Source organism: Pipra filicauda, unplaced genomic scaffold (genome assembly GCF_003945595.2).
Source record: "Pipra filicauda isolate LSUMZ 115617 unplaced genomic scaffold, ASM394559v2 scaffold119_size3216105_pilon, whole genome shotgun sequence".
Taxonomy (NCBI): domain Eukaryota; kingdom Metazoa; phylum Chordata; class Aves; order Passeriformes; family Pipridae; genus Pipra; species Pipra filicauda.
Window position 1 is genome coordinate 1,668,955 of NW_024103651.1, and position 576,716 is coordinate 2,245,670.

General features: G+C 39.5%; 1 protein-coding gene and 1 long non-coding RNA gene across 12 annotated transcripts; both read right to left on the minus strand.

Annotated features, from left to right (window-relative positions):
- Positions 1 to 2,448: 2,448 nt before the first annotated feature.
- On the minus strand, positions 2,449 to 458,590 carry CELF2 (CUGBP Elav-like family member 2). 11 transcript variants are annotated; one of them, XM_039386308.1, is made up of 14 exons: positions 458,555 to 458,590; positions 311,923 to 311,958; positions 135,662 to 135,858; positions 104,258 to 104,340; positions 81,615 to 81,663; positions 72,927 to 73,061; positions 62,366 to 62,445; positions 57,277 to 57,435; positions 54,914 to 54,977; positions 45,764 to 45,898; positions 26,696 to 26,815; positions 19,801 to 19,998; positions 16,374 to 16,517; positions 2,449 to 10,994 (listed from the first exon to the last, which is right to left on the minus strand). In XM_039386308.1, the coding sequence occupies exons 3-14, from the start codon at positions 135,837 to 135,839 to the stop codon at positions 10,867 to 10,869; spliced, it is 1,473 nt and encodes a 490-aa protein (XP_039242242.1). In that variant the 5' UTR covers positions 135,840 to 135,858; positions 311,923 to 311,958; positions 458,555 to 458,590; the 3' UTR covers positions 2,449 to 10,866. The 11 variants fall into 11 exon arrangements, with proteins under 11 accessions (XP_039242242.1, XP_027584031.1, XP_039242202.1 ...); XM_027728230.2 differs by lacking the exon at positions 458,555 to 458,590 and adding an exon at positions 381,178 to 381,289; XM_039386268.1 differs by lacking the exons at positions 311,923 to 311,958; positions 458,555 to 458,590 and adding an exon at positions 261,713 to 261,913 and having other exon boundaries at positions 2,449 to 9,526; positions 10,823 to 10,994; positions 19,801 to 19,980; positions 26,684 to 26,815.
- A 63,733-nt stretch (positions 458,591 to 522,323) lies between these two features.
- LOC120324273 lies at positions 522,324 to 524,531 on the minus strand. Its single transcript, XR_005565439.1, has 2 exons — positions 524,016 to 524,531; positions 522,324 to 522,897 (listed from the first exon to the last, which is right to left on the minus strand). It is a non-coding gene; the product is annotated as an uncharacterized LOC120324273 (long non-coding RNA).
- Positions 524,532 to 576,716: the final 52,185 nt, after the last annotated feature.

The window sequence follows — 576,716 nt, forward strand, 5'->3', positions numbered from 1 at the left end:
GATGCAATCCCTGACTGTGTCATTCAGAGGAGTAGACTAGGGATGAAATTTTTAATTTCTGCATGTTGCATCACTTGAATTGATGTTGAAATAATGCATCTGGCTCTGGTGCCCCAAATTTAGAAAGAATGTTGGGGGAGGGGGAAAGAAGTTGTAGAAATAAAGCACACAAATTATTCAGGGACTAAAAAACCACTATTGTGTGTAGATGCTTCCAGAGCATGATATATTTATTTTATGAGCGAGGGATGAAAAGCAACTTGAGACCTGCTTATGAGTGTCTTTGGGGGAAAATGGCAGATGCAGAAGGGCTCTTTAATGTAGCAGATCTGAGCAGAGCCAGAACCTACAGAGAAAACATCTGCAGAAGCACGGGCAGGGATTCAGCAGAATATGCACCTCTGGGAAGGGGTGGACTTTCACCCCAACTCCCAGTGCCTTCAGAATTAAGATTAAAATCTTTTGTTTGTGTATTTATTGGTTTGATCAAACATGAGGTGAGGGAGAAACTGTTGACCATGTGAAAAGCGAGACCTGGCGATTTGCTGGTCCCCTCTAGCTCTCTACTGAAAGGCATGGAACTGTGAGACTGTCAGGTCAAGGAGATGATAAATCCATTCCTTTCTATCCTACAGGGCTTCACCTCTGCTCTTCCTTTTGCCTCTGTCCGAAATCCCTCCCTTCCTCCCTCCCCTCTGTGGTCTCCATCCTGAGGCACTACACAATGCCAAGAGTAAAATTTTTCAAACCACTGGTTGGAGGGACATGAGATAATGCTGGAAGTTTTGCCTGGCATGTTGTCAGGCAGGTTTTCAGAAGGGAAAACACCAGCAAAACTTTGTACCAGAAGTCAGCCCACTTTCCAGACTGACTCTGTCCCCTTTTGCTGGCAAGTCACGAATTTATGCACGTCCTGTGAGTAAGAGTCCCCAGAGCAGCCGGGGAGGCTGGGACACCACTCCCTGAAGTACCGTCTTGAGGAAACAAGTCTCCAAGATTCAAATGCTCCTTTGTTTATGAAATAAAGTCCACCAGACCTACTGCCAATTGTTTATGCTAAAGAGCACACTCCCATTAATGCTAATGGTGCTTTGGAGCATAAATCCTTGCTAATTGATATAGGAATGTATCCCAGAAGAGTTTACTTTACTGCTGATTTAGCTGATAGATATAAATGTGTGAGAGGGAAATATTAGCATTCATGTAAAACAATTAGGTTATCAACAGGGGCAAATGATTCAGAAAATGACTGCAACTTTCTAGTTCCCTTTAATGGAAAAAAAGAAAGTCTGCTAATGAGGAAAATCAGAGGGAATACAAATATGAACTAATCATTGCTATTATTTAATATTTGTGTTACATCAGCAGCCTGTGAAAACCAGGGCTGGGTCCCTGCCTGAGCTCTGTGCAGACAAGGGATGGACAGGACCATCCTGCTGCCCACCAAGGTCAATCCTCTCTGTGGCCTCTCTCTGGTGGAGCAGTGTTTTGGGCTTACAAAGCTAACACACCTGGCCACTGGATGCTGGGCTCAGTAACATTTACTAAATACATATGAATAGAGGAGAATGATACAAGCAGCGGATAGATTTCCACAATTTAATTTTTTTTCCAGATAATATAATGGCATATGAAAAGTGAGGCAGTAATGCAGTTCAAAAGAAAAAAAAGAAAGCAACCCCTCTCCCTCCCCTTCCCTCATTCTCCTGGATCTTTCTGCCAAAGGCTGACATTATTGAAAGTTTGATAAATACAAGAATTACGGGCATTTCCATAAAAATCTGATTGTTTAAAATCTACAATTTTGTGGCAAATGTACAGCCATTGAAGGAATAATTTTTTTCAGTGTACTCAACAGTTTCATCTATTCAATTCCCATTTAATTCATGGGTTTTGATGTGAAAATGTTTGCCTAAGAGAAGGCTCAGATACAGGAAATGTACAGTAAGCCACACATGTTCCCCCAAAAGATGCTTTGACCTCCAGTGTGGACTCTGTGGAATTTTGAGCATATGGGTTTTAATTTTTTAGCTCTAAACCCACCTAGAATGAGGAGGAAAAAAAGTCACACACCAAAAACTCTAGTATCGTTTGTGACAGTAATATTATTTCATGACATTTTCTGATTCACATATTTTAGCTGTTTTTTGATTTTAGTGCAAAACCAAGCACATTTGCTTCTGCAAATACAGAAGATCGAAATTTCTGCGTTTTAGTCTCTTTTGCTGCAAGTCACTGAATGGTTAGACTTTTTCTCCCCACAGACTTCAGCAAGCCTAATTTTCAAAGTCTCTGTTATTAATGAAATATCAAGCAAATTAGGTAACATTTGCCTGGGCATGGTTAAAGACCATGCACCCAGTGAGATTTCATATAACAAAAAGCGCCCAACCCTAGAAACATTTTTTTTTTCCATTTAATGCTCATAAAATTTTACAGACAACAGAATCCTTTCTTAAGCTTTATTTAAGAAATCGAATACTATTATAGTTCAATATATATAAGACACATCCAGTATTGTGTTCCTGATAGCAAGTGCATAGATTTTGTTAAGATATCATTTTTATATTTAATTTTTTTTTTTATTTGTTACTCAGTAGCACGTTTCATGATCACACGAAGGGATATTCCCAGTGATTTTGCTAAGAGCATGAGAGAAAAAACAGAACACAGCAAAGTAGTGAAACTACAACAGAGATGAGGAACAAAAACGATCAGGCAAACTATCAGTACAGTCGATTCCTGATAAGTGAATAATCTGATTGCTTGGTCACAATGCTTTATTCACTTATCAGGAATGATTCACACTACATTTTGTTAAACTGTTTTCCTTAGCCTAATACCTAAGAGTCACACTGGGCAAAGGCACACACACTCTGGCAGGCTATTCTTTAATCAGCAAGTCTTGTGACAGTTTGGTAATTTCCCATGGCGATACACATATAGCTAACAAAGAGACATTTTGCTAACACTGCAAGGTGCCTTACATAATTGAAATTAAAAGCATGCGTTTAAGCAGGACAAACTGTTCAGCTGCATTGCTTTAAGGAACTCGTTTTTCCCCATTGTTGAAATAAAATAATAAAAAGAATGAAAAAAAGAAAGAAAACCCTGTATCTTTCAGCCCTGAGTATTTAAAAGAAACCCAACTGCAGTTTAAGTCTTTTTTTTTTTTTTTTTTTTCAGTTGTATTTTTGGAAGAAAAGACCCTTCACAAAGCTCTAGTTTCTTTCCTTAAGACCAAGTTTGGAGGGAAAAAAAAGAGAAAAGAAAAAAATATAAAGCATCCACAGCAAGCTAAAAAAACCCAGAGAGTAATTCTGATTCATCATTCATGCAAGTCAAGACTTACTTAACTGAATCCACTGATGTCAAAATTATCCAAATTGGGATCATAAACTCCAGAATTGTCAAAGACCCAGGATACAGTCCGACCACTGGGTTCTGCTTTCCTGCCTGGGCTGTCTGCTACAGGCTCCTGTGGTTTTAGATTAAACTTAGGGTTGCTTGGACCCCTGACCTCTGACAACAGACCCTGCGAGATGACACTGGAGCTTCTCTGGGGCTCCAGACTCATTGTTTATTTGCTTCTCATGGAAACGGAAAAGTGAAAAAAGGAAAAAAGAATTAAAAAAAAAAAATGCATTGAGCAGTAACAACCAGGCCAACTCACAAGCCACCAGAAAATTTCAAAAGTCTTCCAAAGGCAGGAACCAACGTTGCTGCTGAAACCACACGGATACACTCAGTGCGCCAGGACCAATAAGACGGTATTGAGGGGGGCTGTGTGTGTGTGTGAGCCAAAGCCAGAGTGCCAGAAAGACCAGGGGAGAGGAGACAAGAGGGAGGAGTGTCATTTGGGTCTCATAAGAGCACTTTTAAGTGGTCTTCGATTCCTGAGCATCACAGAAAGTGGGACAAAGGAAAGGGATGGGGGCGTATGGCTTGAATTCCAGAGAGCACTCGCCAGTGCTTCTCTCTCCTCCTTGGGTTTGGTTTGGTTGGTTTTGTTTTTGCTTTCCCCCCCCTCCAAATTGTAAAGTTTGTATCTGCGATCAAACAGAGGAGAGAAGAGACTTTTTGTAAACCAGAACAACATAGATTTTTCTTTTGCAGCTTTTATTTCATCGTGGTAGACACCGGCTGGGGGAGAGCAGAGAGATTCTTGTGAGGAGAAAAAAATTATAGGAAATGAAAGAATAAAAAAAGCTAAAAGCCAACTGTAAAAAATAATGAGAAAAAAAAGGGCTATGGAATTTCTTTAGTCCCTTTTGAGATTTGTGTAATACTATCAGCCAATGCTGAGAATGATCTGCTTTGTAAGCCCACAGCAAAAATATCACCCATTGGAACAATGGGGGATCTTTTTTCAATCATTTATTTCTCCGTCCTTTTATTTTTGTGTGGTTTTTTTTTTTCTTTACTTCCGCTGGCTTTAATAGAAAGTCTTCCTGTGCTCCCTTTATTTTTTAAAGTATTATATGTATAACTGCACATAACAAGCTCGATCACCTGGTAGGCTTTTGCAGGCTCTCACAGCCCTAGTTAAGACGTGATTAGTTTCTAAGGAGAGTTTGACTAACGCCATATGCCATCAGATTACTGTGCAGTTTGGAAGAAATCCCAAGGCTATATCCTCCTTTTCTTGAATGTTTCATGTGCTTCTGCGAAGTAGTGGCAGAGTATTATTTTTTTTTTAACAACTAGGAAGAACTGATCTCCATAATCCACATTTTCCAGACTGACTGAAATGTCACAGTAAAAAAAAACCAAAACGACTTTTCCCGTGACTTCTGTGTGTTTGTGTGCAGAAGGTTTTGCAGATCGAAGGCTAACAAAAGCTACCTTGAATAGGACTTTGCAAGAAGCTCATTTAAAATGCTTCCTGCTCCAAGAGATTATCCAAGTGATAAGGCATGACTAGGGGGAGGAAGAGAGAGAAAAAAAAAATCAAAGAAACCAGAATATGTCTAAAATGTACAAATCCTCTTTTGCCCCCCAATCAGCTATTCACTTAGGTGGAATCGACTGTATCTTTTGTACACAACCAACAAATAGAGAAAAAAAAAAACAGGCACGTGAAACAGTGAGGTGTGTAGATGTATTACCAACACAGAATGACCACCAACAATACAACACACAAAGTAGAGAGACAAGTATTAGGAAAATGGTTTAATATTGGAGACAGAAGCAAAAAACTGCATCACACAATAACATACGTTACAAAAATAAGTCTGACTGTTTCAACTACACGGTTATGTTCACAATGAGGACAGAAGAATCAGAAAAAACTCTGATCTAAACAGCAAAAAAGCAAACCCCTAACGTTTTAACTAATACATTTATCCACGCAAAGTGACCGAGTACTCCTAATTCTAATTACCTTATTGTGTAACTGCACGATACAGAATAAAAAGTGAAACTTACCGCTTTTGTTAAGACAAAATTCTAAACACTAGATATAAGCAAAGGGAAAAAAAGAAATCAAGCCAAAGTTTTGAATTCTCGAAACAAAACCAACTCTCTTTCTACCGTCCAGAAATCAAACTTGAAAATCAGTCATGATCGAGGGGGCCCACGAGAGTAAGCCACAAAAATTTCCATTTGTTTTTTAATCTCCAGTATAAAAAGTTCCACTGGTACAAAATGCATAAGTACAATCAAGTTGTAGAAATAGGAAAGCCTGCTTTTTTTTCATTTTTTTTTTGTTCTTTTTTTTTTTTTGGCTCAAATTCCATCAAACAACAAAATCCAAATGCATCAATAAAACAGAAACAATACTCAAATGGTCTTACAGTTTCCACTAGATTGCATTAACTTTGGCTTTTCTCAGACAATACTTAAAAACTAGTTTGTAATTCTAAACAAAATGATAGTATTATTAATCTACAAACAACAATTCTCACAGCACAAAAAGAACACAAATACATAGGTTTGTTTTTTTTTTCTTTTTGTATGACATTATCCAAAAAGGTAATGAAACTACAGGATATTTTTTCCTTTTGTTAATTAGCACTTAAGATAATAAAAACAGAAACAGTAAAATGATTCCAGAGTAGCACAAGCCAAGGAACTGTAACCCCTATGGTGAAAGAAAGATGAACTTGTTACTCCTTTGAGGACTGCCATTTCATCGCAATTAGCTAATTTGTTTGAAAAAACAACTAGTCTAGTCTTTTGATTAGAATTTTGTAAAGCAATTTCCCTTGTTTTACTTCCTCTCTTATTAGGCCCTTGCACCCTTGCAGCTTTATCCTTTCAATATTTTGAAAGAGAACTGGTACGTAATTTGTCTCCCAGGAGGTGTACGTTTGGGTTTTTGGTTTTGCACTTGAATTTTATTTTATTTTTTAATTTTTTTCCCCCCAAGATGGACTCTTTTCTAAGCAATGAGCCATCTCAGTTGCCTGGAAGTACAGAAACATTCCTCCTCTCCCACTGCTAAGCCAATGTCCTGTGGAGTGTAATTCAGGGCAGCCTGGTGCCGAATTACACTGCCTGAGGACCAGAAGCATCACCACTCTAACTGGACTGGTAAACCCACAGGACACACCAGGGCATCTAAAAAAGCTTTAGAAATTTAGACAGTGGGTACAATGAGAAATATTAGTGAAACAGTCTAAACAATCCAAATGATGATCTCATATTATATATATATATATGTACATATATATAATATAACGTACGTGAGATGATACTTTGAATACGCACAATTGCTGCAAGTAGTACAAAATAGCCCTCAAAGGGTGTAGGAAGGCCCCAGCAGTAGTAAAAACGTGAGAAAAGTGTAGATCATTTATTTATAAGTGCATGTGCTATAAGAAGGAAACTTTTTTGCATCACTAGAGGCTAGTCCTTTCCATCCCAGGGCTCTACGTAAAGAAGCATTTAAGTTGGGGATGAGAGACAAGAGTGCACCAGCTGATGTTGCTCATATAGGGCTTAGTTTTTTGAATTTGAGGCGGCTTCAAACAGAATTGGGTAGAACTAGGAGGTGGAAGAAGGTATGGCACTTTACGATCGGTAGCAGGTACTGCTGCTCACACGCATTGGGTTGGCAATGAATTCACTAGACCGGTGGCAAAGAACCGAATTTGGTTGTTGGTCACTACTTGTGCGGTAGAAATGCAACCTAATCAGACTTACAAGGCAGTGTAAAAAGGGCTACCAGCATCTCTTTTCTGGTTCCTCACACAGAGCTTCCTCCAGCAAACACCCACATCAGTCACCCAGATATTCCCATGGACTACTGGGACGAGTGAAGTCACTCCCCTCTGTATGAGTGTCTGCAGGAGTGAGCCAATATATTGCCGTGACAAATAATGGCAGATAACACCAAACATTACAGTGTATGTAAACTTTATCCACAAAAAGTAGTTTAACTGCAGTGCACACTGAATTTTCACCCAGGAAGATCTAGTGCATCTGATTTAAGCAAAAGTTCATTTATTTAAATTACAAAAATATTATTATTTTTTTTCTTTTTTTTTTTTTCCCCCTCAAGGTTTTCAAATGGTGGATTGACCGCTCCGGGCTGGGAGTGGCTCACACAATAGATAATTAAAGAATTGTTTTCTTTTCCTTTATTTTATTAATACTGAATAGCATATTCCAGCAGCATATTAAAAGCTCTTTAAGAAAAGACAAAATCCCCAAAATCTAAAAAGGAAAACCACAAGTTAATTACTGTTTTAAATAATTTTAGTTATAGATACAGAAGAAATTTAGACAGCAGTAAAATATTTTTGTCCTTCAGATCTGCCCTGTGCATTGTTCTGATTTCAACCATGTATTAAATAAACCACAAAAAACTAAGTATATATATATTTATAGATATAGATATATATATAAAAATAAACAGCAAAATGGTGAATGTATAAAAGGTATTAACACTCAAGACAGCTCTGGGTGGAAAGGGTTAAAAGTTCAAAACTTTCTCACCTTAGAGGTTTCCATACAATATGAAGAAAATACATAGTGAGGTTTGCTTTCACAGCATTGATGTGTGCAGAGTGGTTAAAAAAGTGAAACATGGGCACTTATACAATGTTTTACAAAAAACATCAAAGAGAAATAACAAACAATAACAATTTCAGGCAACAAGACCACAGGATAGCAAGTTAACAAACTTTTTAACCTCTTTTTTCTTTAAATATTAGGGATTTATACAAAACACATAATAAAATACCCATGTTATCAAATTACTTCACACAAGAAACACACTGAAGCTCTAGGAAGAAAGTACCTTTGGAATTTGGCACTATAGTTTCACTGATTTTTTTTTTCTTTAAAAGAAAAACCGATCACATTTTGCTGAACACAAACACACCTAAATTGTTCACAATAAAAAAATGACATCAATGCGTCACAAGCCAACACAAACTTATTCTGGAATATTTTTTCATTTTTCACATGAAATTATTATTTTTTTTTAAGCAAACAACTTTTTTTTTGTGTTTTTATTTTTTTGAATGTTGTTTTTGTTCTTGTTGTTCAAGTAAACCAATTTTAAACTCGTCTTTTTATAAACATAGAACACTTAAGACCATAAGACTCATGATGAAACCACAACTTAATTCACAGAAGCACCAACGTAACACATTTTACAGTAACCTTTCTTCTGTACATTGAAACAGTATAAAATATAGGTAATTTCATGTGCATTAAACCATGGATTGTCTAACTGTGAGTCAGTTCAGCAAAAGGTGACACAAGTAGGTAGCATTTGCCCTAAAACAGGGTAAATATTTTCTTATACTAATCTACAAAAAGTGGTTCTATATATATACTTTAATGAGAAAGTGAGCCACCTAAAATGGCCTTATCAAAAAACTTTACACTGCCTGAAAAATGTAAAAACTATTACAGACCTCTAGAGACTTAAAATCAGACAGTTTTATTTCTCAAACTGTTTTGGAAGTAGTCTGTTAGAAACCAACATTCTGTGCCTCTGGACACATATTGCTATTGTCACCAGTGACCAGGCAGAATGCCAATCCCTGTATAATACTTTCAAGTCTGTTTTTTTTTTTTTTATTTTTTTTTTTACGAAATGAAAAAACGAAAACCAAAACCACCAAAAAAAACCCAAAACCAAAATAACCAAACCAAAAAAAAAGAAAACAAAACCCAAAACAAAAATCCCAAACAAAAAAACTCCAAGGAAAGAAGAAAACCAAAAACCAAAAGAAAAAAAAAAAGAACAGAAAAAAAAAAAAAGGAAAGAAAGAAAAAACATTTTGCCACAGGTTGTTTTTAAATCCTATCATTAATTTATCTAATAATAAATTTCAGTCTTGCATGAATGCAGCAATGTTTTTTCACATTGACTTCCCAGAATTCATAGCTAGATGAGGTCACATGCAAATTTCAAAGGTCAAACTAGGTCAGTAGGAGAACCAAATATGATGTGAGGTCAGAAAGACATCAGAAACAATGACGGGACGATGAAACTTTTTTTTTTTTTTTTTTTGAGACGCCACAGGGACATGCTAGGCAAACGATGGGCTAACGGGCATGGAGATGTCTAGGGAAAAAACAAGGAAGAGGAAAAAAAGTTACACAGAATCTATGCAGCACAAACAAAATCACTTTTATGGGTACAGGAGAAAACCAATGCAAATCTTTCATCAGTAGAGCCTATGAGCCGTTCACATAATTTGCATTAACTCACAATACTTGTCAACAAGAGCACAATGGAACCCCAAAAGGATCCATCTGAAAGGAGTCAGAGAGAATGGATTCCTCTTTGGGGAGAAAAGAGAGGAAAGAACCAGTTTCTACAAATGTAACAGAAAGGTACAGGGAGGGGAGGGAAGGGTCAGACAACCAAACTTTAAACTAGGTAATGGAAACTACAAACAAAATAACCAGACAAATACAAACAAGAGGATAAAAGTATGAACTGTAAAGGGTGGAGGGTTCAACAGTGAAAAAGCGCCCATTCTTGGCACAATTACTCTAGAGACTACTTCAAAGGATCTAGCTAGCATAGAGAGCTGCTCTTTAGGTATCCAATAAGTTAACAATAGGCAATAAATAAATTCCATTATTTCTGAGGCAGTAAAAATTTTGTATAAAAATAGAAATGCTTTTTACAAATAAAATTTACAGGCCTGTGGCTTTCTTTTTTTTTATTATTATTAAATTTATCTCTCAAGAAACATCAAGTATTGTCACTCATTTTATTTTATTTTTTTTATTTTAAACCCTGTAGCTTTAGAAACAGATCTCTAAATCTTTTTTACATTAATCCTTTCCAAAAAAAACCAAGAACTTAAAAAAAATGAAATATAAAGACGACCAGTGTAAAATCAGACTAATATATAACAATACGTTGATTTGAACCGAAAAAAAAAATCAAATCTTCTCAAAAAACAAGTTGATGTAGTGGAAAGACTTGTTTCAATTTTTGTTGCAAAGTAAGTGCTTCAAACTGGCATGAGGCCATTTTGTTTAACCTATAAACTGCTGGTGCCACCCTGGTAAAATACGATCCATCCATAGAAAACAACTTTTATTGTGTGCTAATGGCACCAGGGTTCACAGAGTTAAATTGCACATTTTTTGTGTCTGTGTGTGTGTGCTGTTTTGAATTTCAAGACGTTTATTTTTGTTTCAAAAAGGAGATAAATTATGCTGCAAAACAAAATACAGTAACACAACTCAGTAATTACTTGGCAAGGAAATGGGAGCCAAGTGTAATAAGGACAAGTGGGGAAATGGAAGTGGTAACTGTAAAAATAACTGTCTCTTGGTGAAGGTTGGCTCTATGTTCTTTCTTAACCCCCCTGCAGAGGACAGGTTTGCTCATGGGACTTACCCTAAGAAAGCTAAAATAAGAGCAGTAAGCATCTGGGGTTAAGATCAGTAAGGTTTGCTGTCATTTTTGGAGCGTTTCAGCTGAACCTTCAAGCGTTTCATGCCAATCTGAAAGCCGTTCATAGCCTGGATAGCAGCTTGTGCAGAGACTGGATTGTCATAGCTAACAAAACCTAGGAGACACAGAACAGAGGTGGGAGAGAAAGTCAACTACAGGTTAGAACAAATGTCAGATGGCATTTTGTTAGGTTTTTTATTATCACTATTTATTCGATACATTTACCTTGCTTTCAATTAGTTCTTTCAGCACATTTCATATCCCATTTCCTCTCCCATTTCCTTTGCCTTCCCCTTTACCTTCATAATATTTCTTTACTAGCTGGGATGCAGTTGGCCTGTTCTGGTGCAATGCAGTTTTCAAGTCTGTTATTTATCTACCTACCTTAGAGACTGAAGATATTTATTACTGTGGCACTTTTCAGTGTAATATCTACATACCTCCTAGACTATTAGGAAACACTATTTAGGCCAACCTGCAGATAGGAAGCTAAAACAGAAAGCCTGGTTACAGAATCAAACCCCAAACTCCCTATACCCATTGGTACACCTGGATGTGAGTTCACGTGTGATATGGAACACTCATCTCCTTGGACTCAGCCTAGGACAGCTGCAATATTAATATTTTGTATTTTTACAGCTCCTTCCAGTTCAAGATCTTAGGGTACATTAATGTTTGTTAATTCAGCCTCTTGGTCCCCAAAGGAGCGTGCAAAAATCAAAATTAAGCAGCATCATACAGACAATGGCAGGGCTTGATGAGAACTCCAGATCTGCTCCTCGGTTGCGAGCACTAACTAGGGGGATAATGCTTGCTAAGGTAATTCAGAATGGCTGGCCTGGCTCAGCTTTCTTTTCCCTGGGAGACTAGAAATGCTCTGTTCATAATATACTCAAATCTCCCTGATTCTGGAAGCTCAACATTCATTTTCATATCTGGGCCTCCCACTTGTAATTGCACAGCTTGCCTAACTGCTGCTCTGCCTCAGCTCGGACTAATTATTGCTACACTCAGCCTGCTGTTATGCATCTGCTTTGAAATGCTCCCTCTTCTTTCCACTTGAATTTGCCTTAACACATATCCCTTCATTCTCCTACAGCATGGATGCCACACACTTTGTTGCTAACACACAGGCTTTTCAGTGCCTCTCTTCCACAAACGAGCTTTATTCATTTGTGCTTAGTGTCTGCGTACTTTTTGGATCCATAACCTCTTTTTCCCATTACTTTAACCTATTCTTTTATGGCTTTTGCTGACCTTGCACTGCTGCCCTCTTCCACTTGCAGAGTCAGAATGTTACACTTTCTCCATTACAAAGAAAAAACCCTGTTATCAAGTCATCTGGTCCTTGTCCAGCTGCTCTCCTTCATAGACCATCCCTATGGCCTCACCTTAAATCAACTTCACCAAACTATTTAGCTTAAGATGCTTCTCTGAACAACTCAGGCTCAATTCTGTTCCTTCTACTCAGAAACACCTCCCACTTAAATCTCTGCAGACCTTCTCCTGGCCAAAGCCAATATGCTCTATCCATGTTGTTCTGTGTTATTTGTTATCTCCTCAAGGGATAATAAATATTCCTCCATACCTTCCTTGGTTTTAGTAACTCTTGTCCCTTACTTTCTCCACTAGATCATCACTGCTTAATGTAACTGCCATATCCTAGGAGCTTCATCACTCTTTTTCTTCCTTCCTTTCCCCTATTTTCTTCTAGGAGATCCTATCTGTTACCATGATTCCAATCACTGTCTTAGCTCTGCAGTCCTGTGTCTCCTTTCACAGCTCACAGATCTCAGCCTTGATCTCCAGGATTGCCTCGGGGATAGAAAAGTGAACTACCATGAGTTGGAAGGCAGCAGTAGCACTTTCCAGGCAGGTGCTCCACAACTGAGATGCAGCTACTCTCACCTACCTTGAAAATTCAAGCATTTCCCTCTACAGCTTTCCTGACCTTCACTTTATTCTTTTAAATGCATTCAGAATGGTCTACTTCTATGAACTTCTCACCACCTTAGTTCCTTTTCTTCTTACCTAGTTTTATCCACCTTGAAGTTAAACTGGTGATTTACATCAGACACTTTGATGGTGAATGAAGAAAAGGAAGCGCATTCAGAGGTGGCTTTTCCACCCACCATTCATGTCACCAGTTTAGACATCTCCACTGATGACAGAAGAACAATTAGCTCAGGCTATGCTTACCTTCTAGGGAGGTGAGACAAGTCACCTGATTCTATGTCTCTTTAATAGCTTCCTTGACCCAGACACCCAATTCAAACACACATCCGTGCTGCATCAGTGGCATCAGCCCATATAATTCAATTGTTATTCTGATTCATAATTTCTCTCTTTGCACAGAATGCTGTACCTGCATTAACCTGTTACACTCTCATCTTCTTCCTTATTGAGAACCTTCATTAATAAGCTTACAGAGGAATTTGGCATTCCTTCCCTCTATTCATATTTTTCTGATTGCACCCATTCATAATTTTTTGTCTGAATTTTAAACCACAGGTTACATGAGGTTGGGATGATGTTTCTTCTCATTTCGTGAAGTCCCTGTCATGACAATTCTGATTTTGAGTATAGAGATACTCTAGGTATCTCTATAATCAGGATTAATATTTTTAATCATTCAAGTAGCAATTTTGCTATGAGGTAGGCTGCATTTATGCACTGATGTCACTGGGTCTCCCATCTCCTGCCTTACTTTTACATATTACATTTTACTTATTCTAAGATTTATGAAAGGTGAGAGATAAGCTTGAGGAGTCAAACCCTTTGTCTGCTGAATCAACTAAAGCCCATGAGAACTCATGGAAGAGCACTCCCAGATGTAAACAGACTGTCCTGTCATCCTTATCACCATTAAATCCTTTGAGCATTCATTTTGAGGTGGACAAGAAAGCAAAGTCCATTTTCTGCAAAGAAAAGGAATTTTTCATTCTGAGAGGCAGTGTTACATGGAAGTTCATCACTGTATGTCACTACCCTGTGACTCTCTCAGAATGCACCTTCCCTTCTGCCAGTAGACAGACTTGGACAATCTTTACACCTTTTGGATGTTTAACCTGTTCTCATCTGCAATTTCATTTCCTCCTCCTTCGGGCAAGAGATTGGAAACTCCAGAGTAGAAAGCACTAAGCATCTGCAAACCATTACTATTATTATTACAAGGGGAAAAAAGACCAAAACAAAGCAACAAAAACCCTCAAACTCAAACTGTACCAAGAGCAATGACCATTAATGACACAGGAGAGAAATGGGTTCTTCAGCCCTAGTTTTTGGGTGGGAGGGCAGAGAAAAAAAAAATAAAGTGTTTTCAAAGACAACTGTGAGACCAAAACAACAAAGACATAATTCCTGCTAATAAAGCTGAGGAGGTACATACAGAGTATGCCAGTATGTTAAAATAGCAGGATTAATTCTGGCTTTGCCTCTGATTGGCAGCATCACCAAGTTGTCACCTACTGAATCGGAAAACTTCAACTTCCTCTGCTACTTCACTACTTTTAGTTTTTAAAGCAGAACTCTCTCCCTAGTGGCAGAATATCTGTGAAGGAACAATGAGAAATGGAAATATCAGTGAAAGCTGCCTAAAACCAAAAAGACAGAGAATTGCTACATCCATTGGCTGTTGACATCTTCATTTTTCCTCAAAGAAGATAACCTTGGTGTATCACTCTAAGTTAGGTAAATTGTGTCCCATAAATCCAGACATATATGTAAGTAGATAATCAAAAAATAAAAGGAAAACTATGAAAAGCAAGTATGGGAAGTGAGCTGATGAATTGAGCCACCTGCCCAAAGTAATTTACATTCTTTCAGCAGTCACCACAATTGCTGCATTTCGATTAACGTAGCTTGATTTGACATTTCATCAAGATTCCTGGAGACCTCAAAAATGATTTTGTAACCCCAACCTACTAACAGAACTGGCTCCAGATCAATAGGGAGTCCATTTCAATTCCACTTTTCAAATTTGCAACAGCCTGAGGGACTGTTTTAACCCACTGCAGACAAAGGCTGGACTATACTCATCTAGATATGAATAATTTTTTTGTAAAGCCTAAAGAGGTGAATGCTTCAAAAACAAATGGAAAGACTATGGGAAAATGTACAAAGAATGTCACACCCGTTCTATGAACCAAATCAACTTTCCAAGTGTACTAAAGGCTTGTCTTCAGGTGCAAAACACTCAGACAGTGACAAGGTATTGTGGTGCAGTAGGTACTTTTGAGTAACTTGATGAATCCTCATGTTTGGGTGCTGTCTGTTTAGTTATACTCAAATCCTTTCAAAACAGGTTAAAGCACAATAGCTGTGGGGCACTTGAAAAGCCCTGGGGAAGACAAAGCCTTAGACAGACACATTTTGGCAAAACTTAGATTTAAAAAAAATAGTAATGTTATGCAAGCTAATAAACATGTATTATGGTTAATGGGACACTTCACATGAGGACACTTCAGAACCAAGGGAAGGTGTTGGGCAAAGAGCAACACTGGCAGTACAAAGGAATTTTGGAAACTAGGGGGTTTTCTGAACTGGTTATTTTTTTGTCATATATACAGCTGAATTCCTTCACTCCAGGAAAGAATTGTCACTTTAAAGGAAGCTACAATACTTCACATCAAACCTTATAAAACTTATCTTTAAGAGAGTCTTTCCTATTCCTAGATCCTCCCTATGTCTTGCATAAGACCACAATTATTAGACCAATGTTCTAATAGATTGCCACTCACATTCCCTACTCCACTCCATCAAAGCACCAAACCGAACTGGTCCATCTCTGCTATTCAAAAGACATCAGCCCTCTTAGTCAACCCTAAAACTACTTTAATACAAACATATCATCTTCTCCTCTGCTGTAATCTAATTTTCTGACAGCTCAAAGTATTCCCTGGGAAACCTGTCACTGACCTTGCGAGGCTCCCTTCATCCCTGCCCTAAGGTAAGGGGAGATGCCACCTTCCATAATACATTGGAATCCACCCACAACAGCTGGAGCTGCACATCTAGACATCAATTGTCTGCAAAATGTTCTGAACTACATGCACACACCATTCAGTCACTAATTGCAAAACCTTGTACTTAATTCAGAAGAAAGAAATTCCTGTAATGTAGAAGTAATGGGTTAAACATAAATGTTTTTAAGTGGCTCAGCTATACAATAGAGAATAATTAGGTATCCATAATAAGGCAGTTTAATAGTATACTAAATGACATTCCCTCACACAGGGTGTAATTACTTTCCTGTACTTGACACATTCATGTGAGATGTCAGACTGGAAGATTATTATTGTTTTTTCATATCCAATTTTTAGTTAGAAGTAGTTTGTCTGTGCATCTTCCTGCTCATTTGAGGATTAACAGTCCATTATTATTGGAACGAGTTTCCAGTATGACACTTCTCACATTGCTGCTAATTTTCTTTCCTGGCCCCTTTTCAGTATAGTGCATGTGGTTTTTACTATTTGATTTATTAAATTTGACATACCAAAGCACTTGCTCAGATTGGTCTGTTTGTCAATGAAGACTTTAGCAGAGATAACATTTCCAAAAGGCATGAACATCTGCAGAATGTCCTGGTCTCCAAACTCCTGGGGGAGGTGGTAAATAAAGAGGTTTGCCCCTTCTGGACCTTTAGGAAAATAAAATAAATAAAAAAAAAAAAGAAGTATGAAAACAGCCATCACAAGTGCTACATTTAATCTATTTTTCCATAATACTTACTGAAGATGATGGTCAGAAAGCATTTCATTTTCCAAATTCAAAGGAACAAAAGCAAGTGGAGTACATCAAAGGAGTACAGCTGAAATGCGGCTCTTTAGAGCATCCCATCTTGAAAAGTGTTTACTATGAAAAGCACTTATTTTATAATTCTACTACAGAAGTAATAAAATTCATTCCCTTTCTTCAATTTATATGAGTGTCTTGCAGTATAATTAGGGTTAGGAAAACATTGCTCTCTCAAAATACCCCAAGAACTGTACAAGGAGTCCTCTGCTGCCTCAAATGGAAAGGAAATGAGCTGAGCTCAGATTTCAGTACCACAGACTTAAACTCAAAGGGCAGGAAAATGGTGGAGATGGGAATAAAAGCAATAAGGCAAAGCACACCTTGTGACTTGGAAGTCAGTGAAGTCAGAGAGAGAAAGACACTCAGAATTAAATTTGTACTGACTCATTTCAAAATGAGCTTTTTTTTTTTTTAATACAAATTCCCCATAGAATGCTCTGTCTCCTGAAAGAAACTTTGTAAATTAAGTATTTTAAAGAAGTTCAAAATTACGTAGTTGGCTTGAAATTAAAGCAGCTTTAGACTGTTCAGTCTGCAAAGAGAGGTGCAAACTCAAAGGTGCTTTGGATATTTGTCTTACGGACAAAATTTGAGATATGCATTATTAAAGTTGTTGGTTAAAACATTCATCCTAGCACTAATAGGTTGGTTTTTCTCCCTAGCTCAAGTTTGCCTTTAGAGTAACATACTGGAAATGAGCAATGGATGCCAGGAAGAACATGATATATGATGGAGCCACACACGGGCCCTCCCCAGGCAGGCTCCAGAAGCATAAGTGGAACACAAAGGGAACAAACATTTCTGGAAAAAACATTTTTAGAACAACCTGATTAAGTATTTCTTTGCTTAATGGAACCTAAATACGCCTTGGATGTGATGTCCTTGGTATTCTGGAGAGGGAGAGGAAAGCGAACATCAGATTTATGGGTTCCTTCTGCAACTGAGCCACAAAGCCTCACCTCTTCCATACAGAAGAACCAGGTTGGCTGCTCTCTCAGCCTGAAGAAAAAGATTGCAGTGTTTGCCCAAAAGGAGGGGATAAATGGGTTAGGGGGAAAAAAAACCCCAACATTTTTTTGGGGGTGGGGAAAAAAAAAAGATGAAAAAAAACTTGTCTCCTGGAACTTATTTCTTCTTACCTCAAGTAAACTATAATTTCCAGTAAACAATATTTCTTAAAATAGTAAGAAAAAAACCTTATTAAACAATATTTAAGAGCAGATGCATGAGGCAGTTCACTATGCTTCAGCATTTAATGCTTATATAGCATTTTTCTCTAGTACTCGTCTATCCTCAGTCGCTCCAGACTCTTCATCATTCCATTAGAAATCATGGTAAGAGGCAAAACATTGTTGCCAGTATTCAATGATGGAATTTACTCACTTTAACTTAACTGATTACTGACAGATACAAGACATGTAACAAAAATTACTATATTTTAAAAGGCTTGCTGCCAATTTATAACAATAAAAAATAAGCCTAAATCTGATTTGAATGTTTCTAAAGAGAAAAAGATTAAAATAGAAAAAAAATCAAACTGCCCTCCACTGTGTATCTTGCAGTGACACCAAATAAAGAATTTTTTTCTGGTGTCAAATAGTCTATTGTCACTGACCAAAGTGCCCAAGGTGAAAGACAAATGTAGAAAACATAAACAAAAAAAAACAAAACCAAAACCAAAACAATTTAAAAAACCCTTTAATTTTAAATAATCCAAGCTGTTAGCAGTAAATGAAGGAGAGACATCAGACAAAATACACATTTTAAGCCCAGTGTCCCTATCTGGGGGAATGCCAAATTTGTCTTCCTAGGAAACGCATCCCATAACAGTACAAGATACTATTTCAAAAGAGGATAAAAAAGATTTCTCTTGAGGATATTATACTAGGTTTATTTTCAAAGCTTACCCCTGGCAAGGAACAGTAGTGATAACACAGATAAAGTCTTAGAAAGCATGCAGCATCTTCCTGTCTTTCTAGAACTAACTGGAAATTAGGATGAGAGAAAGCCAGGAAAAGAGAAACAAGCCCCCAGAATGCCTGGGAAGTGTGCAAGGGAAGGGAAGAGGGGAAAAGGGTAAACTCATTTTCCTAAACCCCTTGTAATTAATATTCATTTATTCTCAGCAACGACTTCCTGAGGTTTATTTGCTGTTGGCGCTGGGAGAGGGGGCAATCATTCACTTAGTTGCTTCCCCACAAGACCCACAATTAAGCAAAGAACCACTCAAAGTGAAAACGGATCTTGTCATTAGCTCAAAACCTTAAACTTAATCAGATTAACTCCATTATGATGGAATTTGGAAACCAGAAGAGAAAATTGCATCCATAAAGGGATGTTTTTTGTTAGTAGAGCCTTTTTACATGGTACTTGGTAAATGCTTTTATATGAGCTCAGTTGGTCAGAGCATAGTGCTACTAACACCAGGGTTGTGGGTTTGATCCCCGTATGCGCCCTTTAGAGTTGGACTCAATGATCCTTGTGGGTCCCTTCCAACTCAGAATATTCTGTGAAATGAGAGGATGTCCTTATAGAAGGGAAATTTCAAGCTGAAGCTCTTATCCAGCAACAGGATTTGTGCAGCTCAGTCACTGCATCTCAGGAGAGCTCTGCTGGGCTTGGAGAGTGTCTGCAAAAAGCCAGCCAGATCAGACCTTAAAATTTCTATTCTTATTTAAAGAAGCTTTACAGGCCGTACTAATTTGAAGCCTCAGGTTAGTTCAGTTGGCCAGAGCATAGTGCTACTAACACCAAGGTTGTGGGTTTGAGTGCTAACACCAAAGCTGTGGGATTGATCCCTGTATGGGCCCTTCACTTAAGAGTTGGGCTCGATGATCCTTGTGGGTCCCTTCCAACTCAGAACATTCTGTGAAAGTGCAGTTTATTATTATTATTATTATTACTCAGAATATTCTATGAAATAAGAAAGGATGGTCAGCAAGGTGTAAGTTGAAGGACAGATGGTTAAAAGCGAAGGTTAAAGAAGGCGACAACACTAAACAGGAGAAAACTGGAAGAAAACAAAAAGCCATAAATTAGACTACTTGAGGTCTTTCACTACATCTCCAAGGCGAAAGACACCGCTGTGGCTTGGCTGTGGGTGACTCAGTGGTGTGGGCACTTACCTTCCTTCTGGCTGCCCGCGGCGCTTTGCTGCTGCAACAAGCTCTGGCTGTAGAGGGTGGGCAGCGCGGCGGCGGCGTACTGCTGGATTCCTGAGTAGGCCTGGGTGAGCGCGTCCATCGTGCCGGCCGTACCGTTCGTCAAGCCTGTCGCGCCGAGTCCTCCGTTCAGGGCCGCCATACCTGAGAGCATTTGAGCAACTTTACAAAAAACCCAACAATAGAGAAAAGAAATTGCACTTGTTCATTAGTGCTTTCCGAAAGTCGTTGGTTATTTATTTACGACACTTGACAACGACAGCGGTGCATGCAGCTCGGCACTCCACCAAAATGGGACTGAAAACAAAGAAACACGACTTTGGCATCAGGGTCACTTCAGCACAAGGGTTGCACAGTCAAATGGACTCGCATGCAGCCTGCTACTGGCAAGTACTACCGCTTCTGAGAGCCTCTCTGCTCACCCTCCTCCACACCTGTGCTTCTGCTGTAGGTGTCTGAAGCTGGGAGAGTGGGACCTATTTGACCTGTATCCTTGTAAGCTGGGCACTGGGAAAAGTGGTCTGCTAGGAAACCCACTCCTTCTGACCAGGGTCTTCAGCAACAGGCCGTGACTATACCATATCAGAAGTGTTTTGCTTCTCCAGAGTAAGCAGAAAACCCTGATTTAACTGCATTTTGAAACAACTTCTTAAAGGTCTTTTCCAACCTAAATGATTCTATGATAACCCTCTTTACAATTATGAGCTTTGTCCCTTAGGCTTGTGGTAAGAAGATGGACTGTGATGCTCTCTGCTTACTTCCACCCTCCTCCTCCACTTACTCCACAAGAGATGAACAGCAGCACATCTAGAGTGACTAAAAATGCTTCATCCAGACTAGGTATCTTTCATGAAGAAACAAAAGCATTTGTTTCTAGCAATGTCTTTCTTCTCATGGGAAGCAGAATCACTTCATTTTTCTTTTTTTTTTACTTAAAGCGATTCTACATCCTGATAAATAACAGAGTAATTTAACTGGGATGGCTGCTAAAGAGGAGATTTCAGGTGGGATTGCTAGCTAGGTGGAAAACGGCACCTCTCATTCCTTCAAACAGTGTGGTCTGCAGAAGGAGTTGTACTACTCTGATACAAACTCTTGGGCTGCAGTCTCTCTCCATTGCTTCTGTTTCTCAGCATAGCTCCTAAATGAGTTATGCTGAAGTTAAAAGTCTTAACAATTATTTCAGAAATTCCAGAAAAGTGGATTTTCTGTTAGAGCTGCAGTCTCTTGAAATCAAAAGCGTGGCAGAGTTCAGAGCCCTGCTCATCTTCCACATGCCCAGCTTGTGTCAACCTGAGCAGTAAGTGCCCATCAGGACTGAGAGGTCATGTTTTCTGCACAAGTAGCTATCCCATGCACCCCAGCTTCTAAGTGAGCAGCTCACAGACAACTTAAAGAGCTTAGTCAGACCCCTTGAGTAGAGCAGATCAGTCACTAGAAAAATGGGGCACCCAGAATCACCAGAGATCATTTCTTGGACGTTGACTGTGCAGTGTTTTGGTTGGCAGAATGATGGGTGAAGAGGTGACTTCTTAATATGGTGGTGCCATATTAAGACTCCAAAACCAGGAACACGGACGAGAAAGAAAGGGCTTAATTTCAGAGCTGTAATAAGGGTTGGTATGTAAATTGGGGGAAAGTGGGGAAATTAGGCAGAAGACACTTTCAGTAAATTAACAATGAAACATATTAGACTGGGAAAAAATCTTGAAGGAAAATGGCATAAACCTTATCATATGAGCAATTTAGAGATAGTAAGAATACTGCAGGGAATTATCCTGCCTTGACAGAGGAGGATAAAGATGCTGACCCCAGTATCCTTCCATCTCTTATGCAGATTTGAAAAGCATATTCCTATGAGTCTCCAATAATCAGGACAATTGCTCAAGTGGCACCTTTCTGGCTCCACCAGAGTCTGTGCCAATTAAGAGAATTGTACTGCATAAATTATACCTTTTGATATTACTATAATTTGTGTGACTAACACTTGACAGAGATGTGATATTCTTAGCCTTTCCTTAATAAAATGTCTCACACTTTGAAGATTTCTCTTTCCTCTCCACCCCACTTCAGAGCACCACTATACCCTGATGGGAGGTACTGGTTGCCACTGCTTTGAACAAAAATCTCTGTCAGAGCTCAAGAGACCTGTGTATTTCTTGTATAATGGTTCCAGTTACAAAACTGTATTGGGCTTGTGTGGTTAGTGGAGGGGTTGCAGGGATGGTTTCTCTGAGAAGCTGCAGAAGCTTTTCCTGTGTCCCACAGAGTCAATGCCAGGCCAGCTCCAGGATGGACCCACCACTGACCAAGAGCCCATCAGTGATGGTGGTAGCACCCCTGGGGTAACATAGTTAAAAGGGGAAAAAAACCCCCGTGAAATGGGAACTGCAGCCACAGAAGAGGAGAGTGAGAATATGTGAGAGAAACAGCCCTGCAGACACCCAGGTCAGTGAAGAGGGAAGGGAAGGAGGTGCTCCAGGCACCAGAGCTGAGATGCCCCTGCAGCCCGTGATGCAGCTCCTGGAGGTCCATGGAGGAGCAGAGGTCCACCTGCAGCCCATGGAGGACACCACACTGGAGCAGGTGGATACCTGAAGGAGGCTGTGATGCTGTGGGAAGCCAATGCTCCTGGCAGGACCTGTGGACCTGTGCAGAGAGGAGCCCTTCTGCTCCACACTGGAGTATGTTTGCTGTCAGGACTTGCAATCCCACAGGGGATCCACACTGGAACAGCTTGTTCCTGAAGGAACACCTGTGGATGGGATACTCGCTGGAGTAGTTTGTGAAGAAGTGGGAAGGGACCCACACTGGAGGAGCTGGTGGAGAACTGTCTCCTGTGTGGGGACTTGATGCTAGAGCAGAGGAAGAGTGTGAGGGGTCCAACCCCTGAGGAGGAAGGAGCAGCAGAGACAGCATGTGATGAACTGACCACAGACCCCACTCCCCATTCTCCTGTGCCACTGGGGGAGAGGAGGTGGAGAATTCAGGAATAAAGCTAAGCTTGGGAGGAAGTTAGGGGTGGGGAGAAGGTGTTTTTAAAATTTGGTTTAATTTCTCATTACCCTACTCTGATTTGATTGGTAATAATTTAAACTAATTTCCACAAGTCAGGTCTGTTCTACCCATGGTGGTAGTTGGTGAGTGATCTCTCCCTGCCCTTATCTCAACCCATGAGTCTTTTGCTGTATTTTCTCTCCCCTGCCCCTTTAGGAGGGGGAGTGATAGAGTGGTATTTAAAATATTATAATAACAAGAAAAATAACAACAATAACTTTTATAATAAATTATGTATAATATGCAATATATTACATATTATGTATTTAATACTACTGCTACTACTAATTTGATCCTGAGGCTGACCTTAATCTGCTCTGATGTTTTTGGACATAGGTTTGTGCCGCTGCTTGCATGGGGCTACACAGAGGGATGCTTAAAGTAGAGGTTCCTGATAAAGCAGCTTGTATCTCTCTTTTATTAGTGTTGAAATAACTTGATAACAGACATAACATTAGGATAACATGTTATCTTTCGTGAGTCATCAGCCTATTAGATAAACATGCTTTGTGTTGCAGTGGGCAGCATGCTCCCCCTTCTCTCCCCAAGAATCAATAGCCCCTTCCCACCAAGTGATTCCAGATTAGCAAATAGCCAGACAGCCCAGCTCGGGGCACTGCTTCTGGGAAGGGCACAGCCACTGCTGCCACAGTGCACGTGTCTAATACATCTCCCTTCTGAGCAAAACAGAGCTGCAGAAAGCTCTCCACGTTTTTTCTGTTCTGCCTTTTTACATTTTTATGACATCTACAAGGCCCAGCTGCAGTTACACATCTCTGCCATCTCTTTATTATCTCTACCAATGCACCTCCGTCTGACATTGAACTCTGGTCCCTTCCTCCCTGCTGTGAAATAACCTTTTGGAGCCTCTCATCTATGGCCTTCTACTTTTCTGAGTTTCTCTACATAATACAGAAGCAACAATGCTTGGCAAGTCCAAAGGTCTTTCAAAGTGTTTTCCAAGCACCTTCAAATCTGTCATGAATAGTTTTATCTCCATTTTACAGATGTAAATATGGGGGCAGAAAGGCTAAGTGATTGCCCTGGGGTCTCACACAAACACTGTGCCATAGCTGTTCAGTATACAGAAACTATGGTCTTCTTTCTTAATTGCAAAGAATCACTTCCTCCCTCTTTATTAATTTTTCCTCATTATTCATAATTCTTTTTGTTACTTAAAATTTTTAAATTTACATGCCCAAAGTAGATAGTCTAATGTTTTGCCATTTAAGGTTTTAGGTTCTTCAAGAACAACCGAGGGAAGACTGGGTGAATCCCCACACGTAGGTACCACTGCTGCAAAACCCTTGGAGACAGTTAAACTTACCATACTCCACTTTCTTTAATTTTTAAGCCTTCCAGACAGCTTTCTACAACACTTCACTCTCACTATCAGTCTCCATAGTCCAGCTTCTTTTTCATGGACCCAGACAGGATCCAGAAAACAGGTAAGAGTCTCCTAGTGAGCTCAGCATGGAAGACATTCTCCACATGATGCTCACATACAGAGCAGGACACCTCAATGCCTGAGCCCAGTGTTGCTCTCTGATTAATTTTTGGGTTACGCTCCCGCTGACTTGTGCTTTGGATTTTCTAATTCCCCAATCAGAAGCATGTCACTCAATTCCAAATTCTCTGTACAATTACTTCAGGAACATCCATGGCCAATGAATGTTTTTACTGGAGTACTTATGACCATGGCATAAGCCATGTCAGGGTGAAACATCAGACTTATTGAACGTGAGGTTTCCCGAAGGCAAACTCCCAGGCAGGTTTGAGTGGGAATGACTGGATCACACATAGTCACTGGGAAAAGTCCTAGATCATCATTAAAATGGAAAGGGGAGGTTGCTGTAATTTGAACAAGGCCTCACTGTCATCAGCATCACAAGCACCAGAAACTGAAAATCAGTGTCATGCTTTTGGGAGAAACAGAGGCATAACACTGAGTTGTGCCATGGGGAAGCAGTTTCCCCTCAGCTCTCTCTCTTATATGTACGTACATAGACATACCCACATACATTTGCAAGTGCTATACCCATGTCCATAAAAGCATCCATGAAGAAGATTTGGGACTGAAGTCACTGTTGGTACAAGCCCATGGTGGCTTAAAACGAGTTCAAATTTGGTACTAGGTTGCAAATACATCATTAATATTTCAAATGACACATGTAGATAAGTTTGCACACACATCACCTCAGAATACTTGTTGAGAAAATGTAAACTCTCTGCTCGCAGCCTAGCAAGGAGTGTTAAAAGGAGTGCAACAGAAGGGTTCCTACACAAAGAGCTCACAGATGATTCACTCTTGTTCAGTCTTGATACATTATGTTGGAGTGTTCCAGTATGCCCAGATTCTTACTACTTGTGAGAGGGAAGGAGTGGGATGCCATATTTTGCTCTTGTTATTGTGACTTCTTATAAACCAAGTGAAGCACAATGACAGTTTGTCAGGAAAGGTCATTTAATGATTTCTTACAACAGGGTAGCTCTCTTACTACAAGTGCTCACGAGGGCAGAGGAGGTAAATTAGCTTTTCATGCTCACCATTTCCAGTGGTTTGCTTCAATACTAATGTAATCATGGCTGGGCTTCGCGAACGAAGATTTGGGAAGGCTCTATCCACATTTGTTACAGACTAATGTAATAATAAGAAAGGAAACTAACATCTGCCATTTTGGGACCTACTACTTACTTTTCTTTAGTTGTTCTTGAGTCACGTTTACAGAGGTTGTTTGTGTGAAATATGCACGTCCTTGCCAGAAGCAAGTCCTGTTTTACACAAGACCCCATGCAACCACTCAACATCGGACATCCATAAGCCCCCTTCCTTCCCAGCTCCCAACAATGCCAACCAGAGATCACAGAACAAAAAGATTGGGCGAGCAGCCAAGTAACAGTAACAGAAAGGACATCATGCAGAGCATCAGAGTGAGCAAGAGATACTGAGGAGGACATCCATTCCTGAGGGTACATTATGACGGGTCATGGGCTGGCAGTGACCAAATAGATTCCTTGCATTGCAAAAGGAAATGCAAGGAGCAACGGCAGCTAAAGAAAAAAGAGGGAGGGGAAAAATGCAGCTAGACAAATCTCTTCCATTGCAGGCAGAGGTGAAGTCATCATAGCAGAAACAATTAAAAAAAATAAATCCTTCTTCAGGAAAATCTTGACCAAGGCTAAGAACAAGGAAGAATGCCATAACAGCTACAGGCATCTATTTAACTGGAGATGCCAGGGTTTGTGTAAGATATCATAGGAAAGATGTGCATGCTCTGGCATTACAGGTGACTGACTGTATCATTCTCTTACACTTGCCAATTAAAAACCAAAGACTTGCCTTCATTTTTAAAGTATGTTGCTCTCAAGTCAACTTGATAATTCCTACAGACATTTTTAAGGACTGCCTTGGTGGCAAACATCTTTCTTAGCACCACATTTCTGAGTGAGGCTTTGCACATTGGGGTGATATACCTGTTGTCAGACTCCCTCAATGAAAATGGGGCCTCTCCTATAACCTCGATAACCCAAATCTCTGGTGACATTTCTTTTACCTTCCACATACACTGAAAGAAAAGGAGTCTTTGTTCAGGCACTCACAGAACTTCACTTTGCAACACAAACAGTGTGAAACTAAAAGACTCCAGAACTGCATATATACCATGAATGGAACCGGATCAACTTGACCCCCTTGTTTGGTATATAGATTAAAAATCATCACTTTACAATTGATAGTTTTTGTGGTATGATTATTGGGGAAGGCTGTCCACCACAGCAAATAAATACTCACTGTTTACGGTACCTGCTAGTGCATTAATATTATTCAATCCAACAGTGGCTCCAGCCAGTCCTTGGAGAGTACCCAGAGAAGTCAAAGAATTCATGGCCGCACCAGCTGTGGAATTAGCAGTTGATGCAGCCACTGAAAGGAAAAAACAAAGCAAAATTAAGGCCATATTTTGTTTATTTCAGTTGATCACAGAACAGCTTACAATAATGTGGAGAACAACAACAGGGCTACTCGCAAGAAGAAGAAAAAAAGAAAATGAGACCAACAGACAAATGTTATTCAAGATATTAATAGTATGATTGTTCATGGAAAGTGTTGATAAGCCTAGAACTGCAAATACTAGATCACCAAATTGTACTATTATTTGCAAACATGATACTGAAACAGTAAGAATGGGAACAGGCACTTTTTCAAAAGTTTGTCAATCAACCTAGCATCCCTGACTAGGCTAACTAGGCTATTGGGATTTTGCCACACTTCAAAGTCCATCATTGAAAAAACAAGAATTACTCATAGTCATTTTTTCATAAAACAGCTTACTCTTCTGGGCCTAAAGTGTCCTAAGAGGAAGTTTAATTATTCTCAGTGAGACACTACGCTCTAGGACACTGTATGAATATAATTCAAAGACCTGAAGTTTGGAAAAAGAAGAATGACCAGGCAAATACAAAATGCAACTACCCTCCATTTTATTGCAGGCTTTTAGCCTGGCCTTTGTATATAGCTAGTCACGTACACGCACCCCAGAGGTATCTTATGTGTCCCCAAAAGCTCTGCCAGAGGGGAAAGGGTGGAGAAAATGTCCTTACTGCTACAATGTCAAGGGAGTGATGAAGGTGGGTGAGATGAATCCATTTAAACTACATGTTTAGGAACAGAAAGAGACTTACTCTCTTGTCATAGGAAAATAATAAAGCACCTTGGAAAGAGTCATCATTTAGGATAGGTCAGGTGAACTAGAAATACCTGTCTCTCTCACAGAAGAGCCCTGAATAACCAATGTAGATTAAACACTTAACTTACGGGTAGGTAAAGTTACACCAGATGAATCACACTCATAAAAGCTGCAGAAGCAATTAGGTTTTTAGCTTGTCTCCTGGGCCCTACTTTACTGCATCAATCAGAAAGACTTCCTTTCATTTCTGTTATAAAGTTGCATTATCTTCTGAAAAGTGAACATTTAAAGTCAGAGTTTTGCTGATGATGTATTGGAGGCACATCATGTCTACACCACACTTTTTGCTCCTATTCATTACCTGGTTCTGAAATGGTTAAGAGCACTTTTATCTTGATGCTCTTTTGGGCTGTCAAACACATCAGATTACTCAGTGAACCCTCAAGAAAGTGAAGTCTCTAGAGCTGACAGCATCCAGCAAGGAAAGTAGGAGGCAACTTTTCCACTTTGTAGGTAAACTTTGAAGCTCTAACCGACAAACAACCCACCTTTACAACACTAAGACCCAGCAAAGAAAAGTCTTCAAACTCATGAGGCCTCAAAGTACAAAGAACATTCTTGGTGCGGGTGAAGAGAGATTTCCAGACTCTGTTATGCATCCCTCATCTCCCAGCATCTGCAATCTCAGCTTGAATAATTTTATATGTTGCAGATAGAAGCAGCTTTGATTATTCAATCTGGCCCCATAAAGCAATAAGAATCCAATAATGTCTTTGATTAAAAAAAGTAATAAAAACCAAGTACAAAATCCCACTTTTGTCAGACAATGTGAGCACCAACAGAGAAGAGAGGACAAAACCAAAGTGAATTCCCCGTGACCAACACTGCTCTGTGTTTCTGTTAATGTTCATTAGCAAATCATTTCAATGAAGTATATAAACCTCAAATATGAAGGATCTGATTGGTTTTGACTGGACTAAATTCCATCCATTTTCTGTTTCAGAGGATTTTTACTATTTTTTCTTGAGGAAACACATATACTTAAGAAATGAGAGACATGGGGGCTAGGAAACTGCCTGTAAATTACATTCAAGTTGGGGGTAAATAACTCCTGTGAAGAAGAGCCATATACTTATGGATTGTCAACACATCTGTTGGAGAAGGCAAAAAAAATTTGCTTAAATCCTTCCCTCTTGTGCAGCCCACAGTGTGTTGTGGTGCCCCTTATCATAGTCTGACGGTGAAACACATGTTCCAGGGATGGTCAGTATCTGGGGCCAACATCTCTTTTCTTCTTTTACTTGTATCAGGTTTCTCTATTGCATCAGACAAATACAGAGTAGGTGCCTCAGTGCTTCTCCCATTTGAAGCTGCAATGCAGATTATTTGCCTAAATAATGACTTGGCACATAATCAGTGCAGAATACTCCTTGGAGCACTAAAGCACCTCAGAAACCAGCATTTTGTTGTTGTGGCTATTTCTTCTGCTCGGCAGTGATCTGCCTCACAGATCCGGTGGGCCAGTGCTTTTTTCTCTTTGTCTTATTATTTCTTTGAGGAGAAAGAAACTGAACAAATTGTGTGGTTTCCATTATCTTACTGGACAGGGGGTGAACAGAAATGAAGGGAGTTCCTTTTGCTAGGGCACTTGGGCAGATCCAGCACCTTCTTCATGAGGCTTCCTGAGAGACTCCACACTAGTGGATTGAGACCTGCTTGAAGATGAAGACAGTGCTGAGCTACACTACTATCATAAAGGGGACACAAAAGGTCCAAGCTATTAAGAGAGGTGAAAATTTCCAACAAAATGCTGTATAAAATCAACACATGAAGCAATGGTATGCCTTGTCTCCCCCAAAATTAAAGGCAGATGAAACTGAAGTTAAGGGTCTTACAAGACGTGTGAGGGCTTAGACCAGCTGAAAATTTTACTTCACGTGCTCCCAGAATATGTTGAAATCCATCTATTGACAAGGACTATGCTTCCCCTGTCCTTTACCATTTTCTAGTTCCTTTCAAGTAAAAAATTGTAACATACATTGATACGAAGGGAAAGAAGAAAAATCACATGCCTTGACTGCAGATGACTGCAGCACTTTGGGGGAACCTGTATAACTCTCCCATGTCAGCAAAACTCTTGGGCTCCACAAATGCTCAGGGTAATGGCAAGGGAAGAATAATTCGTGCTGGAATACTGTTATTCTATATTTATGTCTTTTAGTTGTCCAGATGACAAAAGTAGATTGGATGCTCACAGACTTTATAAACTGGTTTTTACCAGGTTGTCCTGCCACCAAATACATGAAAACACTTCACAACTCCCTCCATCCTCTACGCCAAAACATTGCTGCTCTGAAGTGGATCACTTCATAGTGCTGCTTCATAAAGAGTAGGCATCTCTCTCCAGGAACTTGAAGTATGGAGCTGTAGTGCCACCAGGAATTGCCCTCTGTGCTACTGGTGCACAAGCATTTGGTGCAACAGTGAGGAAAATCTAACACAGAAAACAAATGCAAATGACTCTGACTTTTGGTGTCACTCAGTGTTGTGGCACACCCTGCATCCACAACATTTGGTGGTGTATTGTTTTTCTCTTTATAGTGGGAATTTTATCCTTGACTCCTGTGGTGGTGATACTGAAACTAAGGGGAGAGACTGAGCAGACTGCAGATCCAACTGGTTGAATGCTGGCTGAAGATTCAACACTTGGTGAAGAACAGAGATCCCTTTTACCAGCTGCACCAATCATTCCCCACTCACAGTCTTAATCTCTGGATAAACATCAGAACATGAAAGATAAGATTTCTTCTACTCAAAGCAACTTTTTTTCTTTCTAATATGTGACATTGCAATAAGTTGGTGACTTTCTCAAAGAGGGTGTTGCTCAATCAGAGCCTATTGGCAGGAGTTACAGGGTTGAATCTTTTGGCTATTGCTGCAAGACTTCAAAAAAGATATTCATTGTATTCCCCCTCCCTTAAAAATCTATTAATATGTGAAAATAATATCACAGTATTGGCTAAAGAGGTCAGCTTAGACTTGTAAAAGTCAAGAGTTGCCTAGTAGCCTGTAGAAAAATCTGCTTTTTCTTACAGGTACACTGCACGTTGCCTTCTCCATCCATACCACATACAGAGACCCTACAGAACACTTTTGCATCTCCAACCGTGAAAGGTAAGAAGGTTAAAAGTGTTTATTTTACTATCAGAGACCTTACTGTTTCTTCTTCATTGACCTGTCTATTCCCACATTTCTGTGTCAGTCTCACACCCTTCCTCCTCCTTATTCTAAACTCAATTTCATTTTAATAAACACCTAGAAAACTTTGAAAAATAGAAATTACATTTTTAAGAATCTCTGAAAAGGAGAAGAGCAGGGCTGCAGCCTTTCCCCCAAACCCTCCCCAAATCAATCCCAATGCCAGCCATTTGATCTTACTGTGGTTCCTCTGTTTAACTGATGAAATTTTTATTACCAGCTTTGTTATGAATAAAGAGACTCGGCCTTGGTTAATATATTCTCTAAAACAGTTTTTCTTGATGCAGAGAACACATTTTCATTTGGAGTGGTTGCTCTACACAATACAGATATTTGTGTTTAACCAGTAATGTTGCACTCAGAGATTTTTAAGGCTGGAAGGATCTGGCATTTTCAACTTTCTCCTCAAAGCATTTACTTCTGCCTGTAAAAGGTTATAACACCTTTTAGGTCAGAGATTTTTTTTAAAACAGAAATCTAAACTAGCAATGAGCTATTTCCCTTTTAATTTAAATAACATTTCAATGCAATTCCTGTAAACTATGCCAACCTAGAAAAACAACCAGTATTAGCATAGAAACTTTTGGCCATTCTTTTGGCTAGCTAATGTCAATAGAGTCATGATGATTTACATCATCTGGATTTACCTCAGCTGGAAAACTAGATTCAGGATAACAGCATCTAGGAAAGGCAATGATGTGTAAATATTTCTTTGGCTTTGCTATGCACACTGTGGATAGAATTAATTTCCCCATCTTTGGCAGCCTTGTTAGTTTAAGCTAGGCTAGTCAAAACTATCCTTTTCAACTGCCTCTGAGATTTAAAGACCTCCAATTCAGAACCTTTAAATTTCTATCTCAGGTTGGGCTGAATTGCCCTAAAGAGCACAAAGATGAGCTCAACTACCAGATGCTGTTGATGCCTTTCCCAGTTCTGCCTCAAGCTTCTTGTGCTGCCCTGGATAAAGCACTTGTTATGTTTTTTTGCTGCAAGACTTTCTGCTGCTTCTGCTGGTTTGTCTCAGAAAGCTGTATCTTGGGGGCAAAGGCATGTTTTCGTCATGTCTGTTTACTTTCTACACCTAAGACCAAGGTAGTGCCCTCGATAGGGCTTCTTGGTATACTGAGACCACAGACCTATGTCTGTCTGTAGTACAGCCTTGGGCAAATCCCACTCCTCTCATGTCTCAAGGCCATCTTACAAAATTAGTCATAGAATCATAAAATGGTTTAGGTTGGAAGGGACCTTAAAGGTCACCTAGTCCAACACCCTGCAATCAGTGATCTCCAACAGGATCACGTTGCTCTGGGCCCCATCCAACCTGACCTTGACTGTTTCCAGGGACAAGGCACCTACTACCTCTCTGGGCAATCTGTGCCACTGTCTCACCATGCTCCTAGTAAAAAATTTCTTCCTTATATCTAGTCTAAATCTGTTCTCTTTCAGTTTAAAACCATCCCTCCTTTGTCTTATCTCTACAGGCCCTGCTAAAAAGGTTGTCCTGATCTTTCTTGTAGGCCCCCTTTAAGTACTGAAAGGTTGCAATAAGGTCTCCCCAGAGCCTTCTCTTCTCCAGGTTGAACAACTCTCTCAGCCTTTCCTCACAGGAGAGGTGCTCTATCCCTCTGATCATCTTCAGGAATCCTCTTCCCCATAGTGGAGGTCAGGATCCAGGGAGGCTGCCTGAGCACTTGGTGGTGAAACAAAGCACTAGATAACCCACCCTCTCACTGCTGCTCTGAAGGAAAGGACCTATTCAAATCACAGATGTGCTGCTATGACTTAGCAGAGAGATGGTTTGCAGTGTGTAGTCAACCTCATTCTTAATTTTTTTGGTGAAAAAGAATTCTAATGACTTCTCAGCAAAGTCATATACCACTAAAAAAAAAAAGAATCCTTTGGAAACTGCCTACTATACATGCTAAATTGGCACTATTTACGGGTGGTGATACACAGTGGGCTATGCACTCTCTCCATTCCACTTTACCTTGTCCTGTTCCCTCCTTCCTCTCCCCACACTGGCATACTGTCTGGAAATGACACACAGTCAAACTGCAGGTCTTGGACTAAGATATTAAGCATATCAAAGACACATTTCAAACATTTTAAGTGAAGTTTCTTATTGGAAACATCTTTTTGGTTTTAGGGCAGGACTAAAGGAGAGAATGGGCAAAGAAATGCAAGGGCAGCTTCAGCTCTTTGCCTGCATGGAAGGCTGCTGTAGACCTTGCCAACCCCACCCATGTGAAGAGCAGCTAATCTTTCCGGAGCAGAAGGAGGTGCTGCAGGGCTTCAGGGCAGCTCCAGGCCTGGCTTAACTATGCCGGGACTTTCCACAAAGAGATACAAAGGTAACTGTGCCAGCCCTGCTGACGGTTTTCCTTTAGGCAGCTCTTGGTTGCACTCCACAATTGCCTGTCACAACACGGCACAACAGGAAGCTCAGTGTTTACTCCAGTTATCAGCCACTTTTTTGCCACCACTCACCTGTGAACCACAACTTTTGTTCTTGTTGTTTTACTTAATGGAGAGCTTAAATGACTCAGTGTTCAAAGCACTTATTTTGCTCCAGTTAAGGTGATGTAGTAGTGCACCGGGGATCGATATTGCCCACAAATTTTAGGCTCAGTGTGTCTGTGACTTCATGCATGAGATGTTGCAGAGAAAACGTTCTCTTTGGGAGGTGCTACTGTCAAACCTGTATTGGTGGTTGTCTGAGTCCAGAACCCTCTTTCTTGTACTGAATTTGGGTGCATTTCTTCCCAAGCCCTCTGACTACAAGGGCCAGACAAAATGGATCTGACCTAAACTGCTGCTGAGTAAATGGCTGACATCAGAGAGATGCAGATAGGCAGAATTTGCCAACAGGAACCTTATGCATTTAGCAAGGACAGATGTAAATTCCTGCACCTGGGGATGAATAATCCTTTTCAATAACACAGCAGGGGATGGATGGGCTGGGGAGAAGCTTTGCTGAAAAGGACTTTGGGGGTTCTTGGTGGGAGGTGACCATGAACCAGCAGCATGCACTGGCAGCAAACAAAGCAAACAGCATCTTGGACTGTGAAATAGGAGATGAGCCAGGAGATCCAGGTGATGTTTCCTCTTTACCCAGCGCTTGTTACATCACATCTAAGTATTATATCCAGATTTGGGCTCCTCATTGCAAGGAAAACATTGATCAGGTGGAGGGAGTTCAGTAGAAGGCCAGCAAGTTGGTCAGGGCTTCGACACTCATCCTGTAACAAGCTGGGCTTGTTCAGGCTGGAGGAGATGTGGCTTCAGGTGAACCTAAATCAGCCTCCCAGTACTTACAAAGGAGGTCATCCACTACACAGAGCAGTAGTACATGCTGGGAAGATGAGAGGTAAATTGAAAAAGGTGAGGTTCAGTTCAGATATAAGTAAAATCATTTGCACTGTGAGGATTGTCAAGTACTGGAACAAATTACCCAGATTGTCCCATCCGTGTCTTTGGAGGTTTTCAAGACTCATTTGGATCAAGCCCTAAACAACCTGATCTCACCTCCCATCTGACCCTGGTTTGAGCAGGGGGTTGAACTACAAACCTCCCAAGGGACCTTCCAACCTCAATTATTCTATGGGAATTAGAACAGTGTAGCAGAAAAGTAGAAAAAGTCAGGTCAGACTAAGGCAGAATGAAAGAAGGCTGAAGAACGAAGATGTGGTGGCAGAAAACCGAACAGATCTGGCTTCTGTTCTTGGGTCTGTTTACAGGAACAGAGTTTGACACTGAATATGCCACCTAACTCCGATTCTAGGCTGCCACAACTACATTGCATGCGCTAGATTTCCAGGGTCAGATCTACATCTAACAAAAGGGGGTTCTGACTTTGGATGATTCCTTGAGATTTTAGATTCCTCTCAGATTCAGCAATGCACAACAGAAAATAAAATCACAGTAGAAGGTGGTAAATAAAAGATATGAAGAAATTATACAAAGCGAGCAAAGTCAGTAAAAAAAAAAAGAAAAAATTATTTTAATACTTTTAACAGCTCCCCAGTCAGTGACATAGAAAAAAATTATACGGGTTTTATAAGAGAATTATAAGGAAAAAAGAAAAAGAAATATTAAACCCGAAGTAGAAATCTCTAATTTTAGCAAGCTGAATTTAAAATCTTTGTTTACTACACAAAATCTCTTGGGTAAACATAATATGCCTTTGTCCCTTGCTTAGTCCAAAAGGGATAATAAAGCTAAGAGACAACACTGGATTTCAGGATAATCAGATTAAGGCTGCGTTCTCTGTTTTCTTTCTAATCTTCACTTGCAAAAACCAATGATGTTTGTAACTATGTCTTGCAAACTGTATCTAAACACAATGAACACCTGCTGACCTGAGTGAAAGACTAAAGATATTGGACAAAGTTCAGCTGTGTTGGACAAAAGGCTGTGCAAAGCTTCAAACTTTGGCCTGATTTATAACATCTTATTTTAGCTGTTGTAGTCTCTTAAACAGAGATGAACAGCACTCAGCTGTAGGAGGCTCTTATGTAGCTGGGAATCTGGACTACTGACCTGGAGTTATGTGGGATTCTGGCCAGGTCTGATCTTACATATTTAAGATCAATTGATTAAGGTTTGTTTTCTTTATGTAGCACTAACACTACCTGGTGATTTTGAAGAGATGGAGGACCCAAACCTTCTCCTAAACACACAAATGAAATGTCTTATGGAAAAGGGGAATTATTCAAATGTAGTAATGCTGGAGCTTATGAAATGAGGATTATAAACATGGGTGTGGGGGAGAAGTGGGTAAGTCAATCACAGTGCCCATGTGACATTGCTCTCAGGAATTTGCAGCGGCATTTCTGTCTGAAATGAGCACACTACGGGCTCTGACTGCTGAAGGAACATTTTAAAGGGGAAGAATAATTAAGCAATGACAGAGGCATCATCATTATTAGATAATCACAACCCAGGGGCATTAACAAACGTTGAGTGTCTCTAATCCCATGGGGTCTAATTATTCTGTGATAATAACCACACCTCCAAGTTTTAATTTATTCTTGTGGAGAATCTGGAGGGGGAGGTGGGAGAAATGGGGGCATTTTAATATTTTTGCTAAAAGAAGATGTAGTTGGCCTTTCACTAGGGCTCATCAGTATTCTAATCTAACTAGCTTGTGTGATTGGCATTAAATTGTCTGCCCTTTACAGTGATCTCCAGCCAATCTGAGCATTCACCCTTGCACAAACTGGTGGTCTCCCCCTTGCTAACAGTACCAGCATGCACTGGTTCTATTTCTCAGGGTGATTTTTTGGCAAAGGAGAAGTGGATTTTCCTGGCCTGGAGTGGTTTATTTTCCATAAGGTCCTCTGACAAACACATTGCCACTGCTGTAGGGAAAGAAGCAACATTTTCTGGTACCTTGGAAGTGCTGTCTGACATGTCAAAGAGAAGATTCTAGTAAGTTTAAGTGCTCTGCTAGTGCTTGGATAGAATAAAATGAAAGTGACAGATGCACTCCAGGGAAAGAGCACCAGAAAAGCAAGAGAGCAAGAGAGAGTCGGGGGAAACAAGAATGACAATATAGAAAGACATATACCAATAGCACAGCCTTTCTCAAATAAGTCAGTGTCCCTCTACTTCTTCATTGCTCACAGGTGAACTGTTCCTGTGAAAGATTGTTCATATCTTCTCGAGGAACAGGGAAAGAGAAGCAGTAGTGAGCAAAGGAGGAGGGGAGAACATCATCCACTCAGTATCCGATGGCTTCTGTGTATCTGTGTGCATGCATGTGCAAATGAGAGTAAGCACGACAGAGAGGGAGCAGGAGAGAAGGAGAGGAAGGAGTCTTTCCCTATTGCGATATTTTGTTCTGTCTTTCTGAAAATAGCTTTAGAGTTTACAAAGTCCTTTGTGTAGATTGACTTATACAAGAATAAAAAAAATAAAACATAAAGAGGTAAACGAATTCACTCAAATTCTTTATGAATTCAGAAGCCAAGGTCTTCAAGAACTGGAGCTTAACTTTAGACTCATATATCTGTACTATGCAGTAGTGCATGGGTCTTTGAAAGTTAAGGGAGCTTGGTGAGCTTGGGAGAAGTGAAAATCAGGGTCACTTATTTTAATAATTTATAGTATTTATGTTAACACCTAACTTGATATTTATGATTGTCTTGAAATTACAATGGACTATGAACCTGCCACAGCAGTGCAAAGAAGGAGGAAAAGAGAGAACATACAGAAGGACTACAGGGATGGAAGACAAACCTATCAGCTCGTTATTTTTGTAGTTTTCTAGTCTTCTGTCCCATAAATTTCCTCCAAACCTATCTGTGTAACAGAAGGTATTTTAACAAACAAGGGTTTATTGATTGGGCATGTCTTTGTGAATCTAGGTTGGTTTTGTGAATCTTGGTGTTTAAGGGTATATTTTCCTGTGACATTATGAAGACAGAGAGAGAGAGAGTAAAAAGCAGTTAATATTCTGGGCCAACTCCACACTGATGCTTCTGTTTTGTTGAAATGCATTGCTCAGTGAAGACCATCCACCTCCAGTGGAAACTACAAGCTGTACTTCAGCACTGTGCCTCCAACATACTGTGCATTCTCCCCAGTAGAGCACAGTGATAAATCACCTTTGGTTTTGGGTAGGAAGTACTTTAGAGAGGCTTGGGAAGAGAATAATAAGGCACAATGAACTGACTTGAGTTAAACTTCATAGCTGACCATTAGATATTTCCAACTGTAACTCTTTACTGAAATCAAACCAAATTGAATCACCACAATATGAAGAAAACAAAGAACAATTACTGAGCATTTATGACTCTGTTTTACTCAGCGGGGCCAAGGGCTGTGGCTATGTTCATTGATGCACCACTGAGTTCACATCAAAACCATTTCTACAGGGAACTTCCAGCTGTGCTCTCATGTTTATTACTGCTATCTCACACAATTTGGAGCGAGCTATTGCTCCGGGACTCATGCCCCGATGCTGAAATGACCTCCATGTGGAGCCACTTCAGCATACAGCCACTCCTAAATCACTCTCCGAAGAATTTCTGATCTAGAATCAATAAGGCTCTGCTTGAGGCCAGGATCTCCTGCCTGGAGTACAGGTTCCTCCCCATTGCCCCCCATGTACCTGCAACATCTTTCACACACTTTCAGCACTAACCAATGACAAACAACAAGCAGTAGCATCTCTCTCTCTCTCTCCATAAAAAAACTGAGTGTCGGTAGAGTCCAAGGCTACAGTTCAAGGTAACCAATGTCTTTGTTGTTTGAGTACTAACCACATGCATACACAGCAATTCAAATTCAAGTACCTAGGAGAGGATGGCCTGATTCATCTTCTTTTTCACCTCTCTCATACATCTGTCTTAAGATCAGGAAAAAAAATCCTTGGGGGTTGTTTGTCTTCCCACTGCAACAAGATGTTTCTAAAAGACTTGTTTACTTCAGACACTTAGGAGTCCTATCCGTGGTATTTCAGAATAGAGATGAGATAACTGTATACTGAAAATCTGAGCCTGCAGTTAAAGGAGTTATGAATCCCAAAAGTGCATGAATAATAATTTCCATGGAAGAAGGGATTTTTAGTGGGGTGTGCAAGTACAACCTTATTGTAATAGCACATCCACAGGATACAGTCATTCACCCCTGTAAGCCGCAGAACTCGAGGATTAGCCTGCCTAATGTAAAATTACCCAGCCAGGTCCTTTGCAGACCCATTTGTAAAGTCATATATAGCTTAATGTGACACTGGTTATTTTCATCCATATTGCACATTTTTGTCCTGTGCACAGCAAAGGCAGTTGAGGGTTTATCTTACCTGGTTTTAAACACATGCAAATGTTGCAGATATTTTTGTTTGGCCAATGCATAAAATGAATCAGTAGCCCCATATTCAAACAAATAAGTTCTTTTGAGAGAATGCTGAAAGAATTAGGTTAAAGACATTTATTATTATTATTATTGTTGTTGTTGTTGTTATTTCTAATTATCCTGCCTTAGGGAAATGGACCAGGACTATCCATGGACACACACAAAACTGAGTAGAGGTAAAAGAACAGTGTTGGCAGTAGTAAACCTGAAACAGGTGAATGCTCCTTCAAATGCATGAATTTTTCTAAGATTCACATTATTTCCTGGATATTATGAACTGCAGCATTTTCTGGGCTTGGTACTTTGTGTAAAATATATTATATATAAGCTCACATATCTACGTGTGTAGGCAAGCTGATACTATCATGTTTCTTTAGTAGAAAGCAACTCTGAATGAACTTGAAATAGTGCTTCCAATGGAAAGAAAAATAGCCTTTTATACAAAGGGGGATTCTTGTAGCTTGAAATAGAGATTAAGGTGGGGTAGAGAGACACTTACAAAATATAATGTATTATAAGTATTATTTGTATACTACAAGCAAAGTAAATCCTGAAATGTGCTAAGGCAATGGATTTAATACTTTAGGAAGATGATAATGTACTAATGTTTAAAAAACAAACATGTCTCCTGTTGAATTAGATCCTACTAATCCATGGTTTAGTACTATATGTTGTTTCCTAAAAAAAAAAAAAGGCAAAAAACAAACCTGAAGAATTAGCCAGCACAATGCTTGACTGCATACAATGACATTTATGCAATTCTGAGGAAACACCTGGAGATCTCTGTGCCAAATATTTATAAATTGATAATGTTGATTCTAAAACAGATAAGGGAACTTTGGCAAAATGACTCCTTCTGCAGTTGTCAGGCATCCCAAACTGATGGACTGTCTGCTGCCATCAGCATCCTTCAGGTTATCACTGGCTCATTTTTCCAAAAGGGAGAGCAGGAAGAGACACAGTGCTGTACCAGGGAGGGTCCATGGGAATCCATCACCATTCACCTCTCCATTTACTGTACTGGGGCTCTGGGAGATTTTTAGCCACAATTCACACTCTTTTCTTCTTCAGTAATTTAAGACATTTTGAAGCATTATTAAAAATACAAATATAGGTCAAAAATACATGCCCAGTTTCCTATTTTTGGCTCCAATTCCTGTTTGCATGCCTGCTTAAGGGTGACCTAATTATCAGATGAGCTTAGTACCAATATATCTCTCCAAGAAGTAGCATAATCTCTGGGCACTAAGAGCAGTGAAAGTCAATTCACTTATTTAGAAGACTAACCACAGACTCAGAAACTTAACACCATGTGGGTAAGACCAGCTGACTATTTCTCTCATCACATACCTATGTAGTCCAATAACAGGAGGTGGGCATGCTAAGGCAAGATTTTCTTCCATAGCTTCCTTGAAAACACATACTTCCAAAAAATTGGTGCTGAGATCAGGGTTAAGGCATTGCACTTCTCTGTCCTCCAAGCACTAAGATAAGGGTGCTAATTTTATAATTAGATTTAAATACAAAATTTAAAAACATACACTTGGGATGTTTAAGTATGTGCACTGGATGTATAATGTATAAACCTTTATTTAAGCTACGTGTTATATTTATCAACTGTATCTTTATACTAAAAATAATGAACAGTTATACTTGGGAAGTTTTCTATGTTCTGCAAAACTAGCAAAGCTTATTTTAAATGACTTTACAATAATGGAACTTGCATTAATTCCACATGAAATGGTACAAAAATAATCAAATTGTTACTACAGTGTGACGAGTGCCATTCCGCATTTTAAACCGATCTTTTCCAACATGAGACAACTACTTCATTTCATTCTTTAGCAAACTGTCAGACCTTCCTACACACCTACTGGTAGGATTATTTTTGCATCATCCTGGAAGCGAATCACAGCTATCTCAGTGGGTGCACTGGCCTCTAACAAAATGTCACAGTGGCAGCCTTGCACCGCTGATTGGAGAAAAACGTATTGTACTGAAGTGAACAAAAAGCAAATCTTCTAAGAATGAGTATTTGAACATTCGTCACTGCTTCTCAGCTGAAGCATCTTGTATATTCTATAAAATTTCTAACATTTTGACAACTGTGTTCACAACATGAACACCTTCAACTAACAAAGACAATCCTCATCCCAGATTAGGGGGCAGAGAAAATAATGAGCCATGGATCATAGCTAGAAGTTATAATTCTCTGCTTTGAGAAGAGGGAAAGAATGAATTAATTCTTACAGGACAGGCAGTGTAATCTTTTTTCCTTTTTTTCAGTTTATTCTATACTTCACAGTCTTCTGTTTTTTGGGGCTGTTATTCTTCAATGTCAGCATCCGTCTGAAAATGAGTATTTTTAGACTTAGGAGAACTTCTTTTCAACATAAGAGCTAATGGCTGAATACTGATACAAGATGACAAAAGCTGGGCTGGATTTTAAGAGGTCATTAGAAGAAAAAAGTCTACACTATCAGTTTGGGGTTTTTTCCAGAAATATTTCCTCTTAGGTTTACAGAGCAGATAAACCTAAAGAGTTTTTTACTGAAGCATGAATATCTAGTTCAGCTGTGTGAATAAATAATAGTTTAGAGAATCAAATAATCATGAAAATGTCATGGAAAATGAAGGCTCCCAAGTCTGAAACTGAATTAACTTCTGGTTTAGCAATTCTATCCCCCCACAGCTCAGAAATTATATTGTGTATGTTCATGCAGATAAATTTGGATATATAATTAGATGTTTCGTCTCTTCATTTGCACATAGAAGGGCTTCCCTACTGGCTACTGAAAAAACATTTGTGTATGAATTTTAAGACACAAAATTGAAATGAGCTCACAGAGGCTGTGGAATCTCCATCCTTGGAGATACTCAAACCTTGATGGGACGTGGCTTTCACCAGCCTGCTCTGACTGGTCCATGTTTTACAGAGCTGTATTAATCTTGTACCACCCAGGACAGTCAAAATACACGTTATTATCCTTGGGAAAATTAGGGTAGTGGGTCAACTGAGGCAAATTAAATGTCAGATGGTGTTAGAGGCAGATACTTTGATCCTGAGTTTGTATGTCCCTCCTTCATATCCACCTCCAGGCCTTCCCACCACCCACTGAATGAACCCTAAATCTCTGCAAGCTCTGGAATAGCAGCCTCCCTGCAAGCTCTTTGCTCAGTGATCCATTTGCAGGACGTGTCGAGGACAGTCTCTGGAAGAGAGAATAAGGTTCCTGACATTTGGCTGAGGTTCATCCTGCCCAAACTGGGAAATTTACAGCGTGGATATCTACAGCTGAGAGAGTCCCTCCAAAATCCCTTCCCAGTTAACAAGAAATGCAAAATTCCAAGGCCCAAGCAAAAAGGAATTGAGACGAACTGGATCAGACAACCTGGAGTCAGGTAAAAGCTACCCCAGCCCAACTCCTTGTTTTACTAAATACTACAAGTACCTGCCTTTAAAACGGTATGAAATACTACTGGTACCTCCCTTTAAAACAGAAAAAAGTATCCTAAGCAAGTGAAGAGAAAATAAAGTGAAGAATTAATTAACTAAATAGAGGTGATTAAAGTAAATAAAGGAAACAATTATCATATCAAAATAAAAGACAAGAAACATGATTAAATGAGTCTTCAAAAGACCCATGAGAAACTCATGAAAGACATAATATGCATTTACCTGGCTTTTAGTCTTTCATGATTTCATTTTAATTTTTATTCACTACCATCTGATAATTGCAAGAAACAGTTACTTTAACCATAGGCAATTTAAACCATTTTAATTTTTTTTCCAGGGCCAAGAGACAAAAGAACCTATTTATTGCCTGAGGGGATTTTTACTAAAATGAAAGCTTAATCTTTCATGTTTTTTTAAGCAAAGGCTTTTAAAAAATCATTTCTAACAATGCTGTAGGGAGAGACTTCCATGGGTATGCAAAATTGAAATTATAAATTTACAATTATGAAAAAATTAATAGTTTGGGGGATTGTATTGTCTCTGTTCTTTCTGAATGAATAGTCTTTCAAGCATAAGAGAAAGTATTCAGCACATGGAGGAGAATGAGTGTCCTTAGACTCTCTTGCGGTCAAAGTTATTTAGTCAGAATGTAAGAGGGAAAGATCATTGGAGTTTAATTTGTTTGGAAATCCTCAAATATCAGATGTCCTGTTCGTTCCTCACTTCCTGGCCTGTTTTTCTGTGTTGCCAATGCATCAAAGTTGGTCTCACCATTATCCTCTCTGTACTAGTTTGATGCACCGAAGGTTGCTAAATATAATGTATGTAAAATCAGGCCTCAAGATGAATTTTAACTGAAATAACCACTTTTTGGGGCTCTTATGACACATTTTCAAAGGACGGAACAAGAGCTCTTGGTCAAAGATTGATTCAGGAGAAACCTTCAGGAAAGACACAGTTATATCTGGGTAGAGACATGGATAAGATTTATGTGGCTGCCATGGTTTAAAACATACTAGAAACACACACTTATGCCCACCCCAGTTCTGTGCAGTATGTTGCCTTTAACAGCATCAAGCAAAGGATTACATTTAAGCATCTACCTTTGCACTGCCCTAAATTTGGACTGTTTTCTCAACTGAGAAATATTAATTTAATACATTATCTGGAGAGACACAAACATTTCTTCCTGAGCTTAGTGCAGGCTTTGAAATCAGACAAAATAATTTACGCTTATGAAACACAACAAACTGAAGTGTTCTATTAAAAGAAAACTAGACCAAAAAAATATCCTCAAGGCCTCCAAACATCCACACACTAAAAGTCAGATTTAAATGTTTTCTGCCAACGTATCTCAAGCTTTAGTGGCAATTCTTTGAGATACTATGAAAAGCTTTATCAAACTAAATTCATTTTCCATAGAGCAGAGGAGGATCATTGAAGATATTATTCAGGTTTACAAAATATTTAACAGGGTGAGGAATGTGGAACCAAATAAGGAAGGTTAAACTGAAGAACATTTTAATAAGGCTGCATTTTAGGTTGGTTGTGCAATATAAATAGGTCAGTGGATCTATTAGATACACATTTTTCTTTGGCACACCAAAATGTCTAATATTAGAAACAATTGTGTACAGATACTATCTATAAGACTTTCAAAATCAACTGGCATACTGAATACACTATTTCAAAGGCTAAATATCCAGAAATTTCTGAAAATAACAAGTTCAATGTGTTAGCCAAAATCTTTAATCTCATTGGAAAAAACCTGGTGCCTGCTCTACAATACCACCCTGAGCAATACAAAGCTGATGTATCTGCCCAGCCCAGCTGAAGTACCTGGTTAATCACGGCCTCTGCAGACTTGGACATCAGATAAAAACACTTTCCAGGTACTCAAGGAGCCTCAAGACCATGTTAAGAGAGGGAACAGCAAGTCAGCCAGGTTGGATAAGAAAACTGTGTTGGAGAGGGAAGGATGCAAATGTGGACCTTAAGGTTGAGTCCAAGCTCTGTGCTGACATGGCAAGACAAAGTGCATGACAGGAATGTTCTGGTGCCACTTTGCTGCAGAGCAGCAATGATTAAAAAAGAGTTAATTTGCAGCCCCTCTGCACCATAGCACCGAACACCGAGAAGTCTTGTCAGTATGGATCAAGGTATGTTGAGTGCATTTTGGGAGGACAGGCTGCTCAGACATTTAACAGCTAAACTACAGAGATACCACAGAACATCCATGAAATGCAACATTTCTGCTTCTGTAAATGGGTGACATTTAGACAGGAGTAACGTGGAAACATTGACACTGGGACTAGCCTTTTGCAAAGCGTTAAGTCCCAGCTCCAGGACGGAGGGGAGAGATTGCTCAGGTTCAAAAATACATATATACATATATCAGCAAGCCCAAATTATTTTCACCCAACCTGCCTCTCAGAGATGTTGCTACTAAATATTATTTTTAGGTCGAAATGAGGCTCATGCCAGAAACAGGAAAATTCTGCACAAACTAGGTATTAACCTCTGTCCCAAACAAACAATAAAACTGCAATATAACGGAAAGCCTTGGCCAGTGCCAACACCCGGCACCACACTCGGTCCCAGTTCTATTGTGCAGTGAAGGCTGTTTTCCTTACTGATGAGCTCAAACCGTCTGCCATGAATTACTTTTTCACGGGGAATAAATACACACTTAAACAAGATGAAACACAAACGTTCTTTAGTGGTGTCTAAAATAATATGAATGTTTTTTAGAACAGCAATAAACACACTTCATGATGCAAATAATTACACCCTGCAGCCTTTATGTAACGATAAGTGGCCAGATTCTCCACTCAGTTACATCACTGTAAATCCAGAGTAACTGCACTGAATCAATATCTCTCTCTCTCTGGATTCTGGAGATGCTGAAGTGTTGCTGAAGTGTTACTGAAGTTTGAATTTACCCTGATTTCTCTCTAGGGTTTTGCAGACATCAGACATTCATGGCTGGAAGTCCACAGGGTGGTCATGGAGGCATCCCCACCTCTTATCCTGTCCCTTTTTCCCCCCATAAAGCTGTCTTTTGACTAGTCTTTTGTCTGTGTATTCCTTGTGCATCTGATATCACTTCTGTGACTGTATACTCAGGATGAGAAGAAAGCTCAGTTGAGCCACAGTAAAAAAATAGAAGGAAAAAAAGGAGAGAATGTCTTCACCATGATGGGTAAAGGCAATTCCCAGCATGTGCTGGGAATCAAAGATCAGCCTCTCAGAACCACCTGAGTTGATTTTTCTGTAGGACAGGAAGAATTTGGTCATGTTCTGAAGTCTTCCTGAAAAGTTAATTTTAGTTTAAGTTTCCCATGCAATTGCAGTTTTCACACAAAATTTTGTGAGATGGGTCTGTTAGGCTTTAATGGCCCCTGAAATGACTCAGGAAAGGTGAACATGTCCACATCAGATCACTTGAAAAAGTAGTTATTTCCTTAAAAACAACAGCAACAGAAATGTATTCAGTAATTAAAGGGTCTCCAGAATGCATGTGGGCGTGGAACCTAAACACAACATGGAATCACCATTTTAACTCTCACGTTCCAATTTACTCCCATGTTGAAATCAAGCACTCTGCTCTTACCGGGACTTGTGAGGGCTCCCAGAGCACCAGTCGTTGTGGAGAGAGGATTTGCATTGGTGGTGGTAGCTGAGGTCTGGGCGGCGGCTGCTGCGGCTGCTAAAGTTGCCAAATTCTGTAATTGTAAAGCGTTCATGCCTATGTGGAGAAGAAATAGGGTTAATTAAAACAGGTAATAATCATCATCACCATCATCATCATAATCATCATCATAATGAAAATAGTTAATGGATGTGGAGCTTGGGGTGTGCCTTGCCAAGAAACTCAATTCTTCTCACTCCCAAGACATCTATATTCTGGAACCACTTCCTTCACTTCCTGAACGGTATCTCTCACTTCTCTACCTTGGAGTTGAGAAAATGCAGCTAAGGCACCAGCCTATGCTTCAGGAAAATTAAACCTGGTTTGTGCCTCTTCTGTAAGGGTAGTGCAGAATTAAAAGTCATTTAAACTCTGTGTGAAGCCCAGGCGCAATATTATTTCCTGACACAACAGGGGGTGTAAAGAAGATAACTAACATTTAAAACACATTCAGGACAGGGTCATATAATTGGGATGAACACAATTTGTTTCCCATGTCTCCTCTGAACATAACTACTAAGGTTACACTGCACAGTAACCAATAATTGTGCTCAATTTCCTTTTGCTAGTTCATTTCTAAAAACATATATGAACTAAGTACATCAAATTAGTATCAGCCTGACCACAGAGCCATCATTGAGGCTGGGACTTTTGGGCTGTAAGCTCTGGACTGTGATATCAAGTTACTCAGTCATCTGTTGCTTCACTATTTTAGAAGATGCAGGGGAGATATACCTGCATTTTAGTGAGCACCTTCGAAAATGGAGGCATTTAAATAGCAAGGGCTTTAATTTAGATTTTAACACAGCATGTTCCAACAGGCAGGTCAGGCCTCAGGTGAGCACCTGGTCTGGCTGAGGTTCTAATGTCTGTGCCTCAGTCAATACCCAAAGTCAGCTCAGATGGTGCTTTTGAAAATGTGACACTGACAATTATAGGAGTTAAGGTTTTAGCTGATCCAAGATACAGCCCTTCTTAGTCTGTAATCTGTACAGTGCACTTGGAGGAATTATGTGACCAAAAATGCTCTTTCAGGTTTCTTTTGGAAGCTAATGACCATCTTAAAAAATAAGTCTTCTCTCAAACACTACCCACCCAAACAATTTTGCAAGATGCAATTCAAATTCAACTGTTGTGCCCATGTGGATGCAAAACAAATACCATCATTGCCTCATCCCACAAAATCTTTTTTTTTTTTTTTTAATATAGTGGGATGTTTCCTGTGGAAACACAAGAAGAACCCATCAATTTGACAAACGAGTTCAATGCCCGTAGAAGATGAATGAACAAGAGCTCAGTGGAGACAAAGTTGTCTCCCCATCTGATCTGTTTTACTGTAGACTATAAGACCCTGGCCACAAAACAGGTCTGCAGATGTTATAGGGTGTCAGCTTGGGTGCCTGAGGGAAAAAAAGACTCCTTGCTGTTGTCACACTTGAGCAAGAGCACCCAAATGTGACTGTCAGCAAGGGCTCATGGCACACACTGTCACCCAGCACGCTCTAGAGCTGATTTTGTCAACAGTTTTATCACTTAATATGCAACCTTTTTAGGATCCTCTGTCTGCTTAAACATCTAAAAAATAAGTCCTGTCATCACTGTTTCATGTTCCCCAGGCATTTTACCATCTCTGCTCCCTCTTTATTGGTTTCTCCCATCAACTTGTCAGGAGCATCAACGTCCCACTTGATAGGATGACCTCAGAGGAGGGAAGCCAAATGCTCTCAAGTCCCACTCCCAAAATGTACTTTGCTTTGAACTGGGGATTTTGAGTTCAACTGAACTGCAGCTGAGGTACAGTTCTGTGGGATGAATCTGCTTTCTCATTCTCTCCCCTTTCACACACTCTGCACACATTTCACATCCTACAGTTTTTTCAAAGCAGTCCCAAATCCCGCAAGAGGGCTGGACTGCAAATGAGTAGATGGGTTTTATTTGAAAGTGCTGCTCACTCAGCAAATGCACCTCTCTCTGAAGAAATGCAAATTGCTTAACACTGAGGAACAGCCTCATAGGCAGAGCTGCACATGAAAAATGAAAATCCTGCCGTAGAGGAAAAAAACCTTCTGGGTACGGAATAACTCTTGATCTTCATGATGGAGACAATGTTGGGAATTAAAGGGAAGTGATTAAAAAAACCAGAATCACAATACAGTTTGATTCCATTTTTAATAACATGTATTTACCAATGCACTATCAGCTTGGCAAATATTCAAGATTGCAAGGAAATTCAACTTTCATTTTGTCATTTGGCAGATTAAAAAAACAATTAAATTATGTACAAAACAGATGCACAGTATGTCTTGCTTGAAACTTAAGATTTTTTAAAAAAATTATTTATAAGGATAGGGGCATGAAAATTTAATTTAATGTTCACCTTAGGTAATTTTGTGTCTTATTGTTCACAGCAATTACCATAAATCTACATATCAATAAGCGAGAACAGATGTCAGTTGTTACAAGTGCTTGCCAATCAGGCCTGTTAAAAAGTGACAGATGGATGGTGATAGAACATTCTCATAAGGCCTATTAGCACATTCACAGGAAATTTTTGTAGTGCTGCACAGTCACAGATGCAGTTCTGTGAAAACACGGGGAAATTTGAGAGCACGAGATTTACATTTTACAACTTCTTGTGCTGCCTCTGACACAAACTTTCATACAATGAAGCAATTTGCCTCGTTTCAGTCACTGCAGCGTTTCTCCTCTGATAACTGTAAATTTGAAATTATTGGGTATTTGTAGAGGAGGGAACAGAGTCACAAGCCGTTCCTGAAGACTTCTTAGGCCTCATCAGCTCTTGGGTTTCCAAAACCATAATAAACTCATATTAGGAAATAGCTGAGATTTGCTTGCTGAACAAATTCCTAAAAAAGGAAGGCACTGGCTACATTTAGTGACAACATATGCACAGAGAATTTAAAAGTCAGTGGTGATTATCAGAACCAAATCTGATAGCTCATAAGTAGTTCTCACTGACTTGACTTCTTTCTCTTTGGAAATTCTGTCCTTCTCAATTACTAGGATTTATTCCTTCTGAATTAAATCCTCACTGCAGCTTAAAAAATGTGGATTAAGGTAAAATTTATCATCTCCAGGCCAAAAAGCAACTATTTGCTGACACTGACATCAGCCATTTTGGATGCTGATGGTACAAATGGGTGTAAAGCTGTGGAGCGCAATGTTATTCCAGCTATATTCTAAGAATTAAAATACACAGGGGACCTGAGCACTACCTCCATCAAACTGTATATATTTTGCCTAACTTTAGAAAAGCTGCTTAACTGAACAGTGCTTGAGGTACCCTGACCAGTTACAGTTTGATTTAGCAAAGCCCTTAAAACAACTTTTAAATTCACATTGATTCTGCCCTATTTTAAGAGTACATGCTTAAATCTAACTGGAAGTTCGTAGACTCATAGAATGGCTTGAGTTGGAAGGATATTAAAGATCACATAGTTCCAACCCCACTAGAGCCATTTGTTGACTTAGGTGGGATTTCAGCCCATTTTCAGGTTACATATGCTATAAACACATCCTGGCAAGAAGTGTGCTTTTCTCAGTTGAAACTGCTCCAATCCTAGTGGGAAGGATTCATCTGATCTCACTTAATTCTAATAAAAGTTACTCTCTCGGGCTCTTGCTATAGTCTGAGAAGAGAGAGGGGGCGGATGAATCATCTGATCCTAAAATAGAATCACAGAAGCATAGAATGGCTTGGGTTGGAAGGGACCATAAAGATCAACTACTTCTCACCCCCTGCCATGGACAGGGACACCTTCCACTAGACCAGGTTGCTCAAAGCCCCATCCAACCTGACCTCGAACACTTCCAGGGATGGGGCATCCATAGCTTCTCCGGGCAACCTGTGCCAGGGCCTCACCACCCTCACAGTGAAGAATTTCTTCCTAATATATATATAATATTTTCCTAATATCTATAAAATAGATAGATAACATCAGCCTTTTAGGATGAATCGCTGCCGGGGAGTGAGTCCCTCTTCGCTGACATTGCAGGGAAACAGGATGACTACTTTCCAAACTGCTGAGGTTCTGTGGGATGAATTCCTTCCACAGAGGAGCCAAGGTAATAAAAAGCCCCTCACCCTCTTTTTACTGGTTATGGAAAGACAAGAGAGAGCTACAGATCTTGTGCCCAGACTTGGCCAAGCTTCCATATCGTGCACTTTCACCACCTGAATAAGCATCTCATCAACAGCTCAGCATTGGTTTTACTCTTAGGGTGCCTCTCCTTTTCCTGTGAGAAGGAATAACATGTGGATTGAGAACAGGCTCACTTGCTTCAAATTCTTCCTCCCCCAAAAATGCTAAACAGAGTTGTTTAATTTATTAGCTAAAAGAAAAAAAAAAAAAGCTAATTGTATGTGTTAAATTAACTAGGACTTTCAATGGAATTAGTATTACAAAAGCTCAATGTTTTTGGTCCCTGAGGTCAACATTTTCAAAACTGGTAGTTATCTTTAAGAAACAGCTATCTCCCCTGAGCTGGAAACAGTTTCTCAGTGACCTTTACTTTTAATATGATATCCCTAAAGAGGTCATAGCAGGAGAAACCCTCCTTCAGTATGGTTTTGCTGGAATGAAGCCATGCAAGAGTCAGAGGATATAAAGGATCCTTGGGCCAGTGCAAAAGTATAGAGCTTTTGTGCAGATGGTCCTGGCTTCCAACTGGTCCCTCCAGATCTACTGAGCCAATCCAACAATTAGAGGAAAATATTCAGAAAGCAGAACCTTGCAGAGTTTCTCTCACCCATCTGGTCCTACAGACTCTGCAACAGGAGGAAATCTGGCTTGGGTAGCAGAAGAAGGGTGGAATGGATTGAACTGGGCTCAGAAAGGGCCAGAAGTTCAACCCAAAATGCAACCAAACTATCAGAGAACTTGGAAAGGACTGGAAAAAAAAAAACATACATTGGAAAAATATGAAAAGTCCCAGCTGTAAAGGGTTTAGGGATCTTAATGCCAAAGAAGAAAAGCCAAAACCATGGTTTCTCCTCCTGTATAACTTCAGGAAGCAAAATACACTGTCTATTCAATGAAATTTAGAGATACCCTTTCTGTTTTTTATGAGTACTGCACGTTTTTATGTCCTGAATGGTCACACATATAGAAATATTGCTGTATGAGCCAATATTTATTCCTGCCAAAACATTTGACATTAATGGACAATAGAAAATCTTCATAGATCATATATTTTTTATATATTGAAAACACTGAAATATTTTTTACAATCACCCTAATAACAGTAAACCTCCCTGTTTATACTGTCTGTATAGTACTTTACAGGCTCATTGGCTTAAATAACTGCAGCTTTTAGGACCTGATCTAGTGCCAGCCAAATTCAATGCAAACATTCAAGCAACATCAATCTCCTTTGAACTAAGCTTTCCATGCAATTTGTATATATTTGAAGGAGGAACTTCTGTTTGGTTGAGAGGTTGCTAGTGCTTAATGTAGCTTGCATTGTCTTTTAAAGTAAGACAATCAAATCCCATAATGTAATTCATCTACATTATTAGCCTTCCCCAAAGACAAAGTGCAGGCTAGACGCTGAGGCTGGAGAGGTATGTGAGAGGAAACATTGTCTTTAAATTAGCATGAGCAGATATCAGAGGAGGGGAGGAAAAGTGAGGAATTGCTCACTATAAAATATACACATGAGGATGGCATGTGCTTTCATGTTTTATACAGGACAACGAAGCAGAGTTTGGCAAGGAAGGGTTGGTGCCTCCCATCAGGACCACGGGATTACTATAACACCAAAGGCAGCACTGCCAACTCTCCCAAATTTATTACCAGTCTCAACATATTTACATTGTTTTCTTTGGCTTGACTCATGAAATAAAACGATTTCATTAAAATCTCTTTTTAATAAAAAGTCAGAAAAACCTAATCCGAGGAATTAAGTGTGGAACCTTAAAGCTTGGAAAGCTAAATGGTAATCTACAACTTTTTGTCTCTCATATTTTAGTATCTCAGATTTTAGTTAGAACGGTTTCATAATTTGCTTGGACTTCACAAAATGCTAAATATATAGCAGGGTCAGTGGGCTGCTACAGCTGCCTTAGAGCTGGTGCTGTGTGTTTAATGTCTGTATCTTACTGAGTTCTTGAGAAAAATCCCAATATTTCATTGGACTGTATTCTCACTTCCAAACAAACAGAAAAACTCCAACACTCTTGAATCACAAATGTTTAAAAATCCCACTCCTTTCACCAAAATCAAAGAACCACAGCTTTTGCAACACAAAAACTACTTTAACCATATTGAGGCATAATAGTAGGGAAAGGGAATTTAAAACTCCACACTGAAGACCAGTGTCTTCGCTCTGCTGGCAAAGAAACTTGCTTTGATTCAAGAAATAATATCACTGAGCAGAGCAAATAATTCTTCACATGTGTAGTGGGGTGTGTGCTGTGTCCTTTTAGTTTTGTACCAAGACAACACAACTTTAGCAATACAAATAAATACTTGCAGAACCAAAGGGCCCTAATTTTGGACAAGGGGGTGGCTCTATCAGAAATCCTAATGTAGCAAACCATGACTTCATCAAGATTTAAGCACAAAAGAGATGCTAGAACCCTGGCATGCAAGTAAGAGTGGAATTTCCTTGGCTCACATGGCTTTTGATCAAACTTTTAGTGTCTGAATTCCATGGTATGCACACCCATTGACTTCAAGGATAAAAGTTGCACCCCTCAAACACAAAGTTCAAAGAACTTGAAAGCAGCAATGATGGATCTTCTTTAGCACCTTACTCAACTGTGTCTAGATTTTATTCCCCACTTGGAAATGTTATATCAAAAGGCAAACTATATGCAATATAAAATTACATGTTAGATTAATTTTTGTAAAATGAACCTGTACAGCTTAAGTTAAAAAACTGTGGGCCTTTACAAGTGTTCAAAGACAGCTTCAGTGGGTAATGTAAGCTCTTGCTGCAGACATAGGAGTATTTTCTATTCCTTTCACAAAACATAATATACAAATTGTTAATATTGGATGCATTGCATGACATAATACTGCCTGATTTCTGAGAACACGAACTCCCAGTTCTAACAATGAAATAGTGCTTAGTCTTTGGCTCTTTCATGTAGACGTGCAGCTCAGAGAACAATCCAGTATCAATAATTTTACCTTGAACATAAACATTTAAGTTACATGTTTTGGGGAAAGAAAGGAGTGAACTTCAAGCTGTTTTGATAACATAAATATAAGCTATAAAATACGTTTTTCCAAGAAAGGCAGTCAGTCATTAAATTATCCCATAGATGAGTGCACTAGCAATCTAATTTGTAGCCGAGAAGGTATATCCCTCGAGTAACAATGATGTGCCAACTGTGATTTCTTAAGATGACTTTCTCCTCGTCTCAAGACCATATGATTTTCAGAGAATAAATCACAGCATGGATTGAGAGCCCATCCTGAAGTTACTTGACTAAAATCCTTAGTTTCAACAGAGTTCTTGAAGACAGAGGTGAATCTACACTACCAGTGAAAACCAGACAAACAAAAACTTCTAAGGTGCTCATAATGCGATAGATATCACATTATTTTTCCTTGGTGTCTCAATTCTTTCATTTTGTAGACCTAACCGAATATGAAAGCATTAAAACACAATCTCTGAGCTCAAAACCACTTCCAAAACTGCCAAGTATAAAACTGTTACTGACCCGTTCTGTTCTGTTTATCATATTAAGATACATTTTTTTGATGAAAAAAAATGCTAGATTGCAAGTGTAACATAATAGAAGCAGCAAGCACTGCCAGCAGGTCTGAGGAAGAGAGAATAATTCAGAGATATTGTCATCTGTAGGCCAATTTATATTGTCAGACAGCAGGTTCACATTAGTCTCTGATGTCACTGCAATAATGGCATAATATAATGATTGAGCAAAGAATACCTGTGGGGTATAGCTATACAGTGAGGTATATCTATACTTGTTACAGAATTTCAGGCTTCATTCAAAGTAGAACGAGAAGAAGCAAAAGACTAGGAATAAAAAAAGAATGAGAAAATGGTGTTCATAAAGACTTCTGAATATTTTAGCCCTTGTTTTATGATGATGAAGCAAGCACAATGTTGTATCTCATTGATTCAGTGGGTTCATGATTAAAATAAACTAATGTAGCAATTTAGGGGTTTTGTGATTCTTTTTTTTTTCCCCTGTAACAAGAAAAAAAAGCTTTTTAACAGTTCCTCGCGGCAGGCATAATGTGCATCTGTGCTCTGATTTACTGCACATGCTGCCTTCTCTAGCATCATGTTAAGTTAGGATATCAGCATGGTAGGTCACACAGTGGGAGTGACCTTTTGCTAATCACTACACATCAGTTACTACTGGCACACAGCTCATTACTAAGAAACCCTCCAACTAGCTGGCTTTCAAATCCGCTCACACTTTGATTCTTTTTTCCCCTTTCCTTCCTTTCTTCTTTTTCCTCCAGACTAAAGATTATACTTTTACATAAAATCTCTGTTGTGTAATTTCGCCGACTAGGGTTCCAAAGTCAAAAAGGCACCCAGTTAATTTTCCATGATTATAAAAGGAGCCTGAAAATTCATGCTGAAGGTAGGCCTGTAATCTTGGGTTTCATTAAAAAGGTCAGAACATTTTTCCTCACCACCTATTATTAAAATGTTTGAGGGATGCCATTAATTTGATTTTTCAGGACACAGAAATCTCACTGGAAATTAGAATGTAATCCTGCTGTTGCTTTCCTGACACTTTTCATAGGGCAGGACACGGCTGCAGGGACTAAGAGCTCTCCTGCAATTTACAATTGGTTACTTTGGCCAAATGGCAGGTGACTAATGCAAGACAAACTGTTTGCACAACCTGGGAGCACTGGGTTTAATTTCAGTTCTGAAAGAGGGGAGAAAGTGTTTCTATTGACGTTGAACCACGAGCTGTCCCCTGCCAATACATCTGCCACATTTAATAAACAACATGCCCCCCGCCCCCGACAATGTGATTATTAGAGGTACAGAATTCAATAGCTTAAGAATACAAAACATAGCTGGAGCAAAGTGAAATGGTTTTTAACTCACCGGCCATTTGCTGAATGCCGCTGAAGGCACCCAAGTTACTGGAGGAAGTTGCTTGCTGCAGAAGCTGCAAATGAACAACACAACACAGCAATCTATCTGACAGTAATGCAACAAATGAAGATAAAACTAAAATGAGCTATCATTTCACATTTGGAGTATTTCTGCTTTCCTTTACATTTATATAGTCTCTTGCTTCTGTCTGCTGTTGGAATGAACATCCCTAGAGTCAATGCTGTAAATCCATATTAATGTCTAATCTCTATTAAGAAACACAGAGACACAAGGGAAACTCAATAACATGGCTGCTTTAAAACAATTAATCAATTTATTCTTTTTAACAACCAGGTGTTAAATCTATTTAAACCAACATAGTGTGACTAATTACAACCCTCTGTAGTCTGGTAGTTACCATAACTCATCTCTGTCAATCACAGTCCATTCTCCCCCACCTCTGTGAATTCAGTTTTTTTTTTATTATCTTTATGAATCAAGCACACAGATATTCATTAGACTGGTATTTGTATATATTAATTTAGCCTATCTCAGTATTAATTATCCTACCTCAGTATTAATACATATTTTTAATTGCTGGGTAAATTGCTGTTTATAACACTATACCAAAGCACTGTACGCACACAAATTATGTATTTATGCATACCCGGTACATATATACAGATACATCTATTTCATAGAATCATAGAATCCTAGAACAGTTTGGGTTGGAATGGACCTTAAAGATCATCCTGTTCCAATTCCCCTGCCATGGGCAGGGACACCTTCCACTAGACCAAGTTGCTCCAAGCCCCATCCATCTTGGCCTTGAACAGCTCCAGGGATGGGGCATCCACAACTTCTCTGGGTAACTCATGCCAGTGTCTCACTACCCTTACAGGAAACAATTTCTTCCTAGTCTAAACCTGCCCTCTCTCAGTTTAAAGTAATTACCCCTTGTCCTGTCACTAAATTCTCTAGTAAAAGGTCCATCTCCAAACTCCTTGGAGACCCCTTTAGGTACTGAAAACTCTAAGGTGTCTCCAGAGCCTTCTCTTCTCCAGGCTGAACAACCCCAACTCTCTCAGCCTGTCTCCATAGGAGTGGTGCTCCAGCCCCTTGATCCTCTTTGTGGCTTCCTCTAGTCTCGCTCCAGCAGCTCAACATCCTTCCTACGTTGAGCTGTGACCCAGAGCTGGACGCAGCACTTCAGGTGTGGTTTCATGAGGGCAGAGCAGAGGGGCAGAATCACCTCCCCCAACCTGCTGGTCACATTTCTTGTGATGCAGGCCAGGACATGACGCAGGCCAGGACATGACTGACTTTCTGGGCTGCAGGCTCACATCCACGGGTCATGTTGAGCTTCTCATCCACCAACACCCCTAAGTCCTTCTCCTCAGGGCTGCTCTTGATCTATTATTCTCCTCCCAGCCTGTACTTGTGCTTGGGATTGCCCCAACCCAGGTTCAGGACAAGGCACTTGGCCTTGTACTTCATACGGTTCTATTTGTCTAACTCAGAAGCATCAGGAACTCTCAAGTTATCCAAAAGCTCCTCAGCCAAACGTCTCAACTCCAGAGCCACAAAAGGCAGAGGCTCCCTCTCAGCTGAGCTGCAGGGCAGTCTCTCTTGGCCACCCATGACCTAAGACAGGTGGCTGTGGATTTCAGATTTTCCAGCAGGGACAGCAGCTAACACCTCATTCTCACCTTACAAATGGACCAAGGAAAATATAATTTTAAATTTATGAGAAATAAATGGCTTTTCCTGGCCACCTTCACTTTCATACATGAGGCTGTATGAACCACACATGTTTAGCATTGACAGGACCATGCATTAAAGAAAAAGCCATTCCCAAATGAAAATGTGGAAAATTAGATGATTGATCTACAACATTCTAGTTTAGAGGCTGCACCATATAGATATGGCCTCTACTGTAGGCCATACTGAGCTGCCTGTCTGTCCTCCCCTAAGGAAGAACTTATATTTTATTCCAGCTATAAAACCCAGACTCTAACATTCAAAAACCCAATAAAACTAATGAAATCAAATTTTATTTATGGTTGAGGGGTTGGAACTAGACAATCTTTAAGGTCTCTTCCAACCCAAGCCTTTCTATGAATCTATGATTTATTTTGCAGCACGGGGGTACTTTAGATGCTTGCCTTTGACAACACTGACACATCTCTAAATGCTTATCTGGTTTCTATTCCTTGTTATTTATTTCTAGTCCATGTGATAAACATACCCAGAAGACACACTACGTATCCTGGAGGGCTTAGCAATTTATTGCAGGGAGTTTACTATATGGCTTACCACGGTTCTAAAATAAATACAGTATAATACAGCCACCGCCTCTGCAATGAACTTACAGCTAGATATTGTGGCGTGAGTCCTCCAAGACCTGTGAGGTTTCCCCAAGTGGCAGTATTGAGCTGTTGCATCTGCTGAGCCAACTGCTGCTGCAAACGCCGCTGCTCCTTGTCCTTTTGGGTGTCAGCAAACTTCACCACGATTGGCGAAGAGCAGCCCTGTGGTCAGACAGATCAGGAAAGACAGAAGGGTTAAATCACACCGAGTCATCCTCACACCCTGAGCTCAGCCATGTCCTGTAGGGCCACTGGAAATGGCACGACCAGGTCGTTCAGCCTCTCTTTGTGACTGGCATTTGTAGGACTGCAAGGACTAAGATTTTCAGGTTCTTAGGAAAAGAGGCCATGAAGAAATTATTGATTCCCCGGTTCTTTTTATAAAGCACCTTTCCTCAGGCTCTCTTTTCCTTCCAGCTATCAAAATCGCTGCCAGAGACAGCAAAGTGTACCAGTCCGCTTTAATTAAGCTTCACCGCTGATGAGATGGACGTGATGCTTTGTCTGCAGTCTGTTTTTAAGGCATTGCCAAAGGGAGAGGTGTCCAACCTCTCTGCTGCCAGGGACCACACAGCCAACACCTCCCTGCCACCACGGTCTGGCTGTGCAGTCACACTCAGTGCAGCTGGGCTTGTGTGCCCTACACTGGCTTGTGTTCCCTGTGTAAACAGACTGTGAGCAGCAGCCTCACTGCATCGCCCGTCATCAGTGAGCTGCTGATGTGAGTTTTCATGTCAAGGACCCCCAGTCAATTCACCCACCTGTGGTCCGCTCCCAGGCACGCTTTGTATCAAGCACCCTTGAGATGTGAACAAAGGGCAGGATGCAGACCAAAAGTGACTAGTTCTGGTGATAGCAGCCCCTTCCTGATTGCCACCATTTCTTCTATTGCTTCTATCAGCCTCTTGTTACATGATATGGGAGGGCTGTTAGACGCCTTAGGAAATAGAGAAGCTGTAAGAAAGAACTAGAGATCTGGTCTGCAGCCTAGGCCTCACCCATGTCTGAGGGACTGTAGGGAAGAAGTAGGAGGTCAAAGACCAGATGGACTTTTGAGGTAAGCTGGAATTACCCTTGGACTTCAAATTATGCATTCCTGGGCAAAGTCACTGAGAGAACGAGATGTGATTATGAAAGATGTCTTTGTTGATTTCTCTGTGTTTCTTTTCCATGCTAGGAGATGTTTCACATTTTAACTTTTCAAGTCTTCATTTTTTTCAAATCAAGGAAGCAAACTATATACTGCAATGATTCAGTTCTTCAAATTAATTCAAGCATTTTATGAGTCATAGAAACTGTCAATCCATTTCATACTGCTTTTCAACTTCATAGGATCCAATGAATAACTTCCCTCCACCCGCCATGCTTTGTTATACTAATTTCTTGTCTAACTTCAATCTGAACACAATGGTAGGAGTGATAAGTGACTCAAGTCCAAAAAACACAGCAGTGCTTTAGACAAAGTGTATAGCGTGGGATGCGGAGCAGGGTTATACTTAACCTAATTCTTCCCGTGGCTGCCCTCACAACACTGTGAACATCTTCAGAAAAGATCCTGTCCTTGATTATTTACAAAAAGCAGCCATGTACCTTTTCCTCTGAAAAACCTCACACCAGGACAAATAATAAAAATATTCACAATCATCAGATGAAATGATGAAATAAACCACAATAACAATATCTCTTGTATGAAGATCTTTCATCAAAACCATTCCTTTAGAATTATCTTGGAAAATCATCACCTGTGATTTATTATTCCACCTCCAATTCCTTTCCTGTGTGTTTCATTGTAAAAAGGTCTTTCAGTGTTTCAGTGAGAGAGAAAGGAGATACATAACACTCCAGCAATCAAATAAAGATTATGGAGGAGTTGGCTTGTTACACAATTACCTCTCTCTAGTGATTTTTATACTAATATTAAAAATAAGATAATTTAAAAAAAAAAAAGAAAAAGGAGCCAGGGGGTGGAGAGTATGAGAGAGATTTTTCGGGTTTTTCTAATAAAAAAAAGCAAGTTGTTTCTATTTATTACAAGGTTTGGTAACACCGGGTTAAGAACAACCGGAACTTACTGCCTTCTGCTTAGATGTACAGGAGAATAAAGTCTATTTCCAAAGAAATAGAAATGAATATCAAAGGAAGAAATATTATATGGCTATTTCAGTTTTCAGTTCAGCAGCTCAGCACTCAACACTACAGCTGACATATTTATGAATGCTTAAATGTCAGTAAATTGTATAAAAACAATATCTCTGCAATTTATGAATCTATAATTCATTTTTTTCACTGTCTGCTCTATATTTCATCACTTCATCATTTTCAAGAAAGCAAACATTCTGAAGACTGAAATTATATCTAGCAAGTGGCTCTATATGAGAAAAGGGTTGTTATTGTTGTATCAAATTTACTCCATGATAACAAATTAGTGTCTTCTACTGATGCTGCATTTGAATGCCTTAAACAAACAAAAAACCTCCACAGAAATGAGATAGAAAAGCAAACACTCTAGAGCAGCAATTACATTTTTTAAATCAGTTGATTTAATCAGGTCAGTAAGTCAGGTGGAAAGAGCAGTAAGAGAATGTATCATTATATGACGTGTTCATCTGGACTTAACATCCCCATTGTTCTTTCTTAGCCCACTTTGAAAATTCATCTTGGTCAATGATGCGTGCTAAAGAAGTGAAAATAATGAAATCAGAAAAAAAAAATCTGTAGTAATTGGGTTGAAATGCAATTGTGTACTATACATGGTCCCCTAAGTCCACTTTTGTTTGCAAAAGAACATGAAACAAAAGTGTCCAAGGATGACTGTTTCAGACTGAGAGTTGACATTTAATGCCAGTCAACCCAAGTTAACTTTCTGCTAGAGGAGTCTTGGCAAAAGTGAGCAATATCTAATTTTTTTTTTGCCTACAGGGTGATTTCTGTTTTATGCACTTCCATTTTCTATCTTGAGAGGAGGTTTCCAGCACATACACAAGGTGCATTTCCCTTCCTCTTTCAATGGCATGGTATGTCCATATCATTTAGCGCCATTTTCTTCCCAACAATTTGTGCTGCCTTCATATTTTCCTGTGTCTTGTCAGGGCAGCAGGTACAGCCTCCAATGAGTCCCTCCCTCATGGAGAGGGAGTGTGTACGGTCTCTTTCCAAGAAGGGACTCCCAGCCTAAGCTCAACTGACACAAAGACCCAGATATTCAAAGTGCAAAATATTTGGAATTGCCTTGCCTACATGGAGATCTCAGTGATGATGTCTCTAAAGGTGTTGAGAAGTATTTTGGTCCAAGAGTCTATAGAATTGATCCAAGATTCTATAGAACTAATGACACTAGGATTATCCCATCAAAACCCAGCCTCTTTTGGAGTGCTGCATACAACAGAGGAATGGGAGAATTTGTCTGGGAGGTGTTATGTCTTTAATTTTACCATCTTCTGAAGTAGAGCTGTGTAAAATTCATTTTGCTAGACAGAAAAATACATTAAAACACATGGAAAATATAGGTAAAACACAGTATTACCAATAAACATTTCCGTTTTACTTGGAATCAAACCCATCAAAACATATATATCTGAATTAAAGGAGCAGTGCATGGCAGACAAATTACTACAGGTATTATTTTGAGACTCAAAGTGGCAGTTTTTTCATAATATACTATCAGACTGCATAGACTGTATAACAGCAGCTTTCTAGTAAATATAATTTCAATTATTCTCATCTCATTGGTAGATTCTCATCTAAAACTGTATACCCAGGGTCTAAAAATGCATTGCACTGAAAAGAAAACACATCGATTATAAAAGAAGCTCAACCAAATTCAAACGTGATGTTTGGAAAGACAATAGCTTTGCAATGCCGATATCATTACTTGTACTATACAGGAAACAGTTAGTGACAGTTTCATGCACTAGCTGGAATTTTATCTTCAGCTCCTTCTCCTCTGTCCACCCTCCCACCCCTGGTCTCCCCCCTTGGCTCGTTACACAAAGCAGCTCAACGACATGACGCAATAATGATTGTTTAGCACCCAGCATGCTTTGGGAGACTAGAGCATTGCAAAGGAAAATCACTGAGAGAAAAAAAAAATAAAAAAAATTGAAAGGTCCTGGTGGAAAAAGAAATAAAAAGGAAAAAAAAAAAAGAAACAAGTGCACATAACATCAATGCCACCTCTGAGAAAAATCATCACTACACGAAGATACAGTATACATAATACAGTATAACATGCACTCTCCAATGATAAGCTAGAAGATCCAGAGTAAGTAAAGATTTCATACTTGTGCGGTTTTTTGTGCAAAATTCTGAAAGACCATGACAAAAATCACAGACTGAAAAAAGTTTTGAGATTGCCAGACAAGCCGTGGCATTCGATAACCACTCCAACGACCGGATCGTTAGCCTGCAGCTACAGTCACATTAAGTGAACAAGCTTAAAGTTTTGAGCTGCTCATCATGATAAAATCCGAGGCCATAGAGGCAGTTTGGAAGGGAATAAAGAATCTTGCTTGCGAGGGGCCAGCCACGACGGTGCTCTGCAGGAAGTGCCACACTTCAACATGCTCTGTCATCATTAGCATTTTTATTGGCTACATGAAGAAGGCAAAATTATATTAAGTTAAAAAGAGATTCTATTTGCAGAAAAACACATGCACTAGTAACTCAGTGTGGCCACGTTAAATCTCTTGAGTTTTTTTTCTCAGAGTAGTGCAAATCACAACACTGGGAAATCTATTTAAAAGAAACTAAGATTTTTCTTCGAGGGAATATGTGTGCTAAAAATAGAGATAATTTACTCATCAGACATACTCTGAGTACGACTGAGGAGTGGTATTCACAGCATTTTATTTTCTGCTGAATGCCACTGAAAACAGGATAGAGAGCTGTGTTTGGATACCACACAGCCACCTCATTGTGCGCTTTCAGGTGATTAAGAAAAATAAAGCTTCACAAAGACAAGTAGAGTGAGCTGGTAAAAAATTTAAATCTGTGATTGTCATGTGTCTGATCTGATCCAGGAGAGCATGGCTTTACCATTCGCAATCATTTGCACAAAGAAAACAAAGAAAGGGCAAATGATACAGTACTGTACCTCCATGGTCTGAGACTGGTGCATGGCTTTGATTGCATTCTGTGCCATTGCCCTTGTAGAAAATGTGACAAACGCACAGCCTGTGGGAACAAGGGGACAGGGAGCAGGAAAGACAAAAAACAACAAGACAAAAGGGTTGGACGCTTGTTAAACCAACACAGTCTACGAGAACGGCCACAAGACGACACTGTTCTCAGTAGTACATAAAAATAAACAACTTCTCTAGTTTATTTATCGACAGTGCTGACTTGCTAATCTGACCATAGATGAAAGAAAAAAAATTAGGTGGGGATGGGTGATGTGAAGGGTTTTTGTTTGAATTGTTTTTTTTGGTTTTTTTTTTTTTTTTTTTTTTTTTTTTTTTTTTTTTTTTTTTTTTTTTTTTGTTTTTTTTTTATGTTGTTTAGTTTCTGTTTCTGTTCTTTAGCCACAGGGTTTGAAATAAGTAAGGCTTTTACATAGCCTTTGGATTGCATAGTTAAGTCTATTCAGACCATGCATTAACAATTGCTTGCTTTTGTGCAGGTAAACTGTGAATAAATGACTGGCATTACCGACAGCTGAATTGGGAATTTAATACAGGGGTCCATTACATCACACATTACTGTGATGCATCAAGAATGATCATACAAATTAGAATGAGAAAAACTCCACTGCGTAGCCTGTGACTATGTGTGAAAAGACTCAGACAAAATTCAGTAATGTAGGTGGAATCCCAACATTAAAGAAAATAACAAAAATAAAAATCTTTACTATTTTTGTTTCTCTGAGTCCTAGGTACAAGTGTAATTCTAAAGCTATCGCCATCTTGAACAATTCTGAAGCTATGTGCATGAACACCTGAAAAATCACTTTTTTTTTTCCTTCTCAGCCTTTTAAATCGTAATGAAAAGCCAGTAGGCTAATGCCTGGGCTATTTTTCCACCCTTTTACTACTGTCGGCCATACCTACACTGGGCATGGTACAGTTCAACTTTTTTAGTGCATGACTCACTGCCCTTTTGGCTAATAAAAACACTGCCTCCTGAGATTTACATTTTATTCTTCATGCACCCTTGGGCATCTTAAAGAAAAAGACTGTGAAATTAATGCAGATTCAGGCTGATTTTGTAATAATACCATGGCACACTAAAAGCTTAGCTAAAGCAACACAGACTTATTTCACTTGTGATCTCTAATGACTTTAAAAGTGCATTGATTTTCAGCTCCCTTAGCCTTGCACAGTTTGAACTTAGGTTTCAGAGAATAATTTAGTGTTCCACTCAATTTCCTCAAAACATTATTATTATTACTACTTAAAAGATTTCCAAATGAAGCAGATCTAAGCACTGAGAGGCTAAAGCATATTGTCATTTGAGAGCTAATGCATGAAAGCTACATTCTGGCATCAAAAATACAATATTGTTGCCCCTGTGGCCAATGGGCAAAATAAACCATTTTGCAATCCAACAAGCAACAGATTGTTTGGTTTATGCAAATCAATTTGAGGCATAAAATACCTTTTCTTTTTAGCTCTGTGTGTACCTGGTAAGATTATCAAGTCAAGACTGTATTCACATTTTAATCAAACAACAGTAAGAGAAAGCAATGCCTGATCATTACCCAAAAGCACTACATCTAGTCATGAAAATAAAGTCAATGCATTTTTGCATCATGTGGTATTTGTTTTTCCTCTTTAATGCAAAGGCCCTTGATTCAAGAGAACCTAAGCTGTCTTACATACCTCCGGCTGATAGGTGAGCATCATAAAATCAGAAGTCATAACTCTTTTACCCAAACTTCACGTATTTCTTAGGTAACAAAACAGCTGATGATGTCTTACTACTGTTTAGCCACACTACATGTTGTTATAGTGATCTTGTTCAGCAACAAATTTCTGTCACAGAATATGATGTAACAAACCAGCTTTCTGTAAAGCAATCTAGACAAAATGTGCAGTAGAAAGGTAAATAAACCACAGTACCTCTGCTTAGATTCCATATTGCTGCTGTGCACTAAAATTAAAGAGGCCCAAATTTACCATCAGTCTCACAGTAATCTCTCTTAATACCATTTCTATTATTCCCATTAACAGAGGAAATAACACCAAGGGCTTTCATTTTTCATCTTGCAAATTCAATGGGGGATGAGCACAAATAGAGATATACTGGAGGGCAGGCAAGGAACCCCATACAGAGCCTTGAATAATATTGTTGATAATGGTCAAGAAACTGCTTCACTCGCTTCTTTGGCTCTCATTATCCAGGAGTGTGTACCATAGTGACAATTACTGAATGGAGGGTTCGAATGCATAAGAAGCATGTAAAAAGTCAACAAAAATCAATAAGACACAGTTTATGCATTTATCACAATTTCTCCCCAGTAGTTCTGCTGTAAGTAACTTACTGAGAGATGTTGCAATTAGCAGGTCTCAAAAGAAATGTGAATCAGCAGAGAAACAAGGCTGCATTCCCCTCAAGATAAAGCAGACTCTCCCTTCCCTCCCTTAAGCTTTTTCTCTTTTTAACCACAGAGCTCAGGTGTTGGGGACTTTCGGTGCCCGACAACACTGCAAAGCCTTCCTCCTCGCTCCTCAGCCCAAAACCATTTGCACGGGTCCCGTTGCCTTTGTCACGGAGCAAAAAGACCTTCGTAGCAGATTTCTGTACCAATTTGAAAGAGACTTGTTCTGTGGGCAAGGGGAATGCCTGATGAATGAGGTTATGCAGCTTGAATATGAGCATTTGGAAACAGCATTCCACAGAGAGGATGGGGCTGCATTTTAATTAGGGTTTGCCAGCCAGAGGCTACAAGGTTAGGTCCCCTTGTTATCTCCAGTCAGCAGGCCACTTCCCACCAGTGGACAGCGGCCATTTGCACAGTAAATACCCAATTTACCTCAATAACCATGGCAAAAATTCAGTAAACAAAGTTATTTCTAAATTATTTGAAAACCCAGACCTTCAGTGGTTACCATCAAGCCCCCCAATTAAACTCTAGCTATATTTCCATTTAACTATCTTTCCAGACATTGCTACATGTATTCATATTCAAGGGTTATTTTTAAGTTACCAAAACTGGACGCTCACACACAAAATTTGTATATTTATTATGTGTGTGTATACATTATGTTATGCATGAAGTATGGGATATTATACATTTTATTATGTGTGAACTGTGAAGTCCTTTCCTTCTTAACCAGACTGCCACACCAGAGGAGAGCTAAGCCTGTATCATAGGAATAGGTCTACTTAACTCTATCACTTGCATTTGTAATTAAGGTGGTCAGAAATTCTGCTCTGGGATCCTCGTATTCTCTGCCATGGCCAATGGCAGGACCTTGATTTTCCTCTATGAGGTACATGTGCATTCCAGGAGGATGGTTTTGTTGGGCACCTAGAATTTAATCAGAAGCTGACGTCCAAGGAAACTGTATTTCATTTGTTTATGTTTCTAAAGGGTTGGGAAAACCCTTTCCAGCATACTCTCACTCACTGTATTGCGTGGACACAGGGGGTCTTTTGGGAACACACTGCCAGCTTTAGGGCTGTAAATCACAATTATAAGAGGACAAGACTAATCAGATTTCATGCCTCGTGGTGCAAGGAAACAAGAAAGATTTTCGTAGCCTCTTACCTCATCCTATGAAACATGGCATTGATTGGCATGCCGTGGGCTGAGGTCTTCCAGACCAATAGCTACAAGCAAACTATTTCTGTTCTACCACACTGAGTCCCGATACTTCAATTATTCCCTTCTTACTGGAGCTATGGAGCTCTCTGGGAGAAAAATTGTGGAGAAGGGGGTATTTCTATAGCTAAAGCCTTGAAATGAGTTCATTTTGTACCACCAGCTACCTAGTCACACCAAAAACTAGATTCTTCTGTAAATATAGTCATCCTGCAAGTCATTTGAACTTACTTTTCAGCTCTGGTTTCAAAATGTCAGGGATCAGTGGCAGAAGCAAAAGGGGAGGGAGAAAGGAGGTCTAAGAGTTTTAGCTGCTTCTCCAAGGCTGTTCTCTCACCCCCTACACCAGAAAAACAATTGACTGGGGAAAGGCTGCTGGAAGTAATTTCCTCCTGCAGGTGGAATTGGAGGCAGGCACCCAGCTCTGTCACAGGAGATGTGTTTTGGAGCACATTATCACATCTGCCATCTCTGTTGAGAGAACAACTAAACTCTCAGGGTTGCTCCTTACCCCCCCTCCCACCACAAACTGAAAAAGAAATTTGAAAAAGGTGTGAAATTTGATAAGCCTCCTCCTTGATCCGTGCAATCCCAAACCTAAGGCTTGCTGCTTGGGTGATTGAATATTTGAAATATTTAAAAAATATCAGCTCTGTCCCATTTCAGCTCCTACTCCATGTGATTCTTCTCATCTCAAGCTTTCCTAGACTGTTGTGAAATGTTCAGTCAGCAGTTCATGCACAGTCTAACACAACACCAATACTTGCAAGCTGCAAGTGAAGTAGAACATTTTTAAGTATGGAATCCTCAGGTAAGGTTCATACCTACACAAGAAACTCATCCAGCTACTGTGGTCTACCAGAGGTTTTAAAGCCCTCAGTGAAGCCAAAAGGAGATGCAAAACCCATAGACATTGTTTGGAAATTTAAAAACATGGTTTTAAAGTGCTGGAGATGAAAGAATGGCAGGTGTAAACAATTAAAAAAAAGAAGAAGAATATATACATATATATACAGTGACCATTCTGACACAGAAAAAGACTCAAGAGGTTTTCAAAGACACCTGAGCAATCACAGTGCTGTGTGTGGTGGCTGTGCAGCTGGGGCTGGAATGGTTGCACCACAGCTTCCCAGTTTACCACAAACAAAGTTTTTCTTCAATTTCTGTGAAGAAACAATAGTGAAAAGCTGCCAAATACTCTTCCAAAGAGTATCTGGGATCCTCTGAGATGAAAGCCTCTATTTAAAGAAAAGATAAGGCTTGAATAAAAAGCTATGGAAATTGAAATGTGACAAAAATAAACTCTAGTTGGGTTAAAATATTTCCAGCTGAGATTGCAAAGTAGACTTTCCCTTTTCTACACTCTGCTAATACAAACCAATCTGAAGGAATGAATAGCCTGGGAAACAGCTTCCTAATAAAGACATCATACAAAAATCTGTCTTAGTGTTTAAAATACATTTAATCTACAAATTAAGACATCGAATTGTTTATTGTAGCAATGTTTGGTCATTAAGTATTACTTAAGACACACAACGACAGGTCTGAGACCAAGTGCAACAATTCAGCCCAAAGGAAATTGTTTTGAAAAAGTCACAGTGAAGCTTTTCAGTTTATGCATATCAGGCACATAAAGGTAACAAGAGGCATGTCCTGTAACCATGCCTGAGCTCTTCAGCTCTGCTGACTTGACTACTGACCAGATGACAGTTTCCTAGATTTTAAATTTCCTGAAGTCCGTGGTTCCCTCGAAGCATTTCTAATTGGACATTCAATTACCCACCCTGCAGAGTACAGGCTCCAGTAAGTGGAATTTACACAAACACAGAATCAAACGGGTACCAAAGACCACAGTATCTAACGATGCCTCGATGACCCTCTTGCTGGAATAAAAACTAGTAAATTATTTCATTTCAGACTTCCCCTCTGGGGAGGGATTGCTGCAAAGCTGCAGTAATGGAAATCTGAGATGTAGTTACTGGCCAAAGGCCAGCAGAGACGTTGGTCACTTGGATGTGTTTCTTCCTTCCCAGCTGCAAAAGAGTTTCAGCAAGGGAGAACTAAATTAAATGTGCCATAATGATTGGAAAAAATGAAAATGTTACCACATTACAGCAAAACAAATAAGGCATGGATGTGCTTCTGAAGAGCTATTAAAATACAGCACTTCCACTGTCCTTGTTTCCCACCACTTACTGATATACAACTCAGAAGGGGACCCCTAATCCAGGGTGTACCCATAGCTGGCACTTCATGGTACTTTAACTGAGAAAGGAGCAGTAAATATCCATGAGGAAAAAAAAAAAAGGCATAAAATCTCCTCACTTACTTTTCCCTGCAATTAATTGTGATGCAAATACTAATTTTCTTTTACTAATTCATCAAGAATACCCTTGAATCTGAAAGTTAAGAATGGATTTTAATGAAATTAAATTGCCTGATCGTGGTGTAACTCTCTTTTCTAACCTGTTCTTAAAGCAAAGAAAGAGTGAAAAAAACAATCCTTGTAATCAATGTCTGCAGAAATGTTCGCTTGTCCTGTGTGCCTGGTGATGTTAAAAAATCATACAATTAGGAGCCTAGTAGATGGAGAAAAATGCATTTTGAGCTTTTTCACAATTTTCATGGTATATCCAACTGTCTCTACATGTTATTAGCAGGTTTTTTCAGTGCATGCTATTAACCCAGTTGACATCTTTTTTGTATCTGATATATAAATCTGCACTTAGCAATACAGCAGAATAATTTTCTGTGCGGTGCTCCTGTGATAAGGATAAGAGGATTTTTTTTATCATCATTATAGATGGTAATAATTCCTAGAGTGATACAGAGATATCGATCCGCTGATCTAAAAAAAGTGTTTTACAAAGGCAGAGGAGTGTTGCTACCCTTATTTTAAGGAACAGGATAACAGAGATGATGAGAGACCAACTCACCTATGGTCAATACAGCACAGCAGTGGCACAGCTACAAACCAAACTTGGGTATTTCTGGTTATTTTTGTACACTCCAGCTATCACTGCATGGCTGTCTGTGTTGGCATCTGTGGTCATGTAGACATTACACAGCATTGGAAGTCAGGAGGTCTGAAAGTTTCCTTAAGCCGTTTACAATAAGTGATTTAAAATCTTAATCATCTGAGGCAGTTCACTTCTGCTTTTTCATGATAATGAAGCTTAGCACATGATATCACAATCATGAATTTTTGTAAAGCATACTTAGCTCTTCAGAGAAAGTGCTGGATTAAACAACCCTGCAGGCTGAATCCTTCTCTTTGAATAATGAATATCGTACAGGCAGTGGCAAGCTTCTTTAGATAGTCCCACAAACCCTGCTAAAGCAAGGGCCAGCCTCCATGGCTGCTGGGTTTCTTTATCTCTACAGCCAACAGGGTATTTCTATTTTTTAATACCATCCACAGCTAGGAATTACTCTCTGCCAGCCAACTAATTTCACAGGGACTATCCCAAAGCCTTCAGAAAGCAATGCCTTTTGGTTGCTGCCTATTCTTGAAGCTGATCGAAATATAACAAGTTACAGGTATAAACAATGGTTATTTCTTAGATGTAGGAGTGAATAATAACGGGGAAAAACATGACTCAGGGGAAAAAAAAATCTCAGTGTCTTTAAAATGCACTGCTCCACCACTGGAGCTCTGTATCATTACTTTAGTCTCATTTTACAGCTGAGTTTCAAACAGCTGACAATAGGAATTTGGAGTTGAAATGCTGATGGTCCATTATCACTAGTGACAGCAGTCGGTGCGACTTTATTAAAGTTCTGTCAACTCTTGGCTAGAAACTACAATAAAACAACTAGTTCCATCTCTCTCCCTCTCTCCCTTTATCTTAGCACTTATATCACACTCATCACAAAGTGTTACATTTTCTCTTGATGCCACAGGACAGGATTTCTCCTTGCTACTGGAGCCACATGGTAAACTAAAACCCTACATCTTGTCTATGAGCTGACAGCAGACTGTTACTCTACCAGCAGTGAGGCTGTAGTGTAGACATGGTCTAAAAGTCAAATGAAACCTTTATACTTTTTACTAAGTAAAAAACAAACAAACAAACAAACAAACAACCCAGCCCAAACCAAAACTGCTCTACTGAGCAGTGTAACCTGGAGCTATTCCTTCCAACTATCTGCTGGTAATGCAGATTATTTGCCTGAACCCTTTAACAAAGCTCAAAAGCTGGCACAAATACCAAGAAGATACTTTTCAAGCTCTTTTCATCCAGAGATCCCATGATGTGCACTTGTTATGCAACTGAAAAGAGATACCAAATGGAGTTTACTGGACCACATTTCCATCTCACTGCTGTGAGAACTGAGTCCCCAAAGGCTTTGGCATGGCAGGGTCAGTGTTTCCCTAAGACAGTGACTATTTTTCATTCACCTCTCTGAGTCTAGGAGGGAAGCACATCCAGACCGGTGCTGGGAAAACAAATACTGTTTGTGGCGAAGGGAATTAACATCTTGGAAACAGAAACATGAATTAAAACTTATTAAGGATTGGAACTCTTTACAAAGATTTAACTGTATAAATTCTCCCTCTTGCTTTAGTGAAGCAGTTTTTCACCTTGTAGTTTTTCAGTCAAGCTCCCTCCTCTGCAGATCTCCCTCACCACTTTTCATTTCAAGTGCGATACCAACCATTTTCCCAACACTTTGCCTTTGCTCATGGAGTGGTGGTTTTGTGAAGCTGATAAAAATCTGCCTGAAAACCTGGTTGGCGCAGCTGAACTCATTTTCAAGTGTGAACATGGGTGTGTAGAAAGCAATTCGAGTTTAACAAGGCATGATGCATGAGGGCATGATAGAATATCAGTCGTGATTGTGACTGAAATGAACCCGAGTGGCAGAGAGGATACAGCTCTGCTACGATTACTGGTGTGTGACCTACCTGGACTGAGATCTTCAGTCTCCAGCAGGAGAGAACAGCACATTAACTCTACAGCTGTGCTGGCCAGCAGAGGACACTGCCCTGCACAGCTTAGGAATCTCAGCTTCTGATTGTTGTGAGATAGCTATTCATGGCAGAACAAAACTACCCCACCAACCTCACTTACTCTGTTGGATTTCATAATTAGCTTTTCTATGCTCCTGCTATACTCAAAGTGTGTTGAATAAAAGCAAGTGTGCAGCGGGATTTTTGTGGATCCCAGGAAAGATCTATTTCTTTGTTGGGTGATGCTGACAAGTCAATTAAATCTTTTTTGGGGCTCAAAACATCTGATGCGCAGATCTTGTTATTTCAGCAGTTAATTAGCTCCTTTCCCACTTGTGTCTTCCATCACCCCTTCCCTGTGCTACTTACACAATGAAATCAGTGAAAATCAGAAATACTTATTTTGCCACAGTGTTGGGTTTAGAAAGATAATGGCTTCACTCGACTCCATCAGTAAACATTCCTTACTGAGCTGCAAGAACCAACCTCAGACCCCTCCCCTAATCTTCCCCAAGGCAAAAGCCAGCATTGCGAGGCTCTCCTCGCCTAAAGGGACTGCTGCATCCCAGCCCCAAAAAGTGTGGGGATCACAAAGCATAAATGTAAGTGCATAATTTTCTTGGGACTCTCTATTTATTGCCAGAGTGTCTTTGCAACAAGTCCTTATTATTCAGAAGTAGTACAGTAAGTTCTTTCAAACAGTGTCATAAAATATATGAATACCTGCACTTCCCTTGCTGAAATTTATAGGTATTTTAAAGAAACTGGGCAAAACAAAACAAAACAAAACAAAACAACCCATGCACAAATACTGTGGATCCTATAGCCTACTGGAAACATGTAAATACAAAAGCAAAGAAAGAATTCTAAATCTATATCCACGTCTATATGCAAAATGGGTGCTATTATTTTTTTCTGTGCCTTTTGAAAATGTAATAAAATGCATAAACTGTGCTTTCTATTTTTTTTCTATAGTAGTGATGTTTTTCACAGATCCACACTTAAAATTACTTTATGCCCTGTGCCATTAAATGGCTATGGCAGGTACCACAGCATCCTTCTGCACTGACAGATGGGACTATCCCTATTTTCTTTTCCACTCAGCAACTCTGGCACTGACATTTTGAGAAGGTTCATGGTCTGAGAATAAATTCAGGTCCATATACCATGGAGTTAATATGCACTCTGGGTCATCAATATAGGTTTATTTTTCTTTTCAATATGTTTTCAGAAGGCCTTTCCCCAAAAGGCACTTTTGCACTCAAAAGGGACCACTGGCTATTGAAGTCTGTGCTGCATTTCGTTTCCAAGTTCAGGTCGCCCACTTGACCACCCTTGATGGTGCTGCTTAACACCTCTCCCCTGGTTTTTGAGTTGCGGTAGAGGCACAAGATTTGAAATCTCTTTTTACAAACTTTTGTCCAGACAAAGCTCTCAAGTTCAAGCTAACCTCTTTGCTTCTCAGTTACAGCAGACCTATGTTTTGCATATAGTTACAGAAAACACAGGAATGGAGGAGATAGATGGTGCTACAACGTGGGCCAGTTCCCATGACCTTTAAGCGGTCATTTACAGTCCTGACTTCTTTTTCTTTTTATTTTGGCCTTGTGCTACAAAGCAGAAATGGGGTCAGGGAAGCAACTTTGATTTTGTGAGAGCAGAAAACTGAGGGTGTTTTCTCAGGGTGCAAAGGAACCTTTCCAGCTGACAAACAGGGTGATAACACAAGTTAATACGTTGGCACCGAGACCTTTCTGACACTGGAAATAAAAGGTGATAATTTCAGTCACTGTGAAAAGTTCATGTGGATAACTTCATCACGTGGGACGTATTACAGCATAACCTCTCGCTGCAGACAGCGGCTCTGCCTACCTTGGCTGTGACATATAGCTCCCAATTAGCACTTAAGGAAAGAGACTTTACAGGCTGCACACTCACCTCTGCTCAGCCCATCCGGTCCCCGAAGGATTCGGCATTCTTCTATCTGGCCGAACGGAGAAAACATCACCCTGATATCATTCTCATTACACTTCTTCGAAACCATTCCTATGAACAATTTTCTGTCTTCCACAGCTAGAAGATAAAAATAATGAATGAGCAAAGGCCATTTCATCTTTTTCCTGTGATCAATGCTTCATTACCACATCAAACCAAGCTCCAGTCATGTGAGTCTGGCTCTGTAACTGAAGACAAGTCCTAAGGCAAACACTTTATACTTACAACCTCCCTTCCCCCCTTCTCCCCCCACCCCAAATATCTCGTTTTTCTTTCTCTCTCTCCTTTTTCTAGTGGTGCTTGCTGTTTATATAACATATTAATTGGTTGTCTTAGTCACTCTGCATACACCTCCCCATAACTGCTTCTAAAAGGAAAGCATCCTCTGTTAGAGGGACTTTTAAAGATATCTTTGCATAGATTCTAATTCAGATAAATTCCCTCACCCCTCTCATGTGTGAAAGAAATCATGATGGAGTGAGGGTGAAGAAGGGATTTTGCGTGTAATGATACAAGCTAATGAAAAATATTCCTGACAAATGTTTTGAGAGGGTAGCTCCTATCTGAGCTTTCAATTTCTGCCAACTTAATGCACAGCACTGGAAAGGCAGATGTGCACTGACTGCTCTGGAAAAAGAATGCATTAAATTTTTCTGCTGTTTTTTTTTTTTTCAGACTGCCACAGCCCTCTCCCCTTCAGGAGGACACAAGGCATATTCCCGGGACATCACTTGAAGACCCTCAGATTCATAACGATGCTGAGTTTGCAAAAAATACCCATGAAAAAGGTGCTTTACCTGAAGTATTGGTAGATTATTTCCTGCCTGCACTGTCACCAAAACCAGCACAAGCTGGACTGCTGCAGCAGGATGCACACAGTCCTGTTAATCGAATTCAAATTTACAGGTCTAAAGCTGGGGACTCTTGTCAAAAATGAAAGAGGTCATCAAAACTTAATTCACTCTGGAAAGACTTAAAAATGTTAACGCACCCACCCATCTATATTAAACCAAAAATCTAAAGTGCTTATTATACAGTACATACACCAGTGCTTTCTTCTTCTCTGGAAATGGCATGTAAATCCAATTCCCTGTTAATGAGCAGACTGTCAGGGTTTGTGGGGAAGCAAAGAGAGAAGGAAAGCTTTTCTCCAGAGAGTCTGCACTGCACTTACTTATTTCTATTATTGTGCAAATTATTTTTGTAACGAAGTATTTTCATTTCTGGGCTTACAAAAAAAAAATAATGAATCCTCCCTTGCTTTCCAACTCTGTCTCCTGTATTAGTATGAGTTTGTCAAATGGAATAAATTGCAGCTGAGGAAGAAGGAACCGCGTCCATTTTTTCTAGGATTTTATTTGTGTTATACTTCAACACTTTCAGTGTATTTAATAATTTCAAGAATAACAAGAAGAGGTTCATGTTTATTGATCATGACAAGTGTTTGAAGTAATTTTCTCCTTAAATTGCTGACTTTAAAAAGTATTTGTAGCTTTTATGCAAGCAAGCACCAAAACTGTGCATTTTTTCAGAATCCAAAACAGAGATCAGCCCCTGCAACCCCAGCTTCTCACTCTAAAAGCTTGCAAGAAAATTGGCGTGAATTTAATACCCAGGGGAAGATGTTTTCCTCAGCAGATTCCTCAAGACTGAACATTTTCATTCACACTTTATATTGAGGTTCCACATGCAGGTGAACCCTCCAGAAAGGGTTAAAAAATGATGAATGCACGGGATGAGCCAGTTATGTACAGATCAGGAGCTGAATATGCGTGATTGCAAATAAGACCAACAAGTTGGGATATTTATGTCTTATTATGAAACTTTACATCTGATTCATAATACATAACTGGCCTTGATGCTGTTAATAATTATTTTAAGGATGGGAAAACCGAATTGTCTTGCTCACAGCTACAAGAGGAGCCTAGGCAGCCACTTCTGCTGGTGAAAGGATGCCTGTAACTTGGCTTTTTACAATTCCTATACTGCATTGAGCAATCTTTTTGAGGAAGTTCCCTGACCAGCCTGTCCCCTCAACAACAGCCAAAGACTATGGGCAGGGTACAGGAGAGATTTTGAGACACAGGACCCAGCTGGGCTGCCAGGACTGAGTTTCTCCACACCACAGATCGAAGCCTTGGTGCCAAGCACAGGCGCAAGCATTGCCTTCTGCTCTGTGTTATGAACCTCTTAATTTCTGTCTGTGTGTCAGCCAGTACCAGCCAGTTTAAACTTGGGTTGATTTTAGGTTTGAAATACAGTGTGCAGGTCTACCCTAAGGGTGACTAGGTTCCAACCCTCTTTGAAAAACAGCTGCTGGCTAAGTTGAACAAATGCCTACTTCAGCATCCCAAAGGAGGTCCCTTGGGTCCTGCTTTGGTGCCAGGACAAAGACTCAAACCAAAGAGATTCATATGGAGATCCGAAAGAAATGAGATGCAACCAGAAGGCTTTAATTTTCCAAAGAGTAGCAGGCAACAAACTCCCCACCGGCCTCCGTTGGTTTCGCTGGTAAACCTATAAATATGCCATTTAACTAACATGATTTGCAGGTTTGCTGCTTGAGGGTGATTTTATAGTAAATTAAACATCCAGCTCCTGTGTACTGTACATCTTAAAAATGCAGATTTCATGAGAATGCTCAGAGTACAGAAAACATATTGATATGATGACGTGCTCTGCATTCAGGGCCATTAGTCAGTGCTGATCAGTGTTGAAGCTTAAGAAAATTGCTATTCTTTTTTTGGCTAGGGGCCCAGCATAAAAAACATTTAAAGTGACAATTGTCAAGATCATAATTACATGTTTTCACTCCATCTGATAGAACATCTGATATTATTAGGCTGAAAGAGTTTTTAACGATATATTCTCATACAGAGAAAGGAATGCTTTTCCACCTCGATAAGACTGACTGCCAGGATCTGTTTCTGCATTTTTGGTCAGCCACTTCTCCCTTTGTGAAATGAATTCTTACCTGTCAGGCAGGCAAGGTTTGAGAATCAAATAGACAACGGGCTGCAAGAAGTGTGGGTCAAGAGGGGTTAGAGGTTAGCAAACTTTGGATCTGGGAAGCCTGAGCATTTTCCTGTGCGTGTTGGCTTGCTCCCATGGACTGTAAAATGAGGAGCCCAACATTAAACACGTGATCCAGCCAAGTGTTGAGGTCAGGACAGGTGCTACATGCTGCTAGTTGGGGAAAGGATGGCACTCTAAACCTGTCTCACCTAATTACAGCCAAGAGATCAGCTCGTCCAAAGAGTGACTTATCTCACCTCTCCCAGCAATATGGGATGGGCTGTGCCATGGGACTCTATCCTCTGCTACTGACAGTAGATAGGGCTGTTACGTTCCAGCCAACTCCCAAATCTTGGTCATCCTGATAAACACTAGATGTCCCGAGCTCCAGCTGCAGGGACAGGAGGAATAAATGAGCTTTGAGGGACTGGACAAAGCTTGGGAGCTGCGAGTGCTTTGGGCAATGAGAGCAGATAAGAGGAATGCTGGGGGGGGAAGGATAACAATGCACAAGGGTCAGCACCTGTGTGCACATATCTCTTAAGCATTTCACTGCTGCTTGTTAACTCTCTCTCCCACATCTGGGGCCGGTTTCAATAATTCAAAATCCATAAAAATCAAATTTTTTTTGGTGAGTGTTTGACATCATTATTTCTGAACCTTGCTCATAGGCTAATTTGAACTTTCTGACTATTTTGCACCGCTGTGTGGGAAGGAAGTAGATACAACCATTTGGAAGCAGCTGGTAGGATGGGGTGGCTGAGTACCCCTCCTTGATGGAGCAGAAGCAGCCAGAAGGCCACAGTAAACAAGACCTGAAGTTCTAGTCACAGGAAGGAAGGTGTGAAGCTACACAACATCTTGATTAACACATTATGGGGTTCACCTTTAATCCATCCCAACATATTACAAACACAGGTTAGCTGTGCTGCCAGGGCAGTTGGAGTGACACATCCAGTGCTAAGCCTGCTGGATTTGGGGTGGGGTTTCCCAGAATGCAGGAACCCTGTGTGACGAGGTGCAAATACCTGTTTTAAAATGAAATGAGTTGCTCTCATAACTTTATCAAGACTCGCTCTGCCATCACTAGCACAGGTGCCTGGGCACCGTGTTTGAGCCCAGAATGCTGCATTAGCCATCCAAGGTTATATGAGATGAAGTCTCTCTCTGCTGGGGGCGGATTTTTTCAAACTGAGCCTCCTGTCTTCTGACAGCACTGCATCCAACGTGCAGAATAACATCCTGAAGGGCCTAATTTTTTAGCTTTACTCAATTTGCTTCAGTAATGAGCATTTCTTGCAGGTTGTATTAGATCGCTTGTGCTAACCCAGGAGAACAGAGCGGTAGAGATTATTTTCTGAATGCTACAAAAGAATTAAACCCTGTAATAATCATGGGAAATCTCCCTAAAGATTTGACAAACATTTCTCTCTTCTAAACCCCCAAAATTCTGAAAAATCAAAATTATAACCCCTTATTATGCATTTCTGAGGAGTCCAGTAAGATAATGAGTACATTTCCTCCCCATTCCTCCCAGAAGTTGTCTTCTCTTTTGAGCAAATCAATAAACAGGTAATTATGTATAAATGGTGGCTTCTGTAGGTTTTTTTGGTTTCTTTTCCCAGACAGAAGGGAAGAGGGGAAACCAGACTTTTTATCTCTATCTGTAAGCCTGTGAAAACCCCTTGTATACAATCTGTCAAAATCACACCTGGATCTGGAGCTGCCTGCATTAATTATCAACTTTTCTATGTGTTAGTGCTAACATATGGCATTTAATTACTCCCTCCAAATCGGCAAAGTTGTGCCACTTAGAATTTCAAAATTATTTTTTAACTTTTCACTAATAAAATAAATAAAAATAAATTATAAGATTTCTCAGCTACCCTCCTCCTTCCTTTTTTAATTTTTTTAAACAGAGAATTTAGTCACTTTCCCTGAATTGGTGCTACTTTGATCCACTTTGGAGCATACTGTCCGTGGGATATGTGCCTGAAAGTACTGACTGTGTTCAAATCCAGATCCAAGACACATTTAAGTATTTGCCAAATTGTAGCATGCTAATGGTCACAGATAACTCAGAGTCAAGCAGGTGTTCATGTGTTCTTTGGCATTAGAGTGCAGGAACCTCCTTTGTTTAAAAAAAAGGGAAAATGCCCTTAAAAGGATAAATACTGTGAGTGATTAACAGTTGAGATTAATCTAGTAATGGTGGAGCCCTCCAATCATGAGTCAGACTCATGATTTTCTGGAAGATAATCCTTAAACAAAACTTTGTAGATAGGTTAAAACAACCACCTAGCACAGAGGTGGTCGGACTAGACCTACTGGGTGATCAGACCAGGACACACTACAAAATTCATCATCTGAAAATTTTTCAGAGGTGTTACATTTCTCAACAATAAGAAGCTTTTCAGAATACTCCTGGGTAGACAAATTAATTAGATCTAAAGGCAAGTCTTGCCCCATCAACTCTAGCTGCTAAAAGCTTGATGGAAGAAATTAAGCTTTGCTTCATCTGCACGAGCAGAGAAATGACTCAGACACGTTGTACCCAGGGAAGGAATCACTGGGACAGGTATCTCAGAGAAGATGTGGCTGCCCCATCCCTGGAAGCGTTCAAGGCAAGGTTGGACAGGGCTCTGAGCAACCTGTTCTAGGTTAGTAATGTGTGGGCAGGAGGTGTCTCTTCCATACCCATCTCCCAGTTTCCATGAGGTGAGCTCGGTCCTTGGTGCTAAGGGACAGTGACGAACATATCTAAGGACAGGAAGAGTGATGGAGAAGGAGGAGCATTTCATCCTGGTATTCTCTGGCTTGGATGCTCATTCAAACCTTTTTAGCAAGGGATTCATTACAGGGAGGAGACATATCACACAGGAAATACTGTTCTTTGGAAACCTCTGTAAGTTGAATGAGGACGTATTCCTCCTCCCTGTGGAACTTGAACAGATCTATCAATCCTTCACAAACATGTACAAGCTCAGAAGAATTGTAGTTTTTAATTGAGTGTTTTTAAATTGAGTGTTTAACTTCTCCTGCATATCTGTTTACAAGATATCTGGAAATTTTGACCAAGAGAATTTTATTAACCTCTTCGAAAATGGAGTAACACCACTTTACCTACAAAATGTACTGGGATCCTCCCATGACTCAGAAATCAAAGGGTTTCAAGTATTCCTCAAAAGCTCAAACACCACAGATCATGAAAACCAAGATGCCTTGGCATGTCTTCTTTCTTTTCCCCTTTGAACTTACCAATCTGGTTGAAGAGGTACAGTTTACAATTTGCTGTTGGCATGGATAATATACCTCCTCAGATGGATAGCCTGAGGCATATGGAAAACACGTGCCAAACAAGCCTCTACATCCCCCATGCTGCTGTTCTTTCTCTTTCTGGATCTCCAAGCTGCTTGCAAACTGTTACCTACTCCATGGACCCCACGCCTACACTCTGTCTTTCTGAGGAGCAGAAATACTGCATCACTGCAGTATTAGCTTGCCTTCTGTTTCTCCAGTCAATTAAAAAAAAAATAGTTCACCACCCCTAGAACATGCCTATCAGAAGTTCCTACACCCTCTAGGAGTCTAAATTTAAAAAGGTTTTTAATTTGACAGTTGGAACCTCTGATCTGACAATTTATTTTCCCCAAAATACAAAAAAGGCAAGAAAAAAAAAGGGAAAAAAGACAATCCCTCATGATTTTCATGCTTGGAGTAGGTGCCAGAAAACAAGGGAGTATTCCCACAGTGCAGACAGGAGTTTCATGCAGATAACCCTGGACTAACAGCAGCAGCCAGGAGCTAATGTACCCTGCTTTTCAAGCAGGTGCTACTTGCAGACTAAGACAGAATTTGCACAATTCCCCATAGCGTTTTGCCAATATGTTCAATCTCCTTTAGAAAGAAACACTTCAGACAATGAACAAGTAACTCACTGGGAGTCAATTTTGGCCCACTGCCTCTTATTTTTCCAATTTACCTAGGAAATTGAGGTGAAATTTGTCTTTGAAAGAAGAACTCATAGAGGCTACACTTAGTTGAGAGGGTTCAGGCCAGTGTTCCTGTGCCTAAGGGATAATTGTACCCACTTCTAGCACTAAATATCATGGTCTGGAGTCTGGATTCAAACAGCAACATTCTCCTGGACTGCAGTGGGCCCTGAAATGTTCAGTCCTTCTGCCCATGCTGGTGCCGTGGCCTCTATTCTGAGCATTCAAAACCAGCAAGAAATCACTGCTAAAACCTATTAGGAAAAGGTTCTTCACCCAGAGGGTGGGAGTGTGCATTGGATCAGGCTCCCCAGGGAAGTGTTCATGGCACCAAGCCCATCAAAGCTCAGTGAGCATTTGAACAACACTCTCAGGCACGTGGTGTAATTTTTGGGACTGTCCCCGTGCAGGGCCAGAAGTCAGATTTTGATGATCCTGATTCTAACCTGAGAGAGAGAACACCCCTCCCTTACAAATGGGTAAGGACTCATATTTCCTGTGCTCATGGCTACTTTTGTTTGGAAAGTTGTTATAACGGGAAACCTAGCATAATGTGAAGTTTTAATTTCATTCCAAACTTCCTAATCCTTGGAGGAGCCCAAAAAAGGGTTGCACTACAATTAGCTAAAAAAGAAGCCTTAAAAAAAGCCTTGCAGAGAGATTTAGAGCCCAATCATAATTTACATTTGCAGGTATGTAGATCTCTAAGTGCACGGCTTCTGCCCTGATTACTAATTAATGAGGTGCAAAGATGCCTGTTGGAGGAACCAGCTCTGATTATGTGGGCCTTATGGGAAAATGAAGCTCTTGCAATCTAAGAAGGCAGATGATATCTTTAACATATATTTTAGAAAATTACAGGAACAAATCAAGGGGCAAAATATACACATGTATATATTTTTAAAGAATCACACCCAGCCAGGTTGCGCTACCATTCGATTATCTTATTTCCTTGAATATATAAACCTGGCATGTTTAATAGATTTAAAATGCTGTCTGTTTTGCATGTCATATACATCCACTTAGACAGTACCCTGGTATTCCAAATGGATATTACTGTCTTTATAGCATTCATTTTTCAATCGTTGAGAGGAATAAGTATACAGAGAGCTGCAAAGTGGGTTTCCCAGTTCATAATGAAGCATATGATTAAAACCTAAATTTGGCTCGGATTCAGAACAGCATCATTCTATAAAAAGGTAGTTTAGGCAAATGTTTAAGGCTGATCATCTGCTTACATAATTTGTTAACACAGGAGTGTTTTTTTGTTTCCTTTATTTTTAAATTTCACCAGTAAAATTTCATCTCCATCTTATCAATATCAGGCGCTCCCACATCACCTTGCTGTTAGGAGAAACCAAGGGAGAGATGGATGCAGTGAGGTGGGTCGTGACATACAGGAGCTACAAGGAAGACCCTTTTTGAGAACATTTCCTTCCTTCTTTAAAGCAGAAGATAAAAGGGAGTTCAGAGCAGCTCAATACCTTCCCCAACACATCAGGTGGAGCGAAACTACCTCATATAATTTTCACCACACAAGCACTAAAGCAAAACCTCTCACAATGTTGTGCTTGCTTTAGTTTAGAGAGAGTCACAATTAAGTAAAAATAAATTAAACACGTACCATTTGACTTTTCACTATCTGCGGGTTTCATCTGAATAGGATGATGCATCTAAAAACAAAAATGAAAGAGAGTAAGGCAGGTTGGATAGTCATAAAAAATCAAGAATCATGTTTAATTACATAAATTCAAAATAACACTGTATTATAGGCTTTTAAGAAAAAATAAAATGGTAAAGGAACATTTTATAACCAGGAAGATTAAAAAAAAATAGATCACTGGGCCCACAGGACTCCTATAAATCTTTAATTTGCTGTATCTAGTTTCAGAAGACCTCTAAAGTTACAGCCCTCATTAGTTTATGGCATGCTTGGTTTCTGTTTTACCAACTTTTTTTTTCCTTGAGCTCAACCACTGCCAAAACCAAGATGAAATTTTCAAGTAATTTAAGAACTAGCAAGCATTTAAAACGTACTCAGAGGACTTGAGTTTGACAAATGAACTTTGCTTGTAATTAAAAAAAGCATGCTAATTCTTTCAGACTGAAGAGGAAGAGAATCTTGCTTCTTACAATAGCTTCCTATAACTATTCAGTATTTCATCTTTTTGTTTTAGGATACATGATACATTCATTCATAAAGCTTCCACCACAATATGGAACAATTCTGGCTTCCATAAAAACTCCTAATCCTTTTTCCTTTTCAACCTCTTCCTCCATTCATGTCCCTCCTACTGCAAAGGAAATCTACCCCCGTGTGCAGTGTTCCGTGCTGAACATCTCACAGCATCCTAATGGTGTGTCCTCAGCTTTCTCTACTACATGATGCTGCTCCCACACTGAATTGTTGATAACTCCAACAAAATTTTTACAAATGGTGCTTTTGTTCTTTCAGGAATAGCAACAACCACAGCAGTTGAGCTCCCTCTGATCAGGGTGTGTGGCTTTACCATGGACATTGGTTACAGCCAGCCACGTGGCCACTGTGGTGTACTCAGGGAAATTTTGTTACAGGTTCTCAAAAGCCTTCAGAACTGACCTCACATTGATATTCAATGTGTGAAATTTTTAAGCTTGCAAAAAACCTCACTTTTATTTTCTTTCATAGGCTCTGTATAGTTGCTGAGATTTGACTGCACAAACCTTCCAGCAGCAGCAGGGCCACTGCTTTTTCTCTCCTCAGCAATTCCTTACCAATTCACGTGAGCAGATAAATAAATGTATGCTCTATCTGCTTTAGTATCATTTTTCAGTGCAGCAGAGCTGAGTATTGCCTGAAAATGTCAGAGGCAATTCCGTTTTTCTAATAAAAGACTATTATGACAAACTTTGGGAAACAAAAACAGCTGAGCAGGAGAGAACATCCATGCCCTCATATCAAATGTGCTTTCAAAGCAGCACAGAAACCCAAATCTGTATTGCTTTTGGTGGAGCCACTTAGCCTCCAGGGAAAAAGATGCTGGATTCTTTAGAAAATATAAAGTATAGCTGTGAATGTTTCTGTAAGATTTACTCAAAGTCCAGAATGCTCCCTGGCCCTGCAAATCAATGCGTTGCCTGTGCTGCTTGCAAACTCCCCACTGTGCCTTAAGGAAAAGGCAAAGCCACAAGGTAGATGTAGTCACCAGGATGCATAAATTTGCTTCAATTTTAACAATTCTGTTCTCTTTGAATCATTCATTTCCTAAATGGACCTTAATAGCCCAGCACTTTTCTGCCACTCTTATTCGATCAAATTTATAGGAAAAAGGGAACTTCTATCGTACTCTGTCTTTAGTGCTTAATATTTATCCTGAAATCAACAATACATTGGGCACTGCAGGAGACTTAAAATTCATGGGAATGTGATGCAGTATGTCCACTCAGCAATCAAAAAGAGAAAGAAGAAAAAAAGTGTAACTTGCTCCATGAGCCCGCTGAAGGTTACTGATGTCTCTGAGGAGCAATGGAATGATGAAAAAATAGAGGAAAGAAAGGTAAGTATTGTAAATTCAGGAATATGCAGATTATAACAGAAAAACCCAACCCAAATTCAGGCCTGTTGTAGACAAAGAATCTATCGCTCTTTATAGCTGCATTTATATGCTCCAAAGAGGAGATATTTTAAACAAAGGCAATTCTAGCAATGTTAAAAACCTCTCACTTCTGAACTTCTCAAACTGTCTGAACTACAGAAGCCAACTTTAGACTGAATTCATGTGAAGAAGTTGTTTTTGCAGCCCATAGTAACAACATAAAGATCAGTGTTACCCAACAAACACATTTATTGCACCTGAAATTGTCCTCTTCTGTTACACATAATTACCCCAAGTTCATTAAGTCAGTAATCTGGTACATTCACGAAGCAAGAGGCAAGATTTAACAGGATGCTTTAGCTGGGTTTCTACTTGATTTCAAAGGTTCCTGCTGAAAAGTCATGGTCCAAACTCCCTTCACACCAGCAAGTTGAATTTGGGAGCGATGCTGTTGTGCTTAAAATTATATAGATGCAAAATCAACACAAGATCCAGCTCAGACCTGGAGAGTTTAAACTACAGAACACCCTGGAAAAAATAGATGCGATACACAAACCTGGCTTCAGTGGAAGAGGAAGGTGGAAAAATACCTTCCTGACAGTTTCCTAACATGAGAGGGCTCATGTTGAAGCTTGTTTAACCCTGACCATCACCAATTGATACGTTAACAACCTTTAACACTAGATTCAATAAAACATGCCATTTATAACCTGAAATGGGTTTTACAGAGTCACTGGTTCGCATCTCATTATTAAACTCATTGCTGACCTCTAGAGACAACTGCCGTGACAATACATATTATAAGCTCTCTACCCATAAAATATTTAAAGGTAGGTGTAAAAAAGAAAGGAAAAGAAAAGAAAAGAATGACTCTCAAAGAAGTGTGCAGTGAATAAGAAAATTAAAGGGGCAGAGACAAAAGCTAAATAGGTACTATCCTTTCACTCTACAATGAGCAAAAGAGAAAATAATCTGTGCGTTTTATATCTTCCTTGTATAACTGCAGGCTATAAAAATAATAAAATAGCTGCGCTTTCCCAGGCCCTCCAAAAGATTATAGATGATATAAACCTGTTTCAAATTAGATGCCACTCACTAGAATCATGTCATCTACTGAAATGAAGGATTTCATGTCTTATCAGAAACCTGTTATTGCAGCTATACATCACTTATGATCTCAAGGTAAGTGGTTTCTCAGTATGTCATGCTGTCACACAGAACAACAGGAAGCATTTTCTTCTTTGCTTGAAAAAATCTTTGTTTAAGAAAGCACAGTATTTATGAATGCACAGTTGCAATTAACAAATAGGCAAGAGTAAGAAAAATAACCGCAGCAAATACTTTACAGACTTGAACACTACCCTGTGCTCAGACCATACAGTAACAAGAGAACAACACAGCTCTCAGGCAAGTTCTTTCTGAGCGTGGGCAGCTTCCCCTGGCAAGCACTGTGCACAGGGATATCACACCCAGGCTGGACTACGGGCTGTAAGGAACAACATCTCCTTGTCAATATTATAGAGAGCTCGCAGTTGGGCAGCAAGTACAGCACAACCTTACCTTTCCCACAGGCACTCTCTGTCCATAGGTCTCAAAACACACTGTGCCACTGTTTTACAACTGAGAGCAGGCAAGTGCCTGTTGCCCAAGGTTGCTGGTGCCTTGTGGCAGTGCTGGCAGCAAAATAGGGGCTTCATTGCTCTAACAGAGCCCACCTGAAGCCAGAGGCCAAGCAGATCACCACATCTCCTTGGGCACATCCCAAGCAGGGGTGCTGATGGTCCACAGGAATCAAAAAGGCAGAGAAACAGTTGTCAAACATTAAATCCTGAAAATCCCCTAAAATCAATGAGAATCTGGCTGCTGGCAATGTCCAGGGCAGCAGCAGGACCATGCCATGGCCTAGAATTACAATTGAATAGTTACCTCTTTTTCTTTTTTCCCCCTCTTTTTCCTGAGTACATCCCACTGTATGTAACTTCATCAGATAAAAAACCACAGCATAACAACCCAAAACTTCTCAAGGCACACACCCTCTCCAGTTTTAGAGCCTCAAACTCATCTTTTCAACCACAATAATGCTTCCTATTTACATTCTTGTCAAAACCATGTGACATCTGCATGGGAGAAAACAAGCCGGCTAAGAGTCTATTTCTGGCAAAAATATTGCAAGGAAATTAGATTAACCTGGGTGGAATTCTATCTGGGAATTTGGAGTCTGTCGTGGTGATTAAGTCATCATTTCTGTCAGATTACTCTAATCGGCTGTCAAATACGATTCCACAACCCCATCTGTAACTTGGCATCCTTGTTATTCAGTTGATGTTACCTTCTGTATACAAAACAAACACCAAACAAGGAGGTGTGTGCAGTCTAGCATTTAGCAGAGTCATTAGCTGTGATTACTATTGTGTGCTTGCACATTGCACCAGGCGATCAAGGTATGGTTTGTTTTGTTTAGTCAGGAGATGTTTCAAATCAGGTGTAATCTTTACCCTGAAGTGCTAAGGGTGAGTGGGGAAGAACTGTCTCCAGGCATGGATGAGGATGGGACTGGCATGGTCCAAGTTGCCATCGAGTCACCTGCAACTGCTTAAATCTCCTTTTGGAGTTGTCAGTATATTTGGTGGAAAGGCTTTTGGGCACCTGCTTTCCATCTGTTTTCTGAAGAGAAATGGGCATTCAGATGTTCTGGGTGGGCTAAAGACTTCCTGAGAGCAGTAATTTCTGTGAGTGAAGCAAGGTTTGTAGGAGGAGGAGGTTGGCACTGTAAATGGTCTGTATTGGCTGGTTTAATAAGAGGTATTTTGTTAAACATGTGAGCGTGTTAGTCTTACAGAGGACTTTAGTGATTAAAAGCAGGAGCTGCTTTTCAGTGAAGATGAAGGAGCTGATGGGCTCAATTTGCTGCAGCTGTGTTGGGTCTGTGAAATTTGGGTACCTTCAGCACCTCTGAAACTCTAGCCACATAATCAGACTATGAATACTCATTACTTTATGGTCTGTTCCAAAAACACCTTCATACATCCATTAGCAGCTTTTATTCTCCACTCCTGCCACTGCAGATGTGCCTTGCTCCTGTGATTCCTCATGCCTTGAGGAAAGAAAACCATTTGGCAAGAAAGGACTTGGAATGCACGTAAGCCTGCCCACACCTTCACCCAGCTCAATATGGCACTGAAAGACCACCGCAAAGACCTCTGAAGTTAAGCACAGTGTAACTTTACACCAGCAGAGTTGAGGGGATGTGTGTGGACAATGTTATACCTGACCCCTCACTGCTTACCATTCCTCTCATCATCTTTCTATAACCTTTTAAAGTTACCAGAAGATTTCTAGAGCTCTTAGCCCTTTTCAGACCTGTCCCTTTCCTCTCTTGCCTGTCATCTGCCCTGGCTATAAGTTTCTAGCCATGACCCAGCTCAGTTTGTCCCTTACCTGTCACTCTCACAAACCACACTGCAGGGAAACAACACAGAATGGAGCTAAACTTTCGCACAAGCAAAGGGTCAATTTGAAGAACTTGGGTTACTTGGGTAATATCCAAACCAAACAGAAAGCAATAGGATTAAATGATGACAGCTTGCATGTATCTTGTCATTTCTAGCACTTTGGGACTTCTCCTTGCTGGCATTAATCACTGTTGAAGCCAAAGGGGACTTCTTTCATATTTTCTACCTCTCAGAATTGTAAAATGTCAGGAGAGAATGTGGGAGAGAGAGAAAGAGATGTCAGACCTTAATTAAACCCTAATATTCTTCTTGGGGGAAGGATTATAAATCCAGAGACTTTCTGAAATCAATAGAAGAACCAAAGAGAAAGAAAATATCAAGGAGCAGCAGGGAGAGGCTGAGGGCACAGGAGAAGAAATGCACCTAAAGAGGTACCAGCATGAAAGCCAGCTGGAAAAAATTATGTTCTTCATCTAACTCTGGTCTGGAAATGAATTCAAACCTTTCTCCAAGCTCCTGATCTAATTAATGTGAGTGCAGCTTAATTAGACCAGCAGTCCAAGGAAAAACCGCATCTCTACTTGCCAGGCTCCTGAGCACCTTCACTGAGTCTGGAAGTCAGGAAGGCATGTATTGACCTACCAAAGGACTGGGGGAAGAAGAGAAAATGGTCCATAAGCACCAGAGAATTAAATGATTTTCAGTGTCTTCAGAGGTCATTGTTTTTCTGGATTATTATGTGCAGATACATCTACACATACCCCCCAGCCCCTCATTTCAGCTTCTAGCTCCCCAGTTTTTCTGTAGGATCCTTTCAGAGAAGCTCTTAAACACATTTGTCACAACACTTCATTGCCAACTGGTTTTGCTTTTTTAAACCCTAGTGACTCACAAGTAATACTAGTTTCCCAGAACTGAAAGAGGTGTATTTTCCTATTGAAAAGAACTGTTTAGAATGACTTCTCTAGGGTCAAACTAACTTGAATTACGCAGTCAATATCTGGCTACAGCTTCAGGGAACTTCTCTGGGAACCAGGGACAGTCTCTAAGGCCAAATAAATACTAGTGAATAAAAGAGGCAAGGGACTGCTCTCTGGCTCTTAAAAGAAGTGGCATGGCACAGCTTGCATTTACGCAGCCATACTTCTCCTTCCTACAGGATGTCCTTGTCCATAGTGCCTAGTGGGAACAGTGTCTAGCCCATGTTATTCCCCAGATATGCCCAGGCAGGAAAGCGCTAACCAGCACCATGCTCCTGCTTGCTTCACCAGCACAGGCAGAGCTTTGGATTCCCAGTATTGGTTGGAGTAATTTACCTTAGTTTATTCACGGGTAAAAGCAGGACAAATGTGCATCCATCACATAGACTCTCACAAATAAATGTAATGCAGTTGCTGTAACTGCCTGACTGATGGCATAGCTAGAAGATTGTTTGCTGTCATCCTTTCATAAATCCCAGTTTAGGGGATTTAAGCTGTGTTAGGTATTCACACAATTTCTGTAGTAGAAGAATGTGGTCAGTTACTTGGCCTCCTAGATTACTGTCAGACATATATATATATATATGCATATTTTGGAGAGAGAGAGAGAGAGGGAGGGGGGGAGGGAAGGAGGAAGGGAGAGAAGCAAGAGAAAATGAATATTGCTGGTGGGTGCCAAATATAGTTCATGCAGTAATGCATAACATCATTATTTTCTATTTAGAGCACAGAAACAAGCATATAGCTTGCTTAAAACAAGTCGTTTCTTTTACCGGAGAACACTAAAACCGCTGAAATTCAATGGCTTTTGGAAGCTTTCCAACTCAGTCATTTGCAATCCACTACACTCTGTGGTTCAAATTCAAGTTAAATTAAACATTAGTTAGAGAGACTAAAAACTAAGCTGCGCTTTAAAATAATATTAAAAATTTAAAAAATAATAGAAATAATAAGAATGGAAGTAATAATACTAATGCTAATAATTCATCTAGTGATCCCCTTCCATAGTCACCCCCACATCCTGCTGTTCCTCCTGTACATTTACTAATTAGGCTGTAGCACTTGGTCTCCTTTAAAAGTTGTATCCTCATATAGAAATTAAAAAGTTGGATGTCTTAGAAGAAATTCCCTTCCTAATGTACAAATAGCTAGTGTTGCTCGGTTAGCAGTTCTCCTCCATTTATTTAATCCCTTCATTTCTTACCTCCCACACTTATGGCAACAACTCCAAGAGACAAGCGAGCCAAAAAGAGTGGAGATAAAGAACAGGAGATATGGCCAAAAATTGTCTCTTCAAAATCACTTGGAAAGCAAAGTGATTAACTATCTTATCTTCAAACAAATGAGGCTTCACAGAACCTATTCAATCCTAAAAATAGACATTAAGTGGGATTCTATACCTTGTTGGGAATAATGCCTTGGGGATATTTCATATCATCCATGCTTAAAAAGCAAATCCATTAGACAACTGAGCAAAACATGAGATATTATTTTAACAGCAAGAGTTATCCATCTCATCTGCAGCGCCAATAACTTCTGTTGACATTATGCCAATTGAAGTTTGCATGCCAACGGGGTGGGGCAGGAAGACAACAAAAGTCTCTCCGTGACATTAATTGCCTGGGTTTTAACACCCATTCGAGGCAACGGCAAGGAGCAAAAATTCCTGCCCAGGTTTCTGAGCGGAAAACGAAGCGCGGCGAGGCGGCGGTTTGCCCAGTGCCACGCAGGGAAGCACTGCATGGGCCGGAATGACGATCCGAAGGGAGGGAGCCAAGCTGTCCGCACCACATCAGAGCCTGAGCTCCTCACGCTCTAATTGATTCCTCTCCTAACACCACTGCAAGGTACTTACTGCCGCTATCTCTTCTCGGCAGAAAGGAAGGTAATGGGGGAAAAAGGCATAGAGGCTATATGTGATTCATCTGGAGTTATTCCACAACTGAAGCACAGTGTCTCAATCCAAAAATCTTGTCATTTTATCATCAGATACAGGTAAGACATTAATTAGCGTGTGTACTCCACACAAGCATATTTTTTTTTTACAGTATTACTCCCTGGATACCCTACTCAAGAGGTAACATAAGAACTCGAAGCAGTGATCCAGGGCTGCTGGAGCAACCAAATGCCAGCCAAGCTGTTGTGCGTTTGGGATCTCAGCTAATAACTAATGCAGCCCTGTGCTGCATCGGCTGGATTTGCCCAGCATGACCTAAGATGCCACGACTTAATTCCTAGCATGACACAAGCCTTCCAGTCAATGTCCCACTGGACATGACTCAAGTGTTCTGAAGCCGTACTTTCTTCCACCTCCCTAGTTGGGTGTTTATTTCCTAAAGTCAACAGGACTTTAAGACTCAAAAAGGAGTACTTTTCCTTCAAATCTAAGAACACTCCCTTGCCCCACATCAGTATTTGGAAAACAGAGCCAGAGCAAAGCCGAAACGCGCTACCTATTAACTCATCTTTTGCGAGAAGTCCTCTCACCTCCCATGGGAATTAAACAAAGGTCCCTCAACCATCCCAAAAGGAGAAGGCAGCAAAGTAAAAGTTTGTGCTTACTTGGGTGGTCTGCAGAGGCAGATTTCACATTTCTTCTCCCAGAAAAAGTCAGATTCCCTGCTTAGGAACCACTGACTCCTGAGGGCACATTCAGTGACTTTTGCCCTTCTCAGAATCTGTGAAGGCTCGAGACAGTGTTCCCATTTTAAAAAAGACCTCTCTGCTGCCAAATGGAAATATTCAAGTAGCTCAGTCTGTGGTCACCATTTTAGGGTGCTAAGCTTCGAGCCTGGTCCGCAGGAAACCACTCCCTTTCTACATAAATCCCTCTGACTTCACATCAACATCTAGGATGATTTTTAGAAACTTGTGAGGAAAACAAAGCAATTCTCTACCCTCTCCTTCTTCTCCCCCCAAAATACCATCCCAACAAAAAATGAAATAAATTCTCTTTCAGGCTACCAGTGACCGTAAAGAAATTTAGTTTAAATGGAAGGTTGTTAAAAACATGCAATAGCTTTTGTAATGCAAAGCACAAACTCAGTGCTTTCTCAGTGAGGCCAAGGCTACCAGGATATTAAATGCTTGTTTTGCACAAGTTTTATTTTAAGATTTACGCCGTTCTGTGCTTGCATGTACTGTCTGCTCCGTGAACTCTGCTCTGGGAAAACACCATGTGATTATGCTCATCAATATCCTCTACCTTTGCCAAGTTAAAATTCAGGAAATAACCCTTTAAAAGAGATGACTAAGAACAGCAACATTTCAGAAAGGCAAGAAAGTACAGTCAGGGGCTTCTCTGTTTCTTTCACAGCGTTATCTCATCTACACTTATCTTCTCAATTTTTTGCTTTCACTTAATAAGAGAGAAATCACCCTCAGCCACTCCCCCAGTTTCACATCACAGATTTTTCTGTTCATTTACTAAGCGGATCTTCTGCCTGACTCTTTCTGCAGCATGGAAGGTCACCTTGATCCAACAGCGCACTTGGGCTCCTCTTCTGACAGAAACTAGAGTCTATTATTTGGTACAAAACTCAGATTCTAGGCTACAGGAATTTTTTTTTTTTTTATGTAAAGCTTTTTTAAAGTTCTGTTGGAAGGCTTTCCTATTTGCATTACAATGTACTAGCAAGAACATCTTATAGCTAAAAAGTGTGATTGAGGTAAGTCTGAAATAAGCCCCCAAAGCATCAAAATTATAACTTCTATTAAAATTCTACCTTTTAAATTAGAGCAAAGGGTACAACATATAGAGTAGGCACTGATGATGTGGGGCTGCTGCTGTTTTCACTTTCAGCAAAGGGGCAGAAAAGTTCTAAGTTTGGAATATATCTCTTGATTCACAATTCCCACCCCTCCAGAAGGCAGAAAGTAGTCAAATTCCCCCCTGTTACCAAAAAACAGACCAATCCAGATTTCTTTAAAGGGCAGATATGAGCCCCAAACTACTTGTCAACACGCATGCCTCTAAATATTGCAGGGAATAGCCAAAGCATTCAGGTAGAAAAGAGGTTTCGAATGAAGATGTCAAAAATCCTACTCTCCTGACTGAGATCAGCTGGGATAAGTAGTACAGTTTTATTGTTGAACCAGCAGAGCCATAATATTTTACGCCAAATGAGGATATGGCTCATAAATTCTATTTAAGCTCTCTATGAGCTGAAGTTACAGGAATTTTCCACGACTATCCAGTATCAGCATCCAAATAAAAGCTCTCAGTGTTATGCCAATACTCTGCAGTGGCAAAATAATCTGGCTGTGGAGAGAGAATGAAAAAGATACCTTGATATTTGATCCATCTATGAAAACAGAATGACACTGCACTCTCCAGCCACAAGGATACACAAACACACACTGTCCACACCAAAATATGAACCTCTAGTTGTGTATACGTACAAACAACAGTAAGAATCACGTCAAGCAACCCTGTTATTTTTAACCACCCTTTGTATGAACTCACTCTTTAATTTTTTAGCATCTCTGTAGCTAATGTACTCTGCCAGTGCTTTCTTTGGGATAAGGAAAGTGGTTTGTACTCAAACTAAACACACACAGTATATATAGTGCTAATCTTTAGGAATTCTAAGGTATTTGAATGTTGCTGTCAATAGGTGTTTGGGAAGTTAAACAAACAAAAAATAAATGGACAACATTAGCAGAAACATATATTTTTGAAGAGTGAGTCAGTTCCAGCTGGCCGTGGTGTTTGGATTAAGCTGTGATTAGTAAAAGGGATGGCATCAGGAACAGTAAGTCAAAAACCAACCTGCCTCCACCCATCTGAACCAGCATCTGACCCCAAACGTGAACCTTAATGCCTGTGTCCAGAGACAGGGCCCCTTGGTTCTCTTGAAAAAAGCAACAATATGCTTCATTTAGCGACTATAAATGTCAGTATGGGAAAAGCTGTCTTCCCTTACTTATTCTTTTCTGCTACTCAATTAGAAGTTTTCTCCACGTTGTGCCCCATGAGTAACATCTTTATGCGCGACTTGCCTAAAGGTCAAAGAAATCTCTTTGCAGAGATGGCTTCGGGTGGAACAGCTGGAGGCCACGGAGAGCTAGCAGGAAGGTCCTCTGATAAAACCAACTGAGCTAAAAGCTCTTACAACCATTCATCCTACCTGCTCCAAAGGTAGCATTTAGAGCTATTGGGAAGTCTTGAACTCCTGGTTTCTTGGCATATGCTATTTTTTTCTGAGAGAGGCTAATGCAGCCTGAGGGCTGTTGCAGTGCCAGCAAAGCTAGCAGAGGTCAAGGAAAGCACAGGGGAAGAGGAATGGGTGCAGAAAAGAAATTTCCCCAATGTCACACTCTCTATTTTTGGCTCTCATGTCAACAGGGAGGAAGACAAGTGGCAGACATGAGGGCTGTCAGCTATCAGGCCACTTTTAAACTGGGATAAACCCATGTCATTTTTTGCAAAATGAAAAGGGTCACAAGAGGCAAGGGACATGCCTGCCTGAGCAACCCTCAGAGCCCTCCAGACACAAGTGTATAAGCACGGCACTTAGACTGGTTGAAGCTCTTACTTAGCAAGATCTTTCTTTTTGGCTAATCATATATTTTTGCACAAACAGGAGTATTCTATATTCACACAAGCATAGCAATTTCCTTCACTTCTTAGCAATTGGAGAAATGAGAGATGAAATAATCCAGTAGCTCATCTTGAACGACTTAATGCCAGTACAGGATTACTGCCTATGCCATATTTTCTAATACTTTCCTACCCCAACCCCCCATAAGGATTGGGATTTAACTTTGTTTCCTTTAGAAGATTATTCTAATTGAACAGACACTGTTTATGTTTTTCCTGATACTTGATCTAAGCTTTATTTCACCTCTTATGATGGTAAATCCTCAGTTCTCTGTACAATCAAAAATAATTCCCATTTATCACTGGCATTTGGGCAGTACTTGGCCCTGAAGGAAATAAATGCACCATCTACATGGATGCTGCTGTGGATGCTTGGTGAGGTACTCCCACAACAGCACTTACCCTCTCTGTATTCTTTGCAATATCTGAAATGAACATACTGTATAATAACACAGCACATTTTCCTCCAAGGTATTGTCAGGAATTTGCCACAAAATAATATTAGTTGCTGTCTGGTGGATACTTGCTCAAGTGATGGTCTAGAAAACAAACTCCCTTCAATCATTTGAGCCATTCACAGCTGAATGGAAATATGAAGGTATCACATCCCTCGCATCTCTGCATGAGGCTTTAATCCCTCTGAGAGATCCTGGCAGTCGTAAGGAACACCGGAGTGTTGTGTTTATTTTCATGGTGGTATTGCAAGCTTCAGTTATGGAGGTTATCTGAATTTCAGTTTATAGAGTCATAGAATGGTTTGGGTTGGAAGGGACCTTAAGGCTCATCTCATTCCAACCCCCCTGCCATGGGCAGGGACACGTTCCACTAGACCAGGCTGCTCCGAGTTCTTAGTTTAAAACTAATCTTATCCTATGATTAGTGCCTTGTTTTCCACAATCTTACTTTCCTCAACGCAGAATCCAATGTTCTCTATCTTGAAATCAGTGATAAGGCTCTATTCATGCTTTCTTAAAGATCGTTACAGACTTCTAATTATTCCTTTCAGACACGAGCTTCGTTTTCAGTTTCTTTCTCTGTTTCTTTTTTTCCTGTGATTCTCCTTCAGAAGAGAAAATTTCCACTCGCTGCAACTTGTAATGTTTGCAAGTGGGAATGGGTGAGCATTCCTAGGATGAATGACAGAGGCAGTGTATTAATGAGATTCCCTGTTAAATTGCAAATTCCATTTGCAAAGAAGCAAAGTTGCTTATTGTAACCCCTGCTTGCGTATCCCCCCTTCCACAACGGCCGATAGCCCATCTCTGAGCTACAATAGAGTGAGAGATGGGAATGACTGCAGACTGCTTTAATGCCACTCTTAATGACAACTTGTGAAGATCAGGAAGTTGTCAGAATCAGATATCAGCAAAAGCTCCAGCTTGCTTTGTGAAGTCAGTCTGAATTAATTAATGGGTAGCTTTCCTTTGATATTGCTTTGATATTTGGCTGCAGCTGGATAAAAATCAACCACAAAGGAAGCTACATTTTGTTTACCACTGCTTAAGACTGTTTAGCTCAATGTGGGTTTTTTTCTTTTGCAGTTTTTGCTTTTTTAACTTCCCTGGCACAAGGCAATAGAGATAAGCTTTTGCCAATAAATGGAGTTATGGTGGCATCTTTTTCAGTGACTGCTTCTCTGCTCCTGGAGATACTCAGGCTACAGTCTGGGAGCAAAGCCATTACCGTTTTCAGCAACAAAATGGACATTCTATCCTTTTTTTCCCACTCCTTCAGATATTATGGACCATTCCAAAAGTGAAACAAACATTAGCCTTGTCCTCTCTGGTAGTGCTTTTCCTGTTAAAAGGTATTTAACACTTTAATCACAGAATCATAGAAAGGTTTGGGTTGGAAGACACCTTAAAGACCATCTAGTTCCAACCCCCTTGCCATGGGCAGAGACACCTTCCACTAGAACACGTTGCTTCAAGCCTCATCCTTCCTGGTCTTGAACACTTCCAGGAATGGGGCACCCACAGCTTCCCTGGGCAACCTGTTCCAGTGCCTCACCACCTTCATAGTGAGGAATTTCTTTTTAATATCTAATCTAAACCTGCCCTCTTTCAGTTTAAAGCCATTCCCCCTTGTCCCACTAAGAGATATTTGCTCTTTGCTTTAGAGGGTGCTGATCACTTGACCCACACACTGACAGCCTAAAATATAAGCTCTGCAACTATGCGTCTTCCATGACTGTTCAGGGTGGGAATTCTCTTTTTAGTGTCTCTAAAGGTTCTGGATGCCTACCACTACAATCAGATGAACAAGTCTGTACTCCAGATTGGTGCTTGCACCCAAATGAAACCCTGAGTATTTCCAGCAGCCCCAGGGACCCTGCTGGCAAGAGGAGGAAGGATTTCTCTGCACACCACAGGAGGAAGAGCAGACAAAAAGTAGCTCTTCCAACTAAGCTGATGAAGATGATAATTCTTACAGAGAAAGAGCAAAAAATCAATTATCTCTCCGGATCTGCAAAGAGTGTTTTTAATTAACCAGAATATGACTGTCCAAAGTGTGTTATTGGAGCAGAAGGCTCAATCAAGCCACCCAGTTTCACCTGGTTTTCCAGTATTATGGGGTTTCTAATGACCACAGAGAGGACAGAACTTACATTCTCTCTCTCATCATGCACGTTGTCACATAGAACAGCATGCTGCACCTGCACAGTGTGGTTCATTACCTGACTCAGATGGGAGAAAGCTGGCTGGGGATACCTCAGCTTCCCTCACTGCCATGGGAATGCAAACATTAAACAAGACACCACTGCAACCCTTCAATAGCAATGGACCACACAGCACAAGGTGTTTGAAGGAGGTAGCACAGCTCACAGGGCTGGACACAATGGTAGGAGGATGCTGAACAGTCTCCCTGTGATAAACACGCCATGAGGTCCAGGCTCTTTGGTCGTAACATAACTCAGATCCATGGGTGCCAAACATTGCTATCGAGGCAGGTAAATGGCATCCAAGGGCATCTCTAATGATGTTGCTTCCTGATGCCTGCAACATTGTTTACGATTTGCCTTTCTAATTTCACGATTGTAGGAGTAGTCAGACAGTTAGGAAGGCTCCCTGAACTAGTTTTTCATTACGAAGACAATTTTAATAGCTCGTGTCGTGGTGCTAATGAGGCTGACTGAAGCACCTGTACTTTCTGTTCCAGATAACAGAAAACAGCTAACACCAGCAGAAGGATAAATAGCTGTTTAAGAGAGTGCCTGGGCTATTATCCTTAGGTAAGCATCCCACCTAAATCTTGGTGAGCTTTGCAATACCCTGGGGTACTCTAGTGATGGCCTCTTGATTTTCTTCAGAGCTTTCCATTCTGAAGTATGCAGCAAAAGGTTCTCTGAATCAGTGATTTTTGGGTACCCAGCTTGGAAGTGATATCCTGTGAACTCATCCTCCACCCTCGCTGAGTAAGATGTTCTAAGTTGGACAAAACAGTCTGGAGGGATTTTGCGAAGTGATGACCTCAACTGGTTGGAGTTCTGGAAATAGGAGGTAAATTCCAGTGTTACATGCCAGAACAGTCTGGCCTTTTGGGGATGGGCTTCACATCAGTGAATTTTTCTAAGGTCAAGCCATTATTATGCATTACTTAATTTCCATCCCAATATTATTATACTGCAAAGCTGTGCAAAAAAATTCCCGAACTACTCCAAAAGAACGCTCTAAAAAAGCTAAATGCATCTAACTGCATTTGCAGCTGGGCTAATGTGCTCCTGCTTCCCACCAGATCTGCTACACCATGGAAAAGCAACAGCCTGATAGGAATGTCTGGGGTCTAAAACAGCTCATTGATGCTCATGCCCTGTGCAGCTCTTCACCTTCCTGACACACCCAGGTTTTAGGTTGGGACATAACCCCCAAGTAAGGCAGATCAAGGTTTAACCACGTTCTCACAGTGCCTCAAGTCAATGGATCTTCCTGCATTTCCCTATTCTTGGAGAGTGTCTTCCAAATGTTTGAAGCTTTTCCAAAGAATAAAACACTTTCTAGAGCACAGACTCATATCCAGATATCACATTGAGTCAGTGCCCTCAGCACTAAGGCAACCAAGTGCTGTGACTTGCTTTCTTTCACCCCCACGAGAGTTTAATACTTTCATACGCAGTGGAACAGCTTCAAGAGGAGAGACAGTGACCTCTAATCTCAACTAAGTCCAGTGGTGAAGTCTCTGTTAGGTCAATTCAAGTTAAATCCTTTCAACAAACAAGTCAGAGAGGATATGAGCTGCATTCTCCTGACATGCCAGAAAGTTATCCTAATGATCAGGCTGTACAGGAAGGTGAATTTGACCCCCCATCCTTCACTGAGAAAAAGGGACAATATAACTATGAATTAAATGTTTTGCTCAATTTAGAGAAGTTGTTTTCACTTGGTCAATATTCCCCTCTCCCTACACCTGCACAACACACATCATTCTGCCATTAAGCTGCACGTTCAGCTACTTACAGGGATTTCATTGGGTTCCTAAATCACTTTTTTCCATTTTATGAATCCAAGGCTGGTGATCCATTAGGCATTTCACAGCAATTGTAGGTGCAAACCCAGCCTTTCTAATAAGGTACCTGAATTTAGTGCAAATATTGATTTTTCATTGAAGTGACAAAGTCAGTGCAACATTTTTTGGAGGGGCAGAGGTGGAAGTGGTGTGTTTGCATAATAAAAAACCACTTTTCTTCTTTCTGAGCTGGGCAAAATTTATCCATTTGAATTGTACTTTAAGGGAAGGAATAGGCCTGATTCACTTTCTTAACATCGCTCAATGTCTTATAGCTCAGTTTCTAGGAATAGATGCTCCCTGGGAATTCTCTGCTTTCCCATCTGGTTATTTTTATAATTTAAACAGTTCTAGACTTTTTGGATCCTTCATTAAGCAGCGTTTGGCCATGCTATATGGGTACTGAATTAGTTTAATTTGTCATCATAAATCAATCATTGCAATCCCTTAACTAACTTAATTGCTCTTTGAATTCCCTTTCTGTTTGTCAAAATCTCTCAAAATCATGGATATATCATATTCAGGCTATTATTCAAGTCGTATTGGATGATTACCTTTTTATTACAGGTAATTTTTACATGATGTTCCTATAATACTGACAAACCTTAAGGCCTAAAGCAGAGAAGGGAGCCGGATATTAAAACACTACTCCAGAAAGGAGTATGCCAGGATAGTTATTAGAAAGGAGCTCATAATGTAAAGTGAAAATCAGAAATATATTTGGGGTTTTTACTTCTTGTTGGACAGATGGTATTTTATCAGAAGCTGAATGAGGTTTCATAGAAACTTGTCATGGGTGCCTGCATCTGGCAAAAAAGGAAGCCATGAATATTTTACAAAACAGATCCTACAAACTCCACCTTGCTGTTAAAATATTAAGAGCTTTCTCAAAACTGTATTTCTCCATTGTTAAACTCTTATTTAAATTAATTCATACAGCTAACATCCTAATTTTATGCCAGAACTTCACTACAAATGGTTTGCTGCTACTTGGAACATGTATATCCCAAATGAAATAAGAACCACGCAAACCATGAGTCTGTTAAAAGCATGGGAGTGCAGAGGCCTAAATAGGTGTGGGCTGTTAATTATTTCTGTGATAACCTTAGGTATGAGGATATATCAAAAAATGTACATAAAGGCAATAAACAATTGTTGTCATGTCCAATCTATCTAACTTCAACTACAGAGCAAAGACTCCAAAGGGTTTTAGGTGTAGATTTTACCAATGGATGCCCATTGATTCCAGACCTCAAACGGCCTCTGTATGGGATTAAAGGTACATTTATTCAGTTATTTGGCTCCGAGAATCCAACCAACATATACTGTTCTTGTGTTACCTATCTGCACTTAACTCTTGCCAGGAAATCCTACCAGGTTCACTAGTTAGCAAACCAGAGCATGTTCTGTTTTTAAAATAAAGCATGTTAAAATTAAAACAAAGAAGAAATGTCAGTGCCACGAAGGCAGTTAAAGCAGTCCCTACATAAGGCTCTTTGAGGTTTGCCCTCTATACAGAAGCCAATTTTCGCTAAGTAGCAAATTAGAGCATGGGGGAACCAAGATTATTACATCTAATGGAAGGTACAGAATAAATTTAGATGGGTGGAATTTATTGGATTATTCTGTTTAGGGAATAGAAGTTAAAACACCTCTAACGAAGCCATGAGATTCTTAATGAAGATGAGACTAGTTAAGGCCTCAGTTCTACATCTCAGCCCAAAGAAGCAGATTTCTAAGATCATTATTACATTCAAATTGAGGTTTTCCCTTTTCTCCCTTCTGCCTTTTAAAACAAAATCAAAATGAACACTACAAGAAAACCTGACTCTAAGCTGAACAATACAAACCGCATCCGTATGAGCTATGAGGATATCAGCTGTGTGCTTCCATGTTATATTTGAAAAGACACATCTGAAAAGTCATGTTGTTCATTTACAAGACATAAAAGCTACTTGTGATTCCAGCACCAAGTAAACAGAAGAGAACTGTCCCTGTTTCGTTGATCTGATTTATATATAACAATATGCCTGTATTTCTCAAACACTGCATATCTTCCCTGCCTAGCAGCAATCCTACATAACGAGTGATATCTAAATACATTTTTTGGGGAAGATAAAAGCTCCATTATATGACAAGGAGTGTTATGACTAACAGAGAGATTATACTAATCGTGAGTAAGAAAGATGATGTTTGATCCTACTTGTGCAGAAAGTTTTTTAAAATTTTTAAAAAAAATCTTTTAAATGAATTTCTATCCTCAGGAAAATGATTAAAACCAGAAAAGCCTTGAGATGTCAGCTGGTGACATGTTTTTCTTCTTTATCTTTCTTTTTTGTTGTTGTTGCTGTGAAAAAAAAATATCTGAGAGAATACAGCAAAGTGCATCATTAACTTCTTATTAATTTTATAATACAAAGGCAATTCAGTTAAAATAGTAGTGCTGCAACTTTAAATTACAGAACTAGCTTGGTATTTAATGAGAGATTTAGCACAGCAGGGTTTCTGTTAAATTAAGTTGTGCCTTCACATCACAGTGGGAAAACAGGTGTATATTGGTTTAGAATTATGGAAATGTTGACTAATTCCAAGGCTTGTAATCAAACAGCAAGGCACCCTGCAATATTTTCTTCCAAGATCCTGCATTAATCATTTATATCTGGTCTTATTTTCTTCATGTCCACTAAAAGGGTGCAGCTCAAAGGAGCAGATCAAGCGCTCGTGTTTTCATGTCTCTGTTAAGGATGAGGTCCAGGCAAAAAGCAAAGATAGAGACAGAGCACTGCAGGCTTTGCTCAAATACCTACTTAAATTAAACTGAACATGCAGTCTTGGAAGGGGGATGAATTTCACACTAAAAAACCCACTTTTTTGGCTCCACTGGTGCCGATTCAAAACCTCCTTACTGAGCCACACGGAGCAGGTCTGCATTTAAGAAATGAAGAGACCACCACAAAAATAATCTAGGTTCATTCATTTAATGAAGACGGAGGTATTTTCCTCCATGCCTCTGCAGCAGCGCAGGTTACACCTGAATGCAGGTAAAACACAGATGATTTCCAAGCACCACAGCATCCCTACAGCCCCCTGCTCCTGCCTCTGCCAGCTTTCCTTACCTTACACTAATAAATCACTTGCCTTTGCCTCGGATTTTCTTCCTGGGCTATTTAAGGATGCCTTATCTGATGCATGGTGGTATTACAGCAAAAGTGGAAGGCACAGATTCTTTTGTTTCCAGGAGATACCTTATTACTGAACCTCCTACCGACCATACCTCATTTACTGGAAGCAAGCTGACACTTGATGCCCAAATGAACCTGATCCAAATTCATCCCTTGTTGCAGCTCTGCCAGAAGATTGCTTCCATTTGCTCTGAGATTATTTCACACATGGACCCATCCACTACCAATTCCTGCTTGTTCAGTAAAAGCTGCTTAGCAGGCAAGAGGAACAATACAGAAATTGCTAAAATTCATATATGGAGAATCCTGCTAACGTGAAGTGTTTTCAGCACGTGTGCCACAACTTAAATGAAGTTATTTTGGGCATACACAGATGCAGCATAACAGTATCTCCATATACGCTGAATGTCAGCATACTGCACGTGCAAAATATAGAATCTGTTATATAATATATGCTGAATCATCCTGAAGGACAAGTAGTAGATTTGTATTCAAGTTGCTTCTCTTTATTGGAGGTGTCCATTTAAAAAGTAGGTATAACAACTTATCTCAAAGTAAAATCTAAACATCTCTGGCTGTATCAGACCCCAGAGTCACAGGGATGCAATTTCCACATTTCCTTAAAAGGAAAGTTTGCAACCTCACAGTCAGGACATAAAAACTCATCTTGGAAAGACAAAGAACTAGAGAGAGCTTTAGAAAAACTATTATTTTGGAAATTTAAAAAAAAATCAAAAGGTACAGCAGCGCCTTTAACTGCTGCCTGCTCATTAGCTGTGCAAAAGTGAAGGAGAAAATGATGAACTGCTCAAGTAAGATGCAACGCAGAGCTGAGCCAGCTTTGCCATCTGAATGTGTAGAAGTCAGAGGAGGAGTCTGCCTCTCCCCGTCACCCACTGAGATAACTAAGATCTCTCAAAACACAGCAACCAGCTTGAGGGGCTCAGGGAATAACAGAGGAGCAAAGAAAAGTGGCTGAGGTAGCTGGGGTTATTTAGCCTGGAGAACAGGAGGCTCAGGGGAGATTTTAACGCTCCCTACAACTACCTGAAAGGAGGTTGTAGCCAGGTGGGGGTCAAGCTCTTCTCCCAGGCAACCAGCGACAGGACAAGAGGAAATGGCCTTGAGCTGTGCCAGGGGAGGCTCAGATTGGACATCAGAAAGAACTTCACTGAAAAGGTGGTCAAGCATTGGAATGGGCTGCTCAGGGAAGTAGTGGAGTCACCATCCCTGGAAGTGTTCAAAAAACGACTGGACGTGGCACTCAGTGCCATAGTCTAGTTGACATGGTGGTGCTCGCCCAAAGGTTGGACTCAATGATCTCGGAAGTCTTTTCCAACCCTAACAATTCTATGTTTCTAAAAGGACCCTCTCTATTTCTAGGAGAAGTGATGTGTAGATCTTGCAGCAGAGCTTCAGGGATGCTGTCTGGGCAGGGTGCTGCTCCAGCAGCTCAGGACCACCTTCCACTAGAGTGTCCATCCAATCTGCACAGCCATTTGACTCAAAGAATGTTGGAGAGCAGTAATTCAGCGAGTTGGTTTAAGTGCAACATTAGCTGAATTGGGTTAGAGCACTCGTCCAAGGGCTCGGCTTTTCCTGGCAGTGGAGATGGGAAACAACAAGGAAATCACCTTTCAGAGCCTTCATTTCTCTCTGAGGATGACACATCCGTCCCGTACAACCTTAATGTCAAGCCTGCTACCGGGAGGCTTGTAAGGTCTTGACACTGCCCCTTTTGAGAGCCAGTTGCTGGAAAACATCACTTGAATCTCAAGTGCTGCAATTTTTCTCCTGTTTTCCTGTGGCTGGCCTACCTCTGCAGATTTCCTACCACCACTTAGGGCATTTACACCTGAAAATGACAGAGGACTTCCATTTTGCCTTGGTGAATTAGCAGGATTCACAGGTAACTGTCCCACGTACTTCTCTAGGCTGGTCATTTCCATGACAGATAAGGTGGCTTTCCTAACAGGAGTTACATAAAGTGAGCTGGCCAGATGTGAATTTTTCAAACATATAGTGTCCAATTTCACATAGAGCACATAGGAACTAAAGCAGATATTGGCCATATAACTCTCAGTCCAGTCAATGCTCTCTTTGTTTATATAGTGTATTTATTTATTTTCATGTCTGTAAGCAGACACTTTAAACATATAATTCAACATTTCTCCTACATCAAAAGGGAATAAACCTCCATCCTTTATCTTTTTTTCTTTTCTATCCTCAAAATATTTGGCTGTGTTCAGCAGGAAAAATGAAAAGTGTGGAACAAGAAAATTTCAGAGTTAAGACATGCAATTACCAGTGATATACTTCTCTCTAGCCCTGCAATTTAAATATAAACTACCATAGGAAAACGCAAGGAACACTTTGTACAACACAATCATGACTGTTTTGAGTGCTGGTGTGAGTTATCAGTGGGAGCAGGTGGTGAGGAGAGGTGGTGGCAGGGAACAGGATGACACTGTGCAAGCAGCAATGTGGCACCACGCTCTACAACATCCTGAGATGGGCAGCCACCACACCGATGCTTTCAAGTTGCTTAGAAACCATGTGAATAAAGGCTGCATTTAACAAAGCTGGCTGTTTCTTGTCTTTTGCTCCTCTCTCCCTTTTGAAACTTGAAGTCCTGTTGGCGTAGTGTTTTTCTGCCGTATTTTATCCCCTCTCTCTCCCTCCCTCCCCCTTAAATAAAAAAAAATTAGAAATGAATCTACATTGCACTTTGGTCACTGCCTTTAGTCAGCAGGTATCAGCACTATTTCCAGCCAAGGGACTTTCTACAGAAGAGCAGCTGCCTGTGGAAATGATGCCATTGCTACAGGACTGGCACTGGTACAGGACAGACCATCAGGTTTGCCACCCTCCTTGCAGAGATCAAGGTCATTTGGGGCACCAAGCAGCACTGAGAGTAAAAGGGCTATTTTTCTGGCAGTAAAATAATTAGGATCAAAAAATAAATGTACTCACCCCAGGTAAAGTTTTAATATTGTGCAGTGCATTCTGTGCCTCAAGAGCAGCTTTTCTTGTATAAAATGTTACGAAACAACAACCTATAGAGAGAAATGAAAAGCTTTCAGAAATTAGTGAGTACGATTTGTAAGAGTACAATAGGCAGGGAGAAAAAACAGTGGTTGAACAACACAATATGAAAGCTGGAAATGTGAATTATCCCGAGGCTGCCTGAATGACATGAATAAAAGAAAGCCTGTTTGGTTTAAAATAAAAAGTCCCCTCCTGTGCATTGCATCTATAGCACACCTACATTGTTAGTGAACTGTAATCACTTAGAAATTGTTAACCAAAATCCAATTGGCTTTGTACAGTGTAAATAAGGTTATATTTTTCTGAAGGCTCCCCATTATACTTTGAATATAAGCAACATGGCAAGCTCAAGCAGCAGGAATTCATTGTTGCATCCCAGGCAGAAAATCAGGTTAAAGCAGGACCTTATTTAAAGGGCCTTACATAAAAGAGCTAAGGTTGGTTCCCCTCCTTTTTGAAACCAGGCAGGACCGGAGGTAGGACACTCATCTCAGTTGCAAGAATGAAAAATAAGCTACAGGAGAATTCACCATGGTGGGATAATGGAGGCTGCCGATGGTTGACAGTGTAAAGGGAGGCTCTGCTCACCCTGCATCTGCCTAATTTTCAGTAAAGAGGGTGGGTTTAGTTGCCTTAATCCTGTGGTTTTCCCTTTGACAGCACGGTACAACTGGGTGGTCTGTGGGATGGGTTGCTGCCACTTTCTCCACTGCAAACATGTCAAGTAGCTTTTGCTGCAACACACACAACCCAGGCAGCTCAACACCACCCCCAGGGCGAGGTCAGGGCTCACAGGTAGATCCCCAAGGGAAGAGCTATAATGCGACAGGCGTGGGACAAACAACAAGGACCAGGATTTGCCTCACTGCAATCTGTAATGTCCCAGCCCTAATCCTGGGCGTGCACAGGGTTCATGCAGAGAATTTACAGAGGGAGGTCCTTGTTGCCAGTGAGATGTTCAACACAACATCCCAGCTTGTGACTTCAGCTTTATTTTCAGCGGGAGGGAAACCACTTTGAGAGCACCACTTGCCACACTTATGTCCATAACACAAGATTGCAGGTACAGACATAAGGAGAATTCATGCTGGGAAAGCTCCCATCTAGCACAGTAAATCAGTGATGCAGGAATACCCTTAGGGAATAATTGGTTGCTACTCTATCCACAGGGGAAATACGGCGGGGCTGAATCCAGCCCTTGTCCCACGGATATGGGCAGTCCCTGCTTTGGAACCGCAGTAAGGAGAGAACCCAAAGCTCCTATAGAGCTTGTGGATGCAGATGTGGTGTTTGGTGACCCAGCTACTATGGGGAGAGGGAAAACATGCTGGGGAATGCTGGCTGGGAGGCAGAAGTGGTTCCTGAAGTAAAAACCAACTTCGCATCACACAAGATGATGCAGGTTTTACTGTTCTCTTAAGCACAGTCAGAGGTTTGTTACAGCTCCAGAGAAATGTCAAAACCAATCAGTAAATAAAAGAAACCTGGGCTCACGAGCCTTGGTATTCCCTTGGAGCATGACACAGATAAAATAATCTGTGCTTTAGGCAGTGAGCAAAGATGATGTTTGCATCAGCTCCCTTATGTTGGCCAAGGTGAAGCATCCCAGCCCATCTGACATGCCCACTTGTGCTCAGCCATGCAGCATCCTCATAATGGCAAAGGAGACAAGGAGAGGGCGTGCACAGCAGAACACAGCAAACATTGTGACTGTGTAGAGGTGGTCCTTGGACGGAAGGGCTGAATCCAGAATGGCCCCTCTGCTGCCTCTTGCTTGGCTCAAGCCCTGCATGGCACTGGGAATCCTCCCTCCAGCTCTGCAGCCAGACCAGCAACAATCATTACCTCCATAACAAGCAAAGGTGACCATGTATTCCCAGCTGGAATACAGCGAGTTTATCCCTGACACAGAAAATCACTTGCAGGCACTACAACACATGGGCAGGCAGGTAATGCAGACATAACACAGCTGAGAGAAACATTTTTCATACTGCCAACAGCTTCTTTAAAATTTCACACTTTATGATGGAGACGGTTTAATAATTATTTCAGTAAGTGGAACACTGTTCTCAGGGATGTGGCACAAACAGCCACAGCCTGTTTGTGCTTCTTGTGAGTGTTTGTAAACCTTTTATTTCACTGGAAAATTATGAAAATTTGAATTATTTTTCTCCAGAATGAAAATAGGAAAAATAGAAAAATAGGAAACAAATCTGAGTTTGTGACATTTAACAGTGCAACTTTGAGACAACACTGCAGCATTTTTCTATCCTGCTAGCTAGTCCCAAAGTCTATCTTCTATTATTTCTTCATTTATTAGATTTTTAATATATAGTTTTTTAACCAGGAGAGAGAATTCAGAGGGGAAAATATCAAGCTGTAATCACAAGTTTGCAATTGCCATGTCCTTTTCCATGGGCCCGAAGAGTTTCATTTTAGATTTCAGCTCTGTGGGTTCATTCTGATAAGGAGAAGTTTGAAATCTATTGGTTTATCATTCTTGGCACTACTTGAAAGAACTGCACTTGAAAGATGAATATGCTGTGAAATACCCTTTAACTGGTCATTTTTGGGAAGTAATAGCTCAGGATAGAAAAATGTGTCTGTGAATGAGGGCTGGAAGAAAACAGTAGCTTAATGGGAAATATGCAGGTGTTTCAGGCAGGTTATCGGACCTTGACAAAAATGAAGACTTCTAAGCTCACAGACTGACACTTCTGAAAATGCACATGGATAAAAATTTTTCTCTGGACACATTTGGCTTGTAACTTCTTAAAAAAAAAATCAAACCCACAACAAGACCCAGTTTTCTGTGGTTTGAGGAGAACATGGACACCTTATTGTGGACACCTGAATCTGCTGCAGAGGTCAGGGCTGGACTCGAAAATAAGAAGACACAGAAGAACAGAAAAGGCAACAGAGCATGTGGTCCCCAAGGAAATGCTATCTCTCAGCCTATGGACTTTCCAGAGTTTCTTGGTGCCATGTTATGTAAACTGCATTGAAGATACCTTCAGTGTAAAATCTCTTTGGCTCAGTACATAAGAGAAAGTACCAAATTCAGTCTTTTCTGAAGAAATATTGGAAGGGAAGATACCTGTGTAAAAGGATATGGCTAATCTGTGCTTTAGGACTAGTAGCTGTCCCCTGCTGAAAGACCTTCCTCCCTCCATTTTCCCAAAGTAAACGTAATATTGCCAAAGACAAACAAATGGCCCAACTGGAAAAGAAAAAGTACGTTTCCAACTGAAAGAAAAACAAAAAAATGCAACCCTCCTCTCTCCAGCCTCCTGCACACATAATCTTGGCTTCATCACCAACAAACTCGACAGCAGCTTGAACCACAATGAGGCTTTTCTGACACCCAAATAACTCAAAGCCTGGCAGTGATAACCTTCTCCCCTCCTAGTCAGGGCAACTTAAAATGTGAATTGGTTTGTGGACATGGTTCTGCCAATCCTCAGCAGACTGAAATACAGCCCAGTTTAACTCCACGTGGGTTAGTGTATTCTTGCCCAAAGGCACGGGAGCTTGTGCTGCCAGTCAGTGCCTCCAAAGCAGCAAATCTCCTGCACTCTGCTAAGCTGGTTGTGCTCTACTTGGAACAGTATTTACTACAGCGTAAGACATTTCTTCTTTGTACCTTGAAAAAAATACTGAATGAATCATGCAGATCCCTACAGTCCCTTAAGGACATCGGCAACAACTTCATGGCTATCCTGCCAGATGCTTGAACAGACTGAATAAAACCTGCCACTCCGTGCTGCTCAGCATCTAATGGCAACAAATGGGATGCCTGAGAAACAACAGCAGAAAACAGCCCTACTTCTCAAGGCATCTGACAAGCAAACACTTCAGTGTGGACACTACAATGCTCAACTTCAACACCTCATAAAAAAAAAAAGGGAAAAGATCTTTTATTTCAGTTTGTTTTTTTTCTCTCTCTTTCTCTTCCCGCCCCCCCCTTTTTTCTTTTTTTTCAAAGGAAATTTAGTGCCAGAAAAAGACCTCAAGGTCCCAGCCATTGGGAGAGAGTTGACACATTCAATTCTCCATGACACATTCAATTCACAAGCCCTTGCTCAGCCTGCCAAAGGCACCAATTAGCACCAGTGGTGGTGATTTTATTTAATTTCCACAGAAACCTGTTTAGCAAGACAGTGACACGGGCAAAACACCTTGTGTATAGCTAGAAACAGCTTTATGTGAGTCACCGTCAAAGATGGCAGCGACGGATTACAGGGGGACCATGAAGCCACAGGTTCACTAAAGCAGTCATTTAGGAGTTAGGGATGGGAAAAAGAAGAGCAAGTGGTGAGGGCTCTCACACCACTGTAGCCATGAATTTCTCCTGACAGAGAACCTGGGTTTTTGGAGGACACACGTGTGCATTGTGGAATTATGACAAATTGCAGTTTTCACCATGAAACTTCAAAAAACGCCGTTCCTCCTGTAAGCAAGAGGGATTTTTTCAGACAGCTGTTAGTGACCTTATGCAAAGGGACTTCTCCTCCCGTGTGACTTCTGCTCTATAGCCCACATTTACCTCCCAGCAGAGCAGTCATGTCTTTGTTAGGCTGTAAGATACAGCTGTGTGACATCGCTAGGAGCTCCGCCATGTCATTATTTTTATCACTTTCTCACAATTCAAACACAGACTAATTACTCCATGAGAGCTGTTTACATTTCTAATTTTGAACAACTAACAAAGGGAAGCTCTCCTCCACTCGGAGATGTGGCTTACACGGTCCTCATTGGCATTTAACGGCACTGGGATCTGTGTAAGAGGCTTAATCTCTCAGCCAGGATTTCATGCTTGAATGAATACAGCAACCTCCATCTTGCTTCGGGTGTGAAAAAGTCTCTCACAGCTCTATAAACTGACTATACAATTCCTAAGTTAAAGTTACCAGGAATTACACACATGCATCAACACGAGAAAATAACCCTTCGATGTGGACAGGAATTAAAACACATTGTTCTACAAGATGCTCTGAGGTTTTAATTTGCTTGAAGAAAAATATTCTGCAGTTTCTCTGGCCTGAAAATTTAACTTTTGGGAATTAAAAGAGAAAAGAGACAGGAAGAAAAACCTCCTCATATTTGTTGGTCTGATTTATTAGTTTCTATAGTTTTCAACTGTCAAAATTTGTCAGTTTGGATCGCTCTGCATTGTGCATATTATCACCTGCTGCCAGTATCTGAACCCTAACCATGGGGTATAGAAACACAAGAGCTTATCAGGGAGCCTGCAAAGCCTGCAACAACTTAAAAGTATGAAATTTGCTTTACCTTCTAGACTAATAAAATAAACACTTCAAAACAGCTATAATGATTATCTGATGATTGAACTCTGTATTCTTTTAGCAAGTAATGGAATCCTGGCAGACAAATTCAATTCAAAATACATTCACATTCAGGACATCAACAAAGTCATCATGTTGTGAATTGAAAATTCTTTTAAAGGCTGCGTTTGAATTCTAAGGGGCTGACAGATCAAGGGACTGAAGGCCCTGGAAGGCTAAATGAGTGAAGTCCCGCTATGTTTCTTTCTTTCTGTGAATGAAGCTCACTTTTGTGTGTGCATTTGCAAGCAGAACAGGTGCTGGCTTCATACAAGCCTGGAATCTCAATGGGGACAGTAGCTTCTTGTCAATCCAGTAGAGTTCAAGCTAGTTTAAGTTAAGGAGGATTTCTTTTTCTTGTTATTTTTTTTCCCCTCCAAATGTTCCTCTCCAGATTTCCACATTCGCTCCTCCACCACCAAAAGTTAAACATTAACACCGCTCTGTAAATCACAAACAGTTGCCTGAACAGTGTGATTTGCAACCAAACCCACCACGACCTGTAATGTCATTTTCCAAAAGACAGTGAAGACATTAAAAATTCTTTTCCACTAAAGCCACTGAGAAGACCTATTGCAACAAGGAGTTCAGGTGCGTGGTTGGGCAATGAGATTTTTCACATTTGTTGCATTTGGTGCAGTGCAATGGGAGCCTTGCCTGGCAGTTTCTCTGTGTTACAGTTAGTGTGCAACTAGCTAACCTCCATTGAAGACACCACTCTAGTATTAGGAGAGGTGTTTCAAGTATTAGAGATTTTTGTTGGCGGATTCCATAAAAAAAAACAGAGAAAAACGTGAACTGCCTGAATAGCAAATACAGCCATTTCTGACAAAGGATTCCAGAAATAAAAATCCAACTGTTTTTAAAATTCTGCTGAACAGAAAAGGAAGGTTGCTAAGACAGGGATGCATTTTGATTCCTACCTGCACCATCCTCATGCCCTATTGTATATGGAGTCACTGGAGAGCACAATGGCAACGATTCTCTCCCGAAGCAATCCCTGATAGAATTGCCGAATACTGCAGAAATCAACCTTTAATGATGCCACCTCCCAATTAGCTCAGGTTTGCTAATAGTTTGATATAATTGGCACCCTGATGGAAACCGTATTACCAGTCCTGTCACCAGCCAGGAAACCTCATTGCCACTCTAATGACAGCACATATTATAGCAGTGCCACTTCTAATATTAATACATTAGCTGAATGTAGGCAGGGACTCACATGTGAGAAGGATTCACAACTGGGACGTGCCAAATTCCACCCCATGCTCTGTTTTCCCTCCTGGCTGTAAAATGCAGGGTGGCAGTGCCCCAGCCCCAGATTGCCCCCACTGCCCCACTGGCATCGAAGCCCAAATGCTCCAGGCTGGTAACAGCCCTGTAAATGGCCAGTGAAAAATGATCCCATGGAGCTCAATTTTTTCTCTCCATGCCTTGCAAGTTATGACGGCCTTTCTGTTAATTGGCCACAAGTCCTAGTTTGCTGTCAGCCTTCAGCTGCACCGGGGAGCTCTTTTGGAGGAGTCGCACTCTGTCATTCCCATACCCTTGTGAATACAAATGCTCTCTATAAATGTCCTCTGCCTACAAAATGGAAGTGGGTTTTTTTCTTTTTTTTTTTTTTTTTTTTTTTTGACCTAGATTAGATCTGCTGCATTTTCAAGCCTTTTGGGAAAGCGACTAAGAACTAATATGCACCGGTTAGTGTGCCACAACACTTCCCTACCCATTATTATGTAAATTTTTACTAAAGTGTGACACAGATAGAAAAGATATCAAGGGCAAAATTGCCAGAATCTACTTTTCTTGCTCTCTGAAATAAGCCACTTATATTAAACTGTTTTAAATGGCTAATAGCTGTACACGTATCTGAAGAATTTCAATGTACGTTTTTTCATATAGGACAATGGCAGCTTTTGCAAATTCCTGAGTTCTCCTGCTGACTGTGTAATAAATGGAAAGCGAATGGCCAGAATTCTGGTACTCTCTGCTTTACTTCTGAAGGAAGGGGCCAACTTCCACATCTGCAGCTTGGCAATAATCATATGATACTTGCACTAGATGGTGATAAAGGAGGAAAAAAAAAGTAAATGCAGAATTAGATTCTATACATGGTGGCAGGGTAAATAAATACGCATAAATCAGGTTTACAGCATCAAGGCAATTTTATGTCATTACTAACTAATCTGTCCCTAAAGAAACCATCACTGTGTGATGGGATGGAAGCTGAGCTTTATTGGTCTAGGCTGACTAGTGGATGAGAGACATTCCAAGACAAATTCAGAAAATGCTGTGAAGATAGAGCTGAGCAGTCGGTGCCATTGGACCTGCACATCAGCACTGCATCAACACCCTGATCTGCAGGTTGATGGAAACACCACTGGTCTGGCCTGGGACGTTCCTCCTTTGCCAGCCCCTCCAAGCACCCACCCCCAGTGTAAATCCCTAGGGAGAGTCACTGCTTTCCCAGCCCTATGAGATGAATGGCTGTCAGTCAACCAACACCAGTGAGAAAATCAAAGCGGCTGCTCAGTGCCTCTTGTTGAGTCCAGGTTTGGTCCGTTCCCATTTCTAGATCTCAGGGGTGGAGAATAATTGGGATCTTATACATCAGTCCATATGGCTTACAAAAAAACCTGCTTGTCAGAGCTTTTGGAAAAGAAATTCTCAAGTAAGTAGCACAGCAGGGGGAGAGGGTGGGGACATGGCATTCCAGCCTTTAGCTCTGTGAGGGGTCTCCCACGGGAAGTCACTGCACTTCCCACTTGTAAAATATAGAAAAGAATATACGCAAAGTACAAGAGATTTTTTTTTTATTTGGACATAGTTTTATACCTGGCCTGTCACTAGATATATACATCATATCACAACAAAATCTTGAAACTGGGGAGACATCTAAGTAAAACTACAAAAAATGAAAATACAAAAAACTACTTATTTCTTGTGTTACCTGCTCCTCCTTTCCTCTTTACCTTTTCTTTTCTTCTTTCCCTTCTTTTTCTTCTTGTTCTTGCATTAATTCTCCTTAATCTTTAATTCACTTTCTTGTTCCCTCACACAAAATTCTTACTCTTTGCTTCCTAGCAGATGGTCATTGTTTCCCTTTTCCTTGGCCAGGTAACGATTACTGATTTGAGTTTCCTGGCTTTAAAGTGAATTAACATGCCCTCTGTGCAAGTTAACCCCTAAATTTGACCATCTGCTAATTATATATTTGGATGTAGTAGAGAAAGAGGGCTCAGCGAACAGATGCTAAAAAAAAAATGGAAACACAAAATTAAGATGTCCTCCCTTATTAATCCATTCTTACAGCAGAAAACTGCTGTGACACTCTATTTCAATTCAAAAAGACTCTACAAAGATCATGTTTACATAAATTAACATAGGCAGGGACACATCTTTCCCTAATGACATTTCAAAAGCCCTATGGTCTCCAACTCTGGCATTCACTAGCAGCAAATCAAACTTCCCAGCACATATATCTTATAGTCCTGGATTTCCTTCTATTTCTTCTTTCACTTGAATGCTTGACAAAGATCACTGAAGACTGGCTTTTCCTGATAAGACTACCAGATCACTGCTCTGATGAAACCTCTAATTGCGCTGTGACTCCTGAGAAGCCACTCAAGTCCTAGTTCAAATAGGAGGCAACTCTGTAGTGAAAAATACTCACAATAGAATAGCTTTACCACAAAATTATCCCTTCAAAATCCTCAAATTTTTGAGAGTTAACTGTGATTTATAAACTTTCACTGTCACTATGAAAAACCTGTGTTCTGTATTGCAAATTATTTTCACTGGTTAAATGCCAATGGCATCCTGGGCTGCATCAGGCAGAGCACTGCCAGCAGGGCAATGGAGGTGATCCTTGCCCTCTGCTGAGACATATCTGGGGGGCTGGATCTTTTTCTGGGTTCCCCAGCAGAGGGATGTGGACATACTGGAGGATGTCCAGTGAACAGCCACGAAGATGAGGAAGAGGCTGAAGCCTCTTCCTCTCATATGAAGAGAGACTGAGAGAGCTAGTACTGCTCACTCTGGAGAAGAAAACGCTCAGGGGGATATTATCAGTGTCTAAAAATGCCTGATGGAGAGGAAGTAAAGAAGATAGAGGTTTCTCAGTGGTGCTCAATGACAGGACAAGAGGCCATGGCCGCAAATTAAAATACAGGAAATTCAACTTAAAAATAAGGAAAAACATTTTTATTTTAATGGTGATCAAATGCTGGCATGGTTTGCCCACGCAGGTTTGTGGGCTCTCCATCCCTGTAGATATTAAAATCCTGCCTGGACACAGCCCTGAGAAACCTGGTGCAGGTGATCCTGCTTTGAGCAGGGGTTGGATAGGATGAATCCCAGAGGTTCCTTCCAACCTCAGCCAGCCTGTGATTCTGTGAAATGGCAATGAAGGAATTTAAGTAGCCTCTCCATGACATCCCTGCTAACATAGCTTAACTTTCACAGAAATATATTGCAAGCTTATTTAACTTTAGCAGACAACATCAGTTAAATTACTGTTTTATTGTTGTACTCATCAGTTGGGAACCAGCTCTCACTCACTAGCAAATTTCACACACAAGATGAGTTTTCTGTAGCAAGAACACAGGAGTTAATCTTTTTTTCTTTTTTAAAGAAACAGAATCAGAGATCTTATAGCATCTTCTAGTACATAAAGGGGGCCTGGAGATGGCTGGAGAGGGACTTTGACAAGGGCCTGTAGTGATGGGAAAAGGGGGAATGGCTTCAAACTGAAAGAGGGCAGGTTTCTCTCAGGTATTAGGAAAAAATTCTTCCCTGTGAGGGTGGTGAGGCACTGGCACAGGTTGCCCAGAGAAGCTGTGGATGCCCCATCTCTGGAAGTGTTCAAGGCCAGGTTGGATGGGGCTTTGAGCAACCTGGTCTAGTGGAAGGTGTCCCTGCCCCTGGCAGGCAGGTGGAACTGGATGATCTTTAAGGTCCCTTTCAACCCAAATCATTCTATGATTCAATGATGATTCCAGGAACATTCCAGCATGTTCCTTGTTGCCACAGGCACACAAGACAATAAAAATGTTTTGTGTTACACCTTGTTTTTAGAAAGATATCAACACATTTATGAGTTCATGATAACATGATGTATTTTACAAGTTATAGTTTATCCAGTCCTGTTGTATCTGACATGAAGTTTTGTTTAAATCCCTCTGACAGCTCTAAACTTTTGAGCTTGTGTCTTCTAAGGACAGCATAGGAAAAGCCAGAACTAGCAGTACAAAGAGACAAAAGAGGAAGAGGTCCAGAGAGTAGGAGTTATAAAAGAAGGCACAGAGTGGAATGATTGCTGTTGCTGACACTTAACTCATTTAAAAAACAATAACAAAACCCCAACCCTAGCTTTTACCCAGACATTTGGTAAGAACATGGCATATGGAGTGGTTTCAACAGTTAACTGGATTTGGAAGAGGTGAATATTATTTTTGCGAAACAATCTAAAATCTGACCTTGGATCACTCATTTCTAGGAATAGAGTGTTGAAGTTCTTCTGAAAATAATGTTCAATGCCCATCTGAATCTTTCACTGCCTAAATGCTTTTGAACAATTTGGCCTTTCATCTCCCTATACCCTAGCTTTTCCCTGTAAAATAGAAAGAATAAAATGTTCTGAGCTCAAAGGAATACTCTGAAGAAATCATGAAAAAAAAAAATTGAGGTAAAAAGACACTGCAATTGTAGTGACGTGAGTAACAGCAGAACAATCCTTGCCAGCATTGTTTCCATCTACCTCACTACAGTCTGGCATGCTTCCTCCAAAAGTTAGCTTATAGGAAATGGAAGAAATCAATACAAGGCATTTGAGATGGCTTAAGGGATGCTTAAGTAGCGTGGGGAGAAATTCTAGGTTAAATATTGCCTCAAAGTGCCCTGAACTTGAATCAGCAGATACTTATTTCCCCCAACAGCCCCAAACCCTGTATTTTGCTGCTTTTGGCCAAGCCACCTAATCAGAGGCTCCATTCTCTGCCAGTGGAAGAACTGGCAAAGCCTCCACTCGTAGTTGTGATTTGCTACAACATACACACTATTTTCATGGAGCTAATTTTCAACTATTTGACGTGTTTTTTCTTAGAAATTCTTTTCCCCATCTTTAAAACTTGCGTTTAAATCCATTGTCTGAATCCCTCTGCCCAAGATGCAGTCAAACACTTTCAACTCTTTCTTGACTTCAACATCATGAACCTTTACACATCTCATATTGATTTCCAGGCATTCACAGCTTCACTCTCACAGGGTCACAGCACATGTCAAATCTTTCCTACACTCTGTACACCTTCAAGCAGTGTTTCATCTAAGGAGCTTCGCTTTCCTTGAACTTGTTAGCAGTGACACACTTGTTCCCCAATTAAGCTTTCTTTATAACAATAATAAAAAAAGAAATTCAGGAAATTCCTGGCAACTTTTCTATCTTTCTAGTTGGTTGAAACAATTTTATGCAGATGAAGATGCAACTCCACAGAGCCTTTGAACTTTAAGCATCATCTTTACTAGGCTTTGAACTCTCAACAGGGCCCGTGATCTTTCAAAGCAATGTACTCTGCTGTGGAAACTTCAAACAAGAGGGAAAAAGGCATGGTTAGAAAAAAATGCAAAAGATGGGCTTTTTTAAATGCTTGATGCTCCTGGAAATAAATAAAAAAACCCAACTGAGTGGTATCTGAAGAAGTGTATTCGGCACTCAAGTGTTTCCCTAATTAATTGTTTAGATGAGTGCTAAAATAAATGCAGCAGCAGCAAAGATAAACAAACCACTTTAGTAATAAAGCCATATATTTGTGCAGACACACAAAAATAAATGGCAGCACTTAATGAGCACAAGCAATGAGAATGAAGAACACACTTTGTGTGGGGGATCCATGCTCAGAAAGCTCAAGCTCAAAGACATTTGAGAGGTATCTCACAACCACCTCCCAACCTGCCCCACGTTCGCCGCTTGCACGGCAACCTGTTTTGCACAGACTAACAGTGTAAAAACACAAAGTGCCCTGATAAAGAATTACAGTTCCTGTTTCACCTTGCCTGGGCAGCCTCACCAGAGAAAGGAAAATATCTACGGTAAGAGATTGTTATGCTAGTTAATTATTCGTCTTCTTTATTTTTGTCTGATGATTAACTAACGTAAAATCAATGAAGGGAGATACAGAGCAGATGTGTAACACCTGTACTTCCGAAATGAGAGCAAAAAGTTAAGGTGATTCATACAGACTTTTCCTTCTGAGCGGAAAATGAGCTAGTAAAGTAAAAATACTGGGGGAAAGTGTTATCTTGTATATCTAGGAAAGCAGTTTTAATAGAACTGTAAAACGGTTAAAGGCAGGAACATTCAGCTATGCTCCTCTGCCAGGAAGGACTGCATTATGCTTCCACATGTAATTCTTCCAATGTTTTATCTTGCCTATCCGTAGATTTCTCAGAATCAGACTTCCCATAATTTCTCCAGGAAACTATTTTGCAATCTCACAAAAATTAATTTTAAATACACTTTTCACAGTAAACACTTTCAGTTTTGATGAATTTCCCATTGCTATTTATGTCTTGAAAACCTTCCTAAATAGTGCTACTACTTATCTTTGTATAATTAATTCAATAACCAGAGCAATGCATAAAACCCCATGTACCATACAAATAAATATGTTATTCTCCCCCTAAGTCTTCATACAATTGATAGTTTGTTTCTTGCAACTATCACCATGTATGCCCTGGAAAACTGATTAAAAAATCTATTCACCAATATTAAATATCTATTCAGGGAAAGGAATATTGAGACTGTGTTGGACGACCCACAGGACACATATTAAGTCCTTTAATTAATACCAGTTCAGAGAAGTCCAAACAAGAGTACCACAATCTGTAGGTCCTATGGTTCTCCAAAGATCAAGATGTGGCATTTAATCAGATCAAGACTTAAAATAAATCTCCAGCAGCCTGTTTCCAAGTTATGACAAGAGAAATACTTGGCTAGAGAGGTATATGCTGTATGACATGATTGGCAACTTATCAAGACAAGAAGAAAAGAAGCTGGATGACTGGCAACTTAATCAGAGGGAGAAGGAAAAATAGAGAAAAGGAACAAAACTAGTGCCTAAACAGTGATGTGTTGGCTCCTGCGGCTGTCAAAGGTGGCCTTGAGCAGGCAGTGGCAGGAGGGCTTACACTGAAGCTTGTCTGCAAAGTAGATGAAACTATTCAGTGTTCCTTGGCATCAATAGCATGTGGCTCCTGAATGTATCTAATCAGGTTTGGGGAAGCAGGATTCTGTATGGCCTTCTCCACAGGTCACCACGGCAGCCACAGGAACACGTCAAAATATCACAGATGTGCAGCTTTGCCACCGAAAAACTCACAGAGCTTTAGAACAAAGTCCCCAGTCTTAACCGCAAGCTAAAAAAAAAAAAACAACAAAATAAACCGCTGAACAATCATATCTTGGTAGTGGTGTCCTTTAATTAACTTTATAGTGTGGTCTCGTATTTTATTCAACATGTTGTTTTGTAAAAATACCTATGTTGAGCAAAAACTATGCAAACTTTTCCTGAACAGAATCGATAAATGGTGGGTTACAGGTTAAATTGTCAAATGAGCCTTGCAGCCACCAGTTCTTACTGGGAACAAGCATCTCCTTGTCTTTTCAGAAAAAAACCTCCTGCTCATAGATTACTTGTATTTATCCACAGTACAGTGGGTTAACAGAGGAACTGCAATTTGATGCCCTAAAATGTGAAGTTTCTTTTCCCACATGAGATGGGATAAGGATGTGCTTGGAGGGAAGTTAAGATTGAGACTCATATCTCGTACAATATTTTGGCTCCTGCTATGCCTTATTAGGGCAAATCTAAGGATATTTCCAAGCAATTTGAAATCCTCTATCAGACTTCAGCATTACTCACTCTTATATTTTGTATGCCAGAAAGATAAACCATAATGTATAGCAAAATTATTTCTGGAACTGCACATTGCACATTTCCACTATAAAGCATATTATAAGCTTCGACACAGAGATAACTAAGAGATTACTTGTCAACCTCCTCTCATTCCATCAGTCTTAAAAATTAGGATAAGAAAAGCTTTTCCTGTGCAACAACAGGCTACATATTAGTCCTGCAGAGTTATAAAAAATGTGGAACTAAATACGAGACAAGCCCAATTTAAAATGATGAAACACTTCTGAATTCTAAAACAATTAGGCTAATTTACAACACATGGCCTGATACACTGGAAGTTTGAATCCTTTTATTTTGCTTTTTAAAAGAGGGGACATTTTTTTCATGCTAGTCATAAATTAGTTCAATCAAGATTTATTTCTTTTTCCTCTGAATACTGTTCAAGAGCAATTGTTACACCTCCTAAAGATGTTTGTGGAAGATTCATATTTTATCGAGAAGATACACACAGAGGTGTTGCAGAGAAAGGCAAATCACAGCTATAACCGAAGAACAGCATCATCTCCTTTTTCTGTGGCTTTTCAGTGATGCTGTGGTACAGATTTACTCAGTTTTCATTGCTAGGTCCCTCATTTCTGCTTATAATTCAGGGATGCTGGGGTGCTATGAAGATTAATCAGGTGGGGCTTGCAGTTTTCTCTTTTCTTTCTGATGGTTGCTCCCAGAAAACACATGCACCTTGAATACTCCTGGTCCCACTGGGGATGAGATTTAAATTAACACTGGCGTTGGCAATGCAACCCTGCTTGATCATGGTACTACAAAGTCATTATGTGTGTTTCAATACCCATTCAATTATTACCTGTCTTTTGAGATAAAGAGAAAACTAGAGAAACTCCTTTTCTTCTACCACAAGGCAATGCTAGTAATGGCAGCAACATTGCTCAAACCTCCTCTGAAGAATATTTTGGCTCCTTTCTTACAGAATACTGACATTTACAGGATAAAACATGAAAGATACAGGGAATTCACAACACTTTCAAGGCTTTCACTTTTGCAACACACATGGACAATGGATTTTAAAGGAAAGTTCTGTTTCTCTGTACTTAGGGGTATTAATATTTTAGTGTGACTGCATCTCTGAATGAAGACATTCAAAAAGCCATTATGTTTTCAACTTAAGTTAATAATAAGGCTATTTTTCCACCCACTCTCTGGCAGAGCTGTAATGTTCTTGGCTTCAAGTGTGAGGCAATGTGGAACAAGGATTAGCAAGATGGATGATATACAACATACAGTGCCAGTTCATATAAAATATTACTAGATTGGAAATGACTGTTTACTGTCTCAGTGATTATATGATCACTTTTTTTCTTTTCAAAGAACATACAGGATGTGGTGCTCCTCTATGCCAATAAAGCTTAGTGCATAGCACCTGGGTAATGACAAATTAATTTTTGAGCTAAGCCTGATGAAGAGGTCAGCCAAAATCCTAGGCAGAGTTTATCCCCAGTACTACTTTACATGACAGAAAATGCATCCCTCTTATTCATCAATATTAGTACAGAAGAGAGATTATACCACAGAAAATAAATAAAGTGAGGGGACCAAAACACCAAAAAAATGTTAGGACTGTGTGTGTGTTTACAGTACAATAATAAAATATTTAATCTTGTAGGAGGAGGGGGAGAATTGGAAAGAGCACCCCATGGTCCACTTCCAAATAAAACTGGACAAAACATTTAGGAATGCGCTACACAGAACAAGCATGGATTTGGCAGACAATAAGCTGGATGAACTAGTAGGTCTTTTTTTCATTTAAGTTAGATTTCCCAACCTGAGAACTTTGCATCCTGGAACATGAAATCCCTTGCCTGATCTAGAGGCCCACCTCTCTTGGCAAAGGCCACAGCAGCTCCACCACTAGCAGCCAGGGATACTGAGCCCTGGACCCTGGCATGTTCGGGTATCATCATACCTCAAACCCACAAACCATGTGGGTCAAGTGTTATGTCTGATCCAGCCATAACACATCTTTTACCACAAAGTCAACACAAGTTGTTTAAGTAACGAGTGCTCAGACGTTCCCATCTCTTGGACTACTGGCTACAGACACTGCCAGAATATCAGCAATACTTCAGAGTTGAAAAATGTTTTCTTTAATAATTTTAGTGAGAGAGCACTTTCACGTGAAAGAGAAAAAGAAGTGTTCCTAAATGGCAAAATCATTTCTCATCCCTAAGCAAAGTTCCTCTGAAAGAACTGTTTGCACAATCCAAACACCTCCATTTTCATGTAAATAGTTTATTGATTTAGTAAAACATATAAACATTAATCCACCAGCTGCAGATGATCTAGATTCACTGAGCAAACTATTCCCACAAAAATATTTTCACTGAAATTAATCTTAATGTTCACTCCTCCTTCCCCCACAAGCCAACACTGAGGCACTTTGAAATGCACATTAGCTACTTCAATAAATAAGATGAGCAATTCTTGGTTTTCTTAACCACACAGGGCATAAGTGGATGATCTCTTTACATGCCCTGGATGATCAAAAAGACATTAAGTATTAGGATTTTTCCTGTTTGAGTAGCCCAGTGAAGGCAAGCCAAGTTTGCAGTCTTGCTCTCGCTGTCATTTCCAGAGTGTCAGACTTTCCATGAGCAGTGCCTCCCCCAGTCAGGTCACCAAAGCCTCAACCCTGCATGTCCCAGCCTTTTCTGTAGGGTTTTGTTCCAATACTGGGAGAAACTACCCAAAGTTTGAAAGTCTGCTCCTTTTACACGCTCAATTTGGCAACTGTAGAAGAAATGCTGTTTGATGAGAAGGAAAAAAAGACAAAAAAAAAAAGGAGAAGTAGGCACATTCCCTTCTCCTACTCACTCTCTAATCATCTTTGTGCTGTTTTCTTTTAATTCCCATTTAAAATTTCAGCCCTTTACAGTAAGATCAGCAAGAACAGACCTTTGCTTCACTAAAGATGCACAAAGCCCTTTTTGTTGAGGACACGGGCCCAAAACTGTGGCGCCTGGGCTGTGCCGCTCTCAGTGCAGGCACGCTGTCAATCCTTCTCGTCCAGCTCTGCCGTCAGTGTTTCAGGACAAAGATCATTTTACCAATCTGTTTGTACAGCATATTGTACAATCTGTTACGTGCATCTGCAATACCAACAGTAAATGATAATAAGAGCATGTGGAGAAGGCTGGAGCCCCAGATTTTGGGTCCCTTTGTTATCTGTGGCGCACAAACCCTAGTCCACAGCTGCACTTTTGACTTGCTGCGTGCACACAACGTACCATGGGCACTCGCCATGAAATCTAAATACTGTCTATTCCCTATTAAAAATACCCAAATGGTGTTTTTCTCCCTTCCTCCTATTTCAAGGGAGTCATTCAAAAGTTAAAACCATGACCGTACCGATGGGAATGAGACATCAAATTACCTTTTGTAATATCCTCCTCAAATACAAAACAAAGCCATGAAACTTAGGGAGAAGGAGGAACAGTTCGTGCCAGATGTTACCTAACAAAGGCTTGATCATAAACTCTACATTCAAATGTGTGAGAAAAAAAATCTCTACTTCTAAACAGTCTGCTCCCCAAAATCACACCGATTTCAACATGTTTCTCATCCTCACTAAATATTTGTGGGTCTTTTTGAAGACAGCAAACTCTGCTGACATTTCTGCACAGAACTCTGCTCCTTGCAGCACAGATTGCCAGGCTGCTGCTTTACATGCTGATTTCTCTTTTGTGAACTGAGACCTTGAATACTTTCACGAGGGAGAAGCAGATCAATGATTTTTTAAGAGAGCTAAACAATTCCATGTAATGAACATCAGTTAACACGGGCAATTACTCTTTCTTTTTCTCCCCAAAAAACAAGCCCACGAAAACAAAGAGGAGATTGTAACTCCTTTGAATGGCATGTGCCTTACTGACTGTACCAGAATGCCACCCGCATGCAGAAACATAGGTGGGTGAAGTTAAGGAGTGACATATGGCTGATTAAAATATAAGATGCGTCGGTAAATAAAACCTTTTGCCATTTGATTCAGCCAACAATAAGGAAAGTTGCTGTAGAAACCACTCCACTGTTTCACAATTTTCATAAAAGAGTGGTTCAACCCCCTTTTTCTTGTTGTTGTTGTTGTTTTTGTTGCTGAACGAATGGAGAATAAAAGATTTTTTTGCTAGATTTCATGTATTTGCTTTTTAAAGAATGCATGTGAAAGGAAAATAAAATAATATCAAACATAAAGGAGATGCAGACTTCAATGGTTTTTTGACATTCAAAAATATTCTGCGAAAACATCCAGTATATCACATTCTCTCCTTAATGGTTAAAACATAAGAGTAGAGTCGGAAAACTATGGATATCTTTATCATTGGTTTGAAGCATGTCTCTGGCTATGTCACTGTGTTTCCACATTTCCGTTCATATCATGTGAATATGCAAATACAGCTTATTTGCATTTCTGCTTTTATGTAGGAAGTCACACAAAATACCTTTCTGGATTCTCACTGTGGCATCTCTGCATAATGTGGGAGTGAGAACCCTGCATTAATAACAGCATTAAAAATACCACCAGGATTATTGAATGAATCCCTCTGCCCTTGCCATCGGTTACTCCTTATTAGGTATTAGCGGAGGGCTCCGAAGCCCCAGCGTGGATCACCCCGACTCTCTCTTGTACACCCTGACTTGCTGCTTTTCTCCATCACTTGTGCAGCCCGTTATCCATGACAGCTACACTCAAACTAGGAAGGACACTTATGCCAAAATCACACCTCCATTAGACACTTGGAAAACCACTGGTGAGAGGAGGCTCCATAAAGAGCCTTGTTTAAGGGCTCGGTGATTTCACACTGTGCACACACACCAATGCCTGTTCCCAGCTCCCAGCCTGTTCCTATTCAGCAAAGCAGTAAAAAAATGCTTTAATTTTAATCACTTGCTGAAGTCATCAGGACTGTGTGCTTAGTTGAACAGGGGTCTTTATGAGCCAAATATTATTCTTAGTAATAAGGAGACCTGGCAATACACTAGATGGAGCTTTTGATAGTAAGTAACATTAATTCAATTAAATCCTCTTACAGCACACACTCTCCAGCTAATGTAGTTTACAGTGAAATTTTCTCCTGCACTCATTTAAATATAATTGCTGCACTTATCTTGTCATGAGGAAATTTCTGAAGGTTACTTGTACTGTGCACGTGTAAACCTACAAGCTACGCTGACCTTTAGTTGTGAGATTTTTTTGAACTATTTAAACTGCAGCATCTACATAATGATAATAATAATCATAGTAACAATAATAATAATAATAATAATAATAATAATTCCCTACATTCACACAGCACCTTTTAACTCAATATATACCCAAGTGAGAACTAGCAAGCAACACACCACAGAAAACCATTCTATGCTAACTGGAAAGTTAACACTGTTGGAAATGAAAAGGCTGGGAGATGACACATTTGGAAACCAGAATTTTTACAGAGTGTTTTGCACAGTTCTTCTGAAAAACATGAAGGGTTTCTCTATGGAGATAATTTCATGTTTACCTTTCATACACAAGCTAGCATTATTCATAGCTATGGGGCACTTCAGCATCTTTTGTCTGAATCAGAACACAGGTTCACATCTATTGACCCAATTGACAGGTTTTGGTGACAGTCCCAGCTGTTTTCCTACAGGTAGCCCAGCGATATACTGGAAAACAGCCCCAGTCAGTTGCAGAATTGGAAACTGCAAGGTGTCAGTAAAAAAAAACCAAAACAAACCCAGCAAACAAACCAAAACTCACACAAACACAAAGTAAAACTTCAGTGTGCACAACTACTCATAAGTCTAATGTCTTGAGAGTTTAATGAAATATGGAAAGGACAAGTGTAGAGATAGTAAAAGAAAACTGCTCCTTTGGAAAGAAGCATTTTGGAAAGCTCCACCTATACAGAGAGGACAATTCAGGCTCTTTTCTGTGGTCAACCTTCCCCTACAGTTCTATCATAAGCTCTTTTTCTTATCTTCTCTTTCTCACAATGGAAGTATCCTCAAATTAAAGATCTACTCAATTTTCCCCTTTAAAACAGGGAGGAAACAGTCATTTTGAGCTACTCTGCGCCAAGCAGAGTGTAACCAAGCAATCTACACCTAAGTGCTGACAGCCATGGGAGGTAGGAAATACAAAACCTAAAGGGGAAAAACCAGCTTCTCAGGCCACTCAACCTCAGCCCTGGGCTCAACATCGCAAAAGGAAACTGCTGCTTAGTTTTTACTTCTCTATATGCATGGCCAGGTGCTTGGAAGGGTGGGAAAGATTTGACCTAATGCTGTTTATTTGGCCATCAAGACTCACCAAGACTTCATTTTGTTATTTTTTTTTTTTTTTTTTACTATTAAATAAAAAGAGGAAACCAAAGACCTTGCTTTCCCCATTTCCATCCTCCTGCTCAAACTCAGCCGCCTGTCACATTAAGAAACATCAAGTGATTTTGTTCAGCTCTTCTGGCACACAATAGCAGACGTTCAAGGCAGAACGTGGGACTGCGAAGCATTTTAAAACTCTTAAATAAAATGTGGGCTACAGGAGGCTCTCATTCAGAAGGAACATTTTCCCTTCCACTGAGAGTTCCCCCACGCTCTGGTGAAGTGAATTAAAACTGACACTGAGAAAAATCTAATTGAGCCAGAGACAACACAACACTTTTCGCTATTGAAACTCAAGCCCTGGTGGAATTACTCGGGTTAATATAGTCCATTTTAAATCTACAATGATTTTTATATCCCATGATCTGCAAATAATAAAGGAAGCTTGTTGTTTAAGACTCATTGTATTAATTAAGGGGGGCATAGAAAGAGTGGGAGCCAGTGCCTATTAGTCTGCTCCACACTTGTTTTTTAACTGCAGTCCTCATCAGATCCGATTAATATGTGAACAAACTAATGCAGATCTCACCTGGGCAGCACTAACGTAACAAAATCTTTGTGTCAACCAGCTCAGGGATTCACGCTCTGAAAACGAAGGGAGCAGATTTGATTTAGGCAACACAACACCAGCACAGGCAGAACGTTATTCTCTGCCTGCTCAAAGTGACTAAAAAAATTTTTGGAAAAGTCCCCCCAGGCCTCTGTATCTCAGTTTTTCCAGCTGGTAAAAATGGAGTGATGCTATTTGTCTCCCTTTGCAAAACACTTGGAGATCTCCAGCTGAAGCAGCAGCGGCTGCTCCTTATGGAGCTGTGCTCATCCTTGCAGCAAAAAGTTTCATGCAGCACATTATATTAATCTACTCCCTGTTGTGGTACAGCTCCCTAAAACTGCAGTTGAAGGCATGACATCTTGAGCTACGAGGATAGTTTAATTATTGTTTGAAACATAAATTTTCCCAATTCAGTTAGGCAAATAAGAGACACGGTTTATTAGAAAACATCTTCCCTCTCCTTACAGCTTGTCTTATTCTTCTAAAAGAATGCATGACTCAGATGCAGTAGTTATCTTAAACTAAAACCACAAGGTAGTAGACACTGAAGTTTTCTCCTCCACAAATAATAATGAATTTATGCACCACAGAGTTTAATCTGCAGAGTGAAAGTCTAACGTCCCACTTAAAACTGCATACTCATAGGCATAGATTAGACAGTAATTAGGTTCAGTGAAAAACTGAAAAGATCCACTGGAAACATTCAAATTTAATTTATTCACTGGCTTGTCTCAGAGTGTTTTTATAAGCAATTAGAAAGACACAGATTCCTGAAAATGCATTCTTCCCCAAGACAGATGGACCAGGAGATTTATATTGCATATGCAGCCTTCTACCCACAGCTCACTGGCTTGAGTTAAGCTCAAACCAGGCTTAGAAGCCACTACCAGACTTTATCCTTGGGGAGTTATTTGCTATTCTTTTGAAATATGCTGATGGTTACAATGCACTATAGAACTGATGTTTAAAAAAAGTAATACTACAACAGGCACAGAACATCCTTTTGTAGCATCTGTACCACTGAAGTCTGACACTGAGCAGGTTGTGGGTCCTGCCAGACCCAAAACATGATCAAATCTGTCCTTTTGCTACTCTGCTCCCACAAAAAAAAGTACAGGGGGACAAGGTCTGGTGCAGGGAAGATGGAAGTAATGAACTAGCAATTAATTTACATTGCTATACATGTTACACATATCTACTTTGTAACATATTTCAAAACGATAAAGAATAACAGACAGCCTTTCAAGACCCTCCTGGGGTTTAAATTTCATGTTAAGAACTAGGAAAATTGATGATATTTATGTTAAAATGTTTTATGTGGTCTTTAGCTTTTTATTGTGACCCATCATTGTAATATTTATGTGTCTCACATAATCTCAACAGTGACAGAGAAATTCTTACTGCCTTGGAGCCTTCTCCTCTACCTTTCAATGAGGAAAACTTCTTGCATGGTGAGTTTTAATTTTAGGTTTTTATTTATTTGTGCATACATGTGCATGGGCATTTGTGACTGATTTTAATGGGGTAACAGGAGCAGAAGATGAGAGCAGTAAAATGCTGTTCTTGCGGTGGAAATGAGAGACCTGGAAGCTGCAGCACAGCTGAAATCCATCCTCATAAGGCTACTCCCCAGTAAGACTTCATTTTTGACAGTGCTCAATTGTCAAATTTTATCTTCCTTTGAGCTCCATGCCAAAGAGCATGAAGATTTCAGACCAGCTCCCAAATCCTTTGCAAAACCTCCTCATATGTTAGGAGCAAATGATTTGGATATTAGAAGTGAATAACTACATAACAAGAGAAGGGTTGTGTGGTTTGCTTTGAAGCCATTGTTCTTTAACAAAAACTCATGTCATGTTTTATGTGACAAGCAGATAAACACTGCATGTTTATTCATTTAATAGAAAATTGGAAGAGGAAAGAATTTCAGTGCAACAACAATGTCATAAAAAGACTGAATCTCATTGATGTGAGCTTTAATATGCAACTAAAGAAACTGCCTACCATAAATCTCAAAGTGACAGTACCTTGCACCATTAGAGATGTATATAGTTTAAATGTAGGCAGCAACCTTGAAAATACTTACACGTGCATGTGTTTTATGTCTGAGTATTATATCCATTGATTAATTCTTGTGTGCAAGCATGAGCATGACTTGACTCAGATTTTTCCATGCATTGCAATTTTTGCCTTTGAGATTATATATTTGAGAGAGGTTTGGCTTATTACTCAGATTCAACAACGCAATTTGATTAGCTGCTTTTATAATTTTAATGAAAGTTCAGGCTGTTTTAACTGCCTGCCTATGTGTTTTTTCTGATGTAACGATGTCACTACACAAAACAGATTACCCATTTATATTTTAGGAACATTTGAGACTTTTTTTGTAAAATTATTCTAAGATATTCTATAGGTAAATGCTGGGTGGTGTGCTGAAGATGTCAACTTATAGCTAAGAATTGCTTGTCTTTTTTAACTACGGTGACAGATATTCTTTCCAGCATTGTCTTGACATAAACCCCACTATTATTTAAGCCCTATAATTCTAAATCATGAACCTTCAATTGTTTTTATGTATAATTAGATGAACATATCCCTTCCTTCTTTTTTTGCTGTTCTTGTTTTTACTGAATTGTCAGGAAAATGGAATCCATATTTTCACCTGTATTCCTGGAGTTGTTGAAAATACTTGAAAAGCAATTATTTCATGCCTGAATCGAAACTCAAACAGCCCTTTTCAAACATTCCTTTACCAAACTTCCCTTCTCCCCAAGTGTTTATCAGATATGAACACTGGTGAAAATCACAACTGAAATATGAAGTCCTGCTCTTCTAATGGCTGGTCTGCACATGAGTTTTCTATCAATTTAACTAAACCAATTAATGTAGCTGAAGTTTATGCATTTCTTCAGCATAGATGTAATTAATAATGCACTTATACAGTCTTAGCTTAATTTTTAAAATTCATATGCAGTTGTAACTCACAGTTAAGCTGCTCCAAAACTGCAGCCAATGAGCCCCAAAGCGATCTACTTTAATCCCTTAGAGATGTGTTATTTTTATTAACTTCTTACAGCAATACCTAGAGTCCTCATTTCTGGACCAAGCTCCCACTGTGACAAATACCATAAAACCATGGAGTAAAAAGATGCCTTAAAAAAAAAAAAAGGCCAAAAATCTTAATTCTGCTACAGCTCCAGTCATTCATATGCTGTAGAGGGGAACTTCAGAAACAAGGCTATAGAAAGGTTTATGTGCTATCTCTATATATAAATAATACAACTGAAAAATTCTCTTCCAGCCCCCTCTACTATCCTCTGCTCTTCCAGTTCTGCAATCACAACCCCCCACTCCTGTTACAGTGTCTTCACAAATATCTTCCACTACTTCTGAACCATCTGACTGGGTTGGGTTTGCTGTGACACTTTTTGGTATTTAAGGGGCTGATTTGCTTGCCATGGTAAATGAAAGGAATATACAGCGAGACTTATTTATGAGGGCAACAGGTTTGCAGTCAAGTATGCAACGGGGCGTTATCCTCATCTGCTCCCTCTCTTCAAAGCAAGGCAAAAATGCCATCAGACACCAATGTCAAACCCTCTTCATGCTGGACATAGATAAGCCACTGTCAGCTGTGTCCATCACAGCCTTGGCACCTTGTCCTGTTTATGGGGTGAAACTGTGCTTGGACATGGGCAGCAGTCATGTCATGTACTGCTCCAGATGCATTATTTCAAAATACTAAATGGAAGCACGCAAAAGGAAAAGTTTCTTTTGGAACTTTTCTTACTACTTCTTCCAGAAGCCATTCCCTGCTCTGCAAGTTTGACTTAAGAAGCTGAATTTTTTTCCTGTTGGCCTGCTGTTTCTCAGTCTTAAGTCTACGCTGTGCAGTCGCTGGGTTTAATATTAATTGAAAGAGCTTATCTATTCCTGCTTTTGGTATGCACTTCAACATACTGTAGAAACTTCAATTGTATCCCCTTATAACTTTTTCTTTCCAAACCAAGGTGCAGTCCTGTATTCTTCCTTAGCTTTTCCCCTTTTAGCTTTCTTCTAAGTCAGTGTTTGAAGCCCTTTACAAGTTACCCTTCTTAGACCTTTTACCATGCCTTAACCCTTCCTGACTTCATACAAAATCATGCTGCTCTTCTCTGGACCTCTGCCCTTTTCTATAGAATGGTACTAAATATTGGTAACTGTAGTTTAAACTTGATCAAAAAAATCCTTCTTTAAGTGGTGCAGTATTTCCTTGAAAGCTCTATTCAATGCTTCCATTTATACAGCTTCGCATTTTCTGTGTCTTTTTGACCACACAGATACAAAACATCATGTCAGTCCTTTTCTGATTCGTGCAATCTTCAAATCCTCTCCTGCTCTCAAGTCTTTGAAAAAATACACTCATTCAACAAATGTGTTCACTCAAAACTCAGATTTACTCTTCTTGCTCACTATTCTTTTTACCCAGATGAATCTCTTTGTATTGGATTGTTTTCTCCTGGTTATCAGGTGGCTTTGCCCCCCATCCAGTCCCTTCTGCACAACCCAAAAAGTTGGATAACAAGTTGGTGGCTCATTCTGTCAAAGCCATTTACATAGAGAGTGAAAAAGTATTGATCTCCAATAACAGTCCCTGTTGCTCTCCAATCATCATCCCCTCTCTTCCCCTGGCCCATAACCTTTACCCATTCTAATCTGCCCTCCATCATCTAACCAGCTCCTTTCTCCATTTGAAAATGGGTCCTTCTCTGCTTCACCAGCAGCAGCATGGATTAGTCTCCCATGTGACACTGTGTGAAATGCCCCTGGGAAATCCAGCTTGATTATATATATGATTTCACACCTGCCCACTTTCACAGAAACTTCTTGAAAAACTCCATCAGATTTGTTGACTAAGAATTACCTTTTAAAAAAATCAGCTCACATCTAGAATATATTTTACAATGCTACTTACGACCCATTTAAAATTATAGATTTAAGGTTCCTTCAGGTTTGAATTTAAACATCCTAAAGTCAGAAACTCAGCTTTATCATTCACTCTTCCTCCCCACTGTATTTGTATTTAATGGCAACATCTGGCTTTTGCCAGTCTTCGTTGTGTGAAATTTCACATGGTGCACAATGCCCCTGCTAAAAAATAATATGCAAGGCACTTTTTGACTCAGCGCAGGAAAGATTGTAACAAAATATCTCTCAGCCATGACCACTAAGATTTAGTCTAACACACACATGCATAATGGCTGTGGTCACAAGTCCTGCTGTTTCGACAGCGTATGTGCTCATGATGCAACTCACCTGATCTCAAAAGCTAAACAATGTTCACATGGACCTGTGAGAGCATTCAAAACACAAAATAAGACAAAATACGTAGAGAAACGCTGACTCCTGGAGCGCTGCCTGAAAGGGAGCTTTTAAAGAGCATCTAAAATAGTTTTGCCAAACACAATGTGTTGAAATTGCCTGAAGGAGCAGGAGCTTACAATTGGCTGGGTGGTGACACAAGGGCAGGCAAGGAACAAGAAACAGTTTGTCTTTGCTGCTGATTAGGACAGTGTGACAAGCAGATTGTCACAGCTCTGGTCCTGTGGCAGTCCTACAGGACTGCCTGAGCTCCCTTTTCTCCTCCTGCTGAGCAGCAAATGGGAGGGACCTGCTGGATGAGGGAAATCATCCTTCCTGCCTGCATCAGACTATTTCTGATTTTAGAGCTAAACTGAGGCTGAAATGGTACCCAAGCAAGCCAGGTAACTTCTCCTTCTCTATGCACATATGCCTCCTTGCCCATCCAGTCTCTCCTGTATGCAGCAGATGAATGCCTCATTATCCGATTCCTCTGCTTGCTTCCCGGTAGACTTAAATTACCATGTTAAATAGGATAATAATAAACACTGGCCTTTAACTACAGCACATCCTTGTTCACTCAGCAGCCTCCCTCTAATCTGATAAAGGGTCTGTAAAAGGCTACAAGGAAACACGGAGTTAGTTGTTACACGGGTGCCTCTCCCTGCTTTCTGCAGGGTGATTACTACGGCATCACACATAGACTCAGACTCACAAAGCTGGTTTAGGGGATCTTGATGCCTACAAGAATTATCAGGTATCAAAACAGGGGCAAGGTACCAAAAGCACATGGTGGATCTGGCCCAAGACTCTTCTGCTGCATTTCAAAAGGCAAAAGTAGCCCTGTGCCATCTGCTTGCCTCAGCACTTGGACTCCAAAACCAAAGCAGCCAAGGAAATCTTTCCGGCTTAAGAAAACAGTGGGGAAGAAGAGAGATCTCGGTGGCAGTGTATGCTGCCTTTGCACAGAGCTCACTGCATTTGAGGTATTAGAGAAGCTCTTTTTAACAACTACTCTGGAAAAAAGTCCTCTATCCACCCAGAATAAATTAAACAAAGGGAGCGAACTGGATTGGGAACAAAGAGGGCTGATCTGCCCAGACTTTGAATCCCCTTTGCCCCCAGAAGCTGAAAGTGCCATTTATTTCACCGTTACAGGATTTCCTGCTTTTTTTTGTTGTTGTTGGGGTATTTTTATATTTAGTTTACCTAATCCCCCGGATTTCTCTTGTTGCAAAAAGAGGAAAAAGCATTACAAAACAACAGGGGATAAACACAAAGTCAAATTACTTTGCTGATCTCTTTCACACATTCAAAAGAAGCAGAGAACTGCAAACTCTGGAAATCATGAGGAGTTTCCTAGAGGATATTCCAACCATCACCCACTGAAATGCAGCCATTCCTGAAACTCCTAATTAATAAAGCCAAGCTTCAACGTTTGCACTAGTAGCGATGTATCTGTGGAATTCAGATAGCTTTCCTCTAGTTTTCCAAAGTGAGGAAAACTTGGCTTTCTACCTGTCTTCCTCCAGCTTCAGCTTTGCAGAGTTGGCAAGCGATACAAAAAAGGAGGAAAGACATGAACTAGGCCGTCTGTCGTTGGAGGGTATGAAAGACAGTCTGAATAACAGCAGGAGAGGGAGAAGCAGCCTATGGTTATTTTTGACAGAATTGGGAGAGACTCAGATTGCAGCTTCATAAACAGTTCATCAGAGAAAAATTCTGTTCAAATTGGAGGAGCCCCTTTGGCCAAGCTCACAGAAATACACAACCCGTGTCTGGGAAGAGGGAAATATTTCAAAAATCAAAATGGTTTTCTTTAAAGAACAAACCCAAACCGCCACCCCCTTGTGTGGTGTAGTAACACTAACTTGCATTCCTGTCATTGCAACTCATGGCTTGCAGAATATTCTTAGAAAATTTCTGGGTGATACCAGGCTGTGAATGGTCTGCCTGACACAGAGTCCTGACCACGCAGTGAAATGAAAAATGGACTTTTTCATGTGTCACCCAACCTCAAGGTCCCCTTGATGGACTGTTCTACAAAACTGGAGGTGATGCAGAGGGGTAGCAGGCAGAAAAATGCCTGCCATAACTCAAATCCACCCAGTTCAAATTAAATAAAAATGGTTGTTCCATGTATGTATTTATACTTAAGAGGAACATGGAATTCACCTCAGACACATGTGATTTTTGGTGTTGACCTGCACAGAGCCAGGAGTTGGACTTCATGATACTTAGGGCTCCCTTCTACCTCAGGTTATTCTATGATTCCATGACCTCTGAACAAAAGATGAAAACTCAGTTTCATAATTAAATGCCAATTAGATAGTATAGGTGAAGTATTTCTCATGCATTGTGATGAGAAGAAGACTGTAAGATGTTTTTCAGGGCAATTTTTTGGTTTGTTTGTTTCTAGCATTCTTAACAATCTCTCACACAGAATCCTTTGTGTGACTGGATTAAGAAAATAAAGATCTTTCCTACTCAGGAGATATCCACAAGAAACTCAAGAGGTTTCTAGCAACCTTGCTGACAGATTCAGCCAGGAGGACGAATAGAGTCAGCGTGGAGATACACTCCTCCAAAGCTTCCAAGGGAAAAGCTGACCACTAGAGGAACTTGCTGCTGTTGTCAGGGAAAAGTAAGTCTGGAGGTTATTCTGTCTTTCTTCAGGATTAATTTCATTTGCTCATTAAAACACATAATGACTGAAGTGACATGCATCATCTCTGGCTGAAGAGAGTCCAAGCAAAATGCATCCCCCAAACCCAACCACCTTTCAAAAAGAAGTTTGTATAGCAGGACTACAAACCTTGATAATTAGTCTACAATGATTTGCATGACCTGTGCTTCTTCCTTATCCCTTCCAGCTGCTTGATGGACAGGTACAGTACAATGGAAAACACTACAGAAATGGGAATCAATGGGTTTCTTCTGTCTAACCACAATATCATTCTCACTTCATTTACTGCTTAGTGGGAAGGCATTTCTGTGGCCCAGGAATCAGCTCTTTCCAAATGGACGAGTCTCAAAGTTCAGCATTTTAGTGGTTTAAACTAAGTAGGAGTTTGCTCATCCATAGCAGCCTGGACTGCAGAAAATCCAGTTGTCTGACCCCTTAATGCTGTCTCCTATCCAGCCTTACAAGAAAAGGACATTTGGTCAGGGCTCTGTACTAACACAGTAGGGGGGTACGTGCTACAATACATCAATCCTGGGGAATGGAGGGGGTTGGAAGCAGAACTACACTGAAACACTCCAACCAGAAACAACTTCTGCTTCTGAATCACAGAATCATGGAATGGTTTGGGTTGGAATGGACTTCAAAGACCACCTAGTTCCAACCCTTCTGCCATGGGCAGGAACAACTTCCACTAGACCAGGCTGCTCATCCAACAGAGCCTTGAACACTTCCAGGGATGGGGAAAGGAAAGAGCAATCTAGTACAGAGACTTGATTAGCAGCAAGGTACAGTGAGATGAACCCCCCCTCCCTGACACTGGTGTGACACTGATGGAACAAATTTCTTAACCAGAAGTGATAGAAGCAAACCACTATCCCTCAGAACACCAGACTGCTTAAACTGGGCAGCAAAGAGGCCACTGAGAGGATCCTCTGCCCTGTACCAGGGCAAGGAAGATATGCTGAGCCTTGGCAGTGCTTTGCTCAAAAGCACAGGCACACCTGACGTTGTGCTGTGTGCTTCCCACAGCTGCAGTCACCTCTCACCAAACTAGAAGTGTCCAGCGAGGGCTGTTTTGCACAGTTAGTTAGCTGCTAGCCCACAAAAATCATTTTATGATATTCTCCATAGCACGTGTGCTCTGAAGGTTTTTAGAAACAGTGCCAGGAGTGCAGTAAGAATGAATAACTGTCTAGTAACCTTACAGCCAGGCACACACATGCACATCTAGTTATGCCTCCGAGCTACACTAATTATTTGTAGCAATGCTTTCATGTACCAAACCTGAAGTATCAATGAAAATATACAGCTGTGTAGAAAAATTCATTCTGTGAAACAAAATATTCACTTTCAGTCTACACGTAAGCACATGCTACATGTACACAGCTATAACACACAAAACTCTCACATGCCTAAATACACACAAGATATACAGTGAAAGCAAGGAATATAGTTAGGGAAAAATACTTTACATATGTATAGAAAAAAATGCAGGAAGGAAAACCAACCCTTTCACTTAGAACAACATCAGTGCCAAAAATCTATCCTTTAACATGACTGCAGAAAAGAAATCAGATTTTGGAAAAAGGACTGTTTGTAATTTTTATTGCTTCTGGAGCAGTGACGTAGCAAGAGCCCACTGCTATAATTTCTCCCTTTTGTATCCTTAAAATAATTCCCACCTGGGGTGCAAAGAGAGGAAACGAAAGGAAACAGAAAATTATATTTTTCATGAGCTAATCCTGGGAGGCAAATGCTCAGGTTTCCATGTTCCTGGGCAAGAATAATTTAAACAAGAACAGCAATATTTTGTTATTTTTTGCACAGTTGGAGTGTATGCTTCCAGATAACAGACAATTAAACTGCAATTTAAGAAGAGGAGGAAGACAGTATCTGATAGGATTCAGGAGTCCTCTCCTCTTAGGACTGCTGCATAGCTCAACACAGAATACTACAAAACAGACAGCCCAGATGCAAACCTCTTTGGAAATGCTGAAGGCAAGCAAGATCATCGGAAAACCAAACAAACTGAAAGCAAAGAGAGCACAACTACTGTACCTTTACTTTGGGGAGGGTTCTGACTTCTGTCTCGGAGAACATTAATCTGGTAGACAGCTCCATAAGGCTCAAAAAGTTCTTTTAACTCTTTTTCTGACCATGAACGGGGAATCTGTCCAACAAACATCTTAATGGCATCTGGGTCTGGTTGATCTGAATGATCCAAAGCTCCATTCATCTTGTTAGCTGTGCCGTTACTAGAAAGTGGAAAAGGAGATTGAAAAGAAGGCAAGTTAGGAGACTACGCAGTTTTCATGTGCACTAGATGCAGAAGATGATGTCAATTGGCACGAAGAAGAAAAAAAAAATCAGTATTTAATTAATAGCATAAGTATTACGAACAAAAAACAATGCTATTACATTTTTCATTGAGTCTGGTTTTCTCTGCAGGCTGCTACTTAATGTCATTATATAAGACGAGAGCGGCACAACACAACCCGGGACGTTTGCATTTTAAAGCAGACGATAGTTGCAAGTAAGTGCAGATTTCTGTCTATGGCTGTTGTAAACAGAACTGCAGTGAATTCTCACTAAACTGGCTACTGGCAGAAACAAGGCAGTGTGTGTGTGTGTGTGTGTGTGTGTGTGTGTTTGTAATAAAGTCACATGAAAGGAATATGAAACACTTGGCAATCTGTCAGATGACTAATGCAAGATGCCAGCGATGAATCTGCAGATTGTGTGAAGCATCCATGTGTGCATCAAATTAGTATGATATTGCCTAGAATGGAAAACACTCCAGCTATGTGGCTGGTTGCTGCCGATTAGTTGCCTACGCTCTTTCAAAAGGAAAAGCAGTCTGGAGTGCTCCAGTTTAAATCATGTTGTTTATTGCTGCCATAAAAAAAAAAAAAAAGAAAAAAAAGCACAATTCAAAAAGAGAAGACAGTGGTAAAATTGCCTACTTTGTTGTGAAAATTAAAATACTGCTTCAAAAACTTTTTCTCCCTGCCAAAGGAGATCAAAATTTTGAACATTTTCACCCCCTGTAAATTCTTACCCTATCTGATATCCAGATGTACATGCTACATCCAAGTTCAAAACAACCACACACTTTTGCAGGGGAAAAGAACTTAGTAACAAAAAATAATTTGATCTGGGAGACAAATGACAGACTATGGTTTAGGAAGGGTCATACTCTTATATGGAAAAGAAATAATTTTAAATACTGAACAAAAGAAAAATACAACCCCGCCTACCAAACTCATGTCACTATTGATAATTAAGGACAGTAGTTTCAACTAATTACTTGGCTAGGGATCCCGTAAGTGCTGATAATTTTTGGATGTTTCAGTTTAAAGAATGAACAGTAATGAGATGCGACTTTTTGAGCATCCTTCCCATCTTTCCACTGGGGACAGGGGGGAAATGGCCTGTGTGCAGCAGTGTCAGAAGTTGATCATGGCAGAATTCAGGCATTTCAAAGCCACCTGCCACTTCAAAAAAATTTGGCTTTAATTACAATTTCTCTGTTTGATGATTGTTCAGGAGTGAATGCCCACCGGAGGACTTGGAAGAGCTCAAAATCTGCACAACCAGATGAAAAATCATATTTTACACGTGAAAAAAAAAAAAAAAATCTAAGAATGGCAAGGAGAAAACAACCCTGTGTAATTCCCCTGTCTCACAGCTATAACCGGTGTGAAGACAAATTATTTAGTTTCATGTGTTTCATCTCCTTGAAAGCATAATTCACCTAAACACATTAATATGCCCATATTAACTTTAGCACTTTCCCTGCTTACGGTGGAAAGGAGAAAGTTATATTAAAGGCACATTTTAAACCAACAACAAGAAGTTTGATCATCGCTTGTGAAGTGTTTTTAACATGGATCAGCAGACAACAGCATTTATCACACTCATAAATAGCTAAAAATCCTGTTTATTCTAGTGGGAGTCTTACCTGAGTAAGAGACTCAAAGATTTGGTCCAAACTTTTATATCACATTTCATGCACAAATACCCTCTCAACTTACAAATGCTCTTCATTTTGAATAAGTTCTACAGGTCACAAGTACACCTGGAGATATAATGATTTCTCCAGGCTTTAGAAAGTGCATTTTCCATACATACAAAACACTTAAGCCAAAGCAAACCAACCATCCAAAGAACCATCTCCACCCCAACCACCAAGAAACAGAAAAACCTTGACTGACTCACTTGAATGATGCTCCATGGGAACAACTTTCAAGACTTTCAGTAAGCACCTACATGGCACAAACCTCTAGAAAATTACTCCATTATTTCTTTTGAATTCCTATTCCTTTATGTAAAACCCAATCTGTCAAAAAAAAAAAAACCCTAGCAGAGAGGTTAAAAAATCCCTGACCCATAGTTTAAAATAACCAGGGAAAATGCTTTCACATTATTTTGGACCTGCAAAGACAGGAAAAGGTAGAAGCTTGGTAAAGCCCTCAACTCTGCCCTGGCCTTGGTCAGCTATTTTTTTTTCAGAAATTGGCTTCACTTTTCATTTCATTTATACTCTGTGTTGTTTACATTAACAAAATGAATTGAGTTCATTTTAAAATTATGCCCTTCATCTATTCTTTCTCTTGGATCCCTTCTCTAAGAAATTCATACATAATTGCTACTTCAGCACAAAATTACAGCTAAGGTAATGTTTAATAAAAAATAACAAGTTAATTCCTGTGCTTTTTCCTTTACCAAAACCACCTTTACCACAAGCAGCCCCACAATTTCCATTGCTAATCAGCCAATTTTTAGGAAACCACAAAGCCAAACACTTATTTGTACCTATTTTCTCAGGTTAATGACCCCAACTGCATCAAGTTCTTGCTTTGAGCTACAGATTTAGGCACAGGCCAAGATCTCTTCTAATTTCACAAAATGCTTCAGCTCTTTTTCTATTTTTTTGGAACCAAAACTGAACTGATCATATTCCTTAAATGCTTTATTGGATAAAGATGGTTAAAGGCTCTGATCCAGGAGTAGGCTACCATACGCATAACTCCAGAGGACAGGTTTTGTCACTCACTGCCTGCATTAACTTGGGCAAATCATTAAAACTTCTCTGGACTAAATTCCGCCATCCACTGACAGCTCTGTCAATCCACTAACTCCTGCAGATCTAGGAAAAAAAGAAGCACAATTTAAACTTTTCTTTATAATACTTTTCTACCACAAGTAGGGGTTTGACTGAGCTGCCAACATTTTGGGGGGTTGATAGACAAGTTCAGGCCACAGAGAGGGCACTCATTTCTACAAGCACAGCTGGGCTCCTTCCTAAATTGCATTTCCTTTGATTTCAGTGCAAACTAAGGCTCTCAAGCACCTCAGAGGGATAATGCAAGTCTCACTGTTGGGATTTTGAGGAGCTCATGAACACTTGCAGCAATGACACTTCAGTAGCATCGTCACCCAGCTTCAGCAGTAGCTGTAGGATTAGAGCCAGTGCAGTCAAACTAAACTAGTGAATAAAACAACAGAGAGATAACAATGGAAAAAAACCACCCCAGTTTTATAGATTCTATGGATCTGATCCCTGCAGTGTACTTGAAAGTTCCACTGAGTAACAAAACTATACACCACACCTGCCTGATGGTTCAGTTGTCACAGAACTTGTTGGGTCAATACAAGATCCATTCAAATATCCTTGATCCCTTGCAAATAATCTCTGCTAAAGATGAAGTCCCTTATCCTCTCCCAGTCTTCATCTTCACCCAACAGACATTACTGCTCTGCACTAAGACCTCTTGGTCACCAACAGCTGCAGGGTTTTTACTAACTTCTCTCTGCCAACACAATGACTCTCAGAGGAAGCGGTTTCTACCTTCCCCCATCTTCCCCTTCTCCTGTACCCAAGAAATAACAAGGCAAAAGAGAAACTATGCATAAAACTTTCCAAAAGAAGCAAAGCAGACCTTGTGAAAGTTTAGGACTATTTCTTGAAAGCACGAGCGTACAGAGATAGCTGTGTCTGGGGACACTAATGAGAATGGGATCCCTTGACAATTACTGTCAGTACCCAAATGATGACACATATTAAAAAAAAAAAAAAAAGGGGGAAAAAATTCGATTATGTGGTTTGCTGGCTCTACATTGTAGCAATCCTTCCCTCCATGGCCAATTTAGCCCATTGGACTCAGGGGTGACCCAGCACATCATCTTCACTGACAAGGTGTCATCTATATCGTAGAGAGCAGCCTGAGGGCAGAGATTAAGCCACTGAGTCGCTGGCTGCTTGTGGTTGCTGCCAGAGCATCTTCTCTCTCAATTTGTGCCAATTTTCCTTCTAATAACCTAACTACCATTCCATCATTTCAGCAAGTTGACAGGACCACTCCTGAGGAGCTAGAGATTGTTTTAATATCCCTGCTGCTTCAGCAGGAGCACTGGAAAAACCTGGTAGATGCCTTCTCTGTCTCTTCCATTCATGCCTGTAATTACTGCAAGACTGCTAAAAGTGAACTGGCCACTAAAGACAGAGAGGGAGCCTTCAGAAACAATGTCTGGATCAAAAGGGACTCTCTTAAATTCATCACCGTTAAGAGCTTTGGTGTTAATCCACGTTCACTTCCATTAATGACCTCGGTGTCAAACCAGGTGCTGAAAAACAGCTGTTAACAGGGACCAAACAGATTTACATGAGACCTGTTTTTCAAATCTATTTTTAACCCAACACAGAACCTTCACGTTGTTGTTTTTTGGTTAATTCATGTTGCAACCCTCCTCCCATTTTAGTGGTTTTATCATTTTGCTGGGGATTTGCCTTTTTTCGTGTTCTACGCTTTAAGACATCTGAGCCAACAGAACAAGAACGTGATAACAAGCAGGTTCTAAGTGTAAAGACAACTAAATCCACCCCAGCACTGAGGCATTTGCAGGCACCAAGGTTTTACAGTAATAAGTATTTACATCTGAGCCAAGGTATCACTGCCAGGATACCACACAAGCTGAAAAAAGAGACAACATCCGTTCGAAGGCCTCCGACTGCTATCAAGAGACACAACCAAGCATCACCTTACCGTACTCCAAAGATCATAATTGCTGGTTTACGAGCAAATTTTATCTGGAAGGACCCAAAAGGGCTTTATAAACTCATTGTTTAGAGAGGAATGACTTCATCATAAGGTGACAGACGGCAGCTGTTTAATGACATGGAGCATTATCGCACAACAGTTTCAGCCAGGAAGGGTAGAACAATACCGTACCCAATTGAAAACTGCAGGGGGTTGCGATTTATAGACACAGAAGGTAATTACCTACATTGGATTTTGGCCAGCAAAACAAGGGCCAGAACCTCTGACAAACAGAAAAAAGAAGCTGTGCAACATTTTTAAGCCGTAAATGACCATGTCTCTGTGGTTTTTTGGGGGGGATAAAAAAAGTCATCTCCAGATGCTTTCTGGCCCATCAGCATTTTCACAGCACACTTGCTCAAAAGCAGCTCAAAGGAAAGATGATGCTTCAAAAATCATTAACTGCTTCTACTGTAGTGTCTTGTACAGTTTTTGGCAGAACTATTACACTCTAATAACGCTAATAATTATTATTAAGTAAGACATATCCAGAACTGCAGTTCCTAAATGACCCTGACATCACGCCCAACGAACAAAACTCATATATGGCAGGATGTTCAGTCCTATGCAGGCAGTAAAGTCTATGAAATAATTTTCCCCAGGCTTCCCTGCACCCATGGCAGGGCTAACAACTGAGTAGCTGTAAGACTTGCAATCCATCTTATAGCCCCATAAAGCCTTTAACAAAGAGCTGAGCAATTCTTCATCCACCCAGCAGAGAGCAACCGCACTTGCACTCACACACACGCTAACTACATGAAAATCCTGATGGCTTTTAATACCTGACATACAATGCTCAGATTTTATTCTTCTCAGCATCTAATAATACTCAAGTGCTTGTGTAAGCACTTAAGGGTAAATTCAAAGATGTTTTTTCATGTGCTGCCTCCATGTTGGCAGAAATTATCTGTAAAAGTGTAATTTTTCTTAAGACAATGGGTTCCTTTTTACTGCCCTGATAATTTAAAATTCACAATCATTTTCCTGGTGAAATTAGTGATTACTTGTAGCTCAGCTTTGCTAACTCTCTACGTATATTAGGGAATACAAACCATGGCAAACCATTATTAGTATAGGAAATACTTGTTTTCTGATTAATTCCAAATTCAGTATGTGTGATCACTTCAATGTCTCAAATGCAAATTTTAGGTAAGATAAGGAGGAGGCATCTTGTCCCAGAGGAAAAAAGATTTGGAAATGTGATGGGAAAAAAAATTTCCTACCTTGAAAATGTTTTGACGGGAAGTAAATTTGGGCTGGGAGAAGAAGCAGCAGAGGGAAGTTGCCTTTCAAGCAGATAGGTCAGACTGCATGATACTAAGGGCAATATGAATTGGGAAAAATACCAAACAAAACGCATACTAGAAAAACATCAGAAGAGAGCTGAGCCCACCTGAGATAAAACACGTTATTTCTTAGAGGTATACATGCAGATTCCTCACTACTATCACAGGAAGAAATCAAGGATACAAAAGGAAATCATAGTAAGAGCCTCATTAAAATGCAGTTCCCTTTTCAGCTGGAGGTGTACACTGGAGCACATACCCTCCTCTGTGCTGTAGGGCTTCGTGAATTCCTAAAATCAGCCCTCAGTGTTCTGCTCACCAAAACTAAACATTCACCTCCAGTGGCTGGTGCCTCTTCAGGTGGTCAGCCTTTGTGTTCCTGCACCCCCTCCATCACGAGTTTGATTTAAGGCTGGGGTTTCAACCTAAACCCTGGATACTCCTTGCACACATGTTTAAACCTACCAAATGATGTTGTTTTAATGTCCTGCTGTAGATAATGCTTTCTAGAACCGTAGAGTTAACAACAGTAACTTTGCCAAAGCTTTGTGCATCTGTTACATCACACCTTCAAAACCCACTTACGTGCAAACACATCTTAAAATAAAAAAGAAGTTCTTTGTGTCTCAGACCTGTCTCAACTCTTACTTCTGCTGTATGGACCTATCAAGCAAATTATTTTTTAGAACATGCACTACTGCTTAATGATGTGTATGTGCTGTGAGTGGAGCAACTCATACAAGTTAAAATATATGTAAACAAGAGTGAACGAGTGCAGAAGTGAAAACAAACAGGGAGGGGAAGAGGTTTGTTTTTTTAGTCTTCTATTTTGGAAACCAATTAAATATCATTGCTAGTTCATCTAATAGCAGAAGCAAACAATTAAACACACCATCTGCACAGATCTGAACTGGGCAGCTTTTTGTTTATGCTGATAAAACTTACAATGGTCTATTTTCAGTATCTTTAAGGATTTGCCTACAGTGGCTTACAGACTTTACTAAACTGACATTAGTAGAAGCTCAACAGCTAGTGACAGACACCTGCCCTTTAATGGCTGAAGAAAGCAAAAGCCACCCCACCCTACCCCACCCCTGACTTTTGGATTTGTTTCCCCTCTTGTTCAAGTATGGATAAGGATCACAAATTTCTAGGGATATGTGATAAAAATAAAGTGCCTGAAGATATAAAATAAGAGGCTATGTAACCTCCAAGTTTTGTTCTTCCTATAGGCTTGGGAATATAACTAGTTCAAGGTTTGATGAGGTCTACCAAGTGATAATATTCTGCAACATAAAGCTCAGCTTAGGTAACCACCCAAAAATTAATTTTTGCTTTCTGGGCAGAACTCGTTCCATATATTAAACTCAAACAAGATTGGTTCTGACTTCATCAGGTGAAACGTAGGTGCATTTCTAAGAAAAGTACCACAAGAGTTAAGATATAGAATCACAGAATGGTTTGGGTTGGACGGGACTTTAAAGACCATCTAGTTCCAACCCCCTGCCATTGGCAGGGACACCTTCCACTAGACCAGGTTGCTCAAAGCCCCGTCCACCCTGGCCTTGAACACCTCCAGGGACGGCGAAGCCACAGTTTCCCTGGGCAACCTGTTCTAGTATCTCGTCGAGCTTATAATAAAGAATTTCTTCCTAATATCTAATCTAAACCTGCCCTCTTTCAGTTTCCTGTGTCTAAACAAACTTGTATCATGGCAAGTACTGCAACTTACTGTTCCACTCTTCCTGTGCTCCTCAACAACTTTTTCATTTGTAATCTCTCTGGGCAGAGGCTGACCTTTTGCATTAATATCTGTGCTGTGTCTAAAAGGGGCTTTAATTGCAAAGGGGTTTGTTCTCTCTGTATCACTGTAAGCTGGACAGTAACACGAGAGTGCACTTATGTGCTTGAACAATTACATTATAGTTTTGGAGCATCGATTGATACAATTTTTCACATGAAGCTGAGACTGAAGTAGCTGACTGCTCAGTATTAATGGTGTGGATTATTAATGTCTTGCTTTACTGATTACACACATTTGCAGTGAAGCAAACTTCTTTCTGTGTGGCAGGAAACATTTATCGGTATAATTTTTTAAAAAAGCACAACAGTATTTGATTACACCCAAATGCTTATATATTTGTGACATGTCAACAACTGAATTAGAATAGCACCAAGCTTTTAAAATTCAGGACACGTAGGACCATCTGTTTTCTTGTCAACAACCTCAGTCTCTCTCTCCCCATTCCAAACACTTACTGCTCCAAATTTAAAAAGTTGTTACTCAATTCCCTTCTTCCTTTGCCCTCAAAAAAACTTCAAAGGCAGCAGTGAAGACTTCAAATATTTATTTTTTTTTTACTTGATAATTAATGACGTGACTATTTCAGCAAGTTTTATACCCAGGCTGGCAGTTACGTGCAAGTTCTTATGAGGTTTGCAAGGGCTTATCTAGTTTATGGCAAACAGTGTCCTGGAGTTGGAGGGATGGTGGGCATGGGAAAGGTGTTCTGCAAACATTAGTTTTGAAATGCAGCCATTTCTGTGGGCTAAAATCAACCGATTATTGCAAGGAGTAATTTAAAGTCCAGTGTTATTCCAAGACTGGCATCCACGTGTGTACACACATGCTCAGACCCAGCTGAGCTCCACAAAGTGCAGGGAGTGATTTTTATGGGCCCAAAAGCCATGTCCAAAGAGAGGGAGGCCAACAGCTCGTGCCTGACATGACTACTTTACCTAAATAGCTTCCTTAGAAAGGGAATGGATGATCACAGCCCTGCTTGTGTTAAGGGCTCAGCCAATTCTGTTTATCCAGTTTTGGTTAGATCTCAAATAGACCATTAAAGCAAGCTGTGACATTCAATTTTCTTACTTTAAACAAAAAATCCTATCAAGCTCACCCATGCTCCCTCCTTTTACAAATCTGAATGTAAGAAAAGATTATTGTCCAAAGCGTGATGCAATTGTGATTTCAACAAGTTGAGCATCATTATAGCAAAATCCCCCTCAGCTGATTTTTTTTTTTTTTTAAGCCATTTCTTCATTTTTTTGACACCACATCTGGCATATAGAATACAGATGATCATTTGTTTATATATCTGTCTAAATGCCTTTTCCAAACACAGCCAGATGGAGCCTTTCAAAATCAAATTAATTTCAGATTAATTCACTCTGGACCCACTCCAGTTTCATGACTCTATGCTTTGAGGCACCATCTAAATTGATTTAGAGTCACGAACTTAAGAGAGCTCAAGTCCTTAGGTATAGAAAAAAGAGATCCTTCTTGCATACTGAAAGAGTCAGCAAATCAAAAGAGTCCGTAATTGTAAGTTTTGGCTCCTTCAAAAAAAAACCCAAATCAACATAGGAATGCCTTAGTCTTTATAGTGCCAAAATCATATATAAAAAGGTTCACATTTCATCCCAGAAAAATCACTCTAGAATTTACATCTTCAATGCCTCCCTTGCTGAGTCCAATAAAATTTATTGCTCTAATTAAAAAGGAAAATAAAAAAAGCATTGCTCTAAACCTTGCAATAAGCAGTAGTCATAGAAAGATAGGAGACAGGTAATAAAAATCTCCACTGCAAGGGATTTATCTAAGGAACTATAAACAAATGTAGCCTGCAAACACTGTGGGCTTGCATACTGTCAATCCTCTGTGGATGCCTTTATTATCTCACTTGTTTCAATTGCAATTTGGGTTTCCATGGAGATGTAACAGTCAACTCTGGAAAATTATAAGATAAATGTCAGGCAGTGATAACGGTGTTAATGAAGCTTCATTGACAAGCAGAACTATGCTTCAAGTAATACGCATATTTCTATTAGCATATGTATAACCTGTCCAGAAAAAGAAAGGAAAAAACCCCAACAACAGGGAAAGACAATATTAAAAAACAAAAATGAAATTGTGTATACAGATGATACGAGACACACGACGGAACGTTGCATCTATCTGAAAGCACGAATTCCTAACAAAAACAGAGGAAGATGTGGATTCAAAATTTAATTGCCTGATTCCTCTTCAGAAATCTTTGCACTCAGCTCTCAGGCTGAAAAGGCACTCTGCTGACACGCGCAGACACCCTTCTGCACGGTGTGGCTCTTGTTCCCTCGCAGCGCGAGGCTGGGAGGATCTGCTTCACCAGGCACTTTGATTCCACAATGCGCAGATCCAGCTGCAGCGAGCTGTTAGAAAGATGCCGACCTCAGTGGAAACACTAACAGCCTACACACAAACACGGCCCCGGCTACGGGAGCTCTCGGGTGTCGGACGTGCTCGGATCAGGGCGGCTGGTCCACCACGTCTTGATACGCGATGAGTTTAACGTGATACTGCCGGGGCAACCACCGTGGGCACTTCAGATGACAGCACGGTGTGGTCTTGACCTGCTTCTGTGCTAACCAAGCCTGTAAAACCTGGAGGAGCCGCCAGTCAGCTGTGAAGGGCTGTAGCTAACTTTTTTTTTCTTTCCACAGATGGAAAGGTTTTGGTGAGCTGGAGGTCAAAGGGGTGACAAAGCTGATTTCTACAGCACAGAGGGAAAAGCAGCCTATTCTGCTTTATTTCAACAAATCAAGGTCTTTATTTGGGCAGGATGAACTTCCACCATGCCAGGGGAAGGAGTTTGGCTATTCCTGTGCTTGAGGGTTCATGCTGGCAGTGGAAGAGGGCAGGAGTAAGGCAATCCCACCCCACAGGACCGCATGGCAATTTTTGCAGGTGGATAAAACGTGCTAAGATGTTCAGTACCTATTCACGAGGTGGTATTGCCTCTGGTTGGACATGCAAGAGGTACTAGAGGTTGGTCCCATCTCTTCTCACCCCACTATTCAGTCTTGGGAATTTTAATCCCTTGCCTGCCTTCTAACTCTTTCAGGTAGAATCAATCCTCCTGTCTAGTGCCTTGGAAAAGAGGGTTCTGGTATTAATCCGGTGTTAGAGGGGCTACAGGTAAAGTAAAGAAGCTGAAAATCAGGATCAGGCTTGGTTCAGTGGCAGAGGAGGGTGAAATCTTAAACTTACAAGCAAACAAAGAAGAAAATCTTTATCCTTCCCAGGGCTTGAGGGTAAAGTATGTGGGCAGGCAAAACTTTGGGAATTGTGGGAAAGCTCTTGAATGTTACTGGGATAAATAATCTCATGAAACTGTAGCTCAGCTGAAGATCTGCATGCAGGGCAGGAGACAAGCTGGCTTTGCCATTTAGATGGAAAATATAGGCCTTTAGTAAAGGAAAACAGGAATGTTGTCTGGAAAACACTTCCCAGTTCTTCAGGGAGGAGTCATCTTTGTCCACACAGGTTTTTGGGGGCAGAAAAGCGAGTTGGAAAAGTGCCCAGTCTTTCTTCAGAGCAGACCTCAGCTCTGATCAGATTGCTGGACAACAACAAAATCAATAGAGGTGGGTTTTTTTGAAGTTGTATTACAGAGAAGCTTACAAAAAATCTAAAAGCTTCCCTTTTCTGAATCTTTTCTAACTACTCCTCAATACAACATACTAGAAAAATCTAAGTACCTCATTAGATTGCTACTAAAATGTCAATAGTTAGAAAGTGATTTTCCCCAGTGAGTTTCAACATACTTATAACTCACTCTAGTGATTCTTGGGGGAGGGGGAAAACCTCTGAAACCTAATATTAGTGGTAGTTGATTCTATGTAGGAGCACTTCTACCAGCTTTGTGGAAGACAGAATAAAGAGTAAAACTGGAGCCTGGCTTCAGCTTCAGATGGGCAAGTTGTACATGCTTCTAGCAGCCCCAAAGGGTAGCAGAATGAGGTCCCACCAGACATACCACTAACCATACACGCAACCATGATACGTAGATTAAAGAAGAGAAACTGGATGTGAAGGCACAATGCTCAGCAGTTTTTAATGAAAAAAACACTTGTGCTGGCTGGAAAGCACTGTCTTGTATGCACTGCAAAACAGGCCAAATTGTCTTAATTTTTCACTTGTTGAAATCCCTAAATTCCATTGCAATGTGTGTTCTAACATCTTCAAAGGATTCATTTTCCTTTGTAATTTTGGGTTACCAACAGTTATACTTTGACATCCAAAGAGAGAGTTGTTATTTAAAAGGCTAATAGCACTGGTATACAAGTAGTCAACAACAAATCTGAGTTTTTAAAATAAACTCTCACTAGAGTATAAGATTTTATTTAGTCTCTTTTTTTTTCTCTATTATTGCAAAAAAAGTTATTTTGCTCTGGTGGTTGCATTGTTCTTTTGAAGCTCGCAAGAAAATAAACAATTACACATAATTAGGAAAGGAGCAACTCCCCCTTTAAAGGCATCATTCAAACAAACAAAATGAGAAAAACTGGTTTAAATTTTCCTAATAAACATACCACGAAAAATGCCAACAAAAACATGCCCTAACACACACAGTTCCCAAGTCATATGGCAGTCATTTATGGGGACACTTCTGCCTTAAAAGATAGATCTCCATCTTCTGAGTTTGCAGGGCACTTTATGTAAAAGAAGCATGGGGAAAACAGGAGAGGGCTGCCATTTAGATCTGTTTTGCCAAATGGAAAGGAAAATATAGCTTGAAAAGTTGCCAAAACCTATGTTTTTAAGGTCATCTTAAATACCTCTAGCAGGAATTTAAAAGGATAACTTCTTAACTGTACCCTTTGGACAAAAGGTTATCCCGGTGGGTTATTATTTGCTCTGGAGGTTTCATTCACAAGCAAAAATGAACCCAGGTCTTAGGGACTTGCTGGCACTTTTACAAAAGAAGTGGGAAAGGAGGAGATGGGTAAAAATAGGAATGACATCCACGTAATTTTGACCACCCCATAATTTGCAAAGATTCTTAACTCCAATACCCTTGTGCAAGAGAAAAGGTAGTTAAACACTTGTGGGTGTATTTTTAAGCTCCCTGTAACATACTTGACCTGTGGAAACTCGGCCAGCTCAGGTTTGGCTGGCTGTCAGCAGCAGTGTGAAACGCAGTGTGATTTATAAAATTCTCTGTCATCACACCACAGGGTTAATTTCTTCCCCTCTTTTTTCTCCTTCCCTCCTCCCCCTGAAAGTGGAAAACTCTTATTTGTGATGACAAGTCTTTGGAAAGCTGGAGGATTAGTAACACCATGTGGCTCCCTAAGATCTCTAGCCCTATTCCAACTGTTTTTCCACGTAACCCCTCTCTGTACGGTCATCGGCACCTTCGCTCAACAGATGGAAAAAGGGAAGAAACCTGCCCCAGGGCAGGTGGAGGGACCAGGATGCTGCCAATGGGAGAATACAGACTTGAAGCTTACAGGTCTCGATCGCTTGATACAAGAAACCAAGAGGAATCCAGGAACCAAATATGAGGTTTATAATACGAACATTTATTTTAATGATCTGAAGGCTGAACCTGATGGGCTTGTCACTGTAAGTAAGAGATATGGAGAAAAAAACCATGAAGCCTGAATTTTCATTCTGACTGCCACCACTGGAGAGCTGTGGATTTGTGCTCATTTTGGTTTAAAGAAGGGAAGGATATCTGTACCCTGTGCCTGCACAGTCACTCACGATAGACAGTGACCAGCCGGGCAGCAGGTCAGCTCTGAACACCTGACACAGAGCTTCACTCCAGCAATTTCAAATTCATTGAGAGGGGTATTACTTACAGATTATTTTAAGGCAAATCAGTTTTCTTGCTATAACCATCCTTCAGAGAAGACAAAATCTAATAGAAGAACAAAGCTGGGGAGTGTGTCTAATGGTAAAGAGCAGAGAACTATGTAACAGAGAAAGCTGTTTCTCAGCCTCACTCTCTCATAAGTCTCTTCCCTTTGCTGTGCTTATCTCCCTCACCTTTGAATTATGATCCCATCCCAGTGAAAAATTCTAAAACACTCAGAGGAAAGCACTATATAAACATTGAACCATTATGTTATTAAAGAAGCAGTGTTTAAAAATTATGTAATACAGCAGAAGTAAAGTACTTTTCAGAGCCACTATTACTATTTGCATTGCAGGAGCATCTCTGAGGCCCCAAACAATGCTGCCTGCTTTCTAAGTAGCAGACCTAATTTTATTAGTAAGCCCAGATGTTTTCCTACTATTTTCATATAATAGGAAACATGACACACTTTCAGACTATTTTAATACACAGTTAAGAAAAAAAGGGGACAAGTGGACACTGCAGGTCTGAGTTCACTTAGTGTACAAAATCAGGGATTTTTAATTTACCCTAACCCTATCAAGCATCTTCATTAATGAGCCCAGGATCTGGAATGCTTCTTTAATTCTCTCTGCTTCCATCTTTCTGTGATTGGACTGAATGTTAGCACAGTTGGCTGAAACAGTCACTGTTTACTAAGAAGGGTCAGAGAATCTGGGGGTTAACATCAAGGGTTTCCTGGACAGAAAGGGAATGTATTCCCTGAAGTTGCAAGGTAGAAGAGAATGCATTTCTGATGTGCCAGCTCGCATCTCGCATTAGTCCATATTTTCCAGGCATTTATCCAGTAGATCCCTTGCTATCCCTTCTTATTTAATTCAATGATGCATTCTTCAGCAGACTTGCAATCCACTTGCTGAGACATTAATTAAAACTACCTTGAATTATTAGCAGCTACATAACATTTGATTGGTAGAAGAAAAATAGTTGGGTATGAAAATTAGTATTAGCTTTTACATAAAATAAATTATTATTCAATAAATCTTAATTGCCTGGGGCATTTTTATGAACAACAGGGATTAGCAAATATAATGTATACAATACTTTGTATATGTAACAGAGAGAATAATCAAGCCTGACAGCATAGTTTTGCTTATTTCAGAACACATACACAGCTCACATGGAGGAGGAGCAGTTTACAAGGAGCTTTTCCTCAGCCACACACAGCTGTAAGAAGCTCGGAGTCAGCAATGGCAGAGCACTTACGGCTGCAGCCCCTGACAGTTAAATCAAAACTATACATCCTTGAGGAGTCATTTCGTCTAAACCACTGCTTCTGATTTCTCATCTTTCGTGGTCAATGGGCCTGCGTTTCTTAAAAATGGCAGTATTGGTGAAGGTAGGACTGAGGCTTCAGGAGAGCTGTTTTGCGAGCTCTATTCCACGAGTGCTGCAGAAATGTACACAAAGCTTTACAAATGACCTCATTTTTACCAGGAAAGGACAGCTCAGCTCTGTTCTATATTTTCCTGAACTGAAAGGAAGGCCCCACAGCCAAACTGTCATGTCTAATCATTGTATTGCTGGAGAGTGTTTAAAACAAACAACTTTTTTCTTCTTGTTTTTTTATTTATTTATTTTTTTTTTAAAATACAAAGCCGTGGAGCAATTGTTGTGTTTTGAGAGAGCGGGAGCTGTGTTTTCTATCACACAGCCAAGACACCAGAACAGCAGTTTCGCGCAGTTCGATGAATGAGCTTTATAAGGGTAAATTTTCACCTCATTAATGATCTGACCTGATTATTCCCTTCCCCCACTTTTCCTTTTAGGTCATGGATCAAATGTGACCCACTTTCCTTGAATGCTTTCCCACCATCTATTTTTTCCCATTAAGAGTAGAAAGCCAGTTGCTAAGGACACATTACAAAGCAGCCACGCAACCAGTAAATATCTGCCCCCCAAACACACACATAGACACACACACACACACACACTTTTCTTCTGCCCTGCCTTTACAATATTTCGCCCCCTCTCATCATCCACTCTCAACAAGATCCTGCTTTACATTCAGGAAAGCCAACAACAGAACTGCTTATAAGGACAGGCTTAGCACGAGAATAGGATTTTCTAATGACTACAGAGACTCCTGGGGCCCTTCATATTTAAAAAAATATAAAGACAGCAGCCTTGGTTTTTAATTACTCCTAATTCTAAATCTCATGGCCTTAAACACAATAGCTCTTTCAACTCAGAAAAAAAATGACACTAATCAGTAACAGAGTCCCCTGCGCAACCTGCTAGTCCTCTGCTGGCATTGCAATGTTTGCACTGCTATGATTTTTCAAGGTTGACCAATGAGTCAGCAAAGCCAAGATGACTTAAAAGCATTAAATCATGCAACTAAACCAGTTTTTTCCCCATACAGCACTGGATGGATTGCAATTAGCAAGGGGAATCAGTACAAGGCAAATATTGTAAGAGCAGAGAGAGAGACAAATAGGGAATTAAAGGAGATGGTGTTCATTTTGCAACAAATGAGCCCCAGATGTTATGGTATTTGTGGTTTAATACAGCCCCTCTCACCAGCCAGGTAAGGAATGTAATTAAAAAGCATTAAAGTTCAGTTGCTAAAGCTCAATAAAAATGAAATGAAGACTTAATTCATCTGCCCTACTTCCCTCTGAGTAGCTGACTAATATTTCTACTTGGTGCAAAGTCCTGTGAAATGGATGACTTGTGTTGTTCTGCAATGCTTTCTATGAAAATCCTTCTCCTTGGCATTTATAAAAGAAAAGATGTCGTTCCAAATGTCTCATTGAAAAATTAAACAGAAGTATGTAACACTGCAGCTACTTGGATTTGCCTGACTATTTCAGCTTCCAGTAGTATTGCACAACACTTTGGTGTTTCTATAACCAATACCTGACTTTTAGCAATTAGAGGTACACCATATGATTAAATGTTTCATGTATACAGATTCACATCTAAATTACAGTTACATAGTGGACAAGACTGAGGATTTGGTCACAACCTGTATTTGTACTTCACACCACCCTCTCTTTTTCCACAGTACCTCCACGACATGCTTCCTCCTAACTCTCCTACAGATGACAGAAATCATAACTGCAATGGGATTTTCCATTTAGCAGGACAATGAACACGTACATCAGGGCTGAACTGCACCAGTGACACTGTGGAAAGATTAAAGTCACCAGCATCCAAGCAAAATGAACCGTAAATACAATTACTGTTGAACTATCAACGAGCAAACTAAGCATGGGTTTCAAGCAGTGGCAGCCTAAGTAACAGCCTCCTGAGAAGAAGAATAAAATCCTTGTTGTTTGCAGGAGTCCCTAAATTCAGACACAAAAATCTCCAATTTTGGATTACAGGAATAATAGTCTGAATACCAGACTTTTACTCTCAATACCAACTGAGCTGCCCACAAGAAAGAGGACCCTGACATATGGCTGAGGCTTCCAGGCACCTCAAAGAAAAAGCCCATCAAGCTCCTTAGATGTGCACTGAAAGCATGGAAAGCTTTCATTCCCTGGAGGGAATTGAAGGGAAAAGGCATCATTTGTCCATCTGCAGCAGGCAACCAAACCTGTTTTTCTGGACATTCAAATAAGTTTCTGTAAGTCTGACCACATTTTCTTCTTTACACTACCCCTATTCCTCCACTTCTCTTTGTATTCACACTTTTCCCCCCATAATTTATATTTGAATTGTCCTTAACACGCCTCTTATTTACATTTAATGTATTTGTTCATCATTAAATTGACGATTCCACTAAAAATACACCATTAAGAAAGGCATCCATGGCAGCTGGCCCTTATTACTGCATCATTTCTGGATAATATTCCAAAAGCAGCAACTCAAAGCATTTGTACATCAGGCTCCTAGCATCATGTTTTATCATTTTGGTACATTGCTTGGATTCCCAACAGCTCTCTTCCAGTCTGAATAACTATTCCCCAAAAATAAATGTGCTGTAAACTGTTGATGTCTTTTTCTCTTTACTGTTTTTGTCAAATTGCTTTCAAGCACCTGTGATATTCTCCAGCTGCCACCGCTTGTTGGTCCTCTGTTTAACTCCATAAGAAGAAACACATGAGTCAGATGCAGGAAAAAGTCATCTTATCCTTCAGTCCCTCCAGTAGCCAAGGCAGAGCTGTCCTCTGGAGTGCACTGGTTATCTGTTCACTTGATGAATTCTGAAAGATGCTCCACTTCCATATCCCCCAGTCCCCACCAGTGGCTGAGCTCCCACCAGAGCTCCTGTGCAAATCAAAGTAAGGACAGCTAGGCATCAATTTTCCCACTCAGTTCTATTCTGGAAGAGACGTCAGGCAGCAGCACTCAACTGCTCTATTTTGTCGTTTAGTGCCTCGCATCATCATTCCACTGGTATATACAAGCAGTGAGTGTTTTCCAAAGGGAGACATGGGGAGCCAGGTTACAATGCAGAGAAGAATACTCATTACTGTAAATTAAAATCCTTAAGCAAATCACCAGCAGTGAAACAATCTCTGCTTCGATTACGCGGTTAGCTGGCACATCAAGGCTTTTCTTACTTTGGCCAGAAATACTGAAGCAATGATTGATCTAATCTGTAATCATGTTGTTTATTTCAAATTAGAGGTAATATAAAAAACATAACAGTGAGTATATATATATTCATAGTACCACTGCAGACATCCAAAAGGAACTCTATTTTATCCCTGCTGCTTTGCATTTTAGCCTCATTTCTTCCTTTTTACAGTCTATGGTAAATACAATATTTGCTCTTAGAGTTCTGACTCTCCAGGGATTATAAAGGAAACGTACTTAACACAGAGATTATCTTTCTGGTGTTGCACTGTATAAATGAAAATTGTTACATTAATGGTACTATAGAGTCATGTTCAAACACCATTAAGTACCTCTCCAGAAAACCAAAGGAAGGGGAGTGATGAACTCCAGCATAGTTCTGCCTCAACTTGCAAGTCTATTTGTGCTTCTCCCTCCCTCACCGTGCAAAGGATTCTCTGGAAAGGAATTTCCAGACTTTCTTTTTCTTTCATTAACACTTTATAGTCCCCAGTAAGAGTAAAAAGAAATATTAATACTTAGGAAGCACAGACAGCAAATTCTCTTAGAATGCAAAGTCTATACAAATGATACAAAACCTTCCATTGAAATTCTGCCCAAATACGGATTTACATCGTCAGCTCAAATTGGGACCCACTTTCACACTTACAAACCCAGACCCTGGGTGTCTCTGCTTTGGGTTTAAAAGTATGCAACAAGCTCCTTTCAAACAGACCAAGACTCACTACTTCATTCTGTTATATATTACTCTTCCTCCATGGGTTTAAGGCTTATTTTTAGCTGCTTTAAATCTGTATAGGTCAGATGTATATCTGCTAATGAGTGCTGGTAATTAAGGTTTCAAACCACACAGCATCAATCCAACACTTTCATGTTGCTGATATCTTTCTAAATTTGTGTATGTTTTCAGAGCAAAGTCTGAGAGTCCTATTTGATTTAATTTCATTAAGTTTTTCAAGACTAATATTATTAATATTATTTGTGTATTTGAGTGTTTAGAAATACTACAGTAAGAACATTTACCTGTGCTGAAGAGGCTTGATTATAAAGCTTGACAAAACTAACTGGAGAAGCTGTAACCATTGCTCAGTCACTTTTGAGAAACATATAGGGAAAATTCAGCATATCTCACTTTTCCCTCTGATAACTTGGAGATATCTGTCTAGCTTTGTCAAGAACTTTGAAAGAGCATGTAAGAAACCGGTGAGTTTTACAGGTGCAAAACATGTAAAGGAATGTAAAAAGAAATGCTCTCCTTTCCCATAGATTTCAACTTCAGTTGTTCATAGGAGCAGCCATAGTGTTGTTGACTCTCTTGTATGGTTCCGAATCATGGGTCATCTACCGCCACCACCTGCGTCTCCTAGAGCGCTTCCATCAACGCTGCCTCCGTACAATCCTAAACATCCACTGGTCAGATTTTGTGACCAATACATCTGTTCTAGAGCAAGCAGCAGTCACAAGTATTGAGGCCATGTTGCTGAGAACACAGCTGTGCTGGGCAGGGCACGTCTCCAGGATGAAGGACCACTGCCTCCCTAAGATCCTACTTTATGGTGAACTTGCCACTGGCTGCCGCATGAGAGGAGCCCCGAAGAAAAGATACAAGGACTCCCTGAAACAACATCTCAGCCTTGGCCATATTGATCACCATAACTGGTCTACTCTGGCCTCCAATCGGGAGGCCTGGAGACACACCATCTATAACGCAGCTGTCTCCTTTGAGAACACTCGCAGGATCACCCTCGAGGAAAAAAGGCAACGCAGAAAGAACCGTGTCTTGCAGAATACACCACCTAAGGAGTCTTTCTGCTGTGCCTTTTGCAATTGGATATGTCTGTCTTGTATTGGCCTCATAAGCCACCAGCGTGCCTGTAACAAATGTGGATAGAGCCTTCCCAAATCTTCGTTTGCGAAGCCCAGCCATGATGTTCATAGGAACTGGCCAGGCCTCCGTGAGGTCTGTTCAAAAGTAATTTCATTTGTATGTGTCTGCTACCCCCTGCACAGTGCAGAAAATAAAGAAGAAAGGAAAGAAAGCCTCAGCATGATCCTGAAATTAATTTTCATGATAGGAGCAATTGAGTCCATCTACTAAGGTACTTATAATTACATTACATTGCTACTTGGAAGAAAAACGGCTGGCTATATTCTAAGAAAATATTAACCCCATCAGCCCAATCACAAATCACTACCTTTAATGTATTCTTCCTTTTATTAACACCCATGAGGTGCCCATTAGAGGCACCTTCACTGCCGTTTTAAATCACTTCTAATTATCAGACTAGCAAAAACACGACAGAAATGTTATTTCACATCTTCGAATGAAAGGCTCTTTGCTGTCCAAAAGACATGTCAGCACTGGATGATTTACTCCATGATTTTGTTTACTGCCTTCAACTTTCATTAGTGTTAGAAGTGCTAAGATTGTTTCCCTGACTGCTGAGATTCCCTCGGAGAGGAAAACCACGCAGATACTGAACTCTCCACTGCCTGCAGTGGGCCAGGGAAGATAAAAGGTGAGATGCAGGGAGCAACCTCCCTTCACTTTGCTGTTTTGGGTTATGTTGTCACAGCACTGGCTTTCTAGGGAATGGAGAGGGAAAAGGGCAGAAGCTGTGCCTGGTTTCCCATGCAGAGTCAGCTGAGCCTGCCTCATTCCTGCCTTGCCATCTGACCCATCTCCTGTGTCAGGTCTGGTTCAGACTCAAGGCCTTTCACTTGTCCCACATTCCTGCCATCCCACAACAAAATAATCAGGAAGTTTAAACATATTAAGTGCCTGAACTGGTTCTTTTATTCCTGGTTAGGCGCCTCACTGAGTTTTTTTTTAAAAGAATGATTGAAATCAATGTGTGATAAATTTTTAGTGAAACATATATCATTCCCTAATTTTAGCTCTAAGAGTTTGACTAAGCTTTCAAAAAAGACCAGGAGCATTTTGCAAGAGTAAAACCTTCTAGCTAAAGAAAACAACTATTCCCTAAATCATCAGTCAGTGCAAGGTTTATACATGTTTAATCCCATTCAGACACGCATTAATATCCTCTCAAACTAAAACAAAGAAGCAAAGTATGACAACAGCATATTACTAACAAGAGGGAAATAAAAGAATTAATCTGGTGTTTCTCTCTCGGAATTTTTGTGTGCAATGGCATGACAAGTCCCTGAGCATCCTGATCTCATTGGATCTGCTTTGAGTTAGGGTTTGGAACAGATGCCCCCAGGTCCAAACTTACATTACTCAGTGGTCTAGACATCAGCACCCTGCAGAAAATTCACTGGAGAAGGAAGAAATAATTTAGGAAATAAAGTATATTTCCTTGGAGGAAATGGGATTTTTTTTTAAAATAGGACCTGATACAAATTTTTCTTTGTAATATCATTTATTCCCTAGTGGTGCCATTACGCATAAGCGAAGCCTGACTCCACAACCCAGACTCTACAACCCAGGGACTGATCCCTCCAAGTCCAAAAATGCTTCAACCTTCTAACATTTTGCATTTCAGCTCTGTGACTGCTGCTTGCTCAGTACACACATATTGCAATTTGCTCAGTGATCAGGAAGGCCATGATACCCATTCAATCATGGGAAGCAAGAGATGGAATTTCTAGGGATGGCAATAATTTTCTCAGGCATTGGATGAATCATAACCTCTCGATATCTAGAAGGGCTATGATTCTATCTATCTATCTACATCACAGATATAACATACACCTTCTGTTTAGAAGCTCTGTACTTGAATCATTACCATGACACAGATAGATAAGAGATTCTATGGATTTATTATACAGGAATTGTACTGTGGTATGATATTTTACTAGAGGAAATGCAAACATTATTTTGCTAAACCTTCTCTGTGCCATTCTGCAATGTTGTTATTAACATTCACACACAACAATAAAAACTTATGGGCATTCACAGGCAGTTGTTATATCATTTACAAGACAATGATAAAGCTGAACACTATAATTGTAATTTGTCGAAATAGAAAAAAAAGGGTACAAATTAAACCAAAATCAATTATTTAAACCATGATGAGGTACCAAAAAAAAAAAAACAAACCACAAAACTTTGCTATTAAAATGATGCAACTGATGCACATGGAAATCCTGAAATCAAAAAGCCAAACGTTGAAGCCAAGACCATTGATCTGCACCTTCTCAGCCTATGTTGGAATGACTGATTAAGAGCTGACAATGAATGATTTGAGCTGATGTACTACAAACCCAAGTATGTGAAAAAATACTGTAGTGCTTCCCACTCTCACTGCCCTCATATTGGTGGGTCAGAAAAAGAAGGAAGCCAGATTCCCCAAAGCCTCTCATTTTGATCGCAAACTAAAAACTTGACTCCCACAACCTCCTTTTAGCTTTTGGTCACTTGTCAATACTTCACAAGAAATGATAAATGATTTTAGGCTGAAATAATTCCTTGAAGACAGCAAGTAACAAGCTATGCAATTTAGTAACTCTCTTTCACCTCTGTTTCTCCAGGGCTGGCCTTCAGCAGGGAAAAAAACCCACTGCCAGAGAATTGACTCTTCTGAAGCCTGTGTACTACATGCAATTCAAGGGCCAGACCACGCTTCAGTCCAGAAAGCACCATAAGGGAACACATTCCGTGGCCTGATCTTCTATTTGAGCAGCTTGGGAGCCAGGAAAACCATCATACTGGCTGTATTCCTTCTGCAGACAAACATAACGGACACCTCTTATGTATATATAAGAAAAAGAAGGGTCTATAAATCGTGTTTTCTAAATATAATTTTGTAATCTGCTTCCACTTATAGTACACGGTTCAGTCCAAAAGTGAAAAGATATACCTCATTTTTCAAAAATGAAAGGCAGTGATAACTTATCTGTATTTAGTCTGTCGCTTACATTTTAGAAACCTTGTGAGCATGATATCCAAATAAATATTTATCACTGTAGTAAACCTTCCTCTTGCTGTTGGTTAGACTGTAAACCCAAACTATACTTTAGAAAGATCTGAACTATAAACAAGCATCTCAGCAGTTCACTCTGCATGGAAGCAAGTCAAGCAAAAACGAAATCAAGCATCTCCCATCTGAACAAAAATCTGGTGCAATTCACTTCAAACATGCTACTCTCTTGGCTTCTGAAACACCACTTTGCTGCTCTCTTCTCGGTCCCCAGTTGCCTCTTTGCCAAATGTAACACATATTTATGAGAGGTTAAAATAGAAACAAAACACTACCAACAACCAACCAAACAACCCAACACTGCATAAGGGGGAGGACAAACAGTGGAATCAAACGTAGCAGCTTGCTTTTACTGTCTCTTTGCTCTTGGGAAAATATAATAGTGGCTTCTGAATATTAATTGAATAAGGAGCCGTGCAAATTCCAGCTGTTGCCCATGCAATTGGGTCTGGAAGACGGGTGTTTTCTCAGCCCCCTGTTTCATTCCTGGACTCCCAGAAACTCTGCACATATGTAGCCCTGCAAGTTGCACAATTTAATTCCCCAATCCATCTGTGAAACTCCAGCTTCTCAGACTCCAGTGGCCCATCAACATTATGGAAACGTTAACTAGGATAAGAACCATATTTAGGGAAACTCTCCCCAACATGTTGTGGGTACATATGGCAATAAAGGGACCAGGTTGTTACAGGAGAACATATGATGCAAACCCTGTTTTTGGGGGGATGTGTTTAACAAAGACGAAAGTCTGCCAGGCAAGCACTGCTGCCCCTGATTTTCATGGGTTTGGTACTGAGTTACTTAAACACTTCAACACAAGTTATCACTGTAGGTGGCAGTTCTGTACTGCCAGTACCCTGGAGCAGTGATGTCCAATGTAAAGGATCACCTGGAAAGACAGGGAAGGACACCACAACTGGGGACCAGTTACACCCAGCCTCAGCTTGAAGGTGCCAAACCTGAGGGAGCACAAATTTGGAAGAAGTGCTCACCACCTGCTTTATGGAAGGAAGGAAGGGGGGGTAAAATGCAAAAGAGGCCCTTTCAGGTGTCCCATGACAAGTCCTTGAGTCACTGACCAGTTTGAACCTTCAAGGACATGTGGAAGTACCAATAAGTGCAATTAGGGAGGTCTTTAAAAAGATTTTTTAAATGACCGGGGTCTTTATCATGTCACATTTTCTAGGCATTAGTACAATTTAATTTGATTTTAAACTGTACTGTTTGATGAAATGTCCTGTTCTTTAGTTCAGTGAAGTCAAGACACAATAAATGGATTTTTAATGGATGAAAGTTCAATTTCTCTGGCAGCACAGGCACATGAGGAAAAGAGACACAATGTACAAATGATGCACTCTGTGCTGACTTCCGACCCCAACCATTTCATGACAGGTATAAAAATGAAATACTGGAAGCGAGAGGAGAGGGAAGAAAAAGGAGAAAGCTTTAAATGGCAGCAATGCTAAATAGCCAAACAGAATATAAATTATTTAGAAACAGAGGTTGATTTGGTTAGTACAGCCAAAACCAAGCTAAAAATGTTATTTTTCTTTTCTTAATCTGCTTTTTATAAAAGAGCTACTATTCCTATTTGGCTTTCTACTGCAGAGTGTGTGACTTAGTAAAGTCAAGTAAGGTGTTTGGAGGGGGGAGAAATTTAATGATATTATTAATCTCTGTATTATGTGGCAGAATCCTTAGTAGAATACATGCAAATAATTCTCTCCATTGTTTTTATTCAGCAGAAAATTAGTTCACCATTAGAAACATGGTTCAAGGCCATGTTTCCTCAGTCCTGTTGGAGAAATGAATCAGGAAACAAAAATAGCTCTAATGGTGCCTGTATTTATCAGGGCATGACTGAGCTGCATTAATTAAATAATGAATCTTTAACTGGAAATATGATGCTCTGTATCTAAAGCTCTGAAAGACCATTACAAATTATTTGAAAGCTCCAAAAATACTTCAAAAATCAATTAAATGATATTAAAACTGAATACAAATTAAAGACCAAAGCACCCATTCCTGTCTATTTACCTCAGTTAGTTCAACGATCTCCAACTTCAAAATCTCTGCTCGCCTGCCAGACACAGATTGGGGCTTTTAACATACAATGTCAACAGATTGCAACTGCTTACTTCTGCTCTGTGGCTCTGGGCTAGAAAATGCTATTTTCAGCGTTTTCCCAGAGAGGAGGAAAAAATCAGCGTTTAAAGGTAACCCCACAAAGGTTTATATTTGAAGCACTGTTACTAGATCTGCTGGCAGAGGCCTTCACATGGCCTCACTGACTCATCATGAGGCAATATTTATCTTCCAGTTTCACCTGGGAGGAGATACACTACAGTGTCTGTCTTTGAACAGCACTTGTCATGTTAATTAATGAATTTCCTATCACCCAGTGCTCCAGCGTGCTACTCTGCCAGATGCCCCTGACCTCACTGCTCCTCTTGATTCCAGTGGTTGTGGGGTTTTGGGGTTGGGTTCTTCCATCTCACCTGCTCTGCCCTGTAGTCAGTGCCATTTCTGCCCCTCAAACACACCTGATTTATTCTCAGTGGACAAGACACGGGGCATATCCATCCTTGGGAAAGCTGACCTGAGGGGCCTCTCGTTGGCCACATGAGAGACAGTGGTGTCAATTCCCCTCTTCCATGAGTGTTGATGGCTTTTAAAGCATCTTCTCATCAAAACTTCTTGATGAGGGAGCAGATTTGCTGCTTTGAGACTGCTGAGCATGTCAGATCTGGAACAAACTGGGATTTTCTGCAGCGAACCTCAAAAGCACAAAGACAACTTGGGGGGCTCTTCTCTTTGCCTTGGGATCCCTTGATTACTCAAGATCTTGTGGTCATCACATGCCCCAAAGAGTACCCCAATGTTCCTGTGATTCCTATTTGTACAAAGGTCTGTTTTCACTACTTGACAAAAACATTTTCAGGTTTTTCAGTAGAAGACATATTTAGCCTTAAACCTTCATTTCCCTAGCAACTCCTTTGAATACATACTGTGCTCGATTACAGTAAACCCACAAACATGAAGTTCCCTTTTCAGATGCATTCATTTGCATCTTGCCTTAAATGGTTTATAATGGAGCCATATCATTCAAATGTTAACTGAAAATTATCATTCTTAGTTCTCTCACGCCTTTATAAATTTTTCAGGTCACCTGTCTTCTATCATGAAATGTAATCTGGGTACCTTGATTTTATTTATAACCAAGAAAATGCAGAAAAGCTATGCATAAGCTCAGTCAATATTTTTATGAGGTTTCGTGCCTCCCCTTAGAGAAATTACTGAAGCTTTTTTTAATGTTCACAACTAACTACTTCACAGAGACAGTAATGTTTTTTCCCCTGCAGTCACAGCCAACAGCAACCTTTAAATTGCTGAGGGAAAGACATTTTGAGGTTTGAGAAACACTTTGCAGAAGGCACAAATTGCTGCCATCCTTAGAATATCTTTGTATATCCTAACCACGGGGAGTTCAATCCTGAATTACTGCAGAAATATTATTCCAGGGGCTCTCTGTGGGCTTCTAGTCCAAAAATAAGTATTGATGTTGTAATGTGCACCTAAGAGTTGACAAAACGGGGGTGCTGTAAGTGTCTGGAGCAATGGTGATTCTTAGAGATGCTCTGGCACTCTTACAATATCTCTGTTTCCAGGCAGAAAGAGAGGGCTGCACAAAATGAAATAAAATATAACATTAGGCTTAATTATGAAGCAGGTTCTAAGCCGGTTGTCAGTATTCTGCAGAACACCACCATTTCACATTTGCTGTCATCCCTGATGAGAGGATCAGCTGGGAGAAACACTGAGTAGCTCCCCAAAATCTGTACTTTCACACATTTTTGGTTTAGAAAGAGCTTATAGTGGAGTCTTGCTCCATTATTACTTTGTTGTGCCATTTCAGTTTAAAGATGATGCGCATCCAGAACACTTAATGTAGAAAGGGAAAAAATGTAACACAGTGTTATAAATATTTCATCACCTTTAAAAATAAACAGATGGAAGAAAACCTGCACATCATTAATTCAGACTTAAATGAAAAACAATTCCTGAAGAGCTTTAAACATCCTTTCTACTGGTATTATGTTTTACTTTATATCTTCATCTTTCCAACTCTGAGAGGAAAAGGTGGGAACTGCATATTCAGGAAAAAGTGAAAGAGGTAATATACACACATTCCATAAATGCATTCAGTCCTTCCCTTTTAAGTGGGGGAGTGCTACATTAGCAAAGCCAGCAATTCCTACAGAAATTCAGCCAATGAGCATGCTCCCCAATCTAAGAAAAAAGGAAATATTGATGAACTTAAAGTATATTTTTCTCCTAGTTAAAGATCTTTAATATCTGCATTCCCCAAAAGGACTAATTTTCTCTGGACCATCGGATTTTGGTTATGTGTTGCGCCATCTAAAGCATTCAAAGCACAGTAGTATGTATATTCCACGAGTGGGTTCTCCATGCAATCAGATGTAGTTCAGATTAGCATTCTCCCAGCTCTAAATGAGTATGCTTAACCAAACAGTCTCAATGTGGCTAACTGCTGGAAACATAAGCTCAGATCCAAATCCCACTAGTCTTTAGATCAAATAAGAAACAGGTTAAACTGGCATCCTTTATCATCAGACAGTGATAAACGTTAGGATTTCTGTCCAGATTAATTCTAAGCTTTGCTAGACATAGCTATTGAAATATTTATCCAAGAAAGAAAATTAAACAGAGTGATCTGCTTCCAAGCTGAAGCCTATCCTAAATAAATCTGTATCTGAATTTTGCCCAGTTGTCTTCCTCGTGGCTCTGACACTTAATCCCCAAAGGTAGCTGAGTTAGCCTCCTCCTTGCACAAATACTGCATCTCAGAACAAAAGATGATAATCTTCCATGCATGAAAAATACTAAATTTTTTAGCTCAGGAGACGATGCATGGAGCTTCTTAGAGGCAGTCAGAATGGGCAGAGCTGCTACCAGCAAGATGATGGAACCTTGGTAAAGTCATACAAACCAAAACCATTAAATCCGGGATGCCACGAATCCCAAACTTCTTTTTCTTCTGGAATGCAAGGTAGGACTGAGTAGTTTAAAGTCAGCACCTGCACCTAATACATGATACATCTATGTGAAAAACATTTAAAAAGCCAAGTGTCTACAGGCAAGAGCTTTTTGGAATTACAGTAGCGAAGACTGTTATTGAGGACATATTCTCCCAGCACAGTTTCTGCCAAGAATTTACTGAGATTAGAAAGTTGTTGGAAAGAAATTTATGGAGGAGTTGCTTTTTGAGTCATCTTGAATTAATAAATTACAGGTACCTTTCTGCAATAGCTGTTTTAGAGCCACATACAGCTGTATGAAAACTAGCACTGTGGTCCAATTTATTTACCATTAGTTTCTCTCTCTCTCTCTCTTTAAATCTAACACACAATTTCAGACTACTGTGAAAGCCTCCTTAATTTGCTTCTGTATTGTGTAAAGCAGATGTCCTGCCTTTGCAAACTGATTAGTAAGTGGTTTATATTATTCCAGTGGTTGTCATCATTATTGCAGAAATGTTGAGCAAGGCTGCTGTTGGCTGCTTTTAAAAACATCTAGAATGACAGACTGTTTGTTTCAGAAATGATACAGGTGTTCAAAACACACTTTTCTGGAGAAAACAGACCAAATAAAATTCTGTGAGATAGCCCATCATGTTTCAGGTAGAGGGGTATCTTCAGGATCATGGCTGATAGAGTATAAAAACAACACAGGCTCTGTGACCCAGAAGACCTGGGTCTTATTCCAGGCCCTTGCACACTACTAGAAATTCAGTCTTTGAGAAACTCTTTTGTTGTCATAAATCTTACATGTATTATCCTAGTAGCACCTAAAACATTTGAGGCAGTCTTCTATAGCACCCATTCTTCTGAAGGATGAACACTTAAGACAGCTACAATTGTCTACAAGATCCAACTGGGGTGGATCTTGTCAAGAGTTTCACAGAAAGATTAACATTCAAATTAATTGGTTTTGTTGGAGAGGTTGAAGCAAAGCCTGGGTCTCTTATCTGTTTGTTCACTGAGCAGCTGACCTTGAACAAGCTCTCTGAATACTACTGCAATAGAAATTGATGTTAATTCTAGCTTTAAAAGATTAGATATGTTAAATCTACTTCTAGATGTCCTGGAAGTCTGAAAAGCAGAAAGAAAAGTGGGCATTTAGTTCATTCTGAAGATGTATTTCACCACTAGCTCATCCCATTCCTTATAGGAACCGAGCAGTTCCTTTTCCATATCCAAAATTAGAGTGCAATGGAGGTGGGTACAAATACTTATTTCCTGCAAGGACCATGAGTTACTACTGCAATCATTGCAAAACACAGCCATGCGGTTTCTGCTTCTGCAGAAAGTGACATAAAAAATTCTAACTTGCTCACTTTTGTTCATGAGTTGTGCAAATCTCACAACAAGGGCATTCTGTTTGGGGTTTGTTGGTTTTTTTTTTTGGTTTAACTTCACATAAATGGTTCTTAAAGCCGAGGAACTGACCTCTTCCCTTTTGTCAGCATTAAAATTTCATGACTATATTGTTAAACAGAGAGAGCCTGTGTCAGCATAGATTCACAGGGTAATTTTGGTTGGAAGGGACATCTTGAGGTCACCTGGTCAAGCCACCCTCAGAGCAGGGCCAACTAGATCAGGTTGCTGAGGGCTGTGCAGATATTTCAGTATCTCCAAGGACAGTCCCTCTGGATGTCTGTTATAGTGTTTGACCACCACAGTGGTGAAATTCTTTTTCTTTCCATGCTAAAACCTTGTGCCTGTTGCCTCCTGTCCTATGTGCTCTGTGCACCTCTGTGGAAAAAAAAATCTTGCTCTGTTGCCTTTGTAACCTTTCCGTAAGCAGTTCAAGACAGCTTTATAACTTTCCCTTCCCCTTCTCTTCCAGGATAAGGAAGAGGCACTCCTTTTATGTCATGTATTCCAGATCCCTAGTTATCTTGGTGTCCCTCCACCAAACTCCTCCCAGTATGCCAATGTCTTGTACTGGGGACCTCAAAACTGGACATAGGGTGTAGATGTGGACTCAGAGGTATCAAAGAGAGAAATAATCCCCTCTCCTGGCCTGTTGTCCAGTCTTATGCTAGGACACCCCACTGTGCAGTATTCCTGTGCTGCCAGGGTGCAATGATGATTCCTATGCGATTTGCTGTCCAGCCAGACCCTCCCCCAGGGTTTTTCCTGCAAGGCAAACGATATTCAAGTCCCATGAAAAGACATAAATGCATAAAAGTTAGACTGCTGGCAATCAATTTTGATTGTTAGAATCAAAATAAAACTACGAGCCCAGTCTGTACGATGAAATCAAGGGCAGAAGATCATGGAACCACAGAATCATTTGGGTTGGAAGGGGCCTTAAAGACCATCCAGTTCCACCCCTCTGCCGTGGGAAGGGACATCTTCCACTAGACCTGGTTGCTCAGAGCCCTATCCACCAGAGATGCCCTTACTTCCAGAGATATGTGGTCAACAACTTCTTTGGGCAACAAGATGCCAAGACAAAGCAAAGTGTGGCAACTTGTACAAAGCTCTAGATAATTACAGAAATATTGTAAAATCTGGACAATTTTTCCCACTGAATACCTCAAACACAAAAGATACAATTCAATTATCTTGTCTTCTCCTCTAATTTGACTCAGAAATACATAAGCTCTATTATTTCAAATTCACTTGAGGACAATACTGTCAGGATAAATTATTCTTCTTAAGACAAAGCAGAAGACACTCCATCTCTAATACAGAAGTGAACCAAAGGCACAGATTCTGACACACACTTCATTTCTGCAGATTTTCAAAGTACAAACACAGAGCCAAACTTGGCTTTTAAAATGAGTCACTCATAACCAGCAAACAGTTTACAGGATTTTTATCTTGAAGCCTTTCAGAAGTATCTTGAAAAAAAAGAAAAAGCATTTTCTAAAATACTTCAACAGAATTTTTATCTTGGGACTCCAAGAAAGCATTATAAGGTAAAATCTCAATTTTTCTACCACTACAAATGTCCTCCCCATTTTAAAGACAAACAAGCTTTCCAGTTACAGACAAACCCAAGAATAACTCTAGTTGCTAAATCCAATTTCTGATACATAGGAAAATAATCTTCAAAATGTATCAAAGCAAGCCAAATGAATGCAGTCCTGCCTGCAGAGCATTAGAAATACTTAAGAGCACTGTTGTTTACCTCAGATCACTAATTTTCTTTAGAAAACTGTTTTCATACTCAGTGAGAGTATGAAACTGTCCACCTACTAAAGAATCAAATAAATAAATATATATTTTCAAACATTCCTTAATCAATTGAAATTTTGGGGTGGTTTTTGGTTTTTTTTTGGTACTTTGATGCATGTTACAAAAATTCTATTCATGAGCCGTTTTTCCTCTTCCCTTCTGTTGTTAGCAGCTAATCTGAATTAAGTCTCAGGACTGACACTAGATGTCTGCTCCTAATATTTTCCTAATCTAACTTATTTCAAGATCAGCCTCTCTCTTTGCATATGGACATAAGCATGTGCATATATGTGGTATAAAACATAGTCAAACAACCACTTCCACAAAATGCATACACCTTCTTGGCTGCCAGAATTCTGACCCTTTTTATTTAGGACTAGCAGAAAGCAGCTTTTCTCTAGACATTCTTCTACTTTTAAACAACATACCTTTAATAAAAAAAGCCCTGAAATTTAAAGGTTGTAATAAAAAATTTCAACATTTTCACTACCCTTTTGTTTCGAACAGCACAAGTAGCCAGCCTAGACATTTCAGTGCAGCCATTAAAACCAAATGCCTTTTGAGGCAGAATTCTATGAATGCACTCAGGCTTATAAAAAATGTATTAGATGATAGCTCTGAAAAAGGCTCTGAGGCGTAACATGGTCTATCATGTTGTGCATGCATGAGTTAGCTTTTACAAGATCAGAACCAGAAGCGAAGATGAATGCTATTCATTGTAAGCCCAAAGCTTTGGAAGTTCAGTATCACAGCGCTCGGGGGTGAGCACTAGAGCTATTCAAAAAAAAAGGACATTCTTTAAAGAATTCTCCTGTTTTTAAATGTTTGGCACATGTGCCCACCCTCAGTTCTTGATGGCGTGGGGCTGGGGCTGCAGCAGAACAGGCAGAAGACCACAGCCTGCTGACCACTTCTCCCTGCTCCCCCAGCCCCACTGAGCAGTGCTGACTGCATTTGTTATTAGAAGGTCAGCAGTATTGCTGTTAGTGGGTTTTAAAAAGTCAAATATCATTTGATGGAAGAAAAGCAATGACTTCACACTGGGTGTAGAGAGGAACAATTCTGGCAAGGACTCATCCACTTACTGTCAAAGAAAATTACATACAATTTACTATTTTGACATTGTGGAGTGTGTTCGACACATTATTAGGATTTGGAGGTCTTAAAAAAAAGCAATTCAAATGAGCATTAAACTAAATGGATTTTCTTTGATGAAATAATGATAAATAATAATATAGATGACTTTGGTTGTTTGCAAAATAGCGTGTACATAGTCAGCTGCCCACATTATTTTGAAAATATCCCAAAGCTCAGGACAAACCCTTTTTCTGCTGCTAGGAGCTTTAAGAAGCTAACAATGAGTTATTATTATTCAAACTATTATAAGTATTATGTGACAGCATGCCTGAACAATATTGCACAGAATCCTGAGAAAATGTACATTTCAAAAATTATCTTTGCATTTTGCTGCTGACTCCAAGTAACACAGGGATGCAGTTGACGAAAAGTCCCAACGTGGCAATGTCCCCACAAATGTACCCTCCTCAGGCGTCTCCTCTGTGCTTTCCCTTCTGAGCCAATCGCTCTCCTTTGCCACCAACCTGAAGTGTCAGCTGTGACTTTCTGAGTAGCTTTGAGTAATGGGATCAGCTAATGTTCGGCACATGGAGAAATTCCGTATCATTCTCCTCTCTAAAAATACCACCGGCTGCCGCTAGAGCCACTCAGCAGTGATGAATAGCTGAAGGGACAAGTAGGTCTCTAAATTTGCTTCATATCTGACAGCCCTTCATCAGATACGGGTAATGGATCCTACTTACTCCAAACTACTGTATACTGGAAGGCACTTTCCCACCGCGTGAATATATACACTCAATATGGGCTTCCTAATGATCGTGATTTTTTTCTTCCCCATTAAGTCAAGCTGATTACACATTAAAAAGCTGTTAGTAAATTTTGAAACATGTTACTAATTCAAGCAAAAAAAGGCACGTTTGGTCTTCAAATGCACCTCCATGCCTCTATCAGATAAGGTCTCAATTGACTTCTAGGGATTTGCCTCGAGTGTTGAAAGTGTGTGCATCTTATAAATGCACACAGCTAATTATCTTCAATGACTTTAGCTGATTTGCTCACTTAATACACGGGTATGTCTTTCCTGGGTATACAGCATCACAGAATTTTATTTCCTGAAGGTCATTTGATGACTTTATGTGATTTTTTTTTGGTGTTTGTGTGTGTGCATTTTTAATAAGGTCCCATTTCTGAACTGAGGAAAAGAGCATTCAGTGAGACAAAGCATATTTACTGCATATCTAGGGATCTCCAGATTGGCAATTATATCATAATTGTTTTTAAATTCTAAAAAAGGGGGTGGAGTGGGGAGGTAAGAGATAATTAAGTCACATGAACAGGGCCCAAATTGCATTTGCTCTCAGTTTTGTTGTGCACAATATCAGTTTAATTGAATCATCTGTAATTCTTCTTATTTTTTTTTCAGCCTGCAGGAACGCGCACGAGACATTATGAGAGGCTGGCTGGCAAATTTCTTGAGAACAAGCATCCATAGGATTTGCCAGAAATCAGCAGGCAAGATATATCCATGTGTGTGTGTGAGTGCACAAATGTGCCAGGGAGGGTGGAGAAGAGGGATGGCCTCTGGCAAATTGATGTCTGTCAGCAAGTGAACCTTGATTTCACTATTAATGTCAAGGTTCACTGCACAAAAGCTTTCAGCCAGCATCAGCTGTGCTACACACACACACACACACACACACATATATATTTTTATATACATACACACTGGCTGCCTTCAGTCAAACCAGACTGTCATATTCAATGCATCACCGAAACAATGGAATGGGTAGAGCTTCTCCTAACTCAATTAGCAAAGCATTTTTTGGTAATAATTGATTTGAGTAACATTCATTTCTGTGTTTTTAATAGAGAGAAAATTTTCATGATTTAACTGGCTTGGGTTAAGGAAAAAGACCCTCCCCGATCTGAAATCAAATGAAGTCGCTTGCAGTTAACACTACTACTACAGAACAAAACTAAAGAAATAATAACAGCACTTAACTCATAATCCTCCTAGTGCAAAATGAAGGTTTACAGCATATGTGGGGGCTTTATGAATTGAAACACCATCCTTAAAAAACCTGCAAAGAGTTAGAGCATTGGTGGAAAAGGGAAGAACAACTGATGTCATCTACTGATGTCATCTGCTTGGACTTGTGCAAAACATTTGATACTGTCCTGGACAACATCCCTGCCTCTAAACTGGAGAGATATGGATTTGATGAATGGACCAGTTGGTGGATAAGAAAGTGGCTGGATGGTTGCACTCATTGACTCAATGTCCAAGTGGAGACCAGTTTCTCAGGGCTCGGTATTGTGATCTTTGTTGGTGGCATGGACAGTGGGATTGAGTGCAGTCTCAGCGAGTTTGCTGACAACACCAAACTGTGTGGGTGTGGTCAACACACTGGAGGGAAGGGATGTCATCCAGAGGGACCCGAACAGGTGGGCCCATGCAAACTTCACAAAGTTCAATGAGGCCAAGCGCAACATCCAGCATGTGAGCCAGGGCAATACTAAGCACAAGCACAGCCTGGACAAAGATCGGATTGAGAGTAGCTCTGAGGAGGACTTTGGGGTGTTGGTTGATGAGAAGGTCAACATGACCCGTTGATGTGTGCTCACAGCCCAGAAAGCTCTACCATGTCCTGGACTGCACCATAAGGACAGGGACCTGTTGGAGCAAGTCAAGAGGAGGCCATGAAGATGCTCAGGAGGCTGGAGCACCTCTGTTATGGAGACAGGCTAAGAGAGTTTGGGTTCTTCAGAGGGCAGAAGAGAAGGCTCTGGGGAGACCTTCCTTTACTTAAAGAGTGTCCACGATAAAGCCAGAAGGGGACTTTTGACAAGGGCATGCAGTGATAGGATAAGGAGTAATGGCTTTAAACTGAAAGAAGCGGGTTTGGATTGGACATAGGGAAGATATTCTTTACTGTGAGGGTGATGAGTTGCTGGAATATGTTGTCCCAAAAAGTTGTTTCCCCAACCCTGGGAGTGTTCAAGGCCAGGTTGGATGGGGCTTGGAGCAACCTGGTCTAGTGGAAGGTGCCCCTGCCCACATCTGGAGGGTTGGACCTAGACAATCCTTAAGGTCCCTTTTAACCCAAACCATTTTATGATACCCTTAGAGACAGCCATGCATAATTCTCCCTTTATAGACTGAGTAACCTGACCAAGGTAATAATGTAGATCTGAGGCAGAGGAGGAAAATTAATCTGGGTCTGCTGAGTCTCTTAATAGCCCTGTAACCACCAAACACTCTGTCCCTGTATCTTTTCAATACAAATCATTTAAAGTGCATGTATTCGACATTGGGCTGTGGCATTCTTTGTTCCCCAGACAGTAAACAGCAACTCAATGAAATTTTTAAAATAAAAAGTGCATTTCCTTCCTTTCCCTTGAAGAGCACTAAAGATTATGGGAATATTTTTACTTCCTATCTAAAACACTTTTATGGAAATTTTGCTAGTCATTGGATGTTTTGGTTTTTTATTTGGTTATAGATATACTGGGCCAAATTTTGCTCTCCTTTACACCGAGATGAATTTATAATAACCCTCCAGGTTTCAAGACTGGACCAGACTGAGCAATATGCAAAGGAGAAGAGGTAATTGCTACCAGCTCTACCAGCCTCACTGCCCCAGGTAGATTAACATTTCTTCTGGCAGTCCTAGAAAACTGTGCAAAGGCAAAGTCCACACCATAAATAGCACCTGTGACAAAGGCTTTTTGTAAGTGACACCTTTAATGATCTGGCTATTTATAGGTTTCAAATCAGGACAGATGATGGATTCCTTGGCAGACACTTATCCTTACCCTTGCTTAGTGCATGGGCGGAGAGGAAGAGAAGGTCTAAGCATACTTTTTCACCCTTAGCCTCTGCTATCAGCTACTGAGCAAGGACTACCCACTGAGAGGACTAATGGTGAACAGGATGATGTGCAAAGTTTAGAACCCTGCCAGAATCACTGACATCCATACCAAGAACCTGCATTCAGAAAACAAGAGATCCTGGAATGGGTTTTCAGTGGTGTTAATCACACCCAGCCCAAGCTAGAGCCATCACGTTCAGCTCCCAATTAAGCCATCTGAAAGATGCAGTCAGGTTATCAGAAGTGTTCACTGTAAACAATCCCAGCAAGATCAACTGAGTCTGCGGGATGCCACATGACCTGCAATACTAGGTTGCTTATTTAGGTGCCTAAATGCAAGCCAACAAATGACAGGTTCTTTTGAAGTCGAGCTCTTTAAGTCTCATTCTCTAAACCCTTAAAGAAATGATTTGACATATCTTTAGTTGCAACAAGGGAGCTCGAGATGCAAGGAGTAAACTCATGAATGCTTCTGTGCTCTATAATCACCTGAGGGCTGATTTGTACAGATACTCTAGCCTATCAAACCCCAATGTAAAACTCCTGCCCTTCTCTTAAACTGATGTGCAGAAAATATTCCTCAGCTTTCTAGAGTAACAAATATCCAGTTGTTTCATTAGACAGGTCACCGTCTAGAAAAACCTCAAAGGACATTACTGTAAACATTCCTGAATGAACCCGTAGGATGGACAAAACTGGTCTGTGCAAGGAGAAACTACTGGAGTGAGTAGTAGTCAGGGAACAGCTGCAGAACAGGGCATTAAGTCAGCTCCATTGCAGTCAGAATGAACAAAGGCTTTTTGCTACACTCTAATACACACACATAATATGACTCGCTTTATTAGAGTCTTTTGAAATCATGACCCTTCTAATACAAGGCAACGTTGCTCGGTAAGCAACAGAGACAAGAGCCCAAAAATCAAACAAGCACGCTTCTATATACTTCAACAGCAGCAAATAATTTGCCATTTTACTTAGCTTAATGAATTTTACAGTGCCTCGGAGAATAGAAATGATGGGTTATGAACTCAACGATATATCCACAGATCCCACTTAGAAAGGCAGACATGGAGTACTCTGTGCTTTTCTATGTTTATGTACATGCATTGTGTTATATATACAAACACATACATATTACATATGTGTATGCATATATATTCACATCAGAAGCCAAGTTCTAAATTATGAAATAAAAGGTCATTTGACCTCGTTACAGTACAAGCTCGATCTAACTTAGATACTGCAAACAACCCTCAAATCTCTCCAAACCCTGAATAACCTTGTTCTTTTTAGTGCAATGTGTAATGCAGTTTAAATGGAGCTGGTAAGACAACAGTTACGGTGAACAGTCATAGTGGGCAGGATACACAGAATGTCAAAATAAAGGGAAATCAGAAAAGAAATCAGCCTGTAACAATCTACATTAATATTTGCTTTTGCCTTTTTTTCTGTAGGCTAATGGAGATGCTGATACAGATCATTAATGCTCCTACGTTGTCATCACATTAAGGTCAGTAGTAGTGTATGAGCTTGTTTGATCATATCATCATAAATTGCTCCTGAAGTGTGCTGTACATTTTCTCTTTCTGAATGTCTGGTTTCATTCACCCCTGACCACCTCTGTTCTGTTTGTAAATCATGACAAAGATGGATTGAGGGAGAATGAAACAAAGTCCAAAGACACACCTGCTGCATCAGATCCTTCAAAAGTGTTGAAGAGAATGTTCGTAAAGGCCCCTTAACTGCAAAAAAACAACAAATACACCCCCAAGTAAATTCCCCCTTGTTCCCCTTTTTGGTTTCTGAAAATGGAAAGTGCTTCCTGAAAAAAACTTTTTAATCTATGGTTCCAACGATTTATAGGCTTTGCAGTCTACTGCAAACCCTCCAAGTCTCATCCAAGAAGAAAGGAGTCAAGTCAAAGTGATCATTGGCTACAGAGAACCTGGGGGTTGCACTGTGGCTGGAGCAGAAGTTTCTGACACATTCAGGGAACTAAGGAAGGCAATTCCCAGCACATGAGAATGCATAATGTCTGAAACAAGGTACATCTGCACTCTCAGGCTGCTCCTGTGCTCCTGTAAACAGGGAGACAGAGCTCCCTGGGTGAAAAAGGGCACACCCGGGAGAGATGCTTCTAGCTGTGGTGGCAAGAGCATGACAGTCAACAGCAAGGGACAAGAAGGACAGCAGAGGACCACTGGGAAGAGCAGACATGAAGGAAGGACACTCTGAGAACCAAAGGGTTTCTGCAAATTTTCCAGGAACCCAGAAAGAACTGAATGAAAGAACTGAGCCCCATGGTGAGAAATGAAAAACATGTTTTTTGAATATAAAATTCAAAGTTTTGGGAATGCTTGCTTTAAACAGACAACCATCAGATCCTGATTGACTTGGGCTCACAACAGAGCAGCATTAGCTCGGTACTGAACTCACTATGTGTCGCTGGCTGCCATCAGCAGATGTATTTCACAGGTGTTCAGTTTTGCTCACCCACATCTAAGCAATTTCATGATTTAAAAATCAAAGCTGATTGACTGAAACAAAAAGTTTGAAAAAATCTCATTTTTCAAGCTCATTGCAGAAAAATACCTTGTCTTCTAGGAAGCAACTGGTAATATGCATAAACAATTCCCCCATTTCAGGAAAAAGGTGAAATCTCAAAGTGCTAAGAATTGCTTCTGATGGTCCAGAAGGCATCCCTTCTAACCCCATACTCATTTGTAACTGTAAAAGCCTTAATGAGTAAAGCATTATAATTTCCCATTTTAACCCTCTCATTCTCTTCCCTGAGGTAAGAATACAAAAATAGCATCAGCTAGCTTCATCCGAAGTCTAGAAATGCTGCTTCTCTACATAATGCTGTATTACATTCATGATGATATTCATTCACCATCTTTGAGCTAAAAGGGCGTCACAGAACCCTAAGAAAACCCATAGTAAGATGAAGCACCACTACAATCCAGTCTGAGAAGGATCTGTCCAGTAATATTGCACAGCTTTATCTCATCAGTGGTTCCTCACTGTCCTTAAATAAAATACTCATTACCTATGCTTTTGGAACTTTCAGCATCTCTAAAATTGCTGTGTTCAGAACAACCCTTGAGTTTTAAAGAAGGTGAAGTACTGTCATAGCTTCAAATATCTCATCAGAGAAACATCCAGTTATAACTGAAACCCTAGATAGTCTTTGCATCCAGAGCAGTGGACAGACAATCTCAACATAAAATGCATTATGCTGGTATTCAGCTCACAGTGTCATGGGGTGTAGAAAACAAAACTGGAAGCAAAGACAGGTAAAACCAATATGGAATTTCTATTTTCAAATTATAGGTTCTTTCCAATTTGCTACAGATAAACAAGTGACACTGGTTGGCTGGTAGTTCCCAGTGGTTTAATCACAGCTTAATTACTAGAACTGGGATGCAACAGAGCTAGATTAAGCTATTTCAGTGTTATTTACTTCTGCTACAGAATTTTGCATGCAAATACTCAACTGTTATGTTCTTAAATTACTGTTGTGATAACCACTCATTCTTCTTAAAACTTGATGGAATTTCCCAGTTTGCTCCTGACATCACTCCCATGTCTCCAGCCTCTACGTTCATTACTCATTCTTGTGATGTTGCTTCTGCTGGCTAGGATTATCCTGGAGAGTTATTTGGCTATAAGAAAGCAAATGAACTTGAATAAGAGGTCAAAGGCTAAGACTGACATAAACTGTCTTGGGTAAATGACATAACTTTATCTAACTAACTCTTTCTCCAGAGCAGTCACAGCATAGATAGAGCCATCTCATCCACCCTGGTCTTGCTTAGAACCAGACCCTCACAGCAGTCAGGGAATCCATTGCTTGGGCTCTACTTTCTTTCCTTGACTCTTCTTCCCTTGAAGTTCAAGGGTTTGCCAGGCTACCATAAAAACCATCCTGGGTCTGCTAGCTATGATAACCATAGGGGATCCTGAAGCATGACCAAACACAAGAAAAATGAACCAGAATTTGCAAATCTGTGGATGATGCTCTGAGAGAGAGAGAAAAATTGTTTGATTTGGGTTGTGCTTATCTCTGCTAGATAACTCCTGCTGTCTCTTTGAAGCAGCCAGCAGCTAACACACAACATGGAAAAGCTTCTGATTGCAGTGGAAGAAGAGCTCAACCCTTGGTCCAGCCAGGGTGGCTCAAGCAAAACTAAAAGCCACCACACTTGGAATCAAGCACACAATTCTCTAGGCCTTTCTGATTCAAGCTCAAACTGTTAATTTTAAAAGAGCACGACCAAATATCTTGTTCACAGACGATTTTCAGCTGGAGCCAGCAGAAAAAGGCAAAGGAAAATAAAATGTCAAAACTTTTGATTCATGTATCTCAGTAAACATGTTTTGTTGTAATATCACTATTATTTCCAAAAACCCTGAATTTAACTCTTTCAGCTTCACCAACTTGGCACAAAAAATAATGGTTTTCCTCCTGAAGATTTATTCTTTAATCAGTTTAGTTGCTACCTACTGTACAATCAGGAACGTGTCCCCCCATTGACACTCAAAGAACAATTGTACTATATAATTGTTGTTTACAGGATACCATTTCTCAGTAGAGGCATGGCAAATCCCTGGATGTAAAGAATCTGTGTGTATTACAGTATGTTATCTGTCTTCTGACCAATTGGCAAAAGGTTATAATGGCGTGTAGCACCGTAAAAAAACAAATCAAATAAAAGAGGGCGGGTACTAGAATTAACTCCTTACACACCTTGCTTTTAGAAATCATTCCTAAAACACATTATCTGAACATGAATACAGCCTCGGTATACTTTGTTGGCAGTGACAGCCGAGATCAATATTGGAGACCAAATGCCAACAGTAAAAGGGTATGTCAGTCAGTATTTCACTGACTAACTGCCCTTATCTGAAGCTCTCATGCTTCACTGGGTGAAAATACAGCCATTGATCTTAGTGTCACAACTCAAATTCTTCATATATCAACTAGTTTTTCCCCCCCTTTTCAGTTGAATTTCTGGGCCACTACTTATTTTTATGATCAATATTTCTATCACTCTCACATGAACTACACTTTTATTATATTAACCTTTAAGTACAATTTTTAACATATCTGTTTGGTGTAATGTCACATGTTTTAACTCAACATCTCTTTTACAATTGTCAGATATACAGCTGAAGTTCAGGTTTCTTAGAGCATTCGTGGCAAAACTACTCTGATTAGTAAATAAATCTACCCAATGCAGCGCTATCGAGGAGTTCTCTGTGGCTGTGGAGCTGTGCTTTCAAGGATTCAGCTTCCCTTTCCAGGAATCCACTGCTCAGCTGTAAGTATTTTTCTCTGAAGAGTTTTTCTTAGCAATTGATCTGACTGCTTTACCTTAAAGCATTTAAGTGCTGGAAATTAGCATGACAAAAATCCCTCCATGCAAATAGTCCTACGTCTTAAAGAGACTGTTCTGCTAAACAATCCGGGGTACTCAGAGAGGGTTTAATGTACACAGTGTATATGGATAAGGTCTCTGGCTTGCTTTGTAGTCTGTGAATTTAGCAGTTTTCCTGTTTGCAAATTGCAGATATGAACTGTAATGTATTTTCGTTAATTCCTTTAGATTTACAAATCAATGAAACCATATTCCAGAAGTAGTAAATGTATTTCTCGGATCTACATTAAATGCTCTGTGAGATTACTCATTAATAAAGTAACTGAAGTTAAATGTTCCAACATCTTTAAATAAAAAAGCATTAGATGGACAATAAAAAAAATATATATAGACACTGTAAAACATTTTACTGTCTTAGGGAATAAGTTTTAAACTAAGATTTCGAGGGAAATTATTGAAAAACAGAATGAAATTCTCTCCTCTGCTAGCATAACATAATGCCTCTCACTGAGCTCATTTACTCGGCTTAGTGAAAATTGCAGCAAATGGTCCATCTTGGAACTAATACAAACAGGAGATTTGTATTTGTATATATTTATTTGTATATAATTCCTTGATTATTTGATTATCAGAGAGAGAGAATCCTGGAGCTACGTGGGTTTTACTGTTCCAGAGCCCTTTTCAATTTCACTTTAAGAACTATCAGAAACTAAAATCAGTGAGAGACACTAAGCAATGTGGTCAAAGACTATTTTATTTTAATTTTTCAAATTATTATTATTTAAAGTTTCAGTGTGTTACGTTAGGACTACAATTTTAATGCAAGAGTTGATGCCTCCTAAAGGAAATCATTCTACCCCAAAATGTTTCATCAATTATTGTGTTGTTCCATCATTATCCAAATTGTCAAAGCAATTTCATTATAAATCCCACATAAAGTGGCACTAAGGGGTAATGGCAAAATGGCTTTGGTCCCTGTAGGACCATCTCAAGAAAAATAATTTCAGGCAAAGAGGAAACAACGCTTTGTTCTTGTGCTGTGGGAAGGAAGTGTTTCTTTCTTGGCTGTGCCTCCACAGCACGAAAAATCCGCACAAATGGGGACTGCTTCAGCAAAAAAAGCAGGGAAAACAGCATGCTATACACAAGTTAGTTCATTTAGGGATCCCATAACAAGAGTTTAATGATAACGGGACTGACTGGAGCTGGATATGTAAAGAGGCTTAATTTCTCAGCTGAAGAGAGCTCTTCAAGGGAAGAATGTGGTGGGAGGATGGGAGGGGAAAAGAGTGTGTGCCCACGGGCCTGCGTGCACAGACGGGTAGGATGGAGGCGCCTGTTTGAACATAAATAACCTCTCAGTTACAGCCAAAATTTTCCCCTAGCTGTCAAAAAATTGTGTATTTAGAATTAGTACATAGACTTCAGAAAGTAAGACGTCTGGGCTGCTTTCTCTAAGGGAAGGTAAAAAGGTATAAGGTTAGGGGATTTCCTTCATATGGGGGAGATGTAATGAAAAAACTTCTTTTTTTTTAATTAATTCTGCAAAATTAAAATACTAATTGCATAGCATCTTTGTACACAGGTTGAGAGGACAAAACTAAGAGAGCTTATTTATGGCTAGAAACATCTTTTGGGGAAGGAGTGGTAGAAAAGGTGCAAAGTTGAAAGGAAATATAAATAAATAAAAGGATAAGAAACCACAAAATTTCAGTAGAAACTTAAAACATATAAACATAAATATACAAAGACGGTGATTCTCTTTGAACTTATGAACACAAAGAGAGGCAATAGAGAAGTTGCTGGTTGGGAGAATTTTGGTTCTATTTCTGGCTCTTGCGGAAGGAAAATTACTTCAGTTGCCTGTGCCACAACAGAAGAATGTGAAAAGTGACTACAGAACTGCAAAGTAATTTTTGAGGCTTACTTAACATTTAATGATGGGTTTGAGATTCTTGTTTGAACACCACCACAGCAACTAATATTTATAAAACTCATTGAAGACCAATTTTTATACAGCTGAATTATGACCTTCATGCAACTATACTTACTATAGTTTATTCCAAAGATATCTACTGCCAAGTTTACAAGTCACTCAAGTTCACTCTTTTAAAATAGAAGATTTTATTAAAATGCACTAATTAAATTTACCAGACTTGAGGTTTTTATTCCTGGTTATATATAAAAATTCATTTTATGTCAAGGTTCCATGCTGCAGAGAGCCTCACGGTAAAATGAACACTAGATTCTTAAATGTTTTCTGCAATTCTCTGCCTTACCAATTCAATCTCTGTCCTTTTGTTGTACTCATATCCCATGATGGAGACATAGCATTTTAAAGCTAAGATCAGAGATAGCACTGCATTCTGGATGTAAAATACATCATCAGTGGCAACATCCATATATCAGGCCATCTCCTCAGCAAGTATTAAATAAATAGTAAAAATTAATGTGTAAATGGAGTAGTGATAAAAATTAGTCTGCTTGCTTTTCTTCTCCTTCTAGATAAAAAATACCTAATATGGAGAATAGGAAAAAAAGTCTCATTTGAGAAGAAAACTCTTACATTTTCTATTCTATCCTGTTGTCCATCTTTGGATGCCAGTAAACATCAATGTCTTGGTCTTACTGTCCCTCAGCCCATTGTCTCTGCCAAAGGCAGTGGGACCTCTATCAAGAGAAATACACAGAAGCTCCTGTGGTTTTAAGCACAGTGTGGCTGCACCTTCAAGAGGACTGACAGAAACTTTTCTGCCCTTCCACCCAACAAGATAGGCATTTTATTTTGGCACAGATGTAGATAAAAAAAAAATAAAAAAAACAAGGAAAAAGAAAGACCAAACCCTTTCTTTACCTCAGTTGTGCTGTACAAGTCCTACATGCCACTGTGCACACAGACTAACCTTCACTCAGCCCCCCCTTTCCTTTCAAGTAACTCTTCCTGTTTACAGAGAGAGAACAAGTATGAAACCAAACCCCAGATGCCAATCTTTTTGTGCACTACAGTGTTACAACAACACTCAATATTTTGCATATCAGCTTCAGTTCAGTTCTGGTTTTTTTGAGTCATTAGGACTTTCTCTCACTGTGCTCAAGGCCTTGGTACTTGTTATGGTTGACTCTGCCACAAAGATAAATAATTAAAAAAACTAAAAATACATATTATAGCTATAGGTTCCATAACTGGGAAGCAGATTCCCTGCTGATGATAGAGATTTACCATGGGCCTGGTACTACAGTCTCAGTTGTCCACTCCAAACCACCATGATTTCCATGAGTCTATGGATGCATTACTGAATCTCTCCAAAATGTCCACTGCTCTGGAACAGCTGAAAGGATCAACCATGGTTGATATTCCCCATTTACAGCAGCCAAAGAGCATCCTGATGAATACAGTTTAAATATAGGATCCACCAAGGGAGAGAGGGGAAAAAATAATTTATATCAAACCAGTTGACACTGTTCCTCAAGATGCTTCACATGATCCCCAAAAGCACAATTTTAAATGTAATACATGCAGCAATTAGATATCAGTAGCATGTGGCAGATCACTAACCAAGAGCAGATTGCAGTGAATGGGGGAGAGAAGGGAAAGACAGATTACAAAATATCAATAAAAGTAATGTGACTGTCATTGATGGGATTAACTCTCTCTCAGACCAACAGCTGCAGCAAAAGGCAAAGTTGATATTGTATTTACTGTCAACTCCCCATCTGTACCTGTCACATGAAATGGTCGTTTTGCCAATCTTTTTTTGCTGGAAAAAATATTTCGAAGAACTAAGAAACAATGCTTCAAAGGGAAAAAAATCAATTCTGACAGTGGCAAGACAGGCCTCTGTCATGGGTGATAAGAAAAAGGACACTAAAAAAATGTAGATATTTATATCACATGACACAAAGCACTTTTTTACAGACATGTCCAATTTGAGTTACTTTATAGCACAGTTAAGGTGATGGCATATGTTATCATTTTTCCTGAAGAGTAGAAAGAGATACTTACATTTTGGCCTGTGAAATATGCTATCACCAAGCAGGTTGGAAGGAATCTATTCAATTTCTACAACCACATTTTCGTGAGTTGGCATTTCATGTGCCCTAAGCAAAGGGTGAACATGTTGAATTTGAAGGATTTCACTTCTCTGGTTACAGGTTTTTCAAATTTGTTAAAAAGAAGCACATAATACTAGTGATAACTTTTGGTCAAGTGGGGCACTGAATTTATTATATTTCCTTTTTAAAATAAATGAGTTTAAAACCTACTCTCACACTTATATCTAAGAATCCTGTAATGCTGGAATGTGTAGAATATACTCTATAAATCTATTTCTAAATGCAAAGCATGGAGAGGAAAACAAAAATCCCTTTAATTAGTTCTTAACTTGCTTTTTGAGTAACACATATGCAGAGGTTTCAATTGTATTTTCTCTTATTGTTAGTACTTGTGAACACTTGTGGTTCATTGACTGAGCCTCATTACCCCTGGAGATTGTTTGTTCATCTGTTTGTCAGAATTTAATTACTGGAGCACAACCACTGGTATAAGGATGTTCATGCAAGAGCCTAATATTTTTCTCTTCTCCATCTACCGTAGGTAGTTCTATTTCCTCTCTAAAAATTTGTTCTTAATCAGCTTGTCACTGTGCAGAACAACAAATTTCTTGGGAAAAGTAAGGATTTATCAGAACACAAGTGTTCTTCAGCCATCTCTAAAAATCTACTTTCTCATCCAAATGGATAAAGAACTCAGCAACTCCTGACTTTCTTAATCAGAAGCAGAAAGTCTGTGGTTCTGTTGCACTCTCTGATCACAAACTCTGTTTTCCAGCTGCATCACTGAAGCAGAACCCCTCTGAAAAATGTAAAGCAACACTCCAGGTGACAGGAATCACAGCTGACTTCTCAGAGGCAGCAGCAGCAGTGAGCTGTATTGCCCACTCGCTCTTCATCAGTAATCCCTGCCCACACTCCCCCCAAAAAGATTCCTTACCAATTTAACCCACAAGACACTTCACCTTTTTTCACCTAGGAAGAAAACCACAGCTTCACATTTCATATGGCTGTCACTCAGCTTAAGTTATTACCTACAAATATGTACCACAAAAATGAGGGTAAGATATGTAAGAAGTTGCATAACATGTTTCAACTAATGGAATGGCTTTAAGGCCTGAATTTCCAGAGCTTAGACAAGATATATATTTTTATCAAATACCTTGAAAGACTATTTTCAAATAGTTCCAAAGCCTTTTTTCATAAGCATACAATAAAAATATATTAACTTTTTCCTCTTAGACATCCTTAACTAATGAAAGACACTAAATCTTAAAAGAAATCAAACTACAGAAAAACGATATTTCAGTAAGACGTAACTATTCTTTAGCCACAATTCTGACTGTATTCTAGGTAGGAAGATCCCTTTTTAACATTTGCTAGCCTGCCTTCAAGTTAACACAGGAAAATCAGAGACAGTACTAACATATACCAACAGGGCAAAGTGAACCTATTTGATATCCTCAGAAAGTATAGTTTAATTCTTTATTTTCTTTAGCATTTATTGTAGAAACATACCTCTCTCAAACTGAATCCAAACCAGTGTCCTGCCCCTGCTTTACAATGGCCATAAATGAAAATGGTCTCCTAGTATTGCTGTTTTAATGGCACTGCTTAGCAGCATTCAAGAGTGTAGAGTAGGACTCAAGAGGCTGAGCATCCTATTTAAATGCATAATAAAGAAGCATCTGAAGTTTTACTGGGTTTATTAAATTGTTTATGGCTATTCCAACAGTACCAGTTAAATTAATCATCTTAAAAAAATAAAAGAGAGAGAGAAAAGAATAGGTAACACTAGCTATTATCACAATTTTAATATGAGTCCAATAATAATGCTATGCTTTATTTTAAAAGCTCTGATTCCTGAAGTCCTATTGATATGGGTGTCTTGGCTTTCATTTTCATACAAAACGGCTGTTGAATAAAGCTTGGAGTGACATGAATTGTTAAGGTTCAGATCAATAGGCAACTAAAAAGGATGCAACTATTTAAAAAAAATCTCAGTTTTTTAAGCCTCTGAAAATCTTGTGATGGCTGATTCATGAATTTCAGAGTGGCTACACTGACATCACCACTTCAAAGACTTCTTTTTTCACCATATATCTGGACTAGAAAAATTAATTTCCTGAACCTTCTGAGTCATTTCATTTAACAATTTAAGAAGACAAACAATGCAGACGGCCCTTCCACTGCCCGCTGTGGCGAGTCAAATTGTGCAGATAAACAAAACAATTATCAGGGCATGCAGGAGGGAGAGAGTCAAAGAGATGCCTTTACTATTGGTTAAAACCACAATCAAATTAATTGCTGAGCAGCTGTCTGCACTGCCTGGTCTCAGGGCCACTTGGAAATATAAGGATGCAGTGTTATCCTCTGCTGGCTGGACTGACAGACATTCCCTTCACCTGGTGCAGAGGACACACAGCACATCTCTTTGCGCGTGGGGACAGAGAGCAAGAAGGGTTTTTATTTCAGGTTTTTATTTGTTTTCTTAATAATTCAACCCACATATTTGTGTTTCTTCCAAAACAAAATGATATAAACTGGAAACATTTTTAAAAATTCTCCTCCACAGCTAATTACTGATGCTGAGGATTAACATTCTGTGGCACTTCAGCTTTAGTTACTTACCCTAATTAATGTCATATTTGCAAAGATCTATAAAAACACTGTTTAGGTAAATGATGTGCATTCATTAACTATTTAAAGCCGGTGTCTTTTTTTTTTTAATATTTGGAATGCCTCTTGAAATTTCTACAAATAACCTTTAAAGCCTCAAGGGGTCTGTAAGGGTTTTAAAGAAATGCCAAAATTTCATTATCTGTTCAGACAAAAGGTGCTTGTCTCCGATATGTTGAGGGCCCTTCAAAAATGCACACAAACATATATTTTTAAATATTCATATGTGAAAAATTTGATCCTTCCATGCAAAATAAAAACTTCTGTTGTGCTAAGCAGTGACAACATCTAACTTGCACCACATAGTAACAACATCTAAGCTGTTATTAATAGGAGTGTGTGGGTAAGGGTGGTTTCCTTGCTCTGGGTGGGCAAGATAGATAGATATTCTTTTCCTCTACCACAGCCCATAATGTGAAGACATCTTTTCTGTGTTACTTTATGTAAACTATGAAACACAGAGAAGCATATTTAGTGACAGAGGATTTTCTGGAATCTGAGACATACAGATATTGCTACCACAATGCAGTGAGATGTATTTTTGAAGACTACCTGCCTATTTACAGCCCTCTGGTGGGCTTGGCTGTTACAGTTTGAGCACATGTCAGTAAGCCAGATGAACCACAGGAAACCCTCAGTACTTGTCCTGGCCTGCTCAGCTTAAAATAAATGTTGACATTCCAGTAAATGCCTTTCTTGAGAGGGTTAACAACTGGCATCACTACGGTCCCCTCAAGGCTAAGACATCCTTGGGAATTTTATAGCACACGTATCTTTTTGGCCATGTTTTTTCTCAAAATGCATTTTTATCATTGCCACAACAGACAGTGCTGCAAAGGGAAAAGCTCTACTGGGTGTGAGGAAGGAGATGACAAAACCTATCCAGGACAGATGCAGTCAAGCAGGCTGGTTTTGAAGGCTGTCATGACATCAGCTCCCTTTGGGTCACGGAGCCAGACAGCGACCACAGGTACACGATGCACAGATGAGCACTGCAAACCTGAGTGATGGTTGTGTGCGGCATGTGCTCAGCTCTGCACAAGTCAAACACCAGACTGTACAACGAGTTCCTTTTATTTTTGAGGTTTTTCTAGGGGAAAAGCTGTGTGCACTCCCTGGCGCGGCCTGGGACAGGGGCCATAGACAGAGGAAGGAAAGTCACACTAGAGAGGTCCCTCTGTCCCCTCTAACTTCTGCCTCATTGCAATGGTAAGCAAAACCTGTTACTATTTGGTAAAGAAGTAGCTGTTTTAAAGACAAAATTTTAGGACCAAATTCTCGGGCGAGATAGACTGTAACCCCAAGGGTAAACCCACTTAACATCCAGCACTACCACCAAAGACAAGGAGACCACCATGAGATTAAAGAACACGACCTATGGGTTAGAAATACCTCTAGTGATAGCCTGTCAAACAAGCATCACAGCAGGATGGCTGGGGAAACAGGCTCTATGTGCCCCTGTTGTCTTCTCCTCCAACTTAGTGCAACTCACTTTGTTTCATCTGAGTCCCCGCCACCACAGCAGCCTGGTTTCTGTGTGAGAACTCAGCCATTACAAACCAGTTACAAACCAGTCAACATCAAGGGGCTGCAACCAGTTTTCCCTTCCATTCCTGCTCTGACTGTACACCAAGCTTGTCCTGCATCAAGTGCACTCTGTTGTATATACTATATGTCACAAAGCAGGTCCTTCAGAGATTGCAAAAAGCAATAGCAACAAAACCAATTCTGGTGAGAAAAATTAATCCCATGCATATTTTGTAGGACTAGGTCTGAGTCCCACGCTATATAAGGTGTAGCTAAAAACGAAAGAAAATCAGTGAAAATAAGAACATGCACACTCTTAATTTTCAATCTTTGAAATATGTGGAAAATATTCTGTAAAGAATGGGATAATTTAGCAATTCATTTGAAATCTTAAATGCTTTCCTCAATAGAAACAAAGGACCAGTTATCACACTGAAAGGTATTTTAAAAGCAAGCAGAGCTTATGTCTGACCCAAGAAAGCAGGTAGACCTCTACTGCCTGTTAATCAAAGAGAACTGAATGAGCAAAGAGATAACTGTAGGAATAAGGGATAGATACAATTAATAGCTTGAAAGATTAAAAGCAGATCGAATTCAGTTATTACTTTTGCAGAATTATCAAAGCTTAATTATGCTGTTTTCACACATCATTATTTGACTTTCTGTGGAATTAAAATGAACACAATTAATAAATAAAAGTATTCAGTTAAAACAGAAGCATGGGGAACCTTTCTACAATTGGAGCTAAATTGTTGCAATGCTTTTTCTGCCCTCCTGTATCATTTGTATCTTGAATATATTAGCTTTGAGTTAGGCATAAAGAATTTCAGTATTATCAGCCCCATTATAAAAGCGGACTCTGTATAAACGTGTTGGATCACTCTGGCAGATATATATAAGATAGGCTGCAAAGATTCAAGTTCAGGATACAGAACAGCATGAAGCACTCTCCGTAAAACATTCTCCTCTTGGTCGCCATTTAATTATAGTGTCTGCTTCGTTTCCTATTCCTTTCCTTCTTCCATGTCTTTTATTAAAACCCTCAGTGCAACACATGGCTGTGATGGTTTTAGTGACACGTTATTTGGCTTGGACCCGTTTCTTAGTACTCAGCACTCCAAAGGACAGCCAGTCACATCCAGGAGGTGACGTTCACCTGCTTCAGCAAACTGGTGCCATCATCACCGTGTTACACCACCATCACAGCCTTACAGATAATGAAGTGCACAGAAATGATCACTCTAACCTTCTGCTTCTACCCTCTCCTTCCACCAGCAAAAAGCAAACACCACATCTGACTGCCAAGCAAGGGATTTGCAAAAAGTAAAGGAAGCCTTTAAAAATATCTAAAAATTCAAATTTACTACAGTCACTTGAAACATATATGATCCAAAGGTATCCTCTGTTACTATAACTGCTGTTTTATTTAAAATCATTGGGAGGTCAGTATGACAACTGTAAATACACTTGTTTCTCAAAATGAGTCACAAAAGGCGGGGAAAAAAAGTTGAGGAAAAGAAAAAGAATTAAAACAACTCTACCTAAACTCCCTGAAAATCTCTAAATACATTTTCTTCTGCTTATTGGTTCTACTTTCAAAAATCCCGTTCTACTTCCTATGTTACAATAATACTCTCTTCTTGCCATTAATATTGTGTTCAGTGAAATGCTAATATTTTTCAGTTCACTGTCAGAGAGAACTAAATCTACAGCAAGCTAATCTGCCATAAAGTCATGTTTTATACACATGACTACAAATTGAGTTTTACACTCCATGGAAAGCAATCTTCCATCTTTAAGGGTATCATGAGACAGAGAATTAGATCTATACTTCTGGCATTACTAAATCATAAGATGAAATATAATTTGACGTGCAAATGATATTGTAAAGCCAACGCAATGAAGCACTGAGAATGTTTTTAGTACTAAACTTACTTGTTCGCTCAGTATTAAGAGACTTTTTGAGAAAATTAGTCTCTATTTATAATGGAAACAGCATTACACAAACTTCTTTTCCGTAACACAGGTCCTAGTCTAGAGACTGAGAGTCTATATAAATTTATTTCTAAATTGGGCATCTGAGTTTAAACACGTGTTTCTCCTCTTTTCAGCTCTGGAGATGTGAGCATTGGGAGTCAGTCTTCTTCTATTTCAGATACTCAGGGTAATGTTGTTTTGAATCTGGATGTATTTAGGGCTGCTTTCACTTGTCAAGTTTCCAAACAACTTAAAAATAACCAGCTAATGTATTTTTCTGTTTACACCGGGAACAGGATTTGGGTGACTTGATCCCGCTGAATGAAGCACGGCAGTACTGGCAAAGTGCTTATGGAGATGATTTTTCAGGTAAAAGGAGATACCACTGGAAGGGTTGTAAAGTGCTGCCTCCTCACAATACTAGACGTTATCTTGGAAGATGGAAATGATCCCTCCAGCATCAACCTTTAGCAAGGCTTGGAGGGAGATCAGTTTTTCCTTGTAACTGCTTGTGTACTTGAACTCAAAATGCCTTAATACAGTGTTGTCCTCTCTCTTTCCATCATCAGTTAAAGAGATGCAAAGTTGTCCTGTGATATTCATATCCTGGCCTTGCTTAACTCTATTCTTTGCCAGTTTAAGCCCAGTAATCCTAATTTAAACCAGAAGGGTCAGTATCCCCTTTTATATCACTGTATCAGCATAACAAAAAAAGAAAAGGCTTTCTAATGCCTTTTCAAGATGCAAAAAGCCAACAGTATCAGTCAGACTGTTCAAACAACACAAATTTGGTCCTTCAGGATCTATGGTTACTGGTTACCCTTGGTGTTTATTCCTTTTCAACCCAGATGAGGGACAAGGTACATCAAGTCCACCTTCTATTCTACTGTGTTAGCCTTCTTGCATGTCAGTGTTCTTTTCCATACTTTCAGAAGCAGCATCCACACTTGCAGCACGTCCACAGGGAAAGGGGCTCAATCCACTTTCACCAGAGGCTCAGAGGCAGTCACAGCACACCATGGACATGGTATAGGTAAGGGGGTGTGGTGTCTTGTAAGCTGACCTTCAGCCACTGTATGTTAACTTCTCAATGCAGAGAGAAGTTAATTTCTCTTCATGACCTATCTTCCTCCTCTTCTTCCAACTGCCTCCTAAAAAAGCACTTCCTTGAAAAGAGACATTAACCTGTAAACTGAGTAAACGCCCAGTAAAACCTGCACTGAGTAAAGGCACACAGTAAAAGCAGACAGACTGTTGCCATTCTGCAACTTGTCAAAGATAGAAGAGCCAGAGAAGCAATCAAGTTCATGTGGTTAAACCAAGACTGGACAGAAGTAGAAAATTTCAACAAATAGGATAAATACTAAAATGCACGTTAACCCATCTAACAACATATCACGTTTTCCATTTGCTTCATCTCTTTTTGCTAGTGGACAACTAGTGTTGATTTTTATTTGAATAAGTGGCCTTTCGTATCAACTTCTGAAGATACAATCCCTATATTTTGATAATCTCCCCCAACAAAAGACCAGGATGCTCCCACTTCTGGAGGTGATTGCAAGTGGCATTATCTAAAGACGGGCCCAAGGATGAAAATCAACCAGTAACCCATTAGATCACAACCTGAACTGCAAAGCTCCAGCTGCTCTCCAGCACTGACTCCTGGCTCTTTGGGAGAAATCAGCCAGGCAGGGCAGTGGAGGTAGAATGACTACAAGTGACTCCGTACCACTTTGCATCCATTGCTAAGCTAATGTGTGTATGGAATAGGAAATTATGGTCAATGTCAAACACTGCAACTTAGTTTACCCCACATACTGACGTTGATGGAATTGTTTCACATGGCATCCAGATCACCAAACACATTCCTTTTAGTGGAGAAATGAATGAGAAAATATTGCTAATTGAGACACAGGAGCACCTTATGGCAGATTAAACACTTGGTACAAACATTTCTTTGATGTTTATATAAAGTATTTCTTCAAGAATAAGCAAGTTTATTCTTTCATTAAGAGTAACACTTTGAACTTAAAATAATTCCTTTCATCAGAAGACTGCAGAACATTTTACAAAGATGGTGAAGCATTATAAGTTTAGTTTTATACAGGGAAAAACTGAGGCCAAGAGAGATTAAGGGAGTTATTTGAATTTTTCTCAGACAGTTAAGAATACAACCCATTTGTCCTGATTTGAAACTGTATTTCAAACAACTATACTCTGCTGATATAAAAGAAAAATTTCTGGCCAAAATGTACTACTGTTTGACACTGTCATAGAAAATTCTTTGCAGAAGTCTGAAGAAATAAAGGTTTAAAAACAAAAGTTCTCCTATTATTAAAACTTCTTAGAGGCAAGACCCATTCTTCACCTCTTTGCCAGAAGGCATGTTGCCTGTGGATATGATTAACATATATGTATTTAGGAACAGAGACACAACATGCAGGCTATTAAAAGACTGTGATACTTTATAGGTAGGTAGTATGCATTCACATGCAAAACAATTAAAGAATCAGAATTGCTCAAATACTGTGCACAGCAGACCTTGAAATAGATCCAAATCTCAGGCTGTTCCTTCTTCAGCTCTGAAAAATGATGCATGTGTTCTCTTTTCTATTAAATTTTAAGGAAATGAATCCTGAGTACTCGATACAAAGGTTGGAGGAGGGACAGCGAACAAGAGGAAACCCGCCCTAAAGCTGTTCAGTTGTTACTCTGTAAAATCCTATCCACTCACACAAAACTGCTATTTTGGTGCCCCAGGTCACAGAACAAAATCCTGGGGTGTTGAGAGCGTTTGGACACACGGAGGAGGGGAGAAGAAAGGTGGCAAAATGGGTGTGCAGGGCAATCAAATCTCATGCTTTCTACTGTGTAAGAGGAAGGATCAGCTTTGAATACAGCTTTACACTTCTGAAACTTCAATCAGCAGAACTTACTTTTAAACATCGGATTAAGGTCACTACAATCACAAAAATATAAAAGGTACTGGTCCACTTCTGTAGAAAAAAAAAATTTCTTTTATTGTCCTCCTCACTCCACATGCTTATCCTTTTTTAATACTGATGGCATTTAAAACAGAATATTTTGTATATTTTTTTAAAGTTAATAACTCTCCTATATTTCCTGTTGTTTGAACAATGAGTTCTAGAGTAATCATGATATTTCTGAGCTGAAGCACGGCCTGCAACTATGGGTGTTAGAGCACTTCTGCTTATCTTACTGAAAGCATCACATACAGCCTAACATGTTTTTCGCAGATTTCTTATGCTGGTATATTTAAGTTGTAGTTGAGAAAAGCTGGTAAACAGGCAAATGCCATGTCAAATCAGAGCTATGGTCTTTCGTAACTCTCACAGTTTTCAAAGGAAGGCTTTGGGAAGAGCAAAAGAAGCAATCATTAGAATAAATTATAAATATTAAATTGTTTGGAATTCAGGGTATTTCTTGACTGCTCTTATTTTCCCCTGTCTATATTCCTTAAAGAAGGCTGCAGCTGCTGACTGCTTTATCTACCCGGCCAAAACTCTCAGGAAAAAAAACCCCATCTACTTCAGGCTATAAATAAATTAATTCCTTGATTCAAATAGAGACATTACAAATTAAAGGGAAAAACCCCCACAAACCAACACCGACAAACCCAAAAAAAGATGTCACCTTCTTCTCACAACAGTCTCTGTCCCACTTGTTTCAGTCCAGTTAATTGTTATTCATACCCATCCTTTTTCCATAAATATTTGTCTTGCATTTGTCAGGACTTATATTTAAAAAATGAAATTCTATTTGGGGTTTTACAGTACGGGAGGCTATTACATATACATTATCCTTATGTGCATGATTGGGGAGAATAGATGATTTGTGAAGTTATCTATTATGGGGAATAATCAAGATTAATGAGCCCTATGGCACTTGCTGAATGCCTCCAGAGATTTATTACTCAGGTTGTTCGTTTTTCTTGTTATGTTGGTGCTGTCAAGAGTCCTATAACAAATGCAAACACAGACGTGTATTAATTGCAAATGTGGAACAAGGCTACTGTGATGTTGCTAAATACTTACAGCTCTGCTGTTTGTACAGCATCCTCACTGGGTGGAGGATTTCTTATCTGCCAGCTTTCTGATTAACTTCCTATTATGGTATACGATGCAATACTTTTAAATGCAAAAAAGATAAAGTGGGGCAGGGTTAAAGAGAAAAGAGAATTCTGTTTCCATCTTGCTCTTAATAATGCAAACTTTGGGCAGAACTGAGTGACGGAGCCCTGGGCTGTTCCTGTGCAGCCAGCTTTGGAAGACCTGATTTTATCATGGGTACCTTTCAAGACAATACTTTTCAAACTCAAGTAATTGTGGCAAAAAATAACTTTCTTAAGAAACACATGAGCTCTGTTTTACTTCCAAGCCTGTCTAAAGATGCTGTTACAACATGCATCTGTCAAGATGCTAATGCAGCTTTCACCTGCTGACATTCCTGTTTTTCCATGGAGGTGTCAGCTGCCAGAAAATTTCATAGTATCAACACGAGGATCACTGTGACCCCTGAGCCTATTAAGATATTTACTAAAAGCTCAGTGTGTTCTGGGAAATTCAAGCAGGTAGACTTCTCTGAATGTAAAAATATTCAAGAATTGCTCCTTGTTTATTTTAAGCAGCCTTTTTCCTATGCTGTATCTCCCCATCAATGCCATCGAGCTGCATACCCATCAGAAGCTGCCGTGCTTTACATACCCCATTCATCCTGAATGGAAAAAATTAAAATTTTTCAAACCCCCCAAAAAAGGCATTGGAAAAAAAATAAAGGGGAAGGATCAATGTCAGCTTAAATATTCCCTGCACTCTGAATTCAAGTTCAACACAGACCTAAATTAACAGCAAAGTAGTTCATGAATGCTAAGGGAATAACAGCACGGGTATCCCAGTGTCACAATATCTGTAGCTTTACTCTTGGAGGAAGCAGTTGCTCTGCCAATTTTCTTCTTCATTAACACTGATATGGACAGACACCTTATCCCTTCCAACCTCCTCACATGAGATTTGCACAAGGGCCAGTTCCCTACTGCACACATTCACAGGTCTCTCCTGTGCTCTCTGGTGTGAGTTCAAATCAGAAGGTGTAGAGCTTTCATGTTTACTTATTCATACATAAAAACACATTTCTACCTCCCAGGCAGATGTTTTTCTGATTCACCCTGCTGGCACCAACACAGAATGTGTGGGATGATGCTAATAACTCAGCACTATTAGTGTACAGGGGGGTATAATAATGTAGCAGCAAACAGTGATATCATGAAAATATATCTAGTTCTTCTCTCTCAAAATAGATCAGTGTATGAGGACCTAAAAGGACCCACCAAATTCTTCTCTGGTGGAAAAGAAATTAGCAAAAGCCATTTAAAACAAACGTGTAGATGCAACTTCAGGTTTGGGTCACCATGTTACAGTTTGAAAATATTTGGGAGAGGTTACGGGAAAAAAAGAATAAAATCCTTGAGCACTTTCACCATTATTTTGTTTATTTTCACTTACACATTTTCTAGGGGCTTCTGTGGAATCAGGCTACTAGGCTGGGTCAACATTCATTTTGGTCCTGTAAAGCTGTTCACATACTTTTACCCAGATAGCGCTGAAATTTAAATAGCTGTAAAAAAAAGATTTAATCCTCTTTTTTTAGTCATATCTTAAGTTAAAATGCATCAGTCTAGCTACTATGCATTGCTCCAGGAACAGAAGCTCTCTGTCTGTCTCATGGAAAATAATTTACCATAACAACTCAAATCCTCCTCTTTCTCTGTTCCCCACTCCTTACTTTCACAACCCTCCAGATTCAGAAGATAAACTCTTTTTTGGTGAAGAGGTTTTTTTGTTTTTGTGAAATCTGCAGGTGTGCTTTGGATGCAGCACAAGTAACATCAGCTGTAGAAACAAACATCTAAAAATAAGAAATGTAGCAAGTCCTTTGAAAGGACTGGAAAGGATATTATTTTCATTAAATATGTACAAGTACTCATTTTAATTCTGATCAGAAGCAAAATACAGCAAAGGTTTGTTTCATTTAGGTCTGGAGTTGGTACCTAAGAAATTTGCCATGCTGGGGGAACAGGGTCGTGTAAGATTTAGAAATACAAATTAGAGAGGCAGCCCTGACCAATAATGTGCTTTCATTTCTCTTTTAAGATTACCAAAAAAAAATTCGCAAAAACCTAGAGATACACAACAAGGAAATAACAGCATAGTCCCAAATGATTTTTTAAAAAGTTAGCTCAAATAGATGTGTATTTATTGACAGATTTAAAAAAAAAAAACAAACAAAGAAAAACCATGTTATTAAATAGCTCAAGAACACCAATGCAATTCTTTGCCTTTGGGTGCTACTCTGCCTTGCAACGAAACAAGTTTTTGTGTACTTGCTACCCAGACTGATAGGTACCGTCTGAACAACAATTTCCCCATTTCCTTAAGTGTTAACCATTTGTAGCAGTAATTTGTATAACTTCAGGCAATAAGTTAACATGAGACAGCTCTTGCAGAGAAAATTCAGACATATGCAAAAATGGAGACAACCATTCCTGTTTTCGTGTATGCAGTGTTAGCAACCGAGGGGAAACCTGTTATATCTGTTTAGAAAACCTGGAGCAGAAACAAGTCGCACTGCATCTATTAGCAGGCTGCCGATGGATTGTGGATGCCCAAAGGACTAAGGCAACTTCAGTCATGAGACAGGCAAGATGTCATGCAATGCAGAATGGATTCCCTAAGTCAGAGACTAGAAGGGGGGACAGAATCCCTTAAATTCACACACACTGCCAGCTGGCAGAAATGAGAACACTTCTTCCAAAGGCTTCTCAAAGTGTGAAAAACTCCAGACCAACCTTCATTGATGAAATGGTGCAGGAATATCTACCAATATAAGAGCTTGTCCCTGCCTTCTCAATATCCTCCCATAAATACATGAAGGTTCCTCTGAAGCCTTCTCCTCTCGAGGCTGAACAAAACTTGGCCCCTTCCATGGCACAGCAGTGGGAAGACAACAAGTAACATATACAAGTTAAAAGAAGAGTCTCCCCCTGGATAGAAGGAAAAAATATTTTCCCCATGAGGACAGTCAACCACCAGAATAGGTTGCCCAGAAACACTGTGGAGTCTCCATCTCGGGAGGCTGTCAAGACACAGGTGTATCAAACCCTGAGAAACATGGTCTGATTTCACAGCTGATCCAGCTCTGAGCAGGAGGTTGGACCAGGGATCTCCTGAGGGACCTTCAAACCTCAGCTATCACATGATCCTACTAACTACTACTAGCAGCAGGAGCAATACCTTATAAAAATGATATCAGAAAGCCACCACATCATGAAGGGATGAAAGTGAAATATCACAGAATAAGAAACAAGTGAATTCCAGGGGCAGCATAACCTTATCTCATGCACCTTTGCAGCAGCTCAGTCTTATGTGACAGGACAGAAAGTATCAAAGTTTTTTGGTTTTGATAAATTACACATCACCTACTAGCGAAAAGCAACTTTCTTGCTGAGGCTAAGATCACCAGATCATCTTTCATTCAAAAACCTGTCCCACTTTGTTACAAGTAGTGATTTGCAGCAATTAGAGATTGAGATTTTTGTTCTCTGCATGTGACATACTAGATGTAGGAATGAGTAATGGATATTTCATAGTGCCTGATAACCTAGGCATCCTAAGAAAGCAGATACTCAATTTCTCTGTATCTGAAAACAGAGGAGAAAGCTCAGTGTAGGTTGTATCAAACTCAGCTGTCTGCTGACTCTTTAACGATGCCTAATAGAGCCATATATAATAGATATGTATTTTTCAATCAGAAAGTTAATACAATTATAAAAAATGAGCAGCAAAAGACAACAGCAAGTCAGCAGATGCAGAGGGACTATGCACAGAGCCCCAACTGTTTGCAAATATTCAAAACATAAACAAAGGTCCCTCCACCTTTGCTGTGTACATTAAAATGGATATTTCCAAGACTTGGCTTGAAATATTCAACTGCCTTCCTGAGATGCCCAACAATACTGCCTAAAAGCACTACTGCAGAAAGAAATATGGTTTTTCATTCTGTGTATGTCCACACCTGTGCTATACTTTCAGGCTGTATATTGGAGCTTTTAGAGCAAACACCACACTGATCAGAATACCACCCTGTCTTTTAACTTTGCCTTCTTTCTCCAGGCATTCTGAACACAGAAGCAGTAAGGATCATGATTCCACTGTGAGACATAACCTACGTTTCACAGATGGGAAAATTAAGGCACTGACGCTCAGATGGATTTCACTGAGCTACAGAAGCCTCCGTAAACACCACATTAGTAACCCAGACACCTTCCCTTCTTTCTACAGTCAATAATAAGAAACAAGGGGACCAGACATCCCAGGCAAAGATTTTCAGGTAAATGGACTTCTCTTTTGGGTTCTGTGAGGTGTGGAGAGTATTAACCCCATTTTACATACTTGCTGCACAGAAATGTCTCTAGGGAGAGTGGTAGCATCAACCGGACACTCCTTCAACCTACCTAAAAATCTGACTTAGCCCCTGCAGGACTTTCTCCACTGCGGTACAGTAGGACAAAAAGATTATTAAACCTGTAAACACACTCCATCAGAGACAAAGTGCTAAGTCACCAGCAGATAAAGGAATAAAAGCAGAACTCAACTGCCAGACTTCAGTTTCAAATGCCAGATCATGTATTTTTTAAATCCTCTTTAGCTTCTATATTCATCTTCATGCCAAATGGTAAGGTCTGACTGACATTGACCTTTCATGTATAGAGAGCTATACAGAGAGAAATGATGGGGAAAGTCATTAAATTCCTAGTTTCTAAAATTTTGGCTGGAATTAAGATCCAATATTAAGTCAGTTAAATAAGATTGTCAAAAAGAATGAAAAACTGACTAATATATATTGAAAATCAGGCCTTTTCTTCCACTTTTTTTCCCACAAGTTTTCCTATCTATTTTTGTCCATTAGAAAAAGGTGGTAAACATAATTCACTATTTTCTCAGCAAAATCTATGTTCTCTGTCACAAAGTGAACAAAGGACATTTTTTCTCTCTTTCAGGTGGTTTGATAGACTAAAGAAGAAAAAGTCCTAGAAAATGTCTGCCTAGTACTGAAGTAGGGAAAAAAATGTGGACAATACAAAGAAGAAGAGTATAGTGAAAGTGCTGCAGAGTCATTAAATGGCAGTCCAAGACTTGGAGCAAGAGCTTTGAGCTTGGTGCACACAGGTCATTCAACACTTTCAGAACTTAAGAAAAGTATTCTGAGGGAGATGAAATAACTGTACAACAATACTGTGCCAGGCACTATCTGTTTCATTAGAGAAAGAGTTGAAAAATGTTTTGATCAAAGTTGTTTTGTCTTTCTACACTTGCTATAGCCACCAAAACACAGAACAGAAGAGGATATAGTCCTGGCTTGCTCAAACTGCAGCATTACAAAGCTGGAAGCATCAGTAAATTTTGATGATTTGGGGTGCTTTGCTGTTATTTTGTTTTTCTGTCTGTGGCTGCACAGGCTATGTTCAACTTGAATACAATTCTGCTAAATCTCATGGGGTAATAACATTTGGCTCTTACATGTACCACAGGTACCACAAACCAGGCAAAAAACCCCTGTAAACATCAACTGAATAATTCTCAGAGGACCCTTGGAGCTTTTACCACTGCCTGTAAGTAAATTGAGGCCCAGACACACAAAAAAGCCCTCCCTAAAGCCTTGTGAAGTCTGCAGGTGGAGCCACAGGTAGAACACACTAGGCACTTCTCTCCTGTTCATTATCCTGGAGGCTTCACTGTACACGCTGTTTCCCAGAAAGTCATCCTCAAAAGCATAAATTTTCATAGCTTTTATTCATTTTTAGGCCTGGACTGTTTATATACACTAACCAAGGAAAAAGATAGATTGGCAGCCTACCACAGTGAGCGTTCACTGAAGCAACAATACAAGTGTTCAGGAGTGGGACCACTGGGAGATGCAGAACTGGGATGCAGCATCCACTTCAATGCAGAGTGGATTGAAATATCCAGCACATATTGAACACATATTGAAATATCCAGCACATCTCCACAGTGGTGGAGATGCTGGGACTGGTTTCAGAGCTGCACAAGGCAGGGTTATCATATACTAGAATTATAGAATGGTTTAGTTTGGAAGGGATCTTAAATATCATCCGGTTCCAACCCCCTTGACATGGGCACGGACACCTTTCACTAGACCAGGTTGCTTCAAGCCCCATCCAATCCAGCCTTGAAAACTTCCAGGGATGGGGCACCTACAAGCTCCCTGGGCAACCTGTTCTAGTGCCTCGCTACCTTCATGGGAAAGAATTTCTTCCAAATATCTAATATAAACTTGCTCTCTTTTAGCTTAAAGACATTTCCCTTTGTCTTATCATTACATGCCTTTGTCAAAAGTCTCTCTCCAGTTCTCTCCAGGACTCCTTTAGTTACTGGAAGGTGCTCTAAGGTCTCCCGAGAGCCTTCTCTTCTCCAGGAAGAAACAACCCCAACTCTCTCAGCCTTTCCTCATAGGAGAGGTGTTCCATCCCTCTAATCATCTTGGTGTCCTCCTCTGGACTCACTCCAACAGGTCTATGTATCATGGTCTTCCCTCTCATCAGCTACAATTACTCACTAAAGCAAACTGCAACTCAGTTCCTGTTGTCTGTGGTGCCCAATACAACAGGACCTCAATCCCTTGTTTGAGACCCTGAGAGCTATCGTAAAACAGCAGTTTTAATCTGTTTTATCCAGTCCTAGTGAATGAAGTTTTAGCAGGTATTTTTTGCCTGCTCTGCCAACTAGATACTTCATAAACTGAAACAGAATCTCTGCTTCCTTCAGGGCACCTGCTTTCAATTACAGGAAACATACGGCACCTTCAGATTTTTCAGCTTTCAACATCTGTGCTTTGCAGGTACGATTTGTTGCATTCAAATTACTGCTAAACCTGCAGAATGGTGTCAAGCTTTTAGGGACATGCTTGAGAAACACTAGAGATGGACAGAAAGTAATGGTATTTGCAATTGATTTTTAATGACTGATTAATGCCTGCTCTGAACCAAATCCTTTAAGTTGTTTAGAAATCTCACCTCGCTCCTCTTGCAAAGTCCGTTCAGCCCCAGCTTGATTAGAAACATCACCTCTACCCTGTAGAAGACGAACATACTGGCATTGCTATCCAGCCAAATACACCAGTCTCACACCTTCCCCTGAAAGATAACGCTATAAATAATACCTTTAAAAGGAAAAACAGCCTGTTACATCAGTCAGGCACAGCTGGTCACCATGCTGGGATGAGACAGTGACAGCTACAGGTTTAATTCTGCATTAGGTTAAATATGTCAGTCAAGGACACACACATGTACACAGACTTGAACTCTCCCACCTTTTCCAAACAGCACTGGTCCATACAAACCACACCATCTCATCTGAGCAACGCCTCAGAATTTCTCCAGGCTGGTGCAGTATGACATAAACCTGAGTGTCTGTTCCTAGACAGACGTCCAGGTGCATTGATGGCAAGAATCTCAGATTAGCCATCACAGGGATCCTCTCTGCTCCTGCTGCTAACCTGCTGGCTCCTTATTTCACTGTCACCACGTCATAGCCCATGCTTGCCAAATCACATAAGCTAAAATATAACTTGCTTTACTGCTTGCTTCTACTGGGTCTAGATCAGAAAAAACTTGCTGGTCCTATGGAACACAAACCAGCAGCCCCGAAGTCTAATTAGGAGAGACAAAGAAGTAAGGAGAAGCAGCAGAGTGAATGATGAACAATACTGTTACAAGGAAGGAACGGAGGGAGCATTATCTAATCTAGACTTGCAGGAACAGATTTTCATGGATGGATGCATGACAGATCTGTGGCAGAACAGGACTCACGGGAATACAGTGTGGAATATACTCACCAGGATCAAATCCAGTTGCTTTACTATATAGTGAAGGCCACTGGTGTATTTAGGTATTTACACTATTATGTTTGTATTCTTTTATTAATTATAACTACATTATCTTATTTCATATTTATTTACAAGGATCATCCTTCTGCTTAAGGTGAATTTAGATCCAGTGCAATTTCACTGAGTTGTCTTAAAATCACAGGAGATCTGCAATGGAGGGATGTGTGCTGAGGGCTCCTACTTCACCTATTCATTGTATAAGCAGCTGCTAGGGCCACGTATGTGAGAGAAATTAGGAACAGAGAAGAAATCAACTATTATGCTTAGAGAAATCATGTCTTAAGAGGATATTTTTAGTCTTGAACAAACTTAAAAAAGGAAACTAGAAAACAACTTGCATTTAGCTAATATAAGGAGAATCACCCAAGTTAGTGCCACAAGTTCCATGAGCTCTGCATTCCAGGGGTCTGTTCTCTTAGATCACATAATTCTGTGCAAGTTTGTACCACAATAATGAGTAGAACATTGTGGCATCTACTGTTTTCTTTTACACCTTTTAACGTGGATTCAGCTCTGGACTTCTCTCTCCTACAGTTCTACCTTCAGTAGGATGGGATACAGGTTCGTCTTTGCATTCCAAGCAGGCTACACCTCCTACGTTTGGTTCAGGACTTTTTCTAATTTAATTATGTTTGCACTTGGGTGTAAGTTAAGTCACAACTCAACCATTAACTGTACTCTACTATGGCATCCACCCTCTATATTTGACTTCACTAACTGCCTAATGTTTTGCAGTGAGTTTTTGATAAGTGTGTGTTTGCAGATTTTCATGACAGACTAATAACACCAAAGGAGGCTCCAGGAACGTTTTAAGTAAATATTATGTGTATATTTTCTCAACAGTGTCTGCCTACCAGCACCTTCAGAGCTACATAATCTTATCTTGAATATGTTTGCATTCTGTTTGTACTAACCAATGTGGTCCATACTACTAAGCAAACTGTTATTTGATTAAAACATTATGCAGAACATAATTCCAGGACACAGTCACATGGCTCTGAAGAGGTAGCAGTTTCTATTCCTGTCTTTCAAAATTCTGCTTGCCATCATTAGGTATTTCTGCATTAATCAAAATGAAGAATGAGTAGATACGGACTTTTACCTGGGCCAGGAACATCTTAAGGTATTTTGAGAAACTATTTGTTCTCCTGCCTTTGTCCTCTCCCTTCGTTACTGCTATTCCTTATTTAGGCCTAGGATGGATGCCTGGAATGTAGGTCCAGCTGCAAATGATTTGAATTTTGCAACAGCTTCAGAGCAGGGATCTTCCCTTACTGTGTCAAGACATGACAGAACATCAATTCAGGGAAGATGCTCGAGTTTGGTGGAGAGCAGATGTTAGGCATCTTAACTTTTTCTGGTAATTTATTATATTGTCATCTTTTCGGCTGCTATCAGCAGATGGTTTAACAGTTTGGAGCAGTAGCCAAACTGAAAAGAATTGAGTAGTGCCACTGACTGCATCAGATAGACGAGAACTGATTAGGGCATTATCTGCTCATCTGAAATATGAAAATTGAATTCCACACTCAGCCATGTGGACACGTCTCATTTGGTGTATAACAACAGTACAATCTAAACTATGGCAGTCACCTATATAGTCCATACATAAAATAAATTTAAGCTAAGCTAGTTACTAGTAACAGCTGGGAAAGCACAGAGTCTGAAACTCATCTGCTGCAGACAAATCTCTAATCTCTTTGGCTCAGATTTATTAAATTTATGTGTGCAGGATTTCCTGTTTAGTCCGTGAAGAGAAATAATCATTTTAGAGGGCAATTCAGACTTCAGGTGGACTAAAATGGAGGTGGAAATGTCTTTCCATTGACTGTAGAGGCATCCTAGGGCAACTGTAGCTAAATACCATCTATCTGTAAAGGAGGATAACAGCTTTTTCACAGCAATATCATGAAGATGAATAGAATACATATGGCTTAGAGTAATGACAGCAATTATCTACCTCAGTTAGATCAAATTTCTTGTTTTTTGTTCAACTTGTCTGCTAATACTACGCCAATATGCATCTTCTCTGTAAAGGCAAAGTATTCTCTTTCTATTTCAACAGTTTAAGGTGTTGCTATAAACCCAGAAAGGACATCCTGTGTCACCCAGCCAATATGGGTAAACCCAAATAATGATCTCATTCATCACATTAAATTCCTGTAGCCCAGTGAGCATGGTGATGCTGGTGCCAGTAATGGGGCACAGACTTTGTGCTGAGCCTGCACATCCTCAGGGCATGTCAGGCTTGCCTACACTTGTATTGCCCAGCCTGGAGCTTCATTTTAGCTGCTTTAGCTGCAGCAGCAATTTCCTTAATGACCAGGTGGCTATTGCCTAATATATTTTACTTTTGCTTATCTTTGCATAATGATGAGGTTTAAGTGTAATTTTTATACAGAGAGTAGTAACAAGTAGTTACTATGCACAGGATGAAATATTTATGATCCCAAGATAATAAAAGAGTGCGGAGGAACACAGATGTGGTATCAGAGCAGAGAACTCGGAAGAGGCAACACATGATACAGTGCAGAGCAGTGGAGGCACGAGCTGGTATCAGACAGGGCACAGACTGACACTCAAGACCTCAGGGCTACGAAAATTCACCTACAGCTGTATAAAGAAATGCAAACCTGTGGCTTCAGGGTAAGAAAGAAGAAGTATCCAACATATGCAAGACATTGCATACATATTGAATTCAGGGGTTACGTGGTGTTGCAATCCAAGGGCAAGGTGTAAAAGCATGTTAGAAAACATAAAAACCCTATCAAAATAGCCAGAAGCAGAACCTGGAATGAGGATGACGAAACCGCTGACATCAGCATCATGCTCCTCATGGCTAAGAGGAAGAAGAAACACCCTCTATGAAGGTACCCCTCCGAATGAAGCCCTTGGTATCTGACTATTTGCCATAACCACTCCCCAGCTCCAAAAATTAAAGCTCATGGAGTATGGATGAGCAAAACACCTTGGAAAGGAGTAGATATCAGAAACGTGTATATTTCAAATGTCTTACTGAAGCTTTCCTTCCCCATAAAAGCAGTATTTCTTTTCCCTTAATAAGTAGATCTAGACTAATAATAATAATCTTTGATGAGACCTTTAAGATTTCAATTACAAATTTTTGCCTTTTACACAGGCAGCATGTTTCATTTGCCTGTAAGATGATTTTGAATCTAACAATGTTCAATATTAAAGCTAGTCTATCGCCTTCATTCCTCCTCCAAGACAGCAAGGCCAGAAACTCACAGCTCTGACCAAGAAAAGACAAAAATAAACAAAAACACTACAGATTTTTTAGCATGAATATGGCCAGTTTCTATCCATTACTGCCTTTTGCTCCACTGTAGCATTTACTCTTTCGGTTGGTTCCTGTGGTCATGCTCCTGTTAGGCACTGCAGAGCCTAATCAAGATAAATTCTCTTTTTCCTCAGCTTGTGGGACAGTCATGGCCTCTCACATCTTTTTTCACTGAGGAAACCCCAGCACAGAAACAGAGTTTATACAGGAAGTTTACAGTGAGACTTGATCCGATCGTTAAGAGGAAAAGCACAGCCATGAAAATTTTATGCTGATTTCAAATATTTGGTTATGCTAGAGATGTTGAGTAGTAGCAAAGCGAGCTGCAATAATATAACAATCATGGTAATATGTTAATAGTTTTAATTGAAGTAATTTCTGTAGACAATAAGAATTATACCCTAATGTGTTAATTAATATGATTAGGAAATGTTGTGAAAATTAGTACGTAAAGTGATACCACACGATATCTGGAAAGGCTTGTGCAGGGGATGGTTCCTCCGAGCTCTCCTCAAGGTGAGATTTATGGACATTAACGCACAAGGCTCTGGCAAGGTAAACAGCTGTTTCGATTTTAGTTATAATGAACATTAACTCCACATCCCCATTTCTGCTTAATTAAACCTCTATCTCTGCAACCGATCAGGAGCAAACAGCAAAGGTAACAGGCACTAATTGGGCCCTGTGCAATTTCAGCCTCAGCTTGGAGCCCGAGTGGTCTGTCTGAATCACAAAAACTCCTGCAAAATATAAAAGTTTCTCTCCTGCTCCCCTCTCCAGCATGCCTAACATTTTCTTCACTCAAAGCCAAACGATGTATATGCAGCATAAAAATAACGGAACATATGAAAGCACGGCAAAACATATAAAGTGAAAGAATAAATTAAATGCCTTTTTACTATCGTGCAGGTTGTCACTTCCTTATTATTTCTTATCCAACATAAAGTAAAAAAACTCCAAAAAAACTAAGAAACTCACAAAAAGACTCTCAGGAACCCTCCTGCTGGACAGCTGACAGCCAGTTGCTGGGCTTTTTGATTAATCTTCACCCTCCCCTAGAGAGGATCATAAACTGTGTCAGCACGGAGTGAACCACTAAACCAGCACACGGAAGAGACAGAGAAGGAGGCAGCAAAGCAAGCCGTTTTTTGAATGCACATGTCAAAACAGGAGATGCACCTACTAATAGAGAAAGCCTCGAGAACCTTAGTGCTGTGCCCCAAAAGTGTTTTGAAGAGCACAAAGCCTCCCTATACAAAATGTCCCCCTGTCCTCCTCGCAACACTCATCAGTCAGCGCCGAAGCAGCTTCATCTGAGAGGAACTGGACGTGACAGAGCACAGACTGCTCCTACGACACTTAATGAGAGAAAAAATAAAAATAGAGGAACTTATGCCCTAGAGGACACCAGATAATTTCACATTATTCTGTTAATTAATGTTTTAGGCAAGATAGGGTAAGAAAATGGTTGAAATACCTCACAGCCCCTTCGATCTGTAAGTGACAGCTGCAGCCTCTCTTGAAGCGCCTCACTTCATGAGCATGCTCCTCAAGGCTTCTTTCCGACCTACAACCTTTATCTGAGCTTCCTTTGTGGCTTAGTAATACAAAAACTGTCGCTTAAGCGCTGCACTGAAACCATTTGCTCTCTGGTTAACTTTTTTTTTCCCCCACAGCTGAAAGCTGCGAGTTCACAAACGCAGTAGGCAAAAGCTAGGGAAAATATCCCGCAGTTCACTACAAACACACAGTAACCTTTAATATAAAAACACATATTAACTTGCGGCGCAGTAATAGGCAGTTGGGATTTACATGCACAACGAGGTTCATCTTCAAAAAGCACCATTTTGTCGCTCTCTGAAGGAAGTGGTAAATACCGAGCACGCTCTCGCCCCTTCATGGGAGGCTTGCTACCTACACCCTGAGCTGAGAGCAGACCTTAAACATAAATCACTTAATTGCTCGTTTTATTTGATACCCAAGTACTTCATGCTAATAAAGTTAAGCATTAAAGAATTACAATGTGACAAATTATACACCCATCTCATAAAAGAAATATCACCGAAACAGAGTCAGATCTAAAAGGCTCTCAACAACGTACAGCGTAGGGCTAATTTTAGATGATTCCTCAATCACTGGAGAGTTTGCAGTGTACACAGCCAACCCAGCTCAATCAACTGGCTTCTATCTCCATGACTCCAGGTCACATTATCTCATGAATGAACTGTTATGTAGGTCAGTCAAGAGTCATCTAATTGAATGCACGTTTCAGCCTTGGCATTTATGCTCTACATATCAAGGCTGTAGACAATTGGGTGAATCAAAAGAAAATATGAAGGAAAGGGCTGTGATAATTAAGCTTTGTTTCAGACAACAGACATGGGAACAGATGCTAGCAGAAGCTTGTATATAGCCATTTTCATTTTAACTGGATATAATACAGGTGGAAAGTGCAGGAGCAACAAGCTTGGTGGGGAGAGGCTTTGTTGGGTCACAGGTTGGAATTTAGCCACAAATCAAGGGCTGTCCTGCTAACGTCCCTCAGCTTGGCTGGGAGGTATATTGGTCTCTGCTGAGGCATGTGCCAAACATGTGTCTGCTTACTTGCAGTAACTGATACCACAGACTCTTTTCACACAGGCCCCCGAAGAGTCATCAGGAAGGAATATTTTTGGTTGTTCCCAAATCAAGGTGGATTGGAGACAAAAAGAGAACTGAAAGTTTCCATTCTTCATCGCCAATCTGAACCATACTTGTACCTACATGTTTTAAAGAGCAAGGTCTTCGGGGAGACTTCCCAATATGGCTCATGAACTGTTAATTGAACTTTGCAAGCAGAATGCTGATGTAAAATGCACTGTAGTCCTGGCAATATATGAGTAAAATGAAGAATATCAAACTGGAGATGAATGATGAAACTAAAGCAAGAGAGTTATTGCTTTACAGAAATGCTTTGATCAGACACTTCTTTTCACTTCCCATTCAATCCAAGCTATTCTAATTTAGATGTAAAAACAAAATTGCAGCTGATTAAAATTGGATTGGCGGTAGTTCCCATATGAGGAAACACATTGCTCACAATCAGATAAAAGCCAGGCTGTCTGAATGCAGCCCTGCCTGTACTTTATAATGGTGACCCAGCAGCTATTTACCAGTTACTTGTGTATTTTCAATAAAAAGGATTTTCTCCTCCTTTGTGCTCCCCCAAGTTTGACAATCATTTCTGGAGTGCAAAGGGTTAAAACTACTGAGGTGAAAGCAAAACGCCCAAGGCCAAGTTTTCCTGGAGCCTGTGTACTTGGTTGCATTTTCATCTCCTGTGTCCTGACAGCTGTTATCTTCAAGTGTGCTTCGACATGCCCACTGCTGTTCCAGCAGTCTTTATGTTCAACTCTGAGTTTGCTTTAAAAAAGCTTTAAAACCTTGATGCATGCAGGTTGTAGAAGGGGGATGCAAGAACTGGCACCTATTATATGGGAGACATCTTCTGCCCTCTTATGCTCCACCTGCTGCAAAACAGGGATTTTTAAAAAGGTTTCAAAGTATCTTTAAAAAAAACCCAACAAACCAAAATAACTCAAAAAGCCCTTTGTAACCCCCTTCCCATCTCCAGAAACGCCTTTGCTCCAGTGTTCTCATGTTCCAGCAACAACTGCTTTGCACTCATGTAGCGTGACTCTTAGGAAGATGTGAAAGCAGTTACAAACATCTGTTAATTAAGTCTCAATTTGCACGAGATGGGTACTATACTAATTTTACAAATGGGTATTTTGAACCCCACAGCACTGGATAAAGCTGGCCAACACAATGATTGAGTACAAGCTAAAAGGAGGCAGATTGAGTTTCCTTTTTCTGGCTACTATTCTTGTAAATAAAATAAAAATAAAATAAAGGCTACATAAGTGCACCTGAGATGTTGATAACGCTTATTTTGTAAAAGACAAAGTCATAATGATTTTCCAGAAAATAAACACAGATATCCACACAAACAAAAAAACCCACAAACCAGTTATTGATGAATAAAACTGCATCAGGCCCAACTTGCAAGACAGAGTATTAATGCATTTTTAATGGCTGAACCAAGGGAAGGTTATTATACAATGTTTTAATTCTAGTACATTAGTATTGCATTTATACATTAGCAGTTAATGTGATAATGTCAAACTCTCTACTAGTTGTGACATTGCAAAAAAATATGGGCTGTTTTAGTATTCTTTTGGATAAAAAAAATAATCAGAGCTATTATTAAGCTCCCCTTTCTCCAGCCATTGGGAGCATTGGGAGATTGTTTATCTTGCTGTATCAGTTTTACATGCAAGATGAAAACAATAATGGGAAGACAACAGATGTGAAAAATGTAAATCTTTGGTAAAGTGCACAATCAACAAAGGCAGAGAAGGTTTTGCTGTTGTTTTTCAGCTTGGTTAGCTGTTGCTAGCTTGGGTTTTTTTTGGCAAATGAAATAATTTTGATGCTCTTTGACCTGTTAGTGCCATTTTTAATGGAATGCAGGAAATAAATTAACAGAAGTGAAAAAAAACCAAAAATGAATGTGAAAGTCAGCTTGAGGAAACAGCCTCTTCAGCAGAGTTGTTTTTTGATTCTTGAAAAGTCACGTGCAAAGTTCTGACACTCAGCACTGTTACAGTAGGCTGATGCTGCTCAAAGCTAATTTTGGGTTGTTCAGGAACAAAATTCAACGTGTTGGGTCCAGTGTGCAGACACTGTGTCTATCCACCAAAGACAGAGTATCCTCATAGGATTAGCACTTTACAGAACGGAGTATTTCCCTGAGCTTCCTTTACATGGCATGGTTGTTTATATTACGCTATTAAATTTTTAGCTTCCCCCCTCTCCAGCCTATATTACTCACTCACTTTCTACAAATTAACATTTAGCAACATGAAAATTTCCTGCAGTTAATTCCCTGGCTGCAATTCAAGACATTCATAAAAATTACAGTTTCCTTTGGCGAGGGGCTGAGCTTGGGATGGGCGGAGGCACAAACACAGGGCAGCAGATCTGAAATGTGGAGCTTTCGAAGATGAACCTGTGCAGGCTCTGCCCCAGCCCTTGCTCTGCTTTTGACTCACCTCTTGTTTCCTACAAGTGCTTTTGCCCCACACAGGAGTTTTGGCAGATACCCTGTGCTTCTCAGGGGTTACATGCTGCCTCTTGGACTGCTCTTTTTTGGCCCCCAGAGCTATGGAACATCATCTGCTGTGTGGATGATACCACGCCCTGCACAGCTCGGCTGTTGGGAAGCCCTGTGGTGTGGTTGGGGCTCATCACCTCTGCAGGCACACGGTGGCAATTTTGCTAAACCACATCCTAATGAAAAAAGGGAAACCAAGTTACAGTCTTTGCTTTCACTAATAAGCAGGTGGGGTTTTTGTTTCATCCCTGACATTTTGTCTTCCCTGCACCTCTATAACCTCTTCTCAGGGGTTGGCCTGATTCACCATTGCAACCACTCCACCTGAAGGCAGGTTTAGCTTTGCTGCAGTCAGACGAAGCACCTTGGAGAATTTTTACCACTGTGGTCAGGGCAGCATGGAGCTGATTAGAGCAGAGACCCTCAAACATTCCTGTAGCACAGTCACTGGTGACAAAGATGTCACCCAAAATTGGACCAAAGCCATGCTGGATCATGCCTGGGTTTCTTCATCTTCAGATGGCTGCATCCGTGGCCTTCACTACCACTGATCACAGTCTTTATTATTTTATCTTTTTTTTATTAAATGGATTTTTCCCCCAAAATCCCTAAAAGCTATTCATGGAAACCACATTAATTTTCATTAAAGTTTACATTAGCTTTCGCATGATTTTCCTGCCCTGTTTCTTTTCTCCACACTGTTAAAAAACTGCCTTACCTTCAGTACAATAACTGTTTGTAAGTGTTTTATCTTTCAAATACTTTCTCTTTCTTCCAAGTTTGGGGTGTTTTTTTTGTTTGTTTTGAAGGCTGATGCTCATAGACTTATAGATACGGTGACATTGCATCAATGTTTTCAGGACCGTTTGAAGCCACTTTATCTGCATAGGTGAATGGAATATTTCAAAGATGTCTTCCTTTTCAGGAGATATACAATGCTATCATCCCTTCTTTTAGGCACTGAACTCATGTCCCTATCACACCGAAGGATATTACACTAATTCTCTTGTCTGACAAAGTATGTAGGATTATGCAAAATAAAATAAAATAAAATACATCAGTAAAGAAGCAGCTGACATCATGATGCCCACTAAACTATTAACTAAGCATGCAAATGGACAACATACAATAAAAGACCTTCTTTTGGGACAATTTATGCAATTATGAATATGTAAGTTATTCTCATGTTGTGGTTTGACCTTTGCTTGCTGAAATGTTGACAAGGACACATATTCTGATTGCAGGTCCTGTTTTTGATGCATCCAAAAAACCCCAGTACAAATCAAAATCAAAATTAGAAAGACAGAACCCATTAGATTACAGGGGATCCTCAGGCTTCCCTTTTAAAAATTGACAAAGTAAGTTTTCAATTCATGTGGTTTCAAAGAAAAAAAGTTAAATCATGAAACAAGAGTATCCTAGAGGTTTACAATTCCCAAGACAAAGAAATACATATGGTTAGATTTTTAGGTTTTCTTTCACAGAAATTTTGCATTTCTCCATCAAGATTTAAAAACTTTTAAAGGCATGATATTATTTTAATATATATTTTAATATATATTTAATGATCTGAACTTAGCAGCACCTTCCAATTTTGCAATTTGTTTTGTGTTTCTCTAAGCCCTTTGATTGTTTTAATTCGCAGGGACACGTGAATGAAAGTTCGTTTAACACACTCTAAGCTCAATCCAACACAAAGATCAGCGCTGTTTCATGCCAAAGTCTGAAGAGGAAGGTGTCCTGGTGGGACTCACTATGGAGGAATTGTGCATATTTTGCCCAGACTAGTTTATTTAGCTTTCAAGTACTCAGCTTGCTGGAAATGTAAAATTGCCCCCTGCACCCCCCCAGAAGCCAGCCTGAGTTTGCTGCAGCTCGGCTTCCAAGGCACTTGCATGCAGACCAAGAAAACATGGAGACAACAGTATAGGCTACAGAATGGTGCATCTCACTGCTGATATCTCCAGTACTGAGATAAGCAAAGTGATTAATATCGCATAAAAGAAATCAGAAAGCAAGAGGCTGAAAGAAAGGGGAATAAAATTAAAAACAAATAACAAAAAACCAAACCAAACCAAAACCAAAAAACCCCAAACCCCCACATTTGTCTGTCTAAGTCCCATTCAAACTCAAGTTGCCCAAACTAAGTCCTGGGTTCCTTTTTACTCTGAAAGTTTTACATCAAGAGCTATTTGTTGAACTGGGGAAAATGTAGCTGGAAAAGAGATAAGAAAGGCATGAAAATGGAAGGTCTTATGACAACCAAGCTTGGTTTTGAGTAAGGCTCACGTTACACTGGATAAATCAAGTGTAATGGTATGCGATAGGGGCAGGTAAAGACAGGAGCACTAAGGAGTTCAGCTGTGGTTTAATGCTTTCCTTGGCACACTGGCAGCAGGGCTTTGTTATCACCCTTGGCTCACTGACTATCACAAACCTGAGCCAACCAAGAAAAATTTCCATTAACGAATATTTATAGGGCAGAAGGTTAACTAATACAGAAGAGTGAGACTGAACTCACTGCGGAACACAGCTGGGAAAAGAAATTTGGAAAAGTCGAAAATGTTGAATTTTGGTACAGAGCAACTGCTGGAAACAAGCTAAAAAAACCCCCAACATATCTGGGCTTGAAATTCAAACTGAAAGCACGAGGTTGCATGAGGACTTCTAGACAAAACTACAATTTCTGGGAAAAGATGAGATTATTGAATAACCAACCATTGTCAGCAGTAAAACCATGTAGAAGAATGAGATATTTTAAAAGGGCCTGAGATGAGTCTGAGCACTGGTTAATTGCTGTATGAAAACTGAAAAAAATTATGCAGCTTTTAAAGATTATATGCCATATTTTTAAGCTCTGCATTATTTTGGGAAGGGCAGAGATAATAATGGTGATTGTAGGGAATTATATTGGCAATTCTTTCCCATAACTAACAACTTACATATAGGAAAAAATGATCAACTGTAATACAAGGAAAACTCTACAAAACTAGGATATTTGGGATTAGAAGCCTATTAGCAAATTGATTTTTAAAAAAATTCCTACATTAAGCTCTTAAAAGCAGAATTGAATACAGCACACTTAAGTCTATATTAGCCCATGACTTTTGACAGTTAATAAAAAATTGGGAAAATATCACATTTGTGTCTTCATCAAGGTGCTCATGCACTTGAAATAAACACAGAACACATATCAAACTCACTTTTTTCCTTCGCTGTCTCAGTTGTTACCTTTTCTGTAAAGCCTATGATCTTACAGTGAAATCAATAAGCAGGAACACATTATCACATTTACCAAAAAGAAAGGTTTTAACTGATGAGACCTAGACAGGAAGTTTTACATTCATACTGTAGTTCGAATCTAAATGTTAAAAACAGGAAAGCAACTGAAAATTCATCTAGGTTGCCTTTTTAACACCTTCTTGCTAAGCCTAACAATTTTGCATTTTACAATAGGGAATTACTGGGCAACAACTGCTACACCATATACTGACAGATGAACCTAAGTTTCAACACCAGTTTTTAAATTTCTGAATTTTCAAATACTTTACATATTGCTACATTGCCTCAAAGCTACTATAGTAAACTGAGAATTAGGTTTACCTGTGAGTGAAAAATCATAGAATTGTAATTGGAGATAGCTGTATTCATAGGAAAAAGGTAGAATTTATGCAAAAATAAAATATTTTTTGAAAGATGGAGAAGGATGAGCTGTTTACACATTTTTACACTCCTGAGGTTTTGATGCAAAATTTGTCATTTTGCAGAGGTTCTGTAAGACTTTCCCACCATGCCAGTAGAGTGATCTTCTCTTGTCTTTTTTACCCAGCTCTGCAGACCTCAATGCTCAAAATTAGAATAAATGCAGAGGAAAGACACATGCCCACTGTTGCAAACACCTGTGCTGCGTTTCTGTCTCCATGCTGTAACAAAGCTTCACGCGTGAAGGTCACAGCACACAGCAGCACGAGGCTCCTGTGATTCACCACCACAACAGCACTCTCCTTTTTGCTCCCAAAGCATTTATATTAAAGGAAAAGCAGTTCCCGGTGCATTGTACACAACACACCTGCTCCGTAAGTTGATCTGACATACTTTGAACAAGGTTTTATGCAGGAAAACACCCATGAGCCAAAACCTTTCTGGAGGCATGCACCAGGTCTTCCCTTCAGCTGCCAACAGGTTGGGAAGGTTTTGTAAGAGGGGATAATGCAGGTGTTTTCTAGTTCTTGGCATTTTCCTGTTGCTTCAGCAGGATTTCAAAAAAAGACAATGCTTTTTCTTAGCTGCAAAAGCAAGAAAGTTTCTGGCCAGCTCTTTAGGAAAGAGAAGGTTTGCCATCCAACGAAATCTCAGCAAGAGCAACTCTGCCCCTCCCAGCCACACTGCTGCCTCTCCCTGTACTTTCTCCACCCTGCAAAATGCTCACACGTAAAAGTGTGGGAAACCATGTCCTAGAAAGAAATGCTGGAAAGGCATGAAGAGTAGAGAACTTCAATCTCTCCCATTGCACAACACCATCAGCTTTGAAAGACTCAAAAAACATGGAGGGAAAAATGAATCTGAAAGCTCAGAAATAAAAAAAGGGGGAAGCAACATGGAAGTATTAATTTCAAAACTTGAATATTTAAAGCATCACTCACCAACTTTTGTCCCTTCCAGTTAATGAAGGGACAGGCAAGGTGAGCTGCCTCTGCTGGAAGATGAAAATTTGGCAAGTCTCCTGGACTGTTGCTTCACCTGCAGGGCAGAGAGGACTCTGACCTCAGGGCCTGATCCAGCAGCTCTTTTTTCCTCATCTTAACAAAAACACCCAACAACTTATGGACATGAACATTTTTCTGACCTGCATACCTCCCACAAATACTAACCTCACACTTACTACAACTCCAGTTATCTGCTCTGAGCAGCGAGTTTTTGTACAAGTCCAGTCTAATACATCATGAAGCAACACAATTTTTAGCACAAGAGGAAAGTTCTTCACCAAATCTGGTCCAAAGAGTATTTCCTCCTACAACCAAACCAACTCGTACACCCTCATGTAAATACAACCTCCTGACACAACTTGAATGCTACTGCAAAAAGTTTGGCTGCCTCCACAGCAGGTGGTTAAAACTTAAAATGTCTGTTTCAGTGAAGGTGCATTAGGTTTATGCAGTAAAGCAAATGGCTGATGTTACTAAACCTGCATTTCAAGAACTACATGTAAAAATAAATAATGTGATTCAGTTTAAGTGAAAAAAACAGGCACAAAACCACAAAGGGACACAATCAACAAGCAAATAAAACATTCCTTGGTGAGTTAACATAGACTATAAAACAAAGCTACCATTCCAAACAGGTCCAAGGACCTCTTATCTCAATGGACCCAGACAGCAGCATCTGTCTTTGTCAGAAGCTGTGATCTAGCTCTCCCTGGTCCCTACCTGGAGGTAGCAGAGCAGACACATGCAAGGCCTGGCAGACAACTCTTCAAGAAATCGTACTCACTCCCAGCCTTCCAAAACCTCCCACTTTTTCCCCATAGGAAACTACAAGTATGACACTCACTCCTTGAAAATCCTTTTCCCAGTAACGAAGTTTAGCCCTTCTAAGAAACACCCAGAGTAATGTTGCTTCAGAAAGTGTAAGTAAATAACAAGCACTACCTTCCAGCCCACAGGGTAATAAGTTACACCCAGAATCCTATTTAGCACTTTACATAATTCACAGTTTCTCTGGTTACATACTTTGTCAAATATGACATCCAGCTGTGAAAGTTGGTCCACTTTATTGTCATATGGCAGTTGCTTGCTTTATATCATCCAAATATCAATTAAAAAGCAAAAACAGAGCTGTAAGGCAGCTACCTCTGTATTTTCATGTCACACTTGCATACATGCATACAAATACTTGCTGTCACTCAAAGAGGAAAAATAACCCTTCCTGAAATGTAAACCAACTTTACAGTGTTAGGCAGCAAGTGTGATTTCCAAAAACCTTGAAAAAGAGAACAATGAACAGACGTGCTTAAATTCTGCGTCAGCTATTTTAATGGTGCGGTTTTTCAGATAACAGAAATTAAACCATAATATGCTGTCAAATAACAGATCTGGATCCCAGAAGTCAACATGCCGGCGTTTTAAAAATGCAGCATATGGATACAGAGCCTTTGTGGATACGTATGCACTTAGCAAATATTAGAAAAATCAATCAGAATCAAAATGCAAACTCGCTGAAATGACTAGATGCCTTGTGTTATTAATTTCTAACCCTAATTGCTTGATTTCATTCATCAGGGTTTATATATGCACCAGTACACTACTGAGGCAGTTAAAATTAAACACATCCCATTTTCCCCCCAGAAAAGTAATGGACTTTAACAGTCGTTTTATTGCAATGAGAGATATTAACATATAATTCTGCTCCTAATTCCAGGTTATAATGTAAGCGCATCCATTGATCACTTACAAAAGGCAATAAGAAGAAAGTTTTGCTTGATGCTGAGGGCAAATAAAATCCTGATCAGACTGTCTGTTATTCTCAGTGGAAATCCATCCAGTATCCAATGTATTACACAAATATTTTGCCAACAAGTCAGAATTGTGGCACACAAAAAGTAAAACTTTACCAGGAAGGGCCATGTAATGAATCTACACCTGTGCTGCACCAAGCCCATGTTGCTCTATGCGTCTGTATCTGTGCTGGTTTAAAAGTTAAACTGGCGGGAGAAATGAACCCGACTCAAGAGAGATTACATGTCAGAGTTACAATTTACTAAAAAGATTACAACAAATATAATGATACAGAAAAAACTGGTTTTAACACCCCCAAGAGAGATGTATAACCCAGAACCCTGAGACAAGAACAGAATAGTGTTTGTTAACTCCTGTGCTGAGCACCACGTGGCCCCTCCTGGGTGTAAAGTAAAAGCAAAACCTGTTGGTCTGGGTCACGGTTGCAGTTCTGTTGAAGTAATGATCACACAGTCTTACCGAGATTGGCAGTGGCAGCCCTGTTAAAGTTCTGGTCCTCCTCTAGATCGGAAGAGTGGTATCAGAAGTCCTAAAACCCCAAGATTATTCAGGTGGGAATGCCCAGTACCTCCCCCAGGGTGGGGATTTAACTCTGTGAGTCGTGGGATATTTTTGGAATCTTTGATGGTCTAGGTGTTGCAGCTGCCTATTACACCCAGTCCCTTGTGGCCCATTAGCAGAGACGACCCCTCAGGCTGGGTGTGAAGGTGTTAATGCCTTTCCAGAGGGTAGTTATCACAGCTGAGTCATTGGTGTGAAAACAAAAGAACACCCCCCTGCCTTGCAGGCTTTCTTTAATGCCCAGCTTGTAGCCTAAGGTGTCAGGTGTGCCCTGGACAGCTGCTGCAAACAATCCATTTATTAACAGTCCATCAAAAATGACATAGAGGGTGTAGAATACACAGTTTTGGTTATACCCACACAGTGATAAACTGCTCCCAGCCCCTGTTACTAGGACAGTATCCAACTCGCTATGAAGGATTTTAGCTCCCACAAAATAAGACAAGCATAAAAAAATCCAGAGGAAAAGATACATAACACAAGAGTTACCTGAGGTTTCTATACTATTTTTCATGCCTAGCTCTCACAGCAGGTTACAAGTGTAAGTGGAATGATCTGTAACCTACAGATGGAGGGAATAAGGTTAACTAGGGCAGCAGAGAAAGTCAGTGACTTATTCCACTGGAAAAAAATGCCTCTAACATGCACTGTATTAACAAACAGCCTTTAGAAAAAGTAAATTTGACACCCACGGGGGAAAAAAAAACAATTCAATTAATTAGTGGGGTGTACCACTATCCATTTAACACATGCAGATCCCTACGGTTTAAATCTGAAGTTACATACGTGTATTGTATACACACGGAATGAGGCAGCTTAGAGGGGAAAAATGGAAATTAGATGAGGAAAAAAAAGTGTGCGCCTTAACTCAAGCACTAAAATCACTACAAAAGAGTAACAGCTATGAAATATTTAAGAGTCAACATTAATATCATTAGACTTCAAAGGATATCACCTTCTCAGCGCCAGCTTCTTGCATTGATCATCTGCGGAATGAGCAGCCTCACATCAGTTTGTTTGCAGAAGCTTCTTCCCAACCACATCAGCTAGAAATGAAACACTTGAATTCTCTAAAAGCCATAAAATGCCCTTGCAGAGATCAGCTCTGCACCTTCTCAAGTCCACCCCTGGATTTCTCAGGAACTTTGTAAATAATTTAATATTTCCATGGGGAGAATAGGAACAGTCTTTAAGAACAAGAAGATATTAAATGCTAACAAGGAGATAAGAGGCTTTTGAACATGAAAGTTATATATTTGCAAAGTCTTCTTCCAGTTTTCACAGGCTCTTTTCTCCATGCACAGCCATGGTGAGTAGAATAGCAGTAAACATTTAAACAGTATTGCATTATTGTGCATAATAAGAGCCTGACATTTTTATTTTCTCCAAGGAGAAGCACTGCCTATATGCTCTCTAGTGGATGAAAAGGGTTTTTACAAGGTCCTTCCTCCCCTCCCCCTTTAAATGTGATCGAATATGAATTGAAAGGCTTTTATTCTGCCAGAATCCCAGTCCAAGGTTTTGTTTCTCTAGCAACAATGACACACTAACAGCTGAAGCAGGGCAGAGAGCAGCTTCTCCTCCATCTCTCTACTGCATCAGGTGCCAACTGTGTCAGGGGGAGCGGGAATACCACCCAACTTTTGACCTGGACATTGTCAAGGACCAAGAGGAAATGGATTAGTATTAAATTCTTTTAAGGCACGTTTTGAAGTGTAAGTTTGGCATGGGTATCCGTACATAAAGTCCTTCAGAGGCAATTCCAGAATTTCACAAATAACTGTACTTATCCAGAAATCAAACATCAAGTTATTGTGGCATGAATTCACCAAGGAGGACTTTTTCCCATGCTCCCTGCCTCACATCCCAACTGCACCACACTTCTCCAGTGCTCATAAGTCCCAGCTGCAAGGAAGGAGGCTGTTAACAAATTGTTTCCTCGAAAGACTTTGTTTTACACACTGAAAGCATATTGAGGATGGATGCAAAAAAAAAGGACTCCAAAGTGTGACCTAACTAAAGGCCACCATGGTTTCACAAAAAACTGCACCTTCACATAGACAGCAAAGTAGCCAGTAGTTGGGAAATTCATATTTATGATCCACTGCTGCAAAAACAGTTATCTTTGCTTTAACTGTTTCTGGGCAAACCAAGGGCTGTAGGTTCCAGGAGCAATGGACTTTCATCAACAATAAGCTAAAGCAAGTTACCCTAAAGATTATCAGAGTTTTCCAAATTTAGCAGAGGTATCCTGCAAGAAATCCTCACCCTTCCCAGATAGCAGGTGCAGAAGCTGCAAGAGCCCATTTTCCTTTAGATTAGCTGTATGCATCACTTCTTAAAAATTTATAAATCACTTAGCTTTCCAGGAGCCAAATTCCCAACAGAGTAGCTGGAATTACAGCTATGCCAGCAGTAAAGGAGGAGAGAGTTTGTTAGAGTTGGCATAATACAGTGAACTATACCATAAATTACTTTAGGAAATGGCTGCTAATGCCCTTTCTGTGCAGGCTTAGGGGATACCACTCTCCCCACAGTCCACTTCTGTGGAAATTAGAGAAGTTTAGTCATTTGAACAGAGAATATAGGCTTCTGCTCATCTGAAAGCATTTTTTCCCACCTAGAGGGCATAATCACCAATTACATCTAGAGAATATAATTTTAATTATTTTTATTAGCGAATATGGTTTCTATCAGCAAGGAAAGAAAATACACTCTCAGAATATCATCAGAAATTAGCACATTCACAACAAGCAGCTAATCCCTACGAGGAGAAGAGACACTTCTTGGGACAGTTCCTTGGAGCTGACTGATGGAGAGGTCCTGAAGGAAGCTTTGATAAGCAGTAAAAGAACCAAAACAGAAACAACAAAGAAAACCCTGAAACCCTTCTTTGTTCCTTCTCAACTCACCTTTTCTTTTCTTCTTCCCTTTCCGCCTTGACTCTGATTTCTGAATTTTTAAAAGTCTTCAAAAATATATTTTTATATATTGCACATTCTGTACACTGAAAGCCACGTATCTCCTCCTTTTTGCCTTTTGAAGTCTTGCATTTTTGCAGACTGCCTTACTCTGGGACTTCAATTTTGCTTTGCTTTGAAAATATTCATTAGAACGGTACATTTTAAAAATGCCTCCCTTTCTTAGTTTCTACCCATATCCCTAGATCTCTCCATGTGTCATCTTGCCCCATCTCAGATGCAGGAAGTCCTGATGTCTGAGGCACTGTAAGTCATACTGTTGGGTCCTTCTCTAATCAGTGGACTAAAACTGGCCCTCCAAGGCCATTTATTCCATCTGCTGTACACCTGTGGCTCAGGAAGAGACGAACATCCTTCCCTGGGGTGTCCCTTCTCCTCCACCAAGGGGCACAGAAGAACCCAAGGTTCCAGCCTCAGATTTCCGAGTCGGCTGCTTGAGCCAGGGCTAGTAATTCCTATTTTGACCCTTTTCAAGAAAATCTGACCTATAGCCTATGGGCCACTGTGATTCAGGAATCCATAGGTAGGAAGCCAGCTCTATAGCACAACAAAGCATGGTATGGGGTCAATGCCTATAGCACTGCAGGTGTTGCAGCTGGGCAAGACGCACATTAGTTCTGCTAATTATCACCTCAATATCAACCAGGATAGCAAAGAGATACTAATACTGGTATTCAGCATTAGCCATGGCTCTGTTGGGACCTGGTGCAGGGTGGTTCACCCTTTGGTCTCTGCCATCCTGTCTTTTGTTAGCACAACCCATGGCAGCCAGGATTAAAGCCTGTTGGAGGTGTACCTGGGTGTGTTAAGTGCCAGGTACCACCCACTTTGCATTCCATTCTCTTGCAAATACAACCATCCATCAAGTTTGTCTTTTCCTTGCAAGCATCTCCAGGGGAGAGGTAGAAACACACGTGCTGCAGTGTGACCTTCCTCCAGCTCCAAATTTTTCCCCTCTACTTCTCCCCAGCTCTGCTTGGGAGAGGCTCCTGGTGCTGCCTGACTTGAGAGCTGCAACCAAAGCTGTGCTGCAGCACCTGTGTGCAGGGTGAATCAGCACCTTTTCCCCCCAAAAAAAAGCTGCTGGGAGAGCTGGGGCAGTTACATAAGGCTGCAGCAGCCCAGGAAAGTTGATGTCAGAGAGGTGAGGCAAGAGCAGCACCTGGATAGCTCGTCAGGAGACATGGATGCAAGAGGACTTGCCAGGTAACCCTTTACAGGGAAATGTACAGCCCGGGCTGAACAGTAACTCGCATTTCTCATCTCTTTACAGAGAAGGACAAATGACTCCCAGCCCTGTGTGAGGCAGTGGAGTTGGAGCTCCCTTTCCACTCATGGCCTTCATGTGCAGGAAGCAGCCACTAATTGTCTAGCAGCTCTGGGGTGATGAGGGGGGCTGACAACGCCTCCGAGGCATGTCCTGGCACCTCTACACACCGGTGAAACAGAGATGAATGGAACCAGGCTACACCTTGCTGTAGGAGCCGTGTTACTCCCTAAGCATCCCTGAAGGCATCGTTATATCCACTATCATTAGGGCTCTATCTCTCTGGGAAGGGAAAAGGTGACTAACGACTACCATAGGAGAACATCCAACTAAGTGCTGCACCTTACCCACCGCACTCCAAGCTAGAGCTGGATCATCTGAAAACACGGAAACTGTCAGCGCCCAATCACATATAATTTTAATTGACTGCCATTTCAGAAACCTCCTCCAACCTGGGAGTTTGCATCCTACTTCCAGTCTGCAAAGCTATCACAAATCCTCTTGAGCGTTTTCCATTTTTCATATTCCTTCTCGGTTTTTAGGTTTTTGCATTTATATTTATTTCCAAAACCTCTTGAAAAGCTCCCCTCAAAGAGTCTGGAATTTGCTACTCAGAAACACGGCATGCATATTTGTGTAGCAATGCTGACCACTTTCATAAGGGAGTGCTTGTGATCAGTAACACAAAAAAAAAGAGACAGGAGGATTTTCCACATGCCTTTTTTTCTGTATTGGTTTTGAGTGTTTTTGTGTATTGTTGTTTTTGTTTTAATCACAACATAGTAATCACAAACCTCAGGAGGAGATTTACTATCTGCATTACTGTCTCCGACACTGCCCTTTTTTGCACATTTAAACACATCAAGAACACCCGTTCTTCACTCCCTGCCAGGATCTTTCTGCTTCACCACTCCCAACATGTTCCTTTTTTTATCACTCCCTCCCCCCTTCCACTCATTTGTTTTAGTATTTCTTTCCCAGGACTCTGCAATTTTTCAAACTGTTCCTTTTGGAGGGCAGCACCTCCTTGACGACACTAAAATCCCTCCTGAAAACACATCTCTTGAACTGCATGGAAGAAATTAGTCCTGAAAATTGTGTCTCTCTTTATGTGCATCTGCATGCCAGTTCTCCAAGCCCAGATTCACCTACCCAGGAGCGCAGTCACCCTAGACTTCAGCTGGGAACAATGGAGAGAGGTGAGGAGGGGGAGAAACACCTCCAGAGGATCATTCTGAGCACCTAAGATTTAATGTAATAGAACTATTAATAATACATAAGAAAAGAATTATCCAGAGCTTTTTAGTCAGAAAAATCTACAGCTCAAGTCCCATCTGGATCGAAGAGAGACTTTTTTTCCTGTTCACTGGGACATGAATTAGTACCAAGTACATAACCTACATTTCCAGTTAAACGTGCAGTGTTGCATATAGCCCTCCCTTTATATTTTAGTTCCATCGTCCAAGTATAATCATCTTAAACTTGCACTGAAATGCACTTGTCATTTACTGCCCATTGTGACAACCATCAAGGCTTTTTTTTTCTAAATCCCGCTCCTTGTTCTGTTGTTCTGAGTCATTAATTCCATCTCCAATTTTAGTATTTACAGCCCTAAATTGGATGGATAGCTTGTTTTCAGCGCAGGAGCCCAGATTGCAATTGTTGGTGTCTCTCTTTCTCTTAATTTTCACACGATGTGCACAGGGTTGAATTCTCAAAGTGGTGGGAGGCAAAGTACTTAATGTACAAAACGGACCACATCCTTAGCCCTGGACTCAGTGGGGCCCTACATCATTAAAATTAGGCACTTAGTTAAACGCTTTGCTGAATCAGCGCCAACAGCCCAGAGCATAAAAGCCGTGAGCACCTTCTTTAAAAGCAGATCTTCGCCCCACCCCTATTCACTTCAGTGCAACCGAAAAGTTTCCACAGTACGTGAACTTATCTTTGCTTTCTCAAATGGTGTCTAATTCAAGTTTCTAATCTTCGGCTTTTTATCTTATTCATTGCTCCCTGAATGTGGAATTCACTATCTACTTTCAAAAAGGAAGTAAGTACAACCACTGTTTCCTAGACAACAGAAGAGTAAAATTAACTCTTCCCCCACCCCTCCCGAAACAGAGACAGAAATATTGAACTTTACTATCTGAACCACATTACAGAGGAGCTACCTCTAAAATAACTGAGGTTACAAAGCAATGCAAGAGGGGGAAAAAGAACGTCACGCTGTTACATTAGGAAAACATGCCTTGCCTTTTGCTCCACACACTTTCCCAAGGAAAACACAATTAGCCTCAGCTACAGAATCTACAGACTTGTCTTGACTTATGATAATTAGAGCAGAGAAAAGAAATTCCAAAAATTTCACTTATCTAGCGTGGGTAAAAATCTCTGCTGTTTCAGAAGGGCACACAAACATAAAATTACAGTTGATTGTCTTTGCGTGGCATTTCTGTAGGCACCGATGCGACATAAATCACAGAGTTGCAAAGAAGCAAAGTGCAAATTTAAGCTGAATCTACCATGTTGGCAGCCCCATGACGGGTATTCATCCAGCTGGGTTACTGGTCTGGCTAAGCCTCTTTACCTTTATAACTGGAATCCAGTGGTGCCTCATCCTGAGGAACCTGCACCTGTTCTTATATTATTTCCTTGTAAAACTGCTGGGCTGCACCACTCCGAGGTGTCACTAAAGGGGAATAAGCATTTTTAGACACCAATAAAGCAAAACTATTTCAACTTGCTTTATATTTCAGTGCTTTAAGATTAGTTTTACAGAGCCTTGAGGATCCTGGAGTCTTTTCATAGTTGTGTTTTGTAGCCATTTGCCTGGGTTCTGCCCGTGCACAGCCTTACAGCCCAGACCAGAGTGATCCCTGAGCCAAGCCACAATCAAATAAAAGTGACTGGGGGGGCATCATACATGTTTATAACAGATTTGAAGAAGAGATTAATTTTCTGTGACGGGGAAAACCCTGAAGGCACCGTAGAAGTCCTCTGCAAGTATGTGTTATGCAACAGCACAGTCTGCAAGCCTGACACATGAACGTAGCATGGTTCATGTAGCTCATGGATGTTTTAGTCTAAAACATCTATAGGCCAGAGCATTTACACAATGACTGGAACCAGCAACATCAGAACACTCCATACAATGGTATAGTTAAGAACTTGGTGACTATTGAGTACGTATAGGCATCTCTTGGGTTTCCCAGGAGTCAGGACCACATGGTATCTAGTGTGAAGAAGACAGATAACAAATCTCTTCCTTTAATACAGACATGCTTGGGGTATTTTACTCTCTTTCCCCAGCCCCAGTGTACAGTGCAGTAATCCATCATGCCTCCCAGGCTTTTTCCCCTCACCAAAAACAAAATTGCTTGTGTTGAGTTGCATTGGTAAAGGAAGAAAGAAAAAAAAAACAAAAAAGAAAAAAGCAAGTGTATATTGTGAAGGAGGGAAGAAAGAGGTTTCTTCATAGTTACCTACTCATGTAGTGCTTAAAGACATGCTTGGACACAGCACAGTCACTCATATAAACTCTATTATAGTACTTGTACATATGTATGTTCAGGCACATTTTCCTCCTTTCCAGGCCATGCAGATCTGCAAGCTGCCCTGAATGTCAGAGACATCCAGGGAGAACTGCAGATAAGAATTTTAGACTTAAGAGTACAACTCACAAAATGCATTATTTGGCTGTCAAACCAGGACTTGCTAAATTAATGAAGCATTTTAATTCCCAGATCAACGGAAGCAAAGTTAATTTTGTGAAAGTGTGCTAGATTCCAAACCTATTACTATTAAGACTAACTTAAACCTCATCTACATTCTTCAGGGAACAGGAGAGGAGAATAAACAGAGGTGAAATTAAGCACAAATGTGAAGTGGTATTTTTTTTTTGACTGCAGTAATTTTGAGGAAAGAAAGTTAGAGGCCTGTTAGCACTAATTCCTAATAGACTGGTCCATTTTCCCACAGCCTAACAGATGCCATTTTCTTTATGCACACTTTTTTATTCCCTTTCGCCCTACAACAACCAGCAAATACATTTGGTTTTTCAGGGGTTAAGCTTATATTTCCCAAATTATCATTTGTCCTGTAGGAGCTGTTGAGACCTTTCATGGATCGGGGTCCCCAGAATTAGGTTTTGTATAAACACAGTACAAGGAAATGGTCTTTTCTCTAAAGATCTTGTAGAGTTTCAGGTCTCAAATGAGTCTCATAATGAGAAGCAAATCTACTCAGTAAAAGGAATTCAGGGCAGAGCTGAGCTCTTGACTCCCAATGGTCACTCCATGGACCATCTTCTATGGCTTTTACAGTGCAGAGCCACCTTTAGCTGTATAGGATGTTAATAAGTAGTAACATTATGCCAGTAATCACCAGAGGAGTGCAGAACTGGATGTATAGTCTTCCTTTAAAGGAATAATATTTTCTTTAAGGTTAGAAAAGGTATGTATAGATGAATTGGTTGTTGTAAGTCAATCTTGGAAAAGTGAGACAGTGATGATATGGGATGAGGCTTATGATCTCTACAGACCAGGAAAGATTTAATTTTGAAGACCAGATTTGTCTTGCACTGTCCTTGTGAGTCCTGAGCTGATAGGTTTTGAGCAGGAGGGGTGGGAAGGCCCTACTCTTTCCACCATTGCACAGGAAATCACCAAACAATTTGGCAGGCAGGTGACTTGGTTAACATGAAGGCACTGAGGTTCAAGTTTCTCACTCAAATCAGGTCAGTCTAGACAGTGGCTGGCTCGGTAGCTTTCTAGCTCACCTAGATCAATCTCTTTTTCACCTGTTTCCACCCCTGAGTAAAGGACTATTCCTTGACAGAAAGCTTGAAGACTTCTACAAAACCAACTGCAATAACAAAGATTTCATGTTTTGCAATTAGAATATTTTCACTGGAATTTTCCCAAACCGCATAAACCTAAGTCTCCATCCTCGCTTTCAGCATTTGATAAAGAGGTTCTGAGACAAGCCTGCATTTGGGATGCTTTCGGTTTTCCTGAGCCTACTGCTTTCTAGTTGGCTCCAGGGCTCAGCCTGTACAAATGGGACCAGCCAATTAACACGACATTCTTCACCTAACTTGACTCCAATCAAGATGGATTACATAAAGACAAACCTGATGGAAAAATCTGGTCTCATTTCTGTGCAACACAAAGGTGTTCCACCAGGCCCTTCAAAGGGGAAGGCTCACTCCTGAGTAGATATTTGACAAAACCAATATTAATCAGCCCCATTCAGGCATTTTATAGAGTTTGATCAATGAATCTCCCCAGGATAAGAAAACGTGGGACCTGAAAGGACGAAAGTCCTTCATGTCGCAACCACGGAAGAATCGTAATCCTGGTATTCTGCATTAATCCCACAAAAGAAGGTACTCACAAAGCTACTTTTAGGCATAGGAATCCAGTGCCTTGGGTTCCCTCTACAGACACCAGACAAAAAGCCCTTCAGACGGAATGCAGAGCACCAACATTTGGCCTCAACAAGACATTTCAGAACTGGAGCCTCTCATTCTCCAGTGATTATGGAGGATGCCAAGAAAGATAATGCTCTTTACAAATACCTCCAAAGGCTCCAGGCTGGGTTGAAAGGACAACAAAAGTTGTATATTAAGATAAGAGCACAGATTCAACTTCTCTGTGCTTCAATATCAAATTTTCTTTATCAAGACATTGACATCATAAAACTGTTCAGAATTCCTCAGAGAAAAAGCACTAAGTTAAAACTAAACCATCATTACTTCCATAGAAAATGAATATGAGACTTAACAATATATTTCTGTGCTTGCAAAAAGGGGTAGGAAGACTAAAATAATTGGCCTGGTTTTCAGTGTCTAACTTTAGATACCCAAATTTGAAAATTTAGGTCGTGTGACAGTCTATACTATTTAAATCTCATCCCTTGAATTACTGCAACATGAAGCCACCTTTTATTCTTCCTCTAGTTGTGATTTTAAAATGAAAACTGTTCAGGGTAAGAAGTAGATCTTCCCTATTAAAATGTTCTGGAAACTACATCATCTTATTAATCAGCAGTAGGAACTACAGTGACTTCAAACTTGGTGCATTTTGTTTTAGAGAACTGACCATTAAAAAAGGCCTCTGCGTGCCTGGAAATGCAGAACCTTTGCCAAGTTTATCAATACACAGAGGCAAAATTGCTGTCAACCTGACCTGGACAACTGCAAAGAGTTCATTATTCATGCTCATTCAATTTCTGGCCGTTTTGCTGAGACAAGGATGATACTCAGTGCCAATTTAGATGGTGGTTTGGAGATGGACACTTTCCCACTATAAACTGGACTGCATCCACTGGCTTATTTCATGCACTGAACAGCTGTTGCAAGAAAAAAAAAAATCCTGATCCAAGCCAGTGTCCCAGAGGTAAGGGATCCTGTAAAAAGAGATGGCATTGTGGCAGGATAGACTCACCCTGATAAGACCTAAAATCCAATCAAGCTATCATGCAAGATCAATCGCTGGAGCCAGGGTGTTTTCTTGGTGTTAATTATGCTAAAACCATCCCGGTTCACTAGATTTCCAACATACACCCTGCTTTTTGAAGTCTGATTTGACAGATAAGCTGATAGCTGGGCTGTAAATGTGTGACTAGCAGTCAATCATTATACTATAAAAGTCCAGTCCCCTCTCCTGCCATCATTAAAACCTGGGGGACAAAGTGGTTTAATCATACCTCTATAATGCCTTTAAATTTAAACCATTAACACAGTCCAAGGCTAAGACAGGATTCAGCCACATCTAAACCCTTCTCTGAGAAGTTCAGAAAGCAAGGGAGTCCTTTCTGTACCTCGAGACTCACCAGCAAGGATTTGCTTTTTAATAACTTTGTCTAAGCCTTCCACTCCCACCCAAGGCAAGCCTTCAGATATAATGTTCAGAAAATTATGTTTCAATTTAAATATTGGTTTGGGGATACAGAAATACAAAGACTCCTTTTAACCCTTTGCATTCTAGCTTTGAAAAGAGCCAAGCTCATACAACTTTGACCCCAAACCCCCAAACCTCAAATTGCCTTCTCATGCATTTGCTATGCAAAGTTTCAAGAAAAGTGGAAACTTTCCCGAGTGTGTAGCTAAGATGCAAGGGTAAGGAGGAAAAGTTAAGAATATCCTTATAAGTAGGAGGTTTGAGTGGTACTCTTAAAATTGCAGTTATGGTGAACTATAATTTAAAGGATGTGCCATTGCTATGTGAACATAATCCCAACTCTTGTGTATTGATTACATAATAAAGTTATGTGACAGCTTCTTGCAAACATTTGCATTCATTACTTCCCACTATTATTCAGGTCAAGTATCTTTATTACTAAAGCTGTAGAATAAACCTTATTTATTTTCATTCATCTGTTTGCTTCCTAGGGAGAAAACGGCACACACAATTAGAAATTTAAAAAAAAACCCCAAAACTATTTTGCTTGCATTTTCTGTGCTTATTTAGAGAACTATCCAAGAATACAACAGTCAGAAAATGGTGGAAATCACATTGCCTTTGAATCATTCATTAGTTTCTATGCCTTGAACATAAACAATTTCTTCTTTAGTCATTCTTATTTATATAACAGACCACCTGTCATATTACAACAGCACCACAACAGTTTCCAGAAGTCCAGTAATGTCAGAGACACAGGAATCCAGCAATCCTCAGCTTGCCTCTTTACCTCGATTTCAGAAAGCTAAGTACACATGATGGAAGTGCAAAACGCCTGAAGTGAGTATTGTCGTGCTTGAAAATGCCCACCCCGTTGTGTACAGCCTTCTTACACCTGGTTTTCATACACTTAGCTGGTCACTCATGTACAACTGCCGTGGTAACACCTGCTCTAAAGTTATAGCCAAGGTTTTATCTTTCTCTGTGAACTTCTGGGGCTAAAGAATTCTTGAGCGGCTGAGTTGCAGAAGGACTTTGAAAACATTTTAGTGATGTCCTTCCAGATGTCCGAGGACTTGATGGAAATAACTGGGACTCAGAAGCCAACAAGTGCCTTCTGAAGATGGGTTTGGGTCTCCTACACAGTTTCTGAGCTCCAGGAAGCACAGTCTTTATCTAACTGTGGTCACATATGGCTTTAACTTTCTGTACCTCTTTGCAAGGAATAACTATGCAAGAATGCTTTAATTACCCTTGCAGCATATTGCATGCTTATATTAATGATGCCTTTACATCTGCAGCACAAAAATAGGAGGCACGAAGAGGTTTAGAGGATTTCATATCACAGCATCAACATTACCACATGGTGAGTTCTGAATAGACCAGTCACCAGCTCCTCAAAAACCCCACTCTGTGTTCCATCTTGGTGGCATCTGAAACTCAATGAAAAGGTTACTACCCCTTCTGAATTCAAAGACCCATATATGACATACTTTTGAAATGGACAGGAAAAAAACCCCAAGCTAAAACCACAAAAGATACTCCCTCCCCCAGCATCTGTCAGTTTGTTCATCTGCCTGTGCTTGAGCTCCTTGGCAGAAAGTCTCTGCAAAATATGAGGCATACATATGCAGCTAATGCTGTCAAAAATCAAACCAAAATCCAAGTCCATTGAGATGTTATGGGATCAAGAGCCTGGGAGCCAGGCATCTCCTGGCCTCTGCCATCCAATGAGTCTGGATGCATCTCCTGTAATTTAGGTGTGCTTACATATAATTTTTCACAGTCCAACAATTTTTTTCTGCCTGTTTTTTATACCGTATGCTTGCTAATAAAGTGACTTGTGAGTCTTTGCAGTATGCTTAGATAGGATGAAGAGAAAAGGGAGCCCATAGGCATCATGTGGCTGTCAGCATTCAAAATAATAGTTCAGTGCCTCCCAATATTCCAGTCCACCTTTACCAAGTAAGGATAAGTATCAGAAAATTCAGAGAAAAAGAAAACTTCTGCTCTTGGTTGCTCTAAAGCAATCACTGAAAGTGAAATTCAAAGATATAGGGTCCTGGTTTCAGCTCAGATAGAGTTAATTTTCTTCCTATTAGCTGGTATAATGCAGCGCCTTGGATTTAGGATGAGAATAATGTTGATAACACACTGATGTTCCAGGTGTTGCTAAGTAGAATTTACACTAACTCACAAAGACTTTTCAGTTTCTTACACCTCCCCACCAGTGGTGGGGCTGGGGGTCACAGGAAGCTGGGAGGGGACACAGCAGGGACAGCCTACCCCAACTAGCCAAAGGGATATTCCATACTGTATGGCATTGTGCCCAGTGTGTAAACTGGGGGGAAAGCTGATCAGGGGCTGCTGCTTGGGAAGTGGCTGGGCATCAGTGGTGGTGAGCAATTGCACTGTGCACCACTTGTTTTCTACATTCTAATTCTTTTACTGTTATTTTTTTATTGTTGTTATTATTATTGTTATTCCTTCCTTTTCTCCCTTATTAAACTGTCCCAACCTACAGATTTTATCTTCTGACCCTTCCCCCTGCCCGCCTAATTCTCTCCACCACCCACTGGAGACAGGGAGCTTTGAGCAAGTGTCTGGTTGGTGTTTAGCTGCCTACCAGGTTAAACCGCATTCTGTAATTTGTCCCTTCATAGATTTGCAACATGACAGATGTTATTAAGCCAGGAGAGAAAGAAGAGAAGCTACCACATCCCAGGAGCAATAGGTGCACAGGAACAGTTGCAATATACATGCTACTGGCAAGATTATCTTTAGGTCTCATATACACTCAGCTCAAAAGGAATACATCTTCCACAAATGCAAATGTTCTCTTCCAGTGCTATACTTGTTTAACATCCACTGCTGTATACTGGTTGTTCCCCATGTATTATAATGACACAGTGCAGTTAAGTAAACACCACTACTGCACAAGAGGTTCGGTTTTAATACACGCAAATGAATTAAACTAGACATAAGCAGGTTATGAAATAATGAGAGAGTTGCCAAGAATCAAAGAAGAGATTGAATTTAACCATTATTAAAATGACAAAACTTGGGATCACCGACTGTAAACAATTTTCATCACCTAATTAAACAGCCCATTAGTGTTTTCAAAAGAGATGGCTGGCGGTGGCCACTCAGAAAAACTGTTGACTTTGCAATGGTTTGTGCTCCGAGTTAATGGAGTTGATTTCAAACAAGCACTTCCCCTATGCAATTCATTACAATCGCATCAGATCCTCTGTGCAATGCTGTTTCTCTCTGGAATCAAACCTGAGCCCACAGTGCCCAGCACTGGGGCAGCACCGGCTGCTGTGCAGCAAAAACCACCCCGGGGATGTGCAGAGCACAGGGAGGAGGTGAGAGCACAGCTCATCACCTCAACAACCTTGCTGGATTAAGATTACTTAGCATGCAGAGTAATTAAAAAAAACCAAAAAAACCAAACAAACCCCAGAAGATGGGGTTAGGGGCAAGGTTAGTGGCAAGGAGCCACCACTACACATCTAATTTTGGTTTTATTCTTACATTGAGTTAAACCATACACCTAGAAATGGCGAAGCAGAACCAAAAGCATGTTCGTAAAGATGTACTGCCAAAGAAAAATGAAAATTTAAAAAATTAAAAAAGTTAATTTCTATAAAGATTTTGAAGTATGTTGCGTCTCTGCTGACAGGGCATTTAGCAGTTGTGAAGAACTCTCCTGTTTGAAGTGCCTCGGAAGTCTCTAACCACCCATTGGTGTCAACTTAGAATCAATCATCAACCGTTCACTAAATCAGGTTGCTTAGAGCCCAGCCTGGCCTGAGGCACCCACAACTTCTCCAGGCAACCTGTGCCAGCGCCTCACCACCCTCACAGTAGAGAATTTCTTCCTAAAATCTAATCTCAACCTCCCCTCATTCAGCCTAAAGCCATGCCCCTTTGTAGTCCTGTCACTACATGCCTTTGTTAAAAGCCCCTCTCCAGCTCCCTTGTGGTCCCTTTGGGTCTGCCCAAAGCCTTCTCTTCTCCAGGCTGAACAACCCTAGTGAAGGGCTTGACCAAGACTCCCTGAGTACTTGTCCAACCCCAGTCACCTGCTGAAGTGATTTGCCAAATGCTTCAGTGTGATCTGTGGCAGAAAACTCAAATGCTACAATTCCCTTCTGCACCACCACCCATGCCAGGAAAGATGAGCAGAGCAAGATCTGCCTGCAGCTCGAATAAGGCTTTGAACAAGGTTCCCCAGCTTCTATAAAGAAAAATTAAAGAGGGTGAAGATTTGTTGAACTGTTCTAAATTATTGTGAGTCATTGTTTAGAACAAGCTTCTCCCTGTCTTTATCGCTCTTAAATAGAACTGTATCTGAAAATATATTTGTTTATGCAAATTGGACATCCTTCTCCTATTTGAATTAGCACCATAAGTACATTCTGTATCAGTGCAGACATACTCGATGTATTTAATGTCAACACTACTAGCAATGATGGAGATTGGAAATATTGCTCTGCTTGTTGGCCATGGAATAAATTTGCCAAACAGAATCAGTGTAGCTCTAGAGTTTAAATTAATGCAAGCAACACTGTTATCAGTCGTCTTTAGCCTGCCACTCTTAGCTTCTAACAGAAACATTTAGGAATAGGAAGCATTACATCTGGCTACAGCTGCATATTACATGGTCCATTGAGACTTAGATGCTGATGGCTGAACTGAATAACAAACAGCTGGGTATAAATGCAAAGATCAGGGAATCATAAGAAAATGCTTGTATAGTATCTTTGAAGCCTCAAACACAATGATACTGTATTAGCACTCTTAGCATCACAGAATGAAATAGCCTGAGGATCAGCATTCAACTTTTCAGCGTGGGGAAGCAGCAACTTTCAGGCAGGTAGCAGCAGACTTCTGATTACTGTAATATTTATATTCAAACAGTGTATTTTATTAAAAAGTTGGTTGTGAAAGTAACATCAGTCCTGTCTGCAGTGCCAGGCAAAAGTCAGCCTGCCTCAGGAATATGGGACATACGTCCTCTCCATCCTTGGGAATGTCCTGAAAATCTTTTAAAATTAACAAACTTACCTTCAGTGCCACTGGAAATTTAAGACACAAATATCTAAAATGGGAGAAGCTTGATTCAGTGCAGCCACAAGTCAGTTTCTAGAAAACTGTGTTTCTCTCCCTCCATAGATCTAAAAATTGCCAAGAAAAAACAAATAGCACAGTTCTAGTGTGGCCACAGTGATGAGTGTTCTAAACCGACCTTCAGGTGTTCCCAGAAGCAGAAGCTGCTGTGCAATCCTTGCAACTCAGCAGCTTCCACTGAATGAGGATTTTATTTTTAAGATAAAGAACAAATGAGTTATTATATTAAATTTACTAGACATATTGCACGTTGTCAGGAATGACACTAGACACAACTGTCTGGCCTACAAAGCAACAGTACAGAAAGCATCAAAAGACCTCTTGAAGGCAACTGAAGAGCAAAGACAAAAAATTTCTCAGTGTGTCAGAAGAGAAGACCTAAAACTTGTCACTAATTGGCATAAGGGAAGAAAAAATAGCTTGTAGTCTCTTTTATAAATAGACTTCTTGTTCAGTAAGTGAATGTGAGTGGTCTGGACTTGTAAAACCTAGAAACCTGTTTTCCTGCCTAACTGGACTTCCTACAGCTCACAGGGCATTTTGTTAACTCTTGTCCACCTGTATCAGAATTAGCAAGGAGGGGGATGCCTGGGGAAGGGGATAAGTACCCAAGCTGAGTGAATATAATAAGAAAGATTGAAGAGCACCACTCCTTGTAGCTCCTCTCAATAGAGCACATCTCCCTGTACAAGTCTTTAACTCTCGTGAACGTTCCTCAGGAAGATGGCCACTCATATTTCTGAAGTAGCTTAAATACCAAAGAGATCTCCCCAAAGACTTCCTGAAAGCCTAGGGAGACATAGTTTTGATTCACCAGACAAGACTGATTAGGCTTGAGAACGCTTTTTGGATTCCAATGGAGAAACAAATTTACTGAAGGATGGTGGAGAGGATTTGTTGAGCCAATGTAATGCTGAGCGGTGTTGGAAGGAGAGAAAGAAAATACATTTCTAGCCTGCCAGAGTTAAGATGGCAGACTTATAATGAAGAAGAAGAAAGAAAAAATAAGTCTTTAAAAGGAAGTGGTTAGCTATACGTACACATTATAGTTCTTGAGCCTCAGGAGCTGACAGAAAGGTGTGAGGTGACATGGTATAGAAGAACATAATATATAGAAGAACATAATAAGCAGACAGAAACACAGAACCTGACATTTTGACAGAAATCCATCATAAAAATAAAAGCAAAGTGGGTTATTTTCACTAATTGGAATACCAGTTCCTTTTTATCTGTCTGAGTCTTGATACTTTTACATAAGGAGAAACTCCCACCATGATGCTAAGACTAAAGTGGGTTTAACTTCAGCAAAGAAAGTTGCTTCAGTTTCTCTACTGGAAACACAGCCTCTGCCAATGTTGAAGATAGCTCTGAGAATTCAGGAGCATTAAAGAGGCTAATGTACTTGAGCTTTGTTCTAATTACTTTTCTTAATAAGTTTTGCTGGACCACTAAGAATAGATGCTGTCTTGGGAACTCCAGCACTCAATCACCACAGTGTTCCTGTGCATAACTTCCAGCAATCAGGGAGCAGAACTTGAAGGCAGAGTTACCAACTTGGGCAGCAACTGCATAAAGCATGTGGCTCTAATTGCCCTTATTGCCACCTGCCTTTAATATGAAGCTGCCCAGAGGCCCTTCCACGTAAAGTTGGATGGTCATAAACAGATCTGTAGTGAGACTCATACTATTGCATCCAAATAATTTTTTAAATAGCTTTAAAAAATAACTGTGAACCTATGAAGAGCTATGAAGAGCATCCAAATTATTACTTTCTTTAGAATAAGAAAAAACAACCAGCTTGAAAAAAAAAGCAATGGACACACTCTTTTTTTAGCCCAGACTATTTGTGCTTCTAACAATAAATTCACTGACCTACATGCATGCATTTAGTAATTCTCATGGATTTATAGGCATTCAGGACCATCCCTTATTTATCTATTTATTAACATTCATGTGATCATTCAACACCTCTGTGCACACTCCTCAATGCAGTAAATTACAGAAACAATAACTGCATGTGCCTTTCTATTCAAATGCATTGATCTCCCTGGGATCAAACTCCACTTTAAGAGAAGATTTAAATGCCCAACTTATTGGGGGGAAAACCTCACTCAAAACTGAAGTTCATAAGAGGAAAATGAATGCATGGGTGTTATGAACACAGGTGATTGATATACTAAGATTCCATTAATTTCCACCCTTAAAAGCACACTACAGAAGATGAGGATTAGCTGTCTCCACCTAAAAGGTTTCCTTTAAGTTTCCAGTGCTTGTTTTACACAGAAAGTCAAGGATGTGTATTCTTTCTACGTTGGGTTCCTTAGCTACTGGAATGAAGATGATAACACTTTGATGTAGGGAAGAGGTGCTTTATTTAGATGTGCAGTTTGAGCAGCAACACTAAAACTCCTTGGTGTCCAGGAGAACATCATGCAAACAGCATTTTCAGGACCATTGTTTTTCTCCTGAAAAACATGACTGTTTCACAGTATGGTGTGGTAGGAAGTTTCAACACCCACATTATGACCTGTCTAATAAATCTTTTGATGCTGCCTCCAATCATGAATAAAATCTCAAACCCATGAATATATTGTAAATAAGTAAACAGACTAATTACTCAAACTTTATTTATACTGATGTGAATTACAAATTTTAGTTCAACTAGTTTCAAGAGCAAACTAGTAGAAATAATAGCACTAGCTTGATCACCAAAAGGCCAAAATTTTCAGTGAAAAATACTCTACCACTGGCTAACAGTGCTGGTTTCCTGTATCTGAAAGCTATGGTACTAGGCCTTATAGTCTGATTTTTATAAGCCTTATAATGAGGGTGGAGAGGATATACATTCCATTCTTCAGCTGCATTTTTGTTCCACAAAGACTGCAATTTTCAGTCTCTTGAAAATGTAATTATAGATAATGTTTGCATCAGTGGCAAGAACACAATGAGCACATGGGGCATGAAAACTCCACTCAAATCACATCCTCTTAGGTTACGAAGCTTGTCTTCTGCCAAGAGTGGAGGCATTTCAACAAGCTAATGTTCAGTATGAAAAGGGCTGTGGTTTATACTAACCTATACATACATTCTGCTTTTACTTTTCCCATTATTTTATTGTTTGCATAGGGAACCTACATCAACCAAAATGTACTATAAAGTAAAAAGGTTTTTACCATAAAGCAAAAACATAAATTGGACTTACTCTGAAAATTTCAAGTCTATAAAAAATTTAAAATACAGTAGCTAAAAATGTAGAGGTGTATCAGTACACCTTGTTCAAATGACCATGCACTTTGAAGTTGCAAAAGTAAACCAAGATCAAAACAAAATGATAGCAAGTGAAAAGGTATCAAGGTTGCAAGACGGGAAGTCACGTTGAGACAAACTAACCAGGTTCAGGTTAGAAATGAGACTGAAGGCTGCTTCAAAGCTAACATGATCATGAATTTCAGGAAGCTAAATCAAGCATTTGATTTGGTCAGAAGATCCAGCAGAGTTAATTATTTTAGGATAAAATAAAATATATGTATCTGATATTAAAAAAATCTGTTTGAGAGGAGTTCTGCTTCATGTAAGTTAATCATATCCTAAGCAAAAGTGATTTGTGCTTTTACATTCAGTGTCCACCTCAGTAGTAAACCAGAATCAGTCTGAGACATAAGTGATCTTGATGCTACTGTGGTGCTATTTTCAACATATCTATCCCCTTAGAGCACATTGAGCTCCTTCACTAAGAAAACAGACCTGCTTTTTAAAAACAAGGTTCTACACGCAGAACAACGAGGATGCATATTTGCACATGAGAACAAAGAACCTTCGCAGCATCCCCAAATCCCACCGGTGTGGTGTGAGGGGCAGGCAGACCCAGAGCTTGATGCCACGGAGTATTCCAACCAGCACAAAGGGATGAGAACAGAGGATAGTCAGCCAGCAGAGAACCTCCTCTCACTAAAGCTCACAATTTACTGCAAGTCTTTTGATGCCACTAAACTTACTGTCCTAACACATCAAGATGACTTTTTTTAAAGGAAAAAAAAAAAAGGAGGATAAATGAACACCTTAAAACCCTCAAGGCACATTGAGGTAACCCCAAAATACATTGTTGTCAACCATAACTTTCTCTCCATTTCATAGAGCACTATGATTCTTAGCACTAGGAACCAGCACTCGCACTAATTGTGAGTCCTATCATGCAGCTACCAAAATACTTGTCTTTCAGCAACCCCGGGGACAAGCACGCAGTTGTGTTTCATAAGCAAAGAGGAGAATCAGACTTAAGCTCTTGTCACACTGAATATGTCCAATCAACATAAATTCTTTGTCTTTATTTGTTCGCAGTGCATTTGGATCACAGATAGAGAGTGCTTGGAAATGAAAGGGAGTCTGCCCATCGAGTCAACAAGCTTTGGATTCAGTCCTTAATTTATTCATAACAACCAGTCTTTCTAGAATCTCTGAGCTGATTCTAAGCCTCTCATATTCAATGAGTTTTACCATTACTTTCATTGTATACAGTCAAGCAATTAAAGAAAAGGTTGTTATCTACAGAGGCCTCCATATGTCTTCCTGCTGCATCATCTAACTCAGAGCTGTATATTCTTCCTGTAAAGGGGAATGCTCTTAATAATAGAAGTTTCACCTGAACACCTCAACATTGAAGAAACTGTTCACACACAAAGTCTGTCAAAGCTATAGTTCAGGAGAATTGCTTAAAATTTGATTAAATTTAAGTCCTACTGAGTTTAACCAGGTCTTCTTTCAATGCTCAATATTCCTGGCTGAAACTCCCAGCTTGTCACATGGAATTAACAGATGCCCTTGAGAAAGGCATATTACGTAGATCCACATGATTTGCATTGGGTAAGTAGGGCAACTTGTGGCTGTGGAAAAAAAAACCCAACAAACCCAACATGATAGTATTGTATTTGGCTCACAACAGTAGTACAGAGCTGAGAGAACCTATCTAAAATATCCACTACAAAAATGCAAGAAAAACTACTATACTTTGTTAAGCAACATTTTTATCAGACAACAAATCCCTAGAAGACCTAGAAAATCATGGGCAGGGCTGATAATTCCAATATGCTGGGTCAATGAGCACAGACCGAAAAGGATGGTCACACTTTTAGGGACTTTCAAAACATGAGTCACTAGCTGGATAGTAAGAATATAAAATCATTAAGTACTTCACATCTAAATTCTAGGTGCTTCTTCAAGTTCAATAGGTTCCTTTTACTTATCAACAAAGGAAGAAAATAAAGCACACGTTTTGCAGATATTTACAGGAACTTCTTCCACCAGAGAAGCAGGGTAGGAATCACAGAGGTGTTTTTTTGGCTATTGAATGGGTGGTGATAAGGGACAGCACAGCAGGGTAGTTCTTAACTCACAAGATGGGAGAGGGCAGGAAAGGCTTCTTGCAGGCATGCAACGTGGATCAGAGCATGCTGAAGGCTCCCAGCATTTTAAACAAAGATAAGCAGGGCAAATTGCATATGCAAAGGACAAAGAAAAATATGGCATGAAGTGGTAAGAGACCGGAGAAGGCGTCTTAGCTGTGCTGGTGGATTTTTAAAGTGCTACATGCTAAGCTTCTTCACTGATAAAAAAAAAATCCAGCTCCATGAGGGTTTTCATTATTTACAGCATATTATAGAATTGAATAAAAAGGCTTTGTTTGCTGGTTCTTGGCAATGTGATTATTTGCTGTTAAATATTTACACCTTTTTTTTGCCCAAAGAGTTTTGGGAAAGGAGAGGGAAGTTGATTTATTTCTTTCTAAATTTCCATGAAGCCTTCCAGGTTCATGTCCAGAAATTATCAGCAGCAATTTTGCATTTTCTGGGATTTGAGGCTTTGCTGAGCTTAAAAATAAAATCTTCATTCCTGTTAACACGTACGATGCTCCACTTTTTATATATAACATTAATTTTAAATTATTATTTTCTCTGCTAAGTAATCCTGAATTTGCATCTTTTATGAAAGTCTTGCCTAAATATATACCCTTCTCCCCTCAGTTTCTTCTGCACATCTCCCTTCCACAATATTCATCTTACCCGGATGCCTGGCATCTCTCAACTCCAAATTCACTCTATATATTGGCTTCATACCAAACAGGAAAATCAAGAGATCCAACTGGCTGAAGTCAGCAGCATTCCTCTCCATTGCCTTTCCCATTTGAGTAGGAATGGAGAGCCTAGGGGTGCTCAGAGACCTTTAAATCCTCTGAAGGCCAGCAAAATAAAGAAGTCTAAGTATCCCCTGATGTGGAGGTGAGAACAGAGGGAGCAAAGAGGCACAGAAACAGCCAAATAGTCTCTAGTTCCTTCAGTGCTTCCAGGTATCAATATGGGCATCTTAGCAAGCTGAAAATTGTTCCTTTCTGAATCCTGCTGTGGATCTCTCGCTATGATTGGTCTGCTGTTCATCAACACAGACACAAAGGCAGCAACAATGCTGCTGCAGGACCTTTTTCCAAATCTGATAAAACTGAAGGAGCCTGGAATAATACTTTGAAAACACAGAGATCAGCCAGTGCTGTTGAAGACTGTTTGGGCCACACTAAGCCTTGTAAGTAATATTTCTGGCTGGAAAACAGGTCTCTTTCCTCTGTGAATGCTTGCTTCAAAGGAGAGGTTTGCACCGGACATGGAAGAGTTGCTGCTGTTTTACTTTACAATTACAGTAGGAACCCTATGTCAACATCTGTAAGGCCACGTGGTAACAGTCACTGAAGGAAAAAAAGAGCTCAAAAATACCCAGAATCTGACCCTAAAGAAGATACTAAAACTCTTGAGCTTTTCCTGTTCTACACAGCCTTGTCTTGAAGATAAATAAATATGGTCTAGCAAGTGAGATACCAGGCTACACTTAGGCGGCAATGAAATCAGGCAAACCCAATTGTTTTAAAAATCCGTAATATAGTGCTGGACTTTCTTTGGCTACATCTGAGCACAGTTATGAAGCTGCTGCATTTACTCTTTTCTCCACAGAAAACAAACCAACTTAAAATGAAAAGTTGTACTCTATCTTCTGCAGCCAGACAACAGAGATATTAGTGAAAGCTGAGAGCCCTCAGGCATTGGAGATGAATCTTTCTCTCTGGCAAAGGAGAAAAGGTTTGGCAAGAACAGAAGAACCCCCCTGCCCCAACCTGAGACTTGCGAACATCCCTCAAAAGAATACCTGCCCAACCAAAACTGACTTATCTTCCACTTCATCATCAAGACAGCAACTCCATCAGAAAGGTAGAACAGTATCTGAAAAGTTAGTTACCTCATGTTTCCATGCTGAAGTTCACTCTGAAGTGAGCAATGAGGAAAAGACTGCAAAACCCACATATTCGACTGCAATTCATCGTTCAGAGCTGGACAGCCTGGCACAGGATGCAAAGCCCAGCATTATGCATTCCTCATTCAAGCCAAGCTCCTGGAAACCCATCGGAAGTTTGGCTTGAACACGGACTGCAGGCTATAGTTGGTAATAAAACATCAGATAATAGTGCTTTACGTGTCCAGAGAGGTTTTCTTTTTCTAAGAATTGCTTCACTTGTCATCGATTTTTCCACATCCTGCAAAATTAAATGCTAATTTTATTTCTTCCTCTTCCCCTTGGTCCCCTCCCACTCAATACTGATCTCCAGGAGGAGCTGGCAACACTGAACCTGCTGGAAAAAGCCAGTGCTCACCGTGCAATCCTAAAAATTCAGTTCTTCGAGGAAGAAGTTGCATTACATGGGTCAGTTTAGGACAAGGGGAATGACTTCTGCATTTTTTTTCCTGGAGAGATTATCTCAACCTGTGTTTATCCCTTAATTTGGCATTACTGGTTTTGTGGTGAAATCTCTGAAGCGGACCCAACTGGGGTATTTTCAGGAATCAATGTTAAAGACTAAATTCATACCTAGTGTAATAGTCACTGTGATTTCCTGAACTTTCTCTCTTTTTTTTCCTGGTTTTTTTTTTTTTTTTTTTTTTTTTTTTTGGTTTGGTTTGGTTTAGTTTTGGACAGCAGGGGTTAAATGTAGTTTGGATAGATAAGGCAGTTAGAATATGAAAAGCTGGTTTCTAAGCAATAAGATCTTGGAATAAGAAATGAAACTGAAGTAAGAGAAAAACTGAAAGTTCATGTACTGACTGATGAAATTATCAGTTTTTCTGTATGTTAATACAGAGCCACTGCAGATAAAATGAAAGATTATTCTTATTCCCCTGAAAGACGTGACACGGGGATTAAGTTTACTGAAACACACGGTGAAATCAAGACAAACCGCAGCCATCTGATGTGCAATTTCTGGAGCGTCTTGTGTGAGAACCAGGTATAGAACAGGGTTTTCTTTAAGTGACAGCCACTGGGCATGGAGTGTGTTTGACAACATTTCAAGCTCCTAATGCTTGCTCTACATTCCATCTGTGGTAAAATATAAAACAAAATATGAAAGCATTTATTGATAAAGGGCAGAACCAGATGTCTCTCTCACTAGCAATGAATTGCAGGTGAAGGCTGACAGAGCCAAGCAATTGAATGAGCCAGGAAAAAAAGAATTAAAGAGAAGAAGGGAATAGATCACTTGATTTTGTAGATTTTCAAATACAGGTATCGTCTTGCCAGAAGCTAATAATTTTCAACTACCTGGGTCTGTTTCAGGCAAATGAAGTGCACTTATCTCACACTAGGCCAGGCAGCATCACTGGACCAAGTGACCCTGGAGTCAACAACACAAGTGGCGGGTCAGGCAAGCTGTGGATGTTTGGATTTTTTGCATCTCCGAGCAATTTAGAGGAGCAACAAATGGGAAGAGCCCTAATATATTAAGCAAGAAGACAGTGTCATGCCTTTGGATTAAGAGAATGATGGACCTTCATTATTTTTCAGGGTTATGAAACAAAAGATAGCTCTTGTCAGCTGTGACTTGCAATCAGACTGGAACTGCTTCAAAGCATATAGGATGTAGGAACAAAGTAGGAGAAAAAGCACAGTATAATCTGGGACAGAAAGGGTTTTAGTCCTCCTATCATGGAGATATCTAGCTACACACACCAGCTACAGGGACTGTGTATCTGGACATCCCTCTCTTACACATCCAAAATCTCCACTCTTATCTAGGGGCGAGTCCATTTGAGTGGAAAGAACCTGAAAAAGTTGTAAATTAGTGTTGCAATGAATTGCTACCTATGACTGCTGGGACATAGACAATGTTTGGCTTTTCTGTCAGTACTACATTTTTTTTGTGATGCTAACCTGCCTGGAAAAATGAAAAAAATAATAATAACAATAATTAAAAAAAAATCAGAAGATCACTAACACCGTTTTCATGAAAGATTAAAACCTGCATCTCTGGATAACCATGAGTGTAAACTCTAACACCCCAGGGTAAAATCCACAGAACTATTTATGAAATTAACAGGGATGTAAAAAACATAAACCAAAATGCTCAGGTTGCTGTTATTTTCCTGACAAACCTGAAGTGGCTCAATGGGCGTAGGTTGATGGGGAAATAAAAAGATGTGAATTCCCTGCATGCTCCTTTGCAGAGGATCAGTGCATCCCTGCTGCAGTGGGGAGCAGGGTGAGCTGGGCACAGCTGGGCATGGCTGTCTCCTTCCAGAGTAAACTGGACAGAACTGGAGAGAATCATATCCCTTCCAGCCTAACCAAAGGCAGGAGGGTTGGTGCACTTACAGACATGGTGTAAGTCTTTCCATGGTACTAAGCCCTAACTCCTTCCCTCAGATGTGACAGTATGCTGCCCCTGACAGTAAGCAATGGGTAAACTCACAAAATAACACTCAGAAAGGGTCTTTCTCACAGATCTTACACCCATGTTTCTTCTGGAGCATTGCTTTTGAACTTGGCTTTAAGTATTGCCACCATCTGACAGGCAAGGAAGAAGTTGTCCCAGGGCAGAGACCAGACTTAAGATACTCAGTCTTCTTCAGCTGAGTCGTAATAGTCAAGAGAACACAGCTGTTCTCTTCCATATAAACTATTTTTTTATATTTGTGTAAAACCAAAGGAAAAAAAAAATCACCAAACAGGCACTATTGGTACAGTAGGCAACTCCTTTGTGAATTGGCTCATTTAGGCATTCATTTAAATACAGTAATTAAAATTTAACACAAAACAGAAGCTGCTTTCAGATGTCATTCTGAAGGCCAGATGATCTCCTCTTTATTAATATTATAATTTTAAACTATTGTCAGCTGATTTTTCAAGGATCAAGCTGTGAGCGAAGAGAATACACTACTGAAGTGTGTCCTATTTACGTAACAGTCTCAATGAAAATGAGAGATTGATTATAAATCTGTGATACAGGGGATGGATAAACTGCACAGCTAAATCTCAAGGTGCTTAATCTGGACGTTAGGAGAGAATTTATACCTACAGCATCTGCCATTCACCTCTTCCATTTAACACCATATGGAAGAACACAACAGCGTTTAAGGCAACATATTTCTGAAAACCTTTATGAGAAAGCCAGCAGCTTACTGCAAATGAAAAATGAAATCCTGGAGGGAACACAAGCGCTTCTCTTCCTTTCCATAGGCATGCAGAATGCAGGAACGCGGGGGAAAGCAATTAAAGTATGATGATTCTAAAGGGGAATAATTATTTCACAATTACTTGAGAACATTACATTTATTGCTCCAATTAGTTTTTATTTTCCAAATAGGCATTCTTGTTCCTGCATTTTTCTTGTACCTGTGAACGTTTTTTCTTGTTCTCCCACTTCTTTGCTAAGGAAAGCTCAGCCTCGCTCTCTACTTGTGTTCCCTATTTTGTGACTTCAGCCTCTGGTTAAACCTTGCCCTGCCACTAGTTTGTTTTAATAAAAGGAATCCATGTCAGGAGATGTAATAATACTTTTCAACTATATGAACACACAAGAAATAACCCACTACAGGAAACATAGTGTGTGGAAATGAAGAAAAAAGAAACAAAACCAAAACATTATCTCTCCACTTCAGAAGAAAAGAGTTTTTCATATGCTTAAATTATAAAATAGTGATTTCTCTCTAGAATGTTGTCTTGCCAAAGTGTATTCCTTGCATTCTGGGAGCTTTTAAAAATTAAAAGATTTTGTACACCTTTACCCTATATTGGTTTGGTCAAATATTTTTATATTAATCTATGAATTAATTATGAAATTTGAATCGTCCAAATGCTCATAAGATATCAAACATCCTAAAATGCCAATGAAATATTTAGAGTTATCAAAGTTTTTAAAGCAATCATAAGTGATGATTAATTTGGATGATGAATACATGTGGGGGAGGCTTAAAAACTTGTGAGATCATATCATAGGAAGTGAAAGATATATTTAAATATTGATGTGCTGAGAGTTATCATAGGTTAACTACTGAATGAGGTTCTAGAAAAGATGATGGGGAGAAGGACACCATGAGATTGTAATTACTTAATAGACATCCAAAGATTTACTTTCTTTTCTGAAGCTCTTTGGTGACAGTCAAGAATTTTCTTCTTCTTTTGCTTTGCTTTTCCTCTGTAGTGGCCCAAGGAATCTGTCATGCATGTAACTTAAGTAACAAGTCATAATACTTAAAGTAAAGCAATTACTGATTCAGAGTTAGGATAAAATGCCAGTATAAGGACAAGACTATAGACTTAGAAAATAGCTGATACCCAACTACCCATTTTCAGTTAGCAAATCGTGGTTTGATGTTCTAGGTATAAAAAAGACCAGATATTTGAAAAATTATTTTTGCGAGTAAGTTAAGTTTCCCTGCAGTGCAGTTTAAAAAAAAAAAATTTCTTTTCTCCAGTTTATGCTAAAAAAAGTCCTGGTTTGCAGGTTTAGTGCAGAAAGGGAAGTTCTGGATTTTAAAGCGCAAGAATGCCCTGTGAGTGATGACATTCATTATTTACTAAACAATAAATACAAACAAACAAAAAGTATAAAAAAATTGATCTTCACTGGCTTTTTAATCAGCATAGTGCATGTATATCTGATTTTGACTCATCTTGGATTAAAAGAGGCAGGAATTCAAAGGCTAAATACTTTTACGCATAATTGCCACGCAACCCATGCAGTTGAATGCGCACTGTTTAAGCATAATATACTTTATTGGCATTACACTCAGCTACCAAAAATTAAAGTCAAATTTGAGTTTGTTTCACTAGTAACAAACAGTGTTACTCATTTATATTAAAGCTAAGCCCAGGCACTGGAATGTGTAACCTGGGATGGAAAAATCTTCAGTGGTATTGCAGAAATCAACATGGAGGGTTACAATGGTGAGTATTTAATCCTCAAAGCAACCACTTTACAATCATCCAGTTGGCATGTACATGTAAGCCAGTGAAATTACCGAGCAAATTACATTGAACTCAGATTTTATAACCTCACTTGCTATTAACCCTCTCCTGCCCTGTCCAAATATACACACACACAGTTCACCTACATATTTCACCTCCATACCCCTGTGTATTTTCTTAAGAATTGCTTCTTCCCCGCAGTGAGCACACAGAGACTATGCATAACAGCAGTCAAACAATTCCTGATCCTTCCTAGAGCACTAAACAAGCAGTCTCTTAGCAAGCATTTACTATGGTTAGAGCATCCAAATTGTCATCTGCCCTCAAGAACAGGAATTCATGCATCTTTATGCTTCATATCCTAGAGTATCTATTTTCCAATGCCATGTCATTAATTAACTTTTACTAGTACATTGCCATTCAGTTACTAACCAGGTACACTGATGCCATGCATACAGTTTAATTATACACAGTCATGCTCAACGTATCTGATGTTCTATTTTACTTCCATTTAGCTAGATAATAGCAGCAGCAAAATTTGAAAGGAAGCAACATTTTAGAGCAATTAACATTCTCACAGAGGTAAGAGCATTTTAACTTTGCAATTATCAAGCTGGCAGTTAACTTTCACTATAGGTATGCACTGAAAGTTACTCCTTCAAAATTCCCCTTCTCTGTTACTTGTTGAAAGAATGGATGATTCTGAAAAGAATTCCCTGTATAAGAACTTTTAAATGTGTAAAGAATGGGAAGTGCAAGTGATATTGTACAGTACTGATTTCCCAAAACACCTGATATGCCACCGGCATATTAAAAAAAAAAACCACAAACAAATCTAGTTTTGCCAATTTCTGCTATGAAGCAGAAGTGTTATACATATATTTCGCTAACTGCCTCACTCTGAAATAGGAAATTCCTTTCTGCTGCAGACTGAACCGAGTTACACTCAATGGCTGGAGCAGATGGCGAGGTTAAAAGTTTTGTGCAGCGCTGTAACTTGGAGCGTGCTCTCGGATGCTCTGTGCCACCCCGCTGAACACTGCCGGCAGCTCCCTGCACGCCCGGGGTGGGCCAGATAAAGGGGAAGGTGCATCGTGCCCCTGACCCCTTATGCGTAATCAAACCGCATTCTCGTCAGCACTGATTAGCCCAGAGAGTTGGGGACTTGCAAATAAATGCATGTCACCACTTGGCTGGGAAGGACGAAATAAAGGTGGTTTTAAACAGTGAGTGACAGAGTTTTAGAAAGGCAGCGTGGCAAAGCTCCCCCCCACAGCATTTAGTTTCAGGACTATTTTTGTTAGAAATAGAAGCTCCTTGAGTTAATGGCAATTTAGCCTCAATATTAATTTGCATGCATGACACATGATCCCTTGAAATCATACCATCTTCACAATCACTTAGATCAGCAGCAAAGCAAAGCTTGGTTAATACAAGGAAGTACATGACAACACGACCACTGATGATGCAGGAGGTAAAGGTTTTTTTTCTTCAAGAGATTACTAAGTCCCCCCTGCCCCCCCAAGTACATGAGGAACCAGCACCAAAAACTACAAGGATGTGTGTATTTAACAACTCCATTATCAAATTTCTGTATTTTGAGGTCCACTTAGAGGCTGATATTTCTCTAGAGGTTTTCTTTTTCCTTTGGACACACATTAAGATCTGTGTCTAATGAACACGGACTGTGTTTCAAGCTGTGTTAAAATATATTATGGATGCTTCCCTGAGAAAAGGAGTATGAAGAGGGAAATTCAGAAGCAAGAGTTTGACATGGTACTCCCCCCTCGAGGGGCAAGTTAGAGATAAAGTTATATAAGACTAAGTGACAACAGGGCATCATCAGCTACAGTTATTGGTGCCTTTGAGCTAGGAGATGTTTGTTAGCAGGATCTTTTCTGACTGCCTGGAAGGACAGCAGGTAGAAAGTGTAATCAAAGCTGAGATGATGAAAACAAGGGAAAGCTTGACTGTGGCAGGTCCCTACAGAGGGCTGCAAAGCAAGAGATAGGAATGTTCAGCTTCTACTTTGTTCCCCAATAGTCAAACCTATGCAATTTTTCTGCAAAAGGGGAGAACTGGCAGCACTTTTACCAAAACTGACTGACAGCAATAAAAACAGGAATCTTATCATGGGAAAAACAAAACACAGCATAGAACTCTTTAGAATTTAAGACCACAAAATTAAGACAAGCAGCGCCATTTACATCCTCCTCTGTCCTTCAAGGACTGTAAAAATAGTGTAAGTCACCCACACTAAGTATCTTCTCCCCTTGACTCTTGCCCCTCTCCCACACACTTCCTAAATCTCAGCTGCCTGAACAACTGGCCACTACCGAACATCACGCAGAACACTGCCGGAACAAGAGAAAGCACTCCACCTTAGAAGAAAGTTTGGTTGCCAGTAAAATAGGTAATAAAAGTCTGAATAGTCTTAGATGGGGGCACAGTGTTGCAACCTGATTTGTGCAAATCACAGGTGACACTCTCTGCTGCACACACGGGTTTATTTACACTTGTAACTTAAGCGCTGCCTCAACCAGAACAGCTCCAGTGCAGAGTCAATGCCAAAGCCTCTCGCTTCATTCTAATGTAACTCAAACCACATTTGTCATCCTGATAAAAGAACAGAAAGCAACAAAATAAAAGATATTTTGGATACTGTAAAAAGGCAGCACAGTCCTCAGCCTCCATATCTTTCAGCAAGTGACTACTTCCTCGTTTCTGGCTTTTATTTTTTCATATAAGGCTTAGATTACCTGAAAATACCTGTCAACTGGTAATGCCCAAGAGGATGATAATAGAAACTTTCAGATCGAAATTAATGGAGCAGAGCCGGGCTAGGGGAATACTTCTCCTTCTGAAATTCCAGCATTCAGAGCCTTCCGATACATCTCATCCCCACTTTAACTGCACACGTAAAGCAATCATCCTCACCCTAATTAACACTAGCCGTACCAGGGCAGCTGTCGGGGACAGTATTGGGAAAAAAAAGAAAAAAAGCCAAATCCTTGCTATCTGCCTGGTCTCACTCCCAATAGGTGCTTAGTATTTCATCTGAATTTTAAAACTGATGAAGCTTTCGCAGGGGGATTTTTATTCTGCCGAGAAGGAGAGAGGAGACATGGGTGGGTCCGGGCTGGGTGCAGGGGACAGGTGCCTGTGGACGGACCCGCTGGGCACGGAGGGGAGAGCGCTCAGCTACGCGCGACCGATGCGCGTTTCTTCCTCCACGTTGCATCAGCAGCAGCAGCAGCCGATAAACCCCCGCGCTCGCCCCGCGCCCGCCTGCACCGACCTGCCGGGACACTGAGCACCCTGGGAGGGGGGACACACAGCGTGGAGACCACCAAGTGACTTGGGAAAGGGGGGCTGGAGGCACGACCCCCCGCTTCCCCTCCCACGGAAGGGCGGGCGGCGCGGGGGGGACGCGGCCGGAGCCCCGCGGCGGGGGCTCGGAGCCGGGCGGTACCCGGAGCCGGGGCGGGGTGGGGGGGACCGGCGGCAGCCCCCGCTGCCACTTACATTCTGTCAGAGACCAGCAAGCGGCCGTCGACCATCATCTCCGGAAGGAAATCCAGCTTGAACGAAGAAGTCATGCTGGGCTCCGGGGGCGCCGCGGCGGTCGGCGGGAGGATGCGGCGGGGCGCGGCGGATCCCACAACTGCGCCGGGCGGCGGAGCGGCAGGCACAGGTGCGGAGGCCTCCCCGCGGCAGCCGCCAGCCCCGGCAGTTGTCACATTTCTCTCCCCCTCTCGGTTTTTTCCGCCAATCCCCTCCGAAATCGACTGCTGAGGCAACTGTCGGTGGAGCGCCAGGTGCTGAGCGGGGAGGCGGAGCCATCTCCCCGCTGCGGCTCCCCGTTAACCCCTGCGCCCCCGCCGCCCCGGGAGAGGCCTATTGCCGCCGCCGGGCCGGGGGATGCCCGCCCGGGGCTCCGGGGCACCGCCTGACCCGGCCCCGGGGGCGGCGAGACACGCCCGGCGCCTCCGCGGCGCTGCCCGGCCCCGCGCTCCCAGCGCGGTGTGCGGGGAGCTGAGCCCCGCACCGGCGGAGAACCCCCCGCTGACACTGCTGGGAGCACACGCGAGTGGTTAGCACGGGCACAGCTCTTCCCAGTACGGTGGGAGCCAAACTGGGAGCACTGGGATGGTTTGGGCAGGTTCTGAGTGCGGGTTCTCTCCGCTCAAAACTCCTGCCATGCAGACCTTGGCATCCTTTAAATGCTTAAGAGTGCTGTTACTGGCTGGTAGTAACTCTGTCCCCACTGATCAGAAGCAGCGATTTAAATAAGTAACGACAGCAAATCCTTTCTCAAGTCTGTAGCTTCCCAAAAACCCGTTCCCAACCCGCTGCTCTCCCGAGTTGGCCGCACACAGAAGTGTCACAAAGTCGAACACAAAATTCCTCACATACAAGTAGCTGGAGCACCCCCCCACCACCCCCCGCCCCCTGAAAATCTGTATAAATTTTCCTTTCCATCTCCAAAACCTACTTCCCTCAATACAAAGCCGCTCCAGGCAAAAGAATATTAACATATTTACAAAGATTACTGGATGATCTGAGCAGTCTAGACAGACAGAACGTTCCTCTTCATTGTGTGTGCTTCTCCATCTGAATCTCTCTCCAGGTTTTATAATTTGATTTGTTCTGGATAATCAACACTTGCAAAAAGTAACAAACGCAAATTAAAACCTACTACGCTTAAACTTTTCAAAGAGTATTATCATATAAAAATTAAAGTGACCCATAAATAAATATGCTATCAGGCCAAGTTTTATTTAAATTTTGACCAACGTTGATTTTATAATAAAAAATACAGACCAGGCAAATTTTCAGGGTCCAGTTTATTGCACTAAGAGACTTTTCCATTTTAAATAGTTAAAAGGATGAAAAACCCCTCAGGCTGCTAAAATTTTTGCCTACTTTGCAAGTCTAAAGAAAGAAAAGGTTCACTTGGCCCTCAGCGTAATCCCCGTAGGACAGCTGCAATCCTGAACAGTTATCTATAGTGTTATTAATCTGCTCTGTTCTATACGTTCACATACTGTCCTCATCACCATGGCACCTAAACATCCACGTAGAAAGGCACAAAGCAAAGCTATGGCTCCGCTTTACTAAACTCATGGTGATTCCTTTACGCCACCCCATCCATCACAGCGTAGGACTATACAGCGGATAAAAAAATTAAGTGCAAAGTCCAAATGAAAGGAGAAACCAGCACAACTTTCTCCAGCTGGATGTAGCCACCTGGGTTTTGATCTGAGGCCTCCATGGTGGTTAATCCGGCCCAGAGCAGAGTTGGATTAACTTTCAATTTCAAAATCTTGCCACTGCAGAAGGGACAGGTTTTAGCTCAGAAGAAATACAGGCAGCTCAGTGAGGATGAAGATATTCTTTTAAGTAAGAAGTCTCCACCCCCACTTCACCCTGTGCGGCTGGATCTGTAGCCCTTCATCATCAGTTTTTTTGGTACGTGCTAAATCTAAGGGAGTTCAGTCTCACCAGCCTGTCGCTTTTAAGGACCACAGTCCCACTGCTGCTGACTGAAAAGTAAATCCACGCTTCGCACAGGATGCAAAGAGGGAGGAGGAGAGAATCACAAATAATTTTGCTTAAAATCTGCATATGGAATAGAGAGATCTTTATAAATTTGCCCCATTTTGCAAGGTGTAAGTGCTTAAAAATGCTTCATTAAAACGTATGTTCTTTTGAAATATTTATTTTCCTTTTAATTACATGTGAATTAGCTGGAAGAAGCTGTAGGGAAGCCCTCTTACTGACTTAAGCCTTCTCAGCAGTTTGTTAAATTCTAGCCTCAAATCCCTTGAGGGAATAGTGGATTCAAAGCAGCTTTTAATCATACTATAAGGAGGGTGAAGTAGTATGTAAGTAGGTCATAGAGAAAGCATTACAAGTGCATAGGTTATTGCTTTATTTAACAACTACAGTGTAACACACTTTTCAAAGCACATTTGCTTTTGCCATTTAAAAGTTAGAAGCAGGAACAGGGTCAAATGCAAAAAGAAGCCCTCTCCATAAAAGATACTGAGATACGACTCAAGGAGAGCTTAGAGGGGAAAAACTGCATTCGAATAATTTGGTTCTCAGACATAAATTATGTAGTGGCTACGTATGAATTAACTCTCCATCGCAGAGGGTAAGTGATGAGAAACAAAAAACCCTGAATGTTTCACACACTGTTACAGGCTCATCTCTGTTATTAGTAACATTAATGCCAGATTCCTGAGCAGCACATGTGTGCAAAATAGGAACTTTTATTAAAAATTAAGGAAAGAATGGAAACTCTGCTCTGTTGCTACAGTACAGAGGGAAATGAGGATGGAGAGTGGCAAGTGAAGCTGCATTAATTTTCGCAGCATAAATCAGACAACGGCTCCAAACAGTGGCTTAGAGGAGCTGCATTATTGCTGTGCTATTGCTGCCTGCTGATATTAAGCTTTTTCAACTGGTGGTGCATATGGCAGTTTTGAGGAGGGGACCTGGAATTTGGAATCATCAGTTCTCGGGTTTTAATCCTATTCCAGCCACAAATGCTGCCTCCTATCCATCCTCCCCTCATTTCAGAGGCCCAGCCCCTGCTTGCCCCTGCAACCACCTAATTTATTCTTTGTGCCTTGGTTTCTACATAAGTCTAAGTGGGGCAGATGAAGCAATTCCACCTCACCTTTGCAGATTAGTCACCGTTCAAGCAGCTTTTCAAACACAGAGCTACATGCAATTTTTCCAAACAGCTCAACCTTTGAAAACCAAACACCTCTTCACAGAAAAAAAACCAAAAGAAAACTAAAAACCACACAAAAAGTTCTTCTGCAGAAGGCCAGGATTGAGCGGTGAGTTGCTGTCGCACGTATGAGCTCACTGTGACATCACTGCCCGTGGCTTCATTCAGCAAGTGACAAAGAGAGCAGACGCCTCCTTCCCTTCCAGATCCCAGAGCCAAATCCACTGTGGAGCTCACATCACATCCCCTCTCCAGACCCCCTCCTCACCCTATCTGTAAATGCCATTTTTCTAATCAACTTGCCTCCCAGTTTTGGGCCAAGGAAATGCTACTGTTGGAATCACTTCAAGGGAAAGTTTCCGAATGACTTCACTCTCTCCCAAGCCTGCAAGGCAGTATGAAGAGAGTTCAAATCCTCTGCTTTATTCCCCCCTAAGCCAATGAACATGCTCGGGATTCAGGTTATCTCTGGCATCAAAGCAAGTTTCTAACAGAGGAAGCAGAAGCAGAGCTCAGTGTCGGCGGTGTAAATTTGGAGCTGGCTCAAATGATTCAGTGGAATCATTCAGGATCTTCCACTAATGCGAGGGGGAAAAGGAATCTGGTCCAGCTAGTGTTAGTGAATGCAAATGAGGTGTTTGCTGTCTTTCACAAAGAAATAACCTTCCAGGAAAACCATGAGCCTGGAAGTAGTAACATGACTAAGAGCAGACAATGCAGCATTTTGGTTTGTGCAGTGGGATGTGAGCCTACCTGCCTATAAGGGAGGAAGCCCATCAGATTAACTTTTAGTAGCAGACTTTTGGAGGGGAAAGAAAGGGTGGGGGGAGAGGGAAGGAGCACGAAATAAAAAGCAAAGCAAAGCAAAGCAAAACGCAGGAACACAAGTTACACAAAGCATTTGGACAGAGCTAAAGAATGGAGTAAAAGTCATTAACAATTAAAGCAAAAAGTAGTGCATTTCTTTGAGTGGCAAAAAGTGGTCCCAATTCTGCACCATTTTACCATTTGTGTAGATTTTGATTACTTGTAGCAAAACCGTCTTTGTAAGTTAGGTCTGACATTAGAATACATTTTTGCTTATAAAGCCTTAACCTTTCAGTAAGGATTTTTTATTTACAAAACCAAACACACAGTAGTCTTCCCTTCATCTTATTTTAAGAAATAAAATAGCTTGCATATATCTGAAACCCTTTTAAAAAGAAAATTAAAATATTGGCTAAAGTTGATCAATGGATTTTAAGTATTGAAATCTTAGCTGCTTGTTACGCCCCCTCTGCTTCTGTAGGCTACTGTAACTAATCAGTCATTTTCAGAAATAAACGTCATTTAAAATTAGCCCTGTGAAAAGCTACCTCAAATTAAGCATTTCTAGAGCTTTCGCTTGAAGCACACTGATATTATGTAAACTTGGTTGCTATAGTAAAACTTCCCACTCACTTCTTTTTTTTTTCCCTTCCTATTTTATACCACTGATGAGGTGATTTCATCCCACTGTGGGTATAAGGCCTTTGTTCCATTTTGTGGGTAATAACCCTATCTTTCCGAAAACGATTAGGCAACATTTTATGGCACAAGGCAGACACTACATGGGTGGAGGGGTTTTAAGAAAGACCTTTAATTTGGAGGAACACCCTGCTTTGTTAATAGCATGAAGATACTTGGGATAGTCAATCATCACCCTCAGGTCCAGCACAGTGCTAGTGCTGAGCAGAAGCTGCCCAGTACTGTTTGCTCCAGTTGGGCTGTTCATGACCTCAGCACTATATTTAGAGAATACTTAAGTAAAGTAGTAACAAGCAAATCTTTGGGACACCAAGTCCTACCATCCTGTTATTTATTTACAGTCCTATTGAAGAGCATCACTATTGATCTATAGGTGTTACCTTTGTGTTAGTGCCTTGAGCATATTGACACAAGACCAAGGCTTTTGTCAACCCAGTCTTATCTCCACTTGGCAACAGACATTGACTGTGGGGTTTTTTTGGTTTTCCTTTTTTCTTTTTTTTTTTTTTTTATGAACTACCTTATCTTCTCACCTGCTGACTGATTCTATCTACAACCACTACCCAAGAAGGAGAGAAACTGGGGTGCTGCAAGCACTGGATAGACCTGATTTCCTACTAGACAGCAGACGTGTTATTTATGGATTAAACAAACCACTTTTCCAAACTTTCCTGGAAGAGGGAACTGAATATTCTCGGGTTTGGCTATTATATTATCTTCATGTGAAAACATCTTGTATAACTTAGGATAGGAGGAATCACACATCTATTACTCTTGGCTGTGTTGCTCCATACTCACAATATGCAAAAGCCGCACTTACGCCTTCACAGAGCAGGGGAAAAAGACAACTGTAACAAAAAAACTTCCTCCCTGCCATCCAGACCCACAGGAAGAACTACTAAGAGACACAAAAACCTCTCTCATTTTGTATAAATTTGAGTTATCTGGAGATTTTTGCCCATCTGAAGAGGCTGGTTATGGGGAGAGATGCAGGATCAGGGAAGTGGATGGTGAGAACGGGCTGAACACAGCAAAAGCCTGGATCAGGAGGTGAGGCTGGAGGCAGCTCCAACTCCAAAAGCCACAGGCAAAGGTAAGTGTGAATTTCTAATGTGGCATCAGCAAAGAAAGAAGGTGGGTGAGCGACATCAAAAGAGACAAGAAGGCAAAAATAGGCTTATTTTTAAAAACAAAATGTAAAGACATCTGAGGGATTTATTACAATATCTGAATTAATCTACTGCACTCAACTCCAAACAGCAGGATCCTTATGAGCTTAACCTCCATCCTCCCTTCTCATTCACTTTTACCATGCAACATCTTTAAGGTAGGACATTTCGCAGGTTTGGTTTTTTTTTTTTTTTTTGGTGAAGTGCCTAGCATACATATCAATCCTCAAAAATAAGAATTACCCTGAAAATATGTAAAGTAACTACCTTTGTTTGACATCATTATTTCCAACAGACAGAATCTCCATTAAAGATCAGTCATGAAGGACATAAATAAAAGGCTCCTGCAGTACCTGAAAAGTATTTAGATGTGCAGAAAACTACACCGTGCCTAGTTATGGTGGTTTGGGTTGTTTTTCCCTAAATGAACAGTGTAAAAATTGCCACATAGGTCAGAGCAAAAGGTCCACCTACTCCGTGTCCCTGCCTCTGATAATGGATGCAAAGAGAAAGAGCAGGAGTATGGCAAGTGCACCATGATCCTTCCCACTTTCCAGCAACCAGTGGCTGAGGGACTTCCTAGAGTCAATGACAGCATCTGAACCAAGGTGTTTAACAAGCTCGAAATCACTAATTCAGTTTTTCCCACAAATTCTCTGTCTGAAAGGAACATTGATGAAGTCACATGTTTATTACTCCCAGAGATGCCTGTTAAATCTGCTGTTCTTAACAGTTTCAGAGATTTGGGGCTCAGTACAACAAACAGGAACATTGATTTTCTTTTCTGAACCAAAACATTTAACCCAACTTAGTGTTTAACATAAAATGTTTCACTTTGAAGGGTCACAACAATTCATCTGCAACTTTTAAAGAGAAACACACCCCCTTGATACAATAGCTTTGTGGGGGAAAAATGCCGAAACCATGAGGTTCCTAGGGCAGGCATCTAGTTTGGCATCTTTTTGTGAGAAAGGCTCTTTGGGAAAAATTTTGGTCACTTTGGTTGCTATATTCGGGGTGGGGGTTAACTGAGTTAAATGTATGTTCATCAGCCGTGCACAGACAAATCTCCATATGATTCATTGGAGCAGCACTGCAGAACACCTGGTGTTGCCAATGCAGTTCTGTTAGTGTTTTGTTATTTTTAAAGGGGATTATATAACTCTCTCATTAAAATTAAATGTGGGCTGAAATGATGCAGGCAAATTCTCAAGCTTCAGAGTGAGCTTCTTCCTTGCAGTTTAGCAGAAGATAGATCTTTTTTTAGGAAGAAGAGAAGGAAAATGAAACGAGGAGTTTGTACAGTTGAATTGAGAGTCTCTAAAAATTTAAGTTTTCTGATAATTCACTGTTCTGTTTTTAGAGATCCTCAGTTCTTCAGATGCTGACCTGCAGCTTCCAGGGATGGCAGGTGCAGGATTTGAACCTTAAATTCACTCCATAGCACAAGCTATCCTATCATCCACAGGTATCTACATGTGCAAGGTTCAATTTTCAGATGATCTGCATTCGGGTGTCCTTACTTTTCACTCCTCTGTTGTAAGCTTCCCTATCCTCTGTCTGATTTTCTAGAAATGTTTTTTCCCTCCTCCAGCTCTCTGCTCTGTCTTACTCTGGGTGACAGACTGTTGTCTGGCATCCTCAAAGGCTGCTCTTGAAGATGACCTGCTGATTTGCTGCCATGGGAACTCCAGAGAGAGGACAGGGTTTACCCCTCGCACACCGAAGGGCACAAGCAACAGTTCCCTGTCCAACTCTTCTTGCTGCTAAAAATTTGCCCTCCTCTATTCCACAAGCCTTGCAGGGACACTGGAAGGCTGTGCTTGAAATAACAAGTGTTACAGCCTCTCCAGCGTCCAGCAGCAGCTGAATTATTTGGAGGAAGGTGAAGAAGTCTAATAGACTGTGAGCATGCAAATTGCTTTTCAAAACTATTGGAGAAAAAGCTTGGGCAGCAAAGCATGAGAATTGAGAAAAACCCTCTCTCATGTAATGGCAGAAAACATTATCTTCATATAAGTGCCATATTTAAAACTTCCTGAGCAATTTTATTGGTAACCTTATTCCTTTGAATCAGAGAGAGTTAACTTAAAAATAGGTTATTCTACCCGAATAAGGGACACAGGCTAACACATCAGCCACTGGGCATGCTACATGGAGAGACAAGCAAGTAATTCTCCATTCCCCACCCCCAAGCACAATTTTGGGTGTTTCAAATGAAATAGAAGGATCATTTTTACTTGGCTGCATTTTACAGGGCAGCTTGTGATCCACACTGTGTCAGCCTTGTCAGGGCCCTGGCACGTTTACAGCCCCATGGTACTTTCCTACAAGCACCAGCTCATAACAACCCTAATCCAGTAATGTGGGCTTAATGCATAATATAATTTCATGAACCACCTAGAAAGTGAGTGCAAATCTGGGAGTCGATGCTTTCCAGAAATGTCATTTTAGTCATTAGTTTAGAAATGCTGAAGATGGATCTGGCTGATATTAGTCCACAGAATGGTCACTGATCCCTACACTATCAGAGAAAATAAAGTTGTGCGTGAGAGCAGCTGAAATCCTTTTCACATCCTGCTTGAGCTGATTACTAGTTATGCTATCTCAGTCTCAAGAACAGAATGAGAGGTGAGGAAATTAGAGCCCAGACAAAGATTTACACAAAATTTGGAAAAATTCCTGCCCTCTTCCATTCAATAAAGATAGTTAACCTTCAGTGCATCATTAACTTGCCAAGAACAGTATTAAAGCGACTTTAATTGACACATTTACTTCTGCTGCAGGGTGAAATAACATAGAAGCAAAACAAAACATAAAAAAAAAAAAAAGCTTTTTGCCACAGCAAGAATGTTAGGGGGGGGGGAAAAAAAATCCCGTTTTTATTTCCTCTGTGAGGATGCCAGCAGTCTTGTTTCATAAACTCCAGTGATTCATCACCATCCCAGGCAGCCAATCATTCTGCAGGTCAAGTAGAAATGGGCTGTAGAGCCAGCAACTCCTGCTGCCCCGATAATGCATGTCATTCCAGGCATGGCGACATGCTTTCTCAACAGCTGCCATTTTCAGTTACCTTTTCTATGCCTGACACACAAGTAAATGTGTTGGAAGCAGTAAAACAGTCATAGGAAAGCAGTTGCAAAGATAAATAGCACCTGCACGTGATAATCTCTAATGTCATTAGAAAGGAAAGAAGGATGTGTTTTGAAATAGAATTTCTCTCTTCTGAAAGCATCACTTGACTTAGGGGGGGTTGTGTGTGTGTGTGTGTGTGTGTGTGACTGAGAGGGGTTTTTTTGTAGGGTTTTTTTTCTTGAATAAACATCCAGACGTTCGTCTTCGTTATAGCCTCAATAGATATAACTAAGGAAACAGGGAAAAAAACCAACCAAACAAAAAACAAACACAAACCTCAAATACTCAGGATTTAATATAAAATCTTCTTGGAATTCACTTTTGAGAAAGATTTTGTACTGCTAGATTTTGTTTGAATTCAGTAATGCTGACTTTAAGGAGCACAACCGCTCTAATTGAGGGAAAAGGAAAGGATTTTCTTCGGTTACTTCTTTTCAGTCTTTATTCCTTATCAACTAACTTAAATTTCATGAACTACTTCTTCAATAACTGTCCTCTGAATCATATGTAGTTGAGCGCTGTTTTGCAGATGGAAACCGAGTGGGAGTTTTGAGGTCACAGGATTATAGAAATACACACCCTCAATGAAAAGTGTTTAAACTTATGAGCACTTGTGTATGCATGCACACAGATGTATATCTGTACATCAGAAAAAAGCATGTGTAATTTATGTACATATATCGTGTGCCTGCACACAAATGGAGGAAAAAAAATGAAATAACTGTTCCAAATAACAGTGCTGGAACCAGATTTCAAATGCATAAGATTATCCATATTAATTTATGGTAATCTACAAATGAATGCTGCAGAAACAGTACAGGTTATCCAAAATGGTACTTGCATTTATTGAGAAACTACCACAAAATATCTTTATAACAGATTTAGTTGCATCTTCTAATACCCCCTGAATTAATAAAATGCAAAATACAAAGTACAAGCTATCTTTCCCCTTTGGAACAACTGGCTCTTGAAATGCCAAAGGAAAGCCAAGCATTTCTCTCCATACAAAGTCCTCTTAGACATCTTGCTTTCAGATTTCATCAACTTAGGTGTTTTCAGGTCTGTAAGCAGTGAACTTTCCATCAGCAGCATCTTCAGCTAATTAACCCTCCTGATTACAATAATTAGTATTGATTCACTCCTGAATGACTTCTTAAGTATTCAAGCACAATCTACACTTGCAGTAAAACTTCTAGATATGAATATTAATTGAACACTCGCCTTTGTTTTTCAGTCCCAAAGGTATAGTTTGCAATCTTATATAGAATCATAGAATCATAGAATGGTTTCGGTTGAAAGGGACCTTTAAAGGTCATCTAGTTCCAACTCCCCTGCAATGACCAGGGACAGCTTCAAGCAGATCAGGTTGCTCAGAGCCCTGCCCAGTTTGACTGTGAATGTTTCCAGGGATGGGGCATCCACCACCATGCAACCTGTTCCAGTGTTTCACTGTCCTCATTGGAAAAAATTTCTTCCTTATGTCTAGTCTGAATTGACTTTGTTTTAGTTTAAAACCATGATCCCATGTCCTACTGCAACAGGCCCTGCTAAAAAAATCTTTCCTATAAGCCCCCTTTAGGTACTGAATGGCTGCTCTAACATCTCCCCAGGCTGAACAACCCCAGCTCTCTCAGCCTGTCTCCATAGAGGAGGTGTTCCAGACTAACCATTTTTGTGGCCCTGCTTTAGATCTGCTCCAATAGCTCCATGATTTTCCTTTATTGAGGACTTCACACTTGGAAAAAGTACTCCAGGTGGGATGTCATGAGACTGTGGTAGAAGGAGAGAATTACCTCCCTTGACCTGCTGCCACCCTTCTCTTGATGCAGCCCAGAACACAATCAGCTTTCTGGGCTGGGGGTGCACATTGCCGGCTTGCGTCCAGCCTTTCAACCCCAAATCTTTCTCTGCAGGGCTGGTTTCAATCCCTTCATACATAAAGTTCACAACAGAAACACTTAAATTTTGTTGTCTTTTAACAAAGAAAATATTAACATGTTGGTGTTAGAGATTGTGATTCATGAATACGAAAAAAAATTAGACACACATACACACACGCGCACACACACACACATACAGGGAGACTCCAGACTAATAAATAAATAAAATTCACTTCCATTTCCTATGGAAGCACAGAAAACCAGGTCCCAGGTTAAGATCTATCTTACTCTTGCTCTAAGTAGGACTGAGAATGTTCTTTTTGACATAACACCTGGTCATTGCAAGAACAAATAACAACTCGTAGAGTCTGAATTACCTCTCTTAGCTCTGTTGTGGAAACAGATGTTGCCAAGTTTGACAACTGCAAGGCACCACATTGCTTTGTGAATGAGTGAGATTCAAAACAGGTAACACTAAGGACACCTCAGATGTTCAGGCATAAGATCTCTAAACCTATGCAGTCTCTCAAAAGCCAACATTTTCGTTAAACATGCTAAGAAATTACTTGTGTTACAGCTTTGCTTCACCCTCTTTGATGTCAATAATAGTTGCTGTGGCTCAAAAAGCAATATTTCAGTAAATATGCATAGACAGATTTTTTTTTTTTTGAGGAGAATTCACACAAACTAATTCAAAAATTAGTCTTTGATGTGAATGCAATGTCAGAAAATACCCTTGGAAAAGAACAAAGTAACTGGCAGTCCAAGACAAAAAAAATCATAGTATATGTATTTTATGCAACATTTTATCTGAAAACATAGAAACTACAGTAAGTTTGGTATGAACTCACCTGTGAGCAGAGCGCTTAGGAAACAGTGTTAGTATTGAATAGTCCTTAAAAGTGGTGGTTGGTTTTGCTGCCCAGGTGTCTGTTGGTGGCTGCTACAGAAGTGGCATTCACCCTGCTCTAGGCTGTCACTAAAGGGGCATTTCCACGTAACTGAGAGTGAGGGACTCACTGTATTGCCACTCACAAAGGGCAGTAGCTGCTAGAAAGCTCAGGCTGCTGGAACATGACATAATAAAAAAATAACTTTATAAAAACATGCCCCCTCTCCTCCAGTTCTGGCAGAGCAGAGCAGTTGTGAACGAGTTAATGTTTGTCTTGAAAGAAGTTCTTCCAAGGAAGTGAATTATAGCATGGTCCCATTATATTAAACACCATCCTTGCTTTCTTCGTGTTTATGCACAACACACAGCATGTGGAGTACTACCTGATAATACATAATCTCTACGGTTCTTGAGTATTTTATGTGATATTACCTTTTTTTCACATAAACTCTCTGCTATTGATTTACACCACCTCAACACACAAGCGAAGAAGATACAATGACAAAAAAAATACAAAACAGAATAGCAAGTACTGAGAGTCTCCTCATAAAACATTTTTGTGTTGAAATACATGCTTTAGAGAGCTCTGACTGCTACCGATAAATCCTTACTGTCTTTTTGTTCTAATTAAGGGGTCCAAGAGACCCCTCAACTCATATAAATCATGCACTAGAATACAGTTCTAAAAAAAACACAAAGCCTCTACTATTAATTGATTGAAGCAAAAAATAGAAAGCACTAATATCTCTTTTCTCTCACAAAATGATTAAAGTTATTACTAAAAGCAACACATTTACTTAACATGTAAAGTATTTAAAGACTTTAAACAGTTTCAGAAACTCCCCAGACTGATGACAATACATTTTATTTAAGACACAAGCTGCTGCCCAAGTAGTAACTCAAAATTTTTCAAAAGCTTTGCAACAATTTCTTCTCACAATGCATAAGGTACACGAGTATTTTGCCAAATTTAAACCCAAAATTGCTAACTGTGTTAATACTAAACTATGGTTCTCTAAACAGAAAGATAATTTAAGGAATGTCATATGAATAATTTGTTTGATTTGGAGATGGGAATCATTCAGGTAAATTATTCTGCCTGACCTTAAAAATTCTAACATATGCTAATAGCTGGATTATAAAAATGGAAAGTAGCATGGGCTCCCACTTTGAGATCTGATTTATCATTTTTATTGCATTTTCATTACCTAAACAGAATTAGAAACAGTATCTTCAAAACAGCAGTTAAAGTTGATACGATCGGGCATAAAATCAGGCAAGGGCACATTTGGCGAGTATGTGTTTGCCAGATTGACAGCAGTATTGTAAGCTTTCAGAATCAATAAGTTTTCTCACTACAGTTAAAGGAGAGGTCAGTAATAAATCTCCAACTTAATGCAATAGTCATAATTGTAAGACACAAGCCTCCCCCTCCCTGCACTATTAGCAGCAGATATCAAATGAAACAACCGGCACAAAACAGGCAACGCACTTCGTGTTCTACCGTGTACACAAAAAGATTGAGGGAAACGAAAAAGGGGATGAGAAAAGGAAAGAAAAAAACCCCCAAAACAACCCAAACCACCCCACCGCCAGACATACATTAAGCTAGTTTGACAGCACCATTGTTCAGCTGTCCCATTGTCAGACCAAAAGATGTATTCAATACTACAATGTCTGCTAGCAAATAAACAAAAGACTACATTTTTCAAAGCGGGGTGCCAATTCCAGCATAATTCTGTGTGTATGTGCATGTGTGCGTGTGTCTGCGTGTTGTGTGTCTCTGAAAAGAGTAGTCGATGCTGGCCCCCCGCTAAACCCGGGAGCATTATCAGAGAATAGATGTGTAATCCCACATATAGGAGTATTTAGATATTTTTAAAACATCTTCAAGTGGTACGGACTAGGTAGAGCATTAGTAACTATTTACATAGGCTAAGTGAAAATTAAAGTGGTATTTAGGGCACTAGCTCTAATATGGAGTCTCCCTGAGCTTTTTCCATGCTTATTCCATGCCCAGTGCATAATAATGAAGCAGGCAGAAATATTGCAAAGGAGGTGATAAAAGAAATACCAGCTCTCTTATAGAAAAAAAAAAAAAAGATAAATATATTTATTTTTTTTCCCCTCCTTGCCCTCTCCGTACATTTGTCGTCATACATGAAACGTGCGGTTCGAACTAGTGGAAAATGCTACTTGCACCCAGCAATGCTTGTCTTTTCCTTTAAATAAGGGAAACTACTTAATACACAGCATGGTTATAGTTGCAGCGGGCCCAGGCAACTCGAAAGCACGCGTTAAAACAAAGGAGACAACATACCTTAAAAGCAGCTCCTCATTTCTCATAGTAACAGCGGATTTGGGACAGCGCATGCTTTCTGCACCGATATTCTCAACAAAAGCCAGTTCAGAAGTGCGCTCAAACATCAATGCCACAGTAGCTACTCACTAATGGCTACTCTTTCTCTCTTTCTCTCTCTAGTCAGACGCTGAGTGGTGGAGCAAAGGGGCCCCTGCAGATTCACTAAGCAGAAATAATCCTCTCTGACAAGTTATGTTGTCTGGGCATATTTTACATTAATGCACTGTGCTGCCTATAGGGGTCTTGTTTGCGTTCACTCTAGCCTGGCTGGTGTTAGCTCTCTTAATTACCAGCCAAAAAAAAATTAGCAACATTACCCCCCCCATTAAAAAAAAAATCTATATCTATATCTATTTCTATATATATAACTGAAAGAAAAGGGGAGGAAATCTATGGGCAAATGAGGGAAATCTTTCCCCCTCTGGAAGGATGCATGCTCGATATGGATCTTTTGTTTGCCCTGCGAACTCGGTGAATACAGTGGCAAAGAGATGCTGTGGCTTGTGAGGCTTGTGCACTTTAAGGGAATTGGGTTAGAGGCTCTTTCTGGGGCTCTGGAGTCGCAGCTGGAGCTCTTGCTCTCTCCCTCCTTCCCTTCCCTGTTCAAGGCTGAGTGGCTTTATGGGACCTGCCAGCTCACATCAGAGAGACTGGGGAGTATTAATGCAGGCACCTGGGGATCTTCTTCAAGTTTTCAGTTTCTCTTGACAATTTTAACCCCCTCAAAACACAAGTTCAAAATCCCTCCAATTTTAACCCCTCCGAAACACAACTCGGTTACCAAGTAACTGAGTTTGCTTTAACCCAGACCCTTACTCTTGGCTTTCGCGGAGTTCTCGCAGATGGGAAAGGATGTTGCATTATTCAATGATTCACTCACTTCCTATGTATGAAAGGAACTATAGTGTAACACAGATTTCAGGGAAACAACCTCTTTGGCCCTATTTGTGAGATCCACCATGTGATTTGTAGAAGCAGGTTGTGGTCTTCCCTGTTGCCAAGGTAGTCAAAGAAAGGTTTATTTTCATGTCTTGGTTTCAACTTCTGCAGTGTAAGTCCTTGAACCATGCAGCTACTTTTGAGGCAGGAGGATGGTTGGGTTTTTTTGTTTTTGTTTTTGTTTTTGTTTTTGTTTTTTAAATGTACATTGGATACTTGAGTAGGTGCTTATTTGGTAGACTGAAAAAGTCAACAAGCCATTGACGCTCTTTTCAGTCAAAGGCTTTTCTGCACCATTGTGGCAGTACAATGCATCTTAAAAATGATCGTAATTTCCTCTCAGGTCATGTTAACATAAGAAGGTACAAAACTCAATAAACACGAATTGTTCAAATTTGACAGATAGTCAAAAAGCCCAGTCAAGCTAAAAATCAATCTGGACCTCAAAATGTGAATTCAGATTCCATAGACTTCTGGCTATGTCTGGTTGGTCTGAATCTCTTTTCCTACATTATATATTACTGCCTCAAAATATATTGCCACAATGTCGTGATGCAGTGCTACTGCTGCTATTTCCATAACAGAAGTTGGCATTTAGAGGCTTAATCTTTTTGGTAAACTTGAGTCTGAGAATGAAAGCAAAGAGGAGAGCAATCACCAGTATAAATACACTGATAGCAAGATCTTGCCTTTCTGATGGCAGCTGTAAACTTCTATTAAGGTCATAAATTTTTTGCAACAGAAATGATCCTTTTGTTCTACACTTCTCATTGAGCACTGTGAGACCTCAGGATTAGTTTCAGTCACTCTGATATAGTATTTGTCAAGTGACCAAAAGACAAATTAAAAAACAAACCTGGGCGTAGTCTACTTTTAATGATGTGGAGAGAAAGATGGTAGTTTAGGAAACATGGATATGAAGGACTGCAAGTCAAGAGAAAGCAGGTTTCAGTTTGCTTCCCTTGTCATCTGCAAAACATGACTGGGATTCTAGTTGGTCTTGCAATAAAAAATAATAAATCATTTTAATGATTAGCAGTTCAAACCAATTCCATGTTAAAATGTCATGCTCCAAGGTCAACTGAGACAACATAGCTTGTGGTTCATGCTAAAAATATCTGAACAGTCATGGAAGGCAGCCAGGAAAATACTCAACCAACATGACAAATCCCATACCTCCTGCCCCAAATGCTAAATCCATTACTACCATTTCAAGCATGGTCACCAGCACTCCAGATTCCTCCTCCTTCACTGTTCCCCTCCAAATGACTTGTGCCCAGCCTAACTCGCCGTGGTGCCTGGGCAGTTCCAGACCAGTCTCGGGCTGGTGAGACTGGTGTATAAGAAGCAGCAAATACCAGAGAATGCCACAGAATACACAGCTGAACGGGAAGTGTCAAACAGTCTGATAAACTGCTACAGTTTTCCAAAAATATGGCAAGGATCAGCATCTTAAGACACTACCAGCTGAGGGAACAAAGCTTTCTTTTCAGGCTGGAGCAGAATGGCTCACACAGAGCCCTTTGGTGGTGAATCAAAGGGCTTCTGTTGGGCAGCTCCATGCAGTTGCAAGTTCTTGATCATTTCTGTACTTAGAAAGAAGGAGAAGCAGCAGTAATAGGAAATAAAGTGAAGTATTATGGAAGGACTCATCTACAGCCAAAGGAATAAGTTTAAAAAAAAAAAGAAAATAAAAGAAAATCCGCAAAGTGATAACACAGACAGACAAAAAGAACCTACGCTTTCTATCACACAAAATGAAACATCTGACAGCACAACATCTGCAGAGGGATCACAGCTGCTGAGGATGAGAGGGAATGAGTATTATTTTTCAGTTGTAGAGATGTACTAAGCAGGAGTGCCTTTAAAATAATATGGCTGAAGGTAAGATTAAACCAGATGCACAGGGTTATCTGGCTTCTTTCAGGATGAAAGTCCAGCTGTGGATTTTAAATTCAACATTTAACATGAAAAATGATTGTAGATTCATAACTGATATGCATATATTGTAGAATGTTCTGCACAAATTACATACAGTGAAATTTTAATAGTTTCATTGCCCTGTATTTAATGGAAACCCAAGCCTTCCACGTGTGGCCTATGAGTTTGCTAAACTAATTATGTGATGCTGTAAATCCTTGAAAGGCCACAGGAATACCAATCATTTACACAGGTAAAATGATCAAAACTTCAGAGGCAAACCGGTAACAACAACTAATTTAGACCAATTCAAAATGTGCCTTCTGCTCTTGACTTCTAGTTCAAATTATTCTTTGACCGTTCCATTTGCTTACAATATTTTAAAAATATTCAGAAGCCCAAAACACAGTGGCATTTTGCTACACTAGAAAAACCAAAACTACCAACCAAGCAATGGACTATATTTCATGACAGAGAAATGGTGGACAAGTGTCCAGGACAATGGACCAAAAGCTTGATTCATTTCCCCTTTCACCACATGTCCCTGTGTCAGATCTCACGCAAGCCAATTAACCTCTTGCTCACATCTCCATCTTTAAAATGAAAAAAACCCAGTGTACTGCAGAGCAGTGTGACAATAATACAGAACACTACAAGATGTATAAACCAGTGTATTATTGTGAGTTGCACAATAAAATAAGTCTTCTCCTCACAAGAGGCGCTTGCAGTCTAAGTCAGTTATCTGCTGTTCTGCGCAGTTATTTAGGCTCAAATCACATTTGTTTTGTATAGGTGTGAAAAGCTACACTTTAATCTGATAGCATTTTACTGTTTTAGGTGGCTAAATCTCACCTTTGAAACTGAGTAATTAGTCTAAGCTAGTCATCTATGGTTTCTCTATTGTCACTGAGGGGAGATTAGTTATACTAAAGAGCATTACTATGTCTCTCCGTTGACTACAAAGGGATTAGATCCCTAACTTTTAGACACATATATTAGGCAAGACAAATCCCACCTACCCCACCTCTGTGCCTGAAGCAAAGGTGAGAATTCCCACATCTCTGTTCCAGCATCATCAGCGTGTGTCCCTGTGCTCCACAGCACTGCCACCTCCCTGGGCACACTGTGACTGCTGTGCCAGGGCAGCTCAGAGACCTTGAGCCTGTCTGGCACTTCCAGGTAGCTGCGACCTGCCTGCAGGATGCCTGCAGCAATCAGGTTGTAGATGGGCAAGACTGCCAGGTCTGAAACAGACCTATCCAGAGGAGGGGCATGAAGATGTTCATAGGGCTGGAGCACCTTTCTTGTGGATACAAGCTGAGGGAGCTAGAGTTGTTTCATCCTGGAGACAAGAAGGCTCCGAGAAGACTTCACCTTCAGCATCTGAGAGGGGCCTACAAGAGAGCTGGAGAGGGACTTGTCGCAAGGGCATGTGGTGATGTGACATGGGGTAATGGCTTTACAATGAAAGAAGGAAGGTTCAGATTACATATTAGGAAGAAATTCTTTATTATGAAGGTGGTGAGGCCCTGGCACAGGTTGCCCAGAGAAGCTGTGGCTGCCCCATCACTGGAAGTGTTCAAGACCAGGTTGGATGGGGCTCTGAGCAACATGGTTTAGTATGAGATGATTTTAAGGTCCTTTTCAACGCAAACTATTTTGTGATTCTATGACATATGTGTTACACCTATGGGAAGTTTGAAGTAGAAAGATAATTGGCCTCAGCTTCGGAAGTGGAGCATGTGGAGTCTTTCCAGTAGGCTTTGAGAAAGCAGACAGTTCATTTATGTATCTCCTCCTCAAACCTAGAAAAAATGAGTAACTCATTGCCTGCAGCTTTTATGTTATTGGAAATAGTGGTACACAAGACCAGGTATTATTGCTAGAACCAGATTACTCTGGACCGCTTCATTGCTGAGTGTGAATAGAAAGAAATTGGCTGCAACTCAAAAGGCTGAATCTCATTAGGCTTTACCTCTGCTCTTATTGAAGTTTTTGTTCATTTTTACCTAGAACGAGTGATCACACTTTTGTCTCTGTTTCCTCTGTTGATTTTGGTTTTTATTTATACAGCCTTTAAGACAGTTGCAGATGGGAGATCAATTGTGGTCCTGAACTCCAGCAACCCGACATCTAAGATACTACTTTTATCAGGGGAGCAGAAACCCTGTGATATTAACCAGTCTTGCATTTGCTATTTGTATTATGCCCATACATACAGGTGGAAAAGTTTCTTTGCTGCTACAGGCTATGAAAACACAAGATACAGAGACTCAGTTCAGCCCCTCTATGTACCTTAATACAATTTTGTGGTAAAATTTTATCAATCATCTTTAGTACCAATTGCACGTGTGCAGAGAACACTGTCTTCAGGACAGGTGCTGCCTCTGTATGCCTTGTTAAACATGCAGTATCTTTGTGTGCAGAAAAAGGAAAATTATTTTCAAGCTCCTGCACTAGAGGTGCAAAATCACACTTTTTTTTCACTTAAGCAGACAACAAAACCAGTCTAACATTTGTCCATTCTCCTTTTGTCTGTTTTGGCAGATATTTTAGATTATATGGCTAGATTTTCTATCTGAGTCATGGGGCTGGCTGTTACTTAGAGATTGTTCATCTGCATGATGCAAAAGGTCTTTTCCAGCCTTTTTCACTTGGGAGCATCCAAGGAGCATCATGAAAATTAACAAGCGCAGACGGAAAACACAGAAGTACAAAATGTTGTGTAGATGCTGAAGATTAATCCTTGGACAGCAGGGGAATAAAAAGTTTTGTATTTAAAGCATACAGCATGACTGGTACCCACTGCTTCTCTCTGACAGAAAAGGTGTGCGCTGCCTCCCTCCAGCATTCAGCAGCGCTGACTCTGCATCTCAGCATCTGGAAGACAGAGGCACCAGAAGGGACAATCTCATCCTATTTGCCTAAACAATGTGCTCCAGTGCTTCCCTCACCCTCAACAGGGAAAGGGGCAAAAAATCACAGCTTGTGCAGCTCACAAGTTCTAACACAGAAATGCACATCATTGTGTTTTTTAAAGACAATACATCACTCAAACCAGCTTACAACTGGTCAGACTGTGATTGCAGACATAGCTACTCTACAAAGCACATAAATTATTTGGAACAATCTCCGTGTCCTGAGAACATCTGGCCTGCAACTAAAGGGAAGGAGGAGAAAGGTGATCAAGAGAACAAAGAGTAAAGAGTAACAGAAGAGGCAACAGACCACCAGATCTAAGAGAAAGAAAAAGAAGGCAGAGAGAGAGAATAAACACATCTGGTTACAGAACCATTTGTTTTCTGCTTTAGTTTAAAGGCTATTTAAGGCATAAATAGTATGTAGAACCTGCTCTGTCTAAACAAGAATATCTTTATTTTGCACTCATAGTAATGTCAAGATCATCACTTTAAGATGTGTCATGTAGGATATCAAGGATCTTGCTTTCTTGGGAACACAGTCTAAAGAAAGTGAACTTGCACAATATATACAAATATATAGGCTGTATATATTAACACATATGCATGAACATGAAAAATGATGGTAATTACAGATGAGAATTTAATGGCTACTCATCCTCTTAAGCTAAAATTAGAAATAAAAGCACATTTAACATTTCTGTTGAGTCGATTTTAAAATGAGCTTATGGTGCTGTACACAGAAGGTTCATTTCACACATCCATGAGGTGTATCCAACACTAGGGATGAACGTGGATATTTAAAAACTAGCTCTCACCAGAGAGAGTGATGCTCAACAGAAACTCATGTGAAAGTGAAAAAGAGCAAGGACTTTAATTTCTTGGATCGGGCATCTAGACGAGTGGGCACATCTACCTACAGAACCTTTAGCAATGAATGTGATGTGATAAGTGGACCTTACTCCTACACTATCCAACGAGAAATACAGGCTTACTGGAAAAACTCATCATCCACCAAGTTTCCTGAAAAGGTAGGTAACATGGCATTGTCCTATACGGAAGGGAAGTAAACTGAAAGTTGAATAATTCAAATCAGATCTTTGGTTATAAATACTGTTTAAGAACTCTTGATTTATTATCTGATAACAGTTAGACTTTCCATTTACAAATGCTCTGAAGAGAAGGAAATGTATCAGTTTCTATGGAGTTGCCATAAATAAAACTAATAACTACAAAATAATTTTTATTATGTTATAACTGAATTGTCACAGACACTGATTTCATCAGCTGGTATCCTCAGTAATTAGTTTTATTGCATAATTGAAAAAAAAAAATCACCACACTTTTTTATAGCTTTAAACTTTTTACCTAACATTTTCTGTACAAAAGGTACTCTTCCTTCCTCTCTTCCTTTTTGTCTTTAAAAATCTATTAGCATTGATTAAAATGAAAGAGCTGGGATATAAATCTTCTGTTAGATTTACAACACATTTTTCTTTGACCTTTCTCATGTCATCCCACGCTTGACAGTTTTGTGCAAGATGTTAAAGAATGACTAGTGATTTTTAGTGATTGTAAGTGCCTAAATTCACAGAGTTTTGTAGGGCCAGTAATTCAAAGTTAGGATGTTGATTTGTGAGGAGGAAGAAATAAATGAGACTGTGAAAACACCCGGAAGATGGATTCATTGCAAAACCCTTGATGGAAATTCTGCCCAAACTGAAATTCTAGGCTAAAGAATTCCTTAAAATGTCAGAGCACAAATTTTTTGAAGAAAAAGGTGTCTTTGTCAAAGATCTTTATGAGGGGATCGAGTACACCCTCAGTAAGTTCACAGATGACTAAGTTGGATGGGAGTAGTGATCTGCTGGTGGATCTGGACAGGTTGGATTGATAAGCCAAGGCCAATTGCAAGAGGTTCAACAAGGCCAAGTGCAGGGTCCTGCCCTTAGGTCACAACAACCTCGTGCAGCACTACAGGCTGGGGGAAGAGTGGCTGGAAAGCTGCCTGGCAGAAAAGGACCTGGGGGTGCTCACTGACAACAGCTTGACATGAGCCAGTGTGTGCCCAGGTGGCCAAAAAGGCCAACAGGGTTGTATCCTGGCTTGTATCAGCAATAGTGTGGCCAGCAGGACTGGGGAAGTGATTGTCCCCCTGTACTTGGCACTGGTGAGGCTGCACCTCAAATGCTGGGTTCAGTTTTGGGCTCCTCATGACAAGAAAGAGTGTGAGGTTTTAGAGCATGTCCAGAGATGGGCAACGGAGTTCAGGAAGGGTCTGAAGCACAAAGATTAGGTGCAGCTGAGGGAAACAGTGGCATTTAGTCTGCAGAGGAGACTGGGGGGTGACCTTGTTTGTCTCTACAACTACCTGACGGGAGGTTGTAGCCGGGTGGGGGTTGGTCTCTTCTCCCTGATAACAAGCAACACGATAAGATGAAACAGCCTCAGGTTGCACTAGGGGAGGTTTAGATGGATATTACAAAACATTTCTTCATGGAAAGTCCCGTCAAGCCCTGGAACAGGTTCCCCAGGGACATTGTGGAGGCAGGGATTTAAAAGATGTGTAGATGTGGCACTGGTGGGGCATGGTTTAGTGATGGGTTTGGCAGTACTGAGTTAATGGTGGGATTCAATGATCTTTTCCAACCCATACAATTCCATGATTCTATGATTCTCAGTTCAAATTTGCTTTTATTAGTCTGTCATGCAACTTAAACAAACTTTTTTTTTATAGTGAGCTAACTGGGGAAAATACTGCTTAAGAATATCTTGACAAAATGGAGTATCAAGATACCAAATCTTACTGGAGTAATGGAAGCAGCATAAAAAGCCAGGTAAGTCCACTCTCAAATAAGTTTTTGCAATTGCAGGTAGGCGGTGCCCATTAGCTGTCATGTTTTAGTGGATGATGTAAATGTATCCTAAGCCCCAGAGGGAGGAAGGCTCATGCAAAACTAAGCTATGATCCCAGGTTGTGAGCAAACAGGATCCTAATTCTGAGTCTTAAAGTAACTGCACTTTGCATGCCCAAACTCTTTGTATAGGCAGTTCCTTCAGGTATGCTTTGGTCTGATTAATGCCATTTAAGTTTGGGAACTTAACAAAGAAGCCCAAGAGCATAATCCCCTTTGACTTCCGATTAAATTCCAGTTAAACCCATCATAGGTCTCCCTCTGGGGAATGCAAGAAGCATAGGTGAACTAGGATCAACCTCAGCATTTCAGCTGAGCATCCATGTCTACTTTGTTCACAAATCCTGTTTCCAGAAGAATATTTAGCCAATGCCAACAGACCTGGCAATGGCATCCTTTCTTGAAATGGGCTGTGCGGTGCTGCCCGGGGTTCTTTCTAAACCTGCTGTAACAAAGATATCTGTAACTACAGATGTACATGTGGCAGCTCCAAAGTGCCTTGAGATTACCCTCTGAGAAAAGATAGGAAATAAAAGAGACTCACTTTCAGACACCTTCCATGCCATACAACTGATGAATGCTTTTCATTCAAAGAAAAAGGCCCAAGAACGGCCATATACATTTTATCTACCACCTTACTGTAACCAAACACCACTGGACTTCTTAATATCTCATTTCCCATAACCAGATGCTCAGATAACATTTGTCAAAAACAATTTCTGTGTCGTCAGCAGTGGATTTCTCACAACACTTACCATGTTGCTCTCACATCAAAGGCTTGTGGAGCCCCAGGAGACTTTGTGAAATGAAATGGCAGCGGAGGAGGGCCTAAGGGGCACATGAAAAACTGAGTACTTTGCCTAAATTCCTCCCACTTCCGAGCTCAGTAAGGTGATGCCATGGAGCTGTGGAGAGAGTTGTGCTTTTGGGATATCTGGCTGTGTTCTTGAATCATTTGGTGCAACGCTTGGCCAGCACATGCAGCCTTGTGGGACTCCATCCATGTCCAGCCAGACATGGCAATTCGGTGTTAGCAGTGTGCTCAGTGCTTCAGCAAAACCTGCACTCTGATCCTTACAAGTGCCAAGAAGTCTGTTAAGTGTTTATATATTGCAACATTAAATGCTTGGTAAATTGCCACATTGTTTTGTGCTTTCAGTGCTCCCAAATCCGCATCATTCATCTTTCTCCTGCAAGGCCAAGCCCTGCCAAACTTGCTGAATGCACTTAACTGCAAATTAACACCCTGTAAAAACAGTTCCTCCCTTATTCTCATATGCTGTTATATGTAAAATCTACACCCAAAGTTAATTTCTTGCTGACCTTGTGCTGATTAATGCAAATTAAATTACATGCTAATTGCCCCAAATGGTTTGCATGCAGCCCAGAAATCAGTTCTTTTTGCTGGTGGTAAAACACATTTGTGATTTTTTACACAATTGTTACATTAAGTCATTGCTAGTCTTCCAGCATCTTAAAAAATCAGATGGTTTTGTGGCACCTTTTAGGAAGCAAGAAAAAAATAACCTAAAAAAGCATTATTAAGTTCTGATCCAGTCTTGCAGAAACCTTGCTTGTACCTCATGGGAGGAATTTTATGGCTCGTTCAGAGCTCAGGCTCCAAGATGCATTTTACAAAACCTTGAGCCAGTTTTGTTAAACCCGTCACTCCCTAATCCCCTTGTGCTTGTCAGCAGAGTACACAGGCACTTGATTTTGGACGTCTGATTTGATAAGGGGTGGGGGAAGAAGGGAGGGGAAACAGGGACTGCTATTTTAGACAGATCCTACTATATTCTTGCAATTCAAGAGAGAACAAGGAATATTTCAAACAGTTATACTGGGCAGAGAAGCTCTTAGAAAGGGGCTATGTATTGTGCTCCAGGGTGTCAGGGTTGTTTTGGCACTAAATCTGAATCTCAGCCATCAGACCTGATGTATGATGGCTTGCTGGGACTCTGGTTGGCAACTGGCATGGGGATCAAACGCAGCAGCAGGTAGTGCTTAGCCCTTCAGCAGTCCCCGGAGTGTCTGACATCTAGAGTACAAATGCACTTTGCATTTACATCCAGCAGTGGGGATAAAATTTGATTGATGTCACTGCGAAGCTAGGGAAAAAAAGAACCCCAAACATGGTGTTGTCCAAGAGAACAGTGGCTTTTTTTTTTTTTCCCAGATGCAGTGAGTTGTCACACTCCACTCCATATTTATCCCAAAGTAGGTAAACAAGGTTATGCCTGTTTTATAGAAAAAATGGCAACACGGAAATGTGGATGGCCCATATTTACACATGCAGGATGAGGCAGAGCTGGAAACAGATTTTGCTGAGAGAAGATGGATGCACCCACCTGAGCACATAAGTCTAGAGAGGATTTAAGCCCCCTCTGTCCCGGTCACGAGCAATGTATGCCCAGACCGTAAAGGCACACACCAGCTACTCCACATGCTCCCAGCTACACAGAATATCCTTAGCCTGATAACAGAACAAGAGACCTGGCAATAAACAGCCCAACTTCCACAATATCAAGGCTATAAACATTAGATCATAGAAAGGACAAGGAAGGTTAAAGACACATACCATGGTTATTGCTATTCTAGTCATCCAAAGAATGATCAAGCAGGACAAACTGATGAAAGATGACATATATATAGTAAGCCTTAATGGACCTGATGCCTAAGAATGTTCATTCATTTGGGTTTCTATAGTCTTTTCCATTACTGTTCCACTTTTGATAATATTTCTCCCTTCCTTCCCATGTCCCTGTTTGACCCGATTTTGGTAGCAAGCCTCCTTTCTTAGGTATTTTTGACTTTGACTTCTACTAGAAGCTGAGGCTGCCAAAATCCCAGCCCCTCTGCACTAGAGAGAGTACAATTCACTTGATTTTTACTATGAGTTCAAAGAAGCTTAATAAGCAATACCTGAGCACGTAAAACTCCTCAATTCAGAGACGAAAGTGTGACCAGCACCACCAAGAGCTCTCTGCTCCACAGCACCAGCCCTAAGGGGTCTGTGCTGTTGAGTAATAAAAGTATTCCCTCTCCGAAGTCTCTCCTGAGCAGAGATTGTCGTGTCACACTCTGTTAAATTATGTGTGATGGGTCTGTCGTTAGGATTACTCTGTAGAAGAGACAGCTTGGAGGCTGCCAGATTCATTAAACATCTTCAGTGGGACTTCATGGGGGCCTTTCACTTACCCTGAACAAACAACAAACACACCCTTTGTGCTCAAGAACAAAGGGAGTTTTTGCACTTTTGTTTGATGTCAGTCACAACTGGAGATTAAAGCTTCTGCTCTGTGGATTTCAAAGTTGTCTCCCCCCTCCAAAGCTGCTCCTCTCGATGTTTGCTAGGCACTTCAAAAAGGTTTACAGCTAAAAAACCCCAAACAGAACAATATTAATAACAATCAGCTTCAGAAACACTACATATTTTTGGCATTTGAATGTATTTCACTCATAGATACGACTGAGGAAACGAAGTGCAGGAGTAACATATGCAGGAACTCTATTATTCTTAATTACTTCACATCAGGGACTAGAAAACTGGATTTGCAAAAAAGAATTTCTGTGTTCAGACTGAAGCATGGTAGGCCCTGACCCACTGTAGAAAGATGGAGCCTTACTGAATCTGGATTTGGAGAATAACTGTTTCTGTTTTCCTAGCAAAGGATGCAAATAGGGAAACTTTTATTGAGCCACCCCCAAATCCCAGTCATGGCTTCTCTTGCAGTCTCCATGCTCTGATGAGAGTGAGAGATGGATGTTCACTGGAATCTACTACAGATGGCTTAATTTTGGATGCCTTTTCTGAACTGTGCAGTATGTACCAGTCACCGAACACTCATCTTTCAGAACAAGCATCCTAAACTGAGCAGGAAGATGTCTAGAGGAAGGTTACACCTCTTGTCATCTCAGGGACAACCCAACACACATTCCCGTCTAACAGGGAACCCTAACAAGAGTCCACTACCCTCACATGTCACTTCAGGATATCTAAAGGGAAACAAGGTGAGCTGCTATAAAAGCTGTAAAAATAAGAGTAGGTATCGTGCATTTCAGGAAAGAAACAAGTCACTTTCAGGAAATCAAAAGAACTCTCTGAAATGTCAGAAGGAGCAGTCAAACTTAATGCTTTGATTGTACGGGAACCTCTTCCTCACCTCTGATCTGTAAGGCTTAATAATTTAAAGTTTCACCTGCAAGGCAGAGGTCAGCAATCACCTCTCCTCTCAAAACAGCCTGACTCGATTATGTGCAGTTTGATCCAGTCCAACCCTTCCCAATATGTGAAGACAAGTTTTTGCTAGGCTTCACTGTCCCTCTCCACACCTTCAGCTACAGAAGTCAATTAAATAGAAAATAAAATACAAACAAAACAAAACAAAAACCACATTCTGACACCTAAATCCTTCAGTGCTGACAAAAGATGGATGGGACCACTCTGAGCATAAGGGTGTCCCCTTAAAGCTGAGGTGTCAAACATGAGATGGCAGAACAGAAAAGTGAGAAGCAGCTACAAGAGTGAGTGACCGATGGAAAATACCTTTCAAAGCAAAGGACTAAGTGTTTCTATAGTTTATCTGTGCAGGAAGGTGAACATTTTAGCAGTGCTGGATGTAAAATCTCTTTAAGGACTGCATGGGTCTGAATTTGTGTTTCTTATAATCCTACCATAACACATCAATAAGGAAAAAATGCCTCTGACTTCCACCTAAAATAACAGATTTTATGAAGCATGCTTTGTTGGTTTTTTACCCCTCAAATCATCTTTCTGTGGTGCATTTGAACTAGGTGTCTGTTCAGTCTTCTAGATCTTCTTCACTTTGACACCACACCCCCTGTTTATTTATTTCTTAGAGAAGTTGAGACGTATGACTTGGTACATGCTTTTGACCAGATGCCAGAGCATGGCTGAAGAGAAAGCATATAGAAATGTGTGCAGTGATTTAAAATGTGCCAAATCAGAGGTTAATAGAAGCACATGCGTGGATTTGATTTCTAATTTACAGCCCTCTCTCTTCTGATCATGTTTAGAAGTGTTGAAACAGTCAAAAATTGTGGTATTTGACACTTTTTCTGGGGCCTAACACAACTCTTTCAAGAAATAACACAGGAAGCTTTATAAACACAAGCAATTTGGGCATCCTGTGGTTTGGACATGATTTTTGCTTGCCAGTTCTTGCAGTGGTCCATCTGATGGCACCCAAGTATCTTATTTAAAGCACAGGGGTTTCTGATAATGCTATATAAAGAACAAAACATATTTCAGGTTCTTTATGTTTGATCATTTGAGAGAATACTGTAAATTTAACAATTACTCAGAAGCCCACCTTGCTACACTTTCTTAGTAGCTCCAGTATGAAATGATCTAATTATCACAAGCAGCAGTAAACATGGTTAATTCCTCGATTTTGTGTCAGCATACTCTCCTTCAGACATAAATTATGCAGAAAGCCTCACCAAAAGTTATGTGCTGATGTGGGTTGGTAGCACAGTGCTTTAATGCACAGCAACCCCATCATTAATATGAGGTTTGCTTTAAATAATGAAACAAAAATAAAAATGTTTCCCAGAGGACACAAACCATAAAGATGTTAAGTCGGAGTGTTGGCAAGAAAACAAGTTGTGTAGCTCAGAGCTTCTTCATAAGCATTAAGCAAGCAGCCAGGGGATGTACTTGAGGGGTTTCTATTCCACAGGAGCTTTCCCATTCACTTCTGTGTAGTCTAATATTGGAGTTGATCATACTGAAGTTCATTGTTGCAATCTAAGGGAGTTTTACAATCACTCATGTGCTGCAGTTTTCTTACTGCACCGAAATGTCTTCATCTCCTTATTTCCAGTTCATAAAGCTACACTGGGAGGAAGAGAGGGAAAGATCCTACTTACAAATGGCACCATTTCCCAGGGACAGCTGTTATAGGTATGGTGCTAGGAAACATGCCTGAACCCAAGTAGCCCACTGATGGCAATCCAAGGAAGGCAGATGGCAAGTGGAAGGAAGAAATGAGAGCACACACTCAGTGAGGGGTCGTATCGTGACCAAGTCAAGATGAAGCCAGGAAGAGCAGACAGATCTGGTAGGACAGAAATGCTCTGAGACCACACCATTTAAATGTTTGCTGGGGTGGAAATACAGTAGTGCCAGTAGAGACATTTTGCAAGTTTTCCCAGACCATGTATGATTTCTCTCATTAGCTTAGTCAGCTCTCATTGCTTCTACCCCACTGCACCGCCAACCCACGAGCAGAGGACACTCACACACAATAGATGAAAGCTGGCACCCAAAAATCAATTTCTATGTATCACCAAGTAGGCTTCAAGGTTGGGCCAGGTGACTGTCCCTCTGGGCTGAAATGCCTATGGCTAGAGGGCATCCAACTGCTCTCTGCTTTATCAGCTCTCAGGGCTGGAAAGAAAAACTTGCCAAATTTATGTGCCTGGATTGAGGCATAGTGCAAGGAAATGGGCAGACAACAGCACAGCATGGAAAATCCAATCCTTGGCCTTAGTGCCAGGCAGGATAAAAGACATTCTCTGCTTTTCCAGAGTCTGAAATTCATACACCATAAGTCACTTCAGGAAGTCAAAGGGTTCTGGCCTCAAAGAAAGGGTTATCTAACATTTCATAATAGTAAAAGAATCTGTTCCATATTCTGCCCAGCACAATTCAACTTCGCTTCACTGCAAAGTTCTTTGAAGCCCTTGACCTCTACTTTCTGAAACAGAAGCAGAGTAGGAAAACATACGTTCAAAACAGATGATGATATTCAACTGCTCCTAGAAAATTCTCTATGCAGCACCAGTAGATCAAATTATTTTCATTATATCATTTGGTCACAAAGAATAGTGACATAATTAGGGAGCTAAATAGCAACAGTTTCCTTCTAGTAAATTTGCTGTAGCTAATTTTGTTAATAAGACTGATAATTGTTTTACGCTCATTCGATATGTTAAGTTTACCTAATACTAAAACCAATCAGAACCTTTAAATTAATTTTTGTTTCATTTCTGAAGGAATCAATGTCATTATTAATCATAAAAGGAGTGCCGAGTCAGAGGATGATAAATCTCCTTTGGGCTTATTTGACTTTCATATTTATGGTTTGGACAAGGTTATTATGAAGGAATTTTCAAGAAATGATTGAGGAGAAAAGAGAGGAGAGTGAGCTAGGAAATACTGTGCTTGGATGCTGTGCTACTATCAGCTTCAGGGGAATGCATGCAAACAGTTTGATTTCTTTAAGTTCTGCAGACTTAAGCATGGTGAAAGTGTTCAAAACAAAGCAAACTGCTCAGACTGCCAGGCTACAGAGCCCTAAGACATGCAATTTTCAAACCGATATGTTCAAGAGTGGATTTACAGGGAAACAGGAGAGGAGATCCGAGGCACAGAACTGATGGGATTTTGCATGCCTGGACCCAGCGGGTTTGCTTTTAGAGCATTTGGAAAAACATTCTCTCAGACTGCTGCTGCCTTTGTTGCATTTCTAGCTTCACTGCAAAAAACTTAGCAAGCAGCAGCTATTTTAGCTACACTTCTGCAAGTGTCTCTGTGGTAATGCAGTGAAACGTCCTAGATAAATGTGTCCAGTTTTCACAAAGCCAGTGTTGCCCACATCGCTTTTTACATGCTTTGACAGGATAAGGTCAATGCCCATTGGCTCTGCAAGGAGCACAGGATATCACTGATGTTGCTCCTGTCACAGTAACATTTCAGCTCAGCTCTGAGAGGTGGCAGTCCTTGGTCCCCGTGCAGAGGAGCTGCAAGCTCACACGCTCACCATCAGCTCCATGCTTTAAAAGACAGCACAAACAGTGCCCTCAATTTGAGTGCAGTACTGTATTTTACTATTGTCTTGAAAGGGAAAGCACATGTAAGTTATGCTGAGATGTTGGTAATCAGATTTTTTTCCTAGAATTTATCATGCCTTCTGCTGAAGAGGATTTTAATAAAACCGGAAAGCCAAACATGCCTGAATATGCATCTGAATTCTGCCTGTATCTTCCTTTGGTCACTGAAATAACCTCTCGAACTTTTAACTCCATCAGGTGTGCAGCAAATTTTCTTCTGCATCCCTACCACTTGAACACTGCACCCAGAGAAACAAAGCAACAAAACCCAGACACCGCCTCAACACTGTTTGTTACAGCTGCCTACCGTCAACCTGGCTTTGAGCAACCTGGTCTAGTGGAAGGTGTCCCTGTCCATGGCAGGAGGGTTGGAACTAGATTATCTTTAAGGTCCCTTCCAACACAAACCATTCTATGATTCTTTCTTTCTGTGGAACACCAAGTAAATGTTTTCTGAAGATATTTGATGGAGCATAATTCACTGACAAAATACGCAAAATGTAAATTATTAAAATAGAAAAAAATTCATCATGATTTTTACAAAACCATCCTTTGTCTTTCCTTGCATCTTTTAAGAGACAAACCTATCAAAGGAAAATGTTATGATAATGTATTACCATGCTGAGTTAATTGTCAATTGCAAGTTACTTAAGTGTACTTTAATGATATGTTTAAAGCCTTATTTTCAACTCTAATAGCTATTAATGGTAGCAAGAGAAAATGAATCCAATTTTCCCTAACTTAAAGTGAAGCTCTATTAAGCATAAGTGAACAAAATTCTAAATATAACAAATTCTTTAGGTATTTCAGCTAATGGGAACCCACACGGTCCGTATTTCAATCTAGCTACATACTACTTTCCAGGCAGCACTTATATAAGATCACACAGTGTTGAGTATGTCAGTATTAGAGAAGTTGGATTCAGTTCTTCAAATGGTATGAAATCATTCCCAAAGACCGAGGTGGCAGAACTGAAGGGAGAATGACGATCCCAAAGGATTAGTTCAGTTTGAAAACCCAAGGAGACATTAAATCTGTTTTTCAAGGACTCCTTTCTCCACAGGCAGGGAGTATTTCATAGATAGCTGACACAAAGCCAAATATAGCTTAAAAGTTCCTAATAGCGTTCTGAACATCTAGAGTTAAGCTGAGGGAAATATTTTGGGTGCCAGAAAGTCCATCCCCAAATAACTTCCATTTATTTCAATTGCTCTACTACACTCTTCTGTCTGCTTCCAGCCAAATGAGTGGGGTTTGCCTGTCTTGTGTGATTTAAAAGAATATTACAGTCATGTTGTCCCATAAGTCAAGCAGTATGACCAATCTAAGACAGAAAAATCATTAACCTAGCTGTATCTTCTGTCCTGGAGATACCACAAGTGTGAACAACTAATTGCAAGGTGTTTGCATGTTTTTCTAGAAAAGACATTCTTTCCTAACTCATAAATCAAAGTAAATACGACTGAACCTTCTATGGGAAATGGCACAGATGACAGCATGACATCTTCCACACTCTCCCATGCTGGTCTGTTAAACCTGATAATTTTATTAAGGTATTTAAGTGTCAAAAAATTTCTTAATATAGCACACAGAGAAAATTGTTAGTAACGTGAAAATCGGCCCTTGTCAGTCATTACAGGTTCAGTAACTTTCCTTTCCGTGACACAAAAAAGTCTGTACTTTCATTACTGATTTGCTTCTTGCATTAGCACTTCTGAAAGAGGCGTATGAAGCCTAATTCCTTCCTATTCCGTTTTCATTAAGAAAAAAAATTGCAAGTCATCTTCTCTACCTTGGGAGCAAGGTACTCGTTAGGAAAAGCTGTTTCACTCAATCGTTGGGTTTCAATATTCTTAAATTAAGCTACTCCTAAATCTTACAGCTATATACTTCACTTCAGTAAAATCACTTGAAAGAGGGAGATTTTTAATGCCAGAGATGCTGCAGTGCTAAATCTTTTTTGTGACTATTTTGTTGTGCAAGATCCCAGAAATGGGGTACAAACCTGCCAAATGACAACACATACTTTTGTTTATGAATTTTTAAGGTTAAATTAATTTATGTTTTTTTTGCTTTTATGGCATTTAAAAGCAACCATCATATAGCACCAGACAAGCTTTGTAACCAAATGTCTCTGCATCTCCACATCTGAAAGAACATATGTTTAGTTGTTTGTTGCCGCCCTCTCAACAAACAACATAAGCAGAAACCCATGGTAGAGTCCCTCTCTTATTTTTCCAAAGAACTTCCAAAAAGAAGACAAACTTCCTTGAACCTGAACAATCCTACCACATGCACGTATAACAGCACGTGCTGGAGTCAGTGGTGCCTGGATGCAAGAGGAAATAATGAACGTGATTCCTAGAAGAAGGGGTATAAGCATTTTTTTTTTTTCTTGGGAATAGGACTTTTTGTTGACTATTTTTCTCACGTAAAAGAAGACAATATTCTTGGTATGTACACTCCCACCATTCATTCAGATTAATGAAGTAGATAGTAGTCAAGCAAGACTTCCAGCATTAGTTCCCACACTGCCCTCCACTTGGTAAGGAAGATGTCACCTGAGCAAGAATTTGAAACTTGGATGTTCGTATTAAAAACCTGATGGTTTTGTTAACCAAGCCTTCCAGGTCCATTAGGACTGGATGGTGTGAGGTTGCAAAAAAATGGGTCAAAATTCAAATGTCCTTTCCTATGGGAGCCTTTAGTAAAAGGAGAATGATTTATACAATTTCAAGACAAAGCAGTGTTCACACTCACTGCTATTGTTATCTTTAAACCCTTGCCAAAAAAGCTGCAGATTTTCACTCATGAAGTGAAAGAACAGAAGAGAGGAAGGAGGAAATGTTATGCTATGTAAACAAATACTCTACCTGAAGGGGAATAAAAAAAGCACCAAAACTGCAGTCAAATATTTACACTTGTGAAGATTCAGGCAAAACATCAAATCAAGCTGTACTGTTAAGAGCCCTGTTCTCTTCCTCTTTTTTTTTTCTTTTTCTTCCCTTTGTATGTCTTCTGCTGCTGCTCCTCTCTGCATCATGAGCTGCAGCTGCAAAGAAAGGTCATCTACAAAGCCACAGAGATGGAGCTGGTGACTGGCTGTGGACTCCAGGATGGCCAATGATCAAGCCTTGTGGAAGGAGTTACACCATCCATGTTCCTAAAAACATATTCAAAATTTTTGGGATCCTAGATCTTTGTTTTCCTCCTTGTGTGTTTCATAAAGTGATTTAATTATTTGGGAAGCCCCATCATTCCTTCAAAGTAAATAGTTTGTAAGATCTGATTTTTTCATTGATTTTTGTTTTGTGGGGAAAATTAAATCCCAAATCTTTGGAGGTATGTCAGATTGCATTTCAACTAGACATTTAGTGCAGAAAAAATCTGGATTGAAGGTGCTGAAAATACTGCAGAGTCTTAGGATCATTCTATAAAGTGTCTGTGTGTCTGATAATCACAGTAACACAAACACTTTCCTGCTGGAGTCTGTGTCTACCACCTAACTTCTGAGTAATTGTTCCTCAGCTGGGGGAAAAAATAAAGCAAACAACTTGGTGTTATTATTATTTTAACACAAAGGCACAAAAATCAATATTTCTTGATAACGGTATCAAACAGTTCTTGACAGAGGGTTATACTCCCCTTGACCAAACCAGCAGTAGTATTTTAAAATGGCCAAAATAATTTATTCTGAATATGTTTTGGGGAAATAAAAGAAAAAACAAATATTTTCAGTTGTTTTCCATCACAATCTATTTATTTTCCTTACCACTGTTACTTTAGAATCATCACCAAATAATTAAAACATTCAAAAGAATATATTTAGGAGACTGTCACATAAGATGACAATCTTACAGAAAGGGACTTCTCTGTATATTCAGCTAATTGATAGTTTCCATACCACCAAGTCTGTCTGTGTGTTTTACTCTGAAACAAAACCTAATTTCATAATAAGCAGCTAGGGCTAGAAATGAGTTTCAGTGGGTCACACTTAATCCCTTTTCATCTCTCACCAAATCAGTCACTTGCTTCAAAAAATACTTAATTGCCAAAACAAAACAATTAGCAATATCAAACAAAGCATTGTCTTTCCACACTCTCCTTCTGGTTCATCAACATTCATCTGCCTGCCTCACAGATTTTCAGATGCTCTGACCATCCACTCCTGTTAAAGATCAATGAAAGCATCAATCCTTCAGAAGATCTGAAAAATGAGGCCCAATTGGGCAGCCCTAATTAGTGAATACTTCTGAAATATGGGGCATTTCAAAAGTTTCGCAGGAACTGTGTGCTGCACAGTTGCCACACTTAATGAAAGTAAATATTTTTTTTTTTACTTCTCATGTTTTAGTAAAGGAGAAACAACAGTTTCACCGACACTGGGGAAGTTAGGGCTGGAATGGCTATCAGAATACTGCTCTGGACAGAAGAGTTGCACACATACACTAATCTTTTTTTTTCCTCCCCAGCATAATAGATGGGATTTTCCATAGAGCCCCAACAGACCCAAAAGCAAAGCAGGAGCAGTGACGCCAGTGGCCCTACACAGCACCAAGTGTTCACAGCAGACATTTTTCCTGATCCACATTGACTGGCCATAATCTGAACCCTTCCCCTGCAGCATCCTCAGATGTACCTGCGGCAGGAGCAGCTGGTGGCTCAACACCCCAGATTTCTCTTTGCAGAGAAAGGGAGGCCACTGTCCCTCCTACTTCTGCAGCAGGGACAAGGTAACTGGATTTTGTTTCATGTTGCTTTGAATAAACCCACTCCTATAATGGGCACCAGCACAATTTGGGGGTCACGCAAGCAAAGTCCTGTGCTCAAGCTTTCTTGTGATCACTGCAAAGCAGAAAACCCTTCTCAGCGTTGGAATATATTATATATGGGCATTGTTCCCACACACACACATATCCCCTCTACATTCCAGACATCGTGTGCAGAGAACTAAATATAGGTGTAAATTCTTTCCTACAGCTGCTTTATATTCCGGAGAGACATAGAAAAGACTTTAATGTAGAAGATAATCATCCTTTTCATTCCCACACTCGTGTGCATAACATGTGAACAAACTCCTGAGAAAAATGTGTTATGGATGCTTTATGTGTTGATCAGCTTTACTGTTACACATAATGCAGCTTTACACCAGTGTCAATGATTTTCTTGGATATATTAGTTTTGTTATTGTAGCTCCCATTGGACCTCCTCATGCACAAGGATCACCTTAAAGACCAAAGTGCCTACAATCTTCCTTAATTATATCAGTATAAATAAGATCAGAATTTTGTTCTGTTGCTTCATTTCCCAGTGCACTGTTAGTGTCAGTTTAGGTAACTTTTCAAGCAAGTGATACTTCCACAATGAAATTCAATGGATTTATTTAAGTTCAATAGGTTCTAATATTACACTTTCAAGAAAGGAACAAGTCTTTTTCATCTGATGTGGTTTTTAATGGCCAGTCTTCGCGAGCGAAGATTTTTGGGAAAGGTCATTAACCCTTCCAGCCTGCGCAGTGGATTTTTTTTTTTTTTTAGGTGAGACACAGCGTGCGCTGAACTGAGCCCACCCTTTAGTCCTGAGGTTCATCTGCCGGGGCCGAGCAAAGCTTGGACAGTGGCAGTGAGGTCCCCAGGATGTAGGTTTGTTTAGAGTGACCTTCTCTTAGGTGGATTGCCTACCAAGGCTGACGAGCTCCACCTGCCCAGGGGGCCGGGAATCGAACCCGGGTCGCAGAGGTGAGAGTCAGGCACTCTAACCACTAGACCACCAGAGGTGGTTTATTTTGTAGTAAATGGGCTATCACACATTGATAGGCACAGTTTAACATCTGTATCAGTTACACAGGCAGTGGGATTGAGTGCAGCCTCAGCAAATGTGCCCACAACTGTGTGGTGCAGTTGACACCCTGAACACAAGGGATGCCATCCAGAGGGACCTGGAAAGGCTTGAGATGTGGAACTGGGTAAACTTCATGAAGTTCTGTAAGGCCAAATGCAAGCTCCTGCACCTGTGTTGGGGCTATCCTATGCACAAGTACAAACTTGGTGGAGAATGGATTGAGAGCAGCCCTGAGAAGGACTTGGGGGTGTTGACGAGCAGCCCAGCATGACCCAGCAATGTGCACTCACATCCCAGAAATCATATCCTGGGCTGCAGAAGAGAAATGTGGCCAGCAGGTCAATGTCCCATAGCTGGAAGTGTTCAAGGCCAGGTTGGACAGGGCTCTGGGCAACCCGGTCTAGTGGAAGGTGTCCCTGCCCATGGCAGGGAGGTGGGAACTGGATGATCTTAAAGGTCCCTTTCAACCCAAACCATTCTGTGATTCTATGAATTACGGCAACGTAATAAATGCAATGCTTTCACTTTCTGTCATAAAAAAACCAACCAAACAAAAAAACCCAAACAAACATTCCTTCCCTGAAAGCTCAGTTCCTCAACTCAACCCCCAGAATTTATATTCTCCCAATTATTCTAAGTTTTTCCAGGTATCCAAATACTTCACTACCTGTGAAACCTAAGGGAAATTATACAGTGATTGGCTTCACAATTATTGCAATTTGACATTGTGCTTTTCAACCTCGAGGGTCTCAATTCTTCCTTGAATTACACAGATTAAGTATAGTGGTACTAATGAAATCACTGTCAGTTTTTAGAGGTGTAAAACTGAACTGATTCTGCCCCAGATGTAACCAGTACAGAAACCTGATCCTATCAGTGGAGACTGAGCCTCTACTTGTACACCATTGTTATTTGGTAGACTAAATTGCTCTCAAATTGCAAAAACTCTGGTTTTAATTTTACTAATATAGATAGATGTAAACATTTAGGCTGTAAAGAGAGATTTGAATTATTGAATATTCTCCACTTGCTTAAAATCAGCTTAAGAAGAAGCATTACATCTTTTGAAGGCTGTTCTTAAGTGAAATAAGAATTATATATTTAATGCATCATCACACCTAATGGTTTATATAATGCGGTGTTCATTTCTTCAGATTTTCATGAAGTTAGAGAAAAAATCCCAGTCAGTCTCCACTTTTTACTACCCACCTTAATTGCTTAATACTTTCAATAGTCATTCCCTAGATCTTTTCATTCCTACCTGTAGCAATGAGGAGCAAAGCAGCCTATATTAATCTCATTCAGGTATCACTTACTGCCACTTATATAATTGCATTCTAGACAAGCAAAAGCATTTTGGAGTCTGAAAGTCATCAATATCTCATTTTTATCAGTGCTCCAGACATGAGCAGCATCACTATGCAGGGCTAAGAATACAACCAGCACTAGAAATAACAGTCTGGCCTTTGGTCTGTTGCAAACCCTTCTCTGCAGAAAGGTCTGATTTTTGCTGTAATTCTAAAAATAGGTCCCTGAAGCATGAACCCCATTTAGATAGCTGAGGGGAAAAAAAAAAAAACAAGAAAGAAAAACACAACCAAAAAACCCAGCACACTACGGAACAGCTACTACAGATTATTGTAGGTAGTCTAGGAGTAAATCCAGCACCAAGAGAGTGCAATTCCAGCATAATCACAGTGGGATTTGTTTACTCCTTCCCTCTCTGCATTCTGAAAAAAATGACAAAGTAAAGTTCATAGAACTATCAAAAAACTTTAACTAGAAAGCGAGGGAGCAGTCTCAGGTATTGTCACTGACTTAGTAAAGTCTTACTTTTCCCTGAAGCATGTTGACTTCACTGACTATGTTGCACTCCCCAGGCTTTGATCCTGACAGCATCTTTCCAAACCAGGCTCCCTAATTTTACCAGATGTGTGCATACATTCATCTTCAAACTGTTGATAAAGTACATGACTGTTGTCTGAATGCGATCTTAGATCTGCGACTTCTTTGTAGGGCAGGTTCATATTATAACCATGGAAAACACCCTAGAAACAGTGTTTTGAAGAAAGAGATCTTAATAATTAATTCTGTCTATATAAGTCCCCTGCATCACTTGTAAAATCAGTGTATTAATTAGCGCTGTTTGTGGCAGTTTTACAGGAACAGCAGCTTTCTCTCCCCGGTGCTCTTGTAGGGAAAGCCTCGTGCATTTGCACATCCTTCCCTCCTGCGTCTGCATGCCCAGAACAGCTAAAAATTTTGTTTTAGAAAACTACGACATTGGAAGAGCAATGCAATGAAATTTCAATGCCCAGTTAGGAACTGGTAAAGATTCACCAGGGTTTAGTCATATACCTTCATATACCTTCACCTGTCTCCCTGCCCAAGACAGTAAGAATCACCTGAAAGACATTGTTACAGTACAAACTGGTTAGTAGCTAAATCAAAAATAGCTTTTATTAACTGTCATTTCAGAAGGATTCCATTTCAACTGCAAGGACTCTCATGTTTATGAACATACTACAAAACCCTGAAACAGTTTATGTTTATTTATGTCCAGAAGTTGCTATAAATAAAAAAATTGCTTCTAAGACTTAACACTGCAATGGCTTTTTCAAGCAGCCTTCTAAAATCCCCAGCATTTTAATTGAAGATGCTTTTTTGTTTGGTTTGAGGTTTTTTTTTAAGCTGCATAATGCAAGAGAAAGAAGTTGAAGGCAAAATGTTTACTCAGTTCAAACAGCAACACATGATGGTACGTTCAGGATGGCATGCCTTTGAAAAGGCACCGTCAAAAGTCTGAAGGCTTCAGTATATTCTTCATCTAATATCTGTTTTGGATGGGACTTACAAAAGACACTCTGAGCTTTGATCAGGGAATTATATTTAGAAGGACTACACAAGCCAAATTATTTTTCCAACAGATTCGTGCCTTGTTTTCTGTCCACTGACTATCCAAATAGGTCCTTGGATGGTGATAAATGAAGGCAGTTGCTTTAAAAAGTAGGAAGAAAAAAAGAAAGCATGGCCCATCACTAATCAGATAAAGCAAGAGATATTATTTATACTGAGGATGTAGTGTTTTCTCATAACTTCAGAGGCCTCAGTTTCTCAAAACACTGCGCTCATCTCTAAAGGCAGTGAGACAAACAAATGCTGACATGCTTTGCTGAAACATGGCCGTGAACCAACAGTCAAATTAAAAAAGTGCAGAAGACACCAGGCACCCTTTGATTTTTATTCCTACTTAATGGACAGACAGGCAGAGGAATAGATAAGATACGTGACTGGAATGTATGAGGAGCAGGGAATACAAAACAGAGGATGTGGTTCCAACATCATCTGCGATACTCCTGGGCTGCGCTAATTTTTTACTTATTTATTTTTTTAAATATATAACTCTATTATCATAAATATTCAATTTTATCACACTGCAGTGACCAGAAGATCTTCATAGAAATCAGAGAACTACTTCTTAGATTTTTAATCCAATGGTAAGTGGTCAAGCTATCACGTTACCCTATTCTCCATTGCCTGAGATTTTTGCGGAATGTCAGGATTGCTGGAGTTTTTGTGGTCTGCAATCACATTGCTGACTGTTGCAGCATAGAAGGACAAATTTCAACATGACAGGTAGTCATCTAAGATAGGGTCTTCAGAGATGTCAGTGTCTGTCTACAAAACAGAATGCTAAAATTTCCTATCTATGTCTATGTGAACAGAACCTTGTCTTAAAAGTATTGCAGAGACCTGTTCTAGCCCATGGATCTTTAGATATATTTTTATTTTGCTGTCTCTCTTTAGTCTTCTAATCCCGTGGATTCTTATAAAGAGAGCTTTAAAAGATTTGAGATTTGGGTTTTTTTGTGGGGTCTTTTTTTAATTTAATTTTTTTACAACCATATTTAGCAAAATGAAACTAATCTGAAAACAGCATTAAACCACAGGTCAGAAATGTAAAAGATGAGTACAAGTAACACACAAAAAAAAAATTACAATTTTCAAAGCCCGTGTCGCAAGAAATATTGACAGCACTTTCATACCATATCTAAGACTGAAATATGGTAGTGATTAATATATAAAAAGAAAACCCTTCAGTTACTCTAAAAATCAAATTATTTTTAAAATTATCTCTAGTATTTACTTAAATTTGTTGGCACACAGAAATCACCTGAACTATTTATTTTAGTGAAGCACCAACACTTTAGAGCAGCCTGAGGATGTGACAGGTACTAGGTCTATTATTTCACTTGAATTTAACCAGATAGAACAGCTTTCAAAGTACATTACTGATAAGGGGTGGTTTGATACGAACAGCCTAACTTTATTAGAGGCTCAGCTGATTCTGAGGCCCAGAAATAAGGTAGCTGAAAATCCACCCAATTCTTCAATGCTTTATAAGAACATGAGATTGATGAGATGATGATAAATAGCAACCAGCGCTAGAGGAAGAAAATTAGTTATGTACATTGTCGTGAACAGATTTCGGAGTTTTTGAATATGAGGATATTAACTTTCTAAATGTAGGCAGATTTGAAAGCCCAAAGCAAGGAAAACTTAAATATTTAGAAGCTCTGTAATCGCAATATGGTATTAAAAAAGGGAACAGAACACCCCCTGTTTGTCTCAAGCATTTCCAAGCTTTTATGACAGACCAGCTGAGAAGTTTCTTACCTTGCTGTCTTCACTGCACGTACCTGGGAGCTCAATTGGGTATGGTTATTAAATAGTTCCCACCTTTAACAATCAAAAGTCCGAAGACCCATTAAACTGATGAAGTTAAAGACGACAACCTTAAGTGTGAAACATTAAAAAAAAAAAAAGGAAAAAGTTGCACTCTTGACTAAAGCAGACAGAGTTACTTACAAGGAAGGCTAATCCATTCGACCTGCTAAAGCTATATTTCACATTTGATTAAAAACATGCCACTCTAAGTACACAGAAAAGGCTGGAGCATGACGGAGTCGGGCCACTCCTGCTCTAGCCAATATTTTCTGTGAACTTGTGGGGAACTGGCAGAAACATTAATCTTCTTTCCATCCCTTCTCTCTCCCCGGTAAATCCGCGGCTAGGAAAACACTCTCTCGTGAAGCCCACGGGGAAGATGTCCCTGCTGAGACTGGATAAAAGACTCTTACATGACTCTTACTAGCCTGTATGGGTCCATCAGTGGCTCATATCCAGGAAAGCAATCTTATAGTCTGTTGATCTGTGAAAGAGCCCTCCACAGATTGCAAGCGACGAGCTCCGGCTTGTTCCCGCTATAAACACACCTTTGCAAAATAAACATGCAACTCGCTCTTTGTGGTGGTAGTTTACTGGATTCTGTTATCACTGCAATCACAGAGAGGTAAAGAGATAAAAAGGACTGTGGAGAAAAATATAATCTTTTTTTTTTTATGCCGTGTACATTCTTAATTCTGTTTTAAATCCCTTGGTGTTGTAGGACGCTAAATGCAGTGGAAATTTAAATTGGCATCTAGCATCCAAATCACTGAAAGAAGAAGTGCAGTAGACTAGAAAATGAAAGAAGAAGCCAAAAGGCAAAAAAGGCTAAGCACAGCTGCTGGCATATTTCCCCCTTCTCTCCCCTGTTTTGCAAGTCACAGTATTTTCTAATTTGCAAGCAAAGAAATTAACCTGTAACAGAATGTCACAGTCTCCGCCACACAACAGGAGTTTATAGCATTTAAGCTTCAGAAAAAAAATTAATCCTAACTTGTAAATAAGAAGTGGATTCTCTTAATGATATGATGGGGTCAGCTCCTTTTCTTCTATTGAGTCTCTTAAGCAATGGAACCTATTTTACAAGCGCTAAGGAAACTTTTCGCAACACTTGAAATACACTTTTTTTCTTTTATTAATGGAGTGTATTTGGGCCACTTCATAATTTAACTTCTTGTTGCATTTCCAAGGCTTCACATCTTTAATCTGGTGTAGTAGTAGATTCATTTATTACTGGATAGTGCTGTCTTGAATAGAAAATTACAGCCCCTGGAGCATCTTTGCTTCATCAAATAGATGATAGATTTGGTGATAGAATCATCAAATGGTTTGGGTTAGAAGGCACCTAAAAGATCATCTAGTTCCCACATCCCTGCCATGGGCAGGGACACCTTCCAAAGGCAGGAGAACCTTCCATTAGACAAGGTTGCTCCAAACCCTGTCCAACCTGGCCTTGAACACAAAGGTTCAAAGGATCTTTCTCAAAATCAAGTTTTACATTTATTTGGCCTACATTGTCAACCTTAAAAAAAAGGACTAAAGATCTCAGCAAGCTGTTGAGATTGCCTGAGAGACAATGCACATGTTTTAAAATGGAGCTGATAATGCTTTGGAAACATGAATTGCCTGTATACGCCTAGTTGCCTTCAATGCCTTCAATCTGATGTGTTTCTGAATGGGTAAGATTCTACTGTCATATATGTGTTCATTTTTATCAATGCTACTGGGAATTTGTATGACTAGGTAAAAACACATATACACCCCTAAGCAACAACCCCCCCAGACCCTGGCACAAGATGAGAAAATTCAATTGAAAGCTTCTCGTGGTCATCCTGTACTGCTTCAGGAGAACACTAAATTTTTGCAGGTTCTCAGAGCTGGAATAAGCTAGCCAAAGGTGGAATAATCCTCAACTTCACCCCATTATTTAATTAGGCAAACATTAACAATGGGACCAAAGAAGGCAGTATATGAGGAATCTCAAAGATGTAAACCATATCGGAACTGCAAAGGTCTCTGTTGCAGGGCTCCACAATACAAGTAGAAGAATAACACCTTCCTAAGAAACCACTCTGGACAAAACCAACCTATGAGAACATTCTTTTGTGTATGTCTCTGATGTTTATTATTTGTTTAAGAATCTCTTTGACAAAAAGTTTTCATCTATCAAAACCATCAGTGATACAGAAATGGGACAAAACTAACTCATTAAACAATTAAGAGATCTAGTTCTTTTGGACTTGTATGATTTTGTCTCCATTGTCCACTACAAAAGGTCTTGATTCCAGAATGTAGCCCCCCAATAAAGTTAAGCTCTTCTCTTTCTTCTATGAAAGAATTAAAGGTTTGTGATTCAGCTATGAGTGCCTGTGAACAAAAGATGGATTTTTTGAAGGTACTTGGGTTGCTAAATCTTCTGGGAGCCAGAAATTTATTGGTAGTGACTAGGATACGAGCCCCTAAATGCTTAAATGTTTTTCTGCTATAAACACAAGTTGTTTTGAAAACTGTACTAAATCCAGTGCTTCCCTTTCCGTCTGTGAAAGGTAATTGCTACAGGCTCACTGGAGAGAGGATATTTACTGGGCCACAGTTTAGTAAGGCTTATCTACACAAACACACAGGTAAATTAAGGCGCTTTGACTTGGAAAAGAAACACCACATTTCAGTTTTGTCATTACACTTTCAAATAGAAGGTGCAGTGCAACACTGTGGGATGAAGCCAGTCCGTGGTTTATTTTGAAGGTATAGCAAACTAACAATGGAAAGAACTAAGGAGCAAAATAGTAGAGGGGGAAATTATGCATTTTGATTTGTGGCAGTTCTTCTGATGGGATAAATTCAGTCCACCACATCCTACTCTAAAAGTTTTTAATTTTACAAGGATGCGTAAAGACTGAAGTTTTTCATCAGGGCATGCTGTCAGAAAAATGATAACCCTGTGTATTCCCCACTCTGCTTTAACTGCATTTACAAAATCCTGGTGTCATCACTTACCCAAACAGACTATATTGCAATACCTGAGATATTGCTGGGTCTTTTTATAGGCTTTGTTGCTCAACAGTCATTTTCCTCTAGCTTGTAAAGATTATCTATGCATTCATATTCCATAATTCTATCTTTCAGAGCTATAAAGAGTTTAATTTTGATTTCTTTGAAACCAACTTCATGAAAACTGTTTGACCATAAAAACTAATTAGTAAAGACTCTCAGTGTTAATCTTGTGCAATAGACTATAGCTGGAGGATGCAAAAAGACCATTTCTTCCATAGTAACTGCTGCATTCCATCATCTTAAGCTACACAGCAATGCAAAGGTAATGACATTTTTATTTTATCTTTTTATGATGGGACTCATCAATACCACTATCCATTTTCATTTTTTTTTCTAGCATCTGCTTGCAATATCCAAGCAAAGTCTATAGAGAATCATACAATCATTTTCAGATGCTAGTACACTGAAAATGAGGATTTTGAGATCCCAAGAAGCATTAATGCCATGCAGTCTAATAACACAAACGTTAGCTCTGCCTTTGACTTAGTTGCATTACAGGCAGTTAAAAAGATCTGCCAAGAATGGTGCAAGACAGAGGAGTTGCCTCCATTCTTTGAGGGAAGGGAAAAATATTCAGTAATAAGGGAGGCCTCTGACGTGAAAAGCATCATAGAATGGCTCACCTTGGAAGGGACTTTAAAGGTCATCTAGTTCCAAGATCCCTGCTGAGGGGAGTTTGCTCCATTTGTAGCAGCTTGATGAAACAACTTTCTAGGAACATTCGAGTAAGAAAAGCTTGATTGGAAAACCTGATATGACTAACATCCTCAGAGACAAACAGTTTTGAGCAAATATGGCAATGTGATTCCTGGTTGACTTATCCTCTAAGAAAAACCAAAGAATAATGCTGTTTTGATCACAATCCTCCTGTGGTTTGTGTTGCCCTTGGTGACTTAAGGAACTAAAATCATCTAATGGTAGTTACCTGAAACTGCTCTTCTCATTCATAAAGACCAGCGCAGTCCAAATTTGAAATCTTCAGTGGCTAACTTAGTACTTGTTAGGGAAAATTCTGAGAAGCTTCACTAAGCATCATGCAAGTCAGATGTTGCTTGCAATCAATTCTTTTTATTGTTTGATATTTGCAAAGTACCAACAGTGTTCTGCACCAGCAGGTATAGGCATGAAGAGAATTTCCTTGTCACAAAGAGATTGCCATTTAGATACACTGTGTACAGACAAAGGAAAGCATAATGGGAAGCAAAGAGTGAGTAGAGTAATTGAATGATGCATTTAAACATACATTTTGTTATCTCTGTGGGGTTTTATGTTTGTTTTCTTTTTAACTTATTGAATTTGGTGTTCATACTTTTCAATCATTCATTAGCTAAACAGTTCTCTTGTGGTTTGACTAGATTAGGAAATGAGGACTGGGACAAGCTAAAACTAGGGAAAAGGTGGGTATTTTGTTAAGCAGAGGCAGCTCACATCACTTCTGGAGCACCTCTTGCTATTTACCCACTAGCATTTACCAGAGAGCTGCCTGATGGAGGCTCTAACAGACTCTGCAGAATTAGTTTATTCTTAACCCCAGTCAGTGAAGCCTTTACAGACAAGGTGGTTTCCTGCTGATGCTGCAAGTTGGGCAGCCAAAACTCAGCCAACCAAATAGTTGGGATTTAGAACATAAAAAGAATATAGGCAGAATCTGTCTAATTAACTTGACAGATCATGGAAAATGGGCCATCTTTTTAGCATCTGTCAGTCCATAGATATTATTCTTTGAGACACCATAATGGAATGGATTTATGGAAAGATCTATATTTTTTCCTCCCCATAAGGAGCCAAGGGACAAGTTGGAACAAACCATTTCACATTACTTTAGACCTCTTCAGAGAAGATGTCAACACCTGAACCACTAACTCAGACCCTGTGTGTTGCAAAGCCCATTGTCCCCTACTGAATAGGAAAAAACCCCCATACAACAACTTATTTTAAATATCTTCCTTAGGAAAAGTGCCTGCTTTTTTCTACTGACCATAAAAGAAGCACTGAACAGCCAGCCCAGATGAGGATGTCTGCAGAGCTGGTATCAATATGCAGTTACAACATGTTTAGGATTCATTTAAAGTCTCAATCAGTACTCCCTAGGAACCATGGATCAGCAAATGTTTCAGGCCCCCCAAAAATACCAAATCTACATAGATCCCTTGCAGTGGAGGTATCTGTCATGTATTTAATAGGTATCCACTAGGAACCTAGTGATGAGAAGGTATTTGAAATATCACTGTTAAGAAAGCAAGTAAAATTAAACACAAATAAAACATTTAGAAAATTCCAAGTATTTAAAGTGGGTAAATTTAGAGGTAGACTTTACATGATGCTGCCCTAATCTAAAGGAAGCTAACAGTACAATGAAGAAGTTAAGTACACAGAGCTAAGATGACATCACTGACTCACAGCTAGGACAAGAAAATACTTGCAAGAGTGATTTTATCCCATTTTTTAACAAAAATGTAAGTAAAATCTCTCCCAAGCAAGGCAAGCAAAGATTGGTTGCTGTTTGGCCCTTTTCTTCAATATGAAATGCAGAAAAAATAGATTCAGAAACCTTATATAGATATCCTCAATTAGCCAAAAAAGTTGTGCCTGTGACTATGGGTATTATAAACTCTTGGAACAAAAATCACATCTCCTTGTGTCCTTGCCCCTTACTGGGAAAAAAAATATCAAAACTCACCAACCTGACTCTAGCTGGTTTTTACCATCCCACTATTAGAATATTGCCAATGAAAATAAAATCTACATTCTAAAAATATAACCACAGTGTACATTCAGGATTTCCAAAAGCAGTCAGTATTATTCCTTCCTTTTGAGGTAGAATTCTGTGTAAGTCTTATGTCCTCAGAAATGTCAGCTCAGATTCAGATATAACTTTTATAGACCCATGATGCCCAATCCCCTCTTCACTCTGCATTCAAGAAGCAAGAAATTCTCAGGACAATACAGGTGATTTGGATACAGCTTAAAATGGAAGATGATGAAGTCACCTACATTTATATTCGATGTTGATGTAAACCACAGCAGGTAACATTTCCAGTTGCTACACACAAATCTGTTTGGACATTTGGTGAACTCTCCTGTCCATACCTTGTTTCAGGGGCCAATTATCCCTGGCAAGGTGATTGTCATTGTACGTGAAGAGGTCCTTAACTAGTGCATTAGACTGTATAAGTGGAAAAGCATTCTTATATTTAGGGTAACAGTGTCCTTTCAACTCTTCTTGCAATCTTTTGTTTCAGATGAACCCAGAAGTAAATCAGAAACCACAGAACACGCTTGTCCAATAGGTTTGGGACTTCTTCTTGGAGAATCAGTTTAATTAAGTGTGGGGGATTTTTTTAATCTCATTTCATAACACTGTTTTTTTTTATGAAGAGGAAAAAAAATAACTTGCAAAACAAGTATCCCACATTCTGAAAGCTCTTTTTGGAACATATGGTCTTATCCTTCAGAAATTATGAGTTCTCTTGACACAGGCTGTGACAATCAAGTTGCATATGAAGTACTGCTATATTATAATTACTCAGTTATGCCAGGCTTTTCAACAAAACTTTCCCAGAAGTTCCTGTCACTCAATTTTGAAAGTGCATTCAGGGATTTGAAGCTTTAATGAGCTTTGATAGAGTTAAGGAGAGGTCCCACCCAGCCTGTGAAGGCAATTTCTGCTCCATGCTGAGTGTCTTGGCAACAGTGAGCCCCAGGCAACAAATACCAAGTCTCAGGCAACTTCCAGAGAATTCAGAAAGCTTCAAGCTAGAAACAAAGTCTCCCATGAAAATGACATCAACGCACTCCCATCTCCTGGGAACAGATGGATCCATCACGTAAAGCTTTGTGAAAGAAGAATTGAGCCAGGCTGGAAGTGTGGTACCATGTTACAAACCCTGCTTACATTTCCTCAGTACCTTCCTATAAAAAGACTCATTATTGACATTATGTTAATACATTTCATGAGGGTCACCTCATAGCCTCTTAACTTAATAATTGAGTGAATTTGGCTGGTGTATTAGCTCGTGCCCATGTGAGTAGCATTTTAAATCTAAATCTGAATTTAGTCCATATGGAATTTGCATCTCTTCCAGATCAATTCTGTACAACTGCAAACCCTGTGTTTTAAAGAGCTATGCCCAGTCGCTTCCCAGTGAAGTGCAGGGGTTTAGAGTTTCTCAGCTCTCTCTTTGCCATTTTCCTTCTAAAATCCAAAGATTCCTGTCCCAAGGTTGCAGAGAAAAAAATAAATTTACAGTGCTAAGCTCTGACAATTCACTTCAGCAAACAAATCTACATTAAGCACATACATTACCCTAGTGAAAAGTAAATGCAGTTCAGGGCTGGGCATATTCAGAACATGCCTCTGTTCAGAGATACCACCCTGGCCCATGGACTGTAGCTGCAGAAAACAGCAAATCTTCAGCCACCCTCCTGACATCGCTGCAGCAAGCTGGATCCACAGATGGGAGCTCTTCATGGGTCAGCAGCCTCCAAACCTCCCGCTCCACGAGATGCAAATAGATCCTCTGAACACACCAAGGAGATTAGCAGAGAAATAATTCCAGCCTGTGGCCAGATATTCATCCTGGGGACCTGCCAGAATTTCCACTCAGCCAATCCATTTTTAAAGACAGTGTCTTATTAGCGCCTTACAGTTCTTGAATTACTTTGTCGAGTCTTTCTAATGAGACAGCAATCTGTCCAAGGGTATTAAGAGAAGTAAATGATAGACCTTTGCTTTCTGATTCGATTACACAGGTGTATTCAAAGGTTAGGGGAATGACAGCAGACTGGAATACCAGAAAACCTACTCAGAGCAGTCATTGGTTACATTATATGAGGGAACAATCTTGCAAATACTTGCATTTTGCCTTTAAAAAGAATGATGATCTTTTCTTCTACCTCCCCTAGCAGGTAATAGCCACAGTATCTTCACCTTTCCCTTTGAGTGAACGCCAGTACAACCTTCAGTCCTACATTGTAGAACTTTCTGTATTCATATGCAATCTAAACAAATTCAAAATATCTGCATCAGCTCTTTTTCTCCCATTTGCATTTTACTGACCTCTAATTAAACTGGTTCAGCAAGGTACAATCCTTAAATGCATTTTTCTAGTTCTGCTTCTGAACATACAAGCGATATCAAGAATTGACAAATGCTTACTCCCAGAAAGGTAATTATATATATTTCATTAGCCAAAATGTATTCATTAACAACTAATGCTCAAACCCACACAATACATTCTCCCTTTACCATAGCCTTCAATTCATATGCCAAACTTTAGCCAAATGGTTTGCCAAATGGTACCACACAGTGGGACATGTACATCACTACAGTTCCTCCCCCTCTGTATTATTTGAAGAAAATTAAAATTGTAATCCCAGTCTCAATGACACAACAGCAAGTGAAACTTTTCTTCCTTTACTTCACTTGTCTCCAACACAGACTTTTCCATGGGAACCCTGATGCGTAGGTGCTCTTTGAGTCAGCAGTGAAAACAGACAGGAATGATTCATCTCACTCCAATATGGAACCATAAAGGACTGTGGGATGAATCCCTTCACCTGAGAAGGTGGAGAGCTCCAGCTTGGCTTGTTTCAAAGCCAAGGAGGCATAACACAAACACCACACATGAGTCATACAAGTGGGGAACCACATGGAAACTCAACATGTTTCCAATGGAAATGAGGCTGTTTGGATTTTCACTTCCCTACCATAAAGTTTAGAATTTACATTTAAATTTTTTATTACATGCATTTCCCCTCTGTGCATACTTCCCATAGAAAAACCCAGTCAAAAACTTCCATTCATAGATAAACTACAAAGCAAAAAAACATCTTCAGGGCAACAATTTTACACAAAGCACAACAGAAAGAATACACCAAAACTGAAAAGCTTCTACTAGAAGAGCGTGAACAGGACCTTAGCTTTCACTCCTTCTGTCTAATTTGGGTTGATATGGTCCTGACACCTTCAAGAACAGGATCCTATCTGCAAGGGCTGTGCATTTGGGTCATGGTCACGAGGCATCATGGCTAAAGCAGCAGACTCAAGCCAAGTTGCTGCTGCCTGGAGAGCTGTTTTGGAGCTATTAGGAATTTGTGAAAAAAAGACCATAAAAATCATTCCTAGCTAGCAATTTTCCTCTACCATTAGAAGTGCATTCAACATGCAAGAATTAGGTGTGCTTTATTTCAGTTTATTTTCTGACTTTCAGAGTAGAACTGTGTGTTTCCTGAACTCAAGCACTTCCCCAGCAAACTCACATCAGCTGAGTAGTATCACGTGGCTGCCCTTCTTCCCTGGTCATGGGAACACAAGTCATAGGTTATAGCACTAATCTGTGCAACCTCTGTCCAAGCTTACAAGACACACACAAACTCTGGAACAAAGAAACCACTCCAAAGCAGAGAAATCTCCCTGTGCTGCGTCCCTTTGATGCCCTCCATCAGTCCAGCAACACTTAGATGATAACATATTGCATATAGTCACAAAAAAACATACTTTAAATAATGGCCTTGTTACAAATCTGTAAACATAGCTAAGAAGCAATAATACCTCCCTTCATACTAGTTTTTGGAACAGCTGCTGTCACTGTTGCAGACCATCTGCAGATAGGAAGGTAACTTAGCAAATACCCTCAAAATCCCTCTGCTTAATGAGCAGGTAAGGAGTGACAATCAAAACCAGAGCTGCAGCAAGAGATGCTTGAAATTCTATGTTCCCACACTTCTAGCTCTTAGGGTTAATTTAAAGCTTTTGTTGGTGAATTCAACTTGGTTGAAGTTGAACCACAGAAGCCAATGCTGCTGAGAACTGCCCTGCTGCTTGTGGAAGCATTTCCATGAGCACCAGAGGGATGCAGTCTAACTCAGTTACTCTCCCTTTAGTCTTTAAAATAAGTGTGGTTTTATTTTTAAATATGAAGCTCAGTCATTTGCTCCATCTAATGATCACTCTCCGAAGATCTAAATTCCCTGCTTGGCTTACTACCGAGCTTTCCTGAGTTCACCCTCCGGATTTTGATGCAGGGCAAGACATCCTGATGCCTTGGCGGGGAATTAGACGCAGACAAGCTCAAGGAAAGGAAAAGAGCTGGGATGTGTAGACAAGTGTTTGTTGTATGGGCAGCAGGAGGCAGCTCCAGGCGTAGGAGGTGAGAGAAGGCAGCACGCTGGGAGTGGGTGAAGGCTACAAAGAAAGTCAGCTCTGAGAGAGGAGAGTGAGGAACATAAGGAATATCACAGTGTGTGGGATGAGATGAGAACAGAGATGTAGGTTTTTGGAGAACTTTAAAACAATTATAGGTTTTTACCACGGGAGGTTCTGTTTGACTAGATCAGAGCACTTGCTTCCTTGTTACGTGCCTTGAATTGAAGCTTTCTTTGAAAGAGCTTGCTAACACTATTCCATACTTTCAATTAACATTTTATTTAAATGCTTTAAGATAGTTTCTAGATATATTAAAGACTTACTGATGAAATCTTGAATATAATTTACATATCTAAGTCATATTTGCATTCAATAACAAGACAGTTTTCCAGTATGGAGCATGCCCCCTTTACTAGCATCTTGCTGAATTTCCCTAGCTGCAGCATTAATTTCAAATTCAAAAGGCTACAGATTTAGCTGGAAAAAAAAAAAAGAAAAAGGAGACAGTGGTATCATCAATGATCAATCATCTTTTCCAAATTTTAGGTGAATGCATTGCAGAACCATTTTAACATGGTTCAGCCACCACTTGGACATATCCTCGGGAGTTTTACAAGAGATATAAACCTATTTTTTAATTTAATATTCTTTGCCAATTAAAAGGAGGGGAGAAAGTATTCATACTTTTCCTACAAAAAAAGCACAAAGTGTCAGTATCTTTCCACAGTACATCTGCATGCTTCCGTGGGGAATTTTTCATTATAAAATCATATCTTGGTTATCAAGTCTCAGCACCATAAAGCACATATGGGATATGTGATAAAAAGGCCTTTTTTTTAACAGGAAATACTGGTAAAAGAGATTGGTGGTTGGAGCAGATTTTTTAAGGAAAGCATATTTTGAGAAGTTCTACATGTAAGGAAGTCTAAGAAACATGGTGAGAGAAGCAAATGATGACTGATGCGTTGATGCCTGAGAGCAGCAGCCCACTGGTGAGTGTTACAAAGGCAGTACTGGACAGAGGAAAATCATGTGCAACTGTCTCTAGTTACTCTGAGAGGTTCTTACACAGGCAGAATAACATCAAAGATGGGTTTGATGGAGGCTTTGGGCTTTTGTTTTGGTTTGTGTGTCTTTTTCTTATATTAGTGTGATTTTTCCTATATTAGATTTGATGCTTCACTGTAAGATTTATAGACATCATAAATCTTATAACCCTCTAGAAGGTCAGCTCTGATGCATGAAGAGTACAGGGCAGGGGGAGATTGGGAGGAGAGAAGTAATTTGTGGCCTTTCCTTATTTATTGGTAATCCTTATTTCCTTATTTATTGTTTTTGTGAACTCTAGCCAAAGGAAGCATCACAGCTGAAAGTCAGGAGAAAACTGAACATTCATATCTCTTGAAATGGTAAATATTGGGCATTATAAAAGCCATAAGAGCATAAAAAACAAGGATACAAAACACCGTCTTATTTCTGTGAAAAGAGGTTTGGGTAGGGGCTGAGAAGATTTTCCTGCAGATATTTCTTTCCAAGTCTGCCTTTCTCAACTTTGTCAGCCTGTCTTACACAGTAGCTGCCCCATAATTCCAGATGAAGAGGCAAATCACTGGTTTCCTCCTGAACAACAACTCTTACACTGCTGTAAAGATAAACACCTCCTGCCCCATGTTTTCTATTGGCCAGCACCCATTACCAAGCCCTACAGCATTCCACAAGTTAATAAAATATCACCTACCTAAGACCAAAATTTGAAAACTTGCTTTAGAACAGCAACCAAACTTGCATGCCAGATTCTAAACATCTGCCTGAGCTCCAATTTTTTTTTTCCAAATGGGTGAATAACTAAAAATGTCTGTTATGTCCCTGGCACTGTGAGACAAGTTCATGATGGGAATTTATTTCCCATTTATGTCACATTACCTGATGGAGTTGCTGAAGAAAGTCAATCACTCACAAGATAAAATGGAAGGCAAAAGAAATGAGACTGTCTCTGGCTGCCTTGCTCTAACTATACAGCAGTAGAAGAAGTACAGCTGACAAAGGTTTTCTTAGTTCTTTAAAGCAACTTTTAATTTATTTATTTTTTTTAATCTCCTCGAGTCCTTGTCATTCATCAGACTCGCTGTTTTTGCAGAAAAACTTCAAGCAATCAATCTAAAACCTCTGAATTAATTCTAAGAGGTTCAGAGACCAGAGAAGTACCGGGGTTGTGGCGCGAGTTCACACGTAGCTCCACCAAATCAATATCCCCTTTAAACCACATCACTCTTTTTCACCTTGCAACTTTGGAAAGAGAAGACATAAGTTGCTGCTTTAGCTGAATGTTTTAGTTATATGATTTCTTTTACCATTTCTGCATGTGCTGCATTATCCCAAGGGATTCTGTGGGGTTTTTTTTCCTGCTCCAGCTACTGAACTGTTCTTTCTAGAGGCATTCTCCATATCACAGAGGGAAAGCATCAGCACTGCATCATTTCTATAGGAGAAAGATAACAAGAAATGCCAATTAAAAGTTTCTGCTACATTCAATTCTTAGTGAAATGAATACTGTCTTCGGAAGTAGGAGGCAGCTGTCAAACACAGCTCTGGACACAGTAGCGCAGCTCCTCTGAAGAACAGGTCACGGGGGGAGGAAATCAATAAATAAAGTACCTTCATCATTAATCATTTTCTGAATTTTTAAGTCAGCCAGAACATTTAGAAGTTGCACTTTGAGTTTCTTTTATTTTCCACTGCTCAGCTTGCAGCCTGTGCTTTGATTGCAGAAGTTTCTGCTGATGCCAAGGCCGGCTGCTGCACCAAGCCCGCAGCTCCTCTGGGGTCAGAGGGGCAATATCTATTCTGTTATTAGAGAAATTACTCAGAGCAATTTCACAGTTCAGCAAAACAGACTTATTGCTTGTATGCACTGTGTGTGCATGCCTTAACAAGCACTTTAAGTTTTTCTACTTCTTTCGTTGAAACATTCATCTTTAACAGCTTCAGAAATTTTGGTAAGCATGGCTTCTTTTCCTACTTAAATTTAACAAGGAATTACTCCCTTGCATATAATAAGGTTTCTAAGGATATGGACTTCCCATTTCTGCTATAAATTCAGAAACAAAAAAGTAAATTTGATGCTTTAGATAAGAACCAAAAAATGTAACAAGTGGTTTTTTAGTAACATGATTACTTTTATTATTGCATTCTGAATATTCAGTGTTAGTAGCAACCACCTCTTCTTGCAGACTCCTTTCCAAATTCAATTGCTTTATCCAAGTTATCTCTGTTTATTTCTGCAGGGGCAGGACTGGGGAAAAGCAATGCTATTTCTGTAATATTTTATTTTATTTATTCTCAATGAAAATGAGAAGGTCTTTTCTACAGCTGCACAGCCTGTAGTGTCAGATCCAAGCAATCAGTTAAAAAAAAAAAAAACCATAGTCACTTTGCAGGTTTAAAATAAAAAATAAAAAAAAAAAGAAAAAAGAGAAAGAAATCAATTCATGTTGTCACAGCCTATCTAGAGTCATATTGTCCCCAGCCATTGATACAGAATAAGAACATCTGGGGATTCAATTACTCATGACATGAATAATAATATTTCATTTTTGTTAAATAAAACTTTATAGTTGCAGGAACTTCTGCTTACTGCACCATGCAATCCTGGAATGAAAGTTACCATCAACTCTGACATGCCACAGTCTCTTTGGCATCAGTGCAGGTGCATCTGCATTCCCAATAGAAAATCCTAATAAAGAAAATAAATTTTGAACACCTAGTTAAAAGATGGGCTCCTGAGCTCCAAGCATAGCAGGTTTCTTAAATGTCACAGCCACCTTTTAAAAGCTTGAATTAATAACCTGGTTCAAAAAGGCACACTTGTCCTTTGAACCAAACTCAGTGACACCTGCAGTTGTCCAGTACTTTTGATCAACCCCAGTCATATCTCTAAATATTAGAATTGGAGCCATTTAAGTTCTTATTTTAAGCTTCCACTTTATGATTATCAGTTCACGCTTCAAGAGGACGCTACCAAAACCTAGTTGCTATGTATTTAATCTTTTTTCTTGATCTGCCTATAGTCTTAGTGGCAAAGTTGGGATCAAATCAGAGGATATTCATTTCACAGCAATGAGTAAGCAGCAATACTCATGCTAAAATTGCACTGACTTGTGCAATCACTTTGATATCAGCAGGACTGTTCTGCAAAATTAAGCACGTGAACCATTGTGACATTAACATCTAAAAGTTCAAAAGCAAAATATACAGAAAGGGCTGCAAGTTCACTGTTTTAGGGCTTTTTTTTTTTCTGTATCAGGTGAAGTCTAATCTTGTTTTCCCTCTTTCTTTCTCTATGGGCATTCATTAAGGTTACAATACAGCAAACAGCCATGATTTGCATCCACTTTACAGCCTCACGTCTTTGCTAAGCCTTAAATGTCCCCTGTGGAAAATGGTGCAAAAGCTCTAAAAATTCCAAGGGTCTGGATGAAAAATATTTTCCATTATAGCCCAGAGAAGAGAAGTACCACGCTGGCACTTTGCTGTTGGAGAAGTGCTGTGTAGGGCACAACTTGTAAAATATACTGGGAGAATGTCCATACAAAGTGGGGCAGGTCCTCAGTGGCTTCAAAGTGGCAAAACATCACCCGTGGTAAGAGACTTACGACACCACTGTGACACACTGCTCCAAACGTGGGAGTCTGGGGCTCTGAGTCTTCTGCTGACCACAAGAAAACTTTAGGTGCTGCCTGCTTCTAATGGCAAGACGTAGACAGAAAAATTGTCATCATCTCACAGGAGGAATCTCAAGTCAGCACCCCCAAAAATAAAAAGCAGGCACCACTTACTGCTTTGCAGGTCTCGGGTATGGCTTTGTGTAATGTTTCTAGTCCCACTGCGATCATTGCCTTTTAAAACTGTGTAACATTTATGGACCCCAGTAAAAATGTTTTTAATATAATGTAGATGAAGTATAAAGTGTTAGCATTGAACACCAGGGAATGTGTTAGGTTTCTTTTTTTTTTTTTTAAAAAGCTCTTTCAATAATTTACTGAGAATTGTCTAAGATTAGCTTGTAGTTCATAGCCAATCTTTTGGAAACATTCAAACAGTTGCAATTTTTGTAAATGTTACAATAGCAATGATTTCATAAATAAAAGCAAAGCTCAGACAGCAGAGAATGTTGAAGAGAGCACTAAACCAGAATCTCTGCTTTTATAGGAGCATCAGTGTAGGTTTCCTGACGTTGCTCCATCCCATGGATCTTGCCTACTGCTTTTCTGGGACCAACGGTAAGGGCGATATATAAAAATTCTATATATGAGTAATTAATTTCTAACTATTCATAAAACATGTAATACTCTATATTATATAATAATATAATGTATTATATTTGCCTTGTCCATGCTGTAGCACAGATACTAAGAAAAAGTTTCTCAACTCTGCCACATTAACAAATCTTCCCTTGACTTCAGTTGCTGGTTTGCTTCTCCAGAAGATGATGTGTATACACTTCTTCCTCCCCCCTCCCCAAATTGTATATGTTCATCAGAAGTTATTCCCACAGGTTTCATCCTTTGCATTGACTTTATAAATAACATTATTCTGGTGGTCTTAAGTGATAAAACCACACTTTAGCAAAGGATACATACAAACGAATAGCTTCGAACTATGGCAACTAGGAGAAATGAATAGCTTGGAAGTATTTCAGCTGAGCTGGAAAATAAAGTGAAGAGGGGAAAAAAGGCTTAGTTTTTTAAGTTGGTTTCCTTTACTGTTTCTTATGTTGGAATGGTATCTCAAAATCCACCTGTAATGGTCCCTTTCTCTATCTTCATTCAAACTGCTTTTCAAAGGCTCATTTTCTGAGCAAACCCAAGAAATACTGTTCCCGTGTCAGTCAAATGTTCTCCACAGACCAATGTAAATTTAACTTAAGCCAGCAAGATATTGCAGTGCTATTAAGTGGAACAGATAATGAACCTAAATAACTGCTCAATCTTATTAGTGTAGCCCTCATATACCTTCCGTGTTTCTTCAAGCCCTGCTGCTTAGCATTCATACTGTCTGATTTGAGACTAAAATTAGATTATAGGAATGCGTGCTTTTTACAAGAGGTCTTCTATTTGTTTCATGAAGTATTTAGTACTTTTTAGGCACTATAAATAAAAATAATCACGATCTTGGAATTCACCTTCAGGAATGGAAATGAAGAGATCTGAGTCCTTTCATTTCTACTGCACGTTATCCTCATCGGGCACATTTAGCAATGCTTTGTAAAATGAGTTAAAACGATGCTTGGAAGTCTGGTTAAGGTGAATAACAGAAAAAAGAGTAAAGAAAAAAAAAAAAGGAAGGGAATATGTCTCTAGTTTTAGAGTTGCACAATAGGGAATAAAAACAAAAGCTCTACCAGACTTTTAAGATAAAGGTCTGCTGTCAGATTCATTAACGTTTGTGAGAGCTGCTAACAAGTGATGGGGGAAAAATGGTTGTGGATTCCAAAACCAGGACTCTGAGTAAAATCACTTACACTCATGTTAAGATTCAAAGGCTGTTTATAATTAGGAACCATTTCAGGATTTCAAGCCACGATTTCTGAGGACTCTGCTCTGTGAGAAGAGTTGCTGTATTCTGGGTCAGAGCCGTTATCAATTCCAACAATCATTTCTGTCCGACTTTCCCCCCTCCTTCCCAGGATCTATATTTAGGACTTAAGTACCAAATATTGAAAGTTTTTTTGAGGTTAAGCATGCCAATGTCCTTAAAACTCCAGCAGGCATTAGCTTACATCACTTGGCACTTTAACACCTATAAAAGTTAGGCTGCTCACCTTAAATTAAAGCTCTCATCAGATGAAATGTCTAGTCTATGTTATTCCCCCAGGCTCCATTTTCAGGCAATGGAGAAAGAAAAAACAATTCCCAAGGTTGTTCACCCTGCCCTGAGATGAGGTACCTATTTCTCTTCATTTCTCCCCTGGTTCTTTCCACAGAGGACTTTTGTGATAGCTAAATTTAGGCAATGTAGGCAATGTGAATAGTGCCATTGGTATCTTAGTAATTTTTGAATGCAAGTCATCAGTAAGCACATATGGATAATCACCTCTATGCTCCTTAGGTTCCTCATAAGATTTTAAAAATATCTCTTTAGAAGGGAATCAGATTGCACATAACTGTGTTTTAAGATTAACATTAGTTGTAAAAAACATATTTCAAAATGGCTGTAAAACAAAAACAAACAAACAAACAAAAAGAAATGCCAACAAGTACTCAAAAGAATAACTCCATGTCACATTTTAAGGATATTGAAGCTTTACTCAGGAAAAATAAAGATCAGAATAGAGAAGAGACACTCTGCGTATTATTTCCTCAAAAAAATCCAGATTCGCTTACAATAACATCAAACTTGTTACCATCCCAAATGATTATTGCAATTTATATTACAGTGCCTCAGAAAGACCAAACACCATCAGGTCATTCCTCTACAGCAGATACAATGGGTAATAGGCAGTCCTGTTTGCAGTGCAGGAAAGCAGCTCAAAAGTTAGATGAAAGAAAACAGTATTTAGAAATCAGCATCTGAGGCATAGTAAAAGGTCAAACATCAGATTTTGTTACTTTTTTATTTTAAGGGAGTGATTAGTTAAATTCAGGTCTCATTTCAAAATAATGACTTTCTTTAGAAAATAGCAGGCATCCAAATTATGGAAAATCTGCTCTTTAAGACAGTTGACTTGAGAACATTTAAATATCGAGGGCTGGAATCTTTTTCTTTTCTTTTTAATGATGTCGTTTAGTAAAAGATAGAAGATGATATCATTTCCAAAGACTAGCTCTGGATAGCTGCATATAGTTTGACATTCAAGATATTTTAATGTTATCAGCTAGCACTGCCTGCCATCCGGGATGAGTAATGTTTTCTTGACCAATTATTTATGTGCCTCTAAACAAGAGTGAGTTTCGAGAAGGGATTTATTTGAAGTTGGAAAGCAAAAGTTCTGTGTTAGAAGAGAGGGCCACAAATGGACTATGCCAAATCCCTGCTTTATTTAAGGGAGAATAAAGCTTCAGTAAATATCATATGAAGGTATGGAAAATTCTGTCATAGTTTGGCAGAGACATTCATATGGTGTAGGCGGATGGGTGTTCAAGCCTGACATGACTGGCAAAGCAGCACTGGTGACATGGGAGGACATCCACATAACAGGAGACATGAGGGGTGAAAGGTATGACCTGGTGTTCTCAGGGGAAGAGAAATTGCTTGGCAGAAGACCTCACCTGGGAGGAAACAAAAGAGCAAACACAGATGCTAACCCCAGCTCCCACCGTCCATGCAATCCCAGTGAAGACAGCAATTGAGATGTCAAGTTGGTCTTTAGTCCATGCCCCTGTTACTGTCAGGAAAAATTCGTTTTCGCTTTTTAGTAATTAAAATGCTCATAGATGTTTTATTAACTCACTCTACAGAGCCACGTAGATTTTATAATTCATCCAAGCACTTACAAGTAGTTACTTGTGTTAGGCTGTCAAGACAGAAATGATTCAAAGCCTTGTGTACTGAGCTTCTTGGAAGACGTATCATTCCCTAACACAATGGTATTAGAAAGACTGCTGACAGTTAGTGATCAAGAGATTTCATTTTGCTTGTCATATGGTGGGTTGTCAATTCTTCTTTTCCCTTCAGATAAAAGCTTAGTTGCATTAGATTTCAATAACGGTGAAGTTGCAGGTTAACGCTTTTCAAAAGTACCAAAGTGACTTCAGTACTTAAATTCTATTTTCAAAATGCTGTAGACACCCAAGAACAGAAGTCTCTACAGTAAATGGAACTTAGACATTACTAAAGAAATTTATGGAATGGTGGAGAATAAAACCCCATCTCAAGAGAGTTATAGTTTGTACCCTAGTCCAGATCACAGGTTTAAAATACATAAAGTTTGTAGATTACTAAAATTCTAGGACAAGACAAAGACTTACATTTTCATTTTTAACATGTTTGCTTTCACATTGATGTATCCTTTGCGGATTTCCTCTAGTATTTCTAAAAAAAATTCTAAAAGACAATTTTAAGATGGTCCTCACCACAAAGTACAAGTTTTCCTGAGTTATGCTTAAGATTTAAACAGGGGCTGCAGGGATATTTCTACAAATTTGTCCAAGAAAAATATATATGCAAATTATTTGCCTTTTTTTTTCCCCAACAGCTTAGAGGAGGAAGTGACTGTTTAAACTTTGCTCCCCCCTCGAGTGAAATGTAAAATTGAGCCAGTACATAAAAGTGGAAAAGTAGCCCAGATTTTCCTTCTGTTAGTACTAACCTAGTATTAAGCAAATAAATAATCCATGTGGTTAGTCTATATTTAAAATATTTGTTCTTCTTTAAATATAAAGTAACTTTCACAGAAACAAACAGAAGTGGCTAGAGACTGAAATCATCCCTTTGATATTGAAGCTGAGTATTTTCTCCTTTAAGCTCCAAACATCATCTCCCTCATGCCCACAGGGCTTTCCCACTGTGCTCCAGCACTCCATGTTCTCATTCACTGCTCCCCTCACTGCTGAGCTCACATGATGGTCTGTGAAAGGGTGGTTACAAGCTTATGTTCCATGAGATTTCAGGAGCTTATCTTCATTCATTAATTGTTCTGTATTATGTTTAAATGGTGAATTTTTCAAGTTAAATTGTATTGCTTCTTATATTTTTAGTCTGCTCTGTTATTTCAGGTACCATCTATGAGATGTTGAGAACAAACACAGTTTGAAATAGAACTGCAATAGCAGCTATAGAACATCTAAAAGGCAAAAAAAATAGGCCAGACCTTTATTAAATTTTAAAAGTATGCCTTCGCTACACTCTTGTAAAGATCCAAATAGGGTATTCAAATCTCCAGAGATCACCAGTATAATTTCTTTATCATGTTCCATTTAAAATTTAATTATGTAGTCTACAACAAGAAGTATCTGAGTACTCTAAATAGGTCATGCTATGAACAACTTAATATTATTATAAAGTTTTCCTTCTGAAGATCTGTTCTTTGATGTGCTGTTGCGCACAGAAAGCCTTTCTTCGAAAAAACAATATACATTCATAGCTATAATAATGTCATTTAATATAAAAATTGTAAAGCTTCTTTATCACATTTTAAGTTTGAATTTTCAATTCTTTCTCTAGCCTGAGCTTCCTCAAATCATCAGGAATAACTGGTAAATTAGAACTGACACAATATAATTGTGCTGAATATTTTTATATCTTTCTACGAGCAGAGTTAATCTATTAGCTTTCCTTCTACATGATGTCCACCAACTCACATTTTTCTACTTTTGTCTATCAATGTTATGCATATTTCAGCGGAGAAGTAGTGTAATCTCTTCTTCCTCTTAAATATAATCAGTAGAGAACCATCAGCAGCATTTAATGGAAAATTACTATATTAAAAAGTCACCACTGACCAAGTCACTTTGTTATATTTGCTTTTTTTGAAAAATGTACACACGTGACTTTTCTTGGTTATTATAGAAGATGAAAAAATATTCACAATATTCTTTTCTGTAAGTTCTGACTAATTACAGGGCTTTAAAGGAGCAAATCCCTAACTCCTCTTCTTTAATTAATCTATGAAAAATTCAGAAGGAGTTTTTGAGAATTTTCTTTTCTTTTTTTTTTTATTTTTCTAATGACAACAAAAAACATTCGTGCCGCCAGTGCCTAAACTTTCCTGACAGCCAGACAAAATATTCCAAGTACAGACACATCTGTTCACACTTACATCATTTGCAGTTGAAAACCCCCTTTCACCAGGTTTACAAATGCTTGTAAAAGATTTGAGCAATCCTGGGTACAAATACATCCACGAGTCATTACTGCTCCGAGAAAAGGCATCTTGTTTATCTGAGGATTTCTAGAGTTATAGGGGGCTTGCTCTGCCCCAGTGCACAAAATACAACACGCCCAGTGATGATGGGAAAGTGGTCATTAATTCCAGCAAGGTGCAACACCTAGAATTTTCTGTGCTGTAACGTAGTTTCAGGGTGAAGATGGAAGAAGATGTGGTGTCGGTGGGGAAATTAGGCTATTTCACTGTTATGAATTAATAATACCAAAGTGATTCTCTTGAAGTTTGAAAGAACAAAAAATATTAGATTAGTACATCACACCATAAGATTAAAAACCCCAAAGAACTGCTTGTTTAGAGAGATGCAGGAACAGGTGAATCCTGAAGGCTGGAGGACAAGCCAACCTGCACCCAGCTGGAAACATTTGTTTTAAATCATGACAAGATCATTTGGTTTAATATTTATAACACAATTACAGTCCCTTGTGCACATTGCTGGTATAATCTGATTTTTACTTGTGACATCTTGCTACAGTTGAAATTAAAGCCTTGTGGTAATAATTCAAAAAGCACATTTAGACAATCATTAATGGCAAGTACAAAACAGGATGTTTATTCAAGCACTTATGTATCTCATTTTAACTTTAATTTGAAGTGGAATTCATTTCTGCAGTATAAGAACTTCATGTTTCCAGTATATTAGTCCTATAATACCTAACCAATTGGGGTATGCAGTCAAACTGGAAATATTTTAACACTAAAACCAGTAAAAGATACAGCTAAGCATTGATGTTGACATTCCTAATCAAGGACATGGTTACTTTGTTGAATCTTTTTTTTTTTTTTTTTTTTTTTTTTTTTTGGTAAGTAGGAAGAATTGCAATTATTTTGCAAGAAAGATTAAAAAAATCTTTTGTGTCATGTAGGCCTGATCATTGGTCAGCACTTCAAACACTTGGCAAAATTTCACCAGCATATTTCCTTAAACAACTTTGGATATCAAGTGACAGCCATAAAAAGAAATTTATCTATTAAATAAACTAATTACATAAATCACACAAGTTTGTACCAACAGAACAAATTATTTACAGAGTGGAAAAACATCACATACAGTGAAAATATACATTTTTACAGCTTATCAATATAAGCAAGTCAACTAGTATATACCACACACACCCTAAAGAAAGGCATGTATTTTTTCACTGCCTTAGAAGTAGAAATAACTTATATGTATTACCATGTTTAAAGAAAACTGACTTTCTTGTTGAAATATTCCTTTTACACTATATATTGTCTGAACTACAACACTGCTTTTAATCAGAGGGTAACAAAACCCCCCAAAACCATGACATCACTAAAACCCCCTGCATCTCAGAGAGCAAAACTGGTGACAGAAGGTACAAGTGGACTGAGAACGCCTTTTTTTAACTCACAGGCATCTCTCCTAAGTGACAGGTTACCATATCAGATTTTTGTGTTTCCCTTCTCTCCACCTTTCTGTATGATTACAGCATTTTATTGCACCCTCTGACAATATGTAGGCAGGTCTCTCTTCAAAAACCTCTCTCACAGCCTGGGAGTCTTGTCTAGTTCTATTATTTTATGAAAAGCTTTCTCAGCACAGAAGAATCTGGTCTAAGCTGCTTTCCAAATGAAAATGTCTTAAGATCACAGTGTTTCTTCCTCCTACCTCCAGGTTTCCCTCCCCTCATGCCTCAGGTGAAATGTAAAGCAAAAGCCAAACCACCTGCAATGGGTATAATTGCACAGCTGGAAGGAAGCCACAGCTGGGATTTTTCTCATCAGGAGCACAACTGTGCTGAGCCTCAAAGCCACTTCAACATGTTGCTTTAACTGTGTGGGTTTGGCTGTGCCAGTATTTCAGTGTCTGTGGCATGCAGCCCCAGTTCTCAGTATCCCAGCAGTTTTCCTTAGGAAAAGGATCATGTTCTGGCTCAAAAGGTCGTGCTTCTTTCAGCACCTTCCAGACACTGACACACAGATGCAGTTTAGAGCAACTTGCTTACCTTGGTAATGTTCCAGATAACTCTGTGGCAGTCTCTCTGAAAGACACAAAGTGGGAAAAGATTAACTTGTGTTTTAAATAGCTACGAAATTTTAAAGAAGCCTTTATACTGCTTGTATTTTGTAGGAGTGCAGACACACGTACACGGCTTCGTACGCAAACGCGTCGCTTGCAGATGCGATGTCCCCATGATCACATACAAAAGAATGCGAAAAAAACAGATGATGGAGTGTGATCTAAGGATTTCATCAGAATAAAGTTCTCCGTGGTACAATTACTCATTTTTTTAGGCATAAAATTATCACTATTTCAAATGCCAGCACTGCATGATCTTACATATCCAAAATGCAGCACTGGGCCAATTTCCCTATGGAAAATGTTCCCTTTTTTTTCAAGTGCTGCAGCAAAAGCAAGACATTAGACAGTTCTACAATCATGTTATGCACTGAAAAAAATACCATGTTAATGTTAAATCTTCTTATGGTGGGTTTAAACTACAGTTATTTTCCAAATGCATGACTTCATATTTGGAAATGTTACTTGTCTGAAACTCTCTTGTGGGTTTGCAATTTGTTTGAGGGAAGCTGAGTGTGTGATGGTGAAAGCAGGCTAATGTAGTGGTATGTCACATTAAAGCACAATTAAATACATTATCATTAACTAAGTACACAGTCCTTAAAATACATCCCAGATCTACCATTGCTGTATGTCCTTGTTCCCCTCCCCAGCACGTTTGCTTAGATGTCATCCAAGCATGAGGAAAACAGTTGGATATCTCCTTTTCTCCTTTCTCTCTCATTTATAAGATCCTAAAAAAAACCAGCAAAGAGGCATAGGGGGGTTTGTTGTCCTAAACTGGACCAGAGGTCCATCTCATTTCACACTTTTCTCATCCAGGTATGAAATCTCTGCCCTATGGTTAAGTTTGCTGCATGAAAGGTAACAGGTTAGTTCATACCCTGTTTGCTTCAGCAGAGATACAAATTGCAAAATTTCACATCTGTAGCTTGGAGCTTTAGAGCTGAGGAAGAAAAAATCCTTCCATCCACTTTTACACATGGGGGAGGGAATCCTTTTTATAAAGGGTGGTGGTAGTAATTAAGACAGGTCTCAAAATCTTCCTTGCCTTAACAATTTCCCAAACTATGGATCTAATGATCTCTTAGTATGGAACCAAGCCTATGCATTTTTGTTGCAAGGGTATAAACCTTATATACACAGTTTGAACCCCCAAGCCTAATTTATTTATGAATCCAAAGGAAAAAAAAACACAAAGAAATATATTTTTGAAGGCTCTTCTAGAGTTTCACCATGTTCTGAAGTGACTTTTTTGATGAGGCAACTACAGAATTATTTTCTTAAATACCACAATAACCCAGAGCTCCTCTTCAGGAGGTCTTTCTAGGTCCCCTGTGCTTTTTGGCACTATATGAACTATATGAGCAGCTACAAGGGTCTAATTTTTTTAATTATAATTTTTTTTTAATTGAGTGTCCCACAGTGACACCCAGGCTATTTCCTTAATAGTTACACTGGCAATTGCAGACTCTATTACAGTGTCAGAGAAGAAGAAATGGGCCCTCTAAACATGCATGGCTTTGCATTTTCCATGAGTCTCTACCTCCAAACTGTGCAGTTTGCTGGTCACAGAAGGTAGCCTGAAACCTCCCAGTGTTTTGCTTCAAAAGGCACGGGTCAGAACTGTGTTCAGTGGTTGCAAAGAAGAATAAGCAAGAAATAAAAAGATGGGTCACACCCTTTTTTTTTCAAGCACCATTCAGCAGCAGACCAGCAGATATTTAAGCCACCTCAGAAGAGCTGGTTCCCACCCCATCTTAGGCAGATGGGTACGTATTTAGTAGGTGCCTCTGATGAACAAAGTCCATGATATAAATGACATCAAAGGTGAGAGCCAGGAGCAAGAGGAAGTGAATGTGAAGAGATAAGAAAATTAAATTAGAGTGGAGCAATACAGACTTGGTTTCTATGGGGTTATGTGATACAGCTGTACATGTAGATATTTTATTTTCATTAAACTCCCGCACATTGGTATCATAGAGCCTCATTTTCCAAGCCCTACTCATGGCTTACACAGTTCAAAGAATTAATATCATATTTTTTATAACCTATCAAAGAACCAAATCACTAAATGATTCCAACAGTCAGGATTTTTTCCCCTTGCACCGCTAATCCCAGACATCTTCTCTTTTCACTGAAATGCCTTTTTTTTTTGAGGGAAAGAATCTGGACTAAAAAGTCAGGCCGGGAGTTTTTTGTTTCTTTTTCTAAAGGGGTTCCATAGCATTTAGCTACCTATTACTGTTCTAATAGCAGAATAGCCCAAACCTTTTTGCTTTAGGGTGTGGGAGCACATTTTATAAAATAGCAGTTGCTCATCCAGCTTAAAGAGACAACCAGGCAAATCACAGGTGGGTACTGCAGGAAGCATCAAAGAGCAGAATCAGGTAGGTCTAAAAGAGGATGTTAAACTGGAACCACACTGTCAGCTTCTAAGCAGAGCAGTGAGTGATTGGTGCATTTAAATTTCTAAAGATTTTCATTTTTGTTAAATAACCCTCCCTACAAGAGATGTTAGAGTTGTGAAAACAGTTATTAAATAGTCGATATAGTGGTAAAAATTCTGAATGTGATCAGAATGTTAAACAAAGACACTGCAGGTCTTTAGCATATACATTTTTAATGTAATTAATTGTGTTGCCAGTTTCACATTTGGTCAGATCAAATTCCAATTTTAAGCAAAAATATGTAAGGTAATGATTTTTGAAATACAGATCCAACTCAAATAAAACTCAAACTTAGAACTAAAAGAGGAGAAGTCTGATTACTTCCCAACTATCCAAAGATTTCACTGCTTCTCATCAACTCAGTAAACACTTATACCGTAAAAACAAATTAAAACTCCCTTTAGATGATGAAACTAAAAATATTTTCTTAGAAAACAAACACAATTATCCCTGCAATGCCACTGAAAATAAATGGCATGTGGACTGCTGAAGATGGTGAATGTCCACTGTAAGTGTCCTATAAATATTAGGAATTGAAACACTGCTCTATAAATATATTCCATGGGAGTTTAAAAAAGAAAATCTTATGGAGCAAATTACTCATCAAAAAAACCCTTAAAGTTTATTTAGAGATAATGGATACTCATTCTGTAGTATTTCAAGAAACTGAAGCTAGACTTGTACAACCAATTTTCAGGCCCCTAGTATTCCCCAATGACACACACAATAAATATAACTCATAATTTACTGTATCTACAGGGAAAAAAACCCACTTGGATAAAAGCAAAAGAAGGATAATACTCAAAAAGAGGATGAATATAAGATCATATATTTTCACATCCTGTCTATGATATGCAAAGATGACCTTGAAAAAGGGTGAGGATGGAAACTTGAATGCTTCATCGGAGCTGTCCCGAATTCCACTGAAATCAGTGCCAATGCGAATGGGATAAGCTAATGCACAACAAGGCTAAGGTCAGAAGAGGACAAGGCTATAGACCCTGGAAAAGCTGTTACATGGAGGGTGACATTACAGAAGAGCAGTTGCAGCATTTCCAGAAAGGTCATTTGCATTTTCCAAGCACTTTGTGCTCAGCTACAAAGGATGGATCTGGGGCAGCAGAAATGGTACATATGGAAGATGAAGGCGCTGTTGGAACCCGGAGGGTGCTGGGCAGGAGGTCTACAGCCCAAGATGCTACACCCTCACATGAGGTCTTCCAAAGAAGCAAAATGCTGGCTTACAAATTGCTCATGAGACCCGCGAAGAGCTCTGACGTACCGAAGAAGTTCTGCACTCTCAAGTGAGGGCTATGTAGATATTATTAAAGCCCAGAAAGCATGAACCAAGCACCACACACACACTTTGTCATTTCTCTCTTCAGGCTGAGAAATCCTTCCCGTAGGATTGGAGTAGGATGTATACCAAAGCAGAAAAGTATAAATATTTTAGTCAAAACCTTATAGTGAAGTGGAAGTGGGAAGATCTGCATAAAGATCATCAAACAGACTTCACTGCCTAATAGTTCTGTTTGAAGAGAGTTGTTTGGGAAAACTCTTCATAATATCTGGAAAGTGTTGTGTTTGTATTAAATGTTTTGTTCACTGAGAAATCATATGGTGCTCTGCTCTCAGAGGCTGACTGGCAGCTGCTGTTACCCACCTACATGCAGGATTTGGCACAACACAACTCTGAGGTTAAACTGTGCGATATTTTGCACAGTTTGCCAAGAGAAGTTGTGGCTGGCCCATCCCTGGAAGTGTTCAAGGTCAGGTTGGATGGGGCTTGGACTAACCTGGTCTGGTGGAAGGTCTCCCTGCTCATGGAAGGGCATTGTGATGATTTTTGCTGGGTTTAAGATTCTATGATGTTCTTCTGCAGAGATGTAAACTGAAGCACAGGAGACAGGGAAGGTTCTAAAGGGCAGCTGAGGTCATCTTGTATAAACTCAGCTAGTTGTATGCCAGAAACCTTACCAAGTACCAAGTTCAAACCATACAAGTCAAGACTATGCACAGAAACCAGTTTTTCTTCTGCAGTATCATGACCCTTAATGATTTGGAAGCTGTAGGTCTCCACTGAGCACAAGTTTTTTTCTGAAAAGGAAAGCATATGGATTCTAGCTAAGCAATCTGTCGGGGTGCTGGGGAAGATGCAAAAAGAATGGCAGCAACACATTCCTGCAATCGTGTCACCGTTCTTCCTTTTTCCATCTCACACTTTGGGGAGAGGATAAAGCCCGCCTACGGCACAGAAGGCACATGAGGATAAGGGCAAGGCTGGAGAATGGATCTGTACTGTGTGCTATTAAGAATGCAGTAAAGCCTCAAGATGCAGAATATGGGAGTCTTCAGTTTTGGCAAGAAAAACGTCCAACCCAAAGTCAGCAGCTGATATTTAACCAGGAGGGTTAGAAGGTCCTGTCTTTTCGAGGGCAGGAGAACATGACCCCTTTGATTCCCTGGGACGTGTAGCAGCAGTTAGTTCTATTACTTGTGCTCAATTTCCATGAAGTACAAAAAAAAAACCCAAAGGTTAAGCTGGTATTTCTGGTTTGGGTGAAACGTTCAACCCTTTACTAAACACAGTCTCAAAACTGACACAATCATTAATCTTACTGGAAGGGATATATTTGTAAACAGAAATAAGTACAAGCTGAAGAGAAATGAGGCATTTGGGAGGATCACTTGAAAAGTTATGGTGGTTTTTTTTTCCATGAATAGCCAGTGTGGGCATAGGTGGATATGTCAAATGTGCTGATAAGATATGTGTAACAAACTGCAATCATGTTGATACCTAGGAAGTTCTACCTTGAATATTTTCATATATTGCATAACCATGAAGTTGTTCGTTGTTTTGCCCCAGTGCAAATCTGACTTGCCAGGAAAAACAACTCACTGGGTGCTTTTAGCCACTTTTTCCTGGCTGTGCCTACAGGGAGACACTGCACCACTGACTCAGCTAAACAAGAAAACCAGGGTAGAGAGGGGTCCAAAACTTACCGTTGAACAACACCCCTCAGCTAGAGCGATGATGGCTCCTGTGACCACCAACTCAAAGAGATACATCCCATGACTTTCAGTGGCTTTTAACCAGACCATGAACAAACAGCTTTTTTAATTGTAGGGTTCATGCTTGCAGACACGCTCGCTGCTCCTGCACAGACGTGCATCAGCAGCATGGCAAAAGATGGCCACTAATTGTCAGTATAAAGCAGAACTAAAGAAAAGTTTACAAAGGGATAAGAAGGATTTTCCACTTAAAGCAGGGGAGAACAGCTGAAGAGGAACTTTAAATTAGCTTTAAAAGCAAGGTTGTATCAGGAGGAATATAATTACTTTCTTGGAGTTTCACCAAGACTTGGGAGTCAATGCAGAAGGGTGTTGTGGGGTTTTTAATGACCACAAATGGTCAGGACATTGATTTCACATTTGAGGTGAAAAATGGCACCTTCAAAGACACATTGTTGTTTCTGCTCTTCCTAAAAATCACATGGGGGACTACGTCTGAGTTGACTTGGAAGAATTAATAGTGTGTATTGAAATACCATTGTGAGACACAAGATATTTCACTGGTCTTAAATTGGGTAGTTTCTCAGCTTTGTTAGAGCACAGAACATAAACAAGCTACGTTTGGATAAAATACAGGGTTTAGATTTTGAATTCAGTTTTGCTATGACTAATTTAGTGGATTTCAGAGAAGGCTTTGTTTTCTCTATATCACATGCTTTTAGCATAATTTTTTGGTAGAATTGGTCCCTATGACAACTAGAGATCAAAACGGTCAAAAACAATTTCATCTTTTAAAAAAAGTGAAACTATTAAAAACTATCAAGATTTCAAACTGATACTTCTGTAAGTGTTTTATCTTTCACACAGTAAGCAGCAAATAAATACAATGCCATTTTAAAGCCTCACACTGAGCTTAGCTACCTAAGAAGGATCACACATTTACAGCAGAAATACTGCATAAACAGTCTCTGAATGTGCTATTTAAGTACAAGCTAAATACTCTTTTTTTAGGAAGTGATGTAACAAGTTCATATGTAAAAATCTATTTCTATGCAAGCTGACATTCTGCAAGATTAGCTGACTGAGATAAAGGACATGAGCAAACATGCTTGTTGTTTTCTCCCACGATTATTTTTAAGAGCTGCATTTTTCACTATTCTAAATTTGCTACTTTTGAATTTTTTATTCCTCCTCAGGTGAGAGGAAAGAAATCTCTGTGTATGCAGTGATAATCACCTGCCACCTAAACCATTCAAGTCTAGTGTATCCTGAATGCAAAGTCCATCATCCTGCATGCAAATAATACCCCAAATTGAACCTGCCCTCATCGTTGTGACTATTTTATATATTTTATAAAAAATTAAATTTTTATTTAACTCTCACCCCAACATCTTTAAAGACAGTAATATTATAACTTGCAACTTAAATAAATGCCAGCTTACAAGTTAAAGCATAATTCAGGCCAAATCCTCCCTCCTTGCAATTTAACTACAACTCCCAGCTAAGATCTTGGCCTCTTGTCTAACTATCCACCAAGGACATCAGATGAAAACTTCTCTCTCATATATCTTCTGCTCTGGTATTAAAGAGCAAGATAAAAATTAATAGGTGGAAGAAACACAGCAGTGTCCATTTTAGAGAGTGGTAATGGGGGCATGGATGGGATGCAATTCAGCCAGGGTCATCAGGGAGAAATGCCAGGGCATGGAGAAGAAATGAAGAAAGATCCCACTCTGGTGCTTTGCTCCAAGGTCAGACCCTGCCTTCATGGATTTGCAGACACGACTCTTGCAGCACAGGAAATGCTGTTGCCATGTGTTTTCTCAGGGAAGTGCTTCATTTTGAAAGCTGATGGCTTGGAAATGAAGGAAGAAAGCACCATGGGTACAGAATTTGGCTCTCTGGGACACAGGAAGCAGCAGAAAGAACATGGGGGAGAATCCACCAGGGTACCAACTCCTACACCATCACCCTGTTAGCACAGGGACAGAAAGAAGTGATGCACAGGCAACTGTCTTAGGGAGCTGTATGAGCTCAGTAGGAGGAAAATACCCTCTGTCTCTCTCCAAAATGAGAAGAAAGATCATCCAAAACAGAATAGATGTTCCTCCCCCATATGCTCATTGAACCTAATGCAACCTCCCAGAGTAGAAAATCTTACACATTTGGCATTTGACTGACCTGGAGCTCATGGTATCACTGCCCCTGGTGCAGTGATTATACTTTATCACCATGTCTTCTTACTGTACAATGAAAGGAGGGGAATCACACCCAAAGTCTCAACAGTAATTTGAGGTCAAACAAATATAGAACAAAAGGAGAATTAGGGGTTATGTGCTAATTCAGTAGAATTAATAAATTATATATAATGGCCAGTCTTCGCGAGCGAAGATTTGGGAAAGGTCATTAACCCTTCCAGCCTGCGCAGTGGATTTTTAGGTGAGACACAGTGTGCGCTGAACTGAGCCCACCCTTTAGTCCTGAGGTTCATCTGCCGGGGCCGAGCAAAGCTTGGACAGTGGCAGTGAGGTCCCCAGGATGTAGGTTTGTTTAGAGTGACCTTCTCTTAGGTGGATTGCCTTCCACGGCTGACGAGCTCCACCTGCCCAGGGGGCCGGGAATCGAACCCGGGTCGCAGCGGTGAGAGTCAGACACTCTAACCACTAGACCACCAGAGGCCCCCAATTCAGTAGAATTATGGAGTCATAAAATGGTTTTTGTTGGAAAGGACCTTAAAGATTACACCATGGGCGGGGATATCTTCCACTAGACCAGGTTGCTCAAAGCCCTATCCAACATGGCCTTGAACACTTCCAGAGATGGGGCATCCACAACTTCTCTGGGCAACCTGTGCTAGGGCATCGCCACCCTCACAGGGAAGAATTTCTTCCTAATATCTAATCTAAATCTATCCTCCTTAGTTTAAAGCCATTTCCTCTTCTCCTGTCACTACAGTCTCCAATAAAGGGTCCCTCCTCATCTTTCCTGTAGATCCTCTTTAGTACTAGATGGTGCTAGAAGGCCTGGCCAGAGCCTTCTCTTCTCTAGGCTGAGCAACCCCAAGAAGTCATACAATCACAAGGTTGCATAAGGTATATGAAGGAAGACAAAGAAATTATTCAAGTACTATAGATGATGATGTCCTAGATGATTTCCTTATTTTCTGGGATGTTGCACAGGGCTGCAGTAGGTATCTTTTGTTATGCAAGAATTTGTCATGTTTGTGTAGGGTGAGAGGCGCAGTTATATCTGTCATTTACACAAGTGTCTTTTATGATGTAGCAGCTGCTGGTTGGGTAAAATGTTGATGTCTTCAGTGATGAATGCCAAAAAAAAAAAGCCACCCCAATGACTGTTTTTTATTGAATACCCACACCTCACTCTTCACACCTATATTCCCCATCAAATTTTGCAATGCTAACAGTTCAAAACTTTGGTATTCCCTGCTGTCAGATGTTTTCACTAATATACACAGACTTCAAGCCACTCACAAAATTTGGAGGCTTTATTTAAACTTATTTCAGAGAAGTAACTTTTGATTCTCTGCCAAGAAATGCCAAGCTTGGAAATGACATCTCATACTGATCTCTAAATACTTTAGTGAAGCAGAACAACTTGAAGACTTCAGCTATTATGTATTCAAGTAGTTACTCATTTTCTTAGCCAATGCATACTGGGCTGAGACGTGCATTTGGGGATCTCTGAAGTTTTGTGAAGCTGAGGGACTTCTAGAACAAACTGTGATACTGAGGTATAGGTCCCTTAGAAGAACTAACGTAAGTTAGGAAGGGGGTGGTCTTCTTTGCTCAATTCACAAAAACCCAATCCAACCCAAAACCACACAAAATCCAAACAAAACAAAACAAAACCCTCCCCCAAACGAAACAACAAAACAAAGAAACAACCCCCCTGAAGATCCCACAGACTTCCAGGCTTTGGGCGGGGTCTTTCCACTTTCAGTTTTGAGGGCAGTGCACTCTTGCCGTATTTTTCCAATCAGAAGGAACAAATACCAGAAATCCCACAAGATCAACTCTTGCTGAAGTGCCACACAGTAGGAGGGATGCTGGACATGGCCACATGCTGTACCACGGACAGATGCAAACTGCTCTACCTGCACTGCCTGCTATGGAAACAAACCTGGCCTGATAAACGCTGTCGCTACTTTAACCCAGCCTCAGGGGAAGCATTCCATGACTTTGGAAAAGCTTGCTTTTCTTTAGCATCAGATAGGTACAGGAACTGCTGAAAACAGCTTGTCTCTACCTGGAACACCAGTGTTGCCAACATTTCCTTCAGACATCTGCCCATATTGTCTTTTCATCCACCTGCTGAAACAGTTACTTCCTTTCTCCAGCTGGTAGTCAAGTATATGGACGGTAAGACTGACAGAGAGATAGACAACAGGTTAGCAAAGGCATACAGTGCCTTCGGAAAGCTTCATAAAAGAGTTTGGCGAAATAAACACTTGAAGAAAAGTACAAAGATCAGTGTTTACAGAGCCATAGTGCTGTCTACTCTTCTATATGAGTCTGAATCATGGGTCATCTACTGCCACCACCTGCAACTCCTAGAACGCTTCCATCAACACTGTCTCCGTACAATTCTAAACATCCACTGGTCAGATTATGTGACTAACACGTCTGTTCTAGAACAAGCAGCAATCACAAGTATTGAGGCCATGTTGATGAGAACACAGCTGTGATGGTCAGGGTACGTCTCAAGGATGAAGGACCACTGCCTCCCTAAGATCTTGCTTTATGGTGAACTTGCCACTGGCTGCCACATGAGAGGAGCCCCAAAGAGAAGATACAAGGACTCCCTGAAACAACATCTCAGCCTCGGCCATATTGTACACCATAACTGGTTTACTCCGGCCTCCAATTGGAAGGCCTGGAGACACACCATCTTTAATGCTGCGGATGCTTTTGAGAACGCACACAGGATCACTCTTGAGGAGAAAAGACAACGCAGAAAGAATATTCCACCTAAGGAGTCTTTCTGCTGTGACTTTTGCAACCGGACGCGCCTATCTCGCATTGGCCTTTTTAGCCACCAGCGCGCTTAAAACAAACGTGGGTAGAGCCCTTCCCAAATCTTTGTTCACGAAGCCCAGCCATGATGATGAGTCAAGTATAAATTCACTGCTTAGTTCCTTTCTGTCCTGGCATCTCCTCCTTGTAATCTAAAATACAACGATACCAGGTTGAAACACGGGATGGAATAGGAAAAATGCAGAAAGGACTCTGAACAAGGCTGCCAGCCAGCAGTCTGTGTCCCATTAGCTGCAGTTCAAAACAGTCCTCATATTTCCATAAATACTGCAGTATCTTCTGGAGTATCTCAGCACAAACTGCAACAGATGTTGGATGCTATTATTTCTTCATTTTTGCTCATTTCTTGTTCATCTGTTATTTTCTTGCCTCGGTTTTTTTTTTTCTCTTGCCACCTGTCCTCACACAAATCAGAAATGTTTAAAAAACCACCGTCAAGTTTTGTGCTTATTGGTCCTTCTACCGCTGCTCAAAATTAATGGGACAGGAGAAGAAAAGAGATTAAGATCTAACTCACTGTCTTATTTTTGACCTTAAAAGGATGGGTTGAGTTTATTTTTGACAACCCTAAACAGAGAGAGTAAATCTGCTGAGCTGACCACCTCGGGAAATTGAAGTACACAAGTACCATTATTCTCTAACAAGTTCATAAATGTTACTGAACAATATGTAGATGGTGTTGTGAAATTACGATATAAAGTGTTTTAAAGTGTAAGTTACCAGTGATATAAATCTACAAGCAAGCCCTTTTCTCCCCAGCCACATCCAAACCAAAAGATGTTAAGATAGTTCTTTAATGGCAAAAACTATTAGGCTGCAATATGTAGCAGGTTCATCTATTAATCATCAGACCATTTATGTTTCGTAATTCTACCACAGTTAAATAACATGGACTACTAAGTACCTGAATCGGCTATTAGCAACCATTCCTGCTCATTAAAACTCACTTATTTATACTTTAGCAATGGTAAATGTAACCAGCCCTGGAGGAGTGTCACAGTGCTTGGAAATGGCACATTAAGCTTCATTTACCCAGCTACACTCCAAGGCAGAGGGGGAAGGGAAAAATACAGTGATGGTCCATAACAAAGCTCAGAAGCTTTTTGAAGCTGCATTAAGAAAATGACAAATCTTACAAAGAGAGCCATAAAGCTTCCGCAAGTACAACAGTTCTGCAAGGAGCTATTTATCATAGTTTGTTGAAAAGACTCCTACGTTTGATACTATTGGACTGTGAGAGACGATTATTAAATGTAATTACAGAAATAGCACAGAAATAATAGTTTATTGCAGAGCATAAGCAACACTGTATTAACAAAGAGGAGTGGGGAACATGTTCAGCATTTGCAATCGTATCATTAGCTTTTCTGGGAACACATACACAAATGTATACACATCTAATTCCATGTTGGCTTCTACTAACCAGAATTATCCTTCAAGAATTTCTGATCTGGGTCAATGCATCCATCTATACTTGGAGCGAGAAAGCAGTAGCCAAAGTGGATTGTTATGTGGGTGTCAGCTTTTACTCCTTTTCTACTTAACACAGATTTATTAAAAAACAACCACAACTGGCTGTCAAAAAATACTGCTCACATTTGCTTATCAGCAGCCCTGTAATAGATACATTTTAGCTACAGTGCTGCCATTTGAACTGAACGATTCATTTAGAACATGCCAGTTACCACGAGATTCTCCACGCAGTAAAACAAGTTTTGATTTCTTATTGCTACCTGCAAGAATGAGTTTAACTTCTATTATATCTACATCTCTGCATGTTTGCTTGTGTGCTCAGTCATCCATTTTACCTTTTCTTTTTGCTGTGAGTGATTTTGCCCAATTTCTTGATGCCGCTTTTCACTCTTGAATATATCTGCCACTCACTTCTTGTGCGTCATTGTCCATCTTGGTGAACTTCCTTTCTTAAAAGCACACAGTTCTTTCAGAAAGCTTTCTCTGCTGCTTTGGGGGAGACATCGACACTTTTCACAGACTACAGAGTCAAATAAACTTAGAAGCACAGCTTCTTACAGCTGGAGCTATAGTTTGCACCAGTAAATAGGGCAAAAAATCAACCCTCTGTCAGCAGTTTAAAGGATCCCTTCTGATCCACAAAGTTTTAAGATTAACTCTTTTACTGGCCCAGGTCTGAAACATTTTGCAAAAAGGTGTTTGGGAAGGAAGGCATTCAGTGACAGATGGGTTTTATTTATTTTTGGGTAAAAGGAATAGCTTAAAACATGTTGGGAACATGGGAGAGGATTCCTGGCGTGTCAAGACAAAGACTGAATGCATCTGAAGCACCGAAGAGATGCAGAAATCACCATCATAGGACCACGCACACGTTCATTGGTAGCATGGTGCTCATTGACCCCTGCTCCTTCAGCAATGATCTGTTTTGGAGTAGGAAACACACAGTATTTTTGAAGCTCAGCAGCCTCTTTTAAGCATCTACACTCCCTCTCAAGTTCACTCTTTATTGACAGCTCAATGTTTTACAGGTGAAACTGCACTCAAAAACAGGAGCTGTGTGCACACAGTTGAAAAAAAGTGAGGTTGTAAATCAGGTGCAAAGAGAAGAAATCAGTCTACCTTTAGGTATTCACATTCCTGAAAGCAGCGTTTTCACATCGTCTAAAGACTCACCGGTTATTGAGGGTTTATTACCGGTTTTTGAGGGTTTGAATCTAAAAAAACTTGTAGATAGATTGCTAACAAAGATTTCCAACCATGCTGCAGAATCCTCGGGAGCTCGGCGCTGATTATACTGAGATGCTTCAGAAAAAAATCCTGCTAGCCATCCATCTGCATCAGTAGGTACACAAGGGCATTCGAGAAAATCTCCCCTGGTCACATCACATCGCTGGTGTAAAAGAAACAAGTTTTCCTTTTGAACGTTTTTGACTGGTTTGTACGCAGAGAAATCATTCCAGCAGCAATTTCCAGCTGACAATCATCTTGCCATAATAGCCATAAAAATAAAATGAAATCAACACGGATGGAATCTGAAGTAGGAGACCTAAATTATACGTAACTGTATTCATAAAACTACACCTCTGCTCAGAGTTGCTCTGTACACTACACATATGCCAGGATCTCTTAATCTGCTGCTGATGTGCTGCATATTGCGGTTGTGTGCAATTACAGTTAGCTATAATTAAGAACAATTACTGCTTTTATTTCTCCACTTGTTCTTTAAAAAGCACAGTTGTAATAAAACTTTTTTCCCTGTTTTTTTTTTTTTTTAAAGGTGAATATAATTATACATCCCTATAACATCTCAAATAATTAGTTTGACTCAAGTTTCCTCTGGAACAATTTTCATTTTAACTGTCAGATCTGCCATCTATAGTCAATAGAACACATTGTAAAAAAAATTCTATCATTAACCTTTTTTCACCCCATAAATCTGCAAAAGAACTTGAAGAAATTGAAAAATTCATTGCTTAAATATTGAAAGGCCAAATTCAACTAACACCCCTTCCCCAGCAATACCTTCTTAATCATGCTGAAACATTATTGTTATTGTACTAGCTAACTATAACAATAATAAATTAAAACTGAATATAAAAGGTATTTGGCATCTCTCTATATTTTATAGGCTACTTTCCAGCCCTATTCTCATAAAAGAATCTCTCTACTGTATCTTTGTTTAGAATCTACCCATGATTACTAACCATGCAGACTGCAGGGAAAAGTAATTAAGTTTAATAGAAGCCACCCTCATTTCTGAAGCTGCCCTCAATTTAAGCCATAGAAGGAGAGTAATTAAATTTAATGTGTGCCACAGCTTTTAAATGAAGATATGGCATGTAAAATTCTCTCACTCTGTAACGCATCTTTTCCGAACGCTGCAAAATAAGTGTTGTGATGCAAAAAGATAGCAAATTACAACCACCAAACTGTGTTCAGCTCTCTTTTTCTACTGGCTGTCTCTTCTAAATGGTGAGGCCTTTGTATATATTAAGAACAACATAGTCTAAATCATGGGACTTGGGAAGCCTGCAGTCACTCCATTCTTTGCCTGCGTTACCTTCTTTGATTAACTTTAGATGAAGCTCTTCAGGCAGGGTCCACCTCTTACACATTTTTAATAGATGTAACAAGTTTCCAGCCGCAGCACAAATGTCTAGCACAAACACTGTTCACCAAGAAAATCCTCCCCCAAAGTAGCTGCAGTAGAAGCAGGGATTAATGACATTAATTTCCAGACACAGCCACAGATCTCCCATGTATGTCTTCAGTCTTCAAGTCAGCAGAAGAAAAAAAACCCAACAATTAAATTATCCATGGCTCAGTTATTTTCCCAAATAATAGTCTTACTACTTTTACACAGAAACACAAATTAAAAACCAGGGATAATAAAAATATTTCACCCTTGCAAAGATGAACTTACTGAATGAGGAGCTCTGAGACTGAAAGAGAGTAATTTCTCTGCCCCAGCTCTGCAGGCTCTCTGTGTACGTATAAATAAATATTTCTTTGCAGAGTATCACAGAAGTTTCATCAACTGATTTAAAACAAACAGGGAATTTGAATGCTTGAATTACTTTGCAAAAGGGAGGATGGATACCTGTCACTGCTGAGAAGAAGGTTGGGCCGAGATACTAAACTCACAATTAGTTCACAAAAGGGCTCCCAAACTTCTTCCAGGCAGCCACCTCTCCTGAACACATAGTAGTATGTACTATTGGGGTTAAACAAAACTTCTGCACTGAAAATGAGAAGTTTGAATTGAAAAGACAAAACCTAGGACAAAATTTCAAAGGTCTTTGTGTCCCTCCCCAGCTGCCCCCCCACCCCCCCCCTCTACGACAAAAAAAAAAAGAGAAAGAAAGAAAAAAGGGGGACAGGAGGGGGAGAGTAGAGAGAGAATAGATAGATCCTCTATTTTCATTTTAGACCCTACCACAAATCTGCCACATGCTTCCTCCAAGAGAGGGGTTGAACACTCAGTTTTAGCAGTGTAGAGAACTGATTCCTGTATCCCTGGTGCACACTCAGCGTTGCAGGAACCTGTCTGTACAGCAATGAGACACACATGTTTCATCTGCCTTTCATTTCTTTACAAGATTCTCAAAAGTGAACATCCATAATAGAAAACAAGAGGCAGCCAGGGTTTCATGTCTGTCTGTCTCCCTGGCAAAGCCCACAATCCTATATCCATTAGCCTACAGACTGTTCAATAGGCAGATCCACACTTCAAATTGTGAAGCCACTGCTAATATAAATTGCAAGCAATCTGAGAAAAAGAGACTGCATTTGTAGGTATTTTTAGCTTCCTGAAAGAAAGATTTGTTTATCCATATCATGACTAAAAAAAGTTGAATTTTTTGGTTTTAACATAACAAAATAGTGACAAAATTGCTGCTTAAATTCTAATTTTTACTCAATTATATTTTAAAGTGATCCTACCAGATGCTGGAACTAAAGCAACATGATTTTGCTATATTTATAGCTAAGCTGCAAAACATTTCAACATTTACAAAGAGAAGAAATCTCTCTGCTAATGCCAGGAGAAGAATAAGCTCAAATGCCATTGCACATGATGGCTCTTAATAGTTGGCACAAGGAGAGGAGAAATGTCTCTATAACAACAGTATCAAGGAAACGTGCATTGCAAATATCACATCATCGCAACAAGGAAAGTTAAAAAAAAAAAGGACTTGTGGAGAGTGTTAACACGAGGACACAACAACCATGTGCTCCCAGGTACTTGGGATGGATGTAAACCAAGGCAATCAGTGGTCTCTTTCCTCCTCTTCCCTAATCTGAAATCTCTCTTCCCATTCGAACCTGCTGTTCATGCCTTCTGCTTCCTCTTAGGAAGCAGTATCCTTTTCTCACATTTCCCTATCAATACTTCAACCCTTCTGCTGTTGGCTACCAACAAGAAAACTCCCACTGTCCTCTAATATGCCCTCAAGACTTCAACAGAAATGTGGGTTGTGGACTGGCTGGCCAGAAGATTAGGGAGAAAAAAATTAAACCGAACACAAAATCAAAGCTTCAGAAGCCTCTCCCCTCAATTCCCACACACAGTGATTGCTAGGCTCAAAATACAACCTTCATCCCTCATCTCATCCTCTCTTTGGAGGCTGTGGGTCTTGTGGGCTCCTGCTGCAATTTACAAGTGCTCCAAATGTTGGTGGGACGCAATTCAACCTGTGATGCCAGAGCAGCAAGGCTACCCCAGGGCACCAGCACACGCCACTCAACCGGTTAAAAATTGAAACAGAGCAAACGGGAAATTTTTTAACAAATGCTTCGAGATTATGGCGCACACGTTACAGCTGTAACCACCCACAGCTCCCTCCTACAGAACAGAAGCACTGACAGCAAAAACCATTCACTGCAGAAGCTGAAAAATAACAAAAAATGCAGCAGTAATGATGAAATTAAAGCCTATGGGTATTTTCTTCAAGAACTTCTGCAAAGAAAGAGGGGAAGTTTGCAAGACACAGCAGAATAAGAAAACAGTCTTGGTTTGCAAGTTCATGAGAGGTGCCAGGACTGGTGCACAGGCCTGCACTAGATATGATGTTACATCACCCATTTCTCACTATGAAGGAAATTATACTTTACTGTAAAATGGTGCAATAGTGGGCAGGATGGGAAGGACAGCCTCTTCTTCTCATTATTAAAAATAACCAAACTAGACCTCAGATAACCTCAGTTAAAAAATTTTCCAAGTCTCCGAGGACAACAGAGCAAAGAGCAGGAATTCAACGTGCAGTAGAAAAAAGGGCTGAGCATTCTGAAACGCTCTTGAAAAAGAAAAAGTAAAAGATAAAATAAAAGCAAAAGTATATGCTTTCCACCATGGAACTAATTTCTTGTGTTCACTACTGGCAGCGATCATTCAGCTCTATGGATCAAAAAAATCCTACTGCTACCAATGTGCGTGGTCAGTCAGCAGGATATTCTGTTTCAAATACAAGATCTGAAGTTGTTTCTTTGATTTTTTTTCAAAAGTACGACATAATTTCTCCCTTCTCCCAGTGCCAGTCATGTTCAGGTAAATGTTACAGCTTCTCGAAGTGCAAATTAAAGACAATTATAACCTGGCTAACCTACCCCCTCATTAAAATGCCTGGCACACCTCATTTGCCCGTGGAGTGGAGATTTGCTGCTTGATATTCACTTGAGCAGGGAAATACTCATCTTTAGATGCCATGGACATGCTGATTGCTCTGATCAGAGAAGGCAAAAATGGAAGTGTCTATTTGTCCCTTCAGGAAGGAGCACTGCAATATATATAGAAGAATATATGGAAGAATTTATTGTGGAATATATAGAAGAATTTATATGGAATATATATAAGAATATATATGGAAGAATTTATTGTCATGTTAGTCAATAATACCATTTGGGAAAGCAGCTTCCATCTGTTCCAGAAATAGTATCTCATCGCATGTGTGTTTAGGAAAATTAAAGATTTATCTTTCTAGTGCCAATTGCTTGCAGTGACCACACCTGCTGCACAAGAGGAAAAGTGGGACCAGTGAATGAAAGTGTTAAAGGTCTTAATACACACACCTTAGGGGGTACTGTACTTGGACCTGGTATTATGGACTCCTTATGTATGAGATCCAACTTAAGTCATTGCACCTCCACGATAGGTGGAAATTGGGTGCAACTCAAAGAGCTGTAAACAAATCAATGCCAAAGAAAAAAGTATCAAGAAGAAGAAAAATAACAATCAGCAGAAGTCCTTTAAAAGCAGTCTCAAATGCAGAGAACAGAAACCTCCAACCCTCCTGTCCGCAGCAGATACCTCTACAACAGTTTATTTCCAGATGGGAAATCCATGTTAGTGAGAACTTCCTCTAGCTGCCTTATATTTTATATAAATTATAGTCTCTTTGTGCCAAAAGCAGCTCTTTTTGTAGCATTTACAGACAGCACAGGGCACAGCTACAGCTTTGAGGTGTTACTGTGTTTCAGTAGAAGAAAATCCACAAAGCAAAACCAAACAAAAAGGAATGTTTCAATTTTAAAAAAAAAAATCCTTATTGAAGTTTTACTCCATTTAAAATCCTTGCTTGTTTAGGTTTAAAACTTTATAGTAGGGACAAAAGTACAGGGACATTTTCCCCCGGCTCAATCCCTCAAGAAGGAGTAGAATCAGAGCAGCTCTGCCATCCCACTGAGAGGTGCAAAACTTTCTTGGATATTATTAGTTTATGAAGCCATGGGCAAGGCTCCTCAAACATGGAGGGTGTGGGAGAGCCTATTTGAATAACTGGGACAGATGAATGAGTCTCAACCACCTGAAATCCTTAATAAAGGCCTGAAATTCAAGGGTTGACCTCATTCACTTACATTTGTGGACCAGATTACCATCAGTGAAATTCAAGCCAGAAGACAAATCCCACAAACAAAACCCCCACTTCTTTTTCATTGAAAGATGACCTTTACATTTCAAGAAATGTGTGTCAACTTAAATCTTGTCAGCCCGACCCCAATCTGTCCTATTCCCCGATTGTGTGGAGTTTTTTGCAGAAGCCATTCCCGCCCCAGGCTACGATCTCGTCAGATCTCATAAGTGAAACGGGGCCAGGTCTTTCCAGGACCGCGGGAGACACCTCTGAGGGAACCCCAGATGCTTCAGGAAGTTCTTGCTGGTGACTCTCACAAGTAACACTCTTTGGGTTAATACCGAATCCACACCCCACAACAACACTAAGGCTATTAGGCTTCTAAAAACTTTGTGTTTTAAATGAGGAGGACTAGAAATGACAATCACTTTTATAAACTCCAGAGACATTTCCCCACACGCACAACAGTGACAGTTACATTATCATCTGTCAGCTATTGAAGTTCTCCCCTCACATGCTGATATTATCAACACGCACAGGATTTTGCCCAGCTTTTTTAAAAAAACCCAGAACCCAGCAAGAAAACTGACGTTCTTTCTTTTTCCCTTTCACTGCTGAGGTTTATCTCCATACTTCCACATCTTTTCCTGACAGAAGTCTCAGTGGCCCTTCCTTGTTTCACTGCCAGTAATGTGCCTTTTTAATTTTTTTCTATTTTTAAATCTCTTCTAGTCTGGTTTACTCCCAGCATTCACTTCACATTCACCTCCTCTTGCTTTTCACTTGTCTTTTATATCCTGTTCCTCTTCAACAGCTTGCTTTATTCTGGCAGTTCTGATCTGTCTGCATACCCTTGCCTCCAGAAATGCAGCCTCCTATTTCACCTCCCCTACTATCAATCTATAAAATTCAAACACAAGTATGTTATCCATTTCACACAACTTTTTTAGTACATCAGGTCTTTTCCATAAAGCCAATTTTTCCCCCAAACCATGTAGAAGGTGAACCTGGAATATACATAATGACCTAGTGTACAAGTTACCAATATATGGCAATATTCAGCTGTAACTCATTGGCATTTCACTTACTTCTTACTACACTCTTATTCATGTCTACTTGCCACAGACTGCTCAGATACAAGTTGTTTTGACCTGGACTGCACCCTCCCTCCTATTTAGCAGTGACAAACACAGAGCATTCCTGAAAATAAGGCCAAGCATGAAGTTGGTACATAAGGAATGGTCAGTAATTTTAAGTAAGATTCTCCAATATGGACTCAGCACAGGTATTAGCTGTGCTGTTAATGGTTTGAATCTTCAAGTGCTGTTTACCTGAAAAGGTTCTCACATCACTGTCTTAGGGTGGAGAAAAAAGATTAAACTGGCTATTGTAACAGGTCTTGATCCTTTAAAAGAGATCTTTCAGTAGAAAAAAGAAAAACATTGGAAAAAGACTGATTTTTGAAGTGAGCCATGGAAATCATAAATTCCTGTACTCTGTTTTAAAAGTGTTTTCTACACCAACAAAACACAGATCTGTCTTGTTGAGCTGTATAAAGCAAGCCAGCACATGTGAATTGGAGCTTTTTTAGCTATCGCTAAATAAGCTCTACTTGTTAGGTTTCTAATCACAGGCCTTCCGCTGTTTTCTTTGGTTATTATGTGAGATGCATTCACAGGGATCTCAAAGAACAGTTGGAGCACTACAGATATAGTACGTGTGTTCTCTGAAATTTCATTATGTATAGATTAACACCTCCAAACAGGCGCCATCTCACACAATGGCAGCCAGAAGCACAGAACAACAAAAAAAAAGCAAAGCCACAGATTTCAGACTGAAATATTTCCTTGGCTTAGATTCCTTTTTCGAGTTGAGTTCACATACATGAAGAATTTATACCTTTAGACTTTTTTTTTTTTTTTTTTTAACAAGCTGTAGATCTTTCTTCTCCCTACTATTTCACTGAAAATAAAAGAAGATTTTTATCCAGTGATTAGGAACTAAAAAGATAAACAAAAGCAGATCATGTCTTCACCAACCTCCTGTGTTTTCAATGGGAAAATCACTGAGAACTTCACAAAACTTGTGCTCTGCTGGATGGTTGCAAGAGCTGAGAAATAACATGTCAAATAACAATATTAGCATTCACAGGAGGATCCAGAAATTACATATACACACAGAGGGTTATTTAACTGCACATTCTTTCATTTCCCCTGGATGAAATTGCTACCATGTTATAAAGAAACGTAATTAACTGGCATTGCAAACACACACACACAGGCAGCACCAGCCTGTCTGACCCGCTACCCTGCTCAACTACTTTAGGTGCACAGACCATATAAGTGGGCCCATTTCCTTGCCTTCCCCATCTCCAAAGTCCATCCAGAAATAATAAGTGACTCTAAATTTAGTTTTCAAACTGCATTTTGTGCTCAATGTAACACTGTTACAGCTCACATTCATCTAACCCAGCACTGTCAAGCCCATCACCAAACCATGTCCCCAGATGCCACATCTACACATGTTTTAAATTCCTCCAGGAATGGTGACTCCACCACTGCCCTGGGCAGCCTGTGCCAGTGCTTGACAACACTTTTCAGTGAAGATTTTTTTATAATATCTAAGCTAAACCTCCTCTGGTGCAACTTGAGGCCATTTCTGCTTGTCCTATCACTTGTTATTTGGGAAAAGAGACCAACCCCCATCTGGCTACACCCTCCTTTGAGGCAGTTGTAGAGAGCTATAAAATCTTCCCTGAGCCTCTACTTCTTCAGGATAAATATCCCTAGCTCCCTCACCTGCTCCTCATCAGACTTATGTCTGAGATGCTTCTCCAGCTCCGCTGTCCTTCTCTGGACACGCTCCAGCATTTCAATGTCTTTCTTGTAGTGAGGGGCACAAAACCGAACATAGGATTTGAGATGCAGCCTCACCAGTGCTGAGTACAGAGGGATGGTCTTATTATTAAAGACTGAGGGAAAGAAGGCATTAAATATCTCAGTCTTTTCCTCATTCTATGTCATGATGTTTCCCCCTGCATCCAATAAAGGATGGAGATTCTCTTCAGCCCTCTTGTTGTTGCTGATGTATTTATAGAATCATTTTTGTTGTCTATTACAGCAGCAGGGTTTCTAGTTGGGCTTTGGCCCTTCTGATTTTTCTCCTGAATAGCCTGCCCCTTTTTCCAAAGGTCCTAAATTCTCCTTTTTTTTTTCCCCAGTCAAACTCTCTGTTCAGTCAGACCAGTCTTCCCCATTGACTTGTCTTTCAACAGATGGGAACAGCCTGGAGGTGTGCCTCTAGGATTTCCTTCTTGAAGAATGTCCAGCCTTCCTAGTGAACTTTGCCCTTCAGGACTGCCTCCCAAGGGGTTCTCTCAACCATATCCTAAGCAGGTCAAAGCCTGCCCCACCCCAAACAATTCTGTTGATCTCCCCTCCATACTTCAAGTATCGAAAACTATCATTTTGTGATCACTGTACTCAAGATGAACTCTGACCATCACATCACCCACTAGTCTTTCTCTATTCACAAACAGCAGGTCCAGTGGGTACCTTGACTAGCTGTCCTCCTCACCAACTATGTCAGGAGGTTCTTCCACACACTCCAAGAACCTCCTGGACTGCTTTCTCTCTGCCATTACTATGTTTCTGGTGTACAACTGGATAAGCGGCAGTCCCCCATGAGAACAAGGGCTAGCCATTGTGAGACATTCCCCAGCTGCTTAGTGAACACTTTGTCTCTCTCTTCATCCTGGTTGTGTGGTCTATAACTAAATCCCACATGCATATCTGCTTTGCTGGCCTTTCCTCTGATTCCTACCCATAAACACCCCACCCTGTCATCACCAAGCTTGACAATCAAAATACTCCCTAATATACAGGGCTAGTCCACCACCTCTCTTTCCTTACCTGTCCCTTCTGAACAGTTTATTGCCAACCATTGCAGCACATTTGTGTGTGTCAACCCACCACATTTCTGTGATGGCAATTATGTCACAGTTTTCCTGCTGCTCTGTGACTTCCAGCTCCTCCTCTTTGCTGCCCATGTTGCAGCCATTGGTATAGACACACTTCAGCCGGGCTATTGTTCCCACCACCTTTTGTGGAGAGCAGCCCTAATTCCTATGCAACCATTCTCAGGCGCTTCCATGGTTTCTAACACATCCATTGCAGCCACATGGATCTCCATCCCCTGCCTCCACTGAGAAGGCAGACTCTCTAGCACATTATCCCTCAAGCTCTGGCACGCTAGCCCCAAGGCTTATCTCTAGCTAGCCTGGTTTTATCCCCTTCCCACTTCAGATCTAGTTTAAAGTTCTTTTACTGAGCCTTGTTAACTCCCATGCAAAGATTCTGTCCCCTCTATGAGGCAGGTGTAACCACTCTGTTGCCAGCTGGCCTGGTGTCATGTAAACAGATCCACGATCAAAACCCCCAAATCCTGCCAGAGACACCAGGTTCAGAGCCAGCTATTGATCTGCTGGCTCTCCTTGTTTCTTCCCTCATCATCCCCTGCAATTGGAAGGATATGGGAGAACACTACTTGTTCTCCTGACTCCTTAACCAGTTGTCCCAAGGCCCTGAAGTCTCTTTCAACTGCCCTCGGACTTCTTGTTCAAGCTTTATTGCTGCCTATCTGAAAAATCAATAATGAATAGTAACAGCAACCTGGCTTGTACAGACATAGTCTGTCCAGCAGAACTAGGGAACTTATCCCCCTGTGCTTGGATGTCACCCCACAGGGTGCTCAGACAGAGAATTAAGCCATATGGGCTCCTAAGGATCCAGCTAAACATAAAGGTGGGAGAAAGACAAGGGGTTTGGTGAACAGCAGAATCAAAGGGGCCTTGTTACCCATTAATTTATGTCTCAAAGCTACCCTCCCATGCAAAGTTTTGCATACCTAATAAAGGTTGATCTGAGTTTCCCTTGTAGAGTCTACTTTTTCTCCTCTGTAATGCCCTCTATTTTCACGAAAGTGGCAGAAATTAAATATATCTGAGACCTCTGCGCCTGTCAAATTTGGTTAACCTGTATTCAGTGGCGTAAAAAGCCACAGAGACAAGAGATGGAAAAATAAGGGCTGACAGACAATTCAACTATATCATCCTTGCATATTCAGTGAACGGGAAGGGAAGAAAAAAGAAAAGAAGTGCAGCAACCCAAAATCTGGCTCCCCCAACACATTGGAAATAACCCCACACATTTTTCCTGTGGTCTTTCATTGCAAACCCTTCATTGAAAGGGTCAAAGGATGCGGAGCATCTTGCAGTGAACAAGGGCAATAAAACAAACCCAAATATGAGAAGAGTCAAAATTATCCAAAGCCGGATTTCAAATGCCACAGGAAACCCCAAAACTCTTCCATGACTGACAGCTGACAGGCTTTGGATCAAGGTGGCAATCAGCCTATGATCAATGCTCCAGGCAGACCATGGAGAGTATATCAACAAATAAAAAAAATTTAGAGCAGTTACTACATGTTAACCGTGAACTCCAAACACCCAATATAGCCCAACAATTTTACCTGGGGACCCCTGAGCCTCAAATAATAGTGGCTACCAAAATCCCACTGATGTCCTTAATTTCTCTTTGCTTGTGCTAGAAATGACAGTCAGACTTGCTGGATTTCACCTCTGATCCAACAAAGCTCTTAAACACGTGGTTAACTTTAGGCACTTGGCAACTGCAAATGAAGGGGAAAAAAAAATAAAAAATGCTTGTGCACTTAAGAGCTCATGATGTGTTAATCTTGCTGCTGCCTCTGGGCCTTTGTGAAGAGAAAAAAAATATGAAAGGAAAAAAACCCACCAGTTTTAATTCTGAGCTTCTCTATGAATATAAAGTTGGTCACTTTGAATTCTGTCATAAACCGTTACATTTGAGTATATAAAATTGTACACCAGGCGAACAGACTGCTTTATTCCCTCCACTTCCTGCAGATGTAAGCAGAGGATCCAGCCTGTGCATGGAGGTTCTGTGTGAAACCTCCCACCAGCAGCAGGACTCAAGCACTATTTTTCGATTGCAGTGGATCAGCAAGATGGTGAGAAAGCTTTGCTGATGCCATAGAATAAAAGAAAAAAAGGGAAAAAAAAATCCAGGTATTTGAAATCCAAGCCTGATCACAGAAAGCTGCAAGAATTTACCCCAATTTCAAAAGGATTTGCCAAACAGGCTGCTCCTGCCTCGGTTCAGCCTTGCATGCCTTGGCTGGGCCCAGACACACCATCTGGTTCCCAGCAGCACTTGCTGAAGTCCGTGGGAGTTCTGCCTCCAAAGTGACAGTGTGATATGACCCATTGTCCTCCACAAAGTGAGTGCCTACACTTCTAATGGATGTCATTTCAGACGGGTATTTTGGGTAAAACAAAAAATAAAAAAATAAAAAAAATCCTACTAAGTGAACTCAGTGCTGAGGATTTGATCTGCATTCATTAGTCATCAGCATTCCCAAAGAGAAAAAGATGATCCCCATTATCATAGAATCAACCAGGTTGGAAAAGACCTCCGAGATCATCAAGTTCAACCCTTGATCCAACACCTCCTTGGTTCCCAGGCCATGGTACTAAGTGCCACATCCAATCTCATCTTAAAAACCTCCAGGGACAGTGAATCCACCACCTCCCTGGGCAGCCCATTTCAGTGTCTGATTACTCTCTCTGTAAAAAATTTCTTCCTAATATTCAACCTAAACCTTCCCGGCACAGTTTGAGACCGTGCCTTCTTGTGCTATGCCCTCCTGTTTTATGCTGCAGGAATTTTGACCTATCCCCACGCAAGTGTTGCATTACCATCTCTTATGTCTGCTTCATCTTAGTGGGAGCTTCCCTCTCCTCCATTCACTGAGAGAGGGGAAAAGTCCATTCAGGTACATTAGTAAACACAAAGATTTAAGACATGCAGTTATATCATCGTGCCATTAGCTTCATAAATAATCCACAAATACTTAAGCTGGCTAGAAAATTTCCAGACAATGAATTTTATACTTCATTATTTCCAGGTAAATCTCTCAGAAGCAGACTGTTAGCCCACACAAAGATATGTCGTGCTGGTATTAATACATATGCTATTCTCCTATTAGATCAACTTCTAAGTCTATTTGAGTGGTGTAAATTATTTCAGTGAAGTATACATCATTACAAAACACATTACGGGATTTCCTGTGTACCTAAAGCCAGCCTCAGGACAAAATGCCCTGTGTGATCCTGCTTAGACACTTTGCAGTTAAACTCTCTCTCCCTTTTTTTTTTTTTTTAAATTTATGCTATACCATGTTCATTACTGCTTCCCATCAGTGCAGCTGACATGGGTTATTGCATTACATATAGCAGCAGACAGACTCCTACCTCTTATAGACTGCTGCCTACATACTACAAATGTTTATTATTCTCAATGCACCGAGTGCCAGCTAAATCAATAGTTCAAAAGCCTTGTTCAATTCAAATGGACTTTACAAAGTACTGCACTGTAATAAACACACACAGGCAGAATGTTTCCCCAATTGCTTACACGACACAACTCTTATCACATAAAGTAGTAAAACCACCCCATTTTTCTTACTATGCAGAGTCCCAGTTAAGTCAAGAATGAAATTATCCTATTAATCACAGATGAACGAGGTGTATTGGCAATGACATATAGTAAATAAAGTGATAAAAGAGAAATACAGTGACAAAAATCATCACAGAGATCACTCCTAATGTGTTACACACCGTAGCGATTAGGGCGGGTCTTCATTTCTTACTTGGCAAAATTTCCCTGCATAAGTGGTTTTATAGGTTCCAGAGAGTTTAAAGAGCCATCAAGACAAAAACTGGCTACTAAATTGCAAGGAAAGCAATGAACTTGCTTCTCCTATGCCTATATCTCCTCCACATCCCCACTGATGGTCCTGCTTCACACCAACCATGCTGCTGGTTTGCATGAAATTTTACTGAACCAAGACCAGGACCCAGAGATATTCAGCACTAGGACAAGCACTGTCATGAGTGAAATGAAGGAGCCAGGCATAAAGGTGAGAATTCCAGTGTGACCATAGTCAGTCTGGCTTATTTATACAGAGATGATGGAAGGTCTTAAACTTTTGCCCTAAATCTTTTTACATCATTGAGCTCAATCCAGGTCCAAGCCCAACTGAATGTTTAAAGTGAAATAGTTCACTCAGATCCTTAAAACTCAAGGATTTGCTCAAATTTATTGAGGCTTTAATAAAATTCCATGCAAAATAAGAATAATAATTACCACAGAGCAATTCATCATTTCTTTTTCCTGCTCTGTTAGCAGGATTCAGTCAAAACAGAGCAATGACTTCAGCTCTCTTAAAAAAGGTGGCAAAAGAGTTATCAGCCAGGGATGGTATTGTAAGTACCAGCCTGCCCACTTTCTATCAATCAGATACTACTGGCAGAGCAATAAAGAAAGAATGAGATAAGAAGGAAACATCTGTCAAGCAACAACCCTGACAGGCGAGAAAGAAGGAAAGCAGTCAGGAAAAAGAACAGGATAACAACAAAAAATTACCGGCAAGTAATTTTCCCAGTGTTGTACATTCCTTTTCTCCCACTCTTTGAATAGAAATTGGTCAGATAGACCCAGTAGCAGAGTTTGCTATTTGAGGCAACTTCTGGCTGAAAGGAGTTTTTAGTGACAGATCATGTCTGAGCAACCACACTGTGGCTGGTTTGACAGCTTTCAAGGCAGTTTCCCAGCACTCGAGCCACTTGAAGGAGTCATGACACTTCACATTTACAACTTACACGTTAGATAGCAGCGCCCAAGCTGATCTGCACAAACCTCAGCAGTCTTCCCACTCAAGAGAAAAAAATTACCTCAATGATTATGCCCTCTATCCAAAACTAAAGGCAGAAAAGGTGATGTTTGGAGGCATCTCTAACAGTTCTATGGAAAAAAAAAAATAAAATCTTGCTTCCTGCAGCTTGCTGTTGGTAGCCATAGGATGAGTAGGCTGTTGAATGAAGGCACTGGTTATTGTGAAACACCTTGGAGGTACTGGGAGTAGAACTTGAGTTGTCCAACAAAAGAGATTAAATATTGAGACTAAGAAAAAGAGGTAAACTTCATTCTGATGTATATGAAAAAGATAAATGTGACAGAGAGCTACAAAAGCTTCCAAGAGGTTAACAATAATATTCTTTGAATTATCAAGCTCGTGTTACTCAGGTTTATCTATTTGCATAAGAAGCCATTTAGGACTGAACTTGGCATAACACAGGAAAGGTGGGTCTGATAAATAGAGGGAACTGTGCTTGCTACCTTTTTTCTTTTTTTAATAATTTTTCTTGACGTATTTTATTTTAAAACTAATAATTCCTAAATAAAGTCAAAAGAAAAAAATGCATTATGTAATTGTCTGCTAAACTGGGGATAACATTAAATTCATGTCCCTTGCACTGTCTTCCTTCTAACACTGGTCCTGCCTTGAAGCAGCACAAAATAATCAGAAAAAAAATATCCACCTCAAATTAAGCAAAATCCTGCCATGCACACTGCTGAGTTTTCTCCAAAATTTGCTTTTGATTGCGACACACTTAGACTGGAATCTCTTATGAGTATCACTCTGACTGTTTGCACATATAAATAAACTAAATGGGAATGAACTACAGAGGGGTTCTTGTCCCTTTCAGTTTATAAGGCAACATTTTGCAAATACTAGAAGAGATTTTAATTTAAAGATGATAAAAACAAAATATATAACGTACCTAAATTTGAACTGTCAGCTCACCCACACTGCAAGACAGAAACCACAAGAGTTTCAGGCTGGGTTTGAGTAAGACTTCGTGCTTACCCAGGTCAAAGTCATAAAATTTTTAAATGTATGTTTTGGAAAGACAGGATACAGGATTATCAGCTCCTTCACTTTTATTGCAAGTCCCATGGTAGCACTTAGCAGAATGTTTTTTTCTTTTGTTTGTTTGATTTACAAATAAGTTTCTAAGACTCACTTTAAGGGAGAGGGGAAAAAAAAAGAAACAACCCACAAATCAAATTAGCAGCTTAACATCTCTGTATACCCTGAAGTATTTGAAAGACCATCTTCCTAGTTTCTTCTGAGGGCCCATGCCATAATGTTTTGATGAGAGTCTCCTAAATGTCTGGCTACTTGTGCAGGGATTGATGGATTCCAGTCCTCATTCAGATAATCCCTGCTTTGCTCAGCACATTTTTGGCTCTGCCATCACCTGGGAGAAAAAGAGGTGTTCTTCACAGACACTAAAGGCAAGACAGCGGCTGGTTTTCTGTGTGACAGTATTGCAGGGTGCACCCATGGCTGTGAAACCACCAGCCCTGGAACTGAGTCCTGAGGGACCTGGACCCCAGCTGGCTGCAGAATGGGTGCTGCTTGCAGGAGTTCAACAAATTCCAGCATCTGTTTACTCCTTGTTTAAGAGTTTCAGATTGCAATAAGCCATGAGTGGCTCTTAAGACACTCATTCCTTAAAGTTTACTGGATATGGATTGCTCCAATGTTTTCCACATCATGCATTTGCATGTTTTGATCTGTTTCCCACAAAAAGGCCACAGCTGGGAGTTAAAACATCCATTTGCCCCACTCCAACTCCTTGCCTCTGCCATCTTGGGGAGGGAAACAAAAGCAACATGGCAGCTGAGAAAGTCCTTCATCCACGGGTCCCTCCCCTGGCTTTGGCTGCCTTATGGGAAGTGACTGTTTATTTTCCATTAGGAGGAAGTGCATTGCTGTGCATGGAAGGAATTAATTGCTTTCCTTTGATTACCTAAAGGCTGACCACCTGTGGGTACAATCAGCATTGTTTTCCTCTCTTGATGTAAACAAGAAAGTAATTGAAAGCCTGATGTGCATCCAGCAGTAAAAAAAAAAACAAGAAGGAAGGAGCAGGTCTGTAGCAGCACACTTTGGCCTGTCTTATTCTCTCCAGTTGCTACAGATAAAGGATTTAGCATTTCAAACAAAGGAGAAATTTTCTAACAAATTGAGGTGATCTCAGTTAGCAATTTGACATTATGTTCTTGAAACTGTCTGAAGAAACCCATCGTTCTCAGAGCCACAGTTGGGTTTAACCGTAGGCAGGTTGCAAAAAAATACTTCAAAGATCAACCCACACTCTTGTCCACTTGCAGCTCAGGCAGGATACCTGGGACCCTTGTCTGCACCTGATAAAAGGTAAGTTCACAAGCTTTTCAAAACTTTTAGCAAGTTTTTTTACAAAGGAAATTACATTAGGGTCCTGAAGGATTGTAAGTTGTACAGAGGTTGCTGTGGGGCATTAGCTGTGAAATCTTGTATAAGCTGACACAAAAGAACGCTCACAGCAATAAAAAGAGCAAGACTGAATAGGTGGTAAGGTAAGAAACCCAGCTCTGTTTCCTTCCTGGCTCCAGCCATGTAACCTATAGTCCAATCAAATTAAATGGCAAATTCAAGTGGCTGCTTCATGTCATAATCTGAGAGAAAGACACTAATTTATGAAAAAATACAGATTTTGCACAAAGAAGTATTTACTGACAAGCATTATTTACTCAGTCAAGGACCTTATCGTCTGTAGATATAATATCTCAATACTGCCATCCCATCTACTGGACAATAAATTTTCAGTGCAATGAGAGAACGACGAGAACATTCTCACATGGAGATTTTTTGGGAGAAAGTCAGTGTGTCTGGATACGCAGATAATGCCTGAGCACAGATTGGGTAACAGCAAAAAAACCCCAAACCACCCTTCTTTTATTGTCTCATCAGTCAGCCAGATGGATACTATCTCTCAACATATTCCATTCTGGATGCTTTTCTTGAGTCTTTCCAGCATCAACAGGGTCAGCTTCCAAAACACAGGCTAGGGGGACATGACTCAAAGTTTTGCAATACAGCAGATTCAAGGAGAAAACATCGGAGAAAAATTATCATCCAACTGGGCAATATTTATTTATTTTCATTACAGCTCAGAATAGCCAGGCAAGAGTTCTTTCTGCATGCAGTCCTAATGCACCACTGCAGTGTGGACATGGTGGGAAGACAGTCGTTTGTCTTGAAAGACACGTACAGAGATGTGAAGGGGAGGGTGGAAAGACCACCTGGATCACAGGAAACATAAACACAAAGTCAGTGTCACCATATTTACACGGCCCAGTGGGAAATGGGATTTTCTGTTCCACAAAAGTAACCTTTAGCACAACACACTCTACCCAGTGCTGCTGAGGTTTCAGGCATCAAATTACCACAAAGTTATGAGACAATTGGAGAAAGCCCAGAGGAGAACAACAAGAATTGTCCGAGTTCCAAATGCTATGACCTACAAGTAGCAGAAAGGGGAAGAACTGAGGTTGCTGTGATGATCTGAAGAGTAGATGGGCAAGGGAAGCTTCAACATCTTCAAAACCTACAGATCTGCTTCTGTATCTTTCAAATACAGAAAAGGCTGCTGCAGAAGGAGGAGAAGAATAAGTTCTCCATGTCCAGAGTGAGAGGAATGCAGAATTCACACAGCTAGACATATTTAATGGCGAATGTCTGACTTGCATGTTACCAGTGTCACAGGTAAGCATAAAGATAAGATCTCAGTAAGCACTGACTTTCCTTATGGTCTTTTGGAGTGTCTCCTGGAGCTCTGTGGCACATGTAGAAGCAGGAAGTCAAATCCTACAGTCCAAGGAAAGGGTGCTGTACTATAAAAGGAATAGCAGCATCAGAAGAGGATAGTATTTAGGTTTGGCAGCTTAGCAGATGTAGGGAGACATCTATGACACAGGCAGACTGCAAGGGGAAGGGAAGAAGTAACTAATCAACTACAGCTCAAAGATTTTCATGTTATATATAGGACATGATTCAGAAGGAAGTGAAAAGTTACAGTAGCCTCCAATACCTTTTGGTTTGTGATGGCATGGGCATTTTTTTACTTTGGAAAACTAACGTACATGGGAGCTTAATCTTTACAAAACTACAAAACACTTTACAAACTTCATAGAATATAATGTAGATTTAGAGGAGTAGTAAGAGAAATGCATAGCACCCAAATGATGACAGAGATCTTAACAAGTTGCCATATACACAAGACGTAAAAAACATAGGTCAACAGTAAATAAATTTTTCTTTTTCCACAATTATTAAGGTGGTCTGGCTATCAATTTGTAGCACAGATTAATACAGATTCTGATCTGAAAACCTTTTTGTGCTGCTGAAGTAGTAACCATGAACGGGACAGCTGTGTTATTGCTCATGCTATGGCAAGTGCATACATCATATTTCACCTAGCGTGATTGTTCAGTGTTCTGTGCAATACTGCTCTCCTGCCAACATTGAATTTTTGCCAGTTATTTTTCCTCAGCTGATTTATTCACCCCAAAGCCAGATCTTTTAGCTAAAACAAAATCAAAGTGAAATCATCTGCTTCTCACATTTCAACAGCTGTACATTGCAGTTTTGCAGGGAAGGAGGAGAGAAAAAACATCCTGCTGTTATCTGCTAAAGGCAAGACACCTTACAGATAAGAAACACCTCTAGCAAGCATGGGTAAGTCCCTTATACTTTCTGGAAAACAATCTAGTGACAGGTCAGTGAATCAATGTTTTTTTCGTGGAGGTCAATACCGAGCAGTGTAGGATTTGTATAGGCAATCAGGTAGTTGATTAGATGCAGCGGTGATCACTAATGCTTAAGCTATTTACCTTTGAGTGACTTCTCAGGGAGTGTTGCAAATTCTCTCTTGTTGGAGGGAATCATAGGGGAAACTGTTTATAAAATGCCCTTCTGACACCCTGTGCTTGGAACTTTGACTAAAAGTATTTTATATATTTTATTATTGAAATATCAAGATGAAACAGATTTTCATTCCCTTCTGGACTAGGAATTCAGAGGGCAGTAATATATTAATAGATTGATGTGATTAGAAGAAAAAGAGATGGGCAAGTTCTGAAGCATAAGATATGTGAATATATTTAAGGTTTACCTCCCTTTTATCCCTACAGAGTAGCAAGGTTGTAGGCATCCCAGTTTAACAAGCAGAGCTATTGCTTAGGTGCAAGTAGCACCCTCTGAAACAGGTCTGTGTTGCAGCTGCATTCAAAAGTGGAGAAATTGAGGCACAGGAAATTAAATTATTCTGCACAGATCACAGACACTGTTGTGACATTTGACATGGAAACCTGACCTGGAGCACCAGCCTAGGAACACGAGCCAAAATCTTAAGAAGGGCTTGGTAAGACTCTCAGCATGCAGGCGCTTACACAAGGGGACCTCTTCACCTTTGGAGGAGAATTACGGTTTTGGGTAATGCCTGTGTCCAATTTCTGCTGAAGTCAGTTACACACAAATAAATGACCCCTTTAGTTCCAGCCAGAGACTGGAAGGAGTTTAAAATAAGAATAAGAAGTGCGTGTTGATGGAAGGAAGACAAGGAGACAAAGGCCATCTCGTAGCACAAGGAAACAGAACAATTAAGTTTTACAAGCTCCCTTTCCCCCTGCACCCCCCATGATTAATGACCATGCTTTACTTGCCTTAAGGAGTGGGCCCAAGGCTTGTGTATCAGTTTTTACAATCTGTTTTTAATGTGGAAAGATAATAACTGTGCAAAATGGAGCAGGCTGTATAAAAATTCTCTCTGCAAATGTGATTACACATAAAACCCATAAAAATTGTACAAAGCGATAGATGAACCAAAACTGAACAGCTGTAGTTTTTCATTATTTTGGAACTGAGCAGAAAGAGAGTATGTATAGAGAATGACTTCAATTTTTTTAATCTTCTGGACTTAATTGAATTATACATCTGCTGGGAATTTAAAATTTCAGAAGGAATATCACATTTCTGCTAAATTGAATTCTATATTGCTGAAATGAAGAACTGTCTGTGAAATATTAGCAATAAGGTTGATATATTTCAATAAACCCCTAGCAGTATAGTTCAAAATAATGTGGCACAGTTATACAGAGTTACATACATATAAAACTTATTACAACGAAGATCACTGGTAACCTCAAGACATTTTTAGCCCAAAGGACAAATTGAATAAAGTGTCATGGCTTTTATGTTTATTTTAGGCATTAGACAATAAATTACTTAACCACTTTGTGGCTGCTGCAGAACCAGTTCTTGCTCTGCTTTATTTTGTAAAACGTTTTTATTTCTGAAGAAGCAAAAAAAAAAAAAGAAGAAGAAAACAAAACCCCAAAACCAAACCATGAATTTTTTTAGTTCTAATGCAGTTGAAAAACTCAGTGTTAGTTAGGAGAAAAAAATAGAGAGAAAATATACTTGGGCAGTTCTCAACCAGTGCAGCACACAGATGAAAATCAAAGGATGAACTTTACAGGCAACACACAATTTTGAACGTGACAGTAAGCACTACCACAAAACTATTTTTTGAAAGATGTATTGAGTTATTTTATGGTGTGAAGAAGTCATATTCAAAACTGCTTAGTTTTATTTAAGAGAGATATAACATGGGGAAAAATGGAGAAGACAGATATAAACCACAGTGAGAGATTAACCACATGTATCAGGTGACAAAAATAACCTCCTGGATTAATTTGAATGCTACACCAGCTGCTCAAAGAGGCCCTGACCTTTGGAGGTTCTCCATCACAGTCTGCCCCTTTGGTACTACAAGGACCTCAAAGGTAATGGTTTACACACAATCTTGATAACCAGAATGATCTGAGATCTGCAGGAATTACTTAAAATCCTGCTGCTGACCAGTTCAGGGCTGAGGAATTCCCTCCCTTCTGTTTTTTTGAGGGAACACCCCAAAGGTGTTGTAGGCTTCAGGGGGAACATCACCAACATGGGTACATTTGTGCCTGGGGCCAAAGCACTGCCCTTTCGGGGCAGTTGAGTAAAGGGCCTGATTGGACTAGTACAGCTAGACCTGATCTTTTGGGTATCAGGTGAATAAATTCCTCTCCTACCCCACATAACTGCTGTCTGAAACTGCCATAAACATATAGGAAACTGGGTTGAAACAAGAAAAACCACCCTCTAAATGTTAGATTATCTGCAGTGCATCAGTACAGCTGCTACAGACAGCCCAAATTGCGACACATCGTATTAAACACCCTGGCCAAAACCTGGTTCTCTTATCGTGTAGTGTTTAAATAGAAGATGTCACTAAAAGAGTTGTGTTTACTTGCTGAAAAAAAAAGGCAAACAAGTAATATAAAATGTTGCCAAAGCTATTGTTAAACATGCCAATTTTTTTTTTTTGAAAGGGACAAAAAAGCTTGCTAAATTCTCCCTGAAGACACACACACACCAAAAAGAAGAAATTGCTATTGCAACAGAACAACTTAATTAATAAACATTGATTGTGCTCATTGACTGCTGCAAATTGTATTAAATATTAACGACAACATTTTGTATATTTTATACTACTCATGAAAGTTTTATACCTTCGCCCTACAGCAGCCATAGATTTTATATAAGCTTGCAACACAAGTGACAAACTATTAAGTAGTGCAGAGCACTTCTATAAATATTAGCTGTGCATTATTATATACAGATATAATGCCTTTACTTATATATGTCTGTACTGTGAGTGCGGGCAGGCCCTGGCACAGGTTGCTCAGAGAAGCTGTGGATGCCCCATCCCTGGAAGTGTTCAAGACCGGGTTGGATGGGGCTTTGAGTGACCTGGTCTAGTGGAAAGTGTCCCTGTCCATGGCAGGGTGTTGGAACTACATGATCTTTATAGTTGTTACCAACCCAAACCATTCCATGAATATCTTCATTGACCTTCAAAGAGAGGAAGTTTCCAGGAAAATATCATCATTTTGGAATGTGGCTCCCTACCTCTAGACTTTTCATTAAAAATCGCTTAGAGCGTTCCTACAAACAGCACAGCTTAACACACTCACCTCTAGAGGAGGTGGAAACAGCTGCTTAACAGCACACAGCCATGCAATCTAGAAAGAGCAACAAAAATACTGTATCTAATCCAAACTGTGAGGGAACTGAGATAGGGATATCTTTATATATTCTGGAACATTGCCAGGACATGGCAAGCATGTGTATGAGTGTGAGAGAATATGCTGGACACCCACCATCTTACCAAAATAAAGAGGAATTCTACTGATTACACGTGACCAGGCCTTAAAGCGTTCATGTCTTGGAGAGCAAAAGCTGAATGGAGTGTTCTTTTTTCTATTATCTTAGCCTTTATTAATGGTAGCAAATGGAAAAGTTGTGCTGCTAACAAGATTTTTTCCAAAGGGGTAGTGTTCATGGAGAATTAGTGGCATCAAGGTTTTATTAATTAGTTGGGAAAAACAATTTAGATGATGGGACATCTGCAGATGACAATGCCTCATTTAAGACTGTCTTCATAAATGGAAGGTTTGTGTCTCCTCTCTCTTCCCTCCAATATCTCTCACCCTTAAAAATTATTTTTCTCTTTATCTGTCTTTCTATTTTTTTTTAATATAATAGAGACCAAAGAATTCAAAACACACTAGCCTTAGGTGGAAATTATATCAATTAAAGTTTTTTGTAATGGGCACAGACAAGAGTCAAAAGCTTTTTCTTTAAGCAGTATAAAAACTTTGAAAATCAGACATGAAAGATTTAAAAACGCTCAGGTAACTAGACAACGAATGTCACTGACTTTGGATTTTTTTGCTTTAAGCAAAATATAAGCTAGTCTCTGTTTTTTTTTTAAACACACTCCTGATCATGGTACTAATTCTCCAAAAAGCAGTTTTAATGTGACCTCCTCATTAGAAATAGGACAAACCCCTGCCTTGGTGATGTGGGGATGTTTATAGTGTCTAGTTTGAGTTTTGACTTCCCTGTGCTTCATTTCAAAATCTGAACACTCCACTAGGGAACTTTTCATTCCTACTGTCCAAATTTAGACAATTACGCGCCATCTTAATAATTAGTTTTTATCACTTCTCAAGAGCACAGCGACAAAAAAAGTCATACCACACTTCCCCCTGAAAAAAACCCAAGCCCACAAAAACCAAAACAAAACTATAAAACACCAAGTAACCCCAGAAAGCCAAACTCTGTGTCCATTTCTGCTACTATATGATTCATTATGTCTTTTACCTGCTCCACAAAAGAAATCATGAAATATATTACTCCCTACTGCTTGAGAACTGAATGGGAAGTGTTTCATATAAGCACATGTAGCAGACCAGAGGGCATGCTCATTCCTGCCAGAGAATTTGACAGGTTCAGTAAACTATTTATGTACCTGTACTCAACACCTCCAGACACAGACAGTGAACCAAGTGGATTCAACCATCTTTACTACTGGCCTGTAAGTAAATTAAATCTGCATCTTGACCATGTTGCCTGGAAGAGGTTATTCAATTATTTACAGGGCAATAACAGGTAACTGCACTTTACAGCAGTTTGTAGACAGCTACTGTATGGTTTTGAACAGAGAAAATATGGACTGTGGCAGTTAGGATATATTAAAAAGGAAGGAAAAGAAAAAATCCTGCAAGCCCAGAAGCATTTCTATGTTTTTCTCCAAGGCTCCTCAAGTCCCTGTGTCATAGCTATCCTTGTCATATAGTGAGCAGAACATGTAACATCTGAAAACAGGATATTGCTGGAATGCCGCCTGAATTTGAAGGTTGCCACCTTTTATCCTTAAAGTCTGTCTTCCAGGGCTCAGGTTACCTCTGTCTCCCCTTTGCCAACCCCTGGTCTCCTTTTTAAGCGTTTGAGTAAGTTCTCAGTTTAAAGTATAGAGAAGCATTGGTATATGAGTAGAAAGAAACTGAAATCCTACCAGGTCAGGAATTTAAGGATCTGAAAGAATTTGGCAGGAATGTCACTTTAAATAGTCCTTTAGCCACCTGGACAAGTCCCCTTGGATGTTCTTGGTTTCTCAAGTTACATCTTCCTTAGAGAACAGTAAGGGAAAACCCACATTCACTTCCTTGTGTCTTTCACTCCACCACACCTGCTTCACTCTAGACAAGTATTTATCATCGGAAGATACTTTGGGACAGAGTTTGCATGAGAAATTCCAAGTAAAGCTGTGCTGTAGCATTGCTTAGTCAGGTAGGTGTCCACATGTCCACATTTAAATCAACATGCCTCTACAGCAGCCAGCTGGAACAGGCCACTCAGGGATTTACAAAGTTCTTTGGGAATTAGCACTCTGGTACAGGATGCAAGAATTACCAACCTATTAGGGCAGTGGAAACTGTGAATGCCCAAAGTCAGAAGGGGAGCTCAAGGTCCCCACTGGCTTTCAGCCCAGGATTCAGAGCAGGGAAAAGAATCACATTAAACACAGTTAGCACAGCCCTGGCTGACAAGCAAGGGCTCCTTTTACTTACTGAGGGTTGCTGTTCAACAGCAAGATGCAAACAGATTAGGGTTTAAGATGTGGCTTTGGATTCTCTTAATTAGATGTATCCCTTGCTGTACGTGACCACCACAACATCTGCACTCTACCAGCTTATACATAGAGCTCAGAGCTTACCCATGCTTGGCTTCCACCAGCTCGCTCTGTAGTGAGCCATTATGGACTTCAGCTTTCTTACCTTCAGTTTTGCAGCTTTATATTCCTAAAAGTGTCACTGGCTGGCATGAACTGTGGCTGCAATTCTGATCACAGCAGAATCCCAATCCTGCACATCACGTCACCTGCCATCTCTGTATAGTGCACTTAATTAAGGGGCATTGTGTGAAAGTAAGAGCTGGAAAAAAAAGAAGTTGAATTTGCCCTAATTGCACATCAAAATAAAAAATTATGCTTATTGAAAGAAATCAATATAAGAACCCTTTCTCTGAAGAGTGAACATGGGGCTAAATCCTTGGGCTCATTTATTTCAATCAGGAAGAGAAATGATTGTTAAACAAAGTTCCCAAAGTTCAATTTTTTTCACTTCCAGATAATAACATTTTATCATTGCTAGACGAAGCTGTGCAGAGGGCTTTTCCATATTATATTTCTTGGAAAGTTTATTTGCCCTTCAGAAAAAATTTTCACTGTCAGGAAGCTATTAGTTTACTGTTTGAGAAAAGATATGGGGAGTTTCCAGGAGGAAATAGATCCTCTGCTCTGTCTGACCACAGAGGAAACATCACCTTTTCAGCAGCACCACACCTTTACATACCTAAATTCTCACATGCTTGGCTTTTCTAGATATATTAGTGACACCCAAGGTGGTTTTTTTTTAAAGAATTTGAAACATATTTCAAGGACTTTAATTTGTACACATTTTCCTTTCCTGTACAAAATATGCACCATCCCCTTAGATCATATAAACCTTCCTCTCCCATCAGTAGAAAAAGCTCCCACCATGACCAACAGATTGTCACTTTGCCCAGCTGCAGCTGTTGCAGCTTGTTGTAACACTCCTTGGTTAAACACTCCTTGCTTTTTACAGAGCAAGCCAGAGAGTTATAAACCCAAATTTTGCAGTTCTGGAAAAGGAAAATGGAAGAAGTTTTACATGACAAGCTATGCCCCCTGAACACAAAAGCAGGCAAAGCTAATAGACGTGGTGAAGGCGTCACTGTAAAACACACACTTCTGCCCTTTTGCCTTTCCAAAATCATAACAATGTTAAGTTAAAGTATCTAAAGTCTTTGAAGGGTTTTGTTTGGAAAAAACTAGAAAAATCATGCAACAGTTAGTGAAATCATTAATTAAAAGCCAGTGTCAGCGTACCTTTTCCTTGGTGTATTATAAGCACAAATATTTAACCAACTCTCTACACTGATAAAAACAATGTTTTAGCTAATAAAATATTCCTCCTTCTCAGACAAGGTCCTCTATAGTGAGACACATCTCAGTTCTCAATTTAGACTATTTGGGTATGATATTGGAAATAAGTGCTGAAAACACAGTAATGAATTGAGCGTGGAAGACAAAAGACTATGTGGAGCCACGAGATTTGAACTTACTCTCTTTGCAATAAGATTGTTTTATATGCCTGGATTCACAGGACTTGGTTAAGAGCCGGGTGGGCTTACAGGTGTTAAACTAGCCATTGGCAGGCTATCATGGCTTCTCCAAATGCAGAGGAAATATTTTTCCACTTCACAGCAGGAGCTGCATGCATGAAAAATCTCATGCAAATTGGATTTATCTGACTTTACTTTTCTTCTTCAGTGAAGATGTGGAAAGATGATGATTAAGCAAGCAGTTTCCTCCTACATTTTCATTCCAAATTGTTTCCACAGGCTCAAGTCTCAAATGACATGTGCCTTTTTTGGCTCGTCTAATGTTGGAGTAAGTAGATCTGTGCATCCCTCTTCACTCTCTGAAAGACTAAAATTAGGTTTCAGGGCTTGAGATTGCCTGGATGACTTAGATTCCACTTCAGCTTCTCTTTTGCATAGATAACTGCGATAAAGTTCTTTTCTAGGACAGGCTTGCTACTTTGAGTTTCTAAGACTCATCACAGAACTGAAAGAGAACCTTTACATTGAGTCCAAGACTGAAAATTCAGAGAAAAAGAATAAAACAACACTTGTCTTCAGATTGTTTGGGAGCAACTGCTGCAATTCCATTTTAGAGAGAGGACAAAAAAGAAGCAGCCTCTCAAATTGCAACACATTTTAAACTATTTGCCCTTTGGCCTGTTCGTAGATGCTGGATGTTATAAATGCAGCCACACAGGACAGCCCTGACAAACAGGCTGCAAGCCTGCTGAGGTCTGTCTCTGCAAACAACTTAAATAGTTCTGACTTTGCTTTTCCAATATATCAACAATGATAAAAACAGACCTAAAAGTAAAAAAAAACAACAACAAAAAAAAAACCAAAAACCAAACCAAATCAAAAAAACCCAACCCAAAAAAACCCTAAAAGCCCACAACAACCCCCCCCCCCATCCTAGTCCAATAAGGAATTTAATTTTCCTCTCTTAAACATAAATAGCTTTAAATCCCTCTCTAAACTGAAAATAAGCTGTAGGTAAAAAGTAAGAAAAGGATTCACTATTAATGAATACTGCATGAAACTATTCTCTTTTTTAAAATTCTCTCCCCCTGTCATGAGCAAGATTTTGTACTAAAAACATCCTTATCCTGAAAAACATAAACAACACAATATTATGAATTAGTGGATTTTTACAACTGAACCGTGAGCACTTCAGCTCAGGAAATGAAAGCAAATACTATTTAATATTAAAATTCTTGTGCTGCTTAATGACTGAAGCCCAAATCTACATTTTAAAGCATCATATGAAGTCTTCACTCTGTCTAAAGTGGTGTTCATCACCTACTCATGTGCTTCATGTATTGTTATTGCACTATCTTGCTTCCTCAAAACTGAGTATCTGCCTCAAATTAGTTCTCCAGGAAGGGACACAGACACCCGTAACATGTTAACTGGACTCTTTCTTATACCCAGCTTGCATTCCTAGGAAACACCTTCCAGCTACAAAAATCTCTCCTGAAACACAACTTCTTATTAAGAAATTATAGGTTCTGTATTAGAAGATTTTAATAGCCTCATAACATACATATATTTTCTTTTTTTAAAGACATGAAACTCTCTACTTGTGCTGAAAGTGCTTCTAAGTGACAAATATGATTAATCTCCAAAGACTTTCACCTTTCAGTTTTCAATAATTTCCTTATGCTCATTGCAGCTTGTTTTAAATAAATTGTAATTTGGACTGAATTTAGGTGCTTTTGCACAGAGCCTGGCACATGGCAGATAGATTTGTCTGGGTTTTCCGAGCCCAGCTGTTTACATGAGAATTCATAGAAGGAGACACCCCATTTATGTATCTCTCCACTACTTTCCTGAAGTACCCTCAAGCAAAAAACAAAAAAAAAATTACAAAGTAAAGATCTAATTTTAAAAAGGGTTTGGCAGAACACGCAACCACCAAATCACCCTCTTTGTATTAAGCTGTCTTCAGGGAATGGATTTTTTGTGACTGTGAATTACTGTTTTTAATATAAAACCATAATCATGTTAGTTATTTGCACAGAGTAATGTAGTTCCATTCAATCCGAGGACAGTGTCCCTCATGTCCAAAAGCCTTTTGCACCTACCTTGTCTTTGGAACTGGAATAACCATCCATGGAAAAAACAAACCATAATAAACCCCACACCTAGTCTGTTCTTATTCTTAAAGCACATAGAGAACTGGACTCATTGGAGGACACACTGGATTTTGACTAAGTTTACCCTATTCATGAAATTAAGGTCACATCAGGAAAGCACTTTCATCTTCACAATACTCAAGTCCCATGCAAGTGCTAATGAGGTTTTTTTTTCATAATACTTCCATTACTATCATTCTGCTTTTCTAATACTGAACAGAGGCCTCCAAGATACTAAATTTCTCCTGGATCATGTAAGATATTTGTTGCCAACTTGGAGTAGGATCTCTGATTCATATGGATTCCAAGTCCTATGCCTTGACCTAGTTCAAGGTATTGATTAACCATGGGGCTTTGTCTCTTTTTCTGTCAGATAAGCAATTAGGCTCTGGTCCTTACAATGAAAGGAGCTGAATACAGTTTAAAAACAATCAAATCATCCAAACCTATCTGGTTATTGCTTTTGATATTTGTTCTGAAGGAGTAACGAAAGCTGGAAACTGTAAAAGGAAGGTTTGAGACATCCCTTCTCTCCCACTTTAACCACTATATCAGACCACACATTAACACATATGAGACTCCTGGGCAGTTATACAAAAAACAATTGTATGGCATTGCCAGATTTTCACTCAACTGAAACATGGAAATCGGTTAAAAAAATAAAAATCACAATTCAAGTACACTGCATGACAAAAGTTTGGACAAACAGGCTTGATTTATCTTGACTAGGGCATTTGGGAGAGTTCTGTCATGAACAGGTTTCTTTTATTTATCTGTCCTTATTCTGCATCAGTTGAAATGCTAAAGCCAAACAATAATATTGACACTGATTAATATCAATTTTACTTTTATCCTGATACTGTTGCAGTCACAGTGGCTAAAGAAAGTCTTTCATGTGTAGTTGGTTTCCTCTGTGCTGCTTCACAAAGGTGTATCATCTCTCTATAACACTGAACTTAGACAGTGTTTTACTTGTTGTGGGGGTTTTTATTTGTTTATTTATTAAACTTAACTGTTAAGAGCCATTGCTGCCAGCAATCTAAAGAAAGAGAAAACCCCTCAGATTTTGGAAGCCCCAGGTCAGACCTGGAGAAAGGCTAATAGCTGCTAAAGAAGTTCAGAGCCAGTACTTGAACCAGATGCTTTCTTTAGATTAAAGAAGTTTGATTTAATTTGATTTAGTTCTTGTTCAGGCTTCAGCTAGGTACTGCAAAGGGAGCCTTTCTTTCAGTTTTCTTTCAGTTTCATCCAAAGTCAGAAATAAAAGCACCATATTCATGCTGGTGGGGAAATCTCCAAAGCAAGCAGACACAGACTCCTGTCAGGAGATGTCTCCTTGTACCTCTGTTTGTCATGCTTCAATCTGCTTTGCTTAGCTTTCACTGTGCAAAAATTTGATACATCCTTTCTAATTATTTTTCTCTAGCTTTTCACGTCTGCTACAGAACAGACCAAGGCCCTTGCAGAGAGTAGGTCGAGTTCACCTAACACTTCCATGTCTAATTTAGGGAAATAAGAGTCATCCAAGAAAGAACTATTGACTTATTCAGATTTTTAAATTCTTTCCCAAGTAGTAGAGGTTATTTGTTGCTTTTGGTTGTCATCTAACAATAACCAAATGACATGTTAGTCACAAGGCTAAGCAAATGTGAAGTGATGTGAATAGCTTTTCAACTGTTCATTGTCTGAATAATTGCTTGATACAGCAGAACTGCAATTACAGTTGGAATTTTGCTCCCTGTCCTTTGCCTACATTTTTGTCACCATGCCCCATTTGATCTGAACACTTTGAGCTCTCATGCCCTGGGATTTCTGGATTCCTACCCCTAATCACTTATAACTTCATGGAAGTCAGAAAGAATTGTGTTTGGTGGAAGTGGGCACAGAAGTCCAGAAAAATACGACCTGGTTGTAACCCCTCTTGGTTTCCTTCTTCCATATCAGTCACAAAGCTTTGTCCCAACCATTGAAAACCAGCACAGACACCTGCCTAATTATCAGCCATTGTTGGAGCCATCAAAAATAGCCTGCATAGCTGTGGAGAAGCCCTGGCTTTATTCTAAAGTTGAATTTGATTTAGTGAAAGACTCACAGCTCTACAGCTGGAAGTTACTGATGGAGTCCACTGCTGACACACCAGGGGCAGACAGCAGAGAAATGTGGCTAAAAGCTCTGACTTTTTGAGTAACTCATCCTTGGTCTTTCTTCTGAGGTAGGGAAACTATTTTTTGTGACTGTCAACCTACGGGACAGGATTGAGACAGGTCCAATCCCTGGAAGTGTTCAAGGCCAAGGTTGAATGGGGCACTGAGAAACCCGGTCTAGTGGGTGGCATTCCTCCCCTGGCAGGGGTGTTGGAACTAGATTATTTTTAAAGTTCCTTCCAATGCAAACTAAATATGATTCTGTGAGACATCATGTTTTTCACAAGACCATTACATTCAGCCTGGGTTCTGTCCATCCAGCCTCTGGGAAATTGTCTCAGATCCATCAGCATGTGAAACCTGTGATGGCTAAACCTCTCCAGCTGGTTTGGCTTGTGTTAGATACAAAGGAAGATGGTTGAATTAAAATACCTTCTGCTATTGATCTCCTGAAACACCAAAATACAACTGTAACTATTTTTCAAGATAATACTATTGGACTGTTAGTGGTTTGAAACCAAATGTTCCATAATTGCTACTGACCAAATCATGTTTTTATACATCTCTGATAATTTCTTGCACCAGAATTTAGCACTCATACTGCTTCCTCACCTGCTGGCAAGGCCAGCACAACATACAGTACTTCCTACAGTTAACTCTGCACAGCATTTCGTGAAGTTCCTCTATAACCAAGACTTGCCTTCAGTGGAGCCTCTAAGCATCCTGAAATCCAGCAGTCCTATTAAATTACTTTCAGGATCCGTTCCACCAGGATGATTTTCTGGCAGCAACCAACCAACAAAGCAACAATGTCTTGTTGCCTGCAGATTTTGACGCTGACAACTGGAATCAAGTCACCTCCGGCTGGCTCCCTCCCAAACCACTCCAAAATCCTCTGTGGGATGAATGGCAGTGCACGGCCACACGGAGAGGAGGGCAAAGCGAGGAAATCACTGAGCTAGGGCAGCCCTGGCACTGCAGAACTGAGGTCAAAACACAGACATTTACCAAAAGACATAAACTCTGCCTCTGTGCCGGGTTCTCACAGGGGCACGAGTGCCGGTGGGCCGTGCGTGGACAGCCGGCACTGTGCCACAGGAGGGGCCGTCTCCACTGTGGGAGGCCCATCTTATGTGACAGCTACGTCACTTCTGTGCCACATGCCTCTTTACACCTGATCACACTTGTTGACACACGTGCCAAGACAGAGCATTTGAACAGGTGAGAAAAGGGAAGGGGCCGGGTGCCTGTATAAACAAGGCTGCCAATGTGACATGCTGCATTACAGCAGGGGATCCAGAAGTCTTTCGCTGTGCGTGTCCCAAGGATAAATAATATATATATATATATATATATATATATATGCACTGCAACTGCTGACATGTATGGCACTCACATGCCTGACTAAGACTGGTATGGACCGTCAAAGGTAAAGATCATCTGGCACCAAAAAAGAACTGACGTGCCAAATGCAGCTAGACCTTATGAAGCCTATTTGCTTTCATACCAATGTCTGAAGAAAAGTGCCCAAAAACGGATAACAATTCCCTCAAGATGTCCTTCTCTGTGAATTACCTGAAGTGGGTGACAGACAACTCTGCTAAAGCTGGTGATTGGATCTCAGAGAGTGTCCTATGTATTTTTGCCCGCTATCTACTAACATTCATTATTTGTAGGACAGTAGCTGCTCCCAGTTCTTATTCTCTATTGACAGTGAACAACACAAGAGCAGTGCCTTTTAGACAGAGAAGGACATCACTATGGAGTTACCAGTTCTGCCCATTTGGGCACGCTTGACTACCTGCAAAGTTTTCCCCAAAATATATCATACTGTTTTTTTCTTTTGATTCATTCTTCAAGCCCCAGAAGTATGTGTCCCTTTAAAAATGGACCAGGCAGCTGTGAGGTTGGTATTAACAAACACATTCAGCTTGATTTTTCACTGGGTGGTAAATTCCTCAATTTCTCCACATATCAAATTTCTCCACATATCAAGTTTCTCCACAAAGAATTGAAACAAAAGGAAAAATTCTAAAAATGAACTAAAAATCTCTGAGCCTAGCATACTCAAGTTATAACAGTCAAAAAATTTAAAACAGTAAGTCATTTACTCTCTTCTCTCTCTAAGCCTGGCAGAAGACCTTCTTACTGTGCCACCCAAAGGACTAGAAACATTAAACTAAATTAAAGCAACTTTTCTTCCTTTCTCCCCCTGGATAAACATGTTTTCATAAAACTGGCTTCTAAACATTGCTAGTTTTCACCTAATAGTAGTCCTACAGATAAGATTTAATCTGTAGATAGATTTTGTTAACATTATTAAAAAAACCCCTACAAACAAAACAAAACCAAAGCCACAGTCATTCAGTGCACGGGCAAAAATCATAGTTCCAAACCACAGATCTTGTTATTATATAGAATGTCATTATATATAATCCTCTCTATATAATATGTTATTAAATAGAATCACCACTCAATGATTAAAGCATAAATTTTGGACTTGAAAGCCCACCTGACCAAAGGAGTGTATTCTGCACAGTAGTTCCATGTTATTCACCCCTGTGGGTGAAGGGAGTCTAGGACTGAGCTATTGAACTCCACATGTTAAAGAAATAATAGTAGTAGTAAGTAGGAATATGTTTGGGATGCCTGGTTCTACAAGAACCAGGTCTGATTGTGTTGAATGCTGCATAAAACCTATTGCAGGAGAATCTCCATTGTTTGCAATTTTAACGGAAAAGAAGCAAAAACCTGGAAGGGAAACAGAAAAAAAAAGAAAAAAGAAAGGTGAAGACAGTCACTACGTGACACGTACCAGGCAGAGGCTAAACCATGACTAGATGGAATAAAGGCAGCTGGGATTTTAAATCATCTATATTTATTAGATCATATATTGCTAAGATTACTGTCTCACGGGAAAAAGAGGTGAGAGACGTAATAACGCCAGTGATGATTAAAAAAAAATCCAGCTTGACATTCAGAGTCCAGGCTGAACATGCAGTTAAAATAGGAAGCTGGTGTTCTCTTACATACTCAAATTCCTGCAGTAGCACAATAAGAAGTTTGAGCCATAGTACTTCATAGCTTCAAAAGCCTCCAGTAACGGTATTTTCCAGACACTAATACTGTACCATGACAGAAATTTTAGTGCCTGTGCAAACGACAAGGCGTTCCTGCAGTGCAGCTCATCATAAAACATTGAACCAAGCTATTTAATTTGACCATCCTTTAAGAGGTGATTTCTTCACATCCTGAAGCCTAAATGGCCTAATTAAGCCTGTATTTTGGGAGTTCACTCTGTTAATCAGAAAAGGATTCCTTCTCTGAACCAAAAATGCAAATTTAAAAGGAAAACTTTGTTTCCTATGGGATCCCCTCCCAGCACAATAGAAACCTGTACGCAGAAAGAAAATCCACAGTTTTGCTAGTTTTCTGGTACTATTGTCCTTCCTGTCGTGCAGCTATTAATTAGAGCAAACCCTAGGCATTTGACTTACAAACAGATATAATTTAAACCTCTCCCTCTTGAGAAAAAACCAAACCTTCTCAGTCAGTTTTCAGAACAACAAAATAGAATAAGAGATCAAATAAAAGGGGCTTTTTACCTGACATGTACTTAATGGGGTGATTTTATGTGAAAGAAAATTCATTTTACTTGCAAGGATTTAATCCAAACATACATACACAACATATAGCAGGAAACTTCAGTCTTCAGATATCTGATAGCATGAGCGTGTACTACAATGTATCTGTATGTCCAAAAAGCTCAGAATATTTACTTTAAAATAGTCATAATTGGCCATAAAGTTAGACTTTAAAAGACGCCACGAAAAAGTCACAAAGATAACAACACAGCTTGGTATTACTTTAATTTTGATTTAACAACATGCATCTTGGCACAAAATCTCATTCCGAATTCACTTCAGTAGTGCAGAACTTGTCATCTAATCTTACTTCAATAAAATATGCCTGACATCAAGATCCATATACATTGCTTTCAATACTGCCTATAAACACGTCTTTCTGCTTTGTTTTAAATGGAACCTCAGGGTACAAAGCAATACAACACAGAAATAATTGTGCCATTTTATGATAGTGAAAGCCATGCAACGTTAAAAGCACAGCTCAACAAATTGGAATGATAAAAACATCTTTATTACATACAACTTTAAGAGATATATATATTTTTTAAATTCATGCCCGCATGATGAAAGACCTAATGAAGAGATGAAAGGAAAACAGAGGTTATTTTCAGAGAATTAAAATGCTCAGCACAGCCCAGAAACAGCAATAATATAAAAATGTTCGTCTAGGGACTTAGTAAATTCACCTAAACAGGCTGGCATCTGCATGAATGGAAACACAATTGCTTTTAATATCAAGCCTTCAGCCTGTTGTGTTTCATAACGACAAAGGAAATTCAAACAAGACTCGAGAATCACTTTGTAATTGCAGGGGTAGCGCAGGCAAACGCTGCCTCCATTTTATTCAGTACAAAACATTGCACAGGAGTATTTTCCATTCTGAAGAAGTTCAAATATTAAAAATTAAATTAATAATTTAAGAATTAATAGTAAAACCACCAGAAAAAACCCCCCCAAAAAACCCTCACAACCTAAGATGGACCTTTGAACTAACTGTCAGTAAGAGACATTTGTTCTACACACTGCCCATGGTCAGAAGCTTAGAGTTACTAATCCTTTTTGCCCTAGCACCTTTTTCTTGAATCATTATGTTACTAGAGGTAAAACCAATGCCCACAGCCCTGGAGGAAAGGGCTTAGCTGGAAAGCAGCAGCTAGAAGAGGAAGGATAACTTCGTGTGTATTGCAGCAGGCTTTTCTCCACAAGACCTGGATTACCATTTTCATTTTTGACAGAGGATTTCCATGTCACCTTGGGCAAGGTACCTAATTATACCCATTCATAACACAGTAACAACTATTCCCTTTCTCTTTTGCCTTCCCCAGCCATCCTCCCACACAGAGGAGTGTGTGTTGGACCATGCACATGCTCTGCCAAGCACCACAAATACCTTTGCCTACCTCCAACCCCGAGTGTCATGTTTTTGGTCATCAACTCACCTCTGTGTGCACTCAGGACCAGTCAGGACAACTGCTGAAATATGTGCTGGACAAACTTCTTCTTGTCTTTATGTTTTTCTCTCTGGTTTACTATATTTTTTTGTTTTGTTTGTTTGTTTGTGGTTTTTTTTTTTTTTTCTTTTTTAAACTAGTTTGGTGGAATGAAGAACAATTAAAAAAAAACCCAAACAACCAAAAAAGGACAAAATTACAAAGAACAAACTCTTGTGAGAATTTTGTGTGAAAATTGGGCCTCTCACTACAAGACAGACATTGAAGGCCTGGAGCACATCCAGAGAAGGGCAATGGAGCTGGGGAAGGGTCTGGAGCATAAGTCCTATGAGGAGCAGCTGAAGGAGATGGAGTTGTTCAGCCTGGAGAAAAAAGGAGGCTCAGGGGGACACCTTATCACCCTTTACAACTACCTGAAAGGAGAGTGTAGCCAGGTGGGGTCAGTCTCTTCTCCCAGGCAAACAGCGACAGGACAAGGAGAAATGGTTTCGAGTTGTGCCAAGGGAGGTTCAGTTTGGATATTAAGAAAAATTTCTTCACTGATAGTGTGGTTAAGCATTGAAAAAGGCTGCTTAGGCAAGTGGTGAATTCACTCTCCCTGGAAGTCTTCAAAAAAGTGGGATGTTTTCTCCCCAGTGAGGGATGTTTTCCCTCACTCATTTGCTCCAGAGGATGAGCATCTTACATATATAATCAATTCCTCTATAAAAGATAACTGAAACTTCTTTGAAAAAAAGAATCAGAAACTCACAAAATGATAAGTTTCATGCAAGATGACACGCTGTCCCTCCCTCTCTTGGACTATACTTTTCTTAGACATAAACAAACTCCAGACTCTATAAGCTTTCCTTTTCACAGCCCACTCAAGTCCAAGAAATATAATTATGTGCAAAGTGTCTGTGATTTTTAAGTTTCTGACTATGCCATCATCCTTTGAAGCAAAATTGAGCTGTGTTTGCATCCAGCATCCCCCACAACTCTCATGAGTCAGTGGAAAAACTCACCCTGCATCCTCCCAGATCCTGTCCCATTTATCAATAATTTGTAACCAGTTACACAGAAGATCCCTTTTTCCATTATCCCGCTAGGGACAAAACTGTTCAAGACACATTGATCAAATGTAGATGTGATAAAAGAAGTGACACTGCCTCTTTTACCACAATCCTCCGTACTGTTTAAATTGAAATAACTCAGATTTTCCATCTTAGATTTTCTTTTTCCAAGAGAAAGCAGCAAGAGAATCATTGTTTTGGCCTCAAGGCATTCATCAAGCCCTCTCATTTCTTTCTGGAGTTCAGCAGAGTAGCCACTTTATCTGCCGTGTGATTGGATAGATTTTTTTTTTTCCCAGGAAGATACTTCATTTTAGTGTATATGGAAGGTATATTGCACATAGAAACCAGGGGAATAGAGTAGCAAGGCACTAAATCTATCTGCTAAAGAACATTTATTCAAAGACAACCACAAGGTTCAATCTAATTGACAATTTCTGCTTGGGGCCCATGATTAAAATACGAAGGCTGCTGCAGGTAAGAACAGGAAAGAACTAGCACTGCCATTGGCAAAAGCTTGCACAATAGCTGTCACGACCAGCAGTTATCACCAATTTGCTTTTAGCACCTAGTATTAATCAAGATGTGATGGAAAAAGGCTTCAACTCAACAGCAGGGTGGAGCCCAGGGGAACGAAGGTGTAATGGAGAGCAGGAACAGGGTTTTTCTTAAAAATACGCTCTGGAATGTATCCTAAATATGCATGTGTAAATTGTTGGGTTTTACAAAACATTTTAGGCATGTGAACCCATACATTGTCTGTTACTGTTTAGTATGACCTTATCAATTCAATGAGATTCTATGTAAAGAATTTCTTCCCTTTGTGTCATCTCTGTAAAAAGAAGAAACAATAGGCAGAGGAGTTAAGAGTCTATTTCTGCTTTTGAAGAGTTCTCTATCAATTAACCCCAACAGATGCTAACTATGCCATATATGTGCTGTGACTCACAGAGTGAAGCATTTTCTGAACCCAGCAGTTGAGACAGCAAATATTTAATATATTTTAAGCCAGCAATCAATGAAAAGGAGATGTGGTTCACTGACCACATTCATGCAAGAAAATTCAAACACTTTCTGCCTGCACCAATGTCATACACTAGTGGAAAAGATCCTTGTGTGCAGCATGTAGTTTCTCACATGTGCCCCTCTGAGTGGTGCACCTTGGAGCAAATGGTGGTGTCCCCCCAGTTTAATGATGCATCTGCCTGGGCATCATCCCTGTCAAACTCCTTTTACAAGTAAATAGGTACAGCACAGGCACCAAAAATTCAGCCAGTCCTTCATGAGTTGAATCAAGCTTATTTAGATCTTAATGTATCCAACCTAACTGAAAATGGATAACAGTACTTATTTTTATTTTTTTGGGAAGTGAAGAACTGAGCCTTGAGAAACTGTTCAAAAATTTGCCAGAATTTCTGGCAGATTTTGAAAATCACACTGAACTTAGTGGGGCCACTGCCTGCTTGGGTACCTCTCTAAAAATCACTGTAAATCATATACACACAGAGACACAGAAAAAAAGCACCATGTAAATGAAACTCTTCTTGTATTCATGTCTTCATCTGACAGAAAGAAATTGCAGTCAGGCATTTGGCCAATAATTACATGAGTACAAATCTCTAATACAGAGACTCTTGTAAAGAAAAAAACAACCTGAACTAATATTGCACTAGAGCCCTGATTGTGGTTACAGAGTGGCTTCACTTGACCTAATTTAAAAGGTTTTTGTTGTTAGACAGACATATTTGTGTGTTTTCAAGTCTAACCGAGTTTAGACCAACATCAGAACTGATGTTGGTCTGCTTTTAATGGCAGTTTTGCTTTGAAAGTTTGGTGTCTCAGTCACCACTGAAATTTAGTCAGATGACCTTCCCTCTTTCAACTCCAAGTGTAAATGTCTGAAACTATAACAATTTCTTACTGTCCCTTGCATAAATCGGCTTGAGAGCTCCCCGTGTGTGACTGGAGACCAAATGGTTCTGCTCAGTGCCTCAGCTCTCCTTACAAGACTGATCTGTTTCCTCTGCTTGGCATAACACAGCTACTATAAACCCAAGCAGCCCTAAAAGATTATATTTAGGGGTCTGTCATGTGGATTCTGCTCCGATTTGTGGTTTAACATTAATTTCAATTAATGTTTGGGGAAGATGGACTAAGGATGGCGAGGAGATAGGGGCAGGGGAAGAGAGCCTTCCTGTCTAACTTCCCAAATCCTCAGTGATGAAGGTTATAAGGATGACCTGCTGGAGGAGAGGCATCTATGCTAGTAGAAGTTTCAAACCCTGAGAAAATCAAGTGGAAAATGCCTTGTTAGCTTTATGTAGAATCTTCACTACACCTGTCATTCCTTATTCCAGCTTCAAGACACAGATCAGGGTTTTATACCTCCTTTTCCATGTCTTTCATGTGAAAAGTTTAGCCATTTTAAAAGGTTTATAATTTTCTTTACTTTTAATTGGGGCAAACTGTTTAGAAAGTATAGATATCCTATTTATTGCGGTGTTTTTCCCTTAAATTGGGTTAGCTGCAAAATACATACACAAATAATATGTATCAAAACAATCAAAGCATGGAAAGTTTATCTCTGTACTCACTAACAGTTGCAACTATATTCATTCATACACATTTTTGAGAGGAAACCAGTTATGTCACTGACTTACTTGCTTTTCTGAAGACTCACTTCTCTCAGCTAAGAACCCTTGATAGATTATTTGAGGAAAAAGAGAGGGGCTTAGTTTGTACCCAAGAGTACCACAGAAAGCTGGAAGGTGATTAGAGTGAGGTTTGAGAGTTCAAAGTAAAATATGTTATTTGATACCATATAAAATCATTTATATTCAAAGACCTAATTAGGAATGTGTATAATGAATCCTACCTACTTTTCACAGAATACCATTTAATTCAAAGTGTTTTTAAGGCTATTTGTGCTTTTCAGAAGTGGACTGGCATTGAAAAGACAGCCACAACCTCCTCTGGAAAATACATTTGATTATATTGCTGCTTAGAGACCCACAGCCTACTATAAATAGCATTTCTGGAACTACCATAATTCCACCTCATCTTTGAGCCTTTACATCATGTTTAAATCTAGGAGCCAGAATTTATTTGTGCTTTGACAAGTTCTACATAACCCCACCTAAGGTGTGCCTTTATCTATCTATCTATCTATCTATCTATCTATCTATCTATCTATAGGCTTGAATATCTGTTTCAGCAGATCATTCATGGAGGTGCAAGGAGTTATTTAGAAACCAAGGACATTCAGTTTTACCTTACTTGATCACCTCACATACTTCATGCTACATTCACAAGGTCTCAGCATCCCTGGTCTGGACAGGTTATTGTGCTGGTCCATGTTGTGCCACTGCTGGCAGTTACCCATCTTGGGCATCACCAGACAAAGCATTCCCCAAACATTCATTTCTGCCTATCTTCCTCAACTCCAGAACTCGTTTCACTTTCCAGATCTTTCCTCTTCTTCTTCTTCTTTCTAAGCCTTCTCTTCCTCTCCAAGATCACATCTTTCTAAAAAGACATCTTTTTAGCCTCCTCTTCTTTCTGGGCCCCAGAATCCTCATTTATCAATGGATCTTTGAGCAACCTGGTCCTGTGGAAGGTGTCCCCACGTAACAGGTGGGTTTGGAACTAGAGGAGTTTTAAGATCCCTCACAGCCCAAACAATTCTGTGCCTGTGAAAACAGTCTGTGTGCAGGACAAGAAGTGATCAGCCTGCTAAATGATGCGTCAGTGCCATCTCTATTAATTGGAAGACTTAGCAGATTCTACTTTTTCTTTAGTCTGGGTGTTCTCAAAAATCTACAACCAGTCTGCAGCAGTTGCTGTGAGGAAGCATCAAGCTTTTATGTGTGACAGTTCAAAAGTTCAAATCTGGACAGTCACTCCCCCACAAATCCCATTTATCTTGCCCATGTTAGCATTAATGATTATTTTTTTTTGGCTGCGACTGTTGTCAAACATGTATTAACTCATCTCCTGCAAGTGCTTCACTGCAAAGTCACACGATTTGAAGCAGGATAATGATAAAAATCTATTTGTATACAACTAAAACACTTGTTTACAGATTACATGTATGTTGATAAGATTGTTGTTCTCTGCTGTTTTTATTAGGAGGTGTAAGGCAGGCACTAATCTCCTGATTTGTGAGTATTTGTAAGCACTTTGCATTAACTCTCCCTCTGCTGGATAACCTGTTGAGCTGCTGCTACATTTCATAAGAATCCCCATAAGGCAGCAAGCATAACTCATAAGCTAGAAACATCCCTCCCCTCCAAAATACCAAACACATTTAATCATGCCCACAAATATTAGCTTTAGCTTTATAAGCCTCAAATGACCACACAAATCTTACTATCACTATTTGGAGTCTAAAACACTGGAAAGATTCCCAAGTAAGCCACTGTGATTTTGGAGAGCACTAGGAATTTCAAGCAAAGCAGTAAAACATAACCTGCCCCAAACAAGCAAATATATTCCTCTGCCAAACCAAAGTTCACAGCAAAGTTAAACACAGTATTAGAAACAAGTGAGATTCACAGAGAAGAAAAGGCAGGAGAAGTTCAAAACCCAATGACAACGTACCTCCCTAAACCGAGAGCTGTTTCCATAATATGGCCAGTATGGAACTCAATCATCAACACTCTTTGAACAGTTAAAGGTGGAAAATACTTAGAAGGAGTTGCCTTAACAAGAACTGGGTTAAAAACTTCCCAACTAATGTCTTAATTTTGGACTGTGCAGATTGGGGAAAAAAAAAAAAAAAAAAAGGCAAACAGCAGGAAAAAGACCAGACTCTCTTAGGAGCTCAAATGCCAAAAAATGAGAGCATGAAGAATTTTTTAAGCACTAGCCATCACTTTTCCTGTCTCAGCGAGTGCCAGTGAGCAAGAGGATAATTTGAAAACTTGGCTATAGACCCCTCATTCTCATTTTGTTTCTTTTAAACAAATACTTCAGCCCAACTATCTCCAGGACAAACACAGCTAAACGACAAAAGATCCCCACCCAGCACTCCCTGGTTATTAAGCCCTTGGTTTGGCATAGAGCTTTCTTCAACAAATAAAAGCATAAATATATTGTCTTCACACATAATTGGGGGACATGCAGTTAAGATTGATTAGCACTGGTATGTAGCCTTAAAAATAACAGGTCTTTGAAACAGCAAGCTATGAGCATGAGAATATAAAAGAAGTAGAGTTAAACTATTTAAAATGATTTAAAGTCTTTCACTGAAGCACACTGCCAGAAACCTTTGCAAGCTGATGTCTTCTATGGGTGTTAGATGAGAGTTTTACTTGGTTTCTATAGTACACATTTGAAAGGACAACGAAAACTTGGTCCACAAACAGGACTGATACTTCCCATTTGGAATCAGGAAACATTTATATCACATGTAGTCCAGAGTGAGAGGGAAACATGACAGCTGAAGCAGAAGTGAAAACTTGGTCAGAAGTTGATGTGGATTTTGGAAGAGTAATTTTTGTAGCATTGAGAAGTCAGAAATCCTTGTGCGGTTCCTGTTTCAAAAATTCATGGACTGGCGACCACAAAAGAATCGAAGGTTTTAAAAGCAAGTCCTAAGATTGTGCAATAATCTTAGAGTGGATGTAAAGAAAACCTCATGATATGATTTTATATGTATTAAAAAAAAAATTAGCAAATTTCTGCATTTTTACCTTCTGAATGAACAAAAAGTTATTGACCTTAAAAATCTTCGTGTACACGTGAGCACCTGTGTGTTTGAAGACCAGAAATCCCCATTCACACAATCATTCTTCTTAGAGCTAAGGAAATTTGAAATGATGAAAACTGGATTCATTATCTGTACTCCCAAAGATTTCCCAACACTAGGATGATGGGCACCACCATATTGCCCTGTGATTCAAATATCAGACTCATAATAATGTTTCCCAACCCCTCCTGTCACTGACAACACTGCACAGAAAATTAAAGTTCACGATTTTTATTGATGGTCTCTCAAAAAACCCAAAATAATAATCATTAATTGAAAACTTGAAAGGAAGAAAAAAAATAGTAAATCCCAATTTTTTTTTCCAACTTTACCTGCCATGTTTGTGTAAAGTTTTGATTCTGTTTGAAGACAAGAGTTGTTCTTTTTCTCCAGGACGGAAAGAGGGAGAGTTCAAATTCAGCTATTTGCAAAGAAGGAAAGTAAAACTGCAAAGCAGCAGGAGTTTGAAGGGGTAATCGAGTTAAGGATCATTCCTGCAATTTGATTCAATTCTCCACGAGCTTAAGAACCACTCAAAGGTTCAACTCAGATTTTGATTTGACCCCTCAAATTTGACATTTATGGACTTAAGTTGACTATTGCTGATTTCAAAATAAAGCGAACATTGTAGTCCCTTCCCACCCCCTTTAGAAATAAGATGTGTAAGTATAGGCACATACAAATGTTAGCTTAATCCCTCCCACCTTTTTTGAACCTCTTGCTCAGCTTCTGAGATGCTTGGCAAGAAGGTGGTAATCTCAAAAGTATTAAATTGTCTTAAGCCTCCTGACAACAGGCAATCAGGGAAAGACATAGAACCTTTCAAGTACATTGCTTCAACAAGGACACTTTTAATCCTCTATAATATCAATACCTCATCTTCCACTCCTCCAAAAAAACCCCAAAACCAAAAATCACACACCCCCACAAATCCCAAAATAAAACCTACCCCAAATCAAATAAAATAACAAAAAAGAAAGAAAATAATATTAATAAATTAATTTAAAAAAAAAAAAACAAAACAAATATAAAAGAACTTTAACACTGAAACCACCAGAAACAGCAAAAAAGCCCAAAGCAGGAACTGTCCCTATCCTCAAATATGAATCTTCATCTGATTCAGCACGAGAGGATCCAACCAAGACACACACACTATCTCTGAAGAGATAAGACAGATTTCAGGTCTTCCAGAGTAAATTTTTCAGCCTTAATGCGGAAAGATAATGTAGAGGAAAAATAACTTCCAATACCAAATGAATAAATCTTGGTTGAACATACAGGTTCTTCCACACAAAACCAAAATGAAATGAAAACCAAAAGTGTTCCAAATTGTATGAAGGCTCTCTATGGACATAATACAGTTCTCCATCCATATATTTTCAGATGCACTATCCAACTTCAGAAAGTCTGAATTACAACCTACAAAAGATTTTATGATCTTGAAATCTTCAGGACTCTGTCTTTTCCGGTCAGCCTAATCTAATCCTTTACCTCAGAGAGATGCCTGCATTTATCTTTGATCACCACTACATCAAGCTCCCAGGAATTAAATGAGAATCTTGTTACATTAAAATAGAGTTGTTTATAATCAGCCAAGCACAAGCTGTTGGTATGGCTAGCTGCCACACAAATCAAGGTTAAAACAGGCCAGGCTTACAGCTGAAATATAACTAACATGACATTATTCCTTCAGACATTTGGTTGGGCTGACAAATTTGTAGCTCTGTAATTCACACAATGTCCCCATGACATGTGGCAGTACAGCTATTGTGTATGGAGATTTTTATCATGGGAAGGGGGAGGGAGGGAAGTGTACATTTTCCTCATGCAATTCTTTCCCATAACAATGTCAGAATGCATGCTGACTTGCTAAAGTATACAATTTACCTATCTGAGAGTACACTAAGTTCAAATGGTTATGGATAATTATTTTAATGCAATGTAAAATTACCCCGCGGAACTCATTGGTACAGAAAGTGGTTAAGGTACTGTATACAATACAGCTAATAAAAGTATATTCTTTAGTAACAAAAGGTTTGAAAGATGTGTTTTTTTTCTCGTGCATTGCATCAATAAAGAAAATGTTGTTAGAATCCAGTATTAGGAAAGAGAATTCAACGAGTAGGATTTTAATACTCTTGTATAACACAGTAATTGTCTCTTTAGATCATACAGGAGTTTATTTTTATGTGACCTTCCATCCTTAGGAGGTACAAAAAGCCTCCGTGGATAGAGATATGTTGCCAAATAAGGAAAGATTCTCCTCGATCTCAGACAGTAGTTGGCCAAAACGTGAGGACTTACATCCTTCTCATTCAATTTAATCCCATCTGATTGTAGATGTTCTCATCACCCATAAAAATATATTGCTTTTTTCCCAGTTCTAAGCATTTGGCCTCCATGGTTTCTACTGGCACAGTATCCTGTGAGCTAGTTGCCATGTGGGTTATTGGTTTCAAACATTTCAGAAGATTTTTTTTTTCTCTTTTGTGTTATGAAAACATTCAAACAACAAAAGCCTAAGTCAGAGTTTCTGAGAAGTGCTAGCTACTCTGTACAACTCTTTGCTTCTGTAATTAAATACTCCTCATAAGGAAGCCCTTCTAGGTCTGAAACGTTTAGCTAACTATTGCTGGAACCCCTTGGTTCAAGCAGAGTTTTTATCATCTTCCCGAAGGAATTCAAAATTGGCTGCTCCTGCCGAGACTACACAAAGATACCATATATAGGTAACTGCCCGGTTCCAGACCATCACATCTTAAGGAACTGTCATACATACTGATTATACAGCTCCCTCCCTGCAAAGCTGATTTTAGTCTGCAGTGCCACACTAAGTTTCCAGCTGCTGAAGAAATAAAACATGCCCAACCCTTTGCTGCAGAGCTAGTTCTGCTTTCCCATCCCACTTTCACCATGTAGATTTGTGCAAACTTCCTGTGTGGTCTGACTGCTGGTGTGTATTATAAGAACAAATAGGGGAAAAATAAAAAAATAAATGCAGAACTTGTTCTTTCCTCCAGATTGTCACGTTTTGTGATGTTGCAACCTGGAGCCCGACGTTGTTTCGTGTCCAAATCACAAGCTCACTGTATACATGGCTCATCTGCATCAACAGAACTTGTTTCCCCCCTGTTGTTATAGACTGTATTTTCATATTATCTGCTTAAATTTAATCCACAGTGTGAAGTGCCAATACAGGATGTACAATGAACTTTACAATAACTTGCTGAGACTTTAGCGGGAAAACAAGGCAACAATTAGTACAGTCAGACTGACACAGGTACACGGTACACTCAAGCTATGTTTCTGTACATTACAGGATATTTTGTTTCAAGGTGTTTTTCTTAAACAGTGGCTATGATGTTTTAGAGGTTTTTTTGCCTTTTTTTGTGAGTGCGTACGGTTTTTTGTTTATTTGGTTTTGTCCTGTTTTTTTTTTATTATTTTTTTCTCCCTCTGGAAATTAACTGAAATCTTCTCCTAGGACCTTTCTTGCATGTCCAGTAAACATCTGTAACTGTGGCAAAAATAATTGTGACAAAGGTAATTTCTCATGTGCATGTGAATAGGATAGAGCTGTGCCTCCTGGAACCGGACCTGCAGATTCATCCATGCTCATTCTTCTTGTTACTTTTACTCAACCACACAAATGTGAACAAAAGAAATTTTCTTTGCAGATGAAATTTTTTTGTGCTCTATTATCATGGCAAGAATAATTACCTGTTTTCGTTGTTGGACACACTGCTGTGCCTGGTTGAGCAGTATATACAGATAAGATGGAGAAGAAAGCATGTAAAGCAGAATATCTGCATCCCAGACTCATACAGATAGAAAAACTCAGATTGTGGTTTACTATAGAAACTGTTGCTAGAGAAGGTACTTTTAAGTTAGGGGACCTCTTAATAAGAGGCTAACTTGCTTTTTCTCTTGGGTGTGGAGAACTGAGACTGCTTTTAAATTCTTATGAGAAGAATGAGAGCAAAGATGTAAGAGAAGACCACCAAGTCCACATAAAATAACAATCTAGCCAGTTTTGAGGCATCTGCAGTTGTGCTTGTAATACCTACATGCACAGTGTAAGTTCTCATTAATTACAGATTTTAATGAATCTCATGGTAAACAGAACAGCTTTTACAGGAATGAAGAAAAAGAAAAAACACTTAAAAGCCCCCACACCCACCTTTAAAAAAAAAAAAAATCAGAAAACTTTCAACTCAAACAGGTAACAAAAAAAAAGTTACTTTGCAATACAGAAAATTTGGCTTCTCCTGTCACCACTTCCCAATGATTTAAAGTTCATGTGCAACTTATGTAGTTAGTTTACTCAGCTTGTCTTAGGTTTAAGTTTGTTAATAGATTATGGTAAATTTTTGTATCTACTTCATTGCTAACTAAAGAGCAAAGAGCTGGGTCATCTGTTTCTCCTTAACACAGGAAAAAGTAACTAGAAAATTAAAACTTAATGTAACTTTATTCCCAAGAGCTTTTTAGAGTCCAGACTTCAGACAGAGTAAAACTGGGCATCAACAGGCTGGAATTAATTAATACAGTAAGCACTTTGACCAAGACATTTTTTCTTCTATTAGATCCAGAAACTTTATGTATAAAAAGGAAGATGTCAAGTCTTCTGCAAAGCACATGGGTTCCAGCTCCCAGTTACTCTAAATCAGTAGGTCTTTCTCAATGGAGCTTTGTCAGTTTGAGTCAGCTAGAAATCTAAGCCCAAAAGTCACATAAAAGTCCCTGCCAATTAATTCCTCTTGGAGTCAATGAAAGTTTACATCAGTATTCAAACACTTTTCTCCCCATCACCTCATTTGAGACCTTTAATATCTACCTCCCCCTTCCAAGCACATAATTCTTCCCAGACTACATAAATCCTTGATTTTGGCATCTCCAGCCGAAACTTGACCCTGGTCAACAACATTTTGCAACTCTGGGTAAGGTCAGTTTTTCCAACAAGGGGGAAGTCTGAGGGCTACAAGGGACACCAACCAGCCTCAGCAGTGCCAGCTACGGGTGGGGCTGAAGATCTACCCCAATACCACACCAGAGCAGAAAGGATTTCCAGCTGAACTACCAAGTTAGCAAACATTCCCAGCCCCTCTAACGACAGGCACATAAAAATTAACGTTCAAACACATAACACGGATCATGGACCCAGTACTTCTTGAAGGAAGTTGTATGGAAAGCCACGCAAGCCTCACAGAGACTAGAAACCACCTCTGATTAATAAGCAGTAACCTCTTGCTTGCTTAAAATAAAGATTAATTACAGGCTAAGAGACTGAGAAGTTAAATTCATCCCACAAATGCTTGAAGGTGATTTTAGTTACTATTTGCAAAATGAGGTAGTCTCAGCTTGAGATCTGCCAGTGCCTCCTAGTTCAGGATTAGAGTAATAGGAAGAATAGTGCTCAGTTGACACACGAAGATTAATTATATTGTGGATTTATAACCCATTTGAGGAGAAAGATTATTAAGTCCGCATATTTTTCAGAACTGAAATGTCCACTGCTTCAAAGACTCACCTAAGTCCTTCCTATAAAATTACTGTTTTCTTTGGGATCTGGAAACCAAGATTTAAAACTAAAAAAAAAAACCAACAAAAAACCCCCCCACCAAACAAAAAAACCTAACCTCTTTCCTCTTTAAAACTTTCCATGGTATCTTACAAATTCTTGAATGGAATATGCTTAATCAAATCACTCAAAAGTCATACCAAGATTTTTAACCCCAACTAAGTTCTATTCATCTATTAATTTAATACAGAAATGTAGTCTGCCGTTCAGATGTGTTAAGCTGAGAATCAGTGTTCTACTATAGAAGACTATTGCAAAATTACCTGAACAAGTAAATTAGTTTTTTAACAGATAAAAATTATCTTTACACAGCATTTCTGGAAGATAACTGGCTACAGCCAATTTAGCTTGACATCTGGAAAAGAAAAAAAAAAATCTAGGACAAGTTACATGACAGATTTTTCCAATCTGAAATCCATCCATCCAACAAAAGAGAGAGACAGTACAGTTGTGATAATCACTGGAACCTCCCAATATTTCTACCTTTAGAAGGTCTTCACTTTCAAAACTCAGTTGCATAAAACCAAGAAACTGCAACAAAAAAGCCAGTGTCTGCAGATCAACAGGTGTTCAGTAACAAAGTCGTTCACTAACACCAGCTGGGGACTAACTCAAGAACAGGTGTCCTAAAATCAGTGATCAGGACATCCCTCTGTTTCCAATGAATGCAAGGACTTACCCATATGAGGAAAAAAATGAGGAATTTCTTACACTTGCGATGAAACAGGGAAACACACACAATTAAAGAAAAAAATCTGAGAAATTATATAAAAATGCTATTCATATGAGATTAGGTTTGAAGCTTTTTTTTTTTTAATTAAGGAAAATTAGAGTATAATCAGCAGAAGCTTGTTTAGCTGCTCATATAAAAAATGCTGCATGGTAACATTTAGGTTATGATAAGGTTTTTTTTAGTTCCACTGAGCATTTTCAGGGGTATTAGAGCTCCTGAAGTCTGAACAGATTCGTTGGGAGACAGTGATACACACCAGACAACACCCATAGGGAACAGTTAGAGCATTTTCCTAAGAGATAAGAAATTCATCTCTGGCACAGGTCAAGCAAAGGAAAATCTTAGCAACAAAGACTGCAAATCTCTCTGCTTTCACCTTCCTTTGCTCCCTCCTTGGTACAGCATCTTGAGACTAGCAGGAGTGCGAGAGATCTTTAGTGAACCTTGAAAAAAACAAAGCCTAACAACTTCTTGGAAAAAAAGCTGGTGAGTGCAAGGAATTTGTGTGGCTTGTCCTTGGTGCCTTCTTGCAAAGACGGAAATAATGAAGTAAATGAGTAAGGAATTATTTGTCCTCAAAAGAATTAAATTCTAGTTTTAGTTAAATAAATTATTATTATGAGGGCAGGTGGTGAAAAGCCTAGCCCAAGGCTGAGCCCCGACTGCTGTGGCTCTATAGGACTGATCCATACATCTCTATAGCCATGAAAAGTCTACAGCCAAAGTAGATAAGACAGGTATTAACAGGTCCATTTTACCAGTGGGAACTGAGGCACACAGAGATTAAGTAACTCATCCAAACTGACACAGAAAGCCTGGGAAAAGCGTGAAATTATAACCTTATCTCTCAAGGCACAATGTAAGGCTGCCACTGCCCGGTTACCTTCCCTGTGTAAAGGCAATTTCCTCCTAATTTCAGTTCCACTGAGTGCAGAGGTAGACAGAGCTTAAAATTTGCAATGGGTTACTTATGAAAGAGCTGCCAAGATCTGCAGGAGTGCATTAGGACTGTCACTGATTTAAGAGATGAAGATGATGAAATGGTAGAAGAAAGTCAGCATCATTAAATAATGTGTGCAGGAAAGTATGATCCTGCTTTTACCTACATCCTGAAACATGTGCATCCGTGTAACTGGATGTCAGTAATCACCAGTCAGAAAAGAAATTATGGGGTATAAAAGATGAAGAAATGATACAACCTCCACCTCCTCTCAAGAGGAAGGAACCTAAAGTCAATGCCTCAAGGCCTTAGCAGGGAAACCACTCCAAACAGCTTCACATGTCCCAAAACATGGATGGAACACAAATTGACATGCAAAAGAGCTCTTCCAGTGCATTGCTTTGCTAGCATATGCAACCAGTGTAGCAAACCACAGAATTTATTTGCTGCAAGATGTTCTGGATTCAAAGTTAAAACTGCAAAGTCCATCAGATAAATCCATGGAGGAAGCAACCATCAGGGAAAAACCATTGCTGCTGGCATGGGAAGTCCCTGAACTGCAGATTACCAGTGGCTGGCAGAGTGTTACTACTCCTACTATCTTACTGGCATAGACTCTGGCTAGACAGCTGTGTTACTGGAGCAGTAATTTTATATTATGTTTTAGGAGTTAGGGCAATTTAAATAATTAGGCAAAGGAACAGAGCAGCAACAGTAAGTAAACCTCTTTGTGAGAGATCATTCATTTGAATTGGATGGTTAAATCCCCCATAAAGCACCTGGAAGATTTAACAACTCATGTCCAAATGAACGAGATGTAATAAGCTTGTACACAGGCTTGGTATGAAAAGTGGATTGTTTTTAGCAAAACGGTGGAGAATAACCTCTTATTGAAAAGAGTGATAGTGAATTTTAATCAGAGGAAAAGAAAGGTACAAGAATAAATCTGCACAGGCTTAGAGGAGTACTAGATGACTTTCTCAGCCATCAACAATAAATGCAGGAGTGTATTACATCCTAATCTGTTATTTTCTGTTATCTTTACTTTTTCAATCACCCCATATATCCTGCCTTTTTAATGGTGTTAAAAAAAAAACAAGAAAAACTGCCCATATTGTCCTCTACAAAGTGCAGAAGCACAGATACAAAACATGAAAAAAGGATTAAAAATTCATGCTTCAAAATAGCTGGCCCTAATTTTTCATCCCAGTATGATTTACATGAGTGACTGTAGAGTTACACATTCAAACCGAAAGGAGAGGAATCCACACTATGTTTTGCTGCTCGTATTTATCTTATCAGAACTTGGCAACGGCCACCATGCCCTGGTGATTCTCATCTGTGTCACGACCTGGGACGTGTGTGACCCTCACTAACACCCCCTTCAATGCCACCTCTGACACCATCTGTATTTGTAGAGTGGTAAACTGGAAAACCATTTCTCAAATGTGTTTTTAGTTATTACAAGATACACACACCCTCTTTTCATGCCTTTTTTTTTTTTTTTTTTTTTAAGTGAGCATATTGTGGCAATTATGAGGGAATTTGTATTCTCCACTGACATCCGAAATTCCATTATCTGTATTTCATGGTGGCGATGGAGTCCAGAATTATGTCCCTGGGCCAAACTTTCAGGGTTTGTTTTCTTTTGTTTTTTGAGTACTGCATGGAGAGAACATTGTCCAGGTCCTCAGAGTAAAGCACTCGTGAAATGCTTCCTTTTTTTTGCTCCTTTCTCTGAGCAGTTTTGTGCTGGGGGTCCATGCATTAACTGATATGTTCAGATACTGAATACAACACAGGATGGCTTCCCTCATGCTTTGCTAAGATGAAAAAGCAAAAGCCAAAACAGAAACAAGGTTGGTATCACTATAATAATCTCGATTTTTTTTTTTCTTTGCCCACAACCAAATTGGAGCTGTTATGTCTGCTTTCCTCCCCCTTCCCCAATTTGAACACTTTGAAGCTATTTAACGCACCTCAATTCACAGGCAATCACAGGAACGGGGTGTGGGGATGGGACTATTTGCCCAAAATAGCTCATAATACAAACATCAACAAGGCTGAAATTGCTCTTCCTGGCCTGGACTGACTTGCCAAGCACGAAAAAAACACTTTTTTCCTGAAAAGCCAAGCCATTAACAGGCTGTTTGGATGGTGTTTGTGGTGGAAAAAGACATTTTGGAGAGAACATTTGAATTGGTACATCCGCCTGACACATGACGTGTTGCAAACAAGATGTTCCCAACTCCATCAGCCAAGTTGGATGGGTCAGTTGAATAGGACTTGTGAAATTAGGATGATCTGCATGCAGAGCAGCACAGCAAGATTTGCTGCTTCCCAGACTGTAACCTGACCACTCATCTGAGTGAAAACTCCTACTCTGTGCTTGGATTTCACCTTGAGGTTGTGAAGTCAAGTTAAAACCAACTTTAAATTTTTTTTTCTCCTAGTAATATGCCATAGAAAGGTCACATATTTCTTCAGACAGGAATGTAAAGGGGTACAAGGTCTTCACGTGTACGGGTAACTCATGTGGTTTATAGTACTGAATTTAGCCTTGCTGGAGAAAAATTAAGGGAGAAAAGCAACAGAGGAGACATGCCTTGAGGGATTACTTTTTTTTTCCTCCTCCTTTTTGTGTCTCCCCTTGCCAGGCTACTGCTCTGCTTTTGCTGTTGTAGGGGCCCAGAGCATAGGTCTCTTCAGAAACAGTTGTCCCTGTCACATAAGAGGAACAAAACCACGCCCTGGAAGCATAGAGGAAGTTCTGAACAGGGATTAGAGACTTTTCTGAAGTCACAGCAGCTGATCTTGGTCTCTCTTGTGCACTGAGGGGGCTTAACTCCCATCTCATTTTGGGGATGGGTAAAGGGGATTTCTGTGTCTGGGGAGGGCTGGGTGAGCACACACTCTTTGCTGGTAGGGCAAAAAGGTCTGAAGTTTTGCCAATCTCTCCTGGCTCCAAGGAATACAACAAGACATGGTACTTATTGTAATCACACTATGAAAAGTGAGAAGGCATCTATAAGGGAGATCAGGCACTGGTATTTTAATGTCACAGCATGGATTTTATGCTGGGAGCTTATACTAAAAGAGAAAAGAGGAGGAAAAAAAATCCATGGGCTCTCTTTCCAGTAACTTTGATATTCAGGTCGCTATCAAGAAATCCAGAAATGCACATTAAAATGTGTTGGAGCACTTGTGTTCCCCCCTCTTACTGTAACATGAATCCAGAGGGTGTTGAGACTTGCCAGAAATTATTGCAGCTCTCACTGTCCTACCTCAGACAGACCCAACAAAAGAGGGAGGCCTGATGTAATACTATATATACACACATCATATTGCCATTTATTGGTTTAAATACCTCTGCTAGCTCTCCCAGCTCAGCTGGGTGAAGTCCAACAAAACCCCTGCCATCCTCCAACACCACCTCTCTCCCTCCTTTTAGGCTTCACCGCCAGCCACAGCCTTGCCTGTTGTTATGTTGCACCTTTATCTTCATTATTACCTTCATTCAGAGGTCAGAGGATGAGCTTCCAGTGGATTTGGGGAGCAGGGCAGAGGAGCCAGAGCTCAGCTGAGATGGGGGTACCCAGCACTAAGGCAGCCCATAGCTGCTCTTTCCTCCTGGGAGTTAAGTCCCAGTGTAAGTATTCCCACCTGCTGCCTCCACAGGATCTGCATCGTTCAGTCTTTTTCCAGCTAAGCAGGTCTCAAACTGAACGAGTCCCAGAAAAAATTACAGGGGGTGCAGAAGGAAAACAAAATTGAGAATTTGCTGCTGTACTCTCTGGCTGATCGTGGCATTTGCTACAGCAACTCATTTGAGTCTGAAAGAATTGTTTTGTGCACCTAAAAGTAACACATAGAAACATTCCTCTATTTCTTATAAATATTTGCTACAGGCTCCTTAGGTTCATGGAGGAGAGACACTAAAACCAGGAACCTCAGAGGCATCAAACATGTTGAAAATTAGCCTGCAGAAAAAGAACTAAAATATATAAGAAAAGGTAAAAGTGGCATCGCATTTGAGCTGCATGTTGACTTCTAGCTCTTTTTTTTTTTTTTCTGTCAGTGATCATTCCACTTGTATTACACATTGCCTTTTCCCACCTCTTAACCATCTACATCCTGTAGTTGAGCTGCACATTGTCACATCTAGGCAGAGCTGCTGCTGTGATCACACACAGAAATATCCAGATATAATCACATCTTTGACTGACTTTGTCTCCATACAGTTGCAATCTCCAGATTCACGCACGAAGTTGGGAAACTTCAGGCATGTTGTAGGGGAAAAGTGCCAGGGAGATATTTCTTCTACAATCATGTAAACACATAATTTTTCTAAGTAAACAGGATTCTTAGAGAGGGCAGCATTGTCTCCTCCTTAAATCTTCATGACTTCCAAGTCCTCTGTGTCACCCCTGAACTCAGCACAAACTTGGCATCACCTGACTTGTCTAGCAGAGCAATCAGAAATAGTCTCATAGAGCTAGATAAACTTAAAGCAATTCCTAGAATAGCTTTTCTGGAGCACACACGCCGTAAAACAACACATATGGAGCTCTGCAAAAACACTTCACTGACATTCGTCGGTGGTGACTCACAGAAGTCACCCCGGCTCTGGGCCGATGCGGGGTGATCACCCAGCCCGGATGCCAATCACAGCCCCGCGCTCCACCATCCTGCACAGCGCTACATTTGAGCCAACGTCCTCGCTGAACTTTTGGAAGTCAAATAGAAACTCATCATCCCGTGCCGACAGCCCTAAATGACTTGAAAAATAAAATAAAATAAACTTGCAATAAGCCCGCTGTGCCAAGTCTCATACCACAGACAAGGAGAGAGGATCCCAGTCCACATTCCTACACAGAGGCTCAGAAAATGGTCAGAGAATTTTAGACGTCTAAAATAGAAAGTTCAGTGAGGGGAAAAAAAGCCTTAGTCATGTAAGTAGAGTTTATATTTTGACTTTGAAGGGTTGTTTTTCCCCTGTCAGTTCAGAACACAGTAAGATCTTTAAAACATTGTATCAAGAAGCTAAAGTATACTTTAAAATATTATTATTGCATACATATCATAGTAATATCACAATTCATACCCCCCCAACCCCTGCAGTTTACTCATTTTAAAAAAGATTATTAGGTGCAGCTTCATGCTTTACATAAAAGCTGAGGGAAATCTATGAAACTTTAAATTTAACTAATTTTATAATTTTGCCATCTACATTCCCACGTTTCCAATGTCTTAGTGAAGTTTCTGCAAACCGTCTGCAAAGTTTTATATGTCCGGATTCTCAATAAAGCAACACCGGGCATTTACAGCAGGATTAAATACGGACATTTAACACTGTGGATCTTTGACATCTGCAGCGGGCACTAACGGGGATTTCCCCCCCCCCATCCTTTTTAGCAGTTCAAGTTACCATTTTTCACTATGCAAATTAAAAAAAAAAAAAAGCAGCGCTGAAGGTAAAAAAATAAAAAGGTAAAAAAGTAGCAACTTTTAAGTGCCAAACACATGCCTTAGGAGAGACAACAAAGTGTGGAAGTTTCAACAACAACATGAAACAAGGACTTTAGTCCCCCTTCCTTCCCCCAAGACTATTTTCCACTTCTCGATCAACTTTCATGCTGTTTTTTTCGCTCCTCTGGTGTTTCCCACCCATTCCCATGCAGAGCACAGTGAGGGAAGCGGAGAGTTAATGCTGCAGTTGCAACTGGTGTGAGCCTTTACTATTAACTTGAATTTACGGAGCAATCTTTCCTTAAAAAAGAAATAATAATAATAATAAAAAAAATCCTCACTGCACTGTAAGACTGAGAAGTGTATTTAAAAAATCTCTCTCGAGTCTCTCTAAACATCTGCTCAAAGGTTTTGCTGTATCTTAAAAGGGCTCTAATTACTAGAAACTCCTTTCTTACTTAAGCCCAGGGCTCACATTTCGATTATAACTCAAGCTCCAGTTAATTTAGGTCTAAACCCAAAATGTCTGTACCAAACAGAAGAAAACATAGGCCTACCTTAAAACTTTCCAGCTTTTCAGAGGATCCAAGTCAGAGATTATAGACACCATTGTAGTAATAATAACAATAAAATATATATAAGTTAAAAAAAAAAAGGAAGAACAACCACGGCAGGGAAGGCTAACCACAAAAGCAGCAAGTACTCTACTCAGTGTGGGAATGACAACAAACCCGGCACAGCTCTTCCTCCTTCTCAAGCTGATAAGCACTTGTCCCAGCTTCTCTCCACCCCCAAAATCAATCTTGTGCTATATTGCTTCACAGTCCCAGTTTCATTTCTTCACCACTACCTTTTAAAGCCCTTGTAATCTGCTCCAACTGATCAAATTTGACCTTTTTGTAGTCCACTTTATTCCAAGCACAGCCCTCAGTTAAATCTCTCTTTATTAACACCGTCCTTCTTGGCTTTCTTTTGGAACAAACACAGCTCAAGCTCGAAGCCTCCAGCCTTTGCCAGCAATCATTTACAGATTACTGCAAGCTGCAGTCTTCTCCTTTTGGGTATTTTCTTCCACCTCTGAGGTTTGCTTTTATATTATTTTCTGAAGGTTGTTGGGGGGGGGGGTCTCCCTTTCCCTGTTCTGTGCAGGTTGGAGCTTGACACTTTTAAAGGAGGGACATTCTAGTACAACTCCTCTCCCACCCTTCCCTCCTCCCCCTATCCCTCACCCCCATATAGAGAGATAGATACATTAAAAATAGTTCACAACCTTTTGTATACAGAAGAATCTTTCTCCCCCTTCTTTATTTTTAAAATATCTTAGAATTTAAAGAACTTATACACTGAAGCTGTGCCTGAAAATAGTCTGATTTAAAGCAAGACTAGTATTATGGTGTAATAATAAAAGGTCTAATAATTCAAAGCCAGATGTAACCCTTTGGCTGTTTGAAAGGGGAAAAAGTGTCTATATAGTTCCATTAAATACATTTCTTTTTTGTTGCTACTTAAAATATAAATGGTAAAGCATCCTCCAGATTACTATGGTGACGTGAAAAGTTGTGTAGCTGCTGTTAGTGTGTGTTTACTTACGAACATCTAGATGATTGGCTTCTTTTGTGTTTCTGTAACACTTTTGACATTGATTTCCCTGTATTTAAAGACTTCTCTTTTGCATTTTTCCCCCTCTAAATGTTTTCCATCCATCCTGTGAGCGACTTTACCCTCTCCTTGAGCTCCACGGGTTCATTAGGATTCCTGGAAATTCTCAAATTAAAATTCTTTTTGGGGAAAAAAGCAAAACTGTACCTCATGAAGTGTTCAGTCAGAACCAAACTACCCCAAATGGTAGAAACTTCCACTTTGCTATTTATATCACAAGCATATGCTCCTAGTTTCCCTCTGCCGCCAGTTCTCAAAAAAAAAAAAAAAAAAAAAATTAAGATCAGCCCTTGTAAGTTACAAAGAAGCAGTAACATGATGGTCACATAGAGATTTGGGAGATTTGGCAGTGAGTGACACACTCATGAAAACATAATAAAGGGTATTATAAGACATAATAAACTTTTAAGGCTATTTTAAGTCTTCCACTGCCTCCTCCTTCGGTGAGTTAAAACTCGAGCTGTGTCTGAACTGTTTTAGGGCTCCCTGGTACGCTGTAGGCTGGGTTTGGGCAGCCTGAACCCCTCCTTTGCTGCTTGTACAAAGGCAGCACAGTCTTGCCCTTGCCAGAAGGTGACACTGACGCTTCCCACTGCCCAAAAAAGATAACGTGACCATTTAGTCTGCCAGACAGCAGCCTCGAGATAGTGGTCAAACAGAAACAACCAGTTTTAAACTACCTGGATACAAAATGCTTTCTTTGTTCGAAGGCCAGAGCTTCATTGACCCCTCATTTAGGAGAAACACTGAGTCATCTCCTGCCCGTCTCCCCCCCACAGCCAGGTGAAGCTCCTGGCTCAGCACGTGGGGCCGTATCAGTCGATCAGTTTATCAAGTCAGGCCTCAAGTTCAGACCTTGGAATTTTACATCCTCCCCTAGGCAACGCTTCCAACAGTTTTGCTTTATCTCCGAGGGGTGTAACAAGGATAAACACATCAGGGACAGCGGTCGGTGAGATTGCAGGTGCAGATCTTGGGAAGGAGGGTGGAGGACAGCTGGAGGTTACAGATGTTCCACCTCCCTCCCAATACCACTGTGGCACAGGGTGTTTCTCACCTGATACACACATATCTCTAAGCACTTCTGCAGAGATAGGGTTGTATCCAACTCGGGAAACTTTGGGCCCTACGTTTATTTACCTACAGCTGGTGGGTTAGATGCTTGTAATGGAAAATTAAATTCAGTTGTTTCTTTGTGGAGCTGAGCTGATGGAAAGCAAATAGAAAGAGATTGGTCAGTGTCTCTGTTTCCTCCCAAAACTTTGTAAACCACCTTTACACAAGTTAATCCCTCATTTGAGGCTGGGCAGGACATCAGTGGTTACAGCACAGTGCCTTTTCTCTTTCCTCTCCACCTCACCACCACATTTGTTGGTTTTAGAGCTAGAGTCACCTATTTTCCCTTGTAAACTTCTCATAGAATATTTCATATTGATGAGGAGGCTGAAATCAAGAAAGGCTTCAAGCTTAACCTGCAAAGATCAGAACTTTCAAAATATCCTGTCCTATCCTGTCCTGTTGGCGAGCTCAGTTTGAGTCCTTTTCACATCCTGTCTATACAGTGCTAGAGGTCAAAGCAAGAAAGGGGCAGATGTTTTGTCTTTATACCCCACTTGGGGACCTAAGTTTTTTCAATTTCTGTGTGGGTCAGGAGTCTGAGAGCTACAAGGGTAAGAGACCTTTACATTAAGGTCAGAAGTTCCTGTATCCCTAGACCTCAAGGGCAAGACACTCAAGATGGAGTGGAAAAATATGGAAAAACCAAGGCCAAGAGAAACATCTCAGCCCTGTCCTCCCTTTCAGATCACTGCTAGACCTGCCCTGAGCTCCGGTGCATCAAGATCCTCAGTGTCTCTTAATCTGTTCATCAAAAAAAATCCACAAACTATATCTATTTCCAGAATTTTATCTCTAACAACTACATTTATACTTTCCCATATTTTTCACTATCTTCCCACAGAAAGCACTCTATTATTTCCTCCAACATATCCTTGTGAAAACTATACTGTAGGAACAAATATACTTGTGCCTTTCCCATTTCCCATTATTATGGTTATTTTAATTATTTTCATCTTAAACCTTTCATGTCTGGAGCGAAAGCCATGTGTCCATTTTGCTGGACCTGGCTGGCCTTTTGCCAGCTTTTCCTACAACACTGAAGAAAGCCACTATAAGCTTTCTAAAAATAAAACTAGGAGATCAAGTTTAGTACAGAGAAACTTGCGACAGGCAACGGATTTTCCAAAACAGCCTCACGCATTTCATACAGCGTGTAGCTATAGTAGGAGAAAACAAATAAAACAGAAAAAAGACAGAAACCCTCTGTAAAATTATTTTAACTCTTGTGCTTAGATAGTGGACTTCATCCCAGCTTTTAGCTAAATGTTTTCTTCTGTTGGGGTTAAGGACTTTGCCTACAAAACTTTTATTTTTATGCTTTAAGTAAAGAAATTTCCTATGATCTTCAGCTTGTTTGCCAAGAAACCGCCAGCACATCTGTGAAATATTACTTAAGCAAATTTATTACAGTTAGCCAGAAGGCAAGTATCCTGAAAGTTCCTCTACCTGCTGAAATCCAGCCTATTGTATAATTTGGGTCTTTCGTGCCATAACATGTCCCCCCAGTGAGAGCTTATCAGTTCTCAGTTAATATGATAAAGAAGTACAAGCTTTCCAAGATTTTTGAGTCATGTTAAAGTAAATATATATGTATGTACTTTTGAAAACAACATTACTGCATACACACATACACAAAAGGATCTCTAAGCAATGTCATCATCCTTAGTTTAGACAGCTGTGGAGTCAAAAAAGTTCCAGATCAGCTAGCTACAAACATTTGAAGGTCAAGTACAGGACAAAGCATTTAAAAAAGCATGAGGAATGATGGCTACTGAGGATTAGAAAGGTGATTTTATGTAATGAGATTTTTTTTTTCCCTTCCAGGTATTTCTTTACCAGAAAACTATTGGACTGAGAACTTGATAGTCTTGGGCAGGATAATAAACCAAGTATAGTAAGCGGTTTGGGTTCGTTATTTCATCTTTTTTCAAGGGTGTTATCTCATTCAAAATATTTTAGGAGCCAAGGAAGGTCTGCCAAAGCACAACCTTTTAACCAGGGTGCCCAGCAGCCTGGTTATCAGGCAGTAGTAGAGAAATAAATAACCTTCTAGCATCTTCCCAAGCCATATTTTCCATTGCTCTTTCATACAAAGCAATATTAAGTTATTTGAAAGAAATCTTGGTCTTTTACCAGGAAAACCTCATTCTCCCGGGGGAACCTGTTAAACAAAAGCTCAGCTATTAAAGAGTGGCCTCCAACTTCAGGGCTGCTGTTGGGGGCTGATAAAGGCTCTTCTCCAGACTGTCTCATGCTGTCCCTCCCCATCAGCCTTGCCACCCCCCTGCCTCTCCTCCCAGTCCCTAATGCCTCGACTTTTAAGCAATGGAGTGACTAATTGAAAATGCATTCCAGCACTTTACAAGTAGCTTTTTCTTTCCTGCTGACCAGCCAAATGTTTTAAAGTTGGCAAGTTGCTGTTTTAACTTGGGAACTTGAGCACTTGTTCATGGCCTGGATGTAAGAAAAAAATGTGGCTGAATTTGATAATTCTGCTGAATAAAAAAATAATTAAAGGTCTTACTTCTAGAACTGGTATAAGTAAATCCAAGTATTATTATGAATCTTCAAAGCCAGTCCATTCTCTCTTTGTGAAATACATCATTTGGGAGACAAGAAATTTTAAGTCTAAGAAATGCCTCAAATCGTGCACCAGTACTTGTACAGAACCAGAGGAAAACCAGTCACAAACAGATATAAATCCATCTGACAATTATGCTTTGGGAAAGAGAGAACTGTAACCAAAACACCCTGGAGACAGTAGTCGCTGATTCAGGGCGGGTCAGTGGCCAACTGGGCTGGGATTCAGCACATCTTATCACACACAGTAACTTAGAAGTCGGCTTCATCCAGCAGCTGCAGAGATTGAAGGGTTTTGTTTCCTTGCTCATTGTACAAAGCCTGCACTTTAACAGTTAATCATTAATCTTAAATTGCATAAATGTGTCTCATACTTATCGACTTTTTGCTTCTACAGTCTGCAGAGACAAACTTTCAAGAGATGGTATTTTTTTAATACTGATGGTGATTTTAATGGATTTTCAAGTACTTTCAGGTTTTGCTCATGACAACTGCAGCAATAAAAAGCCTTGTGAACAAAGATGTGTTTTGTGCCTATTCACCTAGCAGAAAATCACTATTACGACATACTTCATTATGAGAGAAATGCTTTCCAGCCTCTCTGAAGAGACAGTCATCCCCAAACTCCCATCAACCTAATTGTTTTTAAGGTGTTCGTAGTTTGCTTTAAACAGCATACGAGCCCAACATTTACATCCTCTGCTAAATTTCTCTTTATTGGTCAACAGGAGGGTTTCTTCGTTCTGCAGCACTGACGGAGCGAGAACACTTCTGTAGTCCGAGGCAGGGCTTGCCCTTCCTAACCCAAGAGAAAGAATGAAAGAGAAGAAAAGCTCCTTGTATTTGCCAGACATGTTCAAAAAGAGCTACTTGCACCCCCCAATCTGCTTCTTTCATTCCATTTGGCAGAGTCATGGGTCAAATTTGGTAGAGAAGAAAATAGCAGCCGTTAACCGTTCCGGCGCCACAGCAGACTGAGGAGCCAAAGCCAACACTGTCTGTCTTTGCATTTCCATTCTTTTGGTGTCAGGTCATACAGTGAGCACCAAAAGATCCTTATGAAACCTTATGAAAAGGCTATTGTTCAGGCTGCCTTCATAACATAGTCCAGAAAATAAAAACATCAATAATGACCTCAATAAGTGCTTTGTTGTGAAGGCCATGTTTTCACATGGACCACAGCTGCATTTCTACACTCCCAATGCCATCTCATGCAGCAATGAAGAATAAATCTAAGAGTAATTTAGTTATGCTGAATGTATACTGTGAAATGTTTAGGAAACCATTTCCAAAGAGACAGAGGAAAATTAGTGGCTCCGTATCCATATCTGTCTTTAATAGACTGTTCAAATATTTACCTCTGGTTTTCTATCCTTCACAGAAGTCCAAGGAGTAGGATGATTATTGGTAAGGGACTAGGTGGAGATATTCAGTTAATTCCTCTCAATGTCTTTCCTTTTGACATTGAGAAAACTATTTTTTTATCTGTGCCCTACTTTCCCATCTGGGAGGGACAGACACCACCCTAGCAATCTACAGAGCAGAATGTTAGGAACTTAATAGAAGACACAAAAATTGGCAGCTTTATGAAATTCCCTCCTTTTCAAGATGGTTTTAAGTCTAAATCAACTGAAATACTGGTTTGTCATTCAGTGTAAAAGAACATGATCTGTTGAGACAGATGGCTTCTACCACTTCAAAAATTTAAGAGTTGCTGTAGAAAAGTAAGGAACCCCTGAAGCTTTAAAAAAGTCACCTATACCATAGCCTTTAAAATGAAAATAATTGTAGAGCTCCAAAGTCCTAGAGGGAAACAAGGGAAAAAATAGTAAAAGGTAATAATTATGAAATTAGGAAAATGGTGAAATAAATCTCCCATTTCTGAGATTCATGTTTATCAAACTACATTCAAGCACATGATTTTGAAGGTGTCAACCACAAACACCTTCTTTATGCATCGAGCTTATATATCTTTTAAACAGAGAGAGAGACACCAGGTCCCTTGTGACGGTGTGCTTTGCTATTGACCTAAAGATGATAACATGTGAGTAGGGAAGGAGAAAATGCTTCAGACTCTGCAGCAATCCCATGCATATTTCATATAAAGGCGCAGAGGAACATCCTTTTAGCCTGTGTATGAACTGCACCAGCACAGGCTGAGTTTACGTCTGATGCTGGTCAGGATCCGAGATTTGCTGTACTCACTAGAGATAACACTGTTTCATTTTCCCTTCCTATTACAGAGGCTGGGAGAGCTGACAAAATAGGAAGGCAACTTTTTGCCGTAACAGCTGGCAGGAGATTTTTACAGACATAAAAACCAATTAAGTGTCCTGATTCTGGGCATGTAACTCCCCCAGAGCTTTTGTTTAGAAGTGCTTATCTGCTTGCATAGGCACAAGCATCTACAAATCCATGTACAGGTGTGTGTGTATCTAAATAAAGCACCACAGAGAGCACTGAAATAAGCTGTTGCTCTCCTGAGAAAAACCCCAACATGTTATCCCTGGGAAAACAGTACAGGAGAGAGTTTCATAACAGTACTGCTTGATCAATAGAAGGCTGCAATTAAATTCCATTCTAAAGGACAACTTATCCATAAAAAAGTTCACTTTAAAGGTCCTAATTCAGGGAAAATCAGAGAAAACTTTTTTTCTTAAATAGTGAATGCAGTTGTTTACCTTTATTACCTAAAGAAACTTTTATTTCTGAAAAAGCAGGGCCATGTTTTTTTCTGTTTCTGAGGACTACTCAATTTTAAAAAAGCATGACATAAACATTCATTCATTCCCATGTTGGTGATTCCATTACTTCCTACATCCCTTCATGAAAGTTTTGTATCTTTCAAAGAGCATTAATAGCTATGGTAGCCCAGATTACATTATTTACATACAACAGGTCATAGTCACATGCATAGTTTGTTTACAGGAGATACTTCCTTTCTGTTCAAAAATACTCAAAGTCTCATGTCACAATTTTTTTTCCTTGCTGACCTCATTTACACAAGCCCAAGCACGTTAGTGATTTTTCTCCCAGACAAGGCCTAGGTTGTGATTCCAATAAAGACAAGCACAGGCCCCCATGTTGAAAATAAAACATTTTTATTGCTTTCTAAACCTCGGGCATAAACATTCATTGCTTCATCTGACAAAATCCAACCCATAAAGACTGAAAAAAGAGTGAGATTAATAGAACCAACTTACTAGAACACTGCATTACCCTCAAGACAGTGTATGTCCTGAAAATTGTATATCTTAAAGTTTGGCCCAAGGAGCAAGGAAAATACCCTTCTTTTCTCATGTGGGTGTTCAGTTGTTACACCTTAAATCCACACTTCTCTGGAAACTGCAGGACCTAATAAGGGCTGAGTGCCCCAAGTCTGGATTGGATTGGTTGCTATTCATAGGGTGTCCTTGGGAAACTTCCTTCATTTCACAGGTTCCTGGTGTGCCAGGCAAAAAGAAATGAGTAAATCTGGCTTGGATTGGAAGAGGCTTTAAAGAGCATCTTTTTTCAGCCCCCCTGCCATGGGCAGGGACACTTTCCACTAGAGCAGGTTTCTCAAAGTCCCATCCAACCTAGCCTTAAACACTTCCAGGGATGGGGCAGCCAAAAGTTTTCCAGATTACCTGTTCCAGTGCCTCACCACCCTCACAGTAAAGGATTTCTTCCTAATATCTATTTTAAATCTACTCTCTTTCAGCTTCCTATCTTAGATTTCACTGCTCCCCCATCTGACAGAACATTAGAGGACTGAATTACAAATTGTCTTTGTTGCTAATCATCCGGGAAGGATTTCAGTCTCTGCCTGAGGAAACCGTGAGGGCAAGATAGTGCTGCTTTTCGTGATAGCTTCTTCAGATAATTCATATTTCTCTCTTTTAGTTTGTATCTTGTCTGCAAATGAGAAGTTCCAGCTGCTGCTGCTAATTATTCCCTACCAAGTAGTTTGAGAAAGCTTTTTCCTCTTGCAGAAATAGGTGTCTAGTCACTAACCAAGGTGCTTTTAGATACCCCCAAGCCTTCTTTTTTCCCATTTTCTTTTAGTTGCTATCTCCTTAAGAAGTAAGTAACCTTCTTTTCAAATTATGGACGCTGCATCTAAAATTCAAGCTCATTTTATGATGTCAATAGTGAGTTCAGGCTTCATGTTGACATTATTTATGACAAAGCTGGGCCTAACATTTTTCCCAAAACACAGTCATCCAGCTGAGGCCTGTTTGGGATATTAATTGGCCTGTGTTCAATCCAATAAACTGTGCTCTGCTGGTCATGAATAGACACAATCTTCCCTAGACTACCAGGAGACGCAAAGTTCAGAGCCTTGAGTGCTAATATTTTTCTATTGTATTGTCATAGAGGAACGGAATTTTTAAAGGAACTCCTGGTTTCCGTTAGTAAATTATTAGTGTAATATTTTTTGGGCCAAACATTTTTTATCTTTTCTCTTATTTTCCCTTTTGTTGATGGATTAAGCAGCCCATGTGTATGTGGGGCAGCCCAAATGCCTTTTTCGAACTCACACAACCATGGCCATGGTATGGCAAATAATAATTCCCTTTTGGTACAGATTAACCCAACCTACACATTTAAGATGATCCATTCCCAAGACATGATTCTAGCTATCTAAATTTCTACAAATTTGAAACCACTTTCATTATCCTTAGATGATATGAGCAAATAATTCTGCTGTATTTCAAATACAGAACCAAAATATTTGTCATCCAGGATCTAGAAAAACCCTTAGTCCACTTCTGTCTTTCATGATGTGCTATTAAAAACTTTATCTCTGGGTAGTAATGACTATGTATAGAGTATGTATACAAAAGGTGATGTGAAACTGCTTAAAGAAACTGTTTTAAAAGAATATTCAGCATGGAGGAGCAATGCCATTTTCCATCTCCACTCCTACATGATGAAAGTTTGCCAGATCTTGCTGAAGCAAATTCCTACTTGCCAGGTCCCATTTGGTCCCTCTCCCTCACCATCAGAGCTGAAAACCATTTTAGTGAATCCACCTGAACTGATATTTCAAACTCTGGTCTGAGCAAAATAACTGTCATGGGAAGCTGTCCTGACCTGGGTGACAGGAGAGCTTTTGGACACCTGGAATGAAAAAGCAACACTTAGACTAATATACTACAGATTCTTTACTTCCTGCTCCAGCTGCTGTAAAACCTGGCACAAGTCTGGAGATATAGGAGCTGGAACGTCACCAGCCATAGAATGTGGCAGAAAGGAGAGCTTTACTAAGATTAGTGAAGTGTTTCGGGTAATGATTTATTCTGGAGGTCTGCTCAGAGGAGGACAAAAGGGAAGGTGCTCTCCCTTCTGCAAGCACTGCTTGTGGATTTATTGAGAGCTATCATCTAAAGCTGAGAAACTAAATTCAGTGTGTATGGACACTCTTTGAAAGACTGCCAAAGGCTTTAGAAATAAGAACATAAATTGAAGGTGAACAAAACTGCAATTGAAGCTATCTCCAGCAAATATAATTAAGAAAATAACCTAGTGAATGAAAAATACATTGGACTTCTAGAAATTATGTAATTTTCAATAATACAAGAAAAGGGTTCCTAAAGGCAGGAATTCCCAAATTAAAGAGTGATATAAGAACCACTTTGAAGTAAATAGGCCATCCCAGAGCCAAAGACTGTTACTGCCTTACCAGCAACAATACCAGTATGTGGCAATAAATGTTCACAGTCCCCTGAGCTATAGCACTGCTGTTTGCTCCTGGTACACCTTCAGCTTCTCCCCCTTGGTCTTAGTCCTGACAGCCACCTCCTGCTATGCCTCTGGTTTCCCTATTACAACCTTATATATTTTATAAATTTTTATTTATCCCTATTTCTCCCTTTCTTCTCTTGCTGTCTCTCTATTTGTCTTTAGTTGCTGTCCACACTACTGTGATGGCACAAGCTTTTAGCCAAAGGTGTCTTCTTTCCTCACTGTGGAATTATGATAATCTAATAAAACCATGAACAAAGAACTTTCTATTTTCCAATCAGTTTCATTCAGAATTTTTCTCCTTTGTAAAATTACCTCTTTGAAAGCACCAGTATGTGTACGACTAGCAGGGATGTGCTCCGTTTGCTGTACTGAATGTAATCATGTCACAATCGTTCATCCTTAGGCAGCCACTAACTTCCAGTTTAGTGACAAATTCATCTTTATCCAATATAATGAAGTCCAGGAGAGACTTTGTTCGCATTGAGCACCATATCATTTATGTTTGAAACTGCTTTCCTTAAAAATCCCCCAAAAAATCATGATTGGTATTTTGCTACCGAGTTCATGGACACAGTAGCCCTGCCTCAGGAACTGAAATAATTGAATCCTAGAAAGATGTGAGTTGGAAGAGACCTTAAAGACCATTTGTCCCAATGGACAGTGACACCTTTCACCAGAGAGGTTGCTCGCTTCCTATACAATCCAGCCTTAAACACTTCCAGGGATGGGCAATCTCCCATCACACCTCAGTTCTCCTCCTTATATTACTGATTGGTTCTTATGGAATAACACATCTTATTTTGGGATTTGACTTATGTTTTTTGCTTGAAATAACTGAGTGGAGTGTGCAGGTTTTGGCCAAAACCATCACTGTGTCACATCACTGCTGATGTGCACTCTCACTCCTGAGCAGTACAGGACAGAGTACTCTTAGTACAGAGCACTGCCTTCCCTATGATCCTGTGGTTCATGACCTTATGAACCTGCACAGACCTCCACAGTGCTAAAACTCTGAGCATTCCCTATTCCTTCCATCCATCCATCCATCCATCCATCCATCCATCCATCCATCCATCCATCCATCCATTCCACAAATTATCTCAATTTCAAGCACTTTCTTTATGGCAAGTGTATTTTGTCGTTTAAATAGATCATTTTTTCAGGCTTATATTTGAGTAACAGGTTTGACTAGAGATCTTCTGAGGTCCCTTCCAAAAATCCTCTCCACTCATTTTATTTTTTCCCACTCCAGCACTTTTAGACTGTTAACGGGTAGAGATACTAACTTTGTTTATTCAAATCAGCAGTCTTTCAATGAGATAACTATATCAGATTTTCCTATATAAATTCCCAGTTCTCTCGGTTTTAATTTATAGTACAGAAAGAAACTAACTCGTAAGCAATAAGAAAAAGTATTTCATTGCTGAACAGGTAACATTTTGAGTTTGGACTGCCTGAACCTTCACAGTACCTTACTAAACAAGGCAGTTTAAAGTCCTCTTGGATGTTGCAGCTATGATTTGACTGAAGCATTAGTATTGTGCTGTATGGTTCACAAGCTGAGGGTCAGGCTGTGCTAAGCACAACTTTCAGCCAGCCCTGAGCACAGGTACCACAAGCTGTCTGGTGGTGAATGGGGGGAGACTGATCTCCAATATGTCTCAGTCAGGTTATATCTTTCACAAACCTGTGCAACAGGCCTTTTCCCAACATGTCACAAGCACTGAAATATCTGCTGTACCATGACTGTTGCCTGCCAAAGCCATCCTGACGTGTCCTGCCTGTCACACTCCAGCTTGCCATACTACTGAGATAATAGGGGGGCAACATCTGCTCCCCTGCATCCTTCCAGGGCTCGAGGAGCAAGACATGGTGATGAGATTATTTAAAAAAAAAGAAAAAAAAAAGAAAAAAGGAAAGCAATGGTGTAAGGCACACGTTGGGATCTTTGTATAGCAGCTGAGGCCCAGGGATCTGGGGGATGAGTCATTTAAACCAGACACAAACTTTCCCCACCTCCCCACCTTACATGAAAGGAAAGGCGGTCGGAGCCAGACCATCTGGACAGCTCTGTGGGAGCAGAGCCTGCAGAGAGGATTGGGCCTCCTGCAATGCTGAGCTGAAAACAAAGCAAAACAACTTGCTCTGCAGACCTTCTTTGAGCAGCTCATCAGCAGCTATCAGCTGACTTTATATCAACGAGCATTTGTGGTGATTAACCCTTCAAACGGGAAAGAAGATTAAACTAAAGAAGAAGAAAATATTATGAAGGAGATGACACTAAGGAGAAGGTGGCATTATGAGGAGGACAATATTAAATTAAACCTATGAAAGTGTTCAGAGTCATTGCCATTGAAGCCAAATTTGCCACAGAACACCCAGCATTGGTTAGTGCTGTAAGCATTCGGAGTGCTCTGCTGTTGTCACAGCACTATACTATATTCACAAAGGGTTTAGAAGTTAAATTTGAAATGGAAATTCATAGGAGAGGCAACTAAACAAGTAGGATTATATGTCACCAAATATGTAGATGTACAGAGTTTGTCAATTCGTATGAAAATTCCAAGACAATTTCTTCATTGATCAGATTTCTATTGCTGCACAAATGGTCTCCTGTGCAAATTACTGCGAAGCAGTCAAAATTAACATTTGTTTCTTTATTATTAGACTACAAAATTTCCAACTTTTATAGCTTTCCCAATTATCACTTTCTATTAGCCCCATTACCCAATATAACTATTTTTTCCCTAGGATGATTTCGGCATTTTTTCAGTTTTGAATCACTCAGCAGTAAAACATACAATGGAGAGAAACGGGCAATTGTTATGTAAGTTATTCTATTTACTCAGGAAAGTAGGAACCTACCTCATGCTAAATACAGCCTAAAAAGGAAAAAATTGGCTTAAAATCTCTGTTAATATTACTAAACATGTTGCCACACCTGTTCCCACAAGAAGCATATTCCCACAGTAGTATTTATTGCCTATGGAGACTGTTAAGGAAAGATTTATTCTAGTTGACACTAGTTAAGATAAAAACTGTTGGCTAATACTACAAAGTACTCTGTTTCTGAAAGGACAAAGGACCTTTCCACACAACTTAATATGTAGAATTTTTGATATGTAATTTCCATATTCATTTATTCCAAGTAGATGCATCTAAGTAATGGACTGTTGGTCTCATCAAAATTGTAATGTGTACTTAATGAGACCATGTCTCTTAATTTTAGCTCTTGATATTCAGGCTTTATGAAATGTATCTGTATAATTTCAGGAAATTACAACGGAATGTGACAACCATCACTATTTTCCTCTCTGGGCAAGCTGCAGGAAGTGGCTGTGTCCACTTATAGCCATACAAGTATCTTTGGAGTCTCTTGAAGTTCAAAAATCAATGGTAGGAAAATTGCTATATAAATTAAATAATATTTTAGTTACCTCTGGAATGATTAGTACTAAAAGGATTTTCAGGTGCTATAAGGCTTTGGAGTTTTAAAACAAAGAGAATACAGAGCTCTAAAAAATAATCTTTACGTTAAATGAATGTCATAAGGATGTATTTATCAGAGAAAACATTGGTGGTTTTTTATATAAGTATCTTTCCTTCTAAGAGACGTGTTAAGTTATGATGTAGAGTGGGTCCCTGCTGCTCAATATACCAAGAAATAAAAGTTCAGATATGTGTCATGATAGAGATAAATTTCTGTTGTCTCTAATTTCGCAGAAATATAGGAAATGTAGAAGAGATGTAGATAGGACATAAAAGCCTCACTGTGAAGTTGGACAATAGTACAACCTCAAATCTTAATTAGTTTATTGATTAAGTCTATAAAGATGATGTTCTGTTAACAAAATGATATGTTATCCATCCTTTGCCTATTGTAGTGCTGTAGCAATTCCAGCAAGCTTAGTACATAGATTTATATACTTGTCTCTACAGTCCATTTGTATAAACAAGTAGCTCAGAGGATTTAGCTAACCCCCCATCTGGTTACTTTAAAAGCAGAAGTACAAAAATATCAAAGTAACAGAAATAAAAATGATTTTAACTGGTCTCCATCTGGCAATTTTAATAATGGAAATGCAAAGTTGTAAAATGTGCCAACTATCCAGGCTTTGTGCAAAAAGAAAAATTGTGATTAAAAACATTTTAGAAGTCAAGACAGGTTAGCTAAGACTTTAGATGAGGGTCGACTAAATTCAATATCACAGGAATCTAGGTCACAGTTTACCCTAGCACAGAAGAAGCACATTATCTCATAAATATTGGGGTTTACACCACTTTCCTCTGGGTTGGTAACTGAGGCTGAACAAAGATATTTCTAAAATACATCCTTCTGCAATGATGATGTGACATTAATTTTAAATTTTACAAATCCTTTACATTCTGAGAAATAGGTTTTTTTAGTTTTAATATTTTGTAGCTGAAAGGGTTAAGGTGACTCAGGAAGGGCTTGATCTTGTGCTCATTTGAGAGAAGAAAAGAGAACAAACCCTCACTGACTACTTTTAGCTGAATTCTACAGAGCAGACTTGCATATTCTATTAGGAAACTTGGATCCTGGAATCATCAGTGTTACGACATTTAATGCGTTTTATTTTCTAAGTTAGTCCAAAACCTTGCACAGCAGGTTTGGAATTATTATGGTTTCCATTTTTCTTCTTTTTTTTTCATTCTTCCCACTTCTCACTTTTGTTTTGTTTCACTTTGAATACTTCACAGTGTTTGTATTTTGAAAGCTGGCCTATTTTCCCTCACAAAGCAGATTCAGTTTGTGGTATAAATGCTAAATCAGCATGTGTCAAACTTGTTAAACCTTTTTTATGCCAGGCCTTGAAGGACCTGATAAAATAAAGCTGTAAAGATATACATTTTAATAAAACATTATTCATGCACTGTTAGTCCACAAAATATTCTCATGTACTATATAGAAATGAAAAGTAACATTTCTCTGGCCTAAAGCTAACTTTTTATGACTCCCTTGGTAATTTTTCCTTCTTTAATATCACTTTATTTATTTTTTTTACAATAAGCTTTCAGAAAAGGGGTGTCATTTTTCTCAACACTTTTGCGTGTGTTTTTTCCCCCCCCCCGACCCTTTACATCATCTATAGAATAATTTAATAGGGATATGGAAATCAGACAGAGTAACTGCTGGAAGCAATATGCACTGATCAAAACCCAGAGAGAGCAGCTCTGTTGAGAACTGAGCTGTGGTTGTGTGGTTCAGACACTGACCTGGGAGTCACAAGATCTGGGTTTTCTTCCTTAATCCACCTGACCTCCCTGAGTGATACCAGCTCTCTGTTTGCTCAGCAGGAATGAAAATATTTACATTCTCCATTCTTTTATCTATTTAGATGATGGGTGACTTGAGAATCCTACTGTCTTTTATAGTGCTGGTACACAGTGCAGTTATTTCAGCTGATGGTTTTAGGTACCATAAGGTAAAAATACATGTTAGGGATCTAAGAATCCTTCCCTTGTGTGTGAGTCTGCCCTCTTGTCTGAGAAAGAAGACCCTGAGACAAGGAGGACTCCAGTGCTGGCTTGTAGGCAAAACCAAACCATTGTGTACTTAAATACTGGAGCATAAGGTTTTATATTTAATAGAATCATAGAATGGTTTGGGTAAGGAGGGACCTTAAAGATCATTTGGTTCCAATACTGGCAGCATCCTATAGGCTTTCCAAAGATATTCACTAAAAGACACGCTGTATTCAATAATAGATACAGAGCTATCTCTTGCTCTCATTCAAGACATCTCTTTTGTAGTTCTGGTTTTCATTTATTTGGACTCTTTTCAAAGTTGTGACTCACATCTGTCAGCCATTCACTCATCTGTGTCAGTGAACATGAACACCAGGATACTCTCAAGACCATCAGCAGATTTCCAAGCTTTGTGAGTGTACAGCCATACAGGACCTCCAGAGTCCAGACCATCCAGGTCCCCTGGATGTCTCCCTCAGTGACTGCTTTTCCTACAAAAGGCCCTCTGCTAGAAGAGCAGTTACCAGAGGTAATTCCAGCCCCATTAGATCTAAACTTTTTTTACACCCTCACAGCTGTGTGGAAATCAGTACAGTTTCCTCTTGTCCCTGATGGCTCATGGTGTGGATCACCATCATTTTCTGTACCAGACCCCTGATGTGTCACAACCATGAGGATCTATTTCAGAGGCTCTCAAGAATGCAAACTACATTCTTGAGAATCAACTACAGCTCTCCTTGAGTTTGACCACGCTGTTGCTGACTGAGTGACCAGCGATCAAGATCAACATCTGCATTGACAAAGGGTTCTTCAGGAACAAGTAAAGAACTTCTGTTCTGAGGCAGTAACAACCAGTTGCTGTGCAAATATCAAGGACTGTAACCCGGTTAACTATAGAACCATAGAAAACCACAAGGACTGCAGGAGATAATTATCTTTAATACAGCATGACAAAGTATAATTTTCTCTTATTATGCAAAAAATGAGGTGCAAGGAGAAAGAGGCAGAACTGCTGTTGGGAATGTAGTTCATCTCTTCCGCTGTAGGCACTGGTACCACAGAGCAGCTTATTCTTTCTTTTTCTCCCCATGCCTGAGAATATTTTTTCCTGTCTTGAAGGAGTCCCACTGTTCTTCCCTGCCTTCCACACCTGCTCTCTTCTTCTTTGCTGAGCTACAAAGTAAAACAATAAACATTCAAGGTACAAAAATTCACATTGCTTGGCTCCTAGTACTCAGAAACTGATGAGCTAAGAAGGAAGGGAGGAGTTTTTTCTGATTGAGCCTTGAGTTCCTCCTTCAGCAGGATGAACTGCTCAAATATAAAAGTTAAATCCACATTCTGCCATACTTAGAGGTATTCTGGACTGAGGATTTCAGTGGGATTGTTGCCAAAAGAGCAGGCAAACAGGGAGTGCTGGCTGGTTGTGCAAAAATAAGAAGAAAACAGTCCCAGGGTTTGGGAGGTGGGTTTTGCTGCACTGGCATGCTGGGAGATTAATGCAAGCCACTTAGCATCTCCTTCCTCCCCCCTTGCTGTGCCCTAGGTTCAGGAGGAACAATGACATTTTTCTCCTTTGTACTGATTTGAAAGCTACTGATGAAAACTGCTACTTAAGGATTAGTTAGTAATGTGGAGAGGAAATTCTTGGGGGGGGGGGGAAGAACAGTAAATATGCTTTTCAGTCCAAATGTATACTGCATGTTTTTAAGGCAGAAAAAAAAAGCCTTTCTCAGAAAAAACATTTCCAGAAGAGATTTTCATTTTCATGCCACTTTTTTTTTTCCTACTGAAAGAGCACAGATAGAAAATTTCCATCAAATTCTGAAAACAAATTAATTCCTTGTTTTGCTAAACATACTATGGCTATACAATTCACAAGCAAAGATATTCTGAAAAGCAAAGACTGGTTGGTTTACCATATCCCTGTCAGTAAAGCTGTTATTACCTCTGCTGCTGCTCAGAGAAATCTCAACAGGTCATAATGTTCCACTGTGTGTCTTAGACCTGAAGGAGCAAGGGAATTCTCATTCATTTAAAGATACTGCAGTACTGCCTCCATAAATCCACTCAATGGGACAAGATGTAGGCCCAGCTCGATGAGATAAAGGTAGTGTTTTACACCAAGTCTTCAAGCTTCGTTCTAAATAGCCATTGATTTCATGGGTATACATCAGATTTTTATGTTCTTCTGGATATCGCTGTCTACGATTTCATCCTTTACTTTAAAAAGGGCAGCAATTGACTGGCAACACCCAGAATACATCCTATGACATCCATCTACTGTGGTTTAGGATCTTGCTTCAACGCAATATAGCAGTTTTATTTCTTATAAAGAATGATTTATACTGAAGTTAATGCCTTAAGTGTAACACATCTACAGTGGGTAATGTTATCGTAGCATATATTTCTTCTCTAAGAAGTTAACCTACTACCCAACTTGCTTTTGCAATGAATGTTTGCATAATGTAAACCAGCCACTTTTATACTAATAGAAATAAATGGCTGAAAGAACACAAAAAATGGAGAGGTTTTGCTTACTATTTAAATTCTTTCAAATAGCAGTGCAGTGTGAAATTCTAATACACTCTCTCTGCAACAGTCAGACATTAAAATGGTCCAAAGATTAGAAAATCACTTAAAAATGTAATTAATACAGGAGCACAATTCTCTGTGGTTTGTAAGATATGATGCATTTAGTGTAGCAAATAAAACATAGCATAGGACAGTCATCCACGTGTATTATGCTTCTAATCCATTAAAATATGTACATAGATTTTCTGTATTTGCCTTACAAACTTTGTATTTTCTGGGCTAGATTTTGAAGAGTGATGTTTAATTTAATTTTACAGTTTTTTGCTGTTGTTGAGGGTTTTTTATAGTTAATTTCTTCAGAAAATTCATAGTAATTTTCTGACAGTAATAAACCTGGCAATTAAGTACGTAAGAATACATCCTAAAAAAATTTTCTAGGATTTCTAGGATCACAAGTGGAAAGGGACCAGAGGATGTTGTCTGCTTCAAACCCCTACTCAGTCAAGGTCAAGTTTACTTTTCCATGGACAGTTTCTTGGTTTTGGTGCTTCAGTCTTCTTACTTATATTTGGATAAAGGTTCAAACCCGGAAAGATGCTCTTGCTCTCAACAACCAGCTACACCCTGAGCAAATCTGTGCATTGATGCTTTGAAATGATGGTGTGTTTCCTTAGGGATCTCAGCTTCTGAAGCCATTATTATGTTTCTGTCTGCTTCATGAAAGTTTTGTCATGAGATGGTGTTGTTTTGCTCATTTCAGAGGAACTCAGTTTTTAAGGATTTCAAAATTGTCAGCACTTCTGAAAATTTGACAGTTGCCTGAAGACACTTTGCATAAACATTTAGATGCTCTCACAGTTAATACACTAAAAACTTCAGGTCAAGGTAAAAAGTGTTTTGTGAGAGGTCTATAGCCATCTGGAACACACTATACAAACCTTGTACCTCTACTTTTCAGTCCCATACATTGGTCTTAATATTTTCCCTATCTTTTTATCCTATTATCCAGTTTCTGAGTCCAGTAAGGAAGAGCAAAACCAAAATACTGAAAAGGTAGTTACTACAGTTCTCCTGACTCTCAGGCAAGAGTATTGTTATGAGTCCAAGGAAGACACTATGACACTAAGCTTAAAAAATCACATTGCAGACGTTCATAATATCAATAAAGATGAAAGCCTCTGTAAACTTTATTGAAGCAGAGTCTTCAGACTTTGGAGGTATTTATTCAGGCCAAATAATCTTCCTAAAGATAGTGCCTGGCCAGAGTGATGTACAACAGGAAGTAGCTAAGACTTAAAAGGATAATATTTAAGACAACTAACTAGTCAGCAAAGAGGAAGAAAATTATTGGTGGGAAAGAAACTGAAAAATAGATGGTGTTTGGGAAACCACAAATCATTATATATTTAGGACTGCACTTTGGGTCTTACTATGTCAGAGTTATGACTGTGGTGACAAAGTGATGGGGTGTTAGCAAGAAGTAGAGTTAAAAGGAAGTAGAGACAGCTACTCAAGTGCTCTGCATGGCAGAGTTAGTCCTGCATGGGGAAGCAGAGGTGGCTGTGGCACTCAGGGCAGCACGGTGGCCTCAGCGATCAGCAGGAGCAATCCAGTTGAGAGATGGAGTACTGTGCTCACACCTCTGCTCTGCTTCTGCTGCCCAAAGCTTTAAAAACCCCGAGGAGCCTGGTCAGAGATCACTGCTGAACCTGCTGTGAGCAGGAGCTTGGATGGGTGAGGTCCCTTCTAGGCTGAATTAACATATGAGCCAATGGTCTCAGAATCCCAAGACAAAATTGGCTTTGACATCCCTGTTTGGCACAAGGTTGGAACACATATATATGAATGGAAAGGCTATTTAGAGTTGCACCTGAAAAAGGAACAAGAGACAGGCAGTAAGGTATGTCCAAAGAGGCTGTTTTCTTCTTTCTAACGATTTATGTGCTTTCACACCTTAATTATAATATGTTCAATCCAACATTAATTCTGTGTGAGCTGCTGTGCAATGGGTGAACAATACTTTCCATTAAGGTGTTGGGGTCAATGGTAGCCAGCACTGTGGTTCAATACATTAATTTTCTCTGAAGCAGTAGTAAAACATATGTTGACTCTTGGTAACCTCAGTGTAGATGTTGCAACCTTGTAATGGATGTGGATGCAATAACCTGCTTGAGCTTGTCTGCTCGAGATGAGGTGTTTTCATAAATGATGATGATGAATGTTGCTCTTCTAGGGAGTCAGAGATCGTCATTAAACTAGCTAATATTTTGCTGCCCTCCCATGCAGAGCAAGCATTGCTAAAGGGTAGCAGTGCTGTCAAATCCTTATAGGCTTGAGCAGGGAATAAAGCAGAGGAAAAACAGGATGAAAAAAGTAGATAAAAGGCCTAAGGTGAATTCAAGCCTAATACACAGTACGTTGAGTTGTTTTGTTTGCTTGCTTTTTTCCCTTTCTCAGTAAAAGTAGTTCAATAGTTATGTTTTTTTCAGCAGCAGAACCCCCCTCAACTCTCTCCACACTCCTCAGTCACTAACAGAGTTCATTGTCTATCAATAAAAGCATTTCAGATCTCTCTAGACCTGGAGACACCAGGCAGAGTTATTAGTTCTTCTCCAGCTTATTCCAAGGTGCCAGAGTTCAAAATGAAAACGTACAGATTGCTGATAGCCATGCCAGAGCCAAAGAACTGCACAGATCTCTCCCTGCATCAGCCTCCCTGCAACTATATAAACACAAACCAGCACATCCAAGGATATCAAATTGAGAATAAATGCCTGTGCAAAGCATTTTTTTCTGTGACAGGCCTTTAGAAACTAGAGGGCAAATTCTCTGCTGATGTAATTAGCACAGTGTTGTTAAACTCCATGGACCTGTACCAGTTTAGAGACACATGAGATTTGACCCCATTACTTTATTTAGTGACACTTATAGTAATTTCAAATTGTCAAGTCTGCACTGCTGTATTCCAAGTAACACCTTTAAACTCTGCTAATAACTCTTCCTCCTCTAAAAGTCGTGCAAGCAATTGTCTTTCCTTTAGGATCAAACTTAAACCTTGAAAGTAGACAATTTTTTAGTTATCTGTGCAGCAGTTTATATCCTGTGAGAATATCCACACAGTTTAGAGACTCTGAGGCTCAATTATCCACTTTGTGAAGACAACTGCAGGTGGGGGAAATATTACAATCATTTTATTGAGATATGAGACAAACATATTTAAATAGGAAATAGGGACAGTGGGGTTCCTCTCCTTGACCCTTTATGCAGGTGGGAGAATTAGTTTCTTCATTTTATGTATTCAGTAAAACCCAGCAGTGTTGTGTTACATTTTGTGAATTGAGGAGAATAGATTTGTTCTTTGATGACTTGGAAGACAACATCGGTTACGAGGAATCACTGGTCTCTTGATGCATATAGGGTTTTTAACTTGTCCTCATGGTAAAGAGGTAACACCTTGGCTAATTCAAAAGACATGGTATCTGATCCTGCAGGGACTTGTATGTGGACACATATCCTGAGCTACATCAAAAGTAGCATGACCAGTAGGTTGAGGGAGGGAATTCTCCCCTTCTGCTATGCTCTCATGAGACCCCACATGGAATACTGCATCCAGCTCTCAGGTCCCCAGCATAAGAAGGATGTTGACCTGTTGGATCATTGAGTCCAAATCCTGACCCTGCACAGGACACACCAAGAATCACACTATGTGCCTGAAAGCATTGTGCAAGCACTTCTTGAACTCAGACAGGCTTGGTGCTGTGACCACTTCCCTGGGGAACCTGTTCCAGTACCCAGCCACCCTCTGGGGGAAGAATCTTTTCCTAATATCTAACCTAAACTTCTCGTGACTCACCTTCAAGCCATTTTCTTGAGTCCTGTCACTGATCATGAGAGTGAAGAGGTCAGCTCCTGCCCTTTTAGTTCCCCCTGTGAGGATGCTGAAGACCACAATGAGGTCTCCCCTCAGTCTCCTCTTCTCCAGCCCGAACAGACCAAGTGACCTCAGCTGCTCCTCATAAGGCTTCCCCTTCAGACCCTTCACAATCCTCCTTTGGACACTGTCCAATAGCTTAATATCTTTCTTACATTGTGGTGCTCAAAACTGCCACAATATTCAAGGTGAGGCCTTCCCAGTGCAGAGCAGAGCGGGACAATCCCCTCCCTCGCCCAGCTGGAGATGCTTTGCCTGATGCCCCCCCAGGACACGATTAGCCTTCCTGGCTGCCAGGGCACTGCTGACTCACATTCAGCTTGCCATCAACCAGGACCCCCACGTCCCTTTACCAGCACTGCTTTCCAGTCTGTCTGTACATCCACAGTTTTCCCATCCCAGGCGCAGAACCTGACACTTTCCCTTGTTGAACTTCATAGGATGGTGGTTGCCCAGCTCTCTAATTTGTCAAGATCTCTTGGGTTAATAGCTAGCATAGCCAACACTATGAATAAGTATTTTAAACTATCTTCGCTATCATTTTGCCCATTCAGTACTGTCAAAAAATTTTCTGAGTAAACTTTAACCAGAGAAAATGGTTTTGTCATCTGCCAATGTCCTGCTTATCCATTGTGCACAGCATTAGCAAATGCATTCAGTTCACGACTCTGAATGGGGAACCATTGTGCTCCATTGTGTTAATGTTTTGGAGAAATAAAATAAAAAAATGTTTGGAAGGGACATCAAGAGGCCATTCTTTCACTCCAGGCAGAATTAGCTCTCTCTGAACTATTCCTAACATGTGTTTATTTAAACTGCTCTTAAGGTCTTTGGTAGAGGAAATTCAGAACCTTCTCAGGCAATCTATTTCTCTGCTTAATCGTTCTTACCATTAAAAAGTTCCTCAAGTGTCTCACATAAATATCCTTTTCTGCAATTTAGAGCACATTATTTCTTGTCGCATAGATAATGGGTACCTGTAACAATTCAATCTTTTTTCCCTTCTCGGCCACCTTTTATGTATTTGAAAACTACTAATCTTTTGTCTACTTGGTCTTTTCTCTTGAGGAAGCAATCTCAACCCCTTGATTTCTAATAGGTCAAGTTTCTACACCCATAATCACTCTGCTCTTCCTGTACCTGATGCAAATATTTCTTGAAATGCAAACTAGGGAGGGAACACCACGCTTCAGCTACAGCTTCGCTCGTGCCAAATAGAGCAGAAAGATTATGTCATGTATCTTAGAGAGATTATTTCTGCTTGTACATCCCATAACAGTATTTGGCTTTTTTGCAAAAGTGTCACTTTGCTGATAGTATTAATTTCAGAGATCCTCTCTTATCTTACTCTCCATCACTGCTCTTTTTCTGCAGAGCAGCTGATTAGCCGGTTGTTCCCTGGAGTCATCCTAGATGTTTCAGATTCTATGTAAAAATTGTTGAGCTCATTTGGAATTCTCACCCTCTCAAGTGGTTGGACATCTTTTCAGTTAGTTCACATGTTCTGTCCTAATAAATATCCTTTATTTTCTTCCCTATGCCTTGAGTATAATTTTCCAGCCATTTCCCTACCCATATTATAGTAGTTTAATCCAGCCAATATTTTCTCTTTCTTTCTATGATAGTGTCAGATGAAACATTATCAGAAACCTCACTGAAGTCAAGACATACAGTGTGTACTACTTCTGCCCTACCTGTTACTCTGTCAAAGGAGGAAATGAAGTTGATTTGACAAGATTTGTTTCTGTCTGTATTGGGCCTGGCTGAGATGGAGTTAATTTTCCCCACAGCAGGTATCTAGAAAGGTGCTGATAACACACCAGTGTTCTGGAACTGCTGGGTAGTTCTAGCACAGCACCAGTGCTGTCTCTCTAACATTTCCACCCACCAGAAGCCAGAGGGTGGGCAAGATCTTGGAAGGGGACACAGCAAGGACACTGACCCAAAGTGGCCAAAGGGACATTCCATAAGATCTGCTCAGCAATAAAAGCCAAGACAAAGGAAGGGAGAAACCACTACTCATACCGAAGCCCTGTTTTCTGGAAAGTGGCTGGGCATCACCCCCTAATGGAAAGTGGAGAGCAAATCTTTTGTTTTCTTTCCTTCCATGCACAGCCTTTTCTTTTTCTTTGTTTAGCTGTCTTTATCTTGGCCCACAAGGACTTTTTTCCGTCTTATTCCCCCTTCCCCCTTGCCTCCTGCTGAGGAGGGGAGTGACAGGACAGTTTGGTGGGCACTCACATCCAGCCAAGGTCAACCCAACACACTGACAAATCCATGTTGGCTGTCACTCATCTTTTTGTTATCTTCCAGGAGCTTACAAATTGTTTGCTTGGTTATTTGCTTCAGGATTTTTCTAGGAATTGAAGTTAAGCTGACAAATCCATCTCTTTTCCCCCCTTTTCTTAAAGATAGGCTCAATAATTGCACTTTTCCAGTATTCTGGACACCTCCTCCCATAAGCTGCACCAGATAACCACTGACAGCTCTGAAGATTGTCCTGACAGCTCTTTTTCTCTGATAGTGCTCACCTTGGGGTGGATTTCCTGGGGCTCAGTGACCATGAAAATATATAACTAATATAAGTACTTATCTTACTTAGTCAGTTTTTCTCATTTGTTCATGCCTTTAATTGCTTTAGATATTTCATCACATCGATCTCTTTAGTGAAGGCAGAAGCAAAAGAGGCAGTAGAAACTGTACAGCTTGTTTGGATGTTTCTGTCCATAGATTTCCCACTCCATTTGGTAACAGAAAATAACTGTTTTTACTCTTCTTGAGTTCCCCGACTTTCTAACTCTTTACTCTCATACTGGATTCTGTCTTTGACCTGGATATTTCTGATTTAGCCCATGATTACTTTGTGTTGTTTTTTTTAATAGCCTCCCATGAGGTCTCTGACAAAAGCTTTTGAAAAAACCAAATGGGTTATGTCAGTTATGTTTATAGTAATCTGGTGTGATGATGTTAAAAAACACTCCTCTGCCACATTAAATAAAGAGTTAAGGCATTTCAGGCAGTGATATATTTCCATCTGATATCAAAAAGCATTTCTGATCACACAGATCTTCAAACATTTATTTATATTTACTTTTAATAAGCACCATAAAACCTGTTTCAACAAGAAGCAATTTAATTGCATCATTGCATTTGATCAGATGAGCATCCTGTTCGTAATAAAGCCTACCCTATAAATAAACATCGAAAATACAAATTAATCTTCCCCCTTAAAATGCATCCAACTTAACGTCTCAATTCTTTCTTTACATGTTGTGAGCTGAATTTTTCTCTGGAATAATGTGCATGCTGAAATGTTGCTGTGCATATTTACATACTCATACAAATCCTGCTAATACATCCTCTAACTCAGGATGTGTCCCCATTTCAGCCATCAGCGTTACTAAACTAATGTAAACCACTTTGTATTCCAGCAAAGCTGATGAGGCAGCTGAAAACTCGAAGAAAACATAAATGAAACAGAATTCCATTTTGCTTATAAAATGGACATTTTTATTCAGTCCAAGTTTTCCACAAACATCAGTCCAAATTTCCAAATTTTAAGTTATTGACATTTCTATCCCCAAAGGACCAAATAATTTTTAGCATTCTGGTGCACTAAGCCTTTAGCAATTGCAAGAGTTAATATTAAAACATTTTTGCATTTTCTGCTCTCTAATTTGCATGGGTTGTGTGGGAAAGCCCAAATCTACAGTTTCCAGTAGTTGTTAATGATGTGGAGTGAATACAGGAGTGGGACACTAAACTAATCAGTGCTATTGGACATTGGTGAGTAGAAACCACTATATTAGTGCCTAAACTGTGCAGTGATCCATGTCTTCTAATTCTGGGAGATAGTTATGTTAAATTGATTTGAAAATAAGTGGATAGAATCATTATGCCTACATTTATAGCTAAGCTGATGGAAATCAGATGGATTTTAGTTTTGCAATGCACCTCATAAATTGATGCTGAAAATCCCAATAGAGACTTCACTGCCTGCTTTCTGTCCACCCAATAAACTCTGATTATTGGATCCTGATGACATTTGTTCTGAGCTATATTAAAATGAATTGTCATAAACCTACAGAAAAAGCATGCTGAGGCAACTTGAATATGGCAGAAGCTCTAGAGTTCATCACCATTGACATATGTGGTACAAGGAAGGATTATCATGGAGCTATGAATATAAGCTGAAAAGCAAGGTTTCCCAAAATGCAAATTCAAACCCATGCCTAGGATTGATTCTGGAAAATACATTCCTTTTATAAAAATCATTTTTCAGAACAGAATAAAGCACTGAGAGAGTCCCTAAGAAAAGCAACAAAATGGAACACAGTAAGTCATAAAGGTGTGCCTTGTGGTGAGCGCCCGGTTTATTTCTGAGATGCCAAGAGATTCCTCACAGAGGAGCAGAGAAAGTGCTCAGTAGAAGCACTGGGAATTCCGGACTACAAACTGCCAGACAGTGAATTAATGGTTTTATTAGGTGATTCTACCCAAATTCCTTGTCATAGAAAAGCCCATATGAAAAAATAATAAGGACAAGAAGCGTAAACACTAAGACACAATTCATTGCAATATATAAATTTTCCTTAAGAGTCATTGCTAAATTTTTACTGCTTGTATCAACTTCCAATTCAGGCCTATGCAATATGCAATATTCAACTCTCACTCTTGAAGAAACAGTGATTTAACAAATTTAAGGCATGAGGCTCCAGATCCACAGAAGAACTAAGGAGCCTTAAACCCCTGAAATAACAAATATCCTACTGGCATCAATATGGCTTAGGAATTCAGTGCCCTTGGGAAAGGGAGTGTGCTTAATGGGATATTCTTTTTTCTCTCAAGAAGTATTTTTTTCCAAATAATATATTTAAGCTTTTCCTCAATATACGTGGCCAGAAGAGAAGAATGTATTGAATTTTAGAACCTCTAATTTAATTGTTTTATTTTAATATAAGCAACAATTTAAAAAAGAGTCTTTCAAGCAAACAGTTTTTCTATTTCCTCTACACAGTCAACATTCAATGACTGTGATTTTCAAAGGAGAGAAATCAGTGTATAGCTCTGATAGAGATTTCCTTTAATAGAAGTGGCTATTAAAATTATTTACACTTCCTGCTCCTATATCCATCTCCTTCTTCTGGAACTTGTACTACCCGTAGATGACTCAGCGGTTGTGCCTTTGTCCAAATTCCTGCATCTGCTTGGGCGTGCACTTGGAAATTCTTGGGTCCGTGCAAAGAGCAGCTTCTTGGCCCAGACGTCTTCCTCCTTATCCATATCTCCAGAAACTGCTGATATTCCTTTGGTACAATTCACGTTGAAATTAATGGGATTCTATAATTTTGATTTCTATGACATTTACAGTGCTAGTGCCACATCATATATGTCAGTTCATTAACCTGGCAAGACAATCAGTTTCCAGCTCTATAGCTGTTGAATGACAGCAGGGCTTTCCAGCTGTTTATACTGAGGAGCCCCTGAAGTCAGGTGCATGTCAGAAACTGCACTGGAATGAATCAACTGTTTTCAAAATTAGCTGAAGTGCTGAGCTAGTCTGTTCTCTAATCCAATAAAAATATGTATTTTCAATAAGAGGACATGGAGAAACTCTTATTAGTTTAACCACATGCCTCAGACAGCATCTACCTCATTAGCAGTTTCGTATAACAGACGTAAAGTCATTGGAACAGAACATGTTTACAGGGTAAGTATCTCCCACTTTGAAAATAAATATCTTGGCTTTGGCTCAGCATTTATTTAGCAGTGGGAAACTGCTGTCCTGTGACAGTGTTCCATTTCATTGACATTATCTCCTAATGATGTTATAAGTGGGGACAAGTTAACCTCAGAAGGTTCAGAGGTTCAATTTTCATTAGGATAAGCATCTAGAAACTTTGAAAATTTATGAACTATTCCAACTTGGGTTGTTTCTCCTGTTTTCTAATAAGCGCTTGTTTATCTTGGTACTACCCTCCTAAGTAATCTTCTCCCTGTTTCCCACTGGAAGATGTGGCTGATGTGGCTCCTGAGAAGGTTCTATCTGCTGAGGGCACTACATTTTCCTGCGTTTTTCAGTATAATAAATGAGATCACAAAAGTAGTTTCTCTAAATAACCTTCAATCCCAGGCCACGGCACAGCCATTTCCTACAGCACACATGGCTGGTGACATGCACAGATGGCCCAGGGCTGATGCCTTGGTTTCAGGCATTTAGTACAAACACATAATTTATATTCCCTTTGTAACCACCAGGAAGAGTCAGCTGATATTGGAAGGGACTCAAATTTACCTGACCTTGATGCAGTTTGTTAGGAAAGGTTTTGTCCTGCTTCTCACCTTTTCATTTCAATTAGGTTCATCTACTCCTCATGTTCTCCAGTGATCATTCCCTCTCTTGTGAGTCTACCTAAGCAGAACCACCTTTTTTTTTTTGTTTGTTTGGTTTTGTTACATTCCAGGAAGATGACAGCCTTGAAACTACCTGCTACTCTGATACTATAGATAGGGGTTTTCTTTTTCTTCCCCTAGCTAATGCCTTAACCTGTGTTCTTTCCCCCACCACAATACCCTTGCAGGGTGTACATTCTTTTGTTTTGAAGCAAATTTCAGAAGTTTCTTCCCAGCTGCTGTTTTCCCTCTCTTATTTCAAATCTTATTCTTTCAAACTGCCCATTTCAAGTCTCTATATCCTTGTTAATAGTTTACTCACTATTATTTTTGTCACAAGTTGGAAGTAATTAGGCTTGAGAAAGACTGGTAATTTAGAGAGTCTCAATTCTTCAGATCCCAACTTGTGAAATCTAACAATTGCTCAGTACTTCTTATCCTGAGCAACAAGTCTCTCAAAGAACCTCAAACTGGCTACCTCAGCCAGGGGTAAGCATTAAAAATACACGGGTCTTTTGGGAAAATTAATCTACATAACTATTCATTTATTTCTTCTAAAAGTTTTTCTCTCATGCAGATGTTTCACTCGTAGGGATGCATGCATTAATCAAAATAAACAGCTTGTGGATGGGGCACACGGACATAATAGATGTACTTAACTCCAATTAAACCAAGCAGTGGGCACTGTAACCTCTCTGTGCCGGTGCTGCAGCATCGCATACAAATTATGTGAGGCAGGTTTGCCTCTGACCATTCACTACAGTCTTTGGTTCTGGGCACTAAACACCAGTTCAGAGACCACGATCCTTGGCCTTTACAGATTGACAGGGAAAAAAATAAAGCTTAATGTAGAGCTTAAATGTAGCTTAAAACTTAATGTAGAGATCACTAAATAAAAGCACGTACCTTGAAAGCCAGAGATGTGTTCAAAGACAAGTGCTGCCTTCTAAGCTTTGTGATGCATGACTATAAATTTATAACAATATTGCCAAGTCCTGTGATTTAATGTGAGTCACATGAAAACTGAAAAAAACCTGTATTTTACTAAAACTATGAATTTTCAGATCCATAAGACCTTGAAGAAAAGCATGAAAATGTGACTTGAATGTGTGCTATAGACTCAAAAAACAATGAAAAAGTGAATCTTATGTTATGTCTATAAGTCTTATGATCAATAAAATGCAGCAAACAGCATAATATTGTGTCAGTATATAGTATATATATATATATATATATAATATTATATATATTCATAAGAATGATACATTATTGGTCTGGTGGATGATCCAAGCATTTTCAAGCACTGTGACCATGCTACAGACTGATAACATCCTATTATTTTTATTTAAACTGCTATTTTTTTCTGTCACCTCACCTCCACCTCTTGTGTTTACTGTGAAATGTGGTCTCCTTCAGCAATAAAGATTCATATACCTGTGTTTATTTTGTCATTTATATGCAGTTCTATCATCACTTGTTTTAATCTCTGTTTTAGGCAGTGTTCTGTTTTCTACACGGCAATGATTTTCGAATTAAGCTCAGCAAAAAGTGTTACTACATCAACTATATCTTTGAATATTTGAATATATTTGTTTGCTTAAACATTGGCTTAGTCAGACAGCTCTGAGGATTTGTTTTTAAGTACAATGTTTGCAATTGACAAATGACTTTTCTCTTGGTGGATTCTAATTGCTTGTAACCCAGTGGGAAAATGCCATTGTATATATTGATTTTTTCTTTTTTTAAACTAAGAAAGCAGCATTTTTAAAAATCAACCAGTGCTCCATCTGCAAACCCAGTTGGAAGTAATAGAACTATAAATTTAAAATTATGCCTGTAAGAAATAGACTCAGGATTGTTTGATGTGGTGTAACTCTTACCTGTAATACTTCAGATCCACTGTTATAAATGTAATGAAATTCTTAGTTATAATGCCCTGAAGAACATATTGAGATAGCAATAAAAACAATAAGAACAGTAACTATATGGAAAATACTGTTTTCAATATGGAAAGTATACCAAAGAGTTTCTTGTGTCTGCAGCTTTATACTTGTCCCTTTGGTCCCATCTTACTCTCCAAATGAGCTTTTTTAATTGCAGTGTGGTGATTGTGAAGAGTATTAAAAAATTATCATTGCACAGGACAAATTACAGTGTAAAATAAGGTGTTAAAGTGCTTACAATGGTATGTAGCTCTTTACTAAGAAACCTTTGCTATTCCTCACATTGATATTGTCTTTACAGCCATTAGCATAACAATAGTTGCTTTGATTTTTTGACACATGCACAGAGTTTAGTATAAGTACATATTGATTTCAATAATACTTGAAAATTCTGATCTTAATCAAGAACATGCAACAGAACGAGTACAAATGGCCCAATAGTAACTAACTAAATCAGACTTCTTCCTCTTTACTTTCTAAAAATGTACATATGTGTTCCATCCTCAGATTTCAGAAACACAGAAAATAGAGAAAGTTCCAAACAAAAATTTGCATCAAATAGCAAAACAGAACACATTTAGATGCTACAAGAAAACATGCTGGAGAAAATAAACAGTGTTTTCTCTGCCTCAAAAACCAACAGCTTGCTTTTCTTATAAACACTAATCACACACATATTAGGTTATGGGAAGCAGAGACTCCTGAAATAGTTTATTTTGGTTACACATTTCCTTACTTAAATAAGAACCATTCTTTTCAGGATAACCAGAGTCAGAAATGTCAGATTAATTTTGAGTTTTGAGAGCTTTTATAGAGTAGTGGGAAGGTATGAAAAAAGTACTGGAAGTTCACAGTCACTAGCAAATCTTGTGAGCTCTATCACACAGACAAACCGTATTCTTAATCCCTCTGTGTTCCATAAAAAGAAGGGCAAATATTTAGTTTTGCCTGAGGTTTTTTTAGGTACTGCAGGAAACATTCCTGAGATTCCTACAGGTATTCAGAGAAATGATGTCTGTCATTTCTGGAGGTTTCAGTGCCAGTTTGTAGTTTTTAACAAAGGGATGTGGCACCTTTTATAGACCCTGAGTCTAAACAGGAATTAAAAGGGATTTAGTGACTCCAGGACCCATAGCAACCAACACTGAACAGCATCCTGCTATATCAGGCAGCACATATGACACCTTCACCAATTCTAGCCTAACTAATGATGGATGAAGAGACAGGCAGGTGACAATGCCATGCTCTTTCACTCTGTCACAGGGGCTACAAAGCAGCTGTCATACACAGACGAACTTCCTGACTAATGCTCCCAGTGCCTATTTGCAGCTGTGTTCCACACAAATCAAATTGGTTTTACTGCATGAAAGTTACTCTGATTGTATGTTCTGCTGAAGAGGATGTTCCCTAAACAGCAGCTGTTTCAGATCTGAAATAATTAAAGGTGCAAAGACGTAAAGTGGAAATGTCCACTGAAGAAATGAAAGCTGAACAGAATAGGAAAAAAATCACTTCCATTTAAATAACTGATTGTCACTTTCAATTACTATATTTACCCTGTTTACATTTTATTCAAATGCTTTACCTCATGTTTTAAGGCGCTGAGCACCATCAAAATCAATGAGACTGAAGGTGCTGGAGAGAAACATTTTACAAGAAAATTTATTGACAGGACAAAGGGGAATGGCTTCAAATTGAAAGAGAGGTTCAGATTAGATATAAGGAAGAAATTCTTCATTGTGAGCATGGTGAGACACTGAAACAGGCTGCTCAGAGAAGTGGTGGATGCCCCATTTCAACGGGAGTGTTCAAAGCCAGGCCGGATGGGGCTCTGAGCATCTTGGACAAGTGGAAGGTGTCCCTGCCTGTGGTAGGGGAGCTGGAACTGAGTGATTTGAAGGTCCCTTCCAATCCAAACCATTCCATGATGACCCTATGATGATAACATCAGAAAAGGTATTAACTTCCTGCAGGATCAGCTCTTGGGGTTGAGATAATAGCAAAGCAAAAATGCTGTTAGCTTCATCACATTGCTGGCACTGTACAGGAAGTGTATTTAACCTTATGTTGTCCCTGAAATGCTGTTTCCTCCCCTACCAGTAGGATTTTTCATCTTTATATGAACCACATTTAGTAGAGAGGCAAGACTTATCCTGGATCACTGTAGTACAACTCATAATCAAGTGTGATTTCTTGAGCAGAACATTTTGCATTTGAAGGTGAGTCATTACTGCATTATGTTCATATCCAAAAGTGCTGTCCATGATGACAAATCCCTTATGCCAGGCATACACACTAAAATAGACCCCTTCCATTGAAGTTTACAACTGATGTGGGTAAGACAGATTAGATGCAGGAGAAAAATATGTAAAACCAATATTGGATGAATCCCACTTTGTGCTGATGACAGATTTTTGGATGGAGATTGTCTTGTTCAATCCAACAAGTCCATCCTTTGTTCCTTGTCTTAATGAGGCTTGAGAAATCTTGAACATTATCTTAGATAACCAAACTGCACTGAAGGAATACGTGTTGCACTTGCAATGACAATTAGACTCTTACTGCAGGCATTTTTATCCCTGAAAATGCCCTGTCTAGTGTTAAGGCAGTTTAGGCTTCCTGAATTCCACAGTCTCATTTTTCATATACTTTTTCCTACATTTTAATGCCAATCTGTCCAAAGCCTACAGTATCAAACCAGCTTCACTTAACATATCATAAAAGAGACATACAGCTTACATTTTTGTTCCAGAACAAATAGACATATTCTAATGTATAGCTGCCTTCATTAAATACCTTTGTAAACAGAAAGGTATTTAATTAACAGAGTTGCTAAATCTCCCAGCCTGTCTATAAAATCTCACTGCAAGATACATTATCTTAAATAAACCCAGCAGTAGCAGCTTTAGATTTTTTTCCATTTCCAATTCAACTTTCAGAAATTAAAGCTTCTACCCTTTGACAGTTCATTTAAAGATCTTTAAAGGTGGTCTCCAAAGAAGACTTCCAGTTGGACCTGTACAAGGGTACTGGGATATAGAGTGTGCAATTGATAGGATTAGCACTTCTCTCTAGCTATCCATGTTAAGACAATTAAAACAGGAAATAGTAAAAATAGAGTAAGGTAGAAGATCCAGGGAATAACCTTTCAGGTTTAGTTATAAAGTGTCTAACAGTTTCTCTGGTGTATGTTTTTCTATCCACATCTTTTCTGAACAAAAGACTAGACATAACCAACAGGCAGTTAAGTAATTTGTATCCTAAGCTGTAACACATCAGAGTGAGAGTGCAAATGGCATGCTTAGGGTACAAGAAGTGTCTGCAGGTAATGGGTGAGCAAAATTAAATGAGAGTCTTCCTGACTGGAAGGTGAGATCTCTTAGAGTCTCAAGAGCTTCCTCGAGGAGCTGGTGGGAACTCTGTAGCTAAGGTCATTTAAATCGGACTGAACATTTTAACAGAGAATATACTTCAGGGAGCCATCAGTGATATTTAAGACATCATTTGCAATACATCTAATACACCAGGATTTTGTAAAGCCAATATAAAATAGTGTGTGAGAGAAACCAAGAAATAAACCACCTGGAAACAAGATTATACAGGTCCCAGTTCAGCAAAGCACTGGAAAATCATGACCCCTCCTCCTTCCAACCAATTTACAAGACTGTTCTATAACTATAAGGCTATTTTAGCCCTTAGGGACCTGCCTGCACACTCTTGTGCTGTTCCAGACCTCACCAGTGAAGATGTGAAGAGCCCTGATAGAGCAGCAAGAAGGCTTGCACATATTCTGGCAAAAATAAACAATTCACATATTCGACTAGGAAGGCTGGTCATGAGGTAACACGGAGTTGTAAAATTAGTTATTTATTTTGTGTTTTCCTCCCTGTTGTAGTAAAAGCGTATTCTGAAATGTGTTTATTGCCTTACACCTCTGGAGAGGCTCTGATATTTCTTTGGGATGCAAATGGACCCAGATTTTGGAGGTAAACAAAGTTGTCCAAACCCTGCAATGCCTGGACAGATCACATTCAGAGTTCACACAGGCTTTTCTTCACCAAAAGCTGAACTTCTGCTGCAAAGTTTTACTTTTCCCATACAAATAGTCCTCTCAAAAGAGTACAAGAGAAGATCCAAAGCCTGGGCAGCACGTCATTGAGGTAAATTTGTGTACAGTTTAATTGGGCTTAAAAATAACCCAGTTAGGTATATTTCATGTACAGAACTTCGCACGTTAGGAATAGTCCTACTGAAGTCAAGGGCACGACTCCCAGCATCTTGTGTCAGTGGTAACTTCTGTAGGAATGGGATTGGTAATAGGATCTCTGTTTCCTTGGAGATCACATGCTTTGGAGGTGCTCAAGCAGTATCACAATCTTCTGCCTGTAATACCTTAATCGTTTCCATAGAAAACACTTAATATACTAAGATATCACATGAAGGATGAAGTCTTTAGATAACCAACAAATAACAGGGAGTTAATAACTTCTACCATTCTGGTTTCATGGGACTAAGGCTGAAGGAAAGAAAAATGGACCACAAAGCTGTTATCAGATTTTGCATGTTTTATGCTTGAAAACCATTTAATTTCAGATTTCAAAATAGTGCAGCATTTATAAATATAATCAGCAGAATATGCAGAAGATACACTTTTCAAAAGAAGAAATAAAAATGCATGTAAAATAAGTTCCTTTGAGAAACATTTCATCACTACTCTGAAGGCAAATTAATATTATTAATATCAGATGAGAAGAAAGTTACAATTTCTTGGTTTTCTTTGGGCACAGTCATATTATTAAATACCATAGAAAAATCTCCAGTGAACTCCTGTGTGAAGGAAGCTTATTTTGGCTTTCCAGATTCACATCCCTGACAGAAGTTAGGTGACTCAGAGAGTCCAATCAATCAGTCCAAGTTTTCTCACGGTTTCCTAGGTTGTGGGATATGGGAATCATAGCCGAGTTCAAGCATTTCCAGTTCATGAGAATTCAGACTCAGATATGGCTACAAACTTAACAGCTGCCCCAGGACTGTCTGCAAAACACCCTCCCTCAAAGGGCAACTGATGTAATTGGAGCCCAGTGTGAAAAGGGTGACTTATTCACCGGCGCCTCTTGTCTGCAGTGTTTGGAGTCAAAGGCATGACCAAGGAAGATGTCCCACGGAGTCCAGATGTCTGGATTTGTGCCAAAAATTTACATTTGCTTACGTTGCTTATGGGAGAAAGGGCTGATATAACCTGTTATACAAAATGCATCGTATAAGGAGAGCTTGTTCAGAAAACAATTTCTCTTGCCTTGAGGAAAAAAAAATAAAAGAATAGCAATTATTGTTTATGAAGTATTAATAAATATTTTTGAAAGGTTTCTGTATTTTTCAGGTTATGATTGCAAAACTAAAAATCTATTGTCTGTTTTTCTTCCTCCTAGCACAAATCTGCAAATTTACCCTAATAGGGACATTCCATTTCACAGAAAACAGCTTTCCATCAAAGGAGAGTTTCAAAAAAATTTTAACTGCTCTAATTAAACTCCACCAGGAATTATTCTAAATGTCTTATAGCTGCAGAAAATTACATTAATGAACACTTGGATGTGGTAGTCCCTCTCAAACACCCTCATATGCCCTCAGTGAAATAAGAGGAAGTTTTTATTCTGTCACTTGTGCCTGTTTATGACTACAAAACTAATTCTCTCATGGTGAAAAAATGCCATGGAAATCTAGTCAGAAATTGGTGTTAGTTGCTGGACTTCTTTGGCCAGATGTTAAAAACATTCTGGTTCCAACTAAAGGTCAAATTGGTCTCCAGCATCCAGTGGTCAGTTCCCAGAGATGATAATGAGAGAAGATACAATGCCCATACAGCACCCAGACTCTAATGTTTAGTGTTTCAGTGAGCCAGATGTGATGTCTTGATATTTTATACAACTTGAAAAATATATTTTGTTTCTAATTGGATGACTTTCAAGGTATGATAACAGATATAGAATTATGGAATGGTTGAGGTTTGAAGAGACCTCTGGAGGTCACCTTGTCCTGCCTCCCTGCTCAAGCAGGGTCACCAAGAGATGGTTGCTTCCACCCTCTATATGCTTCCTTTTTGTGTTTAAGTTTGGCCAGGAACAACTTGTTGATCCATGCAGGCGTCCCGGTATTTTTGCCTGCCTTTATATTTGATGGAATGGAACTCTGTTTAACATGGAGGAGGTGATCCTTCAGTATGATCCATATTTCTTTGGTCCCCTTTCTCTCCAGGACCTCATCTCATGCAACTCTTTTGAGCAGATCTTCAAAGATGCTGAAGTCTGTTCTCACCAAGTCCATGACTGTGAGCTTGTTTTTCATCCTCCTTTCTGGTCTCAGGTCCCTGAACCCCAGCCAAGGCTGCCTTTGACCTTCAGATGACCAAAAAGCCCCTCACCGTTGGTGCTTATGGAGTTCAGCAGAACTCCTCTCCTCTATGGTTTCTCTATCGCTTGGAGAAGGAAGTTATGATCAGTATAATCCAGGAACCTCCTGAATTGCTTATGCCTGTTGTGTTGTCCCTCCAGCAGATAACTTCTCAGCTTATATTTTCTCTAAACTGGGGCTGTCATACTGTCAATTTTGAGGGTGTTTCCCTGCTGAGCATAATCTTTTTGTAGAGAGATGTCAGAATAGGAGTCATAGCCCTTGTAGAAGTTTTTTGTCTCAGTTTGGTGAAAGCAGTACACTGACAGTTTGGGAAAGGGCACAGTAGAACTAACCCCAATTAACAGGCACAAAAAGTAGTCTAAGCTGGGTAACACAGGAGGGATGATATTTTTGATCAGTTCAGTAGACAAGGTAATTTTGCCCTCATCCAGAACTGTAGATAATTTTCAGTTTGTGAAGATAAATGGAGCAATTGGAAAGTTCAATATGAATACCCCAAGCTTTCTGTCTTTTGAGGCATTTTATAGACAAAGTGAACATCCTTCTAATTGTGTCCAGAGAAGTGCAAAAGCAATTAAAGAAAACTCCAGTATGATTCTGGCAATAAAGTTATGTCAAACTCACAAATAGCCCCACTAGAAGTGAGCAGGGGATATTAGAACTCCTAGGCAAGCCTGGGTTGCATCTGAGCATGATTCAAATTCAGAAAACTTGGCACCTCTACTGCAAGTCTTTAATAGTACGAAAAATTAATTAGCGGGGGGAGGAAGAAATACTAATGATTTTCAGAAAGTAAGTATTTCTCAGCAGTCCTGATTTCCAGCCTGTTGGACTTGCATGTGGAAAACCAGACAGTCAGTCAAGCACTGTTATGTAAGGGCAGCTCTTTGAGAGCACTCCATATACAGTATAAATTCTGCAGGCAGAGTGTTTTAAGCACTTGGAAACTGCAGAAGATGGATATGAACTCTTTCTAAATCCGTATACCTTTGAAAACAGGAATAAAAAGAAGTATCAGTGCAAGCAACGTTAAGAGGTGAAAGGCAAGGTTTATAGGGAGAGGTAATATCTTTTATTAGAATAACTGATAATGCTGGAAAAAAACAATCTTTCCAGAACAAAAGCCCCTTAAAGCTTGTCTGTTTCTTTTCACTTCTGTTAGTTTGTTTCAGAAAAGACATTACTTCTTCCTACAAGTCCCATGTCTCTTCTGTGCTCAGACAATCGCTTAAAAGAAGGTATTTCACTTCATTTAAGTGTTTTTTAATAATCAAAGCTGTTTCCTGCTTGTCCAGGTTGAGTAAGAGTTTAAAATTAGAGTAGTCAGTACACAGACGGTTGTCATTTGAAAAGGACTGAGATCTGCCCTTTAAAGGGCAATGGGGAAAAAAGAAGGGTTAAAATGAATTTAAGAAAACCTCAGTTTTTCAGGACTAGTTTATCTGCCTCTAGGCAAAAAAATAATTTTCACACACCATCACTCATCTTTGGAATTTCTTTGGAATTGTGGAGTCATTGAATTGTTAAGGTTAGAAAAGACCTCTAGAGATTACCAAGTCCAACCCTTGACACAGTGCTGGCAAGCCCACCTCTAAACAATGTCCTCAGGTGCCACGTCTACGTGGTCTTCGGGGATGGTTACTCCACCGCTTCCCTGGGCAGCCTGTTCCAAGGCTTGACAATCCTTCTGGTGAAGAAATTTTTCCTAATATCCAATTTAAACCTCCCCTGGCACAGCTTAAGGCCATTACTTCTTGTACTATTGCTTGCTGCTTGGTAGAAGAGCCCACCTCCCACCTGGCTATAACCTCCTTTCAGGGAGTTGTAGAGAACAAGAAGGTCCCCACTGAGCCTCCTTTTCTCCAGGCTAAACACCTCCACCTCCGTCAGCTACTCCTCATCAGTCTTGTGCTCCAGACCCTTCCCCAGCTCCATTGCCCTTCTCTGAACACGCTCCAGCGCCTCAATGTCCTTTTTTAAGTGAGGGCCCCAAAACTGATCAGGGGATTTGAGGTGTAGCCTCACCAGTGCTGGGGACAGGGGACCGATCGCTGCCCTGGTCCTGCTGGCCAGACTTGTTCTGGATACAAGCCAGTAAAAGAAGGTACTGCTCCTTGTGAGGGAAAGCCTGAGTATCTTTCACCCACTGAAACTCAAAGCGTTTCGTAGAGATTAATTAATTGAATTCTGATGCCTGTCGCAGGTTTACAAGTGTTGTGTAAGTGACACCATGGTAACAGAAGTGCTGAAACCCATATTTCAAACCAACGTTACACAAGAGCAACAGAGTACACAAGAGCATATTCTCCTACTCACATGGCTGGATTAATTTTCCTGAGTTGTGGGGAATACAAAATCAAGCTTCTCACAAGAAAGGGGAAACTTTTCATGCTAGTATTTTTTGTGCGTTTATTTTCTTTAACTTTCTAAGCAAACATAGTGTTTCCTAAGGTTGGGTTACAGCATCAAGGCAGGCTGAAAAGCTGCGAATTGATGGTTACTGGGGTTGGCACACATTTTGTTTGCCTTTTCGTATTTATCTGGTAGATGTCCACGTCTGAGCTGTCACCATAGACTCTGTCCAGATTTAATGGTAAGGAGCAGGTACTTTTAGGCTGCAGCTAAACCAAATCTATTTTAAAGGTTTATTTTCAGAAGAGTTAAATTGTGCCTGAGGAGCATATTTTCCTTTATATTCTGTAAGGGTGGCAAAGAGTGGGGATGAATAGCTGAGTTGCTTTCTATACACTGAGATGCCTACACTGATCAGATGAAACCCATCTTCTACTGCCAAACTACATCAGCCCATCAAGGAACGATTTCTTCTTTACAGCTCAATCCCTTTTCATCTGCTCTGTCTGTGGTATTCAAATGTTTTATGCACACTATGTCATCCCTCTGAAAACCTCATGAATGTTATCTTTTATTTATGCCTTCAGAATTGCTGCTGATTATATTATGGCAATGTCTTGAAGGCTTAAACAAGATCAGGGCCATCTCTGCTAGTCACTGTCCAAGTAGAGTGGCTGCATCAAAGGCAGGCATCCAGTATTTCTGAGCTCGAGGTCCCCATTTCACGCTCTGGCAAGATCCAATTATGTGTAAAAACCCCTCCCCACATCTGCTGCCCTGGTTTCTGTAGGCAGGAGAGTTTCGGGCATAGCATGGCCCAGCCAGGACCCCAAGGTAGGAGATTGCAGATAACAACCTTGGTCTGCCACAACACAGTTATGCACAGCAGCTACGATATGGTTGGAAATGAGACTCTGCCCAAGAGAGAAAATGAGCTAAAAGATTGGATTATGTCACCCTGCTGCTTATGAGTAGGAGAAGATGAGGCACAGACAGATTGATCACCCCACAAAGTTGTTAGAAGGGTCTAAAACAGAAGTCATCTTTTAACATGCAAGACATTCTTCTTTGATCACACATACATTTTATTGTTTAGTCTTAAACACTTTGCCCACAACCACGGAGCAGCTGCGAGACAAAGCCATAACCCAGGAATTATGACACAGAGTTTTAGCTGAGACTCGAGTTATAAAATCTGCAAACCTGTGGGAAAAGGATCTAAAACATATCAAGTGCATTCAATTCCTGCATTTGCTTTGAGAACTGAAAGTTGGAACAGAAAAAAAATACTTCAGTAAGTTTCTTAAAAAATAAGCCTATTCCTTTAAAACCTGTGCTGGTATATCAAAATGTGGAGTTGAGACCTGTAGCATGATGTATAGTGCACAGACATGAATGACTCTTCATATTTGATTGTTTTATTATTTCCATCTGAGCTAACCTTCATTACTTGGATTTTACAAATTTAAGGACTTGCCAGTATGCTTGCCAGTTAAATAAAGGGCACAGCTAAGGTCTCTGAACATCTGGTCCAAATACTTAATCATCTTGTTGCATGAAGGCTGGTATTTTTATCTCATACCCTGATTGGGTCTGCATAATTTTTTTTCACAAATTGGTATTTAAACCTCAAAACCTTTAGCTAACTACATCTGTCATTGATATTTTATTGTTTAATTTCTTTTTATAGAGCCAAATTACATCTCTCCCACATACAGCTTGCACTTTACATGTCTAATTTGTCGACATGTTCTATAATGATAATTTCATTGATTTAGAAAGTGACATTATGAGCAACATATGTTCAGTTTAGCAGTAAACCTTGTTAAAGCAATAATGTCCCATTCTTCCCCCCACTCTCCCCAAATTCAAATATAACCCACATTAGGAGGCAGCTGAATCATTTAACTGCTTTGATTCTTGTAAATATAGAAACCTGCTAGCTGTTTAGCTTTACACTTTGGCTGCATATATTTCCTACTTTGGGTTGAAAGGAAAGGACAGTGTAGAGATTAATTGCACTACAGTACTTTGTCTAAAAGCACGATATGTGTTCATTTCCTTTGGAAAAGACACTCGGAAGGCAAAATTGCTCCCTTGGAAAAAAAAAAAAAGAAAAAATAAAACAGGACATGCACATAAAAAGGATATAATTGAGGAACATCAATTCATAGAAAATAATGAGAAGATGCCCTATTACTTTCTCCCAATTATCCTTAATATAATCATCAAGAAACAGACCTATTTTCATATTAGTTGTGAAACAGCTGAGTAATAAAAAGGAATTATTTTTATGGACTCTAGAGCTAGTTGAATGCTTTGCCATCTGTACTGGTGTAGGGTCTTTCCCCAAAGTGTTTAAAAACTGACTATGTTTTGATCTGTTAAAGCAGAGTTTAGTGATTTCGGGATAAGTCTGAAACTTCACACTTGAATCTCAGCTCAGTTTTTGCGAAGACATTTTACAAATACTTTACAAATAACTACAAAACCCACTGAAGCTTATAATGAAATTAGCTAAAAAACAGACAGATCTCTTCTGAAGAATGTAAAGAAAGGGAATAATAATACCAAGGAATTTAAATCTTGTTTCAGTTTTGAAAAGGAAATCCACATTAAAAATAGCTACAGACAACAATTCTTGCAGTGTAGTGGTCCGAGAGGGAGTCTGAGTCAGGAAACTCGTCAACAGAGACATTATTTCCATGTTGTGAACACACTGGACCTCAACAGATCACTTTTACCGCAGGTCAAGTGTCAAGGATGGATGACAAGAGCCCTTTTCCTCTCTCGATTGTCCCACTCTCTCTGTCACAGGTACAAAAAAAAAAACACAACAAAAAATTTCTCTGTTCATTTTCTATATACAAATTCCCTTCAAGGGATTTTGTAAGGATCAATTTTGGAATATACTTTAGAGGTGAAAATCTCTTTATGTATTTATGAAAGCTTTTGCTCTGTGACTCTATTTTTCACTCTAAGTGGGTTATTATTAAGTGAAACAGGCATGACTATGCTTCATTCACCATCTGGAGTAACATCATAAGTTCTCTTCTAAGATTTTCTAATCTTTTCACATTGCATTTGAATGGACTAATAACACACATATGGAGGGAATATTTCTCTAGACGCGGTTTTTGAAACTTTATTCTTGCTACTGAATTTTCAGATACATGAGATCATTGCACCTTGAAGTTTTCTTTATCCTTTTTCATTCAGTCTTTCTGTTTTTCTCTTTCTGCGTGCTTATTTTTCTTAATTGAATAGAAATAAAAATTCTAAATAAATTTGTTTGGTTTTTTTTCTTCCTCCCTCTAGAAAAAACAGTTCTAACACATATATATGCAATATCTATTTCTGTGAAGAAAAATCTACAATTTCTGGATTAAATCACACATTTCTTTTCACACTTCCTCTGAAAAGAAGGGTTTTGTTGGTCTAGAATGAAAGTAATAAAACATTTCTCCACAATGAAAAGAAGTGACTTTCATTATTTTAGTATTAGGGGAGAAAAAGTGGTTTTACTTTATGGTAGCTAAAGCAAAGCAAAAATCTCAGAGGAAACAAGGCAGGCAGTGATTTTTACACTGAACCTTTCAGGCTGCTATCTTGCATGGAGATAGATGAACAGCCTTTTTCTTCATAAATTCATCTCAAATTAGTTGCCACATGTTAGCAGGTTTGAGTAAAGCATCCTTCTTCTTCCTGAGTAAAAGTGAGGCCTTTGAGAGCAGAACATTTCTCTCTATTTTTTTTAATTCAGGAAAGAAGAACAAAGTGACTTATTTGAAAGAGAAAACCATTCCTATTTCTGCATTCCTATGTTTCAAATATTAGTCCCTAATAAGTAGGGTTAAGTCTGACTCTGAGGCAACGTATGCTGCAGTATTAGCAACATGTTTACATCCAGCATGTTTACAACTCTTTGGGTGCATTGCTCTTATTTATCAGTGCTCTTGACATTTTTCCCGGACTTTACCATACGAGACATTGAAGTCACATTGGCTACTTTCTATTAGCATATATGTCCTCCCATTAACACAGAACCAATACTTCTTTATTAATAAATTGCCAAAATAGAACTTTCTACCTTGTTAAAAGCTGATGATTTAATTATTCAGATGTGTCTGAAGGGTCAAAGTTAAACACGAGAGAGATGAATACTTATTTGTTATCATATATGATGATGGATGTAACAGATTGATGACACTGATTTCATAGAATCATTGAATAGCCTGGGTTTGAAATCTGATGATCCACAAGGATCATCAGTCCAACTCAAGGCACTGCACAGGACAGAATCACACCGTGTGCCTGAGAGCATTGTGCAAATGATTCTTGAACTCTGTCAGGCTTAGTGCTGTGACCACTTCCCTGGGGAGCCTGTTCCAGTGCCCAGCCACCCTCTGGATGAAGAACCTCTTTCTAATATCCAACCTAAACCACCCCTGACACACCTTCAGACCATTCCCTTGGGTCACCACAGAGAAGAGATCAGTGCCTGCCCCTCCTCTTCCCCTTTGGAGGAAGCTGTGACTGCAGTGAGGTCTCCCCTCAGTCCTCTCCAGGCTGAACAGACCAAGTGACCTCAGCTGCTCCTCCTATGGATTTCCCTCAAGGCCCTTCACCATCTTCATGGACTTTCTCTGGACACTTTCTAATACCTTTATATCCTTCTCATATTGACTTAATGGACAGCAATCTACAGTGATGCAGAAAACCAACCTTATGGGATCAGAGCAAGCAAATTGCCTCAATTTTTTATTTTGAGTTCTACAGGGTATCATTTAACAATACTTTGGGATTTGTGGGCATTCTTCTGCAGGACTCTCTTTAAGCAGAGTTCTGCAAGTCTTTCCTGTAATTTCCCATGCTCGTTTGTTTAAGCCAAATGAAAAGTTCTTTCTTCTTGTTTCAGCTAGAAGAGCAATACAACTGTGAAAGCATGTTATTTTAAGAGCGTGAAAGCACATGATTTTTTGAAGGCATTGTGTCAAGGACTGTAATCCATCTGGGGTGCACAAAACTCTTTTGGAAAATGCCAGATTTGTATAGCAGACCAAACACTTCAGTGGGAGACAGATTAACATCGGCTGTAGCAAAGACTTTCACCCTGAGACAACTGATTAAAAACTTGGCTTGATAATGAACAGGATACATTTTCACCTGAAACCTGTCAATGAGTTCTGTGTAAAATAAGTTAAATGTACTCAATAGGAGTCTTAGCAGACAGTTTTCCCCATTTCAAAAATATCACAATATAAAGAGAAAAGTAAATAGATCTAGAGTCTGAGTCATTTTCCATGAAAAAATGTGATCCATTAGTTCAGGCTTGAAGAAAACAGTTTGGGAAAACAATTCAGTATCCAGTTCTGAAAGCATAGGGGCACTTTGTGAATTATCAGTAACTTTTTGCTGCCATGAGGATCTGGATACATAAACGAGGCAAGGTATGTAGAGAGAGACAATCTTTTTTTTGGTCAGCTGATGTATTTCTGCTCACCTTTGGCTTTAACAACTCAGTAGAATAATCTTACCATTATAAACATACTGAATCTTCTCATAGACACATATTTTGCCAAGCATAGAGGCAGCTGTATACATAAATGTTCACATTCAAATAAAACAGCTGAAGGCTGCCTGTCTTACAGTTCTTTTTTTGATTAGGTGTGCTACTGAACACTAAACTTTTTCCAGAATACTCTGGTCACTGCTTCTCTTATCTTTAGGAGATAATGCACTGCCTTTTCTTCAAGTGATAGATTTCAGAATCACAAACCTCATCATCAGTCGGTGGAACTCCTTATTTAAACTTTTTCATGGTATGTAGGAAAAATATTTAATGGGCTTACTGTTTATTTGGTGAAGTTGTCTAAATAAGATATCTAGTCATTATCCTTTGAAGAATATGGCTCCAACTCTCCATCACAGATCTTCAAAGTGCTCATATGATGGAGTGCTAGAGGGGGCTCTTGGGAGCCCCAGCTTAAGAAATCCTCCTCCACCTCAAGAGTAGGTGTGATTTTTTTCTGTCTCTGATAGAGTCCACCCCCTCTTTGTCTACAGCTCACTCTTTGCCAGAGAAAACTTATCCTTGGGGTTTTGAAAAATACTTCTGAAGAGCAAATTGTTTTTGCCTTTGGAATAACCACACCACAAAGAAGGATTTTTGCTTCCTACCTTGTTTCAAAGTGCATAAGTGAATTAAGCAACATGTTTTACTGACAGGCAAAATAGTCATAAAGTGCATGGATTTAATCTACTTGGCAAGTGTTGTATTTGTATCATAGGTCTATCTCAGTTATGAGGCATTTTGTGTATGCCTGTGTGCATGCCTGTGTAGAAGACCTTTAAAAACTGGCAGGACACTTTCCATAAATCTGCACCACCTTGTGCTGTTCAAAATTTTTCTGTGATAGAACTATAATTCTAGTTCAAAGATTCTTCCAGTTCCAAGAGCTTTGCCAGTTTTTCATATGTTGTATAATGAAAACACTAAAGGCTAATAGCTGTGTAGATAACTTACATGCAAAGGTCTTGTGGCATCTAAGTTACACTGTCAGCAAAATTTGTATCTCTTGGAATTTTTTTAATTCAGCACCCATGAAACATTTCAGACAAAGCATGTTTTTTATTAGAAAGATTACTAAACATATAGAACTTTTTCCTTGAGTTTTTAGCCAAGATCTTGTGTAATGGTTAGCTCCAATCATCTAATCTGAATGCTTTTAACTGAAAATCCTCAGTCAGATCAACTTGAACTTTGATTTACCAAGTCTTTCCAGCTGAATTCATTTGATGCCAGATCACATTTAGATAAGAGACTACTAAGGACAAACAAAGTAATTGAAGAGAGGTGTAGATGTTTGAGTATTTGCTATTATTACTTTCATCCCTTACCCACTGCTGATTGGTGTGGAAAAGAGAGAAGGATGTCTGAATCCTTCTGTTGCATGACTGTGTCTACCATTTCTGTGTGGAATTTTTCCACAGGTCACTAAAAGCTACAAATGGAGTTTCAAAATGCAGCTGATGTTCCAGTATCATGAGATGCAGTGCCTGGTCCAGCCTGTGGTTAGGCTGTGTATTAAGTTTCAAGCTCTTACAAAGTAGCTTTTATTTAAAAATCCATAAGGACCATTTGCTGCAATGCATCTGCTTGCTTTCCAGCAGTGCACAGTTCCAAAAAAAGGACACAAAAATAGTTTTTCACTTGTCAAATCCTTTGGCCTCTTCATCCGCTTGTGTCATTTTGGGCAGTTTCTCTGCTGCTCTAACACATCTGTGGCTACAATAGGTATCAGCAGACTTCCATTAACTTACTTGCACACCCCATTTCCATGTAATCTTTTGTCCTCATAAGATGGGACAGTTCCTTTCTCAGGCATCAGAAAGCCTGAATGGCATCAATAAATTATCTGTGTGCTTAAAAGAAGAAAAATCATTTTGAGGTACCGGTTTAGTTTCAAAACTTTGGCACAAAAACTTTAGTCAAAGCCTGCAAACAGCAGCTCCAAGATATATTTATATGCATATATATATATATGTGTATATATATATATATATATGTAAAAGAAATCATGTGTATAGCCTACATGGTTACTATTTCACGTTTAGGGATAGAATGCTTTCAACTTCCCACTTATTTTGTTGTCAATTAGCACAGACAAATTATAGCAACTACAAGTAAACACATAACTGATATTGTAATAGTTGTCTACATTTGAGTCTGGCCTAGGCTTGCCTCATTCCTTTTAAATAGAAGCTTTATTTTACATCTTTATCACGTGAAATATAACAGTTTTCAAACAGAGTGATTTTTATTAGATTTTTCTCTTGTGGTCTTTGAGACACTACAAAACACTTAAAAATCAGATCCAACTGAGTGTCCTTAACAGATTAATGTTTCAGATCTTCTACTGGAAGTGTTCAAGGCCAGGTTGGATGGGGATTTGAGCAACCTGGTCTAGTAGAAGGTGACCCTGCCCGTGGCAGTGGGGGTTGGAAGTAGATGATCTCTGACGTTCTTTTGAACAAAAAACATTCCATGATTCTATGAACTGTCCCATCTCCCATGATGGCAGTACTTTGTTTGTTTGTCTTGCATTAATTGGTGCATTCCGTGCATCTAAATTAAATTTTTAGATTTAGATGAAAGGCCTCAATTCCTTATACAACCAGAACAAAAGTAGCACCACTACCTGTGAAAGGCTGTTTCATGCTGGAGCTGTGGCTTTGCACATTTAGCTGCCACGCTCTCAGCAGCTCCAGCTTTGCAGCAGTGTGGCTCTGCAGCAGGGACACCTTGATTTTCCCAGCTAGGGAAGAAATAGCAATGAAGAAATCTGCCACTTCCTATGGGAGGGAAACTTTGTCAGCAGATGAGAAACAGTGACAGGAACTGCAGAAATCAACACCCAGATGAAAAGGAAGTTGGCTGTGTCAGCATCCGGACACACCAAACCCTTTCAGTCTGTAGGTACTTTGCTAATGAGCAATGCAGAGCATGATGCTTGAAGCAGAGTGTGAGCAGAAATCACAGCACATATCCACACCTGCAGCCTGCAAAGGAAATTGTCCTGGTTATTTCTACCTTTTCAGCTCCACTATTCCTTGGGGAAGAGTAGTCAGAAGGTCCCCATTCCCATAATGCAAACGATGGGAAACTGCACATGGGTTGCATATGGGCTCCCCAAATCCATCCACTGCAAGTGGGCTCCCCTCTATATGGCTGCAAAGTCATCCCTCTGGATGTTAGTAATATTGCATTTAGCCTTCAATTCCCATGACTATTCCTGTCAAATTTGGGACAGGATCTTGATGTGCAGAGAGCATCTCATAGAATCATTGAATCATAGAATGGTTTGGGTTGGAAGGGATCTTAAAGATCATCCTGTTCCAACCTCCCTGCCCTGGGCAGGGACACCTTCCTCTAGACCAGGTTGCTCAGAGCCCCATCCAACCTGGCCTTGAAGACTTTCAGGGACGAGACATCCACAGCTTCACCCATTCCAGTGTGCCTCACTGCTTCCATAGGAAAGAATTTATTACTAATACCTTGCCTAAATCTAACTTCTTTCCATTTAAAGCCATTACTTGCCCATCTCCTGAGCTAGGCATGCCTCCCTGACCCATCCAGCTGCCTCCTAGGCTGAATCCATATGGAAGAGCTGAAGAAGATGTGAGGACATGGTGGTGTTCTGCTTCCATCAGCTTTTACTTAAATGCTACCCAGTGCTTTTTCATCGTGTTTTCCTCCTGTTTACTGTTCACTGAAACATACAATCAATTTGTTCTCTACAGATAAAGGTGCTCATTTATTAAATGAATTGAATTGCTTAATTTAAGAGTAAATTGAAATGATGTCTTCAACATCAAGATGGATTTATACTCGTAGGAGATACTAAGGGAACCTCGGATTACTCCTTGTAATACTGAAATCCCTGTAGATGTCAGGTCTTCTACTCAAAATATGGATATACTTTTATTCCTCATACATATTGTATATATCTGCAGCTATCTAAATCCTTGGATGTCTCTTGAATTAAACAGTCATTTTGCATTATAATTCATGTACATGATACTTCTTATTTGCTGTGAAAACTAAACTCTCAAACCACTGTGAGATTCCTGCCTACCAGGGTATCAATGTTTTCTACATATCCCAGTGGAACATGCTGCAAAATATTCCACCGTCTTCCAAATGAATAGGTTGAAGCACATGATAAATTATATATTTACCTGCGTATCCATAAGCTAGAAAGACACCATGACCTGAATTCTATCAGTGGGTGCTGTACAACTCATAATGAAAACTAGTTACAGGCCTGCTGAAAAGGGACAAAGACTTAAAAGTGATTTTCTAGGGCGATTTATTCATAAGTTGAAAACACTCTTTCATCAAAACTAGTCAGATACATTCTTACACTCTTCCATCTTCCTAATCCATCAGTTCTTCCTCTAATAATTCCTGCTGATTTTATGAAGAGCTTTCCAGCACTTTCTTGGTATTGTGCAGCCTAGGAGGGAGAGAACTTCTCCCCATTGCAATGTTTGCACAGCACGCTTGCTGCAATCCAGTCTTGTTTACGTATTCAGTGTGAAGTTTAGCACTCAAACAGTCTGAAATAAAGTGGCAAGACTATATGCAGGATCCTGCAGACGCTTAGACATGTGGAAGCTTTGAAGATTCACTTTGATCAGCACTTTAATACTGATGCCCATAAAAGAAATACTTCCAGCATCTGGATTAAGTAACTTCATACGCCAGAGGAGGGAGTGGTTACAGCCTTTACAGATTATGCTCTATGAAGCTAATGTAGATATTAAGAAGTATTTATGGATTTTATTTTCATAGATGGTAGATATTATTGAGTTATGACTTGGCAGGCACAGTCTGATTTTGGCATTTTTATTTTCTGTACCACAATTTACATTTGCAGAGTGCCTAAGGTCTGAGACCGAGACCTTAAAAAGTCAGGGAAAAATCCATGTGAAATGAACGAAAGCCATAAAAAGTAATGTAAGAATGAGATAGATCACTAATGATATAAAATCCTGTCTAAGTAGCAAAAGATAACTTCAAAGCACTGCAGAAATTTATTTTGAAAGGCAATGTTTTGTATGTTTGGCTAAAATTTTTGGGAGTGATGTCCTTTTTGATAAATTTCCTGACCATAATTTGATTATGTTCCATTCTCCTTCTATCCCTCCAGCATGGATAAAGAAAGATTAGGTTTTTCACCCCTCAAAATTAGTGGAATAATAACACCCAGAGTGGGACAGCAGCATGTTTTGCTATTTGCAACATCTCCAGTTACAGAGTGGAGAATTTATTTTCACGAGGCATGAAAATTCATCAGTGTACAGTACTGAATATTTTAGGATAAGAATAAATAAATACAAAATATTTAATCACCCTTAAGATTTAAGCCAAAAATTATTATCTGAATATTATATTTGTGCTTACATTTCTATATACATCTTGCATAGAAGTCCCAAGCCATGAATTGGCATGAGTTTAATGTTGTTTAGGGTGTGGCTTGCCAGTTATCTGGGATGCTGAAGACTACAAATGGGAACAGTCCATCTCTTCCTCCCATCACCCACCCAACTGGTGTGTTCCCACTGCTGATCTGGGGGATGAATTTTAAACCAAACTGACCTGAAACAGAGTTTTACCTTGAATTCCCTCTCCAAACAAACTCTAGTCAATGAAGAGAAAGGGGATTTACTTGTGACAAGACAAAATGACCTCAAGCTGCGCCAGGGGTGGTTCAGGTTGGACATCAGGAAAATCTTCTTCATTGAAAGGGTTGTCAAGCATTGGAAAGGGTGGCCCACAGAAATGGTGGAGTCACCATCCCTGGAAGTGTTCAAGAAATGACTCAATGTGACACTAAGTGCTGTTCAGTCAAAGGTTGGACTTAATGATCTTTGAGATCTTTTCCAACCTTAATGAATCTACAGTTCTGTGAATGCATGATGAAAGAAGAATGATCCCTTTTGGTAGCAGCCCCAGCTTAACTATTATATCAAGTCACACTAAAAATTAGCAGTGGGCAAATACCTTGATCGGCTCTTAGCTGTGTAACACAGCAGTTTTAGCTAAGACACAGAAATACACTCAAAGGCACAGGTTCCAGTAATATGTATGAGTGTAGGAGGGACATGACTTCCATTACTGTTAATTTAAAAATACAAACCAAAATAGTTTTCAATTTTGTCTCTGCTATTTGATTCAAAATCATGATAACCTGTCAAAAAACTGAAACCATTCCTTTCCTCTCCTGTATCTCAGCCACATAAACAAAACGGGAGGCAAAGAAATTTCTCTCATCATTTTAGCTGTTAAAATATTTGGTGTTTCTTAAAAGGTTATTGCCTCGGCTTCCTCTGTAGTCAGTGGAGAGAGATAAACAACTTCAGAAGAAAATAATTCCATCTCTATCAGGCATGTGTCCTAGCAAGGGATCAGCTGTCCCTGCAGAAAGCTTAGATTGCTCGTTTACTCTCCGTAGTAATTTCTGGATGGTTGAAGTCACAGTAAACGAATCCGAACTGAGTGGCTGTACAGGGGAGTTAATGAAGGTATGTAAGCACAAAGCTCTGACAAATGCTCAGAGAAATACTGAAAGATTAAAGAGGGAGGTTTAAAAAATACATTAATCCTTCAGTTACGGGAGTCTAAGGTGCTATATGTAGCAAAAGCTGGGAGAAATGTAAGAAATGTTTTATCAACTTGACGGTGCATTTTAACAAGCTGATATCATCTGCAGATCATCAGTGTTGACGATGTTCCAAAAGGCATTTTCAGTTCTGTATTTATTTTTTTTTTGCACTAAACAATTTTTTTTAAAAACTATAACAAAAATGAAATTAGAAAATATCTTGTAAAGAATTAAACCATCTGCTATTTAGAGTAGGAAAGTTCAACCAATTGTAAACTAAGATAAAGGTAATTATACTGGAAATAGGATATTTAAATTCTGATCAAGCTTCTTATAAACTTCATGTTTTCTGTATCTTTTCTTTCTGACAGGAAGAAGCACCATTATCCTTTGAGGACTGATGCAGAATAGGAATTCTATTATGCATTATATTTAAGCAAAGAAATATAATTATTTGGAGTACTTTTAGACCTAGAGCACAAATAGCATAGATGTTATCTCACCTAGGTTTTTATAAAAAAAAAATCCACCAGTTTTTCGTCTCTACTAGCAAGAATTACTCATTTTAAGAATCACTATACAGTTGGATGAAAATAAGACTGACTATCTTGCTGATATAGATGATGCCTGGAAAGGAAACCATCATGACACAAAGCATAGATTTTGAGCAAGTTTCATCAGTTTCAATGAAATAAGGGAATGAGAAGCAATGACTGAGGCTGAGAAAATGCTGTTGCTTGCTTAGAAAGTAAATGTTCTGCCTGCAATTATGAAGAAGGACAAAGGTTTTTAGTATCCACTCTGACATGCTCAGTTAGATGGAAAGTGATCAAAGGCACAACAATAACTGAATCAAACACAGTGACTAACTAATGAACTGTGCTGGTCTAGAAGCCAAAATATCCTTAGGGAAAAAAGTCAACATTTAATTATAAATTAATATATCATGCTGGTTGGATGTGGTGGTGATTCGCAGTTAAGATTCTGATGCTCAAATTTCTCTCCTCATTTACACTCAACAGTATCCTACCACCCGCAGCCACTCAACCTCAGGAGTTGTCTTCTCAGCTCTTCCAGGCTTAGCGGGATGTATGGGATGTACTGCTTGGTGACTGTGTGCACGACAGCCTTCTCTGTAAGACAAAGCACCAGAGTGGATGAATTTACCAGGCAGTCTGTTTCTCTGTGTCAAGCCTGAGGTAATGTCTATGTTATCAGAAGACAAGAGGCTGCTGAAAATGTCTTTAATAGGGAAGTGGAATGAAAAGTTGGCAACATGTGGCTCTTAAAAATCTGCATCATTTAGTATGGAATACTGTATCTATATTAGATCCAGGATCCTGGCTGATTTCCAAAAGGATAATTAGATTCCTACTACCGAGACATAAGTTGCCTTCACTTCCCATCCTTAATGGTGTGGTTTGAACAGCTCCCATGGTTTACTCTGAGTCGGTGGATGAAAAAGATTCCTTAAATATATAACCCTTGCTGACACGTTTCTGTGAAGATGCCTCACAGTTTCTTGATCCTATCTAATTTTAAGGCACTATTGGTTATCATAGTGTCATATAGGTATGAAAATCCTACCTGCATGTGTCCCTGGATCTACCTACACGTAAACTCACATGCAGGTAATTATAGATAATGCTTTGGCACTGTGGTTCTGCAACACAATGTCCATTAAGGATGGTGACAGGTATTTCTGTGAGTGTAGCACTTAGAAGGGAAAGGATTTGGAAAGAAAAAACTATTAAGATCTAAGTTACCAACTATTACATGGCAATTTTACACCATCAAAGAAGTGGCTTTCACTTACTGTGGCAGTGATGGGTCCTTCCAGACATATGTGTGCTAGTATAAACATGGCCTGAGCAAAACCTTGTTGAAACTAGACAAGTGGCCTATTTTTTAAGTTTGGTTCCAATCAGATTAGAAAAATAAGCAAAATTAATAAAAAGAATATCTGGAGTGTTAGGACCTTCTTAGCAGAAGAATACAGAATCAGCAACAGACATATGTGGAAAGTGCCCTATTTAGAGACTTGAATTACTAAATTTAATGTCTGTAAAAGCACATGGGCCAACTCAGTTTGTTCCTGTTTCAAAACTCAGAAAAGTACTGTGCTGCTCACTCTATGTACAGAGGGCAAGCCTTGCCCCAGGAAGAGTCATTCCTGTGTAGCAACACTCAGTATCACAGAAGATATTTCTTTGCTGTGTCTAGTTATTGCACTAGACGTAGATCAACAGAGATGATTCTGTGTAGAGTCACCTAAAGAAACAGCAGAGAGGGAAACCTCCATTGGGGTCTTTAGTGCTTTGGGCTTTCTAGGCTCTTTCCTAAACTTTTTCATAGATAGGTGCTACTTGCTGCCTGTCACCTCCTGATTGTGTCTCAGAAAAGTTTATGCAAAGCTCTATCCTACATCTCCACTGGGCTCAAACAAAAGGCAACTCAGGAGGAGGGACAGTGTTCTTGCTAAGATATCTGTCCCAATACTCAGCCTGCCTGTGGCAGTCCCATTGCGTCTCATCAGCTGCATTTTTCTACACTGAAAGGTCATTGTTAATTACAGAGCAGAGCCCTGTAATTTTTCATCCAGGAATTAAAAAATAATAATTGCTAAATATCACTTGGGAGGAAAAAGGAGAAGATTGAGTACATAAAGCCCATGCTTAAGAAACAGACCATATTTATTAAAGGAAATAATTCTGTGAAGTTATAACTGTATATAAAACCAGTGAAAACTTAAATGCTAGGTCTGACATGAATTGGTTTCCATCATAAATTCCGAAGGAAGAAAACCCATGAAATGTCCTATCTTCAGCTAAAGACAATTTTTAGATCTGGGTTTAAGAGAGAGCATTTTTACCAACCTCAATATGAGTCCTTGAAGAGCTGGTGGATCACTGAGTTGAAGGTATTTGAACATCTGTAATCATCTGGAATGTCTATTTTTTAGACAGTTTAAGGATCCTATGTGAATTACTGAATTTCCCATACATGCATTATCTTCACAATAGAGTCTCATTTTCAGGCTTAAGTTTCACTAAGGTTTTATAGGTTGCTTTTGCACAGCATTTGTAATGTGTATAGTTTATTTTCCCACCAGCATAGCTGGAGCTCTTATCTCTGTTTCTGTTATGCCACTTTTTTTTTTTTTTCTTCTGAAATACGCCACTTTAACTTGCTTGTGTCCAACTGGAATGTCACCATGAACCTCACTTTCTGATTTGCCACTTTGTTACTATTTTTTTCCTCGCTTGCTGCATTCCCATGGATCCTGATGGAACCATTCCCTTCACTTTCACAGCTCTACATCACCTGCAGCCTTGCCTGTCTATCATCTCTCTCTTTCATGGAGCGGAATCTTGTTTCTGGTTAAGTAATGATTACACCTTCATCTTCTCTGCCCACATGTATGTATCCTCTTCTGCCCTCCCACCTTCACTGCAATACAAGTTTTAGAGCAAATTCACAGAAATACAATTACCTTATTTTTCCTCCTTAAAAGTCAACTTTAACTTATTTACAAAAAGCTTGTCACGTGCTAACACAGCTGTTCAGCATGTTGACCAATACAGTCTCATTATTTTTCCATATTTCACTACATTTTTTTTAAATTGCACATTTTCTTGGTGGCATCAAGTGTCTTTTTGTTCTCTTTGTGATTTGCTTTGTACGGCAAGCAGCCTACTTTAAATGTTCTATTTGTTTTAACTTTCTGATGACTTTTACCTTCAAGTTCAGATAAAATACAGCAGAAAAGAAAATTATTAGTTCTGGTTTAGGGCTGTCAGGGAGGACTCCTCCATTTGTATTACTATGTACTCAAATAGGACACCCATGAGTAAAGAGTTAGATATAATGCAGTGGAATCAGTCTGACCAGAATATCTAGTTACAAAATAGGAAATAGTCCACTGGGCCACCAAATCCAATCTGCTCATCATAGGTACCCACACCATATAATCCCTCTCAAAAACTATTTAATGCCCCTTCTTAAAACCAACTAGATTCCCCGTTTCCTTTATTATTCTTTCAGGAAGACTGTTTCAGAACCTTACTCACCAGAGGATTAGAAAACTTTATCTAATTTCCAGCCTAAATTTATTCATGGGCAATTTATAACTATTTGTTCTTGGACCAACATTGTTCTTCAGTTTAAGCAGTTTTTCTCCCTGGTGTTTACCCACCTGATAAGTTTATAGAGAGCAATCACATCCTGTCTTCCTCTATGTTTTGCAAGGCTAAACAAGCCAAACTCTCTCTGCTTCCTTCTGCAAGGAAACTGCTCCTGTGCTCATCCTATGAGCCTGCTGATGTCTGTTCATGTTTGGGAGTACATTCCTCATACAGGAGGATCAGAGGTGCATTCTGTTTTCCTAGTGAGGCCTTAACAGTATGGCAGGGATAACAGAAATACTTCTCCTCATGTCCTTTTTTCACAGTTGCATTTAACTACTTCAAAAATCCTGTTATCTCCCTATAACCTCTCACTGATGCCATTGTTTCACTGTTTTACTCACTTTGTCTCTTTTTAGCTGACCTTCCTCACAGTTTTTTGTTAATTCCACCTTTTTCCAACAGGAATAATGATTTTTCATATATAACCAGAGGAAATAGTTTAGTGAATTTCAAATTCCTCCTAACTAGACAGTCGGCTTGCCACTGATAATACTGTATTTGTATAGTATTTTTTACTTCCCTTTTCCTTCAGAAATTATTGCTATTTTCTACAAAATAAGTTCTCAACTGTGATGTAATTTCAAATTTATTGTTTTACAAAATCTGTTTCTTAATTATAGAATTAATTATAGCTAGTTTCTACATATATTGTACTTACCAGGCTTACCAGGTTTCTCATGTGTGATTGTACATGTTTGTACTATTAGAGTTGTGTGTTTGTAGTTATAATGAAATGGCCTCTCAGTTGGGGATTTGTTTCTCAACTTTTTCAGCTGCAACTGTTAATTTTCAGATCATAATTTCCATTAATCAGTCTTTCTTTGCTTCTGTATTCATCCTCAAGACCTGGCTGGACAGGGGTCTGAGCAACATGGTAATTCTTGTGGTTAATCCTACCCTGAGTGGGAGTTTAATAGATTAGAGACCCTCTGAGGTCAACAGATGAGAACAAGATAAACCTCTGCTTAAACTCTCAGAGAGCAGAGAATATGTGAAGGCCACCACAAGCATTGGTGACAGTGCCCAGAGATCTGGACTGAAAGGTTCTGAAAAATGTCTGAAAATACATTTGAAGATGATGTCTTGAAACTCAAACTTTCTTTAGCCTTTTTGAACCTTTCAACTCAAATCCACCACCAAGCAGGATGTCCAGTGGGTGGGATTTATTAGTCCCCAAATCACTTTTTAATCCACAAACCACTTCTTTTATGCTTATGTTAGATTGCTGAAATACTTCTGGGAAATGTGAGAAGCAAACATTAAGTTAGAATGAATTTTTCCACATGAACTTAATTAGGCCCCCAGATACTGAAGAGAAGTTAAAAAAGATGACCCCAGTGATACAGCTGAGTGTGAAGATCATAGAATAATAGAAGGGTTTGGGTTGAAAGAGACCTTAAAGATCACCTAGTTCCAACCCCACTGCCAAGGGACACCTTCCACTAGATCAGGTTGCTCAAAGCCCCATCTCACCTGACCTTGAACACTTCCAAGGATGGAAGAGAGACGGTGACAAGACCAGTGGTCACTTACTTCTCCATGCCTGGGATCCAAACAGATCTCAAGGTCTTGAGTATTTTGTGCTAAATAAGAGCTTTTATAAAGGCTTTTGTCAGATTTGTCTGGCAGTTGCTCAAGATGGTCACTTTATGCAGATATAGCACATAATTTCAAACCTTTTTTCCCCTTTTTAACCTGTGCAATGGCCAGTGTCAAAATTTGACAAATATTTAATCTGATTCAGTCATAGGCAGTGTATCAGGCATAGTCAGAATCAAGGAAAGACCCAAAGATGATTAAAAAGAGCAAAAATCTGTCTGCTTTTTATTTATTTTATAGCTCTGCATTACTAAGTCAATACAAGAGGGACCTAATTTCTCCACTAACCTTGTCTAATGAAGATTGAAATTTAATAAACATGTAAGAAAGCTGTATCACCATGAACTAAGAGACTTCAAAATATGACATTTAGTTCATTATTTATTAACCTATCCCCCAGGAACATGACAGAGGCAATGCAGACTATCCATATTAAAAGCTGTTTCATCTCTAAGAGATAATGGAGACCCTATTTCCTTTGCACAAGATTTATATTCTAAAGAGGAAATGAGATCTAAGTTGCAAAATTTATACCGCTCATGATTTCTTTTTTCCCATGGAAGGTAGAAAGAACATTCCCTTATGGACTGAATGTGGTTAGTATCATGGACTTTAAAAGTACATGTTTATAAAAATCAGAATTTCCTATCCAGGAAAAAATTAACAAATGCACATGTGGTAGAACAAAACCAATAGAACAACGTCCCTTTAGACATTAAAATACTTTGCAAAATCCACAGTTTAAAGAATGGAGACTGGACACCTAAATGTGCCAAAACATCTCTGTTTACCAAAACTGAGAGAATAATTGAGCTATAAAAATCACCTCCAGACAGACAAAGAAATTACATCTCATATGCAACATGGCTACTCTTATTTCTCTTTAATGTATTTAACTTTCATTTCCTGGTTTAAAAGAAATTCAAGACCCACCCTGATGAGAATCACAGCTTATGGAGTGTAACCATAAAACAGAATAATTCCCGCTCGTTCTGGGATGACTCAGAATTTAAGTGTGTGACCAGGGTCAAAATCTGGAACACCCAATTAACTTCTGTATCTGTAACACTCTTTTCCAAATTACTGACTCTGTCCTGCAAACTGAGCCCAACTGGCAACCTCTGTGCCTAATGGCAGTGCCTGAAAAACTGCAAGAGTTTTGACAAGGAGAAGAAAAGCACTTGCTGAAGTGCATTAACCTGCAGGTAGCAGCTCACACTGCTTAACATTTTTGGAAGAGATTCTGTGGTGCTGCTGAGTAGACCTGGTATCTCAAACAAAATATATTTTACATCATTAAAATACAACTTCTAAAACATGAACTTGAGTGATTGGAAATGAGTTTATATGTACATGTGTGCTGGACTTCCTTCTTGTTACAGGGAACAATCTACAAAATAAAAAACTCATTTCAGTAAACTGCTTTAATTCTATGGTCCATGATTGTACTTGGCTTACTTTTTCTCGTTGACAATGAAAATGAGACAGCAAATTAAAGGTACAATTGTAAGAAAAAGTTACAAAGGCAGGACACGAATTACTTTAATACCTTACCAACTGAGCCACTGGTACTTCACAATTCATGAACAAATTTTCTATTACTACAGAGTCATGCTTTTATTGACTGGTATAAATACACCATTTGTATCTTTTTTCATCCTGCTGTGTTTCTATTTTATTGGAAGTGTCCTGTAACAGGTATAACATCAGCTCAGATTACCAAGAAATCTATAAAATAGCTTCCTGCTACTACCTTTGGTGCAGATTGAAAGAATACATTATGATCCCACTGAGTAAATGATAAAAGCTGTTATTCACAGGCAAACATGATTTATCCTCACCTGTTCAAAATTCTGAATGTACCCACTTTATTATTAAATTATGAAAACATTTCACACACATTGATTAGGGACACAGAGGCTATTAGGAAGCATGTGTTCCAAATTTAAGTTCTGAGATTTGTGACTCATGGTAGGACCACAAATATTTCATGTAAATGGGAGTGGACAGATACAGCTTCATAAATGTTCCATTGTGGCACCAGAAATACATAATAACATTTTTTTTATTGATTATAAATTGGAAAATGACATTGCCTGGTTCAAATTAAGTTTTCACTCAGTGCAGCTTGTACATTAAATACAGAGAAAATTGTAAAAGAAAATTGGATTTTAAAAAATTATGATTTCTATTTCTTTAGAGCAGAAGAGTCTTATTTTTTTTTCCTCTTTTGTTACGGTCTTGGATTATAAGACATCCCTTTTAAGACACCTTTTTCTTAAGACTAGTTACCAGCTCCAGGGATAATTTCTCTGTAGTGTTGCTGAGAATTTTTTCAACATCTAACACAATTAAGAAAAACCATGAAAGGTATGAACACAAATGGAGCCTATTGATCTTAAGACAATATATGATGGCTAAAATTGTGATAAGCACTTAATTTTAAACAAATCTTGCTTTTAATAATATCAACAGGTCAAAACCTGTGAGGTTTGAAAAACCTCACCATGGATACCTGTTAGTCACTGCCAGACTTAGCATATTTGTCCCTCTACTCACCAAATACAAAAGATACAATAATGCCATTATGCAGAATTTGGATTAAATCTGTGTGATATTGCTCTCAAAGACGCTCAGAACTGAAGGGTTCGTAGGAAGCATCTATAAGTGTGTGTGTTTGTATATATGTGCACATTTATTTTTTATATTAAAAATGGAAGCACGTGGAAGAATGCTATAGTGAATGCTGAAGCCCTGTGTGCTGAATAATTTATGTCCTCCCTGTCTTCTCCTGGTTCCCTTCACACTAATGACTGGTTTAACGCTGATGTACATCAATTTACAACATAACAATGTAGCTTTGGATTGCTTTCAAGTCCAGATTGCTTTAAAAAGCAATAAGAATACATGGAAGCATAAGAGCTTTGCAACTAGCAGTGACAGGATTCATACCTGGCCTTGGACAAACTCTACATTATTAGTTGTGAATTCTCTCCAGTTTTATTGAAGATATCTTTTTAATATTGCATTAGTTTTGAAGGATAAAATGTGAAAAATATTTTTTGTATTTTCTTTTACATAAGAGCTGCTCAGAAGCCGGCAGTTATATTCACCTTAACTCCTTGCCTCCTACCTGACTTGTATTTAATATCATCAATCTTTTTTTTTGTTCTTCTAAATGCTGTCAACTTTTAAAATTCTTCCCGGGCACTTAATGTAGATAAAATGATGATGTTTCTAATGCTCAGTGCTAAAACTTTATGAACACCCAAGCTAGCTCTCTGTAATCTTCACAGCATTTACCTGTTGAACCCTGTTGACCATTTGCCTCTCCTGCTTTTTTGATACGAAAACTTCCAAATCCATTTGATGAGAACCTTGGAAGTAACTGCCTCTTCACAAATGCAAGATAAAACCTCCTCTAATTCAACCAATAAAAGGCAGAAATATTACTCATCATTTAAAGGTTCATCTTTGTTATATAAAATCCTGAGTTGATTTGTATCAACTGAGATGTATTATATTTACAATGATTTTATGGACTGTAGTAACAATTTATTGTGCCTTTGGTACTGTATGAAGAGAACACTAAAAGTCATACATAATGCTTGGAATAAACCTTAATCTCTGAAAGTGGCTGGAAATATAATCTTGTTCATTTCAATGATGATAGAGTAAAGTATATAGTTTATAGCTTTTAGGCTCATTTAATTCACTTGGCTTTTAGTAAAGAAGTCTGGTGAGGTGTCACTGCTTCTACAGCAAAAGCATAAAAGATATGTGTTTCTTCCAGTTTGGTAATGTGAATGCCATGGCAATCCTGCACAAGACATCTATGAAACAGGTGGTGTAACCAATGCAAGTCTCTGCATCTTTAGCAGTTACATTTTGACTCCATTTAACCTCTTTTCTTTTCTTTCAGAAAGACAAATGTCAGATTGCAAACCTGCTACTGAAAGAAAAAAAAAGGTAGACAGGTTTGGACAAGGCACTGCGTGTTGGTTTAAAAAGTGTTCAATTCATTGAGTACATCCTACAACTAAAGAGAAGCTGAAATATCCTCCCCCCTTGCTCCTTTCTGCCGTTGCCATTGTAGTTGTGTGATGCACATCTCAGTTCCTCACACCCCATCCCCTGAGAGCCCAGGACAATAGTCATTAACGTCACTTGAGTTTTTGTTTTGCTTTGCATCACAGAAAGACTCTGAGGGAGGACTGGTGGAAGGCACAAGGTATCTGAGTTATTTCATGCAAAGAAAGGCTGAATGGAAGAGAAGACAGACTGTCTCAGAGTAGTGAACTTGCAATTCATACCTAAGGTCGATACTAAGCAGGGTGCTGAACTACAGTATTACCTTGTTGTCATTCAGATATTTTTATATGACAGGAAAATTACGCTGTTTAGGCTGGGGCAGTGCAGGAGACAATCAAGTTATCATTACCAGTCTCAGATTTTTTTATTATCTTTGGACTTATATGGGAGAGTAAGAATGCTCTTTCTGTGGGCTGAATTATTTACTGTGTGATCATTCTTTCATCATTATCTTCCCTCATGCTAGAGCAGTAGTTTAAATTTCATAGTTTAAAAAACTGTAATACCCTGTTGGCAAGGAAAATTTTTGTCTCAGTTCTACCTAAAAAATTACAGCATGGGTGCAATGTTTCACATTCCACAGGGATGACAGTAAGGAGCTCATTGACTTCAAAAGGAGCTTTTGGAGCCAAATATTCAGCCAATGTAAGTCTGGCAGCACACACTTCAATGAAACAAGGCAGTTTATACAAGCTGAGGATCTTGCCTTTCTCAAAAGTGAATCTTTTCAGGATTATGTAACTTGGTAAATCCAGTTTGTTTATTGCCAGTGACAAAACTGAAGTATCTCTACACTACCGTTTCTAAAGATCTGAACAGAGAAGGGTGACTAAGAGCATATTTCTGTACTTGGAGACAGAAATCAGAGGAAATGAAGCATAAGTAAAAAAGACAAGTGGAGTATCCCAGGGGCCAGCAATGTGTTGTAGCTTAATTAATGACCTGGTTAATGGGACAAAGTGCACCCTTAACAAGTTTACAGGTGCTACAGAACTGGGAGGAGTGGTGCATACAGCACTTAGTTCTGCTGCCCTTCAGAGAAACCTCATCAGGCCGGAGAAATGGAACAACATGGACATCATGAAGGCAACAAAGGGAAATACAAAGTCCTGCCCATGGGGAGGAACAATTCCATATACCAATGCAAGCTGGAGTCCAAATGGTTGGAAAGCAGCTTGGAAAAGAAGGACCCAGGGGTCCTATGGGATTCCAAGTTGACCATGAGCCAACGGTGCACCCTCGTGGCAAGCAAGGCCAATGGCTTCCTCGACTGCAGTGGGCAGAGCATGTCCACAGGTCAAGGGAAGTGATCCTCTCCCTCTTCTCAGCACTGGTGAGGCACTTTTGAAGTTCTGTGCGCACCTCTGTTTCCCAGCACAACCCAGACATTGGCATAATGGAGCAAGCCCGGCAAAGGAACATTAAGATGCTTAAGGGATTGGAGCACCTCTTAAATGGAGAGAGGTTCAGAGACCTGGGGTTGTTCAGCCTGGAGAGAAAAGAAGTCTCAGGTGACAGAACAGGAAGCCATGAGCCCAGACTGAAATACAGGAAACTCTATTTAAACTCTTATGCTGTGAGTGTCATCAAACACTGGAACAGGTTGCCCAGAAAGGTTGTGGAGTCTCCATCCTCAGGGAAAGTCAAAGCATTTCTGGGCATAATCTTGGGCAACCTGCAATTGTTGACTCTGCTTTGAGCAGGGGATTTCATAGAATAATAGAATCATATTGGGTTAGAAGGGACCTTGAAGATGATCTAGTTCCAACTCCTCTGCCATGGGCAGGGGCACCTTCCACTACACCAAGTAGCTCAGAGCCCCATCCAACCTGGCCTTGAACACTTTCAGTTGAACTAGATGGTTTCAAGACCTCTTCCAACTTCAACTATCCAGTGATTCTTCAACACAAAATATTTTAGTGTGAGGAAAATAAGATTTAATTTTATCATCCCAGGTTTATTTCCTTCCTGCCAATGTTTTATTATCTGAAAGATATTTGTATTGCAGAATGTCCAAAGTAAAATCTGCCTGACTCATTACAGGTTTCAAACTCCCATATGCTGAAATATAGCAACGTTCCTCTTTAAAAGGATGGAGAAAACACGGACCTGTACAAAATAACTTCTCTAATAGACAACATCAATGAAAATTTTAGAGATGTTAATGAAGTTTAGGATTACAATATCAGTTAATGTATAATTACAAACTGTAGAAAGCAGAAGACTTGATACAAGTTTAATTTTTTAGAAGATGTTTTGCAGCCATAGCAAATTTACTAGATGTATAGTCAAATTTGGTTAGAGTTAGATTAGACATGCATCTTGATTCTTGGTTAAAATTTTTCAGCTGCTTCCTCTTAAACTTGTATAAGTAATAATAATAAAAAAGCCAGTACAAGCTGAAGCCTGCAGCTTATATCCCATTATAAATTGCACTTCAGATTTTCTAAACTAATTGTTAAATTTAGAATTAGCAATTAGTGCTGCACAACATTTACCAACAGAATTAACTGTATCACTTGGTATCAAGATGACATTTCAAGCTCAATTACATTTTCATATGTCCCAGACTGGTAGCTTTGATGCATTCTAAGAAAATAAAACCTAGAAATGGGCCAACGGCAAATTGTTGTAAAAAGATTCAAAATATGAAATGGCCTTTTCTGTTTCTGTTTCGGTCAAAAATGCAATCTTATTTGTTAAAAATGCAATGTTATCAGAACAGTCTGAAATTTTATCACAGGTTGGTGGAAATAGAATGCAAATAATTACTTTATAAGAGTTCCACCATTTGAGAATTGTATTTAGCAACTTCAGAGTTTCCAAGAGTCCTTATTAGCAAGTACATTGGAGCCCTTATTAGCAACTACATGAACATTGCCAGGAGATGCTACCTGGTGTTACATTTTAGTGTGATAGGGTATGAATCTAAGAACTTCAAAAGATGCTTGCAACAAACAGCCAAACCTACAGAGAAACTCACAGCTGGATTTCATGTTGTGTTTACTTAGCAGAGTCAACCCTTAGGAAGATTTTGCTCTGAAACTGTATAAAGACTAAAATTCAAAGCCACTTACTCCTGATAAACCATTCAGAAGCACAGAGTTGAACTAAATTCACTTGCTTTCAAAGCAGAAGGATGAAAGACCTTGAAGTTGCAATAAGATGAACCAGTCACACTTTGATGCAATTATATCTACTTGCTTAATAGACTCTCAATGGAAAAGAGCTCTCTACAGTTGCCGTCGAGATATAATCCCATTATTCATCATAGATGTGGCACCACTCTCACCTGTACCCCTTCAAGCTGACTTTTGGGACAAAGCAAAACATAGAGGGAAGCATTTCATGTCAGTTTGGAAAAAGAGTAGAACTGTAGTTCAAAAAAAAATGGGTATAAAATTCCATTTGTCTTTGAATGAGAAGCTGGAGGCATTTGATATTATCACACAATAGTTCAGGTTGGGAGGGACCTCTGGAGATCATCCAGTCCAACCTCCCTGCCAAGGCAGGGTCACCTGGAGCAGGTGACACAGGTGGGTTTGGAATGTCTCCACAGAGAGAGACTCTACAACCTCCCTGGACAGCCTGTTCCAGTGCTCTGCCACCCTCAATGTGAAAAGTTCTTCCTCATGTTGAGGTGGAATTTATTGTGTTTTAGTTTATGGCCATTGCTCCTTGTCCTGTCTGGACACCACTGAAATGAGTCTGGCACCATCCTCTTGGCACCTGCCTTGGAGATATTTGTGTGTATTGATGAGATCCCCTCTCAGTGTTCTCCAGACTAAACAGGCCCAGCTCCCTCAGTGTCTCCTCATCAGAGAGATGCTCCAGACCCCTCATCATCTTTGTGGCCTCTGCTGGACCCTCTCCAGTAGCTCCTTGTCTTTCTTGTATTGAAATGCCCAAAACTGTACACAGCACTCCAGATGAGGCCTCACTAGGGCCCAGTAGAGGGACATGATCACCTGCCTTGACCTGCTGGCCACATTCCTCCCAGTGTACCCCAGGATACCATTGGCCCTTCTGGCTGCAAGGGTACCCTACTGGCTTATGGTCAGCTTGTCATCCACTAAGACTTCCACGTCCTTCTCTGCAGAACTGATCTCAAGTAGCTCAGCTCTCCACCTGCACTGTTACTTGGTGTTATTCCTGCCCTGGTGCAGGACACTGCACTTGGCCTTGTTGAACCTCATTAGGTTTCTCTATGCCCAATCCTCCAGCCTATCCAAGTCCCGAATGCTGAACGGCAGCAGAGCCTTAGGGTGCATCAGCCATGGCCCCTGATTCCATACCATCAGCAAACTTGATGAAGTTCTATCCTTTCATCCAGGTCATTGATAAACAAATTGAATAAGAGTGGACCCAATATTGATCCCTGAGGAACGCCACCGCCTACAGGCCTCCAACTGGATTCTACTCTGCTGATCACAGCACTCCGAGCTCTGCCATTCTGCCAGTTCTTGGCCCACCTCACTGTCCATTCATCTAACCTAACACTACCTGAGTTTACCTACAAGGATATTGTGGGAGACAGTGTCAAAAGCCTTGTTGAAGTCAAGGTGGAAACATGCACTGCTCTCCCCTCATCGACCCATCCTGCCATACCATCATAGAACATACCAGATTGGTCAAGCATGATTTCCCCTCAGTGAATGCATGCTGACTACTCCTGACAACCTTCTTTTACATGCTTGGTGATGATCTCCACAATGACCTATTCCATCACCTTTTCAGGGATGGAGGAGAGGCTGACTGGCTGGGAGTTTCCAAGGTCTTCCTTCTCATCCTTTTTGAAGACAGAGAGTAACATTTCCCCTCCCTCCAGTTGTTGGGCACCTCTCTCGTTCTGCATGATTTTTCAATGATGGAGAGTGGTACAGCAACAACATCCGCCAGCTCCCTCAGCACCCAGTGGTGAATCCCATCAAGGCCCATGGATTTATGGGTGTTAAATCTGTCTAGCCAATCTCTAACCCAACCCTCTAAGACCAATGGGAAGTCTTTCTTTCTCCAGCTTTCTTCTCTTACCTCTGAGGATGGAGATTACTGAGGGCCGACAAAATTTTCATTCTAAACTCTTTCAAGGTAAAGGACAAATCGTGTCCTAAGACTTGTTTATTCTTTCTTTTCATCTTCTACCATCCTTCTCCCGCTCTTGGTTCTATCAGGATGGTCCCAATGCCTGTGCCTCTAAACCTGTCACTCTTCAATACCTCCACTTTCCTCAACTCCAGATCACTATTGAAAAAGAAATCTCTGCCTTCAAAGCTTTGATATTCTCTTCCAGATCCTTTGCTGATTTTAAAAATCTATTCTCTCAAAATGAAAAGAAGCTGTATGACCTTATGGACAACATCTTTTCACTTTCTCCTCATATATTTGTTCTTTTACCTATGACCTGGAACTTTTCCAGGATATGAACTTGGAGCACATTTTCAAAAAGAGGGATGGGATGCAGCTTCCTAACATTCAATAACTTAAAAGTACCCAAATGTGGGCACTCCAAACCATAATCAACCTGTTCAGGTTCTGAGACCCTGAAACACTGGTAGTACTTCACATATGACATGCTATTTTCATATTAAAGGTTTATTCACACACACTCTCTGCAATGTGTTCAAAATTTATTTCCTTTTTTTTTTTTACCATTGCCTAACACAAGCTTTCTCTCCTGTATTAAAATAGCAAATGAATGACGCATGCAATACAATAAAAACCTCATTTTCTGTTATTCTGAAATGTCTTCTGAAGCATTATTGAGTTACATCTGGTTCTGTTCAACCCTTTTTAACTTGACAAGATGAAGAAGCTTGGCATAAAAACCTTTGGAATGTTATGTGATCTAACTTCAGGTGTCTACAGCGTCAGTATCTAAACTGTAGCTAATTTTCTGTAGCCCGACTTTGTGGTTACAGGGAAAAATAGACATCATTAGAATGCAGCTCATCTGTAGCAGTACATTACAGGAGATGAATCATGCCCTGCAAACAACTATATATACTTTTTTTTTTTTTTTTGAATGTAGAGAGAACTGAGGGTAATTGTCCCAAGAAGCCTACAATTAGTCTGACAAATCCCTCCAGAAAATGTTAAAAGAATGGTCTTACCTAAGAGGAATATGGTTTCAAAGAGGAAAAGACAAGATCTGTCAGGTGTTGTATCTAGACAGCACTCACAACTATTTAGGGAGCAAAATGCAAATGGGAAGTTGCAATTTTTGAAGGTCATCAGAGGTCTACTTTATGTTTTTTCCTGAAATTCGAAGTAGTTAACCAAAATTAGTGGTTTAATCTCTTAGAATCATTACACAGATAAAGAAGAGAAACAGGCTGTTTCAGAAAGGGATTTTGGCCCAGGACTTTGCCATAAAACCCTTATCTGTTGAATGTATGAGGGATATTTTGGCATAACTTGGCAATTGGTTCAAATTAGATGTCTTATCTGTGGACCCGAGCCCCACTTCTGAAGTGTGTGGTGCAAACACCCCACAGGTTTTGCCATGAGTAGAGGCTGTTATTACTAGGACTTTTCCATCCAGGAATCATATACATATTCATAGTCTTATTTTAGTCTCTTGGAGTATGAACCATGCTTTGCCAAAGTCAGGCTGTCTAGGAGAAGGCATCTGAGTCTCTCTATGCTGCACAATGCTACAGTTGCCTTCACATACTAGGCTAGTCATCATCATTATTATTATTATTATTGATCCTGTATATTTTTCATCCTATAAGGATGAAAATCAGAACTTCTGTGGAGGCCTTGCACACAAAGCACAATACTTCAGCTCTGCCACATAGTAGATGTGATGGAGACAATGGAGAGAATTGGGAGCATTCTGCTATAAATGTAGGTGAAGCCCAGTGAGGCTTGTTGTAAAGCTACCTGCATGCTCTTCTACACAATATACATCAGGATTTTCAACCTATCATCATGACAAATATTTTATTTGAATACTGAGATTTTGTCAGAATATTTGAAAGACTTCAAAACCGCAAGCAGCAAAGAGTCTAACACATCTGTAGGGAAGATGTGACGGTTAATTACACTCTGAGTATCTTAGTTCTACCTCTGAATTTGTCAAGCTTCATATTCCATTGCCTGGATCTTGTTATATATTTTTCTGCTAAATTAAAGAGTCAATGAATATCAGAAATTCTTCCCTCTGCAAGTATTAGACTCTGATCAAGTCGGTTAACTTCCCCTTATTAAGTTAAATAGCTTGAGATTCTCTCTCTTTAATTACTGTACAAGCTCAGACTTTGCACTAAGCACCTGTTACAGCAATTTAAATCAATGAAAACCTCTGCAAAAATATGAACCTGCATACTAAGAAAATAAAGCAGAATAAGAAGAAAAGAAATCTTTCCTGACAGTCCATCTACTCTTTTCTGAAGAGATGAAAGAGAAAAATGTATGTCACACAATAGAAACCACAACAATGACAATAAATGACACGGGGAAGTTTACAGTATACACAAACTAAGGAAAGGAAAGTCAAAATTACAGGTAGACAACACATAAAAAACAATACGGTTTTCTATTAATGAATATTTTCTTCCCACTTAGGACACAATTCTACACCAATGAACAAAATTTCCTCAGAACTCTGTTTTTCTTAGAAATAAAATTACAAGATACTGGAAAAAGCAAAAATACGATGTTGATTGAAATCTTAATAAATCAGATTTTTTTCAATCTGGTATCTAATAAATACATTTAAAAAAAATCTGAGAATAATGGGATGATTTAGTGTTGATGATACAAGTTTGGTATGCCTTCAATATCTTCTGATGGATAGGCAGATGAAGCTTAGGTTGACAAACTTAAAATTAGTGCCCTAACTCTAGTGAAATGGAACATGTCCCTGAGTTATTCAAGCTAGAACAGATAAACAGATGGGAATATGCGATTACTGCTGTCTTGGTACCATTAGTCATATTTTTCATAGCCTTGGTTTATAAAGCAGCAATGTATTTTCTGAAAATCTTAAAATCAGTCCAGATAATTATTTTATCCTCAGTTAAACCATGGTATGGGATGAATATTTGAAGCATGTTTTAAATTGAGTTTCATAAGTGTTTTTTTTCTCAATTTGTGCCCATTGTTGTTGGAATGAATCAAGAAGGAGAGTGCCTGGGTTACTAGGAGATACTGCAAATCAGAGAAAAACAGTTATATCTGAAGAGCACATCAGCACAGGGTGGAAACATCATCTGGAATCTCAGTAGGACGAGGGTTACCAAGTGCAGGTTTTCCAATGGCTGTATCCAGAGTCAACAGAAGGTAGTGGGAATCTTTGGTAAGTCCTGGTTTGGGGGTTTGGCTATTGGAAATGGCCAAACAAGCCTGAAAATCTACATTCATTTAATGTCTTATATCTTACAAACCAGAATTTACAACATGGTGAGTTGTAATGAGCAAATGACTCGAAATCCCTCAAAATTCTGAGCCAGTTGAATTTTGGCATTCATGAGCAGCATAGCACTCCTTGACAGAGCTTTTCAGTGGCTTAGTATATGTTTGGATCAATGGCAAAAACCACATTTGAACCTGGGCAGCGTGTTGGCATTACAGTAATGAGCCTCCAGGAGCACCTGGGCAGTGATTTGGCTCATGGAGAGGGATGTTTGGCACTGAGCAGCCTCACATGGCTGACCTCGTCTGGACGTGCACGTTACAAGCCACCATCAAATTTGACCGTAACCAAGTGCCAGGGCTCCCGACAAGCTGTTCTGAGGTTGTTCATTTTGAGTCCAAAATGAATGATTTTAGTGTGGCTCATTCCTACAGTGTCACGTATTTTCAAGCCACTAACATGATTTGTAGGAAATTTAAAACTGTACACAGTTGATCAAGTGCACTGGACTTCCTCCACTGTGTCAAGCAGAGTGATTTGTCGAGAGAGATGATGTTGGACAAGGTTTGAAAGGAAGTTGCTGGTGGTCAGAAGACAGACTTACAGAGTTTCATGGGTTCATTCTTTGTCAGTATTTGATTGAAGTCTTTCCTACGTCAAGCACTGATCAGCACAAATTTAACATCTGGATTTAATCATTAACAATATTTTCAAGACTATTTTTTTTTCTCATCCCCAAGATTCTTTGGCATTCTTCCTGTCTGGGAAGAGCAGCAAGATTAACATGTAATGTGATGCTTGGAACTGCTGTTGGAAAACAATAGGAATCCAGATACTGCACCTAGAAGGTCTTTCTAGATGTTTTGTGACTGAAGAAAACACACAAATGTGTGATTTGCCTTCTATAGAAAAACAAGAGTTTGTTTTGACAGAAGCTTTGAGAAGATTGGAGGAAATCTGAGGCACAGTAGACTGACTTAAAAAAAAAGGTCAGTATTCACCTCATTGCATTATATTTAACAATGCAAGACAAACTGTCTTCGGTTTAAACTTTATGAAGCTGCTTCTTCATTTTTAATTGTGATAGAATAGATTGATTCCAGGGGCTGATGTAATAAGATGGTGTTAATTCTTTTATTATATGAGTACATGACACTAGGCTTCTCAAATAGCACTATATGTGAATGTATGGGCAAATCAAACTCAAAAGATCACATTTGGCTTCAGACTTAGACTTTTAGTGTTGAAAGTATAGAAGTAATTCCATTAAGTGTGTTCCCATACCAGCCAGGGGAGAAATATTCAGTAGAGACAGTTCATCTTATGTGGGTGCAGTAGTTTTAAAGATACCTGTGTATATGACAGGTGTATACCTGAAAGCAGAATCTTCACTCACATTGAATCCTATTCAAAAGTTTGCCACAAACCAGATTGCATAATTTACCTTAGTGTTTTCTCGGTGTACACAGATATTATTATTTTTATTCTAATAATTATTATTACTGATAATGATGATAATAATAATATTAATAATTCTCATGCACCCTGTTCAGTTGGGGAACAGGAGATGTGTCTACCATGCAAAAATTATTTGTGGGCTGTATCAAGCTTAGCCTTGATAAAGAGGTATGTTCATTTTTTCTATTCAAAATACTCTCTGGACTGTCATTTTTCCATTGCAGTTGATATGCTAAGCTTAAAGGACAAAAATATTAGGTCTGTCCTTGCCACTAATTTGATTTTCAGGTTTAGGTCCATCCTACACATATATCTTATTCCTACCATATGTCCATGATCCCAAATGCACAAAAACCTTTAGTAATAAAAATTATTATTAATAACACTAGGCAGAGAAGAGGTTAGCATTAAGGGATATTTTGGTCAGAAACTGTGTTGCATTGGTGCCCAGTTGCAGCCTAACAGAGAATAAATTTCCTATATAATAAGCTATATTAACAACAAAAACAAATATATCAAGTAAACATTCATAGATCATGTCTGAACTATGATAATGTAGAACTGAGAAAATATGGTCTAGTCTGCTTAAAAATCTGGCCATGCTGCTGTGCACTTGCAAGTATCTCAAGCAGGAAATGATGGAAAGCTCCACTGATCTCAAGTAACTCAATTGTTTTTCCTTTTCTAATCAAATATCTTCATAGTGAGGGACCAGAAATGCATCATTCAGCATGCAATGTAGTTGTGAAAGCATGAAATATGACACTTCACTCTTAATGCAATATTAAAGATTAAAAATGTTTATTACCTGTTATTCTTCTCTTAATTGTTTTGTGTAGAGAAAAATAGAAGTTGCTGCCTTAATGCATAAAAAAATCACAATGTGCATTCATAGAGGAGAGCAAAGTATTGGGGCTATGAAAATTATGTAAATGATGAATTCCAGTGAAAGAACTTTCAAACCCTTAGGGTCTTCAAACAGCATTAATTCAAGAAATTAGATACAAAATTTAACTTTTTCATGCTAATAATGATTTCATAAGGAAAAACTCGTTAGTAAAGGTGACAAATACAAAGTTCTATTGAACATTTAAATTCAGGAATCTTAGTATGCGCCCCTGGGATATATTTACACAGCCAATGACTCTGATGTTATTAAGTAATTTATTTGAGAAAGTCTCCATTCATGAGTTTACATAAGAACAATATCAGGTTTACAAAGGCTTGTGTTGTCAGTTTAGCAAATACCTAATTCACAATGACTTTTGCTTAAGATTTTCATTAGGTTGTTCACTATTGTTTGATCATTTAATGTCAGCTTCATGAGATCAAAATTTTCCCTATATGAAAAGAGGAAATTAAAAGGAGAAATAAATTAAAAAGAGCAAACTTAACTTAAATTTAAATCAACTTTGCCACAAAAGGGAGGAGAGCAGAGTCGGCACTTGAGATTATGCTTTGCTTGGGTATAAACTACCCACATTTGGCAATTTAAGGTTTTGCTGTAGTATATTTCCATGCCAGCAGTACCAAAAAAAGTATTGAAACATCTGGGATGTTGCATATGGTTCATTTGTTCAGGACCGATCTGTTATATGACAGTATCGATTTCTGGCAACATTAGTTAGGGGTTCATCAATTAGATAGGAAACAAAACCACACTAAATCCCTTGATTTCTGTGCCTATTCATGCTGTAATCTATGGTCTCTGGCCAGTGTTTCAGGCAATGTGAAAAAATACCTAAAAATCACAATTCCTGCATCAAGGGCCAGAGTGGATATGACAGAGAGAAGAAGCCCCAAATCTGAAAATAGGGATGGTCAAAATTGTCAACAGAATATTTATCTTCTTACAGAAAATGCTGGTTCATCAATACAGAAATATTTCCCAGTAAATGAGCTGACTTTACTCAACTTTCTAATGAAATACAGGCAAATCTTGAAATTTTCATTGTCTCCTGGCTGGATCATTGACCATCATTCCTCAGAGACCTCCCTGGTCCCCAAGCTCTGTCACAAGGCTGTGCTGGAGGAGGCTTGATTCAATAAGTGTTTGAAATCACAGCTTGTTCCTGTTACAACCTGCCTCCAGTGCTTTTTCTCCTCCTCAGGATGGTCCTCACTCACTCATCACCATGGTTCCCGCATTTTAGGTGTCTTTCCTCCTTTACCTCTCCTACTCATTCAGGCTACAACAGCAACACATCAGCCTTTGTGATTCCGTGGGAGAGATCCAATCTGTGCTCCAAGGCTTGTCTCTATCCCTTCCAATATACTTCATTGCACACGTCCTAAGACAGCTGAATCTTAAAGGACAACTTGCCTTTGTGTTAAACATTTTGCTCTGCAGCGGCAGGAAACCCTGGCCCACACCTTACTGTAGGCCAAAAAGAAAACAATATTGAAATAAAAGCCCATATTGCAGCAATTACTAAATTGTGTCACATTTGACTGGAGTATGAGCTGCCTGGAGGGTCTAATTCAGACATGAGAAGGCAAAAGTGAATTTCCTGGCAACATCTCCCATGAGAAATTAAAATACGACTTACAAATAAAACATGCAGAATTATGCAGTGACTATCTTGACCGTAACCTATCTTTCCACTAACCTAGATGACTTTAATCTTTAACTTGTGTTCTTTACTGAATATATATATAATGAGAGTATATAGGAAGGGGCAGGCAAGGTGAGGTTTGGTCATATTTACTAACACGTGAGTCACTCAGATGTAACTGCACTTGTGTGTTCTCTGGTAGAGTGGTTCTCTGATGCTTTAAACACTTCTGAAATGCAGAAGGGCTCTAATCCATATAAAAATAAGCTCCATTAGTAGGTAGGATAGTCACAGGATAGGAACTGTAAGAGAAATTATGAAGCTTGAAAGGTAATGATATTGGAAAGGACTTTCTTGCAAGGTAGGACTTATCAAGAGGAAATTAAAGGTTGGAAAACTAAGAAAATAGGAGATGAGAAATGATACAAAATTAGGCAAGGATTCACAAGTAAAGTCAGATATTGAAACTCTGAAGTTGTTTTATTGGATCAGTATTAAGGTGCAATCTGTCTGAGTAAAGGAGAGAAAGCAGCTAGGGATGACTTCCAGATACAGACATGAGAGACAAAGAGGGATTTGGTAGCATAATCTTGGAGAGAAAGTGAATAAGGGGAAGTGCCTGGAAGTAAGTAAAAAAAAAAAATTAGTATATGTAGTGCTTAGAAATAGGTTACCATTCACCAAGAAAAATTACCATCCATGTGATTAGTGCTGAAAAATAAAAATGGAAAGCAGGAAACAGAAATGGAATGGGTTAATATTTTTGTAATAAGAGCCATCCACATATTCAGAGGGATTGATTTTATTTCTCCAGGAATACCATTGAAGTTTTTATTATTAAACATGAGGTAAAACTGAAGTTTACATCACAAACTGAAGTAGAGGAACTGGTTTCATACAGGTTATCAGAGCAAAGGAGAACAGTTTATTCTGCATAATGACACAACATGTGGGTACCTACAGGGATTGCAGAAAGAGGTAAAAACTCATGATTCCCTTCCCTTCTTGAAGACTAAAGGTTGATTATTTATGTACTGGTGGGATGTCTTTAAAAGTCAGCATACATTTAAAATAAAGTCTTTTCGATGACTCTTTCTTAAATTTGAGTTAGATACAATGATGTGGGGGAAGATGCTTCCTCATATTTATGAGTGATCTCATCCTTATGCTGTTCCAACCGGACTGTAAAGAGCTGCTCCTCAGACTCCAGGTGGTAGGATGGATTTAAATGGAGGACATTGAGGCACAATGTCTGACACATCCCTGTCCACAACAACTCTTCTACAGAGGTCCTGCATTGTAAGGATGAAAAAGGTGCTGGGAGGACTAAATTCTCCCTCTGAAACTGCTGAAAGGTTTTTATAGTTTTATTTTTCTATATGACAATGAAATATTCACTGATCATAAGACAAAGAGGGAGAAGCACAATCCCTGCTAATGAAATAGAGCCACAGGAAGTGGAATACGGAGCAATTTGCTACTAAACATTGGATTGAGTCCATAGGTATCCTGGATCACAGTATCCTCAACCATTCAGTCTGCTTCTGATGTCCTGCATTAATCCCCTAGTGTCATTTGTTACCAAAATCATATGGGAAAGTTTACCACTCGGGTCCTCATGTTCCCAGAGAAAATTAAGGATTTCCCACACACTTCATAGTTGTGGGTTGCTCCAGAAATCCATCCTGACTCCCTATAAGTTTGTCCGGCTCCTTTTTAAAACACTGTGTATCATCCTCTTGCTTCAGCGACCTCCTAGTTGAAGGTAGTTGATGAAGAAATAGTATTATAACTGAATCTTTCACAGTACTAAACGTCACTGTTTGATACAAAAGGCAATCTTAGAATATACAGTTAGAGAATTATGTCAAACTCTGATTTCTTAATAGTTCCACAGTGTTTCTCTACTGTTCGACAGCAGTCTTGAAAGTTGCCTAGGAAGTATTATAGCTAAAGAAAGATTAAGAAAATGCATTTCTAGTTCCTAAAGGTGAGAAAAACAAGTCTTATGTAAAATTTCTCTACCTTCAGATAAAACAAAACCCATCAGAAACACAAACAAGAATACACAACTGTATGTTACCTTTCCTAAATAATTGCCAATTGCTTAACTGCTGATTAAAAAGCGGAACAGACACAGTCAGGATCATATATCCATAACTTGAAATTTCATTTTTATTATACTGTACACACTTTTTAAAGTCCTAGAACTGACATTGTTTACCCTTGACCTCTGGAGTTTGACAAAGTTTGGCCTTGAAAGATTGTTTCCATTGGAGGGAGCAAGTCATTATATGGTTCAGGGATATTTTTAATGCTAAGTTGATTCTTTGTTTAGAGCTATGGACATATATGCTCAGTTCCAGGACATAAAAGGGTAAGACTAAAAAGGATATTTTTTTTCTCAGAAATCTCCCATTCCAGATTTTTACCCACAAAAATCTTCCTTGTTTGTGCTTCAAAAAAAGAAACAGAACTTCTCTATATACAGCAAACAGATAATATAGGAAAAAAAATATCACTCAGACCACCTGATTCTGATACAATTTTTCAAACAGCCCAATAAAAAGTGCTGCTTTAGTGTAAGACCCAAAACCAAATCAAGCCCAGTAAGTAATGACCCCTCAGTCTGTAATTCAGTCACTTGGAAACCCAAAGTGTAAGAAATCATGTTTATCCGTTGGACAAAGTTACCAAACATTTTCCAGCAAAATTAACCCAGAATGTTTTCGGGCCACTTTCCCTCATTGGATAAGTCAGTTGATTGATTGATTGATTGATCTGTCTTTATTTACACACATACACACACACACACACATATAATATATTTATATATACACTCTCCTGCTCGGGGTGTTGGGGTTTCCATGTAAAGTACATCAGCAAGTGTTTAGAGAAACATGCTGCTCGGTGGTTAGAGCACATCATTTAAGGAAATTAGTTATGATTTATGGCAGCAAATAAATAAGACAAAGCTTGTTTAACATACCTCAGCATTAAGTATCTGCTGCATTAATTGTCTCCAAAGTCTGTTCCATTTGTTATCTAACAAGGTATGCTCCATTATTATTTTTATTCAGTTCATTGCTTGATTCTATCTGTCCTTTCAAAATTAGCTTGTCTAATGAGAAACCACTTTGGCTGGTAGTTCATTTCACATAAAAAGGTGGAATTCTTGTTTACTGAGAAAGTGATTGGATTATAATTTTGAAAAGAAAGAAATATGAATTGTAATAAATTATTTCTTAAAAAATACACAGGAGCATGAAAACTAGCAAACTCAAGACAAATTAAAAGCTCTAATGAATGAAAAGGCTATAAATAGAATATGAAACTGGAAAGAATAATTTATCATTGTAACTTACCTACTCGTTGTTATTCTGTTGAAAAGAGCTGAATACCTAAGGAAAGAAGAAAAGATTTATGTATTTACCAAATGATGGTCAAGTAAATATTTATATTAGCTCTCACTTTTCTTCTAGTTTGTCAGCCCTTATAAACCTAATTAAACCTTTCTTATAGAAAGAATAAATATAATTTAACCACAGTTGTGAGACCACAATTCTATTTCAGTTATTGATTAAATTCTGTTGATGAAGTTTTCATGATCATAGGTAGACTATACTAAAGTTTTATGCATCTGTGTATATTTAAATGAAGGGGAGAGAATGCAGAAATTATACTCAAAACTGGGCAGTATACTGGGGATGTTTCTACAGTTGATCTATCCCATATATTCTACTGCTTCTCAACATTTCAATTTCAATTCACACCAAATTTTATGGCTTTTTTCTTTTTTGTTTTACCACTTAAAAAGATTTTATTGCTAATCCTGTTTTTTTTAAAAATTCTTTTTTAGCTAAAACAAGTAGATCGAGCATTAAACATATGATAAATTAATGAAATGAACTATGAAAATTGTCTAAAAGAAAATAAAACACATAAAATAGAATGTGCAAAATTATTGTAAATAAGATTACAGAAGTCAGAAACAAGATCTGATAACTAAATTATAATCTTCTATTATAGATTTATTATATTATTATATTATAGAGAGTAGAAAATAGAGCAATTGTTATGAAATTCTGAAATACTAGGGAAAACCTGACACTTACCTGTTCAGTTGATTAACACCTTGAGTTTTTCTATTTGTAGACCTAACAAGGAAAAATACAAAATTAAATTTAATACACTAAATTATGTGAGTGAAATTGTTATACATTGAAATACATTGATTTAGCCTGATTTTATTTATCTGAAAATCATCCAGGTTTTCCTTGTTGTTGAATTACATTTATGATACCAATTCAGGCTTTGATCTTAAATTACACGTTTGGGGCCTGAAGTAAAAACAATTTGGGATTAAAAGGATCCAGTTCTTATCTACATACCAAACAGATTGTTTATAGTTCAGCTTGTTCAGTGAGGATACTCAAATTTAACGCAGGGAGATTGATAAAGGTAAGCACTGAACACTGTGTTGCCTTATAAAAAAGATGAAAGCAAAATTCACCTGACTCAGTAAAGATAGGAGTTAAATGCCAGATTATCCACATAAGTGTGTCAGTAGGAGGAATTTAATGCGTGACAGATGCTAGAACGGGCATGAAGATGGTCAGGACAAAAATCATTAGGAGTTCCATAAAGCACATTGCTAAAGCATATGTAGAGTGTCACATTAAATTCTCTCCCACTTAAAAAGGTCTATTTGCATGCTCAAAGTCGTGCTTATACCTGAGAAAGATGAAAACATTAGGCAATTTCTTAATACTCACTCAAGGTGTCTGCTCTACATTTAGAAAGCAGAAGTTTATCACGCTACCGATACCATGAAATTCAAAGGTGTTATAAAATGATTGGACTGAGTTTTATTTCTTTTGATCCCTGCTTTGTATGTAGTTGTGGAGGATGATTGCTATAACCCAGGTCCTAGGCAGGCCTGGCCCATCCAAGCTGCATGGAAAGGAAATTACTGAAGTACTGAGAGGTAGGTACTGTTATTATCCCTATGGTGAGTGAGTTGGTGTTTCATCGCAGAAAATGATGTTATAGAATCATGGAGTCACAGGTTGGTTTGGATTGGAAGACATCATTAAAGTTCATCTAGTCCAACTTCTCTGCAATAAGCAGGGACATCTTCAACTAGATCAGGTTGCTCAGAGCCCCATCCAGCCTGGCCCTCAGTGTTTCCAGGGATGGGGCATTATCCCACTTGAGAAATGAAGTTTTGATTAAACCTGAGCCAATGGCTACTTAGTAGGATTGTTCATGTAGGGATTGAATAGCATTTGGATATGAGTGACACAGAAAATCACTTTGTCCAGTCAACAAAAAATATTTAAAGCAGAGTATTTCCTTTTGTTAATCTAAATAGAAAGTAGTGTTGCACCTGTTTTCCAGCTTCAGATCATATGACAAAGAAGTTTGACAGTGTTGTAGAGTTTCTCAGGCTGCCCCAGTCATATGCTTTGTGTTTCTGATTCAGGACACTTGGGAAAGCATAATCCTACTTGAATAATCCATAAAAATCTTCAGCTACGCATTGGTGATAGGAAAACCCCAAAATGCAGACAAGGTAAACCATGACAAGTGCAACAAATGTTTGAAATTTTGCTGTTTACGTTAGTGAGATCCAACCTGAGCATGCTAAAAGCAACAGTGGAACTACCCAGGATTTTATTACTGAATAGGTAATATTAACCTTAAAATTATTGTCATATGTTTCTTATATTGGTGGTTTTATTTATTTTTGTGTCTGGATAGATATTGTTGTGGCTTGAAAGACTCACAAAAAAAAATAATCAAATATGTCCTTTTTAAAGTTGTCAAGCAGCTTATTCCCTTCAATTTTAGTAGTTTGATTATGACCGTGTAACAATTTAACCCTGTCAAGGGAGCTCTTTACCAGCCTTTCATCTTCTATCCCTGCTGCTCAAGTTCCATTCAGGTTTGGTACAGAGACCACTCAAGTACAATCACCTGCCCGTCACAGTAGGTATTTAAACAAAATATATGCTAGGAATGAAGGTAATTCCTACTCAATCCACATAAGAAACTCACAAGTGAGATGGGAAACTACTTCTGGTGTAGTGCCTATGAGTTTTTTCCTCCTTTATTAATTAAGCAAGCCATGAATCAAAAGTCCTTTTTCCTCCCCCAATGGCTCTTCACTCGATGTGTATCCATTTCTTATCTTTCCTATTTGCCTCCTCCCTGTCTGCTGTGCCTTATAACCTCATGTAAAGTCCACCCCCTTCATTGCCTGCCCACACAGAACCAGGCTCTCAAATGGGCTCTTCAATACCAATGTAATGAAGATTAAACTGAGCTAAATACCCCCCAAACAACTGTGAACTGATTACTTTGGTGCAGTCCAGGTTTTTGACCAGCTCACATCAGAAACTGGGTGAGAGCATAATTTATATCTTTAAAAAATTTAAATTAGATAATTTTTTTTTAAACCTGGATAATATGAGGCTCTGAGGATTCCTTGAACAGCAGCTCTACTACAAATTGACCTGTCTGCCTGCTACATTCAAAAAATTGATTTCCTTTTCCTGAATGGAGACTTTTCTTTGAAAAGAAGGAATTCAATTTGTGACACATGCTGTGAGCGTTCTGCATGTGATTCTGAGGTTTTAGAATTTTTTAGATCAATAACAAAATCATTCTAACTTGGCTAAACTTTGTAGAGCATATGTACTTGTAATTCTCAATGAATATGAGATAAGGGAGTGTTACAGGTCCACTGAGTCATCTGCCTTCTAGTTTGTCTGTTTTGGGCTTCCCAGTCTGCCTGATCAGAAAATTCCTGGGTTTGAATCAACCTCCATAGTTCAGATGGATAGGGTCAGACTTTTGCTCAGAACTGCCAGAGGCCACCAGTCTATGAAGAAAAAGCATCATGTTATTATAAAATAGATACACTTCAATAACAAATCAGGAGATTTAAACCTATAAAGCTTGGGGCTATAACCTGTGTCCCTATAGCCTCCACCTCACCAATGAGTTCTGTAATATTCCTATTGCCACATTTCCTTCCTCAACAGTCTATTCTTGCTCCGGGTAAGCTTTAAGAGATTCTTCAGCAGCACTAAAAGCTACATGCAGTTCAGGGACATAACTGGGTAGCTAGTCTGGGCTGCAGGTATTCCAATATAACCCTTTTGTTCTGGCACCTTTTTCATTGGTGCCTGAAATACCTTTCCTTTCGTATAAGAGTTCCTTCATTTGAGAAGCTGGCAGCCCATGACTTGGACAGGTGCACTCTTCACTGGGTTAAGAACTGGCCCAGAGATTGGTGGTGAATGGAATTAAATCTAATTGTTGGTCAGTCACTAGTGGGGTTCCCCAGGGCTCAGTGTTGGGGCCAGTCCTGTTTAACATCTTTATTGATGAACTGAATGTGGGGATTGATGCACCCTCAGTAAGATTGTGGATGAAAGTTGGGCAAAAGTGTTGATCTGTTGGAAGGTAGGAAAGTTCTGCAGAAGGATCTGGACAGGCTGGATTGATGGGGTGAGGCCAACTGGATGAGATTCAGTAAGGTGAAGTGTTGGATTCTGCACTGGGGTCACAACAACTCCAAGAATCACTACAGGCTGGGGTTAGAATGGCTGAAAAGCTGCCTGGTAGAAAAGGAACTGGGGGTGCTCATTGCAGCAGCTGAACATGAGCCAGCAGTGTGTCCAGATGGCCAAGAAGGTCATGGTATTCTGGCTTGTACCAGCAATAGTGTGGTCAGAAGGATTAGGGAAGTGATTGTCCCTCTGTACCTGGCACTGGTGAGGCTGTAGCTCAAGTGCTGGGTTCAGTTTTGGGCCCGTCATGACAAGACACACGTTGAGGTACCGGAGCGTGTCCAGAGAAGGACAATGGAAGTAGGGAAGGGTCTGGAGCTCAAGTCCTCAGAGGAGTGGCTGAGGGAGTTGGGGGTGTTTAACCTGGAGAAAAGGAGGCTCAGGGGTGACCTGATTGCTCTCTGTAACTCTCTGAAAGGAGGTTGTAACAAAGTGGGGATTGGTCTTTTCTCCCAACTAACAAGGGAAAGGACAAGAGGAAATGGCATCAAGCTGCACCAGAGGAGGTTCAGGTTGGACATCAGGAAGAATTTCTTCACCGAAAGGATGGTCGAGCATTGGACAGACAGCCCAGGGAAGCAACGGAGTCATCATCCCTGGAAGTATTCAAAAAATGACTAATCATGGCACTTAGTGCTAGGGTTTAGTAGATATGTTTGGTTAAGGGTTGGACTTGATCTTGGAGGTCTTTTCCAACCTTAATGATTCTATGATTCTAAGATGCATTGTAACATCAGCATAGCGACCATTACTCCAGCTGAGATATTCTGGTTACTTTTGGCTATCAGAGTTCACTGTTTGCAAATTTTTGGTTCAATTCAGTCACTAAACTACATCATTCACAGAACTGCAGAGAAAAAGTTAGGGTGGAAAGGACCTCTGGAAGTCCTCCAGTCCAGTGCTCACATGTTGCTCACTGTACATGAATGATCTTTGATAAACTTGTGCTGAATTTGATGCTAAAGTGCATTTGTCACCTCTTGTAAATGCAAATTAAAACATGTTGAAGTACCCTGATGGTGATTTAAGACTATTTGCCTTGCTTTACAAGACTGGAGTATGCAGAAGGTCAGATAACATGGGTCAGTTGGCAAGAATTGTGTCAGCTGTGTGCAGTTGCCCAGGCACAGGCAGTCATATGAGTGTGTCTACAGCCAGCACCCAGGGAGTTTGAGGATGAGTTCGGAGGCTACACACAAGCAATTTCATAGTGCTAATAATTCATAGCTGTTAAAGGTTAAATGCTGAAAATTGTTGTGATACAGTCCTTTATACTTTATTTAACTAATTGAATTTGTTTAATTAACAATTTAAACACCTGGAGAGATCTATTGTACTGTTTGGCATTGTGCTTAAATTAGGAGCAGCCTATATATCCTCCAGTGCATATTAAGTGGGATTTTTTGGGACACAATTGCTGTTAAAAATTGTATAGGCTGTTTTTTTTTTTGAGACCTCCATTTTCTAGACTAACCCTTCAGTAAATTTTTATCCTTACACAGAACTGACAATTAATGAAATCCAGAAAAGTAAGATTAAAGTATTTCTATTATTGATTTAAAACTGTGCTTCTCTGTGCGTAACGTAAATTGTCACCCAGATACAAAAATGAGAGACAGAAACGTGCAAGCCTATTTCACATTCGAAGCATACACACCAGAGTCAAAAAACCAGATTGTTTTGCCCATAACTGGAAGGCTGAAGAGAAAAATCTCATTAAGATCGGTATGTGGAAGGAGGTTTACAAGCCATGCATATCCATGAACAGGTTAGTTTAAATGCCTGGGAAATAGATGGCTTTTCAAATATGTGGCTGACAGTCATGGGTTCAGAAATACAAACTAAGATGAACTCAAAACTTGATACTCAGAAAGAGATCTGTCTGGGAAATGGTGTTATGGAGAAACGAGTCTCCACCCTAGGAAGACCGCTTCTTAAAAACAGTTCTGATCTTCCCGTGATTCGGCAACACTCGTTTATCCCTGGCATTCCGGTGGATTTGGGCCTAATGCATGTGTTCTCACATGGCAACTCTGAAAATATGATTTGCATGAAGTAATGCTTGCCCAAGGTATTTAAAAGATTTGTCAACAGGAGGAATATTACTGCTGAAGGAATATTCAAAAGGCTTAGGCTTTCATGCAGCGTATTCCGTAAAATCAGACTTACATGCTCATAAAAGTAAAGCACATCTTTCCAGTGGTTATTTGCAATACCAGCTAGTTGGTACCATTTTCTAATTTTATTTGGTTATAATGGTCTGCTACATATATATTTTTTTTGGCCCTCTTGCTTCCTAAACCTTCTCAATGCCATGTAACTGTGCACATGCAGAGGAGAGGAGGGAAATAATAGAAATTACCCTTGATGTAAAGGCAAAAAACCCAGGACCAGTTTCTTATGGTTTTGGTTTTATATTTTGGACTGGTATCTCATGGGTGGTTACTGGATAATAACCATCTGAAAGATGAAGAATTCCCTTATTAAATGAATCTCTGAGAAGTTAATTGTTGGCTGTATTCTATAAGACCACATTAGCCTTTTCTACATACTGAAAACAGCATAAATGTATGAATTCATTTATGTGTTTATTAATTCAAAGTTAGAGCACTAATACAAAAGTCAACACAGGCTATTACTATGAAGATATTAAGCAACCAAAATATTCTAGTTTTATACTGAATCAATTGCTAATGCACAGCACACAGGTGAAATACAGAAGAACAAAAGAGGTAAAATCATTGCAAATTAGGCCTATTTTTCATTAATTTTGTCGCATATGAACTCAGGTAGGTTTGAACCTTGCAGTTATTGTAGTGCATTCAAAAAATAATAATGCAAAAATTTCCATTACTTCAATAGAGTCCCTTTTGTATTAGTAAGCCAACTCTCCAGTGGCCAAAATAATATGTGTAAATGCCCATGAATTTTAACCCAAAATGTGGTAGCCTGGTATGATTAAAAGCTTTAGATTCTCAGAGAGCAACATGATTAAAAGAGGACTGTAGTCTTGAGTGGCACCTCACTGATTTCATTTGCCAGTATTGTTATTTTCCAAGGTAATATTTGATTTACAAGAAAAATGCTTTTAAGTCCCACAGTAAGTCCTACAATGTATCCACAAGTATAAAATCATCAAATTGCCTTCATTTGTCAAATGCTAAAGCCCTACCTGAGACTATTCAGTGGCAAAGTAGGAATCTAATGATGTCAGCGGGAAGGAGGGAGGTTAGATTTATAGAGGTTTTAGAGGCTGTACCTCTGGTCTCTCCTCTTTTGTCCCTCTCCTGACTCCCTTTAATTCAGCACTTTGACCACAGTAATGCAGTTAAGCTTCAGTTTATGACACAGATGTCTCATAAGTCCAGTCAGCATGATTTTATTGAAAGTTCTCTAACGTTAGTAATTTGAATTGATTTTAAATTCCAAATTATTAGTGAAGACGATGAAATAATGAACTTTAATGTTAACACCCAACTTTCCTCTTATGCTACGCTTTCCCTCCCAGACTGTCATGGTTTTTCCCTTGCTTACACTATAGTTGCCTCTATTTTTTTTTTTTTTCTGCATATCTAAGGTTCAAACACAGAGAATGAAGGCATATTTTAGACAGAAATAATAAAGAATGCAACCTAGATTTGAAATAAATTAGAAGTGAATGTGAAAAACATTATGAGTAGGTGATTACCCAAAATTTTTACTTGTCTTATATAAATCCAAACTATCAAGTATTATCATTGAAAAAATTTTAGGTGATCATACACAGATTGTGATCATCAGCTATTCTAATGCACATCAGACTTCCTTTAAGTCAGTGTTGCCCAACAGCTATGGACTGCTGGGTGCAAAGATGTGATTGTCCCACATAAGCCAAGTGTTGTTTTTAACAGTGAACTTCATTTTGTAAGGAACCTAGCTCAAGTACAGTGAAGTTTTAGTCTACCATTTGTTTCAAGAATCTGGATCAGATCCTTAAATCAAAGCCAAATGTGAATAAAAGCAGTAAATTCTTTGGCAATAAATCCGCAGTAATCTGCATTACTCAAAGATGGGACCTGCTGTAACATCTTCATAACGCTCTTTTTCCTTCCTTCTCCTCAAGTGCAACATATTGCAGTAATCAATTAACATGATGGAATATTCCTGTGCTGAGACCTTCTTGTAACTCCCATATGGTCAGAATTTAATCTTAATAGCTTTGATTTTTTTTTTTTTTTTTAAGAAGCTGAACTCCTCCTGTGCATTAGTGATCATGGAAAAATAAGCTTTCAGAGTGGTTTAGTGGTTTTCAACCTGTTGGTATTGAGACTGAATATTTTGGGGAGGTCTGGTGCTCGGAGAGGACTGAGCATCATTTACCTGCATGTAAAACACCAAACTGGACGAGCAGAAATGGAGGTGCCCAGTTCCATCACTTGTATTTGAAAACACGGGCCTTATTGTACCTCTTTAGAGCAAACATATAAGCAAAGCTGTTGATTTCTTCACCTTGTTTCAATAATTTTTCCCTGCCCATCTCATGACACCCTTTATTTGCCTCTGTAACTCAAAAGACTGATTCCACTGTAACAAAGTAGGAAATTCTGGCTTAAACCTGAGTAGTATGAAATGGACCTTGGTTCATACAAAGGACAGTAGCTGATCTTGTGTCTCTTTCTGATTTTAAGGTTCTCTGGAGGGGGTTAGAAGTGGCATAAAAAGTCACAACTGGAAGTTTGTTTAAGTCTAGTCATACTGGTTATAAAGTTGAAGAAACCAAGAAGCTCCCAGAGGTCCAGAACTCTGCAACCAGTAACACCAAAGCTCCCTGTCCAAACTCCAAGAAAACTCTCCATTGCCATTACTTCCTCTGGAAGAGTTGTAGGAACTGAAATTTATGTACTTAGTACACAATAGTCTTGTAATAAAGTTTATTACAAAGTCAAAGCCTCCTTTTTTTTTTTTTTTTTTTTTTTTAAGCATAATGTCAAATTGGGCTTCCACATTCTTCATTTTTTTCCTATATTGGACAGGAAAATATAATACAATCCATACTGTTCTTTCTAAATAGACATGGGGAGGTGGAGAAATTACTTGGTCCATGTATATTCCAGCAGAGGGTGGCAGTGCAGTACCACACTCCCACAATAAAGGAAAAATTGTTCAGTAATATTTATGCCTTTTGTCTTCAAGGGAAGAATACATCCTGCAGATGAATACGTTTTGGGCTTGAGATGGGAATTGGACTGGGAAAATAACCCCCAAATCACTTCAGTGACCTTGCTCAATCCACTCAATCTCCATCTCTCTTTCATCTGAAATATTTTTCTTCCATAATTATCATCAGCTGATGACTACAAACCATTATAATGCTCCAGAGGATAATCGTCTATGAGAATGAATACTAGGATATCTGAAAATGGGAATCTCTCCTGATTAACTAATAATACCAGAACCATTAACTTCGTCACTAACAGGAGAACAGTCACCAACCATGTGAGGCAGGAAAAACTCTAGAAGATGAAAAGAGACACGCTGTGAACATGCTAAAAGTCTCCTTCCTTTCCTCAGTCCAGTTTTGCTACTTTGATAGCAGAATATTCTTCAAAATTTGAATTACCTTGTTGTTCCTTCAGCAGAATGTGCATTTCTCTGATATCTTCTTAGACTTCCCTTTTTCTTAGTCTTGTTTTTATTTTCTTCCTTCCTTTTTTTTTTTTTTTTTAAAGTAGAAAGCAGCTGAGAAATTTCACTTAGGCCAGCAAAAGAGGCAGGCTTCATTTTTTTCCCCTTTGGAAATCTTTTGTAATCTTCTGGTTGATGGAAAAAGTAGCAACTCACACAGCATACTTCAAATTACTCCAGTAAAAATAGTTTAACACATTGTCAAACTTCAGACCTTTGTGATTCGAGGCTATATATTTTTGGATGTGAAGAAATATTCCAGTATAAGAAGAAAGCAATGCATAATAGGAAGGAATACTCCCTCGTTATGCAAATAAAGAAAAATTATTTGTATACAGAACATGATTTCTTTAATGCGCTTTTATTTCCCCTCAAGAATTCAAACCAAAGGATTACGCAGGTCAAGAAGAACTTGAAGAACAAAAACCATTCATGATCAAGCTCTCAATATAGACTTACATTAGTAAAAACATTTGAATAACATTTTTATAATAGTAGTCTAAGTAGCTTATGTTAACTTCTCTAGCAACCAAAGCCAAGCATAATTTTCAGGCATTCTTTCAGATGACATTCATTATTTAAATATGTAAAATATGGAAGCAGCGTTCTGGAACTTCTTTCTATTAAGAGGAAAGAAGCTTGAAATGATGCCAGGAACTTTAGGTGAGGAATGACATGCTTCTTCTCAAAAATAAGAGACTTTTTTTTTCAAAGAATTAAGGGAATTAAATATTTCCAGTCAAAACTTGTCAATAATAATTCCTCACCTTAACCTACTTTAGTAGATTTCAGTGTTTATGACATTTAACAGTAACCTTCTCCCTGTAAGCAGTTTCCTCTATAACTCCTTGTAACATCCCCAGCTATTCCTCCAGGATGTGACACGCTTTTCAGCAGGTTTTTTAACTAGTAATTAACCAGCATAAAGAGATGAAATATGGAGAAAAAATTATACAGCGTGATCAGAAGCTCCCAAGCACTGCCTGGTTATCATTTAGATTATTTTGTATATCAGTTTAGAGGAAATACATTTCCCACAGCTAGGAAAACACCTGCCCTTAAAAGTCACTTCAGATTTTTGACTGGTTTTGTAGGGACTATGGGATAAAATATCATCAATCACTGAGCTTGCTGCTAGCAAAGAGAGCTGATTTCCCCCAAGGGAGTAGAAAGGTGCCATAGAGAGATGAGCCATACTCTGGGCACCTTCATCTCTCAGATGTGCATGAGGCTGCAGAAGCCCTAGTAATGGATTCATTAAAAAGAGGAATCTCTTTTTGGCATCCTTCAAGCATCTGACAGAACAGGGGCTAAACCTCAGAAGATGTTTGGCAAGCGTATCAGTCAAGGTAGAAACATATTTGCTCTTCATGGTAATTTCACCCCACAGCACTAATAGATTTTATTAGGTCAGTGCAACTTCCACAATAAATCACCAGACGAATGTTGTGGAGGATGATCTGCAGATGGTCCAGCTGCTTCCCATCAGGAGGTGTCTCCTGGGAAGACAGATGGCACAGGCTGCCTCTACAAGTTTAGTCCATGTCCACTGACAGATCAGCCCATCTCAGACACTTTCCTCTCCCTGTTTTGGGAGAGGGGACCTGAAACTGGCACCTACATGAGAGGTTTTGCAGGACATAGGTGGAACAGAGGTGATAATATTTACAAGACGAAGTCAGTAGTAGCAGGATGATATTTTTATATCTTTATGTGGTGTTAGAAAGCTATAGGGGTCTTTGAGGGAAGGGGGAACAGAGTGTGCAGTGTTGGTGTGCTGGAGTCCTGAATGGCCAATCTACACTATTGAGTCCTTCCTGGTTAATAGAAAACATTGTAGCAAAATTTTATTAAAAATTAAACTGGATTACAAGAGAAAAAGGAGTTGTTGAGAAGATTCATTTTAAATAAATGAAAATAACGGGGAAAGATTGAGAATTTCTTGAGAAGAATCAGCTTCTCTTGGAGCAAAATAGATTTAAAATCTGCTTCACTGATATAACTCTGAAAACCCATGATTGAAAACTCTAGCCTTGAGAAGTTACAATACATCATAAGAAAAAGGTGAGACAACATGTAATGTTTCAATTATAGGCTTCTCAAGAGTACACAGGTGGTGTAATAAGTAAGGTCATGGTCTTTCCATCAGCAGTATCTCCCCTACTTCTGCAGTTGCTATGAATAGGAAACAATATTTGTGATTGTTAAAAGACCAAAGTTCAGAGCAGTTTGATCTAATGTTCTGAAAGGTAAGTAGATAAAGATTTGTTAGGTACTATAACTATAGTATTTATACTGGCTGGTCTGTCTCTGTGTGATGGTTGTCCAGACCATGAGGATGATCAATATAGACAATAGTGGGTAACAACGATATTGAAAATATCCTCCTCCCCACCTCCTTATCCAATTACGTTATTACTTCAAACGAGTGGTTTTAAGCCCAGAAATTACCTTTTTGTTTTTTTCCCCTCTCATTCTTGACTGGCTTGTGAAAGATCAACAAATTGAACAGGTTCCCGGTGCGGCCACCCACCAAACCTGCTAGGTTATGCCCTGAACTGTGAGTTTGTGGAGCTGATTCTATTCCCAGCTTTGTCATCATCTTTGCTTGTTAGGCTGTTCCCCACATCTTCCACATCTGTATTCCATTTCCCCAGCTTTTTTCCCCCGCTTTGCTTTCTCTATTTAGATTAAGCTCCTACAGGCTTGCACTAGCTCTCGTCTTTTGCTGCTGTTGTGGCTTTGGCCTGAGCCAAAACTAGTGTTCAGAGCCCTGACAGGAGATTTCCATTAGGAAGAAAAAATGATTGTAAGTTCAGGTGCTTCCTTGATTTCTTCAGCTCATATGCAGCCATTACTAATGGTATGATGAGCTAAACAACATAGTAACCAATGTGATATGTATTAGTGATGAGACAGAGTTTTTTCTGGCACAAAACATATTCAAGAGTGGACTTTGCTCCAGTAGAACAGGAATGTGACTTTTAAGGACCCTGCAATAAAAGAATCACCTAGAGAAAACATCTGCTTGACCCTAGAAAGACAGGAATAAACTGAGAAAGGAAAGGCTAGGGAATTTTGATTTTCCATTCCTATCTCATACTTCTTTATTGCCTAAGCGCTGAGGAAATTCCAAAATGAAAATCACCGACAGTGGGGGCATAACAAAACTGGCATTGGAGGAGCACAAGTTCACTTCAAGCACAAGCAACTCAACAAGGAGCTTTGCACTGGTGGTTCAATCAATGAGTCTGCACCTACTTTACCTAAGGGCTGTACATTCCAAGCAGGAGACACTCATAGTGTCCATGACTATCCATCCACCATGGGGATCTATTTATCTTCTTTCTCTGAGCTCTTCTGCATCTCTTAACTCTAACACTAAACTGGCAAATTCTTTGAAGTGCAGCCTGTTCCTCTGCTTTCTTGATGTCACTTCTGTAGGGAGCTTCTGGAACGTGACTGCTCCACTTCTTCAGTGGACATGACAGATGGATAAAGAGGTCCCAGAAGGTTTGTAATAGAACATGCAACATCTTCAAGGAAAAGCCACAATGGTATTTCAATTTTTTTCTTTTTCAAAATGGTAAATACAAGAAAAATAGGATTTTCAAACTCCCTATACCTAATCTGTTCCTAGCAAACTCATTATTTTGAGTGGATTTTTAGTGTATTCAGAGACAACATTTATCACTCAGGTTACTCACTGAAAACACACACCTGATATGGATTATTACTAAAGGAGACTTAGCTTTTCCATTTCCTGGTCTTGTGCCTTAAAATTCCTAACTTTAATGTTGTATTAATGCAATTATTTTTTGTATTTTAATATTTTATCTCAACTTAAAATGCAGTTAGGTAAGTCACTGGGATTTATACAGTAAGATAATAATATTCGCAGACACATTCAGTGTCCTTTTACCTCTAGGGCTCCTCTGTAATGAGTTAACAAGTGAGAGGGTACTTTCACCACCTATTTAAAGCTACCAGAGAATTCTGAGAGTTAACTGCTATTATATCACCATTCAGAAAAAAGAAAAAAATATTATTTTGTAATAATTGATCTTCTATATCACTAAATCCAAAACATTCTTAATTAGGCAGAAAACTAGATATGGTTAATGCAGTTGTGTGGCACTATCAGATTTTGCAGCTACTCTTCCCCTGCCTTGCCTGCTGCAGAAGGGGAACAAGTTTCTTCATTCAGTGAAAAATGCCTATCAAAACCCAGAGAAAGCCAATAGAGATGCTGTTGTCCAACTTCATCTACCTGTCATTAAGAGTTTTGAAAAGAGACAAAAATGTTGAATTCCCTTTGACATGTTCTAAATCATTACTGATTTGTTGACACTCACATGGTTGCTGTGGTGGCAATAGAGGAAGATTTTCAAAGTGGTTGTCAGACAAGAGGAAGATGTATTTGTGAGTGGAAAAGACAAAAGGGAAAATAGATTTACAGAATATACAGAAAGTTGCTTTCATTTATTTTTCTCCTTCTTCTGTTTTTTTTTTTTTTAACTAAAAAATGCCACATGTATTAAAGACATGCATGAGCCAAATGCAAGCAATCTGCTTATAAAATTCCACTTTTTGTATTTCTGTTCCAGAGACACCTTCCTCATCACAGGAGTGTTAATTTCTTCTGGTTGACAGCTATGGACTTAACCTACATATTTAAGCAGTGAAAACAGAGGTAGGAACATTCATACAATGAATTCTATTTTCTATTTGAATCTAAAATCTAAGTGCTGTCCCTTTAAAGGAGACCTTGCTATCTTGATAAAGAAAACTAATGAGGTGGCCTTTCTAGGGCTAGTCACATAATAGCCATGGTGACAAGGACCTCTATCACGGAATAAAGCAGAAGATAAATGAGATTTTTCTAATATCCATTCCACCTATTGTTCACAAGTGTCATGCGATGCAGCTTCTATTTATCATGAGATAGTAGATACTGGGCACTATTTTGTAAAGGATGCCTAAATTGCAACATTGTGTTATTAATAGCCCTTAAATACTCTTTACTCCTTCCTGTTCTTTTTGCAACTGTGCAAAAACAAGTGGATTTTTTTTATTTTATTTTTTTTTATTTATTTAGTGGGCCTAAAAGAACTTTACTTATATTTATACTGGATGTCCATACAGCTTTTAACAACAAGAAGAAACTATATGCTTCAATCAGCTAGCCTGAAAACTAGTCCCACATATCCCAAGAAGAAGGATATTTCACCTAGACCTCCTTTTGTCAGCTCTTCAGCTTCCTTTTACAGAATCACAGTATGGGACCACAGTGGGTCATCTGTTCCCACCTCCCTGCTCAAGCAGGGTCATCCCAAAGCATGTTGCACAGAATTGTGTCCAGGCAGTTCATGAGTATCTCCACTGAGGGAGACTCCACACCCCCTCTGAGCAATCTATTCCAGTGCTTGGTCAGTAAAGAAGTTCTTCCTCATGTTCAGTTGGAACTTCCTGTGCATCAGTTTCTGCCCGTTGCCTCTTGTCCTATTGCCCAGCACCACCAAGCAGAGCCTGGATCCATCCTCTGACACCCTCCAGTCCCATCTTTGTTGCCCTCCACTGGACCCACCCCAGGAGCTCCATGTCTCTCCTGTACTGAGGAGCCCAGAACCAGACACAGCTCTCCAGATGTGGCCTTACTAATGCTGAGTAGAGGGGCAGGATCATCTTTCTCAACCTGCTGGCAATGCTTTTCCTAGTACATCCTGGGATATCATTTGCCTTCTTGGCCCCCAGGGCACACTTCTGGCTCATGGACAACTTGTTGCCCACCAGAACCCCCAGGTCCTTCTCCACAGGGCTACTTTCCAGCAGGTCAGTCCCCAGTCTGTACTGGTGCCTGGGGTTATTCTTCACCAGCTGCAAGGGAAAGTGTTTGTTTTACACAACATTGTTAATCTCAAACTCTGCCATGGCTTTCACTTTTCCCCCTGTTCCAGCCACACCACGCAAGGCAGATCAACCTCCTTCAGGGGCATTTTGGAGTGTGGGGAGTGTGGCTGATCTCTCTGCAAGTGTTCCCATTGGGTTCCCTTTGTCAGTTAGGAAATACTTGGTCTTCCCAGATGTACCTGGATGCAATTTATAATTAAAAAAAAAACTTAGAAAAAGGATTACACGCTATGATGACCTGCTAAACAGGAGACTGAATTCAATTGCTCTGGATGTGCCCTTCAGATTTCATGTTCCCATGGTATTATTTTCCTATGGTGTTCAGAACTTGCAGGTATTTATTTCCTCCCTACTCCTCTATGATATGGTAATGTACTGTTCCCAGGGGAGGTTTAAATTAAATTTGATTCACCCCTCAAAAAAAAATAAAAAACCAAAAAATTCGTTTCACTGAAACAGGATCAAAGAATGGTCGAGGTTGGAAAGGGCCTCTGGACCTCCCTGTTGGAAGCAGGGTCACCTACAGCTGATTGGTTTTTAAGAACCATGTTGAGTTAGGTTTTAAATATCTCCAAGGATGGAGACACTAAAATCTCTCTGGGTATCACGTTCCAGTACTCGGTCACCCTCACAGGAAAAAGCTGTTTTTCTTATGTTTAAACAGAATTGCCTCTTGCCCTATCACTGAGCACCACTGAGAAGAATCTGTCCCCCTTTTCTTTGCTGCCCACCAGCAGATATTTATACACACTAATAAGCTCTCCTTGAGCCTTCTCTTTTCTGGGTTTAACAGTCCCAGCCCTCTCAATACCTCATGCGAGAAATATTCCAGTGCCTTCATCAACTTCGTGGTCCATTCTTGGATGCACTCCAGTATGTCCATCTCTGTCCTGTGCTGGTGAGCCCAGAGCTGGGCAGCATCTAACATATCCCAGGAAGTCACTGGTGTCATTTCTTGACATTGATTCATGGATAGTAGAAACAGATTACACTGAGTACCCAGACTTTGACTACTTTGAGAGCTGGGACAGAACACTTTTGATGAGTTAGATGCATTTGGTACCCATGAAATGCCACCCAAAATTTATATCTCCTACAAAGAACATTCATAAAATGTTTTGTGAGCACAGGTGATCCCACCTGAAGTTCCTGGCCTAGATCCAGTGACATACTATGTTTATATGGCCGGCAAGACCTAAGCATGCAAAGGTAATGTAACCTTCCATACAAATCAAATTTATGATATTCAGTCTGTTACAATTCAGGCACTTCAACAGCCTGAAACAGTGAATCAGAAGTCTGAGCACCTCAATTTTAGCTTAATCTGTGGAAGTGAAGGAGCTATAGCGATACTTCAGCATCAGTGATATTATTTAGACATTGATCATTTTGGTGAATAGAATGGGGCTTGGCAGTAATAAGGAAATCCACTACATTTCAAAGGGAGAGAAGCGCCAGGGAATGAAATGTGGAAGAAAAGAAATCCAGAAATAAGGGAAGTAGGGAGAAAGAGATGGTGAAGTGAAAGAGTAACCAAGAGGAACTGTGTGTAACGTGGTAACAGCAGTAAAATATATAATTGCTACATTATGCCAGATTTGCCCCTTGATCTCTGTGCAGAGAGTGACAATGAAAGGAAGCTGCTGTGCAAAACAGGGACGATTTATACCCCAGTCCACTGACCCAGTTTCAAAATTTGATCTTCCTTCTCATCTGAATGGGCACGCTTTGTCCCTGGGGCTTTTCCAAACCCTTGGCACCTTGCAGCAAGTACTGAGTTTCCTTCTGCTGCACCTTCCACTCAAATAAATGGTTGGAAAAGCTGTGTAAGATTTTGATTGCTGTTTCAAAGGATGAAAGGCTCTGTATAATTTACAACCTGTGCAGCTTTACTTTTCTACGGTCACCTCTGCGGTGTCAGGAAGGCCAGCAAACTATCAGCAAACAGTTTTCGGCATAACTTGAGAGAAAGGGAAAAATTCTAGCCATGGATATTGGCACAAATCCACTCTCTCATGAAAACTCCCACTAAATCTTTAATGTCCAGGGAGAACACCTGAGAAAGCCTGTGCTTAAAACACTGACTTGCAAATTGGATCCTTGATTTAGCTACAAATTTCCATTGTGACCACAGGAATTGTGCTTGATTTGTGTGTCTCTGATTCTCTAGAATGAGGATAAAGCTGTCTCTTTCCTGTTTGAAGCTGCAAGCTGTTGGCAGCAGGGGTGGAAAGTATTTTGCCCAAATAAAACACTTATAAAGATAACAGCAATAGCTGTCTCTCAGGCAATGCTTTTCATCTGAAGATATTAATGTAGTCTGCAAAGTAACATTATTTCAATTTATAAAAGCAGAAACTGAGGCACAGGAAGGGGAAATTACATGTCCAAGGTCATGACAGGAACATCAGTCTGATCTCCCAAGTCCCTCATTTCTGTGCTTTACTATGTCCCACAATGATGCCTTTCTGGAACACATGGAGCAATAGTGATGATAATGAGCAGATATCTCCTTTGAAAGGTCTCATCATACGTCTGGCTGCATGCAACTCAATTTATACACCTTGGAAGGATGAAGGGCTGAGTCAATATAGCATTAATGCAATACCCTGATGGCTGTTAGCTTCAAAGACACCTTACCCCACTTTTCATAAGGAACAAGACTTTGAAAGGAGAGCAGTCACGATACACACAAGTGCCACCTTTTAAATTATGATCAAAGTTAAAGTGTTGTAAAGTTGCCAAGAGACCTATATATTGGTTTATAGACTGTATTTACTAGATCCATTTTTTCATGCACAGTGTTTCCAACCTGTAAACCCATGGGATAGGTTAGCAGAAGAGGAATTGTCTGTTTTTTCTCTTGGGACATAAAGTGGAACAAAGGACAGTGATGCAGTTCAGATGCTATAATGAACAGAAGAGACTTAAGTAAGTTCCTTGTACTGACCTAGACTTACAGGGAATTGCTGGCGCATTTGTGGGTGTGAGATTCCTGACTATCTTTTGGATCTGGGCCTTAGCAACTTCTTTGTACCTTTGCTAAAGGCACTTTTCATTTATTTTCATTAATTTCATTAAAAAATTGAATAGTATTTATTTTCCTACTAGCAGGCTTACTGTGAGGACACATGCAGTATGCTTTTGTAGGCACCCAAATTCTACAGTTCTGGAGACAATGAATTGTAAAAGTGTGTGGGAAATGTCTTTTTTCTGAGTTGGGACCATCTTCACTTTACATCTTTTTTGGCAGACACTTGAACGATCTGGTGAGGACTCTACCCTTTTCCTTCTCAATTTATTCCAGATCTTTATGGTCTTCATTATTAGAAACTGCTTCTATTGTCTAATCTGGATCTTTCTGTCATAGCGTAAGCCTGCCACGCCTTGTTCTGTTCTTTGCATCAGCTTCTGTTTCTAATAGCCTCTCATAACTTTAATACTTTCCATATGCCCTTAGAATTCATGGTTTTAGGTTAAACAAACCTGAATAAATTTAGACATTACCATCACTACCCTTTGAGATCTTTCCTGAAGAACTAAAATTGGCCAAAGAACTGCAATTGAGATTTTTTTAAAGGTGTTATATTGTCCTTCAGAGTGGTTTCTGTCCCTCAGGGGGCTATGTCATCTGTAGTTTTAGTGGACAGTCTTTCTTTAATCCCTTGTTGAGGTTTTAATGGAGAGTTTCAATATAATCTAAAGCAGAGCTGAAATCCCTGGAAACTCTGCTTGATATCTCCCTCTAATTTGATAACAAGCTGCTGTTGATGAATAACTCAAATGATTTTGCACCTTACTTGTCCTAACTTTCCTTGTGAGAACATCACACAAGGCAATGTCAAAAACTGCATAAAAAGTCAAAAGATCTGCCTTCAACTGCTTCCCCTCTGTCCCCAAACCTTCCCTTTCCAGTGGGTGGCATCCAGATTGTTTTGACACAATTTCTGCTTGGTGAATTTATGCTGACATTTTTAAGTACCTAGATAAGCAGGTTTCCATCAAATAGTTCCTAGAGAATAACGATGTGGGAGATATTGTAGGTGTTGTCTTCAGCAGCTGGGCCTTGGAGGTTTTTAAGATTGTTCAGGAAGAGAAACAAATAGGAAGGGTGGTGTCAAAGCACTGCAGAGCAGCAGGGGAAGACAGGGTTTGGCATTTGTCCAGACTTAAGCTGGGTAAGGAAAAAGGATGATGGAAAACACATCTTGGGCTACTTTATAAGAAGAAACCAGAACATGTTTAGCTTTTCTGAAGAACATTATTTGAAAGGTAGTGACCAACAAAGAATGTGCTACAAGACAGACTGTGATTGCCAATGATGGAGTAAGTCTGAAAAGCTAGAGCTTGTGGCTGCATCAATTAGATGGAGCTTCATTACTGTCCAATATCTGAATCACAATCCTACATGAGCAAGAACCATTCCATGTGCAGTGTATGTTTCTTTGAACTTTCCTCTTCTAACAAATCTATCATATAAATCATGTTTTCTGTACATGCACGCTGCAAAACATTCCACTGCACAAACGTTTAATTCTGAGAGAGGGCTGAACACAAAAAATACAGAAAAAGTTAGTAATATTACTGCATTTGGGGCTGGAAAGCTCTCAGATACTGTGTTAGATGTATGGAACAGGAGTGCTGTTTACATTCCATTTCCAAAGAAAACTTCCCTGGGAAAAAAAATTAATAACCAAAATTGTTTGCAACTTTATCTAAGAGAGTTTGGAAGGCCTTGCCTTAGTCAAAAATGCAACGCATCATGAATTGAAAACCGTATTAGCCCTTAAAAACAAATCAAGATATTTAGGTGTTATATTTTGTTACTCAGTGAGACTTTCATAACTTTCATGCCAATCACCAAGAGACAATACAAAGAAAATAATATTTGCTTCTAGACAATACATATTTTAGTGATTTATGACTAATTATAAACCAAGAAATGTTCTGTATGTAACACTATTGAAGTTTATTCATCATAACAACATCAGAGAAAGCAATTTCTGGAAATCTATTTTGTTATTTGGTGTGTCTTGAGTTATAAAGTGGAATAGATAACTGTTTCAGACCCCCTTCAGTTTAGACAGACTTCTGCTGAACACAGCAGAAATATCATTATGATTTACATGTGCAATAGGACCCAAAGAGGTTTCTTGGTAGGGCAAATGATCTCCAGGCCACTGCTGTGGGGCTGTTATGGCACCAAATGATCCATTTTAAAGCTACCTCTTGTGTGCCTCTCCAGTAGCAGAGCATTGTGCAGTTTCCTCTCTGATCACAGGGTAGATAGGAGTAACTGTCCTTCCAGAGTGCACTACTGGTGAAATAAAACAGTGTACATTGATATTTCAAGGTAAAAAAACACTTCTAGAGGGCTGCCTGGAGAATATTTAGTGTTGTCTGCATGTGATATTTGTCTCCATAGGTGCTTACTGAGATTTGAACATCAGATGATCAGAACAGAGAATGCAAACTGCACTGGAGGAGGTGTGAAGGCAAAGCTCCATGTGTGCTGTAGCACATGGAATCATAGAATGGTTTGGGTTGGAAGGGACCTTAAAGAACATCTAGTTCCTACCTTCCTGCTGTGGACACTCTTGCTCTCTATAGGGCATAGTACAGCATTTATTTACATGCATTCAATAGATTAAACAAATATGCACAGGATAGTAAAAAATGAAAACAGCATTCAGGTGCAATTTCGTTTGAGATCATCACGCCAGGTAAATTCAGAGACATATTGCAGGATGCCAATTAGAGTGGAATAAGAGAGAAAGAGTTCTTTCTGCACAGAGTTTGAGGCCGAGTGCCTTTTAAGAACTGACTGTTAAGAGAAAGTAATGCTCTGTTAAAGAGGCAAACAAACGACACTGCTAACTCTCATGGTTTTATATCAGGTCTTGCAATATTTGATGGGGGTTTTTCTCTAGCTTAATGACTCCTGTGACTTGAAAAGAATATTTTCATTTCTTTATGGTTGTGGGAAAAATCTTTTCCCACCTCAAGAAACTTTAATATCTCAAGAACTGGGCAGGGAGCAAAAAGCCTGCAGACAAAAAGACTATTAAAAGAACTTTTTGCAGTGAACTCATGATTTTTTATTGCTTGGAGTCAGCAACATGGGGAGGTATTGTGTGCTTTTTCAGTACTAAGGAACGATTTCTTTCTGTACTAACCTGAGTGGTTTTTCAAGCTGCTGTGTCTGAAGCTGCTAATAAAGCATTATCCTCAAAAACCAAGTTAACACGTTCTAAAACTCCACTGCAATTACAGTCTTGGGGTTTAGTTTCTCTGAAAAATTCCCCTAATTTTGTTTTGAAGGAGTTAGGTGAAAGCCACGGCGCTGGTGTTTGGTTTGGCACTACAGTGGCTGGGATGCAGCTTGTTTCTCTGGTGTGGAAGGGTCTGGAGCCTCCCCAGAGCAGCAGAGTTAGTGAACCACTATGGTCACAGGGAGAGCCTGACAACCTGAAATCTGCTACGCATGGCTACATGGATGTTGTGAGGATTTAATTAACACTTGGAAAGCATTCTGAGGTCCTCGGATGACAAGGTTTACAGAACTCCAAATGACTGTTATTATATCCCCTCTGTGTTTGTGGTGGCAGATAGCCAGCAAGAAGAAACGTTCAACCAAAACCAGGCATTTTTCCCAAAACCTTTGTTATTCTAGGCTACTGTTGGAAAAAAAGGTGGATCTGTATCCAATTTAGTGAGTGCAAATTACAAGTGGCTTTGTTGGGATTCCTCTGTACTTTTGAGCATTATACATGTAGCCAACAGCAAACTGTCTTACTGCCTGAGTATATGCTTATTACCCAGTTAAATTAGAGAACTGGTTGCAAACTCCAATATTTGAGTAAAATCCATCTATCTCTGACACTTCTTTGATAGTGAATACCATAAACAAATAATTTCCTCCATCTGCAACTCGGCTATTTTTGAAAACAGTGTTCATCTTGTCAGACCCCAGCATATATGTTGAAAACAAAACTCAAACAAAATAAAACCCTCTCAAAACAATGCACTGTATGTCACACTCGATTCTTCCCTAGGAGTAGCTGAACTATAAATTGCAGATCTTAATTAGGATCCTGAAGGTTTGATAGCAAAGGACCCAGATATTGTGGTGACAATAGCATTAGAGCTCCTCTGTAATAGATTCTTCTATTCCAGATGCATCTTCATGTATATGACCCTTCTGGGTCACTTGTGACTCGGGATGTTCAATGATTCTTTGATATGTGCACAAGGAACATACACGAAAACTTTTCTGACTGGATAATCTATTCTATCAGGTGATTTCTGGGCTTTTAGTAGACAGATGCATTAGCCAGATCTAGCAATACAACTAACCTCATGCATGGGTACTTGAGCCTTCTTTTTGAACGGCACAACTCTATTCACTAGCTAGGGGTTCCATAGGCGGTAGTTATTTTCAGTTTTACTTTTTTGCAAAGTCTCAAGAGAAAAATTTAGTTAATGCACAAATATATGCCATTAGTACATGTATGTGGAGAGCGTTAAATCCTCCTTTCCAGAAAACTTCCTCTCAAAATTTATCCAACTTAAGTGATATTGATGTGACTCATATATTTCTATTGTGTTTTTATGCTAAAAACATTTCTGCAGTGTAAACACATACAATTATATTACAGATGACTGATTTGTTGCTTTTTCCAAATTGATCTATACCATCGCCATGCAAGGCTATTAACATAACCAAACTCTGGATCTGATCTTATTGCAGAACTCAAAGCTGCTTAAAAATTAGATACAGAAATGTTAATATATTCAGCAGAAGGTATTTTAAATAAATATCTGTCAGATAGTTAAATCTGTGTCTCCCCAGTGTTAATTATGGAGCAATCAGAAGAGGACAGGGAAAGAATATTTATTGCAGGTTGAAAAGCCAGTTATTAGGTCTGTATCACAGCAAGCCATGTGGACTTACCTGTGGAAACTGTCTTTCTGATGATGGATTGAGTTCTTTATAAATATTTTTCAACTCATATTTGAATTAAGGATAGTGATAACTGGCAGAGAACAATTCAAAAGCTATTAAAAGCCATGGACAGATGAAATACTCATCTAGGGTAAAGGATGCAACCATTTTCCCAGCTATAAAGACAAAAATAAAATCTATCACAGCCAATGAGAACACAACAAACTCTACTTTCATACAGCCCAAACACAAGGCATTTCGACAGCTAGATCCCATTGACTTCCATGGAACTTATGGCTACAAAGATGTGTATGGATCCTGGCGTGACACTTTGCTAGATCTGAGGGTACAAATGTGTTGACTAAAGCTGAATTTTTTATCTGTTTCTAGGGGATTTTAGAATCTAATTCCCACTGAACCCCAAGAGGCATCGAGCATTAAGTCACCATCTCTTCTCTGAAATCCTCGCATAAAGTGCTAAGTTATGCATGGACAGAATTGCAGAAAGAATGGTTAAATGTTCCTGTCTATCCTTACATGATATTTTTGCATATATATCCCAATGAACTCACAGGAATTAATTTGAAAATGCTGTGTACTAAGTGCCACTTGTCCATGATCCGCTTGTAGTTTATTAACAATGGGCTCTTACAATGTGAAAAAATCCAGTGAACAACAGAACATGAAAAGGCCAGCCAGCAAAGGTGGCTCTGAAGGAGATATATCTGACTCATCTCATTTTAGACCTACTGCTCACTAACAAATTCACCTCTGCATGAGTATCTATCATGCAGACATCTGCATGGCCAGAACCAGATTTTGGAAATTAGAGGTAAAGTGGTGATTGTTGTGTAGTGTTTGTGATGAACAAAACTGATAAAACTTCTCACCTGCTCAAATGGAATTTCATCGTTACTGAACAAAAGGAGGCAGAAGTGTGCAAAGAAAGGTTCTGCATTTACAGTCCCAAAAGTCCTATGTCCTGCCTATTTCTCCATCTATAGGCTTGCTACCAATTGTCCTGAACTGAGGAGGAAATCTGAGGATCAAATCCGGTGAGACACAAAAAATAAATATTTCTGGCAGAAATTGCAGGAAAAAAAGTAGAGATGTAGGGTTTTATTTTTGGAAGCTTTGTGATTTGTAAGAAATCAAATATTAAAAATGAAGTTATTATAATTGCTGTCTTCCCAGTGCACTCCTGGTTACAGTGAAAAGCAAAGTGCCACATTTTTGTATGGTTAGAACAAGCACTGATATTAACAGGAAATGAAGTGCTGTCTTTGCATCCTAGTTCTCACCAGAAAATGAGTGTGGCTACAGTGACAAATGCACTCTCCCAATCCTGCACATACATGTTTTTAAGACCGAAGACATACAGTGAAAAAGACCTCTTTTTGCTTTCCCACTTCCATTACAGAAAAGTGTCATTCTTGAGTATTCTGCAGCATAAGAGTCACGAAATTCAAAAATACTGTATCCAAACCCATGAATATAATGCATAGTGATTTCACAGTGCATCCACACTCCAAAATGCTGATGCTGACAGAAAATACTACACATATAGAAATGGACCAGACTGTAGGGTGCCTGATAGCAGCAACATTTGATGATTTTGGTCTTTCTGAGCACAACTTATCCCAGCTGATACATTGGTAAGAGCTTTTTACATTGGTAATGACAGTGTCTCTGTATTTTCTACATAATTCTCTCTTTCCCAAGGTAGAGGTCACATTAAAATAGATGTATAGATTACTATCCAGGCTTACTGTTCTTTTCATCTGACTTTTTCTCCATCATATTATCACAGGCCACTGTTCTCCCATCATGATCCAGTGTTGCAGCAGCCTGCTGATGGACTTCTTTACAACTCAAGGACTAGCAAAGCTCATTGTTTTACAGAGGCTGATTTTCCAGGTGTCCATTAGACATTTAATCCGATTTTCCAAGTGTCCATTTGAACACTGGCAGTAGGATGCTCCTACTGAAAGTTTAGTTCACTCTCTTGGCCAGAAAAGCAACTGCTAGGAAGATGCCTGACCACTTGCATTTTAAGGGACATCTCATTTAACATGCAATTCTTCTATGATTAGTTGAATCTTTGCTGTTCTTTTTTGTCCCATAAATGTCACAGTTCTCTGTAATGTGAGGGAGGGGGAGTTATACATCTCCAGGGCTGTCTAAGCAAACAGGTTGGGTGAGGCTTTGTTCATCCTGGTCTAGTGAAAAGTTCCCTGCCCTTGGGAGGAGTGTGGGAACTGGATGATTTCTAAGGTCCCCTCCAACCTAAACCATTCATAGATTCTATGACTATGTGGTCATCTAAACCTCCCGAAGCAGGACCCTACTGATGTTCTGAAAGGGAGTTACTTTCTAAGATGTTGCTCTGATATCAACTAGCTTAAACCAGAAATGTCTCACTAAATATGGCAAATCATATTTGGGCCATAAAATAGTAGGGCAAACAAATGGGAAAATATCTGCTCTTCCACTTGGCTGCTACACCAGCTAAATGTAAATCCCAGCACTTAAGTGAGAGAGAAGTTAAACCCTGGTTTTTCTTTGCTGAAGCACTACAGTCTCTTACAAAGTAGCAGCCGATTCAAGTCCCAGATAGGGGCAGAAACTATAATACAAGGAGAAGGTGGGGTTGAAGACTCTTAGGAAATTCAGTTTGACGTGAACATATCTTGCCTATTGCTTTAAATTAATTGGTTTGTGGATTTCAAAGCCATAGAAGACCAATATGTTGAACTAGTTCGACCTCTATCTAGTCTGAGTTCCTGCATAACACAGGCCTTACTTCATCCAGGGATTTCTGTCTCAAGCCCAGCTATATGTTGTTAAACTAAGATGTATGTTTTATAAGCATATCTGATCTTGATTTAAAGACTACAATGACACATGGTAATTTGCCCCAGTAAGTTAGCTCATTATACAGTTAAAAAATAAATGAGTTTCCCTTTATTTCTCGTTTGAACTTTTTTGATTTCAGCATGCAATTACTAGACCTTTTCCTGCCTCTGTCTGCTAGATTAAAGGCTCCTTCAAACTCAGCATAAGTACTTGTGCAAATAGAGACTGTGATTTAAGTTACTTTGAATCTGTTCATTTGAGCAACTATACGGAGAATTCCTTTGCTTCCAGTATTTAACTGGTTTCTATAGTGCTGTGGAGATAAGTGATTTTTTTCTGAGGTGTTTTGCAGACAAAATATTGTTTTAAGGGACATGCTTTTGCCCCATTTGCCAATTTTTTTTTTAAGGACAGATAGATTAGTCCAACAGCTTTCAGAAGAACTGTCACAATCATAGGCAACCTGAGGAGAAATCCTTAGATTATCTTATCCCTCTTCTAACACAGATAATGAATGATATGAAAATATATTTAGAAATGTGGACCTTGTCTGTAGAGAATTAGATGACAAGCAGTTCATGTTATGCAAACCAAAGTTCAATCAGTTTTTGATATCGTATTTATCCAGTTGCAGACTGAGGCACTCAGATGTGCACTAGTTACCAGACCCTTCATGATAGTGATCTAACTAACAAAACCCATTTACCTAAGGTGGGATTCACCTGATAATGTGCAAGTATTTCTTGTGGGATTCAGTCTATGACTGCCTAGACTCCAATGGCTGTATTTATTAAGAGTGGTTTGATCCATCTGCCCCCACACCGACATCGAGGTTACTGGGCTTATCACTGGTGCCTCACCTGCTCTTAAGATGCCAGTCTGGCTGGACAAGTATCTCTCCTAAGTCCTGTATCAAAGCCAGTGACATGTGTGAATGTCTAAGATACACCCCAGCAGCAGAGGCTGGAGAAGATATGTAGCTATGGGCCACTGGTGGCCATGAGAGCTGAGCTACCCAGCTCACAGCTACACAGCTGCATGCTGACATCTGAATTTCAAAGTCTTAATCTCGAACCTACTGAATCTGAGTTGCCTATCAAACCAGCACTCTGTGGAGCAAGGGTAATCCTTTACCCCCCACCCATGTGCTGATGTCACTTGGGGTGGAATATATGTCCCCTAAAATCAGGGATAGAATTCAGATGCCTCAGATAGACATTTAGTGCTCATTATGCGTTGTGGACTATTTTGCTAGAGTCTTGTGGATCTTTAACTAGAATCATAAAATCATGGATTCATAGAATGGTTTAGGTTGGAAGGGATCTTAAAGATCATATGGTTCCAAATGTCCTGCCATAAGGCAGGGACACCTCTCACTAGACCAGGTTGCTCAGGGTCCCATCCAACCTGGCCTTGGACACTGATAACTTCAAAGATCTTGGGGCTGCTGTGGGTTCTGCATCATCTCTGCCACCCCATGCGCATGTCTTGGATGCCAAAGGGCATCTCAAATAACCTTGAGTGTCTATTTTAAGCAGCTGAATCCTATCCTATGTATTTAAGAAATGTGCTGTAGAGGTCTGAGCTGGACAATATAGGCTCTTTCTGGAGTCAGAGAGAAATGGGCACCTTCAGAGGATAATCACTTTGACTTTAAAAAATTTACTGTTTTGGAGAAAAAAACTAACTCTTAGGAAGCAATCCTTTCTTTCTGTACACTATGCAGGGAACATGCATAGTTCAGGTTTAAAGAAACAATTGTTAGATGCCTAATTTAAGGCACATGAACTTTGCCCCATGTGACCTTCACTACTGTGCCCTTTGAGATAAAATTACATGCTTTATTTGAAAATGGCCCTAAGCAGTTTACAGAAGGTTTCTTTCTGTCCTTTCATGAAAAAGTGGTCATGACATTAAATGACAAACACAAGATTTGATTACAATCCATATTTGACATACATTAAAAACTAACAATAATAATTTGCAAGACAAAGTGTGTTATAATAGGCTGTCAATATATTCAGTTTAACATGTACCACATATGACCAAAGAAAGCCACCTAGGGGATTATGCTGTCTGAATTTCTCAATAAAATGGCAGCCCTTAGATGTATTAAATATTACATTTTGGGGGAAAAAAAAGGTAAGAATGAAAATCTATAGCTAAGAGAAACACAAGCCCAGAGGGAGAATTCAAGATCTGTTTATGTGTAATTGGGTTTTGCTTTGTGAAAATCTTGACAGCTAGAGGAGCTGTCTTACTTGCATGAGACTGTTAATCACATTCATGGATCTACATGCTGCTAACTGCATACTAAATTCCTGAAGATTTACAGCCTTTGCTCTGGTTTTACCTCATTTACACCACACATTGCCCTATAGATGTAGCTCACCACATATGGGGGATTAAAATTTGAACATTATCTCAGTATCTTAATGACTAATCCTGAGTGATGAACCTGTGAGTCCAAGCACTGTTGCACACTCTGAAGCAATTTAGATTGTGACAGTCTGTAATTCATACTGTAAATCAATGAAACTAGAGACATATTTTATAATTTGGTTTAGGCACATGTGTATGCCAGATTAATAAAAATCAGTACAGACAGATAAAATTTTGCATTAACATGTTATTTAGCATAGTTTCATAATCAGTAGTTTACAAGTTAAGTTATGGCACATTTGTAAAGAGAAGGCTGCAGCTTGAGCAGAAAATTATCAGCACTGTGAAATATCAGCATATTATGTTCCTTCTGACTTCAGTAGCAAAAAATAAGAGAACATCAATGAGATCTGGATTAGATACCAAGGAGCTTCCTCCTTTCAGAGTCCCACTGAGCTTCAAATCTGGGCTCTTCCCTTTCAAATTCTGCTGTGTTTTGCATCTCTGTTGTCCTTTCTTATTAGCATCTCCTTGCTCTGCCCAAAAGACATTGCTTTATCACCACTGCCTAATCTTATATTTTGTTCCCCAGAATACTCCGAACCAGAATAATTAGGGTGTTCTGTGGTGTAGGTTTGAAATCCCTCAGGCTGAGGTTGTTTAACCACATTCTCACCCTCAAAATTTCTACCCAAGGCTCGTCCTTAAAAACAGCTATTCCAAATCATTACTTCAAGAGCTGTCAGCAGACAAAAACAGAAAATAGCAGATGATAGAACATGAGATTTGGGGGACTCATGATGGATATTTATTGTGAGAATTTCAATGTCGAATATTAGCGTTGTCTTATCAAACATTCGAGAAGGTAAACCTGATGAGAAAAGGAAGTGGAGAAGAGCAGAAAGCAAGTCCACCTTAGCTTGTACCTGATGTGCATGATTAATGGGGAGAGATCATTGCCTCTCAAAATGCAGAGCCCAGTTCAACTTTAAATGCCAAATTTTTAGAGTCTGGAGTGCTCTGAGCGAGAATATCATGGAGATGAAGCACTTTATGCACATTAGTGCAAGTCATGGGCCAGAAATTAGAGTTTATGAGGGAAGCTGGCTGAAAGTGGTTAGGCAAGGGATTTCCACCTTGCATTGGGAGTTGTTGTTCTTGTCTTTTGTTGTTACAGTAATGTAAATGGAGCAATGGAAGATATTGTCATCCAGAATGCTTCATGCCCTAATATTATGCAAAGCTGTGCAGCACACACACTACTGTAGTCCTGTCTGTTTCCAGCCCGGAGGCCTCTCTGGGCACACCAGCACAGAGTACATGAGTGATAAAATCAGAAATTACAGCAAGGGATGCCTTCCAACCCTGCACAGCAAGCATTTCTGAGCATATTTGGGCAATTAAAGTTAGGTACTGAGTAAGGAGATGCCTAATGAATGTTTGTATCTTTACTGGTGGACTCCCTGGAAATAAGGAAGACTGGATCATTGAGTGGGATTTAGGTTTTTGAAGCCTTAGTCGCAATTTAGGTGGAACAGGGATTTAGGTATTCCATTTCACACTGTCTTCTTAGACAGTAAGCTCCTCACAACAAGACTGATCTTCTGATCTGAAGACATCTGTCAGCATTTAACAAGTAAATAGGAAGCTCTTGGTTAAAACTGGAGGGTAAGAATAAATCCAGGATTCCACACTAGATGAGAAGGAGACTTATAAGATGCTGGATGTATATTCTGCCACACATCATCTGCCCAGCCTTAGAAAAGTCACTTTCCTTTCTTATTTCTCAGATTCTATGTAGAGACTGAAGGAAAAATTTCATTCTTGCAAATGTTGTGTGTATAATATATGTATTATTCTTTAGAAATACCAACACACTAGAGAGAAGCAGCTAATATAAAACCCTGGATGAAAAGCTTTTATGCTAAACAGAACTTCAGATTAGCCTCTATGCTTAAAATTCCAAGTGTAAAAAATGGAGATAATACTCTTGCTTATAGTCTACAAGGGATTTTGAGGTCTGTAGAGGATGCCAGCTTATATAAGTATGATATATGGGATGTAAACAGAGCCTACATAAGACTTTATGAAACACTTAGACCTACACACAGTAGGTAGACAGTGCCTTCATTTCCTCTTTTGAATTTCACACCAAACTGTATAATTGGTGCCAATGCAGATTAAAATATTATTTTCCTGAAATCTATTAAAAACTAATTAAAAACTGGAAAAGACTTAAAGTGGACAATCCTTTAATGCAATCAATTAATAGAATAAATCCAAAAGCTGTTGCTGCAATCAAGATTGGCAGCAATCCATTAGCTGTGTCTTATTTCATACCATACAGTGTATTTGCTCTTTATCTCTGTTTTAAGAAGTGGACACTGACATTAAATCCTATTGCAGGAAGGGTGGGCAGAGTCTGAGGGAGAATCCAGTCCACTGCCTAAGAAGTAGACTAAGACTATAAGTTAGCATAAAAAAAAACCTGCAAAAACCCAAACCAACAAAACCAACAAAAAAACCGCATAACAACAACAAAAAACCCCAAAACAACAACAACAACCAAAAAAACAAAAAACCAAACAAACTTAATTTTTATGGAATTCAGTGCTTTGAGCTCATGAAAACAGTAAAACAAAAAAAAGAAATCATAGCAAATTGTCTGTTTATCATAAAATAAGAGCATCAGTTTCTACCTGAAACAGTATAGTGGGAGGAAAAACATCTGTGGTTTTGGGCTTTTTTGTCAGTTTATAGAGAGAGTGGTGTGATGCAAATATCTAATGAGTATATAAATTGTGCACATTTGTTGTTGGCTCTTTAACTCAATATACACCTAACATTCAAGATATTTATATATAGCTTTTTCTCCAAGTGAATACATCTTAATTGTACTGTTAGAAAAGTTTGAAAAATACTCCTAAATATGAAAGGTTAGGTAAAAAGTGAAAAAACAGGAGAAGTGTCTATGGTGGGCTAAAAATCCTACAAGAGTTTTAGGATAGCATTAGGGAAGACTGCTCTAATGTCTTCAAAAGATACCTCTAGATGATGAATCCCATCTCCATATAAGAGTTTAAATGATTTGTTTTGTTGAGGTGCTTGTTGTTGACCGTTGAACACAAAGGAAGCCCTACAGTAACACTCTGTGTAAATTTTAAAATATTATATTAACATCTGAAAGTCTAACTCAGTCCATGCTCTGTTGTGTTAGATGTTTTTAAGGACATACAGGACACTGAGCACATCCTTGCTTCCCCAGGGAGCTTGGAGGATGAAGCCAGAGTAACTTGGGAGACATTCAACTCTGAAAGTGAAAGCTGTATTGCGGAGTTTGTTGAGAATCTTCCAATAAAATAAGTTTTCTCAAAAAAACCATAGAATGCCTGAAATACACAGCAGTTTTAATAGGAAATATTCTCTCACAAAGCAAGTAAAAGTAAATGTCACTCCAAAACTGTTAATAATTTGGTGGCTAAGGAAGGAATCTCAGTTGCGAAAATTGAAGTTCAGATTCCTGATCTGAATTACGAATAGGGAAAATTTGCTTTTAACACCTTACTGGAATGCCCTATTACTGTCCTATGAGGTCTGCCTCTGTCTCTTTGAAAATCTTTACAGTTTTAGTTTAATTCTTGTTTGGAACACATAAATTTCTAGAATCTCATAACTTCTTTTCCCCAAGCACAGCTCCTGCTTGTTGTAGCCATAACTTATCAGACAGCCAACAAGGAAAAAAAAAAGCCAGTATTAAATTCCGCTGCAGCTAGACAAGAAATGTGTACTGGGACTGATCCAAAAGCCACTTTAAAGCATGAAACATTTTATGGGGTTGGATTGTACACATATAAATTTCACATATATGCATACAGTGCTTATAGATATACAATATGTAAGCTACACCAATATTTCCTGAATATTGAGATACATATCACTCTAATGGAACCATTCAGAATAGGAATAATTTCTTTTTTATGTTTAAATATCTCTGCACACCTAAAATACCATTCCAACAAGCAGAGATGACATGTTTATGCACAGCTATTTATGAAAGGAAGATGCCATTTGTTTATGCCAATGAAAGACAGGGAGAAGTACACATATGAACAGGTATATAAATTCATTAAACTGTTTTTTATGTGCACATCCTCAAACGTAAATTTGCAATTTGCCAATCCATCTTCTTCCAGACTCCCTCCAATATTGCAGCAGCAGTAAGAAATCCAGAAATCATTATCCAGCCTTCAATCAGTAGCTTACACGCCGGGGTAACTTGCTTTATCTTAATAGTAAGATAGTGACTGGCAAGAGCAATAACACTGAGATAAGACTGGATTCATATCGCTCCTTGTCAACATTCTTGGCACACCACTCGTTTTTTATTCTTGAATATAGACCCAATCAATCCTCACTCACAAAATTACTAGTGGCAATGCCTGAAATGTTGTAGAAGCTCTGTTTTAGAGGTGTTTGGCTCTCATAACTTTTTATAGAATGGTTTGCTAAAGCTTATTTAATGCAGACAGAGAAACATATTTCATGAGGTGTTCCCACATCACTGAAGACATGTGTGAAAGACAGTTTGTCACTGTCATCTTTGCTTATTCCATATCAGGGGTAACACATCTGCCCTGCTTGTGATTCTCCCTTGAGGGATGGTCCAGGGGGAGAGCGAAATATTTGTAAATAAGATTTAAAGGTGAGTCTAAGTAGATGAGAACATTCGGCTCGTATCCTTCCAGCACCAGTGTCTTTAAGGATATAAAACATCTCCAGCCAAAGCAGACTATTCCCCAGTCTTGCAGCATGCCAGGGTTCTGCCCCCAAACCAGAGCAAATCTCCAGCTCTGGCACATTCCCTGCACCAGACTCTACTGCCATTGTCTCTGGGTGTCCAAGGGTGACACTTACACTCTTAGAGAGGTCATGCAATAAGCCCAGTCTATGGGTGCTGGTTGTAAACTTCATTAAATGACTTTTTTTTGGCTTTCCTTTTCTGAGGAGCAGCCAGGTACGTATTGCAGCCAATCTGATAGTGAACATTTAACAAGGCACACGTTAAGGGGGTGGAGACTTATTTGGCCAAATGCAAGGAAAAGAATAATCTCACTTGTTAAATAAATTACTCAAATTGTAGTCAAAATAAGGAACAGGAATACAGCATCAAGCATACACCTCATAGTCATCATGCCTGACTATGTTTCTGCTAAATATACAAGGTATACCCAGTTCCATTTACTTCAACAAGTTACACTTGTTTGGCATTCTGGAAACACATGCTAATAAGCCATAAAGGCAAATATACTACTCATATTTCTCACAAGGATTTTAGGATGGTAGACTCCCCTGGAAATTTTTAGGATGATGTTTTGTTTTATATATTCACCTTGTATTTGTTAATTAAACTTTTTTTTCCTAAAAGAAAAAAGTCCTAATGACTTTTTGGTAGAAGCCAGTATTAGTCTTTCATCATTTGAAAGGAGGGTAAAAGTATCAAGAAAAAATAAAAATGGATACAAGAGTAATCTTCCTAATTAAACAGTAAGACTGCAGTATAGAGTCTCACACCACATTGTAAATATGAAATTAGGGATCCTAGATGAAATGTCAGAAGCTTTTTCTTATGAGTTTATATCAGCAACTTGATTATCATATTGATTCTGCATATCAATGAGATAACATCCCACAGTGTTTATTCTTCACCCAGTTGCTTCCTTGAACATAATAAAATTAAATCCAATATGATATTAAATGTAAACATACAATGATATTATATGTAAATATCCATTTAAATATCTCTCTGCTTATTGATATTCAAATTCTCTCTGCAAGTGTAACATTACTAACTACAATAATATATTTTTCAACCTTCATCCAGGGACTGGAACTAAAAAGAGGATAATCTATTTCTATTCCTTTCCATAATAACATTGCATTATTTATGTAGAAGAAAATGAAAATAGTAACTCTATTCTGCCCAAACTATGCTTCTTAGTTGATCCCTCCTGATTGGTCTTGGAAAGCAGAATGGAAAAAAGGATGTGATGCACATGCTAAACTGGTGCTGGCCAGACTGAGCAGACAATTTTTACCCTGCCCTCCACAAAACCAGAGCTATATTTAGACTGTAAACTCCTGACCCAGGCAGCCTTTTGTTCTATGTTTGCACTGAGACCAATACTATGGGGTCCTGTCCTTGTCACTGGCCTCTTGTGTAACACAGTTAAACTAAAAACAACATCCTTTCTGTTTTATAGAACTGGAGGCCTTGGCGTTATGGGTTTCATTTGTGAAATGACATTGTATATTCTCAATATGTTCAGCGGTGACTCAATATGAACCGGTGCCATTAAGAAACCATCATTATTGGTGCTATTTGTACCCACAGGTAGGTTTTTTTTCTGAACTGGTACATTTGTCCTGTTATTTCTCAGTGATTTTATGTATTTACAGTCACCACCCTATGCTAGCTCCCTACAAAACCGTGTCTTTGTTCCTTCCATGTTGATTTGGTTCAAATATTTACCCTAATCTTCCATTACTAAAATAAAGGTAAAAACTTCATAGAATCACAGAGTGGTTTGGTTGGAAGGGACCCTGAGGATCATTTAGTTCCAACCCCCCTGCCATGGACAGGGAATCTTACACTAGACCAGGTTTCTCAGAGTCCCGTCCAACCTGACCTTGAACACTTCCAGGGGTGGGACAGCCACAACTCAATGTTTTTAATAAAACATATATAAGCCAATAATAACTATTCCAATTACCAAAATATTAAATGTTGCCAGCTAGTCAATGAGGGATAGATTTGACATTATGTCACTCCAGTTTAAGGTAAACAATTCTCAGATAATTTTATGATTGTTGGAGCTTTCTTATCCAATAAAGAGAACAGAATAAGTAATATTGAAACCTCTAACAAGCTTTCACTTAATTTGTAATAACATGTATGCAATTGTTTAGCCAAAGTGGTCAAAAGATCACTAGAAATCTTGTTCCAAATAAAACAATTTATATCCCATTTGAAAGGATTGAATCTTTCTTACTCGAATTCCTCTTTGTATTTCTTTTGTTTGTTGCATGGATAAGGGGAAAGCTGAATCAATCCATCAAAACTTTACAGTGTAAAACTAAGCAGCAAAGCTGTGGAGTAAATTTTATTTCCATTCAGAATTGAACCCAAAGAAAGTTAGTGATTTAAGAACTAATCACAGAGCTGGAAAAAAATGTTTCTTTTTTTTGGTGTTATCTTATGACTTCATGTAATTACACATCTGAAATAAAAATTATGTCTGTGGCCTCATGTTTGGTACTTTGCCTCTTAATACATGATATTACACTTGACTTCTCCTTTTGCAATTGTCAGTAGATAAGAACATAATTGCTTTCTTTGTCTAACTTTGCCTTTGTGCTCCAAGTTCTCCATTTAACATAAGGCTATTTTCCATGTTGTACCAGTCTATGTGTTGTTACTTTAACAGTCCTCACAGTTTGCTATCACTTGCTGCTTCATAACTACTGAATATCACTTTCTTTCAAATGCTTTATTTGATTGGTTACCTTAATTAAATCCTGTGAAATTAATATATAATCTAGATTTTGTTGTTAGCCTTGATGCAGTGATTTTTTAGCCGGAGAACAGGTATTTTCTAAGAACATTTTCCCTATTAGAAACACTTTCTTTGTTATAAACTACTCCTTAAAAGTATTTGATGTTTTGTTTTAAGAGATAGCACCCTGTTTGTAAGTTCATGAAAAATGATAATGAGTACTTACTTACAGCTAATTGCCCAGCTCATATATTATATAATACAGAAACTCTGCTACAGAGAATCATTATTTGATGTTGCAGATTGTGTAGCAAGTGTTTGGTTGCTTTTTGATATTTATCGGAAGAATTTGAGTGGCAGAGGTAAATTTATTATCCCAACATATAATTAATGAAATAGGAGATGTTTGTTAAATGCTAGATCTCTGAAACTTAAAGAAAAAATAAAATAAAATTTAAGATGATTCCCAATAGTACAGTTTCCTTTTTATTTACTACTTTTCTATATAAGATTACCCAGATGAAAATGTATAATCTTTGAGGGTGATGAGGATACCTTAAATGACTGAAGGCAGCAAGAAAGAAATATGTCAGTATTGCAATGTGAACCACACAAGCTTAAAATTATAAAAATCTCATCTCCTATGTCCTAAATTTATGTTATCATATACCTATCAGAGGGAAATTTATAACAAAGAATTGATCCTAAATACTTTGGCTATAAGGAAGAAGTGGAAAGGGATTTAGTTCATGGAAAGCTTTGGTTTCATATTTTGATTTCAGCAAACAAAATAACCTCACCTGATCCCTCCACTTTCTCTGAAGAAGTCTTGACTGCCCACAGAATTGTGAGCATTATTGAAGGATTGAAACTTGATAAGGTGTGGGGGCTGGGGGCATGGAATGTTTGTCTGAGGAATATTGTGTGCTTAGAGATTCAGCTCAGGGAATCTGTGAGATGAGGATTGCTCTAGAAAACAGCCAGAAGTTTTGTCTCAAAATCTCAACTCTTTGGACTTCTGAAAGGTTGTGAACTTTTATTTTCTCCATTCCTGTCTCAAAAGCAGAATAGGAATAAATCCTTTTTTTTCTTTTTTTTTTTTTTCCACAGATATGACTAGGCTGTGAGACTGGCTAAACATTGATGGTTTAAGCTGTAACGAAACTTAAAACTGTTTTCAATTGCACCCATTTCGGTTTTAGGACAAGTGATTAAAAAATGTATTGAAGTGTTTGAAAACTGATAGGCACAATTTTAAAAAATGAAATTAAGCTTGTGAAATGTGGTAAGACCACTGAGGTCCTTAGGAACGTAGAGCTGAAAGAAAAATGTGGGAGATACCTTGTGAAAGATAAAACATCATTCCACATTTCAACTTGGGAATCCAGATCACAGTAATTCCAGCATAGCTCTGGAACATAAGGAACGGTTATTGATTACTGATATTTCCCCTCGTCCCTAATGCCTCTCTGATGACTGGACTGAAAGGCCTCCCAAGTAGAGAAATAAAGGGCCAGATTTGAAAGCTAATACAGATTATTCACTAAGCATGGCTTAGTGACACAAGGTACAAGTTGCACTCGCTGGCCTGTGGAATATAAAACATCACCAGGCAGCTATTACACTGTGGTTTTCATCAACAAAAACCAAGGTAGTTTGGAAAGAGGTCAACCATATTCAGTCGATGGGAAAGCTGGTGTTGGGACTTCAGCTATATGGTACTAACTGAAGTGGCTTCATTTGGATGAAGCCCTTTGCTTAGATTTAAAAAAAAACACAGGGAAAATAATTCTCTCTGCAGTCTGTTGTCCTCTTTTTTCATTTTTTTATCTTTCAATGTTGTAGGAAAGCATCTTGGTATTTTCAGTATGATTAACACAGACACAGAATGGATTCCAAGTCAGAGGGTGGTTTGGCCTAAGATTGCTTTTAAAGCAGAACATGTATTGTTTTAAGGTGTCAACAATGTCGTGCATCACACACTAAGCTCTTCCCTATCTTCCTGTGTTTAAAGGGATTTGAGACTACAGCTGTTTTAACTTCAGCTGCAGAAGTCAGAGTTCGCGTGTACAGCAAAGTAATAATTTGTTGCAAGCTGGAAGAAGTCAAAATTTACAGGGAGATACCTTCTGGGAGATTTTACTGGGTCTGACAGATGCAGTGGCTTTAAAAGGTGAATGTAGAGTAGACATACTTGGTAGGGCTGGTATAAGAGCACCTTGGTTTGGACTCTGTTTCTACTCTGTAGTCCAGACTGCAGTCAAGTGTATAACTTGACCTTGTGCACATTCCCACCCCATGCCAAAACATGACCAGAACAGCTGAGTGTTTTTCATTAAGGCACTTTGGGAAAGATGGCAAAATATTTACTATTACACACATTTCAGAGGGAAAATCCTGTGCAGCCCTACAGAATGATTTTAGATTATGCCATTTTTATGCCTTGAAGTTTATGGCAGGTCTCATATGAAATCCCTAGAAGTAATGATTTCTATTGTAACATCTTCATTATAAGTTACATCGATAACTCCACTATAGGCCTGAGCAGACACAAATAAAAACTGAGAGAAAAAAGATAGCTGGTTTTGCACTACAGACCATATGACACTGCATAAATTAATGATTTTACATGTGTTCTCTAGCACCTGCTTCTCTCACCAGTAATAAAGGTTATAGATTTCTAAAATTGATTTGGTGAACATTTTATGCGTAATTTCTTGGACATTAACAGGTATGAAATTCCACATGATCCAAAAAACCCGAGAAAAAACTGTCCTGTTGACAACAAACTATTGTCAACCAAATTCAACCAAACGATGAATTTATTTGAACACTCGCAAATATAATATTTCCTTTCAGTTGTTTTTATTGAAATAACCTTTTGTGACTATTAATAGCTTTCATGTAACATCAGTTTCAGCAGCCTGACCTGACTCTAGACACAAAGCTAAATGTAAACTAATGAACACTTAACTTTCCATTACATAAATGGACATTTATCAGATGACAAATTAAAACCAATAAGACACCAAGACAAATGTGCTGTCAACAGCATTAAGATGGGTCATTTTCACTACTCCCCTCAACTGCACATTAATAAGCATTCCCTACTGCAGTACATTCAGGGCTTTGATATTGATTTTTACAGCAGTCCAACACAAGTCAAAGTTCCTCCACACAGCACGATGTTAAGTCCCTCAAGAAATATGGTAAATGTGAGTGTGTTTTTGAAGCCATGATGACTATAGAAGTCAAATATCTATAAAAGATATTTCAAGAGAACATATAAAAACCACGGGGTTTTTTTTGCACATTATGTTCATTTTTAGGAATATGTCACCAGATATTTCAGCATTTTGAATATATTAAATATTCAGGCAGCACAGCAAGCACAAAAGTGAATCTTTGTGCTCTATTAAAAAAAAAAACAACAAACAAAACAAGATAGTTTAAAATAATTTGTTTTAATTGGCTTTACAGCTAATTGATTTAATGCATGCCTGGTATGGCAGTTTAACTGCTAACTTAGGAAGTTTACATTTTTATTTAACAAAGCCGTTCATTTCTTCAAGAAGTAAATTCCTCACAGGAGATGATCAGTTTAGTCATGCCTCTGAACAACATTTTTACAGAATGAGAATGCAACTCCTACCAATGTTAACCCTTGCCTGAATCCTGGGAATAACATCTCAGCCTTAATGAGGAAATGTCACATGTGATAACAAGCCTCTGATGATGAGCAGTAAAATATAAGTGACTAGGTTATAATTGAGCAATGAGATCTAACAGAGTGAAAGACATTTGTGGAGTGGATTGTGGATGCAGTTAATGATTCTTAGTGTTCACTGCCTGTGCTCATCATACCATGAAGAGGCAGAGTTCACTGGCTGTCAGAAGCACAGCATAGAAAATGGAGATATGTGGGATTTCTGGTACTAACTCACTAAATGAACACGTGAAATCACTTAACCTATAATTAACAAGGAACCTGTATGAACAGCCATCGAAATTTTGTAAGTTAGTGTCATTATTTAATACATACATTTAATACTTACAAATCTACATATTGGTACTAGAAAAAGTGGGGAGAAGAAGAAGGCTGTAATCAGCCTACATGATACTGAAGAACAGGGGCAATTTTGCCGCGTGGGTGAAACCCAGGCACACTGAATAGATGAGACCTGAAATCACACAAAGACCGGTGTGTCCATAACCAGCTACATCTGGCAGCATAAAGAATTCCCTTGTAAGGTGGGCAGGCTGAATTTAGGACCGGAGAAACCTAACCCTGGAGAAACAGCATAAGTTCTAATTTCCACAAGAGGTAAAAAAGGAATATATATTTTTTAATTTTAAAGATTATAAATATATTAATTTATAGAGTTACAAACACAAACTGGGATTGATCTGACCAAAGGTGAGTGCGTGTCTGAGCTCACGCTTTGGAGCACTGAGGCTCCATGAGAGTCAGTGAAGACTAGGAGTAAGACAAATAATGAAATGTAGCTGTCTAAAGTAGGATGAGACACGTGGATGTATTGACTGTCTCTCTCTACAAAGGGAGTTTGGAGTTACTTGGTGAAATGCTGAAACCAATTTGTCTGTGTACATCCAGAAATCTCTGTATGGTTGGATGAATTCCACCCTGTGCAATACACACATAGTGAAAAAACCCCAATGTTTTACATTTCTTTTGTTCTATAGATAACCCTGGAAAGATTTTCAGGAGCAGCTTGTACTTTTCAATTATTATTTACTGTATTTGACCTCAGACACTTCGGTGAGGCCCAATCACCAATGAGTGGAGACCCACTGTTTGCAGAAAACCCAGCTCGTTTAAGACACATAGATGAAGACAGTCCAGATTTTACAAGTGCCTGCAGGTTTACATATAAACTGAATTAAGAGCATAAATACATCCTTGAATGAGTTGCTGGAGCAACTCCCAGCTTTGCGTAGTTACGTACTGTATGAAAATCTTCCCTGTAATTTCAGTTTCAAAAAACCAAAAAAAACCTTCTTTCTATTTGAACTTTCATAGGAATAGATTGGTTTAATCTTAAAAATATTTGAGTGAACACTCACAGAAAATAATTCCATCACTTGCTATGCATTTTTAAGCACTCAAGGTCTGTGTTTGACATGTGGGGATAGTGGGAAGTTTTAACCTTTTCTCTCTTAATCCCCCATGATAGTGAATGTAGGAAACATTTCCTGCTCTCACCTCAATTCCTGTCAAACTTTAACCTCTCCCTGGAATTAATTAAGAAAATGTGTATAATTAGCCCTTCCTTGATAGCATGTTTGCAGAGGAGATGCTCATGCATCTGTTGCTGATGGGACAATATGACACAGGCTGGTACCTGGGTGGCTGTAGTGCACCAGCCACCATAGGAAACTATGAGCACTGTTTTCAGCATCAGGAGTTTGTGTTTACATTTTGTTGTTAGCCTGTTCTTTCGTTTGGAAAGATTTAAAAGGGACATTAGACTGAAATCAGTTTTTTTCCCAGACTTTCTCATTTGTAGAAATGTAAGAAGTTGCTGACTGATGCTTTCTGTCCTTGGTCACTCCAGAAAAAAACTGTGAGGATGCTGCCAGTATGAAATGTAACACATTAAAATGAATATTTTTTCTTTTACTTTATTTTGGAAAATTACACAGTCTGCCTAAGTGTTCCTTTATCTGGAAAAGGAGTCAAGTGTTTTTTAAGGAAAACCTCATGGTAGGGAAGTTCTTACCTCTGCTTTACATTAGAGTTCAATAAAACTTTCTATTCTTTAAATATTCTTTAATATTTTGGTCCCTTCCTTTATAGCAAGCTGTTTATGTCCTGCCTATTGCCATTCACTACACTGGCTGAAATGTTCTGGTGAGTGTTCTTGCAAAGAAATTGTAATATATTTGATTTTTTAGCCAAACCTAAGACAGTGCTAGTGGCCTTTCTAGGGATGGGACATGAAAAACCCTTCTGAAGAGCAAACATTTATCTTCTAAATAGGCCAGACAGTACTAGAAGTTAGGTGTTTTTCAAGATTCCCTGAGGGAACTTTTTTGGGTGCTGTGGCTTTGCAGAGAACTTCCATTTCAATGAACACACGGTATTCACATCTGTGACCAGGAAACAAGTACCTCGGAATGCCTCTGGGGAAGGCTGAGCTCTCATGAAGGGATGTCTCATAGAGGATTTCTGCATCCGTGCAGAGAAGGTCAAGAGCATCAAGGCTTTGCATGGCTCTGCACTTTCCCAGGAATGCTTGGCATGTCCCTTTCTGCCTGTGGGGGAGGTCTGGAAAAATAAACTCTTCTACCTTCTTTCCCTGCCAGGATAAACAAACCTACTGTTTGGGGTGCGCTGGGGGACGAAGGAAGTTGGGCAGCTTTTTGCTACAGCTGTGGCAGAGCACTAGAGAGGGCAAGGATTTTGCTATTTCTCCAGGTTCCAGATCCTGTACTGGGCTCTGTACAAGCTGGCAATGCTTGGGATATGCAGCGTAAGAAGCTCAGAAACTGCCCGCCTTGCTCCTGAAGTACCTGCTTTCGTCAGCCTTTCCCTGAACTGTTTACAAATGTTCACAAGCTTTTCTTTGAAGGACACTTTAATTCCTCAGTTGTCTTAGACAGCCTTTGAAAGGAGTAGGAAATGCTGCTGTCCTCTGGCTTTCAGGGTTTTCTGCTTCTCTCTTCCTTCAGCCCCTTTTTGCCCTCAGTGAGATCTGTCTGGTTTTTGCTAAGCTGTGTTACAGTTGAAAGGATCACTAGTACTGAATCTCTCTTTTTCTAATAACATCACCTTTACTGCAGAAATGTGGTGTTACTTGCTAGATCTCACAGGCACATCTTCACAGGTTCTTCTGAGAGATGATGTCTCATCTCCACCATGAGTCCCCTCAGGACAGGATAATTGACCATTCCCAGCTGGCCATAATTGAGCAGGTTTTGAGATTATGGACCAGCCACTGCCCTTCCTTTCACTGGCTGTCTCACAGTAATGTCAATTATTCTAGACATCTGTTCTAGCACCCTGTGTAAAACCTGGAGCTGCCTCTTGTCAGCTGAAAGACTGATTTTGGTGATCTGAAGATCATCTCCATCCAAACATTAGTGATGCAACAAACCAGTAGAACAGGCAACACAACATCTTAATTTTAAGTATTAGCATGAATTATCATGAACTCTAATTAATCACAAACTGTTAATTAGCTGTGACCTCCATGTGGCATACGCACAGATATCTCTTTTCCAGACCACTCTCCTAATAATCACGGGATCATAGGATCATAGAATGATTTGGATTGAAAGGGACCTCAAAATTCATCTGGTTCCAATCCCCCTGCCATGGACAGGGACACCTTCCACTAGACCAGGTTGCTCAAAACCCCATCCAGCCTGGCCTTGAACACTTCCAGAGGTGGAGCATCCACAGCTCCTCTGCACAACTTGTTCCACTGTCTCACCACCCTCTGAGTAAAGAACTTCTTCCTAACATCTAATTTAAATCTCTCCTCTTTTAGTTTAAAACCGTTCCCCCTCATCTTATCGCCTGCTGATACTGCTGTTTGGTGGAGCACCACTCATTTGTGGGATGTCCAAATCTCCCCACACTGGGTATGAACAGTGTGTCAAAACCAGAAGAATAACTTATCATAACCACATATTTTTGTGATCCTGAGCCTTCACCAATGACCTGGCTGTGTGTTTCTATTCTCCAAGAAAAGCTTACTAAGGAAAATGTGTTTGAAGGCAAGACAGTAGAAGGGAACACAAGCCTTCATTGTTTGAACTTAAATCTGTATAATTTGCTGGATGTTCTGAACTGGCCACCAAATTGACATCATCTAGTATCTTGTCTTACCAAGACTGGTCTTTGACAGCTCCCCTGGCGGCACAGGAACAACTTCAGAGAGAAATGGGAAATGGGAGGTAATTTACTTTCTCCCAGACTCATTAATTTGCAAACAGATCTTCATTAGTGATGCCTGAAACTCAAGATCTCCTCACCTCTCCCAAATATTGCTAGCATTTATTATTACTCTAGTTATTCTTGTTTGTTTAACACCATATCTAAACATCTCAAGTCAATTTTGGAGGGAGTGAGGATGGAAATGTGAGGGGTTTATTTATTTTTAATAAGGATAAGCTCAGGCACTACAAACCAACTGTGTTTTCCTAGTTTTCGTATCAGTCCCCAAGCATCCTCCTACCACCATCTTACAAACTCAGACTGACACTGAGCTGATAAATTGACAGAAAGTATCAAATGTCAGCTAGGGCTCTGATTCCCTCTGGATGCTCTTGGGAACAAAGTATGAACAGATTGTTCATGCCAGAATACCTCATTATTTTAAGCAAATTGACTTTCTTATTGACTACATTGAAAGGTTGTACACTAGTTATAATTACTAGTTCTACTTAATTTCCTTTTATAAAAAGGTCTGTACTCTCTACTTGACAGTATTATTTTGATTAACCTACTTTTTGCCCCAAGAGGCCATTTAATATTTAAAAAAGAATGGCTCGATTGTACAGATGTATAGCACATGACATGATTATTGTTATAATCACCCATATCTAATCTGAATGGTGAAGTGCATTACACTGCATTTTGCAATGAACTATGAGATTCTGTAGTGATGGTGAGGTTAACAGCAATATGCACATTAAAAATAAAACAGTCCTGCAACTGCAGGAGCACAAAGAGCATTCTGCGCAATCTACCATAAAATACAACAGTGTGATGTGAAGCAAGAAGATTAGAGGATTTGTTTCACACCCTTTGATTTTAACTCGTGACTCTTTTATGATCACTATATTTGGCTGATATTTTATCGTTAATAATAATATGATATATTAATTTTTACATTCTCTCCTCTACTGCTCTCAAATCCAACTTTCTCCCACCTCTAGTTTCAAGATGACAGAGTAATATGAACTGCTTGCAGTTTGGCCTGTTCAGATATGGTCAAGGTAATTGTTGGAAACAGCTTCTTGGCTTTTTGAGATATGAGAGAGGGATTGAAAAGAACCTGCTGATGCAGAAACATCTACCTGGAATGAGGGCCAGTGAAATGTCACTTACAATCCCATTAAAGTGCTCCTGGTTGGCTACCCCACACTGCCCTGAAGGAAGCATTTGCTCTCCACATTGGTTCATTGAAAAATAGGGGGGAAAATTACGACTGGTTCAATAAAAATGGTGCTGTCAAGAGTCTGAAGCCAAACATTGTACTCTCCTGTGTTCTTAAAGAAGTTTTTTATCTTCTAGATTTTTCTTTCCTTATATTCTTACAAAGCAGTGTGACTTCCTGCTGGCATTTGAGTCCAGTTCTGATGCTGTTTCAAATTGATATTTCAAGCCAAGGAATTCAAAACAGAACTTTCATATCTTTCACATATCAATTTTCTCTTGACACATTAACGAATCTCCGTGAAATGCTGTTATACTATGACACATGAATTCATAAAAGTGACCTCTTCTTGATCAGATATTGGACCTTACTATGTTTATCTTGTTGACAGGAAGAAAAGTCTCAATATGATTAAAGGAATAAAGTCAAAAGTGAAGACCAAATTAGAATGTATTCTCATCATTAGAAAGGCAAAACTCTGCTTGAAGAACCTTTATTACTGGTAATAAGACAAGAAGTAAGAAGAACCCCGCTTGGTTTTCGGATCACAGGCTGTGTTTGCAAGTGGGGAAAGAGAAAATAAGCATCTTTTCACTCATTAAGTGAGAAAATTAGATCTGGAATCCATTGGGAGAAGATATATAGGAACCTACAATGTCATTTTACTGTCACTTTTCAGACGACTAGTACTTTGGGGGAGCTCCAGTGAGAGCTGGAAGGAATGATCTAATAAAGCACATACACTCCATGGGGCTGTTGTGCTGGGGAATGAGTGACTGCAATTAAAATGACCCTAAGATGCTTCAGAATAAGATTTCAGAGATTTATGGAGAGAACACTTAAAAATGGTGGGCTGCTTTTCCTGCTGCAGAATGATTAGGTCCCTCCAGAGAAATGAAACAAGACGTGAGTATGCCCCGTTTAAGTACAGGATTAACTGAAGACAGAGGACTGTCATTGAGATGTCAGAGATCTGTAGCCAGTGTACTGGCACAGATTTAAGAATTATATTACTTTTCTGGAACTATTTTGCCACAAAATTCTAAAAGCAAAATTTAGGAAAATAATTGCTTTCTACTAATTCTTCATGGAAACGACACAAAATGATACGTATTGTACTTTCACACACTGTATGCATTTGATTTAATTTATGCAGTCAGCTACTAGAAAATCTGTGGAGATGATGCAAATCTGGAATTCAGTTATAACACCCCAAACATGGGGATCATATGGGCATGTAGGGTAAGATTCAAAGCAAACTGTATTAGGTTGTGGGTAAAATTTCTGTTCTGGGATGTTGTAGTTCAGTTGCTACCTATTTCTAAAGGTCTTAAATACCACTCTTTGCAGAAAGTTATTTTGCTGAGGTGATTTCTCAATAGCTTATAATTCTCCTTTTCAAACAAACCAGAAATAGCACGCAGAGTTATTTGCTGTGGACTATCTGTTTTCTAAAGTCTGTGTAAACTAATGGGACAATATCTCAGCTCCTTCACTTGCCCAGGTTGATAGGTCCAAGAAGAGTCTATTTAACTCACACTGACATAAGGGGACTGCTCACAAAAATACATTATTCCATGTGTATATTTTTTAAAAGTTGCTGGGTTTCTTTTACAACTTTTTGTGAATTTATTGATCCCCTGGTCCAGAGAGTTGAAAGAATCTGGGGAGTAATTCATCTCACCTGAAAACAGACAAAGATCAAGTTGATTAAACATAGGTTTCTAGTGCCACCTGATGCATCCTTGAGGATCTGATGTGCACCAGGAGACTGGCCTATATAACACAAAAACATATGATCTCTGGAGCTTTCTGGAGGAGTGTCAGGAGGACAGGCTGGATACCTGACTCCATCCCAAATAGCACTCGATGTCTGTCTGTGGGCACTGAAGTTGGATCCCGCATCTCCAATGAATATAGTGGAAGTTTAGGCTCCAGCTTACAGATAGATACTTGTAGATCTCTGCATTCAGGAGTCCTGACCTGAGCTGAATCCTGCTTGCCTTCTCGGGGTTTTGAAGCTCTAGAACTCCAAATGAACTGAGATGCTTCCCTGCATTTTTAAAACAGTTTTTTGGAGGAAGAGTTCAGTCAGATCTGTTTGGCTATGGAAGCTCTGGTAGGAGCCTGGCATTCACCTGGTGGGTATTTTAAGCCTTGGAGCAGGCAGCAACATGCAGTGCACTGAAAAGTCTGTGGTGAAAATGTCTTAAATCCTACTTGTTGCTCTGAGTTTTATAGTGTATCTACGAAATGACACTTTACTAATGCTAAAATATATTCTACAATTGCTGTTATGTTCTAACACATATATAAATATATAAAGTAAGTATATGAAAGCAAGTGTTCTTTATTGAATATACAGGAATTTATTGTCATCTAGGGTGCCTTACCACTTATATCTTGTATGTACCTCTATGTTGACCTATATATGAATATACAGAGGTGTGACTATGTATTTAAAAAGAGAGAAAGAGAGGTGCATGTGCAGTTGGCATAATTTTACATAAGAATTATTATGAGTTATGAAAAACTAATGTAAAAAAAACCATCTCTGCAGAAGCATAATGGAGCAGTAATAAATCTGCTTAGTGCAATTCATTGTGCTCGTGCATTGCTTTTTCAGCAAGACAGCCCTGGCTCTTTGTGCTTAAAATGTTAACGGGGGAACGATGCTTTTACTGCATCTGTGGTCCAAAAACGTGTGTGCAGAGCAGCAGTTACATAACTCAGCAGCTCCGGGTGGGTCTGTGCATTCAAACTCTGACAGATCTATCCGTGGTCTCCTCTTGTTGAGCCTGTGTTATACCCACACCTGTTACTTTCAGAGGGGTTTAGAAAAGAGAGAGGAAATAAAATCAGGTTTGCAAAAAAGGTGCTGAAGAGACTAATCAACTCACTTTCATTTACAAGAAAGATGGAGAGAGACTTTTTGCAAGGGCATGGAGTGACAGAAAAAGGGGGAATGGGTTTAAACTGAAAGAGTAGGTTTGGATTACATATGAGGAAGAAATTCTGCGCTGTGAGGGTGGTGAGGCACTTGAACAGGATGCCCAGAGAAACTGTGGATGCCCCATCCCTGGAAGTGTTCAAGGCCAGGTTAGTTGGGGCTCTGAGCAACCTGTTCTAGTGGAGAGTGTCCCTGCCCATGACAGGGAGTTGGAAGAGATGAGCTTTAAGATCCCTTCCAACCCAAAGCATTCTATGATTCTGTGATTAATGCAGAATCTGTTTCATGGACATATAGCTGTACATCAATGCACTGTACAGACAGAAAATGAGATTCTGTTGTGCATTTGTGTCTGGACATTATATAAGGTAGAAGCAGACATGTTGCTTACTTCTGGAGTGTCAGATCCTTACTGTGCTCTGCAAGCCACGTGTATCCCACCACGTGCAGAGTTACCCACACTGGCATGTCAAAGCAGCTCAGCCTTGATATAAAGACACGGCCTCAATGGGACAAAATTAAGGTCACTTCCATCTTTGAGTGTTGAGAGTGGTAGCAGGAATTACAGCAGAGCACATACCATGGTTACTGGGATGTTGTTCTGCCCACAGGGACATGGACTGTTTAACTTACTTTCTTAAATGGCCAATAGACAGTAACAACTTCTGACTGACTCATAGCTCTTGAGTTCCAAGTATCAATTTCTTGAGTAATCTGGTTCTTCATGCATTCATAAAGATGGTATCTTAGAAATAAATAAAAAATACCTTAAATATATTTTTGTTTGTTTGTTTCGCTGCCATTAGCATCTTTTCAGAGACAGCAAAACTGGAGGTATCCCAGGGTTTGGAAATGCAGCAATTCCCTTTGCATTCAAAACATTTCATAGTACACAAAAAGCCTGTTATGGCATAATGGCCTTTTATTATAGGTACTTTCCCTGTTGTACAGTAAACATCTTGAGGACTGCCTTAGTACACCTATTTTTGTCAAGTGCAACATTGTGACCTTGCTTTCTGGATTCATCTCAGGAGCTGGATTGGTATAGGTGAATAAACTGTAACCCACCCAAAGGAAAGTATATGGTGGAAATATTCTCTTCAGGAACTTTGTAATTGGGAGATCTGTGAACTGGTCAGCAATGATTAGGCTCAGAAATGGTGTATTTCTGGCAGAAAAACAAGTTAGCGGGTACTAGATACACTTCTGGACTATAGTAAACTTTTTCTAAGGTAGGTTTTGTGGTTTCGTTCCTTTCAGCTCAGTAATTGAGGCATCTTATTCTCTCTTTGAAAGCAAAAATTCCCAGATTCAAATTGCAGATGAGCTGGTTCCATCACAACTGTCTTGAAGGCATTTAAATATCACATAGAAAAGTGCACTTTAAAATCCAGATGTTCCCTCTGAGTATTTGCAGGAGACGCTTATGACCCCCGTGATCTCCAGAACACAAGGGAAAGTTCCACCAGAATCACACAGTATTTGACCAGGCCTACTCCTGTCCTACACCAAATTTCTGTAATTAAGAGCCAGTCATGTTCTTTGCCACAGCCATTCCCAACCTCTGCTTCAATTCCTGGGTTTGAGAAATATCCTGTATGGTTTCTGAACTTGTTTCACTCCTCCTTCTTCTTTCTGTAGTTTCATGCAATTCATCTACTGGCTCAATCACAGATAAACTAGCACAAATCAATGAAAAAGATTTCAATCTTAATTGCCACTAATTCGTAATAGACTAATTAACTGAACATACTGTATCCTGCAAAGCTTCTCTCCTTTGTTCTGCAGTTTTACTGTGCCATGTTTAATTGATTCTGGTAGCAGCTTATAATGGACTGCACAAGCTCTCTTCATAAAATAATAAAATAAAAAGAAATTGTAAAAGTTTTACTGAATTGCATATGAAAAAGGCACGTTTCCAGCAGCTGGATGGAACTGTAACTTGTAAATTTTACCTTGGCTCATAAAGCAAACACATCTTACAACAATCTGCTATAACACCCCCTCCCCCTCTACAAAGCCAGCAGATAAGATTTATTGGAGAGATGTAAGAAAGAGATAAGGATGCATTTAAATTCCTCTGAAATAAACTGTGATCCTAATAGCAATCGTATAAAAAGAGACAAATGTCTGAAAGACGGCCCAGCATCATCAAAAGCACAACATGTTGCTGCTTTACCACATGCCTGCTCCTGTTACAGAAAAACCTGAGGAATTATTCATTCTTCTGAACATTGCATCAGTAGAAGGATAAATGATGATATTTTATCAGGGTACAGTGATTTATTAGGCATTTGGACTCTTCCATTGCTCTTTTATAGATTTTAGACAGCTCACTAAACTTTGCCTATAATCAAGTAAAGTTAGTTGTCACTCAGCACTGCATTTTCTTTTGCTATTTGGCTGGTGCTTTACCCTCTTTGGTTGTGGCTTCACAACAGCTTGAAAATGTTCTTTTTTTCCACCAGTTTCCACCAAATTCTGTGCTCCAAGTTCCTTATTCCTTCCCACGTGTCACATTTCTCTCCACACACCTCTGGAACTGTTGTGTGAGATTTCTTTCTTTATTTAATTATTTTATCTATTGTTTGAACTCAGCTCATTTCAGAAATCTGAGATACGGTGCAAAAGCAGCACTGGTAGAACTGAGGTACTGACTTATTCTGGTGAGACATGGACTGGAGGTGCTCGGGGCATGATGGGGTAAAAAAATCTTATAGAGTTTTTTCAGCTAGAGAAAATGTACCATGGAATGACACAAATGAATCAGACAGAAAAAAAAAAGATGACGAGCTATTAGGGCTGTTGAAAGGGAAATTCAATTGACTGTCATCTTTACACAAATTGTGAGAGTCAGGCTTGAAGTTACAGTGAAGAGGTCTGAGAGAGCAGGGATAATACTGCTAAAGTGCAGGGTTTTTTGGCTGCTTTTTAGCATAGCCTTGTCCCATGTGTTAAATTACAGCCCTGTCCTACTTTCCTGTTGAACAGCTCCACTGAGATGCATTTTCATTTACTTGTTCTTTTGTAGCATGTAACATCCACTTTGTACAGAGATGCAAATAAATATAAAAGGTGCATGGAAATAATGAACCAGAATCTTTGTGCCTTGTTTTGAGCTGAAACCCTCTCCTTTCAAGCTTTGTTCCCTTTCTCTGCATGCCTCCTACCTTGTCATATTCAGATCATGCCTCATTTAGCTGAATTACTCAGGTCACCTTAGATTAATTGTGCAATTTGGCACTGATGCCGCTGATCTATCTCTATCTGAGTGCTGTGTCAGAGAAGTCATAATATAAGCAGGATTTAAGAAGATATCTGCTAGCAAACAAGAACACAGAATAGGAAATCTGGTATTTGCTATCACCTTGTTTTTTATGATGAATTAGTGGAGGTACTGGAGTAATAATCCTGTGTATGTGCAATTTTGCTCTATATTTTCCAAACCCCATCCCTTCAGTTCAAACTCCCATCCTCATTAATTTTCAATGTGTGGTGCTGAAAATGTTTCCTTCCTACAGCAGCTTAGTCTGGTAAATCTATACTCTTAATTAAGAATTTTGCAAACAGAGTGGCAGTGGGATCATAGAGTGCATCCCAGTTAAAAAATAGTCTATCCTGAAAAAAACTGGCTTTCATTTACAGTTAAAATCAACTATTATGGGAAGAGATTCAACTGAAAAAAAATCCCAAATCTTTGCATTGAAACCTATGCTGTCAGAAAAAGACTTTGAATAAGAGAAATTGATGTTATTTAAAACATTATCTTCTTTTGTAGGCATTGCAAGTTAACCGGTCCCCAGAACCCCTAATCCAGCAACACATTTAAGCCTATACTTGCTTTAATCAGCTATGGCAGTGAATGGAATTCTTGAAATGCTTAAATTTCAGCATATGCTTAAGTTTCACGCTCAGTTTAATTCCTGGTATATTATGTCAATGTTAAAGAGTGTCACAACTTAGAAAATCACAATCACGTTAAAGCTAGATTCTTTTCTTTGCCTGCCTTTTTATTGTATGTTTAATATGTAACATTAATATTTATAAGCACATGGAAGGCATATTTACAAGCACTTCCCTGTAAATAAGATGCTTGGAATTATTATGGCATTTCTCTATTTTATTTTTCTTCATCATTTTATGGTTCCTTTTTCTGCTTTCGTGATTTTTTCCTGAACTTTTCCACTATAGGTTTACCAGTCCTTTAATACACTGAAAGTAAGCAGCATCATTATTTCTTTTCTTGTTTTGAGCTGTTCTCTCTGTTTGTTTCCATTGACTTATTTAACTTTTTTTTTTTCTTTTTGATTTTCAGCGTTTCTACACTTTTGGCTTTCATTCAGGCTTTCTTTTACTTTCTCTTTTTCAGATCTTTCCCAATTTGTTTCTAGCTTCGTTGCTTTGCCTGGATTCAGATATGCATCAGTGGTGACTAATAATGGGCAAACAGTGTCTGTGGCATTTTCTTTGCCAAAGACCACCAGAAGAAAGTCTAGTCTCTCAATATTTCTGACACGGAGGGTTTAGAAAATGGAATGCAAAGAACAATGTACCCGAAGGATACTTTTCAATGTCAGACCTGTAAACAGCCGCATATCTAAAGGAGTGAGGATTTTAATGTCAAAGCAGAATCTTTACCCAAAAAGAAGCACAGAAATTACCTAGCAGTACATATAATTCCTGGGGAATGCTTTGGAAACATTAGAACCCACATCCACTGGTTTTACTCTTTGCTGCTGGAACTGAAACTGTGAATGTTAAAAAGTCTTAGGGTGACAGTGATCTAAAAAAGAGCTTAAAAAACCCCCAATGTGGTGAAGTTTGTTGTGTCATTTAAAGCTCTAACATCTGTAGGCTATTCTGTTAGGCTCTGAGGGAACAAGAACCCTTGTAAGGTAGTTTAATAGATGTTTTCAATGCTTATTCACTTGTCCTCATAAAATCAAGAAGAGGCAGAGATTTTTTACTGTGCTTTATGCTAGCAGTGATTAGAAATTTTTTGGACAGAGTTAACACAAAGAAATTAGTTCTGTCAGTGCAGACACAGCCCTCTGTGAGCCACCTCTGGTGCTGGTGTAGCTGTGAGGCAGAATAGCACTTAAAGCCAGACACTGTGGAGATATGAGGTCCTCACTCCTGGGCCAGTCTTCCTGGGTGATTTGCCCTAAACCCAGGAATTTTATGAAATCTCTGCTGCAAGCCTGTAAATCCGATATCCTTGTAGAAATATGTGTAGCCAAGCTGCCAATTTCAATGCCTCTTGAGAGCTTCTGCTCTGCAGAAAATTCTGGCATAAAACATTTTCAGACCAATTCAGTCTTTTTCAAAAAAAACCAAGGATTTTTCCGGAAATTGGAAGCATTGACTTTTGTCTAAATTATCCTTAACACCACCCATTTGGAATCATATTAAAAAGAATAGGAGCAGCAGATCGTTCTCGTACTATTCTTAAGGATGAGATGATAATTATGTATATTCCCAGGATAAAAAACCAGCAAACCTCTTATGTTCCAGTCCTGATCCTTCTTTTAATATGTCACATTAGCTAGATTAAATTGTGTAACCTCTCTGTCCCTTAGATCAGAGGGATACTTCTGCAAAAGTATGGAATACCATGTTTTGAAATATTTTTCATTAGTATCTAATGACGAAAGTATGATTTTTATGCTTCGAATTTCCTATTTTTTTTTTACAAGGGAAGGAGAAGAAGGTGTGGGAGGGATTTTTTTTTCAAATTGACAAGATGGCAAGTCTTTCAGTGGAATCCTAATCTGAAATACTGGTTCTCTAAAGGGATCACTAGCTGCTGCAGCAAGCCTAATTAAAGCAAATATTGAATCAGACAAGTTTTAAATGGATGTGTAGTATATTGGTTTTTGATTATTCAACAAGTAGTTCAACTAACCTTGTTTTCACTGACCTGTAAGAAAAAATGCATTCCCTTTGGGTTTATTGTATCATAATTCCTCATTTCTACACACGAATACCCACATCGTCCCTGAGAAATCCTTGTAATTTATGTAGAAAAAGGTGCCTTTCAAAGTTTGGGTTGAAACACACAAGGAATAAAAAATATTATATTCTAACTTGAAAAATATCTTGTGTTCTAGTTATGATTCTGCCTATGCCCAGGACAGCTATAAATGTTCTGACCAGGAATTCGATGTAAACTATGTCTTGAGTTGCAAGTCTGTCTTGTGATAATACCTGGGGCTTAGTCTGCCTGGCAGCCGAGGATAATCAAAGCCTTGCTTTGGATAGAATCAGAGAAACAATCTATATTTTGTCACTGATGCTTCAGTGCAAATAAGCATGTAGGACATGGAGGCAATGCTATCTTTTCATTTTAAAGGGTCTGCTTTAGAGCTGCCTGACACATCGTTTAACATCCATTCTGGAATGCAGCATTCTTTGCTTAACACTGAACACTCATTTCTGCCTGAATCTGTCCCAGTTCTTTCTTCAGCCAAAAACTAACCTGTATTCCATTGTACTGGGCAAATGTAGAGTGCAGGTGTCTCTCCCAAATGGACTCTTTCCTTCAGAGCCTTATGCACTACCAAACAAAATAATCAGTGTCAGAGGTACAAGGCAATCATTTTTATCTAAAGCCACCCACTCCTCTTTTGTTTTCCTGAGAACATTGTGTGCTTTTTATTTTACATCCTCCTCTTCAGATCTGCAGATGTGAAACTTTAAATGCAGGGTATTAAAAAAAACAACATGAAAATTACAGAGCTTTGCAGTCAAGCACTAAGCGTCTGCAATTCTACAAGAGTAGAGATGATTTTACATGTTACTTACAGACATCCATGTGATAAAAAGAAAAAATAATAACCTTTTCCACAAAACAAAATTCAAAGATCGCTATCTGCATTTAATACCAAGTACTAGAAAATGAAAAGTGCATTAGTTCCTATGAAACAGATAAGCCTTTAAAATGAATCTCTAAAGGGGTATTTCTATGAATAAAGGAAACTGTAAACTGAATATCAGAAAATGCTTCTGAACTGTTAGATCCAGCACCCGTAGACACAAGAAATGACACAATATGAACTCTAAACTTATGAGAAATGGATACTGTATTGGCAAATCAGCCAGAGGAACAATCCATAAGAAAAATCCTCTAAAACCTAAACAGAGTCACCACCGTGTCTAATTCTACAGTTATCTGATAAAAAACCTGGTACATTGCACCCTGCAGTCACACCTTGCTCTTTTTGGGTTTAATAATAGATTGCAGTTAAAACTGTGGCTACAAAACTCACTTTTTCTTCAATGGGCCAGAAATTCTCCCTGTGATAAAAAAGTATTCCTGATATAGGATATACTTGGCCTTATATCTAACATGCTAAGAAATAAAAATGAGTAGCTTTTCTCTCTGTAAATGTCAGGTTTATTATAAGTCTAATATATTATTATTATTAATTGGTTTCCAATGGCACTTACAAATCCCATCAGAGACTGAAACACAAAGGCAGAGATATTCTTTGTGTCAGAGATCTGAAAGGATAGAGATGAAAAGGGAAACAAAGAAAGAGATTTGTCTAAGATTGAAATCAGTGAAAGGTCTTGCATGTGGCCCTAGGTGCCCTGATCCCCATGGATTTTCTGCAAACCACTATTTTTTTGTAGAAGTGTTTTGTGCCACGGAACAGTGAAACACAGATACTGGAGCAAGGTCTGGAGTTCTGGAGAATAAATTTACTCAGGGTTCAGGGAAGATAGAGTCAGATGTACAAGCATTCAAAGGCAGACGTACCAAAAGTACATTTATTTAGGCTCTCACATCCATTTACATTGACATAAGACACATGCAATGTTTAACACCTCAGGAACAATTATCATCTTGTACATGTATGTTTAGCATGAAGAAAACTGACTGCATAACTTTTCCATGGAAGAGAAACTCATTTACAGTGTCTCAAAATCAGCCAGTGATATGCTGGGTGGTGAGGCACTGGCACAGGCTGCCCAGAGAAGCTGTGGATGCTCCATCCCTGGAAGTGTTCAAGGTCAGGCTGGATGGGGCTCTGAGTAACCCGGCTTAGTGGAAGGTGTCCCTGCCCATGGCAGGGGGGTTGGAACTAAGTGATCTTTAAGGTCCCTTCCAACCCCAAACATTCTAGGATTCTATGACTCTATAAATATAAGGAAGAGCAAAACCTGCAAGACACAGAAGGATTCAGTTGCCTAAATGTAGTCAGGTAGTGCCATTTTAGACATCCTGAGACACCTGAGACCTCTTTATGACACAGAGGAACTGTATTTGACTCATCCCTTTCTGAAGAGGAAGATGGAGACCAGGTGGGCTAAGCCTACACTCCCTGTGCGTGTATTAAATGGTCATATAAGAGCAGCACACAACTGAAGTGATTATCTCTGTAGTCTCTGTTCCAGATTTTGTATCTGGCATCTACACACCTGTTGTGCACAAATAAGTCTTCCCCAATACAGATGTTGGAGTTTAGGATGCAATTCATCTGGCCAAGGGCAAGCATCCAGTACGTAATGAAACTATTTTTGCCCTGAACGCTGCTGGTTTTAAGGAGGTGATGAGCTCTCTGTTGGGTGTAAAAGGAGCCTGTGGTGAGCTGCTCAGTTGTAGACAACCACATCGTAGAAGCTGGAATGAACTAAAATACCACCCAGTGTCCACATTTTGCTCACACAGCTGGGTCAAGCTAGAAAACCTCCGGAAGAGTAAGGAAATATGGTCAATGAGAAATGAGTGAAAGAAATTAATAACCTGTTGTGGGAACAGTAGCAATCTTCACATACACAAATGACTGTTGCAGTGTGAAGGAGAGGAATCTATTTCTCAGGCCAGTGCTGGAAAGGATTAGAAATAATGAGTTTCAATCAAAGCAAAGACATTAAGGAAAAAAAAAACCCTAAACAAACCCTCTTTTAAACTGTGTGGATAGGGAAACATTGAGCGGACTGTCTGGAACATTGTGATGACTCCACCTCTGGAAATGTATGCAAAGACCTTAAACAAGCATCTGTCAGGACTAATACATCTGCTGTTGATGCCTCTTAGGGTAGGGGGATAGATGAGATGGCCTCTGAGATCCCTTCCAAACCATATGAAGCTATGACACAGAAATGAATAATTCACTTTTTATATTTGCGGAGATGTGGAAATAAATAATAACTGAAAGTCTAATCTTAGAAAAACTCACAAGACTGGGAAAAACATATATAAATCATTGGTAATCCTGTAAAATAATTTATACTGCATTACAAAGGTGCTCAGCACCCAGAAAGTTAGGCAGCTTTTCATAATACCTCAACTACAATTCAAATGTCAAGTGAAAACAGACTTGCCAAGTCTACCAACCAACAATTTTGAGATTTTCCAGGTGAATTGCCATATGAATTTTGAAAAATAGAGCAAGTAAGGAGGAGAAATAGTCCCTTCTAACCTGTAAGGTGTCAGATCTTTGACTGTACATGATCCATCATTGTGACAAACACAATATTGGATTAATTTACAGTCAGTTTTATTGCTGAATCTACTTACCGCAATGGTCTGTGGTAAAATTTAGCTACCCAGGCACCCACACATAGGGAAGAAAAGGATATTTGAAGTATCTTTCCCCCAAAATAGTCCATGTTAGTTACTAACATGAGTACTATTTACTCTGGGAGCATGCACTTGAACACAACAGGGGCTGCCTACAACAGATAAAAAGCAGATTAAAAACATTTATTTTTAAAAGGTTAAACTGAATATGAATAATTTATTCAAAATGCTCCACGTAATTAGCAATACAGGAATTATTTGGTAATAACTAAACCATTACTGTGCACTTTCTGCATTAACATAACAGCCTCTGCTGCCAACCTATGAAAATGGAATAAGAACTCAGCAGCAGTTTCTCAGATAACTGCTCTTGCACAGGCAGTTTTGGTGCTGATGAAACTATTTTGGCTCGATTAACGGCACCAAGTGTCCTATATACCAATATTATTTTTAATTGGTTTTAATATTTCTTTCACTGATTGGTATTAGTTCAAACACTTTCCTAAAGGGTTTGAAGTGCAATACTTGTGCCTAAAGCTCCTTCCTTGTTACCTTCCCTGGTAACAGTTACCTTCCTTGGAGTGATGTCTAAATAATGTATTTCTTTTGCTGTCTTATGCCTATTTATCTCAGGTTCTGAAATGGTCTCTGTATGAAATACTCGACATTTAAAAGCTTCTTTGTGTGATGGCCATCCACCCTTGGGTTTATGTGGCTTTTACTATGATACCCCATTAGAGGTATTGTTTGTTCTTTTATTCACATTCATTCAGTGCAGATGTGGGTGAAGGGGCTGACACAGACATTTGACTTGTTTCATTTGTTCCCGTCTATGCTTCCCAGAGTGTATAGAAGATCAGGGAGGTGAAGGAAGGGTAAGGACAAAGTACTGGTATGAAACCCTGGACAGAAATTTCTCAAGAAACAGCAAGTGGCAAAAGCTGAACTAGGGTTCAAGACAAATTCTCCCTTAAATATTTTCAAATAAAACTTCTAATTCCAGATTTTTTTAATTTCTGAAATCTCACTGGATTATGAATACAGAAATTTCCAGATATTTTTTCCATCTCCAGTTTAGTCTTAACCAAACTTAATTGAAGCTGTTTGTCTCAACACCACCAAAGTCCTTTATTATTTGAGTGCATAATATGGGGCCTCAGGGAGAGTTTACAAGATTCTAAATCTCAGATCTGTGGACATACATCAATGCCTAACTCTTGTACTTCAAAGGAACCTTATCTGGCATAGCATGTGGTTTGAAGATGGTGGAACAATGTCCAACAAGAAATTTAAAGCTCTCTACTTCACAGTGGAGATGTCTAGACACCAACATTGACCTACCAAAGGAAGACATTTGATTTAAAGCAGCATGTGTGTGAAAAGGGAAGGCAGGAAGGGAATGACAAAACATGCAGCATAAAAATAAGTGAGAGGTGGCAGGGTAAAACCCAGCCAGCTTCTCTGATTTTGAGGTAGTGTAGCATAGAGGATTAGGCATTGGTATGAGATGCAGAAAAAAAACCCTTCCAAATCAGTCCAAATTGAGACCAAAACCTGACTTTTCACCTTAGAATCATGGAACAGCCTGAGTTGATAGGGATGTTCAAGATCATTTAGTTCCAATCCCTCTGTCGTGGTCAAGACACCTTCCACTAGACCTGGTGGCTCAGAGCTCCATTCAACCTGGCTTTGCACACTTCCAGGGAAGGGGTATCCACAGTTTCACTAGGCAACCTGTTCTAGTGACTCACCACCTTCACAGTAAAGATTTTTTTCCCTTAATATCTTATCTAAACCTACTCTCAGTTTGAATCCATTCCCCATTGTCCTGTCACTCCACGCTCTTGTAAATGCTCTCTCCCATCTTCTTGCAGGTTCTCTTCAGGTACTGGAAGGCTGCAGTTGGGTCACTCCAAAGCCTTTCTTCCTCAGGCTGAACAGTCTTCCCAGTCCTTTATCCAAGATGTGAGGACAGAAAAACAAGGATCAGTTGCTATCTATCTGCTAAGGTGCCATGAACTAAAAGTGTCCATATAGACACTTCTGAGCAACTGTGAACTATTTTTTGCTCTTCCATTGTCTGTAAACTGAAAATATTTGGCCCTTGTTGCTTGGTTTTTCTTTTACTCCTCCTAAAACTTACTTAAAGGATAACTCAGTGGGTAAACCTCTACAAAGATTTAGGATCAATCAGACTGTGCATTTTCTCAAACATCATCAAAAAATTCTAACCAAACTTACTTAGGAGCTTCTTTGTTATCATCCATTACTCACTGGCAAGAAAGCCTGAAGAACACTTTGCAAGTATATGAGTTTTGCTGTTTGCACGCTAAGCTGAAACCATGGACTTAATTTTCAAAAGTAATGAGTATCTACACAGGCCTGTTGATTCCAGATGGTGGAAGAACTTTGGTGGCCTTTGAAAGTGCAGGATGAAGCAACCCACAGAACACCCCAAAAAGAGGCACTGTTGAACACCACTGAAATAGCTTTCCTCCTTATTTCTAAAATTCATGCCAATGACGCTCTTCTCTAAGGGACATCTATACTGATGAGCCTAAATTCTAAAATGTAGAGAACTGCAGACAACCATGATAAAAGAGGACCAAGGAAGGCACAACAGAGCTCTCCCTTGGAAACGTGCAGTGTTATTGTGCATTATATCTTGCTGTCAACTTTACATTTCAGAACTGAGTATGACACCTCAAGCATGCCCGCTAAACCAAATTTGAATAAAAATTCATATTACAGCAGTTCTGTTACCAGGAAACTTCTATTAACGATGTCCAATTTTGCTCCAATATACATACCCTATGCTTAAGTGTATTGCAGTCTGTATTATTTCTCTGTGTGTCTGTGTGCCTGCTAAGATTTATAGTGTATAACCATTCAATTGACACTGCATTGGAAAAGAAAGCTCTGCAAATACAATGAATGTACATAAAAATCTCTCCTGTAAGAAAGCAGAGGAAAATTCTTTTTGCAATATATTGTATGTAAAGCAGATGCTCATGCTGCTTTGAATGTTTCATGGGGTTTTTGATAGCATCTAATTTGCCTGTACTCTTTACAGCATGGGTAAAAAACGTTCTTCATTTTACAAATGAAAAAGTGTCAGAGAACTAAGTCGTATGTTTGAGAATTGAGGAATTTTGCAAGTTCAGTCCCCTTGGTATTTTCAGGGAGATGCAATATAAAAAAAACCCTTAAGAAATGAAATCACGTTCACAGACTCCTTGTAATCACCTTTTCAAATCATCTTAGCTTTTCGGTTTGTGAGGTAGATAAATTTAATTTATTATGTGGGAAGGAGACTTTTAGAAAGAACTTTAGCCTCATTTCCTCTTTATGGTCACTCCTGTCTGGGCTCCTGAGCATTCTTCTGTGTTGAGGGAATTCTGTCACATGCTAAACATCCTGTTGAGTTTAGTGGGAGTGAAAAGGACTTTCATAGCCCCTTCTAAAATCAGGTTCTTTACATTTGGATCAGAGATAGATTTCAGGGCCATATCACAAATATAATTGTGCACACATACATATCTCCCTCAAAATACCTCATTACATGTCTCACCTCAGTATACCTCAGCTGGAATGACTTTCTGCATTCTGTCCTAAAAAGAGGTTTTTTTCAGATCATGTATTTATTGTTAGATGCAATGAAAATTTTAAGAGTAGATTGTAGGCAATTACCAGATGTAGTCTGCAGTTAAAATATTAGCTGTTAGGTAATTTAAGATTCCAGAAAAAAATAAATAAAAAACCCTCAACCCTTCCTGCAAAGTGCTCAGTATAAGAAGAATGAAAACTTGTCTAATACAAGTCGTATATGAGGGATACTAAAAGTCTTTCTACTGAGAAGCTGATCAGAAATACTAAGTGAAATTGTAATTTCTTCCTCTTCTAATTAACTTGATTCTCCAGGATGTCCTCATACCTTCAACAACCCTTCCATTGCACTTCATTTAAGGTATCTGTTTCCCTACTTTTGTCACCTTAGGTAGGTACAAAAGCACAGTGTACATACTTGCTTTTTAAGAAGCTGCATATCTGTCCAAAATAAAATTAATATAACAATCTCTAGCTCCAGACTGGCGGCATGATTTCAATGGTTAAATTCCAGGTTTGCACTCAGAGCACAAAGCTTCAAACCTAAGTGACAAGGGATTAATTTCTAACAAGCATGGCCCTGTTCTAAATATTAAAGTATACTACACACAGTGACAAACCGCCCAAATGCTTCATCATGCAAGAGCATCTCACTCTTTTCTTACAACTTCCCCTCGTACTGTTAGTTTTCCAACTGTTCAAATAGAAACTCTGTTTTGGTAGCAGCTTGTTGAGAGAACTCCGTGTTTTCCCAGTATGTACTTGAAGAAGATTAATGAGTCTCACTAACATGCCAAGTCAATCTGCTCCCTCCTGTCAATCAGCTCCCATAGAACAAGTATGTCTGTCTCACTGGCTATATTTTCATGCAGATACACTGCAAAAGTTTAATTAAAACACTAACGACAACTGATCATGAAATACACTCCAGAACACTATTTAAGAAATAATTGGATATGTATTAGATAAGCCTTTTTATGAAGAACTTTTCCTTCAAAGGGTCAGTGAGGACAAAGGGAAGAATAAACAATATGAATAGTTTGACAGAGTAATTCTTATGATTGAATTTTGGTTTCTGCTGTCAGCAGGTTTAGCTTATTGTAAAAAATGATATCGACTTGCAACATCCTACTTGACTATTGTCCAAGAATAAATAATTTACATTTAAAAAGAAGTACAGTATTGCTTTTAGCTTGACAGCCCGGGGAGGAGGGAGAAGGAGAAATTTTGCAAGTTAGGAAAGCAGATGATAATTTTTGCAAGACTGACTTTTCATGTCAGCCAGCAATAAGGTATCAGCCCATTCTATTATATCCATTTTTAAAGAAAGAAATGAAGAAACAACATGGGAGTTTCTAATTCTTTTGATTTCTGTGGAGTTCCAGTGTTTGGAAGACGCTGGCATCACTGGTGCAAGTGAGAAACTGTGGAGTAGTACAGTGTTGCCTACCCTACATTACACAAAATCTGGATAAGTGTAGACTTCGAGTCTCAAACAGATAAATCTGACATATTCCAGGTTAACTATGAGTCATGCAGAACATGGATAAATTAGCCAGCACAGTTAGAGCTGATGTGGTGATGGGAACAGTCCTTTGAGAAGGTTGTAATGGGAGGCAGGGGAACAGCCAAGGGGAAGCCAGGCACGTTAGGGGAAAAAAACTAAAGGACTGTAGCAGAAGCAAAGACAAAGATGAAAAGTCATCTGTGGAAGACTGATGACCACTTGAAGAGGACAAAACCCTGAAATTCTGACACCCAATTCTACTTTTATTACTCAAGTTTTCCAGTGATTAAGTGCTATTCTCAAAACACAAAATTAGAATAAATATGTAGGATGAAAAACATATGTGTGTATATATATATATGTATGTATATTTCTAGAATAGACTGTTAATAAGTGTAATTTCTCTTGTCCGCTGAAGTAGGTCAGCTTCTAATCTGGTTTCTAGATAGAAAAATTATCCAAACGGAATGAAAATTCAGTAGGACCCAGAAAAACATAAAGAGTTAAAGCACCTCAGACACTTCTACACCTGAAACACATTTATTTTTTCATAAACAGCAAATGTAGGTGAATTGATCTAATATGAGAACATTAAGAACAAGGAATGATTACACTTGCAGAGGTAGTACATCACTGAGGGAAAAATAACAGCAGTCACATGCCCTGTTTTAGAGACTATACATGGAGTCTCTGAGTAGTCACTGGAAGAGGAGTCGGAGTACCCCATCCTTTCTAGTGGTTGAAGGCATAACCAAAATATTGAAAAAAGTTTCAGTGGACAAAATTCCTGCAGGGTCATGGGGCTTTGTCCTTTACCATGGCAGCTGCTGGTAGCAGCTCTGGCACTGTCCAGTTGCTTTTCTGTTCTTTTTTCTCTTACATTTATAGGCCAAGAACTTCTGATAGACCCAGTGTGTTGTCAGTGGACTTTATTAGGTTGATCCTCATAGTTCTTCTGGATGCAGTTCTCACTTTAGTCCTCTAGTTGTCTTCCAGTTTCTCTGCCATATCATCTGCTTTTGGTCCATTTGAGCAGGTGGAACTTGTTTGGAACATGCACAGTGAAAGCCTCCTGGATCAATGTCTCTCTATATAGCTCTGAGAAGAAAACCAAATTAACAATCATCTAATTCATTTGCACGATCAGAAGGACAGAAGATAATACCCCACATCATCAGTATGCACACATGGACTACTGAGACATTTACCCACAGGTCAGATTTTGTAACTATGGGGCCCAAACCTGATTGCCTTACCTTGGAGATCAAAGAAAGAACAGGACATCAGAAAGCTAAGAGTAGATATCTGAAAGTCTACCAGAAATGGCCAAGAACTTCTGGCATTTTGGTAATCTATAGGTTATGCTTTGGGGGATGGAGCAGGGAGTGATGGAGCTGATCTGCTTTTGTGGTATGAATATATTATTTCAGGAAGAATCCATAAGAGATGAGGGTGAAACTGTGCTCCTGCCTCTCTTACACCCAGCAATGTTGTGCTGTTACCATCTCACTGCTCAGTTGCTTAGTAAAACTGCTGTCCAGTGAGGGTGCTATGCAGAAGTATTTCCAGACTTCAGGACTAATCTGGATCCTACCATAGAAAAGTTATGTAAAGGAACAAGAAAAATGGACATTCCTACTACTGTTCACTATCAGACCTGGGAATGTCAGCAGAAGATGGAGTTGTGCTGAAAGAGGTACATGAGTGGAGTCTAGACAGAGGGGAGAGAAATGGGGGTAAGAAAGGGTGGCTGCTGCTGTGTATTACTGAGCAAAGATCTAAATCTGCAGTTAATTGACTTCACAGACTTTTGGAACACAGGTTTCCACCTGTTAGGAGCTCTGGAGGTGGCCCAGTTCAGACATATATGTGGTGTTGGGAAAGGGCATTGCAGTCTGGTGTGTGGGGGGCTGGTAAAGCTGGGCAGTAACATTTCTAGTCATGATACAGTTGCTTACTTGGAGAACTTCCACCTGGCTTCGTTGATGCCCCTCTGTTGCCCAGTGAAATGAAGTTTGTGATTTTAAGTAGTTAGAGGTCCACAGCAAGCTGGAAAAGGCATCAGTTCCTGAAGTGATGGTGAGAAGATTTAAGACGAAAGGGAATATACTGCTGGTGGAGCTGCCATGCCCAGAGAGCCACATATGTCATCTGGATCCATGTGCCTCCCACTCATATGCCCCCTCTTCATGTCCCCTCTACTAGAATGTACTCACCAGAGCAATCTCTTAGGCTGTGGAAGAGGTCTGGCTGTGCCTGGAGAGGTCTGGGAAGATCATGTCCTGGACAATGCCACCAGATCCAAGTTTGGAAGCGGGATGAGCCTGAGGTGTGTTGAAGATCCCTTGATGAGGTGGCCCTGGGACTTCTGTTGGACACTCAGCTCTGCCGTGCTGACAAGAGTCTGTGAAAACTTAAGCACTCCCCCGTGTCAGCCATGAAAATATCTTGTGAAAGCCACCTTAAAAGGAAAAGTGTATCTCACAGCCAAAATTGGCTCAGTCCTTTCTCTGAGAGTAAATCTTTCTTCATCTTTTGCTTTTGAACTGAGCACTGTTCTGCTGATAGAATCTTCAGTCTGGCTTCTCAAAGTAATGTTTAGTTTTCCAGAGAGCTTTTCCATTGGTCTTCTCAGACAGAACCCCACACCATGGTTCCAAGGGCCAACCTCAGTCCTTTCTCGTGACCTGCTGTAGCTGTAACAGTGGGTGGAGAGTTCCTTTCGCAATTACAGTTCTATGGGTTTCCCTTTCCCCATCCTCGACGTGGGGGAGCCCAGCTCTAGTTCCTTCTCCGCCTGAAGAACCATTTCCGACGTCTTGTGGGACGGGGAAGGGGAACTCCAGAAACAGGGTTTTTCAGGCCCCGAGCCTGGAGGGGAGAGGTGCCCTCCCCTCCCCCCACCGCCCACGTGGCTCCATGGCAGGCACAGAGACAGCACACCGGCGTGGAGAGGAGGCAAGAGAGAGTTTATTGTTGGGAAGGGGTTTATAAGGCTTTTAGGAGGGTCAAAGGGGAACCAATCACGAGTTCAGGGTCACACAAAAGAAACCATCAGGTAAAGGGTTAACAGCCAATAGGAAGGGGTTAACAAAGGACCAATGGGACACCTCGGGACATCTTTCCCAGGACACTCCTGCATGGGAGATAACAGTTGCTGTGGGGGGTGTTGGGAAGAAGAAACACGTGTTTGCAAAGGGACCACAAAGAGCCATTTTAAGACATGTTTAAACAAGTTTCTCATCAGGTATAGTGCTACACAGTTCTTTTGTAGAGGTCTGCTGAAAGTAGGTAGCCTTGTGATGGGGGGACTGACAGAGCAAGAGAAGTTGTGATGCTGCTGTTACATCTACAGGACATGTAAAGACAGAGCCTGAGAGTAATGACCCCACCATGAAGAACTTATCCTCTCAACTTGCCTACCTAGGACACTGTGGGTTCGGAATGGAAAGCAAGAAATTGGGGTGTGGACTGTAGTGCAAACTGAAACTTAAATGTGTGAATGGCTTATACACGATTTATTTTACTTGAGAACTTGGAGGTGTGTGTCCATGGGGAACAACAAAGTGTTGTGTCCACGGGGAGCGACAAAGAGTTGTCTCTTCAGATGTCCGAGGCTGCCAAGGAAAACCTTAGAAGGAGCTGCAGAGTCCACAGCACTTTGCTGAATCCAGCAAGGGAGCAGTTTCCCTCCTGCAAGGTTCCCAGGACTAATTTGACTAGAAGAATTCTTCTCTCCAAGGTTTTAGTTCACCTATTTCCTTTAATATGAGCCGTAAAAACTTCTCTTACTGAGGGTAGAATGACATTTCATGAGTTTATTATGTAGGTGTATGTATATATTTCTTCACTGAAGTTTCAAGTAGGACATCCTGAGAAAAGTCTTAAGAAAATTTGGTTCATTTGGTCTTTTTTTTTTTTTTTTTTTAATATTTTTGATGCTTTAAACTGGGGCTTTTGCTGGCAACGCAGGAAATGCTCATATTGAAAATAATGCCCGAGGCACAGATCATTAAAAATGTCATATACATGAATAAAGAGCTTGATAATTTAATTGTGGTATTGAATAACTGTGGATGCCCAACCCACACCTATATAAAATACATGTTTGTGTTGCACAGTGTGGTTAGGATATGTCTAGATATCTGGTATGCTATTTTAAAGTATAAACTGTTCTTTAAATTGTTGATTATATCCCTAGGCAGGTGCTAATGAATTAATAGAACTTGTTGATTGGTAAAAAATAATTGTGAGTACAAGTTTGCACAGTGTTGCCAAACTTAAATATTTGCCTGAAAGGTAGTAAGTTTTAAATGAGTGAGTTAAAAAACATAAAATATAAAGTATAATATGAAAAAAACTAGGAAATCTAATTTAGCATTAAATTCATAAAATATTCATTTTCTGGGAAAATGAACCCTTTTTGTGCTCACATTATTCAACAGGGGAAGGACAGGTGTTTCTCAGTCATATAGCAGGTCATAAGAAGTATCCACTTCTCATCCCCAAACTGGTTCTCATTCTTCCTGGAAGACACTTTTTTAATAATCAAGTGAGATCAATACCTTGATTTATCTGAATAACACATTTAAGCAAGGCACAAAACTGTGATAGAAATTAATGAGGACTGACTGCAGGGGATTTTTAACATTTCATTTTTCTTTAGTGAGGTAAGAGAGGTTCTGATTAATTCTAGTTTTTCCTTCTCTGTCCTGTAACAGATCGAGTATATTAGATTGACACAAAATTACCTATTCTACTTAAAAAAAAAAAAAAGCCAGATATATTCTCCATTCACCTTACTGCATGATAAACAAGACAAAAACAATTCAGATGTGCCAGGTGCAAACTTCCTGCTGCTTTTCTGTGAAATTTAAAGACAAGACTTTAGTAAAGGCCACTCAATATATATCTGCTGAACCTAATCAGAGCAATTTTAACTCTGAAACTAGCTTTGCATGTCTGCAATGGAACAAACCTGATACCTGCTTATAGCACTCCAATGTTCCATGAGGTGTAACTTGCACAACTCTACTTGCTTAATAATTAAAGAAACGCCTCAGACTCTGTGCACATGCTCCAGCAGGAATGGTGCCACTCAGAAATAAATTGCATGTCTGCTTAAGATTCTTCCCCAGCAGTATTAGAATCTGTCCAGTAAAATGATACGAACTAAATTTTCCATAGTGCTAATTTACATTGCCATTAATGAGAACACAAGTTTTAAATCACAGACATGGAAGTACTATTGTGCATCCAGCTTATTTCAGCTCCACTCAGGGTGATAAGGTATTCTCTAGACAATTGTAATTATGAGTAATTTGTAAAAGTAATAAGAACTGCTTTTTATTACAGGCAATAAAAATCAATTCTTCATTCAATTATCTTTCCTGGCTATGATATGATAGCTGCCCTGAGTGAGTGCAACAGGAAAAAAAAGCTGAGCTAGGTCCTAAGGAAAAGAGCTATTAAAGAAAAAGACAATAGCATTATTAAAAAAGAGAATCTACCAAAATTTCATCTCCATTTCAACTTCTTGTCATAAAGGCATGCTAATAAATGCCAGGTAATATTGCTATAATCCTTTTTCTTTAAGACACCAAATTCACATATATTCACATTATTTTAAACATAAGACCAATTTCATTGATTCAGTAGGATAATTCTCATGGTTAATGTGAAGTAAAAATGTAAATCTTTGTAGAATCAGGGTGGTGGTGAAGAAAAGCATTTTGCATGTGATCAGTTTCCATGCAATAAAATTTGTTGAACTCAAACATTAGCTTCAATTTTGACATGAATTAGAGCTTAAAATCACACAGACCTTGTATTTAATAATACATGAGGCTTATGCAGGAATGTTTTTAATACAAGAATGTATCTGGGGACAAGTTCCGGTTTTTGATTTGTATTTTTCTTTTTTGTTTCAAACTTTTCTATTCAATTAGAGGAGTCTAGGAAAAAAACTAGTGAATTTGCCTAAAATGATTATTTAATGAAATAATTTTGTATACTTTGGGGGTTTTTTTCATACATTTTTGGTTTCAGAGGAATGGAAATTGAGGAGCAAGTGTGCCAGATTTCATTTTGGAGGTGAAACCTCATTTTTGTTTATTATAATTTCCTCATCTGCTGGAGCTGTGAGATTTTCATGGAAGTAATAAAGTGATCCTCCCGTGCCAGAGGATTTGAGGATGAGTCACTTTACCCCACTACATTTGCTCTCCCTTCTCAATAAGAACACATGATATATTTACTTGAATTTTGATTTAGAACATCAGAAATGAAAAAAAGACTGTTTAATGGACAAACTATTCAAGGATTAGATGAATTGAAAATTTTTTGGGGAGCCTATTTTTTACAACCTCTCAAACATAAGACATCACCATTAAGACAGCAAAAATTTCTTTTTTTGTGGATATTTGGGAAGAAGGACTTTGTAGTGAAGTTTTCGCATCCTTTCCTGGAAAGAACTGTGTTAATTGGCAACCTGTGCCTATAGCAACAGAAATGCACATCCTTCAGTTACAATTTCCAACCAAGTTTTTTCTTGGGAAAAGTTCTCGAAGCACTGCTTTTAAAGGAATGTCCAATTCACAAGTAAAGAAGGAAGAAAAAAGAATCAGGGAATTCTGTATTGAACTGGAGGACAAATTTGCTGCCCACATCAGTAGATGCATCTTAGTTTCCTCTAATCCTTCACAAAATTCTAATTTCAATCAGGTAAATTTGGAATAAGACACCCATAAAACATCAGCATGAAATATTTAGGCTTTTAGAAAAAAATTAGGGTAAAATGCTGTAGTGAATAAACTATTTTTCAGAGTGTGATGTGCCCAGTTCTAATGTCAACAAGGGGTTATGCTCTCCTGCCTTCAGAAGTGAGCCTGAACAGGACTGACATAACCTAACCCCAAAACCTCTCCAATGCAAATTTACTGCCATAAAAATGGGTGCTCATTATACTGACAAGATCCAGTTTTAATATTGGCAGGTGTAATGAAATCTTCCTCTGCATCACAGTTCCAGAGCTATACCATCCTTGTTATTGCACTCCTGAAACTCTCTTAAGTGGAGAACTTGGCATTTGCATAAATTCCCTGAGGATCTATGAAGAAAATGTTTCAAGGCCCTCCAGGGCTAAGTGTGTCTGGTGAAGTATATGAATAAATCTGTCAGTTTTGAATCATTAGGAATGGATGGCTTTAGGGTTGGTTTTAAATGGGTGCCAGTATATCTCGGGGTTTTACTAAAGACAGAGGATGGGCAGGATAAGCTTATATTATTCTTCTTGTTTGGATAGGGTTAATGAGAGTGTTACCAGGGATTGTGTGGGAGTTATAGAATCACAGAATCATTTGGATTGGAAAAGACCTTTAAGATCATCAAGTCTAACTATTAACCCAGCACTGCCAAGTCCACCACTAAACCATGTCCCTAAGCTCCACATCTACAAAGTAATTTGTATGTACAAGTTAATCGTATTAACGTGGAAAAATTGACACTCAAGCAGTGTCTGCTGAATGCCATATTCATTTTTTCCCTATTTTATTGCAAGCAGTCTAGGTGGCATAAATCAGTACTGGCTCTGTTTGGATTTCTAAAATGACTAACAACTGTATCATACTATCTTTTTCCCTACGAATTAAAGATGAATCATATGGGTGGATAGAAGGCAACACTTTAAAGCACTGAGTTTAGGTATATATTATCTCAAGTGTATATGTTGTGGTCTTGTTAATGGGAATATGGACTATTGGTACAAGTCAGAGTAAAATAAATCCCTTATCTTCTCTTAGAAGCCCGAACTTTCAGACTTAATTACATAGACTATGGTCAAAATACCTTTCAGTCCCCAAGGAAAGGTCTTCTACTGTCAGTCTTAGCTTTCAGTGTGATGTGCCTGGCTCTTTCTAAGATTCTGTTTCAGATCTCTATATTTGTGTGAACAGACTCAAAAAAGTCCACAAGGTCCAGTACCACGACACCTTAGGTCTGATAGGTTCACATGTTAAGCACTTCAGTCTGCATATTATTTGACCTAGAGTTAAAGCGGAAAACATTTCTGAAAGTCAAAGTTGCTTGACTGTTGTAGGTTTCACAAAACAAAAGCAGCAAAAAGTCCCTCGTGTGCTAGCTTAGCTGCTCCAAAACGCTTAAACCAGTAGAACTAAACACAGAAGTAGAATTACAGCTTGATCTGAAAGGCAAAAGACATAACTGGGGACAAGGAAAAATTCTTCTCTGGATTTCACTGGCACTCAGGAAGACCAGTAACACATACTTGCTGCTCCTTGCTATTAATATCTTTGTCTTAGACTCAATATACTGGGCCAATTATACTTAAATACTGTCATTCATGAGGCTTGCCAGGATGTATCCAGGGGATGTATCGAGAAGCTGCATTGTATAATGGTGGACTCATTAGGATACGATATCAAATGCATAAAGAATTTTAAAAGCCTCAAAATCTGAGCTTTAGAAACAAAGGAGAGCACATAGGTTGCCTGTGAAACTCTGTGTGTATTAATATTTTGTATAAGCAAATGACATCAAAGATCTTAGAGAATCATAGAATAATTTATGTTGAAAAAGGCCTCTAAGATCATTGAATCCACCAGTTAATGTAGCACTATGTTCACCACTAAACCATGTCCCTAAGTGCCACATCTGGATGTTTTTTGAACATTTCCAGGGATGGTGATGTTTACTTTCCTCCTGTTCCTTGTTACCTGGGAGGAGAGGCTGACCTGTACCTCCCTATGGCCTCCTTTCACGTAGCTGTAGGGACTGATGAGATCTCTCCTGAATCTCCTTTTCTCCAAGCTAAACAACCCCAACTCCCTCAGTTGCTCCATAAACCTTGCATAAACCTTGTCCAAGCACAAGTGAGCAGATCCTTTATTGTGTAGTAAAATGTTCGGGTATTCCAAATTGTCTAGAATATTCCTCAGCTGCTTCCCTGCAGCATGTACAGGTTCACCTCCCAGCAGTCAGACTCATAGATACAAACCACCTTGGCTTCTAAGAAAAACCCCATCCTGCTGCAAACAGTAATCTGTTACAGTGACATGTCCGTTAAAACTGCCTCAAGGAGCTAATCTAGAACAGCCTTTTGACAATTGTTCAGAAAGAAAAAGTACAATTCCTTGGAAACTGCATGGTTTTACTAGAATCAGTTATTTTCCCCTCCTAGTATTGCCACACTGAAGACTCCATTTTCTTTAGGGAAACCTCAAGAGATAGTAATCTAGTTTTGAACTACTGCCATCACCTCTCTTAGCTGCCTAGATAACACTGCAGATTATTTTGTGATATTTTTGTTGTTTTAAATACATATAAAGTAAGCAAAAACCATAGGTGCTGGAAAACCAAGAACAATCTAGAGATGGTTGCAGTAACATTAAGTACTCTGAGCTTATCCAGTCTGGACTTTTCCTTAGGAACACAAATAGACAAAACTGTAATAAGAAATTTTGCAATCATTTTTTTAGGGCTATAGCCTGTTTATTAGATCGCTCATTTTCAATAAAGATAACGTATTATAAATTAATTATATAATATAAACAAAATATCTGTGAGTTTCTGTATATATTTTTTTTACTATCCCTTAAATGGAGATTTCTCTTTTGACAGCTAGATTGCTAATTGTGTCCTGGCATTTTGGTCTCATCCACTTTTTCAAGTAGTTTGTTGCAGCTGTGAATTTCCTGGCAAAGCAGGCTTCGGTGGAAAAATGCCAATTCTTCTTAAATATGGCATTCTGAAAACATATCTCCTTTTTTTTTTCTTGAAATTATACTAATGCAGGTTTCTATCTGAAATGAGCTTGGCTTCCTGCCATATTATCTGAGAGATGCTCAGATTTTCTGTGGCTCTCGGAAGCCTCAGTGTGTCAACTGCCTTCAAAAGCAAAGGTGTTTGGGCTTTTGGCATTCTCTACTTTAGCACAGTCCAGGTATGTGGGCTGCTTTAGTAACAGGAGATGTAGAGTAACTCAAGGTTTTAAAAGGTTCTTCTCTTCTCAGGAAATACCAGAAGTCTGACAACTTAGAGATGCTCCCCAAATATCTTAAGGACTGCGTGGGACGGGAAATGTGAAGAAGGAAGGTAGTCAAGAATGGAAGAGGTGCAGAGAGTCTATCTGACCTGGACAGGACAGAATTCATGAACTTGTCTTGTCCTGAGATTGAAAGCCCTGAACTTTCCCCATTCTTTTATCTCTTAAATCATCATGTGGTACCTTTCAGCTTTTCTGGAGTCCTGGAAATACAAGTGAGCCTCAAAGTCAAAAGCTCTGGGGCATCTCAGGCTCACAGAATCCCTTAGATTCTCCATACTCTTATGCACAGAAGGAGTGGACACCCTTATTTCTACTCCATTGTTTGATTTAGGCAAATATATACAGATTCTACCTTTAGTTTTTAAAGTTATTTCTCCTTACAACAATGGAAAAAAACAAAGGAAGAGATAAATAGAAAAACAAGCCAGCCACTGGTGACTGATTAATTTTCCTTTTGACACACTGTTTTCCTAATATTTTAGTGGAATAGGATAACATTTGCACGAACATGAAATTCACAAACACGGGCTTTTAATAATCAAACTGCTAACTTAAGTGTCATAGCAGTATCCAGGTGATTAATGAAAGGTGTTTATAGCACCACTTACTCTGTTTCGTTTCAGCAATTGTGCAAAACTCCTTCCAGGGTGTATGACATGTTGCTCCCTTTATAGAGCAGTCTCCATATGTTCATTAAGGTGGAAAAAAATAAGGAAGCTAACTGCAGGTGTCAGCTGAAACCTGCAGAGGATCACTGCTTCATTGAATTGTGCTTTCGTCTTTGATTTGCAATTAACATATTTCTGGACTTCAGACATATTTTGTCTGTTGTCCCTAGGGTATCACAGTTTCCTTTGTGTGGTTTGATTTCTTTCTTCCTTTATGTTTTTGCTTTTTAAGGATTACATTTTTACTTGCACAAAAGAAAGATGTCTGAAGGCAGAAACTATTCTGCCGCATTCAACCGCCAAGGGATGGCATATTAGGATGTTTGCTTCTCTCCCTACTTTTTTTTAAAGCACACAGTTATCCTTATGCTAAGGACCTTGAAATCTCTTGGGAAGACCATCTTAAATAGGGAATCAAAACAATTCAGGTTTCCCATCACAACTGCGAATCGAAAAATAAGCACTTGCACACCGTGTTCACTCACTTAGCTGGAGCTGTATTTAATGATGGAATATGGAAAGTTTTTATATTTGTACAGGAAATAATGAGGTGCATTGCATGGGACTGAACTACTGCAACCATTACAAGACAATCCAGTAAGGCAAAGTTTCAGAAAATTTCTGACAGCACGTTTTCCCTCTTGCCTCCTGCTTCCTGTTGTCTCCTTCTCCTCTCTTGGTCACCTCTGCTGTGACACGACAAAGGAGTGAGAAATATTAATATAGGGGGGCTCCTACCCTGACTTGTAAGGTTAAGAACCAGAGAAAAACTGCTTAAAACCATTTCTGTAGAGGGCTCCAATTTTTTTATCTTCATGCGAGTGAGTGGTGACAAAAACTGATGTCTGGACAGAGCTGCCACAGATCATTCTTTCTGTCTCTAAGCTGGCCAGAAATCCAGATGAGAAACTCTTTTGCATATTGGCAACACTTGTGGTGGTATTTGAAAGGAGGTAGTTGTCATGCTTAGCATTTGCATGTGCTCCTACACAGAGGGGGAAAGTTAGTCATCCAAAATCCTGGGGAGAGAGGGGAAGCTTGTTTCATTATCAGGAGCCAATATGCTAACCAAAAAACCATGGAAATAAAGAGATGTGGATGGGTGCCATGGGTAAGTGAAGACATTTTTTCCGGATTCAGTGTTATCTCACAGACTTGCTACATCCTATACTGTTTATGCTGGTGGAAATGTCAGTACAGTAAATGGATGCATCATCCATTTCTTGGACATGATAATATCACTAGGGTTCATTTCTGTGTGCTTCACATGGCTTGCATTTGAAGGTTCCTGCCTGAGACTGTTAATACCAGCTTCAGCTATAAATATGGGGCTGTATTACACACTCTCTTGTGTATGTACATGGCCTTCAATTCTTTTGCCATTCAGCTGACTTAATTGTTATGGCCAAGGAAGGGGATCATAAGAATTATCCTCGTGTTTTCACTCTCAGGCCTTTTTCTTATCCAATGTAGTCTTGGATCTTCCTTAAAACATTAAAGAAACTGAAACCTGTCGGAGAAAGTATGAGCTACCACTTTCTGAAACACTGTAGTCTTTTTCTAACTCCTAACTGTAAGGTAATTTAAGAGCTGAAGCTTCTAAGGGTCAAAATTTGCCTTGACCATTACCCATTATTGGCAAGAAAGCAATCAGGTGGACACATTTAAGCAGAATAAAACTTTAAAACTTTTTGTTTAAATACAGAAACTTGTTATGTTTTAGTTTGCATGCAAGTGGAATAAGGTATAGATGAACTATAGATGTTAGAATTCAACATTCTTATGTTGCACCTTATTTTTTTTTATACAGGGCAACAGTTCATACTGTAAAAAAACTGCTGTGGCTGCCATGACATGAATATGTAAGTACGGGGATACTCAGTATTCCATCTGCTTTTTGCACCCTATATATAAGACCCTCCTAAATTAAAATATTAGGCAGCTGTTCAGGTAAGAGATCTGCTTGTCAAACAGCTGAGGTTGCAGTGGATTGGTGTATCTGTGGAGAGGTGCTTGCTGACAAAATGGGCCTATGTGCTAGTCTGGGGAATTTTCCTTCCTCCAGAGAGAGTCTGGCCCATGAAACAGAAGGTGTCTGAGCCTGGGTATTTTCCTTTTCTCAGCTTAACAGCAACAAACTTTGGAAATTATAGTTGCATATATGACAATAAAATGTTAAAGAACGGACCAAGCTCATTTTCCTCTTGAGGACCTTTCAAACCAAGCACTCTGAGGATGGCCTGATGGAAATCTATATATTCTGTATTGCATCTTTCAAGAATTGCTGTCCCTCTAATTGTGTTTTATGCTTCTTGTCATCTAACATCCCAGTTTAAAACATTTTACCGATCCTGTGCTAAAAACCTTTCCATTTTCTTCTTTTCTGTCTTGATAAGGAAGGTGAGAATGCAAATGGAGATTAGAAAAAACTGTAAAAATGTGTTTTCAGACTATCTTTCCTATGGGGCAGAACTTGTTGGTCAATAACAGCTGCTGTTACAACTGCTGAAAAAATACAGAACATCTCTTTACATAACAAGGCCTTAAACAGATTTCAGAAACACTATTTGCAGGGAATAGTGTAAGCCTGGGTGCACTCAGCTGCCTGTATTACACTTTTCCTCTTTAAAACTAGTATTTAAATACACAGTGGCCACAGTAATTTATGGAGTAAACCCTGAAAAATTCTAAATCGGGATTAGTGTCTATTAACTCTATTAAGTTCTATTTGGCAGACAACCAAAATGTCAACTGAGCTCACATTCCTCTTTATCTGGTAACTAATGCTGGAGAGGGCACATGTACAATAGCAAGTGGAAAAAGGTGTCCGGGGTAATACTGCAACTGTCAGGCCAAATTCTCTGCTGGCACAACTCACAGTATTTCCAAGCCAGATCTTTCAGTATAGCCCGTCTGTCTCAAATTAATTTTTCGTATTCACTTTTTAATAAGCAACTTCCCAAGCAATGAGGGGCTTTTAGCTGCATGACTCCTATTAAAGTCAATAGGAGTCATGTAGCTAAAACCCTATGTGATGCTTGAATTTATTGGAAATTGGCATCTGCTGCTGAGAGCACTTCTATTGTTTGGTCTTCTTGCCCAATCATCACTTTCTGCCTGGTCATGTAGCCCCTTGTGCTCCTACGTGCTGGAATCTCCATGCCTAACCTTTCTATTCCTTCCCCAATATCCTTTCACACTAAAAATAAAAGAGCCTCTTCTGTAGAATCATTATTGCCTCATGCCCTTTTGTTTGGATTTTCTGTGTGCGGCCTCTTTGTTCAGCCTCAGCTGTTGCTGAACTTTGCTGTTGGCTGCAGTGAATCATTGCATTGTTCCTGCAAATCAGGTTTGCACAATACTTTGGGATCTGGTTAGATGAAAGGTGCTCTGCAAACAAAAGCCTGGCTCCTTGCCATTTCATTCTGAAATGATAAGGGTTAAAATACCAAGTGGGTCCGATGTCATTGCTTTACTAAAAAGTGTGCTTCTGGCTGGAGTTATCAACTAATACCTGACAATTTATTGCTTTCCCAAAATAATGTTATTCCACTGAAATATATTCCACTGAAATTCCACTGGTAAGTTTTAACCAGTGTGAATATGGGCTGTAAAACCCAACCCTGGGAGCATTGCTGCAGGATTTACTCACAAACAACTGAAAGTAGCATATATTATATTAAAAATACCAAAACAAATTTTTGTTTGGTTCCCTATACATTTTACATGGACATGCATTTGGACAATTTTCTAATTTGTTTATGTATCACAGAATCATAAAATGAATGAGTTGGAAGGGACCTTAAAGATCATCTAGTTCCAATCCCACTACCATGGGCAGGGACACCTTCCACTGGACCCAAACCATTCTGTGGTTCTGTGATTCTGTGATGAAGATTTATTCTTCTCTCAAAGGTGACTGTGAACATCTGAGTTTGAAAAAAAGGTTTTATTAAATGACAATATACTAGAATTTACACACAGTTTTAAGAACACTGTATAAGAAACTTGTTAATGATGGAGTTTGAGTATTGCACAGCTGTGTAATAAAGGATAGAGGCTGCCCAGTATGCTGAAGAGAAAGTGTAATTCAGATTCCTTCAGGCACTATATGTTTTATAAAAATAATCTTAGGATTGAAAATAAAATCTATCAGGCAGCACTAGTCAAGCAACTTGCCAGCCAGCCTGGCTAAAGTAGAATGAAGATTATCTTCAAGGAAGATCTTGAAGAGCAACAGAACTCTGAATGAATGCAAAACCCTGGAACAGTTGCTGTTGAAAACCTCATTAAATCCTCATATTTTAACATGGATGCACTACACAAGAAAAGGCCCAGTATTTCCATGAAAGAAAATTTTGCATTTAATTTTGCTATCATAGACTGAAAAAAATCTATTAAAAATCTTTTTTTTTATTCGTTGAGTGGCTTTAGTTCTCATCTAAGGATGTCAGAGCTCCAGAAGCTTTGTTTGCCTATCAGAGGTGCAGCAGTTGAGGTGCAAATGTCAGTACTTGAACATTGCTCTTTGCCCTCATTATTTGGGGCTGTGCTTATAGATAAAGGGAGTCCTTTTCTCCTATGCTTCTTTCCTCTCCAGTCTTGCTTCCCTTACAGCCAGAATAATGTAAGTTAGTAGCAAGTGCTGTGGCCGTTTTTCAGGGTCTATCCTGAAAAAAATGGATTCTTGTTCTTAGTGCATTTTCTTGCTAAGGCTGCTGCTGCCCAAGCTAAATTGTAAGTGTGTTTCCATTTGACAGGGTTCAGAATGACTTTTACTCATTTTCCACAGGATTTTCTGTGGAACATTTACCATAGCCATGTTTATCAAAGTAGGGGTTCTTTTTTTCAGATTGTCCACTTTTTTAGAAGTCCTTTTTAGTAAACAAAAGATGCCAGCAACTGTCAAAGGTAAAATGTGCAACACGAGCACATGCAACAAAAGTGCTAATAGTAATATTAACATTTTGGAAAGGGAGAGTGGATCAGACATTTATTTTTGAAGAAAAATAAAGAAACTTTTAATGAAAAAATAGTCTATCTTGAGTAAATCTGATTTGAGCTAAATTTGAACCACCCTGGAGAAAGCAAAAAACTGTGTCGCTCTATGGAATATCCAAACCAAGCAATCCCCCAGCTAAAAGATTTAGCACAAAGTTAGTTTTAAACCAAAGAAGACCAGTACTTTCATCTTTTTGCTTGATTTCCCTTTCGAATACAGTCATCCATTTAGCTCCCTGCTGTCCTCATGAAGAATTTCCTTACGATGAAATCAGGGTTCGAAAATTTATTATGCAACGAGCAGAGCAGGTTCAAGCTGATAAAGGCTTCCTGGGTGAGGGAAGGATGCTTAATGCCAGGAAAGATACTCTTTTAATGTGAGGTTCTTGACCATTTATTACATAAAAATGTTAATCTGATAGTGCTTTTAATCTGCTTGTTATCAGCGGTGGCTGCTCGGTGTTAAAGACAAGATAAAAGGGAGAGCTGAAGAAGCAGATTTGGGGAGCACTCACTCAGTTAACATGCCGGATACAACACACCTGCTTCCCATTTATCTGCTCTTCCAGAGTGAGGAGGAGAGGGCTTACGGCTGCGATAAGGCTCAGCTCTCTGGGCTGATTGGGCAGCACTGAAAGGACATAGCGCCAGAGATAAGCTCTGATAAAGGCTGGGACAGTCATTTCCCAGGAAACTCTGCAGAGCGGAGGATTTGCTTTACATGCCATTTCGAGGGGTTCTCCAAATACAAAATATTTAATCCCTTCTTGCTCGTCCACATCCCCCTCCCACCCCACAAACTGCTCTGTGACCTGCAGAATTCACGAAGCCAAACTTCCTGCAGATTTTGCATCCCTGTTGTGCCTTGGGCTTGTTCCAGCTAATGTATGTGCTGGTCCTCCCCGTGGAATCTTGGCAGGGAAGAGACATTGTGATTAGTCCTGGCTTTTGTGCATGCGAAACCAATTGTTGGTGTAAAATATAGCATGGCTGTCAGACTGGGCTGAGGTGTCTCATGGACTCAGGAGTTATTGGTGGCCTGGAGGAAAGCACTGTTATCATCTAAACCTTGCATTCTAAGAAGACCAAGATAAAGGTTATCTCTGTCTGTGAGACAAAAATACAAACTTTTTTCTCGAGAGATTTGGCTCAGTAGTGAAGTTTTCAGGTCTGAGTTGACACAAATATCTGCAATCAGTCAAGTAGCTGGATAGCAAATATCTTGCCCATTTCAGAAATTGTGGGGGATTAAAATCATTGACCTTAGGCTGAAACTATGACCAGTCTAAGCTTTTCTTGCCTGAGGAGACATCAACTCATTTCCTGCACTGAAACTCCCATATTTCCCACAATCTAGTAGACCACCATAGCAACCAGCCACATTTTATTTTGGGATGACTACTTTTTACCCAAACGAGATATTTACAGTTATGATTTATGTTGAAATCAATAAAAAATACTTCTTTGGCACTGCAAACTCACACTGTTTAGAAATTTCCAGCAATGTTGTGGGCTGAAGGTAAGTTCACACAACATTTAGTCTGCATTGATGCTGCCTTCAGGTTGAGAACTTCAATCTTTTCACCACAGCAACTGAGGAACCACGTGTCTAGTCAGGATGTGGTCACTGCTAAACTGACTTCAAGTTGATCTGAAGACCTAAAGCCCTATCATATTTTATTTGGGGAAACAAAACAAAAATCTATCTAATGGTCACACCACCAGGCCTGCCAGAGTTCAAGAAGCATTTGGAAAACTCTCAGGCACACGGTGTGATTCTTGGGCTTGACATTAGTTGGACTAATGATCCTTGTGGGTCTCTCCCAGCTTGGGATATTCTATGATTCCGTGATTCTACCATGGCACAAACCTCTGGTCACAGGGAGAGGACTAACAAGATTGGTGATTGTAAAACAAACTGAAAAATGTCAAATAACGACATCCTATAGATTATCTCAAGTAAGCCTACATTCATTCCCCAGGCAATCATCTGACTAAACAGAATCTGTACCAGGCACTAAATGGGTTAAAATTAGTGGGGCAGCAGAAAATTGTGTGGCAGGAGCTTTGATCCCTCTGAGTTAATGGGGACTGTCAGCAGATGGATCCCAACTGATCTCTAGTGGTAGGACATGGGAAGGAGCAAAGAAGAAGAACAGTCACAGGCACAAAACCTATGGCTTTAAACATCAAGTCCTACATCCAAAAGCAAATTGGAAGTCAGTGCAAGCTGCAGTGAATTGGTGTAATGTGTGTTGTTCGCCAGTTCTGCTAAGTAAGCGATCAATATATTTACTCCCTGGATAGAATACAATCTTGCTGTTGTGACAGTGCCACCTCTACTACTCTGTGAAGAAAAATGACTCCATGGAGTCTGTAATCCCTATCTGGTCAGAGTCTCCGCTCTTTGGAAGATATTTTTAAAGATAACCGAAAATCATAAAAAACAGACTTACTGAACATTTGCGGTGCACCAAAGCCAAGAAATTCAGGAGCACAATAAAAATTCAATGGCTAGTGATTAGCCCAATCTATTTTACTGAGATACTGCCAAGTTATCAGGATGGTTTCAGCAGGATGCAGCACTTCTGCAATGCTTACATGTAGCAGACAGAGTTTCGGAAGGATTCAGAGGAAATTCATCTTTTTGCTGAATTTCCTTTCATATGTATTGTTAAAGGAAAATTTTGTCAAGGTTGGGGTTTGTTTGGGTTTTTTGTTGTTTGTTTTTATTTTTGCTGTTCATGCTTATGCAGGCACCTGTTTTATTTTAATGTTACAAATGCAAATTCATCTACTCACAGAGCTCAGGTTCAGGCTAATTGGCAGACAGCAGTCACAAGATACTGTTCTGTCTCATTAGCTATGGAGAAGGGAAAGGAGAAAGGAAGGTGGGAAACATAAGGAATGGACACTGACTTCCAGTTAGAAGTGAAAAGAAATCATGGTGATGAGTCATGCTTTTGCATCTCTACAGCTTGGCTAGGAATTTTCTGCATGCTCTATAGGATAGTATGGGAAGTTGAGAGAAACAGAAGCAGATAATCTCTTTGCTGGGAATCTCTTCAAATCATGGGAAAAACAGCCCAAAGAAATATTCTACTTTTTTGACCATTGCAGTTTGTTACTGGGAGATTAATGAGAAGACTTTGAAGCAGAAGATTAATGAGTTCTATTCTTATATCCTGCTCCCCTCCTCATAAATCTCCCAATATTACACATGCACTAAGCAGCATGTTGCTTCACCTTCTCTGAGACACAAGTCCACCAACAGTTCTCTTTCATTTGCTCCCCTGTACTTCCCAGAGGTCAATACTCAAATAATCCCTACTCCCCTCCAAACTAATACCCCTCCAAACTAATATCTTCTTCCTCTCCATCAATGCCTTACCACTACCAATGAACAGAGAGGCCAAGAAGGGAAAAAATAAATCAGACTATGGAATTATCCTCTTTGGATCAACTCTTGATCTGAGTGTACGGATATTTAAATACTGTGTGGAAATCAACTGAAATAGTGCAAAATTAATAAGATGTTGATATTTGCTTCTCTGTCACAGTTAGGTTGTCTCCTTTTTGTCTTGGGAAATCTAGACAGCCTGTTCTTTCGTTCTTGATCTCTTGCTCTGAAGAAGTCTAAGTTAACATCACAGATGGCCACCACCACCTCAGCTGGCAAAGGGAATGCACCCAAAAGAGGAAGAGCTGACAGCCTAGGTGAACTCTCGTGTGCTGTGGCTCAACTTCAGGAAGCATTGCAATTATAGCCCGAATACACAGGTGAGCAGACACAGCTATCTAAACACTTCGTCATTATGGGCAGCGTGTGTTCCCACGGTATGCCTGGGAGAAGAAGAAATCATACCTGTATTTTGATGTTATACAAAGATAAAAAAACAGCTAGATGAAGTGATTTATTTAGGGTCACTCAGAACATCTCTAGTTGAATGAGAAACAGAGCTTCAGTACCTGGAGCCCTGCTCCAGTTAACAGTCGTATCTGCCCAGGTGACAGACTACACTTTCACTCCACAGAATAACAAAATCAACTCTCCTGAATACACCCTGTTAGAAATGCTGTCCCCTGTAGCAAGATTGCAGGAGATTCACAATCCTCCTACGTGCACAGAGACCAGAACAACCCTGCCAAATGCTGTCCTAAATTATTCTTGTGTAAAATTTGTTGGGTACAGAGCAGGAAATAGTAGAAAAGGCGGGAGGAGATGAGCTGTTCTTGAAAGTTTTTCTTATTATGCAAACACAGAGTCCAAACATTTTCCAGGGAATTGTTGTGTTAAATAGCCACAGTTGTAAATGGTGAATTCATAAATGAATACAAATGTGTAGCTGTCATAACTGGCAGATGACACTTCCTGAAGGATAAGCTTGTACTCTTCCCCAGCGAAGGCGGCATGCAAGAGTTTCATCTCCTGAGACTTCTAATGTACAAATTCTTTGGCAATTCTTCCTAAGGCGGAACTGTTTTTAATTTAGAAGACGTCAACCTACTTGTACTAGTGGGAGAAATTAATAAGCCAAGGATGCAGGTCGGCTGTACTGTAATACTGAGTAGATATGTCTCCATTAATTGCAGGATTGTCTGTGCTCACTTAAAAGCTGTTCTGTCTCAGAGCTTGATCCCGTTGCTTCTGCTCAGATAAAATTCCCTCGAGCTTCTAACACCTTTTCAGCTGCTGACCCCTCAGGGATGGGTTTGTTTCATGTCTGCATACATCACATGCTGAACCATATATTTCTTCTTGCTGTACAGCACGGATATGAATATAGATAACCATATGTCCTCTAATACTAAGCTCCATTTGCATTAATATGTCTTAGACTTTTAGAAAGGCAATTAAAGAGAATCTAAAAGTGACCTGGATTGTAAACAGGTCTTTGGATGCAACATTTTCTCCTGGTTGCTTTAACCAATCCCTACATGGGACATGACCAAAGCCAACTTTCTCCCTGACTAGACATGAGCACTTCATGTTGTCTGAATAGAGCCTTGATAAATGGGGTAGAGTAATGCTGTGACAAAAAAAAATCAACAAAAAAATTTGTTTAAATTCACATTTCAACTCTTAGATTGGCACTTTTCTATCAACTTTATGACCCTTCTCTACTGCTACTCATCCAAAGACACTATGCAGGATAGATGGGGCATTTACTGGAGTTATCAACTGGACTTGCAAGTTGGAGGAAAAACTGGTCTAAAGGACTAGATACAGTGTTTTAGCTTGCAGATATTCTTGCAGATTTGCAATGTGTGCATGTACATGAGAATAATCCAAGTCCCTCAGTTTCCTCTATCCACTTCTCTTCATGATTATTCCACCCCAGTAAGCAATTTATTGTCTACTGGACTGACTTATTCCCCACATTTAGTAACTCTATTCATGCTATTAAGTGAATGATGCTCTCTAAATACCAGGCACATATTATGTACAATTAGGCTTCTTAAATCTGTTAGGGTAACAAAAACTTGACAGAATGAATGCTGTGCTCTCCAAACATAACCTATGTAAATGTTTCTAAATGAAATCATATTAAAAAAAAAAAAAAAGAAAAAAAGAAGCAGCTTTCATTGTTCAGTGAAATTCTGTACAGTTCAGAACCCTCCTAGACAGTGGGCACAGGTATTTTTTGCAATGATTACCTTTTTTTCTGAATAGGAAGGAAGTTTTCCCCTGTGTACAAAAGCAGCAGATATTAAATTTTGAGTGGTGCTGTATTTAGGAACAGAATTAAGAAGGTGCACTAACAGCAGAAATTCACCAAGAGGTTTTGTTTAGGAGGTGAGTACCTTCTATCAGCTTAAGTATTCTTAAGAATAGTGTAAGCAAATGGAAAACATGCTCTATTAAGTTGCAATCAACTGTTTTAGTATTATTTAAATATTTGTTTTAACTGAGGTTGAATTGAATTTCTAGTCATGTTTTGATCTTAGATAGCTTAAAATACAGTCATTGAAGCTACCTCAGATTTCCACTGACATCAACAAAATAAATTTTCTCTTGTTTGGTTGGTTTGATTTCTGGCCACTGGAAAAACTCTGCATAAGTGTTGGCAGCTATTAGAAAGGAAACAGTGTTATAACATAACCTTCCATTTATTACTTTAAAAAGGGCCTTTATAAAACTTACTTCTTTATGCTATAAGTTGTCTGAAGCAGGTGCAATCAGTGCTTCATGAAAATGAACCATATTCTCTTTTAAAAAAAAAGACCAACCTATCAAGTCTGCAATTATTTGAGCAACAGAGGGAATTTCACACTCCTAAGCAGGAGCTTACCATTGACTTACAATTATATCCTTTTATAAGCCAAAAGGAAGCATGGTCTAGTATTTGAGATGACACCAGACCAAGACTCAGATGTTTCACTGAATTATTTATGACCTGGGACAGATACACCTGCTCTCCTTGCCTTTCTCGCTTCCCACTCTTTGTATGTCTCTCTTTTTTCAACGGGACACTTTTTGGTGCAGATTTCTTTCTTTCTGTACAACACCAAGCACCAAAAAGCCTTGGCTTTAAGCAGAATCTCTAAAACAGGAATATCAACAATAAACAACATCTACTACACAGTACAAATGTCTGCAAAATGGTACATAGAAAAGCAGTGTGGAAAAAATTAATTTGAGATATTTAAGGTTCAGAAAATTTGATGATTCAGTCTAATTGGGCGCATTAAACAAACTATATTCAAGGGATATGCTCCTGGCATGTTGTAAAAGCCTTCTTTTTCCCTTTTTAAAATGAGAAATCTGGTTAATTAAATTTACTTACTAAACAGCTCGTATTGCAACAGTAGAAAATGACAGATGTCTTTCATAAAATTAGTCATATTGTGGTAATTTTCCCTTTTCCCCCAAACATTGTGCGATTGTGGGCATATTTTCTCCTGTTAAAAAGCTATCTGTCAGAATTGCTAACGAATTCCGCGCAAAAACATTCTGAAAGAAAAGGTGTTCTGCCTGAAATGGAGAAAAGTTTTTCTGTGACACATTTTCTCATTGCCACTTTATTCTGTGGGCCGCTTGCAGAATACTGCATAATTTTAAAGGCTTATACTTATAAAGGCCAATCATGTATGAATTCATTTGGTATTCATTGAGAGACCTTTAATCATGATGGATTAATTTATTATAAATGCGGATATAATATGTTATTTCATAATATCACAACTGTAATTTAGCAATTAAACAGTCTGTTATTATTTCAATCACTGCCCAGATCTGTATCATGATACAATGTTTTGCTCCATGGTGAATTATTTTACATTACATATAGGACAATGGATTTGTTTTTTTTTTTGGAGACTAAATCTTTGGGGAAGCAGAAATATATAAGATAATACTTGGCTCTGATATTCTGCTTTGTCTCTGAGATGATTCATCCTAAATACTTAGAGCCAGCTAGTCAGAGGCTTGCAGTGATCACAGATCTGATTCAAAGCTGGCTGAAGTCAATGATGCACTCAGCATCTTGGACCCTATTGTGAGTGGGAGAGGTGTAAACACTTAGCAGGAAAAGGATGCGGAGAGGGTAAAAATAAGGAAGGTACACTAGTTAAATGCAATCTGAGATAACAGGTATAAATGGTTAGATACAAGAAAATGTAACCTGTTGTTTTTTGAAAACTGAGAAAGACTCCATGAGTGCTGACCTGTACTCCCGCTCCACCAGATAGACAAATATAGAGCTTTCCAAAGGGCCTGGATGATGCCATTTTACCTCTATTCTTGAACTGCATTCTGTCACAATTCTTATGCCTTTTGATGCTTTCAACTCAGAAGAGGAATTGGGGCACATTTATGCTGATCCAATTTTACCAGTGTCAGATGTCCAAATGTTACTGTGACCCACATGGAATGGCCCCAGGGAGAATCTGGATCAGAAGTATAATTTCCATATGACAGATGTGCAAACTGTGCTGCTTGGAAAAGAGATACCTTGCTGTGGTACCTACAGTAAGTGTGTAAAGATAAGAGGTGGAATCTCTGGAAAACGATACTCAACTAAGCACTGTTCTAAGCACTTGGCCTCTCTAGCACGTGCTGTTATCATGTTGGAATTAACACCACAGCAGAACTACTGCACCACTTACCAAATAGTCTAAAGCTTTTCTTTTTTATTTATTTATTTTGAGAGACAGAGGGGAAAAGATAGTGGAAGTTGCCAAGTCTGTATCTCTGACTGGACACTAGAGAACAAATTGATCTGTTACTTTGAGCCCATTTTTTAACCTCCCTCTATTGACATTTAAGTAACTGATTCTTCTCCATCATTGTTAGCTGTCTTTTTTCCTGCCTGTCAAGAGCTTGCTAAATTAAGATTCACAGCCCAGGATAGTTTTCATATGAACCCAAAAGGAGTCAATATGTTTACTTAGATAAATGGTTATTTTACAAGGTAGTGTAAAATGCATAATTTTCTGTGGTGTATACAGCTATGAAGCACAATCCATCATGAGTGACTCATTTAATCTCTGATGTATCACTGGATGCCTTCTTCAAAGAGCAATCTGGAATAAGTGATTCATATTAGGAGATCTGGAAAAAAGCTGCACAGAGAGCAAGTGAAGAGATCAGGATCAAAATGATGATAATGTATCGTCAATCATATGACAGAGATCACAAAATCCTGTTAAATCCTCTGGTGTATCACTCTCTTTTCAGGATTTACCCCCTCAAGAGCATTTTCTGCTGCTTTTCCTTCTCACACTTGGACTGGATAACAGAGTGTCATAGTTTGAGATAGCCCCAAAATCCAATTCCCTAGCTCCATTCCCCCTCCCACATCTCAACCTAACGTGAGATGGGTTTTTCCAGACAAAACACAGACTGTACCATTGTAGTGAAAGTAAGGCTATAGTAATGTAAGTTAAGTACTAAGAGTAGAGCTAAGTTTGTGATGATGCTATACTGATGTGTAGTAGAGAGATTTTGATTATATTTTAGTTTATTGAAGATTGCATGTTGATTAGAGGTTTTTTTTTAAGTTGTTGTGGTATGTTGTCATTTCGCAGAAGCGAGGGGTGGAGTGTTGTAGTGGTTTGGACTTTGTTTTCCCCCAGAGGCTAAGAAAGTGGTAGACCCCAAGGTGTGGAAACCCCTGGAAGTTTTGAAGTTCTGCCCAATGGGTGCTCCTGCAAAAATGTCAGCATTCCACAAGCTCACTGGAAGAGATGAGTTGTGGTTTGGGATTGTTGAGGAGAGGTGGCCATGTTGTAGAGCCACGAGGAAGGGGCTCTGAGCCCCTTGGGCCCTCTGGGTCCTCCCAGCCCCTGGCTGGGGGGGACTGCAAAGAGCTGGAACAGTGCTAGGCTGGACTAAGTGTCTGTAGTTAAGCCGGGGGATGTTTTCTCCACGGGTGCAGAGGAGTAACCAGCAAGCACCAGAGAAACAGCAGCAGAGAGCCAGGACAGATAAGACCTGAACTGAAGGAGCAGCAGAAGCAACATGCAGCACCAGAGAAAGGACTCCTGGAAGGAGAGCCGGGAAAAAAAGAGAGCCAGCAGCTGAGAGACAGAGTTCTGGGGGTAAGACTGTACCAGCCCCCCAAAACTCCTTTGAGATCCCTCTGAGAAAAGAGGGAGATGGACTCCTATTAAGGAGAAGAGTTTTAGACATGCAGCACCGGAGACAGAGAGGAGCTGAGAAGCTCAAAAGACGTCCCGGAGCTGGACCGGGACGGCCAGATGGAATGCGGGGGGAGTTGACCTTGGCTCCCCCCCTTGCACTGCTGCCACGGTGGCAGCCTGAGAGACAGGGCACAGAGGCCCTGCAAGCTTGAATCTCCTGGAGATACCAGACCGTCACGAAGACCCCCCTGTGTCTTTGTGATATGACCGTGGTGAAACGACCTCGTCTGGGGTTACGAAGCCCACGAAGACCCCTCGGTTGGAGGCGATGGGGCCGAGGGAGCTTGGATACCTCCCTCGTGGACGCTGGCAGAAAGCCAGCCACGGCTGCTGCATGCATGAGAAGAAACCTGCTGCCTTAGAAGATACTCCTGCTGTTCAGAGACTGGAAGGGATCTGTCCTTCTTTCCCTCCTGGACTTTTATTTGGAGGGGAGAGGAGATCTGATCCATTGTAAATACTTATGTCATGGTAGAGATAGTTGTGATCGTGTGTATAATGTGATATGGTATTTATTTGTACAGTCATTGTAATATATTTCCCTTTCCCCCACTTTGGAGTCTGGTGTGTTTTGTCTGGAAAAACCCATCTCACATTAGGTTGAGATGTGGGAGGGGGCTTAGACTAGGGGATTGGATTTTGGGACTATCTCAAACCATGACACAGAGCTATCTGCAACTGGAGATGAGGAGCATTTTTACAGGCTAACAAATCTACTAGAACCAATGGTTTTAATCTCTCCTTGGCTACAGAATCAAAGCCAAGTTCTCTGCAGGTGCAAATAGGATCTTCTCCACTGCCTTAGGTGGAGTTTCACTCATTTACACCACTAAAGAATTTGGCACTGAGAATGTTGAGATCAAAAGGTTCCAGTTGGCAAAGAGATGTGCAGAAGAGAATCTGTCTGGGGAAATATTCTGAGAAGACTTATCTCTCCTGTGAAAAGAGGACTTACCTCTCCTCAGAGGAGTCTGGTATTGATAAATCCAAATTATATTAAATTTTGGGACATCTCTTCTGACACTGCTAATTCTAAAGTGGCCAGTTTGGGAAGCCTGCCAAAACCTTGCAGAAGGAAAGTGCAGTGGTGTGCTACTCTATGTGAATTTTCACATCATCATATTATATGCATATTTTATGTTTTTATTTTCCACTGACATAACACTTACCGGGGTCTGTATTGTTCATTTAATAAAGCCAGGATTGGAACATGTCCTGCCATAGCTGCTTGCACAACACACACCAAAAGAAGTATCATTATTAGTAAATGTGTCTGCATGATGCCACTACTTCATTGCCAGAAGCAATTTCCACCTAATTTGGAGTTCCTGTATATGCAATGAAGCCTTTGCCATTATTGTTTCAGAGACAACTAAGAAAGATCTGTTTATTTGTTAATAACAATTTTGGGAAATACGGGAAGCAGTGAAATATCAAGACTCATTTACAAAAATTATCAAAACTAACATTTTAGGTGAGTAGAATAACATTCTAAAATGTTAGAATAACTACCATTTTAGGTGAGTAGTATGTTATTCTACCCACTCTACCCACTCCCTCACCCCCTCTCACTCTGGTAAATGTATGCAGCTGACTTTTCCAAAAGGACAGCATCAGTATATTTACACTTTTATATCTTTGGATGCTTGTTCAGAGTCCAATTTGCTCCTGGACAAGGGCATATTGATGAGTACCTGGTGTGTTTATTTGGATGGATGTGCTTGGTCTAAAAGCCAGCTCCACTCCAGCAGCCCTCACCAGTTCTCTATAGCTCAGTGCCAACAGCCAGCCTTCTTTCCTCTAAGGAAGGGATAATTCTTGCCTCTGCCCACACCCCTTTAGGTAGCAGGAGGATTCTGCATCAGGGGTGCACCAGGTTGGATCAGGTATTACTCCAAATGTCTGTCCTGTGTCCATCAGTGGTTTACAGTGGATGCCTAGAGCAGGCTGTAAGAGTAAACCAAGTTTAATGTGCTTTTCCTAGTTCAGGGATATTCTGTAGCTACGTCAACACACTGAATTGCTATTGCAAAGATTAGAAATATGCTTTTATAATTGAAAACATCCTACTGAATCTGTACATACACCTGCTAGCAATTATTCCCATCTCCTCTTTTCAGGTCCCCTCTAACAGGGTTGTAAATGTATGAAACTACACTTGGCTGAAGTTCAAACCAGAGACTATGAGTACCCTGGGCAGGAGTGTCCCTTTGTTCTGCATTTCTATTAGTTATGTCTATACTAAAAAAAAAGACCAGGGATGTGGCTTAAGCACTATTGCCTGAGCATCAGACCTTTAGTTGATAGTCTACTCTCTTGCAGAGCTTTGGGTTGTGCCAAATAACACTCTCCAAAAAATTCAAGCTTGGTTTGAGGGACAGCAGGTATCACAGAAAAGTTGGATGTTGCCAGTTCTGTCTGGGCTGCAGGGATTTTGTGCAGATGAATATGATTTACACCACAGCAACAGCACGTGGGGCTACAGGGTGGTCCCCGACTGTTTTATTCATAGTACTGACAGAACCATAGAGGTCCACAAGTATTGACCATGAAATAACATGAACCACTATCACCAGGACTTTCAAAACCAGTTTTATTACCTTCCTAAGAACAAGTTTTCTAGCTCTAGAAAATTAATTTTAAGACAAAGAATGAAGCTGAATAAAGAAAGTTTTGCAGTATAAGAAAATTAGTTCCTTTTGAAGTGTTTCCTGTCCTGCTTCAATGACATTTATTCTGTCCTAATGTATTTTGTGAAAGTTACTCAGAGAAATACATTCCTATAAGATAAACCACTAGTAAGGGTCATAGATTTCCATTTTTATTTTAATAAAATCTTTGAAGACTAACTCATACAATTTGTGAATAACACTTCATGAGAAAGGCTTGCCAGAGGTTTTTAATAGTTTGAGGTATGAAGCTGATGGGAAATAACATAATACTCTCTCTCTCATGTTCAACCAGAGATAAGTAGCTACATCACAAAAGCATATTCTTTTACTGATGAGAGAGAAGAACATAAAGAAAATTAAACTATGACAATGTTTTTCTTGTTTATGGTGCTCAGATTGTCTTCACGTACAGAAGGCATTGATTATCCTTGCACTAAGTTAAGCTTTTTGCTTAGACAAACAGATCAACTGGTGATATTTCCATCTTTTTGCAAAAGTTGGTATCTGTGCAATGGATTATGAAATGTTATGAAAGGCAAGAAAAATGCACCTGAAGGAAAGGACTACAAGGATGGAGTATTGCCTTCCAGAAAATCTCTTTGTTGCCTTATTTGGAATTATAATTTTCTATTCTGCTGCAAAGAAGCAGCAGTTGGATCACTGGATGTTAGCAGTTAGAACTGGGGTAGGTCTAATACAGAAGTACAGTACAGAACCCTATAGATGTCTAATGCTCATGTTCTTTATTATATCTGTTACTTCCTGTCTGCACAAAACTTTGAAATATTGCATCCACATAAGCAAGTTTGAAACATCTAAAACAAGATAGGGTGCTTTGCTGCAGGAATACAGTTAACCTATACTACAGCCTTGTAGAAAATAGTTATCCTTAGTGTAGGAATTCCTGGCTGGAATTAATTTGTCTGTGTGATGCTAAAAAGTTGTTCATGTTGGATCAGTAACTTCTGTCATCCTTAAAGATTAGTCATGCTCTAGAGACTATTATTTGCCATTCTGGGGCAGATGCTCAGCAGACTTCAAGGGATCACTCTGATTTATATCAGCAGAAGGTCTGGCAGACTTATGTGAATGGAACTGAAGTTGTTCTCTAGAAAAAAAAAAGTGCTGAAATGAGCACTGTTGTAAAAAACTCCTGCATTTTAATGTAGTTCTGATGTTGGTATAAATACACTTGTGTGCCCGAAACAAGATAGTTGCTGGGTTTATTAAAGTGTGTCTATTTTTCTTTTGTTTACTCATAATTCATTTATTAATAAAGATTTCAGCTGTGGTAGAGTCTTTATCCTACCATAACAGGAGCTCCTGGCTTCATAACTTCACTGGAGCAACCCACATGATGAATATGAGCTGAAGAATAGAAGCCAAATCCTTCTAGGCTCTGTATATTTGTGCTTGCCAGAAAAATCATGGCCAGCCGAAGGAGCAGGAGATGGAAAGTAGCCATCCCTGTTTTGGCTCTTCTCAAAGTCCACTGAGGCTACCGTGCAAGCCTTTATATTTGGACCTACATAAGTACCTTCTGAAGTTGGATACAGGAATTGAGGGGCAGCAGAGACTGCTTATTTATGAGTTACTTAGCAGTCCCCCATGCAGCAGTTGCCATAAGGCACAGCCTCAGTGCAGCTTATTCATACTCCTGGCAAAAGTTATCCTCAGGGGGAGCTGTGCTTTTGGATGTTGCTGGCCAGAAAACAAGAATACTTTACTGCTTCTCTCACAGAGTATGAGTATATTCACTCTGGGGGCAGTTTTAGCATTTGGCCCTATGCCTGGACATCATTACTATTGGGCACTTACACTGAACACAACCACGCTGACCAAAGTCTGTACTGAAAAGATTACATTCTCCCAAACCAATATTTTCAATTTGGCCCTCATGTTTCTGACAGCAGGAAACTTTTGGAAACACCATAGGCTGTGTTTGCTGTAAACAGCATTACCTGAAGAAATCCTGGTGAATGTCACAGGTTTCATGAAAGCAAGAGAAAACAGAAATACAGTACCCTATAGCGAAATGGGATGAGCTGAAGCAAAGCAGTTAAGTAATATGTGCTCCACATGGCACAAAAGCTCAAACTGCCTTTAAGCAGCTCTTTTAAGAAAGCACCTGGTCAAAGAGTTTGGGACAAACCAGTAGAACTTATTTCAAATACAGAGAAGAATATTGTCCTGCTTGTAATGCAGTTTTACTTTTTGTAAATTTAAAAATATTCTACTTTAAAATGGGACTGACAACAGGTAGCAGTACCACGTGTGAATGTACCCTGAATATAAGAGGGGAGGGAGGTTTGAGTTTCAAAGCTGCAAGAATTCCTATTCATATCACAACTGCAGTAAAGTGTCTTTCTATGTCTGGGCATAAAGAAGCATAAAGCAGCTGAAAAATTGGGCAGAAATTAGAATATTTATGGCATTTATGGTATCTCAAGGTTCTGGATTTCCAGAAACTGTACTTGTTCGGTGTGTTGGCAGAGGCATAAAAAAAAATGTGATGATATTCCAGCATTTTCTTACTCGCTGAGCTTAAAATACTTCTTTGGTTGCAGTGGCTTCTGTGGGACTATTCCCATACCATAATCTTAAGCACATAATTAAGGGCTTTACTGGATCAGTGCCTGAAAAAACAATGCTGATTTCTATTGAATGCACATTATGTTAGGGACCATTTGTAAGCTCATTAAAATGAACAGAAAGGATCCAGCAGACGCTGGACCAAGCCTCGTCTCAGGACTTTCATCAGAGAAACAACGTTTCCTCTTGTTTACACTTTCACAGGTCACTGAGTTCCCAGACTTGGAGTCATTGATTACATCGTATTATCAATGAAGTTAGAGATTTGCTGTCAGCTTAAATGGGTACAGGATAGGACATGAGGAAATAAACAGCAGAATCATGTACAATTTGTGATTCTGGGTATTGGGTGCTTAAAAAGCAAACAAAAAAGCAGGCATGCTCATGAATTCATGGACACAGAACAGCTTCTGCTCTAGTGCACTATGTGTGTCACACAATGTGTTTGGGAATGTACATTGCATTTCTTTGGAGCAGCACTGGATACGACTCTTACCCTGCCTCCCCTTCCTTCAATGCCCAGACTAATAAATCTCCCATTTGTCTCACCTGTAGTTACAATAAAGCTGTTCTCAACGGTGTTAACATCTGCCATGGTCATTCTTTTGGGGTGAGAAAGGCAGAACAGTTTCATTGCTCGTTCATTTGTGAACACTAGTTAAGTAAAGCTGTCACTTGTGTCCAATTATGGGTGAGGATTTTATAGCACAGTCTCCTTCCTAAAGCTAAACTGACACGGCCAAGCCCCATTTTATAGGCATTCTTAAATTCTTCCAAGCCATATTTAAAATCCTTATGCTCAGAGATGGCAGGTGCCATGTGTTTTCACATTAACAAATGCAATTTTGTGGCAACTTGACCATGCCACTGAAGCAGTAAATTTCTGTAATCTCTGTGGTTAAGAATTTCACACAGGACTTTGCTGGGAATATATAAAGCCCATTAGTACAGGAGCACGATGAAGATAAAATTAAAATACCTTTACAGTAAAAGCCAAAAAAAAGAGAAAGTCTGGGGATTTTTTTTTGTGCTGCTAGAGCAACGAAACGTGTCAGAGGAAAATGCTGAAATAGAAAAAAAAAAAGCTTCACTGGGCTCACCCAGCCTACTCTTCAAATGACTGCTACCAATTTAGGTGAGAAGCAGTAATTTGGCTTACACAAATGCTAGCAGAGGCTTATCCTAAAGCATAACTGGGATGCAAAACTTTATAAATCTCTTTTTCAAATCCTTGCTCCTTGTTACATTGTCCTCACACCTGTTTTTTCAGGCTTAGGGAGATCGTAGCCAAAACTTTCCTAGCCCAGAGCACGTGCAAGTTGCAATGGTGTATCTGCACACCAGCTGTTAACTGGTTCACTCACGAGATCTGCATTTACCAGCATGAGCTTTGCTGTTGGAACTTGGTGTTACTCAGGGCAGCCACAGACCCCCCAGCTGCAGCATCTCAGCCACTGTGAGGGCTGGGAGCACATTGTACCACTTGCAAAGCCAGAGGGTCTGTGCAGCATCATTGGATCGTGGAGTTAACCTGCTTTGGAAAGGGATCTATGCTGAAAAATGGGACTAATACCACTTTTCATTCTCCCCAACTCTTCATCAAACTCCTCAGGACTCCACAGTGAGTTTGAGAGATACCAATGCCAGAGGACAGTTTTACACACTGAAACAGAGCCAGGATTGGGTTTCTGGTCTGCAACAGATCCTGAGAAAGATGTTAGATTTTGCAAGAGAGTATCTCAGTTACCAGCAGAAAGCAGATGAAAAGCAGAAGTTAAATACTGCACAAATTCATACACTGTTTTGTTTGGTTTGTTTTTTATCTCTAATCTGTAAGTAATTTCAGTAGATATTTCCCAGATTTCCTATAAAATCATGTGAGCTATAGATTATTCTTTTTCTTTAAAAGAGAAAGATGTGATTCCAGCATAATCATCTGACTCCAGAGACTGGATCTTCTGGAAAGTAAAGAAAACAACCTGCTCAGAACACAATACTAACCAGAGAGGGAATTGCATTATGGATTGCTCACAGACTACTTCAGGAGGTTTTACCACAGGGTTTGGGCAAAACTCCTGAAGAGCGTAGATCAAACAAGAAAACATCTTTGAATGCTTATAGTTTGTTGTGAGAATGTTTTGAAAGATACACTTAGCAGCTCACTCAATCTCTTAAGACTTCATGCAAGCACACAAGGTTGGGGAGATCAGCTCAGACACTTCTGCACGCTGTGTGGCTGCAGTGATGCCAAAAAAGCTATTCACAGAGTGGCCCTTTGAAGTCAGTGGACTTTTGTCATTGATTTTGAGAGGCCTAGGATTTCATTTGCAGTGTGTAAGGTTAAGCATGTGTGTAAGTCCTTGCAGGATCAAGGCTTAAATGTGTAAACCTGTTCAGCAAGAGTATCCAGCCTTTAATGTCCTGTGAATGTGGTCTCTCTCACTTTGTGACACTGGGTAGGCAGCCTTTGCTCTTCGCTTGAGCACAAAAGCTTAGTTTAGTATGCATAGATCCTTCATAATTGCAAGGGACTTGGGGTACAGGAAAAGAAAGATGTTAGTAGAACTGCGAGCTGCTTATTAATGGAGCGCCTATGGAAAACATTGACTGCATCACATTGATTAAGAGCCACTATTAATCTATACTTCTGTCTCCTGTTATCCAAGGTGCAGGCAGAGGGCCACTCGGATTGCTCACTCTGTCAGTGGCTCTTACAGTGCTTATACATTAATTACTGAACACAGCAAATGTGTGAGATGAAATCCTGTGTTCAGAGCTCCTTTGTTAACGTGAGCAGTTCTACTGTGTAGAAACGTGTTTTCTGCATGCTTCAAAATCCAGCCACTCCCCTTGTTTGAATAAAGAATATTTCTGCAAATCATTGCTAGGACCCAGGTCCAGAATAGAGCTACCTCAATGATGTCTGATGATCACAGAATCATTAAGATTGGAAAAGACCTCCAAGATCATCAAGTCAAACCTTCTTTGACACACATGCCCACCAAACCATATCGTGAAGTGGATCATCAGCTGAGTGGGTGATCAACCATTTTATGCTTAAATGAATGGTAAAATCCAGTTTCCTTGACTTAAACCAAACCTACACTTAATCTTTAGGATGCTGAAGGCTACCTAAATGAAGAGAGAAATGAATCCTAAGGGACACAATGTTTGTCTGAGGTAGAGTGTGTCCGTATTGCTGACTGTCTTACCTATCTAGTGTGATCTTATGTGTCCAACAGTCATACTGTGTGTTTGTGTATATATCAATACATATTTATGTGCTGACACAGTTACTTTTTAAATTAATCAGATTTTCCTTGAATATAAACCTTTCTGTGATGCTGAGTATGGTCATCCTTAGGTATCACTTCCTCTAGACCTTACAAACAAAGCTGCTCTGCCCCCGGCTCCCTCTGCCTCTTTCAACCCTCTGTTCAAGTGGGATGTGAGCCCATCAGCAACACCCACAACACTTCATATCACATATCATGTACTGGGGTATGAAAGCAAAAGTTTAGGGATCAAGCACAGGGCCAAGAGGACACAACTAGCTCATCCACAGATGGCCAGGTGAGACACAGAGGTGAAGTACACTGTAACATTTGGGAGACAGTAATCTCACTGCAGCATATGCTTTTAGGACTGTAAATGCAGTTTTAGTTGCAAAAAATTAGGAAGTAAAATTATCTGTCTGAAACCTCTCAAATGCATTTAGCTTCCTCTGGATAAGGGAATTTACATCTGGAACATCGACTCATTATACTACTGGTGCCTAAATTAGGTAGACTTCATCATACTCACGGAGTTTCCCGACTTTTAGATTTTTTTAAAGCATTGCAGTATAACTTTTAAATGCCACTGGCCTGCTAAGTAGAACAAATGAACCAATCACAGCACCTCCTTTCACTAGATCAGTTCAGCCTAATAAAATTAACCATGAGGAACAAGAGTAATTGGACGTTAAACACATTGCCTGGAATGCACTTGTGGCAGCTTCCCCCCAGCAGTATTGGAGGACTAATGATATATGTGAGTGACATTATGTCAGTGATATATGCGTGTGTCTATGCAATCCAGTCCTAACTTCACAAGGATTAGCCTTGTTTTAAGCCCACTGCCATGTGTATGGGGCTTGGTAAGTCAATGGTACTATGAGGTTTTTTTCAAGTTATATAATTTACAGAGTTTTAAGTCCTCTGTCTTCATGAAGTAGTCACAAGAGAAGTCTAAATTTAGCAATGCAAGAGTATGGTTAATTAAGAAAATCTGAGGATGAGAGTCAGTTATATGGTCTGAGTTTTGAATGTGATACCCTTCAGTGGGATTGAAAGAAAACAGACGTTTAAAATAGGTCAAATAAATCACTCCCTGAAAGGACCTACCTGTTTTCTCTGTAAAGGGAGCCAGAGGTGGTATGCTCAGATGTAGGTGTCTACACTATAGGTACCTATATTTGGATGAGGTGAATCCTACCTCTGGTGCCTGAATGCCATGACCAGAAAACACCTATATGGATAATACCGATGCAGCTGGAGTTTGAGAAAGCAAACTAAAAAAATATATATGCAGGGCTTTTGTTTTGCTCCCACTTTGTTATCATCCTCAAGGAAGGTGACCATACATGTCTTTAACAGTGTGAGTAGGAAAGATGTGGCTCTAAGAGCTCTCAAAGCACATCAGCCTTAGGGCAGGGGCTGTTATCACTACAGGTCATGTGACAGGCAAAACAAGAAAAGAACATTTTGGGTGATGACAATTATAGTCTAGAACTGAGCTCTTTGGGCCTCTAGTTCATTCTCTTTTTACTTTATTTCCTTCTTACTGATATTTTACTGTTTACCTCAAAAGATAAAATATTTATTTATATTCCTAATTCATATCTAATGATCTGACAAATAGTGTGAGCTCTATTGCCTTCAGAATGATGAGAGTAATTAGGAGGTATTAGATTATTTTTAGGGTTTTCTGTACCCTACACAGGATTAGAAGCCCCAAGGAACCTGCAGTGCATGTGACAAGGAGATGAAGGACATGTGACTGGCTGCCAGGTTGGTGGAAGAAAAGTCTTGGCAGGTGTTGGCCCAATAGGTTATTAATCAGTAGTGAGAGAAGACCAGAGGCTTGGGGTCACTCTGAGCCCATGTACAATGTTCTCACTTCATTTGGGGGAGTTTTGAGAGTGGTTCTTGGTGAAGGAAGACCATAGCTAATGTGTTAAATCAAATGGAAACACAGCAAACCCCTTATAATGCCATAAATCATTTCCAGTTAGAAGAAAAATGTAAGAATCTTTTAGCTGATGAATGGAAAAAAAAATCCTCAGAGGTTAAAATCTGAGAATTTTACCATGACTCTGTGAAACTTGTATTCAGCTGACCAGAAATGTAATGCTAATAAATAATCCTGTTCAGGGGAAGAGGTATTATGACATATTCTTTAGTATTCCTTCAGAGTCCTGAGAAAAAATCTTGGAATATGGCTTCTCCCAGGAGAAAGAAACTGATGAAATCCCACCATTATTGCCCATGGCAAGTCTGTGATTTACCCTAATTTTACCTGCTGCGTGCAACTCAGACCTGCAGTGACTTTATGTGAAATGTTAGAGATGTGGAAGAAATATAGAATTATGCCAGCTTTTTCTTGCAAAGGAAACTCATAGTTGTGTTATCAAAGTTTCTAATTATAAAATTTCTTTAATATTTTATTAATAGGAGGGGAGGGAAGATGCCAAAATTTATGGTATTTCACAAGTAAGATTATGGGCTGATTTCTGATTGGTTGGCAGGACCCGAATAATAAAACTCATAATTTTATACTACATTCCTCTAGTGATGATAGAAATTCTTTGTGCATAATAGCACCATTTCTATTCAGGAATCTTGTTAACAGTTGTAAACTCAGATTATCATTTTTATTAGCCTAGTGTTTTCTTATTTCTCTGTTATTGACAGGAAATTACATCAAGTTTTCTGGCTTGTTTTCTTTTTTGCTATAATGAAAACAGTTGCATTCAACTAGAAATTTCCAAGCACTGAATAGAGGACAGTATTGCTAGAAGCCAACAACAGTGTAAATGTAAAGTGCATAGATTAATTAAAAATAAATATATTTAAAGACTAAATTCAAAGAGAATGTAGACTGGTAGATTGGGTTAGGCGATGTTTTTTGTTTGTTTGTTTAAAGGTACGTATATCAGCTTTCTTATACTTTAAGAGTTTAGGAGCTAATTCTTGGCTCCAAACTCAGTGTCTAAACTTGACTGTACTGTTTCCATGTTGCCTCACAACAGTAACTTTGACATCATCTTCGTAACCAAAGCCCCCTGGCTGTATTCAGTCTCTCCTTCCATGCAGCCTCACCCATTGCTGAGATGCTCACCATGGACAGTGGGAACCAACCACCATGGACTTCTCAGGACTTTGGGTGATTAGGAAGCTCAAACGAGAGTATTGGTAGTTGTTTCACCCCATTAGGCCACTTTAGCATTGTAAAAGCACTATTTCTTGGAGAATGTGAGACTATAGCTGCATAATTTACCGACAACAGCCTACAGTTTATTCATATTACATCAGATACGCTTCTAACTGTCCGTTGATACTGAGTGAATAAAAACTTATTTCCATAACAAGAACACTGAATTCAACCCTTTTCTTCTCTGGTTATAAATGGATGGGAGTTCAGGATTACAAGGGACAAAGCCTAATTTTCTGGGCCTCGCAGACCTTGGTGTTGGGGTGGGGGAAGGCAAGTTGTCAGGGCAAAAGCAAGATGTGGGAGCTACAATGACCTCATTTAGCAAGACACCATCATTTTCAACACAAGCAAAGTAAACCTTCCAAAAGTATCACAGTGCTTGAAACTGAGGCTGAAATAGGGAGTGATGAACCTCTGCAAGTGCAGTACCCTTAACCCTCTGCCCAAACAAAGTGGCTGTGAAAGAATGTGATTTTCCATATGGCACTGACACGTCCTCTCCTTTTCTCCAGGGACACGAAAGGGACTCTGTGTTAAATTCCACTGCTCCCCATGTCCTCTCTCCTTGCACAACTTCTCTCATGCAATAACATTATGCATTTGGCAAAAAACACCTTTGGGTCTGGAAAGTCTGACATATCAATCTGCAGATTGTTCATTTCACACCGCCTTTAAAAAAAATCAAAATAAGGCAAAGAGTTTTCAAGGAGTTAGAAGACTGAATTGCACTGGTTTTCTAACTCCACTGAATTTCACCAAAAATTCCCATGCTATGTTCAAAAAGTTTTTGTCAGCATGACTACAAATCTGTGAACAACTAAGTGTAAGAGTAGTGTTTATTCTAAATACTGTAGTAAAAGCTACATAATCCAGTCTTAAGTGCAACAAGAACTAATTGCACTTAGAAAAAGAGAGGGAGTTCAGCAATGATAAGATCCAGTCCTGCCAGTATTCAGAAGCTTCCTCTTAAATACAGGACAAACTCAGCCTTCCTGTTGATTTCAGTAGGTGTTGGAGCATTTAATACTTAGCAGAATTACATTCGGAAAGCCTGAAAAAAGCATGTCACCTTGTAAGTGTTGTAAGAGTAAACACACAGCAAAAGCAAAACATCTCATTTGCTAAAAAATAAAATGATAACATAATAGAATCAGAAAAAGACTAGAAAGGAGACCTCGGAAATCAGGGGACTTGCAAGGCAGGAACTGCAACGAGTATAATACAGATCTGACTGTATCTGGCAGGCTGGTGTTCATAGGAAACGATCCACAACATCAAGCTCATTCTTTACAAAAGCAGCTCTTGGTATTCCATCTCAAAGTTTGTCAGCTTCTTGTAATTAGCTACTACAATGGTATGGCAAGGTATGGAGTGGAACATCCCTTCTCCCCTTCTCTGGAACAACAACGCAAGGGACAGCAAGAACTTTACCCAGCACTGGACAACAATAAATCCTGGATACACTGACCCCACTTGATGCAAGAAGAATTTTTAAAAAAGTTTCAGTGTTGCTCTTCCCTGCCTAGTAAACAGCTGAACAGGCAGGATGATACCCAAGACCATCTCCTCCACCCCCATCTCCACCCCCCTGTCGTATCAGTGCTTCAGGCAACATTCAGAGGGAAAAAAAAATCACACACACAAACCCCCCAACTCAAGTATCTGTTGTGATAAGAGCATGGAACAGTAACCAAAAAACAATCAAGTCCTCATTGTCATAGTGCGACAATCACAGCATCGGTTCTGTTGAGCAAATAGTCAATTCACAGAGAGAAAAGCATCATGAGGACAGACAGGAAAGCTGTTATTACCCATTTTAAGTAATAGGAGAAGGTCACATATCAAGCAGTTACACCTTTTCATTACATTCTAACCCTCCACAGCAGGGGAACCACACTTATGACTGCGTTAGGTATACAAAAGCTTTCAGCTCCAAAAAAGGAGAAGAAAAGATGAGGAGAGGGAAAAAAAATAAATTAAATTCATCTTACCAGCACGTTACAGCACCAACTTGCTTGAAGGAACGTTGCCTTTACAGGTTTCTCTTTTAATTATCCTGGAAGCAGAAGGGGGAAATAAAAAGAAGACGACGAAGCAGGGTTGTTAAATTAGCGTGTGCTCGAATCTTTTCAGTTTGTCGCAGAGTAGAAAAATACCAAAAAAAAAAAAAAGAAAAAAAAAAGAAAGGGCACGCAAAGAAAGAAAAAAAAGCAAAAGAAAGCTCAGTAATTTAAATTTGCTGTCAGTTCAGGCAGCATCGCTCTGTCCCGCCCCTCTTCCCACTGGGTTCTACTACCTGCAGGGCTGCAACTGACAGCTACTGTGCAAACAAAAAAAAAGGCAAAAAGCATGCTGGGACCATGCTGTCTGCTGTCTGAGTCTCTCTCCACTTCTGATGACTGGAAATCATTAGTGGAAAGGTTCTGTTGTTGTTTGCTGGGATTTTTAAGTTGGGTTCTTTGCGTGAAATTTAATTTATTTTTAATTGATGCGACACGGCACGTGACAGAAACCGGTGGTTGTGTTTCTCAGCTCTCCTCAGAATGGAAACTAACCTGAACAGATTGATTTTAATAGTATGGTGTACAGAGAATATACACAGGCTTCACTGTATTGCACTTTGCAGGCACGCAGTCAACCTTCCCTGTAACACCCTGTACAAAAATTCTTATTTGAATGGAAAGTCAAGAAAATTTTTCAACTGAAAGCAGTTAAAACTCTGGCAGTTGAAGAAAGTTGCCAGTATTGTTTTTGTTCTGCTTTTAAGTTTTCCTTCTAAACTTTTTCAAATCACTTTTGAAAACAAAAAGCAACAGAAGTCAGAGGCATAATGAGGCACAACACTCGTGTGAAAAAGACGAACTAATAATCCCAATACATAACAAGCTTTTTTTAAGCAGATGTTTGAAACCATTTTTGACAGTCTGTGCTAGTAGCTATTATCAGACTGCATACATCATATGACTGTGAAATATTTGATGAAAACTAACAAGAAAACAAGTACAAAGGCTATAAATAGCTTTTTTATATAACTATTTTAATTGTTGCTGACAGGCTTGTAGCAACAGGGCTAAAATCATCCTCCCAAAACAAAAAAACCCGTAATATATAACTTCTAACTATAAATGTACTCACCAAAATATGGTTCCTGCCTAATTATAAAATAAAATTAAAAGAGTGAAATGATGCTTTTCCTTAATACTGTAGTAGTAATTGCTTGGATCATGCCACAGTAAAAATGCAACGTTTGTATTCAGTTATTGCTCTACTTATGTGTGCAACCATAAAATTAAAAGCTGAAATTTTAAACTTAATTGAATTAATCTTTGTTTTACTAGAAGTTTGCCATTTACACTGGAAGAGAAGCATGCTGAACATGCCTGCCATAGACAATTGGCTTCTAAATAGATTTTTGAAAACTCTGCAGAAACTAATTGCTACTGTGCCTCCATCCCTTCTGCAGCCTCTCCTCATCAATGCAGACCTGGTTGTCCTACCACCAGGAGTTGCACAACAGGGCTCAAGGTCTGCCTGCAGCCCTCTAAGGCTCCTGTTCATGAACTCCCAGCCATGATAAATTGGTACCACAGCCAACTTCTAAGTTGTTTTTCTTCTCTTTTAAAGCCTCCAGACCCTTTTAAGAGGTGATGACCTGAAGCCATTTCTGTTGTTGGTAGAAAACTCCCACCATTACAGATATGAGGATTAAATTGGCATAGATGGCAATCACCTCTTTGCAAAGTTTACCAAGCTCTCTCAGTGGACTTGTGTTGTCTACAAAACTTTTTGCTATCCACTGTGGATTCAGTATCAGTAGAGAGGGAAAAGATAATATAGACTGTTATCTTAAAAATGGAAATACATAAAGACCATAAACATGATTAAGAATATGTACAACAGTAGATTCCCCAAGTAGTCACAGCAAAAATGCAGCATTTCTCCACTAGAACTTGATCTCATTTACACTTGTGTGGCTTTAAAGCCCATTTTTGTGCTAGTAAAATATTTTAGTGTAAATTTTCATCCAAGTTTAGTGTCTCCTGATTGTCCTTTGTTTTAACTGTAAAACATTCCGTCTTTTTGTTCCTTGTTAAGAAATAAAAGTGGTAAAAGTGTTCTTGACGATTTGACAGCATTTAATCCTTATTTTGGTATCTTCATGTACATGTACACACATACATGATCATTTTCAAAATTCCATTAAATCCGACTAACTTATTATGCTTCTATATCTCCTTGCAAATGTCAAGGGAGGACTGTTTTTAATGCACTTGGCGTTTTAAACAAGGCACTCAGACCTTCAAAAGACAAATAATTGAACTCTGCCTTTAAAGGAATACTGTGGTGCACTAAATAACGAAAACTGAAAAAGCTGGATTTAGTGAGCAGATACTTTCAAGGAAGTGATTTGACTAATTGGTTGAGAAAATGCACAAAAGCTCATAAAATCAAGTGTTTATAGAAACACCTTACTTGTGCTGTTAACTTGAAATAAAAATAGCGGTAAAATAAGGTATTATTTTTTTTTCTCCTGTAATGTAGGGCATGAGAGTACACAAGAACAAACACTGAGATGTTTAGAAGCAGTGGGTGGAATTTCATTCATTTTAGGATTTTATGATGCTGTATGTTAACATTAACCATTCAATGTCTCTGCTAGTGTCTAATTTTAATTAAGGGTCATGGACTTTGGAATATAGAACATGGAATAGTTTGGATTGGAATGGGAAAGATAATTTTTTCCCCCATTCTTTAGTCAGTTTTTAATGAATCAGTTTTGTTAAAGAAGCAGTAATTAATAGAGGTTTCCTGATATATAATGCAAGAGAAAGTATCTAATTAACCTTTGTATCCTCTACAACATTATTGAATGAAGCATTTTCTGGTGTTGTTTTAGTCAGGAACATTTATGCCTTTAACTTCAGTAGAGTTACTGAGTAGTTTGAGGTTTGTTTGTTGTTTTGGGTTTTTATTGTTGTTCTTTGGGCTTTTTCTTTTTTTTTTCTCCACAAGTTTTGATGTCATTGATCTTCAGATATTAGCTCCTAAAAACAGCGAAACCATTTCTAAAATTTCCATTATTTAAAGAAGTAAAACATCCCCCAAACCAAAAAACATACAAAACCTTTGAATCTCTTTTTACACTATGTCTAAAAAGACTCTGCTATACTGTGACAGGAAAAGGGTTGAAGAAGAGGTTTTAGTATGAGATTAGTTCCAGTATTAAAATCAAGACTTGTAAACTTGGCAAATGCAAAACGAGACCAGAAAGACCCCTTTCTGGGGATGTGGGATCTGAAGTCTTTCTTTGCAGTCAAATCTATCTAAATGGCCTCACTTCAAATAAACAAACCCCTGTGCTTTCCTGCCCCTTAGAAGCAAAGGGGCTCACTCAGCTCTATTGAAACCCTTTGCCTGTGGAAAGGGAATTTAGAGAAGGTGTGAATTATACAGCTGAGAGAGATAAATGTAATTTTGTGTAAACAGCCAACTCCATTGTTAGAGGGAGACTTGGGAATAAACACGGGCCGTACAGCCAGCTATGACTTTCAACTTTCAGTAGTGGCACATCTTAAGATTTACAACATGTATTAATTATGTCAAAGTAATACTCAGCCCCTGGTGACTTCATGTACCGTATTGCTTTGTGTACAAGCTGAGTCTTCTGTTACACTAATTGCTTTCTCCTGCAGCTTTAAATTGGGGGTGGTTTTTTTTGTACATTTAATTGCTTTCCTCTGCAGCTCACAAGGAAAAGGTAGTTGAAGGTGGCTTCTAAACAAAGATATACAGTAATTAAAAGCTCTTTTAAAGAGAGCTTTTCTGTACAGCACCTGCTGCTAATGGAGTACTTTGTGTACAGTTCTGTGGGGTCTTTGAATCTAGTGCATTATTTCAGAAGTAGAGTGTTGTTGAAGGATTTCTACATCTGATGTGGTGACCTATATATGTTAATTTTTGATGTTAGGAAAAAAAATGAAGGAGACTTCTCCCTTCCCCCAGACAAATCCAGCCCATAAAAATGGTTTGGTAAAGTGCAAACTAAGGTTTTAAACTTCTGATTGCCTTGTGGATAACAATCAATTAATTTTATTTTTTTTCTCAGTTGAAAAAATATCTCGTTACAATTTTGATTAAAAGATTGTCATTTTGCTTACCACAATTTCTTCTCAAGGAAGAAAAAATTCAGTAGTTTATGTGATTTAATAAATGACAGTTACACATCTTAGTCCTTCCCTGTTGCCTTGCCTATGGTTGAATTCATTTTTCATACCTGTGTTTCTGTCCCCTTGGTACATCCTGTTGTCTTGCAATCAATGGTGGCTGACTTAAAAAAAACATCTCCATGGAATTTAGTGCTTTGATAAATTAATCCATCCTTGTGTGTTAGCCTTCCAAACACTTGTGTCTTAAGAATAGTTTGTGGTGTGAAAGTAAAGCCCTAAGACAGGAAAGAGAGACAGATACTGTGTATAAATTCCCGCTCTTTTCACAGGAGAAATAGTGTGGAAGATAAGGGTGCCAACTCTATTCATAATGTGTTTTGGGATTTGCTTTGATGTTTGGTTGCATTAAATGGGTGGTAAATGATGATTCGATGGAAATTCCAGGTGATGAAACTACAAAGAGTTAAGCAAAGAAAGAAAATTACTCAGCAATTTTCTCCTGTTGCAATAACAGCCTCGTAGCCAAGGTGAAAGATGTTTTCCATTGTGGTGTAAATAGGAGAAGGAGAAGAGATAACCACACTTTCAACACCAACATGAGGTTCAGGTGTTCATAACTGACTCTTATATTTTCTTCTTTACAGCCTGGGAGTAGAAAGGGACTTAATAACTGGCTCAGGAATTATTTGGACATTTCTTATTGCTATAGACTGGGTAAAGAAATAAAAAAAGCATCTATGGCCATACTGAGATGGTCAACACCAAAACTTTACAGAAGCTGCTTATCTTGTGTTTAGGAAAAGCCATAATAAATCAGACAGCAATGGACCTTAAACATTATAACGGGGCTTATCACAAATGCATATTTTATGTTTTTTTCTGGTGCATAAACCCATACACCTCCAGAATGTGCACCCCAGAAGAAAACCTTTCAGACTCATTCAAGTATATTTTCACAATAAACACTGATTAATAATTAATTCCTGCACCAACACTGACTTATTGTTTTTTACTGAGATTCCATAAAATGGCTCCCAATGTTCAGAGTCTGATGCCTTACAATGCCAGTCCATCTAGAGCTCCTTCCATTGAAAGAACTTGTCAGTTTGGAGACTGCATGTTGCCTAAATACACTTTTCTCAAAGGTTCAAGCAACTTGTTAACAAAGCATTTGCGAGTGCTTTAACCACACCTTTACTAGCCCGTAATTTCAGAGTCACTATCCCTTTAGGATTATGGAGCTTATTCCCTGGCAAGCATCACTCCATCCTCTCAGACACTAAATTAATGTCCAAGAATGTGATCACTTTGATGGGACCAGCTGTTTCTTCTGCTGCCAAAGCACTCCAAACACTTTGGCAGCTTCCCTAAATGTGCTCAGTAAATCCTGACAAGTGCCATAGGAGTGTGCTCTGTGAGCTGCTTCGCAAAAAGGCGTCTGTGTGTGCAGCGCTGACCCTGACATTTGACTTCTGTGTTTGCACCTAATCGCGCAGATCTGGGAGGAATCCAACAGGAATTCAGGAAGTGCAGGCTGTCAGCTCCTGAACGAACACCTTTTTAGCTTTTGAGTTTAAAACTTAAGAGGTGAGAAATATGCAAATACACAGACAAAGACGTGATTTGGTATTTATTGAGCCTGCCTGTGAAATCTTCTTTATCTTTTGCAATCTTTACAAGAGGATCAAGGAATATCAGACCAGTCAAAAAGGTATTTTATTAGCAGGGCTAGGAACAGTGCTTGTCAAAGATTCACAATGTTTCCTTTTACATAACCCTATTTACAGTTGCTTATGGTTGTTTATTACACTGCATTTTGGGATTAAATTTTTCTCTTATGTGGGTCTGCCTTTGACTGCTGGAAAACTTTGGTCAAATCAACCCAGGCTTTGTGGAAAGCCAGGTTGGGGGCAAAGCATCTTGAGATGGCAGCTGCTTTTTTCTTTCAGGAGGTCTGCAAAGATTGTGTTTCTTATGGGATTCAAGCAGGGGCTTGAAATTTGTCCATGGGATGACATTTATGTCAGGGACAGCAAAAAAAAAATATACATCCATAAAGAAAATTATTCAAATCAGGGCACTTCTGGAGAAGCAAGAAATAAACACAGAATGGACAAGCTATATCCTGCATGGTTTAGGGGATGGTGAAGCATGACTGGAATGACACGATGGCCCCTAATTTTGAGAGACAAAGTTCAGAAGAGAAGGTTTAGGCCCAGAGAAGTTGTGGATGCCCCATCTCTGGAAGTGTTCAAAACCTGGTTGGATGGGGCTTTGAGCAACCTGGAAGGTGTCCCTGGCCATGGCAGAGGGGCTGGAATGGATGGAAGGATCTTTAAGATCCCTTCTGAAACAAACCATTCTATGATTCTCTGACTCTCTGATATGGATTTGTGACTGCTGCTTGGTCTCAAGGCTGACACCCACTTCACCAGCCACGGTAGATATGACCATCTGAGCTTTGAAACTAAAGACGAGAAATAAAAGTGGCATTACGTTAGGAGAGCAAATCTGGACTTGTGTTCAGGTGGACAGAGAGATAAAGGAGAAAAGAAATGCTCGGAAAAATAGAACTAAAACCAAAATGCTGCTGGAGAGGAGAACAGGTTGGTTATGCAGGTCTTCTTGCCTGGAAGCAAAGGGTGAGCAGTAAGTCAGAGGGAATGTGTTCAGACTGGAGTTGCACTGTTGGGAATTGACTGGATGGGTAAAGAGAAATTGTGTAATGAGGGACACATGATTATGTGGCACCGGACACTATGGCTTCAGAGGAAGGAGTGAATAGCACTAGTTATCTTAATTGTAGTTTTTCCTAACTTTTTGAAGTGCTTAGTTTCTATAAACAGCTACATTCTTCTTGGACAGCATTTTTTTTGCTGGAAACTGTACAAGCTCCTAATGGTGTCTCTTGTTTGAGGTCTGTGGTGTTATTGAAAATATGAGTTAATTATAGTGAAAGAAAACATAATAATCAGCCAAATCCCATTAAACTCTTAACTAGTTTCTGCGCCTGCTACTTACTTAGTCCTCTGTGTCTCTTCTGACAGCAGAGCTTTGCCTTGAAGGGCAAGAACATCCCATCTGTTGAGCTCTGAGGGTGTAAATGCTCTTAAAAAGGAAAATATTTGTCTCTTTGGTGTATATGAGAGGCTGGAAGACCCGACGTTGCCTGCACTGGAAATGGATAATCTCCATCTCCCTCATGGCTAACTGTGCACAAATTGTGTCATCTTGTACACAAAGGGCAGATCCGATTGGGGCATATGTTATCATATAGCTGCAGTCACACAGAGGCCCTCAACATGAATACTATTAAAATGTGAAATGCTCATAGATTATTTTAGGCTTCACAGAGAGCCATAACAGCTACTGCAATAAATTAGAGCAGTTGCCAGGCACTTATGTATCAGTGCACCCTAGCTGTCACTTTACAGGCTGCAGTGGATCTCTGCTGCGCTGTCGTATCCTATCCTATGCCACAGGCACATTTCCTGGGCCAGAGCTTGCATGTGTGGCTCCGTGGAGGAATTGCCTTCCAATGGAGTGGTGATGGTCTCCTGTACTGAGCTCGAGAGACACAGAAGAGTCAAAATATGAGCCAAAACCCTACTGCCTGTCTGAACAAACTGTCTTTGTAAACCTCACAAGATTTCAGCCTAACTCACTTCCCAGATCCCTTTTTGTCTAAAGAGGCAGGGACACAATGGGATTTTCCTGATGACAAGTGTGAGAACCAGCAATCAGTTTGCCTCACTCCTGTATTGTCAGAAATCCCTACTCCTTTTATAGGATGTTAAATGAACATTTGCCATGAAGCAGAAAGAGCAATGACCTTTAGCCCAGACATTTCCAGGTACGACTGCACTGCTGCTCTATGGCAAATAATTTATGTTACCTGTGTTAAGATTAGGATTTTCTATGTTGCATTTAACATAAGTAATGAAGCAGCAAGCGATTTTGTTTTTAACTCTATTTGTTTCAGTTCAACTGGCTTTAGGTAACTCAATGGAACTAGTTAATAATTATTACAGCACTGAGGTTAGATTTTATTAAAGATCTGGCCTTAAAAATTAAACTCATTAGTCATTCTTAAGTATTGTACATAAAATAAACACCTCTCACTGAAATGATAGAAACTAGATTTGTCAGAGGGAAAAAAGCGCCAAAACCCAACACATAAATTAGGCTTAAAATTTGATCAATCTGAAAATTGCTACTTACTGAGGAAAGTCTTCTGGACTATGAAATATTTAATAAAAAATCTGTCAGTTCAGAATTAAGAGCTTTTGGAAGCAAAAAACAGTAGTTTAAATGAATCAGATAATGTAGTAAATTAAAATGCAATATCAGTGTGTACATAATACTACATGATATAAAATATCTCTCTGATGCAGAAGATTCCACACATTAACAGGAGATTTTGAAAATGTGTGCTACTATGTCAGTGCTACCAATATGGAAGGAGAGTGTAAAAGATATTAAATAACTTTTCTATAGAGATGAAGAAAGTCAGGGACAGGAAAAAAGATCGATCTCTGAACACAGAACACAATCCCTTGGAATGCACTGCTGCTGCTTTATTTCCAAAGCTGTTTAGATGAAGCCATAAATACCAAAGTACCAGGGCTGATCTTAAGTCATATCTAGTGATCTATCATATTAATTAGACTAATGTGACCTGTCCAAAAAAAATCCCTATCTTAATGAAAACACTGAAACAATCACCTTAGGAGACCGGATGAATTTGAAACAAGCTTTCCTAGAAATCAAGTTTTATCCGATGGGAAAACTTAAGTCAGTAGGAAATTGCACAAAATATAAGTGTGGAAGATCTACTGTACTATCTAGTTTACTTTCCAATTTTACCAAAGTTTATTACTGCACAGCTCTAAAATTGCCTGTTCCTTCCTTCAAATGCCTGAAGTGCTAAAGTTTATGTCTTCTCTGTGTGTGGCTGCTACACCGACTACTAGATCTTGATTTTGATCTCTTTAAATTCATCTCATTCTCTTTGGCCAACTACAATGAAAGTATTAGTAAAAGAGGAAAATATTTGTTTCCGGAAGTACATGCCCACTTTCACATCATTTATTCAAGCCCTCTTTTGCAAGAATTATTCAACAGCTTCTTTATTGTGTCCTTAGAACACAATTATCACTGAAGGGAATAAAAAAATGTCTTCACTCCTTGTACTTTGCCCTCTGGTACTGAGATGCTTTCATTTAGAGATGTTCTGCCAGATATTGCCATGCACGAAGCTACATCGTTTCATCTTGTTTTATGACACATGTGAATTTTGCCTAAGTCTTTAACTCAACAATATTTTTTTCTTTCTGCTTCACACTGCAAATTTATCTCTAACTTAAAAGTTTTCTTTCACCTCAGATCTCTTTCAATAACTCTGCATTTCAGGCTCTTTTTACCTTCCTCCCTTTGCTACTCAACATTAATTATTTTTTCTCTGGTGGGATTAGCTTGCAATTTTCCAGGCTAAACACAATTTTGCTTTAAGCCCACATTCCTAACCTATTCAGGTCCTCTTGCATTATTTCACTAGGGTTGATAACCTTTACTGATTCTAGTACCATCTGCAACTTTCATTAGTATTCTGTTTACTCTTTTCCCCTGGACCAAAATGAAGACATTAAGGCCTGACCTGACTCCTGCAGTACCTGCTAGATACCTCCCAGCAATGTTCAACTTTGTTTTTCATTACCCATCATTTAGAATTCTCTAGACAGATTTCAATGTGAGTGACAGTAAAAAGATGTTTCTTCAACCTTAGAATATCTACTATAAACAGTGGTAAGTAAAACTAAAACCTCCCAAACCCTAATAAAATAGTCAGTAGACTTTGTCTTTGCATGGCTCACTAGCATATGTATTGTTTTGTCTCTTCAAAAAAAAAATCTTAAGTAGTAATACTCTTTCTGGCTGGAAAATGAACATTATCTAAGTTCTTCTTGTGGTTTAACCCCAGCTCAGCCCCACACAGCTGCTCATTCACCCCCCTCAACAGGATGGGTAAAAGTGAGAAAACTCATGGATTGAGACAAAGACAGTTCAACAATGAAACAAAACCTGAAAGTTCAAGCAAAACAAAACAAGGAATTAATTCACCACTTCCCATGGGCAGTGAAGTGTTCAGACATCCCCAGGAAAGCAGAGCTCCATCGTGTGTAATGGTGACTTGGGAAGGAAAACATCATCACTCCAAATGTTCCCCCTTTCCTTCTACTTCTCCCAGATTCACATGCCAACCATGACAACATGAGGTCTGGGATATCCCTTGAGTCAGCTGGGCTCAGCTGTCCCAGTTGTGTCCCCTCCTAACTCCTTATGCACCCCCAGCCTCCTTGCTGGTGAGGTGGGGTGAGGAGCAGTAAAGGCCTTGACTGTGTGTAAGCTCTGTCCAACAACAGTGAAAATATCCTTGAATTATCAACACTGTTTTCAGCACGAATCCAAATCATATCCCCCTATCAGCTACTGTGAAGAAAACTAACTCTACCTCAGCCAAACCCAGCGCAGTTCTTATCAAATTACTCTGAAATGTGTTATACTACTGTGTGTTTACAGTATCTGTAAGTATGATTTTAGTCGATAACAATAGCTGAAGGCTCATTTGCATTTTTCTGTTGTAGAATGAGTTCTGGGAGTGCCTGGACATTCATCTTTGAAAGAACTTAAATTGGAAGGGAGTTGCAGAATGCTTCTTGAGGATCTGAGCCTTCTTCCAGAAGACAGAGTAAGAAATTCCCAGTGGTCCCTGTTATATTGCCCTTTGGCAGTACATGTAATGTCTTGATTGCCCTGACAGAAGAAGGAATGAGGTGTGTAGGGAGCACCTGAATTATGGTGCACTGCAATGTGAAATTTCCAAATGAATCCCCAACATTTCCTGTAAGTCTGTACAGTGGTCCTGTGCCCCTGTGTATCCTCCAAAATTAGTGAAAGGTTTAACTCTTCCATTTTGGGAAGTGTGTGGATGCTCACACACCAGGACCAAGGGTGTACATATATTTCCCTTATGCCAGGGGCAAGTACCAGTCAAGGTGGATTACATACAGCTCTAGATCAGACCAGCATATTCTGGTGGCTTGCTGCTGCTGCTGTAGGTTACCTTCCAGCTTTCTAGAAATCTCTTGCTTCTCAGCACACCCTCTGTGTGTCTGTTGCACTGTCAGGATACTTCAGCAAGATGAAATGGCTTAGGGATCCTTTCAATCCACGATTTCTTCACCCATATAACCACCTACTTTGGAAACAGTACAAAGCCATCTATGTTGTCTTGGGCTGGAATGTTCAGATTTCTGTCATGGGGAAGATAATAAACTCTTATGTTAACCTCAGTCTTTACTACAGCCTAGTCTGGCTTAACTCTTTTAGATGTTTAAGCCTGTGTGAAACAAGAAGTTGCCTTCTCAAAACAGAGTTTGGGTCTGAAAGACAGTTTTCGGGTGTCTAGTTAGGTGCAAGGGAGGGTTAATAGACCACAGCTTTACTGCTCTGCTGAGAATTCATCTTCATGCTCCCCATAACACTAGACCAGTTGGACCTTGCTGCTGACTCTCTCAAGAACAGCTTTAGTGGAAATGGGATATTAAATGCTAAAACCACTGTCTGATGGATGTTATCTCACTGGTCCATTTGCAGGAACAGCAGTGAAGAATCACTGTAGCAGCAACTTCAGTCCAGACTTGCTATTTGTGAAAAACCAGAGTGCAGGTGGCTTTGGCAGAGGTGGAGAAAGCAGTTAATCTATTTTAAAACAGCCCTGTGTTGTTGACTGCTTGCCTAATAGTCAGGATTGTTTTGTAATATGTCATGTTGGGATGTATAACTGGTAGTTTTACAGGCTAAAGAAACAGAGCAGTCTTTACATGACTCTAGAGGCTGCAGTAGGAGAGGCTTCTTCTCCTGTCTCATGCAGATACACCAGTGATCCATGGCTTGACTTAATGTACCTGTGAGGCAGATGCCCATTAAGCCACCTGGAGTAGCTCAGTACTCTGGTATCCCAAAATTGGGTCTCCATGTTTCAGAGTCATCCTGGATAGTTGAGGAAACTCTTTGCTGCTAAAGGAGCCTTGGGAGGCTTGTAGGTGACCCAAGGCTGTAAGTGTGGAGTTGCTGTCCTCTGAGAGCTGGCTGAGGAGACAGCAAATTCACTATTCACAGCCTCTGTGAGTGAGGGGAGCAATGGTAGTCCTAGAAAATGGAAGTATTTTCTTATATGTGTCAGAAATGCTGTATGAGGCATATGATGAAGCACAGCCTTTCTCCTGCTCAGAACAGACTCACGCCTTAAATTCCACCTCTCCCCTTTCAAAGGAGAAAGTCAGAAGGAATTTCCCTAGCCATGCTAGGAATTTTATACTAGGCACTCTTGTTGTTTCCCTGGCTCCAAGTGAACTCCAAGTCAAAGGCTTCTAGGGCATGTGTAACCCTTTTTGAGACTGCCATCCAAAACAAAGTCAAGCCAAGCCTTACACTGATAACTTAGAGGTTTTGTACCAAGGGAAAAACCCAAACAAACTCAACCAACCCCCCCCCACCGTGTTAACTAGTAATAGCGTTGACTGATCTGTCTGTGAAAAATATAGAATAACTATATTACATATAGTTTTACAAATATTAATTAAAAAAGTAGTGAAATCCAAAAGCAAAATTTCCTTAAGTAATAGCAATGAGTGGTTTGTTTAAAACAGAATTTATTAAAATAAAAGCTGCTCTGGGCAATCTGTCATTAATATCCCTGTTAACCAATTTATTAATTTACCTATTTCCTAAACTCAATTAAATAACTTTTACATTTTACTGTTTTTAAACTACCACCTTGTAAACATTCACTTTTTGTTTGACCTATTTCTGGATGTAAAACTAAGTCTCTTCTGAAGACTCAAGGAAACTGAGGACAAATGTGACAAGTTTTTGCAACAAGTTCTTCACCATACAGCAAGAAGCAAGAAGTGAACCTGCAGCACTTGTACTGAGAGTAGCTTGGATGGAGCTGGAAAAAATGGCCATGTGTCCTCTTTATTCACTCCACTGCCAGAGCTTGATATTGGTCGATAGGAGTCATGGGAGAAGAGTCAAAGATCGCTCAAACAGATCTGATCTAGACACTAGTTTATTGAGTTTTCACCAGTAAATTTAGATATGTAAAATATTTAATAAGTACAGACTGATTGGTGGGCAATACTCTACTATTTACTGCAGCAAAAGTTAGTATGGGATACAGAGGTTATTGCTCAAGCTTACCATAAGTATATTAAATATTACATGCACGCAAAAAAGTGTAAATTACCAACCCATCAATGTTTGGGGTCAAGTAAGGGAACTCAGCCTTGAGAGTAAGCTTGAGAGGTGTTTCTATTCAAGAGGAGATCACTGCCATGCAGCTGCTATGGAGGGAGAGCTCAACAGACCCTGATGGTTGCAGATATTTATAGTGCTAAGTGGTTGATTTGTAGCCAGATTTTCTGATGTGTTAATGCAGTTTTGGCCTCTTATCAGTCCGTTCTCCAGTCTAAACATTTCTGTTGGAGTTTGGTCCCGTGTTCTCATTTACAGCCTCACATAATAGCATTAACTTTGATTAGCAGTTAGTTCAAACAGGGGGATTGCATCCATCACACTCTCCGCCCCGTGACTGCAGTCAGCCCACTTTGCTTCGCAGAGTGGTGATGGTCAATGGTTTAATGTCCCAATGGATATTGGTGGCAGGCGGTGTCCTCAGGGGTCCATAATGGGACCAGTATTGTTTAATGTCTTCATCAATGACACAAACAGTGGACTCAGGTGCATGCTGAGGACATTTGCATGTGACACCAAGCTGAGTGGCATGGCTGACATCACTGAGGGATGGGACACTGTCCAAAGGGATCTGGACAAACTCAAGAAGTGGACCCACGTGAATCTCGTGAGATTTAAGACTAAGAGAAAGCTGCTGTACCTGGGCTGGGGCAATCTCTGGTGTCAATACAGGCTGAAGGATGAGCAGAATGAGAACAGCCTTGATGAGAAGGACTTGTGCTGGACATGACCCAGCAGTGTGTGTTTGCAGCCCAGAAAGCAAATTGTATCCTGGGCTGCATCAAAAGTGTGATCAGTAGCTCAAGGAAGATGATTTTGCCCCTCTACTCCACTCTAGTGATACCCCACCTGGAGAGCTGCTTCCAACTCTGGGGTCCTCAGTACAAGAAAGACACGGACCTTTTGGAGCAGGTCCAGAGGAGGGACACAACAATTATCAGAGGGCTGGAGCATCTCCTATGAGGAAAAGCTGAGACAGCTGGTGTTGTTCAGCCTGGAGAAATGAAAGTTCCAGAAAGACTTTGTTGCAGCCTTTCAGTACCTAAAGGGGACTTACAAGAGAGATGGGGACAAACCCTTTAGTAGTAAAAGGCCAAGGGGTGATGGTTTAAGCTAAAAGAGAGTAGATTCAGACTAGATATGAGGAAGAAATTTTTTACAGTGAGGGTGGTAACACGCTGGCACAGGTTGCCCAGAGAGGTGGTGAGTGGCCCATTCATGAAAGTGTTCAAGGCCAGGTTGGATAGGGCTTGGAGCAATCTGGTGTAGCTGAAGATGTCCCTCCTCATTGCAGGCTGGGGTTGGGTAGATGACCTTTAATGGTCTCTTCCAACCCCAACTATTCTATGATAATATTATATCAAAAGAGGAACTCCTAAAGTAATGTGGGAATATTTTTTTGAACATAAAAATTATGATCAGTCTCCAAAAACTGACAGTTTTAAAAGACTCTACTAGCTCTTTTTTCCAGGAATCTATACCTAAACATGCCAAAGCCAAATGCATCACTGTTGTAACCCAGTGTGACTGGGAGAATTACAGTGGAGAATAATAAGGCCCCTGTGCATTTAACAGAATGTCAAGAAAAAAACACCTTGGAGAGACAGCCTTGCTTTTTTATTTGGGTCTGGTCTTTTTCTTTTTTTTTTTTTTTTAATTCCTGTCTCTGCTTTACATTGTAGAAATGATGAGGAAATTGCTTCTGTGCTATTTTACAAAACCTTATTTGTCAATCTCTTCAAAAAATCAGAAAATATTCGAGAAAACCAGGGAGGAAGTTCATACCAGCTTTAGCTAATCTGCAGAAAATCCGGCCTACATGACTCCTGTGTCACTGCTGCTCCTTTCATCTATTCTTTATAAGGAATCTATTGAACTTTAATTAATATGAAAAATTCAGGTTTTCATCTGATTTAAATGTGACTGACTTCGTGCTGCTACTAAAAGTGGAACAAAGTCCAACTGTGGTGAAAAACAATGCTGAATATCTGGATTCAAGAGGGAATCTCGGAGCCCATAGAAAGTGTAATCTTACAGATCTGTAATGCTGTGTAACAGATAAGTAGGGGAATGCCAGAAACTCATTTATATAGATGTCTGTGATAAGGATAAGAGAATGACACATGAAATATCTTTATTATCCTTAGGCTGGAAAGTTTTTCGAGAGCTAATCTCACTCTTTCTAGTCAGGTTGCAGCTTGTGAGAGGCCAGGATGTGAATTAATGCTGCCTGAGTTTTAAATAGAGAAGACAAATTCCATGGAATACAATGAAATACATCTATCCTCCTTTGAGGATGAGCAGCATGGGGACT

Excerpts from the sequence above, each read along its gene's own strand:
- CELF2 (XM_039386251.1), bottom strand. The coding sequence starts at position 261,819 with ATGTTTGAGCGCACTTCTGAACTGGCTTTTGTTGAGAATATCGGTGCA. Across the intron at positions 62,446-72,926 it reads ACCGGATGGGCTGAGCAGAG|GCTGTGCGTTTGTCACATTT; the intron begins GTGAGTGTGCAG and ends TTGTTCCCACAG. Across the intron at positions 10,995-16,373 it reads CAATCTGAGCAAGTGCTTTG|GTTTTGTTAGCTATGACAAT; the intron begins GTATGTCAAATT and ends TGTGTCTCCTAG.